The 576,716-nt window shown below is 41.3% G+C and overlaps 3 protein-coding genes and 1 long non-coding RNA gene across 20 annotated transcripts; 1 reads left to right on the top strand and 3 right to left on the bottom strand.

Moving 5' to 3' along the window:
• Positions 1 to 48,515: 48,515 nt before the first annotated feature.
• On the bottom strand, positions 48,516 to 52,398 carry OTOR (otoraplin). The gene is made up of 4 exons (XM_001137931.7): positions 52,167 to 52,398; positions 51,677 to 51,816; positions 50,683 to 50,790; positions 48,516 to 49,590 (listed from the first exon to the last, which is right to left on the bottom strand). The coding sequence occupies exons 1-4, from the start codon at positions 52,279 to 52,281 to the stop codon at positions 49,567 to 49,569; spliced, it is 387 nt and encodes a 128-aa protein (XP_001137931.1). The 5' UTR covers positions 52,282 to 52,398; the 3' UTR covers positions 48,516 to 49,566.
• Positions 52,399 to 59,484: 7,086 nt separating this feature from the next.
• SNRPB2 (small nuclear ribonucleoprotein polypeptide B2) lies at positions 59,485 to 70,959 on the bottom strand. 2 transcript variants are annotated; one of them, XM_514523.8, is made up of 7 exons: positions 70,853 to 70,959; positions 69,152 to 69,250; positions 68,583 to 68,755; positions 63,316 to 63,456; positions 61,810 to 61,860; positions 60,283 to 60,371; positions 59,485 to 59,850 (listed from the first exon to the last, which is right to left on the bottom strand). In XM_514523.8, exons 2-7 carry the CDS (start codon positions 69,213 to 69,215, stop codon positions 59,691 to 59,693), a joined length of 678 nt encoding a protein of 225 aa, XP_514523.2. In that variant the 5' UTR covers positions 69,216 to 69,250; positions 70,853 to 70,959; the 3' UTR covers positions 59,485 to 59,690. The 2 variants fall into 2 exon arrangements, with proteins under 2 accessions (XP_514523.2, XP_001137830.1); XM_001137830.7 differs by having other exon boundaries at positions 70,753 to 70,923.
• Positions 70,960 to 223,572: 152,613 nt separating this feature from the next.
• LOC129138194 (uncharacterized) lies at positions 223,573 to 227,893 on the bottom strand. Of its 2 annotated transcripts, none has more exons than XR_008541263.2 (2): positions 226,981 to 227,893; positions 223,573 to 223,988 (listed from the first exon to the last, which is right to left on the bottom strand). It is a non-coding gene; the product is annotated as an uncharacterized LOC129138194 (long non-coding RNA). The 2 variants fall into 2 exon arrangements; XR_010154264.1 differs by having other exon boundaries at positions 226,751 to 227,800.
• Positions 227,894 to 229,391: 1,498 nt separating this feature from the next.
• Positions 229,392 to 531,855, top strand: KIF16B (kinesin family member 16B). Of its 15 annotated transcripts, none has more exons than XM_009436829.5 (26): positions 229,392 to 229,626; positions 273,017 to 273,086; positions 275,252 to 275,365; positions 285,768 to 285,884; positions 288,493 to 288,590; positions 289,894 to 290,003; positions 293,318 to 293,460; positions 295,232 to 295,400; positions 295,569 to 295,700; positions 296,876 to 297,051; positions 303,685 to 303,750; positions 307,025 to 307,084; positions 371,785 to 371,904; positions 372,763 to 372,814; positions 374,524 to 374,661; positions 395,163 to 395,245; positions 396,714 to 396,802; positions 419,733 to 419,786; positions 421,321 to 422,679; positions 427,080 to 427,232; positions 429,725 to 429,821; positions 430,839 to 430,889; positions 445,554 to 445,676; positions 465,986 to 466,075; positions 491,616 to 491,699; positions 530,482 to 531,855. In XM_009436829.5, the coding sequence occupies exons 1-26, from the start codon at positions 229,580 to 229,582 to the stop codon at positions 530,638 to 530,640; spliced, it is 3,954 nt and encodes a 1,317-aa protein (XP_009435104.2). In that variant the 5' UTR covers positions 229,392 to 229,579; the 3' UTR covers positions 530,641 to 531,855. The 15 variants fall into 15 exon arrangements, with proteins under 15 accessions (XP_009435104.2, XP_009435107.2, XP_063659111.1 ...); XM_063803038.1 differs by having other exon boundaries at positions 229,409 to 229,626; positions 285,768 to 285,965; XM_009436832.5 differs by lacking the exon at positions 427,080 to 427,232.
• The last annotated feature ends 44,861 nt before the right edge of the window (positions 531,856 to 576,716 follow it).

Here is a 576,716-nt window from a genome sequence, read left to right as displayed (position 1 = left end):
TTAAAAGATACATATTTATGGACCAATATTTAATAAAATTAATAGCTTTTACCACTTCTTCAAGAAAATTTGTCAGTTTCACTGACAAATTTAAAACCCAGTCAAGACACCTCAACGATGAACTCTCCAAACCCTTGATTATTGTTGTATCCATTACAGTTTGGGGTAAGAACAGAACCCACCCTGCTTATTTTAAGCAGGGAAGGATTTAATACAGACATTTACAAAGTCGCTGCTGAACCTAAAGGAGCACATTCTGGGCTGGGCTTCAGGAATCATCAGCTATTGGAACATTGCAGAAGCGACCCACCCGGGAAACTACCGGCCGAGAGACCACCCCTGGAGTTCTCCCAAATTCGAGAAGCCACTGGTGTCTATGGGGCCAGAAAACTCAGTAGTCTTTTGGCAAGATGCTTCAGAATCTCCTTGTTTCCCAACAGATTCAGCCAACACGTATGCAGGAAGATGCTTTCACCTCATTCCTATGATCCAAACATCATGTGAGTCAATCTAATCACAAAGCTTAAGTTGCTTCCAGAACTCCAACGGCAAAGAAATCTGAAAAATACAGTGTTTGGCTTTCAAACCTCTCAAACTTAGAAGGAAGGTTAAACGAAGATTGAGCAAGTCAATTCATTGTTCTAGATGTACTCAACAGTAATTTTCTCACAAAAGTCAGTGGTAACAAATGGCCCATTACCACTTTTTATCCAAATGATGGAGGCTGTTTCTAGAAAATATATACAGACATTTCTATTTTACGCTCTAACCACTGGTTTTCAGCAAACCATGCCAATTGCAGGTTGTAAACCCAGAAAGAATGGCAGGGGAGACAGGGACTGGGCAGGTTCATCATACTCAGAGAGAATCTGACTTGTCCTGATGAGAAACCAGGACCTTTCTCCGGGCATCCCTAGGAGGGCACAATAGAGACACCACCACTATGTTCTAGTATCTCTGTTAAAGCCTCTCCTTCTGGTCCACTGAACAATGCTTCTATTAAGCCAATAATTCTCAAAACTTGCTATTGTGTTAAGAATGTGGTTAAAATGCATAGTGTCCTGAGCTTATTTTGATTTTGTATGTCCAAGAGATAATGATTCAACATACCTAAGACAGAATCTAGAATTCCTTAAAAATTTATCTTTTTAAAACATTTCTGTCTTTTTATTTATTTATGTAACAGTTTACCTCAGGACATTCAGATGTAGCTGGTTTACTGATCACAGTATGATAAACATTGTTTTAAGACATCAGGTCCTAATCTGTCCATTCAGACTTGCCAGGAGACAATTTATTAAGATGAAATAAAGTCCCTGACACCTCGTGATCAGTTAGTTCTGCCCGGAGTGGACCAACACAGCCGGAGCAACGCAGCAAGGCTGAGTGGTGGTAAATTCTTCCATCACTTTAAAGCTAAAGAAGCCATTTTCCACTGAAATCCAGCTAAAAGTCATATACTGTTCTAGTTTATCATAAAATTGTTGTTTTTGTTTTGTTTCCATTAATTCTTTTTGGTTAGACTTTATTTGGGCATATAATGTGAAACAACAATCTGCTTTCTCACCCTATGCTACTTCATTCTTGATTTGTGATGTTTCCTTTATCCTATTTTGAGCATTTTTTTTTAATTAGGGTGTCTTTTGGGACTCATTATTTTTTATTGAGCTGTTCGTCAGGGTTCCAACCAGGGAAATGCTATTCTAATCTTTATAGCTATCCAGTTTATTTTTATATTAGAAGGAGGAGCACATTATTCTCATTGTTTTGTCTCTTTAAAACTGTACTGGCTCTTTTCACTAATTACTTCTTTTTTATTCCAGATGAGCTTGTGCAGTAAATCCATATTGATTTTTCATTCTCTTGATTTATTATTTTATATCAGGTCTAACAGACTTCTCAGGCTTTTTATTTATTCCTTCTGTCCCCTTACTTAGAATTGCTATTCATGTTATCAGATCATTGTAGGTGTGTGGTGTTATCTCTGGGTTCTCTATTCTCTTCCATTGGTCTATGTGTCTGTTTTTGTACCAGTACCATGCTGTTTTGGTTACTGTAGCCCTGTAGTATAGTTTGAAGTTGGGTAGTATGATGCCTCCAGCTTTGTTCTTTTTGCTTAGGATTGTCTTGGCTATTCAGGCTCTTATTCGGTTCCATATGAATTTTAAAATAATTTTTCCAGTTCTGTGAAGAATGTCAACAGTAAGTTTAATGGAAATAGCACAGAATCTATAAAGTGCTTTGAGCATAATGGCCATTTTCATGATATTGATTCTTTCTTTAACAATATTGATTCTTCCTATCCATGAGCATAGAATGTTTTTCCATTTGTTTGTGTCCCCTCTTATTTCTTTGAGCAGTGGTTTGTAGTTCTTCTTGTAGAGATCTTTCACTTTGCCTGTTAGCGATATTCCTTGGTGTTTTATTCTTTCTGTGGCAATTGTGAATGTGAGTTCATTTGTGATTTGGCTCTTGTCTTGACTGTTGGTGGTATAGGAATGCTAGAGATTTTTGCACATTGATTTTGTATCCTGAGACTTTGCCGGAGTTGCTTATCAGCTTAAGACACTTTTGGGCTGAGACAATGGGGTCTGGGCAATACCATTCAGGACATAGGCATGGGCAAAGATTTTATGACAAAGACACCAAAAGCAAAGCAAAAATTGATAAATGGTGTCTAATTAAACTAAAGAGCTTCTGCACAGCAAAAGAAACTATCAATAAACAGACAACCTACAGAATGTAAGAAAATTTTTGCAAACTATGCATCTGACAAAGGTCTAATATCCAGCATCTATAAGGAACTTAAATTTATGAGAAACAAACAAACAACACCATTAAAAAGTGGGCAAAGGACAAGAACAGACACTTTTCAAAGGAAGACATATATCTTCAAAGGAAGATATATGCAGCCAACGAGCATATAAAAAAAGGTCAACATCACTGGTCATTAGAGAAATGCATATCAAAACCATAGTGAGACACCATTTCACACCAGTCAGAATGGCTATTAATAAAAAGTCAAAAAATAACATGCTGGTGAGGTTGTGAAGAAAAAGGAATGCTTATATATTGTTGGAGGGAGTGTAAATTCATTCAACCATTGTGGAAGACAGTGTGGTGATTCCTCAAAAACCTAAAGACAGAAATACCATTCAACCCAAAAATCCCATTACTTATATACCCAAAGGACTACAAATTGTTCTATTATAAAGACGCATGCACGCATATGTGCATTGCTGTGCTATTCACAATAGCAAAGACATGGAATGCTCATCAATGATAGACTGGATAAAGAAAATGTGGTATATATACACCATGGAATACTATGTAGCTATAAGAAAGAATGAGATCCTGCCCTTGGTAGGGACACGGATGGAACTGGAGGCCATTATCCTTGGCAAGTGAAGGCAGGAACAGAAAACCAGATAAGTCATGTTCTTACTTATAAGTGGGAGCTGAGTGATGAGAACACATGGACACATAGAAGGGAACAACACATACTAGCGCCTATAGGAAAATAAAGGGTGAGAGAAGGGAGAGGATCATGAAAAATAACTAATGGATACTAAGCTGAACACCTGGGTGAAGAAACAATCAGTACAATAAACCCCCATGACACACATTTACCTATGTAACAAACCTGCACATCCTGCATATGTACCCCGAACTTCAAATATTTATTCTGGCTAAATTTATACTGCTTGATTAAGTGACATTATCACTAAATAAGCATTTACTCATCTCAGTGTTCAATAGCATTTGCTAAAGAAGGAAAGAAAAATAAATTAAAATATATAAAAAATTTTGTTACAATTAGGGTGAGTTTTATTGTTATTAGAGATTAATGAACACAAATTTTGGAAATGAATATATTCATGATCTTGATTATAATGATGGCTTCATGAATGTATGCATATGTCAATATTTATCGAATTATCCATTAAATATGTGTGTTTTACTGTATGTCAACTATGTCTCAATAAAGCAGTTAAAATTTTAAAACTATGTTTATCTCTTTTATCTGCTAAAAACAAAATTATCTATTTTGTCTTCAGTAGAACAAAGGAAGTTAAAATTAGCTCCATAACATCATGTAGATTATGCCTTTCCATATTGACACTGCTTAAATATTCAAGCGTACCTTTGTATGCTGACACCACAAATCACCAGAGAAATTTTAAATCAATCTGCAACCCATAGATCACGCATAAGCTCAGCAAATTGCAAGAAAACACATTGGGAGTTGTCCAAATCAATCTGGGCCATCTATACTGTATATTCATACACCTAAGCAATATACACAAACACAGCAGATGGATTTTGAAGTGTGTGTTTGGTACCCAAATGTATGCTCTGTTTGTAGCAGGCAAATTCGTAACCACCACCGTCACCCTGGATAGCCATAGATGTTTAGGTTCTGGTTTACCAGTGGAGCCAAACTGGATCAATGAGATAGTCTCTCTCATAAAAATTTACAACTAGAATTCAGAGATACCACAAATTCCTAGTGCTGATTTGATCACAGGGCATGTAAATTCCAAAGCTGTGCCATTTTCACCATTAGCCATGAACACTGACAGTCAGAGGGAAAAGAAATGTCTGAAGAGAAATAATAACAAAGCAGACAGGATGAGCACTCAGGATGGGAGTGAGAGAGAGAGAAGTAGAGAGAGTGTGAATTAGTTGGCTATTCATAATAGGCTTTCATCTCCTTTCTCTCATCTCCCTGCATTACTTCTTGAAAACCATGTATCTGATTAGTCTTTTCACTTATCTTTCTTTCTGTCCACCTAAATAAATTTGAAGAGTACAAACTAAAACCCAGTACAGTTGACCCTTGAATAATGCAGGTTAGAACTCTGTGGGTCCACTTGTATGTAGATTTCCTTCTGCCTCTGCCACCCCTGAGACAGCAAGATCAACCCCTCCTCTTTCTCCTCCTTGTCAGCCTATGCAGTATGACAATATTGAAGATGAAGACCTTCATGCTGATCTATTTCCACGTAATGAGTAGTCCCCTTTCTCTGTGCTTTGCTAAGTATTGTAGATCCTTCCAATCATAATTGGCTTCCTTGCCTGCTGGATTGCAGAGAGTTTTGTTAGTGAAAAACACCAGCAGGTTATTGAAAGGCAGGAGGAGGTGATAAATTTCCTTCCTGTTTAGTTTCAGTTAGTAACAGCAATGGAGGCTGCAACAAGATGGGACCAGAGGATCCAGGGCTCCTAATTAGGCAGCGACCTCCAATAGAAAGAGCTTTAGCAGCACTGTGCTGCATTCTGGATTATTTTCTCAATATTCTTTTCCACTTTACTAATTCTCTTTTTGACAGATTTAAATGTCATTTAACTCATCTGCTATATTGTTTTAAATTGTAATGATTGCCTTGTTGATGGACAGACTACATTTTTTTCTTAAAATCCAAAGGTATAGCTCTTCAAAAGTCTTGGCTATGTGAGATTCCAACTTCCAAGTCTCCCAGGAAGAGACTAAAACCACTGATCATTTCTGGTTTACTCATAGCCATTAAAATCCAAATTGCTTTTTACCCTCACACCAGTGAAGCTTCACTTCAAAATTAGCACCCTAGTTTTCCATTTTCCTCTTTGTTTTGTGCCCTAAAGATTTTTCCTTCACTTTCTTGGAAAATCTTAGATGCTTTTAAAAGAATAAGGCAGTGAGCCGAGATTGTGCCACTGCACTCCAGCCTGAGCAACACAGTGAGACCCCCCTCTCAAAAACGAAAAAAAAAAGGAGCACTCAGGATCATGGTGGACAGGAGGCATGACTAGATTGCAGCTCCCACTCGGAGAGGAGCAGTGTGTCAAGACTCATATTGTGAACTTTTGCTCCAGAACGCCTGCAGGAATTCATTAGGAAAGCTGAGAGAACCCACAGGCTCTCTGAAAAAAGTTGATTGCTTCTGCAGGACCCAGGAGACACCCCAAATACTGTGAGTGCCCAAACAATGGAAGTGGGAAAGGGAGATCATCCACCACCCCAACTGGGGAACCTGAAGGTCTAGATTATGGGAGAAGATTCTGACCTTACCTGGAGCTGAGTCAATTTAGAGAGCCAAGTAAATACAGGGGTAGAGGAAGAAACAGGAAAAGCCCTGAGGGCTCACTGGATCCCCTAGCACAAACCATTTCTGCCCTGCCTCGAAGGGGTCCTTAGGGAGGGTGGCCAGAGGCACTGGGCAAAGGTCACATGGAGAAGAAAACCTCCGGCTGAACTTCGTAACAACTTGAATCGATCAAGAAGTCTCCTGGCCAAAACTCAGGGGAAGGCATGACTCTGATGGGCAGACTCCACAAGCAGGGGAAGAATGAAAGCCGTACTTACTTTTGCAGCTGAGAGGCTGGTAGCCTGGGGCAAGTTCTCAGCCCTGCTTACTCACTGCCTGGAAACAGACTTGGTGCTGTTGGTGGAGGCAGGGTGGGAGTGAGAGTGGCCCTTTGGGTTGCATGGGAGCTGAGTGAGGCCCGTGACTGTCAGCTTTCACCCAATTCCCTGACAACCTGCATGACACAATAGAGGCAGCCATAAACCTCCTAGGAACACACCTCCAGTGACCTGTGAAGCTCACCCTTATCCCCCATGGCATATCATCAAGACCTGCCCAAGGAGAGTCTGAGCTCAAACATGCCTAGTTCTGCCTGGACCTAATGGTTCTTCCCTACCCACCCTGGTAACTAAAGACAAAGAGTGGGGGGCAGTTCCAAGATGGCCAAATAGGAAAAGCTCCAGTCTACAGCTCCCAGCGTGAGCGACACAGAAGATGGGTGATTTGTGCATTTCCAACTGAGGTATCGGATTCATCTCACTGGGACTTGTCAGACAGTGGGTGCAGCCCACCAAGCGTGAGCTGAAGCAGGACAAAGCATTGCCTCACCTGGGAAGTGCAAAGGGTAAGGGAATTCCCTTTACTAGCCAAGGGAAGCTGTGACAGACAGCACCTGGAAAATCGGGTCACTCCCACCCTAATACTGTGCTTTTCCAATTGTCTTAGCAAACGGCAGACCAGGAGATTATATCCCGTGCCTGGCTCAGAGGGTCCCACGCCCACGGAGCCACACTCATTGCTAGCACAGCAGTCTGAGATTGAACTGCAAGGTGGCAGCAAGGCTGGAGGAGGGGCGCCCGCCATTTCTGAGGCTTGAGTAGGTAAACAAAGTGGCTGGGAAGCTCAAACTGGGTGGAGCTCACCGCAGCTCAAGGAGGCCTGCCTGCCTCTGTAGACGCCACCTCTGGGGGCAGGGCATAGTTGAAAAAAAAGCAGCAGAAACCACTGCAGACTTAAAAGTCCCTGTCTAACAGCTTTGAAGAGAGTAGTGGTTCTCCCAGCATGGAGTTTGACATCTGAGAATGGACAGACTGCCTTCTCAAGTGGGTCCCTGACCCCTGAGTAGCCTAACAGGGAGGCACCCCCCAGTAGGGGCAGACTGACACCCCGCATGGCCAGGTACCCCTCTGAGGTGAAGCTTCAAGAGTAATGATCAGGCGGCAACATTTGCTGTTCAGCAATATTCGCTGTCCTGCAGCCCCCACTGCTGATACCCAGTCAAACAGGCTCTGGAGTGAACCTCCAGCAAACTCCAACAGACCTGCAGCTGAGGGTCCTGACTGTTAGAAGGAAAACTAACAAAAAGAAAGGACATCCACACCAAAACCCCATCTGTATGTCACCATCATCAAAGACCAAAGGTAGATAAAACCACAAAGATGGGGAAAAAACAGAGCAGAAAAGCTGAAAATTCTAAAAATCAGAGCACCTCTCCCCCTCCAAAGGAACACAGCTCCTCACCAGCAACGGAACAAAGCTAGACGGAGAATGACTTTGACGAGTTGAGAGAAGAAGGCTTCAGATGATCAAACTTCTCCGAGCTAAAGGAGAAAGTTCAAACCCATCGCAAAGAAGTTAAAAACCTTGAAAAAAGATTAGACAAATGGCTAACTAGAGTAACTGGTGTAGAGAAGTCCTTAAATGACCTGATGGAGCTGAAAGCCATGGCATGAAAACTACATGACAAATGCACAAGCTTCAGTAGCCAATTTGATCAACTGGAAGAAAGGGTATCAGTGATTAAAGATCAAATGAATGAAATGAAGCAAGAAGAGAAGTTTAGAGAAAAAAGAGTAAAAAGAAATGAACAAAGCCTCCAAGAAATGTGGGACTATGTGAAAAGACCAAATCTACATCTTATTGGTGTACCTGAAAGTGACGGGGAGAATGGAACCAAGTTGGAAAACACTCTGCAGGGTATTATCTAGGAGAACTTCCCCAACCTAGCAAGGCAGGGCAACATTCAAATTCAGGAAATACAGAGAACACCACAAAGATACTCCTTGGGAAGAGCAACCCCAAGACATATAATTGTCAGATTCACCAAGGTTGAAATGAAGAAAAAAATGTTAAGGGCAGCCAGAGAGAAGGGTCGGGTTACCCACAAAGGGAAGCCTAGCAGACTAACAGCAGTTGTCTCAGCAGAAACCCTACAAGCCAGAAGAGAGTGATGAACAATATTCAACATTATTAAGGACAGGAATTCTCAACCCAGAATTTCATATCCAGCCAAACTAAGCTTCAGAAGTGAAGGAGAAATAAAATCCTTTACAGACAAGTAAATGTTGAGAGATTTTGTCACCACCAGGCCTGCCTTACAAGAGCTCCTGAAGGAAGCACTAAAAATGGAAAGAATCAACTGGTACCAGCCACTGCAAAAACATGTCAAATTGTAAAGACCATCAATGCTATGAAGAAACTGCATCAATTAATGGGCAAAATAACCAGCTAGCATCATAATGACAACATCAAATTCACACATAACAATATTAACCTTAAATGTAAATGAGCTAAATGCCCCAATAAAAGACACAAACTGGCAAATTATATAAAGAGTCAAGACCCATCAGTGTGCTGTATTCAGGAGACCCATCTCACATACAGAGACACACATAGGCTCAAAATAAGAGGATGGAGGAAGATCAACTAAGCAAATGGAAAGCCAAAAAAAAAAAAAAAAAAAAAAAAGCAGGGGTTGCAATCTTACTCTCTGATAAAACAGACTTTAAACCAACAAAGATCAAAAGAGACAAAGAAGGCCATTACATAATGGTAAAGGGATCAATTCAAGAAGAGGAGTTAACTATCCTAAATATATATGCACCCAATACAGGAGCACCCAGATTCATAAAGCAAGTCCTTAGAGACCTACAAAGAGACTTGGACTCCCACACAATAATAATGGGAGACTTTAACACCCCACTGTCAACATTAGACAGATCAACAAGACAGAAGGTTAACAAGGATATCCAGTACTTGAACTCAGCTCTGGACCAAGCAGACCTAATAGACATCTACAGAACCCTCCACCCAGCATCAACAGAATATACATTCTTCTCAGCACCACGTCGCACTTATTCTAAAATTGACACATAATTGGAAGTAAAGCACTCTTCAGCAAATGTAAAAGAACAGAAATCACAACAAACTGTCTCTCAGACCACAGTGCAATCAAATTACAACTCAAGATTAAGAAACTCACTCAAAACTGCACAATTACATAGACACTGAACAACCTGCTCCTGAATGACTACTGGGTAAGTAACGAAATTAAGGCAGAAATAAAGATGTTCTTTGAAACCAATGAGAACAAAGACACAATGTACAGAATCTCTGGGCCACATTTAAAGCAGTGTGTAGAGGGAAATTTATAGCACTAAATGCCCACAAGAGAAAGCAGCAAAGATCTAAAATTGACACCCTAACATCACAATTAAAAGAACTAGAGAAGCAAGAGCAAACACATTCAAAAGCTAGCAGAAGGCAAGAAATAACTAAAATCAGAGCAGAACTGAAAGAGATAGTGACACAAAAAACCCTTCAAAAACTCAATGATTCCAGGAGCTGGTTTTTTGAAAAGATCAACAAAATTGATAGACCACTATCAAGACTAATAAAGAAGAAAAGAGAGAAGAATTAAATAGATGCAATAAAAAGTGATAAAGGGCATATCACCACCAATCCCACAGAAATGCCAACTACCATCAGAGAATACTATAAACATCTCTATGCAAATAAACTAGGAAATCTAGAAGAAATGGATAAATCCCTGGACACATACACCCTCCCAAGACTAAACCAGGAAGAAGTTGAATCTCTGAATAGACCAATAACAGGATCTGAAATTGAGGCAATAATTAATAGCCTACCAACCAAAAAAAGTCCAGGACCAGACGGATTCACAGCCAAATTCTACCAGAGGTACAAAGAGGAGCTGGTACCATTCCTTCTGAAACTATTCCAATCAATAGAAAAAGAGGGAATCCTCCCTAACTCATTTCATGAGGCCAGCATCATCCTAATACCAAAGCCTGGCAGAGACACAACAACAACAAAAAGAATTTTAGACCAATATCCCTGATGAACATCAATGTGAAAATCCTCAGTAAAATACTGGCAAAGCGAATCCAGCAGCACATCAAAAAGCTTACCCACCATGATCAAGTTGGCTTCATCCCTGGGATGCAAGGCTGGTTCAACATATGCAAATCAATAAACTCAATCCATCACATAAACAGAACCAATGACAAAAACCACATGATTATCTCAATAGATGCAGAAAAGGCCTATGACAAAATTCAACAGCACTTCATGCTAAAAACTCTCAATAAACTAGGTATTGATGGAACGTATCTCAAAATAATAAGAGCTATTTATGACAAACTCACGGACAATATACTGAGTGGGCAAAAACTAGAAGCATTCCCTTCTGGCACGAGACAAGGATGGTCTCTCTAACCACTGCTATTCAACATGGTGTTGGAAGTTCTGGCTAGGGCAGTCAGGCAAGAGAAAGAAATAAAGGGCATTCAATTAGGAAAAGAGGAAGTCAAATTTCCCTGTTTGCAGATGACATGATTGTATATTTAGAAAACCCCATCGTCTTAGCCCAAAATCTCCTTAAGCTGATAAGCAACTTCAGCAAAGTCTCAGGATACAAAATCAATGTGCAAAAATCACAAGCATTCCTATACACCAATAACAGACAAACAGAGAGCCAAATCATGAGTGAACTCCCATTCACAATTGCTACAAGGAGAATAAAACACCTAGGAATCCAACTTACAAGGGATGTGAAGGATCTCTTCAAGGAGAACTACAAACCACTTCTCAACGAAATAAAAGAGGACACAAACAAATGGAAGAACATTCCATGCTCATGGATAGAAAGAATCAATATTGTGAAAATGGCCATACTGCCCAAGGTAATTTATAGATTGAATGCCATCCCCATCAAGCTACTAATGACTTTCTTCACAGAATTGGAAAAAAAACTACTTTAAAGTTCATATGGAACTAAAAAAGAGCCCACATTGCCAAGACAATCCTAAACCAAAAGAACAAAGCTGGAGGCATCACGCTACCTCACTTCAAACTATACTACAAGGCTACAGTAACCAAAACAGCATAGTACTGGTACCAAAACAGATATATAGAACAATGGAACAGAACAGAGGCCTCAGAAATAACCTCACACATCTACAACTATCTGATCTTTGACAAACCTGACAAAAACAAGAAATGGGGAAAGATCTCCTGTTAATAAATAGTGCTGGGAAAACCGGCTAGCCATGTGTAGAAAACTGAAACTACATCCCTTCCTTACACCTTATACAAAAATTAATTCAAGATAGATTAAATACTTAGATGTTAGACCTACAACCATAAAAACCCTAGAAGGAAACCTAGTCAATACCATTCAGGACATAGGCATGGGCAAGGACTTCATGACTAAAACACCAAAAGCAATGGCAACAAAAGCCAAAATAGACAAATGGGATCTGATTAAACAAAAGAGCTTCTGTATGGCAAAGTAAACTACCATCAGAGTGAGCAGGCAACCTACAGAATGGGAGAAAATTTTTGCAATCTACCCATCTGACAAAGGACTAATATCCAGAATCTACAAAGAAATCAAACAAATTTACAAGAAAAAAACAAACAACCCCATCAAAAAGTGGGCAAAGGATATGAACAGACACTTCTTCAAAGAAGACATTTATGCAGCCAACAGACACATGAAAAAATGCTCATCATCACTGGTCATCAGAGAAATGCAAATCGAAACCACAATGAGATACCTTCTCGTGCCAATTAGAATGGCGATAATTAAAAAGTCAGGAAACAACAGATGCTTTAGAGGATGTGGAGAAATAGGAACGCTTTTACACTGTTGGTGGGAGTGTAAACTAGTTCAACCACTGTGGAAGACAGTGTGGCAATTCCTCAAGGATCTAGAAATAGAAATACCATTTAACCCAGCAATCCCATTACTGAGTATATATACCCAAAGGATTATAAATCATGCTGCTATAAAGACACATGCACACATATGTTTATTGCAGCACTATTCACAATAGCAAAGACTTGGAACCAACCCAAATATCCATCAATGATAGACTGGATTAAGAAAATGTGGCACATATACGCCATGGAATACTATGCAGCCATAAAAAAGGATGAGTTCATGTCCTTTGCAGGGACATAGATGAAGCTGGAAATCATCATTCTCAGCAAACTATCACAAAGACAGAAAACCAAACACACCATGTTCTCACCCATAGGTGGGGATTGAACAATGAGAACACTTGGACACAGGGCGGGGAACATCACACACAGGGCCTGTCGGGGGGTGGGAGGCTGGGGGAGAGATAGCATTAGGAGAAATAAATGACGAGTTGATGGGTGAAGCAAACCAACATGGCACATGTATACCTATGTATCAAACCTGCACGTTGTGCATATGTACCCTAGAACTTAAAGTATAATAATAAAAAAAAGAAGAAAAAAAAGAAAAAGTAAAACAATGTAAAGATTCCTTAAAGAACTAAAAGTAGATCTATCATTTGATCCAGAATCCTACTACTAGGTATCTACCCAGAGGAAAAGAAGTCATTATACGAAAAAGATGTTTGCACATGCATGTTTACAGCAGCACAATTCGCAATTGCAAAAATATGGAATCAGTCCAAATGCCCATCAGTCAACAAGTGGATAAAGAAAATGTGGTAGATGTATACTATTGAACACTACTCAGGCATAAAAAGGAATGAAATAATGGCATTCACAGCAACCTGGGTGGAATTTGAGATTATTATTCTAAGCAAAGTACCTCAGGAATGGAAAACCAAATATTGTATGTTCTCCGTCATAATTGGGAGCTATGCCATGAGGACGCAAAGGCATAAGAATTATAAAATGGACTTTAGGGACTCTGAGAAAAGGTGGGAGGGTGGTGAGAGATAAAAGACTACACATTGGGTACAGTGTACACTGCTTGGGTGATACATGCACCAAAATCTCAGAAATCACCACTAAAGAACTTATTCATGTAACCAAACAACACCTGTTCCCCAAAAAACCTATTGAAATAAAAAATAAATTTAAAAATAAATGAATAAAATAAGATAAATATTCTCTGCCTGTATCAAAACATCTCACGTACCCCGTAAATATATACACCTACTATGTACCCACAAAAATTAAAAATTAAAAAATTGTTAATAATAAAAAATAAATTGGCTGGGTGCAGTGGCTCACTCCTGTAATCCCAGCACTTTGTGACGCCGAGGGAGGTAGATTGCTTGAAGTCAGGAGTTCGAGACCAACCTGGTCAACTTCGTGAAACCCCATCTCTACTAAAATACAAAAATTAGCCGGACATGGTGGTAGACACCTGTAATCCCAACTACTCGGGATGTTGAGGCTGGAAAATCATTTGAACCCAGGAAACAGAGGTTGCAGTGAGCTGAGATGGCGCCACTGCACTCCAGCCTGGGTGACAGAGTGAAACATCGTTTCAAATATAAATAAATATAATTAATTAAATCAACTTACTGTTGTTATAAATAACTCCTACTTACATAAAAAATGAGGTTTTTGTTTCACTGATATGAAGATTATAAAAACGTGTTTAAGTGATAAATTATTTTAAACAAAAGAAAATTTAAGTAAATAAAATACAGATTTTGTAAGGTACAGTAAAACTCAAGTGAGTAAAATTTGGCAAACATATTTGCATTTTAAAAGACATTTTCTTGTTCTATAAACCTTCAAAAGTATATCTTAGTTCCTCTTATTAGAAGATGAAGATATTAGGCCCATTTTAATTCATTCCACCTTACCTTCTTCTACCTTCCCAATCCCCCTACCTATAGATTTACACTATCAAGATTGGTAATATTAATATTCCGGTATTAGCCCTAATTATTTTTATTCTTTTTGCATATTTTATTCTAAAAGTGTAAAACTATAAGCATCTATATAATTACAACTGTTTTTCTTTCATCAGAGGCCACGTAGTATACCATCTCTATTTTTTCCTATTTCATGACTCTTGTAAGTAGAGAACACAACTATCAATGCTTAATGGAGTCCCTTATTACATTCTACTATTTCTTAAAAATCATGCCAAATTTCAGCTTCCTCCATACTTGGACCTCTACTTCCTGATCTGGTTGTTTATATTATTTTCCAAAAGTTTTTTTTAATGCTGTTCTGATTTTAAATTATGTATGCATTTATTTAATAAGTATTAAGTATATACCAAGTATCAGGCAAGAAACAAATAGTCAAATATTCCTGACTTCATGGGTATTATATTTTATGAAGGAAGAAGAAAATTACCAATAAACATAATAAATAGATAAATATTTGCTACCCTCTGCCTGCACACACATGCAGGACCCACCTGCAGGGATTCCTCCTGCCTCACTATCACCCACTGATGTGATATTGCTGTCAGCCCTTATCAGAGTGTTGTTGTCAACAAACTGGAAACACCTTAGCCCCTCCAGCACATAAGGTGCTTAACCTCGAGAAGCCAGAGAAAAAAACCAAGTGTCTGGTCTCAGCCACCCAGTGTTAGCACACACAGCCCAGGAGTGCTGTGGCCCCCTAAAGTCATCCAGAAATGAAGCCAATCAACTAAGTCCAACTTATATATCAGTTAAACCCTAAAGGGTATCAAAGAATGTAAGAGCAAAAAGCCATATCCAAAGGAAAGCAACTTCAAACATTAAAGGAACATCAGCCCACACGATTGATAAAGAACCAGCACAAGAACTCTGGCAACTCTGAAACCCAGAGTGACTTCTGACCTTCAAATGACTGCACTAGCTCCCCAGCAATGGTTCTGAGCCAGACTAAAATGGTTGCAATGACACACATAGAATTCAGAATCTGGATAGCAACAAGAATCATTGAGATTCAGGGGAAAGTTGAAACCAATCCAAGGAATCTAAGGAATCCAGTAAAACAATACAAGAGCTGAAAGGCAAAATAGCCATTTTAAGAAAGAACAAAACATCCTCTAGAGCTTAAAAAATTCATTACAAGAATTTTATAACACAATTAGAGGTATTAACAGCAAAATAGACCAAGCTGAGGATAAAAGTCTCTAAGCTAGAAGACCAGTTCTAAAAAAAAAAAAGAAAAAAAAGCTCCGTCAAACAAACATAAAGAAAAAAGAATGTAAAACTTAGAAAAAAGCTCCAAGAAATACGGGATTATGCAAAGAGATCAAACATACAACGCATGGCATCCCAGAAAGAGAGGAAAAGAGGGGAAGCATTTTGAAAATCATATTTGAGGATATTATCCATGAAAATTTTCCCAGTCTTACTAGGGAGATTGATATGCAAATTTGGAAAATTCAGAGAACCCCTGCGAGATACTATACAAAATGTCTATCCCCAAGACATATCGTCATCAGATTCTCCAAGGCCAACATGAAAAAAAAATATTAAAGGCAGCTAGACAGAAGGGAAAGATCACATACAAAAGGAATTCCATCAGGTGAACGGCAGATCTTTCAGCAGAAACCTTACAAGCCAGGAGAGATTAGAAGCCTATATTTACCATTCTTAAAGAAAAAAATTCCAACCAAGAGTTTCCTATCCAGCCAAACTAACCTTCATAAGCAAAGAACAAATAAAATCCTTTCTAGACAAGTAAATTAAGGTAATTTCTTACCACCAGATCTGGTTTACAAGAGGTAACGGAACTTAAGGAGCAATCTGGGTATTCCAGTGTTGGGTGCATAGGTACTTACAATAGTTAGGTCTTCTTGTGGAATCAAACCCTTTATCATTATGTAAAGCCCTTCTTTGTCCTTTATGACCATTGTTGGCTTAAAGTTTGTTTTGCCTAAAATAAAAATAGCAACCCCTGCACTCCTTAAGGTGGTGCTAAACATGGAAATGAAACACTATTACCTGCCATTACAAAAACACACTTAGGTACGTAGCCCACTGACACTAAAAAGCAACTATACAATCAAGTCTACATAACAACCAGTTGACAACAAAATGACAAGATCTGCCTCACATATAAATATTAACCTTGAATGTAAATGGGCTGAATGCCCCCACTTAAATGTACAGAGTGGCAAGTTGGATATAAAAGCAAGAATCAACTGTATGCTGTCTTAAAGAGACCCATCTCACATGCAGTGACAACCATAGGCTTAAAGTAAAGCTACAGAGAAAGGTCTATTAAGCAAATGGAAAATAAAAAAGAGCAGGAGTTGCTATTCTTATTTCAAATAAAATAGACTTTAAACCAACAATGATCAAAAAAATAAAGAAGGGCGTTACATAATGATAAAGGCTTCAATTCAACAACAACATTTAACTATCCTAAATATATATGCACCCAACACTGGAGCACTGAGATTCATAAAACAAGCTCTTAGAGACCTACAAAGAGACTAAGATAACTACATAACAATAGTAGGAGACTTAAACATCCCACTGACAATGTTAGACAGATCATCAGGCACAAAGCAAAGACATTTGGGACCTAAACTCAACACTCGAACAAATGAACTTAGCAGACAATTACAGAACACTCCACCCAACAACAGAACATAATTCTTCTCATCTTCACATGGCACATACTCTCACATAGACCACATGCTCAGCCATAGAGCAAATCTCAACAAATTAAAAAAGAAATTATCATACCAGCCACACTCTCAGGCCACCATACAATAAAAATAGAAATAAATACCAAAAAGACCTCTCAAAACCATACAATTACATGAAAATTAAACAACTTGTTTCTGAGTGACTTTTGGGTAAAGAATGAAATTAAGGCGGAAGTCAAGAAATTATTTGAAACTAATTAAAACAAAGATACAATATGCCAGAATCTCTAAGACAAAGCTAACGTGGTGTTAAGAGGAAAGTTTATAACACTAAATGCCTACATTGAAAAGTTAGAAAGACCTTGAATTAACAACCTAACATCACACCTGGAGGAACTGGAAAAAACAAGAGCAAACCAACCCTGAGGCTAGCAGAAGAAAAGAAATAACCAAAATCCAAGCTGAACTGAACAAAACTGAGACATGAAAATTCACACTAAAGATCAATGAAACCAAAAGTTGGTTCATTAAAAGAATAAATAAGACTGTTAGACCACCAGCTAAACTAATAAAGAAAAATGAGAAAATTCAAGTAAACACAATCAGAAATGATGAAGATGACATTACCACCGATCCCACAGAAATATATAAAAACTCTCAGAGACTAATTCAAACACTTCTATGCACAAACTAGAAAACCTAGAAGAAATGAATCAATTCCTAGAAACATACAACCTCCCAAGATTGAGCTAGGAAGAAATGGAAACCCTGAGAAGACCGATAACTAGTTCTGAAACCAAGTCAGTCATAAAAATACCTACCAACCAGAAAGAGCCCTAGAACAGACAAATTCACAGCCAAATTCTACCAGACATACATAAAAGAGCTGATATCAATTCTACGGAAACAATTACAAAAAATTGAGGAGGGACTCCTCTCTAATTCATTCTATGAGGCCAACATCATTCTGATATCAAAACCTGGCAGAGACCACAAATAAAGAAAACTTCAAGCTAATACCCATGAAGAACATAGATGCAGTGAAATACTAGCAAATTGAATCCAGCAGCACATCAAAAAGCTAATCCAGTGCAATCAAGTAGGCTTTATTCCTGGTATGCAAGGTCAGTTCAACATATGCAACTCAATAAATGTGATTCATCCTATAAACAGAACTTAAAACAAAAAGCACATCTCAATAGACACAGAAAAGGTTTTCAACATCCATTCATGTTAAAAACCCTCAACAAACTGGCATTGAAGAAATGTACCTCAAAATAATAAGAGCTATCTATGACAAACCCACAGCCAACATCATACTGAATGGGCAAAAGCTGGAAGCATTTCCCTTGAGAACCAGAACAGGATGAGGATGCCCACTCTCACCACTCCTATTAACATAGTACTAGAAGTACTAACCAGAGCAATCAAGCAAGAGATAGAAAAGGCTTGCTCTGTCACCCAGGCTGGAGTGCAGTAGCACAACTTCTGCTCACTGCAACATCCACCTCCCAGGTTCAAGCAATTCTCCCGCCTCAGCCTCCCAAGTAGATGTAGCTATATGTGTGCACCACCATGCCCGGCAACTTTTTGTATTTTTAGTAGAAACTGAGTTTCACCATGTTGGCCAGGCTGGTCTCGAACTCCTGACCTTAGGCAATCCACCCACCTCAGCTTCCCAAAGTGCTGGGATTACAGGCATGAGCCACTGTGCCAGGCCAGGATGGGTATTTTTAAAAAGTCAAAAAATAACATATGTCAGTGAGGTTCCAGAGCAAAGGGAGCACTTACACATTACTGGTGAGAGTGTAAATTAGTTCAACCGCTGTAGAAATCAGCTTGGCAATTTCTGAAAGAACTTAAAATGGAGTTATCATTCAACCCAGCAATCCCATTACCAGGTGTATACCCAAAGGAATATAAATTGTTCTACCGTAAAGACACACACATGCGTGTATTCATCATAGCACTTTTCACAATAGCAAAGACATGGAATCAACCTAGAGGCCATCAATGGTGGACTGCATTTAAAAAAATGTGGTACATATATACCATAGAATACCACACAGCCATGAAAAAGAATGACATCATGGGATGATGCTCAAATTAGTTTTCTGTGTAAGATAAATGACAATAAATATAAGGAATAAGAAAAAACTTTAAAATTTATTTTTTTAAATGTGTTTATGTGTTTACTCATGTAATGAAAAGATAATTCAAGAAATTAAAAGCTGAAAGAGAATCAGCACATACCAATACATCTATGAAGTTTGCACTAATCCATATTTGAGGGGCAGTTGGAAAAGAAGGACTCTCCAGTGTAGTCTTGCTGCTATTTCCTTGTTCTCTCACCACCTACCATCTCTCTAGCTTCTTTTCTGCTCAAATCAGCCCAGGACAGAGAAACATATTTAAAGCATGCCTAAATATACAGTTGGGGGGAAAAAATTGATGCAGCAGAGTAGGGGAAAATGATAGCACTTTACACAAAGATGGGGGACTGCCTACTATAGCAATTCTCCACCAATGCTTCTAAACCACAGAAAATTAGCATAATTATATATTATTCTCATTCCAAAGTTGAGTAGACAATGTCTCATCCATATTCATCAAGTTGCCATTTTCCCGCTTTTTATTTTAAAATGCTAATGAAATCCAAATGTAAATAGACATTGGAAGAAAATCTGTGCCATGAAAGAGAAGAGCTGATATTATTAGAGAAGCTATTAACAGGAGATTAATCTTCTGTTCTTTCCAACAGAACTTCATGTGATGCTGAAAATAATGCTACGTTTGTACTGTCCAGTGCAATAGCACTAACATCATGTGGTTATTGAGCACTTCAAATATAGTTAGAATGATTGAGAAACTGAAAATTTCAGTTGTATTTAATTTTAATTAATTTGTATTTAAATAGCTGTATCTGGCTGGTAGCTACCATATTACACAGCACAGTCCCCAAGTAGGGATGAGATGACAGCCACCATGTAGAGTTGCTTTAGCCACCTTTTAGTAAATTCTCTGGGGTATGTCTGGTGGCTCTTCTTAAATTATTTTCAGATTTATATTTGTTGTTATTGTTGTTTTTTAATTCAGACAGAAGAAGAAAACTCCTAGTGAACGATGAATTTTCCATTCTTTGACCTCAGGCAATTCTCCACTTAAGCTGCACATGCTTCCCTCTCACCTACTCATGACCTTCCCTCTCACAGTCATTCCCTCCCTACTGTTGATATTTTATCAATTTATCTCTAGCATACTAAATGCTGAATTATCTTTCATCTGTTAAAATGTTTTCCCTTGAAAACTGGTTAGCCATATGTAGAAAGCTGAAATTGGATCCCTTCCTTACACCTTATACAAAAATTAAGTCAAGATGGATGAAAGACTTAAATGTTAGATCTAAAACCATAAAAACCCTAGAAGAAAACCCAGGCAATACCATTCAGGACATAGGCATGGGCAAGGACTTCATATCTAAAACACAAAAAGCAATGGCAACAAAAGCCAAAATTGACAAATGGGATCTAAGTAAACAAAAGAGCTTCTGCACAGCAAAAGAAACTACCATCAGAGTGAACCAGCAACCTACAGAAAGGGAGAAAACTTTTGCAATCTACTCATCTGACAAATGGCTAATATCCAGAATCTACAAAGAATATAAACAAATGTACAAGAAAAAATCAAACAACCCTGTCAACAAGTGGGCAAAGGATATGAACAGAGACTTCTCAAAAGAAGACATTTATGCCACCAACAGACACAGGAAAAAATGCTCATCATCACTGGCCATCAGAGAAATGCAAATCAAAACCACAATGAGATACCATCTCGCACCAGTTAGAATGGTGATCATTAAAAAGTCAGGAAACAACAGGTGCTGGAGAGGATGTGGAGAAATAGGAACACTTTTACACTGTTGGTGGGACTGTAAACTAGTTCAACCATTGTGGAAGACAGTGTGGCGATTCCTCAGGGATCTAGAACTAGAAATACCATTTGACCCAGCCATCCCATTACTGGGTATATACCCAAAGGATTATAAATCATACTGCTATAAAGGACACATGAACACATATGTTTATTGTGGCACTATTCACAATAGCAAAGACTTGGAACCAACCCAAATGTTCAACAATGATAGACTGGATTAAGAAAATGTGGCACATATACACCGTGGAATACTATGCAGCCACAAAAAAGGATGAGTTCATGTCCTTTGCAGGGACATGGATGAAGCTGGAAACCATCATTCTCAGCAAACTATCACAAGGACAAAAAACCAAACACCACATGTTCTCACTCATAGGTGGGAATTGAACAATGAGAACTCTTGGACACAGGAAAGGGAACATCACACACCAGGGCCTGTTGTGGGGTGAGGGGAGGGGGGAGGGATAGCATTAGGAGATATACCTAATGTAAATGACGAGTTAATGGGTGCAGCACACCAACATGGCACATGTATACATATGTAACAAACCTGCATATTGTGCACATGTACCCTAGAACTTAAAGTACAATAAAAAAAATTTTTAAAAGAAAATCAATCAATCAATCAAATGTTTTCCCTTGACTTCATGTTTTCTGCTAGCTAAAGCCTCATTTCTCTGTTCCCTTTTCTGGTAAAGCTACTCCCAAACAATGGCCTAGTTCTCCCTGCTTCCTCAGTTTCCATTTGCACTTGAGCCCACTCTAATTGAGCTTTTGCCCCCCCGAATTCCACTAAAGCCTCCATGTTACCAAATCGGTGATCAGTTCTTAATTCTCATCGTTCCTGCCCTCTCCGCAGCATTTGACACAGTTGATCACACTTTTCTTCTTGAAATATGCTCTTCCTTTGTTTCTGGTTCACTATTTATTCATTGATCAAATATTTACTGAGTGTTACTTGAGAAAATCATATCATACTTTGAAATTAGAGAAATGCAGATTCCTGGTGTCCTTTCAGAGCCTGCTTCTGGAATTGTCTGCCTTTTATTGACTTTGAGGTAGTTTATAACTCTGTAAGTTGTAGAAAACTGATAATAAAACAAATGATTTTTGTCCATAGAAATGCAAATGATTTATGTTCTGTGGAATGCAATTAGCTATTCCCTATAGACAGATCAATTCTGCATCCATCTGAAAATTCTTTTCAGCATTCCTTACTACTTATATACATTAGGTTCTTGTAATTCTCTTTTGAACCAGTTGTAGTATGTTATTGGTTCTCTCATTAATAAATCAGTTAAATAAAATCTTAGACCCAGTCTCATTTTATATTTCTTGAAGAGTCATAATTTTACCTTCAATAAGTTTGCCCTTTAACAGTTTGGACTGTTTTCTACCATCATATTTTTAGGGCCTAGAAGAATGGCACACAGCGTACGTGCTCATTCAATATTTGTTGAATAAGCATTTGTTGAAAAAAATGTTGGAGCAACTGTGGGTTCATCCACTACCATTTTCTATGCATGGCCTTCTCTGATCTCAAATAGAGTCAAATAAATTCTACCCAATCCCTAGTAGTAAAATAAAAGAAGAAAGAGGCATATTTTTAAAAGAACTATAAATTTAGTCTTTGTTCTGCTTTTAGGGATAAAAATTATAACATCAGAAACTGTCATCACCTCCTTTCTCTTTCTCTTTCCCTTCTCTTTCATCTTTTCAGGAGGCTCATCAATCGGCTTCCTAACCAGCTATTTGCTATCTGGAGACCCGGGGGGCAGCACCTTTACCACCTGCTGGCTGATGCCTGTGGCAGTGCCATCCTAAAGAGCTTCCTATCTCTTTTATGTCTCACCTGCTTTCTCTTCTACCTGGGCAGCTAATTTACCAAAATAGTAGGACTTCATTATGTTATTTTGAAGGTTTTCCATGTACTCTGAGATCCCAAATAAATGTTTTCCTTAGCTTTTCAGGCACTCATTCATCAAAACAGAAAAAGAAAAAAGAAAAAGAATCATCCACTTTTGAAGGCGTTTCTAACTCACAAAACAAATGGAGATGGTGATTTGACAGTTGCTTGACACAAACACTTGACCTCTACAAGAGTTCCTATACAACGAATACTGCCACAATAACCATGATACTCACAGTATTTCACTGGCTTAGAAATTAAAAGTATTTTAAAACTATATTTTGTATAAATAAATGCTTCTCCCATTAGGAAAATTTCTCATCTGTGGTACAGCTGAAAACGTGGGGGCTCGTAAGAAGAGAGAAAACATTTTAAAAGGGGCAAAAAGCAAACTGGAAAAATAAAGATATTTCAGGATCCCCATTATCTCTTTCCTAAATAAATTTTCTAAAATGGAATGACAAATGCCCTTCCTATGTCTATGCAGCATTCCCAATTATTGGGACACATTTTCCTGCAGAGCCTGGGCCAAGTTTCAGTATCCTTTTCAACAATGTGTCTATACAGACTCTGCCAGTTGATCAGAGTTTTCATAGGAGATAAATTCCATATGTTATCCTTGGCACAGGACAAGTGTTGTGCTGGGAAAGCCAGCTGTGTTCACATCTTCCTAACTCTTCACTCAGTAACATCTTGTTGGTAGCTTGAAATCAGCAAGGGTGGGAGTATTTGCACCATGAAAATTGACAAATGCTACAAATCAGGGTTTGTTTTTTCTCCTGAAGAGCTTGTTGTTAAACATTTACCAACACGCTATTGCCTAGAACATTCACCCCAAAAATGAGCACTTACTATGTCTCAGACCTTCTTCTAAGTATTAAGGTTACATTCAGTGAGCAAAACAGATAGAAATCCCTGCCCTGGTGGAGCCTCAATTCTACTGGAAGAAATAGAGAGTAGACAATAAGCACAATAAACAAATAAATTGTGCAGCACATAGAAGATAACAATTATTAATAAAGCTGGATAGAATATGAAGGTTTCAGAATGTTGTGAAGATGGTCAAACTTACATAAAGGGGTCAGGGAAGGCCTCAATGAGAAGGTGAAAATTGGGCAAAGATTTCAGGAAGGAGAGGAACTTCGCCAACAGGATATCTGGGGATGAAGGTTTCAAGCAAAAACAATGTAGCATAGAGAAAGACACTTTCCCAGAATGTTTGAAAAACAATGAGAAGGTCATTGTAAATGGAAAGGAGAGAGCATGGAAAAGAGAAAAATGAGACGATATCAGAGGGATAAGAAGACCAAACTTTTAGTTCCTTGTAAGCAATGATGAGGATATTGGTTTTAATCTAAGAAAGATTGGATATCCCTACACAAGAGTAGCATGGTCTACTTTGTATTTTAACAAGAGCACTTGACCAGTGTGTTAAAAAAGATACAGAAAATGTACACCACCCTTTTACTATACAACAACTTTTTACTGTAAAAATACACAACAAACTCAACAAACTAGGAATAGAAGGAGCCTTCTTCAACTTAATAAAGGACATCAATGAAAAACCCGCAGCTAATGTCATACTTAATGGTGACAAAATTGAATGCTTTCCTCCTAAGTTCAGGAAAAAGACAAAGTCTACTCCCCCTACTTCTATCCAACATTGTCCTTGAAGCTCTAGCCAGGGCCATTAGGCAAGAAAAAGAAATGAAAGACACATGCAGATTGGGAATAAAGAAGTAAAATTATGTCTTTTCTACATATAAGATGACATCATCTTCTATAGAAATAATACTTTTTAAAAATTCATGAAAAAATGATTAGAGCTAATAAGTAAGTGCATTAGTCCACTTGCATTACTATAAAGGAACACCCGAGACTGGGTAATTTATAAAGAACAGAAATTTAATGAGCTCTCAATTCTGCAGGTTGTACAGGAAACATGGTGGCAGCATCTGCTTCTGCTGGGGCCTGAGGAAGCTTACAATCATGGTGGAAGGTGAAGGGGGAGCAGGCACATCACATGGCAAGAGCAGAAGCAAGAGAGAATGAGGGGAGAGGTTTCACACACTTTTAAACAACTAGATATTGCATGAGTAAGAACTAACATATCACCAAAGGAATGGTGCTAAACCATGCATGAGGGACCCACTCCCATGATCCAATTACCTCCCACAAGGCCCCACCTCCATCACTGGGGATTACATTTCAATATGAAATTTAGAGGGAACAAATAACTAAACCATATCGTTCTGCCCCCAGTCCCCCAAATTTCATGTCCTTCTCATATTGCAAAATACAATCATCTCTTCCAAACAGACCCCCAAAGTCTTAACTCATTCCAGCATCAAATCCAAAGTCCTAAGTCTCATCTGAGACTCATCTCCTTCCACCTATGAACCTATAAAATCAAAACAAGTTATTTAATTCCAAGTTACAATAATGATACAGGCATTAAGTAAACATTCCTGTTCCAAAAGGGAGACATTGTCCAAAAGAAAGGAATAATAGACCCCACACAAGTGTGAAACCCAGCAGAGCAGGCATTAAATCCTAAGGTTCCAACATAATCCTCGACTCCATATCCCACATCCTGATGTGAAGAGTGGGCTCCCAAGGCCTTGGGCAGCCCCACCCCTGTGGCTTTGCAGGATGCAGCCCACGTAGCTCCCTTACAGGTTGGAATTGAGTCCTTGAAGCCTTTCCAGGCTCCAGATGCAAGCTACCAATGGATCTACTGTTTTGGGGTCTGAAGGGCAGTGGTCTTCTTCCCACTGCTCCACTAGGTAGTGCCCCAATGGGGACTCCGTGTGGGAGATCCAGCCCCACATTTTCCATTAGCTTTGCTCTAGTTGAGTTTCTCTGTGGGGCCTCTACCACTGTGGCAGTCTTCTTTTTGGACAACAGGATTTCTTTTTCTTTTCTTTTTTTTCTTTTCTTTTCTTTTCTTCTTTTTTTTCTTTCTTTCTTTTTTCTTTCTTCCTTTCTTCCTTTCCTTCCTTTCCTTTCTTTCCTTTCTTCCTTCCTTCCTTTTCTTTCTTTCTTTTTCTTTTCTTTCCTTTCCTTCCTTTCTTTCTCTTTCTTTCTTTCTTTTCTATCTTCCTTCCTTTCTTCCCTTCCTTCCTCCATTCCTTCCTTCCTCTCTCTTTATTTATTTCTTTCTCTCTCTCTTTTTCTTTCTTTCTTTCTTTTTGACAGAGTCTTGCTCCATCACCTAGGCTGGAGTTGCAGTGCTGCAATCTTGGTTCACTGCAACCTCTGCTTCCCGGGTCCAAGCTATTCTTCTGCCTCAGCCTCCCAAGTATCTGGGACTACACACATGCACCACCACACCCCACTAATATTTTTTTTTGTATTTTTAGTAGAGACAGGGTTTCACTGTGTTGGTCAGGCTGGTATCAAACTCTTGATCACAAATGATCTACCTGCCTCAGCCTCCCAGAGTACTGGGATTACAGGCATGAGCCACCATGCCCAGCCCAGGCTTTCTGATACATCCTCTGAAATCTAGGTGGAAGCCACCAAGCCTTCATCACTCCTGTATTCTGTGGGCCCACAGGCTTACCACCACATGTAAGCCACCAAGGCTTATAGCTTGTGCCTTCTGAAGCAGTATCCCAAGCTGTACCTGGGGACCTTTGATCTGAGGCTGAGGCTGGAGCAGCCTGAATACAGGGAGCAGTGTCCTGAGGCTGCACAGGGTGGCAGAACCCTAGGAAATTAGGGTTCTTAAGAAATTATTCTTTCCTTCTAGGCCTATTTTCCTCTGATGAAAAATGCTGCCTCATTGATCTCTGAAAAGTCTCCCAGGCTTTTTTCCAATTGTCTTGGCTATCAGCATCTGGCTCCCTTTTAGTCATGCTAATCACTCTAGCAGGTGAATACTCCACAACTCACTTGGATTGTTCCCCAGAAAATGGGCTTTTCTTTTCTATCACATAACTAGGCTTCAAATTTTCCAAACTTTTATGCTCTGCCTCCCTTTTAAATGTAAGTTCCAACTTTAAGTCATTTCTTTGCTCCCACATATGAATATAGCATTTTAGAAGCAGCCAGTCCAAACCTTGAATGCCTTTGAATGCTTTGCTGCTTAGAAATTTCTTCAACCATATGTCCTAAGTTATCACTGTTAAGTTCAAACTTCTAAAGATCCCTAGGACATAAACACAATGTAGCCAAGTTCTTTGCGAAGGTATAACACAGGTGATCTTTACTACAGTTCCCAATAAGTTTCTCATTTTTATCTGAGATCTCATCAGCCTGGCCTTCACTATTCACATCCCTATCAGCATGTTGGTCACAACTACTTAACAAGTCTCTAAAAAGTTCCAAACTTTCTCTCATCTTCCTGTCTTCTTCTGAGCCCTCCAAACTCTATGAACCTCTGTCCATTACCCAGTTCCACAGCTGCTTCCACATTTGCAGGTATCTGCATAGCAATGTCCCACTCTTCAATACTAGTTTTCTGTATTAGGCCATTGACTTTACTATAAAGGAATACCTGAGACTGGGTAATTTATAAAGAAGAGAAGTGTAGTTAGCTCACAGTTTTGCAGGGTGTACAGTAAGCATGGTGCCAGCATCTGTTTCTACTGAGGGTCTGAGGAAGCTTACAATCATGGTAGAAGGTAAAGGAGGAAGAGGTGCATCACATCATAAGAGCTGGAGAAAGAGAGAGTGAGGCGGGAGGTGCCACATGCTTTTTAACAATCAGATTTCACATGAACTAACTGAGCAAGAACTAACTTATTACCAAAGGGATGGTGCTAAAGAATTCATTAGGGATCTGCCTCGATGATCCAATTATCTCCCACCAGGCTCCATTTCTAACACTGAGAATTACATTTTAACATGAGATGTAGAGGGGACAAATATCCAAACCATCAGTGAGTTTGGCAAAGTTGCAGGTTGCAAGATCAATATTCAAATATTGATTTCTATATATTTGCAGTGAACAAACAAAATAAAAGTAAATTCCATTTGCAATATCATCAAAAGAAATAAAGTACTTATGAATAAATGTAACAAAGTAATTGCAAAAACTTTAGAACAAAACAACAACATATTGTCTGAAGAAATTAAAGAGGACCTAAATAACTTGGAGAAAAGCCTCATAATCATGGATTGAAAGACTTAATATTCTTAAAATGGCAATACTTCCCAAGCTTATCTATATTTTCAATTAAATTCCTATCAAAATTCCAGGTTTCTTTTGTATAGAAATGGACAAGCTAATCCTAAGTATTATATGAAATCATAGGATAATACAAATAGCTAAAATAATCTTTGAAAATAAGAATAAAGTTGGAAGGGCTGGGCACAGTTGCTCACACCTGTAATCCCAGAACTTTGGGAGGCCGAGGCAGGTGGATCACGAGGTCAGGAGATCGAGACTATCCTGGCTAACATGATGAAACCCTTTCTCTACTAAAATTACAAAAAATTAACCAGGTGTGGTGGTGGGCGCCTATAGTCCCAGATGCTCGGGAGGTTGAGGCAGTAGAGTCACTTGAACCTGGGAGGTGGAAGTTGCAGTGAGCCGAGGTCACACCACTGCACTCCAGCCTGGGTGACAGAGCAAGAATCCATCTCAAAAAAGAAAAAAAAAAGAATAAATTTGGAGGACTCATACTTTCTGGCTTCAAAACTTATTACAAAGATACGGTAAACAAAAATGTGTTACTGGCATAAGGATAAACATATGTATCAATGTGATAAAATCGAGAATCCAGAAATAAACCCATACATCATGTGATTTCCAACAAGGATACAAAAGTCATTTCATGAGGAAAGACTATTCTTTTCAACAATGGTTCTAGGACAACTGAATATCCACATAGAAAAGAATGAATTTGAGCCCCTTCCTCAACATCATATAAAAAAATCACTAAAATGAATCAAAGACCTCAATGAAAGTGATAAAACTCTTCGAAGGAAAAAATAGATGCAAATCTTTATGACCTTGGATTAGGCCGTGGTTTCTTAACTACAACACCAAAGCACAAGCAGTAACAAAGAAAAGAGATAAATTTCACTCACTAAAACTAAAATGTCTTGTGCATCAAAGAACACTACTAAGAGGTCTAAAGACAATCCACATAAAGGGAGAAAATATTTGCAAACCGTGTATCTGATAAGGGTCTAGTAACCAGAATGCATAGAGAACTCTTACAAAAAGACAAACAACTTCATTAAAACATGAGAATGGGACTTGAATAAACATTTCTCCAAAGAAGATGTACAAATGAGCAATAAGCACATGAAAATATTCTGAACATTGTTAGTCAGTAGGAAAATGCAAATCAAAATCACAATGAAATACCACTTACATCCACTAGAATGGCTATAAGACAAAATAATAAGTGTTAGAAAAGATCTGGAACCCTTATACATTGCTGATGAGGGTATAAAATGGTACAGCCACTAGAAAATATTCTGGCAGCTTCTCAGAAAGTTAAACATAGTATCATCATATGACTCAGCAATTCAACTCCTATATGTATATCCAAGAGAAGTGAAAACATATGTCTACATAAAAATTGTACATAAATGTTTACATAAGCATTACTCATAATGGCCAAAAAGTAGAAACAGCCAATGCCCCATAACTTATCAATGGATAACAAAAATATGTCATATCCATACAATGGAATATTATAAAGCCATAAGAAGAAATGAAGTACTAATATATACTACAACATAGATAAACTTTAAAATATTATGCTAAGCTAAAAAAAGTCAGGCTAAAAAGGCCACATATTATATAATTCCATTTTCAGAAAATGTACAGAATAGGCAAATCCGTAGAGACATAAAGTACACTAAGTTTGCCAGAGGCTAAGGGGAAGGTAGAATGGAGAGTTACTATTTAATGGGCACAGGGTTTTCTTTTGGGGTGACATTCTTTGGAATTAGATGTTAGCAATGATTGCATAATATTACAAATTTTAAGAGTATAACCACTGAGTTATACTCTTAAAATAGTTAAAATGGTGAATTTTCAGTTATAAGAATTTTATTTCTAATTTCAATTAGAAAAACAGAGAGTAAAAATGAATATAACATAGAGGAGAAAACAATTAGAAGACCATCAGTGTCTGTTAGGAATAAAAGTTTTTTAAAGTCCCAAATTTCAAATTTTAGATTTTTCAGGAAATATAATAAACGAATTTAAACTTTGAGCCACAGTTGTCTCATAATATGATTGTTATGATAGTGAGCTTCCAGCCAGATTATCCAAAGTCAAATCCTAGTTTGGTGGTGTTGTTAAGTTACTTAACCTCTCTATGCCTCAATACTCTCATCTGTAAAATGGGAAAATAAAATTGTTCATCTCATCAGATCAATTTGAGATTCAATGAGGCAAGGCAGTACTGACACTTAGCAAGTATGCTATGTTTTTAATTATCATTAAAAAAGCATTAAAAATGAATCCATTATTTTCACATGACAAAAACAATAGAACCCCATTCACCTAATTAGCTTTTTCCAACTCCTTATTGAAAAGGAATCACTCTTGAGATGGAAATTTCTGAGTGGTCCAAACTAGGAACACAGAGTGAACATTATCTTTTGATACTTAAGTCTTTGTTCATGTCTTGTAGCACTGTCTGCAACATTTTCAAAACATATTCCACCTTTAAAAAAAGGCTTTTCTTTCCCCAAATTTGTTTCCAAGATTAAAAGATCTATCCAACGACAGTTTCATTTTCAGTTTAGGGATCCTAAGCTGAGATTCTTGATGGGTTTAATATAGACACGAAATAAGCCTTCTTGAAATTAAGCTGAATGAGTGTGTCTCAGTGCCTATGGACAAGGTATAAGCATCTCATGAGAAGCAAGAAACCATCTTTATTTTCTATTTGGCTTGTCTCTTCTCACATTACACAGACAAACATTAGAGCAAACCACACAAACATTAGAGCAAGCAGAGCCAAGCAAGAGACTCCTAATTACATGACCGATTAACAAGTCCCTGAGGTGCCACATGGCCCTATCATCATGTTCTCCTCATCCCTAACCTTAAGTCCTCCACCTGTGTCTGTTTCTGGAGGAAATGCATGAGGTTCAAGTCTTCAGAAAGTTACTTCACCAACAGTGAGTTGTCAAGTTGTCTTCTCAACAATAGCAGCACAGTCGCAATTAAGGCATTCTCCTGATTTGATTCCAGAGCCAGAGTTCTTGCCTTGGTCTCCGAATCATTCACACTTTGGTGACCTGGGCGCAAGTATGGGAATCAACCATTTTTATTTATCAAGAAGTGGTTAGATATTTTATTAAGAATATATATAACAGTATTTTTATGATTTAACATTATGCTATGGTTTGGATGTGGCTTGTCCCCAACAAAACTCATGTTGAAATTTGATCCCAATGTGGCAGTGTTGGAAGGTGGGACCTAGTAGGAGGTGGATCCCGCATGAATAGAGTAATGCCCTCCTGCAGGGATAAGTGAGTTCTGGTTCTCATAAGAATGAATTAGTTCCTGAAAGACCAGGTTGTTAAAAAGGTTCTGGCTTCCTTGGTTTGTCTCTCTTGCTTCCTCTCTCACTGTGTGATCTCTTTGCACATGCCCACTCCCCTTCTACTTTCTTCCATGAGTGGAAGCCTGAGGCCCTCAGCAGATGCAGCTGCCCAATCTTGAACTTCCCAGCCTACAGAATCATAAACTGAATAAATCTCTTATCTTTATAAATTGCCCAAGCTTAAGTATTCTATTACAGTAACACAAAACAGACTATTACAATCTATCAGACATTTTTCTCATGACTTTACATATGTTTCCTTACTTAGCACCCACAACAAGATTACTATTATCATCATTATATATATTTTCTTTACAAATGAAGAAACTGAGACACAGCAAGATTAAGCTGCCATCCAAAGATCGTACAGCTGACAAGTGGCCAAGCCAGGATTTGAACCCTAGAAATCTGGCTCTAGGGCTCTAAAGTTCAAAATCTTAACTGCTATACTAAGAAAGTTGAGACAACAGGCCATATTCTAGCACTGGTGACTAAGGGAAACAAAAGAGTCACCACAATTTATAGAGTAACAGCACAGGGAAGCAGATCAGAGTTTCATAGTGACATCTGGCTGCAAGAAAAGCTGGGAAACATAATTGTGTTAGTTGGGGTTTCTTCAAAAGCAGACCCTGAAATAAGGACTTGGGCACAAGTACTTTACTTAGGAGATACTTCCAAAATATAGAAGTGACTGAGTAATAAAAGTGAGTCAAGGGAAGAAGAAAAGCCAGTAGAGGGAGTGTCATTGAGCTTCTTGCTGCTCTAGGCATCTGGGGTTCAAACCCACAGGAGGCCTTTGGGGAACCTTGTAGAACACAGCTCAGAATTAGTCCATCTAAGGAAGAGGAGGTGGCGGCCTCTATCCATCCACTACCATCCCCCATTGGCCGAGGGCAGTTGTCCCTACAGGTCCAGGTTATGCCCACACTTGTCCTTCCACAGCTTCAGAGAAGAAAGAATAGAAAGACTCCATGTGTGCCTGATGCCTGAACCTGTCATCCAGGGCTGCCATGAGGTTACATGGACTGCAGGGCAGCAGCATGAAGCATCACAAGCACCTGAAATAGGAATCTTGATTCTGAGTGGTCTGTGCATTGCTAAAATTCAGGAACTTACTACTACTAAAGGATGAAGGAGAAAACAAATTTGGGGATTCAATTGGTGGTCTCTGTCAAATACCCTTTGACTTTTATCTTTAATTTTTTTCTCAAAAAAGCCATGCCCAGGGACCTTAAAACCAGTATCATTTAAAGGTTGGGGCCAGAACTGCCTTTATACTTCTGCCAATCTTCTCCACAAGGAAAGACCTCATGCCAGATCTAGATAGAGGCTTTATTAAGCCAGAGCTTTGCCTTTAATGTTTGTTGGATCAGCTAATGTTCCTGGTACACTGTATGTCTCTCCAGGTTCTTTCTCTGTCTTAAGCGATATCTGAGCAACTCTCGTAAGCATTACACTCAGATATAGGGAAGAGGAGTTAGCTGTTGCTGCATGAAAAACCACTCCTAAACTTAGTGGTTTAAAGCATGTATTTTCCCTATGAATCTGAAAAAGCAGTTTTTCAATGGGGACAGCTCATCTCAGCTCCACGTGGCATGCTCAAAGACTGGGGCAGGCATCTTCTGAAGTCTCACTCATATGGCTGCTGCAGATGATATAGATAATGGGCGGCCAATGTGAACTGTCATCTAGGACCTCAGATAAGGCCTGTGGCCAGAACAGCCTATAGTGGCCTTTCCATGTGGTGGGTGGCAGGATCCAAGGTCAAGAGTTCCAAGAGGGCTACTGAAAGTTGTACGGCTCCGAGGACTTATTCTTAGAAGTCACACAGTATCCTGTTCACCTAGTCACAGGCCCAGCCAGTGCCAAGAAAAGGAACATGGGTGATGGAACATGCTGATAGGGCCATATTTGGAAAATTCAATGTGTCACAGAAGGCATGAGATTTAGACAGGCTATTCCTACCAAATACCTGTGTATGTGTGCGTTCATAAGCATTTTAACTGTGTGTCTCCTTTAATCACTTATACCCATGCCTAATGTCTGACCATGGAAAAAGCCCTTTATCTCTCCATATTGCAGGCTGTGGGACACCTTGGGAGGTTTCAGGCTTTATTTAATACTTTTTAATAAAATCTGCAGAGCTCTGAGTGTTATAAATCATGTGCCAAAAGTTTCAGCTTTGTGCTTAATGGCAAAGCTAAAACAAAATGACTTCCTCTTGAGTTTCAGCAATTTGTTAACTTAGAAATATTACCATTCAGCAGTTTCCAAACCTTTCTCTCTAATAACCGTTTTATCCTGTTAGTATACTTTATGGATCTCTTAGCCTTTTGTTTCTCAATGAAGAAATCCAAATTATCCTTCTCTGATTACCCTAAGTATTTACTTTGTTCTGGAGTCTGCTTGTTATAGTTCTCTTCTCTGATCAAAGCAGCTCGCCCAGTCTCTTTCCTTTAGATCACACACCCAAGTCGTTACACACATCAACATAGCATAGATCCACACATAGCACAGTCCTGGCCATAACAAGCTTAACAGTTAAGAATTCATTTGGCTGCAAGTAATCAAACTCTTAACTCGTAGAGACACATCTGTTTCACATAATACACTGATGGTTCCTGCTGCCAGTGGTGATAGACTGGCTTATGACTTACCAACTCTCTCAATAAGAGAAAACAGAAAAGCTGCACAAAATATATGAATATGTTTGTGCTTTCAGGGAGCTACCAAAGCAGTGAGGTCGTGAAGAACCAGATCCCAAAGAGAAGGAAGCACAGTCTCACTGAATTAGTACAACAGAGAGAGAGAGCAGGCACCAGCCCATTAGAATAGAGCAGAGTCCTGAAGGACAGATGCTCTTCCGGGCATTCACCCTGTAACTGTTTGAGGTCCTGGTGATACCAGGGAAGGGACTTACGAGGCAGGTGTGGCAGTGAAGGAACACTCTTGGGGGCTTCAGGGAAATAACTATTTACCAACTAGTAAGGAAGTGTTTCAAAATATATGGGTACAACTGGTACCCATGTATCTAGGAGAATTAATCTACCTTCCATACATCTCACAGAGGCAACAACGTCTATCAAATCCAGATATTCAAAATGTCACTTCTACACAATATAACAAATACAAAGAAGTTCCTGAGAGGGTTTGATTAAGTCAGATTTGGATGAGAAAATTCGCTGGAATTTAGAGAGCATGTTAAGAGCTTGGGAAAAAAAGAGCATCCCCAACTCTTCATTTGACCATGAAACAAGTATGTATTGCCTGGTGCTTGCTCGAAATCTTGGTGGCCTCCTACATGTGGGGCTTCCAGAAAATTGAGAAGCTTCCCAGACCTGGGTGTTGCACCCAGCTCCCTGCCAGCCCCACAATTCCTCCCTCTGGCAGAAAGGCACTGTGCTAGCTGCATCTGTGAAGTGTAATGTTTCTGGCCCCAGAAAAAGTTCGAGTTGCTGCTGCATTTCCCAACCCAGTTGTGTCCTTGGGAAATGGGATCTGATGGAAAGGGTGAAATGGCAGCAAACAGGGCACAGTCTGGCAATCTGGAACATGGAGCTGCCTGGAGAAGCCAGGTGCTGTGAAGGAGCTGGTTAGGTCTTGCTGGGAAGGAGGGCGGCTGGCGCCTCCAAATGCTTGAGAACTTGCCTCCTGTTTAAATTGGAGCCTGCGCTGAGGGCCAGTTTAGTGGCACTGCTTCAATTATGTATTTGTTTTTAAGAATAATTATGTTTCAAAACTGACATATGAATTTTTGAAATTTTGAAAGAAGAAGCAAATCTCCACTTAGAACTGCCAGTCTCTTTAAAAAAAAAAAAAACAAAAAAAAACTATTTTAAACTATTTTTCTTTCCCATTATATTTTAGTTTGACCTTTAAGTAAAGACCTTTCTCAACCTAGTAGCCATTTTATTCAGCTTCCTGACTTGAGAAAATGTTCCCTCTTTGTTGAGTTCTAAGGCATTAAGCAAATGTTTGCCTAACCTTTGCTTCGAGCATAATCTTAGCTTTTAATAAAATGCACCCAAAAGGCTGTACTACAAGGTTTTCATAGCTCTGAGTCATGTTCCTACCAGAAAGTGAGGAATTAAAGAACTGTCTTTTTTGAATAGTCAGTCCTAGCTTGATGAATTTGAAAGTGACGGGTAGCTGGGAATGGTAAGAAGCTTTGAACACGAAATAGAGACAAATAGTATTTCTTCTTCCTGCAAGGAAGCTTTCAGAGAGATCTGACCCAGGGCAGCTTGAAGTGTCTGCTACTCTGAAGTGGAAGTAGCCTGGGATAAACCTGAACTATAGCGAGGAGAAACATTTTTTTCAGGTTTGTTCTTTTATTTGGAGTGTGGAGTGTGAAATGGAAACCTGAAAATAAATTTTGCAATTATTTTACTACTGTGCTTTCCACTGTCACTTCCCCAGTGAAGAAAGAATTGGAAACCCTGTTGGTCAGAATCTGAGAAACTCATGGGCCAAGTTCCACTAGTGGGTAGTGTCTCACTCTGTTTAGTGTTCCTATAAAGGAATACTTGAGGCTAGGTTATAAAGAAAGAGGGTTTGTTTGGCTCATGATTCTGGTGACTGGAAAGTTCAAGGTCGGGTGTCTGCATCTGGTGAGAGCCTAGGGCTGCTTCCACTCATGGCAGAAGGTGAAACGGGGTCACTATGTGCAGAGAAATCACATGGCGAGAGAGAAAGAAAGATGAAGAGGGGAGGTGCCAGGCTCTTTTCATCAACCAGCTCTCTCAGAAACTAATAGAATGAAAACTCACTTGCTCCCTCAGCCAAAGGAGGGGATTAGTCTATTCATGTACGACCTGCCCCCATGACCAAAACACCTCCCTTTAAGCCCCACCTCTAATACTGGGGATCAAATTTCAACTTGAGGTTTTGTGAGAACAAACATCTAAACCATAGCAGGTGGACACTACAGGGCTGAGAGGGCATGCAGCTAGGTCGACACATTTCTTTCACCTCCTGTGCTTTTGAGTGCCAGGTGTTCTTCCCAGGTGCTTCCCATGCTCCATGCTTTCAGCAGCTTCGGACAGGATCTGCCTATTAAGGACAGAATCAGTCATACATTTGGTCTTAGTACAGGCTTCCCCAAGAAGCAGACACTGAAATAAGGATCTGAGTACAAATAATGTATTTGGGAGGTGATTCCAAGAAACATCAGTAGGAGAGTGGCAAAGTGAGGCAGGGAAGAGAAAAAAGCCACAAAGGGTGGGTGTGTTATCAGCAAAGCCATCTCTGTGGGTCCCTGAAGCTCAATTCACTCCAGACCTCTGGGAGACAGAGAAGACTGCACACCTAAGAGGTATCCCCTCACAGGGTGGAGTGTGATAATATAGTATTATCCACCAACCCTTGTCAATCATTGCTTAAGGGCCCTCCCAGGGGGGTGTTCATTGCCTGCACTTCCAAACTGCCATGAAAGAATAGAGCAAACTCCGATGACCATAAATGCCATCAGACAAAGAGATGTGGGAGGTGTGGACCAGGTATCAATAGCACCTAATCTTCTTCCTCTCTATTGCTTTAGTTTCTCCATCTGTAGTTGACAGCATCAGCCATTGGTCTCAATGGCTAGTTGAATCCTGTTTCACAGACCAGGTGACTTAGATTCAAGGAAGCCGGAAGAAGAAAACCTCATGTCTACTTCCCAGGCTGAGCCCCATCATCGAGTCCAGCCTATGCCACAGAAGCCCTTTTTTGGGAGATGCTGGCATCTTTGGGTGCTTACCTAATGGTTAATTAAGGTGACAGTTTGCAGCCCACTGGGTTCTTTCACCTTGTGGATGCCCCTCCCTGGGCAGGTCTCAGGAGCAGAGAAGGCAGAGAGTGCAGGGTTTGGGGTGATCAAACCGACTTCCAATCCCTGGTATGTATTTTAGCCATCTTTTACTTTCTTAGTTCAGATTGTCTATTTTGAAAAATGTAGGGTGGGAGGTTTTTGGGAGAAGGGCGGGGAATATTTTATTTATTGTAAACTTAAATTTGATAGCGACATCAAAAAAATGTCACGCAAGCCCTATTCAAACTCAAAACCAGTAACAGGCTGGCCTAGAACAGGGATTAAGTTTAGGATTCATTCAAAAATCTACGTTCACGGATGCTTGGAATATGAGATAAAGTAGCACGTTTGAAATGAGGCTTTGGGTCTCCAATTACACATATATTTCAAACAAACTCACAATTCTAATAGATGAGAACTGCATGATCTCTTTCTCCCTGTCTTAGAATTGATGCACTGGAAAGTACTTTGCACATCTGGTTATTAACGCTTAAATAAATTTTTCTCTACAAAATGAATAGTGTCAACATTAGACTAAATATGCAGTGTTTAAATTTTAATTGTATCCACAGATGCACAGAGACTCTATAAATATAATTGTGTGCCTAGGAAGCTCTTCTGAGAAAGGTTAAACAGGATGACAATAGCAAAGGAGGGGAAATAAAGAAAAAAAGAGATCCATGTTGGGGAGAGACAGCTGGTGCTATTGAAACTGACACTGCATACATTACAGAGGGGTAAAGAAGCACTATTTTTACTTGAAAAATAATAAGATGTTGTAATCATCTTTGGGAAGAAGCTGTAAAGCTAGGAGCACATGATAGCTGTTTGAAAAGCAATTAAGCAATCTCCTAGAGGAGACAGAAAACAGACCCAAGAAGAAATGAAAATAAGCCTTCAGACCCCATCATGTGTCAACCCTTCACACCGGGAGGCTTGCTGGAGCACATGAAGGGCATTTGGTGAAATGCTAAATCAGGAGCCAGGATGTGCACAACTCAAGCATGAAGCAAAAGGAACGTGCTTAAAATCATGGAGAAAGGGAATCGCCAGGGCTCATTTGCAACAAGCAGAATGAAGGTTCTGTCTTGACAGCTCTGGCCAGTGTGATGAGATGTGTGCCAGGATAAGCCTGAACAAACCTATTTTTCAGGTACCAGCTCTACCCAATGGCTTGTTAGTGAGCAAATATGCCCCAGAATGGACTTAGAAAACAAATGCACCCCCAGATAATTGCTGAGGCCCTCCAGCATTCATCATTCTTCATTCTTTCAAAATTCACCCGTTGATTAATATCATCTCTTAGAGTAGGGTTTCCTAACCTTGGCACATTGTCGTTTGGGTCCTGATGATTCTTTGTGAGGAGCTGCATTGTGCTTGTAGGTTGTTCAGCAGCATCCCTGGCCTTTACCCACCAGATGCCAGTAGTGACCCCCTTCAGTTGGAACAAGCAAAAATGTCCTTGGACATCACCAAATGACCCTGGAGAGAGGGGAAGAGGGGAGGACTGAGAGGTCAAAGTAGCCCTGAGTTGAGAACCACCCTGTTAGACGAAGTAGAAACCCAGATTTACGTTTGTTTAATCATATTCTGGCAGGGTGTTGTGGACAGGTTGTGGGTCTTGAAGCCAGGTTATCTGGCTTCAAATTCCTGCTCCTAGAGTGAATGACTTGAGACACCAGGTTCTGTGCCTTCCAGCCACCCCATGGTGCCCCTGGAGGGAACTACAGGTTGTGTTAATTGTTTTCTAGGAAGTTTCTACTCTCTGAGCTCAAGGTGCTATTGCTGCTTTTCTATAAATGGATTAAATCAACTAAAACTATCTACAAACTCTGCAGGGCTCCATATCAAAACAAACATACAAGTAGGTTTGAAAGTGAAATGTCAGCTTTCCCCTAATATGTGTATTTTCAAATTCAATCAAAGTGACTATAAGGTTAGCAATAAAGGCATATTAATACCCATATCTATGCCATGTGTCAAGCAGATTTTAAATTCGTGTGTGCTGGGAGTGAGGGGGAGTATGGAGAGTACCTGAGAAGGCAGCCCTGACAGTGACAATTCCAAATGCTGTTGAGAACCACTCACACCCTGGGTTGTTGATTCTAGTCCAGAAATGTCTCTCTGGATGCCAGATCTCAAACTGACCACTAGAGGTCATCCTTGTCCCACCAAAGCTTCTCACTTAAGACTAACTTGCACAGCAGAAAGTTTCAGCAGAAGCAAATCAAGGAGAAAATGTGAGGCTGTATTAGCGACCCGACCCACAGAGGTTGTGGCAGGGACTAGATTGTGAAAGGACGAAATGAAATGAAATGAAATGAAAAGCCACCTTGGGCGGAGCTAGTAAAGTCAATGCAACACCCAAATGCCCTTGAATGCCATTGTAGTGTTTTCACACACCTCCTGGCTTCAGTGGTATTTATTGCCAATGCCAGAACTTCCAGCTGCCTTGAGACCTCTTTATCTATATGCAAAACTGCCTAAAAATTATGCTTTCTCACCAAAACCCTGAATCCATAACTGACAGGCCACAAGAAAGCTCAGCTTCCTCTCCTTAGGTCCAGGCAACTCTGAGATGTAACTTTCCAGCTCCCAGAGGCCCCTGTGGGATCAGGCACAAACCAGCCACTGTTGGACCTTGCCTGAGATTGCAGCTTGTCTGAGATTCCTCCCCTTCCGTGTCCTGCAGTCCCTCTCTGCCTTACCTATTTTCCCTGGGAGTCATTATTTGATAAATCATTGTACGTAAATCCTCATTACAGGGTCTGCTTCTGGGGAATCTGACCCAAGACACTGGTTTAAACTTGATGCTCAAAACTTTTGATTTTTTTCCCCATGATCGTCTACCTGGCTGCTTCAGGTAACCGTGGGATTTGGGAACACATATTACCTAGAGTAGCCTCCGTGCCCCTTGGCATTTTCCTGCAGGACAGACCGGTATTGCAAGTCTATTCCTGGGCCTCAGCAGGCTCAGCTGACCTCTCCGTGTCTGTCCATCGCAACATTGGCTAAAGTGGTTCGCAGAAACCTATGTGTCTGCTTGCGGTTCCTGGGAATCCAGGCTTGAATTTGTCTGCTAATCCATTTGTAGCAGCACTAAGAGTAGTAATTTAAAGCCCAGGGAAAGATCTAGGAGCAGATAAAAAGATCCTTAAATTATTTCAGAGTCATGAGGGGCAAGGGAGGCGAAGGAGCTGGAAGAGATCTGACAAGCCATGAATGGATCCAGTGAGAGGGTAGGGTGCACACCTGGGTGGGTGTTTCACGGGGGAAAAACCTGGCTGTGACTCAGGATTTCTGCCTTTGGTTTGTAGAAACCTAAGCCCCAACATTGGCTTTTTATTTTTTTTTCCCAGTTCAACATAGCATTGCTCAAGCAAATCAGCATTCTCATCTCAACTGATTCATTTGGCCATTATAAATTCATAAGCTGAAGTGAATAGAGAAAAGGGAGGGAGAGTTGGAAGAGATGGAAGGAGGGAGAAGTGGTGAGACATTAGCAGCACCACCTAATTTTTTACCCCCACAACATGCTGACTTTAGCATAGCGTGCGCTTGAGAAAAATGATTAAAACAATTGCTCACGTGTGACAGAAAAGTAATTTCCATTTAGAAAAATATTTAAATCAAAAGACAGGGAGCATTCTCTTTGTTAATAATGGGCTAGATTACATAGAGTGTAGATTATATAAAGTGTGTGGATCAATATATCATTTTTCTGATTAAGTTACTGATATACTATGGTATTTGCAGGGGATGCAGCCCAGAAGACCTTTATGTGGTGAAATTGTGTTTCAGTGGTATAATAAGGAAGATTATTAGCTTTTTTCTTATTTTTTCCACCATTTTCAGATAGATGAGGATGATGGTTGAAGAAATGAGATTTTTTTCCTAGTGCATTTGATCTTATTTCTTCTCTCCACTCATAGCAGAAATACCTACTTCCTCCAGAGATTAGTTTAAATACTACATGAATAAGCTAAATATTTCCCTGTACTAAACCTGATCCCTGAGGATATTCACATCCCCTCAGCCAATAAACCTTAGAAGCAGTGATGGGCCCCATTTATCTGAGGTCAGAAGTGGGTGATGCTAGAGGGAATGACACTCTCATCTTCTAAGCTTAGGAAATACGCCATGGTGTTCTAAAACTTTACTGCACAAAAACTGCTGCTAAATTTAGTCACAATGTTCATTGTGAACAATGAACGAAGTCATCTGTGACTCAGATATTTTTCACACAGACTATGTCTTCACAAAAGCAGTTCAGGAGTGGGAAGGAGGGATTGTAGGGGGATGGTGACTACAATAACCCAAATGTTTCTGGTAAAACTCTACTGACAATTCCAACAATTACTTCAGTTATTCCATTTCATTTTGCCATTTCACACAGCAATTCTGAAAAAAGTCTTGCTAGGCCTGCTTCAGAAAGGATCTTATGAATTCCTGGCCAGGCATTTAAAGGATTGGTTTCTAATCTTAATATCTGATGGGGATTCTGATTTCTGACTTACCTCTTACAGTTTTGCAGAAAGCAAAAGTAGCAGTTTCAACCACATGCCCCTTGAAAAAGAGATATAACTTTTAACAAAAGGAGTGCTATTACAGCAGCAATATGCTGCCCAGTCTTCAGGGAGGAGCTTAAGGTGCTTTCAGCAGGTAATCGAAGCCCTGCCTTAAATTGCTCTTTCTTGCTATTTCCTGAAGGTTTGTTTCCATGAAGTAGCCAAGAAAGGGAACTCAAAAGCCCATACACTGAAAATGAGGTGTCCTGCAGATGTAAAGACCCATTAACTAGGCCATTATTAATAATTTCTACAGCACTATAAATGTTTTATTCAAAAGGATCACTGGCCACTTTTGTATTAGTCATCCCAAGGACAAGTGCTCACAGAATTGGCTAAAGTCGAGTGAAGTCACCATTGGCTGGGTGTAGGACAGCAGGGAGAGTAGAATGGCCTCCTGCCATTTGCAATGTTATTCATTCCAGGATCCAAGAGACTGAGGGAGAGAAGGACTTAAGGTAGGAACATGGGAGCATATAAGAGAACAAAACCTTCCTGGTTTGATCTCTTTTGCCTAGTGCCCACCCAGACATTAAGAATAACATTTGTCAAGAAACAGAGAGAGAGAGAGAAAGAGAGTTTTCACTGTTATGCAAAGTATTAGTAACATGCCTTGCAGACCATTTCAGAAAAAAACTGTGGAGAAAAGCAAGAGTGTTCTAGAAGGAAAAGATGCTCAAGATATACTTCTAATTCACTAAAAAGAAGTCTAGTTCTTCAAACATTTCAAAATGTTTTAAAACCCTCTCATTTTAAAATTTAATTTTACTACCATTTATTACATACAACCGTGTACTGTGTAGTGTGCTGGGTGATTTTGCATACAGTATCTAACTTAATGCTCACAATTATCCCAAAGATAGTTACCCTCCAAAGGCATTACCCATTTTTTAGATAAGTGAATTGGGAAGCAAGTGGTTAGTTGAACATGGTCCCACAAACAAAAGAAGCCTGAGCCATCATTCCTCACAATGTGGAAAAATTCCTGAGGTTCTGAGACCTATAATGATCCCCACTTCATGTATTCCACTGACATTTACGTAATATAAGGAAACCAGTAAAACATAGCCTATTCAAATCACTCGTATTTATTATAGGATTACTTAACAAAGTTGTATCCAATATAAAATCACGCAATCTCGTAATCTACCCAGAATAAACTTCTCATTGGCATGCATCCCCCACCCATGTATACTTTTTTGGAGGATGATATGGTTCGGCTGGGTCCCCACCCAAAATCTCACCTTGAATTGTAATAATCCCCACACATCAAGGGCGGGACTAGGTGGAGATAATTGAATCATGGAAGCAGTTTCCTCCATACTGTTCTTGTGATAGTGAGTGAGTTCTCACTAGCTCATGAGATCTGATGATTTTATAAGGCTTTTATAAGGGACTTCCCCCTTTGTTCGGCTCTCATTCTCTCTCCTGCTGCCATGTGAAAAAGGACATGTTTGCTTCCCCTTCCACCATGATTGTAAATTTCCTGAGGCCTCCCCAGCTGTGTGAAACTGTAAGTCAATTAAACCTTTTTTCTTTATGTATTACCCAGCCTCAGGTATGCCTTTATTAACAGCGTGAGAACAGACTAATACAAAGGAGTAAAAGCCACAGTACTTCAGTCTCCAGATGGGCACCTGTTGTGGTCTATGGAGGCATTCTGTCTTCACTGTGCTTTGGATCTTGCACAAGACTCTTATCAGAGTGAGGTTCAAAATTTCTAACCAGAGACTTGGACTTCTAGCATCAAGAACGCAGAGGGACAGAATACACTTCTGTCCTCATAGCAATTGTCATCAAGCTATGGAAACTCAAGGTGCTTACACTGTGGTGAGAAACTCTCTTTTGGAGACTGTTTCCCCCAGAGATGTTGTTACATGAGCTTTGGAGAAGACAAACATCCAAACCATATCACCATCCTTGCTAAGATGGTGATCCTTGCTAAGATGGTGATGTGGTTTGATGTTTGTCCCCTCCAAATCTCATGTTTAAATGTAATCCACAATGTTGGAGGCGGGGCCTGGTGGGAGGTGTTTGGGTCATGGGGGTGGATTATTCATGAATGGCTTGGTGCCCTCCCCAAGGTAATGAGTGGGTTCTAGCTCTATTTGTTTGTGTGAGAGCTGGTTGTTTTAAAAAGCCTGGCACCTCCTCCCCTCTCCTCTCTCTTGCTCCCTCTCTGACTGTATGACATGCTTGCCCTCCTTTCACTTTCCACCTGAGTACCAGCTTCTTGAGGCCTCACCAGAAGCCAAGCAGATGCCAGTGCCATGCTTCCTATACAGCCTGCAGAATCAGGAGCCAAATAAACCTCTTTTCTTTATGAATTATCCAGTCTCCGATATTTCTTTATAGCAATGCAAAATGGACAAACACAGAAAATTGGTACCAAAGAGTCTGGAATTGCTATAAAAATACCTGAAAATGTGGAAGTGGCTTTGGAACTGGGTAACAGGCAGAGGTTGGTAGAGTTTGGAGGGCTCAGATGAAGACAGGAAGATGAGAGAAAATTTAGAACTTCTTGGATACTGGTTAAATAGTTCTGACCAAAATGTAGATAGAAATATGGACAGCGAAGGCCAAACTGACAAGGTCTCAGATGGAAATTAGGAATTTAGTGGGAACTGGAGCTAAGGTTACATCTGTGTTACATCCCAGCAAAGAAGTTGGCTGCACTGTGTCCATGTCCTAGGGATTTGTAGAAGAGTAAACTCAAAAATGATGACCTAGGGTGTACGTGGCAGAAGACATCGCTAAGCAGCAAAGCATTCAAGATATGGCATGGCTGCCATATCTACCAACCTGCAATCAGAGATGGAAGCAAAATACTGACTTAAAGTTGGAACTTATAACTAAAAGGAAAGTAGAACGTAGAAATTTGGAATATTTGCAGCCTGGCCATGTCTTAAAGAAGGAACAAGCATTTTCAGGAAAGGAATCCAAGCAGGCTGGGAAGCAACCCTTGCTAGAGTGAATTGCATGACTAAAAGGGAGTCAAATGCTAATAGTCAAGGCAACAGGCAAAAAGTCTTGAAGGCATTTCAGGAACCTTTGAGGCAGCCCTTCCCATCACAGGCCCAGAGGCCTAGGAGGAAAAAAGAATGGTTTCAGAGGCCTTGCCCAGGGTACTGCTGCCTTGTGCCACCTCAGGATGCTGCTGCCTGCACCTTGGCTCCTCCAGCTCTGGTTGCAGCTCAGAAGGCTCCAGATACAGCTTGGGCTGTTGCTCCAGAAGACATAAGCTGTAAGCCTTAGTGGCTTCTATGTGGTATTAAGCTTACAGATACACAGAGCAAAAGAGTGAAGGAAGCTTGGGAGATTCTACCTGGATTTTAAAGGATTTACTAGAAAGCCTGGGTGGTCAGGTAGAAGCCTGCTGCAGGAGTACCAGAGCCCCACAGAGAAACTCTACTAGGGCAGTGCTGAGAGGAGATATGGGGTTGGAGCTCCCACACAGAGTCCTTACTGGAGCACTGCCTAGTGGAGCTGTGGGAATGGGGCCACCACCCTCCAGACCCCAGAGTGATAGAGCCAACAGCAGCTTGCACCTTGAGCCTGAAAAAGCCACAGGCACTCAACTTCAACCCATGAAAGCATCCATGGGGGCTATACCCTGCAAAACCACAGGGGTGGAGCTGCCCAAGGCCTTGAGAGCCCACCCCTTGCACCAGTGTGCCTTGGATACAGGACATGGAGTCAAGGATTATTTTGGAGCTTTAAGGTTTAAAGTCTGCCCTACTGAGTTTTAAACTTGTGTAGGGTCTGCTGCCCTCTTCTTTTGGCCTATTTCTCCCTCTGAGAATGGGAATTTTTACCAAATGCCTGTACCACCATTGTAGCTTGGAAGTAAATAATTTTTTTTTTTAATGTTACAGGCTCATAGATGGGAGGAATGTGGCCTGAGTCTCAGATGAGACTTTGGGCTTTGGACTTTGAGTTAATATTGGGATGAGTTAAAATTTGGGGAGACTGTTGAGAAGGGATTATTGTATTTTGCAATGTGAGAAGAACATGAGATTCTGGGGGCCAGTGGCTATATTAGTCAGGGTTCTCTAAAAAGACAGAACTAATAGGGTATATGTGTATATGAAGGGGAGTTTACTAGGAGAATTGGCACACGTGATCACAAAGTGAAGTCCCACAGTAGGCCATCTACAAGCTGAGGAGCAAGAAAGCCAGTTTGAGTCCCAAAACCTCAAAAGTAGGGAAGCCGACAGTGCAGTCTTCGGTCTGTGTCCGACGGCCCAAGAGCCCTTGGCAAACCACTTGTGTAAGTCCAAGAGTTCAAAAGCTGAAGATCTTGGAGCCCAACATTCGACGGCAGGAAGCATCCAGCACAAGAGAAAGATGAAAGCCGGAATATTCAGCCAGTCTCGTCCTTCCATGTTCCTCTGCCTGTTTTTATCCTAGCCATGCTGGCAGCTGATTAGATGGTGCCCACCCAAATTGAAGGTGGGTCTGCCTCTCCCAGTCCACTGACTCAAATGTTAATCTCCTTTGGCAACACTCTCACAGACACACCCAGGAACAATACTTTGCACCCTTCAATCCAATCAAGTTGACACTCAATATTAACCATCACAGTGGGCAAGAGAAAGGATCTGGGAATGTTGGCTTGGCTGGGTCTGATTGGAGGGCTTTAAATTTGACCATTTACAGAAAGGTATGTTAAGGAGGATTTTAACCCCAGATCTTTAGGGCCAACAGACCCCTCACTTCTGAAAGTGTTCTGGCATTCATGTTCCAGTCCTGTCCTGGTCTTCTTGGCTCCAAAGGGAGGATTTGTTGGTTTTGAGTATTGTTAGAGGTCAAAGCTTTTTGTATTGTGCAGGCCTAGGCAATAGGACTTGCAGTTTTGGGCTCTGTTATACTTAAAAGACAACTCAACATTTTGTTATCGACAGAGTGGGTCCTGTTTGGGCTGGTCCTGCAGTTATAGTCAGAACCTTATCTAAGTATACACAGCTAGAAAACGGCAGCCCAGTTATTTCAAAGCTCCAAGATGCCCTGGGATCTTTTATCATCACCTCGCTTTTCTGAGCCACCAGTGCCACCCAACGCATTTCCTTTCAACATGATTTCATTTTGTTGCCAACTATCATGTGCCATGCCCTGACTCCTCTCACCTCTGATCAGTTTCTTAACTTGCCTCATCCTGCCCTGGTAATGCCTTGCAAGGGCTCTGCTGTAGGCAAAGTCTACCACTTGCCCCAAGCTGGCTCATGAAACCTACCTGCCTTTCCTCCCCACATCCACTGCTCTGCAATGGTTCTTTATTCTTCTATAGGTAGATGTCTTACTTCCCATACTCTGTGAGGTCAGAGATGGAGGATTAAATGTCTTCTTTCTCTCCCACAAGGAGGCAGTACGAGCTGCATAGTAAAACTTAAGCCCTTCCTACACGAAATTAACTATCTTTAGACTAAAAGATAAACAGTAGCAGCGCCCTTGTTCTGTTTAATCTTGGCTAAAACAGAATGAGTTTGCATAGCTGGGGACTCTCCACAATGGAGCTGGGTCACAGGTACTCAAGTGGCCAGGCCCAACTACCTGGTACATGATTAATAAACTAAGGCAAAGACTTGGGCTGCTTAAAATATATACGTATTTAATATAGATAAATAGAGAGATATATAGATATATATCATTTAGCTTGGAGTATCAAGGAAGCCTACAAGTTAGGGTTAGACTAAAATTCTTTTTATGTTAACAGTTGACAACATTTTAGAGGTGTGAAGATGCCCTTTCTCTTAGTGGGAAAGGGAGAAAAACAATTCATCAAATGGAAAGGGGTCCCAAAGGCCTCATTGCCCACAAACTCTCACCCTGGCACCATTCTGCCCCCTTTTCTCTGGGTAGACATCAGTGGAGAATCAAGACAGTGCTGTGATAGGGTTGGAAAAGTACTGATAGGAATGTTGCAATCCTGTTGTTTAATTTGGAGAGAGTTGCTGTATCTCCTATATACTCTAGCCTTTTGTTTCTTTCTTTTTCTGTAAGATGAGTAGAGGGAACTAAAATTAGTGTTTCTCAATCTTTAAAGAGCACAGGAATCCCCTGAGTTATTGTTAAAAGTGCATATTTTGACACAGAAGGCATGCAGTGGGCAGAGATTCTGCCTGCTAACCAGCTCCCAGGTGAGGACCACCTGCTGCTGCTGCTGGTCCAGGGTTGGCCATTTGCATTTTTAGAGGACAGATGAGTGTTTAAAGTCCTGCAAGTGCTTGCTTTCTTTTAATGCAGATAGGCCCCAGAAGATAGAAATCAGTCAATGACCTTCCAACTCCTGGATGAGCTCAGTTTTGATGGGTTGGAGCTGACTGAGTTAAGGAGGGAGTTCTGCCCTGGAAGCCCCATGCATGGGGAGTGAAGCTGTGTGCCTAAGGCCAGGTGGGAGCAATGGGGGTGCTGGGCACCTCAGGTGTTCTGGGTGTTTCTGGAATGGAAAGGCCAGGAAGTGAGAGGCAGATAGAAGCAGAAGTAGGATAAATACCTCTTAGTCTAAAATTGTGTCGAGAGCCCTAGATGCTACTTGAAACCTCTTTGGAATAAAGTAAAATAGAAACAAATAAACATTGGTATTTTGTTTTATTGTGTTTTGCATTTTGGTACTTTACTTGACCGACCTACATAAGAATTTGGTAAAAAGATATTCACCCAAAATCACAGCTGACGGAGCTAAAAAATGACCCTGGGCCAAGTCTGTGGCTCACCCTAAATGCCCTCTTCTGCTCTCTTCTTCATGCTTAGGGGATGTCCAGATCACAGAGAACTGAAAAACAAGCTTCATTCCCAACTCCCCCACACTTTCATTCTCTAAGGTGAAAAATGTTTAAGAAAAAACTCAGAAATTGTGACATTAAGTAGAGTACAGGCATTTTAATTATATGCAAACAAAGAAAAACTCATGACTACATCAAAAGAATTATATTAATAACACAAAATCAAAGCATATTTCCAGTTAAATATAGAAAAACTTGTGGGCCCATCAGGACCACAAAACCTGCATCCTCCTCAGATTTCTTGATATATCACACTTGACTAGAGGAATTTGTACAGGAAGAGGAAATTCAAAGTTGAAATAGAAGTAGAGAAAATAACCTACAGACTTTTTTTTTTCTGGGTCTTTTGATGACTTGAAGCTTGAATAATATCCAGCAAGGATACATATTAAGGGAAAACTATTCCATTAAAAATATTTCCATAAACTACCTTCCCCTATTAAATATACACATACTTCTTTAAAATTGGGGGAGAAGTAAATTGATCATTTAAAAGGCAAGTTATTCAACTGAAATCATTTTTGAGATTTTTCTAAATGACAAATTAGAGACATCATCCAAACATCTATGGGTCCAAAAACTCTTCTTCCCCCAACAGCTTTACCTCCAAAAGGCATCAAATATTAAAAGTAACAAAAATACTAGAATACTCTTTGATAATACAGACCTTTTATTAATAATTCAATTGGCCAGAGAGACAAATGAGTAGAAAACATCATGTCTAAAGGGAAGACATACGACCCACCTATTTTATATATGGCAAATCAAAGAGCTGGGAAGAATTACTACTTAGAAATAACTACACATACATGATCTGTTATATGCATCCCCCTGTAAGAGGAGATTCTCTAGGTTGAAAAAATAATTTTCTGGTCTCAATTTACCCATTTGAGCTCAACATTTCCCCGCTCTAGCTCGTGGGCAGACCAGGCCAGCAGGAAACAAGATTTGAGTTGAAAATCCTCTTTTATCTGCCACCTCCAACCCCTAAGCCCTTGCTCTTCTGTAAGGTAACAAATTCTTAAAACGTCAGTCCAAAATTACAGACATGCATTTTTTGGCCACTTTTGCTCTTTTCTTTATTTTTGGTGTTTTCTTTCTATTTGCAGTTTTAACTAATTTATTACTCGCAGAAGAAGTCAATATCCTGGAAAAAAAACAAAAACAAAAAAAGATTGAACGAAATAGCCTAGGCTAAAAAACAGATGTAGATTCTGTATTTAAAATAATATCTAATCAGAGAAATTTGGATTTAAAGTAAGTAAAGGTTGACCCCCCAAAAATATGAAATATTTACCACTTCAAGTCAAAAACTACTTACAATGAAGGTCCTCAAATGAACCTTTAATTTGCAGTTATCTGACAGATTTCAGCTTAATGCTAAGAAGTGATGACAAGTGAGTCCCATTTGTGTAGGATGAGCAGTGTTTGCAGCACAGCAATTAGCTCCAGAAGAATCACTTCAAAACAAGCACCTTGCAAAGTAGCTCAGAAAGCATCTTTTCTTTCTGTCCTGAGTTTACAGGACCCCAGGGCATTAGGAAGAGTATAACTTTATTTCATACATAAATAGAATCTATTTACCACAAAAATAAGACATTCAAAGATTGTTCTAGAATATTTCGATTTGATCAAAAACATGATAATTTTTTTTCAGCCTATCTTTAGTGAAAACCATCTGTAAGAGTCAGTTAGTGCTGACTTTGGTTTCTTTATTTGTTACATAGACTGCTTTGCAAGATAACTTGCATCTAAAACAAAAGAGGTACTGTATTGTATACTTGAAATTTGCTAAGAGGGCAGATCTTAATGTTTACACACACACACACACACACACACACACACAAAGGTAACTATGTGAGGGGATGTATGTGTTAACTAGCTTGAATGTGATGATCATTTCACAATGTATATCAAAACATAATGTATGCATTAAATGTATGCAATTTTTGTTTGTTAATTATAACCCAATAAAGCTGAAAAAATATAGAAAAAAGATGAGACAAAAAATAGTAAATTGAAATAAAACAAAAGGGGGTGGTATAGAGAAAGTTTACTCATCTTTCAACGTTGACAGTAGTTATAAATGGTCCCCCAAACCTCATTATCTCAGAAAAGTCGCCACTGAAAGTTGGAGGCTTTGTTCTATACAACTTGTAAGTTGCATGATGCATTTTTAACACCAGCCTACATTGCCCCAAGATCTGAGTCCTTGTCTAGTCACTTTTGAGATGCTTACCGTGGTGGGAACTTCCTTGGTAGCTTCCTGGTACACACGCTGTTCCTTGACCAAGTTCCTGGGGAAATAACCCACGACTCCCATCTCGTCCTGGCCATCACCATAAACCTAAGTGCCCAGAAGAATAGCAATCAGGAAAAAGCTGATGCTGAGTGTCTTCTGAGAAACTCGCAGGCATCCTCTTTGCTGATGGTGAGAATCATAGCTGCCAATACCTCCCTTTCACTCCGGGGTCCAGGGGGCTCTGCGGCAAATCCGAAGTTTACTTGGAGCACTAAGTTAAACCGCAGGAATTGTGCATCTACTGTTTAGTGGCCCAGTCTTATTTCACTACTTTAGCATGACTTTATTTTACGCAGTCTTGTGAGTTGCCTGAAATCTTTTTTGAACCCATAAATAAATATATAAAGACAGTACTTTTTTTAAAGTACTGTAGACACTTATTTTAAATGATGCAAATTTCTCAGTTTTCAACAATTCAAATGGCTTTAAATTTAATCCTTCATTAATTTAGAACTTACCTTTAGGGTTGCAGATGAGGACAGAAAATCATCCCTGCTTCATCCCTCCCCAGGGACCGCCCCTGTATATTTTAACTGAAGAACGCTGATTCTTTCGAATTAATTAGGGTGCAAAGTTTCCTAAAAGAATATTGATACTTAGACTCACTGCCAACACACATGCCTTCTACTTGGCAAATCTTCTCAGACGTTTTCGGATAAGATTCAAATTCTTTGGGATGTTTAAGCCCCCATGTATTTGACTTTTTTTTTGCCAAAATATCACATTAACCTACATTTGGTTTTGTTACGAAATTGATCTTTCTTTCTTTAAAATGCAATAGCAAATATACCTGCATTTTTGCATTTCCATCTACAATCACTACATGGTTCTTAACAACTAGTATTAAGCATTAAAAAACGTTGAAGGTAGGTAATCAAGGAAAAGTTAAGAGCAATATGCGTCAATAGGTGTTTAAATTATCTCATCTTACACTGCCAGCCCAAAATTCTCCAGCTCCATTTTCTTTTACCAGCTTTGAGTACACATAGATCTGCTGCCCTTTTTTAACGTTAATGAATCTACAGTCCGGGGCATTATAATCTTCTTGAGCACTAGCCAGAGAAATAGTATCTGGAAGAAAAAAATTTTAAATGATTACATTTTAGGCTCCTGAATTTTATAACAGTAAAAGGCAATGTATATTAGAAAAACTAGAAAATCAGAGTGACTGATAATTCCCAGTTCATAGCTGGTGTCTATCCAAGAGAAAGAAGACAGCCAAGATATTAAAGCTGCAACAAAACTCAGCCAAGTGAATTCTCCATAGTAAGACACCAAACACGCAGACCAGAAGAAACAAAGCTGATAACATACACATTGGAGGAGATTCACTTCAAAGTACAATTCGATTTTATGCTATTAGTGGATATATTTTCAATTATGTAATAGAAAGATAATGAAAAGCATAAAAAAGTCCTTACAGACACACTCATCATCTGCACAGAGCTTCTTGGAAGCTAGACGGTCCATAAATATTCCATGCACAGCACATACAGCCACAAGACCCGGGAGGAAAAGTAACAATATTCTTGCCATCTTCCTTTTTTCTGTTTTAACTTGAACTGTGACTGGAAGCAGGGACTGACTTCAGTGGTTCCTGCCTTTTATGTGAAAGCCAGAGCTCTGGGTAAATACCCTGGCCAATTAGAAGGGCCTACCACCCCTCCGTTTTCATAACAGGCTACTCGGCTTCAGGGGCTATTTAGCGTCTGATTTTCCAAACAGAGTCAAACTCTGTGTCTTTCTACACACAGATAATATCCAAAATGGTCCACTATTGTTAAAGCTGCTTTAGCAGTGGTCTATTGCATCAATCAGTAGGGCTTTGTTGAGAGGACTATGAGAATTTCAAACCATTTTTAGTTTTAATTCACCCCTAATTTTCTTTCAGCTTATGAGCAAAGACATACTAGTTGTAGGAATTTGTTGAAAATGTGAGATCTATAGCACAAATAATTTGATTTAAACAAATTCAATTAATAAATCTGGATTTACATAATAGATAAATGAAGGATTCTTATGCTTACAAATCTTTCATGATAGGATTCTTAGAAGGCATGCCTGTCCCAGGCTAGAGATGAATTCTAACATACTAGTTGATGCCCCATTTAGACCCTACTAGTGGGGAAAGAGATGGGTGGGTTGGGAAAAATAGGTCAATCTTTCCCCTACCTCTTCTCTCTAAGACTTTTGCAATTCAGTCTCAAATGCTCAAGGGTGACAGGTCAAAGAGAAGAGAGTGAAGTTACAAGTTTATGTTACCTGGAACTTCCTGCTTCTGAGCATGTTTCCCATGGGGAGAGGAGCACTCCTAGAGGCACCAAAGTGGAACCGCCAGTCCCTAGCTCCATCTATTCAGCAAATATTTACTGAGCACTTACTGTGCCAGGTTTTGTTCTGGGCACTAAAGATATAGCAGTAAATTAAAAAAAAATATTTTGGCCCCAAGTGTTGCTTTCTATTAGAAGAGACAGACAGTAAGTTACTGCTTTTTATAGGGTGTTTGAGGCTGGCATCTCTCCCATAAGGTGGCCCTTCCCCTGTTCTTATCCATTGCTTCTAGAATAGAGATCCCTCTCAGGATGCCCTCTCCACCTTGGTTGATGATGTGACTTCGGAGCAGTACCTTCTCCCCCAACCCCAAAGTCGTAACCTCATAAAATGAGGGACAAGAATTTAACTTACTAAATAATTTTGTGCAATACAATTTCCCAAGGGATAAATTGGTAAGGCAAAATATAATAAAAAGGTTTTTTGTTTTGGGTATATGTGTGTGTGTGATAGAGTTGTATTGGTTTGAGTGCATCTGTGTGTGTATGTAAAAGAGTTTTGGTGTGGGTATGGGTGTGGGTATGTGTGGCTGTGAGTGTGTGTGTGTGGCTGTGTGTGTGTGTGTGGCTGTGTGTGTGTGTGTGACTTTCAAGGGAGGATCTTTTATATAGCTGGTCCTGATTGGAAAGTCTGTTTTATTCATACCTTCATTATAGACAAGGAAACTGAGGCACAGCAAATGCCAGAGTGGTCTTTTTGTTTTTTGTTGCTTTTTTTTTTTTTTTTTTTTCGAGATAGAGTATTGCTCTGTCACCCAGGATGGAGTGCACTGGCGCAATCTCGGCTCACTGCACCCTCTGTCTCCAGGGTTCAAGCAATTCTGCTGCCTCAGCCTCCCAAGTAGCTGGGCTGGCAGGTGTGCACCACCATGCCCAGCTAATTTTTGTATTTTTAGTAGAGACGGGGTTTCACCATATTGGCTAGCCTGGTCTCAAACTCCTGACCTCAAGTGATCCGCCCTCCTCAGCCTCCCAGAATGCTGGGATTACAGGCATGAGCCACTGCACCTGTCCTAAAGTGGTCATTTTGAACCATCCTATCTAAAGGTTACCAGAGGGATCATGGTTCAATGCTATTTCAATTCATTGTTGTCAACTTGGAATTGTCAAATTAGAATAAATCATTTATTTCCTGTTTCACATCAAGGAAAGATTGAATTCGATATTATTTTTGAAAGCAGAATGCCTTTCCAATTTTTCTCCTGTAATCAATCTAAGGGTCTAAATTTCTGGGAAAACTAAAGTATTGATTAAATCTTCTTAATCGTGATTGTGCAGCTGTTTTATGGACTGTTCCAGTCTCAAACCAGCCCTCAGCATAGGAGAGTTAAAAGACAATTGTCATTTAAGAGGCACTTGAAGAAATGGGGACTGCAAAAACTCCCCATTGGGGAGCATATACAGACCCCCAAAAGCAGAATAAAATGATTAAAAATGAAAAGCAAAATGTGACATTCAAGCTATCACAACTTAGAAAATCAGGCTAATGCTAACGTGAAGCCATTATTGGACATTTGAAGGTGAAGAAATAAAGTAATGAGATAACCAAGCCTTCTGAGTGCAGCCTGGGAAAGCTTGTGGTGTTCTGGCATTCTAAAGTGGCAGAGACAGGACAGAAGCTAGAGGCTTCTCAGTAAAATTGCATGCAAATAGGAATTTGAACTTGCAATAATTCAGCAAGTAGCTGTGTCTGGCAGTTATGCCGAAGACACTGGGGCCACTGGGGGTTCAGTAAGGGTTCTGGCCCCAGTTTTCATACTCGTTCCTCTAGATTTTCAGATGCATTCTCCAAACATTTAATCCCTAAATGACATTTTCCCCCTTCAGTTCCTAAATTAGATTCTCTGTCTGGAGTTCTTAAATGGAGGCCATGGCTCCTTTAGGATCTAAGCATGGGCTCGGTCAAGTGCAGGCAGCCTCCTTGTCATGGCCTACAAGCTCCTGTAGGATCAGGCCCTTCTACCTCTGGGATTTCACCTTTTGCTCTCTCCTCCACTCGCTCTGTTCCTCCCATACCAGTTCTCTCTAACTTTTGAAAACACTAAACTCATTTCTTCTTCAGGTGCTCCGAACTTACTGCCTAGGATGCTTTTCCCCAGATACTAGCATTCAGGTTCCTGGCCAAGATGCCTCCACAGACAGAACAATTTAAAAGAGCCACTTCAAACCTTCCTCCACCCAATCCCTGTATCACGTGGCTGCAGTACACTGTCCTAAGGCATGTATCATAGCTGACATGCCTGCTTTATTTACTTAGTTTGTCTTCCAACCAACACTATAATGAAAGCTCCACAAGGCAGGCATCTTTGCTATCTTGTTCCTCACTCTGTCATTAGCACCCGGAAAGATACTTGGTGTGCATTAAATAGGTATTCACTGAATGAATGCACAATTGCTCTGAAATTGTACGCATAGGGGTGTGTGTGTGTGTGTGTGTGTGTGTGTGTATGCATGCATTTTTCCCCTGGGCAAAGTCCCTGGCTTTAAAAACAGATTGATAACACCTCTAAGAGTCATTGAATAAATCATTAGGGTAGAAACTCTGGGGTCTTGCAACTTGCCACCAAAACATGGTCCCCAGACCAGTGACTTTGACATCACTTTATAGAAATGAAGTTTCTCAGACCTCACCCCGGAGACACAATCTAAATCGACGTTTTAACGAGATACTCAAGTCACTTGTATGCACGTTAACATTTGAGAAGTACTGTTTCCAGGCAAGTAAAATACCGTAATTTTAGCTCACATTCTTCATAAGGTCTTGGCTGGATATATTTTCAAGGAAAAACAAATGCTTGTTAAATACTCAAACGGAAGATACTATAAGGCTTAAAGTTTAAAATGGAGTTTTGAGTTTCTTGCAACTGAGGTAGGAGACCAGCAGAACTTGTTTTCTGGTCACCACCCTGCTGACCAGAACAGGATCTGGTCCAGGCAGTAAAAAGTGAAGAAACCAGCAGGGACAAGGAGATGTCAAGAAAAGCGATCCTCAGCTGTCTTCATTGTTTATTAGCATAAGCCACTCCCATAGTGCCATGACAGTTACAAATGCCATGGCAACAACCTGGAAATTACCACCCCTTTCCATGGCAATGACCCAGAAGTTACTACTCCTTTCCTAGAAAGTTCTAAATAATCTGCCCCTCAATTTGTATTGAGCCTCCCCTTAATTTGCATGTGACCGAAAGTGAGTTTAACTGGGTATAAATGCAGTTGCCAAGAGCCAATACTTTGCCAACTCTGGGCACACCGTGTATGAATTAGCCCTGCTCTGCAAGGGGCAACACTATTTACCAAGACTGCTGTTTACCACCACGAGCTCACCCTTGAATTCTTTCCTGGGTGAAGCCAAGAATCCTCCTGGGCTAAGCCCCAAGTTTGAGGCTTGCCTGCCCTGCATCACAACCATTTCCAGAGTTAACATTATCCTCTATTTATCAATATACTACTTTTGAAAAACACCATTTGAGTCAATGATCTATGATACCCTACTTCATGAAAGTAGGAGACTGCTTTCTTAGTTCTTAACCTTGGGTGACAAGGGAATCACCCTTGGTGGGGGGACGGGGTTATATAAAAATATTGATGACTAGGTTTCATCCCTGGAGACTAATTGATCTGGGGTGTAGATTGAGCATGGGTATTTGAAAATGGCTCCCAGATGATTATATTATGCAGCCAAAGTTAAGAACCACTATGTTAAATAACATCTACTCCCTTCAATCATTCCTCAAAACTCACACTCCCAAAAGATGGGTGAGATAGGGAAGGTCAAAAGATCTTAGTTTGATCAAATCTTCTTTAAAGCATTGCTGTCTCCTTTTTCCTTTCCCCTGCTCCCTATTGAAGCCTTATAGAGTTTGATTGCACAGGAAAGATTTGGGAAAATAAGCAAATATAATATATTGAAGTTAATGGGACTGGTGGAGAAGTGATTTATACACAGGGGAAGGGGGAGAGCCAGGATGAACTCAGTGCTGTTAAGACTGCAGAGACATTCTTAGACATTCATAGTTTTTAACATAACTGTGTAGATATATCCAGAGGTAGACAGACCATCTCTATATAAAATTCACATCATGAAAGACAAGGAGAAGCTGAGGAATCAGCAGGAGGCTAAAGAAACATGACAACTACATGCAACACAATCCTGGATTGGATTCTTGAGCCATTATTGGAATATAAACAAAACTTGGATTGGATGATAATATGGGATTATTTCCTGTTTTGTTTGAGACAGGGTCTCACTCTGTTGCCTGGACTGCAGCATAGTGGTATGATCACACATAACTGTTAACCTCAACCTCCTGGGCTCAAGCAATCCTCCTGCCTCAGCCTCCCCAGTAGTTGGGACTTCAGGCACACACCACCACATCCAGCTTATTTTTTTACTTTTTGTAGACACAAGGTCTCACTGTTGCCCCAGTTGGTCTTACATGACCCTCCCACCTCAGCCTCCCAAACCACTGGGATTACAGGCATGAGCCGTCGCACCCAGCCACATTCCCTGGTTTTGATGGTCATATTGTGGTTATGTGGGAGGGTGGTCTTGTACTTAAGAACACACATTGAAGTACCATGGAATAACGGGGTATCAGGTCAATGTAACCACAACCTCAAATAGCCCAGAAGCCTAGAAACATTAATGATTAATTTGAAGTGTTTATGAGAGTTCTGTGTACTATTTCTGCAACTTTTATATAAATTAGAAATTGTATCAAACTAACTTATCACTCTTCTGCTTGAAATCTAACAGAACATATGCCCAGACTTGTATGTAAATTTTCATAGCCACTTTCTTAATGGCCTCAAATTGGAGAACCCAAATGCCCATTCATTGGTGGAACTGCTGATGTAGGCAACAGTAGATACATTTCCAAAGCATTCCAGACAGGGCGAAACTGTTGGGACAGAAAGCAGATCAGTAGTTGACTACGGCCAAGGGTAGAGGGGAATAGATTGACTGCAAAGGGGTATAAGGGAAATTTTGGGGGTGATGGAATGCTCTGTACTGATTATTACATGACTATATACAATTGCCCAAACTCATCAAATGGAACACTAACATGAGTGAACTTTATTGTATGTAAATTCTAACTCGCTTTAAAAAAATTCTCTAAAATAGTTCCCCATTTCACTCAAGAGTATAAGCATATCCTGAAGAAGACCTACACGACCCCTCTTACTATTCACCCCCCTCATTCTCACCCCAGGTGAGCCACCCTGGCCTTTCTGCTCCAATACAGCCACTCAAAGCATGGCCAGGCCTAGGCACGGGATCAGTCTGTGAATTATTTTCAGTTCTTAGACAAGTACGGTATCCGAGAGTAAGCAGTTAGAAAATTTATCAGCAATTGACATCACTGTAATATACAAGAACATGGCCCATTTTCTAGTAATTCACTGTTAATATATTTTACAAAAGTACAGGAGCTTGACTACTGGGATTAAAAAAGTTATTCAGAAGAGTCAGACTAACTGTGACAAAGTTATAGGAAACATTTTTTTTCCTCTTTATGTATGCATAAGAGTGATGTGATACTGTCTACATAAGTCTAAAAGTCTTTCCATAAGTAGACAATAAAAATTCCAAGTGATAAAGGTTTTGTTCAAGGAATACTAAAACAGGAACACCAGAAAAATAAGTACTGTTTTCTTTTTTGTTGTTGTTACTGTTAATATGTACCATACTTGTAAAAACAAATTGTCCACTTCTGGAGATACCCATGGTTTACTCAGCAGAGGACTGAATCAATAGCCTTAAACATAAATCAAAAGCTAAAGAAAATGGGCTTTGGAAATACTTGAACATTGGTGTTTAAGAATTACAAAGAAGTAGCAAGCTTAGCACTGGCAACTCTTTATTAATCAGTCTATTTGTCTTAAGGGGGAAAAGAGACTATAGATCAAAAAATTTTTACCCTGGAGGTCTTTCAATAAAGAGGTTGCGTATTAACCTTAGAACAGTCCTGCCTCATGAAGGAAACAGCATTAAATGCAAAGTGTGAAGATAGCATTCCCTTTCTGTTTTCTCAGTAAACAGTAAGAACAGCCTTTATTTAATACTGAATGAAGAAAACTTGTGGAATCCCTACTAGCAGCAAAATAATATATTCATTTCTTAAAAGGATACAAAGATCAAATTTAGATCCTGCCTGGGTCTCATTTTCTTCTAATACCCAGAACAATCATTGTTACCATTAATACAACAGTCATCTACTAGCTTCTGTGATCTAATTTTACTTAACTTTTAATGAATGGTTCAATGATGTTGTATCATTAGCTCCTCCAAAGTAACACTAGAAAAGCATCCTATTACCCAAGTTTATAAACCTTAAGTGTGTTCTAGACTAGAAGTCATTTGATGATAGGGCGATGGGTCAATCAAGAAAGCATTATATACACAGAATACAAATAAAAGTTTATTGTACAAAATTAAGGCCTTTGTATTTCATAGTTCACCAAGGCTAAAGAAACACTGGATAATTTAAGTCCTTCACAAAAATTTCACTTTTACTCCTCCTTATCTCTAACTATTAAAATGACCCAGCCAAACGTTATCAAAACAAACACTATAAATAACACCAAGTCTTTTAAAGACGACTATCCCAAATGTTATTTCTTGGCATAGGTGATCTTCATAGCATGGGACGGTGTGATCTTAAACCCCTGTAAAGCATCCCTGGCAGCTCCAGCCTGCCCATCATTTTCAAATTCAACAAAAGCAATGTCATGCCTCCCTGGTACCAGACGTACTTCCTTGAAGCCAGGGAACCTATAAAGAAGAAAAACAATTCTTGTATACAACAAGTACATAAATGTTTGCTTTGTGTTAAAATTTGTTAAGTAACTTCCTAATACTAGTCCAAGAAAAATAACCATACCCTAACCAAGAATACTGAGTAGACGGAAGAGCCTAATGTGTAATTAATACCATGGAAGAACTGCAAGAATAAACTAATTCTATTTTATATTATATCAAAGCTTTGTTATTACATCAATCAGAGTTAAGAATTCAAACATTAGAGGAAATTTAGCTTTTTATTTGCTAAATCGGCAAATTGGCTCCAATTCATGATTCATCCCAAACCAAATCAATGAACCTGTAAGGAATTACTGCTGTGTGATAAATGGATTCAACCCACGGAAGTACTACTTGTCCTGTGAGGAAGCTCTCAGAAACAGACTTATTTATGAAAAAACTTACTGATTAAACAGCATGGATAACATCATCTCATTAGTCTCTTCTGGTAAGTTATTAAGGAATAAAATATAGTTTGGAGGGTAATCAGGGACCTATTAAAAAGTAAAAAGGCAAAGTTAGCTTGTAAGTTTAAACAGCATCGTAAGCTAGGCATGTGAAATCTTACTATATCAAACAATAAAGCTGAAAAACAATGACACTGGAGAAATAAATCAAAACCTTACAGTAACTAAGCAAGGCAGACATTCAAGTAAAGACATTGAAAGTTTGGAAAATTACAAATCTCTTAAGTGTTTAACAGTATATGAAAAAATTATGTTTTAAGCTTCTGGAAGTGAGTCGTGATTGGAGAATTTTGTCACCTGGATAACATAATCAAAGATCTTAACAAAATTAGAGATGGCCAGCAATGTCACCCCTCCGTAGCTGGTTACCACACTCAGTATCACTCAGATACTCAATTCCTCTGTACTGTTACTACTTCCCAGCATACTAAAAAAAAAAAAAAAAAAAAAAAAAAAAATTGGAACTAGAAAGATTACCACCGAGAACCACTGCTTAGGGACTTTTAATTTACTTATTTTTGGCAAATAAATGAGATATACACAGCATCTAGTTACATACAAACAAGCAGTAACAAACAGTTTATTAGATATTACTCATTTGATATCCCACCCAGAGGTTATGGGAAACTAAAGGGTCTTGTATATAAGAAAAGAGCTCTGTCTTCAGGCTACTGTCATAAAAGAGAAAAGAGCAAGTATAAAAAACAATTAGTGAACAACTCAAGGCTTAGAGGATTAAGTGCTGGCATTTGTGAACTGGACTATAAATGCTGAGGAGATAAAAAATCCAAGTAACTTAAAACAAGAGGAGAAAAACCTCAGTGGTACAGAGAATTCTACGGATTTAAGGATCTTGCCAGACCCCGGCATCTGGAAAAAAAAAGTATGAAACCATCAGCACATTACTGAGGCTTTCTCTTTGAGGTACATCACGGGGAGATTTAAAGCGGAGTTTCTAAAACATTTGTACAAGGAGGCTTAAAAAAAAAAAGGCTGACATTTATTTGTGTTCAGGAAGTGAGAGCAAAGGTAACTATAAAACTATGTGCCCAAAGAGTGTGTGAGTCTCCAGAAAACACTGTAGTGTTTCAACCAACTGGAATGGAAGAGAGCCCCTGACCCTGCCAGTTACCCTCACCCATGCAACTGTGTAAAGCTTTAGGTACTGTAGAGAAAACCAAAATGTTTGCTCCCAGCCCTCAGAGTTTAAAGTCTGTCATTTTGATTCTGTCATTGATTCATTATGGAAAACAAGAAATAAAGTCAGGTGTTGTTTTCTCTCTCTAAAAAAGAATTAAAATGTTCTTCAGGAGTGAGTTTTTACATTACAGTGGCAGACAATTTCACGCACTGTGTCTTGTAGATGAAATCATTTTGTTTTTGGAGACATGGAAATTGTTTTATACCACTGCTGTAATTTTTACAATCTTATTTTAAGGTAAGCACGACATGGAAAAAAAATTACCTGAGGATTTGGTGTTGAATTTCCTTGAGTATTAGCTGAATTTGGAGTTCCCTAAGCAAAAGAAATAGGGAGAGTTTAAATATCCAATCCCTCCAAAAACGCAGCAGGTATTTATATTTATAATTACTGCATTAAAAATAACATTAATTCCAACAGATATCCTTCTTACTCCATTTAATTTTACTTTAAGAATTTATATCGTAACACTGACTCAAACACTCATGTTCTTAATTTGTCGGTTATTTTTGTTAAGGCCAGCCCTAAACTTTAAATAGTATATTATAAAATTTAACCTCTTAGCTTTAAAATTATGGAGAAATATATAAGAGAAAACCAAGGCCTAGTCTTACTTTTAAAAACAACTGGACATAAGTCATTTAGTAAAACTGACTTTTAATCACTTTCAATCCAGAAGTAACTACTTTTTGGTGAATTTCACTTTTTTTTTTTTTTTTTTTTTTGAGATGGAGTCTTGCTCTTGTCACCCAGGCTGGAGTGCAACGGTATAATCTCACCTCACTGCAACCTCTGCCTCCCAGGTTCAAGCAATTCTCCTGCTTCAAGCCTCCTGAGTAGCTGGGATTACAGGCATCCACCACCACGGCCGGCTAATTTTTTGTATTTTTAGTAGAGATGGGGTATCACCATGTTGGCCAGGCTGGTCTTGAACTCCTGACCTCAGGTGATCCACCCACCTCAGCCTCCCAAAGTGCTGGGATTATAGGCATAAGCCACCATGGCGCCCAGCAGTTAATTTCACTTTTATCTGGTATTTCAAATTATATTTTGTATTACTGAATTGTTCAAAGAAAGACACTGTTTTTTTTTTGTCTGTTTTTTGGTTGTTGTTGTTTTTTCTTTTTTTTTTTTGAGACGGAGTCTCGCTCTGTTGCCCAGGCTGGAGTTCAGTGGCACAATCTCGGCTCACTGCAAGCTCCGCCTCCCAGGTTCATGCCATTCTCCTGCCTCTCAGCCTCCAAAGTAGCTGGGACTACAGGCACCCGCCACCAAGCCCAGCTAATTTTTTTTGGTATTTTTAGTAGAGACGGGGTTTCACCGTGTTAGCCAGGATGGTCTTGATCTCCTGACTTCGTGATCTGCCTGCCTCGGCCTCCCAAAGTGCTGGAATTATAGGCAAGAGCCACCGCGCCCGGCCAGAAAGACACTTTGAGTATACTCATGATTAAAGATAATAACTACAGTATTATTTATAGGCAGCAAAACTTGAGAAATAAACCAAAAGGTATTAACATATTTTAGACAATGATGGAATTAAATGTCATGCAAATTTAAAACTGCTTAATATAAATCTGCATGTTAAGGTTTCTATTTTGTTTCTTCATACTGAATTTTATAAGTCAACCATTCTAGCTTCTTAAAACCACCTTTTAAACACACATTTATGCACATACACAAACAAGCCTAAGATCATTCCTCACCTGTAAGACAAGCATCTATCAAGTTTTTAATACCAATACAAACAGGAACTTTTTTGGTCTTTCTTACCTGGCCAGGCTTTTTGTTTGTGGTTGCTGCAGTCTGTTCCACAGTTTTGGCTTTTTTCTTTTCTTTTTTCTTTTCTTTGTCAGCAAAAGTTCCACGCATTTTTGATATTATATCCGAATCTGTTTTTGCATACTGTATTCGCTGTTTTAATTATTTGAAAACAGGTTACTTCTCATGCTGAAGGATGTTTACACTAGTCATTAATATTTCAAATTTCATTACGCAAATACACTACAAGCTAATTTTAAACATATCCCTAAGGAAATCTGTCAGAATATACTGAGTGCCAAATGGAAGTAAACTGTGGGCTATAATTCATAATTTAGACAAGTGTGTTTATAAGATTTTAAAAAACCATATATTTTCATGTGAGAAACACAGGACTTTGAAATATCTGTAACACGGCTTCTCTCCATTTCATCAAAGAATAGAGAAAACTGCATTGAAGTGTTAAAGGGACAAATGAGTGGGCTCCACCAGCGGGCTTTGGAATCCTGAACTGTTCAAATCTCCTCAGTGCCTGAGGATCTGGCTCAAGATCAGCTATTCTAATCCAGAGGTTTTCAACAAACAACATATAAAACAACAAAAGCAAAACTGCTCAGCTTGACATAGAACTGTGGCTCCAGAGCCCACTGGAGGCCAAATGCCCTTTTCTCTCCAAACCTACCCTCACCCCACAGTCACACAGGGAGCACCTAGGGATGCAATTTCAGGGAGCTGGTGAAAAATAAAGAAAATCACCATTCTAGACTAATCCTGTTTTACAGATAGAATAGGCCCACAGAACACTAGGGCTGGTTTGGCAGAGTCCCCACAGAACAACTTTTCTGGCAGAAAACTAGATGGAAAATTTCTTTTAAACCATTTTTAATGAGTTTATTTGAATTTTTTTTCATTTTTTAGAATTCTAAACATCATAAATGTGGGGATTTAAATAAAACTTTTTTGCATCGTTACTTTTTGGATGTACAGCTCTGAGTTGTAACACTTGTAAAGACTAATGTATCTACCACCACAGTCAGGACACAGGGCAGTTCTATCACCTAAAAATCCCCTCATGCTTCCCCTTTGTTACCCCACCCCTCCTCTTCCAAACACTCATCTGTTCTCTGTCCCTGCTGCCCTTTCCAGAATGTCGCATAGATAGGATCATACATGACGTAACCCGGAGGCTGCCTTCCTTTACTTGGCATAATGCCTTTGAGATCTACGCCATTGCTTTTAACAGCGAGTAGTATTTCATTGTATTGATGTACCAATTTGTTTTACATCATTCAATGAAGGATACTTGGTTTGTTTACAGTTTTTGGCGATTAGGAATAAAGCTGCTATAAGCACGTGTGTTTAAAAAAACAGACACACACAGAACAAAAACAACAACAACAAAAATGCATTGGAGAGTTGCCTTCCCCTTACCAGTGACTCTCAATAGAAGCATTGACATGTGTCCATCAGCTGTGGAATGTGTCATATGGAATGTTACTTCCAATAGTTAAAAGTACAGAAGACTGGGAATGACTTTCCTTTGAATCTATCACCTTTACATGAAATGACTTTAATAGTGGAATCAACTTACTAAATTTTAAAATGTTTTAAAAGGAAACAAAAGAATGGAATCACAGATAATGTGACTGGACCACTTGCATATGCTTTCATGCTGGCACCAAGAGGCACCTGTTACAACAGGGAAGGGTTCAAAAACTTGTCCAAGATAGTATTTGATCAATTATAGTTTGCATTCCAAATGCCTGGAAAGTAGGTAAAAGCTCTGATGTAGTAGGTCTGGGCAAACCTGGGATTCTGCACTTGTAACAAGCACAAAGAAGATGGTAATGTTATTGGTATGGGGACCACACTTTGAGTAGCCCTGGCCTAAAGCATTATCACATAACTACACTCAGCACCAATGAACTGTCTGAATATTTCTGCCATGAGTTAAACCGTTATCTAGGTATGACTATCTGCAATCTCCAACCTCCATTTCAAGCAAACTCTTCCTCCTTGGAGCTGAAAGAATTATTGCCTCTCTGATCAAAATGCAATAATCCTACAAATTACTACTTTGTAGTAATCTGTACAAATTACTTCTTTGTAGTAATCTGTACAAATTACTTCTTTGTAGTAATCTGTACAAATTACTTCTTTGTAGTAATCTGTACAAATTACTTCTTTGTAGTAATCTGTACAAATTACTTCTTTGTAGTAATCTGTACAAATTACTTCTTTGTAGTAATCTGTACAAATTACTTCTTTGTAGTAATCTGTACAAATTACTTCTTTGTAGTAATCTGTACAAATTACTTTGTATAAAATAGGTATGCAAAATTTTATTGCCCCGTATAACAAGAATTTGATCTTGATCTGAAGAGAACAAGAAACATTTTAAAGTAGCGTGGATTACAAAGCAAAGAATTTGTCAAAACCAAGATCAGTTCTTCCTCTTCCTTTACTTCAGCTAGAGATGACTACACTGGGGAAACAAGAGGGGAGGGAGTAGGCCTAAACCCACACCTCAGAATCCCAGGCTCTTTCTGGCTGGTCTGGGCTGCCGTACCACAGTGGCTCTAAGTGTGCTTATCCCTGCATGCAACTCTGCTAGTCTTGCCATCATCATCTAACCAAAAGGAGACAGGCTGAAGGGTTAGACTAACTTCTGACTTGGTCCTAAGGGTTCCCTCACAACTCCCTTGGCTCTGCAACCTCGTGCCTGACCTGAATAGAACTTGGGTGACCTGATTTGTCTGTCCTTATGACCTAGTCACCTGTGAAAACACCTGATCTCAGCAATAGCTCTTAGCTGGCTCATTTAAACCAGTGGTTCTCAACCAGAGGTGATTTTGTCTGTCAGAGCACAGCTAGCACTAGCTGGAGACATTACTCGTTGTTATGCTACTGGCATCCTGTGGGTAGAGGCCAGGGATGCTGTTAAACACGGGGTAATGAACAAGACAGCCCCCTGCAACAAAGACTCACTCATTTCAAAATGTCCAAAGTGACAGGGTTGAGAAACGCTAGTCTAGGCTAAATACCTATTAGAGATAAAAGTCTAACCACAACTTAGAGAAGGGCAAGATTTACACTTATGCCAAAGTTTTCATGACAAAGCCCTTAGGAAGACAGTTCTACTTTATTAAGGTACTTTTGGCATTAACTGAACGCCCTTGAATCAGAGAGAGTAATTCTGTTCTGAGTTCCAAGTTATAGCAAAGTTTGTTCATTTCTGATCAGTATGTTGGAGTTAAAACAGAAGAGCAACTAAAACCACAGTAAGACATAAACAAGACAGCCCAAAGAACTCTATTTCCCCTCTTCTAAGATGGAGATTTGGCAGTATCTGTTACCTTTCTGCAGGAAAAGAATAGACCTCCCAAAATGCTTCAATATAATAATCAATCTAATACACTTTCCCACTAATTTTAAAAAATAATTAGTTGGCAAGGTGAGGCTGGTGCCCAACACAGCAAACAATTTCCTTTCCTGTATCTGAGTAACAGACACATGCAAACTTGTCATCTCAACTCAGCAAAATAGCTCTAAACCCTCTATGGGAAGAAACTGTACTTTCAAGTTAATATAATTTTAGATGTAAGCTAAAACCCAGGCCCTATGCTGCTGCCAACTGAGATCTCAATTACGGTGTTTCTTTATACTACTATGAGAGACCGCCTGGTTTCAGGAAACACCAATTTACTAAAAATTACATTACATAGGTATCATCCCACAGTTTCCTGGGATAGGCTTTTCCACAAAAATGGTGTCCAGTCAGCTGGGAAGTGATGGGAAAAGGAAAGCTGGATAGAGGATGAGAAGAACTTGCTCTAATAACAGAAAAAAAGGTGCTGAGTCTTGAATTAAGCATCATGGTATAAAACAGGGGTCCTCAAACTACTGTCTGTAGCCAACACTGCCTGTTCTCATCTGGGACTGCTCTTCCTGCTATAAAAGCAGAGTTGAGTAGTAGTTGCAACACAGATTATCTGGCTTGCAAAGTGTAACATATTTACTATCTGGTCCTTTACGGAAAGTTTGCTGACCTGTAATGCAGAAAAAAAATCACAATACTAGCTGTTAGATTAGTTGTCAACTCCTGAGGCTGCCACTGGTTATATTACTATAACCTAGATGAACAATTAAAACTTTCTGTGCCTGTTTCTTCATCTGCAAAATGAATGGGTTAGATCAGCAGTCTGTACCACAGTCTGTGAGCCAAACCCTGCCCACAGACTGCATCAGCATGGCCTACATGAATTTTCTTAGATAATGTTAAAGGGTTGTTAAAAAACGTAAGTACATAAAAGAACAGGTAACAGAAACCATATATGGCTTACAAAGCCTAAGGTATTATGTACTTCTTTACAGTTTTTGCTGATGCCTGCATTAGACCAAAGAACAACCAATTTGTTTACCGGAGGTGGTAAAACTAACCACGGGCACAGAGCCAGTTAATAGTACAACCAGAATGAAGACCCAGCTCCTCTAAACCCTGGCCCTTGGCTCTTTGTCCAACACTCCTTCACATCACATTCTAATCGCAGAAAAAAAGCAGTTTGGAATCCACACCTAAGATATGGTGTATTCACTCATACATAGAAACCCCTTGCTTCACACTCTGTGGTCACCTTTATCTGATCCTCTACCATCTCTGACTTACATCAAGGGCCTCCTAATTGAGTTTCCCACTGCCTTTCTGTCCCTCCCACAATGCGACCTTCATCCAGCAGCTAGATGTGAATCTCATTATGTCATTCCTGAGTTTAAAACTCTCCATTCATAACCATTTCATTTCCATTGTTATTCCTAAAACCTATGAGTTTAAACCTATCATTTTTCCTTAGATCATTGTTTCATCTAGACTGTGCAGCTTCTGACACATAGTATTTCACTACGACATTTTCTAAAACTTCAGACTGAATTTCCTCTTTGACTCATGACTTTTGTTTTGTCATGTTTTACAAGTTTACAAACAGGTTTCTTTTCAAGTCTTCCAGGATATTATTAATTTCTAACTTTTTGAGATAAGACTATTGCCTAGACTGCCATTATTTTTTAAAATATTCTACATCTCAATGTATTTTGTTTTTGCCCATCTGAGCTGTCATAAATTAAACTCTACTGCTACGGTTTTTCTATAAAAATACATAAACCCAAACACACATAATTAAAAGCAGAAAGCAATAGCCACAGTTTCAAGCATATTTACAAATCTACTGTCCCATCAATATCATTAATTTCTTGATTAAAGTGAAATAATGGAATTGGCTTACCATTGGTTTACCATAAAATGGAAATCCTTGTAGCTGTCTCAAAGCATTCGTGGATGAGCCCAGTTCCTTAAATATGACAAAGGCCTGCCCCCTCATCTTCATGGTCTTTAAAGCCACAATGTCCACCACATGACCGAACTGAGAAAACAGGGCATATAGGGATCTCTTCAATTCTGTCCAAATTAGAAAAGAAACAAGTTATTGGTAATAAAATAATGACAAAAGTCTTCATAAAATGATACTGCATTGAGTTGCCCCCACACCATTCACTTATTTATACAGTTATATATTTTAATATTTATAAAAACATATACTATTCCCATTGGCTATATATAATTTTAAAAGTTATATGAAACCATTATATCTATGAGTAGAAACAGACTGTACACACTGTCAGTTCCTACCTATTTTTGTTTTTTAAAAGCCTTCAAATCCCTATAGGAAATGGGATAAACCATTATTTCAGGCACTAAGATGATGAGGTGAGAGGTTTTGAGGCAGTACAATTTTTAAGACAGTAGTAAATAAACACATTTTAGTAGTGAACAAGTATTCTAAAAAGCACTTACCTTCCTTTTTAATTTTGTCATTCATATTGTTGATATAAATTGTATGATTTGGTCTGATATCCATGTTTGTGTTAAATTCTTCAGGAGACAGTAAAAAATCTGTTATAAAAAGGAAGGAGTAAATTATACTGGACTGTGGCATAAGGACACAACACAAGAATTATTAACTTTTCATTTCTCTTTCAATCCCAGTTGTCAGAAAATGTCAGTTTGGCTGTAGCCTTTATGGTATCTCCAGCACCTACTAGCCCTCCTTTTCATACAGAAGAAGAACAGTTTCTCATGCTCAAAACTTGGAGCACCAATACCTAGCCAGATTTTAGTAACATCATTTAATTCAACACATTTATTTTTACACTTACGTTTCACTTATGACACGTGACATTTTCTTTCCACCTCCTCAATGAAATAATTTTAAAATGTAGATTTGAAGAAAAATGACCAAAGTAGCAAATGTACATCCAGTAAAAATCATAAGGTTAGACATTAATGAAGTTTGCCAACTACTTAATGGGTGCACTTACAAAGTCCCTCCATACCTATTAATTTGTATACAGCATCACCAAGCTGTCTGGACTCCAAGGTTATCTCTAACCGACTTGAAAGAAAGGAGCTCAATGACAGCAGTGTGGCATGACGATTAAACTCAGATTCCAGTACCAGCCAGATGTGAATTCAAATCCTATTTATGCTTCTTACTAGCTGTTTGCCTGAGGGAAGTTCCTTAACCTCTCAGGTCCTCATCAGTAAAATAAGAATGGTAACAGAACCTACCCAATAGAACTTAGAAGACTAAATGAATTCTAGCACAGTTCTGCATCAGCGGTAAACACTTAAAGTAGCTATTATTAACAGCTATTACCAGGTAAGGAACTTGCCTAAGGTCACACAGCTAATAAGCATCAGGCCTGGAAATTCAGCCCTTGCTTTCTCCTCTACACTTCTCTTCCTCATATACCACACTACTGCATTTTTTACATGGTTTTTACTTGCAAATTGTGAACTTGGATGATTTCCTTGTGTGCCCCACATATTCCTTTATCTCACAATATTTACAGAGCATCCACTGTATGTGAATTGCATTGGATGATTGACAAGGGAAGAGCCTACAAGCAGGGGCTGCACTTGTGCAGGTAACAGGTAAAACGTAACGCTTCTCAAAGCCTTGCGACCCCCTAAATCGAAATCTGGAGAAGGGGCAGGGGTCGCAAAGGAGACGACGAAAGGGAAGTGACTGAGGCAGAGGTCAAAGTGAAGGTAGGGGGACAAAGGGGAGGCTCTTGCAGGGTTTCATGCGAGGTTTGCTCGTGGGCTGCGTTGTTACAGGGACACCCTGAATTACCCGCCACCACCAAAAGGGAGCCGCTGGAAGACACCTGAAAGCGCAGTGAACTGTCCACGCCTCGCACAAGCAGACTGACATTAACTATCCTTTACTTCGTACGCGCAAGCCTCCCGCCTCTCCAGACACAAGCACCTTCGCCCAAGGCCCCCTAACGAAGTCCAAGGGAGCTGCCACGCGATGCCCGGCTCCAGAGTCAGTCTCCTCACCCCCAAGCCTGCCCCTCCGAGATCCAAACCCGGGCCAAACGCGTACCCACCCCAGCTTCGCGCTTCGTCCGCTCCCAGCTGCAACAGGGGAGAAAAGGGCCGAGGAGCCAGGAAAACCGAAACAGCGAGGTAGAAGGCGCACGAACCCACCTAAGGCCTACGCCGACTACTGTAAGAACCAAAAGCAGGAAACGGAGCCAGGCACCGGAAGCAACGTAGCCACGCTCCTCAATCGAGCGCCGACAAGTCTAGAAGCCGAGCACAGAGCCGATCGATGCTTCCGGGGCTGGCAATCTCTCTGCGCGTGCGTATGCCCTGCGGGCAGGAGAAGAGTCCGGAAATGGAAATGGGGAAAGAGAAGGGGGTTGTGAGGACCATGCTGCGAGGGAATAGGGAAGGGGAGTGAATCATTTCCCCTACCACGACTTTGCGAAGCTTTACCCGGCGCAACAGTGCCTTCCACCTTTACAAATCCTATGTAATTTTACAGGCGCTGCCCCTCATGCTATGGGGCAGTTAGTCCTGGTTTCGCCCTTCTTTGGGCTCTAGCTACCCCGGTTTAAAATCACCTTTAGGATAGCCAGTTCCTCCTGCCTCCGAGTCTCCTCTGATTCATGGGGCTCTGCAGGAACTGTCCTCCAACACTGTACTGATGAACTTGAATCTCAGAGGCTACCCAGTTTGAGGGCCCAGGGCAGACAGAACTGGTGTCTGCACAATTCTCATCTCTCACCAGATAAAGCAACCATGCTGACTAGAACCCAGTCATCTGTAAGATCATCTGCCTCAATTCACTCGAAAAAATAATTCCCTACCACCCTTCCCACTCTTTTCTTCCAACAAAAGGTCTAGATTTTTCTAGGGTATTCTAAGGAGTTAGTATTTATGCCAAGCTGAATGGGAGTTCCCAAAGTGCATGCATTCATTCATCCATCCATTCATCAGATGTCTGTAAAGCATCACCTGGAATATGAAATGGTTGTTAAGAGTCAACTGGAACCTAATCTTGTACCCTCTGCTTAACTAATCTCTCTGACCTTCACTTTTTTCATCTGTAAAATAGGGATCCTAATAGTACCTCCTTCTAGTTGTTGTAAGCATTAAATGAGCTAAAATAAATGTAAAGTGATTGGCACATTGTCACACACAATAAATGCTCAAAAATGTTATTTCTGAATTCTGGCTATAACTTGGTTATATTGGTGAGGCAGGTAGCTGTCAAATAAGTTGGTTTTATCAGCTGGGAATTTTTATTTTTTAAAAAACACCTAAAGTTGCAACAACTTGAAAATAATATAAGCTTTTTAAGGGTGGGGGTTTTGTCTGCTTTGTTCACTCAAGTACCCTTAGTAATGAGAAAAGTGACTGATAATTAATATGCATTAGATAAATCAATGAATGACATGGAAAACTAGGCAACAGTAAAACAAATATGCTTTGAACATGCACGTGAGTGTAGAGAATGTTAAGGGATCACAGAAAAGCATCGTTTTATTATATAGATCTAAAACTAGAAGAAATAGCTGAGTGTAGTAGCTCACACCTGTAATCCTAGCATTTGGGGAGGCTGAGACAGGAGGACTGGTTGAGGCCAGGAGTTCGAAATCATCCTGGGCAACATAGTGAGATCTCATCTCTAAAATAAATAAACAAATGAGAAGAAATGTCCTATCTCAGTCAAAGAATTATATCTTTAACAAATTAAAAGAGAGTATAAACTTAATATAAACAATTTCTAAATAACAAAGGACAAGCTGTTTTGCATATTAGTATGAACATCTCAGCAATTAGTTCTGTTTGATGATAATGAGGATGGCTACACTACTGAGAATAAACTATACTCTGTATTGTATAAGGGGATCTAGCCAAGAGTTGATAACTGTTAAAAGAGAATAAGGTGTGATTATACAAAGACACTCCGACCTGGGAAGAAAATACCACAAGAAACACAGAGGCCTGAAGGCAGACTGCATGTTGTGTTCTATTAACAATTAAATTACAGTTATTGTACATTACACTGTGAGAAGGAAATCATCCATTGCCAACTCAGCCACAATGGTCTGCATGCACTTTTCCAGGTTCTTCTAAAAACAGCCAGTGCGTTTTCCTGTCCTTCGGCAGTCACTCTGGGCATTCCAATAACCCGTTAATGATTCTCAGTGGTTTCCTGAATGATTTGAGAAGCCAGTTATTGAGAACAGTACAGGAAGGGAATGATAAGGATCGAGTAGCTTTTCTGGTTTTGTGAGAAACCTTGCATAGCCTGGCTATATAACTATATTAAGAATATTATAGCAGCTAAACTATGGTCACATGTACTGTAAAACATCATCAGTTTATAACCAGATCCACTTCTTGAGGGTGAGATCAGGAATCAGATGTCCAAAACTCACATTTTTAAAAACTAGAAGAGCAAATGAGTTTTGTTAGTTCTGCTCAGTCTGTTCTTTCATATTTGGGTTAGGTATTGTGATTTATTTTCCTGTGAAACAGGTTTTTTTTAATCGAGAGAAACAAGGAGGCAGCGTTATAACCACCCTATCCAAGTGTCATGTATTTGCAGATGATAAAACTTGCTTATTTTGGGAGTAGCAGAAAAATTGCTACAAACAGTAGGGAATAAAACTGTGCCAAGATGTCTAAATTATAAGAAAGATAACTGAGGTGTCTCTTAGTGACTCCGAATACACATACATTTCCCTACCTTATCTGCACCTGTTTTATGTTTCTCATGAAATGTTTTTGGTATCTTGCTGCAGTAGTTTTGAGAAGGAGCCATGTATAAAGGAAAATGCACCATAAAACTGGTGGATAAATTTTGTCTTATTTATGTTACATAGAGTCACAAAATGTATGGCAATTCGTTTGTATCTTCTTTCTCTCCCCAGGTGGTGATTACATTAAGAAATTTATCTAGAGTGAAATTATTTTCACAACAAACATTAAACAAATCTAGGCGTTATTGTTGAGCACCAAATCAGGTTTATGTTTTCCGGGGAGGTTGGGATAATGTTGACTGAAACTTCCTAGAAAGCACCACTCTCCCGCCCCCAATTCAGGGAGGAAATAATTTTGTGCAATTAATTTTCTTTCATTTTACTTAATTCTTACATTTCATTCTTTGTGGACACATTCTTGCTTTTAGGAATGAAAGAAACCCAAATATGACTATTGCCTCTGATGTTCACTACTGTATTAATGTTAAGAATAGTGTGTCTTTCACATGCAGCAAAATACCCTCTCCCCAGAATGGGTGATGTCTCAGATAGGCTATGAGAATGTGCACATTCCATTAAGTTTGGAAAGTTTCTTTGAGGACCTGATCATTAATCCAAAGAAGTGTGGGGAAAACCTGAACTTTTTTGGTGAACTTTTTGTGAGACATGTAGGTTGTGCTCAGTATTGTATCACCTGCCCTTCCCTAAAGGAGCTAAAGTAGCATCATACAACTGTCGTTCTCTTTGAGACTAGAAAATTAAGATTTCAGTCCCATGAGATGCCCCCATGAAATAAAATATTATGCACACACAACTTTTAAATATAGTGGGTTTTGCTTCTCCTATGATTAATCCCTGTAATTTTTTTTGAGTCTTAAGCCTTAGGACAGTTTGAAAACACAAAATTTAAAAAGAATAGCTTAAAAAAAAAAAAAGACTGTCAGGCCCTGATTGTGTAATTTCAAAAGTGATATATTGTTGATTTCATGGGCATTCCCCAGATATCTTAATCCAGTGCGGAGAAGCTGCATTTGTAGCAAACTCCCGGATGATGCTGATGCTGCTGGTCCCATACCGCATTTTGGGTAGCAAGAACCTAAGCATTTCTTTTTTAAGAATGGTTGGGGCCAGGCGCGGTGGCTCAGTTTGTAATCTCAGCACTTTGAGAGGCCGAGGCGGGCGGATCACAAGGTCAGGAGTTCGAGACCAGCCTGGCCAACACAGTGAAACCCTGTCTGTACTATAAATACAAAATTAGCTGGGCGTGGTGGCAGGCGCCTGTAATCCCAGCTATTCTGGAGGCTGAGGCAGGAGAATTGCTTGAACTCAGGAGGTGGAGATTGCAGTGAGCCAAGATCATGCCACTGCACTCCAGCCTGGACAACAGAGTCAGATTCTGTCTCGAAAAAAAAAAAAAAGAAGAAGAAAAAAAAGAATGGTTGGTAGGCCAGGCATGGTGGCTCATGCCTGTAGTCCTAGAGCTTTGGGAGGCTGAGGTGGGTGGATCACTTGAGGTCAGGAGCTTGAGACCAGCCTGACCAACATTGTGAAACCCCGTCTCTTTTTTTAAAAAAAAATATATATATATACACACACAAAAATTAGTCTGGTGCGGTAGTGCATGCCTGTAGTCCCAGCTACTTCAGAGGCTGAGGTGGGAAGGTGGGAGAATTGCTTGAACCTGTGAGGTGGAGGTTGCAGTGAGCTGAGATCACACCACTGCACTCCAGCCTGAGTAACAGAGCAAGACCTCATCTCAAAAAAAAAAAAAAGAAAAGAAAAGAAAAAAGAAAAAAGATGGTTGGTAGATTATTCTAGTATCAAGCTGTAGTTATCTCTAGAGCCATGGAGATACTATCAGATACAGAATACTATCTTCCTATTGAAACACAAATCAACTATTTCTTTCAAAGGAGCTCATATTTATTTGAAACTTTATTTTAACTGTCTTCTACTGGGCATTTAGAAATAAACCTGGAGAGAAAGAAAGTCTGGAATATTTATTCTTTTTAACAGGTGATTGCTTATTTGGGGAGCCCTGGGTCACTTTCTAATTTGTGGTAGTCATTTAAGCTGTTCACAAATACTGTGATTCTTGCTCCTTCCAGGCTCATGGAGGGCTTGCACTACTCTACATCCTTTGAAAATTGGCATGGCCAAGTCACTGTTTTGGCTAATGAATTGTGAGAGCATGAGACATGCATCACTTCCAAGTAGGAGCATCACAGGCCAGTGCACAATTTGCCAGGTGCCCTTTTTCCTGTCCTTGTGATCTTGGAAACATATTGCAAGATGGAACCTCTGTCAAGTGTAGGCACTAATGATTAAAGGACACCCTCCTCCTGCCCAACACACACACACACACACACACACACACACACACACAAGTTCAAACTGGTCATGTAATAAAAGCAAGAAATAATTAACTGATATTTAGGGGATATTTGTTAATGCAGCATAGCCTAGCACCTCCTGACTTTATACATTGATCAAAATCACCTCTGAGAAATAATTCTTGGCTGGGCATGGTGGCTCACACCCAGCCTGTAATCACAGTACTTTGGGATGCCGAGGCAGGCAGATTGCTTGAAGTCAGGAGTTCAAGACCAGCCTGGCCAACATGGTGAAACCCGATCTCTACTGAACATACAAAAACTAGCCAGGCATGTTGCATGCTCCTGTAATCCCAACTACTTGGGAGGCTGAGGGAGAATTGCTTCAACCCAGGAAGCGGAGGTTGCAGTGAGCTGAGATCGTGCCACTGCACTCCAGCCTGGGCAACAGAGCAAGACTCTGTCTCAAAAATAAAAAAAAGAAAGAAAGAATTTTGGACTATTTCACAACTATAAACTGTTTTTAGTACATAAGAGGTTATATATCTCAGGTGACTCATACCTTTTAAAGGGAAAGTCAAAGTAATCAATGTTTTTCTGCCTAATTGACATTCCAAAAAAAAAAAAACCAAAGTAATCAATGTATAGCTATATGATCCATCTTCTGAGTGACCTTTATCGAGTGATTTAACCCCACATTTATTAAGCACCTATATAAGACGACTATATGTGAGAAAATATGTTAGGGCCAAGCTTAGAGAAGAATTGGTGGTTCATAGCATTTTCACAAACCTTTAGAGAAGGATTCTGAAGACATAAAGAGATATCATGCTCACAGTCTAATTTTAGGTTGGTCAGAATCATCCTGCAACACAAGATCAAATATGTATAAAACATATCAGGCAAGATTTAAACTCAGGAGACAGGTTGGATTTTATCACAAAGAAGTTGAAAGAAAAAATTATGAAGCCTCTAGTTTGAATTGCAGATTATGCACGGACAAGACAACCCTGAAAATTATTTCTGTCTAAGGAGTCCAAAACAATTACGTAATTGAGGCTGATATTTCCTATTCTATTTTAAGGTGAATGTGGGTCAATTCAAGTATTGTAAATTTCTCTATCATTCACTGGCAGAAACATCATCGCAAGGGTTAATGAGTTTATTAAAACTGGTGCTGAAAAAATAAGAAACTGTGTTTGTCTCTTGTTGATATTGGATGGTCTCTCTGTAATCATAGTCTTTGTTCAGCTTTAATATGAAGCTACTTCCTGACATTTAATGTTACCAAATTACTTCAGCTTTCCAAAGATATTAATATAACTTATAATACATTTTGTCATCTCAGTAGAAGATTATGAATAAGACTGGTCAGTTTAGAAGCCTGAAAGAAATTAGTTCTAAGTTATTTCCTCGTGACCGAAATTGCAAATGTCAGATTCCATTACAAGAGGCTGAGATGGAAAGAGCTCATTCCTTTCTTCGGTTAACATAGGATATCCCAGAAGTCTTTGTACAGCGTCAAGCTTTAAATACTTTAAGTAGCCTAAAACCATACTAAGACTTTGGGACTGTCTCACCTTTATTTGGCACCTACAACATAGCAAATCCTACATCTTACCTTTATTGGGCACCTTTACTGTCTTACCTTTATTGGGCACCTACAACATAGCAAATCCTATGTTAGCTATTGGAGATACAGTAGTGAGGAAGATAGTCATGGTCCCTGCTGTCACAGAGCTTCCCATCTCACAGATGTCACACCAACATGTCAACATTTGGGAGTCTGAATAACTCCTATGGAGGTGCTCCCATTACCATTGCTGCGTGACAAACTACCTCAGAAAGTTATCATTTAAAACAACAACTGTTAGATTATGCCTTATGAATCCAGTAGATCAGGAATTCAGTCAGACTGTGGCAGGTGAACAGCCTGGTCTAAAGGATCCAAACAGTTTCACTCCCATGTTTAGTGGTAGCAGTGGCTAAAAGGCTAAGCTCAGATGGGACTGTCAACTGGAGCAGCTCCACAGGTTGTTTTCAGCCTGATGGTCTCAGGGTTGTTGGATTTCTTACATAGGTGCCAGGTTCCCCCAGACCAAGCATTCCAAGAACATTAGGTGGGAGCTTCATGATGCTTTGTACCTTGCCTGGAAAGTCACACAACAAAACTTCTAGCAATTTCTGTTGGCTGCAAGTGAGCTATGAGGCCAGCCAGCTTATATTCAAGGGGAAGGGAATTGGACTCCATTACTTGACGTGAGAATGGAAAATTTACATTGTAGACCACTTCTGGGAAGGAAGAGACTATTCTGGTGGAGGGGCAGGCTTTCTAGACTTAAAGGTAAGAAGGAGCTGGTAGTTAGAAAAGTAGTAAGTAGGAGGAAGGCAATAGAGAGTTCCTCAGGCAGAGAATACTTCTTGCAAAGGTCTGAGATGGAAAGGAATTTGCCAAATTTGAGGAACTGAAAAAAAAAAAAGCAGCAGACAGTTACAGCTGGAACACAGGAGATGAGAGAGAAAGTTGACTGAGATGAGATTTCCAGGATCAGCTAGCATCTTGTAAGCCATGTTAAGGCATTTGAGGGTTATGCTAAGAGCAATAGAAATCAGACTTCTAAGCAGGAGAAGATATGATATAATGCTATGTGTGGATCTTTCTGAATGGAATGGAGGGGTCAAGTCTAGGCTAGTGAAGAAATGATGGCAGTGTCCAAGGTAGAGATGAAGGTGGCCTGAATTAAAGTGGCAGCAGAGAAGTAGATAGATCCCAGTTCTATTTAGAGACATGATTCAAAGCCTTGCTGATGGATTGAACATGGAGGGGGTGAGGGTTGGAAGGTGTATTTATTTCCTGGGGCTGCTATATCTAACTACCACAAACTGGGTGGCTTAAAATAACAGAAATTTATTCTCATAGCTCTGGAGGCCAGAAGTCTGAAATCAAGGTGTCAGCAGGATCATGCTCTCTCTGAAAGCTCTAGGGAGAATCTGTTCGGTGCCTTTCTCTTGGCTTCTGATGATTGCTGTCAATCTTTGGCATCTCTTGGCTTATAGATACATCACACTGGTCTCTGCTTCTGTCATTACATGTGTATCTCTTTCTGTGTCTCTTCCGTTCTTATAAGGACACTAGTCACATTGGATTAAAGCCTCATCATACTCCAGAATTAACTCAATTTACATCAAATTCCATCTGCAAAGACCCTATTTCCTAATAATGTCACAGTCACAGTTACCTATTTTAGGAGGGGTGCGGGGGCACAATTCAACGCAAAACATAAGGAAAAGGGAGGAATAATCAAGAGGCACCTTCCAGGTTTCCAAAACAAATACCTGGGGGAATAGTAATGGATAGTGTTGGGGCAGCGGCAGGCTAGAGGCGGCTGGTAGGGAATCAGGTGTTTTATTTCGGATAGCTTAAGTTTCAGTTGACTGTAAGATATCCAGGTGGAGATGGGAAGCAGACAGATGGATAGGCAAGCCTGGATGTTTTGGAAACTGTACCCTGCTGAGTGACAAGCAAGCGCAGGATAACTGGCTACTATGACAGAGAAAAAAGAGGGACCCAAGGGACCTCCATTCAACCTCTCAAGAAAATGTAGAAAAAATCAAGGTCAATGATGTGCTGATAAATGCTCGACAACCAGCTCTCCAGGGATAGGAGAAGAGAAGAATGCCCCAATTTTTAGTCTGCCAATTTCTATGGTGTAAATACCCCAGCTGGCTGAAAAAATTGCTGAAAACTTGAAAACTGAGTCTCAAGCTAGAACAAGCTGTCCCAGCACAGCACTGAACTCAAGGCCCTGTTTCATGCTACTAATTGTGTGAGTTGAACAATTAACTTACCGGCTCTGGGCCTTGAGGCCTTTATTTATAAAATGAGTGGCTGCTCTGAATGGTCTCTTCAAGGTTCCTTCCTGCTCTCACATCACATAAATCCCAATAGCAAAGCTTTGGTTCTACCCGATAGCAATGAAAGGGGCCCTTTGAACAGAGTATGTGATATTTTACAATCAAACAGTTGAATGGGTAGTGACACTTCTGTTCATGGACTGTCAAGTCTTGGCTTATAAATTTATATACACACACATACAGAAGGAATTTGAGCTTGAATCATTAAAGAAAACCACACAGGCATGTTGAGGACGGATAGAGACAAATAAGAATTTGTCGGTCACATTCAGGGGACAAATGAATAAACTTTGCCAGAATGTTAGAGTCGGAAAGAAATGTGAAATGAACTTGAATAAATAGTAGGGAGCAGCTTCTGTTTTTGATGTTATAAAATGGAGAGTCATGGCAGCCATACAAAAGTGTGAGTTCCGTGTCCATTGCAGGGACATGGATGCAGCTGGAAGCCATCATTCTCAGCAAACTAACACAGAAACGGAAAACCAAACACCACATGTTCTCACTCATAAGTGGGAGTTGAACAATGAGAACACATGGACACAGGGAGGGGAACATCACACACTAGGGCCTATCGGGGGGTGGGGGGTAAGGGAAGGGAGAGCATTAGGACAAATACCTAATGCATGTGGGGCTTAAAATCTAGATGATGGGTTGATAGGTTCAGTAAACCACCATGGCATTCATATACCTATGTAACAAACCTGCACATTCTGCACATGTATCCCAGAACTTAGAGTAAAATAATTTTTTTAAAAAAGGGGGAGTCATTGAAGGTTTGCTTTTCTTTTTATATTTTTTTTAAAAAGAGATTTTTAGTTTTTTGCTTGCAAATTTTATTCTTACAAGGAAGATAATCCATAGACGTCCAATGAACCAAGGCAAATACAGGATTTATAAGAGAAAGGAGAAAAGGGAGAGAAAAATCGGATGGTCTTGGAACAGTGAATTTGGTTTACTTGTTTGGATAAACTGACTTGTGGGCAGTCACCTGACAGGTCAGCTTGACTGTCTGACCTTGAGCAAGGGCACTAAATACACTCATTTTGTTTCTTTGTAGATGTGGTAAAAGCCCTTGAGAGTAAGTGTGGCACACTTTGGCAAGCCTGGAAAGCCTGGATGAAATGAAAGACTTCATTATTGTCTTCACCTTCCCTAGGCTGAAAAGCATCCTTTCCCTCTTCAGAAGATCTCAAATGCATTATATGTAAGTAATTTAACAATGGTATAAAAAGTTTCGAAAATCAGGCAGCAAATCACACTTTTAGTTAAATATTTCTATTGGGGATATTTCCTTGAAGCCTATTTCATAGGTTTATTTTACATAATTATAATTCTAGTGAATACATAATTTCACATCTTGCCTTTTCACCTTCTATTACATCTAGAAATCTGGAGATTTCTTTGCACAAAAAGTTTTTTGTTTCATACCATTTTCTCTCACTCTTAGCTCCTCAGGGGTGCTCACGAAGAGATTAATGACATAAAAAAGCATACTTAGTATTTAAAGAAGCAAAAACCCACAAGAAGCAAGAAAGATGTCTTTGAGTAGTTTCAAGATTGCTTGTGGAGGAGGAATCCGGCTTGCTCTGAATGGGCCCACACCTCTGAGCTAAGAACAAGAGGTGGATGCCAGAGGGAGACAGAATTTCAGCTTTTAGAGAAGATAAAAAATTATCCAGGCTTCCCAAGGATAGTGAATCTCTGTTATTGGAGGTGTTCAGGTGAACTGGGAAGGACCACCTACCAGAGACACCTCTGCAGGTATCTAAGCATAGATGTAGGGCAGGAAGAAATGGCATCTCAGAGACCTGGCATTCAGCTTGTTGGGCTGATCTAGTTTTACGTTGCTGTGAACGAATCATCTTAAAAATCAGTGACTTAAAACTATAATAATCATTTTATATTATCTTTCATTGTTCTGGGAGTTTTGGTTTTTTTCTTCTTCTTCTTTTTTTTTTTTTTTTTTTTTTGATACAGGGCCTCCCTCTGTCACCCAAGCTAGAGCACAGTAGCGTAATCATGGCTCACTGCAGCCTTGACCTCCTGGGATCAAAGGAAACTCCAACCTTAGCTTCCTGAGTAGCTGGGACCACAGGCACACACCATCACACCTGGCTAATTTTCTTAATATTTTGTAGAGACGGAGTCTCATCATGTTGCCCAGGCTGGTCTCAAACACCTGGGCTCAAGCATTCTCCCCACCGGCCTCCTACAGTGCTGGGATTACAGGCATAAGCCACCATACCTGACCATAGTTCTGAAGGTTGACTGGGCTCAGCTAGGTGGTTGGTGCTCAGGATCTCTCATGTCAGACAGTGGCGGGGGTTAGGATCATCTTGACTTCCTCACTCCTATGTTTGGTATCTGAGCCATCAATATTTAAACAGATTGGAGCAGTTGGATTTCATGGGCATCTTTACTTCTGTGTGGTCTTTCTAGTATGGTGACTTTATGGTAGCAGGCTTCTTACAGGGTTAGAAACACACCTGTTCCTAGACACAGAGCTAGGCAGAAGTTGTATTGTCTTTTATGACCCAGTCTTGAAAGTCATGTAGTATCTCCTCTTCTGTCTTCTATTAATTGAGATAGTCACAAAGACCTTCCTAGGTTGAAAGGGAGGGGACGTAGATTCTAGTCTTGATGAGGGAAGTAGAACATTTCTGGAAGTTTGCGTGGGACCAGAGATATTCTTATAGCCACTTTTAGAAAATATCATCTGTTTCATGGGCTGTCTAGAGGAATGGCTTTTTCACACTTCTTCATGGGTGGGGGTCACCATGACTTTCCTCAAGGTGCCTCGAGCCTTTTGTTCCATGGATGCCTCTGATATAGAGGCCATAACAGAGTCTGCAGTTTTTATGTGAAGAGAGACATTAATACATCTTATTTTCCCCACAGTCTAGCGATCAACCCAGAACTGAAGGGAAGGGGAATAAACTGGACAAGCCTGATAGTGACAGTCACAAATAGTGGAGGAAGCCAAGCACAGAGGTAGACTGCACATCCCTCTCCACTGGGGATCCCGTGAAGAAGAAAATGCCATCAGAATCCATGGACTTCTTAATCTTTAGATCGAGAAAGTATGGATTCTACATTTCTATCCATCTACATCAGTGGGGAGCTGTGTTCAACTACTAGCAACAGAGACTCATTTGCAGTGGCTGAAACTCACAAAGGATTATTATGTAAAAGACACCTGAAGATCAGCAGTTCAAGGCTGTTCCACAAAGTCTTCATGGACTGAGAGAATTTCTACTTTTCCGTTTTATTTTCTTGATCTGCTTTTCTGCTTTCATTCAAAAGGTGACTTCACAGTCCCAAATGGCTGCTGAAGTTCCAGGCAGGAAGGAAGGAGAATGGCTTTGCCCACTGTCTTTTTTTTTTTCTTTTTTTAGAAACAGGGTCTTGCTCTGTCACCGAGGCTGCAATAATAGCTCACTACAGCCTTGAACTCCTGGGCTCAGGTGATCCTCCTCAGCCTCCCAAGTAGCTAGGACTACAGGCGTATGCCACCATGTCCAGCTAATTTTTGTATTTCTTTTTCTTTTTCGTAGAGACGAGGTCTCCTTCTGTTGCCCAGGCTGGTCTCAAACTCCTGGCCTCAAGCAATCCTCTTGCCTCAGCCTCCCAAAATGTTGGGATTACAGGTGTGAGCCACTGTGCCTAGCCTCCACTGTCTTTTAGGTAGGCTTCAAAACTATACTTCCATCTGTATTACTTTGGCTAGAACTCAGTTACATGGGCTCACCAAGTTTAAAAAACAAAAAGGCCAGGAAATGTAGTTTCTTGGCAGGAGATGTTGCCCAAGATTTTGCTATCTGAAGGCAAAGAGTAAAAATTAATATTTGGAAGCAAGAAGCCCTCTCTGTCAAATTTACTACTTAAGAGATTTTTTAAAATATTTACCCACCAAGTTACATGGATCATAAAGACCTTTCTAGTGATATATAATTTCAACATTTGTCCTTTTTAATTGCCTACACGAAATGTGAAATTTACTTCAATATTTTGAAATCAGAGGTGGGAAGCAGATTTTGTAGAATCCATTTCCCCACCCTAAACAGTTGACAGCATACAAACCATGTTTTCAACCTCCCCTAATTTCAAAGCACAATTCACTCTCTTGACATAATCACTAAAGTTACAGCTAATGTAAGAGGTAAGAGGATGATTAGAAACTTCAAGAGGTTCTGAAACATTCAATTTAACTTGTGTTTCCGATGTTAAGTGACAAAGCCAGCAATTTAGGCCATTGTCAATATTAAGATATTTGCTCAGTGTCATATACATAGCAATGTGCATGACAAAAAAAATGTTTTGAAATATTTCAGTTTTCTTCATCTTACACTCAAACAGCTCAGCAAAGTTCCATTTCTTTCTTGAGGCTTTTCCCAGTGCCGGTGTTCTGCCGTCTCTCATTTCTTTGTACTCGGGGACTGATTCCACTGTTTGCATTTTACCGTTAGTACTAACATTTCAGAAACATTAAGCAAACGTTTAACAGTACTCCCAAACACTTCAGTACTTCATCGTGGCCTGCTAGTGTCGTGTGTAGAGTTACTATCTTTCCAAGTTGAGTGTGAGCTCTTTGAGGTCAGAGTCCTTGCTTCATATTTTTTTATATCATTCCATTTTAGGCATTAATTATTTCCAGGCAGATAGAGTCCTACAGGTTGCCCTGGCAGCAGGCAGCAGAACAAGAGGCGCATATATCAACCAGCTCATTGGATGTTTCCACCAAGGAAAAAAATTCCTAAGTTATTTGAATCTCAAAAGCAAACTGTATCACATCTTTCGGAATGGCTAAAATGAAGAAGACAATTGTTGATGGAAGTGCAAATTTTTACAACCACTGTGTAAAACTATTTACATTTATCTATGAAAGCTGAACATACGGCTGGGCGTGGTGGCTCATGCCTGTAATCTCAGCACTTTGGGAGGCCAAGATGGGTGGATCATTTGAGGGTCAGGAGTTTGAGACCAGCCTGGCCAACATGGTGAAACCCTGTCTCTACTAAAAATACAAAACTTAGCTGGGCATGGTGGTGGTTGCCTGTAATCCCAGGTACTCGGGAAGCTGAGGCAGGAGAATCGCTTGAACCCAGGAGGCAGAGGTTGCAGTGAGCCGAGATCACGCCATTGCTCTCCACTGGGTGATAAGAGCAAAATTCCACCTCAAAAAAAAAAAAAAAAAAAAAAAGAAAGCTGAACATAGGTATATTTTATGTCTCAGAAACTCCACTTTAAGTTAAATACTCATCAGAAATGCACAGGCACATGGAAAAACAACAAAAACAAGCGCTAGAATGTTGAGCAATATTCATAATAGCCCCAAACTGGAAATTACTCATAGGTCCATCAACAGAATAATGGATAAACATTAAATGTAGATCGTTCATACAGTAGAGTATAAGACAACAACAAAAATGAATGGACTATTTCTACACACAAACAGCCTGGATGAATCTCACGAGCATAATGTTGAGTGAAAGAAGCCAAAATTGGCCTTACTGTGTGGTTTCATTTATATACATTTCAAAAACTGGTGAAACTAATCTATCTTATTAGAAATCAGGGTAGTGGTTATCCTTGCTGGGAAAGAAAAGGAGCAGTATTCAATGAGGGCTTCTGGGCCGACGGGAGTGTGAAGTTCTTAATCTGGGTTCTGGTTGCAGGGATATGACGTGTTCGCTCTGTGGAAAAGACGCTGATCTGTATATTTATCATTTGTGCATTTTATCTGAGTATGTTATACTTAATAAAAAGTTCACTAGAAAACAAACACAAAAAATGGCAAGCTGTGGGACGCAGTATGCAACCCTCATCCTCAGGTCTCTGCATGCTACTACTGCACGCTGTAAAATCCCCAAACACGCTTTCGCTCTAATATGGTTCTAAGCGTCTATTAAAATCCCACTGAAAAAAAAACTAGAGAAAAATTCTTTCATTTTAGGCCACTGGAGGAAATTCCAGTCACTAGGGAGGGGGCTCTGGGGTGAACCACCCCGCTGTGCTGGAGCTGACCATCCCCCATGTGTGTGGCAGGGCAGAGCATCCTTTACAGAAGAATGAGAGACTGGAAGGCTGCTGCTATAACCACATTTTCTAGATTTCTTCCTCATCTTCTCTTGCATGAGGCCCTTTTCTCTCTTTCTTCCTTTGTCAGCGGCCTTCTGGGCTGGCACCATTTGCTTTCAGGGCTGACAGTTGGCTGGGAAAAGTGCCTGTATTTCTCTTCTCTCATTGGCATCTGTCTTAACCCTCCTTATCGCAGCTGCTGCTGTGAGCTCATGCATCCTCTGCGTGCTGTTTTCCACCCCCAAATTGCCGAACCTGCCCTGTTTGCTGTTTCTGGTGGTGCAGAGCATTTCAAAATTAAAAATTTAAGACATTCTCCCTCTCTGCCTGCTTTCTTGATGGCATACTTGTCAATCTCGAAGTGCTACACTACACAGCTCAGAAAAAACATAATCAAGGAGAGAAAATAAAAAAGAGGCGATACGGATGCGCAGACTGATGGAAGGTGGAAATGGACGTGTGGCCAGCTGCTCCCATCCGATCAGCTCGTTATGGAGCACGCTCTGCTCATGCAGGAGTACAGGTTACAAGAAGCACAAAGGACACCAGGCGGACTGTCCACAGCTCCCCACCTACAGGGGTTCCAAGATGTGGGCAAATGCATAAGTAATCAACAATGAGAAGCCTCAAATTAATAATAACACAGTGATGAAATGGAATTTACGCAAGGGACACTGAAGGGCCGTGGGGCCCTCTGGGACAGTGTCAGTTTCATAAACAAAGCCTTATGGAATGCAGACAGGTTAAAATTGGAAACACTTTCCTTGCAGCCCAAGTCTGAGGCTGGTTTGAGAGATTAATGCAGCATGCAGAAGGCTGGCTCAATAATCACGAAGTACAGAGAGCACGAAAATTAGCTCTATGCACTTTATTTGGGGGCTTTTACCGTGGAAGATTATTTCTGAGAAAAGGAGACTAACCGAAGGTAATTGAATAAAGCTAAGAAAATTTTCGACCAGAGAAGTAAAATCTAGTCCATAGTGGAAGAGTTATTAAGACACAAATTATGGAAGTTCTATCACTCATTATACCTGAGGAACATAGCCTTCCTCCCTCCCTTCACCCTAAAGTGCAGTTTAGGCCCAAGCTCTGCCTGCTTTGAGTCCGATGTGTTTGCTGGGACTTCAGAAGTGGGAAACTGAGAAAAGGGAAGAACATCGGTTTGTTCCTTCCACCCTCCATTCCCACCCCTGATATAAAATACCAAAGAGTCATAAAACCACCTAATCCAACCATTAAAAGATAAGCCCAGTGTGATGGGGCCCGTCTCATCCGTTTCTAATTCCTATGATTTTCTGGTCCACAAACCAAATTCAGTACATTAGAGAAAAATAGCCCAAGTTCTGTTGAAACTGCAGGAAGTAAAATACTCATGGTGCTCATGAATGTGTCCCACTGCCTAGCTTAAGAATCACTGTCTATAACACCACTAAAAGCTAAAAATGAATATAAAGCTTAATAGTAAAAATCATTGGAACAAATACTGTTATGGTGTGACCGTGCACCAGTGGATGCGCTAAGCATTTTACAGGTACTTCCGACTACAACCCTGTGATGGAGATATTACAACTAGGCCTGTTTCCAAAAATAAGGAAAGTGTGAAAAGGAAGATCATCCATTCGTTCACTCAACACGTATCACTGAACTGCCATTGCATGTCTGGACATAGAAAGTCTACTCAATTCCAGATGAGCACTGAACAGCACTAGGTCCAAAGCTGATCTTCTAGCTCACCAGGGCTGCCTTAACAAAATACCACAGACTGGGTGGCTCAAGCAACAAAAATTTATTTTCTCACAGCTCTGAAGTCTGGATGGACAGGATCCAGCTGTTGGCAGGTTTGGTTTCTTCTGAAGCCTCCTCCTGGGCTTGCAGACAGCTGCCATCTCACTGTGTCCTCAAGGGGCCTTTCCTCCATGTGCACCCTTGGTCTCTCCAGGAGTGTCTTACTCTCCTGTTCTTATATGAACAGCAGCCTGGTTGCATCAGGGCCCATGCTAATGGCCTCATTTTAACTTAATTACGTCTTTAAAGGCCCCATCTCCAAACACAGTCACATTCTAAAGCACTGGGGGTTAGGGCTTCCACATGTGAATTTGACACAATTTAGTCCATAACAGCTGGGAAGACTTGAACTTCATCCAAGTCGGGGCTGGAAGGCTTTTTTTCCCAAGCAATGTTCACAAAAAGGGGAAGCTCTCAAGGTCTAAACCCTGACTACCATTGCGTGCAGGGGAGGAACTCCACTGAGGCAATCTGCTCCTGTTGTTTGTCATCCAACAACCCACCAGCTATAATACAATGATGGCTTTTATGGACCAATGGAAGCAACTGTGTCCAGTCACCCAGAGTGCATGTTAAAAAAAACTAAAAAGGAAATATCAGCTTATATTCTGTTTTTCTTCCTTTTTTACCCCTCTTAATGGTTTCTTCTGAATGGTTCAAAAGTAAATAAACTGGATTTCGGCAACCCTGCCACACAAAGCTGAATTCATGCCTCCAGTGAGCCCTTCTGTGCTTGTCACGTTCATCCTTGCTCTGAGGCACTTCAAACGCTGTTGATTTATTCTTCCATGAATTTGAATGAGGACCACGTTGCAGAACCCTGTTGTTCGTGCTCTTCGGATAGGATTTCACAGTCTATCTGCCCGCTTATTAAGAGCACCTACTCCTTCCAGTTTTCAGAATTTATTCTGATTATATTTTCTCTGAGTCTTCTTAATCTTGAAATAAAGTGCTTTAGGACCCAAAAGTGTTTTATAGCCACTAAAACACTCATTTAGTTCAATCTCTCAAAACTGTTTGGAAGAACCATTTTTAAACGTTTAAAAAGGAATATTTGTGAGCAATCACAATGCATTGCCTGTACTGTGCTTTGAAAATATGTTCCCAATTTAAAATTTCTGGATCCTTTTGGAAGACAGAAAAATAAACAGTTCAGATGCAGCCAGTCTTAAGATGAAGATTATTGTATGTTTATATATAACCATGTTTTTCTCTTTTTCTGAAACTGTAATATTCAAGATTTGGAAATGCAGGTACTATATTGCGTCATAGCTTCTTGTCTTGAAAGCCTGCAGATAACTTGGTGCAGAGTTTAACTTCCTCCTGCTTTAAATTAAGGAGGCTGACTCTGATGGAGAATGGAAAGCAGTAGTCTGCTTATTTGTGAGAAACCCCTCTTTGCACAGAAGAGGAAGATTCCCAGCTTTCTGCATTCTCTCCTGAGTTCAGTGTCGGCTCCCTCTGTGACTCCAGAGATCATTTCACATCCCATTGCCTCGTGTTCCTTCTCATTAAGACGGCAGTAACTTCACCAGTTTCCTCCATCACAGGAGCATTATGTGGAATAATTAAGGGTTAATTAATTAATTGGAGAAAAACCACATTAGAGAGATAATAGATATTTTTCTACTGAATTTTCTAGGCTTCAGGCAAGGCCACCTCTAAATCAGTTTTAATCAGAAGCATAGGGCCTCAATTTTTCATTACCAGTCACACTTTGAGGTTTAAAATGAACATGAATCTCTAATACAATTTTTTCTAAATCAGATTTTTTCCCCTGCAAGACCTATTTCTAGTATCATATCGCTGAGTTAATCAATATAATATCTTACAGTAAATGTAGTAGTTCTATTGTGAATCCATAAAATGACAAGGACTTTTTTCTTTGCTATTTAATATTCTTTATCATTGTTGTTATTGTTGCTTATTTATGGTAAATGGAAGAAATTCCATAGTCCAATATGGATTTGCTTCTTTTCATCTTTTTTCTTCAGAGATAATCTCAACCAAAACCCAGGACCATATAACGACAGACGCTCAATGGAAAGTCAATGATTAAAAACAGTCTGTGATCAGCTGCTGATGTGATTATCCAAGTGCTGGTTTTCAAGGGTGCTCATGATGGAGCTGTTTCCCTCTCTGTTTCCCTCCTGGAGCTCACTCTGTTCATGAGAGGTGGGCTAGAGCAGGATATGGAGCCCAATAGGGCTGCGTTAATGGTCTGGCCTCCCCGCTTCTGGGAAAGGTGGCGCCAGGTCTAAGTTTGACCTTAGAGTGTCCCCCATTCAAGTGCCTTGAGCCCTCTAGATCACTGTTGCCCCAGAGGTGGCTGAACTTTCACTTCCTCACTGCCTTCTTCTATTCCAAGCAGCACAGGATCTCTGATTTGCCTTCTAGAGGAGGTGAGGCATCCACCACCTTACAGCGCCCCTGCATCCCCTCTTCACAGCCAAAGCAAATTAAATCACTTTGCTTAAAGTAGAAAACCACTAACTCTAGCTCTAAGTGCAGCCTCCACTGTTTTCCAGTGTTCCACAAGTATACTGTTACAGTCCTCAAAGAAACATAGTCCTCTGCTATTCATGAAAAATCAGCTCAATTGTAGTCCATTCATTCAACTAGTGTCTAGTGATTATTGATATATAACACTCTACTAACTACTAGGAACAAGAAGACTGCAGTCTGCCTCAGTGAGGTCAAACTTTTAATGGAGGGGAGTCAGGAGAACAACATGGCAAGGCAAGGACGTGAAGCCCCAATCCCTCTGTGTCAGCGCTTCATAGTAAACCTGAACATTTGGTCAAAGACTGAGTGGACAGGTAGGAGAAGTTTTGGGAGAAGACAAAAGTTCTCTGGAGATTAAATACTAAAAGTCCAAATCTGGTAATACTTAGAGCTCATATTCTTGGGCTAGAAATTCCTGTATTTTTGTTGGATTTAAACAAATTTTGTTGGTAAATTCTTCAGGATAAAGCTGCTTGCTTTTATCCATCTCATGTCAAATTTCTTTCTACTAATAATGGAGTGATAAGAGGAGCCTCAGAGATAATCCAACATCTTGGCAATCCAAGAGAAACCTCAGAGATAAACCAACTTCCTCACTCTAAAGGTAAAAAACACTAACTCCCAGGCTAAATTATTTGCTCAAAGTCACATTGCTACAAAATGGACTGTGGTTATAACTCAGTTTCTTATCTAATCTCATGTTACTTCATAATAAGAAATTACTATGTAATTTATGTTATTTTCCCATTATGTATTTTCTTTAATACTTTCAACTCTGTGTAGAAATCTGTCCAGGTGGATAGATAAACCACATTGATAGAATTAACTAGGTGGGGCATGGTGGCTCACACCTATAATCCCAGCACTTTGTGAGGCTGAGGCAGGCAGATCACTTGAGGTCAGGAGTTTGAGACCAGCCTGGCCAACATGGTGAAACCCCGTCTGTACTAAAAATATAGCAATTAGCTGGGCATGGTGGTGCACACTTGTAATCCCGCTACTTGGGAGCCTGAGGTGGGGGGATCACTTAAATCCAGGAGGCGGAGGTTGCAGTAGGCCAAGATGGTGCCACTGCATTCCAGCCTGAGAGACAAAGTGAGATTCCGTCTTTAAAAAAAAAAAAAAAAAAAAATTAACGAAAATGTGGCTTGGTAGTTGCAAAATGGCCACAAATTCTTTCCCTCCCTCACTGTTTGAACATATTCTTCACCTTCTGACTTGCTTTGACCAAGGGGACATTAATGAGATGAAGCTAGCTGAGGCCTCAATGTGCTTAGGATCTGGGGCATACTTTCTGGCTGCCATTGGAGCCCAGTCCCCACATGGAGTCCAGGCTAGTGACAGACAGGTGGGCCAGTTGGAGCAGTTGCCCCTGCCACTTCAGCAATTAGCCTTGGCCAACTCACCAACTGACTGCAGATGCATGAGTAGGCCCAGCTGAGATCAGCCAACCCCAGTCCAGACAGGGAACTGCCCAGCCCACTCTTAGGCTAAATCAATGGCCATTCTTTTAAGTCTTTGATAGTTGGAGTAGTTCATTGCAAAGCAAAAGTTAGCTAATCCAATGAACATAAGAATGAATGATGAGCATAGAACAAGTGAGTTCAAGCGAAGAGAGTGCTCTGTTGCTAGCCACAGGAAATGGCTTGTGGCTTCTTTGAAACCTAAACTTTACATACCACAGAGCAGAACTTTAATGCTGAATTTGCTGTTTTTTTGGAATAAAGGCAGAAATTATATTTTATCTGTTCATCCCTAGGAGAATCTTCCTCAAGTGATGGACACAAGTTCTCATTTACACTTATTCATAATTTAATTCCAAATATTGGCCAATAGTTCTTCACTAATTAACAAAAAATTGCAAATAAAAGCCCACACACACATGCACACTATGCTACCAAATGCAGAATTGTGCCTCCTCTTACAGGACCATCTATCCAGGAGGATGCATATTGTGTGATCTCTTAGAGCCAGAGCTCTGTTTACCATGGATTCCTGCCAAGATAACCCTTGGCATCCTTCAAAGATTTCTCTTTTAACAAGAGCAACTCTATAATACAATATGCTTTCAAGGAGCTGAAATATAACCTTGATAGAATATAAAGATAACTCCTAGTAATGAATAGATTCAGCACTATTTCCTGTACTTTGGGGCAAGAAAACTTGAAAGAAAACACTTTGCAAGTCTGTTCTGAAGAGATAGACTCCTGAGAATATTCTGTAACTTCTCCTTCTCACTGCAAAATCTCAGACATTGCAAGAGAGATATTTATTTGGAAACAAATATGTAATTAGATTAGAAAAGAAGAAAAGGTGTTTTTGGTAGCTGTTAGTCCATTTTGTGTTGCTATAAAGGAAGATCTGAGGTGGGTAATTTATAAAGAAAAGAGGTTTATTTAGCTTACCAGAAGCATGGTGCCAGCACCTGCTTCTGGTGAGGGCCACAGGCTGCTCCCACTCATGGCAGAAGGCAAAGGGGAGTGATGTGCGCTGGTTCCACTCAAGGCAATAGAGGAAACAAGTGAGAAAGAGGATTAACAACCTGCCCTTGTGGAAATTGATAGAGTGAGGAGTCACCCAGAGGGACAGAAGGCATAATCTATTCATGAGGGAGCCACCCCCATGACCCAAACACTTCCAACATTGGAGATCAAATTTTAATATGAGGTTTGGAGGGGACAAGCATCCAAACTGTAGGAGTACACTTGCTACTACAGTGGGATTGTAGCATAGAAAGCAAAAGCCCATATAAGAGAGGACTGCTGTAAAATGTAGGGTGTCTTCAGGGGTGCTTCCAGCCCAGAACTAGCAAAACTGGGAGTACGGGAGGATCTGGGTATGTAAGCACCTGAATCACTGGTTGGGAAACTACCACCAAGACAAGCCAAAGAGGTGACTCCTCCTCCCCTTCCACCTCTGTGCAGGGCTAGAGGGAGCTCAACAGGACTGACTTAGTCCAAGCAGAGGAACTGAATCTGGCGCCTGGAGGAGAGAGGCAGGAACATACTCAGGGGGTGGTAACCAAAATGGGTAGTGGAAATTACTCATGTCCAGAAGACAGCACACCCTGCCATTGCAGATCAAATGTTGCATACACTTGATAATTTTCTTTAATTCCCTTTAATCTGGAACAGCTCCTTAGCCTTTCTTTGTTCTTCATAATCTTGCCATTTTGAAGAGTACTGGCTGCTTGTCACTTGATTTGTGTTTTCCTTTGATGAGAGTCATTAAGTATTTATGGGAGGCCTGCCACAGAAGTGAGATTGTGTCCAAGTGAAATGGTTTTAATCACAATGTTTTAATATAATATTTATGCATGTATTAGTTAGTAGTCCGTTTTCTTTTTTTGTTTGTTTGTTTTTTTGAGACGGAGTCTTGCTCTGTTGCCCAGGCTGGAGTGCAGTGGCGTAATCTCGACTCACTGCAAGCTCCGCCTCCCGGGTTCACGACATTCTCCTGCCTCAGCCTCCTGAGTAGCTGGGACTACAGGCGCCTGCCACCACGCCTGGCTAATTTTTTTGTACTTTTTAGTAGAGATGGGATTTCACTGTGGTCTCGATCTCCTGACCTCGTGATCCGCCTGCCTTGGCTCCCAAAGTGCTGGGATTACAGGCGTGAGCCACCGCGCCCAGCCAGTAGTCCGTTTTCACACTGCTGATAAAGACATACCTGAGACTGGGCAATTTACAAAAGAAAGAGTTTAAACGGACTTACAGTTCCACATGACTGGGGAAACCTCACAATCATGGTGGAAGGCAAGGAGGAGCAAGTCCCATCTTACATGGATAGCAGCAGGTGAAGAGAGAATGAGCTTGTGTAGGGAAACTCCACCTTATAATGCCATCATATCTTGTGAGACTTATTCACTATCACAAGAACAGCATGGGAAAGACCTGCCCCCATGATTCAATTACCTCCCACTGAGTCCCTTCCACAACACACGGGAATTCAAGACGAGATTTGAGTGGGGACACAGAGCCAAACCATATTATTCCACCCTGCCCCTCCCAAATCTCATGTCCTCACATTTTAAAACAAATCATGCCTTCCCAACAGTCCCACAAAGTCTTAACTCATTTCAGCTTTAACTCAACAGTCCACAGTCAAAAGTCTGATCTGAGACAAGGCAAGTCCCTTCCACCTATGAGCCTGTATAATCAAAAGCAAGTTAGTTACTTCCTAGATACAAGGGAGGTACAGACATTGGAATGCCAAATGTGAGAAATTGGCCAAAACAAAGGGGCTACAGGCCCCATGCAAGTCTGAAATCCAGCAGGACGGTCAAATCTTAAAGCTCCAAAATGATCTCTTTTGACTCTATGTCTCACATTTCAGGTCACACTGATGCAAGAGGTGGGTTCCAATGGTCTCGGGCAGCTCCACCCCTGTGGCTTTGAAGGGTACAGCCTCCCTCCCGGCTGCTTTCATGGGCTGGCGTTGAGTGTCTGTAGCTTTTCCAGGTGCATGGTGCAAGCTGTCAGTGGATCTACCATTCTAGGGTCTGGAGGACAGTGGCCCTCTTCTCATAGCTCCACTAGGTGGTTCCCCAGTAGGGACTCTGTGCGGGGAGCTCTGACCCCAAATTTGCCTTCCGTGCTGCCCTAGCAGAGGTTCTCCATGAGAACCCCACCCCTGCAGCAAACTTCTGCCTGGACATCCAGGAGTTTTCATACATCATCTGAAATCTAGGCAGAGGTTCCCAAACCCCACTCTTGACTTCTGTGCACCCACAGGCTCAACACCATGTGGAAGCTGCCAAGATTTGGGGCTTGCATCCTCTGAAGCCATGGCCCACGCTCTATGTTGGCCCCTTTCAACCATAGCTGGAGCAGCTGGGATGCAGGGCACCAAGTCCCTAGGCTGCACACTGCACAAGGACCCTGGGCCTGGTCCATGAAATCACTTTTTCCTCCTAAGCCTCCAGGCCTGTGATGTGAGGGGCTGCTGTGCATGTCTCTGACATGCCCTGGAGACATTTTCCCCATTGTCTTGGGGATTAACATTCAGTTCCTTGTTACTTATGTAAATTTCTACAGCCAGCTTGAATTTCTCCTCAGAAAATTGAATTTTCTTTTCTATGGCATTGTCAGGCTGAAAATTTTTCAAACTTTTATGCTCTGTTTCCCTTTTTAAACTGAATGCTTTTAAAAGCACCCAAATCACCTCTTCAATGCTTTGCAGCTTAGAAATTTCTTCTGCCAGTTACCCTAAATCATCTCTCTCAAGTTCAAAGTTCCACAAATCTCTAGGGCAGGGGCAAAATACCGCCAGTCTCCTTGCCAAAATATAACAAGAGTCACCTTTGCTCCAGTTCCCAACAAGTTCCTCATCTCCATCTGAGACCACCTCAGCCTGGATCTTATTGTCCATATCACTATCAGCATTTTGGGCAAAGCCATTCAACAAGTCTCTAGGAAGTTTCAAACTTTACCACATTTTTTCTATCTTCTTCTAAGCCCTTTCAGACTGTTCCAACCTTGGCCTGTTACCCAGTTCCAAAGTCACTCCCACATTTTCAGGTATCTTTTCAGCAACACCCCACTCTACTGGTACCAATTTACTGTATTAGTCCATCTTCATGCTGCTGATAAAGACGTACCCGAGACTGGGCAATTTACAAAAGAAAGAGATTTAATTGGACTTACAGTTACACATGGCTAAGGGAGCCTCCCAATCATGGCAGAAGGCAAGGAAGAGCAAGTCCCGTCTTAGGTGGATGGCAGCAGGCAAAAAGAGAATGAGCTTGTGCAGGGAAACTCCATCTTATAAAGCCACCAGATCTTGTGAGACTTATTCACTATCACAAGAACAGCATGGGAAAGACCTGCCCCCATGATTCAATTACCTCCCACTGGGTCCCTCCCACAACACATGGGAATTCAAGATGAGATTTGAATGGGGACACAGAGCCAAACAATATCAATCCTGTTTTTTGAATTCAAGAAGTATAATAGCCAAATCATACAAAATTAGCCACAAAGCAGGCCTCAAGAGACAACACACACTTATATGAGGAGGTCAGTCTATTGACTGTGTGCTCAACTACTTGCACAGTCTGTATAGAAAGCAAGTCAATCTCAATCCAAGTCATATCACACTGACTTCCCTATTTATTTTTTGACCATAGCAACATCACTGAGCAGCATTAATTTCTCTAAAGAATGAAGGGGGAAAGTCTACTTGAAAAATTACTCTCCATTTTATTCTGCTCAGAAATAAAACTTTAAAGACCTTCTTTGTCAAACATAATCATTTCTCTTTGTTTTGTTTTGTTTGTTTGTTTGTTTGTTTGAGACAGAGTCTCTCTCTGACACCAGGCTGGAGTGCAGCGAGCTGAGATCGCGACACTGCAGAGCCTCCCAGGTTCAAGCAATTCTCCTGCCTCAGCCTCCTGAGTAGCTGGGATTACAGGCACTCGCCACCATGCCCAGCTAATTTTTGCATTTTTATTAGAGACAGGGTTTCACCAGGCTGGTCTCAAATTCCTGACCTCAAGTGATCCACCCACCTTGGCCTCCCAGAATGCTGGGATTACAGGCATGAGCCACACTGCCCAGCCTCACTTCTCTTTGAAAACATCATGGTCTTCATTCTGAGTTGAAATGATAAAACCAACTGCCCATTCCTCATCACTTAACATGTAAACAATGGTGCAGTAAACGTGTCATCCTTATAAGCGTCTGTTTCTGACATCTATTTAGCCTGTTCCAGTGAGACTAACCTTTCTGTTCCTTGAGTGGGCCTCTTGTGTCATCTCAAGACATCTGAACTTGCTAATATTTCTGCTTCAAACCTATTTTTTTTGGGGCTTGAAAGAACCATGATGGTTCTTTCTTGCCATTTGTGTCTCAGTTCAAATGTCACCACCTCTGAGAGCCTTTCTCTGACCATGCTGTCTAAAGTTACATGCACCCCAACCCAGTCACAACCTCCTGCTTTGTTTTCTACCTGTTTTAATTTTCTTCTGAATTTCTTCTGTTGATATATCCGTTTATAATTTCATCACATAGCTCCAAAACAACATAGGTCCATGGGAACAAGCATCATGTCTACCTTGCTGCCTGCCAAATCTTGAGTGCCTAGAAGGATTTCTGGCATGGAGGGGATGCTCTATAAATATGTGTTATATGAGTGGAAGAAGGATTTCGGATTTCAACTAACCATCACTGAAAGAGGTAATTTATCCAGTATTGGAATGAATGTCATTGTTTTGACCAGCTACCCAGTTCACTTACCAGATTAACCTCTCAATGTTTTGGCTATTTTCAGAGATAATTATAGCAATTAAGGGAAGATAGATTGAAGTGGAGGTAGAAGTGGAGGCAGAAGTAAAAGAGAATAAAGTCATAAAACAAGAGGGCCTCATACAAACATACATTCCGTGACCTGAGAATGTGGTTAACTTAACCCACTCTAGCTAAGGACCAAAGTAAATAAACTATAAATGGTGAACTTTAAGGACTACACAATCTACTGTTCACAATGCCACCCTGTCCTGGTCCTCATAGCCTATTGTCCATTTCTTCTTAGTCTCTGACACTGTCTTCCTTCTTCTCGTGTCCCCAAATGCAGACATTCTCCAATATAGATGAAGTAGTTTGACTTTTTTCTAAATACGCTTTGTCTCTCAGACATAGCATATGTCTTTCATAGCTTTACCCATCACTCCTCTGGTGGCCTTGAGCAACCTCAATGTCCTCGTCTGCATAATGGGACCAGTAATAGTCCTATTGCGTACAGCTTGTCAGGACAAGAGATAACATTTTAAAACTGAAGATTAGGCCGGGCACAGTGGCTCACGCCTGTAATCCCAGCACATTAGGAGGCCGAGGTGGGTGGATCATAAGGTCAGGAGTTCGCAACCAGCCTGGCCAACATAGTGAAACCCCATCCCTACTAAAAATACAAAAATTAGCTGGGCATGGTGACACCTGCTTGTAGTCCCAGTTACTTGGGAAGCTGAGGCAGGAGAATCACTTGAACCCGGGAGGCAGAGGTTGTGGTGAACTGAGATTGTGCCACTGCACTCCAGCCTGAGCAACAGAGCAAGACTCCATCTCAAAAAAAAAACAACAAAAAACTGAAGATTAAAATTGAATTAAAAGGAATATCAGTTTTAAGGAAGAGTTGGGACCAAACAAAGTGCTTGGTTGCAGATGCAAAATTGGATGATAAAAGTATAAATAGTAAATCATAGGAGATATTTGGACATCCATGTTCACAGCAGCATTATTCATGACAGTCAAAAGGTAGAAGTAACCCAAGTGTCCGCTGACAGAGGAATGAACAAACAGAATGAGCCATGTGCATACAATAGAATGTTATCCAGTCTTATAAAGAAAGAAATTCTAACACATGCTACAACACGGATGGACCTTAAAGATACTATGCTAAGTGAATAAGCCAGTCACAAAAAGGATAAACACTATATAATTCCGCTTAGATGAGGTACCTAGAGTAGTCAAATTCATAGACACAGTAGATAGAATGGTGGTTACTAAGTATGTGGGGGAGGGGAATGGGACGTTCTTGTGTAATGGGTAATGGGAGTTTCAATTTGAGATGATAAAAGCAGTTTTGGGGATGGGTGGTGTTGATGGTTGTACAATAGTGTGAATGTACTTAATGACACTGAATTGTACACTCGGTAATGGTTAAAATGGTAAATTTTGTTATGTGTTTTACTATAATTTTTAAAAAATCAAAATGATGAGTTTGTTTCTTGGGGGAAGGGAAATAGGGGACTCTGATTAGGATGGGATGCATCAGAAAGGTGCTAGGGTTCTTAGTGAGGTTCTGTCCCTTGATCTGGCTGTTTGCACAGGTATTGCCTTATAATACTTCATGATTTTCTGGTATCTATGTTTTATTTTATAGTAAAAGGGTTTTTTAAAATAAAAGAATCAAGCCAGGTGCAGTGGCTCACACCTGTAATCCCAACACTTTGGTAGGCCAAGGTAGGCAGATCACCTGAGGTCAGGAGACCAGCCTGGCCAACATGGTGAAACCCCATCTCTACTAAAAATACAAAAAATTAGCTGGGTGTAGTGATGCATGCCTATAGTCCCAGCTAACTTGGGAGGCTGAGGCAGGAGAATTTCTTGAACCTGAGAGGCGGAGGTTGCAGTGAGCCGAGATGGTGCCACTGCACTCCAGCCTGGGTGACAGAGCGAGACTCCGTCTCAGAAAAATAAATTAATTAATAAAATTAAAAATTAAAAAAATTAAAGAATCACATATGAAACACTCAGAATTGTGCTTGGCACGTAGAAACCCCTAAACTATTGCTATTATTACATATTCTTCCTGCCTCTCTTACCCATCTGCACTGCCAGCATGTGGCATGATGGTCTACCCACAGGTAGCACCAGGACCCAACTGCTGGATGTGATGATAACACTTAATCCAGAGAGGTTACAAGACCAACCTGAAGGCCAAGAGTCCAATGGAAGAGGCAAAACCACTAGGCCTGCCCTAAGTGCTGAAAGATGTGGTCACAACCAGGGTGCCTTCTTGAAGAGGCCAGGCCTATCTTGAACAGGGAGTGCCTGGGTTCATCTCCACGCTACATTTCATTTTGTTTTAGCCCTTCATGCTCAGCTTGGTTCTATGTGCATGAAAATTGATGACCAATATGATGTGAAGCTAATAATTAATCTTTCAGATTATAATTACTGGAGGCATCAGAGCAAAAGAAAGCAGCCTGGGAGGATGAATGAGGTTTGGAGAGGCAAATGGAAGACTGAAAGCACATGGCTTTCCAGGAGCCAAGAGAGAGAAGTCTGGGCTAGCACCTTGTGTCTGGGTGAAAAGACAGGCTGAAGCCAGAGAGAAACATTAGGAAAGCAGTGGGAAATCAGGTTCGACAGGTCACCAGGAGCCAGGTGAGGGACGGCCTTGGAGTCAGACAGAGAGAGATGCACATTTGAGATGTGTAGGAAACCGGGGCCAGGAATGTCATTGAGCAGAGGAAATTAAAGGACTTACTCTATCAGTAACCTGCAAGGGAGATGGAAGGGGTTGGGGGCCTGGAGGCTGCTGCAGCAAATACCCTGACATTAGGGAATTCTGGACATTGTGAGACACAGAGAGATTTGATTTGAAAGGAAAATCAACAGAACTTGATACCTAACTAGATATGGGGAAGGAGAGGCAAAAACCACCTTTAAACAGAAATAAGGAAGACGGCGTGGTGTCTTTCATAAGGACAGCTTCTCACATTATTTTCTAGGTTCTAGATGGTCTCAACCTTGGCTGCACCATTGAATCACCTGGGGATCTTGTTAAAACACAGATTGATTCCGTGAATCTGGGGTGAAATTCTGTATTTTTAACAAGTACTCAGGGGATGCTGATGCTGCTGGCCCACAGATCGACCATACTTTCAGTATCAAGGTTTCAAAATTTCCAACTTGACTGTGCATGAGACTCTCCTGGAGAGTCTTTAAAAATCCAAATACCCAGGCCAGGCCATTGAAATCAGAATCTATAGGGTAGTGGATACAGGCATGAGGATTTCTAAAACTCTCCAGGAGATTCACATGCACAGCCTAGGTTCACATCAGCTTTAGACTCTCTCACTTTCAGAGGTTAAAGAACATATTTTAGTCTTCAAAGGTTTCTCGAATAGGGAAATGACTTTCCTAAGATTCTTTTTGGAGTAGTTCAATATTTAGCCTTTTTAAACCTGTGTGCACCCAATAATCAACTGCAAAAATCAAATTGTCCCTTAAGATGCAAGGTACTGAAGCAAAATAACTGGCAGTAGATCTTTAGTGCTACTGCAGTGAGAATATTTTTTTAACTGCATATTGGGAGACAGCTTGCAACGCCTGCAAATACTGGTGATTTACGAGCATGAGTGCGCAGTGCCGAAGTTGCTGAATTGCCTCAGCTCATCAAAGAAGCTTCTCTGAGAGTTATTTTGAAGACCTCCTGCTTTGTCTTCAGTTCCTGCTTCTGTAAATCCATCTCTGAATGGTCAGGGCTTCTGCTTCCCACACCCCAGCAGGGTGGACTCGGCACCCCTCTCCTTATTAATTTTCACCATGCTGGAAAAACACACAGAAAAATCGTACACTGAGTAGCAATTAAAGTACTTTATAATAGACTGCAAATTGTGGTTATAAAAGAGTGTTCCTCCCATGGCTTTTTCCCAGTGCCCTGGAATTTATAGCAAGTGGCCTTCATCCTATTGGTTATTAGAATTACACAACACCTGTGCTGGGCAGAGAAATTTAAGAGGCAGGGCAAGACCCTCACCAAATGCATAGGCCCCTTTTAATCTGATTCTTCTGGGCAGCCAGGCTGAGCTATAAATAGAGCAACAGCATTTCCTCATGTATGCATGGAGAGGCAGTGTGGTATCATGCAAAAGGCCCTAGTCCAGGAGCCAAGAGACCCCAGTTTGCGCTTGAGTCTTGAGTTTTAGGGCTGGAGTTTCCTCTTTTGTAAATCTGGAATTACACTCTCTCTCTTGTGAGATTGTTAGGGTCAAGAACATGCTGTAAGTGTTTAACAATAGCTCTCTGGGGAAAAACAACACAAAACAAAACCTGATTTGTACTTTTTGTCCATTTCCATGGTGTACATACTCCCACCATGGCCTGTTTCAAACCACTCACCCAATATTATTGAACACAGAGTTGAGAAGAGGTGCACAGTAGCACATCACTATGTAGTATTTCAGACACAATAGACATAAATAACTTCAAGCACATGCAGAATAAAAAATGTAAAATGTAGTAAAATATAAACATAGATAAAAATACAAATATGTAAAATACAAAATGTAGTAAAACAATTAGGAAGTGGTGAGTTTTGAGTATTTATCACTTTTTTTTTTTTTTTTTTCTGAGGCAGAATCTCCCTCTGTTCCCCAGACTGGAGTGCAGTGGTGCAATCTCAGCTCACTGCCACCTCTACCTCCTAGGTTTAAGTGATTCTCCTGCCTCAGCCTCCTGAGTAGCTAGGATTACAGGCATGCACCACCATGCCCAGCTAATTTTTTTATTTTTAGTAGAGGCAGGGTTTCACCATGTTGGCCAAGCTGGTCTCGAACTCCTGACCTCGTGATCCACCCACCTCAGCCTCCCAAAGTTCTGGGATTACAGACGTGAGCCACTGCGCCAGCCTTACTTTTGTTTTTAATATAACTTACTTGATTGTAAGTTTAGGTAGTTTTTTGCCTAATGGCTGCTTTAAAAACCAGCTCACAAGATTCCTAAAAAAGGCTGGGTGTGGTAGCTCATGCCTATAATCCTAGCATTTTGGGAAGCTGAGGAAGAAGAATCGCTTGAACCCAGGAGTTTAAGGACAGCCTGGGCAACACAGTGAGACCCTGTCTCTATTTTTAAAAATTTTTTTTAAATTTAAAAGTGGCTCTCACAAGCCAGTAGAAACTGGTTTGACTACACTCTGGTTGCAGTGGTGTTACCAAAATGCCAGGGGTTCGGTCTAGGTCTGCTTGCTTGCCACACAGAAAGCCAGTCTCCGAGATCACGAGTATTGTCAGGGAGGAAGGCTTTTTATTCCTGTGCTGCAGCTGAGGAGATGGGAGATAACTCTCAAATCCATCTCCCTAACTGACTAAAACTGGGGATTTATGTAGCAGAGAAGGAATGTAGCAATGTCTGGGAAAACAGGAATTAAGGAAAAGGAGTTTCAGTTCCTTGATACCATCTGGGAGGCATGAGGGTTGGTTTCCAGAGGAAGAAGCTCAGACAAGACAAGTAATTGTAAGTTTCAGGTTTAAGACGAGGAGGGTCAATTTCTATGCTTATCCAAAAACAAAAACAACAACAACAACAGCAACAACAAAAACTGTCTATGGGAAAATTGGGTCAGTTTCAATAGTTCAAAGAAGTGACTTGTAAAATCATTAGCACTTCCATTAATCATTTGTATTAGTTTGCTCGTGCTGCCATAACAAACTACCAGACTGGATGACTTAACGGAAATGTATTTTTGATAGTTCTGAGAAATGCTTGGATCTGGAAGTCCAAGATCAAGGTGCTGGCAGATCGATTGCACCTAAGGTCTCTCTCCTTGGCTTGCAGATGGCCACCTTCTTGCTGTATCCTCACATAGCCTTTTCTCTATGTGTGCATCCTTGGTGTCTCTTCCTCCAAATACATATCAGGAGTTGGGGCTTCAACATATGAATTTGTTGCCAGGAGAGGGGTACACAATTTAGTCCATAATAGCACTTAGTAAATATTGGCTGAATATAAATCTAAATAGTGAAGCTTCAACAATGAGCTGAGAAGAAGCCGTCTTCTCTTTATGGGAATTATTACGTTAGATCCTGTAGGTAAAAGAATGACTTAGGCTATGCCCCAGAAAACCTGGATGGAGGGTCTTCCCTCACTATGCTGAGACTCATATACAGAGGGTTCAGTAATGTAGAAAGGATTATACAAATGGAAGATGTTATTGTTGTTATTGATATAGCTGCATTATTTCCTTTTCTACCATGACTGGTTTTTGTGGTTGTTATTTTGGTCCCAGTTAAGATCTCTCCCCTAACTCAAGCATGCCTTTACGGATGTTGTGTAGGGAATAGTTCATCACTGGTTGTGATTATTTATGTTTTGTGTATTTTTAAAGTTTTGTATGCCTAGAGGCTGGGGAGCACAGAGGATTAAGAGTTCAATCTCTAAAGCTGGAGTGCTTAGATTTTAATCTCGCCTCCACAATTATATTGTCCTTGGTAGAAATCAATCAGGTATTCTCACATCACATTATGGTTGTTGCAGAAATTAAAGCCCACCAGGAACACAACCATGGTCCAAATGTTTAGTCGTATTTAGATGGCTGCACTGAAGGGCAGACCAAGCCAGGGGAGCCATGGGATGTCAGGACAAGCAGGAGTTAGAGAAGGATTCTTGTGGGACTGTGCTTCTTGTGAGTGCTTCTAGGAGGTCTTAAGGAGCGGGACAGGGACAGGTTTTGAACTGGGTACTGTAAAGAGAAATCATTCAGTGATTGGGTATCTAGGTAATTTTTATTAAAGCAAGGCGAGGGCTGTAACTGATCAAGAAGCAGCAGTAACTTGCGTCCATTGTAAGAGGAAGGTGTTTTGTGGCTCTAGAAAGTATCCTTGTCTTTATCTTATGTAATTATGGTCACACAGTGAACTTATCTGATCATCATTTATATTTTGTGAGTCTTGTTTATTTCAACTGGATCATTACAGCCTAGCTGCTTTCAGGGCTGCTTTCTCATCGTCATCTTGAAATATCATTCATTCTCACCACTACAGAACATTATCATAGTTATTAAATAAGTGGCTATTTAATATATGAGTAAAGAAGCACATATATTACCGTACCAAAAATATTTTATGCTAGGTGTTGTCTAGCTTGAAATAGAAAACATTTTATGATATACACTTACATATATAATATCTTAACAAGTGTATTTCAGTGCATTTTAAAACATAATTGTGAAAAAAGATCCATAGGCTTCATTCAACTGTTCAAAGTGTCCATAGAATCATAGAATCCAAAAATTTCAGACTACCTGAGAGTCTAACCTTCTCATTTTATAGATGAGAAAACTGAGGTTTAGGGAAGAAAAATGACTTGCATAAGATTATATTACAAGTTAGTGGCAAAGCAGAAGTCAGGATCCAGTTCTCTTTCCTAGAAGGCAGCAAAGAAGGAAAATAATAAAAAACAAAGAAGGAAAATAATAAAAAGGATATGCACTTTGGCAATTGACAGATGAGCATTTATTGGATAATAATACTGTCTTAGCTTGGGACCTTTCAAAAATCAAACATGTGACAAATATTCCTTTTAACATTTTACTGTGGGTTCCAATCCCAGGGCCGTAAGAGTGAAGAGGAAAAAAAAGTGAGAGAGGCATAGAAGGAGAGCAAATACGAGGGGGTGAATTAATGAGCAGACCACAAAAGGACACAGCCAGTCATTCAATCACAGAGGATGCACAGCAGCAGCAAAGAGTTGAGGTCACAATCCCAAGTCCATGGCATGGAACACACTATCTTCACACGCCCAGGGTAGGGCAACCTTGATGAGTTGGCAAGAACACATTCATGGATTAACAAAAGATAAGTTAATGGTTATGGTAGCATGATTCTCCAGGGAGAGAAATTTGAAACTGAGGAAATGTGAAAAGGTACGTAAATTGGACCTAATGTGAATATCTATCTCATGCCATTGTTGAGAGGAGTAGAAATAAAGCACCAAACCCAAAAGAAAATCCCATTACTGGCAGCTATCTCTACCATCTTTCCAATAGTCTTTCCACTGTACCACAGAGTACGCTGGCCTTTTCTCCAGAAACTGAGACTATTTTACCATCTTTTACTCAGCAGTGATTCTCAGACTTGCCTGCACACCTGGGTAATTTTTTAAAATACTGATATCTGGGTCCCACCCCAGTGATTCTGGCTCATTTAGTGTGGGGTATACCCTGGACATCCACTGATCTCAAAGGAAGGTTGGCATGATGATTACAAATGCTTAAATGCCAAACTGAAAACCTGTGGTCTCTTTAATTAGTCTTGATTTTATTCTCAGTTCAACTCCTTGGACCCATTTTGCTTGCAAATTCCACTCTGACTGTACCTTGTGCATGGCCTGGGCCAAAGGTACCCTGACTTTCTTCTCATTCCCTTATCCAAATCTATATTTATGCTCATAGACAGTAAGAATGGGTCAAGAAGACTCAAGGAAGATGCTTCTGCTTCTACCAACTTCATGGCAGGCAATACACTCAAGGTATTTCCATCCGTATGTGTGAATGACACCCTTGCGAACTGTGGCCCTCTTCTAGGCATTGCCCTAGAAATAAATCTAAACCCTAGGAATAAATCTAAACTAAAAATAAAATTTTAGGAACCATTGCTAATTGAAGATCACTCAGGAGTGAAAATGAAAAATATCTAAAATTACCAATAAGATATAGAATTAAATGAACCTAGAGTCACAGGATCTCAGCCACTGGGGAGAGGGGTGAATCACTTGGATGGATCCCTCTCCACCTTGCATGAGTTCTCTTTTACAACATCCACGCAGATATATGACCAGAAGCATTTGATTTGCATAAATTAGTTTAACCCTCAGCTTTTCAAAAACATATCTATTGGGTAAAGTGTGGGCAACCTGAGGGCATCATGAAGTTTGCCAGGTGACAGTGATGTGAACTACAACAAAGCTGCCTGTTGTAATGACAAACAGTCAAGGAGGCATGGCTATTCTACACACGGATACAGAAGGAGATTGTTATTCAGGAGGTGTGTAAAGAGCTACCTTATTGCTATTCCAAAGGCACTTTCTCATTTGAAGAAGTTGAGAAAATCAATATGCTGTAGTGACTGAAGCATTCAAAGGCTCAAGACACAATACGGAATGAGTCCTCCGCCCCAAAGCCACAGATCAAAATCAAAGCCCTGGCACTGCTTGTAAGAGCGGAGGCTTGGAAAATCCACACTGCAAGAGCTTGGCCATGTTCCCCAGAGACACAGAAGGTTGTGGTTATTTCAAGGAATGAAAGAGAGCATCAGAAAGTTTAAAAACGGGCATTTGAACTTTAGAATAGCTATCTTAAGTCAATGGAAGCTTTTGAGAAGTCCATAATTTGATAGTGTGTTTGTATGTGCGTGCACAGCCATGCATCTGTGAACTCCTGCTATTAAGGCCTACTCTATCCAAGATCAGCAATACATAATTTTTCTTTACTCTTAACAGAAATATCATTCAAACTAGACATGGAAATATAAGAAAAGAGATGTGCTGACATCACACGGTTCCTTAAAAAGATTCACTTGCTTAGTTTGCTATTTGAACATAAGAAAGTATATCCAGAATTTGTTACCCTTCATTTTTGTCATAAAATTATTTATGGAGTACCTGCAATTCTCAAGTGACTATGGTAAGGGCTGTGATTGAAACACATCTTCGCAACTTTAATATTCCGTTCAATTCAAACTAGGAATACAGCTTTGTGCTGGGCACCTGGGTGACCAACTGTCCCAGTTTGCCTGGAACTGTCCTGGCATTGGTATTGAACATCTGTATCCCAGGAAATTCCTCAGTCTTAGGCAAACTGGGACAGTTGGTGACCCTACTGGACACTGAAGAAGTTACCAAAGAGGAAAATTTCCAGAATTTATGGAGCGCTGGAGAAATTTAATTGGAGAAAAGGAAATTCATATATTAAACTGTCAGATACTGACAGTTTATATTCAAGAAAGGGTATGATTCATGTAAGCCTAGTCCATGTTTAACATGGAGTAATATTAAAAATAAGGGCTATGCAAGTGCTTATGGAAATAAGTGCTTCAAAGGAAAGAAATGTAAGTTTGTGTTAATGTTTGTGGGATTTTTCAAGTGTTGGGTCAAATATTTATTGTGAGACAAGCATGGTGCTGAGCAGGGTGTATAATGTCAAACAGGGCGTAACTAGCCTAGACTTTTAGTTTCTAGCCCCACACCACTAATTGTCCCACTGTCATGAGCAAATCACTTAATGTCTTTGCATCTTTGCTTTTATATCTATAAAATGGGCGTTACAGTATCAACTGCCTTGTATACCCTCTAGGGATGTTGGGAGAATCAAATGAGATGAGAAGTATATAGAAAAGCATTTTGAAAACTACAGAATGCAGTACAAATATAAGGGCATAGGTGACATTGTTATTATTGCTGATGGACAAAAAATAAATCCACAATGTGACTTCAGTGATCTAGAACTGTATCGGCCAATAATGACTATTTAAATCTAAATTAATTGAAGTTGAATAAAAATTTTAAAAGTTAGTTTCTCACTTACCCTAACCACATTCAAGAGCTCAATGACTATATGTGGCTAGTAGGTTCTGCGGTGGACAATGCAAAGAATATTTCCATTACCACAGAAAGTTTCACTGGGCAGTGCTGGTCTAGATATAAGTGATTGACATTTTATATCTTGAATATGGTGACAATATGCCTTTGAAGTGGGAGTATTTCTAGATAAAAGCAGAAAAGTCATTAGGACTCTAAGCTGTCTAACCTTAACTCAAATTGTGGTGGTCATTACTGGTGCTCACCACATATGCTAATTCTCTTTCTCTCCTGGGCACCTGTTAACACTGCACTTCTTAAAGCTCTTCTGGTTGTTTGGGAACACATGGCCAATTCTGGACAATGAGCTCTGAGCACAAGTGATGTATATCACCTGCATGTTGAGCACTTAATCATTGCTGGGAATCCCTCCAAAGCTTCATTCTTCTGTCATTACTGGAAGCATCCCAGATACAGGCTGTTGGTCAGCCTGAGTTCTGCAGGGAGAACTACACGGAAGCACAGTTTAGTTCCCAACTGACCCTTGATGGACATGTAGAAAGAGCAAGAATTAACTTTTGTTGGTGGAAGCTATAGAAATTTAGGGGCTATCAGTTATTTTGGCATAGGCTAGCCAATCCTGACTCATACATTAATCTTGAGGTAAGAACAAAAAAAGACATAATTAGCTAGGTCTCTAATCCTAGTTATTCTCTAGCTGTGGCCATTCATCAGACACACACACCCATACAGACCCACATGTACATGTAATAAAAACAGAACAGAACAAAAAGGGTATAGCACAGCCCCGCCTCCCCATGAATGCAATCAAGCTGCTCTGCCTCACTTCCTTGCCAAGAGGAGATTCAAAGCCATGTGTAATTCATTTATCACCGCCCAATTTTAGAATACAGTACAACATTCTCATTTTCTTCTGTGAGGCCCTGAATAGTACAATTTCATGAGGACTAGAGTTGTTGTAACCGGAACCTGGATATTCCAGAAAGAGGTTCATACACTTCTTTCCAAAATGTACCTCTGGTCGTGGTGTCTCCAACTGTGAAATGGAGGAAGCAAGGAGATCGCGAGCCATCTCACACATTGATGGAAGGTTTTTCCTTCCTGAAAGGAAGCACAGGATGTGGTGAGTTAATGACAGAAAGTACTTCATTTTTGAAGAATGAAAGGAGATATGTTGGTACAAATTACCCATGTTCTGCTGCCTAATCACAAAGCAAAGATTCTATTTTAAAAACCCAGGCAGCAATTTCACTTTTGAAACACGTTGAATATTATACTAAAGGGGTGCCACTGGGAAAACTTTGGGAAGAAACTGCAGAAATCTTCTCTTTGTGTATAAATACATGGAAGAGTCCCCATGGATGAGTATACAATACTGTGCCTGATGCTTTTACTACTATTCATCCACATTGCTTCACCCAGTGTCCACCCACTGCTCCCTCCTCACTTCCTCCTGCCACCCAATCCTGTAAAACAGAGCCTGTTTGTATTATTATTTGCTATTATAACAATGAAGTATTCACATGGAAAAATGAAAGAAATAAATACATGTGAAGTGCCTACTTTGAGTGCTACATGCCAGGCCTCTTCCCTTCACATTAGCTTTTGAATCTTCCTAAAAACCCCAAGAAGTAGCTCCTATTATCTCCATTTTTCACACAAGAAAACCAAGCCTTAGAGATGTGGCATATCATGTGTGTAACAGAGTCACCATTCACATGTTCCCATCTACCTCCAGGCCAGGGGCTTCCTATGACAAGCACCTGTTACCCTCTGACTGGGGCTTTTTCTGGTTTCAAAAACAAGCCCAGCCCACACACACAGCAGAATAGAAAAGCTGGAAAGTTAAAGCACCAGGGTCTCAGCACCCCCATGGATGGGTGTCACTGAATGAATACCCCAGCTTTCTCTCCTACTATATGGGATAACACTGAGGCAGGGCCTCCCAGAGTTCCCCAGCAGGAGTGAGCCCCAGTTGCCACAGGACTGAATGGCTCATTAACACATCTCTATAGGCTTCCTTCCCTTCCTGTCTCACTTCCACACCTCCATACCAGTGCTTCTTCTTCTTCTTCTTTTTTTTTTTTTTTTTTGGACAGAGTCTCACTCTGTCACCCAGGCTGGAGTGCAATGGTGCAATCTCGGCTCACTGCAACCTCCACCTCCCAGGTTCAAGCGATTCTCCTGCCTCAGCCTCCCAAGTAGCTGGGATTATAGGTGCGTGCAACCACTCCCGGCTAATTTTTGTATTTTTAGTAGAGACGGGGTTTCACCATGTTGGTCAGGCTGGTCTCAAACTCCTGACCTTGTGATCCGCCCACCTCAGCCTCCCAAAGTGCTGGGATTGCAGGCATGAGCCACCACATCCAGCCACCAGTGTTTCTTAGAATCACTTCCCAAGTAAATGACTTGCCTTCAAAACTTTTTCTCCGAGTCTACTTTAGAAAGAACCCAACATAAGACAATGTCCCAGTTTATGCAATTAACAAGTGCTAGAGCCAATATTCAAACTAGTCTGACTCTATACTTTCTATATCAATGATGAGAGAGAATGTTTCAAACAGTCTCTCATCTCCACTCAGGGCCATTGTGGTGGACACTGAACAGGTCACAGAAATAAAAGAAAATTAGGGTAGGAAGTCATTGTCTTCACTAAAGACCTCGTTGTGCTCCAACAGCTTTGAATTGATTCTTCTAATCTGCCTCAGAAAGACATCATGGCCTCTGATCATAGGAGAAAGTGGGTACCATGGCAGACAGATATACTTCCTGAAAATCCAAGAAGAGTTTGGAGAAAAGCTTTCTGGAACTCCAAAACGTGACTCATCTTGAGAGCTCAGAATGCAGCTCAGGTGGCCACATTTATAAAAAGCTAGGGTAGTTAAGGAGAAGAAATTCTACTCAGCTGTTACCACTTTAATCACAGTTATACCATGGCCAGCAATGCCATCAACAGTGGCATCTCCATTTGTCCACTCTGGTCATGGGCCATGAACCCAATTACCCATGCTTGGAAACTCCCAGCAAGAATGAAGTTCCCTTATAAATCAATCACAGCAAGCCATTTCAGGAAGAAAGCTTTACCCAAACTATTGAAGACTGATTACCTTTCCCATGGCTTTTACTGTTGATGCCTCACCCAATTTAATCTGATGTATAGGCTCTCATTTGGATGTTCCGATCTACATGTGGAGAATGTCACTGCTGTGACTGCCTGCACAAACAACACAACATCAGTAAATGAAAGTCGAAATCCCCAGAGAAGGGAGCATTGCCCAGCACAGCCTGGGAGCATGGTAGGCACTTAATAAATACACATAAAGAAAACTGAGTCATAGATTTCCTTTGAATTGATAAGATGTTTGAATGAAGGCCAAGTGATCTAATTTTGAAAGAAGAGAGTTGAAGGGAAATGCTGGTAAAAAATAGCCAGAATTTCAGTTTACAGAAAAATAAGACAACCAAAGTGTCTGCTGCCTCAATATCCTTGAGACTTCTGGGCTTTTACAGTTACCCTTTTTCTATGTATTATTAATAAAAGATGGCTTGTGAAACTTGAAGAGGCTCCTTTAGGCCATAGATAGGACAATCTGAGCACTATTAAAGATAACTAGCCAAGCATGGTGGCATGCACTTATAATCCCAACTTCTCAGGAGGCTGAGGCAGGAGGATTGAGCCTGGGAGTTTAAGGCTGCCGAGAGCCCTGATCGTGCCACTGCACTACAGCCTGTGTGATAGAGACCTTAACTCAAAAAAAAAAAAAAAAAAAAGTAATAACTGCAAAAGGTTGAAATGTAACAAGTGGGCCAGGCACAGTGGCTCACATCTAAAATGCCAACATTTTGGGAGGCCAAGGTGGACGGATCACCTGAGGCCAGCAGTTCAAGACTGGCCTAGCCAACATGGCAAAACCCCATCTCTACTAAAAATACAAAAATTAGCTGGGCGTGGTGGCACATGCCTGTAATCCCAGCTACTGGGGAGGCTGAGGCAAGAGAATCGCTTGAATCTGGGAGGCGGAGGTTATAGTGACCCAAGATCGCGCCACTGCACTCCAGCCTGGGCGACAGAGCGAGACTCTGTCTCAAAACATAAAAAGAAATGTAACAAGTGCATTTAAATATATGCATTCATAATAATTGAAAAAGAATTAACTAATACATGAGTTTATAATAATTCCTGGGACTCCATTGGAGGATGGAAGTGAACCAATGCATCATTTTGAAAACTGGTAAATGAAAGGGAATGAGTCAATTTAAAAAGATATGAAAAAATCCTGTGCCCTGTGCCCCATTCTATGCACTAACAGAGATCCAGATCCTGACCAGTTCCCTTTGAAAGGTGCTGGAGAGCCGTTCTTTTTACTGGAGTGCTCCCCTCTTCCGTGTGCTTTTTCTTCTCCACTCCTGCTACTCCACCCAGCTCCTCCTGGCGCCCACAGCAGCCATCTTCCTGCCACACGACTTCAGTCCAGGCTGGATACTTCAGTGCAAGCCTGCTTCTTCCTGTCCTCTAAGCACCACTGTCACAAGCCAGTTCCATTTGGAAGACTTTAACTGGACTCTTGGGGAAATGGTGGCAGAAGGAAGCACAGAAAACAAAATTAAGTAACATACGTCTCCGCGTGTAAGTTATTAGACATCTCCATATGGAAGTTATTTGACACCCTCACTCCTTGGGGAAGTCCTCTCACCTTCTGCAGATTCTTGCTGTCATCATCCACATAGCTTGGGTCTCCCTTTCTCTTACCTTCAAATACCCACCAAACACCTCTCCCAACCCCAGCACCCACTACCAAACTCTTCAAACTTTCTGAAGCTTTTGACTTTTTAAGGCAAACAGTTAACCCTTCCTGGATTAAATCTCTTCCTACCCATATTATTCCCTGGAGAACTTGATTTATATAATAGAATATGACTGTTTAAGTTGCTTTTCTCAAGCAAAAGAGACGTTCCTCTCTAATTGGGATTCTGGTTTCTCGTTGGACCATCTGACTCAAACTCCAGTCAGATTTTTTTTCTAGTCTTTCCATTAAATTTAAAAATGTCTAAAAATTTTAAAGGTTTAAGTTCAAGTGCTCATTGATGCTATTAATCAAAGATGTATTATGTATATATTTCAAACAAACTCTATTAATCAGCCTGCCAATTATTTTTGATATTGTGTGGTCTATTTCCCCACAGGCACTAGCCAGCCATCAGTTACTTTCCATCCAAAGTGCAGGTCTTTCAGCCTTGTTCACTATAGTATTAGTCTATGACCTTCGAAAACATACTGTTGCTTTGTTTGGGGAAAAAATCTAATTACAGTAGTTAAATGAACTGGAATTAATTAAGTTGTGGATACTTGACATTTATAGCTAATTGGTCATATCCATCATAAAAAGAGAAATTAGGCCTTTTATCTCTCTGTTTTATCAACCATGCTGAAAATCAATAGTGTTTCCAGGAGGGGGGTGCCAAGGCTCCCAGCAGCCTGTTTGACCCAGAGGAAAACACAGGTCTTCATTAAATTATGGCTAGAAATTTCTTAGCTGGGGAAAGTCCTCAGGAAAAGAATCATGGGTTTCTGCATTTCCAGATAGAGACTTTAGAGACAGCCTATTTGGGGGTCTCTGAACAGAAAACTCGCTAAACCAAGTAAAGGGGGCTTTCCACAGTGCTTACTGGTGGGTCTCCATTCATTCCTGAACAGCCCCTCACTTCCACTTCAGCATGCTGTGTCCAAGATAGGCAGCTTCAGCCACAGCCAGGAGACAAGGTTCTAAGAGTCCCCGAGATTTGCTGAAAGCATACAAGGCCCATAATTCTTCAGCCTTCCTGATCTCCTCCCTGTGCGCGGAGGGAATAATCTAAGAGGGAGTGAGTTCATAGTGTCATCACGTATGTATTAGTTTGACAGAAACGGAAAGAAATATGAAAAGAAGAGGAACTTCTGTTTTATTTTTGTGACCCTATAAATAAGCTCTAAACTGCCTTCCAGGAAGACTGGGCACTTCATATTTCCATCAGCCATGCATGAGACTATACTTTTCCCCAGAGTGATATTGATGTTAAGCTCTTCCTTACAATTTTCCATCTGATAGGTGTAATGTCTTGTTGTTAGCTGAATTTGCATCTGCCTGAGGATTTGGTGTATTTGGTATCTTTTCATATGTTTGTTGACCATTTGGCAGCATCCATTAGAGTTTAAATTATATATTTTTGGTGTAGCAGTTGCATTCCTGGAAATGTTTCCTATGGAAATAACATCATGGTATGTGCAGACATATTTATAGTAGCATTGTTCATAGCTACAACTTGGACACAAAGTCAATATTTATTAAGAGAAATGGCTGGCTAAATTATGGTACACCTATACTGTATTAGACAGGGTTCTCCAGAGAAACAGAACCAATAGGATAGAGAAAGAGAGAGAGAGAGAGAGAGATAGACTATAATGAATTGGCTCAAGTAATTATGGAGGCTAAGAAGTCCCATGATCTGCTGTCTGCAAGCTGAAGACCCAGGAAAGACAGTCCTGCAGTTCCAATCTGAGTCTGAAGGCCTGAGAACCAGGAGAAGCAAGAAGGTAAGTTCCAGTCCAAATATAAAGGCCTAGGATCAGCAGAGCTGAGGGTGTAAGTCCCAGTCCAAGGGCAAGAGAAGATCCATGTCCCAGCTTGAAGACAGGCAGAGAGAGCAAATTCTCTCTTACTTCTCCTTCTTGTCCTATTCAGGCCTCCAACAGGTTGGATGAAGCCTACTCACACTGGAGAGAGCCATCTGCTTTACTGAGATTACTGATTCAAATGCTAATCTCATCCAGAAACACCCTCACAGACAAACCCAGAAAAATGTTAGACCATATATCTAGATCCTTGTGACCCGGTCAAGTTTACACATAAAATTAACTGTCATATATATATCGTGACAGGTTATACAGACATAAAAAAGAACAAAGATTTCATTGTGGTGTTATTGAATGAGTTAGGTAAACAGCAGAAAATAGGTACACATGATCTCATTTTTGGAACGCAGAACCATCCTCGAGCCCAGCAAAGAGGATCCCTTGCCCTGGACCTTGTGCTTTAGAAGGCTCTGTTCTGGCCCTTTTCCAGGGATATCCCTCCTCAGAAAGTGGAGGTGTGCAGAGCTCAGGAGACATGATCATCCAGAGACCCCGTGCCTTCATTCAGGCTTTGGGACCCTGTAATTTCTTGTCCAAACAACTCTGAACCCATTTCCAAGGTCTGCACAGACCTCTTTCCTTGAGCCTTCCTCTCAAGGGTAACCATGCTAAGTTACACACCCCTAGGCCCAAAGAGAGGCCACAGGGTGACTTTTTGCACATAATATGGATGGGGCTTGAACTTGTAGGCTGAAGTGTCCATGTGTACATGCACAAAGATGGAGTCAGGGCTAAGAAGAGAAGGGGGTAGACCATAAGCTGATGGCCTCCATTTGTATTCTTGCCCCAGTCCTGCACCTATGAAGGGCAGGCCACCCGCAGACATGATGCATTAGGCCACGACAAAGACACTCTAAGCAAACATTGCTAGGAAGGTATTTAATGTAGCTGCCTGAGTGGTATCAGGTTCTGTATGAATGTATGGTTCTTTTTCCATTCAGTTTTCAGGCAGAGGAGATTGTTCCGAGAAGGGGCTCTTTAGAACATTGCACATGGAGAAGATGCAGCCCATCGAGCAGAACAATTGTCCCTCCAAAGAGACAGGGTGGCCAGCCTCTGCAGTTAGTCCTTCCTGGAGCTACAGGCACAACCCCAATATGGAAAATAAGCAACACAAACGGCTTCCAGGACACACAAACTGTGAGACCAGAGCATCATGGAAAATGCTCAAGAAATCCAGCTCAGCCCCAGAGCACATCTCTGACCGCCCCCGGTTAAAGACTGTAGATGTGTGTCAAGACCCAATGTAGGACTTTCTGTTTATTGATATGAAAGTTTGCCTAATGCAAGGCACAGATTTCTCACCCCAGACAACAAATCCATGTGTTGAGGAACCATTGCATGTGTGTTTATACATAGATAGATGAATGAGGTGGTTCCTGAATGAATATAAGACTCAAGATTTTGGCCAAGACTGGGAAAATCCAAAGAACACCTCTTCCAGACTCAATTGTAATGAGATCTTTCTGCGTCTGGATTTATTATGTGTCACATGAAAACCTGTTAAACTTCCATGGAAAAAGATGTCTTGAATATTTTATGCCTTATTCAAATGCTTCAGATATTTATTTCAGCTTACAGATGTTGAAACTATCTTAAATTGTCAAATGTTTTGTTGGAATGAATCTTTTACTTCAATAATTTTTTAAAGTTTTTTTTTTAAAGCCTGACTCAAAGCAAAAGTAAAACAGATAAAAGCTGAGTTGATTTATCTGAATTGGAGCTGGAGATTCCTATCTTCGCTCACTGGCTCCCGCTCTCCCATCGCCCCTGGGAAGAAATATCTGGGAAAGGGGAAAAAGAGATATTGCCACTAAGTCTCTTTACTTCCTTGAGCCAAGCTTAAACATCACTGACCAAATTCCCTCTTTTTATTTTAGATAGAGAAACTGAGTACTTAAGAGGTTAACCCTTAGAAAGAGTAAAGATTTATTATTATTCAGAGTATATAAAACACTTCCCACCTGCCTTGTGTTGAAAGACAAGGGTCCCTTACTGCATTAACGAAAGGAAGGCAAGAATGGGACATCTGATCCACAAGATGACCTGCACCTTTGTCACCTTCATGCAGGTTAACTTAGAAGACAATGGAGTTTTGGCTAAGCTGGTGGAAGCTACCAAGACCAATTACAACAACAAATATGATGAGATCCATCATCACGGGGGAAGCAATGTCCCAGGCCCAAAATCCATGGCTCACATTGCCAAGCTGGAAATGGCAAAGGGTACAGACTTGCCACTAAGCTGAATTAAATGTACACTGTTGAGTTTTCTGTACATAAAAATAATTTAAAAATTCCCCTTCCAAAACAGTGTATATAAGGATATAAATATAATAATAGCAATAATGATCAGCACTTTATGGGCACTTACTATCTACTAGGTACTGTGCTAAGCATCTTACCTCCACCTCTATTACCTCACAAAGCCCTTTTAACAACCTTGTGAGATGGATACCAATATTTTCTTTGTTTTCAGATGAGGAAGCCGAGTCTTCAAGATCTAGCAGGGGAAGAGCATGCACTTAGATCTATGAACCCTGATACCAAGATCTTAACCTCTACTGTCTAGAGCAGAGTTTCTCAACTGTGGCATCACTGACTTTTGGAACCAGATTATTCTTGTTATGGGGGACTGTTCTGTGCATTGTAGGGGGTTTAGCAGCATCCCTGGCCTCTATCCATTAGATTTCAGTAACATCCTCTCAGTTATGATGATCAAAAATGTCTCCAGGCCAGGCACAATAGCTCACGTCTGTAATCCCAGCAACTTGGGAGTTTGACGCGGGAGGATTGCTTGAGCCCAGAAGTTTGAGATTAGCCTGGGCAGTATAGTGAGATCCCATCTCTATGAAAAATTTGTAATTAGCCCAATGATGGAATCACAGGTAGTCCCAACTCTTCTGGAAGCTGAGACTGGAGGATCACTTGAGTCCCAGAGTTTGAGGCTGCAGTGAGTTATGATTGCACCACTGCACTCCAGCCTGGGCTACAGAGTGAGGTCCTGTCTCTTAAAACAAATTATTTTAATTGAAAAAAAAAGTCTTCAGACATTGCCAAATGTCAACTGGAGGGCAAAATTGTCCCCATTTAGAAACACTGATCAACAGACAGATGAAGTACTCATAAAATTATTTTATGGTGTTCTATCGCCACGTAGCTGCCCAAATGGACCCGTATCATGGACCAGCTAATGGAGGGCCTCATACAAGAGTCACTTTGGGAAATCATTGATGAAAGACATTTGTCTTGTGCACTCAACCAACTAGGTGATTTACTGACTATTGTCCGTTTTCACATGATCACTGTGGAGCCCCACAGGCACCTATCTAAATGTCCCATCCATAACCATTTCTTCTGACAAAATTATACCCAATATGAGGAAGTTGCAGGTTATGGGAGCCTGGAGATGATTCTATGTGGGGGTCCATTGTAGAAACAAGGAATACAAAACTTCTATGGATAAAATTTCAGTGCGGGGCCTTGGAAGTGTTTATGTAAGTGAGGGGCCCCTAAACTTACATTTCATCTGCTATTTCATCTGTGCACACAAGCAAGGTCTTAGATTTCCACCTGTTTTACTCACACGTAGGAAGCTTGACTCTGTTTGGTGTCATCACTTAGCATTCTTCCCCACTCGGGTAACAACCATTTTCTCTTTTATCATAGCCTTGTGATAAAAGGGCAATGGAGGCTTCCTTGTCACACCAAGGTTTATGTGATATTGCCCAAAAATGTGGTATCCAAATCATGGAAGGGCATTTTCTTGCTTAGTAGCTGTTTAATACAACTCATGGAAAGTAAAAAGGAGTAAATATTTGAGAAATTGAATTCCATTTCCCTGATAAAAGTCATACTACAGGTTTGAAGGAGCCAACTTCCTGACTATTAAGAATTATGTTTTACTTCCCTGCTCATCAAGTGTCCTACAGAAGTTTCCTCATCAGTGATCTTTCTTTCACTTTATTAAGTACAGAAAATGATTGGGGTGAAAATCAACTTGATAAACCCCTGCAATAATTTCATTTGAGTTTTAAAAAATTTCTTGGCTGGGTGCAGTGGTTCAAGCATGTAATCCCAACACTTTGGGAGGCCAAGGCAGAAGGATGGCTTGAGCTCAGGAGTTGGAAACCTGCCTGGGCAACATAGAGAGATATTAGCTGGGCATGGTGTTGCATGCCTATAGTCCCAGCTACTCGAGAGGTTGAGTCCAGAGAATTGCTTGAGCCCAGGAGTTCAAGGTTGCAGTGAGCTATGAGATAATGACACCGCACTCCAGCCTGTGTGACAGAGTGAGACCTTGTCTCAAATAAATAAATATAAAAACTAAATAAAATTTCTAAAAGCAGGAAAGAGTAAAAATCTGGTAAAAAGCATTGGTGAAGACTGGATTAGAGTAATGAGGAAATGCAGCCTGTCTCATAATGCGATCCATACTTCATTTGGTGATCTCAGAAGAGGTAGCACATTTTTATTGCACCCCTCTCTACCCAGCAGATCCTGCTATCCTTCCCAATTAAGAAAGACAAACCATAGTCTTCTTTTCCTCCCCTGCTTCATGTCAGACTCCATCTTCCTTTCATGTTTGCTTTGGAAAAAATATAAAAAGTCAAGCTATAAAATCACAGCAATCCAATCTCTTCTTCTTCCCTTGTATCCTCTGAGAATGACCCATAGTTAGGTCATTCTAAATAAATGATGCTTTCTAAAAGTTCTAATACAGCACCTCTTAAGAGATCTCTGGGTATTACTCCATGTCCTTAGAGAATAGATCCCTTCACAATTCAGGGCATCCTTCCCCTGCTTGCTGGGAGTCTTGGTAGATAACGCAAGGCACAGCTGCTTCTTTCTCCAGAGGATTTCCTTGGTCAAAGCTGCATGAGTCTGCTCCGTTGACATAAAGTACCGAGGGCTGTGGGTCTTAAACAACAGAAATTTATTTCCTCACAGTTCTGGAGTCTGAGAGTCCAAGATCAAGGTGTCAGCAGAGTTGGTTTCATTCAGAGGCCTCTCTCTGTGGCTTGCAGGTAACAGCCTTCTCTGCATCTTCACATGGTCTTCTTTCTGTGTGCCTATTTTTTGTTTTTGTTTGTTTGTTTGTTTTTTGTTTTGGAGACAGGGTCTCACTCTATCTCCCAGGCCAGAGTGCAGTGGTGTGATCTCAGCTTACTGCAACCTCCACTTCCTGGGTTCAAGTGATTCTCGTGCCTCAGCCTCCAAGTAGCTGGGATTACAGGCACATGCCACCACACCCAGCTCATTTTTTTGTATTTTTACTAGAGACAAGGTTTCACCATGTTGGCCAGGCTGATCTTGAACTCGTGACCTCAAATGATCTGCCCATCTTGGCTTCCCAAAGTGTTAGGATTACGGGCGTGAGCCACCATGCTGGGCCTCTGTGTGCCTATTCTAAATTTTCTTTTCATGTAAGCACACTCATCATATTGGACTAGGGCCCACCCTAATGTCATCATTTCCACTTAACTTTAATATAATAGTTAAGTTAAAATGAGGACAGGATTTTAAGATCCTGTCTCCATATACAGTCAAATTCTAAGGACTAGGGGTAAGGATTTCCACATAAGTAGTTTTGGGAGACTCAGTTCAGCACCTAACAAGGAGTAGTGTCTTGTTCATTTTCGTAAAAGAATGTCAGTTGTTCAGGGATTAAATGACCTTCTGAACAATCCACCAAACCATCCACCAGCACTTCTAATTTATAACCTGTACTGTTGATCTAAGTCATTCTTAGAAGAGTTGTTCTGGTGCAGACCTTCTTGTAGTTTCAGAGTTGGCATTAGAGAACAAACAATGCTTGTCTTTTTCTCTTTAAAGATATAAATTATAGACATACGCTAACCTTATATATATCTTCTGGGTATCCAGGTTAGTTACCTCTTTAAAGACATCATCTCTAAATACAGTTGCATTCTAAAGTACTGGGGGTTGGGACTTCAGCTCATGAAGAGGGGTGGGCACAGTTCATCTCATAACAAAAGAGCTGTGGCTGACAGGGGGTTCAGAAGGCTGGCCCTCTTGCCTGAGGATAAGGCCGCAGCTGGTCTGCACCTGAAACCACACCCTTGGTTTGCTTTTATTCCCCTGCCCTCTCCTGCCCCTTTCATTTCCTTTTTCCTGAGAGCTGTTCCCCCAACAAATCTCTTTCACAAGAATCCCCATCTCAGGCTCTGTTTCTAGGCGACCTTCGGAGCATTTTCTTTTAGCATGGATCAAAATCTTAGAATCCAGGAGACCCAGTTTCTAGCCATGGGTCCCGCTTGCTGTGTAAACTTGGATAACCTGAGCATCGTCACCCACAAAATGACAGTGGTGGATTCGGTGACCTCTGCAGTTCCTGCCAGCTCCTATGGGCACTGCATTTCTGAAACCAGCCAGTTCAGTGCTGCTGTATTTCTGTCACAACTGATGCATCCACTGCAAAGCCTATTTTTACCGAATTGGAGCCATTATTGACAACAACCCCCATTCCTGTATGTTTTTTCTCCTATTTTAAATGGTTAAACAAGACAGAAAATGATAAGCAGCTGCAGAAAAACTGCCCCCATGCTGCCAGCCGCAGCAGCTTTCCCACGCCTCCCTCTTCATCTTGACCAAACTTTAAGTCAGACCATTATACACACTCCAATCTGCAACTGGAAAAAGAATCCCTCACAAACTATTAAATTACTAACTAAGAATAACACAGGACCATTTGTTAATCCATCCAGTAAATCCAGTTTTTTCCCCTTATCCTGCATTTGAGTAAATCACTGAGGCTAACATGGCCACTAGAAGAAGTTTTGTATTTCATCAAAACTAAAAAGTTATCAATAATAAGACATTCTGCTGTTTATGTACAACTCAAGGAAAAAAAATTTGCACTCAGACATGATGCAAACATATCAGTTGGAATTTTTATCCCAATGAAAAATATTTTTTTATCCCTATTGATTAAATTTTGTCCCTATTAAATGAACTAGATTCATATAAACATTTTTATGTCATCTGTCACTCTCATACATTAGAAAAGCAAAATATACAGGAAAAATTATTTAAGGTGTTATAAAGACTTCCTCACATTTAGAGTTTAATCCTGAATCATGGTGAACTCCATGGTACCAGTGACTGTGAGATATTGTCTTTTCTGGCAAGAGCACACATAATATCATGCTTCTTAAAATGTGTGCACTGCTGTTGTCTATGGAATTTTCTTCCAAGCCACTGACACCATTATATAAGCCATTTCTTTTACTTTTTATTACGCAGAATGTTTAGCAAATACAAAAGCAACAGAATACGAATAATGAACCACACTCCGGATCATCAGCTACAGCCATTCCTACCCACATACACCATCATTCACTTTCTCCCCTCTTGTATAATTTTGAACCAAGCATCTGACATACCATTTGTCTGAAACGTCTGTCACATCATTCATCCATCTCTTTCAGTGCATATCTTTAAAAGATAGGATTATTTTAAATATAACCAGAATACCTTTCCAAACCTAAAAAAAGTGATTGATAATTCCTTAACGTAATAAAATATCCAAGCAATGTTCAAAGTCCCAGTTATCTTATAAAAATTTTTTAAATTTTTTACAATGAAAATTCAAACAAGGCCCACACATGATGGTTTATTGATATGTCTTTTACTTTTCTTTCAATCTGCAGTTTCCCCTTCATTCTCTCTCCTTCTTTCCTTACAATTTATTTGTTGAAGAAACAGGGTTGTTTGCCCATGTGGAATTTGTCACTGTCTGGATTTTGTTGATTTCAACCCTGTGGTGTAATTTACAATGTTCCTTTCTCCCTTATATTTTAGGTAAATTATTTTTGTGTGTGTGTGTGTATGTGAATAATTTGAACTGAGAGGTTTGATCTTAGTTGGGTTTGAGTTTTTTGGCAGGAACACATCATAGGTAATGTTGGATTCTTCTACCAGGAGGCATGTCATGTCTGGGTGTCTCTTCATGTGATGTTAGCAGCCATTGATGTTTAATGCCCAGATTCATTAGTTCATTAGTAGTTGTGAAAAGATGATATTCCAATCCTATAATTCTCCCTCACTTAATAACTGGAAAGTTTCTATAAAGATAAACCTTCTCTCATCTACCAATTCTGCAAGTTTTAATACGTGCATCAGAGAGCGATGCCTATTTCACCACTGCCACCTGGCCATAGGTGATTGACATACAGTCATTAGCATGCATTTAGGAGCTGTGTGGTAAGAAAATAATTGTGTCTTTAAGAGGTAGAATTACACTTGTCACTGAGAAGTCTCACATGGAGAGTGGAGTGGGAGTTAAGAAATGATGATGCACATCATCTAATTCATGTTCTCTTCAAGAGGGGTGTGTTTGTGGGGTTGGGGTATGTGCCAAATATGTATAGTTGAATTCACATAAGTTAAATGCAAATATGATGTGTAATATTATAATTTTTCTTATAGTGATTATTTCTATATACTACATATTTCTCTCCTCTGAGATTATAAGTGCCTTTTCATGATCTTAATCAGCCCTAAACTTCTCAAAGCCAAAATTCTGCAAAGCAAATTACCTTTAATTCTCCTCTTTCTCACCTTCCTTTCTGTCTAGCAGCCATTAGTATTCTCCCAACCAAAGCCACAATAAGATACCTAATAAAAACGTGTCCTGGCTATAGTAGCTGAGAACTCTTGTCTGCTATATTCTAAACTGTGTTTCTAGGGTCCTGTGTTCCTCATAAAAGCCAAGCAAAGCAATTATTATGAACCTTTTTTTTTTACATACAAGAAAACTGAGTTTAAGAGATACAATATCTTACTATTGGAAAAAGAGCAAAAAGTGAGCTTAAGGGTTGGTTTTTCCCTTTATTTCCCAAACATCCTGTCTACTATCAGTATTTAGTGTAAAAATTTTAAATGAAGTTTAACATATAAACACACAGGTACATAAATCATATGTGCACAGCTCAATGAATTTTCACAAAATGAACACACCCATGTTCCCAGAGACAGGATCCAGAAAATGAACACTAGAAACCAAGAAGCTCCCTCATGTTCCTCCCCATGACCACCTCACCTAACAGTAACCACTACCTAAGCTTCTAATGGAATGCATTCATTTTATATACTTTTGAATATATAAAAGGAATCATACCAAATGTACTTATTTTGTGCTGGCTTCTTTCACATACTATTACATCATGAGATTTATCCAGCCAGGAACAACACCCCCTTGCAGTTAGGTGGAGCCATGTGACTAATTTTGGCCAATGGAATGTGAGGGCAGGTGACATGTGTCTCCACCCAGCCTAGGTGGTTAAGAATCTGGGGTGTCTTCTGCATGATATCTCCACCACTTCTGTGAAGACCCTTGGGGACATGTGTTGAGAGTGGCAGAGTTCAAGCTGGAAGAAACCTGAATCTCCAAGACACTGCTTAGACAAGGAGGGCAACCTAACTGGAAGCCTCGACATTTCACTTGTGTGAGCCAAAAATAAATGTATGATGGGCTGAGCCATGAAAATGTGGGGATTATTTGTTACAGCAGCCTATCCTGATTGATACAGTTGATTTCTTGGGTCCCTTTACTTTTCAGGACTTTCCCTTTGTCTCTTTTTTCCTCCTTAAAGAAATGATTTCTTCAGCATAAGAGAAGTAAACTGAACCCGCTGAATTGAGGAAATGTCAGGAGAATAGGAGGGAAAGAACAAGAGCTACAAAATAGAGGAGTAAAAATGTGAATAGATGAAAGATCAGAAATGCAAGATTGGATTATGATGAAAAAATGTTCTCTTCTCACTTCCTCTGTAATTAAAGAATAAAAATCTTCTCTTCTAGGCCTCTATTTCTAGATTACTTGGAGATCATATCTTTGTCTATCTGTGATGCTATAGCAAAATACCACAGACTGGGTAATTTATAAATAATATAAATTTATTTCTCATAGTTCTGAAGACTGGGAAGTCCAAGATCAAGGTGCTGGCAGGTTTGGTGTCTGGTGAGGGATGCTCTCTCTGCTTCCAAGATGGGGCCTTGTTATGAAGTCCTCTGGATGGGATGAATGCTGTGTCCTCACATGGCAGAAGAGACAGAAGGGCAAAAGCTCCTACCTATGTTTCTTCAGGCCTTTTATAAGGGCACTAATCCTATTCATGAGGGATCCATGAGCCCTCCTGACTTAATCACCTTCTAAATGTCCCACCTTAACACTATCACACCGGCGATTAAGTTACAACATATAAATTTTGGAGGACACATTCAGACCATAGCAGATGATGTTGGTACAGGGATTATTCTGGATTCCCTGGAGGTAGACCTCCTATTTACTTCTGAAAAATATGTGTAGGGATCCATATTCTTTTAGTGGCAGGGAAGGCAATTAATAAAGGACATTTGGGCTTTTAATCTAGAGCAGAGATTAGAAAAGTTTGCCTATAAAGGGCCAGGTAATAAATATTTTAGTTTGTATAAGCTATATACAGTTACTGTAAAATATTCATCTTTGGTTTTTGTTTTAATTTTTTATAAACCTTTAAAAATGGGGAGTCTCTGAGTCTACTCTGGCTTGGGAGGCTGCTAGAAAAAAATAAAAATTTTTTTAATGTAAAAATCAGTCTTAGCCATATAAAAGTGATACAAAAGGCCGGATTTGGTCTGTGGGCCATAGTGTGCCAAGACTGTTCTAGAACATTATTCACTTTAATCTGGATCTTTATTTCTCTGGAATTGGCAGGATTATGGAAAGAATTTGCCCCTCAATCCATAACTTGGAGCAAAACTAAATGGAGGTCATTCATTGGATGCTGTTAGAAACTTAACGTGGCTCTCTTTCAGCTTCTCAGGACAACCACTCCTGAGTGAGATTTCTGGTGAAGAGCCTACACAGGCAGATAAACAGTTGCTGTGGCTCATAACAGCCCTTGCCTCATAATAGGTTGATATGGGCCACCAAACCCATGAAGTATAACTCCCCAAAGCCCTGTTGCAACAGAATGTGTCCGGGGTGATATCAACAGGAAGATGGCTCATTCAGATTACCAGGTGTTCCACCCTAGTACCACTTTAAGATGGTAATGTTTTCAATCAATTCTAAGCCCAGGAGCCGGAAGACAGCCTTCTCATTCACAGAATCCTCTGAGTATGCAACCACTGAGTTCCCACACCCCTCATTAGTGCACTTCATTCTACTTCTTGCATTAGGGCCAGTTTGAGGCCTTTGGGCAGATGTTATAAGCCACTGTGGATACTTTACCCAGACATCTCTGTTTAGCTCTTGCATAGTGCTTCAACTCCCAGCTGCTCCAAGTGTGGTACTGGGACCAGCAGCATCCACATCCCATGGAAACTTGATAAAAATGCAGACCTGGGGCCCCACCTCAGATTTATAAATCAGTATTTGCATTGTTAACAATATCCGCTGGTGAGTAGGTATACATTAAAGCTTTAAAAGCACTGCTCTGACATTCATGTTATAGATAGTTTAGCTACAGTGTCCTTAACCCTGGCTATACATTTGAACCAATTGAGAATCTTTAAGCATGCAGATGCCTGGGTCCCCCAACTCCTCACAGTTTCTGTACCAACTGTTCTTGGTGCAGGCAAATTAGAATTACCTGATTGTATTAATACATTAAAATCACCTGGGTCCCACCACAGACTAATTAAATCAGAATCTCTAGGGTGGGTGTTTGGTTTAGAAAATCTGCCTCAACCCCAGACCTGGCCATGTGGCCAGGTTCCATAAACCTGCTGTGTATTTTAGCATGTGCTCCTTTTAGGGAGGCTTTGTGATTAAGCCAATTTCCAGCTATATATTGCTGCATAACAAGCTATCCCTCCAGAGCTCAGTGGCTTAAAACAACAGCACACATTTATTTAGCTCATGACTGCAATTTTGGCAGGGCTCAGCAAGGACAGTTCATCTCTGCTCCACTCAGCATCAGCTGGGACAGTCCACCTGGGGACTGCAGAATTCATTTCCAAGGAGGCACACTTACATGGCTGGCAAATTTTTTTTTAATTATTACTAAATTAATTTAAAAATTTAGTAATAATTTTTTACTAAAATTTGTAAAATTTTAGCTAAATTTAGTAAAAATTTAGCTTCCACATTATTACTATTTGGGAGCTCAGCCAGTGTGGTGGTCTGGAAGCCTTGGCTCCTCTCCATGTGGTCATCTCTATGGGCTACTTGAGCTTCCTCCCAGCATGGCAGCTGCGCTCCTAGAGTGAGCGTTCCGCAAAAGAACCAGGTGAAGCTCTATCACCTTCTGTGACCTAACCTCAGAAGTCATATTGCATCACTTCTGCCATAATCACAAGATTCAAGGGGAGGAAACAAGTGGGAGGACTATAAAATCACATTATACAAAACAGCATGTGGGATGAAACACAGTGTTGTAGCTATCTTTGAAAAATATAACCTCCCATAGGCCACCTAGAGCATGTTTGAGTGTTGATAAAATGATCAGTGGCAGAGCCGCCCCATCAGCATAATCACTAAGAGACAAATTGTTCAATATCCAGAGAGAAGTGAAGTCTGACTCCAATATCTAGAGGTTTCCTCTAAAACATAGTGTATCAATAGAGAATCTGAGGTATAGTAAGGCCAACAGATCAGGCCTTTGAAATGCTAGTTTGCTTTTCACAGTTCCAAGAGGACAGAGCAGACACATCACAGGAGACCACTCAAGAAAACACCAAAGTTGGTTATAGGCAGAGAATTTTCCTGCCGGCAGGAGACTTTATTATAGTTTCTACAGAAAAGAACAACTGAGACAGGGTACGCAGGTTTAAGATCTGCTAGTTTTAAGATTTCAGCAGGCTCTGGGGCATACGGGCTGTCCTGATTGTGTGGTACCAGGCCCTGGGATTACTAGGGCAGGTAGATAGTGGCCTGGAGTGTGAGATCCTAATAAAGGAGATGGCTGAGGTATAGGCTCTGGATTGTCGATTTGTATTTGAAAAACGTGTTCATAAGCAAGTTATTTGCCCCCGGGAGGAGCAATCCCTCCAGGGGCCAGCAAGACCTCAGAGCATTGGTATCTAGAAAGTAACACACATGGCTAATATAAAGCTTCAGTAGGATCCATGTCCTCCTTGAAGTTTTTTTGTTTTTGTTTTTTGAATCTCATAGTAACAATTGTCATGCAGTCATCTGGTTAGTAACCCCTGCCATTTCATGGCCTAATAGGCTGACACTCTTCTTTATCTTAAACAATTAGGGAATCTATTGGCTGCTCACCACAAAGCTACATTTTTTTATACCCAAACAGATGATTTAGGTCTGGCAACGGAGAGGATTAAATGCTATAGCAAGGTCTCCAGAAGTACACCAAAAAACCCCATATATATATATATATATATACACATTATTCCATTATAAAAACTTAACTGGGGGCCGAGCTCAGTGGCTCATACCTGTAATCCTAGCACTTTGGGAGGCCGAGGTGGGTGGATCACCTGAGGTCAGGAGTTCGAGACCAGCCTGACCGATATGGTGAAACCCCATCTCTACTAAAAATACAAAAATTAGCCAGGCATGGAAGTGGGCACCTGTAATCCCAGCTACTCGGGAGGTTGAGGCAGGAGAATCGCTTGAACCCAGGAGGTGGAGGTTGCAGTGAGCTGAGATTGCACCGTTGTACTCCAGCCTGGGCAACAAGAGTGAAACTCCTCCATCTCAAAAAAAAAAAAAAAAAAAAAAAAGAGAATTAACTGGGAAGGGGAGGCAATCTTCTGCTTATAGAATCTACTGGATACCTCTTTCAAGAAAGTTCACTGATCCCTCTCCCTCTCCCTCTCCCTCTCCCTCTCCCCACGGTCTCCCTCTCTTTCCACGGTCTCCCTCTCATGCGGAGCCGAAGCTGGACTGTACTGCTGCCATCTCGGCTCACTGCAACCTCCCTGCCTGATTCTCCTGCCTCAGCCTGCCGAGTGCCTGCGATTGCAGGCACGCGCCGCCACGCCTAACTGGTTTTGGTGGAGACGGGGTTTCGCTGTGTTGGCTGGGCCGGTCTCCAGCCCCTAACCGCGAGTGATCCGCCAGCCTCGGCCTCCCGAGGTGCCGGGATTGCAGACGGAGTCTCGTTCACTCAGTGCTCAATGGTGCCCAGGCTGGAGTGCAGTGGCATGATCTCGGCTCGCTACAACCTCCACCTCCCAGCCGCCTGCCTTGGCCTCCCAAAGTGCCGAGATTGCAGTCTCTGCCCGGCCGCCACCCCGTCTGGGAAGTGAGGAGTGTCTCTGCCTGGCCGCCCATCGTCTGGGATGTGAGGAGCCCCTCTGCCTGGCTGCCCAGTCTGGAAAGTGAGGAGTGTCTCCGCCGGGCCGCCATCCCATCTAGGAAGTGAGGAGCGCCTCTTCCTGGCCGCCATCACATCTAGGAAGTGAGGAGCTTCTCTGCTCGGCCGCCCATTGTCTGAGATGTGGGGAGCACCTCTGCCCCTCCTCCCCATCTGGGATGTGAGGAGCACCTCTGCCCGGCCGCCACCCCGTCTGGGAGGTGAGGAGCGTCTCTGCCCGGCCGCCCCGTCTGAGAAGTGAGGAGACCCTCTGCCTGGCAACCACCCCATCTGAGAAGTGAGGAGCCCCTCCGCCCGGCAGCCACCCCATCTGGGAAGTGAGGAGCATCTCCACCCGGCAGCCACCCCGTCCGGGAGGGAGGTGGGGGGGTCAGCCCCCCCACCCGGCCAGCCGCCCCGTCAGGGAGGTGAGGGGCGCCTCTGCCCGGCCGCCCCTACTGGGAAGTGAGGAGCCCCTCTGCCCGGCCAGCCACCCCGTCTGGGAGGGAGGTGGGGGGATCAGCCCCCCGCCCGGCCAGCTGCCCCGTCCGGGAGGGAGGTGGGGGGGTCAGCCCCCCACCCGGCCAGCCGCCCCGTCTGGGAGGGAGGTGGGGGGGTCAGCCCCCCACCCGGCCAGCCGCCCCGTCCGGGAGGTGAGGGGCGCCTCTGCCCGGCCGCCCCTACTGGGAAGTGAAGAGCCCCTCTGCCCGGCCAGCCGCCCCGTCCGGGAGGGAGGTGGGGGGGGTCAGCCCCCTGCCCGGCCAGCCGCCCCATCTGGGAGGTGAGGGGCACCTCTGCCCGGCCGCCCCTACTGGGAAGTGAGGAGCCCCTGTGCCCGGCCACCACCCCGTCTGGGAGGTGTGCCCAACAGCTCATTGAGAACGGGCCAGGATGACAATGGCGGCTTTGTGGAATAGAAAGGCGGGAAAGGTGGGGAAAAGATTGAGAAATCGGATGGTTGCCGTGTCTGTGTAGAAAGAAGTAGACATGGGAGACTTTTCATTTTGTTCTGTACTAAGAAAAATTCTTCTGCCTTGGGATCCTGTTGATCTGTGACCTTACCCCCAACCCTGTGCTCTCTGAAACATGTGCTGTGTCCACTCAGGGTTAAATGGATTAAGGGCGGTGCAAGATGTGCTTTGTTAAACAGATGCTTGAAGGCAGCATGCTCGTTAAGAGTCATCACCACTCCCTAATCTCAAGTAACCAGGGACACAAACACTGCGGAAGGCCGCAGGGTCCTCTGCCTAGGAAAACCAGAGACCTTTGTTCACTTGTTTATCTGCTGACCTTCCCTCCACTATTGTCCCATGACCCTGCCAAATCCCCCTCTGTGAGAAACACCCAAGAATTATCAATTAAAAAAAAATTTTTTTTAAAAAAAAAAAGAAAGTTCACTGAGCATGACCAGAGACTGAAGTGTGATAGGATTATTAGAGTCTCTCTATTCTAGAATTTGCCTGGGATTTAGATTCTGACCACTAAACTTACTTGTGCTGTCAACAGGAAAGCCTCCTCCTGGCCTATCTGTGTGGCTTGGACTCCCTCACAGCATGGCAGCTGAGTTAGGAGTATGAGAAGCCAATGTGCAAGCATTCTAAGAAGCAGGAGGCAGAAGCCGCTAGCCCTCCACAGACTAGGCTTGGAACTGGCACAGCAACAGCTCCGTCACATTCTATTGGTTAAGCAATCCTCTGGCCACCCCAGATTCTAGGCAGGGGAAATAAATTCTACCTCTCTGTATGGAGTGAAAAAGAATCTGCAGTCATCTTTAATCTACCACACAGAGTGAAGCCAAATAGGAGAGGAACAAAATTTCTCTTTTGGATCCTGAAAGTTCCGGAAACATGGGGAATATGGACTTGGCCTGTATCAGGAATGAAGCCACGGTTTGATGCTAACGTTATCTTTTTTTATTCTGCTTAGAAAAGTAACATTTTACTGTTCATCCTTAACTCATAATTTTACCAGGATGTGCTAAAGTGTGTGTTTTCTCATTAATCACATTTGGAGCTCTGAGCACTTTTATCTGCAAACCAAGTCTTTTGTCAAACAAGCACAGTTTTCAATTATGAGTGTGATTAACTCCCTTCCATCTGTTCCATTTCTCCATCTGGAATGCCCATTAGTCCCACTTAGGTCTCTGAGATCTGGCCTCCAAATCTTTTTTTCTCCTCATGATTTCTATTTCTGTGTTGTTCTTTCTGCTTTGAGAAAGAGCTTTTCATTTTGTACTTCATCTCTGCAACCACTAATTCAATTTGCAGTAGCGACCATTGCTTTCTGTCTATTTGTCTATTCATTCTAGGTGGGGACCACATCTAACTTTTTTTTAATTCCTAAGTTCAGACTGGCCTTTGCCTATAATGTGTTGGGTGTGTGTGTGTGTGTGTGTGTGTGTTTGTGTGTGTGTGTGTGTCTATGTGTGTATGGCTGGGCGGATATAGCATAGGTACACAGGTATTTCTACTTATCCATGGTATTTACGAAAGCTTAGATAAGTAAGCACCTTCCCCTTTTCCCAAGATTAGGATATACCCTTCAAAACTAATTACAGCCTCCCAACATACTTTTTAATATAATTAGCATCAATGATTAATGCTTTAAAATATAGTATTTTAAAGATGTATACATCTGGTAAGGACAAAACAAGTATCTTCCCATATCAAGGATAGTCTATGTACTCCCCCCCAAAAGGAATAATTATAATATTTTAATAGAAATGCAAAGATGCAAAACGATAAAATTACTATATGCATGCTACACAGAGATTAAGCCTGTATGGCTTTCCTTGCTTTTTTTTTTGAGACAGAGTCTCACTATGTTGCCCAGGCTGGAGGGCAGTGGTGGCATCTCAGCTCACTGCAACCTCTGCCTCCCAGGTTCAAGTGATTCTCTCATGTCAGCCTCCTGAGTAGCTGGGATTACAGGCACATGCCACCATGTCCAGCTAATTTTTGTATTTGTAATAGAGACAGGGTTTCACCACATTAGCTAGGCTAGTCTTGAACTCCTGACCTCAAGTGATCCGTCTGCCTTGGCCTCCCAGAGTTCTGGGATTACAGGCGTGAGCCACCATGCCCAGCCAGGTTTCCTTACTTCTAAGTCTCTGCCTGTAATTACATGTCTGAATAATTGATCTGCTATATTGTCTGAACAATTGATCTGCTATATTTGTTGAGTTTCTGAGAATAAAAAGAGAACATGGGGTCACATGTTCAAACTGTCTCTACAAAATGCAAAGTTCTTATTGCAGGATAGTAACCAACACTCTAAATTTTATTTAAAGTTACCTTTGTGGCCAGCTCGAATGCAGTGGTGTTTACAACTAATTGATCACAACCAGTTACAGATTTCTTTGTTCCTTCTCCACTCTCACTGCTTCACTTGACTAGTCTTTAAAAAAGAAAAGAAAGACCGGGCGCGGTGTCTCACACCTGTAATCCCAGCACTTTGGGAGGCCAAGGCGGGCGGATCATCTGAGGTCGGGAGTTCAAGACCAGCCTGACCAACATGGAGAAACCCCGTCGCTACTAAAAATACAAAATTAGCCAGGCATGGTAGCACATGCCTGTAATCCAAGCTACTTAGGAGGCTGAGGCAGGAGAATTGCTAGACCCGGGAGGCAGAGGTTGCGGTGAGCCGAGATCACACCACAGCACTCCAGCCTGGGCAACAAGAGCGAAACTCCGTCTCAAAAAAAAAAAAAAAAAAAAAAAGAAAGAAAGAAAAGAAAAGAAAAGAAAAAAATAAAGTTTCCTCTCTGGTGGGGGAGTGAGAAGTAGTCAATACTTTCTCTCTGTCCTCCACCTTCTACTCTTCTACTTTTGTCCCCGCCTGCCCCACCTGCAGCCTGCTGGCCACTGAGAGGGGCATGAGGAGCAAGAATCTGGGGAGCTGACCATTTTGCATTCCTGCCCTAAGTCCACATCCTTGCTCTCTGGACTTGCAGGATTTTCAAAGCTGACTTGGTCTCTGGAGGGGCACTTCCTTAGGTTTCTTACTGATTCCTCCCTTGGAATATCAGGCTGCAGCTCCCTGTACTTGGACCATGCTCTTCTACCAGCAGCCTCCCTCATGAAACCCTCCTCAGCTTCTGCATCCTAAGATATACCTTGAAGCACGTCCAGGTCTAGTCACTGAGCTCCAGCCAGGAAATAATTTCAATGGGATCTATTATAACATGAACCCAGGCCAGACGCTCCTATGGAATAACTTCTACCCACAGGAAGCATGCCCTCTACCGTCTTATGCTCCTCTGTTTCCTGATGCAGCCACTGGAGTCATCTTCCACCAAACAGGAAGCTCCACTTCCACTTTCAGCCTTGAATCTTCTCAGCATGGGACACATGGCCTCTTTGTCAAAGCTGTGGAGGTTAAGACCTTCAGTGAACCAGTAAATGGTACAGTCATTCCACCAGCTTTGACATATTGAGAGGAAACTGACCAGAGGTAGCCTTTCCCAATGACTGACACTTGTAGTGTTATTCAACATATCAAAGAACTATTCACTTTAATCTATCTAAACTAAATCTTCCATATTAATTAATATTCATAAGTGTCTATTTGGGGTGGAGTAGAGGCCACAGTGCCTTAATCTCTGTGGGACCTTAGTCACCTTAGTTGGTGACTGATGGACCGGCACAGTAGGTGAGCATCAGTAGGTATGGACATTCCCTCCCTCCCTAGTATCTGCCAAGGCCATCACTGTGGATTGGATCTTGTGCAAGGGCTTCGTATAAGGGAGGTCCAGGACTTCTGGCTGGCAACTTGGCCAACCAGCATTAGGCAAGCAGAGCTGTAACACACACTCCCTTGTGTTGAGAGAAAGTCCCATCAAGCTATACATACCCGTGGTTCTTATTCTCTGTATGAGGAGATTCTCTGTTATTGATACCCCCATGGGTCTTGTCATTCACATCCTGGCTAGAATTGGATATATTCAAATTAGCCAACCCTAATCTATATTGACCTTAGATATGATTAGTGCATATGCTGGCTCTGCTGCCCACCTTCCCTAATTCGCCACAGGTTTTGTGGATTTGTAAACCAGGAACCCCTAACAAGTTGGTGATGATAATATGTAAGGAGAGGGCAGCCTTTATGTATTGACAGAGACTTGTGACCAGAACTGGAACTTTAAAGTCACCATTCACATGTTTATTACCCTCAAACTCCACCAAACAAATGTACTGAGAAGATCCCACTCAGTACACTTCTCACTAGGCTGGAGATGAGGGTAAGCAACACTTTTCCTTTCTCCAAGGTGTTGATGAAATGTAGGGGAAAAAAATGTGTATCCCTTTCATACCTAAGAGGTGGGTGTTGGTTGGATCAGCAACCAGTTCTTTTTCATGGATGACCTACGACCTCAACATGAAATGTGGGAGAACTCAGCATTTGTAGTTTTGTTTTAAGCCTATGGAGGTATTGCTGGAAATGCAAGACAGAGATTCTCATTTTAATATCCTTTTGAATGTTGCTATTCTGTTTAAAGAGGAAGACATTAAAGTTTGCAAAAAAAGATCCATTGATGAAGCATTTGCAAAATCAATGAAATATAAACAAGCAATAGATATGATTTAAGAAGAACATACTTGCCTTGATGACTTGAAGACCCAAAAGATACTGTTGTTAATATTTTAATAAGCCAGCATCCCTGGGAGTAATTTTGAAAAGAAAGAAAAGAGAAAATTGGCTCTTTTCTCTGTCTTTGCTGCTGAGATTATTAAAATACTAGAAAATAAAGTTAATCATTAATAACTTGTTTTATTTTTCAGTGAAATAAAGTAATCTTCACAATTATCTTTTCACTTCAATCCTACATATATTATAGATTTGAATATCTAGCTGGTACTTGATAAACAGCTTTTAAGTATGATAGCTTCAAATTGACCTTGGATGTTGACTCACCCTTAATTATTGATTAGAGATATGCCATCTGTCTCTGTTGCATCTTTATCACCAAGAGTAGCAATGATCAGTAATCCTATCTCATGCTGTAATTGCATGCAAATTTGTTTTCTGTATTTCCTAATTTTGTAAATGGTATTTGATTTGGTGATCCTGGGCAGCTAATACATTGAAATATCTGTACACAAGAAAGGTAGATTAACTTAACACCATAATGTGTTTTACTTATTTTTAGGCCTATTATTAGTTAGTATTTAGCAAAGTTAGCAGGAAAAATTTAGAATGGATTTTTAGTCTATCAACCAACTCTTAGATTGGCTTAAAAGAAGATTAAAAGCCTACAGCTCTGGGAAGAGTATGGTGAAACAGGCAGCCTAATAAAATGTCTGATAAAATCATAAGTTGCCATGAACTTGGTTGACAGGCAAAACAATTTTAGAACATTTATTAAAATGTAAACTTCTTTTTTTTTTTGAGATGGAGTCTTGCTCTGTCCCCCAGACAGGAGTGCAGTGGTGCCATCTTGGCTCACTGCAACCTCCACCTCCTGGGTTCAAGTGATTCTCCCTAGTGGCTGGGATTACAAGCACCCACCACCATGCCCGGCTAATTTTTTGTGTTTTTAGTGGAGATGGGGTTTCGCAATGTTGTTCAGGCTGGTGTTGAACCCCCATACCTCAAGTGATCTACCCACCTCGGCCTCCCAAAGTGCTGGAATTACAGGCATGAGCCACCGCGCCACCCCAAAATTTGAAATTCTTATACTCTTTGACTCAGTTTAATAGAAATAAAATCTCCACAACATGAATATGTTATCAGTCACTTAATTATCTCCTTCCTTTTTTGTATAAGTGCATCAAAAAAAAAGTTTCTTGCAGGCCGGGCGAGGTGGCTCACGCCTGTAATCCCAGCACTTTGGGAGGCCGAGGCAGGCGGATCACGAGAGGTCAGGAGGTCGAGACCATCCTGGCTAACACGGTGAAACCCCATCTCTACTAAAAATACAAAAAACAATTAGCCGGGCGTGGTGGCGGGCGCCTGTAGTCCCAGCTACTCGGGAGGCTGAGGCAGGAGAATGGCGTGAACCCGGGAGGCGGAGCTTGCAGTGAGCGGAGATCGCGCCACTGCACTCCAGCCTGCGCTCAAAAAAAAAAAAGTTTAAAAAAAAGTTTTAAAAAAGTTTCCTGCAAGAGAATTGGGCAAGAATGTGAGTGGTGGGGCTGAGAAAGTTCATGAAACATCCTTCGTGTTTCATAAAATTCCAAAAGAAGTAGCTTTGATCCTAGAGATGTCGATTTTATGTTGTTCAACCTACGCATTTCCCTGGAATACTACGAGTGCATTTATTCAAAATATATAATAAGAAATAATAAAAAGCATTTATTCAAAAAATAGTTCTTATTTACCACCAGGGAAGTTTTCTTAGGTTAGTGCCTCTCCCCAGTCTACAACTGTATAATTTACATTTACCTTGATATCTCTTTACAAAGATTCTGAGAAAATTAGTAACATGGAATTTGAAGAAAGAAGTGAAAATCCCCCCAAAAAAACTGTTGGACAGATGATAACTTTTAAAAATATTTGTATCTCTATATGTAACATTCTGTCAAAACAAAATCCGTGGAGGTGCAAGTTCTTGATTTTCTTCCACTTTGCTTGCAATTCTGTCAAACTGCCACCAGCTGGCCAGCTCCAGCTACATTAAATAGGAAATGTGTCTGATTTGTGGTGTTTTGTTTTGTTTTGTTTTGTTTTCATCCGCAAGAGCTAGTGCACTCCCCCTATGCCTACTAGTCTTTATTTTAAAAATAAAAAATTTCTAAAAATATACTTCTTTTTTAAGAACACTTATTCTGTAATACTCTGATAGGTATTTGTGTGGGAATAAAGTCCAAAAAGTAACAACAACAACAACAACAAAATCAGTTTCTGCTTTTAAGAACAAGCCTCAGAAGATATGGAGAGGTAGAATTCAGACAAGAGGGAATCTGACAACAAAGGCTGTGGGAAACGTATGCCTACACAGAAGGCAATGCAAAGCAGAATAAGAACGAGGTACCGTTCCATTTGATATCTGCTGAATGGACATCACCAACAAAAAGACACAGCTGGCCGGGCACAGTGGTTCACACCTGTAATCCCAGCACTTTGGGAGGCTGAGGTGGGTGGATCACCTGAGGTCAGGAGTTTGAGCCCAGCCTGGCCAACATGATGAAACCCTGTCTCTGCTTAAAATACCAAAAATTAGCTGGGCGTGGTTTTGGGCGCCTGTAATCCCAGCTACTTGGGAGGCTGAGGAAGGGGAACCACTTGAACCTGGGAAGCGGAGGTTGCAGTGAGCTGAGATTGCGCCACTGCATTCCAGCCTGGGCAACAAGAGTGAGACTCAGTCTCAAAAAAAAAAAAGACATTTCCTATCAAATGTGTGGGAAAACAGATATAGTCACATAGTACATTAACATAAACTAGTAATCGTTTGGGGAAAAATATGGCAGCCTATTTTACAAAAGGTGCTCAAATGTTTATAGCTTTGCTCCAATAATTCTACAAAATAGGAAGATAACTAGGAAAACACTGGGATATCAAAAATGGTAGCCAAACATATATGGAAATTATCCAAATTAAAGGAGGCTAAGGAAACATAACAGCTAAAGGCAATATTTGACCTTAGACTGAATCCTGTACTGGAGGAAAAAAACTACTGCTATAAAGGAAATTACTGGGTCAACTGTTGGAATTCGGGTATTCACCGTAGATCAGATAAAGCAATATATTAATATAAGTTTGCAGGTTGATAACTATAGTGTGGTAACAAGAGTGAATATCCTTATTCTTACAAAATAAATAAAGTATTTAGGAGTAAAGGACCATGATATGTATAATTCACCTCAAATCGTTCAGGCTGGGCGCAGTGGCTCACGTCTGTAATCCCAGCACTCTGGGAGGCCAAGGTGGGCAGATTGCTGGAGCTCAGGAGTTTGAGACCATCCTGGGCTACATAGTGAAACCCTGTCTCTACTAAAATACAAAAATTAGCCGGGTGTGGTGGTGTGCACCTGTAATCCCAGCTACTTGGGGGGCTGAGGCACAAGAATCGCTTGAACCCAGGAGATGGAAGCTGCCATGAGCCAAGATTGTGCCACTAAGACTCTGTCTCAAAAAATAAATAAGTCAATAAACAAGTAAGGTAAAATATTAATAGGAGGTCAATCTGGGAAAAGGGTTTATGGATACTCCTTTTAATATTTTTACTTCTTTAACATTTTTAAGTTTGATATTTTTCCAAAATTGTTTTAAAAGAATCCCTCTCAGGGAAAAAAATAGTAGTCAAAGACGGTATGTAAATGAAAATAAGTATATTTATATTTACTTGTAATATTAAGCAAAATATTAAAAAGTATTCCTAGCGTCATCCAGGCCAGTAAATGGGTTCCTGGTCTGACCTTCTTCCACAGCCCACTCCAGCTCCCAAGCCTCCAGGTTCTAGCTTCTCGGGGACTTCCCACACACACCTCCTGATGCCACCTTCTCTTCTTCTGGATCTGGCTCCCAAACCCACAGCCCAGAATCTCCCTGATCCAGGATCCCACTGTCCCAACAGCACACCCCAGGAGACCAAGGCAAGCTCAGCAAATGCCCCACCCTCCCAGGTGGCTTCTTGAGCTTTCTACTTCACGGGGTCATGGAGTGCACAGACCAAATGTTTTCTCCCCTCAGGCTTCCCATTCCTTCACTCCCCTCTTTATCCGTGTTATATCCATGGCCCTTCATTGCAACAGTGTTCATTCCTATACATGAAACTCCCCCGCCCCTTGTCTTTGTCCACTTAGCAAAATCGCTTTATGATAAAGTCCAGTCCCTATGCCTGAAAGAAAGGCCCTTGGTGGTGTGTCCCCACCTTCCTCTCTCTGGGTGCACCAGCTGGTGTTGTTGCTTTCAGCTTCTTGAACAGCTGTGCCCATCCCTCCATGGGGAAGGCTGTTCCATCTGCTTCGTGCTCTGTCCCTCTGCAATCCCTATTAACCCGTTCTTCCTTTCCTTCAGATTTTAGCTCAATTTCCACTTTTGCAAGAAAGCACCTCTGGCTTCCCTAGGCAGATCGAATCCCTCCATTCTGAGCCCTCTTAGCACTATATAACTACAGTGTGGTAACAAGAGTGAATATCCTTATTCTTACAAAATAAATAAAGTATTTAGGAGTAAAGGGCCATGATGTGTATAATTTACCTCAAATTGTTCAGGCCAGGCGCAGTGGCTCACGCCTGTAATCCCAGCACTTTGGGAGGCCAAGGCCTCTCTCTCTCTTCCTAACCAGAAAACGTTTTAGATAGACTTTACATTCATGAGCTCTAAGAAGGCGGAAGCTTGTCTCCTTTACTCACTGTTGCATCATCCACATTCACTGAGTGGAGCCCACAATGGGAGGCATATGGCACATGCTATGGGTGCAGGGCCACCTCCCCATGGGAGGAGAGGACTGGGATTCTTATTTGGTTTGTTGGCCAAGACAACAAAACCAACCACCTGCTCCTGGTAGTGAAAGAGTTCAGAACATACCACCCCAAAATATGCCACTTTGGCGTATTAATTATTCTGAGCTAAAGGAACTTGAGAAACAGCAGATGCAGAAAGGGCTTTCTGATCTCACTCCCTCTTTTGATGTAAAAGCAAGTCATGAAGTTTCCCATAAGAAAGGTGCCTTCTCTGTACCAGGAAGAAAAGACCATTCTTATCACCAGAGATTGGGAGTCAATGGCAAATGGATCTGTACAAACGAACCTACTAAAATAACCCTTATTGTCCATTAACCCCATATATTTTATAGACACTTTTCCACAATTTACTGCCTGAACCCATTTGTCCTGTCACTTCTCCACAAATTTATCCTTTGCTTTAAAAAAGCAATCCTACAATATAAGCTCTGGGTCCTGTTTCTTTCTTTTTTAAAAAAAAATTATTATTATACTTTAAGTTTTAGGGTACATGTGCACAACGTGCAGGTTTGTTATATATGTATACATGTGCCATGTTGGTGTGCTCTGACTGTTTCTTTGGGCATTTATTTTTCTTATGAGCATTCCCTTGTGCATGTAAAAATATTAAATAAAATTTGTATGCCTTTTTACTCTTAATCTGTCTTATGTTAGTTTAATTCTCAGACCGAACACCAGAACCTAGGAAGGCAGAGGGAGTTTTCCTCCCCTATAGCGGGACAAGGCTGCTGACAGCCTATCTGCCCACCCTTGGTTGGAACTAACTCAGGAGCTGAGAGTGTGCCATACCTGAAGACTCCAGACATCAGCTTCCAACTAACTGATGGGGTAAACAAGGTGAAACTGAGGAGTGGAGGCTAGTCCTCAGGCATTCTCTCTGGTGAAGGGGAAGACACTCTGATTTAAGGGAACATGTGTGCTCAGAGCTTGGCTGAAATCTGAACCCCAGCTGCAGCTGGCTGTACATATTTAGTGGGCTCCGTATAGAGTGTCTTAGTCGTTAGCAAGTAGGGTTGGAGGGTCAAGGCCCTATTATTAATATCAGTTGGCAGGGACCAACATGATGGGGGTGACCCTGAGGCAGTAACCTTTTCTAACATCATGTGTCATTGACACCTTTGTGTGTAAATCTTTATTAGGTCATCACTGAGTTTAGAAGGGATGTGGGGCAGATGGAGAAAGCCTACACGTTTGTGGGTAAAGAGAAGGGACAGTGATTTTGGACAGGAAAGCCAAAAGCAAAACTAACAAAATACATTATAAGTAAGAACATATAAACCAACTCTTGGCAACTGAGAAAAGAGGATGTGACATGTTCATCCATTGATTCAACCAGGTAGAAAGGAGAGTGTGAGAGAAGGCTTTCTACAGTTTGATTTGTTTTAGCTGTGTGTCTTATTCATTCTTTGGCCTCATTTTCTTCTGGCTTAGCAGGTCCAAAAAGAATTGTGTTTATTTTACACTGAGAAGTTTGATCCCTTGGGTTTCTCTTTCCTTTGAGCAGCAGAAGAGCCAAAAAGGAATGAATTCTGAACACCCTGAGAAAACAGATTTGTGGAAATACATAGGAGATGTGTTCAAGAAGAGTTTATTCAAGTGAAAGCAGAGTCTTTATAGCTCTGCCAAGGCCAATGAATCCTGTGGTGTTTCCTCATGGCTCAGCATCCACTCTCCCAGCCAAGGGGGGCCCATCCTCTCCACCAGGCTGCTCAGGAAGCCTGGTGCGGTCAGGTCTTGCTATTCATAGGCTCATTATTCAGCACCCTGGCTTCTGCCTCCACTCTGCTCCCTCCTGTCTACCACTATTTGGCCATTTCACTGCTTGCTCTCATTGCTGCCAGAAAGCAGGCAGCAGGGAAAATTAATGAAACAGCCATTGTTGCAACTGCCAAACAGGAGTCATGAATGATTGGGCTGAAAGGGAAGTGGACATTCGTGCCCCAAGTGAAGGTTCAGGATATGCTGAGAATTCTGAGGGCTCATCCTATCTTTATCTAGCATGGAAAATTGAAATTTGAATGTTGACTATGCCTAGATCAGAAGGAAGGTGGAACTCAGAAGAAGATAGGTAAAAAAATAAGTTTACACTAAGCGATTGCTTTGAGAATTTGACTTTCAGGACTGAAGGAAGAAGGGAAGATGGAGAAATAGTGGGTCTGTGTACTGAGCAGACCACCCTCTTCTAGAAAAAACTGCCCACAGACCCCTAATGCTAAAGTTGCCAAAAGATTTCTGTCATATGGCACTGACTCACCAGCACCACATTTGATGAGTCCAGGAGAAGCCACCCAATTCAACAGCCCTTTAGTCAGTGCATGGGCTTTTCATCAGCCTAGCAAAAACTGGGCCTGGGGATTCTTGGGAATTTGAATTAAGAAAACTGGAAGAGAGCTGGGCCACATGCCTGCAATCCCAGCACTTTGGGAGCCCTAGGTGGGTGGATCACTTGAGGTCAGGAGTTCAAGAGCAACCTGTCCAACATGGTGAAACCTCATCTCTATTAAAAATACAAAAATTAGCCAGGTGTGTTGGTGCATACCTGTAATCCCAGCTACTCAGTAGGCTGTGGTGGGAGGATTGCTTTAGCCCAAGAGTCAGAGATTGCAGTGAGCTGAGATCACGCCACTGCCTGCCCAGCCTGGGCAACAGAGGGAGAGTCTTATCTCTTTTCAAAAATTTTTAAATAAAAATTTAAAAACTGGGCCACATTCCAGCAGAAAGTACAATGAGTAGACAATCTGATGAAAATAATGGATGAAAAAAGTCAGCTTCTTAGCATATAATGAAGTATTAATGGCAATGTAAAGATCTGAAATCCCTGTTGTTGGTATCTCTGTGGCCTGTCTTAAGAATCTGCAACTCCCAAAGTGCTGGGATTACAGGTGTGAGCCACCACACCCAACCAATAATCTACATTTTTAACTGAGTGCATGGGCTCTTGCCTGTAGTCCTGGCTACTTGGGAGGCTGAGGTGGGAGTATTGCTTGGAGCCAGCAGTTCAAGATCAGCCTAAGCAAAAAAGCAAGATCCTATCTCAAAAAATAAATTAATTAATTTAATTTAAAAGGTTTTAAAATGTCTGTATTTGTGCTTGTGCAATTTTCCAGTGATTATCACAAAAACAGCAGAAGACCTAATGCATCCCTGGGATTGAGGTAGGAGATCAGCTGGACTTGTTTTCTGAGCCTCAGTCTCCCTGCTGCTGATCAAGACGGGATGTGGCAAAGAAAAGCTGCTAGAACCAAGATGGCGATGAAAGCGATCTCTAGTTACCCTCACTGCTTATTTGCATTTGCCTAAGATGCTCCCATCAGAGCCTTGACAGTTTACAAATGCTGTGGCAATGATCCAGGAGTTACCTTGTGTGATTCCAGGACCCCTCCACCCCTTGTTCATGAATAACCTTAACCTGTCCCCTATTTAGCATGTAAATAAGAGTCAGTATAAGCAGAGCTAGCCAGCAATCCACAGATGCTCTTCTGTGCTACTCTGCCTATGGGATAGCCCTGTTTTGTCTACAGAGCAGCCATTTTGTGTACACTGTTGCTCTAATAAACATGCTTTCTTTCACTGTTGTCTCATTCTTGAATTCTTTCCTGAGCAAAGCCACAAACCCTCACAGGCTGAGCCCCAATTTTGTAGGTTGCCTGGATCAGAATGACATCTGCAGGAATTCAATAGTAGAGATGTCTGCTTTGGGAGGGAAGAAAGGATAGAGCAAGCTATTTTCTCTCCACACTTTAAAGTCAATGAAGGCTGGGCATGGTGGCTCATGCCTGTAATCTCAGCACTTCGGGAGGCTGATGTGCACAGATAGCTTCAGCCCAGGAGTTTAATACCAGCCTGGGCAACATCACAGTTAAACCCCTTCTCTACAAAAAATACAAAAAAATTAGCCAGGGATGGTAGTGCACACCTGTAGTCCCAACTACTTGGGAGGCTGAGGTGAGAGGCTCACCTGAGCTCAGGAGATTGAGGTTGCAGCAAGCTGTGATTATGTCACTGCACTCCGGCCTGGGTGACAGAGTGAGACTCTGTCTCAAAAAAAAAAAAAAAAACAGTAAATGCTATTTGATTACCTAAATTCAGTCTTACATCCCCCTTTTGCACATTCTATAGAAAATAAAATGACATAGTCAAGGAGCACTCAGCAAAGTTAGGACACAGATGAATTTTGTCTTCTCTATTCAATAGTTTTTATTTTTTTCTACCTTCATTTAATGTTTTATTGAAGAATAGTATACATACATAATAAATATCAATGCAAATAAACTAGGAAATCTAGAAGAAATGGATAAATTTCTGGACACATATGCCCCCCCAAGACTGAACCAGGAAGAAGCTGAATCCCTGAATAGACCAAGAACAAGTTTTGAAATTGAGGCAGTGAGAAATAGCCTACCAACCAAGAAAAGCCCAGGGCCAGATGGATTTACAGCTGAATCCTACTACAGGTACAAAGAGGAGCTGACACCCTTTCTTCTGAAATTATTCCAAACAATTGAAAAGCAAGGACTCCTCCCTGACTCATTCTATGAGGCCAGCATCATCCTGATACAAAAAACTGGCAGAGATACAACAAAAAAAGAAAACTTTAGGCCAATATCCCTGATAAACATCAATGCAAAAATTCTCATTAAAATACTGGCAAACCAAATACAGCAGCACATCAAAAAACTTATCCACCATGATCAAGTCAGCTTCATCCAGGGGATGCAAGGTTGGTTCAACATACGTATATAAATAAACAAATGTAATTCATGACATAAACAGAACTAATGACAAAAACCACATGATTATCTCAATAGAGGCAGAAAAGGCCTTCGATAAAATTCAACATCCCTTCATGTTAAAAACTCTCAATAAACTAGGTATTGAAGGAACATATGTTAAAATAATAAGAACCATTTATGACAAACCCACAGCCAATATCATACTGAATGGGCAAAAGCTGGAAGCATTCCCCTTGAAAACCTGCACAAGACAGGGGTGCCCTCTCTCACTACTCCTATTCAACATAGTACTGGAAGTTCTGGCCAGGGAAAGCAGGCAAGAGGAAGAAATAAAGTGTATTCAAATAGGAAGCGAGGACGTCAAATTGTCTTTGTTTGCAGATGACATGATCCTATATCTAGAAAACCCCATCACTTCAGGCCCAAAACTCCTTAGGCTGATAAGCAACTTCAGCAAAGTCTCAGTATACAAAATCAATGTGCAAAAGTCACAAGCATTCCTATACACCAATAACAGACTGGCAGAGAGCCAAATCATGAATGAACTCCCATTCACAATTGTTACAAAGAGAATAAAATAATTAGGAATACAGCTAATGAGGGAAGTGAAGGACTTCTTCAAGGCAGAACTACAAACCTCTGCTCAAGAAAATCAGAGAGGACACAAACAAATGGAAAAACATTCCATGCTCATGGGTAGGAAGAATCAATATTGTGAAAATGGCCATACTGCCCAAAGTAATTTATAGATTCAATGCTATTCCCATTAAATTGTCATTGAGATTCTTCACAGAATTAGAAGAAACTATTTTAAAGTTCATATGGAACAAAAAAGAACTTTTATAGCCAAGACAATCCTGAGCAAAAAGAACAAAGCTGGAGGTATCACACTACCTGACTTCAAACTATGCTACAAGGCTACAGTAACCAAAACAGCAGGGTGCTGGTACAAAAACAGACACTTAGACCAATAGAACAGAATAGAAAACTCAGAAATAAGACCACACATCTCCAACCATCTTATCTTCAACAAACCTGACAAAAACAAGCAATAGGAAAAGGATTCCCTACTTAATAAATGGTGCTGGGAGAACTGGCTAGCCATATGCAGAAAACTGAAACTGGACCTCTTCCTTACACCTTATACAAAAATTAACTTAAAATGGATTAAATACTTCAATGTAAAACGCAAAACTATAAAAACCCTAGAAGAAAATCTAGGCAATACCATTCAGAACATAGGAATACTATGCAGCCATAAAAAGGAATGAGATCATGTCTTTTGCAGGGACCTGGATGGAGCTGGAAGCTATTATTCTCAGCAAACTGATGCAGGAATAGTAAACCAACACTGCAAGTTTTCACTTATAAGTGGGAACTTAACAATGAGAACACATGAACACAAGGAGGGGACCAATACACACTGGGGCCTGTCGGAAGGTGGGGTAGGGGGAGGGAGAGCATTAGGAAAAATAGCTAATGCATGCTGGGCTTAATTCCCAGGTGATGGGTTGATAGATGCAACAAACCACCGTGACATGTTTATCTATGTAACAAACCTGCGCATCCTGTGCATGTACCTCAGAGCTTAAATAAAAGTAAATAGACCAGGTGCGATGGCTCACGCCTGTAATCCCAGCACTTTGGGAGGCCGAGGCAGGCAGATCACAATGTCAAGAGATCGAGACCATCCTGGCCAACATGGTGAAACCTCGTCTCTACTAAAAATACAAAAATTAGCTGGGCATGGTGGCGTGTGCCTGTAGTCCCAGCTACTCAGGAGATTGAGGCAGGGGGATCACTTGAACCCAGGAAGCAGAGGTTGCAGTGAACCGAGATTGCATTACTGCATGCCAGCCTGGCAACAGAGCGAGACTCCATCTCAAAAAAAAAAAAGAGTAAATAAATAAAAAAAGAATAATATACATACAGAATAAATCTTAAGTGTATAGCTGGGGGGAATTTTCACAAACAGAACCCATGATTGTAACAAAGTAAACAGCAACAAGATAAATAAATAGAACATCACCAGCTCACCAGCAGCCCTCAGTGCCCACTTCCAGCCACTAATCCCTCCCGGACCAAGATTACCACTCTTCTGACTTTTAGCAATGTAGGTTAGCTTTGCCTGCTCTTGTACTTCATTATCAACAGAATCCTAAAGTACAAACTTTTGGGTGCCTGGAGTCTTTCACACAATATTCTGCTTGTGAGATGCATCCATGCTTTTGCCTTTAATAATAGATTTCTGCTGTTGAGTAGTATTCTATGATGTGAACGGACCACAATTGTCCATTCTACTGTTGAAGAACATTTGGGTTATTTCAGTTTTGTGCTGTCCCAAATAATGCTGCTATGGTCTCCATGTACATAACTTTTGCTGAACACATGTACACATTTCTGTTAGGTATGTAGGAACCAGTGAAATTGCCAGATAACAGGATATGCAAATGCGTAGTTTTCATGTATGTTTTCAAAGAGTTTTCCAAAGTGGTTGACCATTAGCTTTCTCTTAAACGCTCCCTTATTCCTGCTTCAGCTTCTATATTTTTATCCAGTCCTCACCACTTCCCACTACCAACTCCATGCTCTGAACTTGAAGCTTGCCTGCCGAATCTGTCTGCCCAGGGTTTGGCTGAATGTGCACACACGCCCCCATCCCAACCTTGCACAGCATCAAATATCCTAGACCTTTCCCTTTAAAAGGAAATCATTTTCTGGACTCCTGCCTCTATTCCTCCAGTCACCAAGATGGTGGGCTAACTGCCTCTGGGACCAATTCTGTCTTTAAACAGGGGCACTTAAAGACCCAAAGGCACGTTGTGTCTGCTTTTGCCATGGTTCCCATGCTTGGAAATCTAGCCATTCTCTTTTATGACTGACGTGATCCAGTGCTGACTGAGTTCCATGAAAACCAGTTTATCCTGCATCCCGTGCTCTCTGAGACTCCCTCCACAAGAGCTGGGTGGCACTGCCCCTGCCCAAGATGAGCACGTCAACACTTGTGCTGCCGTATCCCATCTGTTGCTCCTCCTCTTCTGGTGCCCATACCCTGGAGATTCAGTGCCCACCAAGCAGTGTCAGTCGGGTTAGGTGGCTTCTTTGGGAGAGGCAGCATCTTGAGCTCTAAGCAATGGAAACTTCGACAAGTGGGCTTTCTGGCCCTCACCAACAGTTCCGTGGTGCCACACATTTCCTTGACATAGTTAGCTGCCTACACAAAAAGGAGAGACCACCAGGGGAACTATTTCAGGAAAGCAGGTCTTTAATCATCCCTCAACTTCCATCTCTTAGCCGCTGCCATCTGTGCTTCAGTGACACTCAGCAGGACATTTTGAGTTCCTGTGTTTTGTTAATTCACTAAAACTTGGGACTAGTTCCAGGGTATTTCTGAGACATGATTGCAATGGTTTTTGTTCACTGAATTTTGGAAAAGAGTTACCCCAAAACAACAACCAGAACCAAAAATAAAAACGGAATCCTCCCAAAACACACACACACACAAAAGAGTGAAGAGTAACTTGAGTGCCTAGTTTATTATATGACAGTAAGTACTAAACAAACATATGATTTGTATTAGTGTTTATCTTACAGATGTATCAGTTTTGTTTCTATGTACAATTCAATTCACCAAATATTTGTTGACCATTTATTATGTGTGAAGTATTGCAAATAAGTTGCAGTCCCAGCCCTCAGGGAATTCATGGAATTTAGCCTTTAGAGGAATGACTATCCTTGTGGAATTAGGTGCCATTAAGGACTTTACCAGCAGTTCAATGCTTTTAGCTTCAGCTTGCCCAGAAACAAACCTTGAGGGCAAGTTGTTTAGGAGGTGTTGTAGATGTTGCTGGTGTCTTCCTGTGTCCCCTCCATTTTACACCCCATCTGGGTAGACCACAGCCAGTGACTGACTGACTAATGTGAGGAGTTGGGGATGGGGCAAATGTCAGTCCCTTCAAACTCAAGGTATGACAACTCTGTGATGTCAGTCATGTTCCCCAGTGCCCCATGGGATCAGGCAGAAGCCAGACTTCTCCTAAAACCAGGTCCTTGCTCAGTTCCTTCCCCTGACCTTCTTTACAGGTTTCTCCTGAAGCACTTCCTCCATATCTCACTTGTGTGAGAATCCCCATTCCCAGATCAGCTTCCAGGGAACCTGACCTCAGGTAGGAAGGAAGCCCAGGAAGCCTCCACAGGAGAGAAGTGAAATGGTGCAGCGAAGGATGTCAGAACAGGCTACAATATCAGCAGGTCACCATGTGGGCAGCTGGGACTCAATCCCTTTGAGGTGAGGTTGCCACATTTTGCAAACAAAAATCCAGGATGCCCCATTAAACTTGAATTTTTTAATTAACAATGCATTTTTTTAGTATGAGAATGACCCATGCAATATTTAGTATATACTTAACTAAAAAATTATTCGTTGTTTGTCTGAAATTCACATTTCACTGGACACCCTTTATCTAGCAACCTTTCTCTTCCAGGAGAGGAAACAGTCTAGAGCACACTTCAAAGTTGTCCCACTCAAGGGGGAGGAAGCTGAGGTATGTATCCTCCAGCTGTTATCCATCACTGACTGAGTGATGCTCCTGATGGCATTTACTCTTTGGTATTTCTGACTTGGTTCAGTCATAGGCTGAGAGAAAGCCATCAGGTGGAGTAGCGATGTTGTAGGAGGATGCCCTCAGCTGGCATTGGAATGGTAAGTGTGATGGGATATAGGCAGGCTATACCAATGGTGTCTGCTCCACACAGCCCCTGAAACAGGAGCTTTTCTGAAATCTTGTGGGCAAGGATGGATGAAAAGGTAGCTTTGTCTCCACTCATTTCTCTGAATGAGTCCAGATTATGACCACAGGCTGTGAGGGAGAGAATTAAGTTGAAAGGAACTAACTGTTCCATTAAATTGTGACAGACTGAAATATATGTGTTTGCATGCATAGGTGACAGAGAAAAAGGAAAGGCACTAGAAAATGAAGATTTCCTGACCTGTCATCCTCACTAAAAGTAATGGTGCAATTATAGGAAGTGTCTGGGTCGTTCTGAAATTCTTTCTGAAACTGGGAACAAGTTCTCTTTCCATTTTCAGTTAGACTAATGAAGCCAAAAAATAGTGTCTTCATCATCAAAGCCAATTAGATTTTTCCAAATTCACTTTACACCAATAACTGTCAATACTATGGGTATGTATTTTTATCATCACTTCATTGAGTTTTCATATGCCATCTGCTCAAACACATGGGGAATGTATATTTTCTCTTGTTTTTTTCCATTCTTTGGGAATTGTTTAATCTCTAATCAAAGCCAGAGAAAATGAACTCAACATAATTTCAGTGTTATTTCTTCATTCATTGGGTACATGTGTGTACTCTTCTGGTCTGAAGGGCTGTGGCCTCACTTGGGAACAGTGCAATCCATTCAGACAGTGTTAAGAAATCATTTTTTCCTTTCTGGGTTCTCTTGGCTCAAATTCCAGTTTTAAATTATGGGAAATAAATGTAATTTGGTCTTGTGACATGTGATATAGTCAATTGCTCTGGGGAAAGGACAGAAAATATTAATGAAATGGAATGTCTTTAGACTAGTGGCAGAGGTCAGAAGTTGAGTTTCACTGCTTCCAAATAACATTAAGGGCCGGGGTAATGACTCACACCTGTAATCCCAACACTTCGGGACGCCAAGGAGGGCAGGTCACCTGAGGTCGGGAGTTTGAGACCAGCTTGGCCGACATGGTGAAACCCTATCTCTACTAAAAATACAAAAAATTAGCTGGGCATGGTGGTGGGTGCCTGCAATCCCAACTACTCAGGAGGCTGAGGCAGGAGAATCATTTGAACCCAAGGGTTAGAGGCTGCAGTGAGCTGAGATCAGCCACTGTATTCCAGCCTGGGAATAGAGCGAGACCCTGTCTCTAAATAAATAAATAAAATTAGGACATTTTGTGTTTTTCACTTTTCTTGTCTTCAAAAGCTGAGTATTTTACTTGTTTAATTTTTAAAGGCAAGGGAATGGACCATAGCCCAACCAATGAAACCTGGTCTATCCAAACTGGTTCATGAGCCAGCTAGATTTCTGCCCTATTCGTTGTACTATTTCTGTCTCAAGAGGTAGTAGCTAGGGCCACCATGTACAGTTGTACAGATTGTCTACAAATACACCCAATCAAATAGTTCAGTTGAGGCTGAAATCCAGTCACATTCCACTTACCAAGCCATGTATACTGGGGCAGGGCTATTTGTTTCAGAGGAAGGGACGCTTTTTCTTAATAAGCACAAAGTTAGCTGAATAGACGAATGTGAATCTTAGTCACGGCCTTCAAATTCATGGAGTCTACTGATTTTGAAACCAAGTTATTTACACATTCCTTGTAGGTTTTTCATTATTATCAATTTTACTACTATGCTTCACCAAGACATGGCGGTTTATATAAATGTCCAGGAACCGGAACACTGTGCATAGTTGCAGAGTTCTTCCCTTCAGTGCTTCCAGAAAAATGCAAAGCAGTTTCTTTGTCCCACAGAACAGGAAAAATGTCTGCCATCTCTCTGAGGTGGATAGAAGGTCCTACTTCCCAAAGACAAATTAGGATGAGGAATTTTCCAGGTCACTTAAGGGCTGTCCACCACCACAGACTGCTTGACCGTCAGAGCTGGTATAACAATCTCTGCAGCATAGCTCTTTTGGGGATAATTTTGTGGAGACAGGCTAGGAGTGATTGGGGAAAAGCAATTCTTACCACCTCGATGGTGAGTAACATAAATACAGGATGCCTGAAAGGCTGGTACAAGTTTAAGCTTTTATTATTTCAGAAGTATAAATCTACAAACTTACAACAAAGAGCACCAGAAAGGTTAATTATGAAAATGTTGAAATAGTAATGTTTTTATTAAATTCAACATTACCATCATCTTATGCTACGTATCACTCTCATCAATTATCGAATGTCGTAAACTTTCAGCGGCTGCTGTTAGTGATCATCCAAAAATTGAGGCTTCCATACATACATCACAGTTTTGATGTCACTGTCCCCACCAAAAACAGTCTAAGAGCAACAGAACCTGCTACCAATCCACAGTCTGGAAAGCATCACCCAGAAACTGTTGCACATTTTAAAAATTAATTTGGCAGAGCGCTGTGGCTCACACCTGTAATCCCAGCACTTTGGGAGACCGAGGCACGCAGATCACTGAGATCAGGAGTTCGAGACCAGCCTGGCCAATATGGTGAAACAACATCTCTACTAAAAATACAAAAATTAGCCAGGCATGGTGGCGGACGCCTGTAATCCCAGCTACTTTGGAGGCTGAGGCAGGAGAATCACTTGAACCTGGGAAGCAGAGGTTGCAGTGAGCCGAGATCATGCCATTGCACTCCAGCCTGGGTGACAGAGTAAGACTCCGTCTCAAAAAAAAATTTAATTTAAAATGTATTATTTAAAATTCATGACAGGGCACTGTGGCTCACACTTGTAATCCCAGGACTTTGAGAGGCTGAGGCAGAAGGATTGCTTGAGGCCAGGAGTTTGAGACCAGAATGGGCAACATAGTGAGACCCTGTCTCCACAAAATAAATAAATGAATAATAAAAGAAAATTTGTTAAAGTAAATATGTGTCAAACAAATTTAAACAATCAAACTTTCAAAACCTGGTTTTTGTAAGTTTGCAACTTCTAAAGTTATTAAAGCTTGAAACTGCACAAAGACTTTTGAAACACCCTGTGTAGTTCTACAAGGATGACACAGAACTTTCACACATGATCTCATTTAATGAGCACAGCATGCTATGCAATTAGGATTATTGTCCCCACTATGCAATCCACCAAGCTGGGTCTCTGAACCTGTCTGTCCAGCACAGTAGCCACTGGCTCTGTGTGGCTGTTGAAAACCAGAAATGTGGGGAGTTCAAATTGAGATGTGCTGTAAGTGCAAACATCATACTAGATTTTAAGACTTGGTCCAAAAAGAATGTAAAATATGCCATTAATAATTATTTAATATTGATTATACATTGAAATAGAAAGAAGGCAGGGCATGGTGGCTCATATCTGTAATCCCAGAACTTTGGGAGGCTAAGGTGGCAGGATTGCTTGAGCCCAGGAGTTCAAGAACAGTGTGGGCAACGTAGGGAGCCCCCAATCTGTACAAGTAATTTTAAAAATTAGCCAGGCACAATGGTGCATGCCTGTAGTCCTAGCTACTCTGGAGGCTTAGGTGGGAGGATTGCTTGAGCCTAGGAGGTCAAGGCTGCAGTGAGCCATGATCACACCACTGTACTCCTGCCTGAGCAACAGAGCCAGACCCTGTCTCCAAAAAAAAAATAATAAAAATAAATAACAAGCATTTGAAACAGGTTAAATAATTTTTTTAAATTAATTTCACCTGTTTATACTTTTTAATGCAGCTACTAGAAAATTTAAAATGACACCTGGGGCTCGCATTACAGTTCTGTTGGATAGCACTGCCCTAGAGCAATGCCTCCATGTTGGCCGCCCAACGATATAAATGTCCTGTCTCACAGTGAAGAGTTAACTGGAAGAATGTGACATCCTTTGAGGATATCTGAATTTTCTAGGAGGCTTTTAGAGTCTACAAAGTTTAACCTAAACAAATGTGGGTGGAGTTTTTTTGTTTTTTATATTTTTTTCAGACAGTCTTGCTCTGTTGCTCAGCCTGGAGTGCAATAGAGTGATCTCGGCTCACTGCAACCTCTGCTTCTTGGGTTCAAGTGATTCTTCTGCCTCTGACTCTCAAGTAGCTGGGATTACAGCCACACACCAACACATCCAGCTAATTTTTGTATTTTTAGTAGAGACGAGGTTTTACCATGTTGGCCAGGCTGGTCTTGAACTCCTGACCTCAGGTGATCCACCTGCCTTGGTCTCCCAAAGTGCTGGGATTATAGGCGTGAGCCATCATGCCTGGCCAATAAATATATTTCTAATGATAGAAACTTGGGGACCATTTCGGGTGTGTGGTAACTTACTCCACTGGGAGACAAAGTCAGCCCTGAGGGAGTAAGAAGGCATCAACAAGATTGCCCTCTATCTAAGCTCTCAGGAACAGGAGATTCCAGAAGCTTTTATCCCTCTGCTGACCTAGAACACCCACAAATCTCCATCTAAGGCAGGAAAGAAGAGCTGGGTTTGTTTGTAAGCTCATTTCCTTAACTCAATGACGCTTTCTGGAATGCACATTAGAAAAGCTAATAAGTATCAAGAGGCCAACATGGGATTCCATCTGAGTAGAACACTGTTCCCCTAAGAACAGTGTATAAATATGCTTTGCACCATGCACATCTTCTTTAGCAACTATCTTAAGGATCTGAACAATCAAGGTGAGGTCGGGCGTGGTGGTTCACTCCTATAACCCTAGCACTTTGGGAAGCTGAAGTGGGTGGATCACCTGAGGTCAGGAGTTCGAGACCAGCCTGTCCAACATGGTGAAACCCTGTCTCTACTAAAAATACCAATATTAGCCCGGTGTGGTGGTGCATGCCTGTAGTCCCAGCTACTTGGGAGGCTGAGGCAGGAGAATCGCTTGAACCCGGGAGGTGGACGCTACAGTTAGCCGAGATCGTGCCACTGCATTCCAGCCTGGGCGACAGAGCGAGACTCTGTCTCAAAAAAAATTAAAAATTAAAAAAATAATAAAGTCAGGGTGAGTCATGCCCCATACCAGGAAGACTGTTTCATCAAGGGCCATTGATAAAACAATCTACCACACCAGGCAACCATTTTTAAAGTCCTAACTATATACTAGACACTGGACTAAGCATTTCACATATGTTATATCACTTAATGTGTTGACAAACCGGGTGCATTAGGTGCCTTTATTCGCACTTTACAGATATGAAACCGAGGTTCAGTGAGTTTGAGCAACAGGCTCAGGATCCCAGAGCCAGGATTCATGCATGCACCTGGCTCCCTCTAAAGTTTGTATTCTGAAACCGCTAATTATACCTATCACAAAATACTAGAGGAAGGGAAGAAACAGAGGGAAAAGTGGGGATATTCTACTATCTGAAGTGCCTTAAATTACCCTCAGGAAGAACCTCTGGCCAATATCTCAGAGATCCAAAGAAACAAAGCAAAGGGCTAAAGGAGTTAGGCAGCCCGGGTGGAAGCAATTTGATATTCCTTGCCTTTCCAAGGGTAGGCCTTTGTGTGAGAAGCCAAGGAACTCGAGTCAGACGGAGTCTGGGGTGACCCAACGTTACATGCATGATGCCAGCCCTGCAGTTGGTGAAAGCTGATAAAGAGCACGAACCCCACTGAGATTTTGGTCATATTTAATTTCCGCTTTTGCCCAATTCCATGTTTAGTTTTAAGCCCTGCATATGAAGATGCAAAGATATTAGACAAATTACATATTCCATCCAGCAGATAAAGTCAATGAAAGTGATTCGTCACAAGCTCCAGCAGAATGGGGATGCCGTTATCTTTGTTAGCAAATACGGGTATGGCTTGGAAAGTGAGCATCTCCATCGAGAGGCAGAAACCCTCTCCTTAGATAAAAATCTCATTAATAATTCTTCTCTCAAACAGGAGGAGAAGAAGAGATTTGTTGAGATGGAAACAGCAGAAACAGATAGCAGCAGTCCCCGGCTGCAGCCTGGGTGATTTGAAGGAAGGCACTAAAGGTTACATGAATGAGGATCATTAATATTCACGGCGGCATCTGGTGCTATGTTGCCAGGAGACAGTAATGAGAACAGAGCATCTTCCAGGTCTAATGGCACTGCGGCTGCCACATCAATCCTGTCGTCCCCAGAAATGAGATCTCTATCATTTGCAAACAGGGAAGCGTTGGTGGCTTGGCTGTCATTCCAGAAGGTCACTAAAAGATATGTAGATGAGCTGCCCATATTTCTCGGGCTGACACTCACCAGGTTCCCTGAATAGTTTTGCCTTTTCAGGGACATGGTCTGACAAGCCAACTTGTAAAAGGGTTACTTCTGTAACAGCGTATTTGCTCTTGATCCTTAGAACGTTTTGCTAAGTTCTGGCTTCTTGGATTGGAGCTCCCTCCAAATAGCTGCTGCAAACACTTCTTTGGAGGAAGGTAGCCTTGTCAATCTTGTGCTCTCATAACTTGTGTGAAGGTTGTAGCTTCTTCAACTGTAAACTGAAGAGTAGCAACCAAGAAAAGTAATCATAACCCCATAGCCCTGTGCCTCGGTTTGGGTTCTCCTACGAGCAGACCCTGAGACAGATTCCACTTAAAGTGTTTGTTTCTTCCCACTGGCAAATAGGATTATTAAAATGGGAGAGGTGTCCCAAGATCTTCCTTGTCTCTGCTCCCTCCATCACAGAGCTAGACATTTTCCTTCCACATGTTTAGAGGCTGGATAGGTGTAAAGCTCTTTATACGTTTGTATCATAATTTCCCACTTTCTTTGTTATTCTCACAACTTGATGAATTAAATGAGCCCAGGAGTTCAAGTTCAGCCTGGGAAGTGTAGTTAGACTCCATTTCTAAGAAATAAAATATTCAAAAATTATGCCTTCCTTACTTGTTGTGTGTCAGGGATGAAGATGCAATGGTGAAGAAAATTAGACAAAACCCTCACCCTAGTGGAATTACCAGTGGGTTAATATGGGAGACTGACACCAAATACATAGACAAATTTATTCATTCATTCATTGAACCAAATAGTTACTGCCACCTAGGCACTGAGGTCACAATACAGCATGGAATTAGACAAAAAAAAAAAATGTTGCTTTCTTGGAGTTTACTACTTAGTAGGGGAAGAAACCTACAGTAGGTAGAAATAAATGCAATGAACTAAAACAAAAAGAAATAGAAGGGTTGGGGGACAGTTGTGCTGTCTTATCAGATGGTCAGGGAAGCCTCTCAGGGGAGGTTGCATTGAGCAGAGACGTGAAAGTGTCACTCAAACAGTGGTGTGCTGAGCCAGTTCACACTGGACCTCAAGAACCAGTGGAAAACATCTCTTCCCAACTCCACATTCAGGGGCATCATATTGGTATCTCAAAATCAGGTAGGAGGAATTACACACTAGAAACCAGCAAATGCTGTGAGAGAGGCTTTTGTTTGTTTGTTGTTTGTTTAGAGTCAGTCATTAACCATTTACCAATATCGAACTTTCTGCAAATATCTAGGGAAAGATTCTTCATGGCAGAAGGAACATCCAGACAAAGGCTCTGGGCTGAAAGGGTGCTTTGTTTGTTTTTGTTTGTTGAGAAAGAAGAAGAACATATCTACAACAGTGATTCTCAAAGTGTGAACCATAGGATAGCAGCATCAGCATCACTTGAGAAATTTTTGGAAGTGCAAATTCTTAGGCCCCACCCCAGACCTACTGAATCAGAAACTCTGGGTATAGGGTCCAGAAATCTGTTTTCAAAAGCCCTGCAGGTGAGCCTGAGGCACAGGAGAGTCTGAGAAGTACTGGTCTAGACCTAGCACAGTTATCAAGTAGGAGAGTGTGAAAGGAAGGTTGGAGAAGTTACTGGGACGGATCACGAAGGGCCCTACAAGCTTTGGTAAGAACTGATGATAGTTACATTTATTTGTCAGCTTGGCTGAGCCACAGCACACAGATATTCCGTCAAACATTATGCTCAATGTTTCTGTGAGGGTATTTCTGAGTGAGCTTGACATTTAAATGGTGGACTTGGAGAAAAGCAGATTAGCCTCCATATTGTGGGTGGGCTTCATTGAATCCGTTGAAAGTTTGAAAAGAACAAAATATTGATCTCACCAGAGCAAGAGGAAATTCAGCCAGCAGACAACCTTTGACTTCAACTGCAACATCAGTTCTTCCCTGGGTTTCCAGCCTAATAGCCCACCTTACAGATTTTAGACTTGCCAGCCTCCATAATCAAGTGAGCCAATTCCTCAAAGTAGATCTCTCTCACTCTCTCTTTGTCTCTCTCTCTCTGTATACACAGACACACACACACACATCCACATCCTTTTCGTTCCATAGTTCTGTTTCTGCAGAGAACTAATACAGGACTCAAGCTTTTACTAAATGAAGTGAAAAAACAAATGTGGGGAAGAGGAGTTGAAGCAGAGGCATGCCCTTACAGCTTATGTTTTCCAAGGTTTCCTCTACAGCTGGGGTCCTTTGGCCTATGGGCCAAATCCAGCCTTCAGTCCACTTCTGTGCACCAGGAACTAAGAATGCATTTTACACTTTTAAAACATTATAAATGCACAGGGACAAACACAAAGAAAAATACGCCACAGAGAAGGCATGTGTTGTCCCAACCCTGAAATAGTTACTATCTGGTCTTTTACAGAAAAATCTGCTGACCCCTGCTCTGCAACATCATGTACCTCCTGATATAATGTGCCAAGAAGGACACAATGTCACCTCTGTGCCTTTCTTGCCAACAATATATGACCTGAACTTAATCTTGAAGAAACATCAGACAAACCTAAATTGAGGGAAATTTTGTAAAATAACTGACATAGCCTCTTCAAAACTCTCAGAGCCACAAAATCATGAAGACTGGGGAATGGTCCCAGATTAAGTTAGGCTCAAGGAGACAAGACAACTATATTAACTTGTGATCCTGGGTTGGAACCTTGTCCAGGAACAGAATGTTAGTGCAACAGTTGGTGACGCTTGAATAAAGCCTGTAGGTTAATTAACAGTATTATATCAGTATTAACTTCCTGGAATTAACACATCATCTGCGATGGATTAGGAGGTTAATATTTGGAGAAGCTGGGTAAAGGGTAAGCAGGAAACCTCTGTACTGATTTTTCAAATTTTTTGTAAATTATACATTATTTTTAAATGGGAATTTTAAAAAGAAAAAAATAATTAAAAAATCTAGCCAAAAAAAAAAAAAGGCTACAAGCTACTCTTTGGAAACTACAACATGTGGACACATTATACTGGCTTGGATTTGGATGGAAACAGCAGAGCGGATGAGTAACGGATTTGACTGGGATAAAATCTGAAGTTAAAGCTGACATAACTTGTTGATGGCATTAGAATTCTTTCATGTATAAGTTCTCCAACTTAAATAGAGTTAAACAAAAAGGAATTTATTAACTCACATAATAGGCATGGCTAGATTCAGTTCAAACAACATCTTCATGGGTCCTCATCCTCTTTCCACATGGCCCATTACTGCTTTCCTTTATAGTGACATAATTATCGGATTGGCCACTGTATCTTCAGGCTTATACCCTTCCTATGGCTAGCAATACCCTAGGAAAGAGGACTTCTCCTTTCCAAGTGGTCAAAGAGGCATCACAGAATAAAGTCATTAGGTTTGCCTTGGGTCCTGTCCCCATTGCTGGACCAATTTCTTTGGGGATCTATTGAATATGTGGATTTTCCAATACTGGATTATCTGACCACTGCTACAGCCAGGGGTAGGTGGGGTCATCTTCACATGAAATTTGACCGAGAGTTGGGGGGTGGTTTCCTAAAAAACAGAAGCTTCACCTGGAGGGAGATGGAGGATGGCCAGATAAAGTTAATCAAAGTTTATCAAAGTTTTATGTAGCAAACAACAAAAGAACAAAAAACAAAGTTTCATATAATAATGTCAGTAGAAGTATTTCAGTATTTACAGACATGTTCAGTTGACTTGCTTAGAATCATAATAGTAAATAAATGTCTAAGCAGGTGCTCTAACCACTGTCTCAGAATTCTTCATGGTTTCCTACTATCTAGGAGGTTTCTCGTTGGATGGGTCTATCTCTAGTTTTTGTTTTGTTTTGTTTTGTTTGAGACAGAATCTCACTCCTCTGTCACCCACGCTGCAGTGCAGTGGCGTGATCCCGGCTCACTGCAGCCTCCACCTTTTGGGCTGAATCCATCCTCTCGCCTCAGCTTCCAGAGCAGCTGGGACTACAGGTGTGCACCACCACACCCAGCTTATTTTTGTATTTTTTCTAGAGACAGGGTTTTGCCATGTTGCCGAGGCTGGTATAAATTCCTAGGCTCAAGTGATGGGTTCACCTCAGCCTCCCAAAGTGCTTGGATGACAGGTGTGAGCCATGGCACCTGGCCAATATCAAGTTATTTTATTTTATTTTATTTTATTTTATTCTATTTTATTTTATTTTATTTTATTTTATTTTATTTTATTTTATTTTATTTTATTTTTTATCTGTTTGAGATGGAGTCTTGCTCTGTCACCCAGGCTGGAGTGCAGTGGTGTGATCTCAGCTCACTGCAACCTCCACCTCACGGGTTCAAGCGATTCTCCTGCCTCAGTCTCCTGAATAGCTGGGATTACAGGCAAGCGCCACCATGTCCCCCCTAATTTTCGTATTATTTAGGAGAGACGGGGTTTCGCCATGTTGGCCAGGCTGGTCCCGAACTCCTGACCTCGGGTGATCTGCCCGCCTTGGCCTCTCAAAGTGCTGGGATTACAAGCATGAGCCACCACGCCAGGTCCAATATCCAGTTTTATAAAGAAATTTTTTAGTCACCATATAGTTGAGAAATTAGGATGTACTTGCATTTTCTTGCCAAATTCTCTCCAAACTAATAACAACAACAAACACCAAACTTAACTGAAATTTAAGTCTTGAGGTCTTAACATTTTAACCCTTCCTTTCTCCACAAAGCCTTTCCCCCCACTTGTGGAAAGTGAGAATGTGGTTTATTCTCCCCACCCTTCATCTGTTATCCTGACATTCAATTACCACTAAAGGGAAAAGGGGGAGCCAAATTGATGTCCTCCAGGAGGCCAGAACTCTGTGCAGCTTCCTGTGGCCCAGTGCATTCATCAACCTCCAAGTCTGCACAGCCCAAGGGGAAGGCTGGGGAATTGAGAGTCTGAAGCCGGCTGAAGGACTACAGGGGAGCTGGCAGGAGGGAATCAGGAAACCTCCCCATGAGCAGCTCATCGGGTTTGATATGTGTCAGCTCACAGAGCCCTGACTTGAGATGCAGTGATAACTAGACAGTAGGTGAAGGGAGGGGAGATAGCTGGGTTCCCGGGTTGGCCAGCCGATAGCCCAGGCAGGGCCTCCAAAGTCATCCCTTGGCATGGACAACATGTGCTTGTGGTCTGGGCCTCGTCGTTGCACATCCAGTATTAAAATTGTTCATTTTCCAGTTCTGATCAGAGGGACTAATACACAGACCCACGCCATCAAAGACTAATCTGTACATTAGAATGATGCCAGGTTATAAATCTGCAGCAGAGGAAATGTCTTTTCAGTATTCAAAGTACTCAAGTTCTTCATCCAAGACACCTCTTTCCTAGGACAAAGGTAGTTAGAAAGCCAAAGTAATCATTAAAGTGTTGCTTTCAGGCATTGCGGAGAGGCAGAACACCAGTGCAAGGGAACATAGGAGGTCTTGTGTGATCATCTATTCTGCATGTGGCAGAATCTAGCAGAGTTACTCTGGCACAAAAAGGTCTCTTTCCATGGACAAAATTGTGGTGAGATAAAGTAAGCACCCCTCTCTCTTTCATACAGGGGAAGCCTGGAAGAATTTCTACTCTCATTTTTAATTTGCATTATTTTTGGCCACAAACAGCCCCTACTCATGGACTCCTTATAGTCTCCAAGAATGTGATTCATCTTCGATTATTAAGTCAACACTTTATTGATGAGAGTCTAGGTGACAGCCTTGATCTCTTACAGTAATTTAAGGAGCATCTCACCCTCATCATCCATACCATCGTTCTTAATTTTCAACAACCTTTACTGGACATGTCTCCAAATTCTGCAGCAAACCTGGTTTGGGTCCCAAGAGTTCCTGGATGCTGGGTTCCAGACAGACCACATTTGTTCCTAATCTAATCCCTTCCTGTATTTACCCTCCTCTGTGTATTACCTTCCTGTGCAATCATGCAGACAGGGCAGGCGACAGTCTCTCCAGCCCAAAAGGGTAGAAAGGAGGGGAATCTCCTAGTCAGTGGTTTTCTTAATCTTAGTCGATAAAATGTGTGATCTGTGTAATCTTGGTTAATAAAGTGGGAGAGAAGTCTGGGTGGAGTCTTTTGTCAGTGTCTTACTGACAAAAGGAAATAACCTCAGAGTAAATAGCTTTATTTCTTTCTGTTGGACAGATACCCAAGTGCAAACAACACATGGAACTAGGGAGCCATTTGAGAGCCATAAAGGAGTTAATCTTAAGATTTGTGGAGGTCTGAGCAGCTGAAAAAGGGTGGAATGTGATCCTTGATGACCTTGTGGAATCACTGAATTAATCACCCTGATGCTATTCTCCAGCAACTTCTAAGAAATAGCAATCTTCTTACTGTTTAAGCCACTCTGAGTTGAGATTTCTGTTCCTTCCAACTGGTATCTTGCCCTATAATCATTTATTCCATCTATCTATCTATCTATCTATCTATCTATCTATCTATCTATCATCTATCTATCTACCTATCTATCTATCTATGTCATGGTGGACAAATCACTTAACTTTTCTACACCTGTATTTCTTTATCATTAAAGCTGACAAGTCGAAGGGGAAGGCTTTCTGCCTTCCCTTTTAACTTTAACATTCAGAGTTTCTGATTTCTCTTCCATGGCATACAATGTAGAAATCCCTGACACACCTCTGGTTTTTGTGTTCTGTACTCTCAGTTCAAGGTCATTAGTTTTCCCCTCTGCTTCTTAATTCTGAGGTTTGAATCAAATGTTCTATATGTCAGGATTACCCATTACATAACTCATTCCTTTTTGGACCCTCATGTGTTCTCTTAGAACGTGAAGGAGATCAGAATATGCCACCCCAAAATATGTAACTTTGGCATGAGTATTATTTTAAACTGAAGGCAATTGAGAAACAACAAATGCAGGAAAATTTCTCTGCCTTTCCCTTATCTGCCCCAAAGCAGAGCATAAATTTTCCTTTGAGGAAGGTGCTCTTCTGTACCAGGAAAAGGACACTGACTTTTATTACCAGAAATGGAAAGTCACACAAAGATTAGTGTGCATAAACAGACCTTACTGAAATAATCCTTATTGTCCTGGGCACCGTGGCTCACACCTGTAGTCTCAACACTTTGAGAGGCTGAGATGGGCAGACTTCTTGAGCCCAGGAGTTCGAGACCAGCCTGGGCAACATAGTGAGACTCCATCTCTATTAAAATAAATAAATAGCCCTGATCTTCCATTAGTTTTCTCCATATGTTTCCTAGTCACCTTCCCACAATTTATCACCCATAAAAACCCTCAATTCCCATTTTTGGTGTAGTTGTTTTTCCACAATTTATCACCCCTTGTTAAAATGTTATGTAAGCCCCCAAGTCTAACCTCTTGTTTGTGTTTTCATTTCTTTTCTGAGAAGCTCCCATGCATGTAAAATCTTAGCATCAATAAAAGTTGTACTTCTTCTCCTATTAATGTGTCTTTGTCCATTCAATTTACAGTCCTCAGGCACCGAACCTAAGAGTATAGAGGAAAGCCTTTTTCCTCCCTAAAAAACTAAAAAGATACTCAGTTTTCTCATAAATTAAAACAGGGGCTAATAATGCTAGGATGCCTTCCAGTTCAAACATCTTATAGATTTTTAAAAATCCCTAAGATTACTTCTCAGTAATGACTTCTATTCAACACTTTTATGATGCAATATAACTATTTATATTTATAAACATTCAAAGAAAGGATGAAGTTTCAATATTTATTCCATGATCTCTCCCACTTCAGCCAGACTTGTAGCATTAAAGGATGGGTGAATTAATGAGCAGATTACAGACATGGGCAAATGGGGCTTAAAACTACTGGCAAACTCTGGGAGATTTTGTGGGATACACATTAGAGACTTCTCCTTTCAGGGCCAAGGAAGCTTGGGTATCCACTGGCTGTGGGCTACTCCTGGGGCACCAACTTCTCCACACGTTCCACTCTGCCATGCAAGTAGGCCAGGCCTGTTCCTAACACCACAGAGAGGCCTCAGGAAGAGAGTCCAAGAGACTCATCATAGAAAGTAGGAAGACGTTGAGACAGAGCAGGGACCCCTGGTAGGGGCCTGCAAGATCCCCCTAAGCATAGAAATAAAGGAAAATCTCAAGTTCCTTCAAGGGAAAAGAACATAGGTAGCCCTGAGAAGTAAATGAGCAACTTGATAAGCAGGAAGGAAACAGTAGCTTAAAACAATAACCAGGGAGGTTAGAGTCATGAGATGTTTTGTTCCCTATAGAAGCTAAAGATAACATCTTAACGTATGTTCCCAAGGTGTTTTTCAGAAACCCAGACCCCCATCAAATGGATCTGCTGGCCTGCAGACCCTGAGGGGAACTGAGGACTGAACTGGAACCATGGCTCTTTGTTCTAGATTTCTTCCTGAGGGGCCTGGAGGAGGTCACGCCACAGGCCAGAGCTTACATTCTTTTCTGCTGACCTCGCATGTCTAGACAAAGCTTTGCCTCCTTAACCAATTGAAAATCAAAAAATCTTTGAATCTACCTATGACCTATAAGCTCCCACTTCAAGATATCTCACCTCTTTTGGTCAAACTGAAGTACAACCTCCATGTATTGATTTATGACTTTGCCTGTAACTTCTGCTTTCCTGAAATTTCCCTCTGCCTTTAAATACCCTTACTTCCAAGTCACAGGGGAGGTCAGATCTTAAATGGGAGCTGCCTAATTCTCCTTGCTTGGCGCCTTGCCAATAAATGCTCTCCTTTCTCCCATTGCAAACCTCAGTGTGGATGTTTGGATTTAACTGCGCTGGGTTAGTGAACCCCAGTTTTGTTCAATAACACTGTTTGCAGGCCCAGACTAGCGAGCACTGAGGGATGGAGGTGGAGCATCAGAAATGTCCTGACCAACCTGGGCATCCCTACATGAAAGAGAAAAAAAAAAGTGCAAATAGCACATAATCTGCCATCAGCATGTCACGACGACTGCGTATCCTGCAAGGCCTTTGTTCCTGCAGGGCCAGCACGGGACTCTGGGCAGTGCTGCTGGTCACTCTCCCCAGGTGCATGAAGCCGGCAGAGCTTGGAGCCATGACTGCAGTCACAGTGAGGAGACTGGCAGCCTCCAGGACTTCATAATGTCCACTGGGCAATAGGCACTGAGCAATGGGTCACTTAGAATACAGTGCGGGGAGAAAAGCTTCCAAATGAATGCCTTTCTCAGGGTCACTCTGAGATGGCAGACACATACCTGGACATCACTAACAATCACAGCTCTCATTCAAGCCATGCCTATGATGCTGCAGTTGCTGCCAATGTCCCTACAGCTTCACTGAGCTCTGAGCTTAGTCTGAGAGATGACTTTGGCCTCCTCCAGGGAGATGCTCAGTGAGAAGAGTTGGGAAAGAGGATGTCACACGCTCCCAACGTAGCTTTGTGATTTCCCAGCAGCAGTATGAACTTCCAGGGCATGAAACATCTCTGTTAAATTAGAAGTTCTAACATGATATAAGCCAAATATAAATGTTTTAGGTCATCCTCGGTTGCTTATCGTTCATTTCAGCATTGATTAATGAGTCAGAATGATTCGTTTCCATTAATGTATGTGAATAATTCAGAGATGTTGTCCCGAAGTAGAACTTTCCAGTCGTTGCCTTCCTCTGTCCTGCTTCCTTTTTTCCTGATTCAGTAGCAGTTTAATCGCAGATGTCAGAGCCACCCTATGTTAAACAGAAAGGGATTTACTACAGGAAAGTAGGGGCTTGCAAAACCACTGGAGCACAGCAGCCGGGCTCTGGACAGAGTTCCCAGGGGTGACTCCCAGAACACCACCCTGCGTCTTGGCCACCATCAGGAAGCCACATACCCTTCTCCTGGCTCCCAGGCCACACAGCCTCTGTAACGATCTGGGGCCAGGAAGCCATGTCACAGCCTGAGCTGCAGGAACTCATCAGATAAATGGATTTCTCATACGCTGCCTTTGGAGAGCGGGAGACCTCTGCTCCACAGCTACAGACAAAGCACAACTGGCCACAACCAGGAGCAGAACAGTCTCTCATTCACTGCCACCTTCCACATCCCACAGCTGTCTGCTGGGAAGAAATGTGGCTCCCGAGCTGCACAGGAGTCTGCTAAATGTGAGCTTTTGCTTCGCTACCTGCTGCAATAAGACTACCGGGAGGAAGAATGGAGTGGAGTGGGCCCAGCAGGAATGTCTGTTCCACCTTTCTTCATTTGGAAACTTCTTTCACACTAAAGTAGAAATGACTGATAGCAGGAAAAGTACTGCTCTTTCCAGGTAGAGCTATATCCTGAACATTCTAAAAGGCAGAACTTTTTTCTTAAATGAAAATGTAGCAAACTTCAGAATGATATTTATTAAATTATACCACATTAGAAAAACTGTGTGTTTCTGTGTGTGCATGTGTGTGCATATGCTTGAATACGCATGTGCAAAAACACTTATGCTGGCCGGGCGCAGTGGCTCACGCCTGTAATCCCAGCACTTTGGGGGGCTGAGGTGGGCGGATCACGAGGTCAGGAGATCGAGACCATCTTGGCTAACACGGTGAAACCCCGTCTCTACGAAAAATACAAAAAATTAGCCGGGCGCGGTGGCGGGAGCCTGTAGTCCCAGCTACTCAGGAGGCTGAGGCAGGAGAATGGCGTGAACCCGGGAGACGGAGCTTGCAGTGAGCCGAGATCGCGCCACTGCAGTCCCGCCTGGGTGAAAGAGCGAGACTCCGTCTCAAAACAAACAAACAAACAAACAAACAAAACACATATGCTTATACAAGTTTTATGTGTGTATCCACAGACATGAATACAAACATAACATAGAAAAGGTCCGGAAGGACACACACTCTATGCATTAACAATGATTAACCCTTGGTGGAGGAATAAGGGATAATGTGAGAGAGAAATTTTCCATTGTCGTAGCTTTATAATGTTCGAAAGTCTTATAAAGAACCTATATTACGGCCAGGCTCGGTGGCTCACGCCTGTAATCCCAGCACTTTGGGAGGCCTAGGCGGGCAGATCATCTGAGGTTGGGAGTTCGAGATCATCCTGGCTAACATGGTGAAACCCCATCTCTACTAAAAATACAGAAAACAATTAGCCGGGCATGGTGGCGGGTGCCTGTAGTCCCAGCTACTCGGGAGGCTGAGGCAGGAGAATGGTGTGAACCCGGGAGGCGGAGCTTGCAGTGAGCCGAGATCGCCCCACTGCACTCCAGCCTGGGCGACAGAGTGAGACTCCGTCCCAAAAAAAAGAAAGAAAAGAACCTATATTACTTTGTGTGATATTATAATATTAAAAAGCCTGGAAATCATACTCTCTAAGAAGAGTCGTGGCAGGTCTTCCAGGGGTGGTTACACGGATATCTACACGTGTAAAAATTTATCACATTGTACATTTAAGATTTGAGTAGTTTACTGTATCTTAAACTGTTAAGTAGTTTAAATTTATTCTTCAATAAAGCAAAATTTTAAACTAGCAAACACATAAAGAAAACAGAGAAGGCTGCACGCAGTGGCTCATTCCTGTAATTCTAGCATTTTGGAAAACTGAGGTAGGTGGACAGCTTGAGCACAGGAGTTCAAGACCAGCCTGGGCAATATGGTGAAACCCCATCTCTACAAAAAATAAAAAAATTAGTCAGGTGCAGTGGCATGTGTGCCTGTTGTCCCAGCTACTTGGGAGGCTGAGGTGGGAAGATGAATTAAGCCTCAGAGGTCGAGGCTCAATTGAAAAGAAAACAGAAAAGATATGACAATCTCAGGCACTTGGAAGGCATGAGAGCACACATGGCTGCCACACCTAAATAATATCAAATTATACACCCTTAGGCAAGTTACCCAACTTCTCTGAAACTCAGTTCTACTCATCTGTAAAGTGAGTATAATAATAGTAGCTATGTCAGTGTTATGGTGACAATTAAATGAGTTAATTTACACAAAATTTTTGAAATCATGGTCATTGTTGTTTTTATCCATTGGAGTAAGTATATTAGTTTCTTAGGGCTATTATAACAAATTACCACAAACTGGGTGATTTAAAACAACAGAAATTTATTCTCACACAGTGCAAGAGGCCAGAAGTCCAAAATCAAGGTGCTGCCAAAGTTGGTTCCTTCTGGAGACTCAGAGAGAGAGTCTAGTCATGCCCCTCTCCCAGGTTCTGTGGTTACGGGCAACCCTTGGCATCCTTTGGCTTGTAGATATAGCACTACAGGGCAGGGCGCGGTGGCTCACAACTATAATTCCAGCACTTTGGGAGGCCAAGGCGAGAGGATCACTTGAGGTCAGGAGTTCGAGACCAGCCTGGCCAACATGGTGAAACCCCATCTACTAAAAATACAAACATGAGCCAGGCATGGTGGCATATGCCTGTAGGCCCAGTTACTCAGGAGGTTGAGGCAGAAGAATCACTTGAACCCAGGAGGTGAGGGTTGCAGTGAGCCAAGATCATGCCACTGCACTTCAGGCTGAGCAACAGACCAAGACTCTGTCTCAAAAAAAAAAAAAAGATAAGTGACTCCAATCTCTGCTTCCATCTCCACATGGATTTTTTCCTTGTGTGTTTTTCATCTTGTGTGTTCTCTCTTCTTATAAGGATACAAGTTATTTGATTTAGGGCCCACCTAATCCAGTATGACCTCAACTTAACTAATTGCATCAGCAAAGACCCTATTTCCAAATAAGGTCACATTCTGAGGATCCAGGTAGACATAAATTTTGGCGCACTATTCAACCTCTGCAGTAAGGCATTATTGCTCAGCTCTAGAGCCCATAAACACATAAAGGGCAAGGGCGAGGAACTGGAAGTGGTGTCATTCTTCCAAGAGGTAACCAGGAATCAGAACAGCTGACTACCTAGTGTTTGTAGATTTCCCTTTACTGTTTTTGATGAAAAATAAAGCGCCAAGTGAGGATAAACCACAGAATTCCTATGGCTATGATCTAGCCTGTTATCTTGTCAGCAATATCATTTTACATAAACAAACTGCAAAATTTTTACTACAATTGACGATAAACAAATACTATGAATCTCCCAAGTGTAAACTATTTGTTTCTCTCGATTGTAATAGGCAAAACTGGCCTCTGTGATAGTTGAGGTTGCTTTTTAAATGTGCCACTAGAGGGAGAAAAGGTTGTATGTTTGTTTTTGAAGTGCGTATTGCAGGATAATGAGGTTTTTCTTTGCGCAATTACTACAAGTATGAGTTCCATGTTTGTGATTGCAGGGTAATTTCATCTTAATGTTGATGATGCAGACCGCACTGCAGAGCAGAGTGAAGTGGTATAAATCACAAGCTGTGTTCCTATTAAAAGCATATTGTTTGGATGGAGATGGGAATCTATAACAATTCAAAAGCTGTCTTTAATCACTGAAGTTCAAATGTTGTCTTTAAAATTGGACTTTTGCAAAGTAAGGATGGGCATTGCATTATATATGAAATGGTTTTAAGACAAATCTGTGGTGCAGTGATTTGAAAAGATAGAAGATGCGACCAGGCGTGGTGGCTCATGCCTGTAATCCCAGCACTTTGAGAGGCCGAGGCGGGTGGGTCACCTGAGGTCAGGAGTTCGAGACCAGCCTTACCAACATAGAGAAACCCCACCTCTCTTAAAAATACAAAATTAGCCAGGCATGGTGGCACATGCTTGTAATCCCAGCTACTCGGGAGGCTGACAGGAGAATTGCTTGAACCTGGGAGGCGGAGGTTGCGGTGAGCTGAGATCACACCATTACACTCCAGCCTGGGCTCAAAACTCCATCTCAAAAAAAAAAAAAAAAGATAGAAGATGCAAACTAAAAGACTTTAAGATTTATTGTTTGGAATCCAAGAAGTGTCCTCTCAACTTTGTCTTTCTGCAAATTTTGGCATCATGTAGCTAAGCAGGATGGGCCAGAGCTGAGAAAAATAACAGCAATAATAATTAGCAGTTAGGTGCTACTTATTCTCTATCAGTGCTTTACATATATTAACTAATTTAATCTTCATAACAACCTTTTAAGATAGATGTCCTATTATTATCCTCATTTTACAGATGAGAAAACTAAGGTCCATGTTCATAAAGGTAGTGAGTACCAAAGCTGGCTGCAGGGTCTGAGTTCCTTAACAACAACATTATACAGTCTTTCAAGATGAACTTATGTGACCGAAAGTCTCTTCCAGATGTTTTAACAATATTCCACATCATGATACACCTATTGAAATGACTATAAACAAAAACTGACAGTGCCAAGTGCTGATGAGGTTGTGGAGCAACCAGAACTCTCATATACTGTTGGTAGGAATGCACGATGATGCAGCCCCTTGGAACAATTTTGTCACTTCTTATAAAGTTAAATATACAGTTACTGTATGATGCAGAATTCCCACTTCTAGGTATTTGCCCAAGAAAACAAAAGCTTATGTTCACACAAAAACCATATGTGAATTTCTGTAGCTGCTTTATTCATAATCACCAAAAACTGGAAACAACCCAAATTTCTCCCAGTTGGTGAATGGGAAAACTATGGTGCATCCATGTAAAGGAATATCACTCAGCAACAAAGAAGAATGGACTTTTCATGCAAAAACATGGATGAATTTCATATAAATTGTGCTAAATGAAAGAAGATAGACTCAAAAAGTTATATGACATTCTGGAAAAGACAAAATTTTAAGAACAGAAAATGATCAGTGGTTGTCAAGATCTGGGGGTAGGGGAAGAATTGACTGTAATGGAACAGCATGATTTTTCTAAACTGTTGGAACCATTCCGTATCTTGATTGTGGTGGAGATTATGCAACTTTATGTGTTTGTCTAAACTCATAGAACCGTACAATAGAATGGGTGAATTTTGCTGCATGTAAATTAAAAACTATAGAACAATATAAATAATGAGGGCAGGATTCCAATCAGTTTCTTGGACTAAAGCATATCACCTTTTCTAAGATGTCCTAGATGTGTAAATTTGAGGACACTCCTCAACAATTGTTTGCACTACTTTCCCCATCTGCAAAATGGAGATAGCAATGTCTACATCACAGTTTTGCTAAAAGATAATGTAAAAGAGTCAGCGGCCAGTCAAAAAACCGAAGGCACCTAAGGTATTTGAACAAAGAGAATATAATTGCATAGATATTGGAGAAAAGCAAAAAGGAAATGCTAAGGTAGTAACTGCAGGAAGTAGCTTCCACCCTAATGGCTAGGCGAACAAAGGGAAGAAATTTGAGTTCTGATAGAATCTAAAACCTAGGACAAGCTCCATGGAGATAGAACGATGAAGAGGATGTATCACCTAGCTGCTGCTGGTCCTTCTATGGGGATATCAGGGTGGTCCTGGGAGACAGAAGCTGAAAAGGAGAGCCAGATGGTGCCACCAGGGAAAGTGCTACTGCTGGCGCCATGCTGATCAGGACAGCAGCAAAACAAGAGTGATAAAGTCTCTCCCCATCCCTCTGCCCCACTTCCTGTCTTCCAATCTCCCTTGGAATCTCCTAGTGGTATAATGTACCAGGAAGGCACCTGACAAGGGAACCATGAAGGGTGTGGGGCTCAGCATCAGAAGTCACAGTGTAGATGGGTTTGAGCAGAGAGCTTATATAGCCATCAGAGGCATATACTCCGCTCTCATTCATTTGCTAAATAAACATTTCTCGAGAGTCAGGTACTCAGCTAGGCAAGGCTCTTGTCCTTAAAGAGCTGAAGCTAAATAAGAAAAGTATAAAGCAAGCTATGTAGAGGTCTTGGTGAGTGTATTAAGTTGGATATTGGGATCAGATTCAGGACAGTTTTAAGAAGTCATCTCCTCCAGGTATCAGATAGAGCAGTGAAGCTAGCACAGCATTGCTTTCTATGACACTGAGATGCTGGCTGTCTTCTCAGGTATGGAAAATATTCCGTGTGCTCTCCTGACATCCCTGGATCACTCTATGAGATGGGCAGGATTAGCTCATTTGAGTTGCCTGGAAGGCGTCCTACACAGAGTTGTTAGCCCAACAAATCTTGTTAGCCAAATTTATTTGAAAAAGTCAGTGACTCGTGTAGTCACATCACTCCTGGGTCCTCCCTAGTTCCTGAAAAAATGTCCAAAAAGCGCAGGTCCCACTTCAGAGCAAAGATGAAAGTCTAGTTACCTCTTGCCTATTACTTGTACAGATAGTCACACAGCAATCTTTATACATGTATTGATTTGACTTCATTATGCAGCTCCAGTGATTGCTCTTGCAGGTTTTTTACTAACTTTATAGCCAATATGTTTTCTGGCTTAGTAATCTTTCTTCTTTTTTTTGGAATGGAGTCTCACTCTGTCGCCCAGGCTGAAGTGTAGTGGCATGATCTCTGCTCACTGCAACCTCTGCCACCCGGGTTCAAGCAATTCTCCTACCTCAGCCTCCAGAGTAGCTGGGATTACAGGCGCCCGCCACCGCACCTGGCTAATTTTTGTATTTTTAGTAGAGACAGTTTCACCATCTTGGCCAGGCTGGTCTTGAACTCCTGACCTCATGATCCACCCGCCTCGGCCTCCCAAAATGTTGGGATTACAGGCTTGAGCCACTGCGCCCAGCCAGTAGTCTTTCTTACATTCACACAGGACCTTGCTCCCCATCGTCACTGGAAATAAATTGTCATCCAATTGAAGTAGATGCTCTTAGTGCCCTACCCAAATGGCCTTTACTGGCCAGTGCACCCCCAAGCTTGCTGTCCTCCAGTGGCCCCTCCAAGAAATTACCTTTGATCAAATAGGAGTCCTTCACGCACAAAGTTCCCACCCACCATGGGGCAGACCTTGGTCAGAAACCAATTAGCATGGATGTAAAAATGGTCAGCCCCATTGCCTCAAACTGGCCCTCATTCAAGTGCAATTCATGCTCTGGAGCTTCCTGTGGGATAAAGCTGAAGCTAGTCTCCAGCTGAGACCTCATCCTCGCCTAGCTTTTTCCCCTGCATGTCCTCCTTCCCTCACTCCCTTACAGGAGTCTTCTGGGCACTTTCTCCCACTGAGTAACTTACACAAGAATTTCTTATCAGGCTCTGCTTTCAGGGAACCTGCCCTAAAACATCAGTTATTCCTAAGAGTATAGGTGCCACCCTAAACAGTTAGTTGCAGTCATCACCTACTGCTGGTGAGGTTGCTTCCATAATGAGAACAGCAAGGATGTTCGCCACACCAAGAATGAGATCATCAGCTGTCCTCGGGGTTTGCAGTCCTCGGGGAGCTGGGCTCTGTACAGGAAACTGAGGCGTAGGCCACAGTGTATGGCATCCTGGAAGGCAAAACAAGCCTGATTCTGTGCAAAGTGCTTCCATCCCTGGTGGCCCGGGAATTGACACCAACTGAACCCACCTTGCCAAATCACACTGGTCACGTCCTTGTGTCAAACCCAGAAATATAATGTCGAGGATACTCAGCCAATGTCTGCCCTTACTCCAAGTTCAGTTTGGTTTTTCTTCTTGATGATTCTGAGTTGTGTAACATTCTGTAGGGGGAAAAACATGGATTTTGGAGCTGATTCTGATACTCACAAGTGGCAGCTTACAAATCACTTAACTTCTCTACACCTCCATGTGCTCATCTGCAAAAATAGGGCAATGATACCTAAATTGCATGGCCCTTATGAAAATTACAGTTACTTAATCTTTGTGAAACAACCTACATGGGGCCCAGTTCTTTTTAAATGGCAGCAACTACTTCTATTGCAAGCATTGTCTTCAGTCCATTGTGTCTCCACCTATTTGCATTATCTTGTGAATGAGCACAAATGTAGACAATGCCATTGACCTCCAGTACAAAGACACTTTGCTATCAGCCTGGCCAACTTAGTGAAACCCCATCTCTACTAAAACTGCAAAAAAAAATTAGCCAGCATGGTGGTAGGCGCCAGCTATTCTGGAGGCTGAGGCAGGAGAATCGCTTGAAGCCGGTAGGCGGAAGTTGCTGTGAGCCAAGCCAACATCACACCACTGCACTCCACCCCTCCAGCCTGGGTGACAGAGTAAGACTGTCTCAAAAAAAAAAAAACCCCAGACACTTTGCTGATACAGTCTGCCACTTGCAGCTTTCTCTACCTTATGCTGTCTCTTTTTCCTTCTCCCAAATTTCTTTACCCCTTTTCTATCTCTCTTTTGCCTCCTGCTTTTAACCCCCTTATTTTTAACCCCCTTATTTTTAACCCCCCTTTCTCCAAGCTCTATTCCAATATTAACAGGAAGACAGGCTAGTCCAACTTTTGCGCCCAGGTAAAAGCATCACATCTTTATGTATTTGACCTAGGAAAGATGCTGCCCATGCCCTGTCCAGACCTCCTTAACACTCCCCTTTTCCAGGCATGCATTACAAGCACCTAGGGGCCTCTAAGGGCTTTCTCTGGAGTGCTCAGCCAACCCACAGGACTGTCAGTCAGTGCTAGGGATGCTCCAGGAGCAGCCTTAAGCCAAAGAGAAATGAGAGTTGGAGGATAAATGCCTCAGTTTCCCCTCTTGGACATATCAACTCTGAGGACACAGTCTCCCAGATGACCCCAGCAGGATTGAGTGCCAGTTGCCTCTGGGGAAGCAACATTAACACACCTTGGATTGATTTTCTTCCTTCTTATCTTACTTGTCCACTCCCCTGATGGTACTTTCAAATCCTTGTCTCAGGTTTTGTTTCCTTGGGGTCCAATTCAACATAAGACACCACCCCAACCCACCTAAAACCTTCAGCCTCACTGTCATGACGGGAGACAGGAACCAGACACCTCATAGCAGAAAGACAAGTAAGGGAGTAAAAGTCTGTGACAGAACCTGCCACCAGTTTTCTTTGTTTCAAATAGAAAACATTATTATAGTCATAACTCACTGGATATCATGAAATCTTTCTAGCTCTTTGTTCCACATACATCTGTTACCCAGCATTATCTCTTTATTACTTAACTGTAACAGTTTTCCCATTTCTTGAAAGACAGCAACAATTCTATGAACAATGGACACAAAATTGGCTGATAGGGGAAAGATATTGGAGGTACCAGGAGCTTGCCAACAAGGAATTATTAAAATATCTCCCTGGTACAGTTAAGAAAGAAAACCAACAACTTGTTCCATTTCGGCTGATGTGAGGTAGGAAGGTGGAGGAAGAAGAAAGCAATTCCTCATAGACATTCTCATTTTTCTACTCCCCAACTCTGTAGCAATTAGATGTCAACCATGAGCACCTATTCTTCATTTATTCCCTTACGTATTTATCTCCAGTGAACATTCTTGCCCAAAATTGGAAAGCTGAGAGAGGTAGATATTTTTTCTCTCAGGAAACTAACACTAATGGTCAAATTTAAGTGACAGACAAACATTCCTCATGATAAAAATAAGGCCCAAAGCTCCGACACTGGGTTCATATATTTTTTTCAATTCGCCTAAATCCTTTATATTAGCAGAAGCTTAAAGGTACAGTGAGCAAGGACTTCTACTAGACATGTTCATTGAGATTTTTAAGATTTCTACTTTTAAAAAATACAGGAAGCCCTCAAAAAGTTAAGTAAAATCATAATTCCGCTAGTTTAAAATTTCTATAAAATAAATTATCTCCTTTCTCCCACCACTCAATTCACCCCTTCAATATGGTTTGGATCTGTGTCCCTGCCCAAATCTCATGTCCAGGTTTAATCCCCAATGTTGGAGGTGGGGCCTGGTGGGAGGTGATTGGATCATGGGGACGGAGTTCTCATGAATGATTTAGCACCATCCCTCCTTGGTCCTGTATAGTGAGGTGAGTGAGTTCTCATGAGATCTGGTTGTTTAAAAGTGTGTGGCAGCCAGGCGCGGTGGCTCACACCTGTAATCCCAGGATTTGGGGAGGCCGAGGCGGGCAGATCATGAGGTCAGGAGTTTGAGACCATCCTGGCTAACATGGTAAAACCCTGTCTCTACTAAAAATACAAAAAATTAGCCTGGCATGGTGGCACGTGTCTGTAGTCCCAGCTACTTGGGAGGCTAAGGCAGGAGACTCACTTGAACCCAGGCGGCGGAGGCTTCAGTGAGCCAAGATGGTGCCACTGCACTCCAGCGTGGGCAACAGAGTGAGACTCTGTCTCAAAAAAATAAAAAAAATAGAAAAGTGTGTGGCTCCTCCCCCTCTCTCTTGCTCCTTCTCCAGCCATGTGAAGTGTTTGCCTTCCCTTTGCCTTCCACCACGTTTGTAAGCTTCCTGAGGTCTCCCCAGAAGACAAGCAGATGCCAGCATCATGCTTCCTGTACAGCCTGAGGAACATTGAGCCAATTAAACCTCTTTAGGGAGTCATAATTCCACTGTAATAGACAGAACTCCAGCTTCTTTCTATGCCTATGAGGCATAATTACATTCATGTATTTACATTTGCCCACCTGCAATTTTTCTAATGAAAATAACATACATATTTTTTAGCAATTTGTATTTCTACCTAATATAGCATAAACAGTCTTCTAAGAAATCAGGTATAAGCCCATTGCATATTTTTTAACAGTTTTGGCGTATTCCATTGTTTAGAACTTCATCTCCCAAGTAGTATTCAATGAAAACTGTCCTCTGATGTGTGCTATCTCTCATTTTCCATGTGTGTGTATGAATTATTATAAATTATAGTTTAATCTTTGGCAGATTTACAGTGCATATTGTCAACTGAAGAATGATGAGGTTCATAAATTTGGAAAGGTGAGATTTATCTCTCATAAAGGGTTGCAGCCTGCAGGGTGGCCATTCTGATAGGCTGGGAAGTGTGGTCTACACCCAGAAGCCAGAAACAGACATTTCCATGGTGGGAAAAATGAGATAGTGATTTATGCTCAGCAGGGTGGCCAACACACTGAAATTCAATAAGCTGGAGGAGGAGTCATTAATATTTATGAAGGGAGAAATATGCATATGTGCAATTGAGCTTCATGCCTCTCAGTGGATCCCATGCCCAGGCTGAGCATGGTGGCTCACACCTGTAATCCTAGCACTTTGGGAGGCCAAGGTGGGCAGATCATTTGAGCCCACAAGTTCAAGACCAGTCTGGGCCTACAAAAAATACAAAAAGTAGCCAGATGTGGTGGCCTGCGCCTGTAGTCCCAGCTACTCAAGAGGCTGATGTGGTAGGATGGCTTGAACCTGAAAGGTGGAGGCTACAGTAAGCTGAGATTGCACCACTGTACTCGATCCTGGGCAATAGAGTGAGACCCCCATCTCAAAAAAAGGGGGAGGGGCAGGCAGCATTAGCACAATCTGAAACGTGAAGTTTTTGATACTCTCACTGCAAAAGGTGAAGTAGAGGACATGAAAATCCTCCCTGCACATACTCAGCAGAATGGCCAAAACCACTCCATGATTGGTGGTCTGTTTTCTGGAAGGAATGCAGGTCAGTCCCTACATGGAAACCACAAAAGGAAAAGGCAGCAGTCAGGCAGTTGGTTGAAATCAGCAACGGAGTCTTTTGGACGGGCTGGTTTCTGGTTAGCCCTTAGGAAGAATGCCTAATGACAGGGAGCGGAGGGGTATAATGAGTCGTCGCCTGACCTTCCATCCCATCAGGGCTGGGAATTCAACTTCCAAGGTTTCTCCGGAGTCTTCTTGGCCAAGATGGCATTCATTCAGTCAGTTGGGGGCCTTTAGAATTTTATTTCTCAATATTAATTTATTAAAGATTTTGCGTGTTTTACAATCCAAAAAAAAAGTTTATTCTAAACAGCAATTCCAAATATCTTTGACTGCAGAATACTATGTTAAGGGAAAGGCCGCTACTGTATTAGAAAACACTCCCTTGAAATCGCCTAGATTTTTCTTTTTTTCTTTCTTTTTTTTTTTTTTTTTGAGATGGAGTCTCATTCTGTCGCCCAGGCTGGAGTGCAGTGGTGCAATCTTGGCTCACTGCAACCTCCGCCTCCTGGGTTCAAGTGATTCTCCTGCCTCAGTCTCCTGAGGAGCTGGGATTACAGGTGCGCACCACCATGCCCGGCTAATTTTTGTATTTTTAGTAGAGACGGAGTTTCACTATGTTGGTCAGGTCGAACTCCTGACCTCATGTTCTGCCCACCTCGGCCTCTGAAAGTGCTGGGATTACAGATGTGAGCCATTTTATCTAAAATGACGGAGAAGTCTCCTTCAAGCCATCTAGAGTCGGGGAAAGAAGACAGTGACAAAAGCTGAAGGCTGAACCATCCCAGGGCTGAATACAAAAGATTAAAATATGGCTAAAAATCCAGAAAGAGCAATTCACAAACAAGGAGCTATTTGTGGCCTAAAGGATGTTGTGAGGAGTCTTAACAAGCACGCTGGTGTGCCCTTACAGTCAGGGCAGAGCAGTGGGCATGAAAATGGCCCTTTCTGTTAGGGCTTCCTCTGTCAAAGACAGGAATAATCATCAGAAGCCAAAATACAACAAACAGAAAAAAGAAAGACAGGGAGGGAGGGAAGGAAGAAAAGAAGGGAGGAGGAAGGAAGGAGATAGCTGCCAAAGCCAGCATATCCCTCAGATCATGCTGCATGGAAGAGAGACTGAGAATGCACACCAGTTGATATCCTAGTTCCTTCTGGCACTAAGTCCAGCCCTGAGCATCAGAGCTTGAAGTAGGGGCCTCACACTCTGATGAGGTTCAAAAATCACTGACATGAGCACAATTCATAGGGAATTAATTCCCTATTAAGAGAATTATTAATTGTATTAAGGGAACACAAATGTATTTAACATGTATACAGGTGAGCCTTTTTTATTTAACATGTATACAGGGGACCCAATCATCCAGTGAGATTCAGAGGCATATATATCATCTTGGAAAAACAGATTATGGAAGGGAGGAGAAGAGGAACTCTGTTGAAGAGTTACTAGTGAGAAGGCATGGATCCCAAGGAAGATTTGTAAATAGTTTTCTTTGACAGAGAAAGGGTCTGTTCAGATGTGGTTACATTCTTGGTCTTGCAGGGAGGGTGAGAAAAAGCAATTGTTCTTCCTGGTGGGTCTGGATCTTCGGTAGGGGAGGACCTTGAGGCTTCTTCTGCTTTTTCTTCAGCTCAGCATGTCCATGCATTTTATTTTGGGGTATCAGTTTCTGAGCCCCAACAGTGACTTTAAAATCCTTTATAAGAAAGAGGGCATGTTCCCTCTAATAGGACTCTGGAAAGGAAGATTTGATTACCCTAAAAGTCCACACAAAGATGATTATTTGTTCATGTTTTTAGAAGACTGACACTGCTTCAGGGCATAGCCTAACAATGATGCTTTAGGTATATATATAAAAAATAAAATAAAATAAAATAAAAAACTTGGGGATTTATGGCCACTAGAGAAAGGCTTAATAGCATGAGTTAATAAGGGCCTATAACTATGTTTCTGCCTGATTTTTTGTAATTAATAATAGCTAATTTCATTTATGATGATATCATAATACTACTACTTGTACTACCACTAATAATAGACATGTATTTAGCACTTGTTGTGACTAAGCTCTGAGGAAAGAATTCTCCAACAAATCTAATCCCTAAAATAGGTGTGTCCTGAGATTAACAGATAAGAAAACAGACAAAGGATGTTTACTGACTTGCCTGAGGTCACACAAATGAGATAGCCAGGCCTTGAACTCAGGCATTCAGATTCTGGGCTCTTGACAACTGTCATCCCTCCCACTTCCAGCCCCACCTCATCTACACTGCCTGCAAGAATGTTCGTCCCTAGCAGCTGAGGGTGACACTGAGTGGGTTTTCCTTGGCCCAGAACTGCTTTCTCTACCTTTGTTCCTGTCTAGATTTTCTTGTTTTCCTATTGGTCATTGTTGCTTCACTCGTGTTCCTATACATGTGACATTTGAAAAATTCTAATGAAACCACCATTGCAGGATTATAACTGAGACAGTGAAAAAGACTTGACCTAACTGACACCATCTTGCTTCTAACCTCCAAGCTGTCCTTGTTAATTCCTGGGTGTAGGCCAAACTAACTTTGGACAGAACTTAGTTTATAGTCTTTAGTTTGAAACAAGGATGATAACAGCCCTTTCTCAAAACAAACCCCCTTCTTGCCTTGGGACTAGACTGCCTTTATAGGACTAACAATTAGCCAAAAGTTAAGAAATTATGATTTAGGAGTCATGCAGCTAGCGGCTAAAAGATTCTGACCCTCCCCAAATTGCTCCTAGGGATAAAATCACTATTATAGGCCCGGTAAGGTCCTGTAATCCCAGCACTTTGGGAGGCCGAGGCGGGCGGATCACGAGGTCAGGAGATCGAGACCATCCTGGCTAACACGGTGAAACCCCGTCTCTACTAAAAAAAAGTACAAAAACTTAGCCGGGCGTGGTGGCAGGCGCCTGTAGTCCCAGCTACACAGGAGGCCGAGGCAGGAGAATGGGTGAACTCGGGAGGCGGAGCTTGCAGTCAGCCGAGATCGTGCCACTGCACTCCAGCCTGGGAGACAGAGCAAGACTCCATCCCAAAAAAAAAACAAAACAAAACAAAACAAAAAAAACACTGTTATAAAACCTAAGATCAGTGCTTGAGATATTTTGCATACCCTGCACTTGATGACACCACTCAGATGGATAAAGTGGCTCATCCGATCTTGTGGCCCCCACCCAGGAACTGACTCAGCACGAGAAGACAACATCTACTCCCTGTGATTTCATCTCCGACCCAACCAATCAGCACTCCTCACTCACTGCCCCTCCCCCAGCACCCGCCAGATTATTCTTAAAAACTCTGATCCCTGAATGCTTAGGGAGACCGATTTGAGTAATGACAAAATTCTGGTCTTCCGCACAGCCGGCTGTGCAGGAATTACTCTTTCTCCATTGCAATTCCCTTTTCTTGATAAGTCAGCTCTTCCTAGGCAGGAAGCAAAGTGAACTCACTGGGCAGTTATAAGGATGCTTTGGGAAAGTGGAAGTGTGTGTGGTCACCAAAAGGTTGTGTGGAATAAAGGTTTCTCTCACCTCTTAGGCTGGTCTCTCTGAGTCTATGAGAAGATGACAAAGAGCCTGTTCTATGTATTAGCTATGTTTTCCTCCTAGCCTGATTCTGCCCCTAATTTTTGTAGTTGATAGGGTGGAAGGGGGAGGATGGGAGGAGGGGAGAATGAGAAAGGCATAGTTCCATGCTAGCAGTAGGAATCTTCTAGGGGCTGGGCAGAATGGAGCAACATGCTCCAGCCTGCCTTAAGTCTCTTTAGGCTGCCCACACATGTGTTCACCTAGGTTCTCTTTAACATCAGGCACTCACAGAAAAAAAAAGTCCCCCGTTTGTGAATCATGTGGACAAAGAGAACAAAATGGCACCATCTTGTTCTCCTGAGGCCCCTGCAGGAAGTGGCTCAGCTGTGTCCATCTCAGGATGGAGGAGGAAATCCCAGACTTCTGTTCAAGGCTGGGCCCACAGGCCTCCACCCTCCCTAGACCAGGGAGAGCTGTAATTTCAGCTCAGTGATCCCAGGACACAGCCAACTTTCCATCCCTGCCCTTGCTTTCAGACCTAGCCTCTTCCAGCGTTGAGTAAATAAAGGGGGGCTTCTTTCTCACTGGTGTGTCTCCCTTTCAGACCCAGAGAGAAGGACTTGGGCTATGATTACTCAGCTCCTTCATCTTCCTCAGGGAACAAGGTTGATAAGACAGAAATTTATTTTGGTTGGATCATAATGACCAATAAAAGATACCTTTTCATTCATGTTGCATTTTGAGTCAATGTATACTCAAGATCAGAAAACTGACCATCAGTCAGTGGAGCCTTGAATTTTTTGTTGGTTTGTTTTTAAAATGTGTAATCACCTGATGAGTTCTTCCTGCCCACTGCACAGACAAAACTGATTCACTGAGACCGTGGCATTGCACTCACATCAAGATCCCTGAGGGCTCAGAGGTTAGGGGTTTTATGGACAATCTGGTGAGCAGGGGTCTAGGGATTGGTTGGGGATGAAATCACAGGAGTGTGAAAAACAGTCCTCATGCACTAAGTCCACCTCTGGGTGGGGCCACAGGACCAGTTGAGTCATGAGTCACGAGTCTTGGCGTGGGGGGTCAGTCTGAAAACCATCTCAAAAAGAAAACAATCTTAGATATTACATTAGTGATTTTTATTTGTTTGTTTTTTATAGAGACAGGGTCTCACTCTGTCACCCAGGCTGGAGTGCAGTGGCTCGCTGTAGCCTCGAGCTCCTGGGCTCCAGCAGTCCTCCCGCCTCAGCCTCTTGAGTAGCTGGGACCGCAGGTACACACCACTGTGCCCAGGTTTCAAAAAACGTTTTGGAGAGATGGGTTTCTACTATGTTGCCCAGTCTGGTCTCAAACCCCTGGGCTCAAGCCATCCTCCCACCTCACCCTCCCGATGTGTTGGTATGGTAGGTGTTAGCCACTGTTCCTAGCCAAATAGTGATGTTATCTAAGGAAGAAATTGGGAAAGTCACAAATCTTGAGACCTTTGGCCACATGACTCTCTAGCAGCAAGGGATTATAGAAACTACACCCAGGCCAAAACCTGCTAAACCTTGCTTCATCTGCTTTGCCTAACTCACCACAAGATTAGGGAATGACATACTCAATTTTAAGAAATAACCTCTGGGAGAGGCAGTTTTTATTTGGAAAAATACCTTGAGGCTTCTAAGAATGAGAAGCCTCATGATAGAATTGGTTAAGGTAGATAAACAGAGAGCTGGATAATAGTTCTGAACATAAAGGGAGAGGAATTTGGAGAATCTTGAGAATAGCCTGAGGAGGCAAAAGATAAGTAGCATCTTCAAGATGGAACAGGTAGCCTGAGGGAGGATGGCAGAGGAGTTTACAAAGAAAGTCAGCTGGTGAGAAAGTCCCTGTCCAGCGTCATTTCTGAACTGGGGTTGTCTAACGTTTACCTTAAAGTTATCCGACAAGTTTTGTTCATTTATGTAACAAATGTGTGTCGTGTGCCTTTTATGGGCCAAGGAGTTCAAGGATAAATGAGACCAAGTCCTCACTTCAATAAGCTTACTTTGCTAAGGCTGTTAGTAAATAGTCATCCCATGGTGCCAATCTACCTTTAGTAAAAGTCACACAATTGTTTTGTGTAGTTCCCCTACAAGTCAACCCAGAGGCAGAATTCTAGTGCAAGAAATATATTTGGAAGTTGATTCCAAAAAATACCCTTAAAGAGAAAAGAGAATGAGAGAAGGGATGGAGACCAGTAAAAGGTAAGTTGCCAACCAAGTTACTATTTGAGTTACTATTTGGGCAACTGGGGCTCAGGGCCAAGGAGCCACCAACTTTTTAAAATCATTGGTTCAAGGCTATTCCTGGGGGAAGAGGGAAGTGATATTTTTTTCAGTATTTCCAGCCTGTCATGCATATGGACAGAGCAAGCTCCCAAATCTACAGAAGCCCTCAAAAAATAGATGCTTTAACTCGGTGTGGCAATGTATGCCTGTAGTCTTAGATGCTTGGGAGACTGAGGTGGGAGGATCACTCAAGCCCAGGAGATTAATGCTGTAGTGAGCTATGATCGCACCACACTCCTGGCTGGGTGACAGAAAAAAACCCTATCGTTAAATAAATAAATAAATAAAAGGTGCTTGTGCTGGAAGTTGGCAACTCACAGCCTTATGATAATTTTAAGATCTTCCAGAATCCGCCCTGCCTGTATCCTCAACTTCAGCTGCCCCCAGTCTCCTTCCTCTACCTCCCAGCCCCTGTTGCACCATAGATTCTCACTTACCAGAGTCTTGCCATTTCTGAAATGGGTCATGCTGTGTACAACCCCAAGCCATTGTTCCTGCTATGCTCTCTGCCTGAAATGCCCTTCCCACATATCTAATTTAGCCTTTGTCAATATGCAGTTCAAAAGTCACTTCCTTGATGAGTATTTTCTGGTTCCCCCAAGTAAAATCCACCATTCCAGCCTTTGTCTCTTCTGCAGAAATATTTCTTAGCACCTATAAGAATGTATTGTTCTCACTCATTTCATAGTATTGTTCACCCCTATCAAATAGAAACTCTTTGAGTACAATGGCCCTGATCTACCCCTGACTATCTAATGGATAGTATAAGGTGTAGCACAAAATAGATACTAGTAAATATTTAATGAGCAAGTGAAGGTGAATGTGTGAGAAAGTTAATGAATAAGCAATTTATGAAGACGAGTAGAAGGGAATAAATAAGAAAAGTAGGTTGGGCCGAAACTGTAAAGCATTGCTCAGCCTTCCTTCCACTTGGATGTGGCTATGTAGTTACCTCCTAACCAACAGGATATAAGTGAAAATGCTTATATTTTCACTTATATATTCTGCAACTTCCAGGAAACATCCTTCAAAGGCCAGTGCTTGCCCTTCTTTGCCGTTTCTCCTTCCTGCTGGCTGGAGTGTGAATGGGTGTGATTGTAGCAGTAATAGGTCCATTGCTTGATGTTCACAGCCAGGTCAATATGCTGAGACACCGGGTTGCAGCGGAGAAAGAGGTATAATCATAAAACTGCTGAACGAGGAGACAAGAGGAAGCCTCACATCTGTCTCCCCAGGAAGTATGGGGATAGAGGTTTTCACGGGTTTGGAGTGGGCTGAAATGTGGAGACCATTGATTGGTCAAAGAGTGCAGGGTGAAGTCACAGAACAGGGAGATGAAGAAACTGTATTCTCATACTGATTTCTCTTTTTTTTTTTTTTTTTTTGAGACGGAGTCGCGCTCTGTCGCCCAGGCTGGAGGGCAGTGGCGCGATCTCGGCGTTCACTGCAAGCTCCGCCTCCAGGGTTCACGCCATTCTCCTGCCTCAGCCTCCCGAGTAGCTGGGACTACAGGCGCCCACTACCATGCCCGGCGAATTTTTTGTATTTTTAGTATGGACAGGGTTTCACCGTGTTAGCCAGGATGGTCTCGATCTCCTGACCTCGTGATCCGCTCGCCTCGGCCTCCCCAAGTGCTGGGATTACAGGCGTGAGCCACTATGCCTGGCCTCTCATGCTGATTTCTTTCCTCTGTGGGAGTCTTCAGACTAGTTGGTGTCAGCTGTTTCACTGGAATTCTGGATCTCAAAAACACCTTAAGCAATTCTTAAACAAAAGACTTATGATTCTAACATTAAAAATCCTATCTATGGGAACAATGGAGATGCAAACGGCCAGTATCTAGTGCTGTGTGACTGTCAGTTACAATGAAGTGGGTTAAAGTCCAGCCTGATTAATGCTTAATTATAACTATTTTATTAATATATATACTGACGATTTGCACCCTTCCCCCCCCCCTTTTTTTTTGAGAGGGAGTTTTACTCTGTCTCCTAGGCTGCAGTGCAATGGTGTGATCTTGGCTGACTGCAACCTCCACCTCCTGCAACTGTTCAAGCAATTCTCCCGTCTCAGCCTCCCAAGTAGCTGGGATTACAGGCACCCACCGTGACACCCAGCTAATTTTTGTATTTTTAGTAGAGATGGGGTTTCACCATGTTGGTCAGGCTGGTCTCGAACTCCTGACCTCAGGTGATCCACCCACCTCGGCCTCCCAAAGTGCTGGGATTACAGGCATGAGCCACCGCACCCAGCTGCATCCCCATTTTTCCTATAGGTAGGACTTCTGATGTTGGAATCATAAGACTTTCTTTTGTTTTGCTTTTTTTTTTTTTTTTTTTTTTTGAGATGGAGTCGCAGTCTGTTGCCCAAGCTGGAGTGCAGTGGTACAATCTCGGCTCACTGCAACCTCTACCTCCCAGGTTCAAGTAGTTCTTCTGTCTCAGCCACCTGAGTAGCTGGAACTACAGGTGCCCACCACCATGCCTGGCTAACTTTTGTATTTTTCTGGTAGAGATGGGGTTTCACCATGTTGGCCAGGCTGGTCTTGAACTCCTGACCTCAAGTGATCCACACACCTTGGCCTCCCAAAGTGCTGGGATTACAGGCATGAGCCAACACACCTGGCCTAAGGCTTTTGTTTAAGATACACAGTTCCCAGCTGCCCCCTTTTCAGTCAAATAGGAGCTGCCTCCCCGGAAGATTTTATGCTCTTTCCCATAAGGAGCAGCCTTGCCAATGACTGACCAATATAGATGTACAAAAAACAGGTCTCCTTGTCTCCAGGTGGGACTAACTTTGTGGTACAACTCAGGCACCAGAGCTCCCTGTGGAATCAGTCTGAAGCAGGACTACAGCTGAGGCTATATCCTAGCTCAGCTTCTTCCCCAACTCCACCCTGCTTCCCTCACACCCTATTCAGAGAGTACATCTGCAGCAAGTCAAATGCACCAAAATTCCTGTACCAGGTTCAGCTTCTAGGGGGCAGCCTCTCATATAAATTTGAGTTTTCATTCCCTGGATCAGAGGGAGAAACAAAGTGTGCTGAAACAGTTAACAAGGGCCACGAGTCAGTGCTAGCCAAAAGAGGCATGCTTCAAAAGTAGTCACAGTCAATCTTTAGAGATCAATACAGCCTGTCAGATTGATGCATATTATGAGGGACCCAGAATGCATTCCTGCCTTGGCCTGAGAGAGTTATTGTTCTTAGCAAGCACATAAGTCTTTGTACCATGCACCATGGACTTACTTCTCTCCTAATTATTGCTTATACTGACTTGGTTGTCCTTCTTTTGTTGTCAGCTAAGCAAACAGCTCATCCGCAGTCAATACTATGAAAGCATTAAGTCCCCTGACTACTGCCAGAAAGGGCCAGTGTATGGGAGTGGCTTCCTAAACATTTTCCCTAATAAAAGAGCTTAGTCTCTGGGCACAGGATAGTTGGCCCATTATTCTAGACTAATTAGGTTCTGCTCCATTTACATACTCTGCTGGAAATTACAGAATCTCTGTGAGAATTCACATGACATCCATGAACTTCTAAGAGGACCTACTGAGAGGAATGTCCTTGGCTAAGAGCCTCCAGCTGCTGCAACTTCAGATCCACTGTAATGTTCACACTCAGGTGGCTGCCAGCAAATGATTAAACTCCATGAGGGTCCAAGAACCAGGCCATTTCTATCAGGACTTTCCTAATGGACAATTCTTGCTCTGAGGCTCCTCACTGTCCTGGCTGTGACTTTCTCAGAGCTGTACTGCAGTCTATAGACTCATCCTACCCAAACCTCTTCCTTCTCTTTTTCGTTTCACAGGAGTCAGGCCTGCATCTACTCTGAAGCGTCTCCCTGCCTACTCACATTTCCCTCCCCTTTACCCTGTACAGAATTTCCTCCATTAAATCTTTTGCATTTCTCCTTCTATCTTGGCATTTGCTTCTCATAGGACCCTAGCTGACATAGTGGATCTGAATCCTGAGGTCTGATTTGTGGAGCTGTGGGAACTTGTGAGATCAATTGCAGATGAAACATTACAATGGAATCCAAGGTAGCAACACTTAGAATTATAGCACACATTTGTTACTTGGCATGGAAAAATGTTTATGATAGAGTAAATTGAGGAATTACATAACAGTATAGTATGTATTCCAAACTTGTAAACAAGAAAGTATATATAGAAAGAGAAAAATTTTAGAAGGCTATGCATCAAGATATTGAGATTGGTTTGCTCTAGATTATAGCAGTCTTGCTTATCTTTTTTGCATGTTTACATTTTCAAAATTTTTCATAATAAAAAGTTGTTTCACTTTAAACACAGCTGAAAAGAGAATCTTTTGGCATAGAGGAGGAGTATTTTAGGGGCTAGAGCACTTTGGGAAGATAAGGCTGCTGTAAGTTTTTCTAGAGCCTCAGGACTGCTCCATTAAGGGTCACCATATAGGCACCAGGGGCCAACGGAGGAAAAGAACTTGCAGAGGTAAGAACAAAAAGACCTCAGGGAAAGCCTAAGAGAAAGTGAGTGATGAGGGGGTAGAAGGGTCCCCTCCTTTTTCAGTGCATGGATCAGTTCAATTACTATCCCCACTACCATTCTCTATCTGACTCTGATGTCATTTTGTGGCCCCTTAGACCTGATTGTGTGCATGTAATATAGCTCACTCATTCATCCGACCAACATTTATTGAGCCTTACTCTTGGCTAGGCATTCTGCTAAGTTCTAAGGATTCTGGCATGTGGCAGATACTGACAGTTGCCTCCCAATACCCATTCTCCCCTTTTTCTTGTTAAAAAAATCCTGATTTTATTTAGGCAAGCAGCTCGTCTGGTTAGAAATCATGTCTTAGCGCTCACTGCAGATAGAAGAGGCCATGTGTTGCAAGCAGGAAACACTGAAGGGGGTTGGCTCAATCAGCAGACACCTTTGCCTTTCACCCTTCCCCATCTTTGGAAAGTAGATGGAACCATGAAATGAACATAAGAAACGAAGACCATATACTAAATATATGGGAGCAAAAATCAAGAAAGGTTCAGTCACTAGTGGCATTATTAAACCACTAAAATGGACCTCCATATTTCTTGTTATGTGAGAAAAACAAATCTAATTTGCCAAAGCCACGGTTTTGGTGATATCTGTAACTTGAAGCTCAACAGAGTCCTAAATGGAACAAATAGAGAATGAGTCACAAGCTCTACCCTGGCCTATGTATGGGCAGACAGCCAACAAGTAAAACGTAATTACACTCTACACCCCTCTTTTTCCTACTGTTCAACTTAGAAAGAAGGCAGCCTACTGCAGTTCTGCTCCAAATTCCTCAGGCCTGCGTTTCTGCAGACTCAGGCATTTGGAAATCGCAAGCAAGATGAGTGCAATTGTTCTCAGAAGATGACTGGGACCAGCTGTTCTCAAACAGTTTGGGCTCTGGGCCCCTTTACGTTCTTCAGAACTATCAAGAACTAGAAAGAGCTTTTGTTTATGTGAGCTGTACAATCCATATTTACCACAGTAGATATTAAAACTGAAGGGCTTCAACAATTTAATTTAATAATAGTAACAGATTCATTGTTATATTTTATAAAAATAACTATTTTCTGAAACCAAAAAAATCAGAAATAATCAAGAGTGACACTGTTTTACCTTATTTATTTTTAGAGAGAGGGTCTTGCTCTGTGTCCCCTAGGTTGAAGTATAGTGGCACAATCATAGCTCACTGCAGCCTCAAATGATCCTCCCACCTCAGCCTCCCGAGTAGCTGGGGCTACAGGTGCATGCCACCACGACTGGCTAATTTTAATATTTTTATTTTTGTAGAGATGGGGGTCTCGCTATGTTGCCCAGGCTGGTCTCAAACTCATGGCCTCAGGTAAGCATCCCTCCTCAGCCTCCCAAAGTGCTGGGATTATAGGTGTGAGCCCCCACACTCAGCCTGTTTTATATTTTTTGCAAACCTCCTTAATGTCTGGCTTGAAAGAGGACAACTGATGGTATTCTGTCATCTGCTTCTGCATTTAAAGCAGTCCAATCCTTTGCATTACATGTAGCCTCTGGAAAACTCTACCATACATAATAATACTAACATGTTAGCATCATTATCAACATTATTTCAACCTTGTGGACCCCCAAAGGGGTCTTGGAGTTCCCCAGGGGTGTCCCTACTGTACTTCAGAGTTGCTGCTATGACCAGTGCTACTCAAAGCAAGATCTCCAAACTATTTGTCATGGGTCTGTGTTAGATAAGTTCAGAAACTGAGTAAATGTTTAGAAACTCTTACAGCAATTTGACAGTAATTTTATGTCTGTTGAATCTAACAATAACGTTAATCAATCAGGGCTTTGTTTCATGTCTTTTCTATTTTTTTATAATTTATGTTTATTATATTTTACAAAAGAATCAGTCTGCAATGGATTGAAAATGAAGAAGGAAGAAAGAGCTTTCATCACGGTTTCTGAAGTGATGATCTATCTTGGGGATGTTCAATGTGTGGTTCTCAGCAAGTAATGTCTACGTCATCTCGGAACTGGTTAGAAATGCAAATTCTCGGGCCTGCCTCCAGATCAAAAGAATCAGAAACCCTGGAGTGAGGCCCAGCTACAAGCCCCCTCAGGGACTTGAATGCTCAGGAAAGTTTGAGAACCACTGGTCTAGATCTGTGTTTTTCTAACTTAAAGGTACATCACTTGGGGAGCTTCTTAAACTGAAGATTCTGATTCAGAAGATCTGGGATGGGGGTGGAGATTTCACATTTCTAATAAGCTGCCAGGGGATGTGGGCATTGACCCCATTTTAAGTAGCAATCACATGGGTAAAAGAAACCTGTTGTTGAGACAGTTGTCAACTAAAAAGAAACAAAACCAACACTGCAGTAAAACAAACAAACAAAAGGTGTTTTCATCAGGGTCTTTTTTTTTTTTTTTTGGAGACAGAGTCTCGCTGTCTCCCAGGCTGGAGTTCAGTGGCACAATCTCGGCTCACTGCAAGCTCTGCCTCCCGGGTTCTTGCCATTCTCTGCCTCAGCCTCCCCAGTAGCTGGGACTACAGGTGCCCGCCACCACGCCCTGCTAATTTTTTGTATTTTTAGTGGAGACGGGGTTTCACCGTGTTAGCCAGGATGGTCTCGATCTCCTGACCTCGTGATCCGCCCACCTCGGCCTCCCAAAGTGCTGGGATTACAGGCGTGAGCCACGTGCCCGGCCCATCAGGGTCTTAAGAATTGCAATTCAGGAGACACAGATCTAGCAAGCGGCTCGATCAGGCAAGGTTGGGCAGGGGCTTATAAAGGTTTACTGTAGGTTTACATACCTGGAAGGTTTTCATATAATGCATGATTGATGATGGCTGGTTAACAGCTTAGGATGGCTTTCAGTCTTGTTTGGCCTAGCTGTCTTTCCAGGAAGCTGGTGATCAGGCCCAGTATAAACAGTTCAAGTCAAATGCAGTTGGTTTTACAATTTGGCCCAGTTCAACAGGTCAGATTTCATCTGGGTGTGCACATGACTGGGATCCAACTCCTTAGGCCCTGCAGATCCCATTTAGATACCTCTTACATAACCATCTCCATCTTGGATTTTATTTTCTCCACACAGTGGAGAAACAATTTCTATAGAGACAAACCAGCAAATTGGCTGCTGTATCCCGTAGAAGGCCAAGAGGCTGTTAGTGGCATTCTTTAAAGGATGTTGTCGTAATTTCTTTTTTAATTGAGGTCAAGGCAATAGAGCTTTGAGGCAGGTGCAATTTAGGGAAGGCTGCTTTCCTTCTGGCCATGGAAATGAAGTCCTAAGAAGAGAGTTCCACTCCAGGTTTCTGCCAGCCTGGGATTTCCAGCATGGCTTCCCTCTCTGCAGCACCTTGCTAGCAACTTAATTATCTGGTGCTTGAAGACTGAAGGTGACATGCTCTGGGGAAGGCAGGACAATGGTGAGTGTTGAGTGACTTTACTGAAAATATAGACAAGTAATGAAATTTTGAACAACTGCTGCTGTAGCAGGAGCTGAAGGAAACCAGAGGCAACAGCTGCAGCTTCTCCCAGTTCCTCAGAGAACCATGCTGGGGTGGGGAGTGGGAGGGAGAGGGCTGGAGTGCATGGCACAAATGCAACCAGTCCCACTGGACTGTCAGTTGAACTTGATAAAGGCAAAATGGAAGTTGAACACCTGCAAATCTGTTTAGATTGTGATACTTTGGACCAGAAGAACAGTTATCCCCAGGAACCACCATGCAGCATCAGGCCAGTGAAGGATAAATTTGGGTAAGGACAAACCCATTCCAGCTCCTGCCCTCACCCCAGGTCTTTGTGGGTCATTGGGCAAAGCCTTTTCAAATAAAAACTTGAGAAAAATGCCTATAAATACATCTTTCACAGTTGAAAGAGAGATAATATGAGCAGTAGTCAAATTTGCCAGGCTCTGGAATCAGACTGTCTGGGTTTGAACTCAAACCCCATGATAATGAGCTGTGTGTCTTTGGCCAAGTTGCTTTTCCTCTCTGTGCTTCATCAATCAGTTGTATTTGTTCTATCCCTCTCACCAGGCTTTGAGCTAAGGATGGTGACTGCATTTCATTCATTTTTCCTTTCTGGTGGCATCTGATTGAGAAGGGCAAGGTACTTAACTCTGTCCATTTTAAGATTTGAGTTGAGAGCCAAAGGCAGTATGTGACATTGGGATTCTGAAGAGGGAAAGAGGAGTAGTTTGTGGTGCTTGTGGTGGTTGTGCAAGGAAGATTTTGGACAAGAGAGTCTACTGAGGCTGGGACTGCATCACCAGGAACTTTGTAAGAGGTGCTGCAGGCACAGACAGATTCAGGGGCTCAAATGATGCCTCAGTCTCCTCCCTCCATCACTAAGCCTGGCTTGTCCAGCATCAGCTCTATCTCCAGGCCAGCTCTCCTCATCGTGGTAGATGGAGCCTCCGCAGTGGAGTGGCCCGGCTGTGATCCGGCTTAACTTGAACTTTTATGGCCACCCTTTATTACATTGCTTCCAAGAGAACACACATACTGAGTTCCACACAACTGCTTTATAAATGAGCTTTTGGAAGATAAGTATGCAGAAGCCAGATATGCCCTGTTTCCATCTGGACCAATACCCATGTATTAATCTTCCCACGTCTGGTAACATAAAAACAGCTGGCCAAAGTGTCCTCCAAGCAAAATCCATAAGAGACTCAACCTTGGCCCCAAATGGTAGTTGAGATGTTTTTATACTTTGACTAGTTTGTCCTTCCTCGTGACTCCTCTGCCCTCCCCTCACTTCATCCATTCTGTAGTTCCAACCCCAACACCACAATCTTCCCTTCCTGCTCACTCCCACCAAGTCAGACAACACCCATGCTAGAAAGAAGTAGTAATGATTGCACCTGTCACTAAATGATCAGCACCTCTGCTGCCCTAACAGCTCGCCTGTGACAGTCATAGCCAGGTAGACAGTGGAAGCCTGAATTCACAGAAGTCAGCCACAGGCAAGTCACCGGGGCTGACTGAGACAGAACCACACCTGAAGGATGACTTCTGGGAAGGCAGCAGCTGGGGCGGGACTGGGAGCAGAAATCAAGATTGTGACGACTTTCACAGTTTTATCTGTAAAGGTCCTTTAAGTGCAAGCCAGAGAAATACATCCCAGACCACGGAAGGGAGAAATATAATTTATTAGAGGGATTTAAGTGTCCACAAAATAGAAAAAAATCTGACCTGTTTCAGAAAGGACAGGAATTCACATAGTCTTGAGATTCTATACAGAAGAAACCATTTTTGGTCCTTGCTTACAAGGACCAAAACTTCATTGAAGTTTCCAGAGGTCTGGCTGACCCACTGCTGAGAGCCTAGCAATACTCCATGCAAGGGATCGAGGCTGGTTTCCCAAAGGAAAAATAAGAGGCCATTACCAAGCAGCAGGGAAAAAAATCGTTCTCCGTTGCGTAGGTCATGTTGCAGTATTTGTGGGTTTTCTCCTTCATACTTTGGGTTTGCCATTCTGTTCTGTTCCCCTTTTCCTCCATGAGAACTAAAGTTACCGGGTAATTCATTCAATAACAACATTTCACACGCATTTGACTAGGTGCCCCTCTGCTGGTCACTATACACACAAAGGCACAAATAAGACATTATCATGGCCACCAAGGATCAGAAGGGGAAGATGAAACTCCTCCCTGTGCTGCGGGAGAGGCGTGTACAGAGACACTGGGGTTCAGAGGAGGCATGGCCAGGTCCACCCAGGAATAGGGGCTTGAGAAAAGCATCCAGGAAGAGGTGAGCCTGAGATGACTCTAGAAAGATAAGGTAGGCAGGGGTTAGGCAGGGAACCCAGGCCTGGGGCGAGTGGCTTGCAGGGTGGCATTCTAGGCAGGTGGAATACTTGGAGGAAGGGCAAAGGCACAGTGGCACCAAACATCCTGGATTTTTTTGTTTTGTTTTGTTTTGTTTTTTGAGATGGAGTCTCACTCTGTCTCCCAGGCTGGAGTGCAGTGGCGTGATCTTGGCACTCTGCAACCTCCGCCTCTCGGTTCAAGCAATTCTCCTGTCTCAGCCTCCCAAGTAGCTGGGACTACAGGTGCACGTCACCATGTCCAGCTAATTTTTGTATTTTTAGTAGAGACAAAGTTTCACCTTATTGGTCAGGCTGGTCTCGAACTCCTGACCTCAGGGGATCCACCCGCCTCAGCCTCCCAAAGTATTGGGATTACAGGCGTGAGCCACTGTGCCCAGCACAGCCTGGATTTTTAAAAGAAGAAGAAAATGTTCTTGAATGCTGAGGGCAAAGTGGGTGGTGGTGGGAGAGAAAGCTAGAGAGGAAATCACAGACCAGGCCAGATCATGTAAGGCCTTTGTGGTCGGTGTTATGACTTTGCAACTTATCTGTAGGCAAGAATTTGAGGCAGAGAAGTGACATGACTGATTTGCATTTTAGGAAGATCCTGCTGACCCAGAATAAAACGTAGCTAGAAGAGTGGAACACTAGAAATGGGGAAAGACTAGAAGATTACTGCAAAACTTGGAGTTACAGATGTCAGGAGCCAGCATCAAGGCAATTGGAATGAGAGTGAGGAAGAGGCAACCTGCAGGTGAGATGTCAAGCAGGAAGCATCTACAGGACTTGGAGCTGATTTGTTAGGATGGTGAGGGCTGGGGAAACATCTAGGATGGCTCCAGGTTTACGGCTTGGGTGAAGAGGTGGATGGTGACACTGTTTCCCAAAACTAGTGTCTTCAGAAAAGAAAAGGAGTAGGTTAGGAAGAGAAAAAAGAGAAGTACAGGGTCAGATATTGTGTCTTGGGATGTCTGTGGGGCAACCACAAGGAGCTCCTCAGTAAGACATTGGATCTCAGCATCCCAGAGCTGGGAGACTTCAGCATGTGGGAGGTGGGTGTAGGAGAGTGAGAAGAGAGAAGAGACGATGGCCTCCGGCCTGAGTGCATGGGAGCAGAGAAAAAGGAGCCAGTAGACAAGTCTGGGGAGAAACTTTCAGGGAGGAGGAATAAGAGAGTATTGTCTGAGAAGCCAGCAAAGGACAAAGTTTTAAGAAAATGAGTGCTCAACAATATCAGATGTCTCAAAGAACTCACCCATAATAAGGCTCAAGAAAAGTCTATTGGATTTGATATTTAGAAAGTCGTTATAGACCTAAGCTAAAGATCTTTCAGTGGAGTGGTGGGGTCAGAGGTCAGACTGAGTCCAGGGGTGAGTGGTGGGTCAAGCTGTGGGAGCTGTGAACACAGGAAGCTGCCTCCTAACACACCTCCCTTTCCAAAAGCACCATGAGTCCTGGAATGCCCGTGACCCATGCTGCTGGCGCCAAGATGATCTGGGGCTCTAACAAGAACGGACTATGGAGTTGCCCATCATTCATTCAATTATCTATTATTTATCAAGCATCTATAGGGTGTCTTCTATATGCCAGGTACTGTGCCAGGTACCTGGGCCCAAAAGATGAGTAAGACCCAGGCACTGCCCTAGAGATATTCATGTTTTAATGAGGAAATACACGGATCAAACATTGCCAGGTAATCAGCCTGTGTTATAACTAAGTAGGGAAAGATGAAGGAGGTCAAGGAAGGTTTCATGGAGGAGTGACAATTGTCATTGCAGACAATGGCCAGCCAAGGAACTCCTTGAAGCAGGGGAGGGGCATGATCAAATTTTTGTTGTAGTTTTATGCAGAAAAGGGATGCATTTTCACAAATTTAATACTTTCACATAACTGGCACCCAGATCAAGAACCAGGACACGACCAGCCCACAGAAGGCCCTTGTGACTTTTTCTAGCCACTCATGAATTTTGCACCCTCCCTTTTTTTTTTTTTACATAAATAAGTGTATATAGTACTCATTTGTGTCTGCTGTCTTTTGCTCAATGTGACATTTGTGGGATTCTTTCCACAATGCTGCATAGAGTGGCAGATGGCCATTTTCAGATTTGTTTTTTAAGGAAATGTGGTAAAGACGTGAGTCTTGTGTGTAGATTATGAAAATCAGTCCTTTGCTTTGCTTTGCTGTCCTGGTACATGTGATTAACCAACAACCTTGGCTCCTTGCCCTTCCCCAAGTAGAAGTGAGTGGGGCTGGCTCTCCCCATTTCCTCACCTCCCTTTTCAGGATTCACTATTCATTTCTCAAATTGCTCACAGTGTTCTTTGAAATGCAAGTTCTCTTGTATGTCTGTGTGTACAAGATGTGTGTATGCACATGTGCTGCCAGGGAAAAAGGGGAAAGGAATTCTGTAGGGTTTGCCCCAGTCTCTAGTGCCCCATTTGGGGCAGTAGCAGGTGTGGCTGACAGGCTGTCCCAGAAAGAGACAGGCTAGCTGCAGGGTGTACAACTGTGACTAACAGAGGGGGAAGGGGAGCAGTGGAGGGGCCCAGTAATGAAGGAACCACCCTCAGAGGAGACCTAAGTCATTACTGTCATTCTAACTGCCACCCTCCCGAATGCACAGGAAGCTTGCAAATCTCAGAGCAATCCATTCCCACTTCTGCTGGAAGAAAAATGAGAAATCCTATACCAGGAGGAATACATAATTCCTGCCTGCCTTCTTAAAAATACATCAAGACCCTACAGAAAATATGCTTTCAAACCTACCCCCTCCGATACCCAGCAGTCAGGTGGCTTCTGCTGCCTGACAGCGCCTCATAAAATTCCCGCAGGAAGAGGTTATATGACCAATAAAACCTGCCCCCAACGTCTCTCTTGGCTGAACTTTGTCCTCGGAGCCCTTTCTACTTTCCCCGGCCTCTTTCGAGGTTAATAAACTCACATTTTCAAGGGCAGCTCTAGATGTAAAAGAGAGCAGATTCTTTCCCTCTCTATCTAGTATGAATATTTGTTCTTTCTTAAATTGACACTAGAAATGTTTTGAGACCTAGTCTGCCATTTGGAAAGACCCCAGTGTAAATCCCGTAGGACTGAGAGCCTTGTAGGGAGGGGTGAGCTGGGGAGACTCAGAAGACAACGTCTCCTTGCCTCTGAAACATTGACTTTCTCTCTACGTGCATTCAAGCTAGCGCTTTGTTATATTCTTTCTCTCCTCTCCCTGTCTCTCTTTCTCTGTCTGTCCACGTGTGAGTTTCCTTGTCTGTGAGAGTGTGATTATTTAATATGTTGGTGACGTGACCTCTGGCTTAGTAATAATATCCTCCAGTAGCCCCAGAGCATTACTAGGAGCCAAGGCCCTGAGAAGTTGAAGGTTGTGTCCAAGAACTTCTAGCTACTTAGGGACAGAATTAGGACTAGACAGTCTGAATAGCCATTGTCTCTCCCCTCCTAAATTGATCTTTCTGTTTTCTGGAGCTGAGTCGCTTACTGTCTCCTCTGGTCTCCACGGATATCTTTTCTGATCACATCAAGACTTATTCTCAAGAAAAACAGGGTATAATAACCACATGAGGTTATTAATGGCAGTTGATGCATAATGTGGACTCCTTGTTCCAAGAATATTTGCATTTCATCAGGGGCAGAGGCATGCACACACCTTGAACAGCCATTCATTCACTTGCCATGTTCCAACTTCTTCTAGCCACATGGTAGGCTGAATTTCTCCATCCCAGTGAAATCAGGGTGACCATGTGACCCACTTTGGCCAATATAATGGAAATGGAAATGACATGAGTCACTTCTGGTGGAAGCTTTGAGAACCAGTATTTGGAACCTCCCTCGGTCTGGATCCCTGAGTAGCCAAAAAGAGCACAATCCCTATACTGATCTATTCTAGGCCTGTAGGGAAGTAAGAAATAAATTTTGTTGAATTAAGCCTCTGAGATTTGGGGGATGTTTGTTATTGCAACATAAACTAGCATACTCTTTCTGATAAATATGTCATGGATTTCAGGCATTGAAAATTGTATGCCCAGCAGCACTGGACCTGGACCATTGAGAGGCCATGTGCCATGTTGTTGTGCTCCAGCATTCTTCTATAACCATGGAGACCAAGCCACAGTCTTGGGTACATGATGTGTACCCAGCATCTCTTGGTTGTACTTACTGGAGAACTTGTTGACTTGAAGGCCAAAGGAAAGTGAGCCCAGGCCACCAAACACATCTTTCCCTCTTCTCCAGGGTCAGACACCTCCAAGAGTAAGTGTGCCCAGGCAGGGCCTGTTGGTCAGGTCCAGAAGATGATATGGTCTGGGCTATAAGGCCAGGTTGTGTAGGTTACTGAATTGTGATTGGCATGACTTTGTCCCAATTTGCTTTTCCCAATGGGTTTAAATTACTTGAACAACCTATTTGCTTTCCTCTAAAATTAAAATGTAACTTTTTTGCAGTCAGCATTACAGTGAGTTGCTAAATCCATCCTTGTCATCCATTGTAAATTCAGCTCAACTTCTCGATTTTATTGAGAGCCCACTATGTGCCATTAGAGATAGTTTCTGCCTTTGCATTTGCAGTCTAGCAGAGACTGCAAGATGGGCATGTTAACAAGTAAGCAGAACAAAATGTGAGTCCTGTATGTAGCCCATTCATTGAAGAAACATTTATTGAGAGCCATCATTTCCTAGGTAATAGACATTGCAGAAAGTGTAGAGGCTGACCTAGAGTGGGATGGAAACATTTGGAAGCAATTGCCTCTTTTCTGGAGGACGGATGTGTTCCAGTTACAATCACTTCATAACAAATCTTTGTTGCTTAAAACAGCCATTGTATTAAACTCACAGATTCTGTGGGTTGGGGATTCAGGCAGTGTGCAGTGAGAATGGCTTATCTCTGGTTCTCAACATCACAAAAGTCACTAAGGCTGAGGATGATGTTATGGCTGGGGACTGGAGTCATCTGGAGGCTCCTTCACTGACATGTCAGGCGCCTGGGCTGGGATGACTCAAAGACACCTGGGACTGACAATCTTCATATAGCCTTTCAATGTGGCCTGAGCTTCTCATAACATAGAAGCTGAGTCTCAAAAGGGAACATCCCAGAAAGGACATCAAGACAGTTAGTGTTCCAGTAGAAGCACGTGCACGTTGCATGGCCTTTTGTGGCCTAACCTCGGAAGTCTGGCAGTGTCATCCCTCTGTATTCCATTTGTTGTAATAGTCACTAAGGCCAGGCCAGATTCCAAGGGTGGCACACAGATGCCACCTCTTAATGGGGATGTGTCCAAGAATTTGTAGACATATTTGAAACCACCACAGTTTGGGAGAAAACAGAGCTTGCTAGTTGTCTAACTACGTTCCATTTTTACCTTCCTAGTAACAGAATCTCTATGTTATCAGTTAACTCAGATTTTTTAAAATCTACTTTTCCTGGCCTCCATAAAAAATGTGTGTCCAATGAGAAGAAAGGAGAAGTCATTGGATGAGCCTTTTGGAAAGTTATTTTATAAACTTTAAAGAATCTTCATAGGATAGTATACTCTTCTGGAAAGTGTCTCTTTCCCCTTCTCCTCTTCTTTATTCTCCCTGCCTGGAATGCAGATGATAGAGTTGGAGCTCCAGTAGCCATCTTGAGATCATGAGGCAATCCTGAGAAGGAAAGCTACACATTAAGAATGAGGGAGCAGAAAAATTAAAGAATACCAGGTCCTGGGAGACACTGTGGAGCCAACATGCCAACCCTGCCTTTTGAATGTCAAGTTATAAGACAGTAAAATACATGTCTATTATATTTGGTGGTGTCTGTCACCAAAATCAATCCCTAACTGACACAAGGGATCAGAAAGAGTTAGATCAGAAAGGAGGAAATGTAATTTTTTTTGGTAAAGTAATAATTGCACAAGCATTTGCTAAAATGAGAAGGAGGTTGCCAGATAAAGTAAGGAAAGACCTTTCATGCAGAGGGAACAGTATGGTTAAAATATCAAGGAAGCCACTTGATCACTTTCTCCTGAAAAAATAACATATATTAGAGTGGCTTGGTGAGGTTACTTCAAATTATATTTGATGATTCCAGAGGAAGAAATAGTAGAACTTCAGGTATGCTGAGAAAGGTAAGATGGCACACTGATATTTCACAATAAGTTGCAAATAAATGCCTTTTATTTTGTATCCTAGCTAATAAACAGTTACACGGAAACTCCAAATAACTGTGTAAATGGTCAAGAACTCTTTGTAGACTTCCAAGCTGATTTTGGAGACGTCTATACCTCAGTCAATAATGAGACATTTAATTCTTTGGCTATGTCAATTATGTTATTCTTTAGTTTTAGAATGACTCATTGGGATATGGTCACCCTCAGTGCCAGAAAATGATACCCATATACGTTGTAAGGGATCAATTTGCAACTGATTATTATTGATATAATGAGAAACAATTTTTAAAATATTCTTTGGCCAATGTTCCGTTGTATGTTCAAATTCCCTGAAATGACTAACTTTCAGAGCCTCCAAGAAGGCTGGCCAATTTCTTAAAAAAAAAAAAAAGTAGATTATTTTAATTTCTACTAAAAAAAAAACCTACAAAAAAGGTGAGCTGAATTCTTTACGCTTTTTTTGTTTTGTTTTGTTTTGTAGAGAGAGTCTCACTGTGTTGCCCAGGCTGGTCTAGAACTTCTGGCCTCAAGTGATCCTCCAGTCTCAGCATCCCTAGTAGCTGTGACTACAGGCATTGCCACTACAGTCTGCTAATTTTTTTTTTTTTTTTTTTTGTATAAAGGAAGTCTCTCTATTTTCCCCAATCTATTCTCAAACTCCTGGCCTCAAGCAATCCTCCTGCCCTGGCCTCCCAATGTGCTGGGATTACAGGCATAAGCTACCATGCCCGGCTTATATACTTAATTTTTGAACATGCCTCCAGCTCCCACCTTCAGCTGCTCTGCTGAGAGAGAATAAAGAGTGGTGGTAAACAGCATAGGCTTCTGAGAGCTCGCCCTCTGACTAGCTGTGTGATCTTGGGCTAGAAACTTAGTGTCTCTGTGCCTTAATTTCTTCAATATAAAACGGTAATAATGTATGCCTACTTCAGAGAGTTGTGAGGTTTAATAGAGCTCAGCTTTGAAAAGTACTTAAAACAGTGTTTGAAATATGGAATTCAATAAATGTCAGTTATTGCAAATGCTAATTTTCAAAATATGTCTGTACCTCTTAGAACATTACAGCTCCTTTGGGGTCACATGTCTTGCCAGTTTCACTCAGTGCTAGTGTAATGTCATACGCATAATTGACACTCAGTAAATACTTACAGGCTGAGTTGGTTGATTTTAACACCCCGTCTCAAGGAATTAGCTCACATTAAATTAGAAAGAAACAGGGCTGAGGGAAATTATTGTGTTTTTTGTTTTTGTTTATAGATTTTACAGCACATAGTTATAATTTAGAAGTCCATTCTGATTTATTCATCACTCATTTTAATAGTCTATTAGGGAATCAGGTAAATAAACAAACTCACTTTTCCCTCAAATTATTTGATGATGGAATAATATTTGCCTAGATAAGGCTTTATTTGCAGCTAATGTTCCGATGCCATTCTCTACTCATTACTACCCTCTCTCTCCATCCATCAAGCTGTCATTGCACTCCTACTGTGTGCTACGCAGCAGCTATGGTGCTGCATAACTACACACATTTCCCACGCCATGGTAGTGCTGACAATCAAGTGAAAGACAAATCATCACAAATAATCACACACAAAAAGGCAAAATTGTAATTATAGCAAGTGCCCTAAAGAAAAACAGTGAGAGTGATGTTTTTCTGAAGAACTGAGGCATATATATGTATATATAATACATATGTGTATATGCATGTGTCTGTTCACACACTTGTGTGACTACATACATATATGGATATATGCAAATGCCGTACTTGTGCTTTTGTATTTGTGGCATCATGAATTGTATTGGTCAACAGTTAGCAATCTAGACCAAACTGCTACTTTTATGTAACATTGGAATAAAAGTAGCCAATCACTTTTTCTTTTTTGAGACAGGGTCTGGCGGCTCAGGCTGGAGTGCAGTGGTGCAATCTGGGTTTACCACAACCTCTACCTCCGGGGCTCAAGCTGTCCTCCCGCGTCAGCCTCCTAAGTAGCTAGGACTACAGGTGGATACCACCATGCCAGGCTAATTATTGTATCTTTATTATTATTATTTTGTAGGCATTTGTCATTTTTCTCAAGCTGGTCTCGAACTCCTGAGCTCAAGCAGTCCACCTGCCTTGGTCTCCCAAGGTGCTGGAATCACTGGCATGAGCCACCATGCCTGGCCAATCACTTTTTCATTATGCATATTCCATCTCTCCTCCTTTCCAACTATTAATAATAGTAACATTTGTTGAGCACTAACTAATACTGTGTTAAAGACTTGGAGGCAGCCAACAGCATTGTGAGGCAGGAGCTGCTATTATCCCCATTTCCAGATGAGAAACTGAGGCTAGGGGAGTTCAATACCTTATTAAAAGTCAGCCATGGCAGGTGGTGTCTCTGTCTCTGCATCAAACAGAGTATGGAAATAGATGTTTTGGAAGCCAGCAATGTACAGGAACTGGATGGAGATGCAGGGAGCAAGGATGTGGCAATGGATCAATCTGCAACACAAGAGCTGGGCTTGGGAGAAACAGTAGAGCTGGAAACTTACTGCACCAACTAGCTTGACTGCTCCTATCACTTCAATGGCCTCTTTTGTTCACATGGCATCTCATCTCAACCCTGTCTCAAGGTTCCAGGCATGATTTGCCGACTGTATTCTGGACACTGATGGTGTCCAGCACTTCAAGCTCAGTAGTACCAAATTTATCATCCTCCACCTGCACTCCATCTTCTATTTCACTCCTGTTCTCTCATCACCATTTTTGGCCTTATTTTAAGTTCATCTTCATCTTCTCCCACCCCCAACATGAAGTTGCACACAAGGTGAGTTGTTTGCATCTCCAAAACATCCTACTGAACCCCAAGGTTCTTCACTCTTATGGCTCTTGTCTAATGACTTGGCTCCAAGGGTTCTCTGTCAGATGTGTCTTTCTCCACTGACGTTCCCACCTCCCATTCCTCAAAATCTGGGTCCCTGCATGACAATCCAGATGTCTGCCTCATGCCTCTGAGCATAGGTGTTGAGAACCATTACTGTGCTTGAAATGTGAGAGGCTCTGGCCAAGCTGAAGACCCCAAGGGATTTCTGGGACAGAAAAGTAGGTCAAGTTTCTCCTTTGGGAATAGACACTGGTGTCAGCAGATGCACTGCTCTTTGAAAATTGAACTTGGCAATTCCTCAAAAGCATTTGGATCATCCCCAATGCCATGCTAGCAGGCCCTCCAAAGGATCAGGCTTCCTGACTGTCCTGAAATAATCAGTGAGGGAAGCCAGCTGCTCAGAGAATCCGGGGCCAACTTTTCAGGAGCCTGCGCCAAGTTATACTTCTGTGTAGTGCATGTTTCAGGGTGTGTGGATGTGGAGACTGCATGTGCCTGGGTGTGTGGGCAGGTGGCATCTGGTTTTCCCAGGGCAGAAGGTAGGAGAATGATATCCAGCCAGAGAGAGGGATGAGACTAGTAAAAACTGCTAGTAATTGGGACTCTTTTGGAAAGACTGAATTTAAAAGAAAACAAACTTCCATGTTTGTGCCAAATATTAATGACCACCAATATTTGTAAAGAACTTAATGGTTTAAAAGCATTTCACGTATGGTATCTATCTCATTTAGTTCTTATAAAAATGCCAGAGGAAACTCTGATTGTTCCACCACATAACTCTCTTTCAAAGTATTTGTCACAATGACAATTATGCATTTTGAGATTTAAAAACATAGCTATCTTCCCTATTAAACTATAAGAATCATGAGGACAAAATCTGTGCCCAGCACCTACAGTAATGCTCTGACATGTAATAGGTGCTCAATTAATATGCAGTAAATGAGCTGGGCCCAGTAGTGCACACCTGTAGTCCAAGCTATTTGAGAGGATGAAGCAGGAGGATAGAATGAGCACAGGAGTCCGAATTCAGCCTGAGTAACAGAGCAAGACCCTGTCTCTGAAAGAAACATTTTTTAAAAATTCAGTGAATGAAGAAATTCAGTAAGCAAATACATAATTGTATAAATGAGCAGAAGATGTTATATAATAGAGTTGTATCAAAACATTATCTGAGGTAACACACACCCCAGACAAATACGCATCTGGCTCTTTTAAATAAAGGGAGATTGTTTTATTATTTATTTATTTATTTACTTTATACCTAATGTACCAACAAATATTTTTCAAGTTTTTGCTTTGAACTAATTATAGATTCAGAGGAAGTTGCAAAGAAATGTGCAGGGAAGCTCTATGTATCATTCACTCCTCCTCTGCCAATGTTAAAATCTTGCATAACTATAGTACAATTCCAACAGATTTTTAAAAATACTGTGTTTTTCTAAAAACAAACAAAACCAACCACCTAGGCCGGGTGCAGTGCCTCACGCCTGCAATCCCATAACTTTGGGAGGCCAATGTGGGCGGATCACTTAAGGTCAGGAGTTCGAGACCAGCCTGGTCAACATGGTGAAACCCCGTCTCTACAAAAAATACAAAAATTAGCTGGGCATGGTGGCGCATGCCTTGAACCCTGGAAGTGGAAGTTGCAGTGAGCCAAGATCGCACCACTGCACTCCAGCCTGGGTGACAGAGTGAGACCCTGTCTCAAAAATACAAAACAAACCCTAAAGAATAGAATGAATCATACTTGATACAGTAGACCATCTCTCTTCACTGTGAGGCTGAGGGGCTTATCCTGGGAAAGCCCTGCCATGATATGGAAACTCCCTCTCCATTAAAGTGAATATGGAGGGCAATCAATAGGGGGCCCCTGCACCCCCCTCCAGGTGCACATACACCTGGGTACCAGACACACAGGTACCTGCTCTCCATCTCTGCATTTTTGGAGCCCTCCAGAGTTTCCTTGCCCTTCCTTAAGACTTGAGAGCAGAGCCTCAGAGTTTGATTTACCATTTTTCTGCGATTACTGAGTCTGAGACATTTGACATTCACTGTCAGTGGTCATTAGCAATATTACTTAGGGAATAAACCTAAAACTTCTTTCACCTTTGTAAGTGGTGCTTACCGGAATGGAAATTGAATCCTGGAGGCTGTGTGTCACGCAGGGGATCCCCGTCCCCTGACAATGTATATTCTTGCCACATCAAACAAACCCTGGAACATGTTTGACAAATCAGAAGCCCAGTGTGCAGTTTTCTTCTGCAGTGTACTTGAGATGTTTTCAGCAAGATAGGCCGACCATCCATCCCATCTGCCACTCCTTAATGTGGTAGGAACAAAGCACTCTACTTACCTACTTATCTGCAGCCAAACTGGGAGTCCTTTCTTTTTTTTTTTTTTTTTTTTTTTTGTGAGACAGAGTCTCACTCTATCACCCAGGCTGGAATGCAGTGGTGTGATCTCGGCTCATGCAACCTCTGCCTTCTGGGTTCAAGCAATTCCCCTGCCTCAGCCTCCCAAGTAGCTGGGACTACAGGCGTGCACCACCGCGCCCAGCTAATTTTTTGTATTTTAGTAGAAATGGGGTTTCACCATGTTGGCCAGGCTGGTCTCGATTTCCTGACCTTGTGATCTGCCCGCCTCGGCCTCCCAAAGTGCTGGGATTACAGGTGTGAGCCACTGCGGCCGGCCTGGGGACTCCTTTAGTAGACAGGCGTGAAGTTGAAGATTGAGTTGAAAGCATCTTCATTCTTTGAACCCCCAATGTAGTATCCTATTACCTTAGCACCTGTGCAAGATGTTGACATCGTTTATTCCTACATCCATCCCCATCTCCATAAACAAACTGGAAGATGAAAACAAGGACCGCACCTCGAATAGTTCTCTCAGTAAGTGTGGATTCAGTGCAGAATAAATGAAATCAATATTGAATGGCAATTCTTGATTTGTTTTGAATAAAATTTGAAATGATGAACTGCCCATCTTCACCAGCCAATTAATCTGGCCCAAATAAATCTTAGGCTCAAATTTCTCTCACATGTCGTTCTCTCCTGGTGTTATCTTGGTATTGTTTTGGGAGCAGAACAGACATGATTTGATTTCTAATATGCTTTCTCCTCATATCTGCTTGTGGGTCAGGGTGCAGGGTCAGGAGCAGATGGCAGAGGCATGAGAGAGCTTTGCGCATTGCGGTGCGGAAGCATGTGGGCCTTTCTGAGTAACGGAAAACCCTAGGAAACTATACATATAGGGTAGTGGCTAGGCCATATATCCAGGGTCCATTCAAGCTTGGTTGCTTCCCAGAAAGGACTTTTAACATTTTCTGTTTTGCTTTGCCTTAAAGTATTTGACTTGGTTGTCTGCATGATGATCAAACAAATTAGACAATATACACAGTGAGGCCAATCTCACATTTTAAAAGGAAATGGGAAGTTTTTCTGATTGACAGTTTTTAAATGATAAAAAATATACTTTTTTATTGAGACAGAGTCTCACTGTTTCACCCAGGCAACGTCTGCCTCCTAGGTTCAAGCAATTCTCCTGCCTCAGCCTCCTGAGTAACTGGGATTACAGGTGCCTGCCAGCATGTCCAGCTAATTTGACATTTTTCATTTAGTTTATTTTATTTGTATCTATTGGGATATTCTGGGATACTTCTGGATCTTTACCCCCGAGAGCCTTCTAGGATCACAAAACCACAAAAGAAGACAGATTGAAGAATTCAGCTCTGTCTAAATTTGTGATTAGCCCGAAGACTTCTCAGGCAGATATAACAAGATGCCAACAAATTTAAATTAGAAATTCTTCAGGCTGAAGAAAACAAATTTGACAAGTGATGTTATAAAGCAATACTAAATTATACCATTTGGAAGTTTTTTGTTCCACAAATAATGTCACTCACCTACCATGTTGAACTTTATAAACAAATGCTTGTCTTCTAAGCAAAGAGCCTCAGGCTGCCAGGGACCACAGTATCTCAATAAGCATGATGATACGTCCCTTGGGTGTGTCTTCTATTAATATCATTTCATTTCTATGTTTTTGGAAGCCTATTGTCCTGATCCTTCCTGTACCATTTCTTTCCAACTTTTTAAGTAAATATAGATTGACCTTATTCTAGGTTCTATGGGGTTAGGAGAACATAAATATATTTAAAAATAAAACACACAGTTCCATCTTCTGAAGTGCTTATTTATTTAATTTGGAATATGTGGTACAAACATATCACCACTAGAAAGTTAATTTTTCTGTAAAGGTCAGTTTGTTAATTATGAAATGTATAAGTACTTTCAATATTTATCAAGTCTGATAAATATGGCACTCCACATAGATTTTTGTTGGACATTAACCGTGGAAATGCCTCATGTAAATGAAAGACACTGGTAATTATTTGGACTTGAGAAATTTCATATGCAACAAGAGACACAACAGATCGCTTTCTCTGAGCCAAGAATTAGAACAAAGGTTTCCTTTATTATCTTGTTGAAGATGACCAAGGTCGGCCATGGATAATGGATCCAGTCTTTTTTTTTTTTTTGAGGGAAAGCCTTGCTGTGTTGCCCAGGCTGGAGTGCAATGGCACAATCTCTGCTCACCAAAACTTCCACCTCCCGGGTCCTAGCAATTCTTCCACCTCAGCGTCCCGAGTAGCTGGGACTACAGGCGTGCGCCACCATGCCTGGCTAATTTTTTTTTTTTTGAACTGGTGAAGTTTTATTAAATCCACAGAAGTAAAAACCGTGTTATGAGGAACTGGGGGATGGGGCCACCAGGAGGTGGGAGTCAGGCCACCAAGGGAGTGGGGGTTGGGTGAGAAGACAGGGAACAGAGCCAGGCTGGGCTGCCCATGGGGACTCCAGCCTCAGGGGCCATCACCAGGGCCACCAGACAGCTCCTGGGAACTCAGGAAACCTGGCTAATTTTTGTAGTTTTAGTAGAGACAGGGTTTCACCATGTTGGCCAGGCTGGTCTCAAACTCCTGACCTCAGGTGATCCGCCCATCTTGGCTTCCCAAAGTGCCGAGATTACAGACATGAGCCACCACACCCAGCCTGGATCCAGTCTTTCTAGGTACACTGCAGCTAAGTTGATCTGCAGTAGCCTGATGATGGGTTTCTGCTGCTGTGTATCCCCAACCAGGGGATAATCCTTCCCAAAGTCACATATGAAACAGCCCCTTTTCTTATTTCCCTTCTGGCTTATTATGTCCTCACTTTCTTTGAGGTGACTAGTACAAGTATCAAATCTCAAAAGGTAATTTGAAAGGCTTTTCAGTATGTGCCCAAATCCAATGCTCTGAAATTTTTCTTGGTGCTGTTAAATATCACTGTACATTTTAGCCAAACATGGCTGGACTTCTCTTTTTCTTTTCCACAGTAGTCAATGTGTTCATGCTGTGTGCAACAGAAGGAGAAAAACGCTTATTTCCATATTTATTTTGTGTGTTACTTCACCCCCAAGTGATTGATCATTTAAAGTGAGGTATTTAACATGCTTCTTTAAAAGCATTGAATTAGTGCTTTCTTCCTCTCCAATGCTGACTTTCAGCATAAGAAGGCATACAGTGATGTTAAAAACAACATCAAACAAACAGAATTTGTATTTTTTAAGCAGGTTTATTGAAATATAATCAATATACTGTACGATTTAGCAATTCATCACACACAATTCAATAGTTTTTATAAATTCACAGAATTGTACCACCTTCACTTACTGTGTAATTTTAGAACCTTTTTATCATCCCCTAAAAATCTCTCTTGCCATTAGCAGTCACTCCTGTTTTCTCTTCTCTCAAGCCCCTGGCAACATCTGATCTACATTCTATCTGTATAGGTTTGACTATTCAGCACATACAAATAAAATCATATAATATGTGATCCTTTGTGACTGGCTACTTTCCCTTAGCAAAATGTTTTCAAGGTTCAATCATCATATTGGTCCTTCATTTTTTTTTTATTTTTTATTTATTTATTTTTTTTAAAGAGGCAGAGTCTCACTCTGTCATCAAGGCTGGAGTGCAGTGGTGCAATCATAGCTCACTGCAGCCTTGAACTCCTGGACTCCAGCAATCCTCCCATCTCAACCTCCCAAAGCACTGGGATTACAGACCTGAGCCACCGCACCTGGCTTCATTTCTTTTTATTGCTGAGTATTATTCCATTGCAAGGATATATTATATTTTGTTTATCCTTTCATCAGTTACAGATATTTGGGTTGTTTCTACTTTTTGGCTATTATTCAATAATACTGCTATGGATGTGAGTTTGAGTAGACATATACTTTCATATCTCTTGAATTTAAACCTAGCAGTAGAATTGCCAGGTCATATGCTAATTCTCTGTTTAACATTTCAAGGAGGTGCCAAACTGTTTTCCAAAATAACTAGACAGTTTTACATTCTCACCAGCAATTAATGTGGGTTTCAATTTTTCCACATACTTGTTAATACTTGTTATTGTGAATTTTTTTGATTGTAGCCATCCTAGTAGGTGTATACTGGTATCTCATTGTGGTTTTAATTTGCATTTCCCTAATGACCAGTAAGATTGAGTATATTTTCATGTACATGTCGGATGTTTGTATATCTTCTTAGAGAAATGACTATTTCGACCCTTTTCCTATATTTAAATTGGGTTATGTCTTTTTATTTCTGAACTTATTGTCTGATTCCCCTAACAAGCATACAATTTGCAAATATTTGAAAATATTTTCTCCCATTTTGTGGGTTGTCTTTTCACTTTCATGATGGTATCTTTTAAAGCAGAAAAGTTTTAAATTTTGTTAAAATCCAATTTATTGTTTTCTTTTGTCACTTGCGCTTTTGGTGTCATAACTTAAAAACCAAAAAACAAACAACAACAACAAAATACTATTACCTAACCCAAGGCAACAACGGTTTACTTGTTTGTTTTCTTCTAACAAATTTCTAATTTTGAGCTCTAACATGTACATACATGATTCATTCTGAGTTGATGTTTGCATGTGGTATAAGGAGGGAGTCCAGCTTCATTCTTTTGCACGTGGACAATCCGCTTTCCTGAAACCATTTGTTGAAAAGACTCTTCCTTTTCCCATTAAGCTGTCTTGGCACCCTTGTTAAAAACCAATTAACCATAAATACACTGGTTTATTTTCTGGACTCTCAATTCTATGCCATGGATTGATATGGCTATCCTTATGCTGGTACCACACTGAATTATTGTAGCTTTGTAGTAAGTTTTGAAATTGTGAAGTGTGAATCCCCTATTTTTTGTTCTTTTTCAAGATTTTTTGGCTATTCTGGGTCCTTTGAATTTTCATATGAATCCTAGGATCAGTGTGGCCATTTCTACAAATAAACCAGCTAGAATTTTGATCAGGATTGTGTTGAATCTGTAGATCAGTTTGGGGAATATTGCCATCTTATCTTTCTACTATATCATCTATATTTCCATTAATTATTTTTGTTTCTATCCATGAATGAGATGTCTTTCCATTTATTTGTGCCCTCTTCAATTTCTCTCAACAGTATTTTGTATCTGAGTATAACTTTTATACTGTTACGTTATTCCTAAGTATTTCATTATTTTTGATGCTGGTGTAAATGGGATTGTTTCCTCTTTCTTCCTCTCCTCTCCTCTCCTCTTCTCTTTTTTCTTTTCCTTTTCTTTTTCTTTTGCTTTTTCTTTCAAGAGACAGGGTTTCACTCTGTTGCCCAGGCTGGAGTGCAGTAGCAAGATCTAAGCTCACTGCAACTTCTACTTCTCGGGCTCAAGCGCTTCTCCAGCCTCAGCCTCCCAAGTAGCTGAGACTACAGTTGTGAACCATCAATGCCTGGCCAATTCTTTTATTTTTAGTAGAGATAGAGTTTCACCATGTTGCCCAGCCTGGTCTCAAACTCCTGAGCTCAAAGTGGTCAGCCCCCCTTGGCCTCCCAAAGTGCTGGGATTACAGGTGTGAGTCACTGCACCCTGCCTAGAGTTGTTTTCTTAAATTCATTTTTGGATTGTTCCTTGCTGGTGCATAGAAATACAATTGATTTTTTTTTCATTAATCTTGTATCCTGCAATCTTGCTGAACTCTTTTATTAGTACTATTTTTTTTAGTGGATTCTTTAGGATTTTCTATATATAAGATTATGCCTTCTTCAAATAGTGATAGCTTAATCTGGCTGCACTGTATTTCTTTGTCTTGCCATATTGCTCTGTCTAGAACCTCCAGTACAATATTGAATAAAAGTGGTGAGAACAGGTTTGTCTTATTTCTGATCTTAAGAGGAGAACATTCAGTCTCTCACTATTAAGTATAATGAAAGCATTTATTGTTATTATGTAGAGTTGCTTGCTATCTATGCTGGAATGTTCTGGGTTGAGGGATATAGATATAAATATATATATCATAATATAAGACAGATAGATAAATGACCAGCTAAGATATTGACTGTTGATCCCTGGAACTTTCTTTGCTTTGTTTTTCTTTGTTTTATTTTTTGTTTGGACCTCGGGTAAGGAAACATGAGTTAACCATGTTCATCAGTTCTATTATCATTATCACCATCATGCTGATATCAGCAGTCCACTGCAAGGCCCCCTATTTGCTTTATTTTTGTTTTTCCCTTTGTATTCCTAATTCTCATGTCTATTCTCCTCTCCCTGTCCTAGACACCCATTCTAATGTGCTGATGTACATCCCTAATATGCATGTACCTTTAAAAACACTTGGTGCTGTTCTATATCTTTGTGAACTGTTAATGCACATAAATGATATTAAAGGTGATATGCTATATATGTTAGTCTGTTTCCTGATTTTTTCATCATTTTGTTTTATCATATCTCTCATGCTGCTGAATATACATTTAAATGGTTGCTTTTAATGCTTCATCGTATTCTATTGTGCATACACCAGTTTTCTTTATCTTGTTGCATTGTGATGGACAGTAAGTTGTCTTTCTTCACACCTTGGGGGCACAAACAATGCTGTGATGAAGATTCTCATTCATATTTTCTTGCAGACCTATCCAAGAATTTCTCTAGGATATTCAAGAGAGGAATTTCTGCCTCTTTTGGCTTAAACATGTTTAATTTCATAAAACAACATCAGTTCGTTTCCCAGAATGTCTAAGTTTACATTCCAACAGTAGTGCATGGAAGTTCTTTGTCTATCCACATCTTTTTCAACTTGTTTTTATTTTTTAATGTTTTAAACTTTGCTGTTATTAGGGGTGCAATGTGTGTTTTGTTTTAACTTTTATTTATCTAATTTCTAATGAAGTTGAGGACTTTTTTCATAAATTTCAATCTTCGCTATCTGTGAAATGCTTATCCATATTCTTCACCTATTTTTCCATTGGATTTCTTATGTTCCTTGTTGATTTGCAGGAGTTATTGGTATATTTAAAATATTAACCCTTGTCAGTTTTAGATATTTCAAATATTTTCTCCTAGGTGAGAATCAGTCTGTTTTTATGATATTATTATTAATAAATATATTTTCGTTCTGTGGAGCTAATAGAATAAAAATATGACAATGGTCTCAGCTCGTTGCAGCTTGACAATATATAGGAAAAGTTTTAGAAGTACCAAAGACTGGAGTATGTATCCTCTCAGATCCAAAAGAGATTCTGATGGTGGCTGACATCTCACAAAATTCTTGGTTCTGTATTCAGCGACCACTCCTCATTGATTTTCTTTCCATGCTTCTTCTCTTCCTTTATTTTGAAGCAACCTCATAAATGGAGAGTGATCATATTTAAAAACACTAATGGGACACTCATTAGAAAAACCTTTAAAAAATGTTGGATGGGATGTGAAGAAATTGGAACCCTTGTGCGTTGTTGAAAGGGATGTAAAATGGTGTAGGCACTATGGAAAACAGTATGTAGTTCCTCCAAAAATTAAACATAGAAATACCATATGATCCAGCAGTCCCACTTCTAGGTATATACCCAAAAAAGCCCTAGCGTTGGTGGTATAGTGGTGAACGTAGTTGCCTTCCAAAAGAATTGAAAATAGGGACTTGAACAGATGTTTGTATGTCCATGTTCATAGCAACATTATTCACAACAGTCAAACAATAGAAACAATATAAATATCCACCAACCAATAAATGAATAAACAGAATGTGGTATATATACAAATGGAATATCATTCAGACTTAAAAAAGAATAAAGTTCTTTTTAGACATTATGCTAAGTGAAATAAGCAAAAAGACAAATACTGTATGATTCCTCTTGTGTAAGGTACAGAGAGTAGTCAAATTCATAGAGGTAGAAAGCGGAATGGTCATTGGCAAGGACGACATAGCCAGGGAGGGGAAAATGGGGAGTCGTTGTTTAATGGGTACTGATTTTCAGCTTGGGAAGATAAAAAAGTTCTGGAGTGGATGGTGGTGATGCTGTAGAATAATGTGAATGTAGTTAATGCCATTGCACTTACACTTCAAAATGGCAAAGATTTGTAAATTTTATATTTTTTATTTTTTTAAAAAGCATCAACAGGCAAATTCATGTCTATATACATTTGCTGCATTCACCTATGAAAATGATTTAAAGATATTTTCATTCTGGGCCATGGGATCTTCTTCTATCCCTTGTGTGGAGGCTGAGTTAAAGCCTGATGCTTAGAAAGTCCCTGGGATGGAAATCCCTTTGCATTGTAGAGCTAGCAATCTAACACCTGAAAATCAGGTAATAGGTCTGGTGGCAGGCTGTTGTTGAGTGAAGTGGGATTGCGAGCCAGAACATTAATGAGATAGCTTCCTGCATTAGCAGGGAGTAAAAGTGTGTGAGAGAGGATACTGACAGCCCTCCTGAAACCCTCACTGTGGCCTGGCCACGTGAGTTCACTGATTCAGGCGTAGTTTAGTAACAGATAAGAAAGGCACTAGGGAACCCCTAATCCCTTCAACATCAAGTCTATCTATAACCTATTCAAGCAAGCTGCTGCCCTCACTGCATCCACATGTCCAAGTGTCTCATTTCCCTTGACACATGAGCTAATGGAGGTCTTGGTTGCTCATAGGCATCTACCAGCAAATTCGCCAATGTGCCTGGGTCTGTGCTGTCAGACAGCTCTCCACAGTTAAATGAATGACTGCAGCAACATCTTTTTCAAAAGTCGACATACCCGGGGATAATACAGACCCAGAAAAGTCATTTCCTCTGGAAAGAGTTCAAGGAGATTGGAGGCTGACTGTGGTGATGAACTGATCTATAATTGTGACAGGCTAATATTGTCCCTGGGTGCTGCAACAGGCTTCAAGCACGAAAGAGCTCAGGAAACAATCTCTTTAAAAAAGATGAAGCACAGATAATGGTTTTATTTTGTCTGAACCAAATAGGAAATCACATCCTAAACCCTTTCAATCACTTTGCAATGTCGTTACCCCACTCCATCAACACTGCTCAGAACCTCTGACAGCTGCAAGAAGACCTCCATGATGGCATTTATTTCAGGGAAATGGATGTATCAGCTATTTGTGTGACCTCGGAGAGGAAACATTTGCAAGCTGGGAAGTGTCCACAGAAGCCATTCTTCTTGGTGGCTGTGGAGGAGTGAAGTCAACACTTTGTTGCTGGAATTGGATTCTTTTTGAAAATAGATGTATGGAAGAAAATGCCACCCCACCCTCTCTTTACCACCTCTTCTCTATTCAAGTTCTCCCTAGCATCATGATAAACATCTCTCTCGAAAATAAGCAAACAAAGAAATGGGGCTGCGTACTCCATTCTGGAACTTCACTGGCCTCTGACATTTTTGGGGTAGCCTTCGACATCCTCACCCGGACTATCCCCTGCCTCACCCCACTTGCTGTTGAGAAACCATGAGACGGTTCTGCCTGCACACCTCCCAGCAGGCAGATGACATAGAGGGCACACTCTCCTTTTGGTTTTTTCATTCCACTCTTGACTATTTCTATTTTTATTTATTTTATTTATTTTTCAAAACGTAAAATCATATACACCCCCACATCCAAAATGAAGAATATAGGCCGGGCGCAGTGGCTCATGCCTGTAATCCCAGCACTTGGGAGGCCGAGGCAGGAGGATTGCCTGAGGTCAGGAGTTCGAGACTTGGACATCTCTAAAATACAAAAATTAGCTGAGCGTGGTGGCGCGTGCCTGTAATCCCAGACACTCAAGAGGCTGAGGCATGGATAATCACATGAACCTGGGAGGCAGAGGTTGCAGTGAGCCAAGATCGTGCCACTGCACTCCAGCCTGGGTGGCAGAATGAGACTCTGTCTCATAATAATAATAATAATAATAATGAGGAATATAAAATTGTGAAACTTTTCACTTTCCCAGTTCTATGAAGTGAAAGGGCGTTTCTAAGATTTTCCAGAACTAGAGTTTGGGAATTCACACTTTTTTTTTTTTTTTTTTGAGACAAAGTCTTGCTGTGTCATCCTGGAGTGCAGTGGCAGGATCATAGCTCACTGAAGTGTGTATCTTCTGGGCTTAAGCTATCCTCCTGCCTTAGTCTCCCAAGTAGCTGGGACTACAGGTGTGTGCCACCATGTCTGGATAATTTTTAAATTTTGTGTAGAGGTAGTTCTGTCTATGTTGCCCAGGCTGGTCTCAAACTCCTGGCCTTAAGTGATCCTCCCACATCAGCCCCTTTAATTGCAGGGATTACAGTCATGATCCAACACACCCAGCCAATTAGCACATTCAAAAAGACACATTAAATGCTTCTCCTGTTCTCAAGAAGGGATGGGAATGCAAAATGCATAAGGATAACATTATAGAAAAAATTTAATAAAGTCCTAGGAGCCATAGACATAAATCAAATAAGTGGAAGCCCTCAATTTATAGGGATCATATACATCTACATATTATGTGCATGAATATATGTGAATATATGCATAATTTGTTTATGTGTACATATACACATATATATGTACACACTTACATATAGGTAGATATTGATATACATTTAAGCCTGAAAAATCCTCTGAGGTTGGTAGTACTATTTATATTTTACATATGAAGCACCTGAAGTTTTATGAGCTCAAACTATTTGCCCAAAGTCACCTAAAACTGAGATTCCAACGCAGCTGGCCTGCCCAAAGGACATGAGTTGTTTTCGCCTGCCCAGTGTCCATCCCCTTTCATCTAGTGATGACATCTCAATTGGTCTTTTGGGAACCACCCTTCCCCCACATTGTGCAGCCTTCTGGGGACTGTCAGTCAAAGTGCCAGGCCCCGTTCTGTCCAAAGGGCAAGTAGGTGACCAAAGTCAGGCTAGGTAGACTCTCTCTCTTTCCTGGAATCTGAATGTTGAAGGGAACGGGATAATGATGGTTGGAGTTGATCTATTTCAGTGGTTTTTGCCTAGAGAAACTGTCCATTCTGTTCCTGCCTTCCCACTCCCCATGTTGCATTGCGCCATGTCTGTCCTGAGGCCCACTCCTTCAAGATGTCCCTCCATGCTGCAAGTTTCCCACATACCCATCCCATCCCACATATCTATCCCTCTTCTTAGGTGGGAGTGGTGGTTGCAGGCGTGCTCTACCCAGATCCCACTCCAGGACACAGATACTCATTCTCCAGTTGCCAACAGCATTGGCTGCTGATGGCTCACTGCTGAGTCTCTGTCAACACTTGCCCTCAGCCACACAGAGCTTCCTCGCCCAAGTTTGGACCCTCTTCTAGGGGAAAGTCTGCTGGGGGACAACGGTCCAGCCTTGCCTCAATCTGGACAATCCTGAAGGGCCATCCCAGCTCCAGAGCTCCTCCTAGGATCAACTGAGACCTCTGCTGCAATTACATCACATTCAACTTCTCCCTTTCCCAGCTTCCTTTACTCCCCTACAGGTATTGCTCTGGTGAGCACTCCCAATGCACCTGCTGCATGCAGATCTCCATAGCAGACTCAGCAAACATGACTAAGACACTGGACCTGACTAGATGTCTAATGCTTGCAGCCAGAGACCTTTAATTGATTCGGCCAGGTCTCTGTACCTCTGTATTAATTTACTAGGCTGCCACAACAAAGTACCACAGACTGGGTGGTTTAAACAACAGAAATTTATTTGCCCACAATACTGAAGGTGAGATTCCTGAAGATTAGGCATTAGGTGGCAGCAGGATCTACAAACCTCTCTCCTTGGCTTGTAGATAGCTGTCTTCTGCCTGTGTCTTCACATGGTCTTCCCTTTTTACACACCTGTGTCCTAATTTCTTCTCCCTGTGATACCAGTATACTGGGTGAAGACCCACAGTTGTAACCTCATTTTAACTTCATTACATCTTTAAAGATTATCTCTAAATACAGTCACATTCTGAGGTTAGGACTTCAACATATGAATGAGGGTTGGGGGGTGGAGAGCACAATCTGGCCCATAACAATGTCCAAAGGTTGAATTCCTTTCCCAACAACTCCCTGAGGTTTAGCATTACATGGTTCAGTATCTAGGCTGCGACCAGGTGAGTCTGAATGCTTGAATCTCTCAGTGCTTAGCTATCTTCATTGGCAAACTGGATACACTGCAATATGTAACTCTAAAGTGTAATGAATAATATAAGTGACACACAAGATGTATCAAACAGAAAGTGGAATTAAGATGTACTCATTTTAAGTGGAAAGGAACTGCTGCCTTCTTTTTAAGATGCAGCCAAGATATCAAGTCACTGAGGGAAGATGGATGATTCAGTGGGGCCAGGATAACCAGAAGTCATGTTAAAATAAATCAGCTTGGAGCCTCTTCATAATTATTATTACCACAAAAAGAAAACCACATGAGAATTTATTTTATAATGTTGAGATGGGAAGTGCCTTCCTAAAAATGTCACAAAACCCACAAGCAATTTTTTAAAAGGGATAAATTCAACTACACAAAGAAATCACCATGGAAATCCTGAGTGACGTGCAGCTGATTAAGACTGGAGACAAAGTGGCCGCCAGTGAAGCCATGCTGCTGAAGGTGCTGACATACTTCCCTTCTCCTTCTCCTTTGGCTGATCACCCAGCAGGCGCTTGCCAACGGCAACACCTGCCACCCAAAGTGCTTGATATTACGGAGGAAACTGTACTCTTGCTTCCTGGAGGGTGTCTGCCATGTTGCCACCATGTGCATGCCGACTGGGTACACACCTGTGATGTCAGTTCCTTGTCTATCATCAGTGGGTACAAGCAGGTCCTGGCTTTGTCTATGGAGACTGAGTTCACCTTCCCCCGCCATGAGAAGGTCAAGGTCTTCTTTGTTGATCCGGCTGCATTGGTGGTTGCTTCCCCAGCCGAGGTTGAAGCAAAGGAAGGGCTGGAGGAGTTGAATAAGGATGTGGGATTTGGTCTTTTTGACTGATCACTAAAGACCAACCAACTCAGTCAGCTTTATTTATGAAACAAGAAAATAAAGGTTTGTTTATTTATTTATTTATTTATCTATTTTTGAGATAGACTCTTGCTCTGTCTCACAGGCTGGGGTGCAGTGGCGCCATCTTAGCTTATTGGAGTCTCTGCCTCCTGGGTTCAAGCGATTTTTGTGCCTCAGCCTCCAGAGTAGCTGGGATTACAGGCTTGTTTCACCATGCGAGGCTAATTTTTATATTTTAGTAGAGATGGGGTTTCATCATGTTGGCCAGGCTGGTTTCAAACTTCTGATCTCAAGTGATCTGCTTGCCTCAGACTCCCAAAGTGGTAGGATTGCAGGCGTGAGCCACTGTGCCCAGCAGTTTACTTCTTTGAACAACAGAAATCTGGAAACAAGAACACAAAAAACAGCCGAAACTGTGGGAAAAATTATAACAAATGCCACAGAAAATGCTACTTTTCCAGATTTATAAATTATTTCTACAGAGTTACAAGAAAATAATCCAGTGAACAAATGGGCAAGTGATGAAAGCAGTTCAGAGATAAGGAAATACAAATGGTTCCTAGACATTTGACAACTTCACTAAAAAGTAAGAGGGAGTCCTATTAAGTCAGTCCCATTAACACCATTTGGGATACCACATTTTAACCCTCATATTGGTAAAGATAAAAAAAGTGTGACTACAATTCAGGACTACTGAGGGCGTGGGGAAACAGGCACTTTCTTATAACGTTGGTAAGGATGTGAACTGGTACCTTGTCAATAAATGGCACTTGGTAATAACATCCATGAAAATTAAAAGGCACATACCCTGTGACCCAGAAATTCTATGGACTCCCCACACAGTGTGAAATGTTGCACTCAAGGCCAGGTGCAGTGGCTCACACCTGTAATCCTAGCACTTTGGGAGGCCAAGGCAGGCAGATCACTTACATCAGGAGTTTGAGACCAGCCTGGCCAACATGGTGAAACCCCGTTGCTACCAAAAATACAAAAAATTAGCTGGGCATGGTGGCCCACATCTGTGGCCTGCACCTGTGGTCTCAGCTCCTCAGGAGGCCAAGGCAGGAGAATCGCTTGAACCTAGGAGGCGGAGGTTGCAGTCAGCTGAGATCACGCCACTGCACTCCAGCCTGGATGACAGAGCGAGACTCCGTCTCAAAAAAACAAAAAAGAAAGAAAAGAAAAAGAAAAAAAGAAATGTTGCACTCAAAGAAAACCTACTTCAGCACTTTAGGTAAGAACAAAAGATAGGCAACAATTCTGGGCAGAAACTAACTGTTATACCCCAATATTCATTCTCCCTTTCTTCCTTCTTACTAGAGTCCCAAATTTGTAATAGGTTCCCTGAGTTATGACTACATTTTCTATCCTCCCTTGTGTGTTTTGTAAAATGAGATATAACTGAAAGTTGGGAGGTGTCTTTCTCATGAGGGAACATGTTGGTTTTCCCCTGGCTGAAATGTAGAAGTGAAGCCTGGAGCTTAAGCAGCCATTTTCCAATGCAAGAAGACAGCCATACACCAAGAACAGAAGAACAATGAGACAGAAAGAGCTTCAGTTTTGGAGACTATAGCTGCCTACAGCAGTCCTGAGTTACCCCAACTCTGCTCATTTTGTACACAAAATAAACTTCTATCTTCTTTTTTTTTCCTTTTTTTTTTTTTTTCTTGAGATGGAGTCTCACACTGTCGCCCAGGCTGGAGTGCAGTGGCGGTGCAATCCTGGCTCTCTGCAACCTCCACCTCTCGAGTTCAAGCATCATCCTGCCTCAGCTTCCTGAGTAGCTGGGATTACAAGTCCGCGCCACCATCCCTGGCTAATTTTTGTATTTTTAATAGAGATAGGGTTTCATCATGTTGGCCAGGCTGGTCTCAAACTCCTAACATCAAGTGATCTTGCCTCCCAAAGTGCTGGGATTATAGGCATGAGCCACTGCGCCCAGCCTGAACTTCTATCTTCTTTAAGCCACTAAATCTTTACTTTAGATACTTGAAAGTTTTTGATAAATCATGTTATGTACACAACATTGAATATTACACAACTCTTAAAAAGAATGAGTCGAATCTATTGAGGTATACATGTAGAATACCCAGATATAGTGAAATGAAATGCTTTACAAGATACTGATTTTATGTGAAACAAGTTTCTAAAAGGTTGTTATTGCTTGTTACCATCTGTGCAAAGAATAAAAATATCAAGATGATATGTCTGTAAGTAGATAAATTCTCTCTTTCTGGAATGGCACAAGACACTGGTAACAGGAGTTGCCTCTGAGCAAGAGAACTGGAGAGCTAGGGAAGGGAATGGGAGAGAGACTGCTAGCTCTATGACTTTTTTGTACCTTTTTGTCCTTTTGCATGTATTAAAGTAAATAATAAAGTTTAAAAAATTAAAATATGCAGCTGAGATGTCCAGTATGTTCACCTGTTTGGGAATGAGACAGACAGAAATAGCTGGTGGGGTGGGTGCAGGGAAGGAGGGACATAAGTAATTTTAGGAAGTAGCACATGTATTACAGCCTAATTGGAGATAGCATCCTATTGGCACCAGCAGATGAGAGCGGCTGATGCAAATGAATAAGGCATTAGCAATGAAATCCAGAAAGTAGCAACAGGCCAAGAGGAATTTGTATGACAAATCTGAGAAGACCAGGTTCTGACTATGTATGCTTCTGACTGAGACAGAAAAATCGGCAGTGGTTACTTCTAGAGAATTGCAGTGTGTGGTCATGTGCATATTGAGGACTGAGTAGGAAAGTGGTTGAATTTTCTAGCAAGTCACTGAGTGATAACTTGTTTACTGAAATGAAGCATTTTTTTTTCTTCTCCAGCCTAGCAGTGTTTTATATATATATGTGTGTGTGTGTGTGTGTGTGTGTGTGTGTGTGTGTGTGTGTGTGTGTACATATACGTATTTTTATGGGGACTCCCCAATGGATTTCCATGATAGATGTATTTTTGAACGTAGAAGCTGGAGGGATGTTTCATTTTCTTGGTACAGAAAACACACCTAAACAAGGGTGATTAGAGGAAGGTTGTTGAGGGTTTTAAAGGTGCCAAAAAGAAGTGAGGAGCCGTAACTTTCAGGCATACCTTGTAGGACAGCAGCAGGTGTGAATCAGAAGTTTTGCCTTTAAGTGTGTTAGGGAAATTGGCATAGATACTGCTTAAGATATAAACAACTAATCAATTTGACTGAATAAGTAAAAGTAACTCTAGTTAGGAATGTTAATATGAACTGCCTAATTAGTATGAGCCAAGTTGCTCTCATATAAATAGATGTTTAAGACTGATCTTAAGTCTTCTCTGAAGATGGCAATAAAATCTATGAACATGTTATGCAGCTTCAAAAATCTGTGCACACCTGGTAAAATGACTTTAAAAAATCGGCAATCCCAACTGCTGGTGAGAATATGGAGAAGGAAGATTCTTGTACATTGCTGGTGTAAATGCAAAATGGTATACCCACTCCAGGGAATGTTTTTGCTTTTTTTTTTTTCCGAGTTAAACATGTACTTGGAATAGACCAAGAAATTTGATTTCCTTGGTTTTTGCCCAGAAGAAATGAAAACTTAGGTTCAAACAAAACCCTATATGTGAATGTTTGTAGTGGCTTTTTTCATAATTGTCAAAAGTTGGAAACACCCAAATGTCCTTTAACTTGTGAATGGACATACAGACCGTGGTAAATTAAATACTACTCAGTAATAAAAGGAACTATTGAAACATGGATGAATCTCAAATGTATTATACTAAGTGAAAGAAGTCAGACACAAAATATATGATTCCATTTATATGACGTCCTACAAAAGACAAACTGTAGGAACAGAAAGCAGATTCGTGGTTGGCAGGGGCTAGGAGAGATTTACTACAAAGGGGTGCAGGGACATTTCTGGGGTGATGATACTGTTCTATATTTTGACTATATTGGTAGCTACACAAATGTATGTATTTGTTAAAACTCATAAAACTGCACACTAAGAACTCTGAATATAACTATATGAAACTGATATCCCAATACACCTGACTTTAAAATAAAAAGCCTGTACTTCCAGGGAGCTTTCTAGGAAGGTAGAAACATTCTGAATCTGTGGTGGTTACATGCGTATATACATATGAAATAATTCATGCAGTTGAACATTTAATATTTGTACACTTTATATACACCATTGAATGTATTTCACATCTTATTTTAAAAAATAAATGATAAAAAAAGTCTGGTTGTACCTTATACTAGCAACAACAGAGAGAGAGAGAGAGAGAGAGAGAGTGTGTGTGTGTGTGTGTGTGTATGAGGGAGAGAAAATAGGATGCTGAGGAAAAGGATCAAATGACTGTCTACAACCCTGTTGGGATGGATATGAGACCTTGGGTATGGTGCTTGATAATGGCAGAAAGAAAGGCTATGGCCACCAAAGACAAATGTCACCAAAGTTGAGGTAGAAGGCAGGACTCAACTCCAGTGTGGGGCTGGGACACTGGACCAAATTGAGGACCAGCTTTCCATAAGGCACACCCATCAGTGTGCCATGGCAACATCCAGAAGTTATCACCCCTTTCCATGGCAACAACCCAACAACCCAGAAGTTACCACACTTTCCTAGACATTTCTGCATAAACCACCCCTTAATTTGCATATAATTAAAAGTGGATTATAAATATGAGTGCAGAACTGCCTCTGAGCTGCTACTCTGGGCACAGTGCCTCTGGGGTATCCCTGCTCCGCAAGGAGCAGTGCCTCTGCTACTGCCGTACACTGCCACTTCAGTAATAGTTGCATTCTAACACCACCAGCTCACCCTTGAATTCTTTCCTGGGTGAAGCCAAGAACCCTCCTGGGCTAAGTCCCAATTTTGAGGCTTCTCTGTGCTGCATCAATGTCACAGTCTTGCTTAAGGCTGACCATTTGTATCAACATGTATTTGTTTTTCCCCTATCGCGTCATTCAATTCTGCTTCTGACAGCTGCTCTTCCATTTCTAGTGATTTCTCCAACACATCTCTGCTGAGAAGGAGGGGCTGAAGGAAAAGGCCTGAGCTATAAGGACACAGATATCAGGGTTCAGACCTCGGCTCTAATACTTACAAGTTGTATGACATTCGGCAAACTTCTCCATGTATTTTCATCTGGTGTATTTCTTCTCTATGAGTCATTCATGTACAGAGAAGTCTTAGTACCTTGGGGATCTTCAGGAACATTACACACCTCTCAGCAACAACTTTGGAACACCCCGTTTCATACTAACGCTCCTTTTTGAGTATTTGAATGATTTCTGCAGCATAATTTTTGTAGCAATAATAGTGAACCATAAAAACTCAATGGCCTCATTATCAAGTCATCTGCACAGGGCCAATTGATTTGGATGATATCAATTCTCTTAATCCTTCCCTGGAGTGCAGTGGGGCAGAGTCCTGCTTGCTTATTTTACACAGAAGAAAAACTGCTGCAGCTCCTAGGCACCCCAGCTTTGTTCCTGGAAATACGAGGAAGTGCAAAGGTGTGACATCCCTACTGGCAATCTACTGTATTCCCATGTGGGCATGGTGAACTCTCCTTTACATGGATTGCAGGAGCACCTCCCTGACTGCTGAGGTCCTGGGGAAAGGGAACTTGAACACCATCCGGAATATAGGAATTTTTTTATGGGGGGAATGGTGAATAGACAGACAGAGTTCATTTCCAGATTTTTATTCACTCTAAGCTTTTCAGATTGAGTGTCTCTGGGGTGCGCATTGTTGAGCATCTTTACACTTCAGCCTGCTGCCATCAAACCCTGGACTTTATCCCAGAACTACAACTGAGATCTCAGCCCTGGAGTTGTCTGTCATGAGCCTCGGGGCCTGCTTTGCTGTGACTGGACACTCTACCATCTGTATGTCAGCTTTGAAGCGCTTCCCTCTTTTGTCCCAGGAATGCAATTAAGCAAGTTACTTGGAGCTGTGCCTTCAGTAATCTTACTGGAGGTTTACACAGTCATAGGGTGAGTTAACAGGGTAAGGGTTTAATCAGTGAGTTGGATGAGGAAAGTATTTTGTTTCTTGGCTTAGTTTTGCATGGCAGCATTTGTCTCCTTATGTAAAGAGAGTGCAAGTTACTATCCTGCCATCTTCTATACCGTATTGAATTACCAATGTAATTGTAATCAGCACTTCTGGAAAGTGCTGATGGCCTATTTTGTACTTGTTTGTGTTAATCAGTGTTAATTACAAAGCAAGCACAGGGGTTAACGAATTATAATGGGCTTAATTAAGCTTGACAGTAACAAATGACATAACCTTTATGTTATGGCCTGGTTAAAGTAACAAAAAAAAAAAAGGGACAAAATAGACCAGAAAATCATCACATAGGAATCCATATTCATATACTGATTACCTACAGGAACAGAATAGTGTAAGGAATTTATTGGTTTTGCTAATTGTCAAGTTAAATTTTTACCACACTGGCACTACTAGGAGTACAGAGAACTATTAGGCCTGACTTTTACCCTCAAAGAATTTGTAATTTTGTTGGAAAAGAGACACAGAAAACCAAGTTTTAAAATGGTCCAATGAGTCACAAGTGAGTGGTGCCTACCATGTTAGAAAGCATTTGGAAGAGACAGGGATCACCGTGGGTTGGTGCAGTGGAGGAAGACTAGGGAAGGTAGAACTCAAAGAAAGAACTCGATGGAGGAGAGGAGGGAAGCAGGCATTCTTACTGGATGCATGGGTGGAGCAAAGGTCTGGAGGTAGGAATGCAAATACTGTGTTCAGTGAGCATGCATGCTTCTGTGAATCTGCTTCATTGATTCAAGTGCCACAGAGGGGTAAGGAAAGTGTCATCCACAGTCACACTACCTGGTCTGAGCCTTGATCTCCCCGTGTATGGAGTAAGAAATGACCACAAAGACACTTCCGGCGCCCAACTACAGCTGCAAAAGCCCTTGAGCGGGGCCTTTTCTCACTAGATGAGATAGGATGTATTTGGATGCAAGCAATAACACACACACCCTAAACGGAATGGCTTCCAGAACAATCATCTGTTTACTGCTCCTAAGTCTACTGGTCAGCTTGGTCGTTCCGCTGGTCTGGACGGGCTCAGTTGTTCTGGGCTGTTCTCACTCATACATCTGATGACTTGGTGGAGGTTGGCTGGTGTGAGGTGGCCCCACTCACATGTCTGGTGGCTGGCTGGCTATTGGTTGCAGTGCTGGATTTGACTGGGACACACCAACATTCAGCAGGTTAGCCTGGGCTTGATTACATGACAGCAGCAAGTTTCCTAGAGCCAGGGTTAGGAAGCATGCAAGGCCTCTGAGGCCAAGGCTTAGAAACAATATGAAGCCAATTCTGCTGCATTCTGTGTGCCAAGGGAAGTTCCAGGGCCAGCCATATTGAAGAGGTGGAGAAAGAGATTCCACTTCCCATTGAGGGGAGCTGCAAAATGACATTGCAAGGTATGAGTCCAGGGAAGAGAAGCATTTACAACTATTTTTAAACTTTACACTGTGCTTCAGGTAAAGAGGCTTTCTCACTATTCCAGAAGCAGGACTCGCTTTTCCAACACTAAACATTTGTTCAAGGAATTTCCTCTGCTTTAGAAGTCACCTCCTCACCATTTTTTGGATTAAAATCTGTCCCTCCTGCAAGACCGATCTCCAAAACTAATTCATCCATGAAACTTTTCCCTATCACTTTAAATAAATATGGTTTCTCACTCTTTCGAAGTTAAAATGAGGCTACAGACTCTACAGTCTATCAGTTCTGAACTATTTATGACCATATAGTTTTATATATATGGTTGCATATAGTTATATGCAATTGAAAACAATCTTTTTTATCTTAGTATATAAAATGACTATGATTTAGGGTGATAGCGTCTATTAAATTGAATCTAATGTGATTTCTTTATTCACTTTTGCTATAAAAGAAAGCAGGCATTCATGGCTACCTGCCTAAAGCTTTACTAAAATTACTTAGTATGATTTTTGCAATTATCTTTACTGTGATTTTGGAGCTCAGATTTTCTCTCTAGCCCCAAAGTATACTTTTTCAAATTATTCCTGCTTTTAATGTTTAGTATTTTAGAAGATTCTAAATATACTTTAAATTTTGTGACTTAGAAAATGAAAATCGTAGGCCAGACGCGGTGGCTCACACCTGTAACCCCAGCACTTTGGGAGGCCAAAGCAGGCGAATCACTTCAGGCCAGGAGTTTGAGACCAGCCTGGCCAACATGGTGGAATCCCGTCTCTATTAAAAATACAAAAATTAGCCAGGTGTGGTGGCAGGCACCTGTAATCTCAGCAGCTTGGGAGGCTGAGGCAGGAGAATCACTTGAACCCGGGAGGTGGAGGTTGCAGTGAGCCAAAATAGCACCACTGCACTCCAGCGTGGGGGACAGAACAAGACTCTGTATGAAAAAAAAAAAAAAAAAATGGTGCTGGGTTTGGACTTGGTATCTGTGATTCCTGTCTCTGGTACTACTATTTATTACACATTTATTTGAAAACCAGGAAAACACTTGTTTTTCTCTTGGCTCACCACATAGCTCTTAAATTCAACTTAAGTCCCTTGGTGTAAGGCACTCCTGTAGGAGACACGAAGTGTATCATGTGATATAATGCTTCTGGTGAGTACTTCTAGCACATAGGGAAATCGATGGGTTTATGAGGTGTCAGTTATATCCTTTGTCCCAATTTAAGCGTGCCAGTCTGATGTTCATCAAGATTTTTTAAAAGTCATGTTTGTAAGAAAGTAAATCAATTTTATTCCTCAGAGGCTAGGATGAAGAAAAAGCATAGCTCATGAGAAATACAGTATTTTTCTTCTGATAACAGTATTCCCTGATGATTCAAATATTTTGCGGTGGAGTGAACATTCTATTACAGTGCTATTTTGCGTTGAAATGAAGAAGCTAAGACTCAGAGAGCTTAAGTCACTCAAAAGTTTTCGGCCGTTAAAAAAGTTTTCAAAATAGAGATTAAAAAAAGATTTGAAAAAACGTTTTAAAAAAGAGATTGCTAAACATCAGAAAAAAATTTCAATAATAAATGAAGACCAAAATAAACTACATCAAAACAAACTAAACAACCACATCCCCCACCCCACAATCCCGCCATGCACATATGCATCTTGAGACCATTTGGGTTTTAACCCAGATTTCAGAATTTTCTCTTCTCCTTCCCATCACAATTCAACCTTCTTAGAAAATAAAAATGTCGGCCGGGCTTGGTGGCTCACGCCTGTAATCCCAGCACCTTGGGAGGCAGAGGTGGGTGGATCACGAGGTCAGGAGTTCGAGATCAGCCTGTCCAACATGGTGAAACCCCCATCTCTACTAAAAATACAAAAATTAGCCGGGCTTGGTGGTGGGCACCTGTAATCCGAGCTACTCAGGAGGCTGAGGCAGGAGAATCGCTTGAAACCGGAAGGTGGAGGTTGCAGTGAGCCGAGATCGCGCCACTGCACTCCAGCCTGGGCAACAAGAGCAAAACTCTGTCTCAAAAAAAAAAAAAAAAAAAAAAAAAAAAAAAAAATATATATATATATATATATATATATACACACACACATATATATGTATATATACACAATAAAAATAAAAATGTCTTTTATCCATCCAATTGAATTTTAAAATAATAGATTCTTAAACCTTTTTTATGCTGTGGACCCTTTTGGTTGTTTGGTGAGAGTGACATTTTCAGAATAACATTTTAAAATGCATAAAATAAAATAAATGGGATTACCAGGAAAATCAATTATACTGAACTATAACTATTAAAATGTTAGAAATAAATGTGATCTTAAGGTAGGTTTGTTATTTAGTGGCTCTCTTGAGTACCCACCCCTCCTTTGCGGGGCCCTCCCACATTGCCTGGGCGTGACCATGTGACTGCCTTTGGTCAATGGAAGTCCAGCAAAGGCTTGTGCATAGGGCGTGCTCTCCTGGAGAGATGTCTCGCCGCCGCAAGAAATCTGGAACCTGGTCTAAACTTTTTGAGGATGAAAAAGCAAAATGCACCAACTTTTCCTCACCCCAGCTGAGCCTAGATCCCAGCCACAAAGCCCGGGTGACACCAGCAACCCAAAGAATTGAGAGAAATAATAACCGGTTTTTGTTTTAAGCCTCCACATTTTTGGCCATTATTTTTATGCATCAGTACATAACTGATATGGATCCCTGAATTCTTACTGACCTTTTAGGCCTTGGATTTACAGCTTTTTTTTTTTTTTTTGAGATTGGGTCTCACTCTATCACTCAGGTTGGAGTACAGTGGTGCGATCTTGGCTCACTGCAACCTCCGCCTTCTGTGCTCAAGCGATTGTCCCACCTGAGCCTCCTGAGTAGCTGGGACTACAAGCACACGCCACCATGCGTGGCTTTTATTTTTGTTTGTTTTGTTTTGTCGTAGAGACAGGGTTTTACCGTGTTGCCCAGGCTGGTCTCGAACTCCTGAGTTCTGGCAATCCATCCTCCTCGGCCTCCCAAAGTGCTGGGATTACAGGCATTAGCCACCGTGCCCGGCCTAGAGCTTCTGTAACTGTTTTTCACTATCAGTTATTTTAAGCTCTCACAGTTTGCGTAGAGGTCATCTATCCCCTGGCTCCTTGCAGGGAGGGTGGCAGCCGACAGCATCTTCACTCCCCGAACGTGCTGGAAATGCCACGTCTCAGGCTTCCCCTCTGACTTGCTCATTAGAAGCTGCAGTTTCACAAGACCGCCAGGTGATTCCTTTAAACATTCAAGTTTGCAAAACACTTTAAAGCAGGCACACTAAAGTCTGAGAAGATGAGCAAACCCCTTATCTTATAATAATCTTCCCTTTCAGAAACTTCCTTCACGCCCCAATAGAAATATTTTCTGCTAAGAAAGTGCCCGTTCCGTATCGTCTGTGATCATCAAGCCTTACTGCCTCCTATTGAAAAGCTCCAGGCATGCTGTTTGTTGTCTAAAGCGGCTGCCGGGCTGCGATGGTCCGTTTTGTGCCAGACTGCAAAGTCGTGGATGGAAAGGGGGCTTATAAACACGTGTAGGTTGTTGGAATTACATTAACGAATGAATGAGCAAAACCTTCTAAACCACCGACCAATGAAACCCCGATACAGAAAATCGCTGTCATGAGTAAGTTAGCACTCCTGAAGAGTTTGAATACTGAACTGGCCAGAGTCTGCGCGCCGACGCCCCCCAGGTGGCCGGAGTGACCCGGAGCAGGCGTGGCGGTCTCTCAGCCCCGCGCGTTGGGCCCGAGCAGTTTGTCCCCACGCAGCTCCCATATAAGGCGGGCCCCTCCCCTGCCCCAGCCAGCTAGGTCGCCGCGCTGGCTCCCTGGCGGCTTCTCAAACCAACCCGCCGCTACTGCGCATGCTTGGCCAGCTCGCCCGCTCCTTAATATCCTGCTCCGGGTGTTCCTGCCACCCGTTGGTCAAATTCGAACCCAGCTCTGCTCCAGACAGAGGGAAAACCCAGTGATTTCCGGGCTCTAGAAACAAAGGGAGGCTATGATTCCCTGCTGGCCCTAGGGGTCCAGGGAAGGTTATGGAAAGATAATTCTTTGTGTAAGCGGGTTGCGTATTTGCAGACATCATCCCACTTGATGCATTCACCACTCTATGCCGCTGTTCCTGATTTGCAGATGAGGCAAGAAGCCTCAGAGGCGCCCAGTAATTCAGAATTACAGGCTGACAAGGCTAGTGTTGGAGCTAGGACTTAAAAACAGGAGTTCCGCCTCCATTCCTTGCGTCTCCCATTATAGATTGGCTTCCTAGAATGGCTGCTCCTGTGGCTCGCAGGTGGGCTTCTGGGTGTGCGCAAACGATTTCATGCACGCTCGATTCACTGAATGAATGCATTTACCTTCTACACAGGAAGGGAGGTGGAGCTCACTTCTACCAGAGGCCCTAAGCCTTAAGATACCAGTTGTCGGCCTCGCGCGGTGGCTCACGCCTGTAATCCCAGCATTCTGGGAGGCCAAGGCGGGCGGATCATTTGAGGTCAGGAGTTCGAGACCAACCTGGCCAACATGGTGAAACCCCGTCTCTACTAAAAATACAAAAATCAGCCGGGCGTGGTGGCACGCCCAGCTACTCGGGAGGCTGAGGCAGGAGAATCTCTTGAACCCGGGAGGCGGACGTTGCAGTGAGCCGAGATCGCAGCATTACACTCCAGCCTGGGTGACCGAGCGAGACCCTGTCTCAAAAAAAAAAAAAAAAAAAAAAGATACCAGTTGTGATCGCCTTTAACTCCCTTATGATTAAAACTAAAAATTACTAAAGTGTACAAAAGTGCAAAACAAGTCTAAATAAGGTTTGATTCTAGCCAATATAATGACATTCCCGCACACATTTAAAACATCCAACACCCTATTAATTTTCGTTTATCGGTATCCCGAGTTAAGGGGTCCAAAACATACGGTCGGACCTCCTTAGGGTAGCAGAGAAGGCCCTAGCGGAGTTTGCCACCAACAAGCTGTGATCATCTCTGCGCCTCAGTTTGTTCGTGTGTAAAATGGATGCGTTAACTCATGCTTGGCTGGGTGAAGCCAGGTCCTTGTTAAGGGCTGAAAAACTGGCTTTGGTCACCTGACCCCAGGACTGTGATCCTTGCCGCTGGCTTTAAATTGCTGCGATCCTCTTCTCTCCAGTTGTTCAGGCCATGAGGGTGGGTTCTAGTTTTCCTGAAACCATCCGCCCCGGGTCGCCCCCATAACCTCTGCGCCAAGGTCCACAACGTGGCCTTTCCAGACTTGCAGATCCCGGAGGCTGCTTCCAGGCCCCGCGGCCCCGCCCCTCTGCACCGCCCGGCCGCCGCCAAACCGCGGCGCATGGATCACGCGGGCCGGAGCCGCTCTGGGCATGCTCAGTGGCCTGGCAGGTGGGGCCGCCGCGGAACTCCAGGTCCGGCCGGGAGCAGAGGGGCGGGGGCGAGAGGGAAGTGGGCGGGAGCTGCCATCTGAGTAGCCAGCGTCGCCGGCGACCGCGGAGTTCTGGGCTAGTGGGACCCCGCGCGGGCTGGTTCGGGATGAGCGATGGCATCGGTCAAGGTGGCCGTGAGGGTCCGGCCCATGAATCGCAGGTGAGTGGGGCCGCCCGCGCTCCGCCCCCTCGTCGCGCCCCCACCCAGAGGAAGCCTGTTTCCAGCTCCCCCAAAGCCAGCCTGGACTTAAAAGTGTCACCGGCTGGTCCCTGGCCCACCGGGCCCAGGCTGTGGCCTCTGGGGGCCTGGAGGACTTCGTGCACTGCTGTCCCGTTCACATTGCCCTGGAGAGGACCCTGGTGGTAAAGGAGAAGATTCTGTTAACTGTCTCCATGCTATTAACTTGAGATGTTCTTGTTCCCTCTTTAAAAAAGCATCAAGGGAACGTTACCATGAAGATGTGAAATAGTTGGGGGGAAGGTGAGAGTGCTGAGGGGGGCACCACGAACTGTCAGGTGAACCCCTCATTTCTACCAACTCAGAAGTTCTCTTAACAATTAACCATGCTACTTTTTAATCTTTCAGTTAGAGATGATTTTGATTCCCTGAATGTCTAATCGATAACTTAGCAGTTCCTAACTTCATGTTAGAGAGTGGATGGGAAAACTTTGACAAAGTCCTGACTCCTAGAAAAAAGTCAGGGACGCTTTACACGTGTTTGAAATACTCTGATATTAAGAGAGAGGAAGAGTGTTACACACAAAATTTAATCTTGTTATATATTTCTACGAAGTAATGCTTTTCAGAATCCTTCTCTTCATTCACTGAAAAATAGCCTGTGCTCCCTTTTCAATGACCTCTTTTTAATCAGTTTAGAAAGTTTCGTTGGAAAAGTTACTTTTTAAATTGGTTTGACTTCAAAGAATGAGGTAGAAATGGGATGTGTCCTCCAAGGTGACAGGCAAGGTTCACACAGAGCCATTTGATTTTATTGACTTCTCTACCAAGTTGGTGGATATTTGACTTACCATAGGGCCTTTTTGCTTTTGTCATATCCTTGTGGAGGTTAATGTTTGGTAGTTCTGATGCCTGATTGGGGCAGCCGAAGGCCATAAAATCAAAAGATTTCCAGAACCTTATTTGACTCATCTAAATCTGTTTCTTCTCTTGGCAAGTAGGGAATCATTATTTTGGTTTGTAATCATTAAAACCCAATGTTTTCAGAATCTGCTTTTTGTGACTTTTGAGTTATTTCTAAAGCTGTTTAGAGTAAGAGTTTGACTTTTTTGCTCTAAGGGAATATTTTTGTTTCTGTGTACATTCCATCATAGAAGATAAACTTTAGAACGATTTTTCTTTATTATGGATTTTCATGTGTATAGAAGTTCTTTTTCTTTTTTGGAAAAAGGTGAACACATGCTAGAAAATTGTATTGTGTAACTTTAGAAAGTATTTGTTAGGCTGGGCGCGGTGGCTCATGCCTGGGAGCCACTTTGGGAGGCCGAGGCGGGCGGATCACAAGGTCAAGAGATGGAGACCATCCTGGCTAACACGGTGAAACCCCTTCTCTACTAAAACTACAAAAAATTAGCCGGGCGTGGTGGCGGACGCCTGTAGTCCCAGCTACTCGTGAGGTTGAGGCAGGAGAATGGTGTGAACCCAGGAGGCAGAGCTGGCAGTGAGCCGACACCGCGCCACTGCACTCTAGCATCAGTGACAGAGCGAGACTCCGTCTCAAAAAAAAAAAAAAAGTATTTGTTAAGCACCTACCAAACACATAGCATTGCTCTGGGTGCTGTCTGGGATACAAGGGGAATGAGACCTGGTGAGCCATGGTGAGAGAGGGATTATGTACTGGCATGAATCTTGTGAAGTATTGGGCCTGCTGGGACAGGAACTGTGAGTTCAGTGCCTTGCCAGTGTAGGCCTGGAGCCCAGGTACATGGAGGGATGGCAGGAAATAAGTCCAGAGGCCATGGGCTTTGGGGAGGCAGATTCGCGTGATGTTATTTATATTCTCAGTAGAGAACTCTGGTGGTGTCAAGATTGAGGTAAGAGGCAGGTGATTAGCAGTCTGAGCCAGAGATGAAATTGGAAGGCAGGATAGTTACAGGAAGACCATTCACTGGCAGAATTGGCAGGATTTGGCAGCTCACTGGATGGGAAGAAGGGGGAAGAATGCGAGCGTAGAGTCATTAACTGAGGTTTGATGCTGAAGGAGGTGAACAGGTTTGAGGAAGGTGGACAATGAAGTTGGTATGTTCTCTCTTGGATGTGGAGAGTTACATGAGATGTATTAAGTGTCAAGTACAAGCACAGAGCAAGTGTTTCACGCATGTTGACCTTGTTCATTATCTGAAGTGTGGGAAGGACATCCATCCCTCTGCTGGAGATGTTCAGCAGAAAGCTGAAAATGTGGGTTTAGGTCTCAGGTGATTTGAGGATCGACATTTGGAAATCTTTTGCACATAAACCACAATTTAAGGATGTTACGTGAGAAGAAAAGGGAGCCGGGGATTGGACATTGGGATATGCCCCTCTTTAGGATTTCAGGGAGAAGATTGGCTTGCAGTCCGTAGAGGAGAACCAGCACAGCAAATGGTCATGGCAGGAAAGGGAGAAGAGCATCCTGAAGGAAGTGGTGGGGGTTAGTGTCAAATACTGCCAGGATGATGAGAATAAGATGGTGTCCTTGGTCTTGAAGACAAGGCTAGTCGATAACCTTCCCAACAGTACTTTTAAGGAGAGTCAATGATTCAGAAGTTGGCAGTGAGTAGAAAGAGATATATAAATTGGCAACTGAATATACTTGACCTAATTTATAAGGAAAGACATGCATACTATAATAGTGATAAAATGCCATTTTTTTACCAGTGAGATTGATAAATATTAACTGAGCACCAATTGCTGGTACAGGAGTGATGAAACAGACGCCTCTGCATTGATCACGGAAGCATAAGGGATCAAAACATCTGAAACTTTCATATTGGGAAATTTGACAGTAGCTGTCAAGATTAGAAATCTGTATACTTAAGCAGAAAATGCTTCCTTTAAAAAATTGGAAATCTATAAACTTTTTGATTTGACCATTTCATTTCTACTTTTTCTAATTTCTAATTTTTATTATATGGATTATATTTCTGCCTACAAAGATATATGTGTAAAGATGATGATTTTTGCATCATCATTGATAACAAAAAATCATAAGTGACCTTAATATACAAAATTGGGAAATTTGTTAAGTTATAGCCTAAATCATTTGGTGGATTATTATGCAAGTCTTAAAAAGAGGGTGTTGATCTTAAAAGAGTTCCAAGGTAGAGGATTGAGAAAAGCAAGATATCCACAGTGGAGTAAAGTTGTGTGTTTGTGTGTGCTAACAAATGTACACACACACACACACACACAGATTCATCTATATGTAATGGTTTGTAAGAAACCTAACACTGATACCTCTAAAGAGGAGGACTGATGATGAATCCATTAGGCAAAGATGAAAGGCTTTTTTTTTACTGTTTGTTTTTACTTTTCTCATGCGTAGTTTTATAATTAATACTTAGAATTAATTATTAACCCAGCAGTGCTTATTTAGGTAATTTTAAAAAGTCACCTACAAAATTCACTGGCACTGGAGAAGTTTCAGTTGGTTGTGAGGAGGATTGAAGGAAGTTGTTAATGTTTTTAATGTTTATTTTTAGAGTAGTGGAGCCTCAGGCAAAGGGAAAGCAACCTACAGAAAAACAAGTCCCAGAGGTATTGGAAAGTAAGGACTGCTGGTGGTGGAGTATTGAGTTTGACTGAGTTTCTAAACTAGGGGCCTTTGCAGTAATCAGTCAGCCTTGTAAGGAATATGAGTGCTTGATTCAGGCCAAGATGTGATGAGTTTATTTTTATTGCCTTATGACTTTCAATTATGTGGCAGTAATACTCATTTCAAATGCGGAAGTGATTCTGTTACGTAGGCAAAATAGTAGCCACCTTTATTGAGACTTGACTCCATGCCAGACTCTCTGGTCCTAGCTCCAGGTACAAAATCCAGTTTAATCTTTGCAGCCATCTTGGCAGGTAGAGACTATTATTGTTATGCCATTTTACAGATTGGGAGACACAGTTTCTTACTGTGTTTGGACTGCTCTAACAAAATACTGTAAACTGGGTGGCTTATAAACAACAAGCATTTACTTCTCGTAGTTCTGAAGCTTGGGATATCCAAGATCAAGGTGCCAGCAGATAGGCTCTCTGGCTGTCTTCTGAGAGCCAGGTCCTCATACATGGTAGGTTCTTGCTGTGTACTCACGTGGTAGAAGGAGCAAACAGACACCCTTGGGCCTGTTTTATAAGGGTACTAATCCCATTCACGAGGACCTCATGACCTAATCACCTCCCAAAGGCCCTACCTCTTAATACTATCTCAGTGAGGGGTTAGGTTTCAATATTTGAATTTTAGGGGGAGACAAACATTCAGATCATAGCACATAGTTAACTTGCTCAAAGTCAAAGTCAGTTTCTTAAGACAGTCACAGCTACGCCTTTTTTTTTTTTTTTTTTTTTTTTTTTTGAGACAGGGTCTCACCCTGTTGTCTAGGCTAGAGTGCAGTGGCGCAGAGTCATGGCTCACTGAAGCCTCAACCTCCTGGTGGGCTCAGGTGATCCCCCTGCCTCAGGCTCCTGAGTAGCTAGGACTATTGGTGCACACCACCACACTTGGCTAATTTTTAAAATTATTTGTAGAGACGGGGTCTCCCTGTGTCGCCCAGGCTGGTCTCAAACTCCTGGGCTCAAGTGATCCTCCCACCTTGGCCTCCCAAAATGCTGGGATTACAGGTCCACGAAAGAGTTGCAATTGGGTGTGAAAAACACTGTTGTGGGTTCAAGTGAGATAACGCCTGTGGGTAAAGCTCTCCACACAGAGCCTGGCATTCAGCAGGGGCTCCCTGAAGAGTGCTTGTTGTCATTACTATTATTTTTACAGTTTAATAATTGTAACTTTATTCAAAAACAAGTATTTAAAAAATGCCAAAAAATATTTACTGAGTGCTGGTGATGTGCCAGCTTTATAGCTATGTTGTATAATGTGCTTGCTTATCTGATAGGGCAAATCCACCCCATTCTTTCTCTTTTCTGACTGTTCCTAGCCTTTCTTCCTGATTAGCCTCTCAGGTAGAATCTAGTATCAAGTCTGTCTAAAGTTCAGGAGAGAAAAAGAAGAAAAAAACCCACCAGTGGCATTTTGCCTGGATTTGATATCTTTAGGGTGTACTGATGTCTTCCTCTTTTAAAAAGAAGATAGGTCAAAGGGAAAGTAGTTCATGGTTAGCCTCTTAGGTCTGTGATGATGAGGACAGACATGTCTTGTATTAAGGACGGGAAGTATCTGTCAAGGCACTGCCAGGTACCAGGTACTACACTTATTTCTTTTTTTCGAGACGAAGTCTCGCTCTGTTGACCAGGCTGGAGTGCAGTGGCGCGATCTCGGTTCACTGCAAGCTCCGCCTCCCGGGTTCATGCCATTCTCCTGCCTCAGCCTCCCGAGTAGCTGGGACTACAGGCGCCCGCCACCACGCCCGGCTAATTTTTTTTGTATTTTTAGTAGAGACGGGGTTTCACTGTGTTAGCCAGGATGGTCTTGATCTCCCGACCTCATGATCCGCCCGCCTCAGCCTCCCCAAGTGCTGAGATTACAGGTGTGAGCTGCCAGCCCTATGCTTATTTCTTTACCTTGGCAATTGCATTTCCTCCTCTCACCAATTGACTGACCTATAAAAGCCAGAGGAGACTGAGACCCCTCAGATAATAATGCTGAGTTGAGCCAGCTGCTTCGGTTCCCTTCAGAGCCCTTTATGTAGTGACGTTGCCTCTGGGCTTACAGATGACAGAAGCCCGTGGCCTCAGGGAAATGCCGATCAGAGAATACACAACACACAAAAATAACAATAGAATCTGTGTACGGTTGAGATGGAACCTCTAGGGGATTCTAGAGGCTAGAGGAAGAGATCTCCAGGGCTTCTGCCATCTCTTTAGATAAGAGGGTGGAACTTGAGTTGACCCCTGAAGGGATATTGCCAGTGACCATATAGATAATTTCTGTTAGGTGCTTGGCTGATACTCTTTGGAAGTTGTCATTGTCAGCCCATTCTACAGATGAGGAACAAGGGCTCAGAGACTGTAATAAGGAGGTCTCTTATTCAGAAATAAGAAATAAGACCGCCCAAGGTCACATAGCTAGATACTATGATGCTGGATTTGAACCCAAGTCTCCCCTACTCTAACTTCCTAAAGTCCTTTCATTATACAGAAGACTTAGTTGAGAGGTGGGCAGGGGGTGGTTGGAAGGTAGGAACGCGTTTATTTCACTAATGATTTTAGACAAATTGAAGATTTTGTAAGAATTAGTTGCAAGGCAGGTAGACAGGGTGTTGTGAGGACTTTTCTTTGTTAAGCCTGGGCATTTGGGTTTTTGATCTCTAGATCCCTATGCTGGCCAGTATGATAACTATCGGCCACCTATGTGACTATTTAAGTTAACATAAAATAAAATAAAATAAAATAAAATAAAATAAAATAAAATAAGGATTTTAGTTAATTGCATTAGGCACATTTCAAATGCTCAACAGGCACATATTCAATAATGTAGATATAAATATATCCCCATCCTGGAAAATTCTCTTGTGCGACAAGTCTGAATAAAGGCTTGAATTCCAGCTCTTTTACTTTCTAGCTCCATGCCTTGGCACTTTATTGAACATGTCTGTGCCTCAGTTTCTTCATCTGTAAAATGGAGATCTCCATAGGACCCACCTCGTGGGGCTGGAATGGTAATTTAATGAGGTAGCATTTCGTACAGTGCTGGGCCCAAAAGTAAGCGTTCTGTAAATATCAGGTATATTATTAGGCATTGTGAGCTACTGATGGTTCTAAAACAGGGCTGTCTTTCGCCAATTAGTGTTTTCTGAAGTTTCATCTAATAGTAGTGTAGGGAAATAATAATACTAGCACCAGTAATGGTGAACTTTTATTTACCATTTGCCAAGGGCTGTGCAAAGTGCCTTTTATGCATTATTATCTCCCTGACTTTCCTGCCACCACTCTGTGACGCAAGACTGAGGTTCAAGATGTCTGTCTGAGTGCTGACAACCAGTGCAGGAAGACAGTAAAGAGAACTGAAATATGACCCATGGCGATTGGATTGTGGACATGGTTGTAATTGGAAAAGGCAGAGGCAAGGGACAAAACTTATAAACAAAGCCCTGAAGAAGCAATCACTGTATTTTCTGATTATGAAAATAATGTATGCTTATGAAACGTATGTGTTATGCAGAAAAATATACCGAAGAAATCAAATCGTAAATTGCTCATAATCCCACAATCTGGAGCTAACTACTCATAAACTTTTGGTGTGTTTGCACCTAGTCTTTTTCCCGTTTGTGTAGGACGTCGTCATGTACACACTTCTATATCCTGCTTTTTGCAGTTGCAAGAGACATTCTAAAGACCAGTCAGCAGGACATAGAGAAGTGGGGAGTCAAAGATGACTCTGAGTGGCTTGGGGCCTTATTAAGTGAAAGAATGACCTTTCCCAAAGGCAGTGATGCTGGCCCTACGCGGGTTGGGGTGGGTAGAAGGGCGTGTTGGTCTGTTGATTTGTTTCGGGGTGCTGGTGGGAACTCCAGGCAGTAGAAACTCAGGTGAGTTATCAGCTCTGCAGATGCGCATTTGCAGGTGGGTCACTGGAAGGTGATAGTTGCTGTGGTGGAAGTGAATTCTGTCTCTCAGAAAGAGCACAGTAAAGGAGAAAGAGAAAGGGTAACAGCAGTGCTGCATGAGCCGGGTTCAGGCTGGAGCTCTTCAGTGGGCTAGCCGAGTGACTGGGCAAGTTGATTTTCCTCTTTAAGGCTCAGGTTCAGTTTTGTAAAACAGTGATTCTCCAAGTGTGGTCCAGGGACAACTGGGTATCAGTGAGACTCTTCTATAGGGGGTTCACAAAGTCAGAACTGTTTTCACAGTACTACTAAGATGTTATATTCCATATTTTCATTCTCTCATGAGGGTACAGTCAAATTTTCCAGAAACTACATGATGTGTGATGATGTCACGGCTCTGTGGGCTGTGCATTTTGTTTAAAATTTTCACAGTTTTAATTTCTAACATGGTAACTATCAGTAGATATAATTGATGTTAATAAAAGCTCTTGGGCCTCCTCAGTAATTTTTTAAGCCTATGAAAGCGTCCTGAGGCCACAACATTTGAGAACCACTTCCATAAAATAATGCTGTATAAGTAGTTGAGATCAGATGAAATAAATAAATATATAATAACTGTCCACTAAATCATAGTTACTATTATCTTTTATACTCACTATGGTTACTGACAGCCAGATTTCAGGAGGTAGGAGTGGAGGATCAAGTTGGAGAGAGAAGGGGCATGGAGAGAGGAAGGGAGGAAGGCAGGAGAGTAGAATGTCACGCCTGACCAGGGGGCTCAAGGCTTGGGAGGAGGGAAGGTCGCCAGTGTGGGAGGCTGCACAGTCAGGCGGTTGGGCTCAAGTCTGTGGAGGGGTAGGAGGCAGTGCCATGGTTGTGGGAGGCTTGTGCAGTGTGCTTGGGCTGTGAGGGCATTGGAGGTAGCCTGTTGCTGCCCTTCCAGTTAATGGAGAGATGAAAGGAAGGAGGGAGCCTCATTTCCGTTCATCTATGCAGAGGTTGACTCCTGTAATCTTTTTTTTTCTTTCAGTTTTTTTTTTTTTTTTATTATACTTTAAGGTTTAGGGTACATGTGCACAACGTGCAGGTTAGTTACCTATGGTATACATGTGCCATGTTGGTGTGCTGCACCCATTAACTCGTCATTTAACATTAGGTATATCTCCTAATGCTATCCCTCCCCTCTCCCCCCACCTCACAACAGGCCCCGGTGTGTGATGTTCCCCTTCCTGTGTCCAAGTGTTCTCATTGTTCAATTCCCACCTATGAGTGAGAACATGCGGTGTTTGGTTTTTTGTCCTTGCGATGCACACGTATGTTTATTGCGGCACTATTCACAATAGCAAAGACTTGGAACCAAGCCAAATGTCCAACAATGATAGACTGGATTAAGAAAATGTGGCACATATACACCATGGAATACTATGCAGCCATAAAAAAGGATGAGTTTCTGTCCTTTGTAGGGACGTGGGTGAAGCTGGAAACCATCATTCTCAGCAAATTATCGCAAGGACTCCTGTAATCTTTTGAAACTTTTTTACTCCATGTTTGAGGCATGGCCTGGTTTGCATCCCTGGATCCCAGCCCTTACCTGGACATGGTAAACCCAGGCTCAGCAGAAGACAGATTTTTTTGTTTGTCTCTTTTTGTTTTGAAGAAGAGAAAAAGAAAACAGGGAGTTTGGGGTTGGTGAAAGAAGGCTGGAGGAGCAAGGGAGGGAAGGGGCTGCTGGCTGGAAAGAGAAAGGAGGGGAGAGTTGCTGCTGTTGCTGACACCTTGAGTTGGGAGCGCATGGAAGTTTTTTCTTTCTTTTAGGTGAACTTTATAAGTAATATGATGCAAATGTCTGGTATTTTTCCTTATACAATATTTTAAAATATCTTTGTGTGCAAAATACACTTATACAAGGTGTATTAGTAGTTTAAAAGGTGCTCTTGAGTGACTTGGGTCACATAATTTGGTTTTAAACTTCTGTTGCTTTATTTTAAACATGGAAACTGTGTGAGCATGAGAGTGGAGTGGGAGAGAGTGGAGTGGCAGAGATCGAGTGTGTATGTGTTTCTTTTTGCCTGTCAGAGAGAGAGAGAAGTTATTTAGAAATGTCCAGTTGTGTGATATATAGCAGTTGGGTCTAAAGTTGATTTATGTGATACTTCCTTGTTTCTTGACTGTTTTTCTAAGTTATTTTGATAGCTTTGGCTGTTTTTGCAGATTCTGGAATTGGGATGCCATCTTACTGAAGCTTGTTTTGTGAAAGAGAATATGTTAATTATACTTGTAGCCTGGGAAAAGAAGTAATAGTGTTTTAGCTCCTTCCTGAGGACTGAGAGATTTATTTTGGTGGCTTTGACTGCCTTTCCTCACGTTCAGGTTATAAAAAGACAGGGGAAAAAATCCTTCCAGGGAGGTTGGTCAGCACTGGCTTGGACTTAGCCCGCACATTCATCCAAGCACAAAGGAGGTAACCACCAGTGGGGCCAGGAAGCTTGCCTTCAGTCACTCCTATTATCCCTGCGCGGAGCATTTGTGTTTTTTGCTCTGTCCATTTCCAAATGTATTCATTTTTCATTGTTGCTGTCCATGAGATAGGAAATAGCTGTTTCTGTGATCAGTCATTTATTTATAGACACTTTAAGTACATTTCAGTGGGATATGTAGAATTTAAAGTAAATTGAGAAAGTTAACGCTTTCAATGTAATTGTTGATCAGTAATTTGGTCACTCATTACTATTTCTGGCCACTCATTCACTTGCTCGGAATTCTGCTAAATCCTGCGCTGTACTGTCTAATTCACTTCTTCACAACAGTTCTACAGGGGTGAACATCATTAGATCCGTCTTATAGATGGGAAACTGAGTCTCAGAGAAGGATCAGTTTCTGTCTCATATGCCCGTCTTCAGAGAAGGCTTTATTACCTCACTCTGGTTTTCTGGCTTGCTAACATTCCCCATTTTATGAATGTATATGTGTGTGTATGTGTGAATATATTTTTGTTTGCTTATTATCTCTTAAACTCTCTGAGAGCCAGTCACCGTGTAGGTCTTGTTCATGGCTGTTTCCCCTGGGCCTGGAACTGTGCCGGGAAGACATGAGCACTCAGAAAGTATTTGTTACATTTTTAAGTATCTCCACTCACCCTCCACACATGCCTCTCACTTTCTGTGGATGCTCGTGAGGGATTGGGATCCGTAGTCACGGCGTTTGTTGCATGTCTCACATTGTTCTCCGTGAGGAGGAAAAGAGCATCTTGACAATCCTCCTATTGGGTATTAGGAAGACGTGAGGGGTGACGGAGGGCTGAGCAAGAGCCTGGGTAAACAAGGACAGCTTCAGCTCTTTCCCGTGTATTAAGTTTACTTAATATTACACTCCCAATGAAGATTAAGATTACTTCAGATTACACACCAATGCACATTATGTTTGTCCCTTAAGGTTAGAGAGTTGGAGGTACAGCACTATGGTACGGCACTTTACTGTGTTTAAATGATGCATAGTTTATAGGGCAGAATACTCTTGTTTCTTTCTTCAGAAAAAAATATTTAAAAAAAATTTTTATTTTGAAATAATTGTAGATTTATATTAAAGTTGCAAAATAGTAGAGAGTTCCCACATATAAACTCTTCACCGAACTTCCCGTAATATTATGCCTTATGTAACCACAGCGCAATGATCAAAACCAAGAAATTAACTCAATTTTATCTAGATTTCACCGGTTTTCCCACTAATGTCTTCCTTCTGGTTCAGCATCCAATCCGGGATCCCACATTGCATCTAAATGTAGCGTGTCTCCTGAGTTTTCTCTGGTACGTGACAGTTTGTAAGTCTTTCCTTGTTTTTCATAACCTTAATTATTGAAGAGTACTGGTCAGTTATTTTTTAGAATGGTTCTCAGTGTGGCTTTCTCTGATGTTTTATCACAAATACATTGAAGTTAAGCAATTTTGGCAATAATACCACAAAAGTGATTTTGTGTCCTTCATATGTTACTGGGGTATGTGATGTCAATATGTCTTACTACTGGTGATGTTGACCTTGATTACGTGGTTAAGGTGGTATCTGCAGGGTTTCTCCACTGTAATGTTTTATTTTTATTTTTTCCTGTTTGTAATTAATAAATATCTTGGGGGAGATACTTAAAATTTTTGACTTCAGTTTGCAAAAGAATTTTCCCCTCATGGCAACACACCTCAGATTTTCTAATAAAAGTTATTGTGAATATAAGAACTATTTAAAACTTTTTTTTTCCCTCTGACTTAGTGAGAAAGGATTTGTCATATTATTTGAAATGAAGGGCGCTTGTGTTTTGGAAGGCTGATGATGATTGTATAGAACTATGTGCTTCAAACAAGATCCACAGTAAGACATTCATCTGCTCAATGCATGCTGATATTTTCTACTCTCTACTACTTTTTTTTGAGACAGAGTCTTGCTCTGTGGCCCAGGCTGGAGTGCAGCGGCTCCATCTCTGCCCACTGTAACCTCCACCTCCCGGGTTCAAGCAATTCTTATGCCTCAGCCTCTTGAGTAGCTGGGGTTACAGATACCCGCCACCATGCCCAGCTAATTTTTTTTGCAGTTTTAGTAGAGACGGGGTTTCACCATGTTGGCTAGGCTGGTCTTGAACTCCTGACCTCAGGTGACCCACCCACCTCAGCCTCCCAAAGCGCAGGGATTACAGGCATGAGCCACTGCGCCTGGCCTCTCTACTATATTTTTTTTAAAAAAGATGATTGTTACTCACTAAAATGATTTTATGATTCATAGTTTGAAAAAAACACTGATGAAGTGAATTTATTATCCAGAGAAGTTGGTAAAATCTGATTTTGTTATTCGAGACAACACTGAGACATCATGCCGTCAGAGTGACTGCCAATTCCATTTCCTCTTGTTAGCTGGTTAGAGCTTTTTTTCTTTTTTTTTTTTGAGATAATATCTCACTTTGTCACCCAGGCTTGAGTGCAGTGACACGAAAATGGCTCACTGCAGCGTTGACCTCCCAGGCCCAAGCGATCCTCCCACCTCAGCCTCAGCCTCCCAAGTAGCTGGGTGATTTTTGTATTTCTTTTAGACAAGGGGTTTCACCATGTTGCCTAGGTTGGCCTTGAACTCCTGAGCTCAGGTGATCCGCCTGCCTTGGCCTCCCAAAGTGTTGGAATTACAGGCTTGAGCCATTGCTCAGATCAAGATTTTAAACTTTTAAGAGTGTAGGATTCTGAACCCCCCATGGGATGCCTGCTCTCAGGAACTTGGTGTCCTTTGCCCCAGGGGCCTGTGGTCTCACCTCACTGCACCTGCTGATTCTTATTGACAAAGTCTAAGCCATCACAGGGATTCTGCCTGGGACACAGTTAAGTCACTGTGTGAACTTCCTCAGAGCAGGACTTAAAAGCTCCCCAGGGAACTGTCAAGAAAAAATGATTCTAGGTGATGGAGACTAGCTCAAAAGTCAATCAATTTGCCAGATAAGGCTTTACGAAAATATCCGGTCTGTTCTCATCCTTTTCCCTAAAGTTGGTGTTTTCATTTGACGAGGTAGATGGGCCCTTGTGAGAAGGTATCAGTGGTCCTTGGCTGGTGTCCACATGTGATGATTCAATTAAGGCGCTTTTCTTTCTTTTTTAAAAAATATTTTTAACTTTTTGTTTTGAGGTATTTATAAGAATTTGCAAAAATAATACAGAGTTCCCATGTACCTTTTACCCAACTTCTTTGAATGTTCTTTTCTTCTATAACTATCTTATAATTATCAAAACCGGAAAGTAATATTGATACAACATTATTTGAATGTTGTATCATTATTTGAATACAAATCTGAATAGACTTTATTCAGATTTCTCAGATTGCCCCAGCAATGTCTTTTATCTGGTCCAGGATCCAGTCCAAGGTAACAAAATTCATTTTATTATCATGTAAAACATTTTTTTTTTGAGACAAGGTCTTTTTTGCTCTGTCACCCAGGCTGGAGTATAGTGGCATGATCACAGCTCACTGTAGCCTCAGCCTGCTGGGCTCAAGTGAACCTCCTGCCTCAGCCTCCTGAGGAGCCGGGACTACAATCATGCACCACCACACCCAGCTATTAGTAATTTAAATTTTTTTTTTTTGTAGAGATGGGGTCTCCTTATGTTGCCCAGGCTGGTCTTGAATCCTTGGGCTCAAGTGATCCTTCTGTGTTGGCCTTCCCAGCATGTGGGGATTACAGGCATAAACAGTCTTTGTTGTTGTTGTTGCTGTTTTGTTTTTGTTAAACCCAGCTGTGTGAAACATTCTTAGTTAAGACTTTTTTTGGTATTAGGGGCAACTTTGCCTATGCTGATAATCATATTTAGGGTAAGAGTAGACGGCATTTCCTCCAGAATACCTCTGTCCATTCAAAAGATTGAGGAATTATGCCTCCTGGCATCCTTTGATGGACTATGGATAGGCACTTTGGGCTGTTAACACCTTGATTGGATTGTTTACTTTCACTTATCAAATGAGACGTGGGGCATTTTGATTCTTGGTGGGGTGGAAAGGGTTGGAGTTTAGAGTGAGTTGGAGGAAGACAGGTCTCAGTGGTGTGGCAAGTATTGGTTTTAGGCAGAATTAGTTAAATATATAGTACAAGGGTTGCAAACTCAATGCCTATAGGGACCAGGCAGACCTGGAATAATTCCACATTAGAAACCGTGAGCAGAGAGGAGAAAATAAATAAAAATAAATATATTTTCATCTTCACAATCAGGGAGATAATAGGCTGTGGAGGGCACTTGCTAGCTTCCGTAACAAATTTACCCCCACTTGGGTTTTTTTTTTTTTTTTGAGTCTTGCTCTGTTGCCTAGGTTGGAGTGCCGTGACATGATCTGGGCTCACTGCAGCCTCTGCCTCTCAGGTTCAGGCGATTCTTGTGCTTCAGACTCCAGAGTAGCTGGGATTACAGGCGCCTACCACCGCACCCAGCTAAATTTTGTATTTTTAATGGAAACAGGGTTTGCCATGTTGGCCAGGCTGGTCTGGAACTCCTGGCCTCAAGTGAATCCGCCCGCCTTGGCCTCCCAAAGTGTTGGGATTACAGGCGTGAGCCATCGCACCCACCCTCCCCCCACATTTTCGTGGCTCTCACTAAAGATACCAAAGAAGTTTATCTTTTGCCATGTAAACAGATGACAATCTGCAGTTCCTGGTCAGCAGGTGGTTTTTCTTCTATATCCTGGAGCCTCTTTTATACCTCTGGGGCCTCACAGTCTTCTCTGCTTAGCCAGCGGAAGAGGCGAGAGGGTGGAGGAGGCACACCTTCTTCTTGGCTGCTTTGGTGTGGGAGAGACACATCAATAATGCTCACCCTTCATTGGTGAGAATAGTCACATGGCCACGCCGGATGCAGGGAAGGCTGGGAACCTGTTGTTACTGGCTAGGAGCCACGTTCCAGTAACAATTCTATACCCAACAGGGGAAGTTGTCTCTTTCTGCCACACTCTGTGTCTAGAGAGATGATGTTTCTCCATTCTGATCAGTGATGCCATTCAGGACCTCGGCACCTGCCACTCATCTGCTGGAGGTGTTCTTTCTCCAGATGTCCGCATCTCCCACTCCTTCTCTCTTGAATTTTTGTTCAAATGTCGCTTCTTCAATGTGGGCTTTCTCAGTTATTCCATTGAAAATAGTGCCCCCTATCGCTGGTGTTTCCTGTCCCCCCTCTATTTTTCCTCGTTTACAGCACTTATCAAAATTTGGCCTCTTAGGTATTTTCCTTACTTACTGGTTTATAGTCTGAGTCCTCTGTGAGCACTGGGACCATTTCTGTCTTGTTCTTGGATTATGCTCCTTGTGCTTGGCGTGTACCAAGTGTTCAGGTGTTGAATGAAAAATGGGAACCCGTACTGTTAAAATCCCTAAATTTTCAAATATTGGCAAGGATTTTAGCGGAAACAAACAACCAAACAAGGAAACCATGCAGGCCAAACAGATACTCTCTCTGGGTATGATGCTGTCTGCCGGCTGCCAGCCTGGGCTTCGAGTGGAGGACCAGGTGCCAGGGGCTGAGGCTGGAAGACATGGGTTTGCATTCTGAGTCTGCCACTTGCTCATTTTGTGAGCTTGGATGTATTAGTGTACTTCTCTGAGCCTCAGATCCTTCTTCTGAAACATGACTTTAATAGTCCTCCCTTCTTGCCCTCTTCCTCTGGTGTTACTGTGATGACTATATGGGGTAGATTATACATAAAAAATGCACAGTGGGCTAGGTGCAGTGACTCATGCCTGTAATCCCAGCACTTTGGGCGGCTGAGGCAGGTGGATCACTTGAGATTAGGAGTTTGAGACCAGCCTGGCCAACATGGTGAAACCCCATCTCTACTAAAATTACAAAAATTAGCCGGGCGTAGTAGCAGGCGCCTGTAATCTCAGCTACTTGGAGACTGAGGCAGGAGAGTCACATGAACCTGGGAGGCGGAGGTTGCAGTGAGCCGAGATTGCGCCACTGCACTCCAGCCTGGGTGACAGAGAGAGACTCCATCTCAAAAAACATATATATAGTATTAGTATGTGTGTGTGTGTATATATATATAGTATTTATATATAGTATTAATGATTAATATTAATGATTAATATTAATACTATATATAGTATTAATGAGATATTTTACATTTTTCGTGGTAAATACATCTTTAAAATCTGGCATGATTTTGTACTTACAGCACAACTCAATTTGGATTAGTCACATATCAGGTGTTCAGTAGCCACGTGTGGCTAGTAGCTGCCATATTGGACAGCACAGGTCTAGTGAGTGAACAAAAGATCATAAAGTAGTGGTAGGTGGGAACATTCTATAAAGAAAATAAAGCACAGTAAAGGGGTAGCTAACCACAGATAACAGTGGTCAGGGAAGGACTGGCTGTGCAGGTGATTGGTGAAGGAAGTAAGGTAATGAACCGTGGGAATATCTGGGAAGAATATTCTAGGCAGAAGTAACAGCCAGTGCAGAGGCTGTGTGTCAGGAGCATGCCTGGAACATGCAATGGGTGCAGGGAGGTCCGTGGGCCCAGAATAGGGAAGTGTGGCTCATGTAGGGCCTATTACGCCACCTAAAGTCTTAGGTTTTAAGTGTGGTAGGGCCATTGGAGGAGTGAGAACATGTGTTGGCCTGACATATGTTGTCAAAAGGTCACTTGTGCTGCTAATGGAGAACAGAATCCCAGGGGGCAAGAATAGACACACAGTGATTTGAGCAAGAGGCATGGATGTATACAATCATGATTATTCACTCAGCAAGCATTTACTGACCACATATAGAGTGCAAACCATCGTGTTTTGCATCAAGGACACAGTGGGCATAGTCCTTGGTCTCTGGAGGCTTCGGGTAGCCAGTTAGTGACCAGTTGGTTCATGGCAGAGCAGTGTGAGAATGTGGAGAGCCATTCTGTTGAGGAGACAGGTGTGATACCACCTGGTTGTGCTGTTTCTTTGTTTTTGTTTTTGGTGAGGCTGATCACCAGCTAGAGTGTCATGTAAAGAAGTTGCACCCAAGTGACCTGTAAGTTTCTTCTAGTGCTGAGATGAACAGCCTTTATTCTGTTGGTACTGGACCACCTCTGAAGATGAGCTGGGGAGGTGGGGGCTGATGTTATCAGTGTCTAATGAGTGGCCCAGTGTTGGAAGGGGGAGGATGGTAAAGGAGGGAATTTAGGAACACTCCAAGGCAAGCTTTTCCCCAAGGGAACCTTGTTTCCAGGGTAACATAGCCTACGTTTTCTACCAACAAATAGTTTTCAGATTTTCTGCCCTTTCTAATGACTAATAAATGAATTAATGAGTCAGTAGAAATAATCCATTCCTCCTTCTCTAGAGCCTAAGTGCTCATGAAACTGATTTGATTGTCTTTGATTTGATCTTGGCTTGAATTCCTTTCTGTTTTGATTTTGAAGAATGAGAAAATTTTGTGGTTGTTTTTGTTTTTGCCATCTTCCCCCTTTTCCCTTTTACCTTCTCTGACTTTTGAGAGGTAGCTATCACTAATCAGTACTGAATAAAGGTGATGTATTTTTCTATACCATCTTCTTAAGCCCTTGAAGCATATTTGTATTTATTGATTTGCTTTGTTTTTATTTGTTTATTCATCTGTTCAGCAGACATTAAGTGCTTTCTGCATGTGAGAAACTGCTTTTTCCTTTTATGAGCTTTTCCTTGGAGGATGACCTTTGGTCTATGGCTTGATTAAGCCAGTAAGGTTTCTTTGGGGATGTCATTAGTCTCATAATCCCGAACTTTTGCATCATGCCCAGTACAGTGCAGAGTGTGGCAGAGGCATGCATGTGGAAGGGTAGGTTCTCAGGTTACATCTTGCCATTGCCACTAACCACCTGCATTGTTTTATACGTGGCACTTTGTCTTCTGATTTCGTCTCATATCCTCTTCTGTACAGTGAGGAGGATCATATGTTCCTTATTCATAGGGTTAGTTTGAGGACTTAAGGAATTAATGGCTGTGAAGTGCTTGCACAGAGTAAGCACAATGAATGCAACATTACAATTTTGTCTTGTACCTAGGGTTTTACATGAATATTGTGGTGATGTTGGTATGGGATCCTTGGGGTGTCATTTTGCCAGCTGGAAACCTTTGTGGCCAGTGGCACCTTTGCCCAAGTTTTGCTCAGGCTCATTCTGTCCACTCAGCCTGGCAGGCTGTGCTCAGCTCGTGCTACCAGCCTGGATCCCATGCCTGCCAAGGGCAAGCCAGGCATGGAGCGGCAAAGGGTGTGTGAGTGAGTGTGGGGTCCAGCTACTGCTCACAGCCAGGCATGCTGGCTGCCGTGGGGTGGGCAACTCCAGGTGCTGGCATGGGCACCAACTCCCTGCAAGGCTGCAGCTGGACCAGATGTACTGCAAGCAGCTTCCGTGGCTGGCACTGGGGAATGTGGTAGCACCTGGAAGTTCGGAGACACCAGAAACCACAGAGCCCCAAAGAGGGTGTGACAGCCCTGGCTCAGGAGCTCCTAGGCCTGGGCTCCCTAGAGGGCCACAGCTCTTCTCTCCCCTCTTTCCTTTTTGTTGCCTGCAATGTGGTGAGCAAGGGACATGTTTGGGCCCTGTTCATGCTACAGCTGTTTTAGCCCCACCATTTGATGGGTCCCAAGTTCCTGTCTTTTGTCCAGAAAGAATAAGGTACATGGGAAAGTGGAGGGTGAGCAAGGCAAAGAGGAGCTTTATTGAGCGACAGACAGCTCAAAGGAGGCCCGCACTGGGTAGCTCCTGTCTGCAGGCAGGGTGTCCTGATGAGCGTTCAGCTCTCAGCAGAGAGGAGACCCTGGAGTGGGTAGCTCCACTCTGCAGGCAGGTCATCTGTTCAATGTTCAGCTCTCAGCAGAGAGGAGACCCTGGAGTGGGTAGCTCCACTCTGCAGGCAGGTCATCTGTTCAATGTTCAGCTCTCAGCAGAGAGGAGACCCTGGAGTGGGTAAATCCTCTCGGCAGCTGGCAGGTCATTGTCTTCTCGAGTCTGGCTGAATCCTGGGCTTTTATGGGCCTCATAGGGGAGGAAATATGTGCAGATTGGTCCATAGGTGGCTATGGGTGGGCCCGGCAAAAAACCACAAGTTCCCACTCCACTCTGCAGGATTGGCAGCCTGGTCCGCAGGCTTCAGGTCCTCCTCAGTTTGAAGCTGGGGCTTCACCCAGGACCCACCTCCTTCTTTCTACCCAGGAGCCTGCCTGTCTCCTGCTGCTGTTCATGGTTCCCAGGCTGTTCATGCCAAGGGGTGCCTGCAGGCCGGCGCTGAGCTGCCCTCAGCCCCACCTCAGCCTCCCTCCCATGCTCATCAGTGCTAAAAGTCTGGAGGGGGCTGAAGTGGCTGTGGACTGGCATGTCAGTGCTTCCCCAAGTGTGCGCACACCTGGCTGGGCTGCGACAGTGCAGGACTCCTTCCTGCTTTGGGCTCCTGTCTGCTCCTGTCTGCTCCTGGTTCCTGCCGGCTCTGTGGAGCATGCAGCCCAGCCGCACCTCCCCCACTGTAGCCAGCGTCTTGGTAGCGGTTGCTGCAGATGGACCACTGCTGCTATGAATGTGGAGAAGAATCTTACATAACTAAATAATGAATAGACAAAGTCTACTAGTCACTGAGTTCTAAGTTCTGCTGTGTAGATAGTAAAGTACAGGAGGTGTCTGGAGAAAGGAACATCAATGTGAGCTTATGTTTACAAGCAAGGTGTTTTGGGGGAAGTTGAGCTATTGAGGTCCAAATAGGCTTAGCTGGTGAACAGTAGATACTCTCTTAGGCTCAATGTCTGTCTCTCCGTTGGGCTCAATAAAAGCCACAGAGCTTTTCTTGGCTAGAGATGAGTAAGGGTACGATCCCCACTCTCAAGTAGCTCATGATCTTGTGGGAACAACAGAAACAAAGAAAGCCTCACAAGTTCTCTAGTTAATAATGTTGCATTCAAGGCGTGACAGCGTGGGGGTCAGGAGGCATTGAGTAGAGCTCCTTGGGAGGGCTGGAGAAACACCCTAGAGGACATCAGCACTGAGGGCAGGGCTCCCTGGCAGGATGAGTCAGCCAACAGACAAGGCTGGCAGTAGCGTTTTAAGCAGAAAGCGTACAGAGACCCCAGGCTCTGGAGTGTGACTGTGAGCTACAAAGTCTCACGAAATGGCTGAAACTTCAGATGGGTGGTGAGAGTGGAGACCGGAGAGTTGGGAGGCCACATTAGAAATTAAAATAGAGGCCGGGTACGGTGGCTCATGCCTGTAATCCCAGCACTTTGGGAGGCCGAGGTGGATGGATCACTTGAGGTCAGGAGTTCGAGACCAGCCTGACCAACAGGATGAAACCCTGTCTCTACTGAAAATACAAAAGTTAGCTGGGTGTAGTGGCAGGCACCTGTAATCCCAGCTACTCAGGAGGCTGAGGCAGGAGAATTGCTTGAACCCAGAAGGTTGCAGGGAGCCAAGATCACACCACTGCACTCTGTCTTAAAAAAATAATAATAAATTAAAATAGAAAGTTAAAACATAGGCATATATAAGCATATATTTCCTTAGCTATCAGAAATGTGAGTGTGAAAAAGACAAATAATGTGCTGGTGTCATAATGAAAATAATTTTAACCTTGCAGAGCCCCCTAAGACCTTTAAAAACCTCTAGGCTGTGTGTCAGGATACAGTGGTCTCCAAGCTAGGCACAGTTCTTGCCTTTGTTGACTAGATGCTGTGGTGCTGTGGAAGCCCATGGTGGGGGGTTGGGTCTAACAGACTTGTGGCATCAGGAAAGGTACCTGGAGAGACAGACCTGAAGTGGAGACTAGCCTGGGACAACAGGTGTAGTGGTGGATGGAGCAGCATGTGGGAGGCCCAGAGGCCTCACCTGAAAACCTCAACGAAGCTCATAATGGCTGTGTGTTAATATTGCATATGCTGGGATGATAGCGGCAGTTTGAGTTCTCTGGCTTCAGCGTGATATGATTTTATCCACTTGTTTATTTTCAGAGGCACATGTAGCTGTTCTCAATTCCCTTCTCTGTATGACTTATAGGAAGCTAAAGGCTTTCTCGTGTTAGAGAGCTTCCTATTTCAAGTGCTGAGCTGGGTTTGTCAAGCTTTGAAAATGTAGACAGAGCCATGAAACCTAAGGAGGACTCAGAGGAAGTGTCCATGTGTAGGAGAGACAAGGCTGAATTAAAAGGCATGATTAATCACAAAAGAGTGGAAGAGTGACGCTTGAGAGTTGAGGACGTGAGTAAAACAGAAGTAGAACTGCTCATTTGATGTCATCACGTTACCTCAAGATGAGCCCTCTTGGCCTCAGACAGTGGGTAGCGTTACATTATATGTTAGCTCCGCGCCCCCACGCCCACCCTCCTTCTTTGAAATGATGTCTAAATTAGAGGTGTAACTGTCCCACCAGGTGCAACTTGAGCCTTCCTTTGCCCTCCTGTAGCTGTCGTGGGAGTGGGGGCTGCTTTCTTGGGCACAGACTGTTTGGTCAGCTGAGCCACAGAAATGAGGCCAGACCTGTTTTGCTCTCTGTCTATGCTTGATTGCAAGGAACACTGATGATATCAGAGGGCTTTCTTACCTCAGGCCCTTCTGGCTTAAGGACAAGGTTATTTCTTTCATTTCTGTCTGCAAACTGTGGTAGTGTATTCAATTTCAAGGATTCTGGGATGAATTCTTCAATGATAAGAACCTGCTATTATTGTCCCTGCTTTACAGCTCCAGGGATTGGCAGCCTCATTCTTCAAAAGTTGCACACCTTTAGGGCCTTGGGAGGTACAGGCACCAGCAAGGAGTCAGAAGGAATGAAAGCTGGAGAGCTGCGGCCCACACTGGAAAGACAGGAGGAAAGGAGAGAGAAAGCGCCTCGGCCAGGCACAGTGGCTCACGCCTGTAATCCCAGCACTTTGGGAGGCTGAGGCAGGAGATCACCTGAGGTCAGGAGTCTGAGACCAGCTTGACCAACATGGTGAAACCCCATCTCTACTAAAAATACAAAATTAGCCGGGTATGGTGGCGAATGCCTGTAATCTCAGCTACTTAGGAGGCTGAGGCAGGAGAATTGCTTGAACCAGGAGGCGGAGGTTGCAGTGAGCAGAGATCGTGCCATTGCACTCCAGCCTAGGCAACAAGAGCAAAACTGCATCTCAAAAAAAAAAAAAAAAAAAAAAGAAGAGAAAGCCCCTCACTGGTGGTTTCTTCACTAAATCCTAAATAAGAAATTAGAAAACCTAGATGGTCACACCTAATGTGCTCCTAGCTGGGTTAAATCATGTTTTGTTCAAAGTAAGCTTGATTATTTTCATCACATCAGCCAGCATTTTCATTCCTGTGTTTTGAGAGAAGTGGGAAATCCAGGCTCTCATGTAAAATATTATTTTAAATATGTTGGCAACTAATTAAAAATGTTTTAGAGCACCCGTTCTAGCCCTGGGATGCTATTTTAAAACTTCCAGTTTAGAATGCATGTTTCGGCCAGGCATGGTGGCTCATGCCTGTAATCCCAGGACTTTGGGAGGTCATGGTGGATCACTTGAGCCCAGGAGTTTGAGTCCAGCCAGAGCAATGTGGTAAAAACCCGTCTCTACAAAAAATTAGCTGGACATGGTGGCATGCGCCTGTAGTCCTAGCTACTTGGGAGGCTGAGGTGGGAGGATCATCTGAGCTTAGGGAGGTTGAGGCTACAGTGAGCTCTGATCGCACCACTGCACTCCAGCCTGGGTGACTGAGTGAACCCTGTGTCAAAAAAAAAAAAAAAAGAATGTTTCATGTGTTTTAACAAGCTCTCTAGGGGGAAAGAAAATGAGTATTTTAAAATTCTTTTCCTTTATTTACTTTATTTAAAACTCCTTATTTACTTTAGACCATTTCCCTTTGCTGCTTTTCTACAGCATTAGTGTTTTCAGTATTTTGGGGAGGCGTCTTCCAGTGGTCTTCGTCTAGTTGTGCCACAAGCAGCCTTGCATCTCACTTACTGCGTAAACAAGCTGGTCCTGTTCTGGTCACTAAGATCAGGAAAGCGGGTCTGTCTCCTGGGGTATGGAAATAGCCAGGAATCTGGATCTTCTACAGCAGTGGTCCCGAGCCTTCTTGGCACCAGGGACCGGTTTTGTGAAGACAGTTTTTCCATGGACAGGGCACAGTGGTGGGGATGGTTTTGCAATGTGCCCACTCTCAGGCTGTCAGGCGTTAGGCATTAGGCATTAGTTAGATTCTAATAAGGAGGCTGCAACCTAGATCTCTTGCACGCGCCATTTACGATAGGGTTTGCTCTCCTATGAGAATGTAATGCTGCTGATATGACAGGAGGCGGAGCTCAGGCAGTAATGCTCGCTTGCCTGCCGCTGACCTCCTGCTGTGTGGCCCGGTTCCTTACTGCCCATAGACCAGTACTGCTTCATGACCTGGGGCTTTGGGATGCCTGTTGAACAAGATACAGCTCTGAAAGGAGCTTCTGCAGCCTGGGCTGGTGGTGCTGAACGGTGATGTGTGTCTGTGTCAGCTTTATTGTTCTATGTGCACTCCGAATCCATCCTCTGAACCTTGTAGCTCCCTCTGACGTGGTAGAGCAGGCAAGACTCATCCTCATTTTATGGATGAGTAGACAGAGGCTGAGCGGTTGTCAAAGCCTTGGTCAGTTCTTTAATAGAAGACCTGAAACTGGCTGTTGGGATCAGATCTGTGTCATAGTTTGTTTTCTCCTTTAGGCTTTGGTAGTGACATCTCATTATGGGATAAGCCACTAATTGTGCCTCTGAAACGTTTAATGGAGGAGCTAGAGAAACAAGAATTAGGACGCTGATTCTCACCCTTCTCAGCTGACACTCACTTCCCTCCGCCAGAGAGTCAGATTTAATTGGTTTGGGGTGCAGCCTGGGCATCAGGGTTTTTGAAGCCCCAGGAGATTCCTGTGAGCAGCAGAGCTGGAGAACTCCAGGGTTGGGGGTCCCTGCTGGGATTTGGTTTACCGGACATGCACCAGATGCAGCATGCTGTGGACCATGGTCAGCGTGCTTGCCTTCAGTTGATGCCCTGATGTTTCCTGGATGACAGCAAAATGAAAATAATGCCTGCGTTTAGAGTGTTGCTATTTCTTCCTGTTTTGTTTCTTTGTGTTGCGTGAGTTGCAGCGCTCCTCAGAAAGTGCAGGTGGGGAATAGCATTCTCTGTGTCTGAGCAGCATGCTGTGGAAAGGAGTGAGACCAGAGGCAGGTGGGGAGCAGTTCTTTATCAAGCTGAGGTTGTGGAGGCACTGGAGAAGGTGATATGACACAGTTTCAAAGAATATTCTGGAAAGGAACTTTCTGGTGACATACTCCTTTTCCCCCAGAATAAAAAATGTGATTGCGCTTCTTTTTTGGACTAACTTTGTTTCACTTACCAAAGTCAGGTCTCTCCTTGGTGTGGGCACCCATGCCTGATTGACAGCACTAGCCATTTGCTGTCACCCATGTGGGGTGATTGTGGGCCATCTAAGGGCATGAGCCATGATATTCATGTTTCTGTATCCCTCACAGCCTTGTAAAGGGGAGGCATGTGTTTGTCCTGCCTCTGGCCATGGTGGCTCTGTCATTTATTGTGAGTGGGCATGGCCAGCTTGCCTTAGGAGAGGTGATGGATGCGGACACTGAGCATGGGACAGGAAGGACACAGCATGCTTATGTGTCTTTAGATGGGACAGTCTGTATGTCGTCAGAATAACTGGACATAATTCACAAGAATTTACAAATAAGTGAAAGCTGGGCGCGGTGGCTCACACCTGTAATCCCAGGACTTTGGGAGACCGAGGCCGGCAGATCCCCTGAGGTCAGGAGTTCGAGACCAGCCTGGACAACATGGCAAAACCCTGTCTCTACTAAAAATACAAAAATTAGCCAGGCCTCGTGGTGGGCATCTGTAATCCCAGCTACTCAGGAGGCTGAGTCAGGAGAATCGCTTGAACCTGGCAGGCAGAAGTTGCAGTGAGTCAAGATTGCACCACTGCACTCCAGCCTGGGCAACAGAGTGAGACTCCATCTGAAGTAAATAAATAAATAAATAATTAAATAAAAATAAGTGAAAGAATTTTTGTGTTTCTCTTAGCCTTATCTTTATGAATTGTGCCTCTGCATTGAGTTGATGTAGATAAAGCATTCCACGAACAAAGCTTTTAAAGATTTTTATAAAGTCAGCTGTGTGGTGCTTCTGTATTTTCATGATATCTGGCCAGAAGACTTGGCAACATTTATTTTCTAGATTCCACTTGCACCTATTTTGGGAAAGGGTCAGAAAGGTTATGTTAAAGTGAACCTCCACACCAGAATGTAAGCTCCCAGAGATCATTTTGTTGGTTTTGTCCACTGGTTTATCTCCAGGTGCTGCAAATAGTAGCTGGCACATAGTAGAGACACGGTAAACATTAACTGAATAAATGGAGGGATCTTGATTTCATGATGAAGATGAACAGATAGATTGAGTATCGACTCCATAGCTGGCCTTGTATTGTCTGTTTTCTTCTATCACATCTTTCAGCAAAAAATTGTACATCAGCGCAGCTCAATAACCACAGTGTTGCTGTGTAATTAGTACACCATGGCTTAGCAAAGTTATGTAATGTACCCAAAGTCGCAAAGCTACTAAGACTCAGGATTTCAATCCAGGTCCCCTAAACCTAGTGCCCCCTCTCCCAATTATTAAACCACTGTGCTTGGCAATATACATGTTAGGCACTATGCTTGGTGAAAAAGTGACAAGAAACCAAAATTGCATCTTGTTCCACTATGATTTGAAGTCTTTTTGAAGAAAAAGTCTTGCAATTTAGTTTGAATTATACCATTATCCCTTCCCTAACTGGTATAAGGCATTTAGCTGGTGGTGTTACAAAAGGAATCAACTCCATTTTATAGGCCAAAATATTATTTTTATTTTTTTGTAAGCTGCCACTGAGAACATTTTTCTAGAATAGAGATAAAACTGGGAAGAGGGTTATAGTGATGTGGATGAAGAGCAGAGAAAACACACTTCTTTGTGTTTCATAGTGCTGCAGCACTAAACTAGGATGTCTTTGGGCATGGAATAGTCGATTTAATGTCTGAATCCAGGAAAACAAAAATAAGTATGAATGTTCTTATGTTCTGCAATACCCCTTTTACATTTCCACGTTTTTCTTTTGAGACAGAGTCTCACTCTGTCACTTAGGCTGGAGTGCAGTTGTGCGATCTCGGCTCACTACAACCTCTGCCTCCCGGGTTTAAGCAATTCTCCTGCCTCAGCTTCCTGAGTAGTTGAGATTATAGGCGCTTGCCATCACACCCGGCTAATTTTTGTATTTTCAGTAGAGATGGGGTTTCACTATGTTGGCCAGGCTGGTCTCGAGCTCCTGACCTCAGGTGATCCACCCACCTCAGCCTCCCAAAGTGCTAGGATTACAGGCGGGAGCCACCTCTCCTGGCCTTTTTTTTTTTTTTTTTTTAAATAGAGATGAGGTGTTGCCGTGTTGGCCAGGCTGGTCTTAAACTCCTGGACTCAAGTGATCTGCCTGCCTCAGCTTCCCAAAGTACTGGGATTACAGGTGTGTGCCACTGTACCCGGCCTAAATTTCCATTTTTTAAAATGAGCATGTTGTTTGTGTCTTTTGAGGAAGCATATCAAAGAAGTTTGGCCACGTGCACATCCGTATCTTTTTTCCATGACTCAAAAGAAGATACTCAGAAGGAGATGGAAGGCCCCCAACGCTTTGGTCCTGGAGTCAGAGTCAGCAGCTGTGACTGCAGGGAGAAACAAGCTTCATTTCTGTCTTTGGAGTTAACATTTGCCAAGTTAATTGATATTTTTGGGGAAAATCCATCTGCATTTAAAAATTAAAAATTTACTCTAAGCTTTGAAGTCTGAGTTTAACTTTAGTGCTCGAGTTTAAGAATAGTATCTTGTTTTAGCTGTTTCATTTGATCTTTCATGTGCTTATACATTCATTCATTCATTCATCAAGTGTTTGATATATATGAGGACAGTGCTAGATGTTGTGAAATATATGAAGAGCAGGGCATCATCTTTGGCCTCAGGAAGCATGTACACTGGTGGGGAAGACAAATGTATAGTAGCCCATCAGTAAGCAGGTCAAATGTGGTAACTGCTGTGGTGTGTTATGGAATGTCACCCAGAAGATGCTGGCTAGGAGGGGTCTGAGAAGGCTTCCTGGAGGAGGAAGTTTTTTTTGTTTTTTTTTTTGAGATGGCTTTTCGCTCTTGTCACCCAGGCTGGAGTGCAATGGTGTGATCTTGGCTCACTGCAACCTCTGCCTTCCAGGTTCAAGCGACTCTCCTGTCTCAGCCTCCCAAGGAGCTGGGATTACAGGCACCTGCCACACCTGGCTAATTTTTGTATTTTTCGTAGAGACGGGGTTTCACCGTGGTGGCCAGGCTTGTCTCGAATTCTTGACCTCCACTCATTCATCTGCCTTGGCCTCCCAAAGTGCTGGGATTACAGGCGTAAGCCACTGTGCCCGGCTGCAGAAGCATTTTTATGGGCTTTGAAGGATAAGTCACTTGGATGAGATAGGTACATTCCAGGCAGAAGGACCAGCATGAGCAAGGCCCAGGACTCACAGAGGCGGGTCTTTGTGAGACCTGCAAGAAGGAACAGTTTGGAATGGGACAGGGGAGCCTGGGTGCCTCTGGGTCGTGTGGTGGGAAATGAGGCTAAGTGCGCGTCTCGATTCTCCTGTCCAGTGCCTGATGCATTTGATGACTTCCACCCTGTTTGGAGAGCAATCGTGTGGATTCTCTAAATATACTGGCTGGCTCATTGTGTTCCCCTGGGATCCCAAGCTTACATACCCTCTCCAGGAAGATGTAGCTGAAATCAGATTAGGAGTGCCAGCTTTGCTCTCAGCAGTTCTTTGTGGCTTTGAAGTATTGATCGCTTACTGAGTTCCTGAGTTCCTTTTACAATGCTGACTCTGTAGTGGGAGCTTTGAGTAAGTCACTTAACCTTTCTGGACCTGCATTTCTTTACGTGTGAGGTGATGTCATGGGCTAAGTCTCCTTCTTCCAAGTCCATCTCTTGTCAAGTGCTCCATTCCTTGAGCCTCAGCTTGACTCTCAAGCCGCTTACCATCTTGCTTGACCCTAAATCTCCTTTCTGCGGAGTATCCAAAATTCCCCATGAAAGTGTCATTATTATCTTTGGTCTTGAGCAAAATTTAGTCCTTTATGGTTTGGGACATGAATTTTGTAATGTATGAAATTTTTCAGTTGTCCACCAGATTTTCTCAACTAGAACCAGGGTTCCAAGATAGAATTAAGTCCTAATACCTTGAGTAAGGCATCTGTTATGTGTAATGAGTTGACTTCTGTCCTATGCTTCTGGAATAATTCTAGTTATATACTTTCTTTAGGAAAAGTGGGAAAATAGTCACTCAAATAACTTTGGTGTTCTAGGACTCAGAAGAGGAGCACCTCAGTTGGAAGTCAGTGGTGATAACCCTAGTCTGTTCTGGATTTTTATTCTGGAATTGGGGATAGGTGGGTTGGGCTCCATTCAGAAGAAGGGATGAAACCACCTTCTAGTGAAACAGCATCTCACAAGGACCTGAAACAGCATCTCACAATGTGAAAGCTGTGAAAGCTTTCGCATTCTTATAGAATCCTAGTTCCTCAGAGGACAACACAGATAAACTAGCGCAGCGGTCCCAAACCCAGTTGACCATCAGAACCTCCTAGGTGGTTAAAATACAGTGTCCTGGAGATTCTTATTTGGTAGGTCTGGGTTTGGGCTCCTCAGAGGACAGTGTTTGTCAGCAGGCCTGGGGAACTTGCTGATCCACCCCGGTCATCTGGATGCATCTCCACTCCTGCACCCTGGCCCAGCATCCTTTGTGTAGCCTTCTGAGTGGTCTCCTTGCTAGACTGCCACCCCTCTAGAGTCTATGCACACCAACCAGAGGGGCCTTTTAAAAATATAAATACGACATTGCCACTCCCCTGTACACAAAACCTGGTGGCTGTGGCTTCCTATTACATTTAAGTTTCAAAGTCTTAGCCATTTAGCCAAAGCCTGCAAGAACTGGCATGATTTGGCCTCCACCTCAAGGCTTTTCTGACCTCGTCTTCTACTTTGTTTCCGTTTCTCTCTTCTGCAGTCACAGTGACCTTCTTGCCCTTCCCCCAAAGCCTCTGGCTGGTTCTTGCCTCAGGGCCTTTACACCTGCTGTTTTTTTATCTGGGCCATTTGCCTGGCCCCATTCAGGTGTTTGTTCATATCTCACCCCCTTAGAGAGGTCTTTTCTGGCTGCTTGCCTTCCTTTGCCTCTGCCTGTTAGTCCTTTTCCATGACATACCTTTATTTATTTATAGCATTTACCACAACCTAAAATGATAGAGTATTATTTTGTTTTTCTTCTAAGCCTCTCTGTGAAATGCAGGCTGGGACTGTATTGTTTACCATTTTATTCCTGCACTGAGGCTATTATCTGGTATGTGAAAGCATTAATTCTCACTAAATATTTATGGAATGAATGAATGAATATATAAATCTCCCCATACAGCATCCCAGATAAGGATTTCTCTAGCTTCTAACTAAACCTCTTCAGTAATGGTTCTGCACATCTTAAGGTAACTCATTTTGTACTGAGGCACTTCTGATTGTTAGGCTATTCTCCTTTCAGCTGAAAAAAATAAAGTATCTGCCTTCTGTCTAGCTCGGTAGCCCCAGCTCAGGCCTCTCTGCCTCTGCTGGGGAGTTGGTGTAGTGGTGAATGCTGCCACTTGGGTATGGTGCATCCTATAAAGCATCATTTTAAAGGGGAGGTTGGTACAGTAGGCACCGTGCTTGCCACCCAGATCCTCTGTCACTGAGGGCTTGTTGCTGCAGCACGGTTGGCCCAGCCTTCAGCTGCCAGCTCTTTCCACCGCAGCCCACAGTCCCTGATTGCTCAAAGCAGGGGTATAAAAGCCTGGCCATCTGTGCCCAACCTGTGGCAACTCTGAAGGGCCACGCTAGCCCCAGGACTGCCTGTGGAGTTGGCCAAGGCTGTCCATGGGTCGGTGCTGCAGCTCCACTTCTCCCTCTGCCTGGGCCTGCCTCAGTCTCCTTCTTTTCCCAGGAGTTGATCCCAAAGACATACCTTAATGAACACCCTGCTTGCTATACTCCCACAGATGTCTGCTTCTCTGGGATCCCAACCTGTAAACTGTAAGAGTTGGTGCTTTGCCTAATTTTTTAGGTTTATTACCATTTCCCTAGGCCAGGGAAGACAATGAAAGGCTCAGCTTAATGGCCTTCTGTTGTGGCAGACAGAGGTCAAGTGAGGATTTCACTTAGCATGGGAGACTCATAAGGCTGTGATAGCATCGTTGTCCTTGGCTCATCTGTACTTCGGTACTGGCAGCCCATGGGGGACGGAGTGGAGGCTGTGCCAGTTTCTCACAAGCTGCCGCTCGAGGTTGGCATTTGGATGTAGGTCATGGTGCCACTGACCTCTAGCTGACTGCTGTGTGGTGAGCTGTGTTCTCAGAAGCCAAAATGAAGTCAGGGTGATTGCCTGAAAAACCCATTCCAGAATTTTTTACTGTGTTCCCTGGGTTTTTCTCAAAAAATTGAGATGGAGGCTTTCATGATTTCATGGAGAACAGCGAGGAGTGGTTGGAGTCACAGGCTGTGCACAAATTTCTTTTTCTAATAGGAAAGGATAAGGAACAGCAGGAAGACATGGTTTCGGGGAGGAGACTAGCCCTCCCTGAGTTTGTCTTCAGGCCCTGAGATAGGTGAGGTGACACAAACTTATGGAGCCTCTGCCACTTTGCTGGGTACTGAGGGTGCAGGTGTTACTGAAGACTCGGGTTGTTTGCTTTCTGGGCTTGGGGTAGGGAGGCGAATACATCTGCATCTAACTGTGGAAGCCCTTGATGTGAGTGCAAACCATTGGGTAAGAAACAGCGCGTCAGACTTAGCAAGCAAAAACAGCATGCGGAAGCCTCATGCAATATTTGGGACACAGTCATAATATAAAATTAACTATTATCTGAAATTCATTTTAATTGGGCTTCCTGTATTTTATTTGGAACCTAATACAAGAGGAAAAGAGAAGCGCTCTTGGGTGGAACAGAGAAACTAATTCATGGAGCCAGGGTATTAGGATGCTTTGTGAGAAAGGGGTACTGGGACTAGTTTTGAATGTGGGTATCATTTTGCCTGGTGGAAATGCAGAGGGATGGCGACCGGGAGAGGCAGATCTAGGCAGTGCATGATCACACCTTCCCAGTACCGTGGGAAGGTGTGAAAGTGCAAGGGCACGAGGAGCTGTCTGTTTCATGGCCATGTCATCAGGAGAGGAGGGTCAGTAGCTTTTGCTTTCATGCCACATAAGGATGTAGACTTGTTCTAGAGCATGAAGAGCCACCCAGAATTTCAAAGCAGGGACTTTTTGTCTTTTAATTAACTAAATTTATTTTAACTGTAGAAGGAATATCAAATCTTGCTAAAATGAATTCCAACAGTGAAATGTTTAAGTTCATTTTCTCATCCCCTGAAGCCCTGCTCCCACTCACTCTCCAGAGGTCACCACTGTGAATGGCTTGCTATTTATCCTTTCAGAAATGTTCAGAAATGTTTTGTGCATCTAGAATCATAGATGTGCATATTATTTTGGCTTTATTAATCTATTTATTGAGCTGCAAACTTGATTGTCATCTGCACACTGTTTTGCTGCTTGCTCTTCCACTTACAGGGTTCCGTGGACTTCTTTCCATATTAGTATACACGGAGCTCGTGTAGTATTTTTAAAAGTATAGTTTTTATTTTCATTTTTGCTATCAAGTGTCTTGCCACCAAAATGAAGGCAGTTAAATATTGGTTCATAGTATGTAACTTTTAAGGTGCACTTGGGATGCCGGTTTATTTCAGAACTCATGGTAAATAAGTCACTCTTTAGAATCTTCCAGGCTAATGTCTCAGTTTGGAGATCCCAACATCACCCAGTCTAGCTGTTTATTATGGATTGACCAGATATCATCAGCTGAGGGAATGGAATCAATTTGAATTGCTGAATAACTTAAAAACATCTTCAAGATATTTGAATTAACATAGGTATGTTAGGCTGTTCTTCCATTGCAATAAAGAAATACCTGAGATTGGGTAATTTATAAGAAAAGAGGTTTAATTGGCTCATGGTTCTGCAGGCTGTACAGGAAGCATAGCAGCATCTGCTTCTGGGGAGGCCTCAGGAAGCTTTTACTCATGGTGGAAGGCAAAGCCGGAGCAGGCACATCACATGGAAAGAATGGGAGCAAGGGTCGGGGGAGGTGTCATACACTTTTGAACAGCCAGATCTCACGAGAAGTTACTCACTGCTTAGAAATTTTCTCTGCCAGATCCCTAGGTCATCATGCTCAAATTTAAACTCCCACAGATCTCTAGGGCATGGACACAATGCAGCCAAGTTCTTTGCTAAGGCATAACAAGGATGACCTTTGCTTCAGTTCCTAGTAACTTCCTGATTTCCACCTGAGACCTCAGCAGCCTGGCTCTCACTGTTTGTATCACTATCAGCATTTTGGTCACAACTATTTAACCAGTCTCTAGGAAATTCCAAACTTTTCCTCATCTTCTGTCTTCTGAGCTTTCCAGACTTTTCCAACCTCTGCTTGTTACCCAGTTGCAAAGCTGTGTGCATCTTTTCAGGTATCTCTATAGCAATGCCCTACTGCTTGGTACCAATTTTTCATGTTGGGCCATTCTTGCATTACTCTAAAGAGATACCTAAGATTGGGTAATTTATAAGACAAGAGGTTAAATTGGCTCATCATGTGCACTGATGGCTATACAGGAAGCATAGTGGCATCTGCTTCTCAGGAGGCCTCAGGAAGCTATTACTCATGGCTGAAGGTAAAGTGGGAGCAGGCACATCACATAGTGAGAATGGAGCAAGAGTGGGGCGAGCGGAGGTGTCATGTACTTTTAAACAGCCAGATCTCACAAGAACTCATTCAGGGCAAGGACAACACCAACAGGATGGTGCTGAACCATTCATGAGAAATCCACTCCTGTGATCCAATCACCTCCCACCAGGCCACACCACCAGCATTGGAGATTACAATTCATCATGAGATTTGTGTGGGGACAAATGTAGAAACTATGTCAATAGGATTTTTTTAAAAAGAAATGTTCTTCTAACTCATGTATCTGAATGCTGACATAATTTCTCTCTTTTCCTGGTCGAGTATTTTAAATCTTTTCCTTTCCTTTAGTCCTCCTCCCCCCATATTGATCTATAACTAAGTATATGTACTCCAGCTGGTTCATTTGTAGCATCTTATCATCTAGTTTCCAGACCTTTCAAATAAATTACTTATTTATATGAAGGGCCCATAATTGGCTTTTCGGTTGAGAAATCCCATTCACCAAAGTGGCCAGGGAGAGGCATAGTTCATTTTTCCCTATTATCAAATTAATGTCAAATAATATCTTAGGATTATTTATTTTCTACAATATAAGAAGAATGTCAAGATTTATTTGCTGTGTTTCTTAAATGTCAGAGGAAATTGACCTGAGAGGCTGGGTAATCTCAGTGCCTGGCGTTGTAGTTTTCAGCTGAAGAATTACGAGACAAAGCACTCAGTGCTGATTGTGGGTGGTGCCCTTGTGCTTGGTGGACTCAGAGTGTGGATGTGAAGGAAGCTGGGCTTCTCTGAGGTTCTCTGGACTAATTGGAGAGATGACATCAGCAGGAATAAAGCTATGCAGATGAGATGAACTAGGTAGGTGTATGAGGGGGTGTTGTTTCTAATGGTTTATCAGGAGGAGGTGAGTCAAACTGGACCCAAGACAAGCCTTACTTGAAAATGTGGGTAGGGCTGGGCATGGTGGTTCATGCCTGTAACCCTAACACTTTGGGAGGCCAAGGTTTGTGGATTACTTGAGTCCAGGAGTTCGAGACCAGCCTGGCCAACATGGAGAAACCCCGTCTCTACTAAAAATACAAGAATTAGCCAGGCATGGTGGTGCACATCTGTAGTCCCAGCTACTCAGGAAGCTGAGGCACGAGAATTGCTTGAGTCCAGGAGACGGAGGTTGCAGTGAGCCAAGATTGTGCCACTCCGCTTTAGCCCGGTGACAGAGCCAGACCCTGTCTCAAAAAAAAAAAAAAAACACGAAGAAAAGAAAAAAAGAAAAAGAACATGTGGGTGGGAAGTGGGAAGATACTATAGTATGTGGGAAGGCAAGAACCAGGAATGTAGGGGGCACATAGGGAGACCCACGTGGGAAGAGGATGAGTGTGGTAAAGAGTACACTGGGGTAAGAGCCATTTGTTTAATATTTCAGGAAGTTCATCACATTTAACAGCCATTTTAGGAGCACCTCAAAGTTGCAGGCAATGTGCCAGAGGCTGGGGAGGGCTATAAACCCAGACAGGCAGAGTCCTTGCTCTTAAAAAGTTAAGAGTCTGGTGGATGAGACAAGCAGGAGTGCCATCTAACTAGGGGATAGGATAGAGGGCTTGGTGAAGGCCCTACAGAGGATGTGAAGTCTGAGCTGAATTTAGAGGGATGGTTGGGAGTTGACCGTGGGAAGAGGATGGGGCAGGATATAGTGCTGGAATAGAAATGTCAACTAGGGTCCGATCACGAAGGACTTTGTATAGTAGCACTGAGAGTTGGACTTTATCCTGTAGCCTTTGGGAAGTCACTGAAGGAGTTTAAAGCAGGGGAGCCTCGTGGTGAGATGTGTTTTATGGAAGGCTCTCTCTGGCAGCAGACAATGGAGTGTGTGTGAGAGAGGATGAGGCTGGAGGCAAAGAGACTAGAGGTGGGGGTAGCCTGACCTGGGACAGGGCCTACAAAGTGGGGAGATCTGGTCTAGTTCAACAGGTGGTAGATTGGAAGGGACTAGGTAACTGAATGTTGGGTAGGGGGGTTGGGGGTAAGGTTGTTTGATGGAGTGTCACATGGACTCTGAAGTCACCTATGACAGTTAAAGCCCCTAAGGGTGAAGAGAAGGCCAAGAGCAGAAGCCAGAGTCTGCAGTGGATGAAGGAGGCTGAGTAGGGTTGGTCCACAGGGTGTGGATGGGAAGGAAGTACTGGAGTCTGCCTTCTTCCTTTCTTTCATCTTTGAAATATTTGGAAGTTTGACAGTTCTCCAGGAATCTGCAAAGGAAGACATGTAACAAAGAATTAGTTTCAACACTTAATAGCTCCAACCATCATAGATATCACATTGGTTTTGGTTTTACTTCTCCTCAACATTTTTTTGACAAACTTTATATTTGTGTACATATTTATGGGGTATGTGTATTAGAATATGTAATAAAGTATTTGGGATATCCATCACTGGAGTATCATTTCTATGTGTTGGGTACATTTCAAGTCCTCTTTTCTAGCTATTCTGAAAACTACAATACATTGTTGTTAACTGTAGTCAGCCTGCTTTGCTTACAAGCATTAGAATTTATTTATATCTAACTTTATGTTTGTACCCATTAACCTACTTCTCTTCACTCCCCCCACCCCCGTACACCCATTCCAGCCTCTGATATCTATCATTCTGCTCTCTATCTCCATATGATCCATTTTTTAATCTCCCACATATGAGTGAGAGCTTGTGATACTTGCCTTTCTGTGCCTGGCTTATTTTACTAAACATAATGACCCCTAGTTCTGTCCACGTTGCTGCAAATGACATAACTTCATTGTTTTTTATGGCTCAGTAGTATTCCATAGTGTGTGTATATACTACATTTTCTTGATCCGTTCATTCATTGTTGGACGCTTACGTTGATAATATCTTTGCTATTGTGAATAGTGCTTCAATAAACATGGGAGTGCAGGTTTCCCTTTGATATATTGATTTCTTTTCCTTTGGATAAATACCCAGTAGTCAGATTTCTGGATTGTATGGTAGTTCTATTTTTAATTTTTAAAGAAATCTCCATTCTGTTTTCCATAGTACTAATTTAGATTCCCACCAACAGTGTATAAGAGTTCTCTTTTCTTAGCATGCTTGCCAGCATCTGTTATTTCTTGTCTTTTTAATAACAGCCATTCTAACTGGGGTAAAATGATATCTCTTTGTGGTTTTGATTTGCATTTCCCTGATAATTAGTGATACTGAGCATTTTTTTCATATATCTGTTGGTCATTTCTGTGTCTGCTTTTGAGAAATGTCTCCTCATGTCCTTTGCCCTTTGTTAATGGGATTAGTTATTGAAATAATAAAGACTATATATGACAAACCCACCGCTAACATTGTAGCAAATGGGGAAAAGATGAAATTTTTTTCTCTTAGAACTGGAAGAAGACAAGGATACCCACTTTTACCACTCATATTGAAGATAATACTGTAAGCCCTAGTCAGAGCAATGAGGCAAGAGAAAGAAATACAAGGCGTCCAGATTGGAAAAGAGGAAGTCAAATTGTCCTTCTTTGCAGATGACATGATCTTATATTTAGAAAAACCAAAGACTTCACCTAAAAACTCTTAGAACTGATGAATGAATTTAATAAAGTTGCAGGATAAATCAACATACAAAAGTCAATAGCATTTGTATATACCAGTAATGAAATAGCTGAGAAAGAAATGAAGAAGGCAATCCTATTTACCGTAGCTACCAAAGAAAAATACTTAGGAATAAATTTAACCAAGAAGGTGAAAGATCTCTTCAAGGAAAACTGCAAAACACTGATGAAAGAAATTGAGGAGGACACAAACAGGTGGAAAGACACCTCATGCTCATGGATCAGAAGAATTAATATTGTTAAAATGACCATACTGCTCAAAGCAATCTACAATTTCAGTGCAATCCCTATCAAAATACCAACATTGTTTTTCAGAGAAATAAAAAAAAAATTCTAAAATTTGTATGGAACCAAAAAAGAGCCTAAATAGCCACAGCAACCCTAAGCAAAAACAAAGCTGAAGGCATCATACTACCTGACTTCAAAATATATTAAAAGTCTGTAGTAACCAAAACAGCATGGTATTGGTATTATATAAAAATAGACACATGGACCAATGGAGCAGAACAGAGAACCCAGAAATAAATCCACATATTTTCAACTGATCTTTGACAAAGCCACCAAGAACATACATTGGGGCTCTCTTCATGATGCTGGGAAAACTGAATAAGAATATGCAGAGGAAAGAAACATGACCTCCATCTCTCACTGTATACAAAAGTCAACTCCAGATGGATTAAACACTTTAATGTAAAACCTGAAATTACAAAACTACTAGAAGAGAACATAGGGAAAGCTCTTCAGGACATTGTTCTGGATAAAGACTTTATGGATGAGACTTCAGAAGCGCAGACAACAAAACCAAAAACAGACAGAAGGGGCTATGTTAAACTGAAAAACATTTACACAGCAAAAGAAACAGAGTGAAGAGACAACCTGTCGAATAGGAGAACACTTTTGTAAGCTACTCATTTGATAGGGGACTCATATCCAGAATATACAAGGAACTCAACAGTAAAAAATATATTGGCTTTTCTATAAGTGTTTTCAGGAACTAGGAAGAGATTTGTTCTTTATGGCTGAAATTCTAGCCAGTATCTGTGTTATAAATACTAAGAGTAATTTTAGATTAATTTTTTTTTTTTTATTTGAGACAGAGCTTTGCTCTTTCACCTAGGCTGGAGTGAAGTGGCGCGATCTCAGCTCACTGCAACCTCTGTCCCCCGGGCTCAAGTGATTCTCCTGCCCCAGCCTCCTGAGTAGCTGGAATTATAGGAGCCTGCCACCACGCTCGGCTAATTTTTGTATTTTTAGTAGAGATGGGGTTTCGCCATGTTGGCCAGGTTGGTCTTGAACTCCTGACCTGTGATCCACCCACCTCAGCCTCCCAAAGTGCTGGGATTACAGGCGGGAGCCATTGTGCCCAGCCACATCTTTTTTTTTTTTTTTTTTTAACTGTTTCAGTTTGTATGCTTAAAGAAAGAAGCAAGTTAGGAAATTATTTGTGAAATTTCTTTTCTGAAATAGATGGCCTCGATCTTAATGTTGATGACCTGTAATTATCTTTTGATATGATTTTAAATTATTGGCTGTAGCCTTAGATTGACATTGAGAAACACAGTCTGGGAAGAGAAAGGGCTAGAAACTCACTCATGGTTTGGCAGGGTGAGAATGAGGGAACCTGAGTGTCATGACATTCACATGACATCTCTCATCAGATTATGTCAGCAGTTATTGCTCTTGGTCAGAAGCCACTTACAACTTAAGAGCATAGAATGGAGACAGTATTAGCTGACTTATGGTATATCCATCCATATTCTGTCATGTGATTTTAAAAATAAAATTTAAAAGTCAGAGAACAAAGGTTACTGAGTTTTCCAGTGTAAGAAGTAGTTTATTTCATAAGGGGAAACCTAAGACCCATCTATTACTATGTCATATTAAGTACAGTGTCAGAGCAGTGCTTTTTAAATTTTAACGTTCATCAGAATCATTTACAGTTGTTAAAATGCAGGTTCCTATTCTGTAGGTTTTAGGTGGGGCCTGAGAACCTTCATTTCTGTCAAGCTTCCCTGGAGCCGCTGATGTTGCTGGTTTCTGGAGCATATTTTGAGTATTAAGAGTCAGAGCAGGGATTCCTATCTTTTGGGGTGATGGAACTCTTTGAGAAACTGAGGAATGCTGTAGACCCTCAGAATAGTGAAACTGCCTCCTGCTCCTGATCCCCCTTCCCACCCACTCATCCCAGCACATAGGATTTCAGGGAGGTGGTGAAACCTTCAAAACCTACCTGCATCTTCAGTTTTCATTTTAGAAGTAGCTAATAAAAAGACAGTCATATTGCATAACAGCCTTTCAGTCAGTATCTCACTTAGTGCTTTTATAGAATGGATGTTAATTTAGAACTAGGAACGCACTGCCCTGGTTACCTGCAGGTTAGAATACATGATCATGTGGAGGGCCCTTTAAATTTAGCTGCTCCAAAGGTGTAAGGTTCTGAGATGGGGAGTTATGGAGTCTCTGGCTTCCAGCAGGACTGGTGGGCATTGTATGAGCCACATTACTTTGTTTTATAGGCAAGAATCGACAAGTCAATGTGAGCATTACCACGATCACTTCTAATATTTCTATGTAGCTGGATAATTTTGTGTTCCTGAGAGGTATTTGTTGATAATAGTGGTTTTAAGATGAAAGCTCTAGACGCATTAGGTTAGTGATTGATTGAGAAAAAAGGACCCACTGTGGGAATGGGAGGAATCTGGGTTTGGTGGTCTGTGATATAAATAAACCCAGGTGGTTTGTTCTCTTGTTGAGCAGGACATGCTTTGATAATTGAATGCTGTAGGAAAGGTTTAATTTTATGAAGTATTTGTTTTGTAGCCACATGAACATGGGGTGTCCCTGAAGCAGTTCTTACTTTTGGGTCCACAATGGAATTGCCCAACTCCTGGTGGGTTGGAGTGGAAGCATTTTTCAGGCTTGGAAATGTTAAACTTGGCCCTGGGAATCTGCTGTAGTTCCCAAATGGTGTTTACTGCAAATGCTTTTTGGGTTTGTTCACAACTGATATTTATTTTGTCTCTGTTCATCTGAGCTGGCCAAGATGTTACCCCTTAGCTGGTTTCCCCATACCTGGATTATTTTAAAGTAAATCCCAGGTAACGTATCATTTGATTTGTAAATATTTCAATATGTATCTCTAAAAGGTTTTTTTAAGTCATAATACTATTATCATACCTACAATATTAGCAATAATTCCTTAATATCATCAAATATCTAGTCAGTGTTAACATTTCCCTACGTAAGTTATAATTTTTTTTTTTTTTTTTCCTGATACGGAGTTTTGCTCTTGTCGTCCAGTCTGGAGTGCAATGGCACAATCTCGGCTTACTGTAACCTCCGCCTCCTGGATTCAACTGATTCTCTTGCCTCAGCCTCCCAAGTAACTGGGATTACAGGTGCCCGCCACCATGCCCGGCTATTTTTTGTCTTTTTAGTAGAGGCGGGGTTTTGCCATGTTGGCCAGGCTGGTCTCGAACCCTGACTTCAGATGATCCACTTGCCTCGGCCTCCCAAATGGTTATAATTTTCAAAGTGCTTTTTCTGTTTGAATTGGGATCCAGTTGGTTGATATGTCTTTAATGTCTTTTCTAGCTTTAGATTTCCCTTTCATCGTTATATTCTTTGCAATTTGTCATAATTTGGAATATGCTGAGTCATTTACCCTGCTGCCTTTCCCACAGGCTGGATTTTGCCGATTCCCCCGCCTGAGAACATTGGCGTGTTCCCACTTACACTTGTCATTCCTGCTGGTTCCCTATAGGGCAGCTCTAGGTCAGAGTCAGGCCATCCCTGGGAGGGAAGGACAGGAACCCTGGGGCAGTCGCGTTGGTACTTCAGGTAGAATACACCTCGTACCTGGTTTTCTCACAGTGGCTGGCCTGGTAACCATCGGTGGTCCCTCCCTAGAGCCATTAATTCACCAGGGGTGATGAAATGATATTTTGTTATTACTTCTTTATTTTTTTAGCTGGAATATCTCTAAAGGAGAAACTTTCTTTCACAGTTGTTTGGTTACTTGAAGTATAGATAGTTTTGGAAATGCAAGATAAATGCTTGATTCTTTCTTTTAACAGTTTTCAAAATAATGAGACAGATCCTTTGATCTTTCAGAGGGGACCATTGAGTTTTTATTTTTAAGTTATGAGTTTATGTGCTTAAATATATTCTATCTATTTCAGTTGGTTTTTAGTTTCTTTGCTGTCCAGATTTCTCAACTTTGGGCAGCAGGAACTTATGCAGGTTGGTTCCTGAGTCCTTTTGACAGGGTCCTTGTATTAGTTTTCTCTTAGTGTATAACAAATTACCCCAAAACTTAGGGGCTTAAAACAATATGTATTGACCAGGCATGGTGGCTCGTGTGTGTAATCCCAGCAATTTGGGAGGTCGAGGCAGGTGGATTGCTTGAGCTCAGGAGTTTGAGACCAGCCTGAGCAACACAGCAAAACTCCATCTCTACAAAAAATACAAAAATAGGCAGGTGCAGTGGTGCGTGCTTGTAGTCAAAGCTACTTGGGAGGCTATGGCAGGATAATCGCTTGAGCCTAGGAGGTGGAGGTTGCAGTGAGCTGAGATCATGCCATTGCACTCCAGCCTGGGTGGCAGGAGCAAAACCCTGTCTCAAAAAAAACCAAACAACCACAACAAAACACAGCATGTATTATCTCAGAGTTTCTGTGGGTCAGGAATCTGGGTGGGGTTGAGCAGGGTCCTCTGACTCCGGCTCTCCCCTAGCGCTGCAGTCAGGGTGCCAGACGGCTGCCCAGTCATCTCTCATCATCATGTCCCGGTGCGGGCTTGGGGAGCGTGCCCTGTCAGGCTGTCTGGCGTGCTGCTGGCGGGCCCCTGTTTCCTGCTGGCTGGGTCTGTCCACAGGGGTCCTCACTCTGTCGTCCCTGACTTTTCACACTGCCAGGGCTCTAAGAGAGAGGGCAGAAGAGAGAGCTAGCAAGACAGAAGTCACAGTCTTGAAAGCCTGCCTGGGAAGTGACAGACCATCACCTGGGTGTGTTTGTGTTGTAGTCATTAGAAGTGACTCACCAGGTCCAGCCCATAGTCAAGGGCAGGGATCGCACACGACAGGGTGTGAGTGCCGGGCAATCACTGGGAGCCGTGTTAGAAGGTGCCCGCCACAGCCCTAGTGACCTGTGTTAGTGTTCCTGCTTTATAGTGTGAAGAGATGGTTCAGTATTTGGATTGAATCACTTCTCCAAGGAACCCTGACTTATTTTAGTGGAAAATGTTATTTATAGGCTATAATTTGAGTGTAAGATTCTAGGCCTTTTCAATGGACAAAGCAAGGGAGTTGTTTGTTTTTTAAATTTTGGATGAAAGATGAAGTTTCTGCTACTCCTTCCAATTAGATTCAGGACTACAGTTTTTTCTGGGACAGAGTTTCACTCTTGTTGTCCAGGTTGGAGTGAGTGCAGTGGCGTGATCTTGGCTCACTGCAACCTCTGCCTCCTGGATTCAAGTGATTTCCTGCCTCAGCCTCCCGAGTAGCTGGGATTACAGGCATGCGCCACCATGGCCGGCTAATTTTCTATTTTTAGTAGAGATGGGGTTTCTTCATGTTGATCAGGCTGGTCTTGAACTCCCGACCTCAGGTGATCTGCCCGCCTCTGCCTCCTGAAGTGCAGGGATTACAGGCGTGAACCACCGTGCTCGGCCAGGACTACAGTTTTTACTTAACCTCATCAAACTTATGTTTGTATCTCATTCAGCCACTTCAAAAACCTTGGTTCTCTAGGGCACCAACATCATTACTCTTGTAATGTCCCACAGTACACAGACAGAAATCTCAGAATAATGGCACTTACATTACCACCAAAAATATGATTACTAAAAATGCTTTAAGATTTCTTTGTAGTTCTTTTTCTTTTTAGGATATATCTCATTATAGTATACAGTCAAATTCCTCTATAGAGTCGTAATTGAAATAGTTTCTCACTTTGTGGTACACAGCTAGATTCATTCGCTTCAACTTACTTCTAAATTATAGCTTGTTTTTTAAAACTTTTGTTTTATTTTTGCATAAATTATTTTTATCGTTCTAAAGATGACCTCCAGATCAAAGTATATTTGCAGAAATCTAGCTTCTATCCTTGTCCACTTCCCTTGCCCGCCCCAAATCCTTATCCTCAATTTCCCTTTTTTTCCTAGGTAGCCTTTTGAAAAATACATAGGTTTTAAAAAAGTGTTTAAATATAATTTGTATTTTTCTACATAGATTTTCTCCATCTTTTGTCTCCACTGAACAGTATATCCCAGTATATCCCAGTGGCCACGCCATAACAGGTATAGGGATCTTCCTCATTCCTTGTTCAGTGGCGTCACACTCCATTGGGTAAATGTATGATCATTTATTCTAGGGAACTGTACTCTTTAGGAGTCCTCCTGTTCTGCTGTTTTCTGAGAAATTCAGTTTCTGAACAGATGTAGAAAGAAGGTAGGAGGAGGGAACAGTGCCCTGGCTGCTTCTGGAAGCAGCACCTGCTTGTAACCACTCCAGTTTTCTTTTTGGTTTTCATCTTGGGTAGGGGGCTGAGGTCTCTTTCTCTTTGTAACAAGGTGAGGGGGGCTACTTTTTTTTGGTGAGTCTTAGCTCTTTGTGGTGTCTGTTATTTCATTTACTCTTCTTTTGGCTTACAATTGGAAATTCTTTCAGGGTTTAACAACACACTGTGTATCAGCCATAATTGTTGATGGTGGCATCATTTTGCATATCTTCATGTTATATTAGTAAGGATTTGGGAGGAGCCGTGTCTGGGATTGCTCCTCAGATGCCATTTGAAAATAAACTCCTAACGTAAAAAGTAAATAAAACAAATGGGTTTAGTTTTGTTTTGTTTTTAATAATCTTTTCTCTTCTAACCACTACTGAATTATTTGTGTTGCAGGGAAAAGGACTTGGAGGCCAAGTTCATTATTCAGATGGAGAAAAGCAAAACGACAATCACAAACTTAAAGGCAAGTCATGACCTGGCCTTGCTTAAGTTCCAAGAGCCCCACGATTGCTTTACTGTGGGGATGACTTATGAGTAAATAAAGCCTGTCTGCTGTTTCCACACCCTCCTTTCCAGTGCAGTTAGTCACGTCAGCTTGCACCTGGCTTGGGCTCAGTCTTGAAGCAGAAGAGTTGATCCCGTTTCCTTTCCCATTCCTGGCTTTATTTGATCTGGAAGCCAAATCCAAGCTGTTGCTCTGGTCCAGGAGCTCCTGAGTCTATCCCAGATTCGGGCATTTTCATCCTGTGTCCTCATAGTAGGGACTTAGCCTGGCAATTGACTGTGTTCTGGGAACATTAAATAAGCTTTGCCCCTATATTTTTTTCCATTTTTAATGAAGAGGATCATGTTTGGTAATCCTTGAAGAAGAACTGATACTATTATTCAAAACTCAGGGAGGAAAGATAAAAAAAAAACCACCAAATTTCTTTTCTGGAAAAAAAGTTAAAAAAAATTTTCAAGATGGCAAGTTTCTCCTTTGGCACTGAAAAATATCCTGTTTGTTTATTTGGTTAGGAAATTTTTGAAGGGCACTGAATGCTTTTCGCTGAGGAGGGTAACGGGGGTATAAAATTAATATTGAAGAAATCAGAGCTGGGCTCAGTGGTGCACACCTGTGGTCCTAGCTACTCGAGAGGCTGAGATGGGAGGATCACTTGAGCCCAGGAGATCAAGGCTGCAGTGAGCCCTGTTTGTGCCACTGCACTCCAGCCTGGGCAACAGAGCAAGACCCCATCTCAAACAAACAAACAAAAAAACAACAACAAGAAAGAAAGAAATGAAGTACTTTATGGGTTCAATGCCTTTCTCCTTTGATATTTGTCATTAACTTTTAGGTCTGGGTTTCTGAGACATGATGCTCCATGGCCAAGTCAGATCTATCTCCTGTTCACATCTGAGGAGATTTCTATTAATTTGTGGCTCAAAGGATTGGGTACTTTGAGATCCAATTTCAAAGTAGTGCGAGTTGATCTCCAATGATAGAACTGGGAAATGCTCCCATCTTCCAAGTGGGCAGCCTCTGGATCATTTCATTTCCTCCATTGAGGCGCTGGTGTCCTTTGCCTGAGGCATTCTCCACTGGATGCCTTTCTTCCTCTGCTTAGCACAACCTTTGTGCCTTCCAGCTCTATCTGGCCTGCACTGTGCTTCTTTCCCTTCCTTTGGCCTCTCGCATATTCTCATGTTTCTACCCAGTTGTCACTTGTCCATTCCCTGCTGGTAATTACCTTGTCTTTCCTTCATGTGTCTTTCTACGCTCACAGTGCTTTGGTAAAAGACCGCTGACTCTGGATGAGTCTCCTTTCTTTGTGCGTTATGGAATCTATTTTCCTCGATTACTCTGTTGCTTTTTGAGTTTTTTAAACATTTTATCATCTGATGTTTGAGTAACCAGAACAGATGCCTAGACTTTTAGTGTTTTCATAAGAATCATAACAATTTTTTTATAATATGTGAATCATGTGGAAAACGTGGTGCTCATTGAAGTTATTCAGCATATGTCCAATAAGCAGGCTTTGGGAGCATATGAAGATGTTAAAACATGGTTCTGAGGTGTACTTTAAGCATATAGCAAGGGGGACAAGATATATGCAAACATCCGCAATAAACTCACAATATGATGTGTCCTGGAAGAGTCTAGGCTGTCAGAGGTAGGAGAAATTACTTCTCCATGGAGTGTCCAAGGGAAGTGTCATGAAAGAGGAGACATCTGACCTAGAATTTTCAGTGAGGCCACCAAATCATACAGCTCTAGAAGGTGCCAATCTTATCATGATCTATGTGAATACCACCCTTGTAGTTGTGCAAAGCCCAACTCTGGTGGATTTAGGTGGAGGGAACAGTAAAAAATCACTGAAGGTGGAAATACAGAGTCTGGCTGGAGTGTTGGGTTCTTAGGAGTTAATAGTGATAAAAAGAAAAGGTCAGAATAGTATTCTTGGGTCATATCACAGAGAACTTGGATTGCTGCAAGGAGTTTAGTTTATATTTAAATTTTATTTATTTATTTTTTTAGAGAAGCCAGCAGGAATCAAATGGTTTTTAGTCAGGGTATAAACATGGAAATTTGGGTCAAATGGCAGTGCTCTTTACATTATCATTATTATCCTAATCATTTCTTTCTAGATACCAGAAGGAGGCACTGGGGACTCAGGAAGAGAACGGACCAAGACCTTCACCTATGACTTTTCTTTTTATTCTGCTGATACAAAAAGCCCAGATTACGTTTCACAAGAAATGGTATATGATATTTTCAAAATATTTATGTTGATTTATTTTCACATTGAGAAAAACATGCCTACCCTAAAATACTTTAAAATGTCTTGCCAATTTCTTTCTGAATGTAATTTTTGTATAAAATTAGCCTTTGCTAACTTACCTTTCTGAGTGTTATGTAGGAGTATTTATTTAAGCCTGAGAAGAATTCAGTTCTCAAAAGATTGATTTTTTTTCACCTTTGAGCATAATGATGATAATTTTTAATTTGTTTCAAAACTTGGATATGGTTCCTGTTTAGAAGGAGCTCTACATAGAAAGCATTTCTTGGGGGACATGTGTATGCTGCGAAGCCCAGTAAAGAAGCCACTTAACCTTGAGTCCTATTCAGTGCGGAGATTTAGGAGGAAACGTCAAACCCAAGTCATGTGTTCCCAGCTTGTGTGGATCATTACAGGTTTTAGAGTGGATTCTAGAAAGAAAGAACGTTCATTCAGAATCTTTCTAGAGTCTAGAATGATGCTGGAATTTGTCCAAGAAATCTTGCCTGTAGGCTTTTAAGGGCTAAAATGTAGATGTGAAGTGGACAGATAATAACAGACACAAAGGTGCCCCCAGAAGCCTATCAAGACGCTGATGTTGACATTTCAGGTGAGCAGAGGGACAAGTATATTTCTCGGTGTGGGGAAAAGCTGCGTATTTGAGCAGAGTGAGGTTAGAAATGGGGAGCACCAGTATAGAAGGAAAAACGCAGGCTTCATTGCTGGGCCTCTTCCTGGCTCGTTGACAGCTTCTTTAGATACATTGCTTTAAGTCTCCATATGTTAAAACGGGGATAAGAATTCCTGTCCTGCCTGGCCTGGGTTGTAATCCATGCAATGGCATCTCGAAAAGTAGGGCATGAAAAAGTGCTTCTTTCTTTCTTTTTTAAATTATGCTTTAATTCTGGGATACATGTGCAGAATGTGCAGATTTGTTACATAGGTATACACGTGCCATGGCGGTTTGCTGCACCCATCAACCCGACATCTACATTAGGTATTTCTCCTAATGCTATCCCTCCCATAGCTCCCTACCCCCTGACAGGCTTTGGTATGTGATGTTCCCCTCCCTGTGTCCATGTGTTCTCATTGTTCAGCTCCCATTTATGAGTGAGAACATCTGGTGTTTGATTTTCTGTTCCTGTGTTGGTTTGCTGAGAATGATGGTTTCCAGCTTCATCCGAGTCCCTGCAAAGGACATCAACTCATCCTTTTTATGGCTGCATAGTATTCCATGGTGTATATGTGCCACATTTTCTTTATCCAGTCTATCATTGATGGGCATTCGGGTTGGTTCCAAGTCTTTGCTATTGTGAATAGTGCTGCAATAAACATACGTGTGCATGTGTCTTTATAGTAGAATGGTTTATAATCCTTTGGGTATATACCCAGTAATGGGATTGCTGGGTCAAATGGCATTTCTGGTTCTAGATCCTTGAGGAATCGCCACACTGTCTTCCACAATGGTTGAAATAATTTACACTCCCACTAACAGTGTAAAAGCGTTCCTATTTCTCCACATCCTCTCTATCATCTGTTGTTTCCTGACTTTTTAATGATCGCCATTCTAACTGGCGTGAGATGGTATCTCATTGTGGTTTTGATTTGCATTTCTCTAATGACCAGTGATGATGAGCTTTTTTTTCGTATGTTTGTTGGCTGCATAAATGTCTTCTTTTGAGAAATGTCTGTTCATATCCTTTGCCCACTTTTTGATGGGGTTGTTTGTTTTTTTCTTGTAAATTTGTTTAAGTTCCTTGTAGATTCTGGATATTAGCCCTTTGTCAGATGGATAGATTGCAAAAATTTTCTCCTATTCTGTAAGTTGCCTGTTCACTCTGATGATAGTTTATATTGCTGGGCAGAAGCTCTTTAGTTTAATTAGATCCCATTTGTCACCTTTTGCTTTTGTTGCCATTGCTTTTGGTGTTTTAGTCATGAAATCTTTGCCCATGCCTATGTCCTGAATGGCATTGCCTAGGTTTTCTTCTATGGTTTTTATGGTCCTAGGTCTTAGGTTTAAGTCTTTAATCCATCTTGAATTAATTTTTGTATAAGGTGTAAGGAAGGGGTCCAGTTTCAGTTTTCTGCATATGGCTAGCCAGTTTTCCCAACACCATTTATTAAATAGGGAATCCTTTCCCCATTGCTTGTTTTTGTCAGGTTGTCAAAGATCAGATGGGTGATGTTATTTCTGCGGCCTCTGTTCTGTTCCATTTGTCTATATATCTGTTTTGATACCAGTACCATGCTGTTTTGGTTACTGTAGCCTTGTAGTATAGTTTGAAGTCAGATAGTGTGATGCCTCCAGCTTTGTTCTTTTTGCTTAGGATTGTCTTGGCTATACAGTTTGTTTTTTGGTTCCATATGAAATTTAAAGTAGTTTTTTTCTAATTCTGTGAAGAAAGTCAATGGTAGCTTGATGGGGATAGCATTGAATCTATAAATTACTTTGGGCAGTATGGCCATTTTCACGATATTGATTCTTCTATCCATGAGCATGGAATGTTTTTCCATTTGTTTGTGTCCTCTCTTATTTCTTTGAGCAGTGGTTTGTACTTCTCCTTGAAGAGGTCCTTCACATCCCTTGTAAGTTGTATTCCTAGGTATTTTATTCTCTTTGTAGCAATTGTGAATGGGAGTTCACTCATGATTTGGCTCTCTATTTGTCTGTTATTGGTGTATAGGAATGCTTGAGATTCTTGCACATTGATTTTATATCCTGAGACTTTGCTGAAGTTGCTTATCAGCTTAAGGAGATTTTGGGCTGAGATGATGGGGTTTTCTAAATATACAATCATGTCATGTGGAACAGAGACAATTTGACTTTCTCTCTTCTTATTCGAATACCCATTGTTTCTTTCTCTTGCCTTGATTGCCCTGGCCAGAATTTCCAACACTATGTTGAATAGGAGTTGTGAGAGAGGGCATCCTTGTCTTGTGCTGGTTTTCAAAGGGAATGCTTCTGACTTTTGCCCATTCAGTATGATATTGGCTGTGGGTTTGTCATAAATAGCTGTTATTATTTTGAGATACCTGCCATCAATACCTAGTTTATTGAGAGTTTTTAGCATGAAGGGTGTTGAGTTTTTTCGAAGGCCTTTTCTGCATCTGCTGAGATAATCATGTGGTTTTTGTCATTCGTTCTGTTTATGTGATGGATTGTTCAGTTTCCATGTAGTTGTGCAGTTTTGAGTGAATTTCTCAATCCTGACTTCTAATTTGATTGCAGTGTGGTCTGAGAGACTGTTTGTTAGGATATCCATTCTTTTGCATTTGCTGAGGAGTGTTTTACTTCCAATTATGTGGTCAATTTTAGAGTAAGTGTGATGTAGTGCAGAGAAGAATGTGTGTTCTGTTATTTGGGGTGGAGAGTTCTATAGCTATCTATTAGGTCCGTTTGGTCCAGAGCTGAGTTCAAGTCCTGAATATCCTTGTTAATTTTCTGTCACGTTGATCTGTCTAATATTGGCAGTGGGGTGTTAAAGTCTCCCACTATTATTGTGTGGGAGTCTAAGTCTCTTTGTAGGTCTCTGAAAACTTGCTTTATGAATCTGGGTGCTCCTGTATTGGGTGCATATATATTTAGGATAGTTAGCTCTTCTTGTTGCATTAATCCCTTTAACATTATGTAATGCCATTCTTTGTAATTTTTGATCTTTGTTGGCTTAAAGTCTGTTTTATCAGAGACTAGGATTGCAACCCCTGCTATTTTTTGCTTTCCATTTGCTTGGTGAGTATTCTTCTCTCCCTTTATTTTGAGCCTTTGTTGTCTTTGCATGTGAGATGGGTCTCCTGAATACAGCACACCAATGGGTCTTGACTCCATCTAATTTGCCAGTCTGTGTCTTTTAATTGGGGCATTTAGCCCGTTTATACTTAAGGTTAATATTGTTATGTCTGTATTCGATCCTGTCATTATGATGCTAAGCTGGTTATTTTGCCCATTAGTTGATGCAGTTTCTTCATGGTGTCGATGGTCTTTACAATTTGGTATGTTTTTGCAGTGGCTGGTACCAGTTGTTCCTTTCCATATTTTGTGCTTCCTTCAGGAGCTCTTGTAAGGCAGGCCTGGTGGTGGCAAAATCTCTCAGCATTTGCTTGTCTGTAAAGGATTTTATTTCTTCTTTGCTTATGAAGCTTAGTTTGGCTGGATATGAAATTCTGGGTTGAAAATTCTTTTCTTTAAGAATGTTTAATATTGGCCCCCACTCTCTTCTGGCACGTAGGGTTTCTGCTGAGAGATTCACTGTTAGTCTGATGGGCTTCCCTTTGTGGGTAACCTGACATTTCTCTCTGGCTGCCCTTAACATTTTTTCCTTCATTTCCACCTTGGTGAATCTGACGATTATGTGTCTTGGGTTTTGCTCTACTCGAGGAGTATTTTTGTGGTGTTCTCTGTATTTCCTGAATTTGAATGTTGGCCTGTCTTGCTAGGTTGGGGAAGTTCTCCTGGATAATAGCCTGAAGAGTGTTTTCCAACTTGGTTCCATTCTCCCCGTCAGTTTGAGGTACACCAATCAAACATAGGTTTGGTCTTTTCACATAGTCCCATATTTCTTGGAGGCTCTTTTCATTCCTTTTCATTCTTTTTTCTCCAATCTTGTCTTCATGCTTTATTTCATTAAGTTGTTCTTCAATCTCTGATATCCTTTCTTCTGCTTGGTCTACTCGGCTATTAATACCTGTGTGTGCTTCACGAAGTTCTTGTGCTGTGTCTTTCAGCTCGATCAGGTCATTTATGTTTTTCTCAAAACTGGTTATTCTAGTTAGCAATTCGTCTAACCCTTTTTCAAGGTTCTTAGCTTCCTTGCATTGGGTTAGAACATGCTCCTTTAGCTCAGAGGAGTTTGTTTTTACCCACCTTCTGAAGCCTACTTCTGCCAATTCATCAAACTCATTCTCTGTCCAGTTTTGTTCCCTTGCTGGTGAGGAGTTGTAATTCTTTGGAGGAGAAGAGGCGTTCTGGTTTTTGGAATTTTCAGCCTTTTTGCACTGGTTTTTCCTCATCTTCGTGGATTTATCTACCTTTGGTCTTTGATGTTGGTGACCTTTGTGTGGATGTCGTTTTTGTTGATGTTGATGCTGTTTCTTTCTGTTTGTTTGTTTTCCTTCTAACAGTCAGGCCCCTCTGCTGCAGGTCTGCTGGAGTTTCCTGGAGGTCCACTCCAGACCCTGTTTGCCTGGGTATCACCAGCGGAGGCTGCAGAACAGCAAAGGTTGCTGCCTGTTCCTTCCTCTGGAAGCTTTGTCACAGAGGGGCACCCACCAGATGCCACCCGGAGCTCTCCTGTATGAGGTGTCTGTCAACCCCTGCTGGGAAGTGTCTCTCAGTCAGGAGGCACAGGGGTCAGGGACCCACTTGAGAAGGCAGCCTGTCCCTTAGCAGAGCGTGAGTGCTGTGCTGGGAGATCTGCTGCTCTCTTCAGACCTGGGAGGCAGGAACATTTAAGTCTGCCGAAGCCATGCCCACAGCCACCCCTTCTCCCAAGTGCTCTGTCCCAGGAAAATGGGAGTTTTATCGATAAGCCCCTGACTGGGGCTACTGCCTTTCTTTCAGAGATGCCAGGCCCAGAGAGGAGGAATTTAGAGAGGCAGTCTGGCTACAATGGCTTTGCCAAGCTGTGGTGGGCTCCGCTCAGCTTGAACTTCCTGGCGGCTTTGTTTACACTGTGAGGGTAAAACCACCCACTCGAGTCTCAGTAATGATGGATGCCCCTCCCCCCACTAAGCTCAAGCATCCCAGGTCCACTTCAGACTGCTTTGCTGGCAGCGAGAATTTCAAGCCAGTGGATCTTAGCTTTCTGTGCTCTGTGGGGGTGGGATCTGCTGAGCTAGACCACTTGGCTCCCTGGCTTCAGCTTCCTTTCCAGGGGAATGAACGGTTCTGTCTCATTGGTGTTCCAGGTGCCACCAGGGTATGAAAAAAAAAAAAAAAAAACTCCTGCAGCTAGCTCGAAGTCTGCCTGAACAGCCACCCAGTTTTGTGCTTGAAACCCAGGACCCTGGTGGTGTAGGTACCCGAAGGAATCTCCTGGTCTGTGAGTTGCGAAGACTGTGGGAAAAGCGTAATATTTGGGCCTGAATGCACCATCCCTCAGGCACAGTCCCTCATGGCTTCCCTTGGCTAGGGGAGGGAGTTCCCTGACCCCTTGCACTTCCCGGGGTGAGGCGATGCTCAACCCTGCATCTGCTCACCCTCTGTGGGCTACACCCACTGTCTAACCAGTCCCAGTGAGATGAGCCAGCTGGCTACTTCAACTGAAAATCCAGAAATCACTTGCCTTTTGCATTGATCTTGCTGGGAGCTGCAGACCAGAGCTGTTCCTATTTGGCCATCTTGCCAGCCACCAAAAGTACTTGTTTCTTGCAGCTTGAAATGTGTCCATGCACCAGAATCATCAGTACCGCCTGGGAACTTGTTAGAAATGTGAAATCTGAGGTCTTATTCCAAGACCTACTGAATTAGATCTGAATTTTTTTTTAGCAAGATCCCCAGTTCTCTGTGTGCACCTTAACATTTGAGAAATGTAGTCCATTTGTAAATGGTTTGTGGAGGAAGTTGGCTTTCTGAGACAATGTAAATGTTAAAGTTGGAGGACTGGAGCGACTATATCCAGATGATACTGAATCAAACATTTGGGAAAAATAGGAGCTGGGTGCAGTGTTGCGCACTTGTAGTCCCAGCTACTTGGGGAGCTGAGGTGGGAGGATTACTTGAGGCCAGGACAAGTCCAGCCTGGGCAATATAGCGAGTCCCTGTCTCTTAAAAAATTAGGGAAAGATAGGAAGGAATGGCAGTGATGGGAATGGGAGCCTCACAGAGAGAGGTGGTGCCTGGTCTGAAAGAAGGCCTGGGAGAGGAAAGATAAACTGATGTTGGTTGAACTTCCATTGTTGTCAGAAACTCTGCTTGGTGTTCATATGTGCTATGTTGTTTAATCCTCACAGGAATCAAATGTGTTAAATTTTAACTCTATTTTTCTTTGTTGAAGAGATTCAGTAAGCTTAAGGAACTTGCTCAGGTTTGTAGACCTAATTGACTTTTAATAGTAGCAGAATTGGACCATGGGGCTGTACGGGTGCTGGAGATGCCACTGGAAGATCTTAAGGATGTGGATGAGAAGGAGTGGTGTGTTCACGATGACAGATGGATCAGGCACAGGAAGTGGCTGGCAGGTCGCATCCCTGCTATAAATAGGGGAAGATGCTAGTGTAGCATGGTGTGTGTGTGTGTGATTTGAATGTAAAGGCATATTGAGAAAATATATCATGCCTACTACTATAGTTCAAGTTTCCCTTAACCTTGAACAAATACCAAGTAAGATGACCGTTAATATTTTTTCTCCCAAATTAATTTTAGAATTAGAAAAAAAATCAATGAGCAACTTAAATCTACAGTCATGTAAATTAAAGATCATTAAACAAGGTCTGATTTTCTTAATGGTTCTTCAAAACTCCAAAGGGAGGCTTCGATCTCACACAACCTGTTCCTTAATTCAACCCAGGAGAAACTTGAAACCTAACATCTCCCAGTTGACATGCCCGATGAGCGAGTTTTTGTTTTAACAGTGCCCTCTTGTGGGCAGTTCCCCTCAAGTGAGGCCCCAGTGATGCCTTGGATTACCCAGGAAATCAGCTTTCAAATCTGTGCTCTGACAGGCAGCAAGGTGGATTTCAGGTAACCAGGCCAGCCAGGTTCTGATGCCAGCGGGGAAGAGCAGTTGTCAGTCTCATAAAGCAGGCCCCGCTTCCCACCTTGGTTGTGGAGGCGATGCTGGGTGCATCCTCTGTGGGAGCTGTGATGGGGGTATCTCGATTTCCTTGCCAAGACCTCTGGAGAGATGCAGGCAGTGCCGGCTGCTTTTCCAGGTCATAGCGCCAAGTTTGGGTGGGTTATTTGAGACTCACTGAGAGTGAGTCTGAGTCTGAGCCAGCCCTGGGTCTCTGCGCCTCCAGACCTGGATTTTCTAGACCGGTTTGCAGTCATGTCTCCTGGCCCCAAACCCCCTGAGCCCCTGAATCGGAAAACCGCCTGGGTTAACTTTCTGGGCAATGAAGTAATAGCAAAGTGGTAGGCATAGATTTTAACCCTAGGGAATAATTTTATTCTGAAAACCTTTGGGTTTGGTTTAAATGTGATATTTTCCATGACTTTGGTTTAGCCCCAGGCCAAACTATGAGAAACAGTCCTTCTTTATTCTTTGAAAAGTTTTTAGAAGACTTTTTTCCTTACTAGTGAATTCATAAAAAATGGTATTTGCCTTTTGTGTTTTGTTTAATCTGAGAGAATTGGGGAAATATTTAATTTTTACTCATATTCCATATACAGTGGTGAAAATGAGCCTCCAACTGGTGGTCTGGAGTCCTGAGTGCCCCTGGGGTTCCTGACTTTTTCTTCTTAAGAGAAGTTCAGGGAGGGGCCCTTCCAGGTAGGATTGGGGCCTGGTTGTTGCTTTTGAGGGTGTGGGAAGAGGACACATCACAGTGATAACTAAGTCCTGGATGCAGTCCCAGCTCTGGCACTCCCTGGTGTGTTCCCAGTTACCTGACTTCTCCCCATTCAGCTTCCTCATCAATGGGTCTTGTAACACTACTCACCCTGTAGCGTTTTGATGAGAATTACACATGAACACACGAAAGTGCTTAGAAAGACCGGAGTAAGTGTGAGCTGCCATTATGGTTGAGACTTGAGTAAGTCATCAGAATTTGAGAGCAAGATTGAAAACTGTCAGCTCTTAAAGCTAAAATTGTTAAGAATTAACTCAGAATGAGTGAGACTGGCAATTTGTGGAAATGACCCAATGGAAATAACAGTTTGTTGAAATTTTTTACTGATGAGGCTGAGGAAACAAAGTCTGTAGAAGTCAGTGGGAAGATGGATCTGAAGACAGCTGAGTTCCAGTTGGCTGTATTTTCATCTTGTCCTTGGATGACAGGCTGTGTTATCAGCAGGGATGGTTGAGGTGCAGCTGAGATGGAGATGGCCAGGTTTACTGGCCCTGTCTAGGGTGTGGGTGTTGTGGCCAGAGGGGAGTTGTCTCCATATGTCTGCACTGATGTGGGCCATGTGCACATCCTAATGGGAATCTGGCTTCCATGCAGGGTCCCTGTACTGCCTGTGCTGACTGGCAGATGTGAGTGCTCTAGGTCACTCCTCAAATGTTGCCACGCTTTGAAATCACATAGGGAGTTTAGAAGAATATGGATTCCTAGGTTCACACCCCCTTAGATTCATATTTAATTGGGCTGGGTTACTGGCCTGGCCATTGGACTTTTCAAAGCCTCCCAAGTGATTGTAATGGGCTGCAAAGTTTGAGACCTGCTGCTCTTGATTTGGCAGTAGCTGGAGATGACTATTTGGTTGATCCGTCTGGGTCCCATGAGTTGGCTGATGTGGTGTCACTCATAGACTGAATGCTCCTGTAGGGATGCTGAGGCCCCACCTTGGATGGTGGTGACACCACAGAGGAGCCCTTCATCTGGAGCTGACGGAGCTTCCTTGTTTGGCATCTCCTCAGCTGCTGTTGTGCCTACCTTTTGAAGCAGCCCTTAGTGTGCTGGGCTGAGAGACAGGAGACTACATGAAAGCTTTTGTTGTCTGTTTCCAGCTGGCTATAACTAAGACTTTGAACCTTTCCTTCATTTACCATCAGTTGTCTGGGTGAAGCATTTGTACTTCACCTCCTTTCACTACCCAAACTGTAATTATATGGAACATCGGACGTGGATTCAGGCCATGTGTGTGACCCCCGCCCCAGCCCCACACAGCTTGTCTCCCTGCCCTCTCCATCCTGGGCAAATGTCCAAATAGGAAAAAGCATCTGGACACTGACATGGGGGAGCCCAGCACCCCATCCTCATCTACAGCCACCCGTCACTCAGCTGCATGAGCACCTGCAGAGGTTGATTTTGATGACTAGCTGGACCCTTAAAATGATGGCATTGATTTGGCTTGGCTTGGGCAGTAATTTCTGTCTGTGACCTTCAGGTTTTGAATATTTTGTTTCTGGAAACTCTGATAGAATGAATAGCTTTATGTATTTATATAATTCTGAATGGCTAATCATCATGCTTTAAAATAGTCTTTGCTTCTAAACATGATTTTCACTTTGCCTTGTTTACATTTTTATACTTCATGATATTTTTTGGTAAACTTAAGTAGGAAAGAGGATGGGGCTGCTTTTTGTTTGCTTAAAAAGTTTATTTTTGATTAAAAACTGTGGTATCTACATATGTTGTTGTGAATGGTTCTGCAGTGATTTATTTATATGGTCTAATCCTTAAGAGCTGAAAGTATCATTCAAGAACATTGTCAACACTGAAGGGGCTTTTATTAAAATCTATGATAATTGTATCTTTTGTGTGTTCTTTTTGGCTTTCAGGTTTTCAAAACCCTCGGCACAGATGTCGTGAAGTCTGCATTTGAAGGTTATAATGCTTGTGTCTTTGCATATGGGCAAACTGGATCTGGAAAGTCATACACTATGATGGGAAATTCTGTACGTTGTTTATACTGTGTGGGAAGGAAATTTCTCATTATCTTTCTCTGGACTGGTAGAATGATCTCTTTTATCTATTTGGTCTGTACTAACTTTTCATGTTCTGATTATTCTTTAGTAATAAGATAAAACTCAGTAATAAGTTGGACTAAGTTTCCTTTGAGAGATTTTAAATTAGAAATAGTTTTAAGTATATAAGCATGAATAATGGATGCAAGTCCCTGCTCATTTTCTGTTTTTAAAGGCCTTATAATCTTATCAAAAAAGTGTGTTGGGCCCGTAAGTAATTTATTCTTCTTTTCTGCCAACACAACAGTTTGAATAAAATTACTGAAGTCTGTTCTTTTTAAAATTATTCAAAACATTTTTCCCCAAGAAAAATGTAAAAAAAATTCTAACTCTTTGATAGAAAGGTACTACATAAATCCTGAAAATACATTAAAAAGTTAGAATTATATAGTTTATATACTTTACATATTTATAAACACACCGTATGCAGTTTTAAAGCTATGTAAGTTAACTGATATTAATGTTATACTTGCCCCAAAATACAGAGGAGTAAAAACTAGGAATTATTGCAAGAACTTTCTTGTTCTGTGTTTTCTCCAGATTTAGATCATTCTTCTGTTTTCTTTTTTGATATGGAATCTCACTCCATCGCCCAGGCTAGAGTGCAGTGGTGCGATCTCGGCTCACTGCAAGCTCTGCCTCCTGGTTTCAAGTGATTCTCCTGCCTCAGCCTCCCAAGTAGATTACAGGTGTGCACCACCACGCCCTGCTAATTTTTGTATTTTTAGTAGAGACGGGGTTTCACCATGTTGGCCAGGCTGGTCTCGAACTTCTGACCTTAGATGACCTGCCCGCCTCGGCCTCCCAAAGTGCTGGGATTACAGGCGTGAGCCACTGTGCCTGGCCTGTTTTTTTTTTTGTTTTTTGTTTTTTTTTCTTATTTCTTAGTGAGAGCTCTGTTCATTGCCTGCCAAACCTGTGGCATTGTTGAGATGTAGAGACACTAGTGGAAGATGATTGAGGGCTTCCTGCTGGCACACATGTGGTGTCTGTAATGCTGAAGGTTTGGAGGTTCATGGAAGTCGTCTGTTAGAAGACAGATCTTTCCAGAATAAATTATCTCAGGACATGCAACCTCACTGCTTACATCCAGGCTCTTCCTTTACACAAGAAGTCAGTAAGTGCTGTTCGGGAAGTCTTCTCCGAAAAGGGAAGAACAAATGAGAGGAACAAACAGCTAATTTCAAGAGTTTCACATTTCCTTTTATCATTACTTCTCACTTACTCCTTTCCTACTGTGCCTTTGGAAAAAAAAAATAAACTTCCAAAAGTGAAATTTGTATGTTGATTCCCTAGTAACTATTTTATGTAAGTCAAACATTTATAAAGCACTCACAAATTACAAGTGTTTTTCTCCAATCTTATGGTTGAGTGCTGCTTGGGTATCCTTTCTTCATTTTAAAGTAAGAACCAAAAATACGACGTAAGACTCATTTTTCCTTGTTAAGAATTAGTACTGATTTAATGGTACAAAGAAAAAACAATCTCTGAACACAGTCATGCTTTCTTTTATTTTTTTGGGTGTGGGGGTTGAGTGAAGGTAGGGAGGGAACATGTGAATAAAGCATTGATGCTCTGCCTTGGTTTCCTAGCAAGATCATTTTGCCTGATTTTTACTATATTCTGAGGTTCATCAGCTTTTTAAGGTTGACTGAAACATGAATATTATTGAACGTTATACCCACATTGTATAAATAATATGGTGTATTAAAATTTTCCATCGAGGAAGGCCAGGGTAGGGGTTACTCTGTCAAAGGAGGGACATAGCATGTGGTTTTGTTTTGTTTTTGTTTTTGTTTTTTTAAACGTAGTTTTGCTCTTGTTGCCTAGGCTGGAATGCAATGGCGCAATCTCGGCTCACTGCAACCTCCGCCTCCCAGGTTCAAGCGATTCTCCTGCCTCAGCCTACCCAGTAGCTGGGATTACAGGCATGTGCCACCACACTCAGCTAATTTTTTGTGTTTTTAGTAGAGACACAGTTTCACCATGTTGGCCAGGCTGGTCTCAAACTCCTGACCTCAGGTGATCCACCCGCCTCGGCCTCCCAAAGTGCTGGGATTACAAGCGTGAACCACCACACCTGGCCAGCATGGATTTTAATGTGGTCTTGTTACCTAAGTTTTTAGGACAATTATTAACTACCGTGGGGATTGCTAAGTTTTTCTTGGTGTTTTTTTGCCTGGTGTGTATTTCACCTACCTTGGTCATTTGAGCATGTATTTTTAACATTTATTGTACAGTTATAAACTGTCTTATTTAAATGTTAGAAATTAAGTTTCCTTGTTTGTAAGCCATGATTTAACTAACAACTGATAACCATATATTATCAGAGTCCCAGCCTGTATAAATCAGAAGGCTCAATCATCTCATTTCAGAGAGTAGAAAGCAGCCCTGGAGGGGGTATATGGCGTGGGCTGTGGTAGGCCAGGGGTTGGCATACAGGCCACTTGAGTCTAAGTTCACGCCAGCAAATTGCAAATTCAGTCATCAGTTGCTTTTATTTTGAGTGACAGCTTTGACATTGGTCCTTCCCATGCAGGGAGATTCTGGCTTAATACCTCGGATCTGTGAAGGGCTCTTCAGTCGGATAAATGAAACCACCAGATGGGATGAAGCTTCTTTTCGAACTGAAGTCAGGTAGGGCCTGTGGCCTGAGTAACCAAGTGTGAGCTTGATTAGAGTCAATCCTGGTTGGCTTGCATTTAGGTGCTGGAAATGGGTAAGGTCTTTAGATTCCTAAAGAAAAAGTCTTCCCTTTTCCCCTCCTGTGATTATGGTTTGGGGATAAAGCTTAAAACACATAAGTTTTTAGTGATTTTCTTGGGTACAGTTTGGATAAAGATTTGGGAGCTGGTAGAAATAACAGCTTGGTCAGAAACTAATGTGGGATGTTCATGTCAAATGGAGCGAGCTTCTGACTTTTAAGTGTATACCAATTACTTGCGTCATTCTTTTAGCTTAGTAAGGTTTATATTATTCTTTGTGTTGGTTGGATCATTATAAGTCTAATCTACAAGTAAATCTGAGTGGTTGAGGTGCTTTTTCCTCCTTGAAATTAAACCTGTGAGGGGAGCCAGTCTCTTAGGTAGTTTCAAGGGCAGACATGGCAATATAGGATTTTTACACCTACTTGACTGCTTTGTGGTCTTGGACAAGTTATTTGAATCACACTAAACCTCCCTTGCCTAACCTATAAAATGAGGATAGTAGTGGTACCTATCTCTGGGTATTGTAGAGATTCAATGAAATAATCCATGTCTAGTACTTAGCATGGTACAGGAAGTCCTCACTTAATGTACCTTCCTTTTTTTTTTTTGGAGATGGAGTCTTACTCTGTCACCCAGGCTGGGGTGCAGTGGCACACTCTTGGCTCATTGCAACCTCCACCTCCCAGGTTCAAGTGATTCTCCTGCCTCAGCCTCCCAAGTAGCTGGGATTACAGGCATCCACTACCACACCCAGCTAATTTTTATATTTTTAGTAGATATGGGGTTTCACCGTGTTGGTCAGGCTGGTCTTGAACTCCTGACCTCAAGTGATCCATCTGCCTCGGCCTCCCAAAGTGTGAGTATTACAGACGTGAGCCACCACCCCTGGCCTAATGTCGCTTCTTGATACAGTCTTGGAAATCGTGACTTTAAGTGAAACAACATATAATGAAACCAGTTCTTTTTCTCATCAACATTATAGCAATATGATGTTGAAGGAAGCATTGTTATTTGAGGACCCACTGTATGTCCTTTCCCTTAAAGTTGCACTTTCCAAGAACCTGTCAGTGACCTTAAGTGAGGACTCATTGTACCTGATACACAGTCACCACTCATAAATGGTAACTGCTGCTGTGGCCATTTATGTTAGCAGGTTGCTGCTGTTATGTGTTGTTACTGATATTAATGTCTGAAATCATTTTTCTGAATTCAATTTTATTTTAAATTTTTAGCTACTTAGAAATTTATAACGAGCGTGTGAGAGATCTACTTCGGCGGAAGTCATCTAAAACCTTCAATTTGAGAGTCCGTGAGCATCCCAAAGAAGGCCCTTATGTTGAGGGTAAGAGTAGATATTTCACAGCCATATTCTTTTTGTGATCTATGTAAAAATAACACTTTCAATGAAAATAGCATAATGGTGAGCTTTTAAAAATTTATTTAATTTTGGAATTTTATTATAGTAAGAATGTCATGAGCTGTCACTACATGATGTTCAGTTAGTGAATTTATACTTCACTGGCCATCCGTTGATTTTATGAGGCTTACCAATAGATTTCCTCTGTCTTTAAGAAATCTCTGGAATTTTCTTTTCCAAATGTAAGGCAAGGTAAGCAAACCTGCAATCTGTCTCTCTAAATGGCATTGCATTTTTGCAGTGTATCTTTACTGACCCTAATGGTGATATATGACAATAAAGATATTCTAAACCTCTTGCGTCTTAGGAAGTGTGTTTGGAGGATTTCCTCTGTGGGTTTCAGCATCTGTGTTGTGATACGCTTGTTGTGGCACAGTCAGTTGTGAGGAATGCCACAAGCAATGATAAGTACAGGATTGGCCTTTGCTAATTATTTAAGAATCGGCTGGATTTACAACTGTCCTCGTAATGAAGCTGATCTTACCTCCTCTGTATAAGGCAACTTAGAATGGCTGGACTGCAGGAATCGCACATAGAGATGTGCTTTCATGTTCTTCATTTGTGTCTTTGTGGATGCAGGACAGAACTGGTCACAGGTTTAAAGTTCTTCCTGGTTTTGGTTGTCTTCTTTTACTGGGAGATACCAGATATAACAACAGGACCCCATCTGTATTCCTTTTTTTATCTTTTGGGACGGAGTCTTGCTCTGTCGCCCAGGCTGGAGTGCAGTGGTGTGATCTCAGCTCACGGCATCCTCTGCCTCCTGGGTTCAAGCAATTCTCTGCCTCAGCCTCCCGAGTAGCGGGGATTACAGGCGCCCGCCACCACACCTGGCTAATTTTTGTATTTTTAGTAGAGACAGGGTTTCACCATCTTGGCCAGGCTGGTCTTGAACTCCTGACCTCATGATCCACCTGCCTCGGCCTCCCAATTTGCTGGGATTACAGGTGTGAGCCACCATGCCCGGCCCATCTGTATTTTAATAAATTTCCACTTAAGCTTTTGCCTTGTATGCCCAAAGCAAAGCAGGGTGTGCCAGTATGTAGTTGTTCTGTGGTGTGTGGTATAGCTATTACTGTTAAGAGTTTTTAGCCTAACTCATGCCTTCATGTTTTCTGACAAGTGTCTTATCACATGTTAAAACATATAAAACTGGTGTATGAAGAGATAGAATAGCAAAACAGAGCAAACATCCAGAATCTGACCTAGATACTTAGGGGAATTTAGTTTATGATCAATGTGCTATTCAAACCTTAGGGAAATTATTCGAGGGATTATTAAGCTGTGTAGGAGGAAAAAAAGTAAATTAGCACCACAACTCAGTTTTACACCAGGATAAATGGTAACTAGATTGAAGATTTAAGTGCAAAAATATTAAATAATAAAATGACTATAAAAATCCGTGGGTTAATTTTTTTCCCAGAAACCTGGAGGAAAGAAGGTTTTTAAAAACCTGGCTTAAAACTCAGAAACTATAAAATAAAAAATGTTAAATTTGAAATGGTTAAACAAAGAATAGCAAAATAAAACATCATACTTGACAGAAACACTGTAAGCAAAGTAAAAAGCTTAATTACAAAACAGGAAAAATATTTTGAATTCAAGTTTTAGACAAAGGACTAATTTTCCTACTATATAAAGAGCTCCTATAAATCAGTAAGGACAGATTCAACAACCAATAGAAAAATGAACAAAGAATATGTATGACTAGGCTGTTCGTAGAAACGGAAATACAGATGATTTTTAAATGCAGGAAGGAATGCTTAGCATTTCACTCATAGTAAAAGAAAAACAAAATAAGAATACTTGGAGGTAACATTTGTCACCCATCTTTGGCAGATGTAAATAATCCTGATAAGACTGTATTGTGGAGGGTTTTGGGAGACAAGCACTCTTATACCTTGCTACTGCTGGGTGTAAATTGCCCTCTATGGAGAACAATTTTGCAATAGTTATCAAAATTTCAACTGTCTATAATAAATTCCACCTCTAAGAATTTATTCTGTATAAACATTCACAGGCATTTGAAAAGACTTATGTGCAAGATGATTTGTAGCAGCATTACTCATAATTGGAAACAAAATATGAACAACTGCTGTAGTCTCCATGGTTAAATTGGTCGTGGTATATGCATATGATCCAATCCCCTGCAGCCTTAAAAATGAATGAGGAAACACCTTAACTGATACAGAATGTTCTTTAATGTATTAATCCATTTAAAAGCAGGGTGCAAACTAATGCTTATTGTATGCTACCATTTGTATGTAAGGGGAAAAAGATAATTATATATAAATATGATTGCTTGTGTATGTATAGGTTATTTCTAGGAGGGTATGTAACATTTGGTTCCCTGACAGAAGGGGAAGTGGGGCGCTATAGCATAGGGACGGGGGACCCTTTACACAGTGTAACTGTGTAGCCTTTGACTTTAGAACCATATGAATGTTCCAAAAAAGTTAATAAAATAATTTGTTAAAATGATTTAAAAAACACTTTTGGGTTTTGCATGAAGGCAGTGCTTTTACATTTTTCTTGTTTGTGCTATGACTAATGTGAATGAGGTTGATGATAATGTAATAGCTAACCTTTTTTTAAATACCTTATGTCAGAGGCCTCTAACCCCTGGGCTGCAGACTGGTACTGGTCCATGGCCTGTTAGGAAGTGGGCCGCACAGTAGGAGGTGAACAGCCAGGGAGCAAGCGTTACTATCTGAGCTCTGCCTCCTGTCAGATCAGTGGTGGCATTAGATTCTCATAGGAGCACAAGCCCTATTCTGAACTGCATGTGTGAGGGATCTAGGTTGTGTGCTCCTAATGAGAATATAACCAATGTCTTATCATCTGAGGTGTGGAACAATTTCATCCCGAGTCTGTTCCCCCTACCCCTATCTGTGGAAAAATGGCCTTCCATGAAACCAATCTCTGGTGCTGAAAAAGTTGGGGACCGTGGCCCTATGTGGTAGGTACACATGATCACGTGAGGTAACTGAGGCACAGTGAGGTGAAGCAGTTTGTCCATAACTATGTAAGTCCACGGCTAGTAAGCAGCAGAGCTGTGATTCGACCCCAGCCACCCAGCTCCCAGGTCTGCGTTACATACCACCACCCTAGAGAGACAAGTGAGGTCTTCAGACAGGTCAGCAGATTTTGGAGTTGTGTATTATTTCATAGAGGGTAATTTTGTATTCCATTTCCTATATATTAGGGGGATTTCTTCACCCCTTCCATTTTTTTTTCAGATTTATCCAAACATTTAGTACAGAATTATGGTGACGTAGAAGAACTTATGGATGCGGGCAATATCAACCGGACCACCGCAGCGACTGGGATGAACGACGTCAGTAGCAGGTCTCATGCCATCTTCACCATCAAGTTCACTCAGGTAAGGGCTGCTGCGGGACCGGCTGGCTCCATCCCTGAGGTCTTTACTTGCTGATTAGCACCAGCTGAGGACTGATCATTGTTGAACCAGGAGCAGCAGCAGGTAAAGGTGACTGACTGTCATTTTCTTGTTAATTAGAGTTGAACATGTGCTGTGCGCTGAGTTTCTCTGTGGTTACAATCACAGTAATTTGAAATATCCTGATGTGTACCCTTAAGAAATACTTAGCAGGCTTCCACCCTGTTCTAGACATAAAACAACTTGCTCTGTGCTTAATTAAACAAAAGTTTTCATTGTTGCAAACTCTGTGGGATATAATGGATTGCGAGTCAGACCAGCTGGAAGCCAAGGTGAGTAACTCAGTGCAGTTCATTACCGCTCCATGGCACTCATCTTGCCGTGTTGATGATGATTATTAGAATGATATTAAAGGGCAGCGAATATTTATAAGTACTAATGTAAGAATTCATTATGATCAAGAGGTGGAGAGCATCTTGAACATCTGTGGAAATTATTGAGGGTAAATATTTGAACACTGAGGCCAGTAGAATAGATGAATGCAAAAATGTAGGGTCCTGTCAGAGTCTAAGTATATGCTAGGAGCTTGGGGATATCCTTATCTGGGTTAACAGTTGGACACATCAGATACAAAGAGGCAGCATTTTATTAATGAGGGAGATCAAAGAGCAAGAAAATGAGTTTTCTAAGGCCAGTCAGAACAACTTGCATTAAATTCTCCACATCTTAATCTTCTGTTAGACCTTTCCTTGAGATTTACTCAAGTTGATTGGTTTTTCTCCTGCTTTCTGGTTAGTGCCTGATTAGCATATTATCATCTCTAATTTTTTTTTTTTTTTTTTTTTGAGACATGATTTCACTCTGTTGCCCAGGCTGGAGTGCAGTGGTGTGATCACGGCTCACTGCAGTCTCACCCTTCTGGGCTCAAGCGATCTCCCACGTCAGCCTTCCAGGGAGCTGGGACTGCAGTGCACAACACCACGCCCAGCTAATTTTTTTTTTTTTTTTAAGTTTTTTCTAGAGATGGTGTCTCACTATGATGCCCAGGCTGGTCTTGAACTCCTGGGCTCAAGCGATCCTCCCACCTTGGCCTCCCAAAGTGCTGGGATCTCAGGCATAAGCTGCTGGGTCTGGCCACCATCTCTCATTTCTAAGAGGTTTAAATTTCTATAAAAATATAGTAATCTGGCGGGGGGCGCATTTTGGTTCAAAATGTAACACATAGAAGTATTTGTGAATATAAAATTTTGGTAGAATTCAGAAGCAAGGAATATAGTATTTAAGATTTTACATTAGAAGAAATAATTTGTGCAACAAGATGTTTTAACATCCGATAATGGTTGAATGCTCTTTTCCGTACTTGTCTATATTGATCATATTTTGGAAAGCTTTTGTTCTTGGAAGGCTGGGATTCTAGATGAGAATAAAAGTTATTATTTGCTTACTTAGATTTCTCTGCTGAGTGCCACTCAGTGCCTAGTTTTCTGTTCTGCCACAGCCTGATTCAGCAGGGCTTGGTTGAGAATGAAATGCTTCTTTAGAAAGTTTAAGAATCATATACAGTAACTTCTTTTGCATTGGATTAAATTTGAGAAGTTTCTGTAATCAGTATGAAGGCCAATAAAACAACAAAAGTGAAAAATATCTACCCTGAGAGATCTCAGTGAGGAGTAGAAAATAGTTAGAATTCATATCATCAACAACATCAGGGCCCTTTGCACCTCTTCAATTTTACTTTTTTATTTTACCACAGGCTAAATTTGATTCTGAAATGCCATGTGAAACCGTCAGTAAGATCCACTTGGTTGATCTTGCCGGAAGTGAGCGTGCAGATGCCACCGGAGCCACCGGGGTTAGGCTAAAGGAAGGGGGAAATATTAACAAGTCCCTCGTGACTCTGGGGAACGTCATTTCTGCCTTAGGTATGCTTACGCCTGGCTCCTGCCTCCTCTTTTTTCTCCTCTTTTTCCTCATGTGTCATATTTGTGTTGCAAACTGAGGTAATATCTTCAAGGTTTTATGAAGCAAAAGAAGAGGAAAAAAAAATTTACTAATTGTCCTTTCTCCCCTTTGTTTCTTCCTTTTTATAGCTGATTTATCTCAGGATGCTGCAAATACTCTTGCAAAGAAGAAGCAAGTTTTCGTGCCTTACAGGGATTCTGTGTTGACTTGGTTGTTAAAAGATAGCCTTGGAGGAAACTCTAAAACTATCATGATTGCCAGTAAGAGTTTTAAGTTACTTTTCTGAGCATACAATATTTTCTGTGAATTAACTGTAAATATTTAAGTATAAAGTGTCTTATTAGGAAATAGCACCTTTTACATCTTAAAAAAGTAATGGTTTTTCTATCTTGAGGAAAATCACCTCCTATGATCCTGCTATGATCCGGTCTATAGTATCATCATTAACTGTTATACCACCTTGCCATATTTTGGAAGCTGTGATAACACGCAGGAAGACTTTTCAGCTTTTCTTTGCTTAAAGTGCAAGGTAGAAATTTACCTCATAGGAGAAAAATCATAGGAACACAAGGTCAAAATAACCCAACTTTGTTTTTTTGTTTAAGGCAGTAAATGCGGAATTTAAAAGTAAGAATTGGGAGGGGGAAAAAAAACCCAATGCATAAAACAAATAATGGTAACAGTAATATACTTTATGTCTGTATTTCAGCCAATAATTGAAAGAAGCAGAATAGAGAAAAAAATGTAGAAAGGGGAGATAATTGTTTGGGAGAAGTCAGGACTTGTTTCCCTTCTGACTCTACTTTCCCCTCCCTCTTCCTCTCTTTCCTCTTCCCTTCTCCTCTCTTCATGCCCTTCCCATGCTTCATGCCATGTGCTAACCATGGAGCCACGGGATTTACCCTGGTTTGTACACCCACATGCATTTGTATAGTCACCTAAGCCTTAAAGATGAGTGGTAGTGGTGGAGGTGGGTAAGATTAACCAAGCTTTAAGAAGAGAATGGATTGATTTGTGACCCTTTTCAAAACTTATCATATTCTGTTTTTTTTTCCCAGACAGTAGACTTTGCCAGAACTTTTAAAAGTATTTGAATTCCTACTTAATGTTGAGATGACAAATAGTCTTTAAACCTTCTTCTTACATTTTCAGCAGGGAAAACTACCTAACTATAGGGGAATGTCTCATATCTCATTTTAGACTTGGTTAGGTGGTTGATTCTAGATTTGAGAAGAGCAAAATGACACTTAATTTTGTATTGTGAACACTCTTTCCTAGAAATGTTAGATAATTTTTCATATTCATTACTGTGGCAATGAATATTTAGTCTCTCCAATGACCTGGGGTTAATCTGACTTTTAAATTACAAACCAACTTTGTGTTAAATGAAACATGGAGTGCTGGATAAATTATTTTTTGAATACATTCTTCACAGCCATTTCACCTGCTGATGTCAATTATGGAGAAACCCTAAGTACTCTTCGCTATGCAAATAGAGCCAAAAACATCATCAACAAGCCTACCATTAATGAGGATGCCAACGTCAAACTTATCCGTGAGCTGCGAGCTGAAATAGCCAGACTGAAAACGCTGCTTGCTCAAGGGAATCAGGTTGGGTTTTTCTGAGATTTATGGATAATTTTCTTTGAGTAATGGCGTCTATTTCTAGATCTTAATGAGACAATTTTCTCACTCATGCTATTGATTTGAGTAAATAAGTGCTAAGTAAAGCTTTGAATGAGTTAGCCAGTCCCTCGTTTACATCAACCTCTTGTCAGCCTTTGCATTCATTACGGGCTGCATGTGTAAGATTTTATCCACTAAACCTGAAATGATTAACTCTCTAATAGTTATCAATTATGAATGGAAATGTACTATGCAATAGGATTAATGGCATAATCTCTTTAAGTGGAAAGAAATTGATATGCTTAGAATAGTATTTAAAATTTCACCCATGCATTTTATGACTTTAAAATGTGTTTTAACAGAATAAAAGACTTGTTTGAACACCTTTCTGAATGCCTGTGTCATATCACCTATTAGAGAGGTGGTTCTGGTGGCCCCGCGACACATGTGTATTACACCTGTGATCTGGCTGAAATGCTGTCCCTGGGCCCTCGCTTGATTGTTGAAATAGTCTCATTTTAGGATCTGTTGGGATTCTAGTGAAGATTCCTTGTCTTTGTGATTTTCTCAGTAAGCTTCCTGATAGTCTGCATGGTGTATGTACAGAGTTACATTCCGTGATGATTGGTGGAAGTAAAGTTCTGGTAGGCTTTGATATTGCTGTGAAGAAAGGCAACCCTTGAAAGAAAATGAAGGATAGCTTTTTTAAATGTTGAAGTTAGACTGGAGTTACCCTCCTTTCTTAACTCATGAGTGGATGTCTTAAGTATATCGTGAAAAGGAATGCTTTTCTTTATGTGCAGAGTGGTCCCGTTGGATCAGTGCTTTCCACGTGGGATTATGTGGCACTTGAAGCTCTTGGCATCCCATAAATGTTTTGAAAATACTGATGGGATGAAAACCTCACTGAATTTCCTGTGTCCTGAAATGTACCTGGCAGTTCTTTCCCACAAGATGGCGGACAGCAGTTGAATAGGAATTGTTCATTGTGCTTAAAAATATCTCCACATGCATTTTGCTCTATGGTGGAAGTTGTCAGAATGAAGAGTCCAGCTCCATGTGATGAGGCCCTTATAATATGAACCACAATAGTCATTTTTATTTATACACCTTGTTATTGGAATCTTTTTTCTTTTCTTTTCTTTTTGAGATAGAGTCTCACTCTGTTGCCCAGGCTGGAGTGCAGTGATGCAATCTGGGCTCACTGCAACCTCCACCTCCAGGGTTCAAGTAATTCTCATGCCTCAGCCTCCTGAGTAGCTGGGAGGTGCCTGCCACCATGCCTGGCTAATTTTTTTGTATTTTTGGTAGAGACGGGGTTTCACAACGTGGACCAGTCTGGTCTGGAACTCCTGACCTCAAGTGATCTGCCCGCCTTGGCCTCCCAAAGTGTTGGGATTACAGGTGTGAGCCACTGCGCCCAGCCTGGCATCTTTCTCAGTGTTTTTAAAACATTGTTTATATAAAGTAAGCCTTTAATGATGATTTGATTGGATCACTCAAATTACTATATGTGAAGGAAGTATTTGGAAAATTCTATGTGCAGTTTCTTGTGCTTAACCTTTTATTAGGTTAAAAGAATGAAGGGCAAAAATATTATCTTTTTAAAACTAAACTGAGGACATCATTGGAAGGAATCTTATATAGATCAAAAACCTTTAATTTATTGAAACTTTACATTTTCTCTCTGAAAAATGCCTTCAGAGGTATTGTTATGCCATATAGTTGCCTTATATTTTGTAGTCTTTTTTCCTTTTCCTTTTATGACTTATTACCACTGCTGTGTTTAAGGGAGTATTTTTGTTGCTGTAATTTTGGGGGTGAGGATATAGAAGACAGTTAAGTCTATTTCAGAACGCATTGCAGATAAAATTTTTGATATACAATATATTCCAATAAAAATGTGAATCCAATTTAAAATAATTTATCATGCTATGAAGCTGTAAATTGTTTTGAGACAATATAGGCTTATCCTAAATTAATTAAATTTATGAAGCTTAATAAAAACAGCAGGTGTTCTTAAATGTCCATTAAACATCTCTGTATACATTTTTCTGGGAGTATTGCTCTATTCCTAGAATATTCTATCCCAGCTACTGCTGTGGTTCATTGAGAATGTTATTCAAATCTGAGTTCCATTTCTAGGGTTATTTTTTTTAAGCACAGCTAAATAAAAATCAACTTCTACTTTTAATAATTTTCTGTCTTTGCCATTGCAAAAAGTCATGTGCATCAGAGTTTTTAAAGCACCTTTTTAGTAAAGCAAAAGGTTTTGACATGTATTTGATTCTTCTACTATGTAGATCTAGATATGTAGATATATGTAGTAGTTTGTATATTTGAATTTTTTATTGACGTATTATCCCCCAGAATTGCAAGTTATATGTGTATAGTTCAGTGAGTTTTCATAAGCTAAATTCACCCATCTAACCTGCTTCTTAAGAGACAGTACGGTACCAGTATCCTTGAAGCCCCCCTTAATCCTTCTTTTCAGGAACTACTCCCCTTTCTCTCCAGGGTAGCCACTCTCCTGACCTCTACAGGCTTTGTTAGTTTTTATTTTTGCCTGTTTTCGTTCTTTATATAAATGAAATAATGAAAAATATTCACTCTTTGGATCTCACTTCTTTCAGTCAACATTATGTTTGTGAGAGTCACCCATGCTGTTGCATGTAGTAGTGGATCCATTTATCCTCACTGCAAAGTTGTCTTCCATCATGCAAAGATATTCCAGCTCATTTGTCCATTGTACTTTAGATGGGCATTTGGGGGGTTTCCTATTTCGGGCTGTCACTGCTTTGTAGACTTTCCTCTAGATGTTTTTAGTGAACATATAGATACATTTCTGTTAGATTTATGTCTACAAGTGGAATTGGTGAGTCAGAGGAGTACATATGTTCAGTTTTAGTAGATATTGCCAAGCAATTTTCTAAAAGTAGTTGTGCCAGTTAATAGACCACCATCAGTGTATAGAAGTGCCGGTTAAATTCTTGGTATTGAACCAAGAATTCAATTCTTGGTGTATAAAAGTAGTTGTGCCAGTTAATAGACCACCGTCAGTGTATAAAAGTGCTGGTTCAATTCTTGGTATTGCAACACTTGATATTGTACAGTTTTCATTGTAACCATCCTAATGGATATATACCAGAATCATAGAATAATTTTACTTTGTGCTTCTCAGGCAATTGATGAAGCTGAGTATTTGAATATCTTCTTTTTTAAAGGTTTTATTCTCTTTTATTATATTTAAATGTATTTTCAGCTATTTCTGCATTTAATTTGGCAGAGAGAAAATGTCTCTTGACTTCCTCATCTCTCTTGAATGTATCTGGAGACAACAAGTAAATCAAACAGTATAGAAATGAAAAACACAACCAAAGGTGGGAAGCAAAGAAGATGATGGGAAAGAGAAGATGAAAGTAGAATGAATTACTCACTCTTGTAGCTGAGATTAAAGATAAATTTTAAATAATAAAAGTATCATGTGTAAACTTTTAAAGAAGACACATCTCAGATAGGGTCACAAAGTAAAACTCAATTATATGGTGTTTGTAAGGATGGACAAACCAGTGAATTCAAGAGGAAAGAAAGCAGTGCAGAAACAGCATTGTTTGAGCTTTAAAAAAGAGCACTTTATCACGACAAAGGGTGCAACTCACAATTAAAATCAGACATGATATCAACTTTCATAATTGAAAAAAACAACAAAACTGTTCGAAATAGGAGACAAAGCCACACACATTTGTCACAGAAAATTTTAACTCTTCTTTCTCATTCTGTGAAAGCTCACATAGACAAAAGTAAGAACATAGCATATTTATATAACATAATGAAAATTTGCTCTAACCAATACAGACCAGGGAAAAGATTGCTGATCATGCAACAAAAGACTACCTTTTATGTTAGGAAAGGAGGTTCATTGAAAACATAAGACAACATCATAACACAGCAGGAAAGGGAGCAAAGGACGTGAACACAATCCATAGAAATAGAGTTTCAAATGCTTTCTGTACATGTGAAAGTATATTCAACGTCATTGAAATACAATAAATGCAGATTTTAAGAATAGTGAAATGGGTATACGTATACATGTTCGTGGGTACATCAAGCAGTGGACCTTAGATTTATGTATTTGGCTGCATGTAGATGATACCTCAAAGTTCTTTAAAAGCAGGATGTCCTTTTCACCTGTTGGGCAAAGAACAAAATTGATTATACAGTATATTGATGAGGGTGTGAGGCAAGGGGTGCTTGTATAAGTTGTTAGTAGAACTGCTATTACTACACTTTTGTAATAGTGTTTTTGAGGTAGTGTTACTTTTGATTTAACAACATATGAACTTAATCTGATTATTATTTGATTTGAAACACTTTTCTTCTAAAGATACACCTTGCAAATAGTAATTTAATTGAAAATGGTACTTTTACCAATGATTTCTTTTAAAAGGATTTAGGAAGGTCGTTCTTTACACGTGCTTAAAAATAATGTTCCAGAAGGGGTGCTGGTCATGAGTCTTTGTGCTTCTATTCAGTCCGTGATTATCTCCTGACTTGATGATGTGGCAGAACTGTTTCAGCTTTGATTATCAATAAAAGTCTCAACAATGGATTCTGTAAAATTACCCACGTTATAAAGGGCTTTCTACTTGTTTTGAAAATTGTCAACCATATATAAACAATGCAGTAATACTAACATCTGCCACTTTCATGTCTTCAATGAAAAATATTTATTAAGTACCATCTCTGTGCAAGACAACATGTTAGATGCAATGATGCATTGTAGTAACATGCTAACAAAGCTCCCTTTTCTTTACTGAGGATGGATTTGACCTTGGGTTAACTTTCTGGCTTCATTCTATGCAAACCAGATAAAAGTGGGATGACACCTGTCTAACTAGGCAACATCCCTAATGATGAAAATGACCCCTAACTGGTGAATTACATCTGGATTAGGATGAACTACATATGTACTATTAATATCAGCTGAGAAACCATAGCTCTGGGTTTCCTGGAGGACAGTGACTCTTGTAACAGGGTGTGTCCCTTGTGGGGCCCCTGGAGGATGTGCCTGTGGCATTTTTGAAAGAGATGCTGCGTTCTGTGGGTGTGGGCTTCTAACCAGGGTGGGTCCCACAGACGCCTATGTGAATCTCGACCCCTCACGTATGAATGGTTACTCAGGAAGGCCAAAGACAATAGCTCGGGGACATCTTTGAGGACTACTGCATAGACTGTCACGAGGACCTTGCCTACCAAGACGAACGCTTATGCTCCTTTCTGGCCAGCTCTGCTTTCGTTCAGTATACAGATGCCAGGTGTGGCCCATGGTAGTCTTCATAGTTTGAATGTTTAACAGTGCCGAAGAAGATCACCTTGTGGGTGTTTTTGTTTGATGAGAAATTGAAAAGTAAATAGTCATTAAAAAAATGCTGCAGTCTCTGGGGAAGACAACTTGGCAATTATAAAAAATAAAAACCATACGTATAGATGACTCACAAATTCTTCTTCTAGGAATTTATTCTATTGATAGAGCCATGCATACTGTAGGCAGTGGGCATAAGGATAGTCCTCCTGAAAGATTAAGAATACCACATTTATGTTAATAGGAGAGCACTAACATGAATCATAGAAATCTATACAATGGAATATTGTATAATGAAATTGGAATTGTTAAAAAGAGTGAAGCAGTTTTTTATTTTTACTGAATTTTCTCTAAGATATATTGGTGTGTTAAAAAGGCAATATCCAGAATAGTGTTTTTATGCCACTTATATTTAAAAACACGACAAAAAACACGCTTGCATATGACCAGAGTAACTGTAAGTTTACACAACCAAATTGGGAAAAAGTGATTGCCTGCGGGTAGGATAGGAGGGATATTCTTTCTTTTTTCTTCGAAGGGATATCTTAGGCCATGAGAAAAGGAGGCAGAATAGGAAGCACAGTGTCCCTGCCACTCAGGTCAGGGACTCACATGTTACGAGTGCAGTTTAAGCCCCAGCCTGATTCCGTTTCCCTCTCCTGTCTCTGTCTGCTTGTCCTGCTCAGTTTTAAACTGATTTTGGTATTTATCATTCTCACTTCAATCTTTACAATTCTTCGACAGGGATAAGGAAATGTAATCAGAGATTGTCGTGTAGCCATGCCATATGGGGTATACCATCAGCAGTGAAAATAAATGCGTTTCATTTTCATGTATCAGTAAGAGCAAATCTCAGAAGCCTGCGGTTGAGCAAGACTTAGGCATGGTCCCTTTTGAATGTTGTACTCTGTACATATTAAAAGAGGCGAATCCTTAAGATCTAGGGATTTAGACTGTGTTTGATTTTGGTAAAATGTCAATACGTTACATCTTTTGCTTTGCTGATTTGTATTGCAAATGTAGGTTTACTGGGATGCCATGGTTTTGAATATTATGAGAGATGTATCCCGTGGAGTAAAGACTTGGTGATATTCAACACTTTTTGGCAGGGTGTAGGACATCGCTTTTTACCTTTAATAGTTTCTGTGAAATTTTGGATAATTTTGGATAATTTTGGATAATTTACTATATTCAGGGAAAAAACTAGATTATTGCTGTTTATTAATTGCTGATTTCTTTTATGGTTTATATTGTAGATTGCCCTCTTAGACTCCCCCACAGCTTTAAGTATGGAGGAAAAACTTCAGCAGAATGAAGCAAGAGTAAGTGATACTTTGACTTATAATTTTAAATCATAACTTTTACTATTATTTTAAGTGCATGCTTTTTTAGGACTTGCCGTTTGAGATGCCTTCTTTTTCTTTATTGCACTTAGCCTCCTCCCTCGTTGGTGATCATTTTTGAAGAAGCACGATAGCTGACATTTTATGTATTGCAGCACATTCTCTGTGGTTTAATAAACGGGATTTGTCTGGCACATGATGGTTAGTTAAATGGATATGCAGATCCTGCAAAGCAGTGAGGCTGCTCAGGTCATCAGAGCTGACTGGAGTCCCTGTTTGAGGGAGTCTGTGTTCAACATTCATGAAACAGTAGTGGTCCCCATGGCCTCAACAATGACCACCCTTTAGCTTTTTGTTGTTCCCAGTGGGAAGAGTGGCACTTGAGGAATCGCTGATTACTCTAGTTAGGTGCTTAGTTTCTGTGAAGCTAGATGAGATTTGAGATGGGAGAGACTGGCAGTGAGTAACCAAAGGGAGAAGAGATCTGGAGCCGTTACGGGCTAAAGCCAATGTGTGTGCCCATGCCTTCGAAAAACCAGTTTTATGGCTGACCTGGTTTTATGCTTTTTTTTTTTTTAAACTTCTGTGAAAAGAGAAACAGACATTAGAACAACTTTTGGAGTCAATTTTGTTCATGGTGCTGAATGGCTAAGACAGATTGAAAAAGAAAATTGGATTCTGTTGGTAAAAGCTTTTTCAAGAATACACATTATGGAAGATAAAAATTGGGGTGTAGTTAGGAACTTGTTGACACATCTAGGATAATTATGCTGGTGAATATCCTGATAATAGCCTTAGTAAAACATTAATTTCTTAATCCCTATTTTTTAAATGAAATTTTATTTATTAGTGCTTCAAATTCTAATTTTGAGTGCTATAATTTAAACTGTATCTGGATATAGTCTTAAATTGTTTCTTAACAATAGTTTTCATGAATACCAAATAAGTTATTGGAAACTAATAAACGTATTAATTTGGATGTATTATACATGCTGTGACAGAAATGACTGCCTATCTTGTTCTTAACATTTTCTAAATTATCATCTAGTTTTTTGCTGACCCATTTTAATTGTTTGCAGTTTGCTTGGATATAAATCTCATCACCTGATCCCACTGTTAGAAGTAGTAGCACATGTTTGCATTTTTAAATTAATGTTTTAAATGGATATTATTTCGTTTAAATGCAACAGTAAAATAAATCCAAGGCATGCTTACTTTTTCTAAGCTAGAATTGCTTGAATTCAAACAGGATTGATTTGCTCACATTTCTTCGATGAGAAACGTATCTGTTGGTGAGATGCAGAATCATTTATTGTTCGATGCTTTGTGTTCTCACATAAATTGCCAATGACAATCTGTTAACTGATGAGTATAAATTAGTAATTCAATACACCAGTCTTTTCCCCATCTGTAGGGAGAGAAGGCATAAGAATATTCCTTCTCTGAAAGCTTTTTTCAAAACAAAAAGCCAGGAGAGTCACATGACTTTTATTGCTATCAGGAGTCTGTAGGGTTGGTATCACTCAAGTGATGAAATGAAGGACTGGAGTGTAGAACTGGTTTAAGATAAATCAGGACAGTCTTACCACACCAGTGAAAACGAGCAGGCCAGGTGCAGTGGCTCACACCTGTAATCTCAGCATCTTGGGAGGTTGAGGCAGGAGGATCGCCTGAGCCCAGGAGCTCAAGACCAGCCTGGGCGACATGATGAGACCTCCTCTTTACAAAAAATACAAAAATTAGCTGGGCGTGGTGGTATGCACCTGTAGTCCCAGCTACTCAGGAGTCTAAGGTGGAAGGATCACTCAAACTCTGGGAGGTAGAGGCTATGGTGAGCCGTGATTACGCCACCGCACTCCAACGCAGGCGACAGTGTGAGACCCCATTTCCAAAAACCAAAACCAAAGACGACAACAACAAGAAAACAAGCAAAGCACAGAGTTAGGGAGGCTCTTCCTCCTATTTCATTTGTTTTTCATCAAGAAGGTGATAGATTTTGGCACTAATAACTAGTAAAAGAAGCAACATTATTATTTTCTTTAAGTTAACCTAGAATTCCCACAGTCTTATTTGAGGTAAATTGAGGACCCCTGAATGATTGACTATAGGTGAATGAGATATATTTTGGTTTTCCTCTTGGATAAACCATCACTGCAGATACTTGTCAATAACTGATGCTTTCTTTCATTAAGTTTGCTGCCTTGAATACCCTTTCCAGTTACTATGCTTAATGGCATATAGAAAATCAGTTTATCTTAGCAGTGAGAGTACAAGCAGATGTATTCTGTGCATTTATTTTGGCCTGATTAAATAGGGAAACTTACTGGGGAGACCAGGTAACTTTAATGGGAGGGTGTCTGCTGCTGGGAGTGAGGAGGTGGCAGGAATGATAAAGGTGCTGAAAGGAAAAGGCTTGGAAAGGATGAGTTCTCCCCTTTCTGAAGCTACTCTCTTATAGACCTTGGTCTCTTCCTTTCCACAGAACGCATTTTTCATTCATATTTTTTCTACCTCTCAAATATCACTTTTTGTTTCCTGATGAATTAATCACTAGGATCATTTAAAAAGTTTTAGGGAACTAACAAAACATTACCATTAACTTTGAGAAGCAATTTCCAACTGTGCTGTGTTCAGCAGTTGAGCGTGTTTACTCCCCTAAGTTAGAGCCGACTGGAAAGAAGTGATTTTTGTCGAAAGATTTTTGCTTTTACTAAGAGTCGTTTAAAGAACCACCTTTTTTTCTTTTTTTTAACAACAACAAAAAAAGATAGAATGAGATTTATAAGCCCTGTTAATTAGCTACAAAAGCAAATTATCTCCTAAAGTAAAACTACAGCATCCAAGGTGATTTAATCACATCTAATTAGAAATAAAAATAAATCACTATTTTTTAGGACCTGATGTAGAATAATGAAAAATTAATCCATTTAATGGGACGTTGTCATCTTCAAACTTGTAATTTTGGTTAATAATCCAAGGGAGCTGCTTTAAGTACACCATGAAAAAGGCAGTTGTGAAATTCTAGGCAAATTGACAAATTTCTGTCTGTTCTTTCCTTTGCCCTAATGTAGGTTGTAGGAATAAATCAGCTTGTTTGATTTATCTTTGGTGATGGTTCTTTCAGGGGTAAAAGTCGCGATCTCATTAAAAAAATTATAGTACATCTTTCCATGAGATATTAGAGTTCGGAAACTAGAAGAAAATTATAAACTTTCTTTATGAGGCAGTCACGTATGTATATTTTTCTTTTCAGGTTCAAGAATTGACCAAGGAATGGACAAATAAGTGGAATGAAACCCAAAATATTTTGAAAGTAAGGACTAGAAAAATGTGTTTAGTCTTACTATGGTGGATTAAACTGGTAAAACTTTTTTTTTTTTTTTTTAAATCTCCAAACATGGCAGTTGTATACTTTGTTAAGGTAAGATCACTGGAGCCAATTAGTGACTTTCATGGGATGGGAGTTCTGGTTTGATTTTGAAGAAGTGAGAAAAAAGGCTATTAGATATTATAGCTGTGTGTTTTAATATGTACAGGTTATATTGATATTTAAGATGTTTGCCTTTACTTTTAGGGGTTTTTCCATTTTTGACTCAGCACATATTAGAACTCTATTTAATATTCAAGGATATTCACTTTGTTTTTCTGCTTTTGTTAAAGCCAATATCAAAGCAACATATTAAATGAAAAAAATATTTCCCGTGGCAATATTATGGAATATGCTTGCAAAGCATGGCTAGATTTCAGAAATTTCAAAGCTAGTAATTTCCTATCAAAATATTTTTCTGCATGTCTCAAGGACTAGACTGGGATGGCCTGTGTTTCTGGCAAGACTCGCTGTGAAAAGATGTCAGCAGTAGCCTCCATTTATCATAATGCTTCAAAATACAAGTTTCTTTTTGTTCTCATTTTTTGCTGAGTTGGCAGACAACCTCTGTCATCTGTTGAGAGTCAGCCATACCAGGTTTGAGACACAAATTTGAGTTTTGTGCTTTGATGGTATCTGGCTTTGTGCACAAGAGAAAAGAATTCAGAGGCTATTCAATGTGAGGTTTGTTTTTGACGTCTGTTGAGGTAAAACTTTCCCAAAGAACAAAAATCTCCATCTGATATTGATGAGACCAGATAGATGAGTCTTGGCAGAATGTCTTGGCAGAATCCTAAGGTGGATCACCTTCATGTGAGAATGGCACACCTAATTACTGTTTCACGGGGTAAACTTCTGCAGCCTTGGATTTGCAGGTGAGTTCTGCATCTGACAACTGTTTCAGAATGCAGGCTCAGCATTATATTATGTAATGTTCTCCTTGCACCATTTAGGCAACTTGGCTTGCCCAGGTGTTAGAAAGATTGTATCTCATGAGATCAGAGGTTGTGCTTAAGTTTAGATGGTGGTAGGTTGTGATGGTCCTAGAGATGGCCTTTCCAGCTTCTTATGTGCTGCAACAAGTGAGGGTTTCTGCATTCAGACTTTTCTCTTCTCCTGATTACAATGATAATGTCATATTATTTTGAGGTACTTCTGCAGTATTTTCTTTGTTGAGAGATTTTTGTGCAGGAAACTGAGCAAAGACTTCGTTCATATTTCAGAATAGTCAGATGTGGAATAAGTTCACCAAATATGTGACTTTGTTGTTGTTTAAGTTGCATTCCCTGTAAGAGGTGTTGGTGCCTCAGCCCCTGAAGCCCAAGTCATCTGACTTTTCATGCACCATGTAATGTTGCTCTGGAAATTTGTCAAAGAGGGAGGACTAAAATCTACTTTACTTAAGGAAAAAAAAAGAAATAAAACCGTTAGCTATTTGAAAAGTCCTTAGTATACATAGTGCCCATTAGCACAGGAGGCAATGCTGCAAGAGATGAAAAGACGGAAGCTCCGTCTCCTCTGCTGCTGCTGCAGCGTCCCTCCATGTCAATGTAGTAGGGCTTTTATAATGTTTCTGTAAAGGGTATCCACACCGAGAACTATGACAGCCTGAACTTTTTCTTATGCTTTTTCTCAGAAGGTGATTTTGGGTCCTGAAGTTAAATTCTCCTCCAATTCCAATGCTTTTTTAAAAAATAAGTCTAACTATTTTCTTTTTTATGACTTTTCATAGGAGAAGGGAAAAATGTGATGCATGCTAGGTGTTAAACGTTACGAGAAAGGAGAATGCTATTTCAATGTTTTTCCCTTTCTCGATCTTATAAGCCTGTTTTAGACTTTTCTGCTGGTATTTGTGCTTTAAACCTGTAGTCATTTTCTGCTCGTGTTTGATATTTTAAGGGCTGCCTTAAACTCTTATTGGAAGACAGTGCCTGAAGACTAAGGTGAAGAGGAGAGCTACTCAAATGTTTTTATGAAGACATTCTTTAGAAATTGATTGTTAGTTGATGGGTTTGTATCTGTATCCCTTCCCGTATTTCTGCTGTTAGCGTTTTATATCAGTCAGTCATTGTTCCAGTAATGCGCATAAAACCCACCCCAACTCAGTGGCAGTTTCCTGAGCTGTGTGCTCATATTCCCTGTTTGAGTTATGAGCCATGAGGTTGGTTTATTGGCATATATCCTGAGGAGTGGCTGTACAAACCCCCTCTCATGGTGGGCAGGAGGCTGAAGTCAGTGGGTGGGGAGAAGGTCCATTGAAGTCAGAATTGCTCTTGAAAGTTCCTTAAATTTCCCTGGAAATCACCAGATCCTAAGCTCTTGGATACTCAAAAGCAGGGAGTGACTTTGTTCCCTTCTTTCTCTACCTAGTCGGTGGCTTCCCTTGCCCTGGGTGAGTGGAATCCACGGTCCTGTTGAATGAAGGTGGAGGGGAAGTGAAAGACTGCGGGGTGGGTGTGAGCTCTGACAGCAGGCACTGACTGCAGCAGAGCTGGTGGCAACATGGTCATCGTGGCTGGAGCCTTGGGCTTTGATCTGCAGAACTCAGAACTTGGATGTTAGTCTTCAGTTCTCTTTCTGACTCACTGGGTCATGGCACTCATCCATAACTGCCACGTACCCTACTTCCCAGCTTGGAAATCACAGCGGATGGCAACCTCTTCCTTATATCCAAGTTAACAGAGGAAGGCATCATTAAGTTCTGAGTTATTTTGAAAGTAGTTGACAGTAGAACATGTGTTTATCTTAATGAGGCAGGTCTTAGACAGTTAGGTAATGAGAGAGAGGTTTATTATCCTCTGTACTGTACTCTATGTCTCCACTCTCTTGCCCCTTAGTCTGCCTTCCTCATTTTTATTACTTTTCATTTTCTAAAGTCCAGACTTCTTTGCCTGGCCCCTACAGGCACTAATCTCCTTGTTGGTATCATCTGTCCTAGCACAGTTCTTTCTGTGCCCACCACCCCTGGAGTCCCCGCCCTGCCAGAGGCCCTGCTGCTGGTCGGTGTGTGCACCGGGGCTTTGGGTTTCCTGGTGTCTTGTGGTCTTTGCCTGTGTTACTCCTTCATTCAGGATGTGTCCCCTTTCCGTGCCTCTAGCAAAATCCATCTTGGAGCCCCCCTCCCCCGATCACTCCTCTTCTCCCCTACTTCCCAGTTAGGATGAATTTTCTTTTCCTTTGTGCTTCTGCAGTATTTGGTTTTGCTTCTGCCACAGGATTCTTTGTCCTCTGAGTTAGGTGGTATTGGTTTCTTCCTCTTTCTGCCAACTCTTACACACAGAAAAACAGGAGCAGGATCTGGCCAAGGACTGTCTCATTATCATTCCGCGAGCCAGCTCCTAGCACTCTGCTTCTCACAGAGCAGGCATGCGGTGAGAATGTATGGGATTAGGTTAGTATCAAGAAACAAAAATAAAAACCTTTGTATTAATCTGCCAGGGCTGCCAAAACAAAATACCACAGACTGGATGGCTTAAAAAACAGACTTTTATTTGCTCACAATTCTGGAGGCTGGAAGTCCAAGATCAAGGTGCTGGCAGATTAACTTCTCCTGAGGCCCCCCATCCTTGGCTTGCAGATGGTCCTCTCTTGTCTGTGTCTTCATATGGCCTTTTCTTTTGTGCCTGCAACTTGGTCTCCCTGTGTGTATCCTAGGTTCCTCTTCTTTTTTGTGTTTTTCTAAATTTTATTTTTGAGATGGAGTTGTGCTTTTGTTGCCCAGGCTGGAGTGCAATGGTGTGATTTCGGCTCACTGCAACCTCTACCTCATACCTCAGCCTCCCGAGTAGCTGGGATTACAGGTGTCCACCACCATGCCTGGCTATTTTTTGTCTTTTTAGTAGAGATGGGGTTTCACCATGTTGTCCAGGCTGTTCTCGAACTCCTGATCTCAGGTGATCCACCCGCCTCAGCCTCCAAAGTGTTGCAGGCATCAGCCACCATGCCCTCTTCTTATAAGGACACCAGTCAGATTGGATTAGGACCCATCCTAATAACCTCATTTTAATCCCCTTAATTAATTAATTTTAACTTAATGAAAGGCTCTATCTCCAAATACTGTCACATTCTGAGGTACTAGGGGTTAAGGCTTCAACATGAATTTTAGGGTGTCGTAATCCAGCCTATAACAACAGCCCTAAGCCATACAAATCTGATGACCTAGTGGGCAGAGTGACAGGGAGTGTTGTGCAGGCGGCGGTCCCGTCCCAGTGATGCTCTTCGCTATGTTTTTCTTCTTACTTTCTCATTCCCACTAGAAAGGCTCTTGTATGATTGTGCATTTTTATTCTCGGAGGGAATATGGCTGAAGTACAGCTCAGTCCTTCATTTGGATCCGTTAGATCCTTGCTGTTTAGAGCATAGCATGGACAGCAGCATCAGCATCACCGGGGAGCTGGTTAGAAACGCAGGCCCTCAAGCCCAGCTCCAGACCTCCTGGATCAGAATCCGTATTTTAATAAGATCCCCAGGAGACGGGTCTGTACCTTCAAGTTTGAGTGCTGAATTTTTTTTTTTTTTTTTGAGACAGGATTTTACTCTGTCACCCAGGCTGGAGTGCAGTGGTGCGATCTTGGCTCACTGCAGTCTCAACTTCCTGGGCTAAAGTGATCCTCCCACCTCAGCCTCCCAGGTAGCTGGGATTACAGGCATGTGCCACCATGCCTGACTAAGTTTTGTATTTTTTATAAAGATGGGGTTTTACCACATTGGCCAGGCTGGTCTTGAATTCCTGGGCTCAAGCAATTCTCCTGCCTTGGCCTCCCAAAGTGCTGGGGTGACAGTGCTGATTTAGACACACTGAGGAAATGCAGAGTAGTCTTAGGCTTCCTTGTCCTCATATCTGTTCTTCTCCTTCTCCTGTTCTGCCCTGTCTCATGGGCTGACCCCTGTGGGCCGCCCTTTTCTGGGCTCCTGGATCCCTGTGGAGATTGGAGAGAGAAATCAGGCCCTCCCCCTTCAGCCTCGCCTAGCATCCCCAGCAGCAGGTACCTCTTCTCCAAGGCCCCAGCTCCCACAGCAAGGACCAGCCCACTGTGGTAGCAGTTCTGCCAGGTGACATAGCCTTGCCCTCGGGAAATACCCCCTCGTGCCTTTGCCCCTCCTGCCTAGGGTGATGCTGGTCTCTGCTGTTGCCAGTTTGTGGGTGGCCTTACTGTTCCTAATGGCTTTCCAGCTGTTCCTTCAGCTAAGTAACCAATTCTTTGTATTAAAGTCCCTTGGATTTAAATACTGAAACAGTTTCTGTTTCGTGGTTAGGCTTTGTCTGATAGATATGATACCCAAGTGTGTTCCACATGCAGGCTCTGGACTGCACTGCCAGCACTTCAGAATCTGCTCCGTTCACATAGGAAGCTCTCTTCTTGGGTTTTTCTGGTCTCTTTGTTAGAATGCTGCCTCAGTGTGATTTTCATCCTGGCTAAATTTATCTCAAACTGCAGTGATTCTCTTGGAACTGGGAAGTTAGTGTTGTGATAAATCCAGCCTTGACATCAGTGGATTCTTGAGACCCTTCATCTCGGTTTCCCTTTTGCGTGGCTACAATATTGTGCTGACTGCCTGGTGTTTGAAGTGGTTTACAAAGTGACTACTCAATCCCCTGCCCTGTGTACCTGTAGGCTTGGCTTTGACAAGTCCCCTATGTTTTATTGCTCATGATTTTTTGGAAGTGATCCTTTAAGAGGAGGAATCCCCAGTTTTTTCTCCATTCCTGTGTTCTCCTTCCCCACCCCAGTCTTTATGCCCTTTTGGGTTTATCTGTCCTGCATGCGTTTTGGTTTCTCTGTTCCAGCGTTTTATGAACAATTAAAGAAGAATGCTCAAGGTATGTCATCTGGCTTCCAAATAACTCCTTGAGCTCTGTGCTTCAAAATAACTCACAGACAGTTTGGACTGCAGCGCCAAGCTGGCAGCCCTTTGACAGATGGTGCGGCAGAAGGGAGAGCTGCCTCTGTGAGTGAGTGTCTGTCCAGAGCAGAGCTGCAAAGTGGTCCTCGCAGCCCTGAGAGTGCTGTTTGAATCCTTCCAGCATTGGTTATTCTTCTCATTTTTTAATCAATAAGGTCCCTTTTGTTTTTGCTGAAAACATATCCTTTGATGGCTCCAATGTCCGGCTGGCTTTGGTGTTTTCGTTGCCTGCACAGGGCTTTTGACTGTGGTGTGGCAGCGGGTGGGAGAGGAGAAGCAGGCGCTCACGTGCAGATGCCTAGCTGGAGAGGCTTTTCCTTGGAAAGTGAGCAATTTGTATAAGTTGGATTGAAGTTGTTTTATTTAGACTTTAATTATGTGGAATTATTTGGTGTCTTACACACTTAACAATTAATGTTTGTCGAAAACTGAATTTGGAGGATGGAGCATATTTGAATCCATGTGATGATGGGATCCTAATGTAAATGACTGAAGTTTAAATTGAGCTGGCGTCTTGATATTCCTTCTCTGGGGGAGTAGGAGAGGCAGGATACTACAGGGCCACGGCAGGGGTGGATAGCACACTGATGAAAGATAACTTGTAACCCTTTCAAAATGTTTTGACTAACAAGAAATATAGTAAAATGAAATTGGGATTCTTTTCCGGCTTAACATTTTCTGAGTTTAAATTTCATGGGGAGGCATGCTTTCAACCAGCTTATATCTGTTTTATAATAGAATCAATCCACTGAACTTTTTGTCTCCAGAAGATTATGGCAACCTATAAAAGATTTTTTTCTCTGGCTGCCTGCAGTTTTCCATTTTGTGGAGAAGACGTGTATTGGGAGTGTAATGGATTCGGAAGCAGCTCTCGTAACTGGGGCTGTTGCTCAGCAGGTTTGTAGGCGGGTCAGGTTTGTGGAACAAGTTTCCTGCGGTCCTCTGGATTCCTGTTGTCCAGGGCACTGAATCCTCTGGTTTCTGGAAAACCTACAGACAAAGCATGGGAGAGACAACATTTTTTGTGGCCTCTCTCGTTTAAATGCAGTTAATCTTATTTTTTGAGTTGGAGTCTCGATCTGTCACCCAGGCTGGAGTGCAGTGGCGCGATCTTGGCTCACTGCAAGCTCCGCCTCTGGATTCATGCCATTCTCCTGCCTCAGCCTCCCGAGTAGCTGGGACTACAGGCACCCGCCACCATGCCCAGCTAATTTTTTGTATTTTTAGTAGAGATGGGGTTTCACCGTGTTAGCCAAGATGATCTCAATCTGCTGACCTTGTGATCCACCCACCTCAGCCTCCCAAACTGCTGAGATTACAGTTGTGAGCCATGGTGCCCGGCCTAAATGCAGTTAATCTTGACCTCTTCTTGGTACAAACGTTGAACCTAGGAGTAGATCTGGGGGATAATTTTATTTATGGTCATCGATTTCCCCTAGATTTTAGATGAAGGAGGAGACATTTCTTTCAGCCATGGGTTACCAGCTTCCTTACCAACAACTCTTTGGGCATTTGATGCTTCTGACCTCAGATAATCACACATATTGTTTATAGTTAGTTATCGCCATTCTAAAGATAGAAAGTATTGACTCGAGAGCTCATTCGGCTACGTGACGAGAATATATTGAGTTTCCAAGTGTTCATCCAGGCAGAAATTGGCTGCAGTGGTAATTTGAGAAGTCAGTGCTTTTTCCCCTTTGGTTTTCATTGTAAAAATCGAGTCCGTATAGTTCAGCTCCTGTGGATTAGTGCAGTCCATGTGTAGGTCATGCCTGTAGGATCTCAGTAAATTTCCTGTAAGATTTATTTTTGTAATTTTAAAAAACTATTTTCAAACTTTTGAAAACTTTTGGGCGAAGAAGAGATGAGAGGTGGTGGGCATCCTTTGACATGCTAACGTTCCAATTAACTAGGATTGCTACCTATGTTTAGAAGGAAATTCCTAGCATTACTATGAGTTTGAAAATATTCTCCCCGTAATAGAATTTCTTTCCCAGCTTCCCTCCCTTTATCCCTCCCTTCCTTTCTCCCTCCTTCATTAAGCACATGTTTATTGAGAGCATCTTATGTGGTAGACCTAGTTCTGGACACAAGGTATACCCAGTGAGCAAAACAAAGAATCCGTGCTCTCATGGAGATTACATTCTAGAAGTGCTAGAAGACTTTTCCCCACAATTGGGTATTCTTCTGTAAAGCTCCCATGGTCTCATCTAGTCTCGTCCTCTGATTTCTAACAAAACGGGCCTAAAATACTTTTGTCGATAAAGCAATATCAAAGTTCTGCTCCCAGAATCTCTGATATTTGAAGCTTGAGATTATATAAAATATATAAGATTTTTTCAGTTCTATTATTTTATTAGTTAAATTTACCTAAAAAGATAACTTATGCGAAGTGAATTTATATACACATATATATGTATATATATGTGTGTGTATATATATGTGTATATATATGTGTGTATATGTGGAGACATGCTTATATACATGTGCATGTCTGCACACATACACTTAAAGCACTTTGAAAAGCCCTTGCAATATAGAAAGTATTTTGTAAATTGACATCCATTAGGATATAAAGTCCATGAGGACACAGTTTCTGTCTCTTTTGTTTATTGCTCAGTAGGTCTGAACACTGAATGGTTGGTTTTAAAGGCCCAGTGTGGCTGTACATTACTGCAGAAGTTGTTTGGAGGAATGAGTTCATACATGGAATGTCAGCTGTTCCTGGAGATGGGAGGGGATGATATTTGATCCTTCATGTTGTTGTAACTATCCATATGTTTGTCATTCTCTCAGTTAAATTATAAATTCCTTTAGGTCAGGGAAAACATTTTGCTTATCTTCGAATCTCTTAAAAATTCTAGTGTCTTGTGCAGTAGCTCTTTATAAATAGGAAGTGTTCCATGAATAATTATTGAACTCAGCTTGTTCTCCCATTTTTGAGAAGTTTCAGGACAAGTTTGAGGTTTTTTTCTATAGAACAAACTGCCTTAAGACCTAGTGGCTTAAACAGACTGTGATTATTTCTCTTAATTTTGTGGACCAGCCTGGTTTGGTGGATTTTTCCTGCCTTCACTCATGCCCTGGAGTTGAATGGTCCAAGATGGACTCACATGGCTGGTGGTTGGCTCGATGTCAGCTGGGGATGATTTGGTCTTGTGTCCCTCATCCCCATCAGTTTAGGTCTTTACATGGTGGTCTCTGGATCCTAAGAATGGCAAGAAAGGATAACCCTAGTGTCCAAGCATTTTTCAGGCTTTCAGTTGCATCTCATTTGCTAATGCCTCATTGGCTAAAGGTAGTCATGGGTACAACCAGAGTGTAGGAGTGAGGGGAATACCCAAAGGAATGAGTACAGGCAGATCAATAATTCTTGTCATTTTTTGCAAAAAAATCTGCCACGAGCATCTTTTTTTCTCTATTTTATTTGCCCCTTTGCCTTCTGCTAGCCCCAGTGGTTTGCAACTGTGTATGTATGAGTGTGTGTTCCTGTCTTCCTATAGAAGAGAGTATTGAAAGGAAGAAGGATTTGGGATCAGGGGTTGCAATGAAGATGACTTGAGAGAGGATTTTGAGGTATCATTTGTCTCTCTGCTTTAATTTGCAGACTAGCGTGGATGATTTTGAGTTGGTTTGAACAAAAGCCGCCACCAGTACCATCACATGCAAAGCCTTTTATCTTTTTCTAATGCATTTACATATACTATCTCATTGGCTCTTCCTTGATCTTAAAACAAGAGAAAAAATACGTTACTGTACTTCATATAGTATGCAGTTGTTAATTTGTCAACCTCTCATTAAAGTTAGACTCTGGCTGCTAATTTCTATCAAACTGTGTTCTTCCTTTTCTAAAGTTCTGCTCTTGCAACTGTATTTTAAGATGAAAGGCAAAATAATAAAGAAAGTTCATTGTTCTCTGCAACTGGGACTTGATAATTAACAGGGGGAGATGACTGTCAGTGCTGTTGCACTTGGCAGGGTCAGAGGCTGAGCCGAGCTACTCACATAACCAGCTCTGATGTTGTTACTGATGCCAAACCTACCATATTTTCCATTGCAGTTCTCATCTTGAAGGGGCTGCTCATAAATAAAGATATTCCAAGTATATGCTGGTTCTTACTTTTGAATAACATTTCTGGAGCAAAAAGGCTCAGAAATAATTCACGTGCACCATGTTAAATATTGGTGCCATGCCATAAATTATCTTGAACGCATAGGGGATTTTCCTTCTGATCTTTTGCAGCGAGGCATGTGCGCTGATGGGCTCTGACTGCGTATTTATTGCTACGGTCGGAGAGGAAAAGATTGACTGGTCATATGGAAGTGTGCTTTATGTACATTTGTACTCAGCGGATGCTGCATTGTAGGAACTTGGTTTAGTTGGCTAAGAAGCTTAAAAAAACACAATTTCATGACATAGATAAGTTGATTGTTTATGTCACCCAGGAACACATTTAACTCACCTTGGAGGATTTCTACGTCTTGTGAGCTTGGAGAGGAGGGGGTGGTTGGTGGAGCAATAGTGAGCCAGGGAGCAAGGAGATGGTTTTCTGCTTGCCTAGACTGGTGACTTTTGCCTGTGTGTTACTCTGGATCAATAATTTATGATTTTTCTGACGTTGGTCACCACTCACTTTCTGTTTCTCAGAACCTCACTGCAAGATGCCAACAATAGTAGTTCCTATTATATAAGGGGAGAAAAGAAACACACAGAGGCTGAGGGCAGTGTCCAGCACATGGTCAGCACTGTGAGCATTACAGCATGTGTTCCATTTTCTCTTATTAATTTTGTTTACTCTGAATCTATCCTTTTTGATGTAAAACTGGGTTACCAGTAATACCTATCTTCTCAGCTGGGCAGAAAAGAAATGAAATTATGTATATGGAAACTTCTTAAAGTATGTAGTTTTATACAGATACAAGCTGGTGTTACTTAGACATATTTTATCAGGTAGCTACAATTTTATGTTTGTTTATTTACATTGAATAACAGAAAACCCAATTCCAAACTGGATTATATGGTACAGGGGTTTATTAGCTCACAGAAGAGTGATGGTGGGATGGAGTTTAGGCATGGTTTGATCAGGGCTCTGGCTCACCAGGATTCTCCTTGGTTCACTTTTTGGTGTACTGACTTACTCCTCAGGCTGTCTACCCTCAGAGTGGCAAAGGGAGAGCAGGAATTACAGATTCATATCTCCCTAACGCATTACCCAAATTCAAGGAGTGTGCATTCCTGAGTTCCCAACAATTTTTTGAGCTCTGCACTGAATGGTGCATTTCTGAACCAGTCTCTGGGGCCAAGGAGACACTGTATGCTGACAGGCTTAGGTCTAGGTTATCTAAACCAATCGGTGTGATAAGGGATAGGTTACCCTGATTGACTGAGATGAATCAAGGGCCACCTCTGGAGCCCTTTGGAGTGAGGTCAAGCTCAGTCACCAAAGCTTCTGTGAGCTGGGGTTGGGGGAGCAGGTGAATCAGGGTGACACCATTCACATTTCCTACCATAAATATAGAACTTGGACACTTACTATAGTGTCATATATATTCAAGGGAAACAGGAGATGCACATGAGTTGAAGCATTCTTTTACTTCTTAAGAGAAAATATTTATGACTCAGGAATCCTGTATTGAGGTGAAAAATTACATAAAAGCAGCTGAATATCTGTACTGTGGTGTGAACATTCCATTACAGGAGAGTCCTCTGTTTTCTGGTGTTAGAACTAAAGAATGGCACACAACAAATTCTGTGTATTTAAAGTCATTTTCCTTTTCTCCTTTAGATTGATTACATGATTTAAAATGAGCTCCCAATGCGGGTGTGTTCTCTTCAGTCTTTCATAGGTAGTTTTGAATTTGGCTCAATTTCTCATTGACCTCTTTAGCTTGCTGTTTTCCATCCCAGCCTACCTAGCAACAGTTACTAGGAGCGGCAGGTTGGACTTGCCCTCCGTTTGTATCACAACAGCCGGTTTTCAGAGATTACTTTTTCCTTAGCATCCTGGTTGATTTTGCCTTTGCATTATTTAAGGATGACAGCAGTTTCTCTTAACTCCAGGCAGCAGAGCTCCAAGCAGAAGTGGTGGTATTAAGAAGTATGTATCTGTAAGTATCAGATTATGCTAATCAGCATAATTAGCAAATGGGCATCTACTGACAAAAGAATAAGGGCCTAAGTTGCATGTGGATGTCTATTACCAGGATATTCTGATATTTCCAAGGAGGAAGATGACTATACACTTCTCACATCTTATCTCGTACTTTACATGTCACCTTTGTTATTCTGGATCCAGCATTGTCATCTTTCTGACCATGGTCACAGGTCACTTGCTGTTTCCTAGAACCTCACTGTAAGATGCAGACAGTAATCGTACCTATCATACAAAGTGAGAAACGAGGACAGGCAAAGTGCTGACAGTGGTGTCTAGCACACAGTCAGCATTACAGTAATGTCATCCATTTTTTCCTTATTAATTTTGTTTACTCTGAACCTGTCCTCTTTGATGTGAAACTTTTCCAGCTAAAACCAGCCTTCCTAAGTTGTCTTTGTCAAATGGATGAGAGGAGTTAGTTCCAAATAGCTCTGAATTCTCCCTGAAAGAATTTAGCAACACAGACATCACAAAAGATGGTCATTTTCCTCTAGGTCCAGTACATTATACATTTAAGCCTTTTTTGTTCTCGCAATTAGAGTGAAAGTGTGCTGGCATTCCCAGCAGATTTGATGGAAGTCAAGCAACAGAATTTGACGTGACACTTCTTTAGGTTGCTAAGTCCTATTTCTCATCCAAAACCACATATAGCAGTTATTCTCCACCTCAGAAGTTGACTTTTGGACAGGTGTGGTAGCTCACGCCTTTAATCCCAGCACTTTGGGAGGCTGAGGTGGGAGGATTGCTTGAGGCCAGGAGTTTGAGACCAGCCTGGGCAACATAGAGAGACCCTGTCTCTACAGAAAAAAAATTAACCAGACAGGTGGCATACGCCTGTAGTCCCAGCTACTTGGGAGGCTGAGGCAGGAGGACTGCTTGAGCCTGGAAGGTTGAGACTGCAGTGAGCTGTGATTGCTCTACTGCACTCCAGCCAGGGCGACAGAGTGAGACCCTGTCTTGAAACCACTTCCATACAGAAGTGGTTTCCACTCAGAATCACTGGGGATCTTTTTAAAAAGACAGTTTTCTCAGCCTACCGCAGACACGTGAAAGGAGAATGAATAGGAGTGATACCCCCAAATCTCTATTTTTGATGAAAGTGTCGTGAGCCTCAGAAGAATTGGAAAGCACAGCCCTAAAGCATGTGGAAGATCATCCCTTCAAACACTTCTCTCCATGTTTATTGCATGGTTGTAGGTTCCTAGAATCAAATGGTTCATATAACTTGGAATGTTTTGCAGTCCCCAAGTTGTACACTCATACAAGCATTTGGAGACACTGGGTGATGCCATTTGAAAAGAAATTTTAACTGAATAGATTCATTTTGTTAAATGCAGTTATTTGTTCACAGAATTTTAAAAAAACTATTTGAATTGGTTTTTGATTGAGATTTAACATACACAAAGTGTGAAGAGACGGTATATGCAGCTCATGAATTTTTACTTCTGTGTACCCCCATCTAACCCACACCCAGATTAAGATGTGTAGACATTGCCAGCTTCCTAGCTCTTTCCTCCTCTCTGCGGTTGTTCTGTGCATTGTGTCACCTCTTCACTGCTTATCTCATTTGAATGAAATACACAAAAGCCTTGTCCTTTTTTGAGTTCCTACTCATTCTGAGTTTTCACTTAATTTATTCTTTTGACATATCTTGAGTATTTTATCATTATTTAAGTCTTGTTTACTGAGGTGACCTGGATTTTGCCCTTGGACCTATCACTTACTAGTTGTGTGACGTTGACTAAGTTATATTCTCTCTCTTGGTCTCAGTTTTTTCAATCACAAGTGGATAGGCTGATCTAGGTGAACTCTTGAGGATTTCTTCTGTCTAAGAAAGACTCGGATTCTTCCTTAGGAGGCTGTATAGAGGGCCCGTGTCTTGGGTGCGAGGACCCTGCTGTGTTTCTCTGTTATGAAAGGTCTTCAGTGAGGGCTTTCTTTTTGTCCCTTGTTTCTGGGTTTTTGTTTTGGAATACTCTTCCTTTTGGAATATGCCCTTGGAGCCCAGCCTCTATCTGGGCATTATATATTACATCTATACAGAATATTATGCAAATCATGAGTACTGCTTGGCAGATTTTCAGGAACTAAGCACACCCATACATCCAGCTACCAGGTGAAGAAAAACACATTATTAGCCCCGAAGGAGTCCCTGCCATGTCCCCTTCTGGCAGTACTCCTCCTCCCTCCAAGGAAGACGTCTAGCCTGAGGTCTGAAAACCTAGTGTTGTTTAGTCTGCTTTGAACTTTATACACATGGAATGTACAGAGCACAGTCACATGTGGCTTGGTGTCAACGATGTGTTCTAAGAAACGTGTCATTAGGCAACTTTGTCATTGTGCAAACATCATAGAGTGACTTACACAGACCTAGATGGTATGGCCTGCTATACACCTAGGCTATATGGTATGGCCTATTGCTCCTAGGCTACAAACCTGTAGAGCATGTTACTCTATTGAACACTGTAGGCAGTTGGCACACAATGGTAAGTATGTATGTATCTAAACATAGAAAGGTACAGTAAAAATACGGGGTTACTATAATCTTATGGTACCACCATTGCATATGTGGTTCATTGCTGACTGAAACGTTATGTAGTGCACAACTGTATATTTTTTTGTTTGGCCTTATTTATTAAATATTATTTTTTTTTAAAAGTTCTGAGGTACATGTGCAGGACATGCAGGTTTGTTACATAGGTAAACATGTGCTGTGGTGATTGGCTGCACCTATCAACCCATCACCTAGGTATTAAGCCCCGCATTCGGTAGCTATTTTTCCTGATGCTCTCCCTCCCCCTGCCCCATCCGCCGCCTCCAGTCCCCAGCGTGTGTTGTTCCCCTCCCTGTGTCTTCTTTATATTCACATTGTTCAACTTCCATTTGTAAGTGAGAACATGCAGTATTTGGTTTTCGGTTCCTGCGTTAGTTTGTTGAGAATAATGGCTTCCAGCTCCATCCATGTCCCTGCAAAGGACCCGATGTTGCTCCTTTTTATGGCTGCGTAGTATTCCATGGTGTATGTGTACCATATTTGTTCCATATTATGTTTATGAGATCTACTTATGTCTTTGTACATAGTTGTATAACACAATGTGGCTATACCATAGTTTATTCATTGTACTCGTTGTTTTCTGTTTTGGGCTGTTAGAAATTGTGCTGCCATGAATCTTCTTAGACATGTCTTTGGTGAATGTATGCACATGTTTCTGTTAGGTGTATACTTGGAAGTAGAATTGTTGGGTTATTGAGTAGGTGTACAATAGTCCCCCCTTATCCACAGGGGATACATTTCAAGACCCCTAGTGAATGCCTGAATCCTTGGATAGTACTGAGCCCTATGTATACTATGCATAAACATATGATAATGCTTCATTTATAAATTAGGCACAGTAAGAGATTAACAACAATAGCTAATAAACAATTATAACAATATACCTGCATCATTACTCTTGTGCTTTGGGGCCATGAACAATTAAAATAAGGGTGACTTGAATACAAATGGTACACCTGTTGATCTGGTAACTGTCTACTAATAGTCTGGGGGGAAATACAGCATGGATATGCTGGAAAAAGGGTGATTTGTGTCCTGGGCGAGAAGGTGAGAGAGTTCATCATGCGACTGAGAACAGTATGAATTTTAAACTTTTGAATTGTTTCTTTCTAGAATTTTCCATTTAATATTTTTGGACTACAGCTAATGGTGGGTAACTGAAACCTTGGAAAGTAAAGCCGTGGATAAAGGGGGACTATTGTATGTTTAGCTTTAGTAGATACTGAAAATAGTTTTCCAACGTGGTCATAACATTTGCATTCCCACCTGCCCTGCAGCCCGGTTGCTCTACATCCTCATGACATTCACTGTTTTTTGTCCTTTTCACGTTATCCACTCTATTTGGTATCTAGTTGTATCACGTTATGGTTCTATTTTGAATTTCCTGAAGGTATGGAAAAAATTTTCTGTTAGTTTTAATTTGCATCATTTTCAAATGATTTGCCCTCTGACCCTTGTCATCAGGTGAGTTGTCCCAGTATTTAATATCCTCAGCCTCTGGGCACTCCTCCAGCTCTCTCCTGTTCACTCCACTTCGGTTTTGCATAAACTTGCCATCCCAGTCATCTTGGAGAGCTGTCACTCACACAGTCACCACTTGTCGCAGACGCCCATCGGTACCTTCTGAGGTCCTCGGGGTATTCCATTGCAGTGGTCTGGAGCCATCCCAGCTGTGGTGAGTCTTTTGGGTTCTGCTTGCTTCATTTCCTTTCTCTCTTCCTTGTTGAGTTTGACTACTCATTCTGCTGGTCTGCTTCCTCCCCCTTTTATCTGTTTGTAGCTGTTACCTCTAAGCCATAGCTGTTTCTCTTCAGCCAGGTCAAAGTTCTTTCTGCCAAGTAAGAGAGTAATAACCATAATTGTAGTAGAAAACGCCAGGCATATTTTGAATTATTTAGAGTTCTTTCTTCATCTTAGAAAACTTTTCAGCAAACATTCCCTGTAACCTAAACAAAGACCTAAAATTTACTCTGTTGGCAAATCCTCACTTACCCAGAATGTTTATGACTATCTTGGTTTAGCAATAAACCCCCTTAAATAACATGATTTCTGAACGTCTTTATTAAGAGACTTTAGATGATACTTGCTGGTTTAGGAAGTGCAGAGTCATAGTGGATGTGATTTAGTACATCTTTGATTCAGGTCAGGAGTCATCATCTAAACATCTTAAAGAGGTCTTTTACTCCATGCCGATTTCAATGCAAACCTTGTTTGTTGTTTGAGTCTTAATGTGTCTTAACACTGTTCTCCTCAGCGTCCTGTGGCACTGTGTGGCTTAAATAACTAAAGCAAGGTTTAGAGAGATCTTAGAGATCATCATCTTCATAGAACATAGAATGTTAGAGCAAGGAGCCCAGGAAGGAATCTAGGCTAAACTCTTCCCTGTCTTCCCCACCTTTTTTTTTTTTTTAAGGAGAAAAAAAAAAAAAAAAAAACCACAAGGAAATTGAAGGCAAGATAAATTAAATAACTTGGTCTCAGAATTTTTTAGGTAGACCCAGGGCTAGATTCTGTTTTCTCATTTCTAATCCAGTGCTCTTTAATTATGCCTTATTTACCTTTAAAAACGGTATCCAGGCCCGGCGCAGTGGCTCATGCCTGTAATCCCAGCACTTTGGGAGGCTGAGGCGGGCGGATTATGAGGTCAGGAGATCGAGACCATCCTAGCCAACATGGTGAAACCCCATCTCTACTAAAAATACATGGTGTGGTGGCACGCGCCTGTAGTCCCAGCTACTCGGGAGGCTGAGGCAGGAGGATCGCTTGAACCTGGGAGGCGGAGGTTGCAGTCAGCCGAGATTGAGCCACTGCATTCCAGCCTGGCGACAGAGCGAGACTCTGTCTCAAAAAAAGTAAATAAATAAAAAAGATATTCAAACATCTTTGTTGTCATAACCGAAATGATACTTCACTTTGATGAGAATATGGCTAGCCCGCATCTTTTAGAATCTAATTTTAAGATGTAAAATTTGGAGACAAGATTTAGCCCATGATATACCTAAATCAGAAACCATTCTATAATGGGCTCATTTGCATTTAAATTGTTCTCCTTTAGAGATTTTGCGAGTTGATTTTGAATAAAGGGCTTGTATTTATTATTATATTAAGCCAGATTGCTTTTTGTTAAATTTAACAAGATGTCTTTTAATGTCTGCAAAATCCCCTGACATTCCAGTCTGCCGTTAGTAAGTAAAGATATGTTTGCATTTAAAACAAAACTATTGGAGAACAAAATGATTTCTTCACTTTAACAAAACAAGTGTGTCTTCTCAATGGGTTAATCTTATGAGATATTTTAAATATTGGAGTATAATACAATTGACAATTGGCAATCCCAATTATGGGAAAAGCTGTTTACCTTAAGAGCTATATTTATATATTCCTGTTTTATAATATGCATTTAAATACAATAGTAATGGGAATAAATGTTGTTCTACAGACTGCGTTTTAGTTTCTTAACACTAGATGTCACTGTAGATAGGAAAACACGCTCTGCCTGTTTGTATTTGTTGCAGGGCCCTTGGTAGTGGAGTTGTCTGAAGACGTGACAGATACCACTGTCAATACCATGGAATTGGGCCTGGTTGCTGATAATTACTGGATGCAGAATCTGTGTGAGAGATAAATTGTGCAGAATTTAGTATAAGTAATCATTCAGCTGGAATGTCTTCTTGTAGCTAGTTTGAGAATTGCTGCAGAAAGATGAAAATGCATCTTCACATTTCTGGAGTTCTTTTTAATAATTTTTCTAATCTTGCTTCAAGAGCAGAGTACCAGGGTAATATCTTACAGCTAAAAGGTTTTTTAAAATTGGGTCTTAGGTAGTCATTTTGATTAGCTTGCTATTAGAAAGCTTTTTGTGTCATTTACTTGTATTTGCCACTTAAAAGACTTTTCTTGTAATATCATTTCCTCTTTTACCTCTCATTTTCCTCATCTTCAACTGTGGAAGTTCTTAAGAGAATTAAAATGTACAATTCCTTGTACAATTATTTCTGTCATCCTTCGTTGTACATTTGGTAATGTCCACTCTAGCCAGGTAACCTCTGCGTTGGTTCCTGGCTGGTCTGTGGAGCCAAGAATCTTCATAGATATTCAGATCGAATTTCTCCCAGCTCCTTCCTTGTTTACACAGAAACAGAAAGAATGTACCATCACAGTGGTTGAGAAGTGGCAGAGAATATCAGTTAAGGACATGAACTCTGGAACCAAATTCTATGTAATCCAGTGCTGGCTCTGCTGGTTGCTGGCTGTATGACCTTGGGTGACTTACTTAACCTCTCTGCACTTCAGCTTCCTGATGGGTAAAATGGGGATAATAGTACCTAACTCATCGGGTTGTTATGAGAATAAAATGAGTTCTTTGTGAAAGCTTTGAAAGCAGTGCCTGGCAGACAATACTCTTATGTCAGTGCTTGTTAAATAACTTTAGGTTCAGGCACTCTATGGGAACTTTTACAAATGCTAAATTCTTTGAAGAATATTCAGTTAGAGATGAAGAAAAATATTTCTGAAACTTAAGAGTAATGTTTTTCTCTTGTGAAAGAACTGGAGACAAACTATGATGGTCATTATTGTCACTTCATTCATTCATTTAACTTTTATCGAACACTTGCTTGGTGAGAGGTGTTGTGTGAACATGAATAAGACTCTTTTTGTCTGGTAGAGAAACCAAACATAAACAGATAATGAAATAAATTGTTGCAGGTGCTAATTAATAAGAGTTAACTGGATCAGGGAGTGCATTTGGCTGCAAGTAAGAGCAACCTGAGAAAACATATCCTAAGGCAGTTAGAAGTTGTCTCTGTTTTTCCCTCACCAAAAACTACAGAACTAGGCTGACTGCTGGTGGCCTGGGTTTAGTGGTGCATAGTTGCCAGAGCTGAGGTCTATGTAATTCTCTTGGTCTCTCCCTTATGGTTTTGAGACATGTTTGTGACCACATCATCATATCTAAAATTTGTCAGGAAAATGGGGAAGGGCAAAGGAGTATATGTTAGTTGAGTTTACTCCTCTTTTAAGCCCCGCTCAGCAACTTCGATTTATATTTCATAGCAGACCTATGCCACATGATGCTTCTTGCTTGCAAGGAAGGCTAGGAAGTTGTTTCTTCAGCTGAGTATATTGCTGTCCTCAATAAAACTAACTTTCTGTTCATAAGGAAGGAAGGGAAAGCAGGAGGCTATCCTGAGCATAAGCGCTTGCTATGTGCCAAGCACTGCCCTAAGCACTTCACATGTTTATATTACATTGGAATTGCATAAAAATCCTGCAATGTACAAATTCGTTATTCTATATTAGGAAACAGAGGCTGGAGTGGGTAAGAAACTTGACACAGCTAGTAAGTGACAAGGCCTGCTAAAGGCCAGTGTTAGGATTGGTGGGGTCACAAAGGAGGGCTTGGTCAACAGGTTAGATATTTTGGAAGATGATAGCGAGGATGTCAGGAGGGGTTCAGAGAGAGTTGACCTGGAGGGTAGCCATAGAAACACATAGATGTTAAGAGTCCTGCATTGGGCAAGAAGGACTTTCTGATGGCCTGAGTTCAGAAAACTCTATTACCTGAGCAGTTGTAGCCTTTGGGAACACTGAGTGAGCTTGGAGCAGCAGGGAGGGAGGAAGGAGATGCCAAGGCTGGAAAAAGAGCGTGGATCAGATCATGTCAGAACTTAATTTCCCCATTAAAGTTCTTACTGCTTCATTATTGCTTCGGGAAAAATACTCAGAGCTCATTTACATTCTGGACATTTATTCTGAAGACATTTTTCCAGTTTAGTTTCATTATCTGAGCCATCAGTATTTCTTTTGAAGTGTCTAAGTACTGTATTGAAATTTCTTATTCGTTTCTCTCATTTCACATTGAAATAATGACACAGAATGAATTCAAAATGGATGGAGTCTTAGAGCTGATCTTATCCTACCTTGTCATATCATAGTTGGGAGAATCCGAGGTCTGCACACACTGCATTCCTTACTTAGTGATCTTTGGGATTACATAGGGAGTTAGGGTCAAGTTGAGGTGGGAATATAGTTTTCTGGCTCCTGGTCCAGCGTCCTTCCTATACTAGCATTTCTCCAAGTGTCTACTCTAGTCCCTGCGATCTCTTCCATGGGGTACTAATATTCATTTAATAACTTGCAATTTTATGTTTAATATGTATCCTCCCCAGATTCTAGTTCCAGTCCCTTAGTTCAGTGCCTATCACACAGCAGACCCTTGGGAAATGTTTGTTGAGGGACTGTTTTAGTATTAATATGGTTCTGTAAAGGGAGAGAAAAAGAAATCCTTTCTCAAATAAGTCTGGGAAACATCAGATTAAGCAAAATTTAGCAGGCCTGTTTATAAAAAGTTGGGAGAGCCTTTAAGATGCTCTTGTGCTCTGTGGCTCTAAGTTTGATGAGTAGAGGGGCCTGCTTGCTCCAAACTTCCTTGTGTTCTGAGGACTTCTGTTGGGTTTTAAGCTAAATGCTCTTTTGCGGTTTTGGTGTCCAGGACTTAAGAAGACTTGTAGCCTGAATGGATTCCTTATAACAGAATTGCTTTTTATTCTTTGTAGGTTACCATTTGGTCTTTTCCTATTAAAATGGTGAACAATTTTTCTGCTAAAAAACCTGTCTTAGAAGATAGTGGCATTCTGAAAAATGATTGATGTGCTTAGTTCCTCAGAACCTACATATGGTTTTTATCCTCTGAGTATTGATATTCCTCATGGCTAGTTTCTAAGGTTGGTCTATCAAAGTCTGTTTAACTCAAAACAAACGGTATGCTCTTAGGTAATGACTTTCTCAATACTTAGAGAAGGGATTGGCATGGTAGTGGCACATAGAATAGGTTGGCAAGGGCAGAATGCAAAGTCAGTAGGCAGGCGGTCAGTCAGCCGAGAGGTTTGTTCTCTGAACACAGTGTAGTGAGAGCGCGTGGCATGACGTTATCATGGGAAAGGTGGTAATGCTGTGATATCAATGATAATGACGCCATTCAGGAAGTGTTTCCACAGGGTGTGTGGGAGTCTCTCTGTTCCTGAGATGGGCTTGGTCCTTTTACTTTTTTTTTTTTTTTTTTAATTTCAGATGCTTTGGAAGGCCTTTACCTTTATACCAGTGCAGTTACGTGATGTTAGGGTTATGTTGTCCTCCCTGCTCCTACCCAGTGGAGCTTGGCAGTTTAGAGGGTTTGGGAGTCGAAGCCTGGCTTGGCTGCTTGTGACTCAATCTTGATAAACCTGTTTCCTCCTCCTTAAAATGGGGATAATAATCATTTCCACCTCACCGGAATAATCGATGTAAAGAGATAATCCATATAAAGTACTTAGCACTGTGCCTACAAGAGGGATTGGCAGACTTTCTGTGAAGAACCAGATAGTAAATATTTTAGGCCCTGCGGGCTGTATGATCCTTCACAATGACTCATCTCTGTGGAGGTGGAATGAAAGCATATGCAGATAAGACCTCAAATGGGACATGGCTGTGTGCAATAAACCTTTATTTACAAAAGCAGCAGAGTGCTACCCTCGGACCATTAGTTTGCTAACCCCTGGCTTAGCAGATCAAATGTGCTCAATAGACGACAGTAGCTATGGTTGTAATTTTTGTTGTTCATACCTAGTTTCATGTTAACATTAGGCCAGCCATGGAGTTCTTGAATTTTGGACTCATATTTGTTTAAATGTTTGGAGCTATATGTAAGAAACAAGGTAAGTCATGTCATTATCTTTGGTGTTTGTGTAATCACAGAATTTCAGAAGATATGATTAACAAAAAACCTTAATGGAAAAAAAGAATAAATATGGAAAGTTCTTAAGAACCATAGGTAGTAAATTAGCCATACTTTCTGTCTCACAGTGAATTCAGTACGTGTAGTAATCACTTTAGGTAGTTTGGCCTCAGTGTGTGGGTCAAAAGAACCCTCAGCTTGCTTTTGCACCATTCTGCGATGGATTTTTAAAATCATATTTTTATTAAGGCTTTTATGACTAAATATACTTGTTAAGGCATATACTTATTTTAAAATGAGCCCTCTCTGTAAGAGAAATGTCTATGCTGTTTGCGGTTAAATATGTGAAGTGAGTTTCTGTTTGAGGTCTGCAAGGGAGATTCAAGATTATATCATTGTGAGGCAGAGATTCAAATTGTGATGATACAAAATTATACCATTTACCACGCATTACCATCATGTCGTTGGGGCATACCTGTGTCAGCGCTTGTAATATGCTGGTCAAGGGGCAGAACCCCTTATATTGCTAGAAGGGACCACTTTCCATCAGAGAGAAAGCTATTGGTCCTGGAGGCTTAGTCTTCACAGAGTGACAGTGTATTTTAGGACTCATATTTTATGCTTCCCAAATCAAGGAATTTTTTCAGTGTTGCCCTTTCATGTCAATTATTAATAGTGCTTTTCAATGAAAAATTGGCTTTTTTTGGGTCAATTTTTTAAATTTTGTAAACTCATGGAGAGGGAAAGTTTCCAGAGGGCATCATAGTGGAGTTTGAGAGGCACCAAGATTTCATGATAGTTAGCTCTCTCTGTTCAAAACCTCATTCAGTAGAGATAACTTGAGAATGTGTTTTTGCCCAATGTCTCTTCCCTGTCTTTTTTCCACTTCCCATTTGATTCTTCTTTTCCTGTCTCCTATGTTTTCTGTCTCACTGGTGGATCTGAGAATTGAGGGAGGAACAAGGGAAGACGAGGTGAGAACGGAGTGAAGGTGCTATGTTCACATACCCTGGGGTAGAAATGGAAACCATCTCAGTGTTTAACTTTTGCTTAAAAAAAAAATCAATCTTATTTTTAGAACAGTTTTAGGTTCAAACAAAAGTGAGCTGAGGCCATGTGCAATGGTTCATGCCTGTAATCCCAACACTTTGAGAGGCTGAGTTGGGCCGATTGCTTGAGCCCAGGAGTTCAAGACCAGCCTGGGCAACATGGTGAAACCCTGTCTCTACCAAAAAAAAAAAAAAGAAAAAAAAGAATTCGCTGGGCATGGTGGTGCATGCCTGTAGTTCCAGCTGCTCAGGAGGCTGAGGTAGGAGGATTGCTTGAGCCTGGGGGGTTGGAGGCTGCAGTGAGCTGTGATCAACCACTGCACTCCAACCTGGGTGATGGAGTGAGACCCTGTCTCAAAACAAAACAAAACAAAAAGAACAAAATGGAACTTTAAGTGTGGAGAGTTCCCATATACTTCCTGGCCCATATGTACACAACCTCCCCCATTGTTGCCATCCCTCACCACAGTGACACATTTATTACAATCAGTGAACCCACATTGACACATCATTGTCACTCAAAATTTAGAATTTACCTTAGGGTTCACTCTTGGTGTTGTACAGTCTATGAATTTTGACAAATGTATAAAGATGTAGTCCATCATTATAACATCATAAAGAATAGTTTCACTGCCCTAAAAACACCTTGCGCTCTGACTGTTCAACCCTCTCTACCTGCTAATTCCTGGCAATCACTGATCCTTTTACTTTTTCCATAGTTTTGCCTTTTCTAAAATGTCATATAGGTGGAATCATACCATATGCGCCTTTTTAGATTGGCTTCTTTTACTTATTTAATATACATTAAATATTCCTCCATATCTTTTCATGGCTTAATAACTCATTTCTTTTTAGAGCTGATTAATATTCCGTTGTTTGGATGTGCCACCCTTTTTTGTTTGTTTGTTTTGTTTTTAATCCGTTCACCTGCCTTTGGGTTGCTTCCACGATTTGGCAATTATGAGTAAAGCTCCTGTACGCATCCGTGTTTAGGTTTCTGTGTAGACATACGTTTTCAGCTCATTTGCATAAATACCAAGCAGTATGATTACTGGTTTGTATGGAAAGGGTATATTTAATTTTATAAGAAATTGCCAAACTGTCTTGCAAAGTGACTGTGCCACTTTGCATTCCCACCAGCAGTGAGCAAGAGTTCCTGTTGCTCCGCATTTTTGTCAGCATTTGTGTTGTCATGTTTTGAATTTTGACCTTTCTAATACTAGTATAGTGCTCTAATTTTTAGTATTTATTTTTTTCTGCTTACTTTGCATTTAATTTACTCTTTTTTTTTTTTTTTAAGTTAAGGTGGAAGTTTAGGTGATTGATTTTTGATCTATTCTAACACGCATTGAATGCTATACATTTCCTTGATGTGTTTACTGCATTATGCAAATTTTGATAAGTGTTGTTTTCATTTTCATTTAGTTTAAAATATTTCTTCAATTCTCTTGAGATTTCTTCTTTGATCCACATGTTACATAGAAGTGTGTTGTTTAATCTACAAACATTTTAGGATTTTCCATTTATCTTTCTGTTGTTGATTTCTAGTTTAATTCTATTGTGGTCTGAAAGGAGACCATTTTTTTTTTTTTTTTTTTTTAAGAGACAGGGTCCTGCTCTGTCACCCAGGCTGGAGTGCAGTGGCACCATCATAAGCTCATGGCAGCCTCCAACTCCTGGGCTCAAGCAGTCCTCCTGCCTCAGCTTCCCAAGTAGCTGGTACTACATACATGCACCACCACACCCAGTTAATTTTTTATTTTTTGTGGAGATAGGGTCTCACTATGTTGCCCAGGCTGCTCTCAAGTTTCTAGCCTCAGGTGATTCTCACACCTCAGCCTCCCAGAGTGCTGGGATTATAGGTATGAACCACTGTGCCCATGTTCCTTTACATTTGTTAAGATGTTTTATGGCCCAGAATATGGTCTGTCTTGGTGAATGTTCCATGTGACAGTGAAAAGAATGTGTAATTTGCTGTTGTTGGATGAAGTAGTCTATAGGTGTTAATCAGATTCCCTTAATTGACAGTACTGTTGAATTTAAGTATGTCTTTACTGGTTTTCTGCCTACTGGATGTGTGCATTTCTCATAGAGGAGTGTTGGAAATCTTCAACTCTCTAATAGTAGATTTGTTTATTTGTTCTTTCAGCTCTGTCAGTTTTTGCCTCACGTATATTTACTCTCTATTGTTATGTCATACACATTAATGTTTGTAGTTTTGGAGCTATTGATCCCTTTATTGTTACATAATTTTCCTTTTTTTTTTTTTCTTTTTTTGAGACGGAGTCTTGCTCTGTCACCCAGGCTGGAGTGCAGTGGCTTGATCTCAGCTCACTGCAACCTCCTCCCCCAGGGTTCTAGCAATTCTCCTACCTCAGCCTCCCAAGTAGCTGGGATTACAGGCGCCCACCACCGTGCCGGGCTAATTTTTTTGTGTATTTGTGATAGAGACGGAGTTTCGCCATGTTGGCCAGGCTGGTCTCGAACTCTTGACCTCAGGTGATCCATCTGCATCAGCCTCCCAAAGTTCTGGGATTACAGACGTGAGCCACTGCGCCCGGCCTATAATTTTCCCTTTTATCTGTGACAACTTTCTAAGTTCTGACATTTACTCTGCCTGAAATCAGTACAGCTACTCCTACTTTCTTTTGATTAGAGTAGCATGGTATTTCTTTTTCCAGGTCTTTACTTTCAGTCATAATTTGTTTTTACATTTAAACTGGGCTTTTTTTTTATAGACAGTTGGGTCTTATTTTTTGATCCACTCTGAAAATGTATGTCTTTTCATTGGTTTATTTAGACCATTGATGTGTAAAGTGATTACTAATATAGTTGGATTAATATTTATCGTATTTGTTACTGTTTTCTACTTGTTATCTTGTTCTTTGTTTCTATTTTTGTCTTCCACACTTTTTCTGCCTTTTATGGTTTTAATTGAGCATTTTATATGATTCCGTTTTCTCTCCTTTCCTAGCATATCAGCTGTTAACTATTAGATCAATTAAGAATAAAGAAAATAAACTTTAAAATTGTATCTTCACTTATTCCTTTTCCAGTGTTGTCTCTTTATTTTCATTTTCTGAAGGACAGTTCCACAGGGTACAGGATTTTAGGTTGGCAGGGTTTCCCCCCCCCCCCCAATTAAAACTTTAAATGTTTCACTCTATGCTCTTCTTGATTGCATGGTTTCTAAGGAATAGTTGTTGTAATTCTTGTCTTTGTCCCTTTATAGATAAGGTGTCTTCCCCTTTGACTTATTTCAAGATTTTTTTCTTTACCTTTGATTTTTCTGAAGTTTCACTATTATATGCCCAGATATAGTTTTTGTTTGTTTGTTTTGTTTTGGGGCATGTATCTTGATCTGTAGATTGATGTCTGATCTTAATTTGGGGGAAACTGTCAGCCATTATTGCTTCAGATATTACTTCTGTTCCTTTCTCTCTTTTTTTCTCCTCTGGTATTCCCTATATGTTTATGTTACACCTTTTGTAGTTATACCATAGTTCTTGGATATTCTTCCCCCCCCCCCCCCCCCAGTCTTTGTTGTCTTTGCTTTTTAGTTTTGGAAGTTTTTATTGATGTATCCTCAAGCTCAGAGATTCTTCCCACAACTGTGTCTAGTCTACTAATGCGTCTATCAAAGGCAGTTTTCATTTATTACACTGTTTTTGATTTCTAGCATTTCTTTTTCATCTTTTCTTAGAATTTTCATCTTTCTGCTTATATGATCCATATGTTCTTGCATGTTGTCTACTTTTTCCATTAATGCCCTTAGTGTATTAATCATAGTTTAAAAAATTTCCCTGGTTGATAATTCCAACCTTCCTGACATAACTATGGAACCCTGGTTCTGATGTTTTTCAGTCTCTTCAAAACTGTGTTTTGCTTTTTAGTTTGCCTTGTAAGTGTTTGGTCACAGGTGGTCATGATGTACTGGGTAAGAGGAGCTGTGGTAAACAGGCCTTTAGTGAGGTGGTGGTGAGGCGTGGGGGGACAGGAAGTGTTCTGTAGTCCTATGATTAGGTCTCAGTCTTTTGGTGAGCTTGTGCCCCTGTTGAACTTCGCAGTGCTTCTCAGTGTCCTCTCCCTGCCCTGGCCATCACCCTAGTGTGGGACAGGATGGCTGCAGGGAGCTGGAGTTGGGTTATTTTCTTTACCCCAGGTAGGTTGGGCTCTGATGTAATCCAAGCAGGTTAGGCTCTGGTAAAATCTTTTGTCCCAAGGGCAAACCTTGTTAGCAAGAACAGAATGCCCTGCCATATTTCACAGTGATTTCTTTTCCTCTCTGCCTCCCAAAAGCATGAGAACGTGGACTTCTGGTGGTAAAACTCACAAAAGCATGCCCCCTCCTCCCCTTGTGACTGTGTCCTCCTGTAGTGTTTGTTTAACTTACTGAGTTAGAGAAGCCACTCCTGGAGTTTTTAGCTCTCAGACTTGTCCACATGGAGCTTCTGGCAATTTGTCAATTACTGTTTAGGTTTTCCTACCCTGGTACTGGTTCTTGCAGAACTTTCTGCTGGTGGGTTTCTGCTCCAGTAAGTTTTGATTCTCTGTGTCCACCTGTATTAAAGTGTTCTCATGTGCTAATAAAGATATACTCAAGACTGGGTAATTTATAAAGAAAAGATGTTTAATGGACTCACAGTTCCACGTGGCTGGGGAGGCCTCACAATCGTGGCAGAAGGCAAAGGAGGAGCAAAGTCACGTCTTACATGGCAGCAGGCAAGAGAGCATGTGTAGGGGAACTCCCCTTTATAAAACCATCAGATCTCGTGAGACTTATTCACCGTCAAGAGAACAGCATGGGAAAAACCCACCCTTGTGATTCAGTTACCTCCCACTGGGTCCCTCCCACGACACGTGGTGATTATGGGAGCTACAATTCAGGATGAGATTTGGGTGGGGACACAGCCAAACCATATCACCACTTGTCCATCTCTCCATTTTTGGGGTAGCCATTTGCCTTGTAACCTCACTTCTCTGATGAATCTGAGTAAAGTTGATGCTTTTTCAGTTTGTTCGGCTTTTACTTGTTAGGATGGAGTGGTGACTTCTAAGCTGTGGAACATGCTGAACTGGAAACTAGAATTCAGATCTCAGTTCTCTTTTTCTTTGAAATGAATCCCAGCCATGGGTTCTCATTCAGGTCCTCATCTGTGGTTAGTAATATGTTACCCATTATAATAATTTATATTTCAATACAAATGAGCTAAACAAACTTCTTTTAAAACAGCTCATTGTGAACTTATTTTCCTGTCCTGCACTTCTAAAATCTGTGGTGGTTAGACATCACCCTTTGTATTTGGATCACTATTGCATTATTTGTTTAACAAGTAACTTTTTTGTGCCTACTACATGCCAGGCAGGGTCTGAGACACGGGATATGGAACAAGACAAGCAAGGGCTTGGTTCTGTCTTCTCTTTGAAATTTCTTGTGTTCAGGAAGAAAAGAGAAGAAAGAGAAATAAAGAAGGAATTATTTGTCTATTCACTAAGAATTCCACATATAATTTTTTTTTTTTTTTTAAGTGAGAGGAGAGATAGAACTACTTTCTTCAGCCTTGGCTATGTAGAACTTAATATGTGATGTGACTAAATACATGATTAAATGAATGTTAAGCATATATGTAAACATGTGTTTTGGATTCCTGTTGGAAGACCTACAAGTGATTTTTTCTTTTACATTTAGTTGGTGAATTATATAAGATAATTCATGTAGAGATTTTGCAAATATGTGTGTATTTATGTAGGAATGTGCGTGGATATAGCCATATGCTTTAAAATAACATGCTAAAATGAATTGAAATAAGGAATAGCACAGGGGGCCATTGAAATCGCTGCACATGGTACTTCGGAGGTGTGTGAGATGCTTCATTGTCAGAGGACAGAGGCTGCATGACGGACTGATATTGACCATCTGCAAGGACTTGAGAGGGTATGTACCTAAACTGCATTAGCAAAGAGTCTTTTTTATTAAAAAGCTCTTGACTTTCCATTTATTATGATTAAATACCAGTGCAGCCCCCAGTACTCACTGTGGAATTGGTTTGTTTTTATCTTGAGGCAGAGAATACACCAGAATAAATGACTACGAGAAATCCTTTCTGTCCCAATGTTGAGCCTCTCTTTCTTCTAGGATCTGGAAATGCTTTTTCAGGTATATATTAATCCACTTGAGGCCTCCTTTGCAAGAGAGTAAGAGTCCTTATCTCTTTGGTATTTATGTTTAAATAGATGAGAACCTGCATGAAGCATCTGACAGTTAGATTTATCAAAGGTCATTCTAAGAATTCATGGTAGTTAGAAACTTACTCCTGGCTTCTCTATATATGGTCCAAAGTTCACCCCATCTGATCTCCTGTATCTGATAAATATTCAGCTTGGACAGGTTCTCAGAGAGCAAGGAATTAATCTCTAACCCTTCGCCAATGGCATTTTAGTTTGAAAACCAACACTTTTAGGCGGTTGGGATGCAGGTATGAAAGAGTAAACAAAGAAATTCAGAGTTCAAGACATTTGAAGAAGAACTTAACAATGAGCGCTTGGGTAGCCCAGAAAAATGACTGAGTCTGGAACTTGGAGTATATGCCTGTTATAAGCTGCAGCCGTGCTTGGGAACTAGAGGGCAGGGGCCTTCACACTTCATATTTGCTATAGGAATTTTGCAAAACTGTGTACCGCCTTGACTGTTTATAAGTTGGTATCTGTGTTTTGTCACAAGTTTGATGTTTGTTTTCATGAGATGGAATTTTTGGTGGATTGTAAATATTGATATTTTAAAATAAAATTTATGTCACTTTTTAAAATGCATCTGGTGGAATCTAAAACCCTAGAGATTTGATACCCACCATCACCAATGTTAAAAATACATTAAGGGTCTGTTTTTTAAACTGTCAGAAATTTTATATCATTCTGTTTTCTCCTTGAATTTTTATATCCAATTTGTCATATAAAATTTTTGCTTGTTTAATGTGTTTGGAAGTTTTTCTTTGATCATTCTATTATATTCCCTTGCAATTAAATCATGCAAATAAATTTAAATGTAATTAAATATTTCATGTAACGGTGAGGCTCTATTTTTAAAAATGCCTCCAGTGTGGGTTATCATTATAATTATTAGTGGCAAACATTTTTTCAGAGCAACATAAGTATTGTACCTTTTGATAACTAATTATTAGACGTTAAAAATGTTATTAGAAATGTCATTTAACAAAATGTACTGGGCTTTCCCTTCATTTCAATCATGTACCTCTGGATGACTATCCAAAGGGCATTGATGGGGCCACAGATTTACCCCTGGTAAACTTTTTCAGGCAGAAGAGTTGAGGAGATTGAAAGGAGAATTGCTTTAGCAGTGGTTCTCAAATCTTTGAAATGTTTTTATGCAATAAGCTAATGTGATCTGTCATTAAAAAATATTTTTAATACTCTATATGCTGGCAACTTGAGATTTGGTCCTCCTTTAATTTTGTTGAGAGCCAAGAATTGGAAACCACCTGACTTCTGAAAAGGCCCTGTTACCCAGTCATTAGAATAATTTACTTTCTCAATTTCTGGGAAGTTTACCAAAAAGGCTTTACCTGGACCTATCAGAAGACTATCACTCATACTTGTTGCTTTTACACTTTAGGGCACCTTGTTAAATTCCATATACTCTGGAAAGGTTGGGAAGGCATTTTTATATTATGGACTTTAAGTGCATTTTTATCGTGTGTGTGTGTGTGTGTGTGTGTGTGTGTGTGTGTGTAGAAAACTGTGGCACTCTGGAATTAATTATTGCCTTTCCAGTTAGAAAAATCAGGCTTTTTGTTTAAAAACATCGGACTTCACTCTTCGGTTCAAACAAATATGCTAATATTTATTTTTATGCCATTTCTGTTTTCTAATGCTAGGATACTTTGAGAGGGACCACTAGGTATAGTGCCTTACTGTGACTTTGCCATCTTGAAATAAGGAAACTGCCTTCAACATGTTTTGTGGTTCTGAAGCAGCATCATTGTCCAGGGAAATACCTGAGGTTCATTGTCTCACATCAAGGAAATCAAGGACGTGGACACACAAGGAGTGAGGTTAAGAGTGGAGGTTAAATAGGCAAAAGAAAGAGAAAAGCTCTCTTTCCTGCAGACAGAGAGGGGCTCCTGAGCAGGTCTTTTAGGTTCACAGCGAGATGCGGTTGGTTTTATAGATGAGCTTGAGGAGGTGGTGTCTGATTTACATAGGGAGCACAAGATTGGTTGGACCAGGTGTGCCATTTGCATAGTGCACGAAGATCTGGTTAGGACTAGATGTGCCATTTGCATAGCGTGGGAAGAAACTGGCCACTCCAGCCTAATCTTTTGTTATGCAGATGGGTTCTCTGCCTGGCCAGCACCATGTTGCCTGTTCCTTTACTGAACATGTGGTTGACAAAGAAAATGGAAGGTGGAGCCTCCATGTCGAATGTGCTTGGCTCCCAGGTAGCCTTTTGCTATTGGCACAGCTGCTGGCATTTGCCCATGCAAGCTTCCAGCTTGTTTATCTATGTTTGCAGCTTGATTTTTTTAGGCTCGTTTTTGTTAGAAGAGCAATGATTTTGGGGCTGCTTTTTAATAAAAAGGGAAACCTTGCCAAGGACTCTCTTACCCTCTCTGTCTAAATAATTTTTTTTTGAGCTCCTGTATCAGTTCCTCCTGTTCGCTTTGCTCTCAAGGGACTCCGATGTATCTAAATTTAGAGCACCCAACACAGGCTGAAACACCCAGATTCTATCACTAGTTTTATTCTTAACAGAAATATGTATAAGACAGGGAAAGGGAAGAAGTCCTATCACAGGTCTTGATTAAGAAGGCTTAACTTCCAGTATATTTGAATTTTCTCTGTTTGGCACATCAAGTGTACTGTAGAAAATTTAGCATGGGTAGCAGTTATGTCTTTCTGTTGTGAAATGAAAGAAGAATGGTGAAAAAGGAGTTGTGAGAGAACCGGGTGAGGATTGCAGGGGCCCTCTCAGGTAGACACATTTTAGAAAAGTGTACATATGGAAGTTGAAGATCTGAACTTTTTTTTTTTGAGATGGAGTTTTGCTCTTGCTGCCCAGGCTGGAGTGCAATGGCGCAATCTTGGCTCACTGCAACCTCCACCCCCTGGGTTCAAGCAATTCTTCTGCCTCAGCCTCCTGAGTAGCTGGGACTACAGGCATGCGCCACCATGCCCAGCTAAGTTTTAGTAGAGACAGGGTTTCACCATGTTGGCCAGGCTGGTCTCGAACTCCTGACCTCATGTGATCCACCTGCCTCAGCCTTCCAAAGTGCTGGGATTACAGATGTGAGCTACCATGCCCGGCTGTAGATCTGGAAATTTATACTCTTAAAACTAGCCATGCTGAATATTCACTGTTCTAGCCCTTAGAAAACTACCGCTTTGAAGACTGCTGCTTTTGGCCACTGATTCTCAAATAACTGCCTTCTTTAGTTACTTGAGAATCACTATAAACATTAACAATTCATGTCTCTTCTCTAATTCTTTTGGGCATATAATGCACATTTTTGTGGGTTTTCTTTCTTTTATCTAACAGTTACTTGTTAATAACCTAGGTCACTAAAATTTGGTATTTCCAAGTGTTAAATTGGGAATTACTGGAAAATATTGGCTGCCAGTCAGTATTCCATTAAGAAATCTGTCTGTGATTTTTAGAAAGAGCTCTTCTATCTGGTTGTATATCCTCAGTGTGGTCTTGAGTTGTTTGTGGTTCTCAATCACTGATACTGTTTTTTAATGTATAAATTATAAATTACTTTTAATTTGGCTCCATTATGATCAGCGTTGTTTGTTATGTGTACTTAATTTTTTTCATGTATAGTGATAGGCAAAATGGGCCTGTTTATTTTAAGTAGAGTTGACATTTTGTTTTTTTCTACATGTTGATTTATTTTTCCAGGGGAAAGTGGAATCAATTGGTTTCATGAGCTTCTGGGTTCTTTATTCTAACTGGGTTAAAGAAGAAACAAGGTTGAAATATTACTACTCAAAGGATATGGAAAAGATATATTATCGTGAAAATATATTCTCTATCTTTCTTACTACTCATTTTATATATTTATATTTTTCTTTCTTACATTAGATGTATCAAAGGTTTTGCCTTTTTTTATTCCTGTGTTTGTGCCTTCAAATCTTATATTTATCTTGTTTCAAAATATTAATGTCTGCATGTCTTATTTCCTTATTCTTTTTATATTTTAAAAAAGTTTATTTTAGGCTTTTTATATAACAATGAAATTACTTAGGGCTATACATTTTCCTTTGAATATGAATTTGGCAGCATCTTACACATTTTATTTCTATTTAGATTCTCTAGAAGTTTATAATTATTGCTTTTTAAAATTTTTTTTTAACTGTCCCAATAGGTATGTAGGAGGATATTTGTTTTCAGAATTTCCTTGAGTTTTTGATGTGTGGGGATTTTCATCCGAGGTTGTTGATTTATTATTACACTCTTCTTTCATGGTCTGTTTTTTTCAGTGTTTCTATTTGTATCTAGACTATATTTGTATTAATAAACATAATACGTATTTTTTCTGGTTTTCGTTGCTTCCCATCAGTGCCTTTGACCATTGGTTCCTCCATTCTTCATCTTCATTTTGATTTATCTATTGGATGAATGGAGGTGTCATCCCTGAAATGACCTTGGTTTTTGTTTTCAAATGACAGCTTTATTGCCTGTAAGGCTCATTGCGAATTTTTTTTTTTTTTTTTTGGAGACGGAGTCTCCTGCTGTCATCCAGGCTTGAGTGCAGTGGTGCGATCTCCGCTCACTGCAACCCGGGTTCAAGCAATTCTCCTACCTCAGCCTCTTGAGTAGCTGGGATTACAGGCACCTGCTACTACACCTGGCTAATTTTGTATTTTTAGTAGAGACGGGGTTTCACCAGACTGATCTCAAACTCCTAACCTCAAGTGATCCACCTGCCTTGGCCTCCCAAAGTGCTGGGATTACAGGCCTGAGCCACTGTGCCCAGCCAGGGTGCTCATGGTGTTTTTGTTAAACCTTAGATATGCTCTATTTTTCATCCAAATTCTCAAGCCGAGGAGAAACTTTAGGCCAACCTGATTTTTGTTACTTTGAAGCCAACCTGCATTTAAATTTTATTTAAAGTTCTTTGCAGCATTTTCTATTTATCTTAAAAGCATGTTACTATAATATGTGCAGGTATTGGTCACTTGAGTCAAGACTCTGTCTGGGTTCCTGGTGAAAACAATATGAAATTTCTGTTGTTGAAAAAAGATACTACCTTTTTACCCACAGTAATACTCCTTATTTTCTCTATTTTTGTGTCCTATTATTCTCTTAAACTAGGTATTTGTGAGTAGAGACATGAGACATACATGCATTTGACAGTTTCATGTATCTAGAAACTAGATGAGTACTAAAACAGAGCAAGTCCTTTGAGCACAGGTCAGAAGTAAAGGAAAGGCTGGGAAGTATTGGAATGTTTTAGGGACTTTCACTCATATGAGATCCTTTGGTGCATAACAACTTTTAAGATTCGATTTAAGTTTCCTAACCCACAGGAGATTAGCAAAAATCCAATTAGAAGAGATAGGAGCTCTGAGGAGCAGGCCCAAGATAGCTTACATTAGTGACAACCTGCTGATTTTTAAAGTAGAATAATTTAAACAAGTCCAAGCACTTTGATAACTCCTTGGTGGAGGATGAAAGCAGCCTCCACATGGCCTTCAGAGGCCCCACCAAAGACCTGGACTGAGTTCTGTTACACTTGAGTCATCTGAGGTCCAAATGATGACTCAGAGACCCAGGGAGAGGAGACGGTGTGCTGTACTCCACAGCCCGGGGAAGTGTGCTGCTACTTTTGGAAAATTGCCCTTGAATATAATTACATTTGAGAAAACAGTTTGGGACTCTGTAAAGGAAGGCCTAGGCTTTTGGGAAAATTCTTTTGTGGAGAACAACTGGCAGCCATCCCCAGCCACAGTGTTGATTAAGTATGTTAATGTATAGTTTCTGTATTTTATGCAAGTATTATCTCCCTATAATTGCAAACTTCTTGAGGTCAGGGACTACATTTCATGCCTCTCTATATTAGTCAATGAATATTTCTGGATGGTTGTCTTGATGATGAGAGTGTAATTCTCAAAAGTCAGAATGTGAGTATACCTGTAATTAAATTTGAAATTAAATTAGTTTGGCAAGAAATTGTGACTCCATGCAGTTGTTAAAAAAATTATAACATAAGCATTAAAGCTGGGAAATGGAGAACTGGTGTTTGTTCAGTGTAAGTTCTAAAAGACTTGTGATTTGATTAATTTTCATTTTTAAAAGTGAGCAGACTGGATATTAGTTGTATTATGTTTCATCCTGATGTGAATGAAAATGCCTTTTAGAATAAGAAAACGGATACCTTCCATTTATATAGTCCCTTTCTTCCAAAGAGTCCAAAGCACTTTCCAGTAATCATCTCCTTAATTTCTTTGGCTTTCTTGCAGAGTGGCTAATGGGGAGTGGTGTGTGTGCGTGTATGTGTGTGTGTGTGTTTATATGTGTGTGTGTATATACCTGTACATGGATTCCCTCTTTCCATCCCTTCCTTTCTCTTCCCCTCTGTTCCCACTCTCTCCCTCCTTTCTTCCCTTTGCTTTTCATATGATAGTAGTCCTATGTTGACTAGAAATTGGCATTTTGTTAAGCCTCATGTTTCAAAGAATTGCATGCCATTTTTGGAATATTAAACCACATTTATTCATAAAGACAGAGTTTTCCGGAAAAAAGTGCAGCTTATACTACCCATACACATGAGATCATTAATCAAAAATTGATATCAGAAATGCTGTCAGAACATGAATTTCAGCAACAGCTTCCTGTTTGGACTTTTATAATAGAATTTGATTTCTTCATACTTGCTTTTATTTTCATGCCCACCGTTGGGCTGAGCAATTGCCTAGGTGACAAAAGCAAGTAATCAAGAGGAAAAGTGAGAACTGTGAGAAGGTGAAATTATTTCTAATTTAACATTTTCTCTTTATATAGAGCAAGCATATTAATTTTGTATTATTTTCATTTCATTGCTAGAACTTGCTCATTTGGGCAGTTGTTTATGTGGCATCTGTCATTTTCTTTCATTGATATTCATCTTCAGCAGCCATCAGTGCCTTTGTGGGTTGCTCTTACAGCAGCTGCATTTTGGCAGTAAAGTGGCTCACAGCAAAAATATACCGTTTTGATCTGGGTTGTGGCAGAATCTTTAATGGATTTCTTGATTGATTAATGTAAAAGGGCTTCATGAGGCCAAAAGAAAATTATCTCTCTCTCTCGCCTCCTAAAACACGGATTCTGAATTTTCCCCTCACTCATGCTTTACTTATGTAATGCAAGTTGTAGTTTTGTTAGATTTTTTTTTTCTTCTCAAAAAGGAAAAAGGGATTTTGCCTCCATCTTTCTGTGATCTTGGACCAGAGTGCCAGCGTGGCTAAATTGTGAAGCTGTGCTTGATTTTTTTGCCCTGTTTCAAGTCCTTGTGGATGTCAAGGGGGAGCTCCTTATCTAGGGCAGGCCTTACTATGATTTTTTATAAACACACTGAGCTGGAAACTGTAAGATTCCATGAGGCAAAGGCCTTTCAACGGATTATTTAGTATCCTCTTCATTCTCCGCACAAGACAAGGCTAGGCAGCATATTACATACTCAGCTGTTGATGGTGGCTTACAAGCCACTGCCAGGCTTTTCATGGGTAAGGCAGGTGAAGACCTGAAACAGCTGGATGTATTCAGGACCCGCCTCACACCCCTGGTCCCCACCTTGTAATATCTCCTGGGGCAGAAATGAAAGGCTGAGTTGACATCAAAACAGAAGTTTAAATTTTATTTGAGCAAAGTCAAGCATTGAACGTTCGTTATTAAACAGCAATGAGTATGGTTTTCGGGGATAGATATTGCTAATAGAAGTTTTGCAACTTTACATGTTTTTTGTCCTTTTCAGAATATGTATAATTTGTCATTTGGCAGTGTATCACACAGATCTTATTTGGAAATAATAGGTTACTGACACAGTTTGCTATTTTGTTGTTGTTGTTGTTGTTCTTAAAAAAAATGAAACACTTGCATTACATGTCTCTAAAGTAAACTATGACCAAAGGTCTCCCAGAACATGTACTAAAATGAAGTGTTGTTTGTTTATCAAAATAAAGCAAGAGTAAGAAGAGTTGCTGAGATTCTAACCCAGAACTCATTTTGTCTTACCAGAGCTAGCTTGTAAGTAAAAGCCATTGGAGAAAAGGAGGAGGGAAAGGTTATCATCATTGTTTTTGTCTTGATTTGATATGTGATTGGGATCTTCAGGCATCATAGATCTCTTTCCATCCTGAGGCTTTAGAAATAGTCAGTTCTATGCCCTGAAGCCTATAAGCTGTGTGGGGAGGTCCTACCACACTGGATGAGCCTTGACTGCCGTGCAGCATTCATAGGTCACTAAACATGGCAAGTGAGTTCAGCTTCCATTTTCATGTTCTTCTCCAAGCCAGATGTGGCAAAAACACAGGCACAGAATCCATGGTTCGGGGGAGGGAGAGTGGGGGAGTACCACTGAGTAGCAGAGCGTAGTGTTGTAATGTCATGGTCTCTGAGGTCAGATTACTTAAGGTCCAATCTGGGTACACTATTTACCACTTATGTAATTTGGGTAAATTACTTATGTTTTAGCCTTTATGATGTTAGCGATCTCTTTTAGTGCCTATTTGTTTCCCTCTTTGGGGCTCAGAGGGTCCCACCTTCCATCAAGGATCTTGTTGGTTAAGAGAGCACACAAGGTATGTATGTTTTGGAATAAAGGGTTTGTGTGCACGTGTGTGGGTGTGTGTATCTTAATTGGAATAAGAAAAACAGCGGGACTATTTTTAGCAAGGATATGGAGGGCCTTTTCTGGTGGTATTTTTCTTTCAAAGAAAAAAGCAATCTATTGCAAAGACATTAATGTCATGTGAATTTCAGAATTTAAGTATTTGAGAACTATGTATTCCAAACTGAGTCTCCCTTAAGAAATGGGAATCTGCCAAGGGTTTATGTGAGTAAAATATGGTGATTTGGATTCAGGATACTGAGAAATCTTTTCCCAGATTAGGCCAGACCATCAGAATTATATGTCTGTATTGTATTGTATTGTATTGTATTGGCTCCAGTAGAAGAATTCCTTCTATTGAACTAACTTTTGGAAAAATACCGTATTGAAGGACATTGTAAGAAATTCCCTAGAAAGCAAGTTGCCATGTATAATCTGAGGTGTTGTCAAGGACAGGTTGGTGTGGCTCTGTGAGAACCCGTGAAGGACGGTCCTCTCAGGGTCTTTGAGTGTCTTTGATTACTGTATGGAGGAAAGGGCTGGAAAGGGTTTGTTTTAAACTTAATAGACCTTGAGTCAGGTAGCCAGGCACATTCTGTCTGCATTGGCTGGTACATTTAGGGTCAGTGGTTTGTTCCACCCCAAATAAATACATATGTAGGATTTCCTGGCAGGCAGTTTGTAGCCTGTTCTCACTCCTTAATGTAACCTACTGTCCTTTTGTCTCTTTCTTTCTCTCCTTATTCTAGATTTTTCTGGTTTTTGTCTTTATTATATGCAAAATCGTGTTGGACCTAGAATGGAAGTAATAAAGAGTATACATTGTCACTTTAGTGCCCATGAACTATTTATTGGTCTTGACAACAGTTGATAATTCTTGCCTGAGTCAATGATTTCATAGGAAGTTGCAGGATAAGGATATTCTAAGTTTGTCATCCCTTCCTCCTTTATTTGTCAGTATTTGTTTGAAAGGTCAACCTTCACCTGATTACCAGAGTCCATGTCAGTCCTCTGAAAGGGCAGGATAATGTTTAATTTTTTTCTTTTTATAACTTTTTTTTTTTTTTTTAAGATAAGCAGAGGGTTTGGCCGGGTGCAGTGGCTCATACCTGTCATCCTAGCACTTTGGGAGGCTGAGGCAAGAGGATCACTTGAGCCCAGAAGTTTAAGACCAGCCTGAGCAACACAGCAAGACCCTGTCTCTCTTGTTTTTGTTATAAATATATTTTTAAAAAACAAGTTGGTTTTATAGTCATTTCAAATGAAGACAAATGATTTATTTCCCTCATCTTTGGCATTTTCTCCTTTGATTATCGTTGTAGAATCATGAATTTCCTGGATTCGGTGTGTTTCAGTTAACGACAGACATTCTACTTTTTGGATGCACAAACTCACAACTGTGTTGAGGGGCTGTTTTCAGCCCGTGTCCCTATACAACCTTGTAAATCTCTGAAAGCTTTCTTGGTTTCTGCCAGAATAAGATGTCCCATGCACATATTGAGCCTTTTCTCTCTGAGAGTTGAGACCAGCTATTTCTTGAGAGAGTTCTGATTCCTACTTCCGAGAACTAGGGTGCTCATCGCTGCTGGGGTACTATTGCTTCTAAGATATTTATTTCATAAATACAGTGTTTGTATTTATTCGATTTCATAATTTTATGTGTTTTCCCTTATGCTGAAAGCCTTGATTCCTAAGTCCATTAACAAAAGAGTTTATTCTGTTTACTTACTTGATTTGAAAGGACTCTGATGACGAATCTTCCTTAATAACAGCATTTGAGTACAAAGATCTACAAAGATATTTTAAACTTTATTAAGTAATTTTATTATTAGTTATAATGTTACTAATGCTGTTTCAAAACAGCTTTCAAATAAATCAAATAAGTAATAAATGTAATTAAGACTACCATGGTTATCTACGGGGACAACAATAAAAGTAAGGTTTATCTGTATATACGTTTCCATGTTGACTTAGACTGTAGAATTGCATAAAAGTAATATATATTATATACGCACCTTAACATATATCCATATATACATTTTTATTTATATATAAAACTTAATATATAAATATATATAATTTAAAATTTTAAATCCTAAAATTTAAAACTGGTATGCTATAGTAGGAGCCATTTTAATTATTACTGATATTTGTTTTTTCTTATGGAAAATATGAATAATATGAATATGCTTTTTGTAAGCAAATATGAATATATATTTTAATCCTCCGCACTTGCTACAAAAAAGAAACTATACATTGTTCTACATCATGATTGTATTCACGTAGCAGTATGTCCCCAATCTTCTTAGAGATTTTCCTTTTTTTCACAAGTGCACGGTACATTATTATGTGGATACATTGTAGATCGCCCCAAGATTTCTCTGTTTTAGGCATTTTTGTTTTCAATTATTTGAAGTATAAGCAGTGTCGTAAGGGATGAGAATAATGCATGTGTGCATGTGTGTGTGCACGTCATCTGTACTTCTTCCTGCAAGTTCACAGGCTAGAATTCTGGATGTGAGATTGCCAAATCAAGGATAAAGTAATCTTAGTTTAGAAAGATATTGCCAAATTCCATTTCATAAGAGTGGTACCATTTTGCTTTTCCACAGCCTTTCAACGGTGTTATCAAACTAAAAATTTTGCTGGTCTGATAGATCAGAAATGGATCATGGTGGTTTTGATTTGTATTCCTCTTCTGGAATGTTAATGAATGAAAATAAGACAGCTTTTTATTTAAGGGCCAATTAATTATATTTCCTTTTCCGTGAAATATGTTCCTATAAATCTCCCATTTTTCCATTTGTGTTTTTGATCATTGCGTTTTCCCATAATTTTCATGGCTCTTCATATAGTGACCTTTTGTCAGTAATATATATTGTAAATATTTTTTTCCAGTGTTTTATTTGTCTATCCATTTTATCTTCTTTGGTGTTTGTATGTGTGTGGATGTGAATCATGTAGAAGTTTGTATTTATAGATGTATGTGTATGTATATTTATTAAAACATATAGTATGTTCAGATTAGTTTTTATAGTGAAATTTATAGTATTTTATTTTATGGCTTCTGGAGTTTGAATTATAATTAGAAATTTTTTCTCTAGTACAATTAATTTTTCCATTCATTTTATATAGTTTATATTTTATCTGATTGATTGATTGATTGAGACAGGATCTCACTGCTGCTCAGGCTGGAGCGCAGTGGTATGATCATAGCTCACTGCAGCCTTGAGCTCCTGGGCTCAAGTTATCCTCCCACCTTAGCCTCCCAAGTAGCTGGGGCTACAGGTGCATGCCACTAAACCTGGGTAATTTTTTTTTTTTTTTGTAAAGATAGGGTCTCACTATATTGCCCAGGCTAGTTTCATATTTTATATTGGAACTTGGTCTATTTAGAGTTAATCCCATGTGAAATATGTAAAGTATGGCATCAGTTTTATCTTTTTCTAAATGGCTATCTGGTTGCCACACGTGTGTATTTACAGATTGATCTTTACTTACTGTTTTGAAATTCTTCACTTGTTCTATTTTTTTTTCTTCGTTTTTCATCCTTCCTGAGTTCTGTGCATTTTCTTTTTTTCTTTCTTTTTTTTTTTTTTTTTGAGACGGAGTCTCACTCTGTTGCCCAGGCTGGAGTGCAGTGGCGCGATCTCGGCTCACTGCAAGCTCCGCCTCCCAGGTTCACGCCATTCTCCTGCCTCAGCCTCCTGAGTAGCTGGGACTACAGGCACCCACCACCACGCCCAGCTAATTTTTTGTATTTTTAGTAGAGACAGGGTTCCACCATGTTAGCCAGGATGGTCTCGATCTCCTGACCTCGTGATCCACCTGCCTCTGCGTCCTAAAGTGCTGGGATTACAGGCGTGAGCCACTGCTCCCGGCTTCCTGAGTTCTATGCATTTTCTTCTGCATCCCTGTTTCCGGTCATGTCTTTGAAGTTTTAGGATGTTTCACTGCAGCTTTCTAGCTTTGTGGATATACTTTTCTGGTGCATTTTCTTCTGCTTCTGAGAAACAATAGTTTTTTTTTTTTTTTTCTTATAGGGATTATGGCAGTTTTACTTACTTTTTTGCTCATATTCAAATTATTTGTATTTTTCTGAATTTTCTGTTAGCATGAGGGTCCTGTGAGGGTGGAAGACTTAGGGCAGCCTTCTCAGTATCCTGTAGCTTCTTTTGCTGCTGAATTTGCAATTTCTCTGGACTCTTTGTTCACTTTCCATGACGTTTCTGTCTGCTTTTCTCACTGCTCCCTGCTCCACCCTGTTCATTCTCAGATCCTCTCAGAGCAGTTCCTACTGAGCCTGAGCCCCTCTCCTCCTGTTGGTGAATATTTGCTGGTGGTTTCTGGGTCTGCTACTTACAGACCCTCCCATTCTTACCTGGTGCCCCCCTCCCATGCCATCAGTTCTGATGTTGTGGGTGTCCCTTCACTTACTCATGTTATTTGAGTAAACATAAAGAGGTTCTAGTTACTCTTCCAGCTGCTTTTCATGCTTTTTAGGACAAGAAGGAAGAGTCAGGTGTGAGCAGTGCCCATACCTTTTCTAGAGTCTGGATAGATTCTACATATTCCTTTTAAAATAGGTAAACATGAGCTTAGCTTTAAAATACTGAATATTAAAGTAAATAAAACCAGGGCCTGAATAAAAAAAAAGTTTGGTCCCCAGTATTTCTACAAATACCAGGAATCTTTAGCGTGTATTGGATATATAATCTTCGACAGCATTGGATAGGGTGACATGGATACGAAGTTGGTTTAATGTTGCTTTAGTGTTGCTTTCTCTTCTGACTTCTGTTTTCCAAGTCTACAAGGTAGAGCTTAAATGAACTTGACTACATTCTTCTGCAGAGTAATTTTGTTGTTGTTGTTGTTGTTATGGTTTTTTTTTTTAACATGGTAGTAATTATTTCAACTTAATGCAAATGGCATAGTGATCCAAAGAAAGAAGTCTTCAAACTACTTAGGAGTGCTGTTTGGGGCCATTTATGATTTATCAGGAATCACCATTAGTGAAAATTTAAATACTAAGAGAAGTGTAGTTCTGTATGCTTCGTAAACTTTCCAAGTGGCTAGAGGAGCTCCATTTTTTTTTCTGTCTCTCATTATTCTATGAAATGTGTTTTTATGTCTCCCAAGTCTAGCAGCATCGTACATTTGCTGCTGTAAATGTCTCCCATCAGAAGGCCAAGTAAGGAAGTTACAATTATAGAAATGTTTTCCCTAAAGACATTAGCCACATGCAACACTGAACGACTTGCTCTATTTCAGTCTTTCTCATTTGTATTTTCCAGACGTACATTCTATATGAGCTTGGAAGGCAGCTTGCAGAGTCTGTGCTGACAAGCTTATTTTTCCATATAATGTGGAAGAAACACTGATACTGAGATTTTGACTGACCCAGACCTGTCTGTGAACGCGCAGGTATGACAGAAGATGCGCAGCACTCTCTTCATACACTCACATCACCTGTCACTTAAAACAAATTGCGACAGTCTTGGGTGAAAAATAGTAAACTATAACCTGCTCACATCATTTTATTGTTTATCTGTGTTCAAAGAGTGGCACATTCAAGTCTCTTTGGTTTTGAACTCCTGTCATCAAAATCCAGATCTCAAATATGACTCTGTTTGTTTCCTCTTGCTGTTGAGCATCTCTTCTTGCTTAAAGCTCAGCTCATCCTGACACTGCATGTTGAGTGTACCATACACCAGGTACTGTGAGGTGCTGTGGTTCCAAACCCCAGTGAGATGCTGCCCCTTTTCTCATGGAACTCACAGCCCAGAGAGGGAGACAGCACGTTGTGACAATACAGTCAGACAGGGAGAATAGTAACAAGGCACGTGGGACGTGGAGGACTGGAACGGAGGAACAGCCTGTGGGGCAGGTGGGGAGGTGTGTGCATGTCTGTCTGTGAATGTGCTCAGGGTTCTCAGGTCCTTGGCTCTTCTGAACTCCTTTGTCTGCTTCATGCTGGGAAAGCTTTTGCGGTAGAACTTTGCCAACCCTCAGGCTGACCTGGCATTTTGGTACTTTAAGCTGAAGGCAACTGATAGCTCTTTGAGCTCTGAGTGAAGATGTTACATGGTAGAGTTGGGGCTTATTTGTAAAGTTCATTTCTTTTGAGATGAGTCCAGCCCCAAGTTGCATAAACGCCAATACTGAGGCGTGTGTATAGGTATTTGTGTCTTTTCTAGCTTGCTATATATTTTCTTTGTGATCTAAATTAGCAAAGATCTATAAAATAGATCTATAAAATTGGATTTTTGACCAGATGCTCATAAACTTTACCAATCTATGGAAATATTGAAATAGGCTGGATCACATTTATAATTTTTAAAAAGTGTATGTTTGCCATTCTTGTACCATGGCCCAGCCTGTCCATAGTATATTAATTTATATAATATGCTTTCTGAAAGCAAGCATTTTTATGATCTTTCTTTTCTTTTTCCTCTTAATTCTTTAGATTTTCTTCTAGTATTTCTGCTGTTCATTCTTATAGTTATCCTCATTAAAAACTATATTTCTGGTTCACTTTCATGTGCCCTGGTGCAATGGTCATGAGGTGCTCAGTGAATGTTTGTTGAAGCAAGTCATGTCAAGGTGGCTCTGTCTTAGCAACTATTTTTCCAGTAATTTTCTCACCCACCTTCCATCCATTTAACTGTTGTTTATTTGATAAGGGGTTCTATATCCTGTTATTCATAATTGTATTTAATTTACCTATTTTGACATTGCATTCAGTTTTATAACCTTATTTCCAACAACTATTGAGATCAGCCTTTATTTTGAACTGGTTTTAATGCTTGCTTCCACTCGGTTTAGACCATCTCCCCCCTCTATTCTTTGGTTCTTTGTTTAGGTTGTCTGTTATTTATCATCTCAGAGTCATTGTTTTCAGAGCAAGTTTGTGGACCTTCTTTTGGTGATTTTGCTACTTTTGCACGTGAAGAACTATGTGAGTGAAGAACTATTTTGCTCTTGATCTTTTCCCCTCAAACTGCTGTGAAAGTCACTTTCTTATGTTCTGGAGCTCAGTATTGCCAAGGGACATTCTTTCATTGGCGTAACATTTTTTTTCTTTTGTAAACATTCTCTGTTTTTGTTTTGATACTATAGGATTTACAATTTTATTTTTAAAATTTAAAATTTTCAACAGGTCCTTCCATCCTTTTGCCTTCCTATTCAGAGACCCCCTTTTTTGGTCAGGTGCTGGCCTCTTTTCAGCTCATTTCCATTAACTCTTTCAGTGTAGCTTGTCCCTCATTTATTCTCTCGCTTTCCTCTGCAGTTCCCATTACGTTTCATTGACAATTTCCATTTTTTCTTTCTCTGTGTCTGTTATCTTCTCCTACATTATTTTCATCTATTTATTCTTGACACTTTCATTCTATGACTGCATTTCATGTTTGCTTTCTGATTTTACCCATTTGATTATTTGAAGTGTAGATTGTATTCTTTCTCCTTCTAATATAGAATCTAATTCTGAGTTTCCACTCACATGTCAATTGTTTTCTCCCTGTCTCTCTCTCTCTCTCTCTCTGTCATATTTCTATCTGTTTTTCTTAAGGTCATGTTTTCTTGGACTAGCTTCTTATTGTAAGCAGAATAGAGCAAAACACTTCATTTCTGCTATCTTGAATATACTGTTCCCTTTATTTTGCTTTCGAAAATCTTTTTGCTAGGAGAGCTCTGTTGTTGTTGGCTCTTGTCGTGGGCTATTGTTGCTTACTTAAATTGTTTGCCAGTGGTTGTTGCTTGCTGTTTATGGTCATTGATGTTGGTTGATGTTTGTTGGTGTTATTATTGTTGCTTGTTGTTTGTTTTGCTTTTGATGGTTGTTTGCTTTTGCTTTTGCCTGGCTGAGGAGTGGCCTGTCCAGGCCCAGGAGGATTTTCTTTGTTCTCTGACACTGCCTACCTTCTTACTGTTAGAAATCTGTGTGAGGTCATGAGCTGAAGGACTGGGCTAGGTGGTCTACACTTTGCCAGATTCTTCATTTGTCTAGTTTGGCTTGTCTTTCTGATAAGGAAAGGCTTATTCCCATAATATCTTATGGGATTATTTAAAGGAGGATTTATCCATAATACGTGGAAGCATCTGCATTTTTTATCTTAGCTTAAGCACAGCATGAAAAACTCTCTTCTTTGTAGGACACCATGCACAGCTTTCTTTCCGTCCCTTCCCGTTACCTCCACCATGTGCCAAGACACAGTGTGCAATGGCCTGTTCCTCCACCCTGTGGAGATGGCTGTGATGATGACTGAGTGAGAACTGGTGGAGGAAGAGCAATATCAATGGAGATGGTTGGGTTGGGATGATGACATAGCCCAGGATACTTCAGAAAAGAATTTCTGCCAACAATTGGCAGTGGAGGTAGGAAGAAGCACAGATAGAAATCTTCCTGTCTTAAGCTTGCTGGTTTTGTGTTTTACTTCACACACCTGTCCATGTTTTGTTTTGTTACTAAAGAGACAGAGTCTTGTTATGTTTGCTGTGTTGCCCAGGCTAGACTCGAGCTTCTGGGCCCAAGTGATCCTCTCACCTCAGCCTCCTGAGTAGCTGTGACAACAGGTGCCTACCACCATGCCTGGCTTGTCAATGGTTTTATCGATAAAACTCTCTCCTCAGGGTATGGCCCATATAACCAATATTTCTAGTTTGTTAGAAATATTGAATTTAGTTTACATTTCATCTAAAACAGAAATAGATGAGGATGAAACAGCTGCTTATGGCTTTAGCAGTTGCCATCTTAAGCCAGAGTTTTTATTAGAGCTTGGGGTAGACATTTTTTTTCAATTAATTTTTTTTTTAATAGAGACAGGATCTTACTTTGTTGCTCAGGCTGCTCTCAAATTCCTGGCCTCAAATTATCCTCCTGCCTCAGGCCTCCAAAGTGTTGGGATTACAGGTGTGAGCCACTGCACCCAGCCGTAATAGGCATTTTTATTGGACTTTTCCAGTATAAGTTTCTGTCACACCTTTTCTTTTTCTAGTGACGTTGCAGGTCACCCTCTAAGACCCCTTTACCCCACGCCCCACGATCTGCAGAGTTGAAGGCAGGTGGCAGATCTGTGATCTTAGTTCAAGAAAGTGATTAAAAAAAAGGAACTTTTTTTTTTTTAACATCAGAATGAGTCTGATTTATTACTTAGCTGCAATTGTCTAGTTCCTTGGCTAACTTAAGAATAGAGTTTTTAGGCCATAGTAGATCTTTTTAGAACAAGAGGAACTTAAAATGCAGATGTTCTACGTGGCCCACATCTAAGGTAAATCAGATAAGCCCCTGAAGAGATGTATTAAACTCTTTTCTCATTTCCTATTTGCAAGTGTGGCCTGTCATTTAAACAATTTACAAAATGCTCACTTAGTTTCCAAGGGAGCATTCATTTTATATTTGAGTGCCTGCCCTGTGCTCAGCACTGGGAAGAAAAAGTTAGAAAAGACAGGGCCCTTGTTCTGAAAATGTGGGAGTAGAGTTGGTGAATATGGGTGAATTTATTCTAGTGCAGGATAGATTATTGTGAGTCCAAGTATTTTTTCAAATTTGCCTGCAAGTTTTGTATAGGAGCATTTATTGTTTACTCTGCAAAGTCTTCAGAAGTTCACAATTCGACCTAGCGTGCCTACTGATGTTTAAGCCTAAATTAACACAATACCTAGGATTTAAATAGTATATTCTCTTATGATTAGATCAGCATTTTCCCTGTTTAGAATTTAACATTAGAATCCAGGGACTTTTTAGGTTACCAAAGTCTGGAAGCTGTAGTTTCATATATATTTTTTTGAATTAAAGATCTAGTCTGTTTTAAGGAATTGTTTTAATTTTGTTGATTTCCGTTACCTAACATTTCTGTATTTTAATTGGGTTAATAAAGCACAAATTTACTACATTATCAAGGCATGTAAGGATGCAGACTTAAAATGTCACCGTAGGCAAGAGTTAATGGAATCAAGATGGTGCAGGGGAACATGCCACCAGTTCAGCTGCAGCCTCAAGGTACGCAGTGACATTTAAAAAATGTCTACTGAAGCCAGACAGCCGGTTCATTAGATTAATTAAAGTAAAAACTAACCCCGATCTGGTGTTTTGATAATGACCACAGGGCTGCCACAGTTGGAATAAGCTAATGCTTGGCATTGTTCTCATTAAGACCACAGTGGAACTGCCTTTATAGTTTATTCTAAACTTTTGAATTCACCTTTTAGCAATGAAGTGAACTTTTAGCTTTCTTGATTGTTTTCTCATGGTTTAAGTGATACACAAGGGTAAATTTTGTTTTTATTAAAGGTGACAACTTCCTTTTTTTCTGGCTCTTACACTTTTTATGGGACACTGAAGAAATAAAGGCAGCAACAGCAGGCTTCTACACTCTCATAGGCTGTCCATTCTGGAGGAATTCAACAGGAAGAGGAGGTTGTCTACGCTGTCTATGACCAAATACAGGGTTTTATTTTTTCATATTTTAATCCATCACACACTAACTTTTCTGTAAAGCACAATAAAAAGGAACTACTAACATAATAAAGTAGAAAAAAAGAGAGACACAAAAAATGGAAGCCCCAGTATTTTATTAGATGCAATGTTTATAAAATTACTCTGTCAAATTGCACTGAAGTTTCTCAATGGTTGCCTTTAATTTTGGCACTTACTCTGGAATGGCAGCAAGCACTTTTGCACACTGTCCTGAGTCACACTGCTCTGGACTTAGTGTCACCGTGTAAGCACCTCGTTGGTTCTGTAAAAATGGCCCTGACATGCCTTTCCCTGCTAAAAGTGCTCACCTGGACAAAAACCTGATTCGGACATTTAAGTCCACATTTTCAGAAAAAGGTCATCAAGGCTGCTCCTGATTATGCCATTTGAGAGCACTTAGAATTCTAGGCCATTTGTGATTTTTTTTTTTTTTGTTACTCAAATTGCTCACTTAAAAATAAAATTAGTTTCATAAAGTGCCTGCTTAGAATGACTTTAGATTAAAACACACACACACACACACACACACACACACACACACGTATATACATGTCTGAATACAAATGAATAAATAAGAATGAATAAATATAGATGTATATATATTTCTGAGGCCAAAGATTTCCTGCTCCCAGGGTCCAGGAGTACAGAATGTTAGTTATCATGTGTGCATTTATTATAGATTTCTTTGGGGAAAAATGGCAATAAAAACAAATAAATATATGTGCTCATGTATTCTTTTTTTTTCTTTTCCTTCTCTCCTTTAGAGACAGAGTCTCGCTGTCACCCAGGCTGGAGTGCAGTGGTGCAATCATAGCTCACTGCAGCCTGGAACTCCTAGGCTGATGATCTTCCTGCCACAGCCTGCTGAGTAGCTAGGACTATAGGTGCATGCCACCATGCCTGGCCTGCTAATATATTCGTATTTCCCTTTTTCCCTTCACAATCTATAGTAAATGCACGTGTGATAACTAACACTATGCTGAGACCCTGGAAATAGGAGGCTTTTGCCCTCAGTTGAGTTCAGTAAAGAACTTAGTTTATTTAGAATCGAAGCTTCAAGGAAGGTTTTTTTGTTGTTTCTGACATGTAAATGAGAATCAATCATGAATGTCTGTCCTTTCTCTCAGCTAGCACTGAAAGGTTCAAGGTATGTGCAGCGTTTTTCATCTCAGCATTGTTGGCAATAACTAATGATTGCAAAGGTTCTGAGAGCAATTTAAATGCCCACGAACAGTGGACAGGTTACATACATTAAAGTAGATACAAAAAAGTGGAATTTTATGTAACTGTGTAAAACTATGAACATTTTTTAGCATGTCTTTCAGTGAACATGGATGCATAATGCAGAGGTCAGCAAACTGCTGCTCCGAAAGGCTAGGTAGTAATCAGTTCCTTCTTCTTGGCCCGCGCCACCTGTGTCGCAAGTACTCCATGGTACTACACCATGATAGCAAAAAGCAGCAGGCAATTTGTAAATGAATGAACATGGAACATGTATTCCAATAAAGCTTTATGGACATTGAAATTGGAATTTTATACACTTTACACATCATGAAGTAATATTCTTCTTTTGATTTTTTTTTGGACCATCTGAAAATATAAAAATCACTCTTAGCATTCCAGCCATACAAAAACAGGCAGACAGCCTTATTTGGCCTTCAGCCATAGTTGGCTGACTTCTACCATAGGGCCTAGGGGTGGAACTGCTGGGTCGTGTGATGTGGATATTATTTCACTGTAGAAGACACTGCCAAATAGTTTTCCAAAGTGATTGTATCCAGTTTACAACATGTAAATAGTTTTTTAACTAATGAAAGACGTGAGATTTTATGGTTGAAGTTTGTAATGGCTTAGGAAAGAGTTTGTTTCCTTTTGAATCCTGACTCTGGTTGTGAGAAGTTAGATGTTTAGATAGCTGGCCTGCACTGCACATATTAGCAAAACTAATTGATGTGTGTGATTGGAAAGTGTTGCGTGTGTACGTTACATTGTATTTGGTTTACTGCTTTTCTATTAATGGACCAGATCAGCAAACACAATTTATTTTGTATCTTGAACTTCACATTTCCTTGACAAGTTCTATAACCTTAGCCACATATGCTTTACTTATAAAAGGCTTTCTAATGTAATTTCTCTTTATAAAATGGATTATATTTCTTATTTTAATAAACTATTGGGGCCATATGCAGTCAACATTCAAAATTATATTTGGGCTTTGGAGCAGTCCGCTCCTGCATAATCTGAGTGAATGAGCCCTTTTGATTTACTGGGTAATTTATCTAGCTAAAGATATGTTAATAATGTCAAAGTGCAGTGTATCAATTACAGGAATACTTGTGTAAAGTATTGTTGCCCATAGTAGTATTTATACAACCAAGATACACATTTATATCCAGGCCAAATTGATTAGAGGTTTGGGGACCCCTTTGGGGCTGGCGTTCATGTAAAGTGTTCTGTTATGTTATAAATGGTGTGAACTCTCAAAGGGACGGGATGAGACAGGACTTGAGTGGCAGATGGTTTTACAAAATATTAACTCTTTGGGTTCATAGAGGACAATTTATTCAGTCACCTGTCCTGTGTCTGGGTTGTGGTTTCCCTCCTTTTCACCAAGTTTACTGCACAGCCAGGGAAGAAACTCCCTTCTGTACCAGTGTTTTCTTTGACATATTGTCATTACTCATGGCGTAAGCAGTAGTTTGAACAGTTTGATTTATTAGACAAATTTGGGTTTAGTGATTGGAGTGAATATTTGATTAATACAAGGTGGAAGGGGGTTATATTCTCTCTTCTCCATAAAAAGCAGGTTTTATTTCTGGTTGAGCATCTCTAATCTGGAAATCTGAAATCCAACATGCTCTAGTGAACATTTCCATTGATCATCACATTGGCACTCAAAACATTTGGGATGTTGTAGCATTTTGGATTTTGGATTTTCAGATTGGGGTTACTTAACCCATATCCTAGGAGAAGCAAGGAGCCTACTCATTAGGGGATGGTCTTTACCTACTCACCAGCGTGCCTTGCCATGGGCAGTGTACGTCTTTCAGAAGGGAATTGTGAGAAGCTGGAAGTTTGTTCCTTTTCCTTCTTTTCTTCCTCCCTCTCATTCTTCATCACCTTCTTGCTTTTTCCTAAATTCCCTTCTGATAATGATACTGGCTCCTCAACTGGCTAAGAAATAAACAAAGGCTGTGCACCAAGCTTAGGGATTAACCTCTAACATCTCACCTGTTAGAGAAGACCTCATTTTGCCGCTGCTGGTGGTTCTCCTCCCACCCTACTCCAATTTTATGTGAAAGAATGGTACAGAGTAGCTTGCAAAAGAGATAAACCAAGGATTTTGGCTTTAATATTTTATTTTCTGTGTAATTAAAAAAGCTAGGAATCCAGATATATTTATCATCACAGAATCATGCTAAGACACCATTACAAGTTCCGTCATAGAATTTTTTTTCAAGGTGTGATTTATCAAATTTATTTATTTTTAAAATTGATGTGGAAAATTGTATATATTCATCAAGTATATATATATAAAATATGTATGTATATATATACACTGAGCATCGCATTAGATAGGCACCTATTTTATATATATATATATATATACACACACACACACACACACACATTGTGAAATGGTTAAATCTAGCCAATTAACAAATGCATTATCTCACATGGTTATCATTTTGTGGTGAGAACACCTAGCATCCACTCTCTCAGCATTTTTCAAGAATACAATATATCATCATTAAGTATAGTCACCATGCTGTACAGTAGATCTCTTGAACTTGTTCCTTCTGTATCACTGTAAATATGCATTCTTTCACCAACATTTCCCCAACCCTCTCCTACAACCACTCCAGCTTCTGGTAACCACATCTCAATTTGTCTGAGTTCACTTTAGATGTTGGCACAGTGATGAAATTACCCAGTGATGTATTTCTCAGAATGCATCCCCGTTGTTAAGTGATGCAGGACTGTATATCTGTAGATTTTTTAATGTAATATAGATAGATCTTTCCATATAATACAGATATAGACTTAGATCTAAAGACAGAGACAGATATAGATAAAATATAAGAGGGTGCCTGCTTTACTCACTGATATATCCCTAATGTAGACTAGCACCTGACAAGTAGCAGATGGTCGTTAGGTGTCGGTTGAATGAATCACAGAAGAAGGTAGCTGGCAAATGAAGGAGTTAGGTCACAGTACTTGCCCTTTTGAGCATTCTCAAAGTGCACCCAGCAGGATAGAGGTGTCATTTGGAGGATACAGAAAATCATAGCCCAACCCTGGATGTAAAATTCCTGAGAGCTTAAAAAAATGCCTGGGTCCTGCTCCTGAGATGCTCATTCAGAGGATCTGGTGTGGGCACAAGCCTGATATTTTTTTGATATTTTGACATTTCAAAAAATACCAATTTTTTGAAAGCTTCTTGGTCTAGCGGGAGAAACAAGCAATGCGTGAATGTAAAGTCACTGATCTGTGTTTGACGGAGATCCATGCGATTAGGCCTGATAACTGGTCAGTGCAGAGGAAGGGGCCACAGTAGTCCTGAGTAGGCTCTAAATGACTCCTGGGGAAGGGGAAACATTTGTAACTGGGAATCAGAGGGTTGTCCTAGTAGGACATTATTACTAGAGCACAGGCCGGAGGGTGAAGATAAGCATGACGTATTTCCGTGGGTGAGAAACAAGAACGGGCCAGCTTTACAAGACCAAAGTGTAAGGCCAATGTCAGACTGATGCTTTCTGGGCCACAACATCCCACTTAAAGTAATCCTTTCTGTTAGCTGTTTTACCTCATGTTAATGTTTGTATTATACAGAAAATGCCCTTGTAGAATCTTCTGATGAACCATCCTGAATATTTTGGTCTTCCATGTAGGTGAAATATACTAAAGTACTTGTGATCAGAAGATGCTGCTCTACTTAAAAGTCTAGTTAAATATTAATGTGAGGAAATTTGCTCTTGCATATTTTCACACGTAATTTCTTTAATTGGTATTATGCATTTTGCATAATTTAAATCCTGACATCTGGATGATTTGCTCAGCCAGCGGAGAGGACTGTTTCATCCGAAAGATCTACACAGCATCTTCTCTGAACTGTGTGCCAACACTTAGCTGTTTGGCATTTAAATGAAGAACGATGTTTCTGCAATGGGAAGTGTAGTGGAAATTGAACTGCCCCAAGAGTTTTTGTTCATTAAAAGGGCAATATTAATTGTATTTACTGTTTAGGGGCTGACTGCCAGTAATGCCAGGACATTTAGGTTTTTTGGTGCCGTGGTGTGGTGGTAGCCAGACCCTTCTCCTCCTAATTCTGCCCTGGTGAGTCCTGTGACTCTTCCACATTGGTTCTAAATGTGTACCTGTGTGTGTGTGTGTGTGTGTGTGTGCATGCGCTTGTGTGTTTTAACCATAGGTATTGTAATATGGATTGTTTTAAAGTCATGGAAAAAGCAAGGCTTTTATATTTTTAGTTCATTTTCAGTGACATCATAGGTGCCTGTCTGATGTGATGCTAGATACAGATTTTGGGGACAGTTATTAAATTATTTATGATGATAGTTTATTAGAACTAAATATTAAAATTCCTGTATTCACTTCTGGCTTATTCTGGCCATGTTAACTATTGTTTTGAGTTTTAAGGGCTGCTTTTGACTGGCAAGGAGCATTAAAAACGGGACTGATAAGAGACGGTCTTGGCCTTGGGTATTGTTTTTAATAGTTTGGCTCTCACTGACCCCATCCTGACCTCTCCTTCTCTGGGCTTGACATCTTGGCTTGGACCCATTCTTTGCTTTCTGCAGGGACAGACAGAAAATAAACTAATGTATGAGAAATTTTGATCACTTTAAGTGCTGTAAAGACAGTAAGCCAGGTGGAGTGATGGAGTGTGTCTGGGAGTAGGAATGGAGTTACTTGCATAGGAAATAAGCTTTGTCTGAGCAGGGACCTTGTTCATCTGTGATGTGGTTTGACTGTGTCTCCACCCAAATCTCATCTTGAATTCCCACATGTTGTGGGAGGGACTTGGTGGGAGGTAATTGAATCACGGGGGCAGGTCTTTCCTGTGCTGTTCTCATGATAGCGAATAAGTCTCAAGAGATCTGATGGTATTGTGAGGTGGAGTTTCCCTGCACAAGCTCTCCCTTTGTCTGCTGCCATCCATGTAAGATGTGACTTGCTCCTCCTTGCCTTCCTCCATGATTGTGAGGGCTCCCCAGCCACGTGGAACCATAAGTCCATTCAAACCTCTTTCTTCCCAGTCTTGGGCATGTCTTTGTCAGCAGTGCAAAAATGGACTAATACAGTCTCACTCACTGGTGTCTTTGGTCCCGAATAGAACAGACTGACAAGAAAGGGCAAGCTATGGAGATTTAGGGGAGAATTTTCCAGGCAGACTAAACAGCACATGGAGAAGCCCTGCAGTGGGAATGAGGAGGCCGCTGTGATTGTCAGGTAGAAAGTGAAGGGGAGTTGAGGTTGGAGAGGTGGGCAGGGGCAAGATTAAGTGAGATATGGTGACCATTTTATTCCAAACGTGTGGGAAACCATTGTAGTGTTTTATGCATGGTCTCTTGATATTTTGAAAAGGTGGCTCTGGCTGCCATATGGAGAGTAGATGGTAGGGTGGCAAGAGAAGCAAAAAGACCAATTGGGGGATATCAGAGATTCAGGCAGGCTGTGGAGGTTACTGGGACCAGGGCAGTAGCAGTGGAGATGGAAAGTTGTGGATGATTCTGACCATATCATGCAGGTAGAGCTCTGTGAAGTCTGAGGCACAGAGAGGATTCAAAGGTGATTTCTAGGCTGACCCACTTGATTCTTTTTCCCAAGCTGTGGATTGTGAACTCTGCCTTCCCACCTGAACCTCCTCCTTCCTGGAGCTTAGTTCTGACAGAGGCTGATCCCCAGTGGATTTCCATTTGTTAACGTTCACAGACCGCTCTTTCCCTTCTCTTTTTTGTTTTTGTTTTGTTTTATTTTTGTTTGTTTTAAAATCTGATTGTGATTCATAGAACATAATTAATAGAGCCCTTACCTGAAGGATTACATATTACTAATCAACTTTGCAGGGATGTAGAACATGTTACTGGCCTACCAGTATTGTTTTTATTCACGTCGTCACTCTCTGGGAACAGAGCAAAAATAAAAAAGTCATTTCCTGGAGGAGAATGAAGGAGATTCTTAACATCTTTTCATCATAGCTTGCTTGGGTTTTATGGACCAAAGGAGGAGAAAGGCAGGATGGTGGTTGAGGCAGTTGACAGAGCTTCACTGACTTCCTAGTAATCTTGGTGACTGTTTCTCCTTTGTTAGATGGACATGATTCTTCCTATGTGGAAAACAGAATACAATAGGCCCCCGCTTGTCTGCAGAGGAGATACTCTAAGCCCTCCAGTGGTTGCCTGAAATTGCAAACAATATGAACCCTATATACACTGTTTTTCCCTATATGTATATACCTATGCTGAATTTTAATTTGTAAATTAGACACAGTAAGAGATGAACAATAACTAATAATAGAGCGATGATAACATTATACTGTGATAAAAGTTGTATTAATAGTCTCTCTCAAAATAGCTTACTGCACTGTACTCACCTATTTTTGGACCACAGTTGACATTGGGTAACTGAAACCGGGGAAAGCAAAACTTCAGATACAGGGGGGCCTACTGTATGAGAAACAGTAGCTTCTGGATGAACGCCAGCTTGTTGCTTACTTTCAGGGTTTCAGAGCTAATTGGTTTTTGTTGATAATGACTTTTTTTTTTTTTGAGACGGAGTCTTGCTTTGTCACCCAGGCTGGAATGCAGTGGCACAATCTTGGCTCACTGCAACGTCCTCCTCCCAGGTTCAAGCGATTCTCCTGCCTCAGCCTCTCAAGTAGCTGGGACTACAGGTGCACACCACCACACCTGTTTTTTTTTTGTTTTTTTTTTGTATTTTTAGTAGAGATGGGGTTTCACCCTGTTTTCCAGGCTAGCCTTGAACTCCTGACCTCAAGTGATCCGCCCATCTCAGCCTCCCAAAGTACTGGGATTACAGGCATGAGCCACCACGCCCAGCTGATAATGACTTTTAGCATTTGTACATTATTAAAAACATGTAAGTTACCAGACACCACTTGCTCGTCAAATTCATGAGTGATCTTAACACATGAATAATACCTCCTTACTGAGTTCCCTGGAAAATATTACAAGGAAACATAAGTATATTTTTTGCCTAGCAATAAAAATCTTTTGGCATCTATCAGATTTTCTTGCAGTTCTCCAATTTCCGTATTTCTCATTAAGAGGAGTAAAACATTTGAGGAGAATGTCTTTACTTAATGTCCATCAACTGAAACTGTTAGTCACATAGAATCCACATATCTGTCCAGTGACTCTCAAGGGGTGTCACTTCCATTCTAATCCCATCCCCCTTTTTACTCTGTTCTTATTCACCCTATACATCCTGCCAGATTCATCTGATGAAGTAGCAACCAATTTCTGTTTTCAAAATTGTCAATGCCTTCCCAGTCTCTGAATCGAATAGTGACCCATCTGCTTCACTTTCCAGACCATTTTTCCAGGTTTACCAGCTAAACTGGATGTCCAGTGGTTCCTTGTGTATGCAGTTGGTCCTCCATATGTGCAGGTTCTGCATCCATGGATTTTACCAACCATAGATTGAAAATATTAGAAAAAAAATTGAGAAAATGCTGTACTATTGCTGATATGTATGATATGTTAGACCTATGATGGTTCTGCCTGTACTGAACATGTGCAGACTTTTTTCGTGTCATTATTCCCTAAACAATACAGTATAATAACTATTTACATCACACTTACATTGTATTTGGTATGATAAGTAATCTAGAGATGATTTAAAGTATACAGAAGCATATGCATAGGTTATATGCAAGTACTACGCCATTTTATGTGAGAGACTTGAGCATTCTTGGATTTGGTATCCTCAGGAGTCCAGGAACCAGTCCTCCATGGATATCAAGGGATGACTGTTTGCCCATGTTTTTAGCCTTTGTATCTTTGCTCAAGAAATCCCCTAAAACCTGGAGTACCACTGTTTTCATCCTTCCTTTTTGTAGCCTTTTAATGCTATTCTTGTCTTCAATGTTAAAAAACCAGTTGGTAATTCCATCACAGATTTCAAATAAATGAAGAAATAATAGAAACTATAGCAAACATACAAGCCTGCAGCAGCAATACTGCTGTAAGTCACTAAGAGAAGCATGTGAGAAAAGATCATGAGTGGCTGCTGGGGAAAAGGAAAGATTGGGAAGGGGATATTCCTAAACCTGCACCTGAGAAGCTGAATCAGTGATGATTCCAAAATACCCCCTGCTGTACCTTCAAATTGGAGGAACAGAATTGATTTTCCTATTGTTACTGAAGAGTAGTAGTGATGGCCAGTGGTGGTAACTGGAATGAAGTGAGAGCTGAGCTGACTTTCTCTTGTAAGTGAAGGCCTGGGGAAACATTAAGAAGCTTGAGGGCATCCTGCCCCTTCCCTTCCCCTGGGAAGAGGACCCCTTCCCAATCATTAGGGAGCCCAGGAAGAGAGGGCTGGGACTCAAACAAAGCCTGTGGTGCCTCAGGTGAGATCTCCTAGCCCTCTGTCATTCCATCTGGCTAGAGAAAAGTGGGTGGACTGCAGACTACTCAGTCAACTAGAAACGTCACAGATGTGGCCAGGCAAGCATCAAGGAGTTTCCCATCCTATGTTAGGGCACACGGAATATTTGCACAGATACACCTAAGCATATACGAGATGAAAAAAATGTAGAACAATTATATAAACATAACTATAGCTATGGGTGGATGGATAGATGGGCAGATGGGCTGGTAGAGAACAAGAAAGAAGAGGAATATAGCACGCAAAAGATAAAAGATCCCAATATAGATGAAATCACACTTCATGGGAGAGAAGGGAATTCCTTACAATTGTTTCATTCTGTAGAAAAAATGAATGAGAAACTCGAATTCAATAAACAAAGCAAGATGGTAATAAAAAGCAAAGTGAGATGAAAAAAGAAAGATTGTAGAATAAAGAAAGCCTTTGAGGCCCAAAACAACATCATTGCAGGACTAATACATAATTTTAGAAAATATCAAGGAAAAGAATAGACCCCACTGAAAATCAAATTACTAAGAGAATAAAGGCTTGTTAGGCCCATTGAACACAAGTAGAATGATCAAGATAGTAAAGCAATCAGAAACTGAAAGAAATAGAAGACAAAGACCAGTGTAATATAAGGACAATTGGTGTTCTTGAAGTAGACTGTCAACGAATGAAATAGAAAATGGAAAATAAAACAAGACAAGCTTTGTGAAATGAAAAATAAGTAGGTGAAAGAACTGAGTCTGCAGATCAGAAGAATGTATTGTGTTCCAGGAAAATATAGAGTAGAGGATGTTCAACACTGAGATCTATCCTAATTAAGCCATTGAATTTCAAGATAAAGAGGAAACTCTTTAAACATCCAGACATAAAACCAAATTATCTGCTGTGGACTAAAAGTCAGACTAGCTTAATTTTCTTAGAGTAGCATTCAGTTTTGAAAAGAGTGGAGCCATGTCTTTAACCTTCTGAGGAAAGTAAGTACCATACTGCCCAACATGCACCATGTGGCCCAAAGTCGACACAGCTACGATGTCATTCAGATGCCAAGGCAAGAAGCAACGTTCTCAAACTGGTACAGATTCAGGTAATGGTGCTTAAAACTGAAACACTTATGGAAAATGTATATGCACTGTGATTATGTTTCATAACCTCTTGACTTACAAGGATATTTTAGGAAATACCTCTTATATTAATAATAAAGAAACATGGTTGAAATAGTTTCATTCTGTTAAATTTAAATAAAATCACATACAACTTTTTTAAGTTAAAAAGTAGTTTTACTAGAGGATAATTTTATTTTTTTTTTCAACGTCTTTCTGGCTATGTGACTTCCTCCCCCATCCTCACAGCCACACTGGGCATGTGCTCTAAGCCCTGATTGTCCCCAAACCCCAGCCCCCAGACATCTGCTGTGTTTGTAGTCGGGGTTGCAGAAATTATGTGCACTTTATGATGTGAGTCAACTCTACAAAATTCTACTCGCTAGTGAAATATATAATTCTCTGTAACATAAATTTTCACAAAAAGATTCTGACATTTCATTCTTGTCTGTTCAGGAAAAAAAAGTGCCACTTAGAAATCACTCCCTATAGAACCAAATAATCAGCACTTAGTGAGTGACTACTGTGTGCCTGGTGCAGCTATATTCACCTAACATACTCTGTGAAGACACGCAATTCTTATTCCTAAAGAGATCTTAATTTACGTGGGGCAGACACACTGTCAAACTTTTCCCAGTTTTTTCCAAGTACGATCTAGATCCCAGGTAGACTTTCTAAGAGGGAGAAAAAATAGATTTTTGTTGTTGGTAAGTTTTTGTATCATTTTTGGTTATCTATTCAAGAAAGTTGTTGACTTTTGTAAGGCAGAGTGCTGGGCACTAAGGATGTGGTTGTGATTAAAAGAGCTAGACTCCCTGCTTACTCTCATAAACCATTACGGTGGTTACACGGGCCTTGCGCATTGAGCCGAGTCCTCCTGTGGTCTTCTTCCCACGAGATCTGGGCAGCCCTGCCTGCAATCACCAGAGCCACCGGAAGGGGCAGAAGTGAATCTGTGACAGTCCCAGCAAAGGGCATGTGTTTTAAATTCAGATGGATTTCACCTGAATAGATGCCTGGAGGTTGAAGAAAAACATATGGAGCATAGCATTTGTAAATGTTGTGAACAGGATGCTTAAAATAAACTGATGCTACGTTTTGACAATTTTAGTCAGTTTATGGGTTTTTTTTTTTTTAATCCAAATAAGCATGGTTGCCGAAATCTTTGTTTCAATGTAAAATATATGCAAGTATACATATTTTACATTGATTTCTTTGGGACCCTGTGTCTGGAGTTGGGGAGGGTGGCCCACTCTACTATGTTAAGTATTCCATCTTATCCAAGAGGTGTTTCATAAATTATGTATAACAGTAGATGCCACTCAATAAATATTTTATACGTGATAGATATTTTTGTCTGAAATTACTTTTTCACTTGAGCAATGATTTAAACCCTCGTTTCCAGTTTTATGAGGTGACACTTTTATAATATCATGTAGTTGAATGCAGCTTGAATGTCATAGAGCTTTAGGGCAGTATTAATCATAAATTCATCCTTCCCCACTTGCAATCCTGGAAAACTTTCTCTTAATTCAGATTTTACCCATTATATATATGGAAGTGTATGTGAGTCTGTGTGTGTGTGAGTGTGTGTGTCTCTGTGTGTGTGTGTGTGTGTGTGTGTGTGTGTCTACATGCTGGGGATGGGTGGGAACAAGTAAGACTTTTGACCTAATGGCTTTGAAACTATGAATTTCCAATGCCTTTCAAAATCTTATTTCAAGGAAAAACAAAAGTGTTTCTCAATGGTTAAAAAAAGAAAGAATAGTAAACGAAACTGGGATGTAGTCCAAAGCACTTTCTCTAGTTTGAGTGGGAGCTATTAAAGTTTAAAATATTGCATTTTTGGGGGTGGGGGGTTATTGTCTACTTCTGTACAGAAAGAAAATACACATGCCTGTGGACTTAGGAGAATGGTCACTTTCCTTTTCATGTGGACCTAGATGCCTGTAATAATTCATTGCCATGGGGCTACTGACTGTGTGTGCAGTTTGGTCACAGTTCAGAGCTACCAAACCTTCCCATGAGGACATCATTTTATGAAATAGAGCTGTGTGATTAAATTCTCCCCTGTAATATATGTCTTTAAAAAATCACATCCCATTTCTGCTTGAATTTCATGGTCAGGAGGAAAAAGCATGAATTCTGCTAATATCCGAGAGGTAGGAGTAGGGGTTAGCTTATGGAGAGTGCTCAGTTTAGCTGAGATTTGCATGTTCCTTGCTATAGTAAATCAATGTTACTGAAGTCTCCGACCTCAAAGCCTGAAGTTCTGAGCCATGGAATGGGAGGTTGGCTGATAAGAGTGGTAATTGAAGAACAATGACACGCTTCATTTCCTTTTCTTGAAACTAAGTTATGCATTGGTCATTTTCTCTGCGTATCTATTTAATGGTTGTTAAATTAAATTGCTTTCTTTCACATTGTGATTTTTATTTTTATTTTTTTAAGCCATCCCTTTTTTTTTTTTTTTTTGTTACTTCATTTCACTGCCCTCTCGCATGACTTCAGGTCTTCAGTGTGCATTTGAAACTTAAATATCTGCAGAGGCCTGAGGGACTTCTCTCTCTCCACTTCCCTGCCCCAGAAACCTCCCAGGAGTTCCCTTGTCTACAGGGTTTGAGTTTTGCTTTAATGGTCTTACACTAGCTTGAGAAGTTCTGAATCCATCACCTAGTGAATGGTAGACTTCGTAGGTTGTTTTAATACTTAAATGACACAGAGTACATTTATTGGTTCCAGGATTGTAAGGAATCGTATTTATGTTTAGGGCTGTGTTGGGTGTTGGAGTTACAGAGATATGTCTTGGTCACTGCGTCTGACTATAAGAGTCAGGGAAGGAAGGAGATTCTCCAGGAGCATCTCTGACCAGGATCCCCAGTTAGTGGTTGGAACTGGGTTTTCTGTTGCTCGTACAGTCATGGAGCACAATGTCATGCTCTTGTACATGATTTAGTCTGAACCTGGTTCAGCCCAACCTCAAGACTGCAATTTTTACCTTCAACCTTCTGGAATTTGTCTGCTTTCTACTTCAGACTTCCCCAGAAGCTTGACTTTAGAGGTCTTTTGTCTGAGGTCAGATGGGCCTGATGTTAAGATAAGGCCTACCATTCTCTTCCGGAGGGTTGCCTCTGACCTTCCCTCTGCATTCCATTGAACTCTGTGCGTCTACTCACTCATTCATTCCTCTGGCAAATATTAATTGATAAGTGGGACATGAAATTAGGTGCTGGGTTACATTCTAGCCAGAGGACAGGTAATAAACTTGTGCGTGTGTGTGTGTGTGTGTGTGTGTCTATATCTACTAGTGTATATATACGTATACATATAAATGGCTAGTGTATATATATACACACTAATAGCCATTCCCAAGGAGAGAAATCACCATGAGGAACATTGGTGGTTGCTATTTTGTATGGGGTGATGGGGAGGGTGGCTTTTGAGCAGAGACCTGAAGGAAGGAAGGGGCCATGTTATATATGTATCTAGGGCAATGTTTCTCAAATGTCTGGGACATTTTTGGTTGTCAGAAACTTGGATGTGTTGCTAGCATCTATTGGGTAGAGGCAAGGGGTGCTACAAAATATCCTACTGTGCGTAAGAATAAAGAATTACCTGGTCTGAAGTGACAACTGTGACGCAGTCCAGAAACCCTACTGTAGGGGAAGAGAAGGATAGCAGCGACAGAGGAAACAGCAACCACAAAAGCAGAAGGAACTGCAGTGAGTGCATCCCTGAGATGGGGCAGGCTGGCAAGTTTGAAGAGCAGCAAGTTGCCTGTATCCCTGGAGAGGAGTGAGCAAAGGGGAGAGCGGCAGAAGATGAGAGCGAGTGAGCATGGGATGAGATCAGGTAGAATTTGGTAGGACATCACAAAGACTTTGGCTTTTGTCTCACTGAAATGGGAGGCTATTTAAAGGACCTGAGCAGAAGAGTGACCTGCCCTGATGGCCTTCTGGCTGCTGAATTGAGTGTATATCACGGGAGACATGAGTGGTGGCCCAGATTATCACAGTAACCCAGGTGAAAGACAATGATGGTTTGGGCCAGAGGCACGTGCTGCAGGTGGCTTGATGTTGCCAGATTCTGGGCATATTTTGAAGGTAGAGTTAATACTACATATGTAGAGTTTAGAGAAAGAAAGGGGCAAAGTGTAAGCATGGTATTTAGACCAAACAGGAAAGGTTGGTATTTACTGAGATAGGGTAGTCTGCAGGTTTGGGAGGCAGAGAGAATCAAGGTTTTTTTGTTTTGTTTTGTTTATTGTTTTTTGTTTTTTTTAATGTGTTAAATTTGTGCTGCCTGTTTGACATCTCCATAGCTAAACTGAGTTGGGTTGGTGTACATATATATATATACACACACACACACACACACAGTATACTCATATATACGGTATACATTTGAGTATGGGACTTAAGGGAGACATCTGCCCTGGAGATGCAATTTGAGAGTCATCAGCATCTAGATGGCAGGTCAAGTCAAGAGACAGAAGGAGACCATCAGGAGAGTCAGTGTCGGTAAAGAAGAGTCCCAAAGACAGTAACCTTCATAGAACGAGTTCAAGAGAGAGTGAGAGGGAAGGAATTGAAGAACTGAAAGTATAGGGAACTTTTTGGAGGTAGTTTTCTCTAAAAGGCACAGAGAAATTGGTGGTAGCTAGAAGGAGAGGCAAGGCCAAAAGACGTGGTGGGGTTTGGGGATGGGAGGTGAATAGCAGATCCATATTCAGATGGGAGGGAATGATCCAGTGGATAGGAGAGGTTGATGGCACAGGAGGCAGAGGGCCAGGTTCCTCTGGTGCAAGGTAAGTAATGCACAGGAAGGCTTCTTCTCAGGACTATGCACAGTTCAACCATGGTAAGTAGAGAGAAAAGCCATCAACTAAGGCAACATCTTGATATTAAATGGCATAAAGGCTCTGAAGAGTGAGAAAGTTTACTTTGTAGTTTGGATGTTCCTAGAACCTTTCTGAAGGAAGATTTGCTTTGAAGAGGTTATATATCAGGCAATGAGTTTAATTCGTTTTGTATTTCGCTTTTTGTGTGTTCCAAGTTCACTTTGCTTATTACCTGCCAGGATTTCAACACAAAGTTTAAGCTCCATTTTTCTTGCAGTTTTTTAGATGATAAATAAAATATTGCCCATTCTGACAATCTGAAGAACACCTAATTTGAAGTTCTCTTCTCCCAAAGTAACCTTTTCTTTTTCTTTTCCTCTTAATTTCAGGAACAAACTCTAGCCCTCAGGAAAGAAGGGATTGGAGTTGTTTTGGATTCTGAACTGCCTCATTTGATTGGCATCGATGATGACCTTTTGAGTACTGGAATCATCTTATATCATTTAAAGGTAGAAACTGATTAAGTGGAACATTCTAATTTTGTTTCCAGTTTCTCCATTAGACACTAACTAGGTTTATTATAATATTCTATGGTCATGAACACAACTAAATTAAATTAAAGAATATACAACAAATCCTTGAGCCCTTTGGGAATTTTCAGCAGCTCATTGGGATTCTTTGGTATTTAAAGTTCCCTTGTTATCTAAAGTTAAATGATGAGCCATTGATTTGCCCTCTATTCTGTAGGATTAGTAGTAGGGAGGTAAGGAACAAAAAGGCACACAGACTGAAGGAGAAAAGTTGTAAACAACTGGGGGGATTTTGTTGTATGTACAGTTTCCTGGTCCCTGGTGTTAATTATAAAATTGTGCTTCTCACCTGCATTATTGGGCTTGGTTCCAAGCAGGCAGTTCATCTTGGGAGTACAGAATTCCACATCAGTATTATTGGATGCCTCTGTAACCTTGACTTTAGTGCCCTCTCTCTGACCCATAACTTAACAATGAGAATGCTACTGCATTTGTGTTTTGCAGACTTACATAAACTATATCTTTAGACACAAAGAATCTCTTGGCCCCTGGAGAACCTCCCCAGAAAGGATCAGGAACATCAGTGATATTCCTATCATGAGCAAAGTATTTAACACTGTCAAAGCAGGGCCTCACCATTGCTGTACATTAAACCTTTCCAAACAACTGGGGCTTTTTTACAGAGCCTTGGGGAGCTCTCGATGCATTGAAGCTGTGGCCTGCCAGGATGTTGTTCATCCCGTTGGCCACTGTGTTGTTTGGGCTTCAATGAAAAATGAAGAAACGAGCTATTCCTTCTCTTCTTACTAATACATTTTGCTTGGGTTTTCTTCCCAGGAAGGTCAGACATATGTTGGTAGAGACGATGCTTCCACGGAGCAAGATATTGGTGAGCATATTTATCAGTGATCTGTTCCCAGTGATTTTTTAGGGTTGTATTCAAGGAAGAACTTTTTCGAATGACTGACATTGAAGTAATTATAGAAAATTAAATTATTTTTCAAGTACAGTGTTGGTCAGTATGTACGTATATATATGTGTGTATGTATATTTTTGTAATTTAGAATACAACTCAAATGAATAATGCAGAACAACTAATTTGGTGAATAAAGTGGGCCAATAAACCCTTTCCCCCACCCTACATTCCATTCCTTGTCAGGTCTTTGAGGAGCACAATTATTTAAATTACTCTACATTGTCTCACAATGGAACGATGATTGATGGAAATATACCAACAGACACAGATAAAAGATATAGGTCTTTTGAAGGGGAGGGTTATAGGCACTTGTCTTCACAAAGATGACAACAGAAAATAGGAGAAAACGCAGCATACACACATGTGGAAGCATGGCTTTTTGGGTTTCCTGAAAGTCTTCTCAAGACACGCAAATAATCAGTGATTTAGCCTACACAGATGAGGTCCTTACAGGCTTTAAGAGCATAACTTAGGCAACTGGTGGTGGTGGTGGTGGGTGTGTATATGTGTGTGGCAAGATAGGGATTGGCAGGGGAAGAATTATATTGTCTCAGCTGCTTTTAGAATTGCTGGCAATGAACCTGCTTGCCAAGTGTAAGCTATTAATGGAGCCAATCCTAGTATGTTCCTACATGTATTAGGTTGGTGCAACAGTAATGGCAAAAACCACAGTTACTTTTGCACCAACCTAATATTTACTATTTATTGTGAGACTGAGAGAGATAAAAACCATTTTCTAGAAGTCCCCAGATTCACCTATTTTTGAGTAGAATTAGGCATCAGGCCTCTTCTAATTGTTAAATTATGTGTTTGATCTTTGGGGTAGCTATAAATGATGGTAAGAACACACGTTTTCTGTGATCAGAGATCAGTAGTGCAATTTTGTAGAGACAGGGGAAACTAGTTGGCTTGTACTCCCAAGACGCTAGCCAAGAACTGTGCCTAAAATCATGTAGGCTTATTTGACAGGTGTTCATATCTGTGTTTGACCATTCTTCAAACAAGAATCTAGGAGAGTTATACATGAATAGATAAACTTTAGCAGCTGCATGCCCTGAGAGGTCTCAGAATTGACACAGGCTCAGGTAACAGGCATCTCAGTATGGCTTCTGAAGGCCTCTTGGGCTTTTCAAGATTCGTGTCATGCCAAGTTCACCTTGGGTTTCTGCTCCTGGAGTGCAGTGTCCGTCAGTGCAGAGGTCTCAGTAAGTCCTCGACCCATGGAGCACTTTTGCTTTTATTCTCTGTGGCCTCTGGGTGGCTGATGGAGGAAATTTATTCAGTATCAAACAGGGCAACTCCATGGTATTCAGTTAAAACAAGTTACTCGACTGTTTTCTCCCCAAAGATGAAATGAGTTAACATCCCAGAACTGATTTTCTTACACAGGTAATGTCCAGACCCCTTGAAGAACATTCTAAGGATCTTCCAGTCCTATCAGTGAACGTCATGAGCTCCTGAAGTTCGGTTTTCTCACTAAATATAAATGTTCACTTCATGATACTTATGTGGAAAAGGAAGAGTATTCAAAAGGAAAATAAATAAATTGATAGATAAATAGCTGGGAATCATTGCAGTAGAAAAGGGGGAAAAATTCTTTCTACTTTGTTTTTCCACTTTAGTTCTTCATGGCCTTGACTTGGAGAGTGAGCATTGCATCTTTGAAAATATCGGGGGGACAGTGACTCTGATACCCCTGAGTGGGTCCCAGTGCTCTGTGAATGGTGTTCAGATCGTGGAGGCCACACATCTAAATCAAGGTATCTGGTTTTAATTTTCACAGGTCTTTGTATATATTGTTTGAGAAAACAAGTTGGCTAGGCAATGGGGGAACATGTGCATCTTAGAATTAATTATTGATTAGGTATAAAAAGAGTGAGACTGTTTGCTTCAATAGGCTGTTTCTCTTCTGTTTGGCTGGAGGGCTTATTTTATAATACCCATTGTCTTGTTTAATTAAATATGAACATATATAGAATTATCTTAAAAGTTGTTGTTATGGAGATGAGATGTTAAAGGAATTTTTTAAGTTAAAAAGTACCCCTCAAATGCAAAACCTTAACACAATGGTTTCTTTTAATAATTTTATTTCTATTATTTATATTCATCTTAATAGATATAATTGTAACATACATAGAGGATTTGGTATCATGTCTATTTTTTGTTTTGAAATAACTTCAATATCATAGACAAGTTGCAAGAATAGTACCAAGAACTTTTAAATTTCAAAATTATTGGAAAGTAAATAGTGCCCTGCCGTCCTTGAATACTTCATTGTGTATTTCCTTTAAACACTGACATCTACATTAGGACACTAACACTGATACATTTCTACCATCGGATCCTCAGACCTCATTCAAGTCTTGCCATTTGTCCCAGCAGTGTTCTTTGTGGGTCCCATATTTAGTCCTATTTCCTGTATGGCATTTGGTTGTTACCTCTCTCTCTTCTTTTTCAGACTGGAACTTTTCCTTGGCCTTTCCTAGACTTTTATGACTTTGGCAGTTTTGAAAACAGTAGGTCAGATATGTTGTAGAATGTCCCTCTACATAAGTGTAGGATTCACCTGTTGATATGGTTTGGCTCTGTGTCCCCACCCAAAGAGAGACTTTTCTGACTTTGGCAGTTTTGAAAATAGTAGGTCAGATATGTTGTAGAATGTCCCTCTACATAAATGTAGGATTCATCTGTTGATATGTTTTGGCTCTGTGTCCCCACCCAAATCTCATGTTGAATTGTAATTCCCAATATTGGAGGAGGGACCTGGTGGGAGGTGATTGGATCATGTGGGTGGATTTCCCCCTTGCTGTTCTCGTGATAGTGAGTGAGTTCTTGTGAGATCTGATGATTTAAAAGTGTGTGGCATTTCCCTCCTGCCCCCTCTCCTGTCTCCATGAGAAGACATGCCTTGCTTCCCCTTTGCCTTCTGCCGTGACTGTAAGTTTCCTGAGGCCTCCCAGTCATGCTGCCTGGTAAGCCTGTGGAAGTGGGAGTCAATTAAACCTCTTTTCTCCATAAATTACATAGTCTCAGGTATTCTTTATAGAAGTGTGAGAGTTGACTATGTTCCCTTATGATTAGACTAATATGCATTTTTGGCAAGAATATCAGAGAAATGATGCTGTTTTTCTCATATCTCATTACACGATTTCCATTTGTCCCATGACTGATGATGTTCACTTTGATCATCCAACTAAGGTGCAGCTGCCAGGCCTCCCCACTGGGGAGTTACTCTTTTCTTCTTTGTTATTAGTAAGTATGTGGGAAAGTACTATGAGATTGAAGGTACTTTGATATTGTAAATTTTCCATTCCATTATGGAATATTACCACTTTCACCCACTGGTTTTAGGAATCCATTCTTTTTTCTTTTTGGCTGAATTAATTATTATTATGATGGTTGCCAAATGGTGATTAAAAAAGAATGCATCATTCTTTCTACACTTATTAATTGGATTTTCATTGTAAGAACTTTCTCTTCTTGTCATTTATCTATTTAAAGGGTCACACAGCTTGCGATTTTATTTACTAGGTTTTGGTCTGTTTTTTATCATTATTTATTTCAATATCAAATTGTCCTATATTTTGGCCACTGTGAGTTTCTTCAAGCTGGCTTTCGTGTCCTGTCCTCACTGTTCTGTAAACACTTCGTTACTTTCTGACACAAGATATTCCAGACTCATCTTGTACTTTCCTCAAACTAACCAATTCTCCAAGGAGCCATGGTTCCTTTTAGTACAGAATGGTATTTAGCAACCAGGTGTGTTCATTGCTACTGGAGTGTCACTGCTTCCATATGCTTTCTGTGAACAGAGCTAGGAAAACGTGTGTGTGTTTGTGTACAACCTTTACAACTGTACTTCTATATCTGTTTATATTGGTATTGTGAAATATCTGTATTTCAGTACCTATATTGCTAACAAGGAGTTTATACCAATACACTAATACTTCTAATCCCAACCCAATACCGTAGGGTTAATTGTAGTTTTCTCACTTATTCCTAGCTCCTTTTTCTGACAGTGATGAACCTGGCTTCCATTATGTAACCCATATACTGTTATTCCTGCCCCCTCCTCACACTGGGACCCTCCTCTTCTTGCTCAGACCACAAGCATGGCTATGCTTGGCTGTCACGGCCCTCACCCTTCCACAGTGCAGAAACTTTTCTCAGCCCATGCCATTTGCCTCCACTCTCATGCTGATGCCTACTTTGCTTTTACGTGCCTAATAGTTTTTGGGCTGAACTATGTAAGAATGAGGGAAAGAAAGACATTGGCATGTTTAAGCCCCTTTTTGTATGTTATACGTAGTCTTTATAATTACAGTTTTTAATGGTTGCACACTGTATAATTGAGTCTGTTGTGACATAGGAATTGGAGAGATGGGGGCTGGAAAGCATGTAGTTTATTCAGGGTTAGCCAAGTTTGTAAGCAGAAGTCAGTTGCAGGAAGGTACCTCAGAAATGAAGGAAACATAGCATGGACCAGGGACATTATGCTTTTGGAGGAGGTGCATAATGTCCGTCAAAGACGCTCTAACATCAGCTGCGATGGAGCGCCAACCTGGGTACCCATCCACATCCATCCACCCACCCATTCATCTCTCCATCTGTTTTTTCAATTTTATAAAGGTAAGTTGAGCAGGGGAAATATCTGAGTACCCTGGAGCTGGCCAGGAAGATCAAAGGTCAGCAATTGTAGATGACCAACCCAAAGCAGTGAGCACTCAGTGATCCCTCAGTGATTATTACAAATGCAGCATTTCCTGCTTTTTTGCAGTGGGACAAGGGCTCTAGCAATGTAGAATGGAGGGGCAGGTTATTTCCAGGCAGCAGTATTAGTCATGGTGGGAGGCTGTCTCTGCCTTTAGCCCAGGAAGTGACCATAATTGGTTGGCAGACGAGAGGTCACCATGTAGGGCTCTTCAGTGGCAGTCCCTGCTTGGGAACTCACAGGCTCTAGTGCTGACAGCAGGAGTAATGGGAAGATACACAGTTAAAACACGATTCACTGACAACCCCTTCAGTGAATCCTGTATGTGGAGTCTAGACTGTAGTCACATCACCTGTCTGTTCTCTGTGGGAACCTCAGATAGAGGTCCTGCTGCTATTCCTCCAGGCAGCAGAGGCTGGTACAGGCTGGTACAGAGTTATGATGACAGACTGTCTCTTTTTCCCAGGGAGAGAGGAACATACACAGTAGAGATCCATGTACTGGCTGCATCTCCTTCAGTTAGGTCAGAAGGAAGTAACCTTGTTATAATCACTTTGTTTATTGTTACAGGATTTTTACAAGAGGCTTGTACTGGTTTTCAAAATCATTATTAATACATGAGTAGAACAAGGTCACTATTGCCTCCCAGAATCGTGGGAAGTAAAACATGTGTTTTCCCCTGATTGAGTGTACACACCATATAACATAACTCCTTGTAACTGCTTTCTCATATTTGATTTAGTTATTGTGTCACTCTTGTAGTATTTTCTATTTAAATGTAATTTTGTTACTTTTAAAATGAACTTTTCATGTGCTTTAATCTGTTGTTCTTTGTGTTTTCTTTGGTAATTTTAAACTCTGCCACAGAACTAGTCATCATTTGTTTTTATTTTCCTTGTGATTAATTATTTTATTTTTCAGGATTTTTTTGAAATATTTGTTTAATACACCTGGGTTCATTGGTTTATAAAGTGTAGCTCCAACTTTTTTCTTCCTCATATTGGTATGCCATTTATTATAACCTTTCCCTGCTTATACCCACCTCCCTTTTGAAGAAACTTGCTTTACCTAAAATGAAAACACATACAGCATTATATCTATTTCTTGGCCCTCCTGTTGTTCCAGTACTCCATGTTTTCACTTTTGAAGCAGTATCACACAGTTTTGATGTTTATTATTTTATAATATGTTTTAATCTCTATTTTCATTGGAGTGTCTTTTTACTATGTGTGCTTATTAACTTTTTAAAGAAATTTTTTCTTTAAATATTAGGATAGTTTTGTTGTGCTAAAATATAATTTGAGGAGTTAGTTTCTAATTTTGTTTGATTTGTTTGCATTTGGAAAAATATGTTTCCATCTTGGAACTTCTTATGCAATATCCCTCTTGTGTTTGAATTATCATCTATTTCTTTCAGTAAAACTTTGAAAGTTTTTAATGTATACATTTGTTGAACTGTGTTCATTTATGTATACAAATTCCAAACACATTATAGTTGTATAGAACTGAGATTACTTTGGGGGAATTATTTAGTATAAGTAGTTCTTAAATCACAAATAGCCCCCAAACATCCATACTGGCTGCTGGATCCACCTGGCTTTGTTGCCCCCCACCTTTGAACTATTTTGGAATAGTTCTCTGCCACAGTCACTCTTCTCTGGAGCTCCTGGAGCTCCCACCACCCACAGCCCTGCCCACTTGATGCTGAGTAGATTACGTTGACCAGCAATGTTCCTGCCGTGTTATAGGTAAATTAGTCTCTTGTGGATTTGCTGAGAAGCTAGCATGTAATGCTTTTTCTGTGAGAAAATCAGTACTGAATTCCAGACACCAAAAAGACAAAAGGAACTTTTAGAGCACACACACGGACACTGTCTAGAACTTAAAATTTAATTTTGGGGTTATCCTTCTACCTTCCCCACCGCCTTAAGGAAAGCTTATTTGCTTATTTAGTTAGTTAGAAGAAATTGTTTATATAGCGATGATTACCTCTCTAATTGTCTTGTGAATTGAGGCATGGTATATAAATAATGTATCTCCCACGCAGTATTTTTATTAAGTGGTTTTTGATCTTAAACTTTTACCTAAACTGAGAGTTCATTTAAATAATATGCCTATTCTGGTTAATGATTCAGGTTAGGAACTAAATTTTTTATCTTCATATTGAAGATACGACTTTTCCTCGGACAGTACTGGTACTAATTGGCATTGAAGGTTAATTGTCGGAATTGTCTTTCCCTGCAGGATGCTCTTAATTGTTTTATTAGCATGGTGCCATGATCTTCAGATCTGATGGGCTTGAGTTCCTCTGGCATTCTGCTGTGCTACTGAACAGCTTTCTCAGTATCACTGTTAATGAAATTAACATAAAAATACTATGTTTGAAGGTGTTAAAAAGCTGTGCAGTGAATGTAAATGTCATTAGCATGTCTTAGGGCAGTAAAATGCGAGATGACTTTGTTTCAAGGCATCGTACAAAAAAGCAAGGTGATAACTTTTCTTTTAATTACACATACTTTAAGACCAAAAGATCTCATTAAAGAAAAAAAGTCTATAGTCCTTCAGAAATTAAGGATTAGAATTCTTTACTTAACTTTTCGTGATGTTTGTGGATTATTAAAATGGGAAATGGAACATGTTTTTAAAACACAAAATGATGTGATGTAGTGTTTCTGCTTATGAAAATATGTAGTAAAAATAAAAGAGTCATGAATGAGACAGATACATTCTTATATCAGAATAGTGTTTACCCACTGGAGAAGAAGGAGGGGGTTATATCAGGTGGAGCTACAAAAGGATTTTCAACTGTATCTGTAAGAAAACAAAAAGCTAAAGGAAAAAAACAGCATATGAACGTCATTAAAATATAATAAATGGGGAACAGCATTAAATATAGTAGCATTTTTATTCTTTGAAATCTGTCTTGGCTTTTACCCATAAAACAGTTTTTAAGTAAATTTTTTAGCACACTTCTGCATAGTTCTGCCTTCACTTAGTTAATTTCTACAAAGTCAAATTTGAATTAACAGATGACAGCCAAGTCTCTTGGAAATGGGTCTTAGGTAGCTATATGCTTACCATATTGGATCAGCCCTTCATCCCCTAGCCCTCACCCATGACCCCTGTCCAAAAATAATTACAGCAGACCATTCATTATCATTCGTGCTCGAATTCATGCATTATTTCTCTGAAACTTAAATAATTATAACTTAATGTGTGTGCTATTTCATCTCGTTAGCTCTCTAAGCCAGGTTAGGTCATACCTGCAGCCCTAGGATCCTAAAGTCCAGGTAATCCTGGTTTCCCACATTTACTGTCCTCATCCCAGTTTCTGGTTAATTGGAGTGGTTATTGGCCTAGGACCCTTCCTGACTCATTGTGTCTTGGTCCTCAGAATGGACCTCACTGTATTTGGTCCATTGATTAGATCAAAAAACAAACAAACAAACAAACCTTTTGAGGCAGACCCAAGCAGCATTTTCCTTTTATAGAAGTAAAAGATGTCAAGAAGAGAGACTGCGGCTGCATGGTAACTCAAGTCACAATGATTCCTAGCCATATTAACTCCACAATTGACTGGATTCCTGGTCCACCTTACACTACCAGCAGCTTCCTACCTTTCCACCACCCCTTTCCAGTTTATTGCTGATATTTGGTATTCAGATGTCTCTTTTCATTAGTAAATTTCTGTTCATTTGTAAATGTGTTATTTAGGCTGTCCCATTAAAAAACACTGGTAGTAATTACCACTTCCTTATCTAAATTACTTACCATACATATGAATGCCAACTAATCGGAGATCTATCTAAATTTAGCAGATTGTCAACATTGAGGGCAAATTCTATTTCTGTATCAGTTAACTGCCTCACTTATGTCAGATTGCATAAACTGTTTCCCCACCTTAAACCATAGGAAATGTTTTCATCTGTTAGTGTCTTCACTCAAAAGAAAAGGCTTTGCTGCTACTGTGAGCATTAATTGTGATGACATATATAATGTTTGTTGCCTGAAGTTTTTCTCCTCTTTTTTCAGTTCTTCCAGAAATAGTGATGGGATATGTAACATTACATCTAACATGCTCTTCAATTGGTGTATTCTCCAAAGCTTAGTTCTCCTCATTCCATACTGTGATTCTATAGGATGATTCCAAAGAAAGAAGAGCCAGTTCTTCAAGAAAGTGTGAATTTTACCAAGAAGAAAATGTGAATTTGATCATAATACTAGTCCACAAAACTTGAGCTCTTCTTCGTAGTGGCTTAGACCTTAGATTTTTTTTCTTTTTTCTGTTTTATATACTTAATATGAAATGATACAACAGTCAGATGCATTGTAATTGAAACAGTATTTCAGCATTTGTCCTATAACTGCTAGGAGCTATTCTCTCTTATTTTAATTATTATTTTTTCTTTTGACTGTAATATGTTATTTTAAAGCTGATAGTTCTTAAATGCAATTAATTTTTCCATTCACATAAGTGGATTCCTTTGGTCTTACTTGTTTGTCAGATCCATTGACTATTCATCTCTTCTTTTAGAAGTGCTACAGAATTGGCATCTGGGAAATTTATACTTGGGCACATTTGAATGTGTTATGCTTGAGTGCCAAAATATATTTTCATCTATTCAAGTACTCAGAGGGAACAGATGATTGTCTGCAGAGTGGAGCTGAGGAGACTTTGATAAAATTTTCATCTGCTGGAGGGCTGCTGTGAGTTGTTCGCTGACAAATTAAAAAAGAATTTTAGTGGAACTAGAAAGGGAAATAGATCTCCCAGTGGTTTAGCCAAGGTATCCAGTTAACAGAGGAGACCTTTTATGTGTCAGCAGGTATCAGTGTCTGTTCCTTCACTGACTCACCTGCACTTGACCCTAAGCATTCATCATATGTCTTCCTCAGATTAGAGACCTGCAAATATGACATCTGTCACTTGTATATGGGCTGATTCAACAGCTATTTTTCAATGTCAAAGCCCTAACTCTTCTTAAAAGACTATACCTAAAGCTAGTGGTCCTCAAAGTATGTCATCAACATCAGCATTACCTGAGAACTTGTTAGATATGCAAATTCCCAGGCTCCACCCTAGACCTACTGAACCAGCAAATCTAGGGATCAGGCCCTGCAATCGGATTTTTTATGTCTGTGATTCTGATGCACATGTCAACTGAAGAATGACAAGGTTTGTAAATTTGGAAAGGAGAGCTTCATTTTTTATAAGGCCTGCAGGGTGGCCATTCTGACAGGCTGGGAAGTGTAGCCTCCAGCTGGAAGCCAGAAGCAGACACATTGAGGGAGGGGGAAAGGGAACAGGAATTTATGCTGAGCTGGGTGGCTGAATGTGCATGTTTAATAAGCTATAGGAGAAGTCATGAATATTTATGAGTGGAGAAACATGAGCATGCACAGTTGAACTTATGCCTCTACATGAGTTGCGTGAACAAAAACTGGCAGGGTTAGCATGATGCAAGGATAGAGTTTTTGGTCCTCTGATGTCAAGAGTTGAAGCAGAGGACATGGAAACATTCACTGTGCACCCTGTAGATTGGCCAGAACCACTCCATGGTCGATGGTTTCTTATCAGGAGGCAATGCTGGTCCATTGTGTGGAAACCACAGAAGGTAGGGGCAGTGACAGTTGGTTGAAATCAGCAGTGAAACAAGTCTTTCCAATGGGCTGGTTTCTGTTGAACCTTGAGGAATGAAAGCCGTGGCAGTTAGCAAAGGAGGGAGTATAAGAAAGCATGTCCTACCTCCCATCCTGTCATGTCCAGGAACTCGATTTCCAAGGTTTCTCTGGGGTCCCCATGGCCAAGAGGGGGTCTGTTCAGTCAGTTTGATGGCTTAGAATTTGACTTCTCATGTGTTTGAATATGAGAACAAGTGGCCAAAGCTAATTATACTGGAGTTAGTTTCTTGGTGCACCAGACTTCTGCACATGAGACATATATTTGTCATTCTGTTTAACCCCTTTTTTTCTCTTTTTTTCACTCATCACATCTATTTTTCTTGATCTCTCTTCTCCTTTTAAAACTTCATTTTCAGCTTTACATTCAATACATTGGCTCTACAATATGCCTTGGCATGGATTTCTTGGGGTTAACCTGTTTGGGTTTTGCCGAGCTTCTCAAATTCATAGGCTGTTGTCTTCCTCTGGATTTGGGAAGTTTTCAGCCATTATTTGTTATTTTTTTTTCCCCCGCACTATACTCTTTCCCCTCTCCTTCTGCGACTACAATTACACAAAAGTTAGATATTTTAGTATTGTCTCACAGTTCCTTGAGGCTCTGTTTACCTATTTTTATTTTTTGATAAATTCTTTTTTCTTTGCTTTTCAGATTGGATCATTTCAGTTGACCTGTGTTTAAGTTCACTGACTTTTTTTGTCATCTCCATTCTGCCTTTGAGCCCACCAATGAGTTTTTTATTTTGAATATTTTGTTTTTCACTTGTAATATTGGATTCTTCTTTATATCTTATCTTTGTTGAAATTTTTATTTTTCCACTTATTTCAAGAGTATTGAAACATTTATTGGAGCTTTTTGTTATCTCAGTATAAACATTTGTTGATTGTTTTTTGCAATGCACGTTGGGATTTTCCTGGTTCTTTCTGTGCTGAGGAATAATATTGGATTGTGTCATAGACATTTTGGATATTATGAGATCCTGGGTCTTGTTTAAATCCTATGGGAAATGTTTATACCCTTTGTTTCAGCAGACAGTTTACCTAGCTGGATGTAGGCCGTAAGTTACCATCAGCTTTTGCAGATCGTGTCTGCCGTTCCACTGCTGCTTCAGTGTTCAGATCCTTTGCAGTGCTCCTCCAGTAGCAGTGGGTGTACTACCCGTTGGCCAGGCTGGGACCTGTGCAGTGGTCTGTCGCTTAGTTCAGTTCTCAAAGTCTTAGCATTCTTCTGAGGATCAGATCCACGTGTACCCACATAGTGGTGAGCCCAGGAGTTAATAAACAACTCTGTGAGGTTGCTTTCCTGCATATTTCCCTCTTCATCTCTCCTGCACTTTCTGCCTCCCTCGGGTCTTCCCTTCCCTGGAAATCTTGAGCTTTATTTATTCTACTCTTTCATATGCCTGTCTCTGTGTCTACGGCCAAGAAATGAGAGGACAGGGAAGGAAAAAAGCAACAGGGATCTGCCCCACCTTCTTGGAGGACTACAGCTCCTCTGATGGGAAAGAAAGATTCTCTTTCCTCATGGGCCCACTGTTGCTGCTAAGGGACTCTCTGCTCCTCCTCCAACCTGAACTAGGGGACTTCTCCTGGAGTTCTCTCTTTTGCACTTGTCCACTTTTGGCTTTCTTCCTAGACCAAGCTGGGAAACACTGCAGGCAAAAAATGGTAAATTCACTGTTAGTTCAGTGGTGCTTCCAATCTTGGTTTTCTTCAATCCACCTGCTACTCTGTTTTTTTTTTTTTTTAAAGTTCTGGGGTACATATGCAGGATGTGCAGGTTTGTTACATATGTAAATGTGTGCCATGGTGGTTTGCTGCACCTATCAACCCATCACCTAGGTATTAATGGCATGCATTAGCTATTTTTCCTGATGGTCTCCGCACCCCACCCTCCCACAACAGGCCCCGGTGTGTGGTGTTCCCCTCCCTGTGTCCATGTGTTCTCATTGTTCAGCTCCCACTTATAAGTGAGAACATGTGGTGTTTGGTTTTCTGTTCCTGTGTTAGTTTGCTGAGAATAATGGCTCAGAGAACTGGCTAGCCATATGCAGAAAATTGAAACTGGACCCCTTCCTTACACCTTATACAAAAATCAACTGAAGATGGAGTAAAGACTTAAATGTAAAACCCAAACTATAAAACCCTTAGAAGAAAGTGTAGGCAATACCATTCAGGACATAGGCATAGGCAAAGATTTTTATGAAGAAATTGCCAAAAGCAATTGCAGCAAAAGAAAATATAATCAGAGCAAACAGACAACCTACAGAATGGGAGAAAATTTTTGTAATCTATTCATCTGACAAAGGTCTAATGTCCAGAATCTACAAGGAACTTAAGCAAATTTACAAGAAAAAAAAAACATTAAAAAGTGAGCAAAGGACATGAATAAACACTTCTCAAAAGAAGACATACATGTAGTCAAGAAACATATGAATAAAAGCCTAATATCACTGGTTATTAGAGAAGTGCAACAGCTACTCTTTACTTCCCAAGGCCCTCAAATAACTACTACATGCATTCTTTTTCAGGCTATAGCTACATTCCTTAGGAGAAACAGGGTGGAGCGTGCTTGTTTCAGCTTATGCAGAACCGAAACTCCTCCCAGAGGGTGGTTTAGACTGCTGAAAAGGGGGAATGTACCCAAAGTTGAATTCTGAAGTGAATGTATTTGTCTTAATGGCATATAGTGAAAAAGTGACTTAGATGCTCTTCAGCCAAAGTGTGTAGTGAAGAAATGTCTAAGACTGGAAAGGGGGTGGAGGGAGGAGAAGGAGTAGTGAGATCAACGCTGTTGAGTCTGAGTCATGGGCAGGTCTGTAGGGCTCTTAAGTTCTAGATCAGTTGTATGAATTTTCTGTGGAAAGCAGAAGGAAGTCCGTGCTGACCACTCAGTAGGTGGGTAATGTGGGCTGAGAGGTGAAGATGATGCAGCTTTTGTTTAGCTCAAAAGGAGGCTGATAGAAGAGCTGTGAGGAAAAGGGGTTGAAGGTAAAAGACTTTGGGAGCTGAAGGAAGGGAGGCATTGTGCAAGAACTATTTCGGAAGGAACAATAGGATATTGACACTGTGGAGTGCGTAGGAGCCTAGAAATAAATAATTGAGATGATTACTAATAGTGAATAAGAAGTTGGTAGCAAACAATGTGGACTACTGGGCATGAATGGAAAGAAAGTTACTAATAGCTTGACCAATTGTGTAATGCTTTCCCTTCAGTGCTTTGGAATTTATCATGTGACTATACACTGTCTTGAATTGCCCTCTAATCATTTCCTGTGCTTTCTACATTTTCCTTCAGAAGGACAGACCTATTCCATATACAGATATTCCTTGAATTGCAATGAGGCTGTGTCCTGATAAATCCATTGTAAACTGAAAATATCCTAAGTTGAAGATGCATTTAATACACCTAACCTATTGAGCATCACAGCTTAGTCTATCCTACCTTAAATATGCTCAGAACACTGGGCAAAATCATCTAACGCAAAGCCTAGTTTATAATCAAGTGTTGAATATTTCGTGTAATTTGTTGAATACTGTACTGAATGTGTATCACTCTTCCACCATCATAAAGTTGAAGAATTGTAAGTAGAACCATCTTAAGTTGGGGATGTCTGTGCTCTTTTTTTTTCTCGCATGAGGTGTTAAGAAAAATATCAGCTCCCACTTACCACCCCCTCTCCCTGCTCCCACACACACATCTAAAAATGTCTTTGGGTATGGGACTGGAGCATCTCGAAATTTTACAAAGCTTCAAACTCAGTTTGTGCACACAGTTGGGCAAATCATTCTTGATGGATAATTTGGCTGGAAACTTCAGTAGCCAAGATTGAAAATCAATTTTCTTTCTTCTCCAGAGTCCCAGAATCTAAGTTTCCAATTTTTACTTTACTAAGGGTAAACAGAGGTTGAAGTGATTTATCTAAAGCAGGAAATTGTAAATCCATATTTGAATTGTAAACATTGAAAAAGAAGGGACAAGGTCAACGTAGCTTTTTGATAAGGTATCATTTCATTTTTATTCTTCAAAATTACGAACTGATGATCTGATGGCATGATTTGATACTGATGCCTGCTGCCTTTGTTGCAGAGTGCCTGTCATTCATTCGCAAGCCAGCCATTAACACCAAGCCATATGTCCTGCTTGAATTTGTTTAGTATTTATGTGAAATTTTCCTACCCACCACAGACACCATGTTCGATCTTCATCTTTTCCTATCTAGCTTCCTAAAGCCATTTTTGATATAGAGAAAAAGTACTATAATTCTAGTGTTTGAAATAATAAGATCTGTGTCACCAAGTCTAAGGCCCTAGAACATATTACTTAATCTGTTCTTAAGTATTGGCATGTATTAGTGGAAATTAGATGTTTTCTTATCAGTTTCCCTAAATGGTATCATCATCATAACTTAATATAAATAAATATCTTTAAGATATTTTAAATCAGAAGGAAAATGTCACACACAAGCAAGTTTCTTTTTGCTTCAATCAGGCAATGAAATAAGAACTTTACCTGCCCTACCTCAGTTCAGCCTCTCACTCAATACCATTTCAGAAAATTGTATGTTCCTGACAGAGTTTGGTTTCTCCACCTGTCACATCTAAAATGATAACCTTTCTTCCACTGAGCTTGCTTTCACAGTGCATTGCATCCTATGTGTGTGTGTTGGTTGGTGGAGGGCGGGGGGTATGTTTTGGTTGGTGGGGGGCAGGGGGTGTTTCTAAAGTAAAATGTAGAACTAGGAGTCTCGAAACAGAATTACAAAGGGCCTCTCATTTTTATTGACACCACAGCCTCTAACGTGTGAACCACACACTTTTGGGAACACAGTTGTCTCATATGTTTGTAGTATTTGTAACCCAAAATGAAATAATTGGTACATTATTACCTCAGAAATATTCATATGAAAACAGTAGGAGAAAAAATGAGTTATTTTATTTGTGCAGTAGCAGAATTAGAAAATCTCATAAAACTTGAAGAGGGTAATTATTGGTGATATTAATGATTATTGTCCCTGCATTCCTTAGGAATCACTAGAAACGTTTGCAGATTTACTTCTGTCAGCTTACTTGAAATATTAGAATAGAGAGTCTCATGTGAAACCAGCAATGTCTTTGTCTACGCTTTCACAATGTCATGTCCCCTCCATCCCCTCTGAAGACTCTCTGGAATTTGTCTGTCTTTGGGTATTTAGCAAACTCTGAATTAATCTCAAAGAAGTCATTATTTCAAGGAGGTTTAGAAATGCTTGCAAAATTACAAATTAAGTGCATCACATAAAGTCCATCTGCTGCTGTTAATCACACTGACCTCAGACCAAATGGTTCATGGTTGACAAGAATTTAAGATCTGGAAGGAATCTTAGAAATTGTCCAGTTTGATAACTAGATGAGGAAACTGAATTCTGGAGAGATTAAGCACTGACTTGTCCTTAACCACACCGAGATTTCTGGGCAGCACACACTCTTCAGGTTTCATCAAGAAACTACATTATCAGCCATTCTCATTCATTAGTTCTTTTATTCATTTATTCCTCTTTATGCCCTTCAGTTTGCTTATTGCATTTTAAGTATACATGTAAGTTTTAACAAAAAATAAAATATCCTGCAGGATCTATCTGATATGGTTTGGCCATGTCCCCACCCAAATTTCATCTGGAATTGTAGTTCCCATAATCCCCACATGTCACGGGAGGGAACTGGTGGGAGATAATTGAATCATGGGGGTGGTTACCCCCATTCTGCTGTTCTTGTGATGGTGAGTTCTCATGAGATCTGATGGTATTATAAGGGGCTTTCCCCATTTTTGTGCGGCACTTCTTGCTGCCATGTAAAGAGGACATGTTTGCTTCCCCTTCCACCATGATTATTAAGTTTTCTGAGGTCTCTTCAGCTATGCTGAACTGTGAGTCAGTTACATCTCTTTACTTTATAAATTACCCAGTCTTGGGTATATCTTTATTGGCAGTATGAGAATGGACTAATACACTATCATCCCCTCTGGCTGCTACCAACTCTTTCTCTTCATTCATAGACTTCTTGAAAGAGTTGCCTGTGCTCAGTACATCTGCATTTCCTTACCTCTTCTGCATTCCTCAGTCTCTTCCTTCTGGCCTCGGTCTACTACCAAATCAGCTCCCACTAACACCACTTGTGACCTCTATGCCACCACACCCAATGGTGTTTTCTAGTCTTTTCGTCTCAGTTGACCTCTGAGAAGCATTCTGCATTGTTGGCCCCTCTTTTCCTTGGCTTTGGAGGGTTTCTTTCTCCCTCTTTCATGGTCTCTTCTCTGTTTCCTCTGTAAGTTTATTTTCTTCTACTTGACCATTAGAAGTCAGCATTCCTTCAGGTGCCCAGTGTTAGGTCCTCTTGTCTTCTACCTCTGTATTTTGTCCTCAGGTTTCTTTCCTACTCCTATAGTTTCATTTATTAGCAGTGAGTCTCTTACACACACACACACACACACACACACACACACACGTTGAACATTCCTCATCAGAAATCCGAAATGTCCAAAAGTTTTTGAGGGCCAGCATAACACCACAAGTGGAAAACTCCACACCTAACCTCATGTGATGGGGTCGCAATCAAAACTTAGGTCCACCACACACACAGTTTGTTCAATATCCAGAAAGGAAAAGAGACCCCCCCTAGCCCCCTTCAGCTTCAGTGTATCTTTTCTGCACATGTCCAGATTCCCCATATGAGTATGCCCACAAAGTACAAAAAAATGGCAGGTGTTCAGGCCACACATGACAATAGTATGTTCCTCATGATACCCTGCGCAGGTCCAAGACCTGCATGCATTACTCACTGTGGGTTTTTTTTTTTTTTCTTATTTATTCTCTGCTCTGTGCTGTAAAGATAATGTTTGAACATGTCAGAAAGGTCTGCAGCTACTCTTGTGGACAACAGTGATAAGAAACACAGGAACCATTTATGTTGATCTGTAGCACAGAAGGTAAAGCTGTTAGAGAAACAGGATGGTGGTGTTAAGTGTGAAATGTCTTACAGAAGAGTATAGTGTTGAAGTGGCCATCATATATGACCTGAAGAAACAGAAGGCTAAGTTCTATGCTCAAAGTAATAAATACACATAAATGAAAAATAGAAAAACACAGCATAAAGCTAAAAGTGAAGATCTCAATTGTGTATTAAAAGAGTGGATCCCATCAGTGTCACAGTGAATACTTGCCACTTAATGGGAAGCTGATCATGAAAACAAGCAAAAATCTATCACAATGAACCAAAAATGGAAGGAAACTGAATATTCAGCAGGCTGGTTGCAGACATTTAGGAACAGACACAGCATTACATTTTAAAGATTTGTGGTGGTAAAGTATCTGCTTACTATGAAGCAGCAGAGAAATTTATTGACGAGTATGTCAAGGTCATCGGTGATGAAAATCTGACACTAGAACCAAGTCTGTAATGCTGATGAAACATCACCGTTTTGGCATTATTGCCCTAGAAAGACACTGACTACGGACAATGAGGCAGCCCCTACAGGAACTAAGGGTGCCAAGGACAGAATAACTGTGCTGAGATGTGCTAATGCAGCAGGCATGCGTAAATGTAAAATTGCTGTGATAAGCAAAAGCTTGCATCCTCCCTGTTTTCAATTCAAGGAGTGAATTTCCTACTTGTTCATTATGCTAACAAAAAGACATGGATCACCAGGTGATTGCTTATCAGCAGCATATAATTCAGAATCAGGAATGATGGTGATGCTAAGCAACTGCAGATTGTCCACATGGGTGGCTGAGATAGTGGCACCTTTGCTTTCTGATTGTTCCCTGTACACTAACTTTGTTTCATTCACAAAATTATTTAAAATATTGTATAAAGTTACTTTCAGGACTCTCTATAAGTGTATATGAAGCATAAATAAATTTCATGTTTAGACTTGGGTCCCATTTCCAAGATATCTCATTATATATATTCCAGTATTCTGAAATCCAAAAAATAATCAGAACTCCAAAACCCTTTTTGTCCCAAGCATTTTGGCTAAGGGATAGTCAACCTGTATATGTGTGTGTATGTATATGTCTGTATATATATATACACACACACACGTATATACACACACACACACACACACATATATATGTAGGTAAGTACCTACATATATATATATATGTACCTACATATATATGTACCTACATATATATATATGTAGGTACATATATATATACGTACCTACATATGTATATACCTACCTACATATGTATGTACCTACATATATAGGTATGTACCCACATATATATATGTACCTACATATATGTATATAGTACCTACATATACATATATGTACGTACATATATATATGTGCGTACATATATATATATATATATATATGTAGGTAAGTGGGTGGGAAGGTAGATCGACATCCCAGACTTTTATTCTAGAGCTTCAAACCCATATTTTCATTTGCCAAATGCATCTCTAATTCATTATGTCCAAAACCAAACTCATGATTTTTCCTCACCCCATCTTGGTCCTTTTCCAGTGTTCTCAGTCTGTGCAGAAGACTCCCCATTCAACTAGTGATGCATTCCAGAACCCAGAAGCCATCTTCCTCACCCCCGTCTCCTCTTTGTGTCTAGCCCATCATCAAATCATATTGATTTTATCTCCTACATATCTTCCAGTTTTGTTTTACTTCTCTGCTTTGGTACCCCTTTCCCCCAGTCCTGAGCCATCATCACTTACCTGGACCACTGTAGTAGCCACCTGGCTTGCTTAGCCATATTCACTCTTGCCCTGTTTGGCCTTTCTTCAGTCACCGTTGCAAGAATGATCTTTGGTGAAACTGAAATCTAATCATGTTATGCTGCTGCACAGAGCCCTTCAGTGTCTTCCTCTTACAACTAGATAAAACACAAGATCCTTTACATCCTGAAACATTTGAGTTGATTCACTTTCTCCCTCCTTCTCAAGCCTTATGTTGGTGCAGTGCTCACTCTTGTTCCCTTTGCCATAGCCACATGGTTGTCTTCCAGTCACTCATTCTTGGTGGCGTCTTCCTCCTCATTATTATCATCAATAATCATCATGATCATTATTCCTTTTACTCAAGACACTCTCCCAACTTGTTCTCAGAGCTTGTTTTAGACACCACCTCCCTTGAAGATATCCTTCTCTAGTTTCCCCTATAATAAACCCTTATCATTGTTGCTCTTTGAGCCCAGGACACAGTTCTTCTCCTTCAGCTGCAGCTTTGCATTTATTTGTGGAATCATTTCATTATTTGATTATTTATCTCTCTCTCTGACATTTTTTAAAGCTCCATAAAGGCAAAGCGTATGTCTGAATTGCTCAACTCTGTATCCCCCATGTTTATCACAGTGACTGGCATACAGTAAGTGTTCATTAAATATTTGCTGAATGAACAGTGGCATCATGTAAAAATGAAGCAAATTTTTAAATTCACAAGGTTTGTTGAGTACAGGTGCTTAGAAGAAGAAAGGGAAGGAAACCAGCCTTAATGGACCCCTTTTAACATGCCAGACAGTTGACTCAAACATTATCTAGATGGAAGCACTGAATTGTCATGATAGTTTTGCTTTCTTTTATAACTCCTTACAGGGCTTTTTGTGTGTATTTCATGCAGATAACATGGGTGGCAAGATTATTTTCAGTGATTTAATACAATTTGAAATATGTCTCTGAAATACCATTCTATTTTTCCATTAACATATTTTAGCAATTTTCAACTTGCATGACTGGGCATTTGATTAACAGAAAAAAAGAAGAATTGGAGATGTAATTAACACCTGGAATGTGATTGCTTTATTAATCTCTAATGTAACTTTAACAGCATTAAATATACATACATCCTAGACGTGGCTGCTTAGCTTTTGGCTTTCTATGTAGCACACTGCTCCGAGTCCTAGTCGTAAAAGGCATGGGAAACACCTTTTTAAATCATGGTAATGGTGCCTTGCCGTAATTGGAAAAAATACAAATGCAATTCTGCATGACAGGGATAAGCAAATTGTAGAGTGGATAATATCTGCTGCTGCCCCACTAGGGCTCCTAAACTGTCTTATCCTCCTTTTCATAGTGACTTTGTTTCTGCTAAATAATGACAACCACTAAAACCAACCCATATCAGTTGCTCCCTGTCGTTGTTATTTAAACCTGTTAGGTTTTAATGATATTGAATTTGAAATTCCCTTGAGTTGTCCAAAACAATACATCAAATAGGCAGGTGGATATGCTGGCCTGAGCTCCAGAATAGATATCTGGTATTATGATATTTCCTGCAGGGCCCAGGTGAAGATATTACCCAAGCAAGAGGCTAGTGACTGTGGTCAACCAGAGGTCACCTGTGCAAAGGAGGCAACTCTCAGCAGCCCAGGGATTTTTGCTAAGTGCAAACAAAGATCTACTGATAGCATATCTTAGGAATTTTGAAGGAATGCTAGAAAAGTACCCAGACTTTTATGTGAAGTCTCCAGACTTTGAACTCTTGCCAACTAAAGATTTTGTTTTTGAAACATGACAGGGAACACAAAAAAAACACATCTATAGACTGAAGTTTTTCCTCTGGCCACCAGTTTGTGGCCTCTGGTCTAAACTCTCATACTTGTTCTCCGGTCTTCACAGGCTATTTCATCTATCCAGTATTGATTCTTGATGCTGTTTCAAACATCCTGAACTTTGGATGGACATGATTCTCTCCTCTGTCCTGAGCATAGCAGGCCATTCTCCTTTCTATAGCTTAGACTCTCTCTGCAATTACCCAACATGGAACACTTCCTCTTGCCCTCTGGTTATCCGGTGAGACCCAACTTAGGTCCTTGGTGCAGAAGCCTGTCCCCGGCTACTCCAGGCTCCACTCGTCACTTAATCACACACTCAGCTAAGTGTGCTAGACACTTAAGCACTCACCTGTCATTCTTCATGGTTGACTGTCAGTGCATGTGTCTTAGCTTCATTGATGCCCTGAGGCATTGTAGACTCTCATACATGGATGGAACCATACACGTGGCCTCTCATACATGGATGGGACTTCAGAAGACACAGTGAACCTCTTCTGCAACATTTTTTCTCTTACATGCCTCTGGTGACAAGGAGCTCACAGCCCTGCAGGCACCTGTGCCCGCTTTAGACAGCTGTGACCCTAAAATGGGTTTGTTTGCTTCATCAAGCTGAAATTTGCCTCTTCCCATGCTTTTGTTTTCCTTGGGCATTTCCCTTGAATTATTTTGCCCCTTGTGCAGTTGTTTTCTGAATAAGGAAGACTGTCATCAATCAAAAGGACCCTTTCTTGTGGGTCTAATGTGGAATTTTAATAGGGTTTTGAGAAGAAGCAGTGTTTTTATTTGGAAATAGACCATAAATGTACACAAGTTCTCTCCCGTCAAATTCTGAGGGAGATTTTAGTAATAGTTACCTATATTATGCCAATTCCATACGTTTTCTTTTGAAAGCACTTTTCTTTTGAGATTTCTACTTTTACCAGTATCAATAAACATTCCTAAAGTTGTGACCATATGCTTTGCTTGATATTACATCTCTTTGGAGAAATGGTTTCCTTTTTTCTTCCACACAATCAAAAGTCTAATTATATGTCTGTTAAGTTTTAAATCTCATAATATGTTGTAATGCTTAGATTCATCACTTCTGCTGGATATTATGGATATGAGGATATAATGTGTGTTGTGACACTCAGCTGTAAAAATAAAGGTATTTCCAGATTTGAAATTGTCTTAAGTAAGCAGACTTTTGAGACTAAAGCTTTCCCTTATTATTTTATAATACACTGGAAATTACATTTCAACAATAGAATTCCATGTTATGGTATTGGCAACTGACCAGACTGCTTACTGTAAATTCATTACTGTTTTTGTGTGTTTTCAGGTGCTGTGATTCTCTTGGGAAGAACCAATATGTTTCGCTTTAACCATCCAAAGGAAGCCGCCAAGCTCAGGGAGAAGAGGAAGGTGAGGGACACAGAGTCTCTAGGAGGGAACCACTGATCGTATGTGAGGATGAGTGGGTGGTGGTCACTCTGGTTCCAATCTTTTGACTTTCTGGGGTGCAGAACCGTGGAAAAGTAGTTCTGTGATCTGGATTGATTCTAGGGAGATTGTTTCCCAGCAGATGATTGGCTGATGAAGTAAGAGAGCAAGCAAGTAAATTCTAGAGCACACAGGGAGAAACTGCTCCTCCTAGATCCTTCTCTTCAGCCTTCCACCCTTCCCACCAAGGAATTGGGCATCATTTTGCATTAGGTGGAGAGTGACTTCCTCTAATCAGCATCTGTTAGGAATTAACCCAACATTGGAATCACATTAATCCAAAATCAGCCACAGTAAACAGATTTTTCATTGAGGTGGGAAGCGAGAGCAGGGGTGGGTTTAGGACAACTGGGAAAGACTTTGGTTTGGTTGGAAGGGGACGTCTAAAGGGCAGGACGTTTAAGTGCTGACGGGGAAGGAGCTAAGGACCAGAGAAAGAAAGAAATCTGTTCAGGGACATCATGGCTGGTCCTTAGACTGAAGAAAATAATAAAGGCTACAGCTAACATTTCTACGAGCCAGGAATGGTGCTAAACTTGTACATATATTCTATCTCTTTATCTGTGCAGCAGCCGTTAATACCCCCATGCTATCACCCCCAGGTCAAGATGAGAAACAGACCAAGAGCAACTCTCCCTAACTTGTTCTGTAGCCGGCAAGTGGGGAGCTTTGGCTGCAGTACTGACTTGAATACCAGAAGTGTTTGCCCTTGACCACTGGTTACCCAGCCTCTCATTTCTGTCTCCTTTATAAGGGATGCCCGAGGTTGCCAGTGCCCTAATTGGAAAATAACAAGAAAGCTGCAAACCTCAGCCTTCTCCTGGGTGGCTTTTTCCAGCCAGTGGAGCCTCTTATCTGCTGTAGCCCAGGGTCTCCCTAGAGGGTCGTTTTTGGTACACAGTTTCAGAGGAACAGAGGGAAAAAACATGTTTGCCAATAGCTTCCCTTGGAAGCAAAATAGGTCAAGCTCTTACTTTTGGTCTCCCTTCACCCCTCCTGCCTTCTTCTTTATCGTTCTAAGTGTGAGGGAATATCGCTGATTATAGGAGATTGCTGCCTGCCAGGTAATGGAGGATGGCAAAGGTATTGTGACCCCTTTCCTTGACTTTAACTGGCAGGGGAGACCAACTGGGTTGTGGAATTCCTGATGAATTTCCCCAGCCCTAGAAGGCCAAGGTCCTGCTGTACTTAGGAGAAGGCTTGGGTTTGAAATATATCAGGGCCTTATTGCCCATGATCTGCTTTCCTCAGATAGACCAGTTAATTGTGGTGCGTGGTAATTAGGAGCATGTGCACCTCATTGTCTCTCACATGTTGGAAGCAATGAGTCCAGAGCAGTGGCCTTTTATTCTCTGCTAAGGTAACCACTCTGCCCTGTGTCTGCCCTTAGAGTGGCCTTCTGTCCTCCTTCAGCTTGTCCATGACCGACCTCTCGAAGTCCCGTGAGAACCTGTCTGCAGTCATGTTGTATAACCCCGGGTGAGTGAACAGCAGCATCTCCTTCCCTGTGATGATCACTTTTGCATTTATTGTGCCAACTCCATTATAGTCACAAGGTAAAAATAAAACTTCTGCAACGGCGCCTCCTTATCAAATCAGCCGCCGTCATTTTCCGAGTTCCTTTCCAGCCCTTACTATATATGTGCATAATTTTACTTAGTTATAATCACAACATAAACAGTTTTGCATTTTCTGATTTTTCGCTTAACAGCATAATAAGCATTCATGAGTGTTGTTACAAGCTTCATTATCATTTTCATAACTGTCTAATATTTTAGAGTTGGCACTTTGATTACTTAGTGCATGATCCCTTTGGCTTACGCACTTTTATCTCGTTTTATAAATTATAATAACAGAGGCAGCCTGATTCTTAGGCCATCCAATGGAGCAGGAAATTATCTTCACTACTTCGAACACTAGGGGACTGCTGAGAGCACAAATGAGAGTGTTTTAAATTGACTTAGTGGCTGGGTGACCTTGGACAGTCAGCTTAACTCATGTCCTTAGTGGCTTCATCAATAAAATGACAGTGATAATGAAAATGCCTAAAAACAGGGAACTTTGAGGGCCCTTTTCGGTTGTGAGAGGTTCCATAATTTTATCTTTTCTACCAGGATAATCTCATGTAAAATAATGGAGGTAAATCAAATGGCTGAACAAGTGAAGTAACAAGAACAACATTTTCTAGAACTGTCATTTATTTAGTAGTTACTATATGCCAGGCACTATGTTAAGCACCTTGAATCCGTGATCTTTTAATTCTTACAAACCTATTCCCATTTTACATGTGGGGAAATATTTATACGTTTGCTCTCCGTCAGTTTCATGGTTTCTATCTGATTCCATCACTCACGCTTTGACTCTGTCACCTCCTGCAGTTGGGGGACTGGTTCCATTTTCCATTGCTCCCTCACCCCCAACCCTGGGATTTCTCACAAACATCGAGCTGTGTGCTGAAAGCCATTCACTCCTTCAGCCCAAGCCAGTGTTCTGGTTTGTGGAAAGCAGATACCTACAAGGAATTTCTTCAGTGTCATAGGAGGGATCTTTGATCACATTTCTGGATTCCTCATTTTATGGGCCAGTAAGCTGAAGCCCAAATCCAACACCTGCCTGAACTTAAGAAAAAAAGCCATGTAGTACAGCACTGTGGCTGTGGATTCCTGGGCGCCCCTGCCCCCGCTTTCCAGGATTTCTGGAAGCACCAGCAGTTGACTCCCTTGTGTCAGCCTTTGTCTTTCCTATTTGGTCTTTCCATTTTGTTACATGGTCATTGAGGAAAGTTGTGCTCATTAAATAATTCTGTCCTGAAATAAGCCATATCAATCAGACCTCTGAAATGGGAGAACATTCTCAGAGCAACTAAATGGTAAGTACTTCAGAGGCACGTTTTGTTGTAGGTCTTTAATTCCTTACAGTAGTTTTAGCAGTTGCCTTTTATTGTGACCAAGATGGAATCACTCATGTTTAAGTTTAATATAATACACAGATCTTTAGTGTAATTTCAGCTAAAATAGTGTGATCCCATCCGTTAAATATTGTTTGTCTAGTTAAATTGTCTGTGATATGAAGAGTGCTGGCTTGGTTTTGTCTCCTGGCCCAGGACCCAGTTAGTTAATCCTGGACAGGTACTATCGTTATTATCCTCCACAGTGGTGGTACCTTTTAATGTGAAGCCATTTGCTAATGTAATATGGCTATTCAATGGCTTTGAAAACCACAACGCTATCTTCACTCAGCCTTTCCTTTGAGCACAGGGTCACTAGCCATGGGCCCCTCTTTGCCTTACATATATACGTGGGATGGAAGTCTTTCTTTTTTCTCCCTAAAACAGGAGAAAGTGTAGTTCTCTTAAAAGTAATGCCATTTTTTGTTTTTAGTTTTTAAGTTCAAATAGTTTTCCTCAGTGTTTACAAAATGCAGGTCAAAGTTACTAGTTTTCGTCCTCAAAACTTTTCAGTGACTTTCCATGGTCTAAAAAATAAAGTCCCAGCCTGCACCATGTCACTCGGGCTGTCCACTGTCTGTGCTCGTCTCTGGACCTCTCTCCACGTGTTCTGAGCTCCAGCTTTCTGCTGTTGTTTTATTGCTCGGTCACATGTGGACTAGCCTGTGCCTCTGGGGCTTTCCTTTGCTAGTTCCAGAGCCTGGGATGCATTTTTGCCTGGCTACCCACTCGTCCTCCAGGGCATAGTACAGACAAACTCTGCTGTGGAAGCTACTCCTGACTTTCTTCCCCACAACCAAAAGTCAGTGTCCCTTCTTCACTGTACATTGCTCCATTTCTTTCCTCCTTATTTTGTCTTCTTTGTAACATATATTCATCTGTCAACAAATCCTCTCTGAATGCCTCCTATGAACCAGTCAGGATTCTAGGATGGGGGCACCATTGCCAGTAATCCTGAGAAGGTCAGCTTGCATACTTGTTGGAGGAGAGACACAGTCAACAGATAATTTAAAAATAAATCCAGGAAGTGAAAATGAAATGAAATCAAATGTCTTAAGACAGTGTTTGATGGAGTGATCAGGAATGGCTTCCTGAAGAAGGGATGTTTGGTCTAAGACTTGTATGGAGAGAAAATGACACTCGTAAAACAGAAAGGGGGAGAATGGAAAGCATTGAGACTGAAGGGGAAAGCAAGTGTGATGGCATCAAAATGAGAAGTGAAGAGAGGGCCAGAGTAGATGGGATATAGTAAGCAAGAAGAAGAGTGGTACAAGTGAGGGAGGGGAGGTCAAGGGCCAGCTAATGTAGGGCCGTGCTGGCAATTGGAAGGGGTTTGACTGTTTTTTAAGAGAGCTGGCAAACCACTAGAATGATTCAAGCAAGAGAGTAACCTGAAGATGTACTTAATACAAATATTAGGATGTATGCCATTTGGAGAATGTGGCATAGAAGCAGAAGACCATTTAGAAAGCTATTTCCTTAGTCCAAGTGAAAGGTAATAGTGGCTTGGATCTGCACTTTAGCCATAGAAGTGGAGCAAAGTAGAATCAAGGAATTAAGAGTAACTCCCAGGATTCAGGTTTAAACAGCTGCTGCAGGTGGTACACTCTTCCCTGAGATGGGGGAGATAGGGAGGACAGGCCTGGGCTAGCAGTCGAGTAAGAACTCTGCTTATGTATACTTCCTATTAGAATGGAAGCTTTTTAAGGTCAGGGGCCTTGTGTTATTCTTTTCTGTATAAGGTGTCATTCACATAACATGCTTAATAAAAATTCTGTAAACAGATTAAGAATAAAATTTTAGTAAGACACATGAGTCCCTTTGGGAAAGGCTTTTAAAATTTCTTTGGGCATGGATGTTCCAAATACTGGAATGAGACATATTATGCAGAGGAATGTGGTTTTGTGGCCTAATCTGTCTGCCTAATCCCAGGGGATACTGCAAGTCCCAGGGGATACTGCAGTTACTTGAATAATCTCAAAATCATGTTCAGGATCTTTAAGCCATAGGTGGGAAGAGGGCCTCATCTTGAAATGAATAACTAGGCCAAGGCAATCAGAGAATTCGGGAGAAGCAATCTGTTTTAGACTGAATTACAGTGGTTCTGGATGCATCTGACGCTACCATTATGCAGCCTGTTGACCTGACTTCAAGTACACATTTTCTCTCTGCTACCCCTTGCATTATTCATTGACACAAATTCAAATAAAAATTATTTAATACTTCATCATACTTTCTTTCTCTCTGGTTCCCAGGCCCCTGCAACTTGCCACCTGCTGTAGAAAGTAATTGCCCATCAATTTTAGGTGCCTGAGGGGTGGGTTTCCAGGGCCAAATCTTCAGTTAGCATTCTTCCCCATGGTAATGACTTTTAAGTGTACAGTTCAGTAGTGTGAAGTGCATTGACATTACTGTGCAACCAGTTTCATCTTGCAAAACTAAAACTCTGTACTCATTAAATATAACTTCCATTCCCTCCTTCCCCCAAACTCCTGACAATCAGCACACAACTTTTGTCTCCATGAGTTTAACCACTTAAGTAGAATCACTGGTGTGTCCTCTTCTCACTGGCTTATTTCACTTAGCATAATGTCTTTGGTTCATGTTCATCCACCATATAGCATGTGTCAGAACTTCCTTTCTTTTTGTGGCCAAATAATATTCCATTTTATGGATATACCACATTTTGTTTATCCATTCATCTGTTGATGGACTCTTTGATTGTTTTCACCTTTTGGCTATTGTGAATAATGCTGCTATGAACATGGGTGTCCAACTATCTGTTTGAGTCCTTGTTTTCAACTCTTGTGAGTATGTACCCAGAAGTAGAATTGCTGGATCATATGGCAGCCCTATTTTTAATTTTCAAGGAACTGCTATGCTATTTTCCACAACAGCTGCACCATTTTGCATTCCCACCAACAGGGCACAAGGGTTCCAGTTTCTCCATATCCTCACCAGCACTTGTGATTTTCTGTTTTTATAGTACACATCAAAATGTGTGTGAGGCAGTATCTTATTGTATTCTTTTCATCTTTATTTTCTTCTTCTATTTTCTCAAGAGTGTCCATTGTTGAAAATGGTGTTTAAAAATATAGAAAGAAAATCTCAAAATGTAGTTCCCCTGGTAAGTATAGCAAATAAATGATGAATGTAAATCTAACCTGGATGGATTTCCTGATGATTACATGACCTCTCTCATGTTCTGCCAAGTTCAGTTCAACTAGCTCACTTGCATGTTTCTCAAAACCCAGTCAGTCCAAGGAGTGCCTGTAGCCAAGGAGCAGCATGGTCATTCATCCTTGCATTGAAAGACATTGCTCTGACCTCTCAGAAATCGGCTGGGCAGCAAAAGCCCTGGAGAAGCTCACAAGGATCCTAGAGGTGAGGGCCTGAACTGAGGCAGCAGTGGGAGGAACCTAGAAGGGTGAGCTGCAGAGACAGTCAGGGCAGGAAGTCATGAGGTTTGGATAATGAATTGGATATGGGATGTAATGAAGGAAAGGATGTTGACTTCCAGTTTCTGGCTTCAGTAACTGGTTGGGTGCTGCTTGCCACCCAGCTGAAACAAATATGGGAGGAAGAGGAGCAGGTTGTCAAGAGGAAGGGAGGATAATGAGTACAACCTTGAAAAACTAGGCCCTGGGCCTTGAACTTTCTCCTGTAAGTGACTATGACTCCGTCAACGATCAGACACCCCATGGGAAAAGCTCGGGTTTGTGTGGCCTGTCACAGGTGATATTTCTCCACTTGGAGGATGAAGGCAGATCCCCCTGTTGAATAAAATAGATGTTCACAGCCCTGCCGTTTTACATCATTCATTCAGTGGTGCTTGAGAGCCCATCATTTGTCCAGCCCTGTGCTGGGGCTTGAGTGATTGAGACAGACCAAGGCTCAGTCATCTCAGAGCATGATTTAGTGAACAGGGAAGACACTTGTAAAGCCTGTTAGAAATCAGGACGGTGGTAGTATTATCTTTGCACATGCCAGACTTGGATGAGTTTGAAGATCTTTAAATTAGGGAAAGCCGCACATGTCACCCCAGACCCATGCTCCCAATGCATTGCATCTCATTGTAAGTCACCTCCTAGGGCACCTACATAGTCACCAAGCCCTGTGAGCAGTCTTGTAGCTTCAGCAGGTGACCAAGCCCTGCTGAGAAGTGTGGAGTCTGGAGACCCTTAACCCCATATTTGCCTCGTCACCTCTCCAGGACCAGTTTTAACAGGAATCAAAAGCATTGATGGCACCTCCTACTCAAACAGACTTGTTTCAGAGCTTTCGTCTGCTCTTTATTACTTTCCCCCTCTTAGGCCAAACTAGGGGCTGACCCTCTTAATTGTTGTGTAATACAAAGCAGGTGTCTATTAAATGTTTGCTTCCCTGCCCGCCCCAGCATACACAAACACAAACACGCCTCCTGGCCTCCTCCTCTGTGCTAAGCCCTCATGCTGGCTTCTGCCTAGCAATGCTGGGACTCCCGTCCCTTGCCCAGGTCCCTGTGAAGCCGCCTGCTTTCCTGTCGGTTGATAACAGTCATCACCCACTCTATCCCTTGGGAATTTTTTTCCTTCCGCAATTGGCTCCACGTGAGTACTTTGTCCTCCTAGCACTCTTCCTCTTGTTGCCCCCACCTTCAGCAAGTATATAGGGATCTTTCACTCTGGGAAATCTTGTCGTCCATCACTACCAAAGAACATGTAGGACAGATTTTTTTTCCTTAAATGGACAATGTGGTCAGTACATGAGGAGCAGCAAATGTTGCAGAGCTCCGATTGGCATGGTTACCACTGTGATTCCTGACTTTCTCTATCTGATGGCACAGTGAAGACTTGTGGGCCTGTCCCTGGAGTCCTGTCCCTGCCGTGAACCTGAGGAAGGAGCTCACCACACCTCCTTAGCCCTTCCTGGTCACCCCCTCCTCCTCTTCTCAGCATCTGGCCTGGCCCCTCAGTACCTACCAGGTGGTGACTTCCAAGCGTCAACTCAACCTGATCATCTCTGACTTTGGTCTCCAATGTTATTTTCAGTCACTCTCCACCCGGAACTTTATCCTGTGATTTACATGGGTCACACCTTTCTCCAGGCCTCTGCATCTGTAACACTGTCTGTGACGCCTTCCACCTCTTCTTCCCTTGGCCAGTCCTCTTCCTCTTTTGAGCTGAGCATAGAGTCGTATCCTCAGGAAGCTTTCCGTGCATTTCCAGTTGGAGCTAAGTGCTTCCCGTGTATCCTCTCGCAGGCATTTTGTGCATTCCTGTATCTTAGCTCTTTCCAAATTTGTTCATTTGATGTTTGTGTATTTAATTGACGTAGGCTTCTTGAGGGCAGGCACTATGCTTCATTTATCTCTGAATCTCCAGAAGACCCCACAGAGTGGGCACCTCACAAATATTCATTGAGCTGTAGGTTTTGGCCAGCACATGTACTCTCAGCACAAAGGATGCGTCTGCCCTCTCACAGGTCTGCCCAGGTCTTTTGTCAGTGGTCCCTGTGTGCTGTTTCCTATCTCCACATTACTTGGCCCCTATCTTTGTGAGTCTCTCACCCACACAGATGTGTTTCTACAAGTTTGGTGGCATTACAATTACCATACCTCTTGGTTTCTTTGGTATTGTGTAGACATGAGTATGTTTTTGCAATTGACTCAAAAATTGCTGCATAGTACTCAGTTTTTCCCAGAACAAAGCTCTCCAAAAGAATGACTGGTTTGCAAATTATTGTATCCAGTAAGCTCCAAGTTATCTTCAGAGCAATGTGATTTTTGTCTGTTCAGCAGGCCATCTACTAATTTTCTAAACAGCCCATGTCTAAAAAATACCCTGTGGTCTGAATTATAGTAAGATTTGCAGTTTTAAAAGCAAAGTTCTTGTTCCCCAAGAACATTGTATCAGCCCAACTGGGCACATAGAGTTGGAACAGAGTTTGGGCAATTACCGCTGGCCCACACCTCAAGCTCCCTGGAAGCCATGATTTGTATGCACACATGCGTGATACTTGGTGCCAGAGAATTTTTGGATTAGGCAGAGAAGCCTGGTGACTTCCTTTGGGAGTTAGTTCCACATTGGAGAGGTGCCCAGCCAGGGTCTTTGCCAGGAGATAATTTTTCTGCAGGGGAAACATTCCTCCTCAGCTGGTGCAGCGTCTTTAAGAAGAAACCAAGCCGACTGCTCAAGCCTCCTCTGCCTTGCTTTGAGACTGCAAACAGGCAGCTAATTTGGCAAGATGCAGAGGCTTTCACAGCTTCTTGAAAGTGCTCAAAGCAAAATTAGATAACTTCCAAGCTCATTTCAGTCTTGAAAATAAAAGAATTTTTCACTGGCACATTAGCCTCCTCTGAGCACTAACCAGTAGTGAGCCCATTTAGATGGATGTATTTGAATAATTAAATTCTAGCTTTCAAACCCAGTTAGACTAAAAAATATCAAAAATCAGGATTAAACCTGTTTCTGGTGAGCCATTGAAGGAGCATCATCCCAAGGAGTGCAGCAGCCTGAGGGGGTTTGGTTAGCATCAGGGCTAGTGCAGACCCAGCAGCCATGGAAGGCCCCTAACTCAGAGGTTGGTCTGAAGTCACCGACAATCGGGGAAGAAGACGAATGAGTGATACTTAAATGTATTTTTTACTTTAATGTGTTCATTATGGGAAATTTAGAAATCACAAGCAAAAAAAAAAAAAAAAGAAGCGACTACAGTTAACATGTTACCATACCTTCTAGCCCATACCTCTGTTTCTTCCACTGTCCATCTCTCTGTCTCTGCCTCTCCCTCTCTGTGTGTAGATGTACACACACATTTATATATGTACACACATTTATATATATATATTTATATTTTATATCTTTTACCAAGATGGATTAATATTGGACTTTAGAGTTTTTTGCACTTATTATTTTTTATTTCATAAATTTTTTTACATTATTTTAATGTCCATATGATATTCCATTGTATGACTATTCCATACCTCAGTGCTCCCCAGCCTTTTTGGCACCATGGACCAAGTTTCGTGGAAGACAGTTTTTTCAGAGACAGGGACAGAGGAGGGGGATGGATGGTTTTGGGATCAAACTCTTCCACCTCAGATAATTAGGTGAGTCTCATAAGGAGCGCGCAACCTAGATCCCTTGTGTGTGGAGTTCATGATAGGGTTTGTGCTCCTATGCAAATCGAATGCTGGTACCAGTCCGCAGCCTGGGGACTGGGGACCTCTGCCGTACCTTATTTAACGTCTAGTGGTAGGCATTTTGTTGTCTGTTTTTTAACTATCACAAGTTATTGGGCTGAAGAGCTTTGTAGCTGAATCTTTGCATTTTCTCATGATTAATTCCTCAGCGGGGAGGAAGTAGCCGTAGAATTGCCAGGCCAGAGTACATATAGTTTTAAGGCTCTCGATGCATGTTCACAAATTATTTTACAGATTGTTTATACATATATCACCATCATTCCCACTGATAGATGAGACTATCCTTTTTATTTATTTATTTTTTCAAGCTGAAAATGGGCCTTCTTAGAGTGTTGAATGTGTCAATATAATTACACCCTCCTAGACACAGTTCTAGGCTGTCTTCACAGGCCCTAGAGTCTAGGGAATCTGGCTAACAGTGGCTGTCTCTAAAAGCAAGCCCTGGCCATCCTGGTCATCACCAAAGACTCACCAAGCTCCTAATTAGTTCTGTGCTGAGCTACTTGCTGTACTAGAATGCTCTATGAGATCAGCATCCGCCTTCCTGGTGCTTTCAGATTAAGAATGGAAATGGATTTCTGGAATGTAAAGCTGGAAAGAACTAGATTCCAAATGTAGAGTTCTGGGATTTGAATACCAAAAGCCAAAGGCACCAAGGAGATAGTGAGGGCTTCTCCCCAGATGACAACATTTATATGAAAGGAAATAGTTTTGTTTTCCTCCCTGTGTCCCACTCCTTCCCTATTTCTTTCATATCTTCTCCCTTGGCCTCCCCTCTCCTCCCCTCCCCTCCCCTCCCTTGGCCTCCCCTCTCCTCCCTTCCCCTCCTCTCCCCTCCCCTCCTCTTCCCTCCTCTCCCCTTCCTCATCTCCTTTCTGCCTTGACTAAACTGGGAGGATGAATACGTCACATTAGGGAGAGAGTAAGAAGACACCAATGACAGGGGTATGCCCTTTGTTGTACTGAGCCTTAGCTTTGCTGTCCACGACTGTACACTTCCAGAAAACAGACATAGAATCTAGTTTGTTGTTTACTCAGTGCACAGCAGCATACCTGGAACTTAGACGTCTAATAAACATGAACTAAGGGGAATGCACTTTTCCCCTTTGCTTTCTAACAATGTAGAAGGGGCTTCAGAAACAGAATCTGCTGGTAGCTGGAGATATTCTCAACAAGGTTTGCACCTTCATGTGAGGTCATGGTCCCCACTGCGTGTCCTGGGAGGGAAGAAGACCACATTCCCTTGCAAGCACAATTTTCTCTTCTCACTCACTCGCTGCTACTTTATAATTTGTCTTATCCTTTTTTTTTTCTTGCTCACCTTGAGCATGGACATTTTATACATGGAGTTGGCAGTATTTATGTTGCTGGTAACTTGGTAGTTAGCCTGCGTTTTAGTTGATGGTTATTTACTGTGTTTATCTCTGCTGGTTTATTTTATTGGGCCTTACCATTTTTCAAAAGTTTAGTTTGCTGCAAGGCTGGTTTCTTCTCCAGTTTTTGGTCTCAGTTGTCTTGCGTTTTTATGGACCATTTACTAACTTTACAGTTGGCTATAGATTGCCTTAAATAGCTTGTTAAGATACACAATCTTGGGGAACATGTGATGAAAGCAACTGAAAGAAGTAGGCTTCTTCCTCCATTAACTGAGATTAGTGTTAATTGGAGACTTGCTTTTTTCCTTTTTGTCCGTGAATATTATTCCACTGTGAGCCACTTTAACTGATGAGCTTCGGGTGTTTTCTGTTTTCAAAGTATGTAGGGAGATGAGCTCTTAAATTCAAAGAACAATCTGTCTTTATTCAGTTACTTCAGATTGTATTGTCTGAGTGGTGGGATGCATTTTGCTTCAGCCATTTTATAACCACACAATCTAAAACTGAATTGTCAAGGTCAGCTGAGCAAATGAGACTGTTCTGGTGAAATGATGAATGGCAGTTACAGGCAATGGTGGGAGAAAGTAGGTTTCCTCCTAGTCCTACATGGTAGCATGATTTTCCTTGGCAGTAACATATTAACTTGATTACATGTCACCGGCTCTGTAATTTATTAACTCATTTGATTAGAACATGTTGCTAATTCAGTCAAGATTTCCAGTTGTACACATTCATTTTTGCTTCTGGATCTTTGCATATGCTATTCTCTCCTTCTAGAACACTTGTCCATTTGTCCACCGGCTCTTCACATGACCAAATCCTACATTGTCTCCAAAATCTCCATGTAAATGTCACTTCCTCAAAGAGGATTTACCAAACTCAGTCCAAATTTTACCTCCTGGGCTACTTATTCATAGCATCCTCTATCTTTTCTTGTTAGCACTTTAAGTAGTTGGTGATTATATCTGTTTGTACAACTGTCTACTCTTGGTCTCTGTATTTAGTGGTAAGTGGAAGAGTCTGGTTTTTTCAGTACTGTATTCCAACTTCTAAGTAGGTGTTTAAGGGAATAATTCTTGACTGAATGTGTGTATGTGTGAACTGTTTCGAGATAAGGAACTTCCATACCCTCCTTTTATCACAGACCATGACTCTTAACCTGCAATGGCTGGCTTCCAAGTCAGTGACACCATATGTTTAGCCACCACCAGCAACTCCCATATCTCATGACCTAAGGTTAATTGTCATCATTGTTGGAAATAAATTGAAATGAACCACAGATTGATAGAAGCAAAGCATAAGTAAAACAATTGCTATAACCAGTGTAGATTGAAAAAATTATTTTAAATAGGTAGTTACTCCCATTATAAAGTGAAATGCTTATTATAAAAAGTAACACATTCAGAAATGAATAAAGTAATCACAAGTATTCATAATCTTTTCACCAAGAAAACATGATTGGTTTATATTTGTAATATTTGCTTATATTTTAGGTACATATATTTAAGTGTACATCAGATATTGTAATTATGCATTATATAGAGTATTTAAAAAACAGAATTGAGATTGCACTAGATATACAGTTTCTACTTTTTTTAAACATTTAATTGTGTGCTTTTTCTCACGCTGTTGAATATGATTCTTCATTTTATGTTTATATCATTATTGATTTAACTTTTGACTAATCATTAAGGACACTCAGAACTATTTCCTTTTTTTTCCATGTAAATTGTTGATAACATTTCAATTAATCTTTATATAAATCTTGGTCTGCTTTGTTATTTTGTCAGCTAAATCCACACTCAGAATTCTTTCTTTGATGGCAACTGCTGCTTAAATTAAAGCAACATGGGGAGGAATAAGGAGGGAAATGTCAGGGAGAGAAATAAGGGAAGGAAGGACTATACCACTGGGTTGGAGACCTAGAAAAGAAAATGCACTGCAACAGAGAGCTGGGCATGGCAGACAGGCTGGTGCTCTGAGACCTCTGGCAGCCCTGGTCTGCGATACAGAGGCGCACATTTTCAGCATTGCCTGGTTAGGCGTATTGGCATGTTGTCTTTCACATGTGCGATCTCAGAGGCGTACACATGTGTCAGGTGGACTTGCAAAGCTCTTCACTTCAACAGTGTATCATCATGGCAGAGGAACTGCGGTGCCTTTTATGAGTCTCTTTTGCATCTTCAAGTTTCCCTTCTCTGTTCTCTGTTCCCTCTACCCACAAATGTGCACAGTGTTTCTTTCCTTAAACCAGCCCCTTCTTGGGCCACCCACTATAGACGTCACCAAAATGGTTTTTCAGGATAATTTCCCATGTACATTTCCAACAATATGAAATTGTGTAGATAAATCATGGTGCATCTATGTTATAGAATCCCATGATATTAAACTATGTTGTAGAATAATAGTTAATGATTTGCTGATTTGTCCAAGGTATATATTATGAGGAAATGATTAAATAATAGACTCTCTGGTAGGCTCTTCTCTGTGAGTGCATCTATATGGCCGGAAAGGCTGAGGGCTGGGAACAAAATAAAGGAGTCATGGTGTAGGACACTTACCTGTGCTTTCTAAATTTTTTGCAGTGAATTATTGTAAACATGAGAGCGTGCAGGGTATTAAAAGTTATTTCTTACGGCAAAGAGATGGACATCGGTTGACACCATCTCCTCACTCAGGTGGTCAGTAACTCCTTGTCATTGTGTTTCTGGCTGTGAAGCTCATGCCACTGTCTTCAAAACACTACCCATAGAAATCACCGGTTGAAACCTACTCTGTGCTTTACAGAAAGCCCTCAGGATACATGGTCAGCCAGGTGGGGATCTCTGTCCTCTGAAAACCCCAGTGGAGGGGGAGACAATCTCTGCCCTCTGTGACCTGAAAGGCCCTGAGTGGTGTCCACCCTAGCTCCCTCTTGGGCCATGATTCTTCTCTTGTGGCCACCCTCCCTTGGTTTCTTCTCCTGTTGGCACCATGTGGTCCTTCTGTACTTCCATTGTCCTGCACACATCCCCTCCTGGCCTGTGGCCTGGCTCATCCCTCATGTTGGCACCAGAAGCATCTTCATGGCCACTCCCTTCCTTCATGCAGCTCTGTCCTGAATGTCCTCTTCTCAGTCCTTCCTCTTCCCCAGCTTTATGCTTTATCATAGTACTTATCTCACGGCGTACGCATTATGTATTAGTTAGCTCAACCCCACACTGGTATAGAGGTTTATGAGGGAAGAGACTTGATTTCTTTTGCTGAGACCACAGTGCCTAGGATAGTGCCTGGCATGTTGACCAGGTGAATTATGGGCGAGTGAACCACCAGTTCCTGAATGTCCTGCCCCGTGCTGTGATAGAGGACTCACGGGCAGGGGAGGCAGAAGAGAAGCTTGCCCAGGAAGGTGCCCTCGAGAGTGTGTCATCTGGACCTTTAATATTCTGCTCACAGTCTAACTTCCCTGTTATTTCTCATCACTTCCCTTTATTTAATCAGAGCAGTAGCCAGCTGAGGCTCTGTATAACTTCCTCTGTGTACCTCTCATTTGTCTTCCTTCTGTTTTTCTTCCACTGGATCTTCCCCCACCCACACTATGCTCATCACAATTCTATCCGTTTTTCAAGGCCAAGCTCAGACAACACCTCCTCTGCAAGGCTTCCTCTCATCCCTATAAATGCTGTCCCTCCACCCCGTCTCCTGTTGAAAACATGCCCTTTCCCACTGGGCTCCTTACATTCTGTGTGATCGATATATGAGCATGTTTTCTTTCACTCTGTTTCACTCACTTGAGAGTATCCAAAGGCACGCTGTCCATTCTTTATTCTACTCAGAGTCCTGCCTGTTCACAGCAGGTGCCAGGACAAGTTTTGTTGTATATGTAGAATGCATGGCTGAAGGAAGTGGGAGGAAAATTATGTGGTGCATTCTTCTGGTTTGTCCAATGGGAAGAGGTATATTTTGTAATGATGGATCATTTTTAACTTTTGAGAGGCTCCTTCTGGGATAAAAAGTACCATGGTTTGGTTGAGAAGGTGAGATAGAATTCCAGCCTGGGTAGAAGAATGGATGAGGAGTTGGAAGAGGTGGGCTTGAGTCCCGACTCTTAAAAGGAGGTCACCTGGGCCCTCTCTCTCACACTCTATGGGCCTCATTCTCCTGGCCTGTAAAATAGGATGGAGGGGCAGGGGAGGTGGGGTGTGTACGAGTTCATTGTATGATCTATTTCAAGTGTCTTTCCAGTTCAGACTGCCTGTGATCCTCTGGCTTGATTAGGAAAGCCTCTGGGTTTCACATCTATGGTCCTAGCTGTCATTTTCAGAGCAAGTTATACCATTGCTATGAGAAATAGGCCGGGGAGAAACTTAGTGAAAATGCTTATGATATCAAATTTTATTATTTTTTAAAAAACCAATCCTTTTTTCTTAGGGCACTTTCCATTTGCAATGCAAAAGGCTTAAGACTGGCTCCTTGGAAAGTCTTTAGTGAGTACCTTCTAGACCAGCGATTTGGAAATTTATTAGAAAACCATTCCCAGAGTGCTTTGAATTTTTAAGTTATAAACTCTGACATTTACTTAAGAGGGTTTAATTTCACAACCTTCTAGATTAAATTGCATTGTGAGACTTCTTGTATCCCACCCCCATCTTGATACACACCCCTCGAATTGTAATTTTATGTAAGTCCGCCTACTGTGGGATACCCTGACAATGATTTGAAAAAAGGGTGAGTGGGAGTGAGTAGTGTAGAAATTCTAATTGTCTCTACAAAACAGCTATTCCTACCTTTCTAATGAAAGTTTACCTGAGAGCTAATTCACACAGGAAAGACTTCAAGGCCTTTCCATGAAGAGCTGGAAACCTGATGGATGGCTGGGTTCTTCTTTTCATCAGTCTCCCAGAGCCTACCCTGGGTGAAATAACTGCTTTCTGCTTAGCCTTCAAGGAACATCTAGAATGTTAGGTTCACAAGGCTAGGAAGAAGATTGGATAGGACAAGCACAAACCCCTTCACCCAAATTCAAACATTCTCTTTAGTCTTTAAGATCCCCTAGTCTCCATGGGATTTGCTCAGTTGTGAGGTGCTTGAGAAGGCTGAAGTTTCCTAGGGGATGGTAGTGTGGTGAAAAGGTCAATCATTTTTGTCTAAACCATTGAAGAACCCTCTGTAGTCGGAACTAAACCCTAGTGAAGCATCAGGGAAAGGTGAAACACCGTCCACTGAGTTCTAGTCCTTTTCTGGTTCTCTGGACTGAGGAATACTACCGAGCATTCCAGGCAAAAGGCCAGGAGTTCTTTCAAAGATGACATATGCTTGATCAGAACTAGCTGCATAATTTGCAGAGTTCAGTACATATTGAAAGTTGGGCCTCTTGTTCTAATATCATTAAGAATTTCAAGATGGCCACAGCAGAGAATCAAATATGGGACCTGCCTGAGCACAGGGCCCTGTGCAGCTGCATGGGTCACATGCCCATGAAGTAATCCCTATATTTGACAGTAGCCTAAAAGTCACCTAGGAAAAAGCCAGGCCTACGCATTGACCAAGTTTTTCCTTGTCTGATCATGTGCCCACTGAGATAATAGAGTAATATCCATGCCAGGAACTTTACCAATATGACTGTCCCATAGGGAGACCGCCTCTGTTGCCAGGGGGTCTCCCTTCCGTGCATGTTGTGGGCTGGACTCAGCTTCCGTTACCCTCCCTATCTACCCGCACTGCAACTGCCTGCTCAAGCATTGACTGGACCTGGGTAGTCATACTCTGTTTAGAAACTGAAACGACATCATAGGTACAACTCGAATCACCATGAAGACACACAAGGATGCAGGTATTTATGCTTTCAGATCATTTAAATCTTCCTCACTTCTCTCTCCTCCCTTCTTTCTCCCTCCCTCCCTCTTTATGGTATAAGCTGAGACATTCCCACCCCGTCATTTTTTTATTGCCGATGATAACAGGAAGATTAATTGAAGTATGTGCAGTTATACCTAAAAATGGTAGATCTCTTTTAATGTAAAAGAAAAGGCTATCTCTGATTTTAAAAAAAGTAGGTTGTATGCTATGCTTTTTTTGTTGGACTTAACACGGTAAGTATACTTCCAAGTGTCATTTTAAAATGTTAAAAACACCTGCAAAAATTACATTCTTTGTGGTTTCCTTTTAATTATAACATTTGGGAAATTAGAATGGGGGGCCATGATAATTCCAGTAAAGTAAGATAATGAATTACACATATTTAAAATAAAGCCACCTTCAAATACAATTATTCTTGATGTTCTCTCCTTGATAATGACACACTCACATTTATATTTTACAATCTACTGAGTTTTACTATCCCAAATAATTATCATTGATTATGGAAATAGGTGCATTTTGGAGTATGATTAGTAAATATGTAATATTTAACAGAAATGATCCAGTGTGAGCAGCAACTCATATCACTGCATATCTAAAAATCTCTCTAACTTTGGAATGACTCTCCCCTCATACTGTTTGTGATTTAAGACTGAACATCTTTATGGCATTTTTTGTTTGTCTTTTAAATGTTACTCTTATTTTTGAGGAAACAGGTATCATTATTTACCAAAGGCATTTTGCTTTCAGTAGAAAACAACCAAAGTTTCTACCTATTTAGAGACTGGTCACAGAAAGAAAATCACAAGTCTTCATTAAGAATTAAAATGAGAATCTCTCTCTGATTTCTGACTCAGTACTTTACAGTACTACCTTCAGAGGCTAGAGCAACAGCCTCAAGCGCCTGATCTTGACAACTTCCCTTAATACACATACTTCCCCTTCTCCATCCCAATCAGACACTCTAAAGTGAAGGCTTCGCCTGAGGAGGATCTGTGATTTCACCAATCCAGAGACTCTTAGATCCTCCTCCAAGCTGCTTCAGACCACCCTTCCTCTGCCTGCTGGAGCACTTATGAGCCTCACTTGGGACCGCTGCCTGTCCCACTTTTTGCCTTTTGCACTCTTTGCCTGTCCATACAGTTGCCTTCTCCTCCCCTTCCAGACATTTCCTTCTAAGCCTTTCATCATTCTAAGTCGTGATGTTATCTTCAGTGATTCTTTGAAACTAACTCATCCTGCAATCTAGTTACTTAAATAGCACTCCCTTCTTCAGCATGGAGACTTTCTTTGATTTCTTTTCCTGTAAGCCTTGTCTTGTCTCCACTTACTTCCCTATCCAATTAAGTCCCTCATCTCCAGCACTTGAGCCATCCACTTCCCAGATCATCAGATGATCCTTCTGTTCTTCCACTTATGTGAGTCCCATTGATTCTAGAACCATTGAGCTATCTCCCTGCCCTAAGCCTATACCTAGACATCTAAGCTCAGTGCAACCGAGAAAACCACATCAACACAGAGATCAGTGCCCCTGTAAATTAATAGTCTCTAAGCTTGAATGATGCCCAGCCAGCCCTTTCTGCTCATTTCCTCCATCAGTTCTCTTGCCCACCGGCCCCTTCATTATTACAAATAATGTTCCTGACTCTTTTACTTCTAACCCTACTATTATTTCTCCTCACTCTTATGAAGAGGAGTCATTAGGCAGAGGAGCTTGTTCCTGACTCCATATAGAACACAGGAGTCCTAAGAGAGCAACACCTTTGAATCCCATGTCTGCTTTGCATTCATCCTTTTCTTCTTCTTCCTGTCCCAATGAGAAAACTCCCCTTTTGCCTTTCTCAGACTAACTGCCCCTACCTGTACTATGGATCCTATAGGATTAATAGCTAGTATTTATTAACTAAGTTAATAGTGGTTGTGAGTACCCTCATTGGATCCTCTCACCCACTGAGGACTAGGATTATTTTTGAGCCTGTGTTCAGATGAGGTAATTGAGGTGTAGGAAGGTTGAGAGATTGTCCCTTGGTCATATAGGAGCCAGAATTTGGTCTGGGCTGCACCCATGCCTGAACCCTTGCTCTCAGCTATGGCGCTACCCTTTCCTTTCCTGCCTGCTCAGAGACCTCTCTGTCTATCAGATATTCCCAGCCTCTTCCCATTTTTTCACTCAATCTCTCTGTCTCCTGCTTGTTGATACAAGGATTTAAATAGGCACAAGTCTATTTCATCTGTTAAAATGAGCACCCATTCTCCCAAAACCACCACCTCCCCTTTACAACTAAACCTACCAAGAAAGTGCTCTACTGTATTTACATTCACCGTCTCCAGGTTCCTCTCACTCACTCATCAGACCTCTCCAGTCCAGCCCCAGCCCAGCAAAGGTCTCTCCAAGATGAACCTCCACGTCATGAAGGTCATTGGGTGCTCCTTGGGCTCTGCATTTTACTTGGCATTCCTGGGTTATTCCATGCTACTGATCTCTTTCTCTTTCTTTAGATACCCTCTTCCCTCTGCTTTCATATGTCTGCCCTTTCCAGATTTTTCTCTGTGTCTCTAACTGCTCACTCCCAGCCTCATTAGAGGGCCATTTATCTCTGCCCGTCACTGCGAAGTCTGTAATCTTTCTGACTTTGCAGCAAGCTCCTTTATTCTCCTTCTACACGTGTGTCCTGGGTAACCTCACCCACTCTTGGGGCTTCAGTTCTTGTCAACATGCCAGTGAAGGCCAAGTCCATACCTTCAGCCTTGATAAGGGCCTGCATACCAGCTCGTTGAATGTTTCGTGCTGCCTGCTGGACGTCTCAGTTGGATGACCCTTTGTAAACATTGGATTCTATAAGTGTAAAACTGAGCTTACCTTGAAAGCAGGACAGAGAAGAGATTAAAATTGTGGGCTCTAGAATCAAACCTGATTCTGCCAGTTACTAGTAACATTGCCATTTCTCATGTGTGAAATGGGAACAGTGACCTCACAGGGTCATTGTGAGAATTAAATTGACAGTACCTAGAGCAGTGCCAGGTATGGAGTGAGTCCCCCGTGGTTGTTAGCTTTGGTGAGTGTCAACCACTGCTCTGGCCTCTCCCACCTTGGAGCACCAGCACTGCTACAGCTGCCACTCCCCAGGCCCCTCCTTCCCCACTGCTCTTCTCATCTCAGTGAACCACAGCAATGCGAGGCAACACTCAGTCCTCGATGTGTCCAGGTGCCAGGCAGGCATCTTACTTGTCGTGTCTCACTTGATCCTGGCTACAGCCCTTTGAGGTGGGGCCTGTTACATTCTTCAGCCTTTATAGCAGTGAAGCATCCAAGGTTAAATAACTTGTTCATGGTCTCAGAACACTAGAATTTGTATTCAGACCTGCTGATCTCTGGGCTCAGTCTCTTTGTAGTTATGTTCTGCCTTCCTACCCCCCTATAGGAATTGGACAGAAACCCGAGGGTCATCTTTGACTTTTTCTTTCTCTTTACCACCCCCACCAAAATGCCACCAGTTGCCAAGTTTTGTCAGTTCGACCTGCTGAGTGTCAGGAGAGAGCTTCACTTCTTTATCCTCTCACCAAGATAATGCATTTCTGAGTTTTAATATCTAATGTGACATTTTAACTGAGCACCTACTTTTTTTTTTTTTTTTTTTTGAGACAGAGTTACGCTCTTGTCCCCCAGTCTGGAGTAGAGTGGCGAGATTTCAGCTCACTGCAACCTCCACCTCCTGGGTTCAAGCCATTCTCCTGCTTCAGCCTCCCGAGTAGCTGGGATTACAGGTGCCCACCACCATGCCTGGCTAATTTTTGTATTTTTAGTAGAGACGGGGTTTCACCATGTTGGCCAGGTTGGTCTCAAACTTCTGACTTCAGGTGATCCGCCTGCCTCAGCCTCCCAAAGTGTTGGGATTACAGGTGTGAGCCACCGTGCCTGGCCAACTGAGCACCTACTTTTTAAAAATTGAGCACAGTGTCAGGTACTGTGCTAGGCAAGAGGCTGCAACAGTCTGTAAGAGAGATGTGGTCCCTGTCCCCACCAGGCTCCTGATCAGTAAGTGACAGTCAGTGTGTCACACATGAGCATGGGGTTCTGAGCTCAGAATTTGGTAGTACCTAGGATCAAGGCAAACAGTTGTCTTGGGTCCTGCTCTGCCATCTCCTGCTTAAGTTGCTACCACTAACTTGTCTCTGCCTTCTCATATTGCTCCCCCACCCATCTATTTTCTATGAAACACCAAGAGTATGTGTTCTTCACAGCCCTGGCCCAAGACATTTTTCTGCCACCTCCTTTAAGATCAAGTTCAGAGTCATTAACATAACATCCAAGGCTCTTCACTGTCCAGCTTCTGTTGTCCTCTTGAGCTTCATGTCTTGCCACCTCTCCTATAGCAAGCCAAAAGCTGATTTTATTAGCTTTCCTTGAGTTTCTATATCATGCAAGAGAAAGAATGACTCAGATTAGATATATGCTTCTTCAGGAAGCTTGCCTTGATCCTAGGTACTACCAAATTCTGGGGTCAGTACCCCATGCTCATGTGTGACACACTATCTGTCACTTACAGACCGGGAGCCTGGTGGGGACAGGGACCACATCTCTCTTACAGACTGTTGTAGCCTCTTGCCTAGCACAGTTCTTGACACTGTGTTCAATTTTTAAAAAGTAGGTGCTCAGTTAAAATGTCACTTTAGATATTAAAACTCAGAACCGATTACCTCCTCGAGACCATGCAGCTCACTAGTAGCAACAGTTGTAGTGGTTGGCAGCAGAGATTTTATTACCAAACTTGAATTCAAGTCCTGCCTCTGCTGCTTATATACTCTAAGCCTCAGTTTCCTGCTTTGTCAAAAGGGATAAGAAATATGCTTTCTAAGGCTGGAAGAACAAGTGACGGAGGGCATGCTGACTGTCAAACACAAAACCTATTTCTAGAAACAATCCTCAGATGGTAGGTTTCCATCCGAATGCCCAGTGCTCAGTGTAGCATTTGTGGCTGTGCACATGTGACACTGTCAAAGCCAGCTCTACTGATGGGCACACTGAGCTCTTGTTCACAGAAAATAAAAATGAAGAGTACAGATCATTCCATTAGGGAAATTCTCAGGATTTAAAAAGTATTTTATCCAATGATTCTTTTTGACTATGTAAATATCTCTAGAAAGACTAAACTCTACTGAAGTATGAAGATACCAACTTGGAATCCTTCCTAAGGTTCTGTTTATTCTTAAATAAAAATAAATGATCATATTTTAATTTTAATGAAGTCCTAAGACTATTAATGCAATTGCATATGGGCTGGCCTTCATGACTGGCAAATGCTTTTCATTTAGATTTATATGGCTGATTTCTCATGCATAAGGTACAGATTATTTCCATTTGTCAGTAGAATAAATATATTGCTATCTAACAGGTTTCAATGAAATATTTAATACTTTAATATCACAAATTTGAACATTGCTCATAAACTGATAATAGATGGTATTTTGGAAGCAGACTGCCATGAGTTCACATCCTGGCTCCACCACCTATTACCACTGTGACCTTGGAGAAGGTGTTCAACGTATCCAAACTTTTGGATTCCTTGTGTGTAAAATGGAGATACTGTTTGCCACCTTTAGAATTTGCTGGGTGGACAGAGGGCGGTTATGTGTAAATCATGCCACACAGCACCTACCATGTAAGAGATACTCAGTTCTGCCTAAAAAAGCCACCATACTGTGGTCCCAGCTGCTCAGGAAACAGAGAGGAGGATTGCTTGAGCCTAGGAGGTCAAGGCTGCAACGAGCCATGATCACACCACTGCACTCCAACCTGGAAGTCAAAGCAAGATCCTGTCTCAAAAAACAATACCAAAACGAAATCCACCAGACATCTTATTCTCAATATTACTCCACATTATTAAATTGGAAAGAGAACTATTTGAAGTTTGTTCACTCATGACTAAGTAATTGTTTCCAATCTGGATTTTGCACATTATTCAAGGAAGAAGATTTATGGTGACTTTTCTGTAGCCAAGCTTTTTAGCTGTATCTGCCCTCTACCGCAACAGAAAAATGTATAAGCTTAAGAATTATAGTTCAAGGGTGGTGGAGTCAGGGGAGGTAGCTGGCAGTGTCTGACCCAACTCCAATCCCAACCCTGAAAAAAAATAAAAAAGAAATACAGTTTCTGCTGCTTAATAAGAATAGTGAAACTGTGATAATTAAATATAGTATTTGATAAGAAATCAGCTTGTGTTATTATTTTAGTGAGTTGTCTTAAAATTCCCAATGACCTAAATCACTTTATTATACCACCACTATGAATCTGTTCACAATCTCACAACCCCCATAACTCCTATACTGTATAACCATTAATTACAGCAGGAACTTGATGAACCTACATGCAGTATAACTATCTATAAAGTAGTAAAGGTGCTAGTTTGACTACTGTTTATATTTATTATTGGTACTCAGTTATTTTCTATGATTATCATGAGAAGTGTGGAGAAGTGTGAGAAGTGTAAAACATAACAGAGCTAACTTTTTGGAGTGTTTGTTTCATGAAATTATTGGGAAATGTGATATTTATAAAAAGATGTTTCAATTCGTGCATGGCTATTGGCTTTTAAGTACCTTACTGCTTTTCTCCTGATATTCCTTCCTATTAAATGCTTTCCTTAATTGATGTCTGTGCTCTCTCTCTCTACCTCCCTGGCAGTCTTTTCCCTATAAAAGGACCCATCTGTCTAAGGTAGAGATTCTCCATTTTTATATACTCATCAGTGCTAAGCTGCATGGAGTAGACGTGCTTATCATTTAGAAGTCTTGTTTAACTCTGCTTTTTCAATACAGTTTTTGTTTTGTTTTCCTTCAAGTAAAATCTGTTCTTTTCAGCCTGAGTTCAAGTACCCAAAAGTATGTCTAATTCCTAATCATAGTCCTAAAGCAAAGAATGCATTTTAAACTTGCTAACCCATGGTAATTAATAGTAATACTTGAAAAACTGATGCCCTTTTTAATATGTGACTCTGTATACAGAGAGAGAGAGAGAGATAGAAAAGCTCTTTAGAAAAGTGACTCATTTTCATTTGATTTTATTAGACTTGAATTTGAGAGGCAACAGCGTGAAGAACTTGAAAAATTAGAAAGTAAAAGGTAAGTCACATGGGGTTCAAGTTGCAACACTCCTGTAGTCTGGATTCCTGTGTTAATATCCTGGACTGATTCCATCTGTGTCTGCTTCAATACTTCCCCCTTGCTCTGTGTCTGTTATCTGTTATTTACATGTCTAATGACTGCAGGTCTTTTTTTTTTTTTTTTTTTTTTTTTGGAGTAGATGGTTTTTCTTCAAGTTTAAATTTTTTTAAACGTTCATCTTCAAATATTTATGAGAAATGGGAAATAGAGTCAGTAGGCAAATTTAACACACCAATTAAATTTAATACACCAAAATGTATTCATTTAAATTTAATCAAAAGTAGATCTTCTCTTAATAATATCCCCTGAGTTTTTAAAAAGCCTGAAGAATGACAATTTGCCTTCCTTCTACCTGCCTGCTTTTAAAACATCTTTCCTGATATTGTTTGGCCATTTGTATTTCCCCATGTATAATTTGCTTTTCTTATTCTTTGCTCACTTTTCTTTTGTGTATGAGGGGGCAGGGTGGAGGGAGAAATGGCTGTTTAATTGATCTGGGCAGTTCTTTATATGTTCTGAAATAATTCTTTACCTGATAAAACTGTATTTTCTCCTTTTCTGTTTTTCCTGTCCTATTTAACCAGCCAAGACGTAGACCAAAGATGACAGTTAGAGTAAAAACTAAGGCTATAGAAAATCTGCAAAGTAAATGTTTATTTAGTAGGACCTGGAGTTTAAATGTCACAAATAAATTGGCTTAGTTTCCAGCGTCATCCAAGATAGACGTTTGGTGGGTCAGGAGGTGGAAGCCCAGTATTCCTGCTCTAACTCTGTGTTCTTCCTCTGGAGGCCATCCCAACCCTAGACTTCAGTACAGTACCCAGTGGAGATCATTTGTTCTCCAACAGAAAACACAACATGTCACCTCCCCACCAGCCTGCAAAATTATGCATTTTGTATATTCCAATGGAGGCTCCAGTTGTTTTCAGTGTTATGCACTAATAAACTAACATTTTGGACCCTTTGGTGATCACCATTTGTCCCAAACTAGTGATTAAATGCTAAATAGTATGTATTTTTTAGCTGGAACAATGAACTGTCGATTATCATGACTTTGATATTTGACCCCAATGAGATGAGGACAGCATAAGCATTTTTATTTAATGTTGTCTTGTAACAACTTCTGTTGAGTTTTAGTCATTGGGCTGAATAAAGTTATTCATATTTAATTTAAATTGGGCATGGTTCTTTCTCTTTGAGCTCAGGGGCCTTTTAAAATTATATCATGCATAACACATTATGATTATATGCTCTACAAAGAAATGATATCAGAAGCCACTTCAGGAGAATAGGCAGGTGATATGTTGGACAGTTAAAAAATAAAAAAAATTAAACAGGATGCTGCTGGAAATTTAAAGGAAAGCAGTTACTCTTTTTTATTTTAATGGAGGCTTTGACCTGGTTGTATGTGCATTTTCAGAACATTTCAGTAAAGTTAGAGCAACATTTGAACAATGATCAGATAACAACCAGTCAGTGCTTTGCATTTCAGGAAACTCATAGAAGAAATGGAAGAAAAGCAGAAATCAGACAAGGCTGAACTGGAGCGGATGCAGCAGGAGGTGGAGACCCAGCGCAAGGAGACAGAAATCGTGCAGCTCCAGATTCGCAAGCAGGAGGAGAGCCTCAAACGCCGCAGCTTCCACATCGAGAACAAGCTAAAGGATTTACTTGCTGAGAAGGAAAAATTTGAAGAGGAGAGGCTGAGGGAACAGCAGGAAATCGAGCTGCAGAAGAAGAGACAAGAAGAAGAGACCTTTCTCCGCGTCCAAGAAGAACTCCAACGACTCAAAGAACTCAACAACAACGAGAAGGCTGAGAAGTTTCAGATATTTCAAGAACTGGACCAGCTCCAAAAGGAAAAAGATGAACAGTATGCCAAGCTTGAACTGGAAAAAAAGAGACTAGAGGAGCAGGAGAAGGAGCAGGTCATGCTCGTGGCCCATCTGGAAGAGCAGCTCCGAGAGAAGCAGGAGATGATCCAGCTCCTGCGGCGCGGGGAGGTGCAGTGGGTGGAAGAGGAGAAGAGGGACCTGGAAGGCATTCGGGAATCCCTCCTGCAGGTGAAGGAGGCTCGTGCCGGAGGGGATGAAGATGGCGAGGAGTTAGAAAAGGCTCAACTGCGTTTCTTCGAATTCAAGAGAAGGCAGCTTGTCAAGCTAGTGAACTTGGAGAAGGACCTGGTTCAGCAGAAAGACATCCTGAAAAAAGAAGTCCAAGAAGAACAGGAGATCCTAGAGTGTTTAAAATGTGAACATGACAAAGAATCTAGATTGTTGGAAAAACATGATGAGAGTGTCACAGATGTCACGGAAGTGGCTCAAGATTTCGAGAAAATAAAGCCAGTGGAGTACAGGCTGCAATATAAAGAACGCCAGCTACAGTACCTCCTGCAGAATCACTTGCCAACTCTGTTGGAAGAAAAGCAGAGAGCATTTGAAATTCTTGACAGAGGCCCTCTCAGCTTAGACAACACTCTTTATCAAGTAGAAAAGGAAATGGAAGAAAAAGAAGAACAGCTTGCACAGTACCAGGCCAATGCAAACCAGCTGCAAAAGCTCCAAGCCACCTTTGAATTCACTGCCAACATTGCACGTCAGGAGGAAAAAGTGAGGAAAAAGGAAAAGGAGATTTTGGAGTCCAGAGAGAAGCAGCAGAGAGAGGCGCTGGAGCGGGCCCTGGCCAGGCTGGAGAGGAGACATTCTGCGCTGCAGAGGCGCTCCACCCTGGGCATGGAGATTGAAGAGCAGAGGCAGAAACTTGCCAGTCTGAACAGTGGCAGCAGAGAGCAGTCAGGGCTCCAGGCTAGCCTGGAGGCTGAGCAGGAAGCCCTAGAGAAGGACCAGGAGAGGTGAGATTGGGAAGGAAGGGTGTGGCATACAGTGGGTGCCAAATGAGTGCTCATTTTTCACTCTTCATGTTGTGTTTATCCTTTTTTTTTTTAACTTATTCTTTTAGCCTTCATATTCTCTAATACATAGGCAAATGCTTATATTTGCCAGAACTGAGAAAAGTACTCCTAAACTTCTTGTATTTCTCCTTAGTGTCCTTCTTTTAGAATTGTTGGCCTAGAGTTGAAAAACACACGAACAAAAGCAAAGCCCATGTACATTATCCCACTGTCCTATGGAATGTGCGTGTTTTAATATTTTGATAAATGCAAGACTAGAAAGTTTCCACTTTGATTTCTCCTTCTTTCTTATCTCCCTTGCCTGTCTCCCTCTCTTTCCCCTTTCTTCTTCCCCTTCAGTTCCCTCCTCTCCCTTCCATTGCATCTATTTCCTCCTCCTTTCTCTTCCTTTGCCCTCTCTCTTTCCTCTCCCTCCCCTTTCTTCCTTCCCTCCTTGCCCCTCTCTGACTTGCTCCCTGTCTCTTTCCTTCTCTCCCTATTTTCTTCCCTCCTCCCTCACCTCTTTCCATCTCTGCTTCCCTGCCCTTTCTTACTAATGATTTCACGTCTTCTCCATGACCAGCACTTGTTGAAATAAGTATCATCCCTGGGTTCATGGTTTGCATACAGGCTACTGATTTCTGCAACCTGTTGGGAATGAAAAGATCAATACTTCTGCCACCCCTATTGAGTCACAGTATTTAAGAGGAGGCCTCAGGAATCTGCATTATAAAACAGTCAACCGAACCAACAAACAAAACTCCAGATAATTCTGAACACAGTGGGATATTAGAACATGTTTGGTGATTTACTGATAGTATTTTTGTTGTTGTGAAAAATAAAACTAGGAAATTAGCACTCTTGTCTTGTAAGGTAAGAATATTTATCTTCCTTCACCTATTTTCTGTCACCATACTTACCAGACCATAAGTTCTCAAAATGCATATTATGTGAATTTGAGGACACCTTTTCTGGAGCCTTGAAGACATGATGACAAGACTCACAGAAAGGCCAACAGCCACCTGGGTGATGTAAACATCACCCGATTTGGAGACTTGCAAGAGGAATTTATAGCCTGGTTCAGCCCCTTCCTATCAAGATGGTAGCATGTTCCTACCTTGAGCAGGATCTTTCATCACTGGGCCTCAGTGTCACCACTTGTACAAGAAGAGGATGGATGAGATCACAGGGTCTTGCTCTGGGTCCAGGCTGGAGTGCAGTAGTGTGATCATAGCTCACTGCAGCCTCAAACTCCTGGGCTCAAGCATTCCTCCTGCCCCAGCCACCCAAGTGGCTGGGACCCCAGGTGCATACTACCATGCCTGGCTATTTATTTATTTATTTATTTATTTATTTATTTATTTAATGTATTTTATTTTTTTAGAGATGGGGTTTCCCTGTGTTGCCCAGGCTGGTCTCAAACTCCTAGGTTCAAGCAGTTCTCCCACCTGAGCCTCCTAAAGTACTGGGATTATAGTCATGAGCCACTGCTCCCTGCTCAGTTGAGATCTTAACTGAAGCTCAGATTGGAGAGATGAAACCTTGCCCTCTCCACAGTACTCCCCCCACCCATAGCACCTTCTAAGGGGGCTGCAACAGAAGTCCAGTGTACTGGCCAGGAGACCCCACCTTGGCATTTAGCAGATGCATGGGGCTGGTTGCTGATAACAAGGAAGACCTACTCAGAAGTGTTACTGTAGCTTCACCCATCACATTGCCTGAAAAGGTCAGGACAACCTCCATTCAAATGATTGGCTTATGCTATGGATTACATTTACCATCGCTGTCTGGTAGTTCCCTCAGGCAAAACAGCAACAAAATAACAATCAAAAACCCTAATGCTGTTATTTCAGAGAAACAGGTTGGAGGTTTAAGAAAATGATTGCAGGTATGTTATGTAAATGAAATTGCTAGACAAAGATCCAGCCCCAGGAAATTTAAAGTAGTGGAGGGCACGCTCTCAATTTGTAGCCTGTAGTGTGCAATAAGAATGCAGCATGAGCTTTTAGCTTGATGTCCTTGGCTTTTGTCACCTGGCCATTTAGTATTAATACTGTATAATAGCAGACACAATATTGCAGTTTCCACGGAAGTGATTACACAATGTGAGTGTTCCTTCAGAAGCCAAGTAAAGGGGGCTGTTAGCTTCATGAGTTTTGATGAAATAGACTTAGCTAAGTCCTAATTCAGGCCGACGGATTCCGGGCTCTCTGCTCTGACTGCGATACCCCCGCAACTTTCTATGGGAATTTCTGTTGTGCTTCATTTTCTCCCAGGGTTCTCACGGCTAAGCCAGGATTCACCGTGCAGCCTGACTTGGCCCCTCGTAAAATTCCACAAGTGTGAAATATTAAATTCATGTGGGACCAGACTGGACAGCAGTGTCCTGAACTTGGCTCTCCCGTTGCCTTCTCAGTGCTTTATGAACCAGGTTTAATCCATTTTCCTGCCTTTTTTCCTACCACCTACTCATTCCAACTGCCCCATTGACATGGATCAGGTAACCCAACTAGAAATACCTCCCATCACCATAGCAGGGATAACAGAGGCAAGTTGTTAATACTCACACTTAATCCTGTTTTCTTGTCAGAGTCCTTTAACAATGACGATGATAATAGTCATGATGCAAACCATGAAGAATAACTCTGTGTACCTCAGATCCTGCTTTAAATGCTGTGTGTGCATTGTCATTTACTCTTCCAATAAAGGATGCCACCGTCTACAGTTTACACATGAGGAAGCTGAAGCCTGCAGTGGTTGTATAACCATTGGGGATGAGTGTCACACAGTTAGAAAGTGGCAGAGTTGCAAGTCAGATCTCAGTCTCATCACCCATCTCTGATCCACTTAGCCCTCTAGTCTTCTGACCATGTATCTGCCACACGGGAAGGCCAGCTTGTCCCTTGCCACCCATATAAATCTCACTCAGGCTTCAGGATACCTCAAACCCTCCTTTGCTCTGTGGAGTCTTTTCCACTGGCCATTGGCCCTGTGCTGAAGGACAATTCTTAACAACCCCAGCAGGAGTTTTCTTAACTGTAAACATTGCTAATTGCCTGCCTACATCCAGCTCTTTTTTGTGTGTGTGTGGCCATTGATGATACCCTATTAATATTGCTCCCCAATTATTTGGCCACCACCAGGCCTCTGACACCTTTTTTTTTTTGCTTATGTCTTGTCTTTTGAAAATACTGTGTGTTCCACAAATTGATGCTCTAGAAGTACTTGCTAATCAATAGACCCAGAAAGGGCTGAGTTAAACTGGGCACAGCCTCGTGTGGGTCCCATGAGTGCTTACCCTCATGACCCTGTCATCCATTTCTGAAAGTTCAGAACTTGGCTTTCATGTTCAAGATAGAGCAGTCAAATTGCTGTTGGTGACACCAGAGGGTTGACAGCATCATGGTGTGTTGGCATCTGAAGCCAGAATCTCTGATTTTTAGAGCTGAAGGAATAGAGGGAGATTAGTTGACGCTCTCATTTGATCCATGAAGAAATTGAGACCCGTGTTTAAATAACTTCCCCAAGTTCACACAGTGAGTGGACTGCAGTCTCCTGCTTCCTGGGGCCAAATTCACTGGCAAGGTTGGCCCTCTGGCCTGATGGGGCTAGATTCAAGTATGCCTGGGCCGGTGGGAGAATGACCTTACACACATTTGACCTCATATAGATGTATCACTTATCACTGGAGGTAAATTTTATGGTTTATTTTAGTTTCTCATGGAACTCAACCTACTTTCCTAGGCCTGTCTTTTCTGCTTCCCCTTCCCATGCCCTCTGCCTTAGCCCAAAGTGGATGCCTGGTTTTCATGGCCTTGCCCCATTGCTCATATTGCTTTCTGCACTTAGATTATCTTCTGCCATCATCTCCAAATGACAACATTCCCACTGGCCTCTGGAGACTCAACTTAGAACTGCCATGGCTATGAAATTTCTCCTAGATTGGTGGTTTTTAAAACTCTTTAAAACATAGATCTTTTTCATCAAACGTAAGTGTTTACCAGAACCCTGATGTGTAGTCCACAACCAACTCTTTTTGAAGCAGGAGTTAGAGGCCTCAGAATCCTATACACCTACCTCTAGGACTTGCTTAGAGCACAGTAGAAGATCTTTGCTCTTGGTAGTCAAAATTACTCTACCTTCTGGATGCCTGCAGTGCTCGTCCTGGACCCTTCTTGTGGCCCATGGCACTTTGTGTCTTGTCTTATGGGTATGTGGCACCTTTTCTACTAGAAGGTAAAGTTCTTTGCACACAGAGGACAGATCTTGTTCCCCCATGCTATCTAAAGCAATGTCTCACACAGTAAGGATGCTTGGGAAATACTATTAATGAATGAATTATGTGGCTCCTATCTGTGTAGGTTAAAATATGAAATCCAGCAGCTGAAACAGAAGATTTATGAGGTCGATGGTGTTCAAAAAGGTCATCATGGGACCCTGGAAGGGAAGGTGGCTTCTTCCAGCTTGCCAGTCAGTGCTGAAAAATCACACCTGGTTCCCCTCATGGATGCCAGGTACTGGACATGAAAGTGATTCCAGGCTTCTCATTTGATGTGACTCAAGGACTCATTGTTTCTCTGTTGAACTACTTTGTATATGGAGGGCTCTATTAAGGGCAACAAGTAATACACGTGCTTGAGATGTGCTCTGCCTTCATCTGCCATTGGCCTGCCAGTGGTAGGGTAAGGGGTCATTTCAAGAAAATCAAGGACTTGAGACCTGGCTAGCCAGACCCAAGGAATCTTGTTGCAGGTACAGTTGTCCCTTGATATCTGCGGAGGATTGGTTTCAGGATGGCTCTTTCATACAAAATCCACACATCCTCAAGTCCACCTGTTAGCCCTCTGGAACCTGCGGTTGGAAAAAGTTGCCCTCCATGTATTTTCAATCTGTGTATAGTTGTGGATGTGGAACCACTAATAGGGAGGTCCAGCTGTATTTATTGGAAAAAATTGACATATAAGTGGACATGTGCTGTTCAAACCTGTGTTGTTCAAGGGTCAAGTGTGGTTTGAGTGAGAGGGTGGAATGAAAAGTTGCAGGGAAAGCAGCTCATCCAGCACAAAGTGAGGCAAGGCCAGGTTGACAAAAACAAAGACCTAGAATTAACTGTACCAAGAAGAAGGACCTTGTGTTGACAGTTAATTTATGTGTCATGGATTACAAATAGATGAAGTTTGTTATAAAAACTACTAGTATATTCAGAATGATTGTGAGTATAATAAATCTATATCTGATGTTACTTTAGTTAAGTGATTTTCAACTTAGGTGGCATTGTGTATTGCTCTGTGGCTTAGAGCCCTTAGAAAAATCAGCTTAATTATTCTTTGCCTGTAAGAAAACAATGATTACCTTTCTTCACTCCATTTAAACATGGGAGCATTTGAAATTGGGCAGTCTTGAACCCTAGATATTAGGAGATATATATTTGGATATCAAAATGTACTCAGAATGGCATGAGCCTCGTATCCCACAGGGTTAGTTTCAAATTTAAGTGACTATCAGGGGTGATAAATTGTAAATGGCCTTCACTCATGTTCAGTAGCACACAATTTTGTTTTCAATATTGAAAGAGAAACATTGTGCTTTATTTGGGCTCTTTTACCTAAAATTTTAATCTCTTTGCCTAGCGTTTTAGAAAATCTTTTCTCTGTGGTCAGTAGTGTAGAAATGATTGCAGGATTATGCATGTGTTTATGCAGATTTACTTATTTATTTAGTGAATGTGATAACATATAAACATGGAAACCATTTAATTTAAAATAATCCGTCTGGCCGGGCATGGTGGCTTACGCCTATAATCCCAGCACTTCGAGAGGCCGAGCCAGGCAGATCACCTGAGGTCAAGAGTTCGAGATCACCCTGACCAACATAGTGAAACCCTGTCTCTACTAAAAATACGAAAATTAGCCGGGTGCGGTGGCGGGTGCCTGTAATCCCAGCTACCTGGGAGGCTGAGGCAGGAGACTCACTTGAACCCAGGAGGTGGATGTTGCAGTGAGCCGAGACCATACCACAGCCCTCCAGGCTGAGAGACAAGAGCGAGACTCTGTCTCAAAAATAATAATAATCCATCTAATCAGTACCTGTAGAATTGGAGGAGGGGAGTCTGGAACAGAATGACTTCCATTTGGGCAATCTCTGCCACTAGAAAGATTTTCGATGAAGATAAAATTCTCTAGTCTCTCTGTTTCCTCCAGGTGGAATGACCTAAAAACATTGAGGTGGAATGACCAGAGATTAGACCAAAATCCACTGAGGTGGTCAGGGCTGATAGTTTTGCTTCATACAACTTTACCTACATTTTATGAGATATCAGATAATAAGTTGACACTGCTTCGAAAGTCAGTGTTTGGCTTCATCTCTGTCTTGGGCCTGACCTAGGCATTTTGGAAGGTAGAGACCTTTATGATGTGGTCTTGCTGGCCAGGTACAGAGAACCCATTTGGAGAGATGAGACAGACCGGGAATACAAGTATGCAAGATGCTGTTCAATCTGAATGAGGAAGATTTGTAGAGAGCGTGTCCATTTCTTGCTTATTATTTTTTTCTTTTTTGGTAATCCTCATACATGACCTTGAGATGTGAGAAATAACTATCATCTGTATTATCCTTTTCTGTATGAGGAACCCAAGGCTCTAAATGAAATATTCTGTCTTGGCATCAGATTAGAGAACGCAGAGCCTTCTGAAGCCAGTGACTGATTTTCTTCCATCCTGCAGCGGGCATTCCACTAAGGACGTGGATGGGATCACTTAGTCTCCTTTCCATTCCCAATATTCTATTACTTGTTCAGTTCTACCTCATTTGGGCAAAACCCAGATAGTGAACATGTAGCACCAGATTTCTTGAAAAAAATAAAAACGTTGAAGTTCTCAAGTTGTTGTTAGGTTTGGTATTTAGAAGGAGATTGCTCCCTGTTGTGAAGTGCGTAGTAAAGAGAGGATCTCAGAATGTCCTGTGTGGTTAGAAGTGTCAGATCTACTCCATCTCCATTGCGTTACAGGATCAATGCTTACATTGAAGAAGAAGTCCAAAGACGCCTTCAGGATTTGCATCGTGTGATTAATGAAGGCTGCAGTACATCTGCAGACACGATGAAGGTAAGCTGAAGGAGCCAAGTAACACGAAGTAACACGTTCATTCATCTTTCATTTTTCCTTTTTTTTTTTTTTTGAGACTGAGTCTTGTTCTGTCACCCAGGCTGGAGTGCAATGGCACCCACTGCAACCTCCACCTCCCAGTTCAAACAACTCTCATGCCTCAGCCTCCCAAGTAACTGGGACTATAGGCGCCTGCCACCACACCTGGCTAATTTTTGTATTTTTAGTAGAAACAGGGTTTCTACCACCATGTTAGCCAGGCTGGTCTCAAACTCCTGACCTCAAGTGATTTGCCCATCTCGGCTTCCCAAAGTGCTGGGATTACAGGTGTGAGGCACCGCACTCAGCCCATTTGTCTTTCAAGATGACCTTGAAGATAAGTTTTTGGTGGTAGTGGTGGGGTCTTTTGTTTTCCAGTGAGAAAATTCAGATGTGGAATGTTCTAGAAAAAAATATTAAATATTGCTTGGGCAGAGTGTAACAGTTTATAAATAGTATTAATTCAGGAATTCAGGAGTAACTTTATTTTATAATTTTGTAATTATGACAACTTTTAAGTGATTATAAAGTCTAAAATACTTTTTAATTCTGCATGCAACATTCTTCTGTTTTCTTCCAAAATACTTCCAATTTCCATAGTTATTTATTTTGTGAATTATCCAAAATATAAATAGAATTTTGACTTTTAGAAGATACATATCTGTGACAAGTCTATACTGAAATAAAGACAATGCATTTCTATCCTGCAAATTAAGAAATGCCCTAAGGAGATCTTGTTTTTAATATTATTCTTAGAATTTTAAGATTAGGAGTAAGTGTTTCAGTTCTCTGATGGCAGATGGATCAATAGAGGCATGTTTATCTTGGGGATGTAAATTATATAGAAGGGTTGTCATTGTTGAATGACAAGTATGTTTATTTAGATTTCCATTCCCATAAATACTTGTAATCGAATCAGTCCCCCGCCCCATGAACTTGCTATAATTTAATATAGAGGGCTTTTTCTTTTCTTTTCAGGATAATGAGAAACTTCACAATGGCACCATTCAACGTAAACTAAAATATGAGGTAGGTAATGATTTTTCAGATTGATAGGGTCGCCTTAAATTATGGCATGCTCATGTGATTACATTTTCTTAATGTCTAGTTGCATAATTAGAATTTTGAGGTCCCAGCAAGATTAATGGCTAATAGGGAAGGCAAGCTATTATATGGACTTAAAATTAAACGGAATCCTGTAGTTTGAAACTGCTTTGACTTTATTTGAATGGCATGTAGCTGTGGTGGAGCTTTGCCCAGTTTTTCATTTGTAATAGTATATTTTCCCTTGGTCTGCATTTAAAAGGCAGAATTATATAATCAGAATCAGATATGGGGTTTGGAAATGAAACTCAGTACTCCTCCTGTCCATTTTATAGACTGTGAGTTGGTAGTAGTACAAAGGAAGTACTCTTGATTGATTAACTTGTTTCTCTGGTGGATTGTCAAACCAAGGTTTATTTGGGCATGCAATTTGTAAGGTTTCACTGGTATTTTCCTCCACTAAGAGGCATGTCTCTCCCATATATTCCTAAATTTTAAAAAATCAACCCCCAAAAAATAGTAGGTGATGGAAATTTTCCAGATGGTGTCCATACATTACTGAACAGACAGCAAGAGGTGGATGTTCACAGAGGCTGAGCTGACTTTGGCCGCAGCCACACCTTCCTGCCAGTCATCCAGTAATGATGTGATCTTCCCCTGGATAGCCATTTCCCTCCTCTACAGAGCAAGACACTGGCTTTCATTTCTTTGTGTCCACAGTACCTGGCACATAGCAGGTGCACAGTAGTCCTTCCATGGTGATGACTTGTAGATAAGAGTAATGATAATTACTATTAATGTTCATGGGAACATTTGATTCCCATGAAACAAACCAAAAGGAGAGAGAAATGTAACCTGGGTTAGGACACTTGGGCATTTCTTTTGGCCTTGCCATCTGATTTTCATTAAGTTTGCCTTGATTGCATTTTGGACATATGATCATGGACTTACTTTCATAACTAAATTTGACCTTCTAAACATTGAATCAGAGGGCTTGGAATTTATTGTAGGGAAAATGAAATATTAGATCAAGACGTGGGTACTGTGGATCAACCCCATACAAAGTATTTCTATCAAAATTCTCAGTGATTTATAATATATATAATATGGAAAATTGATGTTCTATGTATGAATCAGATAATCGATTCTTTAATCATGTATCAATACAAATGGCTTAGACTTTTTATTTAACCTCTGAATTAATCTACCCAATGAAACCAATGACAAGAATCATCATGTGCAAAAGAATCACAGAAAGAGATACCACATCCCCATTTCAACTTTTTTTGACACCTTGAACAGAAAAGGCAGTTTTGCCCAGCATGGTATCTTGACCCGCTTCTGCCCAGAGATGCCACTGACACTTCCAGCCTCATTAGAGAGGAGAGGAGGGAGGTGGATCAGAACGACCACTGGGATCATCCCATGCTGTGGAGTGTCTCAGGCCCTAAAACAACTTCCTCAGCATCACAAGAGAGAACTCACCAGCAGAGGGATCAGTCCTCAGTACCCGAGGTATTCCAGGACAGTGAAAACAAATATTGTCATCCTGAGCATGCTGGCCATTTTGAACCAAAATGTTTTAATCTACCTAGAATCTCTTTTCTTAACGAAAGTAACACCGATGATGCAGAAGATTTTCAGAGTCAGTCAGAAAATTTCAGTGAGCTGATGACTCATAAAGATAAACACGGCTTGAGAGTCAAGTCCAGTTGGACTTTGCTGCAACATACGTCCCAAGAAGTGTCTATAAATAGTGGAGGCAAGCAGGCCAGGCAAGGCAAGGTGCTCTGCTTGGTTCTGTCTGAAGGCATTTCCCATGAGGAGAGAGCATCCTGCAGTGCCCCGCAGAGCGTACTGGCCTCTGAGTTTTATAGTGAGCAGCAAGGTGAGGAAGAGTTGGATGCTAAAAAAATGAGCTCATCGGAGTCACTGGTAAATATCAGAACAGAAGGAAACAATGGACTGGGATATTTTTACCACAAGTTCTCAGACCTTTATAAAGATACCAGCAGTCACCTGCTTCAGGCTGGCACAAAGGTGATCAGCCAAGCCAGGCTTGTGGGGAATCTGTGTGCCCCGAGGGGGCTCCCCTCCCAGGTAACAACATTGGTCAGAAGCCTGCCATTTCTGAAGCACTTAGCCCCACACATGCCCTTGAAGATTGACATGCAGTCAACAGAATCTCATTCTCCGGAAGCTCGTGTTGGCAGCAGCGAGAGCAAAGCTGCAGGGAGCCTGCAGTCAGCAGAGGGTGCGGCGCCTTACCGGGCCTCTGTCTTTGCAGCTGCAGGTTTACCAGGTTCCTCGCCAAGCTCAGTTTTTCGCCTTGAATATGAAGATGCTAGAAAGAGCTCTGCATTTAAGCAGAGCCTTGTGCAATTCCCGGACCAAATGCTGAAACTGCAAGAGTGCCCTTTAAAAGACCTTCTTAGGCATGTGACTTGTTCTCTACCAGAACCTTTGGGCAACATGAAGGAAGTCAAAGGCATTTACTGGCTTGCTGTTGCTGCCTGCACAGCACCTGACCCTCAACCAGCATGTTTGCTTCTGCTTCAGTCAGCTTTATATGCTTTGGTCCTGTCAGATAATCTCCTTGGCTCAATGAGCATTTTTCATGCTCTACCTCTCTCTGGTCTACAGGAGATTCAGATTGGCTTTGGTGGACAGAGTATTCGATTCCTGAGCTCTGCAGAGGGTCTTCTGCTCACTGTGTTCAGTTACAACAAATACCTCTCTCAACAGCTGTGTCGTGACCTCCTGTGTGTCCTGATGCCAGAGCCTGATGCCGCTGCCTGCGCTAATCATCCCTTGCTCCAGCAAGATCTGGTTCAGCTTTCTCTTGATTGGAAAACAGAAATCCCTGATTTAGTTTTGCCAAATGGAGTTCAGGTGTCATCCAAATTCCAGACTACCTTGGTTGACATGATTTACTTTCTTCATGGAAATATGGAAGTCAATGTCCCTTCCCTGGCAGAAGTTCAGTTACTGCTCTACACAACAGTGAAAGTCATGGGTGACTCTGGCCATGACCAGTGCCAGTCGCTAGTCCTTCTGAACACCCACATTGCACTGGTGAAGGAAGACTGTGTTTTTTATCCACGCATTCGATCTCGAAACATACCTCCTCCGGGTGCACAATTTGATGTGATCAAATGCCATGCTTTAAGTGAATTCAGGTGTGTTGTTGTTCCAGAAAAGAAAAATGTGTCAACAGTAGAACTAGTCTTCTTACAGAAACTCAAACCTTCAGTGGGTTCCAGAAATAGTCCACCTGAGCACCTTCAGGAAGCCCCAGATGTCCAGTTGTTCACCACCCCATTGTATCTTCAAGGCAGTCAGAATGTCGCACCTGAGGTCTGGAAACTTACTTTCAATTCTCAAGATGAGGCTCTTTGGCTAATCTCACATTTGACAAGACTCTAAGGAGGAGACTTTTAAGGATGCACTACATGTTTTTTGAGATCATTAATAAAATAAGCATTGTGAAGACAGTCAAGGCAATATGAATATCTCCGTGTAGCTAATTGAACTGGAACTGGAAAAATGCAGACCTCTAAAATTGAAAATGTAAATATTTTAAATATCTACAATAAAATAAAAACAGCTAATAGCAGAGCCCCAATAAAATATCTTTATCACCACCTTGCTTCATTTTCTTGAAACTCAGGCTTGTAAATTTGTGCCTGCTTCATTATTTGTGAGGTGATTAAAGCATTTCTGATTGTTTGTCTTCGTGTCGATTTATAGTGTGGTGGCTTGGAATCTGTCTGTGCCTACTGGATTCCAGCAGGCTAATCTGTGCTGCCTGAAAAAGTGCCCAGTCTAGCAGTGACCTTCATTGACATCCTTGGTTTCAGCTGTGATTAGGATAGTTACGTAGCAGAGCACATTAGTGATGCATCAAGCTTCCTATAAGGACCCGGGGATTGAAAGTGTCCTCCCATCACCATGGTATGCGGAATCGAGACAGTGATGCATGCCCTGCGTGTCTTCTTCCTCACTTAATTGCCTTTACCTTCCTCCTTTCATACTTCTTGATGATTCCCTTTTAACCCTTGCGATTTCAGCTCCTCACTTGGTGTATTTGTGGCTATTCCACCTAACCCGTATCCCTCACCACCACCATATTCCAGTTCTTTCTCAGAACTTTTGTCTCTCTATCCTGTAAATCTCTTTATCTCAGAGTCTCACTTTCTCTCGTGGCTTCTTTCTGCTGTCTTGTCAAATATATAGTCCCCTTAGAGGTACCTTCCTCTGGCATCTCACCCAGCCACCATTTATAACCTTTGATTGAGGTCTCCTACTGGCCCCAGCTGGTCAGTTTGCTGGCCTCCCTTCTCAGGCAAGTTCCCTGCTGCATCTGCCCAGGGTGGAGCTTCTCTCTCCATGAAACTCCACTCAGTAGTCAGCTGCCTCCTCCTAGGTAAGAGGCTGCAAACTGTGTTCTTCAGGGTCTCTAGCTCCTCTGATCAACCCTTTCCTCTCTGTCCCCCTCTGTCCAAAAATCCTATCAGGTTACATATTTTGTATTTGTTTTTAATTTCACCTGACGCTAGGTGCTCCGCCACTGTTCTCCCCTCTCAGGTGTGTGTTCTCCTAAATCTAGAGTTCTCAGAAGGAAGGAGACGTGCTTCTGTCTTGCTCAGCCCACCCTCCGTCCACTCTCAGCCAAACCATCTTTAGCCCACAGTAGCTCTCAGTGGACGTTGGATGCAGCTGAGTGAGTCAGTGATTCTCGTGGCATGGAAGGGGCATTTTCTATTCTGGTCAAATCTTTGGATAAGTGCAACATAAATGTTGTAGTGCCTTCTTCATTTCTGTTCCTAATCAATGACGGAGATGGTGTCAAAGCTTAACACACACAGAAACTTACCATCTTCCTTTGGCCAGGAACGGCTCATCTTCCCTCTTTCCCCTGACGGAGGAAATGACAAGCTACCCACACTGGGTCTACATTCCCACCTATTTTCCTCTACCTAGTGTTGCAGACACGAACAGGAAAAGACAGGGAATTGGAGAATGTGTTACGATCCACAGACTGGTGGCTGCAGCCATGTGTGCTTCTGACCAGTGGAGGCATTTGGTTTTCTGAGGCAGTTGGATTCTCATGTTTTTCATTTCCAAAGCACCCCCTACCCCCACACATAAATACCTTATTACCTTATACCTAAAGGCTTTTAACTCTTTGATGAGGACATCATTAAAAATAGTCACTAATTTGTCATTATCTTGGTTGGTAGGTCATCTTCCCTCATGAACAAACACTCCTAAAATGTACCATGATAGTTTTCTAATATCTTAATAATATTTCTCCTAATTTATTTTTATTTTTTTTGGCGATTCCTCAGGGATCTAGAACTAGAAATACCATTTGACCCAGCCACCCCATTACTGGGTATATACCCAAATGACTATAAATCATGCTGCTATAAAGACACATGCACACGTATGTTTATTGCGGCATTATTCACAATAGCAAAGACTTGGAACCAACCCAAATGTCCAACAATGATAGACTGGATTAAGAAAATGTGGCACATATACACCATTGAATACTATGCAGCCATAAAAAATGATGAGTTCATGTCCTTTGTAGGGACATGGATGAAATTGGAAACCATCATTCTCAGTAAACTATCGCAAGAACAAAAAACCAAACACCGCATATTCTCACTCATAGGTGGGAATTGAACAATGAGATCACATGGACACAGGAAGGGGAATATCACACTCTGGGGACTGTGGTGGGGTGGGGGGAGGGGGGAGGGGTAGCATTGGGAGATATACCTAATGCTAGATGACGAGTTAGTGGATGCAGCGCACCAGCATGGCACATGTATACATATGTAACTAACCTGCACAATGTGCACATGTACCCTAAAACTTAAAGTATAATAATAAAAAAAAAACTTTTTAAAACTAATATATTTTGCATTCCTTTTTTCAAGTTGTTCCATCCAGTATTTTCTCATATTTTCTTGATAACAAAAAGAGTTATACTGCAGTAATCTTGTCCAAGTTAAAAAAGAAAGAAAGAAAAACAATTAATGATTATGAAGGGCAGAGGGAATAAATTTTAAGATGCCAGCAGAGGGATGCCATGGTCAGGAAGAAGGGAGTGATAAATAAACAGTACATAATTTTAACAAAGAGTGTTAAATATTAGACAGATGTGCTTATTCGCACAGGTACAGAAGCATAATTCCACCATGTTGTAAATCATGGCCTTTAGGATTTCTCAGAGATGGAACATGCAGCAGATACGAGCATCGTATAAAAATCATATCACTCATTATAACTTCTGCAGTCTGCTTTATGATCTAAGAAGGCCACAATGAGGATCATGTTCAGATTGTACCACATAATAGAAGCAGCTTGCAGCATTCAGATTCAGCATGTCACTTCTCTCACCTAAGCATACTTTGTACCTCGAGATAAAATATAGTTCCTCAGTGTGAGAGTTTGATTTACTCTCTGTGAAGTAAGTATTAAGGTTGTCGTGATGCCTGTGGAAGCCAGTGGAGTATTGTTGGTGCCATTATCCACTGTGACTTCAATCCTAGTAGCTCCCTCTGCTGTGGCTTCAATCCTAGGAGCTCCCCCTGCTCGTTTCTTCAGGAGTTCTAAGCCTACAGCACCCCTAGAGTGAGCAACTATGAGAGTCTGAGTATTCAGCCTGCTATAACGACATCTCGGCTGTAATGAGTTTCTGAATCAGAAAAAAATAGACGCATACATTCTTGGTTATGTGGCATTCTGCATTGTTATAATATAGGCATAAACATTTATATTGTGGGACTTCTTAATACATTCTAGACAATAGCTCTTTGAATACTTTTGAAATAGTGATTTCATCTGAATTTGATTAAAATCCATTTTGTGCACAGCTGCCTGTTTTACAGACTTGTGGTTGGCAGGATGAATTTATTTAGTCTTTGTTGAAAAACATTTCAAAACAGTGTGTCTCCCTGTTCTCATTACTTTAAAAATGTGCATGCATCCCTTTGGAAGAGAGTACTTAAGCCTTCCAGCAGTAGTAATTACAGTAATTTTTGCTTACATTCTCTTTCCCAGATGATTTAAAGCTTTGTATGATAAATAGATTAGAGCCACTTTTATTAATGCTCCTTTGATGATCAACCCGGCTTATTGGATAGACCAGTTTCTAATGAGGTCATTTTGTTAATTTAGTTACACAATTTCCAGTATGTAGCTTAGACAACTCTGCCTCATTCCTTAGAATATCTATTGTGACAGATGTTATATCAGTCTGCAATTGCCAAATAACAAACAACCCCCCCAAATTTCAGTGGCACATTAAAAAAAGTTTTTATTTTATTCTGCTGCTTTGCAAGTAGATTGGAGTGGCTGTGCTGTAGGCTGCAGGTCATCTGTTGCTCAACCAGGGTCGGTCTGCTCCACACATATCATTTTGGGATCTATTCAGAAGGGGCAGTAGCCATCGTGGTGATGACAGAAACACAGAAGGGCAGTCCTGCAAGCCTTTGCCTGTGTCCGCTAACATCTCATTGGCCAACACAAGTCACATGACCAAGCCCCAAATCAAGGGGCAAGGAAGTACCCTCCGTCCATCAAGAGGCCATGGTGAGACTCAGGATATGTACTACTACTATAGGGAGAGAAGAATTGGGACCGGCAATTAATTTTCCATGGATGTATTATGTCAAGGTTCCCAAAGCTCTATTAAAGATAAGACTCAGATAAAACTTGTAGGACTTCTCCCTAATGGAAACATTAAGGTACCGGGAAGAGTATGCCCTAGGACCTTTTAAGTTACATATTCAATTTGAGTACCTCCATGGATGGGCTGATTGCCTTCTACCTCTGAAGCAGTTTTTTCATTGGGAACTGCTCTTACTGTTAGACTATTCTTTCCGTAATCTCCCTTATTGTGATCTCCATCTGCAGAGTCTGTTCATCCGTGGCACCCTCTGTTGCAGAATAAAACAAGTGTATATTGTAATCTGCATTATACACAACCCTTTGGAGAAGACACTTCTCATAGATCTGCCTCCTCTGATTTTTCTCCTTTACCTCCAACACCCTTCCGTCTCTCCGCTGTTTCTTAAACAGTACATTTTTCAAACCATCACCATCAAATCTCTTGTTAAGGATGCACTGTTGTAGTATGCTAATGCCTTCTTTATGAGGGATGGAATTGAATAAACTAGTTGATGAGAAGGAAAGAGATTCTATTATAAGTCACTCCTCCTGCCTTTTACTATCTGGTTAAAATCTTTTGTTGCTGAAGGTGTAGTGGGTTATAGGGGTGACAGCAATCCCAGTCACTGTTTATATTGTGGTTTACAATGTAGGACTTCTTGCTCATATTTTGTTCCTTTTGATATTTATGGTGATCCTACTGGAATGTAGGAATTCACGTGGAACTCCATTTCAGATTTGGAAATTTAGACTCAAAAAGGATTACTAGGTTGAGAATTGGGACTTAAATCTAGACTTTTCTACTCTAGAATATATATATTTGTCCACAGTGCCAAAGCCATTTCATAGTCACTGTTATTCTTGACATTGGTAAAATTTTTTATTGATTTTTTTATAGGAATGACTATGCTAGAAATATATATTTCCAAGTATTGCTAAGTTGATTCTGAACTGACCTGTAAATTTGTTTTCTTGGAATTCTAGACATTAATAATTCTGTCTGTATGAGTTGTTGTTTTCAAGGATTGCCTTACAAGTTTCTTTTCAATTCCTTTTATTTCCTTGCATGGATCTTACTTCTCTTTGCGCTCTGCTTTTTTAGCTCTGTAAAAGAAAGCTTAGACACAGTCATAGCGTGAATTTGATGCACATAAGTTTGTATGTTTACTTTTGCTTCTTTGACTGGAAGTGCATCCCTGCCTTTTATTTTCTCCTAGGCCTTAGCATTCAGCATGGTTTGACCCAAAGCCAGGGCTCAGCAAAAAATCAGTGAGTGAACATCAGTGGTACTTTTCATGATTAATCAATGACATTGTACAATTATAATAGAAGGGAGAATATCCGCTTTTCCCTGAGGGTCCTAACCTGTCTGCATTCATGCTTAATAGTCAGAGCCACTTAGCAGTTGTTGCGACATTATCAGTCAGGTATAATAGACCCCATATTTAATCTTTTTAAAATCAGCCGTTAATTGATACATTGTTCAAAGATGATGACCACTTAATACAATGATCTTTGGTGATCTAGAGAAAAATAGTGACACTTTTAATAGTTTCAAGTTGAAACATTCATCCAATATTCAATATTTCCAAACCTTGAAACAATGTTGGTCGGCTCAGATCTATGTAGAAGAAATAATTGATTCTGGTGAGAATCATGGATTGGAAATGTCAACTAAACCTTTTGGAGTTATCCAAAGGCCGCTAAACTTAAGATATTCCACAAGTACCAATGTCCAACAGTTTGCCATCTTCTGGGTAACTTATCCCTCAGGATATATATCAAAACTTGTATCTGTTTCCTGATGTGAGTCTTCCAGACTCACTTTAGAAATGAGATAAGGTTAGCACTGTTTCTCCACACCAGGCTATTGTTAAGTCCCATCCTTCACAGGGATGGACAGGATGTATCTGTAGCACATATGGCCACGTCTTGGCAAAATCCAATTCAGATGTATTTGCCAAGCCTTCGAAGATAGTGTAGCGTTAATTAAGACAAGATCCCCTCATAGCAAAGGCAGGCTTCTCTACTGGAAATGGATAGGAACCTGTCTGGTTATTTACCATATACATCATTTGTGCTTGTTCCTGCATGTTGTCTTTGTTCCCTGTTTCTTACAACCTGGCTGATGTTTGAGGCTATAACAAATCTTCATTGTCTCTTTCCCCAAATCATCTCCATTTTCAAATTGTTGGGGCATAATAGGTACTTGAGACATAATAGCTCTAATTAGAACTATCAGTATAGTATGTGTAGTTGAAAAAAGGAAGGATTAGAAATATGTGCTATGGTTGGAACAGGGACAGGAGAATTTGTAATTTTGTTAAATCTAATAAAAAGCCAGGTTTGCCTGTATTTCAGAAGCAAAGCTTGGCTATGGGCTCCTGGAGATTAGATGGCAGTCCTTAGGCCAGACCTTGTCATGATGTGTATACTGAATTTGACCGTCTGGTACATAATTAGAATGTTTAGGGACAACTGTTAATGACTCCCTGAGGACCTGGACCGTTTCATGTTCTCTGAGAGCCCGCAGTGATCTGAGTGGATGTAAGTGCCGCTTCCTGTTCATTTCCTCAATTTGTTCCTTTTGAAGGAAATAGCCTGAGTAGTAAAAGAAGACTTTGAACTGAATATTTACAATGTACCTTATGTTCTGCCTATTTCTTTCAGCTAAGGACTGGACTACAGTGTTTCACCAAGAATGGAAAAATAGCGTATTTGTTGACACAGAGCATTATTTCATTAAAAGCTATCAGAAAAAATATTTTTTGTATTTAACTTTTAAAGGTACTTCTTATGTACAGATATGTAATTCAAGTTACCAATTATCTACTTTTTCTTGACTTTTTATTTCTAAATAGGATCACTCCATGGCACATTTAAAATTGCTTATACTATTTCTGTACTCATCCACACCGGTTCTGCTTGCAGAGAGGTGTTCCGCACACCTCCTACTACAGTGCCATCAACTTTCCCTTCAGAGTCTAAGAATCTTTTTTGCCACACATAGGGAAACTGTGATGGATTCCAAAATAAATAATGCCATCGAAACATAAAAGCTCCCATAAATAATGGGATATAATGGGATACAGCAAACATTTGCATGTCTAGTATAAACCTCAACATACTCAAAATATAGCCACTTTCAAATCAAAAATAAATTTAAGAGACATTTATGTTAACTTTACTTCCTGTCCAGTATAAACATAGTTTAGGAGAATGTCAAGAATTTTTTACACTGTACCCCGAGAATTCCACATTTCTCATGAAATTGACTTCATAAAATAATGTTTACAAATCACACCACAGTGATGATTTGATGGGAACACATTTTGATTTTTAAATTTATTTATGCATTTGCTCAGATCCCTACCTTATATTTTAGTTGTTCATTTCTGTACACTCATTAATATTTAGTTCATATGAAATCAGTAAGATTGAAGTAAACTGTAGCCAAGGATGATAGTGGGGACTCTGGCAGTATTTCTCGTCCCCAGTATGATATGTAATGAAGAGAGAAATATCTTTCTTCTCTGCAAAGGATCCTGTTATGCTTCACTGTCTGGTCCCGTTTGGGACAGTAGCTCTTATATCCAGCCAAGGGTCATGTATTAGTCCAGGCAGTTGCTAGTGTGTCAAAGGCTGCCCTAGATTGAGGTAGGCTACGTAATATTATAAGATCTACTCATTCTCAAATACCTGGTCCTTACTCAAATCACTTGCCCAGTGAAATTGTCAAAGGCAGGGTTTTTTTTTTTTTTGTAAAGAATCTATGATCCTGAGCCTCAAGCAGCTTTCCTTTTATTAGGGATTGGTTTTACCCTGGTACATTCTTAGAAATGGAGAACTCTGCAGTTGTATTAGTCTGTTCTTGCCTTGCTATAAATACCCAAGACTGGGTAATTTACAAGAAAAGAGGTTTAATTGGCTCATGGTTCTGCAGGCTGTGTGGAAAGTATAGCACTGGCTTCTTATTCTGGGGAAGCCTCAGGAAGATTACAATCATGGTGGAAGGTGAAGGGGAAGCAGGTATCTCACACAGTGGGAGCAGGAGCAAGAGAAAGAGTGTGAGGGAGGTGCCACATGCTTTCAAATGACCAGATCTGGTGAGAACTCACTCATCATCACAAAGACTGCACCAAGCCATAAGGGATCCACCCGTGTGACCCAAACACCTCCCACGGGGCCTACCTCCAACACCAAGATTATTACAACTCCTCATGAGATTTGGATGGGGACAAATATCCAAACCGTATCACCAGTCATAAAATACCCAGACCGTCAGTTACAGTCTTACCTCATTTTAAAAACTGACTTATGAAAAGAGAAAGTTAAGGTCGCAAATCTACCTTTAGAATATAATCCATCTAGAGTAGAAACATCAAAAGTTTGTTCCAAACATGTGCAGTTGAGAAAAACTAAAGGTCTTAGAAATTACAAATACTTTGTAAAAGTTATATTGTATTCCCAAGGCCTGACCCTCTGTGTGGCACATAGGTGGTACCCAGTAAAATAGCAATGTTTCATTATATATCTTAGGGGTGCCTAAAAGAAAAGGCATTTAGAAAGTCAAAGGTAAGTCTCCATTGCTTAGCTGACAGAACATGCCTAGGCAATTTTGACCATAGTTCTTCCTCAGTAAAATTCCTGACATTTGGATGACAAGATACATATTCATAGTTGTTCTCACTCTATTCCCCCATCACAACTTTCTAATCCTGCTGTGATTACCAGTTCACTTGTAAGAGTCTGCCTCAGACCTTAAGTCCCACAGGGTGGGGCACCATTGTGTTCATAGTTGGGTCCCTCCCATGTAGTTGGAATCTAATAAATACCATGCCCATTTCCATAGGGGAACTGAGGTGAAGAGAGGGCAAGAGACTTACTCCAAGACCAAGTCCCAGAACTAGGATTGGATTCCACATCTTATCCTTCCTTCTGAGTCTTGAAGTGAACATCACCTGGAATCCCATGTCCATTTTCTGTGACTAGGTCAGGGAAGCAGATAAAGTTAGAGTATGTTATGCTTGTGGATACTGTCGTCCACACTTTTTTGAGAACCCGATCATTCACGTGATCCTAAAAGGTTCAAGTATGTAAATGGAGTTATCCCTAGGCAAAACTGAAAAACATGAAGTTTGCCTTTCAGATCGTCTCCCTCACAGGTGTATGTGTGACTGCCATGTGCCTCAAGTGACAGAAGCCCATATAATTTTTTTTTTCCTTTGAGATGGAGCCTCGCTCTGTCGCCCAGGCTGGAGTGCAGTGGCGTGATCTCAGCTCACTGCAACCTCTGCCTCCCGGGTTCAAGTGATTCTCCTGCCTCAGCCTCCCAAGTAGCTGGGACTACAGGCGCATGCCACCACTCCCGACTACTTTTTTGTATTTTTAGTTCAGACAGGCCTGCACCATGTTAGCCAGGATGGTCTCGATCTCCTGACCTCTTGATCAACCTGCCTTGGCCTCCCAGGGTGCTGGGATTACAGGTGTGAGCCACTGCGCCCAGCCTCTTGATGGTTTTTGATATCAGGGACAGCTAAATCGGTGTACCATTATGATAAACAATTAATTCTTCTTGCTTTGGGTGACTAGCCATGCAGAGAAAAATTAAGATCCTATAACAGGCTTCGGAAACTTCATGCCAAAATGCACACACAGTCAGCTAGATTAAAAGCAGCAATCTGAAACAAATTGTATGTCCTTGTGTCCTCTGGAAGTCCAAGCTTTCATGCACACAGCTAAGTTGACACTCTCAAGTTACACCTGGCTGAGAACCCTTTCTGTCTGGGAGAAAGGGAGCTTATTGCCCCCTGTTTTCTTTATAGTCACATAAGTGGGTTCCATTGCATAACCATGGAATTCTCAGCATCTTAAAACCTACGTATGTGTGAAGTGTTCATTAGCTCAATGTATCTCAGATGGATGTAATTATTGTACAATTTCATGATTGCAGTCTAGAGTAGTGTGATGAAAGTGGGCTCTAGATTGGCCTGAGTTTAAATCTTGACTCTACCCCATACCTCCATCAAGTGAGCTCAACCCTCAGTCTTGGGCCTCTCATCTGATAAATAGGGTTAATAATGGTTAATACCTCGTAGGGGGGATTGTGAAGATTAATCGAGCCAATTCATGTAAACTGGTTAATGTAGTCCTTGGCATATAATGAGTATCCAATAAATGCTAACTATAATTATGATTCTAATTATTTTGTTATTGCTATTACTTCAAAAACATATGTTTTCTAAAGCCCCCAGCTTAGTGCAAACAATAAGGATTGTTCAGAGATTTCTTCCGATTCACACTTAAGAGAACTTCATTTGGAAGATTTATTTTTTTCATAATGCCTCTTCCTCAGACCCCACTAGTCCCCCACTGCCCAGGCCATAAATATTTGTCAGAGCCAAGTTGAGTAATCAAATGGGGCCTAAAGAAAATACTTGAGATTTGTTTTAATTGTGGTTTAAAGAGCTTTCCACACTACACTGGCTTATAAAAATGCCTAAAAGTTAAAAATGAAGTAAATTTGAATAAAATCTCTAGCTTTTGCAGCTTTATAAGTATAGCTGTCTGATAGTGTGTGAAGAAAAAAGTTTGTCAGATGGTCAAGACTTTTCGGAAGGCAATCTGGTTTACACTGATTTTTTTTAAGAAGTCAGGATAATATAATTTGTCCCTGATTTTACTTGTTCTTATGAATTGGAAGGAACTTCAAAGCCAAACACTTCATAGTGCTTTTGCCCTAACTCCTTGGAACGGTATACCTAAAATAATGGTCTTTTTGTTATGAGAGAGGCTTAGCTTTTCTCTTTCAAAGGAAACCATCATTTTTCTCAATAAACCCTACTGGTTTGATGCTCTTTTCTCTACTTGAAACACATTTTCTCCCTCCTACCCGAGCAGGATATGTGCAGTGGAGTGATTCTGCTTTCTCTTTGTTCTCCCTGTCTGACATGCCTTTGATAGCGGATGGTTTCTCGCTCTTTGGGCGCAAATCCAGATGACCTGAAGGACCCAATTAAAATTAGTATCCCACGCTACGTCCTCTGCGGGCAAGGAAAGGATGCACACTTCGAGTTTGAGGTCAAGGTGAGTGTCTTCTTGACTCTTCTGGAGAATGGAGGTTGGAGACTATGCAGTGCTTTATCTGTCTTTATTTTTTCAAAAGGGGGATGAAGCTGCATGTGAATATCCTGTTTGTAAAATATTTGGTCCTGCCCTTCTTTAAACCAGTCTGTAAAACTCTTGACTGTAACACATGGAAGGAAGTTACCTCATAGAAGGTGTTGGTAAGGCAGACAGAAATGGAATTCCTATCACCCACACCCTACGGGTAGGATGACCAACCATCCAGGTTGCCCAAGACTTTCCTAACGTCTGCCCTTAAAGTTTCACACCTTGGGAGACCCCACAGTCCTGAGCAAACCAGGACAGTTGGTCACCCTCCCCATGGGCTTAGTCTTAATTTTTCTCATCTGTAAAAATGAGACTAATAATATTTATGTCACAGGAATATCAGTGCATATAAAGTGCACATCTTGTGGCTGGTATAAACAGTAAATTCTAGCTATTGCTGCTATTACTACTGCTATTTTCATTGTTGTTTCTATTATGAATTAGGAAGCCCTCCTCATTTGTTTCAGGTGTTTCTTGATTTATACAACTTTTCAGGAAGAGATGTGCCTGTTTCCTTACGTCATGGTTTTCTAAATAATGACTTCATCTTTTTGCTAATTTGCTTTCATTGACTCATAACACTTTATTAAATAATGTTGCTGGCCACCATCCTCTTCTCCAGAAAGTAATGATAAATCACACTTCTTTTTTTTCAAGGATCAGCAAGGGTATTGATGTAATGAAGTCCACTAGGATCACCAGTGTATGCATGCATAAGGGTGTTCTTGGAGGCTGTAGGTGGTTTTGTTCAGATCAACAGCAGACCATGAATCTGGACACTGAGTTCTGTAGACTGTGACCCCGCTGCAATTTGCTGAGCAGCCATAAGTCATCTGAGCCTCAGTTTCCCCATTGATACAATGAGGAAATTGGAAAGTACCAGTGGTCTCCAGATTTTATTTTATCTGTGAAACTCCTTTGTTCAAAGAATATCTTATGTGGAAGGACACCGTAAAAGGCAGGGAAGCCTAGAGCTGCTGGGCACACACGGAGTGGGGAGGGAGGAAGGAGCCTAAAGCCAGCCGTCTCCACTGCCTGTCCCCACCCCTGATGCATCTCAGGGCAGCCCTGGGCTCTGAGGAATCCCTCTTTTCAGATGTCACATTCTTTCAACCTTCCTGAGGAAATAATGTAAATAACTTCTTTTCTAGCTAACCAGACTTTTAGGATTTTATTTCTATATACTAAGTTTTCCGTTAGAAAAGAAAAAAAAAAACAGGGCATCAGTTTGTATATTTGAGGTTTTCATTGAGAAAGCATAATGCCTGTGTGTTGTTGCTGTTACTCTTTTTTTTTTTTTTGAGATGGAGTCTCACTCTGTTGCCCAGGCTGGAGTGCAGTGGCGCAATCTCAGCTCACTGCAACCTCCGCCTCCCGGGTTCAAGAGATTCTCCTACCTCAGCTTCCCGAGTAGCTGGGATTACAGGCATGTGCCACCACGTCCGGCTGACTTTTTGTATTTTTAGTAGAGACAGGGTTTGCACTGTGTTAGCCAGGATGGTCTCCACCTCCTGAGCTCGTGATCCACCTGCCTTGGCCTCCCAAAGTGCTAGGGTTACAGGCATGAGCCACCGTGCCCAGCCTTTGCTGTTATTCTTAACTTTGCTGATCCAATTATGTGGGTTCTTATTTAAATGTTACGCTATGTCCTTGATCCACTACTTCCCACTGCCCCTGACCTAATATCTATCTCCTGGTCAATTTCTTTTTCATTTGTTCTCAACCATTCTAAATTTTGTGTGTGTGTGTGTGTGTGTGTGTGTGTGTGTGTGTGTGTAGAATTCCATTTGTACATTTATGTGATTATACATGAATATAAAAACAATTTCGGAAGTTGTGTTTGCATCATGACCGTGTTTTTTAATTAGAGAGTGAAGACTGGCTTCCATTAGTTCAGAATTAGAATTCCCCAGCACATAGAACTCAACAGCAGTGAAGTACATGCAATGATTTTAGTTGGTACATGGATTTATTTTACTTTAACAGATAAATGTGTTAATAAAATATAACTGTTAAATCAATTTCATGTATAGAACTCAGATAAAAAGATATTTAATATTTTAAAAACTGCATTGATTTAAATAAAAATTACAAGCAAATAATAATCAGGTGGTGTGCAGATTTGGCCAAAATTGTGAAGATGCTACTGCCCATGCAAGTTAGAGAAACCAAATACAGAAAATTCTATGAGGCCTTATGGAATCTAGGCGATCACTTCAAGATACATAAAATCCAAATCCACAGAGCTCTGCTTTCTTTGCATTTCTCAAAGCAAGTTCTGAAGCGTGTCATTGTTCCGCTTCCTTTTTCTGCTCGTCCTTAGGTGCTATAATTATGAGCACCAGGAATGTGTTAGCACCAACTTGGAGAATGTCTAGTTCTCCATTTAGGCAGGGCCTCCTGATACCTTGACGGGTAGGTGTGTGGAAGCCTTCCACCCCATATGGATATCTTGTCATGGGGTAGTATGAGAAACAGACATGATGTGACTATACAGGCCTTCCCCGGAACAAAACAACAAAAACAGCCTCGATCCAGGCAAAGAGGTAGCTGCTAAATAGCATACCCTCCCCCTGCCCCCACAATCCTCATATCCTGCCATCTCCAGGCAACCTCAGCAGGTCACACAGCCTCACTGTGCCTCACCTGTCAAATGGGAATCATAAACCCCACCCCATTGGGTTGGTATGAGGAGTGGATGAGTTTGTATGTGTAAAGTGCTTGAAACAGTGCCTGCCACATACTAAGTGTTGGATAAGTGTTTGTTATTAAAAAGAAATAAAAATAAAAATGGGATGAGTGAGAGTTTACTGTGAGGTCCCCTTAATGACTTTTGATGTACAATTATGTTTTTATGAGAGTTTTGGATTTTGTTGGGATTTTTTTTTCTTTTTGGTTGTTTGCTTGCCCTCAGCATTTGGAATTTAAAATTTAGATTGCTGACCTTTTCTCTCAGTCGTTTGGACATTTCATGCGTTGGCCCTGTTTTCTAGAACAAATAGTCATGGTTATGGTAATATATGGTAATATTTTGGCTACTACTAAATTCTCCTCTTGGTGAACCAGTGGCTATTTAAGGAGGCTAAGGTAAAAAGTAGGATTTTTAAAAGAGACTATTCTTTTCAGTTTTAAGCTTTTTTGAAGGGAGATTTAACATCAATGTACATACATAGATATATTATTACACTTTATGATTTAGAAAAATCTTTGCTGCTTCTCTTTTAAAAAATCAGTTTTTGTTTTTCGTTATCCCGCATGATGGTCCTGAGTACACACAGTGAGACGCTGTGCCCTCTGTGACCAGCAGGGCAGGGTCTGACACCCCCTGGTATAAGACCCCTGTTTGCTGTATAGCTTGCTGGTGTCACTGCCAGCTTATTTAGGGTCCCAGCTGATTTGTGTGACCACACCAGGGCCCACTTGGTGTTGAGGCCTGAGGGGCCCCAGGAGGGAGACAGCACGCCAGGGGTGTAGCTGCCCGGGTTCTCCTTTGTCATCTTCCCCTCGCCCTCCTCACCCGCTCTGCTTCCTGCGCTCTTCTGCCAACCTTTTTTTAGGTAGGACTCATTAGTCATTGAAATCATTGCTTCTTCCTGGCCATTTTCATTTTAATCCCCAGTGTGGGAGCTCCAATTTGGTCTGCCCATTGCCACGTGAAGTAGTCAGGAGCCTGTTAAGGGAATGTTCCAGGGAGGACACAGGGCGTGTGATTTCAAGGGAGGGCAGAAAGTCAACGGGGGTTCCCAGATGCTCATCTTCTGACCCCTGCTGGGCCATGAGGAGGTTTCCACCACGGGTCTTTAAAATGAGAATCATAGAGTTTTTCATTAAACCAAAATCTATTTAATTCAAAAGGACTGTCTTCTATACCTGCTTTATTTGGGGGGATTAAAAACAACTCTTTTATGAAATAACTGAGGATATATAAGTAGACAGGTTTTTGTTGTTTGATCTCATTTAGTTTTTTAAGATTAACTCTGTTGAGGCGTAATTTATATACAGTGAAAGCACACATTTTAAGTGTAGTTGGATGAGTGTTGACATATGTATGCACCCGTGTAACTAGCCCTCTGGTCAGGATTTGGAACTTTGCAGGCCCTCCAGAAGTTTCTGGTGGCCGTTTGCAGTCAGTGCCCATGTTCCGGCACCAAGGCAAGCACTGATCTGCCCTCTGCACCTACAGATTAGTCGTGTCTGCTCTAGCAAACCATGGAGAGGGGATCCGACGGCATTTATCTTCTGTATCTGGCTGCATTCCTTTAATGTAATGTTTTGGAGATTTACCCATGTAGCTGAGTATAACAGTAATTTGTTTCTTTATATTAATAGCATCCCACTGTATGGATATGTCACAATTTGTGTATTCATTTCTTTCCTGTTGGTGTTTGTTTTAATATTCTTACCTGATGATACAAAAGGTTATCATTTTGGTGTCACCCCTCTCCCCACTTTGTTTTACTCCTCCCAGGAGCCCCTGGGTCAGAGTATCAATTCCTCTTACCCTTGAAGCTGTACCTTCCTGCGGGTCCTAGTAGCACATCCGTCTGGGACTGTGTCTGCAGAAGCATGTCCTGCTGACTGGTGGCAGAGATAGAGATGGGGTGGGGAAAGCTGAAGCAGTGCCAGTCTGGCTTCTCTCTGAGAACAGCACGTTCTAGGCTGAAAATTGCTGTGTGTCACCTGCTGGTCAGCAGAATGAAGCTGCAAAATTTGTGCCTGTGCTCAGCTGCACCTGCCACAAGTAATGCCATTAACCGGATGACAGCAGTCATCTTACAACCCTGCTTCGCATGCCTCTCAGTCACTGACACGTGGCATCAGTTACGCTGCGTTATGCTTGCCATTTTCAGTTAGTTAGGACCAGAGTGGGTAAAATTTAATTTTGAAATCACATTTCAGCATAGCACAAAACACGGGCCTGGGAAATTGATGGTTAAGACGAGCAGAGACTATCACACTCATGTCGTAGAAATAAGCTGGTGTTTCCAGCATTGTTTGAAATCCCTTGCATTTTAACTTACATGTCAACACGGTAACATAAAGAAATAAGCCAACACTGGTGTGTTTATTTTTTAATATTTTGTTTCCCGAGAGTTTCTATTCTCGTAAAATCTGGAAGTAATCGGCAGAAGAGTTTGTTGTCTCATCTTTTTTCTGAGTGGTCATCTGCAGTAGTGCCCCCTGCCCTGTTCTCCATCCTGTCACCAGGGGCACTCCCTCCTTTCACAACCGAGGTCACAGCTCACAGTCGTGTTGCTTTCAGTCTGGTTATTTTCAGTCATTGTCTTGTTTGCTGATCTTCCCCTGTGGGTACAAGCTCCCAGGGCCCTTGTCAGTCTTGTATGACACAGACCCCCCCCGTGCCCACCCCGTGCCTGACTGGTACCAGTCACCCAGTGGATCACCCAGCAGTGTGATGCATGCTAGCCTGGCCACAGGTGCTCTCATTAGGCACAGCCTGTCTGGCGCTTGGGTGATGACTGAGTGACCGTGTGCCCTTTGTAAACCTCCCCCCCACCTCCACCCAGCTCCTCATGCTCCATCCACACTGATGGAGTCAGTCACTGATGAGCCATTCTGCCCCTTGCTCATCCTCGTGATGTGGCTGGTGGCTCTTAGTCATGCAGGGAGAGTGTGGGTGAGTCGAGCTTCTTGATTGTGTCCGAGTCCAAGCATGCCAAAGCCTCCCTCCTCCCTCCTCCCCACCTTCCCTCCCGCCTTCTCAGCACCACCCTCCAGCGCTCCAGCATACCCATGTCCTGGCTCTGGGCTGAGTTCAGCACCCGCAGGGTACATCTGTTTTGTCTTGGCTTTCCTTAACAGAGAGGTAGACCTGTATGCCCCCTGCCCACCCTCTGGACATTGTCCTGGCTGCCGGGCACCCTCCAGCCCCTTGCTCTTAGAAGCACGTGTCCCATTGTTATCTCCTCTAAGGAGCCTTCTGCATTCCGGCTACGCTCCCAAGTGCCTGCCTTTTCTCACATGGCTGCAGGGCATCAGCCCCATTGACCAGTATCACTTTTGTCCACTTAGAGACCCAAGAAATGCAGAACTACACACAGACAACTTAGGTCACACACACGATGTCCAGGACAAAAGCTTTCCTGATTTTAATCATCTGGGTTTTGTTTAGGTGCCATAGTAACAGTCTCCTCTTGTCTCATTCTGCTCTGACTCCTGATCAGTGGCCTGAGAAGGAGGGAGAAGCAGAGAAAACATGAGTAATGAATGATAACGAGGATGTATAACCTCACAGAAGTGTTCCAGGGAAAACTTGTCGACCATCTGCTAATAATTATCAAGTACCCCAGTCAGTGGCAGCCATTCTCCTTTCCATTGTGTGAATTTAGGTCTGTGAGCTCCCCCTTCTAATTTCAGTCAGTCTGGCCCTAGACACTTAGGGCCAAGAGATCTCATCTGCTGGGTCCTCCCTGAACTTAAAAGAGCCTGAAGTGAGACATGCTAAATTGCAAAACTGCAGGGCAGCAGTTCAAATTGGATCTTGTTTTTACAACTGAAGAACCACATGGCAGGCACCGTGGGGCCAGGGACTGACAAAGTCGTGGAACAATATTAACCCGAGGCAGCAGGTGCAAACTGGTGGTGGAGGATATGGGGTTTTGTTGGCCTGAACAGATTTTTTAAATTTTGCATGAATTGTCAGTATTTAAAACTTGGGAGACCTGACATAGAAACCCAGATTTGCCAAGATCCTGTGAAAAGTCAGTAAAAGCAGGAACTAGGGCCAACATTCCTGCAAGGCAGCACTCGTACGGCAAAACAGCAGCTCCTCTTAGGGCAGGTGTGTGCCCTCCACTTGGCCATAGACCTTGGGATTTCCTGTCATGGAGAAAATCACCTTGATGACATGGTGGCCTCCAGGGATGCTCAGAGTCCAACTGCACCATACAGAAAGGCTCACAGAGCATTCAAAAGCACACAGAGATGTAGAGGAAGGAGGGGTAGGTGGCACCCTGATGGTGGGCTAGCAGGTGGGCCGAGTGTTCTATCTGACCCCTGGTCACAACTAGTTCATCTGTCCCCTCTCTGTCATCTCAGCCTTTCGTACTTACTATGTGCTTAAAAGGACCAGAGTGAAGTTTTAGATGAGGGGCCATGACAGACAAAGGGTGCCCAGAGCCAGTGCACCTTCTCCATGAAAGGAAGCAGGCACAGGCACACCCAGCCAGCCACCTGCTGTGAGCAGTCCTGGGTTTCACCTGTACTTCTCCAGTAGAGCACATATGGTACCAGGATGGGACCAGGCTGGTTGTCATCAAGGCTGGTCAGTTCAGGGGAGACTTAGCTGTCATCCCAGAGGGTGCATATCATGAGGTAGCATTTCCCTCCCTTTCCGTCCCTAAGTAACATTCTCATCTGTTCCATCATGTTTGGTTTTTTAAAATTATTCTATCTTTGGCATGTCTTACAGTTTATCAACCTGTGGCCTGTATTTAACACATCTTGCACACCTTAGGAATTTTGTTGTACCTCACAGGCTACTTGCTTACTATCCTAGATCTGTTTTGACAGATCCTATGAGATTTGCCTATACCTCATAAGCTTCTTGCTTATTTACTGGCTGTATTTAACACTAATTAGCTGCATCCATCCTCTATAGCACAACTGGATGTTCTCAGATAGTATGGTAGACTCCTGCTCTCGCTGAACATCCACGCACTGGACCGCACTGCCCTTCGTTCTTGACTGATCTCTGTAGGCAATTGCAGCTCTTCAAGGAAAGAAGCTAACATCTATCAAGCACCTTCTTTACCCAAGGCATTTTGCTAGACATTTCCACAAATTTGGAGAATGTACCAAAATGGGGGTAGTATTTGTATTTCACCAATTAGGAAATTATGAATGACTTGCCCAAGGCCACACAGCTAGTTAGTAGATCAAGATACCTAATGTTCATGTCAGGTCTAAGTGCACTGAGCCATACTTGTTCCCTTACTTACTCATTTTAATGTACCTTCCAAATGTCACTACTTTCTACACATTTATAAGTTGAGGCTATATTTTAGTATTGCCCTAGAGATAATGGTCGTTTTCAAATCCTTGCCTGTTTTCAAAATCTACTGTTATTTTTGTGTATGTTTTAACTTTTTGCCTTGAATGCTGACCAAGTCATGGGTACTTTGTAAATTGGGGCTGTTGTTAAGGCTTTGGTAAACCTGAAGAATTTGATGGTAGATTGGCCTGCCAGGAAGCATGAAGAAGAAATGCCTAGAAAAATTGCAGTTTGGGAGTTCAAGCAATCACATTTGCAGTCCAAGAAATTTCTCTTTATTTGGCAGAACAGAAATAAGAGCCATTCCAGTCTATTAGATAAACTCTGTACAGATACATCTTTTGGAAATACTCCCTACTTGATAGAATATAGATGTTCAGAAAGTGTAGAGTGTTGGCATCTGAATCTGTGCTTATTAGCAACTGATGGATTATCTCCCTGCACGTGTATTAGCACGGCCGAGACAAATGGAGTGTTGCTTATGCCATGTCCACCTAGATTTAAATCTTCAGATTCTGTACTATTTTAAAACATAAATAGCAAGTGAAAGTAACTACACTAAGAATTGAAGAATCACATTTTATCCTAGGATTTTTTAAAAATTTATCACCCATCCCATCTCTTTGCAAACTTTCAGTCTTCTACTGAAAAGTGAAAAAAATTTTTTTTTCTTTCCCGGTTTTCACACAAACCAACTGATCTTTTATATTGCCCTTCCTTGGACAGCCATATTTATCTTCACAAAGTAAATGCTTCCTGTGTAAGAAGTGACTAAGAAGAAATGAGATTGAGTTACAAGCACAGAAGAAAAGCAGTTATTATTTTATGGTCATGCCTTCAATTTCCATTTCACTCAAATTTCTATTTTTTTATTATAAGACTATATTAGTATTCCTCCTTCCTTGGTTTCAGAATTTTGGGAGTTTTGCATCTCTTCCTAGAATAAAATTTGTTTTAAAATCACAAAATCGTTTGAACTTTCCCTTTTGCAGTTGCTACCCATGGATACGCTTACCTTTCAGTAATGAATAATATAACGCCTTTTTAAGAACGGAATCACAGTGCCAGGAGTCACCGTCTATTGAGTGTCCAAGCACTGTGTCTAGTCTCTTCGCATTTTTTTAGTTCATCTGCAGGTTAGGAATCATGAATGCATTTTACAGATGAAGAAATTGGGACCTGAAAGAACTGAGTAATTTATCCAAAATCACACGACTAATAAGTTGCTGGGCTAAAGTCAGGATCCAAGTCAGAGTTAATTTAGAGCTTTTCATTATTTTCTTATCTCCTGATGACTGGTGGAGACTTTACATTCCTTGGTTTGCCTCTGAATATCTGGGTAATTTAAAGGAAAATTGCTTAGACTGTCATTCTCGCAATTTCCCACCGTGTTAAAGTAGAATAAGTCGCCGTATACCTCACCTGCTTCACAGAGGTGTTGGCAGAGGGGGAAGCACTTTATCAGTGACAATCTTGTACTTAAAGGCCCCCATCTCCCAGATTCTCAGGGCCTTCACACATTTTATCAAATTTACCTTCAAACTACCCTGTGAGGTAAGTATACTGAAATAAGCGGTATTACAGCCTGTTTTGAAGATGCTGAAGTTAAAGCATCGGGAAGTCATTATTTCTGGTTATTGCAAAAGGCAGGATTTGGGCCAGCCTGAAAGCCCTGTTGGACTTAGTAGCACTTCATAGCTGCCTCGAGTGTGAGTGTAATTTGGGAGTCAATCACTAGGCTCATTGCTTCCTAGCACACCAGGTTTGGACCAGGTTCACAAGCCTGAGGCTCTGAGGCACCTTCTGTACTTGTCGGTGATGCATCTGCATAGAAATGTGTCTGAGATTTTCCTGAATCGGATGGCTGTAGAATCTCCTATTTGAGCGGCTCCCCTGCTTTCAGGAATCTTCACTCTCCAAGCTCCATACACCTCCCATTTGTGTTACCCACAGACGGGCAGATCGAGGACTGGCATTGGACTGCCCTTTCCTTGTGCAATGTGCTGTCTTTAGAACCAGGCTCTTCCTGCAGAGGCCCAGCTTCTTCCCTCAAGTACCTTTGAACAGAATTTCTGCAGTTGGTCAAGCTTCAGGTTCACAGGGCCCACTGCACTGGAGGGGGAAGCCTGCTTGGATTAGGAACTGTTACACAGTTGCGGACATGGTCCAGATGGCAACTGTTCCCTTGCCTTGTGTCCCTGGATGGCTGCTGACCGAGTCTCTCCTTTACTCCCACCTGGCTGCAGAGCTCTGCCCTCCTTTGGGCTCCCCAGAAGGAGAAGCCGGTGAACGTTCCCAAAGTGTCCCTAATGGAGCCAGAGGAGGGGATACATTGCAGATATATCTCAGAGCAAATAACTTAAAATACCCCATTAGACTATTGTGTTCTCCCAAGAGCACCAGCCTTTCCATTCCTCCTGCCTAGCTATTCCTGGGAGCTCCAAGTGCTGCCACCTTACTAAGCCTAGGAGTTCAGCTCCAGCCTACTGGCTCAGCCTTTATCCCTAAACTGTGTAGGTTAACAGGACCCACCCTCCTAAAGGCAGTTTAGAGACTATCTGTTGTTTCTTAACGTGTCTTTTAGGAGCCTCATATCTACCTACCCTAAAATTGTTTATCACAGTATGTTTTCTAAATCAATGTTCTCTCTAAAGGGAATTTGGTAAATGAGATTTTCTCTTTCTTTGTTTTACAATTTGCCCTCTTACATCCCGTAATGCCTACTTTCTAAAACCTTTAAACAGTTACAGGTAAGTCAGAAAAGGACTATAATGCAGGTCACACCGTTGCCCACACTTCAGGATGAAAAAGTAATTAGAAAATGTTTCAGAAAAGTGTATATTGAAAAGAGGCTGTGAGTGCCACTGTCTCCATTATTTCTTTTATTGCTTAACAAATATTTGGTACCTGTAATATAATTTTTTAAAGACCATAGTAGAAGCATCAGGATACCAAGGAACAGAAAAGATGAATAACTAGTTCATCCATTCAGGAGACAATTAAGTGTGGGAAGAGAAACACGTGAGAAAAATTGAGCAGCATGGAGCCAATGGGCTCATGGAGGCATAATCGGAAAACGTCAAGGCAGATGTACATTTTTGCTTGCTTGAGACCGATGGGTGGATTTCAGTGAGTGCAGACGAGAGAGGAGGTGTTCTGGGCCATGGGAACAACAAAGACAGAGGCCCAACGGTAGAAAAGGACAAGTGATGACTTAGTAATAGGAAGCAGTGCAGAAGGAGGCTAACCTTGGAGAGGGGCTCTCCTCTCAGGTAGAAGTGAATCAGGAAAATTAAGTGAGGATGAAGAGGTTTTGAAGGAAGGGAAATGAATGTGGCAACAGCATCATTTTGAAATGTGCTAAAAGGATACTCAGGGAGTTGATCTTAGGTGACTCTAATCATCTCAGTAAACCGAGTTCATTATAAGGACGGAAAAATCTAGAACATTTTGAAATACTCATCGCAGAGAATGGAATTTGGAAGGATTTCCAAGTAGGAGTGACTGCTGAGCTAAAATGGCATACCTGTAGTGTAAATTCATTCTACCCTCCTAGGGGGCTGTCTTCAGCGTGCAGGGCAGCACCCAGGAGAGCAGGCTGACACCATAGGCACTCAGTTTAGGGGACTGTTCTGATGGGCCCCACAAGAAGGCTTAGAGAGTCAGGGATTTTGAGGTGCTGGTCTCCCAGTGTCAGGAGGACTAACCTGGAGTCCAGCCTCTGTAATTGATCCGAGAGAAAGGAGGTAAGCTAGGAGACCACGAAGAGGTCGCAGTGAAGATAGCCAGGCAGAGTCAGCACCTATGGGGTGTGCATGCCCACAGAAATCAGAAAGCACCGGCACTGTCTGTCCTCAGAAAGATTTGGGGATGGCAGAGGCAGATCACATCAAGGAGCAATCAGATGGCAGCCTGTGATCTCTCTGGGATATTGAAGTGATTAATGGGGTGTTGGCTTCTTTTACTACTTCTGGCTTAGTACCATTTGCAACAGTTGTCTAAGAGATTTTAATTAAATCTAATATACTAATGCTTGTTACTATACAGATTCATACATTTGGAATATATTTCATGTTTTCTCAGACACACTCATAGTTATGTTGCTGCATAAGACTTTCAGTAGAATTAGTTAATGAATTAGACTCTGCTCTCTTGGAAACATTGAGGTCTTCCTGCATGCATCTCTTACCAGCCACAGCTTAGAGTCACAGAGCCTAAACTTTTCAAATCACACATAGCTATCGCTGGAAAAGTTATTGAGCAGGCACACCCACTATATTGATTTTTATCTGTATAGATAGTGTAACATTTACTAACTGTACATAGTATTTATTAGGATACACTTTCAGAAGTAGAGATCTAGAAAGAATAAGATTTAAAAAAAAATAGAAGTACCAATAGTTTATTTCCATACTACATGGAGCATCTTGTCTCTTCCTCTGTGAGGCCCACCAGCTGGAAGAGTATAAATTAATTTTCATTTTCTATAGTATGTAAGGAGATTTTAATTAAACCTTATCCATTAATGCTTGTTACTATTATATACAGGCATGTTCATTAGGAATATATTTCTTGTTTGCTCAAACATGTTCATAGTTATGTCACTGCCTAAGCTTTATTTTGCAAAAATCAGACAAAACTTTTTTTAGTATATATTAGGTTGCTATTAGACTATTTCTTCTAAACAGTTACTAATTACAAAGATTTTTTAAAAATATGCTTGAAGTAGCTCCCCCATATGTTGCTTTAAAAAATATTGCTGAAGAGGACTCTTCAAGTAACTGTGTAAAGGCAGCTGGTTGGAGTATGATTCTTTGAATGAAAAACTGTTGATTCTCCTCTTTACACTGCTAGATATACATAACCAAATATCTACTGATGACAGATCTTAACACTGGCAATCCTTAAACCAGCAAAATAAGTATATAACATAAATTAGTGGGAAGCACTCAATTGAGAATTGTTTATAAGTAAATGCAATCCATCTTGAGGACATGTTTATGGTGTTTAAGTTGCGCTTGATCATTTTATGGCCCAGGAAAGAAGGATTTGTATCAGTGAAACCACTCAGAGGGAGAGAAGTAATGAATTTGCTCCTCAAATATATGCAGTAATGATATCTTGCATTCTCAACATTAAATAAAATAATTAAGTGTTTTGGTCTGACTTATTTGTTGTACTGATCTTCTGTTCCTCCCTTCTGCATCAGCACCCCATTTCATGCCCAATTTTAATTTGGGACAGAAAAGGGCTTTAATTTTGTCTCTTAATTTTGCCTTTCTGTCTATTTTTTCTCAAGCTTCCCATGAGCAGATCCTCAGCTCTGGGCATTCCATTCAAGGGAAAGGATTTAACGCTTTTTCTGTGCCGTGATCATACATGCAGTTGCCTTGTCTACCATTTCTGATGTTATTGCTGGTGATACTCATCATCTTCATCTTATTTGCTTGTTGATAAACAAGGGGATATTCAAATGTGTTATATAAAGTGGGAAGCTTGCGCCTTGCTCATCCCCATATTTAGCCTGAATTCAGGTGAAAATCTCAAGAGTGAAGAATTTTTAAATCTCTCATGCCTTACTATGAACTCGTGTTACAAATATATTGAGAGTGCACCATATTCTCTGCAGTTTTTTTTTACAGTCATACTATTGTAACTAATTCAATAATCTTTGATTCATGTGAACCTTAATGAAACCACCAGAACAGAATAACAGCAACCAAGACTCCAGTAGGCCATGCTTTCTGTTTTACCAATTGAGGTCAAGCCTGAACTCTTACCTAATTTGAAAAGTAAAATAATGTCAAGTATGTCTCTCAGAAAACTACTGGCATCTAATATGGTACCAGGCACGTGGTAGGAGCTCAGTAAATGTGTATCTCTGCAATGAGAGTCCACCCACCCCACCCCACCCCAGTTACTACCAAAGACAAATAGCTTATACCCTTAGAAGGCTTAAAATCTCCTAAGTAGAGAGATATATAATTAGTATTAGTTACATAAATCAATTAGTGCAACATTAATTATGTAATTAATATCCTGTGCTGTGTGTTCTAATCATGGCATGAACCAAATGCTAAGGGATCATGGAGGGGATGGAATAAATGATTCTTCCAGGGAGAAGGGAGTGGGAATGGGGCTGCTGCCCAAGGAAAAATCATGGTTTGGACACTACCCTGGGGGCTGAGCAGGAGCTCTCCAGGTACAGAAAGGGGTGTGTGGTTGAGGAGGCCGTTCAGAAGACCCTTCAGAAGACCTACGAATATGCTATATTTCTTTATTCACACGTTGTCTGGGGTGTGAGATTTTTAGTTCACTGAGAGCTGGGATTGCCTAGGAAAGTCCCTAAATGCCACACGAAGGGCTTTGGCCTGGGAGGGTAGTGAGACATCTGATTTTGAAGTGACAACATGACCAGTGGTTTATAGCCAGGCTGCTCGGACCTTAACCTGCATCACAGTTCCCTGGAGGGTTGGTCAGAACAGACTGCTGGGCCCCAGCCCAGAGTTTCTGATGAAGGAGCTGTGGGTGAGACCTCAGAACATGCATTTCTAGCCAGTGCCCCAGTGCAGCTGATGCTGCTAACCACTGGTTTAGACAGTAAACTGAAATATCGAGGGCAGAAGTCATTGAGGTCTGTATGTGAGTTTATTAAAATATCAAGTAAGGTAAGAGGCAAAAATCACTACCCAGAATATGCCAGTAATGATTTTCATTGTTCATCATTTTTGAGACCTTATTATATACACAGGGTTAATGGTTCCAGAGAGTCCCCTCTCTGTCATTAATGGTAGGATTCCTGGAGTCACCAGAAGAGTCACAAAAAGACTCCTCTGATACCTTCACTGACCTCACTAAGCTCAATTCAGAGGAATACAGTAAGTTTATAACATCATTGTTAGGTTCTTGGAAACTGCAACTTTAAGCAAACCAACTATAGCAGCTCCTCAAATGACATCATTTCATTCAACATCATTTTTTTTACAGCGTTGATGAGAAAATGTGGTTTGGCTGTATGTTGTTTTGCCTAAAGTTAGTTTCCAGGAACTATTGCCGATGTTAAGTGTGGATTTAACTGTACATAGAAAAGGTGGCTTTGGGCAGGCTAAGTTCTTTCCACATTGGGCCATCTTTCTTTCTCCTCCCAGCTCCACACACACACAATGGTAGCCTCCCACCTTCTATTGTAAGCACTCAAGGGTGGAGGGTGGTATTAAGGCAGAAGGGGGTGTATTGGATGCTTTTGGGGGAACATTCTTAGACGGGGATTTTATCTTCTTCTTGCTGTCTTGTCATCTTGTGCCTAAATGCCTTTTAGATTCTATTGCCTAGGAAATCACTTAGCTATATCATCATGTTCTCCCCAGCATTTGGTGTATGCAGTTCATTAGAGAAGTTGATATCACTTATAAGGACCACTGGGGCCACTGTGGGAAAGAAGAATGATACCCAAAATTGTGAGGCAGGTTCGAAGTACCATTTCACTATTCGGAGATTTCAAAAAATGGTGCAACATTAATTAGCTGTGAAAGCAACAAAGAGGAAAACACCATAGGCTAAAGCCCCACAAGCTGAGTGTCCAGTTCCTTTATCCTGATTTTGTTTGAGGCCTGCACAGAGAGATTTTAAAAAGCCATTGCTGATTCATTGTCACTAAGAGGCAGAGTATATTTAAGACAAGTCCATCTAGGGGCTCCCCTTTCCAACTCTTCAGAATGCCTGTGATGTGTCAAGTTCTGTTCTAAGGTGCAGTGACCAACAGGTAAAAATCTTAGCTCTCCTTAGAGCTTACATTCTAGTGGGGAAGAGAGGCAAGAAACAAGATATATTAGTAAATCCAGACCATGTTAGGTAATCAGAAGTGCTAAGGAGAAAAATAATTTAGGGAAGAAGAGTAAGCAGTGTTGAATGGGAAAGAGGATGCAATTTTAGATAGGATATCCAACAGGGAAATCACTAAGAAAGTGACTTTTGAGCAAAGACTTGAAGGAAATGAGGGAGCTAGTCATGTGAAAATGTGGGAAATGAACATTCCAGAAAGAGGAAAAGCATATGCAAAGTCTCTAAGGCCATACTTGCTGTGTAGCATCTTGGGTATACCCTAGATGAGCAAGGAAGAAAGTGGTTGTGGAAGAGCCAGGGAGGAGACAGATTGTAGAAATCCTTGTAGATCACTGGAAGAACTCGAACTCATACCCTGAGTGAGATGGGACATGTTATGAGGATGCTTCATATGAGCAAAGAAATGGCCCCATCACACTTAATGTTTAACAAGATCACTTAGGCTCCTGTGTTGAGAAAAAAATGAAGGAAGGAGGCAAGACTATAAGCAAGGAGACCAACTAGGAGGATGTTAAAAATAATCCAGGCAAGAGAAGATGGTGACCAACATATGAACAGTGGAGATAGTGAGAAATGGCCATTTTCTCATTCTATTTTGGAAGCTTGGCAAGAAGGGATTCACTGACTGACTGGATGTGAGATGTGAACAAGAAAGACAAACATCAAGGATGATGCCAGAGTTTTTGCATGGAACAGGGAGAAGAATAGCATTGTCATTTACTGAGATGGGGAAGGGGAGCAGGTTTGAATGAGATTAATTTTGGTAAGTGCAGCCATGATAAGTGTGAGATGCATATTAGACATCTGAGTAGGCCAGCTTGTCAAGTAGCCAGTAGGATATACGAGTCTGGGTTCAGGAGAGAGGTACAGGCATCCAGGGAGTCATCCACATGTAAATTTATGCTGTGAGATGGGATGAGGTCACCAAAGCAGTGAGTGCAGGTCGAAAATAAAACATGTTCAAGATTGAGCCCTGGAGGACTCGATGTTTAGAAGTCAGGGAGATGAGAAATCCCAGATGAAAAGAAAACTAAGATAAAAGTGTAGCAGTGGAAGCTGAAATAAATGAAAAAGATGTTTGAAGGAGGAGAACGCTATCAGACAGCTACGTCAGATCCTTCCCATAGACTGAGTACGATCAAAACCAAAAATTGACCAGTGGATTTAGCAATACAAAAGCCATTGCTAACCTTGGTAAGAGTAGTCTGGGTGGAATGGTGAGTAGATTTCTGAAAGACACCGCAATTAACAATTTTCTCCTCTCCTGCACCAACACAGCCTCCTTTCTGTCATATTACTCCATGAGCATTTAAACGCACCATTATTTCTCTCATCTTAAACTCCCATTTCGACTTGCCTTTCCCTTCCGTCTGCCACTCCATTTCTGTCCTTTCCATTAAAACAAAATTCCTGAAAAATTTTTGATGTCATCAATTTCTTCCCATTATTCCCTGGAATTTTGTTTTAAGGACTTAAGGTTGTCAGCTGAGAGGATGGAGAGAGGTGTTAAAGACTTGAGGACAAAGAGGAGTAATCATTTTGTAAGAGAATGGAAGAGTGCACAGAATTGGAAAACGTGGCATGATTGGTGGGTGTCATCAGAGGCGGACTTGATGGTGGCAATTGTGACTTTAAAATGAGATCAGTCTGTTTGGTGGCGTGTTATTCCTCAGCCCCATTCTGCTGGGCAGGTGCAGGCAGGGAGTGAGCAGACAGTTGGTTTTAACAAGAGTTGTGATTTATTTTTGTCCAGAGAATTTCAAGAGTGGGACAGATTTGAGGTTTTGTGCTTATGAGGATTTCTCATGGTTTTCAAGTTGAGTGAGGAAGAAACCAGGGCAGAGGTAAAAGGACATTAGAGGTCAGGGTGTTGGAGGGATCATCTGGGTGATTAATGAAATTACCAAGAATCATGCAGGAGATCAGTAGGGCTGAAGCAGATGACAGTGAGCAGACTCTAAACCTTCAAGGAATTGGGGAAGCAACCAGGGTGAATGGCTGCCTGCAAGGAGGAGGGTAGAGCAGCAGGGTCTGAAAGCACTATGCTCACAGAGTAGAGAGTTCAGAAAGGATACAGGAGCAGTTATTTGGAAGTTGGAGTGAAGAACAAGAGTATCGACCGCCATCCCAGCACGGTAGGATGAAGAGTGTGGGGGGAGAAGACAGTCCCGGCTGGAGAGCATTGCCACGGAAGTGCTTCCTCACGGGAGAGCCGGGTTTCAGTTACAGCAAAGATGAAAGGGATGTTCCAGAAGAGGCTGAGGTCCTGGGGGATTTTGCTGATGATTGCCCATGAGCCCAAGAAGTGCAGTGGAAGCATTTCAGGAGAAGGAAGGAGAGCCAGGAACATCAGAGTCTGAGGAATGTGAGAAACCTAGGCTTCTGGAGGTGGCTTTCTGAGGAATCTCGAGTCCCAGTATAGTATAGTCTCACCTGTGAAACATCCTGCATCTTACTACTCACAGGTCATGAAGTGGTTCCATTAACTTCCTGGGCTTTTCTGTGCAAACAGGCTGCAGCATGCCCTGTTGGAAGGCAGCAGGGCCCACTTGTGCTCCAGTTTTGTCTTTGCCACCTGGTTTGTGTGCAGCCAAGACTGTGAATTGTTGGGCTGTGGGCCAGAGGAAGCCCCCACATCCTCACTGATTGTGCTGGCCTTGCTCTCAGTGCCTCAGTCGGGTCTGCTGAGGAGGAGCAAGCCAGAGAGGAAGGCCAACCAGCTCACAGCCAGGAGCAGGGTTTCCCAAGCTCAAGTGACGTGCTTGCCAGCTTTAAATGCTTACTGCTGCAGAGCACCTGCACTCTTGTTTGTAATGATTTTCTGTAAATACATTCACTTTTGTTTTCTTATGGAAATGTCTTTTTCAAGGAAACTCATAAGAAACCTGCCACAATTGAAAAGTTATTGTAAAAAATGAGTACAGAACCAGAATGATGAAAAATTTTAAAATGTACATCCTCATACACCCTAGATCATCTCATTTGCCACTTTTGGGAAGTGAGCGAATCAAAGAATGGCTGGGACTCAGACTCCTCCTTACAAAGCTGCCCACCTGTGTCTTCTCTCTTTCTTGTTTCTACTTTCTACTGATGGCCCTATGATTTACATGTGGGAGAATCAGGCTGAATTATTGTGCTTGAGAAGAGCATTTCCCTTATGTGCAAGTTAAGTTCCCATAAAGGAGCATGGCCTGTGCAAAGGCCCTGAGGTGGCAGAGAATATGTGCATTCAGGGATGCAGCAGGAGTGAAGACACCTAGCAGGAGAGGCCTGCAGACAGGCTGCTGCGGGCAGGTTAAAAATGTAGGTCTTTTTCTATGAGCAGCATGAAGCTCCCCTTAAGGAGGGTCACCTCCCAAATCAAATGGTTAGATTTGAGTTCTAAAAGATCTGTTTTCAGTCATGCAGAAAAGGGATTGGAGAGGGCAGATGTGGGGTGGACAGTTGGGAGATGCTCTTGCAGAGTCCACAGGAGACCCAAAGGCCTAAAGTCAAATGGTGCTGATGGCAAAGGATGGAAGGATAAAGTTCTAAGAAATGTTTAGAAGGCAAAAGGGGCAAGACTTAGCACTTGTTTGAATGCAGGGATAGGAAGAGAAGGGAGGTCAGGGATGACTTCAGCATCTCTGGCTGGCATTGCTGGGTAGGTGGTGGTAGAATGCTTTGAAATGGAGAATACCAGAGCTGGGACTGGAGGGAATATGTTGAGTATGGTTTTGGACAAATTGAATTGGAGGTTCCTGGGTGACATGGGAAGAAAGATGTGCCAAGTTGGGTATGTGGGTCTGGAGCTCAGAAGAAAGGTGGGAAGCGGAGAAAGGAATTGGAGATTCATTGGCCTGTGCTTTAGGTGTGATTGTAAAGGCTGATGTGGTCTACCTGCCTCTTCTTGTCACTGTGACCTTTCATATGTGAGCTGATGTGCAACAGAGTTTCCACTCCAGCTAGCCTATTAAAGGCTGAATTGATTATTCTCCCTCTGAAAAAAAGCAAAATATACTGTTGTGTTATTATACTAACAATGACTGAGAGGCAGTGAGATTTTTTTCCTCTTCCACCTCCTCTTCTTTAAAAGTGTTTCTATAAAAAGGGACACTTTTTATAACCAATTAAGAGATGACCATCTGCCCTTCACTTTACATAGACAAGCTGCCTATAACAAGATCTGAGAGCCAAAGCTGCATGTTTAAGTAAAGTACATTTATTATTTCTAAGTTGTATTTATGCAGCTAGATTAATGTTTTCAGTTCTAGAGAAATTTTACATGCTAATCACTTTTTTTAAATTTAATTTTTAAATTCTTTTGAAAAATTTTAGTGACTTTTGCTTCTTAATGCTTATTCATTTTGGTTTTCCTGGTTAATAGATTACTGTCCTAGATGAGACATGGACTGTATTCAGGCGTTACAGTCGTTTTCGAGAAATGCATAAAACATTGAAGTTAAAGTATGCAGAGGTAAGTTATGAAATTATTATCTCCGATTAAGAGCATTCATTTTATAAAGTAAATGAGCTGATTGCATTAGTAATGTTATCTCTCTCTCTGTCTCTCTCTTCCAGATACTAGCTTATTAGTGTCACTAAGTCTTACTTCAATAACCCATTTATCAAAGATAACTTTAAAATTTTTCTTCTTTGTTCCATTTCTGTTCTACACAATTTAAACATTTTCTTAACAGAAGATTTTGAAAGTGATATTACAATGACAGTAAGTGAACTCCATCCTTCTCATAAATTTTATGGTAAATTTTAAATACATATTTTAATCAATTTATAACTTCTCAATTTGAGACCTATTAAAATTAAAATAACTTCTTCATATAGATTTACACTTTTTTCTTTAAAAAAGAAAGACTACATTCATGCTTAGTCTTATACTTAATGAGAAGTCAAGTCATAACAGTTATTTTGCCATTGAACGTAGAGGGAAAGGTAGATAGAAAATGCAGAATTATCTAGAGACCAGAAAGCATTTCATGCATCAGATCAAATATCCAGAGGGTATTAATACATTAGTCATCTTTTCCTTTTTGAACAAACACAGGTTTCTCAAGTAATTTTAAGCAAAGTATTCCTAGAAGGAATGTGTGTTTTCCAAGTAATGATGATGATGATGATGATTTTACTTCAACTAAAGGAAGCATTATCTAGGTCCAGCTTTCTGGGAATTTTGTGTTGAACTGACTGCAGATCAATCAACAGTCATTGTCTAACTAGCCTGCTTTCACCAATTATTGGTTTTGAGCACTATTTTTATGGTTTTTTATGACATTCTAAAATATAGTTAGAAATTTGGTTCACTAATTTGGTTCACATTAAATAATGTTTCCTTAACATTCTCATGGCTTCCACCCTTTTTAAAATCTGATATAAAATACAAAGAGAAATAGCTTTTTGTAAATAAAATAGTTCCCTGGTGTATAGAAGAATCTTGAGCTCAGGTAGAATTAAGCTGTGTTAGTTTGTTTGCATTGCTATAAAGGATTACCAGAGACTGGGTAATTTATGAAGAAAAGAGGTTTATTTGACTTACAGCTCTACGGGCTCTACATGAAGCACTTCTGGTGAGGGCCTCAGGAAGCTTCCAATCATGGTGGAATATGAAGGGGACCCAGTGTGTCACATGGGGAGACAGGGAGCAAGAGAGAAAGGAGGGGGTCCTAGACTCTTTTTCACAATCAGATCTCAAGGTACTCATTACCATGGGATACCATCAAGCTGTTTGTGAGGAATCTGCCCTCAAGATCCAACACCTCCTACTAGGCCCCACCTCCAACATTGGGGATCATATTTCAACATGAGATTTGGAGGGAACACACATCCAAACCATATCTTAAGCTATCTCTGAAATTCTGTTACTAAGCTGTCACACTCTCTAGTCTTTTATTAAAAATTTAGGAAACTTCAAGTGGGAATTTGTTCCCAAGAGGCTTCTTGTAACAGTAATAACATCAAAATCAAGTTATTAAGTTTGTTTCTGCAGTTTAATTTTCGTGGCTGAAATCAATATTGACAATTAAAAGAAGTATTGTGTACATATGAAATGTACAGAGCAGCTTGTTTTTAAAGTGAGCTTTGCAGCTCATTAACCACTTGGTTTTAAGTTACTACATCAGTATTTTAATAACGGATGGATTTTGCATATTTAATTAAACTCACTGAATTCCCAAAGCAATACCTAGCAAAAGCAATTTCCATGAAATAAAAGCACTCAGACTTTATATACACACACACACATTCATTCCAGGATGTATTTATTTTATATTGATTCTTTGATTACTTCAACCCATTCTGTGTAGGCACATTTTTCTGGATTCCAGTAAGACTGTGACAGACAAGAAAAAAATTTCTTCTTCTATATATCTTAAATATGGGGCAGACAGTAAACAAGGAGAAAATAATAGCTAGCACTTTAAGAGTAAGCATGCAGTGTTGCAGTTGCCATTTAAAGTGAGTTACATGCCTTATATGAAAACTAGCAATAAAGAATGGTGGGGCAGAAGGTGTTGGGCACACTTTAGTACAAGGTTGTTTCAGGGTTGGGCTCCTGACAAGGTGGCATTCAAGTTGATACATTAGCTGAGAGATATTTAAAAGAGTTTTCAGAGCACCAATATACAACTCTAATCTGTGTTTTTAAAGAAAACTCCAGAATGAACCTAACAGAAACAATCTTTAAAGATATAATAGAAGAAAACATACCCAAGGTTAAGAATGACATGAACCAGTGAGTCGAAGAAGTTACTTGGTACCAGGCAAAATGAATGAACACAGATTATCATATACATGAGAGTATTTTCCAGAGGAAAAAGGGTGTATTACAAATATGTTTTTAAAAACCTTCAAATGAAGAAAATCAAGTTGATGTCATTCATTAATTCACTCATCTGTATTGAGCAACTCTGCATGGTGAACACATTGTGAACAAGACAGCTGCATTCCCTCTTCTCATGAAGTAGAGAGAATAAACAGTGAACAAATAAATAAGGCAATTTCAGCTTGTGTAAAGTGAATAAAACCAGGCCTTGTGACAGTGTGGCATGAGAGCTGGGTAGTGGACTACTTTAGGTGGGGCAGGCCAGGCACACCTTTCTGAAAGAGTGGAATTTGTGCTGAGATCTGAATGTTGAGAAAGAGCCAGCCATGAAAATCTGGAGGTGGGTACATTGTAACTCACGGGAAGAGCAAGTGCAAAGGCCCTGCAGTAGAACCAAGTTTGGTTTGTTCCAAGAACAAAAAGGCCTGGAAAAGTGGTGAGGATGGTAGAGGAATGTGGGCAAAGAGGTAGGAAGGGACTCTATCATGTGGAGCCTTGAACTGTATTCCTAGTGCATGGGAAGCCACTGGACAGTATTAAGCCTGGTAACAAAGTGGTTTTATTTATACACTTAAAAGGTCATTTTAATGGCCATACCGAGTATGCATGGTTGGGGTGCTAGAGAGCTCAAATCCAGAATTCTTTTTAGACATTAATTTGAGGATACTTTTAAACACCCAATTAGAACTATCAAGAGAGATGAAGGATATAAGCCTAAAGTTTAAAGGAGAAAGATATTATGAACCTTCTCTTAGAAATACAAGTTATTGTTTGGATCAGGAATAATTAAGAAAAATTTTTTTATTTCTTTTACACTGAGTAAAGTGCTTTTATTTCTGCTTCAATTTCTAGCTAAGTTTCAGTCTTCAGACCATTTCTATTCATAGGCGACTTCTGCTCACAGAAGCCTCTTTTCCTGAAGACAGGCTCAGGATCTCAATGTTAGCTAAGAATGGAAATTGGTTCTCCATGTTGTGTTTAATTTTGTGGCTTATAATTACTCTCACATAAGGACAAAAGAATGTTATATATAAAGGAGAACCCACAAACACGTGTGTGCATGTATTTGAAGGAAAACAGACTATGAGAGTGGTGATTTGAAACCTTGTAGTAAGCTCCTAAAACAAACACCACATGTTGAAAGGTACAGACCCCGAGGAGTGCCATGCCGTTGTTTGTGTCCATAGCCATAACTCCAACACTTACAAGGTGCTGACCGTGGGCCAGGTGCCGTGCTGTACATCTCATGTGGTTCTCGGACATCACTGGGAAGTGTGGGGGCTGTTACCCTCCTTGTTTTATAGAGACAGATACTGAAGAGTGGGAGATGTAAATAACTTGCCTTGTATCAAACAATTGATGAGCAGAAGCCAGTCCCAGGCCATTGCACTCTACTTTCTGTTTCTAAACCAACAATAATATAAAAATGGGAAAAAAGAATTATTTCTAAAAACACAGTAGCCTGTCATTCTAGATCTAAATCTTATTTCACTCACAACAGCATTGTCCATTTAACATTTTTAAGATAAAGCTTAAAATTAAGTTGAATATCAGCTGTCTCTTTTCCTGTAAAGTTCTTTTTACTCTTATGCAGCTCAGCTTCACGTAGTCATACTTGCTAAGTATTTGTTGAGATTTGAGATCAATGTTTATTACGTATTTGTCAATTATTATTGCTCTCATTAGTGCTTATATTATTACCATCTCTGTAAATAATGCTAATCTGCTCCTCCAAGTGGACTATTTGGCCTGACAACATCCTAGAAATCACTTGATTTGCTAAAGACCTAACTCTTTCAGGAAAGCCAAAGGGTTGATACAAAAGGATCCTGAAAATTTCCTCTCATGGGTGACTATTTTATAGCCAAGTGGGAACATATTTTATTTACTTCGCTCCTTCACCAGATTGGGCTCATTATTTCTGTGGAAGTAGAAGACTATTCTGGCTCTCTTAATTGCAAGGGTAACAAAATGTTTGATGATAGTATATTTTTAAATGACACATATTAAATTTACCTAGCCATACAAGGCTCCAAAATTTTAATCAAGCTAAGAAATATCGAAAAGCACACTGGAATTCAAAATATACAGAATTAGGAATATGCTTGCCAAGATAGACTCTTCTGTCACCTTAACACTTTAGTTTTAGTTAGCCTATAGTCTTTTGGAACTTTGTCTAAAATGATATCCTGCCCATTCACATTTCATCTGGAGTTTAGCCGTGGTCTCCTGGGGGATATACTTTTAACAGTTTGGTGTGACAGGTCTCTTGATGGAGATTTGTTTTCTTTTGGTAATCTTTTTTCCCCAATAATAAATTACATGTTCATTATAAAAGTTTGACATTATTCAACAATATGTACATGGAATGTGAAAGTTCTTCTTAATCTAACCCTCAGTAGGAATGATTTGCAACACTCATCAGGAAGTCCTCCTGGGTCCAGCTATGCATTCAGACTCACAACTCCCATAGCCCATGCTCAGCGTCAGTTTCCCTGGAAAGGACACAGGACAAGAATCACTGCTTGCCAGCAGGGCACAAGGGCTTGGAGAAGCCCTCCAAGCAGTCTCTGGAGCAGTCCACTCGGCTGTCTGAGAGCTGTTCTTGCCTCACTTCTCCAGGTGATAGCTAACGTACAGAGTTGAGCCCCACATGGGCATGTGTGAGAACCACTCTGGCCTAGAATCCCGTGCCAGACGGGAGCCAGTGTCTCTTATAACAACTCCATAGGCAGAATTTCTAGAGTCCCAACAGCCTGCTGAGTTACCAGTCATCTCACTCAGAGAATCCTAAAGCTATGGCTTCCCACCAGACAGCTGTCATTTCTGCCTGTCCAGATGCAACTTATTGAGGCAGGGAGTCAGGGGTGTCATTTTTACCATAAGCATGAGCAACGTTGTCTCATAACAAACTTGGCATGTCACCTTATCAGGTTTCCAGAATCCTGTTGATGAATATTTGGGTAGTTTCCCAATTATTGCTGTTGTGACTACTTCTCTGTAAACATTCTTGAACATATCTATATGTCTTCTGGTTCATGTGTTAGACTTTCTTTGTGAAGAAATTTGATAATTGCTTAAATGTTCTTAAAGACTTTCTGAAAAACCAAGATCAGTAAAGAATGCACTACGTTAGGTAGACTGAGAGTCCTGAAAGCCATCACCCTAGTGAGAAAGTTTAAGAATTCCTTAACCATCATTCAGCTAAGCCTTCTAATCCCCCTGTTCACTCACATTCATTTGGTTAATTATTTACTATAATGTCTCCTTAAGGAGAATGATGTGCTTGTCAACTGAAGACCCCTCAGGAATACTTTATATACATTTGGGTGGTGAGCCAATTAAAGCAGTAAGGAGTTGTTGATTATTAGATATAAGATAAGTCTCTGAATAAAATAGAAGTAACCTAAGGTTAATACAAACAGAACTTAGGAATTGAGCAGACAAGAAGACACTGGGTTCCATAAAATTCTGGGAAGTTGGGGTTGAGAGCAGGGGAAAAGCAAAAACCAAAGAAAAATTTAGTCCTTGTTTTAATTGTATGATGACAGATTATATGAATAAAAAACCTAAATTTTTTGTACTTTGTAATACTGAAGAAGGACAGATTTGCTGCATGTGATCTTCAATCATATACGAACATTATTGCCATTCTGTTTTCAGATTCACTGTATGAGTAGGCTGAGTTCTTCACTGGAGGTGCTGCATTACTCAGGGTTTTTTATTTTTATTTTTTTTTTATTTTTATTTTTTTTTTTTTTTTTGCTGAATGTGTTTTTATTTTTTTTATTATTATACTTTAAGTTTTAGGGTACATGTGCACATTGTGCAGGTTAGTTACATATGTATACATGTGCCATGCTGGTGCGCTGCACCCACTAACTCGTCATCTAGCATTAGGTATATCTCCCAATGCTATCCCTCCCCCCTCCCCCCTCCCCACCACAGTCCCCAGAGTGTGATATTCCCCTTCCTGTGTCCATGTGATCTCATTGTTCAATTCCCACCTATGAGTGAGAATATGCGGTGTTTGGTTTTTTGTTCTTGCGATAGTTTACTGAGAATGATGGTTTCCAATTTCATCCATGTCCCTACAAAGGATATGAACTCATCATTTTTTATGGCTGCATAGTATTCCATGGTGTATATGTGCCACATTTTCTTAATCCAGTCTATCATTGTTGGACATTTGGGTTGGTTCCAAGTCTTTGCTATTGTGAATAATGCCGCAATAAACATACGTGTGCATGTGTCTTTATAGCAGCATGATTTATAGTCATTTGGGTATATACCCAGTAATGGGATGACTCAGGGTTTTTTACATTGTTGTTTTATTTTTATTTATTCATTTTCTTTAATCTTAGCAGTTTCTTCTGGATTTCAAATGGGTTTCCTCTTTTGTTTTGAATTAAGTTGTCCTCTTCATCTATTGACATGTATTATGCAAGATAATAGCTCCTTCTGGCATTCATTTTCTGTTCCCCTTCATTGACCTTGTATGGAATCTTAATCAAATTAAACCTGTGTTTTCCAGTTCACGTCTGTAAAGTGATAATGCCACAGCTAGTTTGTAGAAGATTGTGAGAGCCTCAGATACAATGTGTTATTGAAAGCAACTATGAAGTATTATGCAGCATCTTCCAGAGAGCAGATCTTTGAAATTTTATCATGCGAATAATTTCTGTAGTGCTTTTTCTGTATGAAAACTATGTATTTTTGACTCTATTAAAATCAGTGTAAGGCTTTTAAATATCAATCAAGTTACATTCTCAGAAACAAAGCCCGCATGAAGTATTCTCTTTTTGTTTCTATGAGAAGGAGATAGAGTTACTGTTTCTGTCTGGTGTTCATGAAGCTTACCTGTAGATCCAGGTCACAATCCAAGAGTCCAGCAAAACAGAAACATAGCTCATCAAGCTGAAGAGAAAAAAACTTTTAAAACCACATCTCTTTTTCATCCATTAGCATGAGTAGTGAAGAGCTAGTATCCCCCTAGCTTTTTGGATGACTGGTCTGGTATTTTAATAAAGTTGGATGACATGAGGCTGGAAGGTCAGAGGTCATCAGGAGAGTTACTGCTTCCAGGAGATTCACAGATGCCAACTCCTGTCTGACTTTTTTAAAAAGACTTTATTTTCATACATTTAACAAGGAGTCCTTCTTTTCAAATGCTAGAGCCTAATGAGCACTGCTATGGACTGAATGTTTGTGTTCCTCCTAGATTGTGTTGAAATTTAACCTACAATTTGTTGGTATTAAGGGATGGGGCCTTTGGGAGGTGACTGGGTCATGAGACCCTCATAAATGGGATTAGTACCTGAGGGAGCTTGCCCCCACCTCCTGCCATGTGAGAACACAGAAGGGGCCATCTGTGGAGAACAAGACCTCAGCAGGTACTGAATCTGCTTACACCCTGATCTTGGACTTCACAGCCTCCAGAACTGTGAGCAGTAAATTTCTGTTGTTTATAAATTACCCAGTCTAAGGTATTTTGTTATAGCAGCCCGAACGGACTAAGTCAGAACCTTACTTTTCAAGGACGTAAATCTCACTGTGAAACAGATGAAGCACTGGAATCAATCATTGAGGGTCTTTTGATGATATTCTTGGCTAAATGATTCTGAAGCCAGTTTGTGCTGCTGCGCTTAGAGGCAAGAGAATGAATTTTGAAAATGAGACATTTCATGTATTAAAATGTACAATCAAAACAAGTGCTAGGGGATGCCTGTGCATCATGAGAGTATAAGCTACATGGAACAGTTCATGTTGCTTGTCTTCATCATAACTAAGTTATCACAGTGAGTCATTAGAGTCCCCAAGTTTCAAACACAGTCAGCCTCAATCAGCCACATCCCTAGGGAGTTCCCTTCTCCCCACAAAGCTGAGAGAAAAATATTTTGAGAGCCTTCCATAAAAATGGAAAATTGCTGTGTTAGAGCAATTGTTCTCTCACATCTGGCATTCTCTGGGTGCCCAGTAAATACTAGTGGGAGGGAAGAAAACGACTAGGCAAGAGGTTACTTAATTTGTAGATGGACTTTCAGTTAGTGCTGATGAACCATTTCTCACCTTCTTTATTTTCTGAGCAGCACCAAAGAAAGAAATGAAAAGAATTTGGCTGTTGGCCTTATATTTGTCTTGGACAACTATTGACCATCTATTATTCAAATGCATTATAACAGTTTTATTACTAGCATTTCAAGTTTAATATAAAAATTGCAAATCTGCTCACCACCCAAATTATAATGCTACCAACTGCAGCCACAGAGAGCACCCAGTAAGCCTTAGATAAATTCAGTTGCACCAAGCCCTCAGCCTCCTTGAATTTCTAAATAGCAAACAGCTATGCAGACAAAAATAGAATACAGCCAGCTTCCTGACCTTGTACATTATCAGAGGCCCAGGTAGTTCACTGTGTGGTTTGTATCACACCATTCTCTTCAACTGGTAGATAACTAGCATTTAAATCACTGCTTTCAAGGATGAGTGGAGGCGCAATGAGCATCCAAATTACCTGGGAAGCTTTTCCAAAATATGCAGACTCAGGCCCCAAACTAGGAATTTCTTATTCAGTAAATCTGACTTGGGGCTCAGGAGTGTGTAATTGGGAGCAAATCCTCCATAGGATGTTCTCTGGACCACTGATTAAGACATTGGCTGTCCTCTTTTGCATCTATCTTGGGAGCATTAGTTGATTTTTTTTTTATTTCAATAGATGTTTGGGAAACAGGTGTGTTTGGTTACATGGATAAGTTCATTAGTGGTTAGTGGCGATTTCTGAGATTTTGGTATACCCATCACTCGAGTAGTGTAAACTGTACCCAATGTATAGTCTATTATCCCTAATCCCCCCTCCCACCCTTTCCCCTGAGTCCCCAAAGTCCATTGTATCATGTTTCCTCATAGTTTAGCTCCCACTTATGAGTGAGAACATACGATGTTTGGTTTTTCATTCCTGAGGTACTTCACTTAGGATAATGGTCTCCAATTCCATCCAGGTTGCTGCAAATGCCATTATTTTGTTTCTTTTTATGGCTGAGTAGTATTCCATGGTGTGTGTGTGTGTGTGTGTGTACATGTATACATATACATACATATGTATGTGTGTGTGTATATATATACACACACATATATGCATACACATACACACACATATATATGTTATATATATATATATATATATATATATATATAACATTTTCTTTATCCACTTGGTTGATGGGCATTTGGGCTGATTCCATGTTTTTGCAATTTTGAAGTGTTGTGCTGCTATAAACGTGTGTGTGCAAGTGTCTTTTTCATATAATGACTTCTTTTCCTCTGGGTCGATACCCAGTAGTAGGCTTGCTGGATCAAATGGTAGATCTACTTTTAGTTCTTTAAGGAATCTCCATACTGTTTTCAATAGTGGTTGTACTAGTTTATATTCCCACCAGCAAGTGTAAAAGTGTTCCCTTTTTACCACATCCATGCCAACATCTTTTATTTTTTTGATTTTTTAAATTATGGCCATCCTTGCAGGAGTAAGGTGGTATCGCATTGTGGGTTTGATTTGCATTTAACTGATAATTAGTGATGTTGAGCATTTTTTCATAAGTTTGTTGGCCATTTGTGTATCTTCTTTTGAGAATTGTCTATTCATGTCCTTAGCCCACTTTTTGATGGGATTATTTGGGTTTTTTTTTTTCTTTTTTTTTTTTTTTTTTTTTTTTTTGCTGATTTCTTTGAGTTCCTTATAGATTCTGGATATTATTCCTTTGTCGAATACATAGTTTGCAAAGATTTTCTCCCACTCTATGGGCTGTCTGTTTATTGTGCTGATTATTTCTTTTGCTGTGCAGAAGCTTTTTAGTTTAATTAAGTCCCATCTATTTATCTTTTTTTGTTGTTGCATTTGCTTTTGGGTTCTTGGTCATGAAGGCTTTGCCTAAACCAATGTCTAGAAGAGTTTTTCCAATGTTATCTTCTAGAATTTTTATGGTTTCAGGTCTTCTATTTAAGTCTTTGATTCATCCTGAGTTGATTTGCATATAGGATGAGAGCTGATGATCCAGTTTCATTCTTCTACCTGTGGCTTGCCAATTATCCCAGCACCATTTGTTGAATAGGGTGTCCTGTCCCCACTTTATGTTTTTATTTGCTTTGTCAAAGATCAGTTGGCTGTAAGTATTTGGGTTTATTTCTGGGTTCTCTATTCTGTTGTGTTGGTCTGTGTGCCTATTTTTGTACCAGTAACATGCTGTTTTGGTGACTGTAGCCTTATAGTATAGTTTGAAGTTGGGTAAAGTGACACCTCTAGATTTGTTCTTTTTGCTAGTCTTGCTTTGGCTATGTGGGCTCTTTTTGGTTCCATAGGAATTTTAGGGTTTTTTTTCTTTTCTAGTTCTGTGAAAAATGATGATGGTATTTTGATGGGAATTGCATTGAATTTGTAGATTGCTTTTGTCAGTATGGTCATTTTCACAATATTGATTCTACCCATTTATGAGCATGGGATGTGTTTCCATTTGTTTGTGTCATCTATAATTTCTTTCAGCAGTGTTTCGTAGTTTTCCTTGTAGAGGTCTTTCACTTCCTATTCACATTTCTAAGTTTTTTTTTTTTCAGCTATTGTAAAAGGGGTTGATTTCTTGATTTGATTCTCCGCTTGGTTGCTGTTGGTATATAGCAGCACTAGTGATTTGTATACATTCATTTTGTATCCTGAAACTTTACTGAATTCATTTATCAGATCTAGGAGCTTTTTGGATGAGTCTTCAGGGTTTTCTAGGCATATAATTATATCATCGTGAACAGTGACAGTTTGACTTCCTGTTTCTGATTTGGATGCCCTTTCTTTCTTTCTCTTGTCTGATTGCTCTGGCTAGGACTTCTAGTACTATGCTGAATAGAATTGGTGAAAGTGTGCATCCCCCTTGTCTTGCTCCAGTTCTCAGTAGGAATGCTTTCACCTTTTCTCTGTTCAGTATATTGTTGGCTGTGGGTTTGTCATAGATGGCTTTTACTAACTTAAGGTGTGTGCCTTCTATGCTGATTTTCCTGAGGGTTTTAATCATAAAGCCATGCTGGATTTTGTCAAATCCCTTTTCTGCATCTCTTGAGATGATCATGGGATTTTTGTTTTCAATCCTGTTTATGTGGTGTGTCACATTTATTGACTTGGGTATGTTAAACCATCTCTGCATCCCTGGTATGAAACCCACTTGATCGTGGTGGATTATCTTTTTGATATGCTGTTGGATTTGGTTAGCTAGTATTTTGTTGAGGATTTTTGCATCTATGTTCATCAGGGATATTGGCCTGTAGTTTTCTTTTTTAGTTGTTATGTTCTTTCCTGGTTTTGGTATTAGGGTGATACTGGTTTTAAAGAATGCTTTAGGGTGGATTCCCTCTTTCTTTATCTTTTGGAATAGTTTCAATCGGATGGATACCATTTCTTCTTTGAATGTCTGATAGAATTCAGCTGCGGGTTGATTTTTCATTAGTGTAAAGCACCAGATCTAAAAGATGATTTCCAGTGACAAATATTCTTGTCAAAATTAATGACAGACTCATTCAAACCTAGACAGTGGAGAAGAAATGTTAATTGTCTCTTTGATCACCAAAGATGTGGACTTTATTACTCTTTCCTCTGCAATAAACAAGGAAACTTCCACAGCAATGAGCTTGGAACTGTTTGCACATTGTGAAATGCCAGCACCCTGAGGGATCATAACGACTGAATAGTCCAGTTTTCATTTTAGAAATGAGGAATCAAATACCTATGGAGAGTTTTGTTAAGGTCACACCAAGATTTAGGACATGGGGCAAGGTTCATGTCTCCTAATTCCTGGTCCCATGCTCTTTGTCTGAACCTCCCTCTCCATGGCCATGTTCACTTTAAAAGGGAAAATTCACAGAATTCTCTAGATGAGACCAAAGAAAAGAAAGCCTGTTCCCTGTAAAAATCTGTTACATAGCAAGTCTCCATGGATGATAACAATGACAGGTTCCTGTCATGTCTGTCTCTGCAACAATTCAAATCGTAGTAAGAAATTGAAAATACACTTTAGTTACTTCATCTGCATATTTATTCTTAAAAGTGAAATATTTAATATTCACAGATCTGAAGTATCTTTCACTTTAAAAAATGTTTGTGGCACATATGAATGTCCTCAAGTTTACATTCACTGGGTCATGCCTGAATGAAACTGACACTGGGCTTTGGGGAAAATGAGACTTCATGTGGAAAAGTTACAGTATTTATACCAAATATAACTGAAAGATGGTGTAGTGCTAACTATGTTTCCAAATTTGATTTTATATCTAGGATGACTCTAAGTTTTAGCTTTTTGGTGACAACAGGACAGCAGCTTCTGTTAGGGATATATTCTGATTTTAATCACTGGCTGCTTCATATTGACCACCAACAATGAATTCTGTCTTGTTCCTTCAGTCAGTTCATACTTCAGGAGAGTCTAGTATGTTGCAGACTCTGGTCTAGGTTCAGAAGAGATGTTCATAAATATTGTGTGGTATGGGCTTAAGTTACCCTATCAGAAGTCTAAAGGTAGCTCATTACTCCCTTCATAATCCAGCTAGGTTGTCCTGAAGAGTTGCTGCTTTATGCCTCTAACAAATCAAACTTGGAAGATAATTGCTTATTCGTTTGTGAGTATATTTCTCAGTGACAGCTGTTCTTATAAGGCCTTGGGAGCTGCTATTAATTTTGAGTAGTCAGAAATGCTTCCATCTAGTCAGATGTGAGAATTATGGAGCCTTTTGATGAGTTTTTATTATTTGCATTTCTCAAAAGCTAGAATGGCTTAAATTTACAGCCACAAACCTTTAGGGTGCAGATGTTTCAAAAGCTGCTAGTTACCATGTAGGTGGGTCTACTTGCAAAAGACAGGTTATAGCAGATTTGACCAATTCGAGTGCTATGTTGTATTTTTTCTTCTAATCTTTAAAAATTGGGTAAAAGTTAGATAGCCAAATATCACGAGTAAAGAAAATGACTAGTAAATGAGGAATGACAACAAAGTACACTTTTATCAGGTGTTAACAGAAGTCAAATGTTTTCCTTTTATTAGTAAAGACTCCACAACTTTATTAGTTCTCAATTTCCTTTCAGTGATTTATAACCCAGTTTTAGCTGCTCAATTGTTAAAAATCATAAAAGATAGGCAAGGCTTTTTATTACCCATTTTAATTTCTTTTCTATATTTTAGGGCTGCCATTATTTATATCCAAAGTAATAGCGATGCCATTTATCAAAATGGCTTATGCTGTCTGTTGCCTCCAAGACCACCTGCACTTAATACAGGGTCTGGCTCAACTAAAATGTGAACTTTGCCAAGAGAAAAGGCTTTCAAAAACAGGAAACTTTTCCATTACATTTTTCCATTACATGTCTTCTTGATGGCAGCAGACTGGCTGACCTATCTTATTATAATGTAATAAACATTGAAGTCAGGATTTGAGCCTGATAACTCTTAGAAGAAAATTGGGCTGTGTCAGTTCACTGGGAATCAGAAAGAGAAAAATCAACTTATAGATGAAAATTTCACTCTGAGATCATTAAGAAATATTACAATATCAGCAGAGAGAATGCTGACTATATTTCTAATATGCATACATATACATATAGCTAGCTAACTTGCTAGATGGATGATACTCAACGCTTTCATAATTCCCAACCCTGGGATTCACGAATAATTATAAAATAATTTATATTATAAAATAGCTTAAAAGATTTAAGTAAATACTAATTGTCTTAGCTTACTCTTTTGAAAATTCTTCATATAGATCTGTTTTTCAACCAAAAATTTAGAGGCTTGTTGGTTGAACATCCAAAATAAAGCTAATTACTTGGGTTTTTAGACTTCACAAGCACTGAAGAAGGGAAAGACAAATTTCATTGGAAATCGGTAGGCCTCAAATTATTGATTTCATTTTTTAGTGGCTTAGTCTTGCTTTGGCTGTGTGGGCTCTTTTTTGATTCCATAGGAATTTTGTCTTTTGTCTTTTGAATATATTTTATTCACCGAATTGCAAAACAAGCTTGCCATTATGCTTTTCTTAGGCCTAAGAAATATGCTATTGTAATCCTCATTTGTTTGTTTCCTGTGTTTTACTCTACATAACCAAATTTCATAATGAGACAAAGTAGGCCATAGGGCTGTTGTTAAGCTCTCCTTCAGCATTCTCTAGGCCTATCATATCTGTCACAAATATCCAATTTATTTGACCTCAGTCATCATTTTTAACTTTAATACACAGTTTTCCCATAAGAGCTCAAATATCTTTGCATCATTTCCCACTCCTGCTGTAAGGATAATAGCTATAACAGGAAAAGATGCCATTTTAAGGGTTTTCTCATGAATACTGCATTTCTGTTTGTGTCTGTCCTTTTTCTGTTCTACAACCTCTTGAAAAAGTAATATGTTTCATTATTATATCAGGCCCCATTTTCCTTCTGCACATCTGAGCCTTACTTCAAATGAGAATACTGTGAAGATTTCATAGGAAGTAAGATACCTTCCTCAAAAGCAGTATAGCCAAGATAATAGGTAAAATATCTCCATGGTATCTAAAGTGTTACTTCTAACGCTGTGTAGGGAGATTTTAATCATCAGCATCTGAGTTATAGAATTTCAGAACTGAAATGAAACTTAAACATCTTGGTTCAATTTCTTCATTTTCATGATGATGAAACTAGGAACTAGAGAAGTTTTTATACATTGCTCCAGGTTATACAACCAGCTATTTGCTAAGCTGAGACTTGAAATCCAGTTGCCCCAAATCTTAGGTTATTAAAAGAAAAAGACATATGGTGTTAATTTAACTCTTCCATTAAATTTGTAAAAAGAATAATCATTTTTTACTGTTTCTATAAAAATGATGCATGTTCATTTATAAAAACTTTACATAATACAAGGAAATATAAGAAAAAAAGGAACAGATTATCCCAAAATGATTCTATAAATATGATTAATGTTACCATTTAATGAACATTATTTTAAGTATCTAAATGAATAGGCACAGATAAGAGGATGGAGATGTAGATTGACAAAAAAGAAATTAAAATCGAAGAATAGGGAAAAGAGTGAAATAACTTTACGACATTGTGTTTATTCTAGATATGCTATTTTTAAGTATAAACATTACATTTAATTTTACTTGAACAGAAGTGAAAGAAAATGAAAACTGAAGAAATTGCTGAACTTCAAATTAAATTTTCTTCACCACATGATATATTGTCTCTAAGATATATGTGACTTTAAGATTATTTTTTAAATTGAAATGTTAAGGTCACTAGTTTTCAAATGATGTGTTTCCATTTTATAAATTACCAAGTGACTCTTCTAACAGAGATAAAATTATTTTCTCCCACCTCCCAATTTTTTTAAGTTATATTCTGAGATCTTTACATTGTGCTATCTTGTGGTTGGATATTTTGGTCATTCAGTATGTTTTTGAAAGATGCACCTTGATGTGTTTTATCTGAGTTCTTATCTGCTTGAGAATGTGTATTTGTGGCACTCGAAAGACCCTTTGGTTAGATATAAACTTTTTGGGTCACATTTCTTTTATCACATTTTATTTTGTGTTGTTATTTTCTCCGCTCTGTGTGCTGCGTGCTAATCTGTTTTTATTGTGCTTGTTCTGCACTTGTTCCTTCTACTGGGGCTTTCATTCCCATCGTGTTTTTGTTTCTTCCACCTCTTTCTTAAGTCCTGCTGGCTCACATTTTTTTGTGGAAGGAAGGAGGGTGCAGAGGCACTGATTTTTTTAAAGTTTTTTTTTTTTCATTTTAGAATAGCTTTAGACTGTGTTTTTGCCTTTTAATTTGCCTTGTAATATTTTGTTGAAAGCTAGACACGATATATTGGGTAAAAGGAATTGAGGTAGATTGATTTTTAGCGCGAGGTTTTATGTTTATCTGGCTAAGATATAGGCTAGGTTTATTGATTGATGTAGATGTGGTGTCAGAGGCTAAAATTTCCTGTAGTGCCCTTGTTTTTGTCTTCCATTGTTGTCTTTGGGCTTTCCTGGAGTCTTTTGAAATAGGGTCTGAGGCTTGCAGTTATTTCCGCTGTAATCCCTGTTACACAGCAGCCTCATGATGTGATGGTAAGGTATGGTGAGAGGAAGCCTTCTATAGTCCTAGGGTAGTTTGCAGTCTTTTCATGAGCCTGCGTTGAGTGTTTCACCTAGCCCTGGTCAGTTAGGCTCTGGTAAAACCTAAGGTAGTTAGGTTCTGGTAAAACACTTTCTCTCAAGAGCAAGCCTTGTGAAGGAGAACAGAGAGCTCTGGGAATATTTTAAAATGGTTACTTTTTCCTTCCCCTGCTCGATACCCCAATGTCACAGTGAGAACACATCATTTGAAAACTAGAATCCAACTTCACAGTGAGAACCTGGTGGGGCTCCTGGAAGTAAAACTCTCAAAAGTGTGGAGACTTCCTCAAGACTGGCCCCCCTCAGAGATTTTAACAATCACACTAGTCTATATTTGAGCCTCCAGAGATTCTGGAATTACTGTTTATAGTGTTTCTACCAATACTGGCTCTAGCAGCAGGCCTCAGTGCCAGGCTGAGTTATGATTCTCTGTGTCCACCTGTCTGTCTCTGCAGTCTGAGGGCAGTAGTTTGCCCTGTGATCTCACTTCTCCACTGGATCTAAAAAGAGTTGTTGATCTTCATTTATTTTTCAGCTTTTTTCTTGTCATGAGGACAGGAGTAACTTTTCAGCTCCTCGTGTGTAGGATCAGAAACCAGAAGTCCTATTTTAGAATACTTTTAGATTTATAGAAAAAATCTGAAGATAGTACAGAGTTCTCATATACCATACTCAATTTCCCCTAGTATTAACATCTGCCATTAGTATAGTACATTTGTCATAACTAGTGAACCAATACTGGTACATTATTATTAACTAATGTCTATACTTTATTGATATTTTCTTAGTTTTTACCTAATGGCCTTTTTCTGTTCCAGGATCCCACCCAGGACACCCCATTATATTTAGTCATTACGTCTCCATAGGCCCCTCTTCACTGTGACATTTTCTTATACTTGCCTTGTTTTCAGTGACCTTGACACTCTTGAGGAAGACTTGTTATGCATTTTTGGGAGGGAGACCGCAGAGGTAAAAATGCCATTTTTATCATATCATCTCAAGGATATATACTATCAGTATGTCTTACCACTGTTGATACTTGATCACGTGGCTGAAGTTTCTCTACTGTAGAGTTGCTTGTTTTTCTTCCTTTCCACACTGTATTATTTGGAAGAAAGTCACTATGCATGGCACACATTTCAGGAGTGGGGAAATAATGGGCTACTTTCTTGAGGGTGAAACATCTACATAAATTATTTGGAATTATTCTGAAGTGATAGTTGAGTTGCCCATTTATTTAATTCTGTCATTCTATTTTGGGTTACCCACCGATACTTTATTTTATTTTTCAAAGTGAATCTGAATCCCCCATTTATTTATTTATTCAATTATTCTATTTTGGGTTATCCACCAATACTTTTTCTTTTTAATTTTCTTTTTCAAATTGTCTCAGCTTTGGCCACTGGGAGCTCTTTCACTTGATGTCTGTGTTCCTTTGAGACACCGCGTCTTGTGTTTTTGTTTTCAAGCACTTCGTGCTTTCTGGCGCCATAGGTTGCTTCAGGCTCATCGTGTATATTCCCTGCCCCATCCTGGAATCAGCCATTTCTCCAAGAACTGGCTCACTTTGCTTCCTCTTTATTACCCTTATTTTCTCTTCTTTCAATGTGTGTATTATTTACTTCTTTGGGCTCTGTTTAGAGATGGATTTTGTGGTTCCTACGTGACTATTAATTCTCTGAATTCCTCCTGGGTAGCTTTGGCTGATCCCACTTACGGTGTATCCTCTTGAGCTGCCTTTTGCTTATGTTTCATTCAATGTCACCTCACCTCACCCTTTTTACACATAGTTTCAGTTTTGGTTCCTTCTAATTATTTCTCATCTTTAAGGGAAGTGGACTAATTGTTGTGGGAAAACACCAGTACTTTGTGGGAGCAAGGAGGGGCAGAAGCTGGGGAGGAGGAGGGCAGCTATGGCATGCGCAGACCACTTAGAATTGTCCTGAAACTGTTTTCACCAACTTTTTCCTTCACTTTGAGACACATCTTCTCTTGTTTTCTGGTTCATGGGGGCTGTGGAGTTGCTGGCTGTGGGCGATAAAGCCAAACGCTTGCTCTCTGGCATCTCCTGCCTCTGTCTCTGGAGACAGGGACTTCCCCAGGCTCCTCCTCTCACAGCCCCTGCTCGCCTTCCTCCTTGAGTGGAATTGCATCCTGATCTTTTTCTCATCCTCATATTTAGCATGGGCAGAATGCAGGTGAGGGTGAGGGTGGCAGGCCACCCTTGTCTCCCGTCATCTCTTCTCTCTGTGATGGTCTTCTGGATGCTGCTGCCTGGCCGACAGTTTGAGCTGTGGCGGTTTCCCAGTTCAGAGACAGTGTTTGCGGTGGTAGCAGTGCTTTTGAAGAAGGTGAGAGGAACAAATCGAGTCATTGCTCCACCATCTTTAACCAGAATGGTTTCACCAATTTTTATGGTTTTGCAGAAAGATTATTTTTGGTGCAGTCATGCTTTTCAACATGAGACTCTCTCCAAAAAAGTTGTAAGGGGAAATGATGATGCTTGTTCTTTACGAAAATGAAACCTTACAGAAAGAAAGAAATTCTTTTTCTTCCATTACTGAATCCCAAGTATCTTGAACATTTTTATGTAATTCAGAAATACTTACCTGAGACGCTTTAGAATGTAGTTGTTGAGAGGAATATATAGAACTTCAGGAACTTTAATTTCTTTAAATATAGGACACTGTATCTCCTTTGTCAGAGGCTACAGAGGAAATCCAAGAGTCTCTCCACCTACAGATTGTCATTCACTGTTCCTGACAGTACTTCTCATGAAAATCAAAACTAGAATATCTGTTCTGTTAGAAAAATGAGGCAATAAAAATGAAAATGTGTAAATATAAAGTACTTGAGAGGGAATGAAAATGTTCAGATAATATTTCTGATTTAATTTTAAACTTTTTATTTAACGTGAGAAATCAAATAAAAGATGTTGGTGTGTGGGGGACATGAGTAGAGAGGTCAGAGACAATTCAGAATCACGTCTTCTCTGAACCTTTCTTATATTCTTAATTTGTTGGAAGTGTTACATTTCAGAAAACAGCACTTTCAGCAAAATGGAAAAGGTTTTTTGGTGTTCGGTTGTTTTCTTTGGTCTTCCAGGCACAGTTATTTGTCCTGACCAGTGTCTCTTTTGATCTTGGTAAATTGTCCATTTTTAAAAACTATTTAGGCAGTTTAAATCATTTACACTTCAGAAATGAAACCTACAGAGAATTGCTTTTGTTGATCTATTTTGAAATAAATGAGGCAGTAGCTTTGCACTTGTGGAGAGAAAAAAAAGTCCAGCCCTCTTCTGTACTCTGGCCATCTAACCCATGGTAAGAGGTTTAGCTATATTATTATTTTAGGAATGAAGTGGTAATTCCTGCGCCTGCTCCCCACCTTCTTCATTCCAGTCATTCAGCAGGTCAGCATCAGGGCCCTCATTTTTCAGAGACTCCTTTATTTGAGCTGAGGAAGCCCATCCAAGTAAAGATGATGCTCTTTTTTTCTTTTTGGAAGATGGACTTAGGAATGTGACTATAATATCTTCTATGTTAGCTATTATTGTTCTCCAAATGGCCTCCTGTGCCACCTGCCCTGCTATCCCAACACTTTCACTATTTTAATGTAGTATGTTTTAAAATATAAGATACTTCTAGTTTTTGTTTTACTTTTGAGTGCCTTAAGAAAAATATTCTTTTGAAATGGATTGGCTTAGGTATAGCTGATCAGCAACCATCAAATGAGATATTTTACTTGGCAGATAACGCAGCTGATGGAAAATGAAGCGACCCCAGCAGTCACTTAAGTCTCGAAGTTTTTTTGTTTTTTTTTTAAATTATACTTTAAGTTTTAGGGTACATGTGCACATTGTGCAGGTTAGTTACATATGTATACATGTGACATGCTGGTGCGCTGCACCCACTAACTCGTCATCTAGCATTGGGTATATCTCCCAATGCTATCCCTCCCCCCGCCCCCACCACAGTCCCCAGAGTGTGATATTCCCCTTCCTGTGTCCATGTGATCTCATTGTTCAATTCCCACCTATGAGTGAGAATATGCGGTGTTTGGTTTTTTGTTCTTGCGATAGTTTACTGAGAATGATGGTTTCCAATTTCATCCATGTCCCTACAAAGGACATGAACTCATCATTTTTTATGGCTGCATAGTATTCCATGGTGTATATGTGCCACATTTTCTTAATCCAGTCTATCATTGTTGGACATTTGGGTTGGTTCCAAGTCTTTGCTATTGTGAATAATGTCGCAATAAACATACGTGTGCATGTGTCTTTATAGCAGCATGATTTATAGTCATTTGGGTATATACCCAGTAATGGGATGGCTGGGTCAAATGGTATTTCTAGTTCTAGATCCCTGAGGAATCGCCACACTGACTTCCACAATGGTTGAACTAGTTTACAGTCCCACCAACAGTGTAAAAGTGTTCCTATTTCTCCACATCCTCTCCAGCACCTGTTGTTTCCTGACTTTTTAATGATTGCCATTCTAACTGGTGTGAGATGATATCTCATAGTGGTTTTTATTTGCATTTCTCTGATGGCCAGTGATGATGAGCATTTTTTCATGTGTTTTTTGGCTGCATAAATGTCTTCTTTTGAGAAGTGTCTGTTCATGTCCTTCGCCCACTTTTTGATGGGGTTGTTTGTTTTTTTCTTGTAAATTTGTTTGAGTTCATTGTAGATTCTGGATATTAGCCCTTTGCCAGATGAGTAGGTTGCGAAAATTTTCTCCCATGTTGTAGGTTGTCTGTTCACTCTGATGGTAGTTTCTTTTGCTGTGCAGAAGCTCTTTAGTTTAATTAGATCCCATTTGTCAATTTTGGCTTTTGTTGCCATTGCTTTTGGTGTTTTGGACATGAAGTCCTTGCCCACGCCTATGTCCTGAATGGTAATGCCTAGGTTTTCTTCTAGGGTTTTTATGGTTTTAGGTCTAACGTTTAAATCTTTAATCCATCTTGAATTGATTTTTGTATAAGGTGTAAGGAAGGGATCCAGTTTCAGCTTTCTACATATGGCTAGCCAGTTTTCCCAGCACCATTTATTAAATAGGGAATCACTACCTGACTTCAAACTATACTACAAGGCTACAGTAACCAAAACAGCATGGTACTGGTACCAAAACAGAGATATAGATCAATGGAACAGAACAGAGCCCTCAGAAATAACGCCACTTACCTACAACTATCTGATCTTTGACAAACCTGAGAAAAACAAGCAATGGGGAAAGTCTCGAAGTTTTATGCAGGATTTAGATAGATGAAATTGCTGATACTCAACAGTTTTTAACTTACAGAACTGGCAGTTTCATCTTGTCCAACCTGAGCTTATAGATAGCAAGGCCTAAGTGGCACTGTTAGGATTCTCTAAAGAGGAGACATGGAGGTGGTTTCTACTATATCAGAGGGAAGGGATTCACTCACGTTGCAGTTGAAGCTGTTTCTGATGGAAACATCATTATATTAATGGGGGCATGTTTTTCCTATACTTTACATTATGGCCTTGGCTTTCTTCTTTGGCTTGTTCATGTCCCAGCCCCACCTGTAGGACCTGGGCCCATTAGCTCACATTTCTATCATGAGCCACATTGGAACTTTTGCAGCTGTTCCTTTTCTCCATCCTACCCGTTCTTTATTGTAAGGATAGCTACCATTATTCTTAGCTTTTACTTGGAGAGGGGTAAGATGATAGTTGCTAACTAACTTTGTATGTCCTGGAATGGACTTCTGGGGAGCTCCAGCCCCATCCTGCTTCCTGCTGTTCTCCACTGCTCTGCTGACCCTGGGCAAGGGTGCAGGTCCTCAGCAGGGTCCCATTGACAACTCTTGTTGGAACTGTTGATGACTGCCTTGGAGTGGTATGTTCATGTTTCTGGTTACATACACTTAGGAGGAATCACTCTTTTTCATCTTTACCCTAGATCCCCAAAGACTTTGCAACAGTATCTTTCATGCACTGCAGACGCTCCTTACAGCTTTGTCCCGAGAGGCCTGGAGTCAGTCCTGACTTTGCCCCCATGACTCTGAGCCTTTCCAAGTCACTTAGCTCTGGGCTTGGGTGTCTTCAACTCTAAAGTCAGACAGTTAGTTGAGTATCATGGTCCTGTGATTATAGGCCTGAAAGTCACTTAGAATTGGCCTTTTCCTCCTAAAATCTGAACAACAGTGTTGCACATAATTTACACATAGTTATTTCACAGGCTGAATATTAATAGCACAGAATGCTTCCTCCATCTGGGTCTGGAGAGGGAACGCCACTGTTGACTAGCAGGAGATGTGAATGCTTGCTCCCTCCCCGCTTCCACTGCGTAAAGTCCTTTTATTGCACGACTTCTGATTGAGCATGTGAGTGTGACTATAAATTTCCCCTGACAGAAACCACATCACCTCATCAGCCACATAAGAAAATGACAAAACAACCAACTGTGAAAGCATGCTTGCCAAGCTTTCAGCACCACAGCATCGGGGGAAGCGGGAGGCACGTTTGTACTGGAGGAGATGGAAGCTGGAGGGAGCCAGAAGATGAGCTCTTCTTGTACCTGTCTTCTCTGAGCTGCAACATGGGGGGAGTGTGTTTGTGCCAGTGAGTCCAGGTTCCGGAAAACCCTTTGCTCCTTGAAGCCATGTCACTACGGCTTCCCAGTGGATGCAGAGAGGCCACAGGGGAATGTGGGCGTGCCACTTGCTCAGTAATTACCAGATCTCTAACAGCTATTAATATAGCTAAAATCCAGTCACTAAATCTTCACGGAATCCTTTTAAAGTTTGGTTTCATTTTCTGTGGTTTTATTTCAGCAGAGAATACTTGGGCTCAGAGAAATGTAGCTAGTAAGCTTGTTAGTGGTCAAGCCAGGATTCAGACTGGGTCTGTCTTGCCTCAGTGCCCATGGTCTTTCACTTTACCTTGAACTGATTTTAAAGTTGATGTCAGCCAACTAAACATTGGTGAGAAACAGAGATGGGGAAACCCATCCCTTGGTGTTACCTTCAACCCACTCGAAGGTTTCTCTGCTTTGGTAGAAAGAACACTAGGGGAAATGAGACAAACATCTGCCCAACTTCAATCAACTTTTCAGACAGGCTATAAAGTCATCAAAGACACCTTTAAGAGAGTGAAAAGGGGGAATTATTCTTACTTGAGGAAAAGGCAGACAACAAATTTAAAAATGGACAAAAGGGTTGAACAGACACTTCCTAAAAATGACTAACCAGATGTCAATGAGCAGGTGAAGAGATGTTTGACAACATCAGTCATCAGAGAAATGCAAATATGAACCACAGTAGACATGACCCACCAGCATTGCTAAGAAGGACAACCACTGTACCAAGTGCTGGTGAAGATCTGGAGCAACCACATCTCTCAGTCACTTCTGATAGGAGTGTCAGTTACTAAAACTGTTTTGGAAACCATTTGATAGTTTCAAATACAGCTGAACACACACACACTCTATAACCCAGCATTTCCAACACGTAAGAGTATGACTATCAGAAATATGTACATATGTTTATCAGAAGATCTATGGGAAAGTGATCATAGCAGCACAATTCTAGTAACCACAAACTGGAAACTAACAAAAAGCCCAACAGCAAGATAATGAACAAATACATTATGGAATGTTCACATGGTGGAATACTGTACCACAGTGAAAATGAGCAAACTATTGCTATGCATAACAACATGGTTGGATCTCACAAACATGATGCTGAACAAAAGGAGGTAGACACAAAAGAGTTCATACTGTATGACATCTTTTGCATGAAGTTCAAAAGTAGGAAAAACCAAGCAATGCTATTGTCATAGTGTCAGGCCTGCGTTAACTTTCGTAGGGGTGAGAGGGAGTGCCTGGAAGGGAGCAAGTGCAGTTCTGGGGGTGCTGGCAGTGTTCTGTTTCTTGATGCGAGTGCTGGTTACACAGTGTGTGCAGATTTTGAAAATACATCTAGTTCTTCCCTTGTGATATGTGCACTTTTCTGTATGTATATTATACTTTAATACTATGTTTTAAAAGTATTATATATACAGATGCTAGTCTTTAATTCTTGACTCCCACTGTGGCAATATACATTTAAATCAACTTAGTGATTTGCATAGGCATAAAATTGGAATTTTGTGACATATTGTGCCCTACATTGTGGGAGAAATGCTCATTTTTTCTTGGTAATGCTTCATTGGCTTCAATTTGTCTGGTCCTGACAAATTGAGAAAGGAAGGAAATAGTGAATTCTGCAACTGCAGCAATTATTGCTACTTAGCATTTATTCAGCCAAGGCAACACTGGCTAGTTGGATTCTCATCAGATTATAGAATCCTATCTTGCCTGGGAATCTGTAGTAAAACTTATTGTTTATAATTTTTGTACATTCAAGAAGAAAAGCATAAGAGAAATACTATGAAATGCTAAGATCAGGCTAAACGAAATCTGAACCTTCATTTTTAGGAAACAAGGTGAAAAGATGGAAAGAGAAGTCCTCTTTTCACATGGGCAGTCTTCATTCACAGTGGCAACTGAAAAGGCAATACTGAATATTTAGAGAACCTTAGCAATAGTCTGAAAACGATTTTATAAAATGTTCAGGTAGTATGTAGGTTGAATTTTCAAATTCTTATCTCAACACAAAACTAATTGGATTCTAGTAAAAAAAAAAAAAAGGGTGGGGGGACTGAAAGAAGAACAAACATGTGTTTTAAAAAACAAAAAGTATAAAATACCACCTGGCACAGAGTCTGATATGTCATCTGAGACAGAATGTTGAGAATCAGATTCATTCTTCCATGGAGTTCCCATTGTCCTGTCTTCTCATTTGACCACTGGGGAATGTGACCCAAGGTTGCTTTATCTGTTGAAGGTCACACAGTTGGTGATAAAGCAAGGCAGGACCCACCATCTTTAAACTTTCAGCCTCTTTCTTTTCACCCCATGGAAGAGATTTCAAATAATAGATTAATAATAGCCCAACAATTAACAGGTATGCTATTAATGCACGTCTTTTAAAATGTCTATTTCAGCTTGCTGCCCTTGAATTTCCTCCAAAGAAACTATTTGGAAATAAGGATGAACGTGTGATTGCTGAGAGACGAAGTCACTTAGAGGTAACAGAATTAAGCTGTTTTTCCTCTGTGTATGTAGAAAATATACCATCTGACCGGTAAGAATTGTTTCTGTTAAATACTATTAAATTTCTTCACAAGTGTGAAGATGCTGCCTCATTAACACAGGAGATGGCAGCAGTAGATTATGAAGATATGATATCAGCTTGTTTAAAATACAAGTCCTTATCTTCCTCTGGTCTAGCGGAACATTTTTCTTATTTTTAAGAAGATGCATTTATTCTAAGGGTTAGGAAGCAGGATGTGAGTGAGAACTAAATATTCACCATAGACAGATGGTACGTGATACAGGATGAGAGTACAAAGCTTTCTGCAAAAACTTGGAATTAATTAACTGAAAATTTATAGTATTACATCATTGTTGCTTTTTCAGGAGAGTTGGAAGCAAAAAGACATACCTATTTTAGTCATGGGTAGGTTTCATTTGACTTATTTTAACTTAATCTTCCAAGCCAACTACATGTAGAACTCTGGTTTAACACAAGTGTTGTTTTTCTGACTGCCTCACTGCCAATGCACATTGTTGACTGCTTTATCTAGTTTGTATTTCTTTTTTGGGATATAGTTGCTTATTTGGTTGGAGATGCTAATGAGGCTGAGTCTTTTCACTAAGGCAGGGACCAGTTGTTTTCTTTAAGAATGGTGAAAACATGATCATGGCTAGTCCTTGCTTGTTGGCCACTCTCTTGCCATTGTGAACCATTGAGGCAGACAAGGGACAGAAGTGCAAATAGCTGATGACGACCTAGTGTTAGCAAGCTTTCAGGGAGACTCTCAGAGTTCCCCTTGCTACTTCATTTGTTTTTGTTTTTGTTTTTGTTTTTGTTTTGTTTGAGACGGAGTCTCGCTCTGTTGCCCAGGCTGGAGTTCAGTGGCACAGTCTCAGCTCACTGCAACCTCCACCCCTCAGATTCAAGCGATTCTGCTGCCTCAGCCTCTGAGTAGCTGGGATTACAGGCGTGCGCCACCATGCCCAGCTAATTTTTATATTTTTAGTAGAGACGGGGTTTCACCATGTTGGCCAAGCTGGTCTCGAGCTCTTGACCTCAAGCCATCCTCCCGCCTCCATCTCTCAATGTGCTAGCATCACAGGCGTGAGCCACCGCGCCCAGCCCTTTGCTACTTCTTTTAAGAGTAATAATAGTAAGACCTACTGGAAATAAAGTCAAATAAGGAAAGTCCTGAGAGAGCCCTTTCTGGATTGTGAAGTGCTGTATAAAAAGTAGGTATTCTCATTGCTGGTGACAGCCAGTTAAAATTGGCTGCCCATGGCATGCACTTAATGCCACTGAACAAGGATTAGGGAAACATCTAGAGGCTGGAGGTTCTCGTGAGAGCAGAAGGAGAGAAGTGGGAGCAAAGGAGAAATTGAAGACTGGGAGGTTGTTGTCTATGAGGAGCATTTTAGAGTTTTGAGATATTGAATATAGAACCACTCTGAGAAAAGAGGAGTTTCGGGATACAGCCATGCTTAGAGGCATTTGAGTTAGACTACAGAGTTACACATCTGAAGAAGTAATTCAACCTAGAATGGCATGATCTTATACCCAACTGAAGAATTTGTGTTCAAGGAAAAGATTATTGTGGTGAGTCTGCTTGATCAAGTTTTCTCAAAGGTTTGATTGTATCATACAAAAAAAATTAAAAAATTACAGTAGAACTAGGGATGATTTTCTTTACCTAACTCTTCCCTGCCTTCATTAACTAGACCTGCCTTTAATGGAAACATGGAGAATGATGGTTTATAAACTTGTTTTTATATGCCAACAGAAAATAAATTGTTGTCATCCCTGGCTACTCAGGGCTCTTGTTAAACTCACATGGTGCACAGCTGTGCCATGACAGATTGGGCATTTTGTGTGCCATGCATTTGTGAGCACAGCACTGGGTACCCTTGGTTTTCCATTCCAACTTCTTGACTTAGAGCAAAGTTCAGGGCACTCTTTCATTGTTAATGCTTTCAGGTGGAACCTGTGTTTGTCCTTTTGGCATCTGCTGCTTCATCACTGAACCCTTCTAAACCATCAGCTGTTGATGAGCAGAGTTTTATGTTAATGTCTCTGCCTAGGCAAGGAACCCTTCCTTCCCTTGGCTGTGACTGTTATTTATCTGTGGCATTATCCTCTAGAGAACAGCTTCCACACCTTATGGAAATAAGCACTTACTTTTGAAATTTAATGCATTTCACCTAATGTTGACTGTTAAATCTTAGAATATTATCTTCTTTTCAAGGAGCAAGTATAAGTAACCTTCACTTTAATAGAAAGTTAATCTGAGATTCTCGAGTTAATTCCCTGCGACTATTTTCATATGAAAATCATATGAAAATCAACTTAGTTATTTTCCCTGAACTTCCCATTTAATTCAACAAACATTCATTTAATTCCTTACTACATGCTGGAGACAGTGGTAGGTGTTACATAGAATACAAAGACAAATGAGATATTTCCTTTCCTCTAAGTGTGTATGTTTAAATTCCTATATGAAACTTTACCTAGTCATATATATAAATACATAAACACATATGGATTCAAGTAAGACACATCTGCACTAGCTGATAAATGTGATGTCTGCTTAAAAGAAGTTATCCAACTGATTATTAATATCCAGAAATGCAACTTTCTGAACCTCACCGTGATATAGCTGTATAAAATAGTGTTTTAAGTAGGCATTCAGTTGTGTTTTGATCTTCCATTAAGATATTTCTAAGATTTGGACCTTGTGTTTGAGTTCATTAGCAAAAAGTGTAAAATGTTTTCATGTTAAAGACATAAACACCATTTTGGCACTCTCAAGTTATAAAAGTTAAGTCTGTTAAAATATTTATTTTTAGAAATGATGGCTAGGAACAGAAATTTCTCACTGTCGTCAGATGTTTTGGAGATTAATTTTTTTACCTTGGAGCAAGGAGCATTGGTTATGTGTCTGGTGGTGGGTGGTGATAGTGTAGGGGCTGGAAATTGTAACATTTAACATATTGCACCACATAAAGGCAAGAGTAAGAATGTGATGATGGTAAGATAGTAAGTAGAGGAGTATAAATTGGGTCATAAGGGCTCATCTCATTGCCAAACTTCTATCTGCTCCACTGATACCTAGCCAACTTTAGTTTGTAGCTGGAGCAGTTTTTTCAGAATCTGGCTAATAATTGCTTTACATCTCATGCTCAAATGCTCCCAGCATTTTTGTTCAAAAAGAACTATAGAATCTTTGAAGATTTCTAATGTGGGTAGATCTCCCTACACTGCCATCCTGGCCCAGCTCAACCAGTTCAGTGTAACTGTGCATGTTGTGGGCAGACTCTGCCCTCAGTCAGTCAGAGGCTTCTGCTAACAACGCTCCTCATATGTGACATGCTTCCCAGGCTCCAGACATTCCTTCCGGTAGCCCTGACAGCTGCCTGGGAGACATGTGTTGGTAGATAGAGCAGTGGAGGTAACAGGAAAAGAATGTACCCAGTCTCTGATGTGTTAGTTTGAGCAAAAGTTGCTTCTTAATGTATTTTCAGTGAGATAGCGTAACTTAGGTCAAGCCATTAGAAACTGCCATTGTGTTGTAGGCCAGAAATGGTGGAGTATCAGCAATTTCATATGCTTCACATAGTGCCTGCTTTCCCACATTTGCTTGCTGTTTATTAAGGCCAAGCATGAGTGGAAAATGCTTATGATATCCTGTCACACATTCCTCACAACCAACTTGGTGAGTTCTGCCATTATCTTCATCTTACAGGTGAAGGCCTATGTCTTGGGGAGGAGAAAGAGGGTCACAAAGGTAGTAAGTGGCAAAGCCACAGTTCATACTCAGTTGTCTTTTAGAACAAACCCCTTCTTTTAATCAGCATACTCTAAGTTTGGAATGGAGTTGGTTCTTCCTGTAAAGAAAGGCCATTGCTGTTGAAAAAAGTCACCTCCCAGTGTTATCACTACAGTGTTAACTAAGATCCACTGTCTAATTATTTATTCTTAAGTGCCATTCCAGTTATTCAGCAATTATTGAGCACCTACTCTGTGCCAAGCAGTGTTCTAGAACTGAAGAAACTAGTTAATAACACAAGCCCCTTTCCTCATCTCTTAACTAACCATGACAGTAACGATGGCTTTTATTTATAATCTTATTTTCGTTGTTTAAGGAAAGATATTTATTGTGATTGTTGACTTCAAATATTCACTTTGTGAGTAATAAAAGTTTCTGAATCTCTGTTGCTTACAGCTTTGTTTATTTATGAGATGTCACATTGTTCTTGCGCAGATTTAAGAGTATGTCAAATTCATTAAAGTATAAAAAAGGATATTTTATGTGAATTACTGAAAAATATAAGCTTAGAATATCTTTAAAGACATTTTCATGGCTTTAAATATTGTACATATTATATAAAATATACATATATAATATACACACATACGTAGTATATAAATATGTATATCCAAATGGATATCAAATTGAGTTCTAATAAATGTGGTATATAGTATTTCTTAACCACGGGCCTGAAACATCTGAAGCTGAACCATATGGTTCTAGAATATTCTATTTCTCGAACTGCCAGTGGTAAAGGACCAGGTACTTAATTCCATCACTTATCAGTACTTTGGCACAATGAATGACAATTAATTACAAGAAAAAATAAATAAAAAGGACATACAAAATAGAAGCACAATTCTTTTCTTTATTATATGTAGATTCAACAGACATAAAATTAGTTAAATTGCAGTAAAAGTGTCTGAAACATGGACCACACTTTGAGTAGCACTGCTTTGGAACATTCATGAAACCTCACCTCTACTTCTCTAAGACTCCTGTCACTTTTTACCTGTATCAAAAGCTATGTTTATGTCTCACATCTTCCCTGCTGTGCTCTTCAATACATGAAGTTGGCAGAATTGATGTCTAATTCAATTCCTAATCTCCCATTATACTTCACACATGCTTCACCTTCACTGAATTATCAGAAAATCTGGCCAAATTAGCCCCAAGTTAATGAGTTTTCTGTTTTATTTTTGTTCATTGATGAAAGGTGCATTTTGGGTTATTAATTTCAGAGAACATTATTATCTACTTGGAAATATTTCTACTAATCATTTTAATAATCTGTCATTACAAGGAGTAACTATAATTAATGAAAAAAATGAAATCCTCTAAAACCACAAAAGTTTCCAGAATAATACAATCACTTTTGGAAGTAAGAAGCTGAGCCATCCTAGGAAATTTTCTTCAAAACTGCCTAGAAAACTGGAGCAGCCAGCAGCTGAAATCTACCTCTTCTGTCCCCATTTTCATCTCTTTAGCTTGAGCATTAAGATAGATCGAAAGAAATGTGATAGCTAAGAGTGTGGACCTTGGAGCAGATCATCCTAGTTTTGAGTACTGATCTGCTCCTTTGGAATTATTTAATGTCACTGTTTCAGTTTCCTTCTCCGAACAACGAGGATAATAATACCATTTTCCTAGAGTTGTACTGAGAATTAAATGTGATTGCATATACAATACGGAATCTGGTACAAAGAAAAACACTCAAAAATGTTCGTTGGTCCTGTGATGATAGAGATGATTGTGGTGGTGGTGATGGTGATAATGATGACAAGGAAAATGATGGAGCCTTATGGTGCATTTCAGAGCTGTTTTAAGAGCCAGGGGAAGGCAAAAGAGCACCACTCCCCAGCAATCATGAAATGTAACAATAGCAGTATCTCAGTTTGTTATATTTACTTGCAAAGTCAATGACAGCAGAGACACTAAAATCGTGTCACTATTCTTATTCTTGATGATTCCTGGAAGATACCGGAACTCTTGCTGTAATACCAGCCTGTCTTTCAACCTATAAGATTGTAATCTGAAAAATAAAAATGACTTTCTGAAAGATTTAATCATGGTGGAGCTGTTGTCCAAAACGATAAAGATTAGAGGCATAGGATCATTATCTTCCAGATTGACACAGTGTTATTTACAGCTACTTAGTTCTCTTGGCATGTCTACCAGGTCATTGACTGCAAGACTGCCCACTGTGAAGTCCCTGGCTGACTTGGTGTATGCCCTGGACTTCTGCTTGTCAAAGAAATAGATAAGTATCAATGAGTTTCAGCCAAAAAATCCCAGGAATACATCTGGGATGTATTTTAAAGCAATGTTAGATTTATTGATTTACCACAACAAGGAAGAACCATGTGAACCACAGGAACCATGCAAGCTTCTCAGTAAGAAGGTATTAAAAGGAAGTTATTAAGAATTTGGACTTGTATTAGGTAATTTGGGGAAGAATGCAGGAAAGCAGGGCTTTGTTCTGGATTGGATGCTGGGGGCAATTCTCTGATTGAGTGTATTAATAATTCTTACCCAGAAAGCAGGAAGAACAGAGTGAGGTTTAAAACATGATTGATAAGCCAAGATATGGAATCAACCTAAGCATCCATTAATGGGTGAATGGATAAAGAAAATATGGTATATGGAATCAACCTAAGCATCCATTAATGGGTGAATGGATAAAGAAAATATGGTATATATACACAATGGAATATTATTCAGCCTTAAAAAGGATTTGCAGCAATATGAATGGAACTGGAGGTCATTATGTTAAGTGCAATAAGCCAGGAACAGAAAGACAAATATTGCATGTTCTCACTCATATGTGGGAGCAAAAAACGTGTATCTCATGGGGATAGAGAGTAGAATGGTGGTTACCAGAGACTGAGAAGGGGATGAAGGTGGGTGAAGAGAAGTTGGTTAATGGGTACAAAAATACAATTAGAAGGAATAAGTTCTAGCATTTGATAATACAGTGTGGCTATTATAGTTAATTATCACTTATTGTATATTTCAAAATAGCTAGAAGATATGAATTGCAATGTTTCTAACACAAAGTAAAGAAAAATGAGTTGATGGATATTCCAGTTACCCTGAAATTACACATTTTGTACAGGTATCAACATCACATATAGCCCCAAAATATGTACAACTATAGCATATCAATAAAAAGTATGGTTGATAAAAAGCACTATATTAGCCCAGAAAAGGAAATATTTGATTATATTTGATCACAATGTTCATGTTTTTGTCTTTGATCTGACACTATTATGGAGTGGTCTTTTTTTTTATTTTTAGTTTTTGGGCTTGATCCTTCATGGTCACAGAGTAACCTTGTCTGGCGTTGATATTCTTTGAAATTGTTTGTGGTCCACGGGAGAACAATACAGCTTAGCTGTGAGAATGCCAGGCCGGTTCCTAACTGCTTTTCTTTTATTTTTCTCGCAGTAAAGGGATGCCCAGAGTTTATAGGCATTGTCCTGTCTAATGGGAGATGTTAACTAAGTGAAGAACTGTTTCCAAAATAAAGTCTCGGTAGTTCAAATGACTTATCTGCCAAATACAGGTATTAGTAATGGCTGTCAGTATTGATATATCACCACCACCACCACTCCACGGCCAGCAGTCACCTTTCTGGCTTATGGTGCCTGCAACACACAGCCTAGTTTTTCCTGACTAAAAAGACTTTCTCATTCTACTTTAGTTTTATTTTACTCTCAAACCTCAAATTTTCAATAATAGAATTATTTGGTTTAGACATTTTTATAGATTGGGCCTTTTTGGTTTCAAAGTAAATATCAAGAAGTAAAAATCCTAGGATTTCTGAGTTTTCTCAGTCATTTACCTATTGGAAAGATATTAGGCAGTTCTACATTTAATGTTCTTTTCATCTATTCTCTGCTGATCTTACAAAACATATAATAATAGAACCATTATCAAACATAGAGATTAAATAAATACCTCATAGGAAAAACTGTTTTCTTCCTCATTTAGGTTTTTATTTTTTTCTTCTGGTTATCTGGTTATTTACATTAGCAGGAGCTGTTTTCTGTTATTAGTCCATTACTACTATCATCAGCAGCAAAGCATTTTTGAAAGGTGTTATGTTTAGTGGCTGTTGGAGTATTCAAGGAAATTGAACTGGAGTGTGGGGGCTTTTCCATGTTGGTGGCTCTTGGAGTCAGAGAAGCTGAAGATGCTGCAATCCTGAGGCTAATTGCCTGTCAAATCATTTTATACAACAGAAATCCTATGTATATGTGTTAGTGCTTTATGAATGCACCAATGAGTGAGAGTCTCCAATTGGAGGGTATGTGGGAAAAATCTCACTTTGGTTTTCATGAGCAGTAATTGGTGTAAGAGGAAAGCAAAATTAAGACAACTATTCTCAAGAATAATAACAACTTCTAAACTCAGATGGAAGTCTAGGGGAGAAAAGGGAGGACTCCCCACACTGTCATCAAACAGTTGTACTCTGCCATTTTTCTCCTTCTTATTCCCCAAATGACATTCAGTATTGAGATGATGGCTAACCACTCAGGGAATCAAAACACACTATAAGCCGAAAGTTGTTCTCCATCTTTGGGCTCCCAGGTTAAACTCTAAGCTGGAAATCAGGATCTTCATTTCTTTACTGATCGTGTTTTTAGTCGGCCAAAACATCTCAGGGCTTGGAATACTTCCCTCAGCTCAGATGTATTCTCCTCAGAGAGGCATGCCCTGCCCACCAAGTAGAAGCAGTCCTGGCCCTAATGCCATCCACCAGATTTCCCCTGTTATTTCTTGGTCACAGCATTTATCAGTTGTTGGAAAGTTTTTTGCTTGTTGATTGGTTGGTTTTGTTACAAAGTATTTTATGTTTTATGAGAGGCTGAGTTTGTGAAGACAGGATTCCAGATGCTTCATTCACCTAGAACAGTATCTGCCCGTTAATATGTCCTCAGTAAATATTTGTTCAGTGTCGAGTTAAAACCGTGTTGAACAGCAAATAGCAGATATTTGTTCTGACAAAAAAATACAAAAAAATTCAAAATGAGAGCACATTTGTAAACATGGGTTTGAGTGCTTGCTCTACCACATTGCAAAATGCCACTGGGCAAGTTATTTAACCCCTCTGAGCATCATTATTCTCAGTGCAAAACAAGGATAAGAACAACTAGTTTTCAGGATTGTTGAGGGGATCAAATGAGAATGGTATGTAAAAAGTACCTAATAGAAAATATAGTCTGTAATATATCCTCAGTTGATATACAATAAAGTTAAAAGCATACACTATAGAGCCATTAGATCCGGTTGTGAATTACTGCTCTGCTACTTAATGACTGAGTAATCTTGGACAAGTTACTTCTCTGTGAATCAGTTTTATTACACATAAAATGGAAATAATATTACCCATCTTATATAGTTGTAATGGTTAATGAAATAATTCATATAAAATATTTGGATAGGTTCCTGATACATAGCAAACACTAGAAATGATTATTGTTTTTTTAAGCTGTTGCTACTTTGCAGCTGTGTTGTAGTGACTTACAGTATAATTTTACAAGTAAACATTTGAAATCCTAGCTTATACAATAAGACAAGAAAAAATATATACTGATTGGAAAGTAAGACATAAAACTGTGTTATTCACAGATGACGTGATTGTTTATGTAGATAATTTGAAAGAATTAACAAAGAAAAAAACTCCTGGAATTGATACATGATTGTAGCAAGCTTGTAGAATACAAGGTTAATATATAAACATCAATAGCTATTCTATATACCAGCAACAAACAAATGGAATTGGAAATTAATAACATAATACCATTTACTTTAGCATCCCCCAAAACTAAATACTTGTTTATAAATCTAACAAAATATGTACAAGCTCTATATGAGTAAAACTACAAAATTCTGATGAAGGAAATCAAAGACAAACTAATGAAGAGGTATTCCATGTTCATGGGTAGGAAGACTCAACACTGTTAGGATGTCAGTTCTTTGCAAGTTGGTCTATAGATTCAACTCACTCCCAATCAAATTAGGAAGACTGACACTCCCAAACTCCAATACTTAATACAGAGCTGCAGTAATCAAGACAGTGTTGTACTGGTGAAAGAATAGACAGATAATGGAACAGAACAGAGAGCCCAGAAATAGATATAATTAATTATCTTTTGCAAAGGAGCAAAGGCAATAAAATGAAGTAAAGATAGTCTTTTCAGCAAATAGTCTTTTCAATAAATGGAACAATTGGATATCCACATGCAAAAAAACCAATCTAGACACAGACCTTATGCCATTCACAAAAACTAAACCGGATTATAGGCCTAGAAGTAAAACACAAAACTATAAAATTCCTAGGAGATGACATAGGAGAAAACCTAGATGACTTTGGATGTGGAAATAACTTTTTAGATACAACACCAGTGACATGATTCATGAAATAAATAAGATAGACTTCACTAAAGTTTAAAACTTCTGCTCTGCAAAAGACACTGTCAGGAGGATGAGAAGGGAATCTACAGACTGAGAAAAAATATTTTCAAAAGGCATGTCTGATAAAGGGGTGTAATTCCAAGTATACAAAGAACTCTTAAAACTCAACAATAAGAACACAAACAACCTCATTAAAAATAGGCAAAAGAGGCCAAGCATGGTGGCTCGCGCCTGTAATCCCAACACTTTGAGAGGCCGAGGCAGGCAGATCACATGAGGTCAGGAGTTCGAGACCAGCCTGGCCAACATGGTGAAACCCCATCTCTACTAAAAATACAAAAATTAGCCGGGTGTGGTGGTGCATGCCTGTAATCCCAGCTACTTGGGAGGCTGAGGCAGGAGAGTTGCTTGAACCCAGGAGGTTGCAGTGAGCCACGATAGCATCACTGCACTCCAGCCTGGGCAACAGAGTGAGACTCTGTCTACAAAAAAAGAAAAAAATGGGCAAAAGACTTGGACAGACATCTCACCAAAGAAGATACACAGAAGGCAAATAAGCAGATGAAAAGAGGCTCAATAACATATGTCATTAGGAAATTGGAAATGAAAACAAGATATCACCATACACCTGATAGAATGGCCAAAAGCTGGAACATAAACAGCACCAAATGCTGGTGAGGATGTACAGTAAGAACTGTCATTCATTGCTGGTGAGAATGAAAAATAGTATAGCCACTTTGCACAGTTTTGGCGATTTCTTACAAAATTAAACATACTCTTAACCGTATGATCCAGCCCTCTCACTCCTTGGCATTGACCCAAAGAAGTTGAAACGTGCCCTCTCAAAGATCTGCACATAAATGTTTATAGTAGTGTTAATCATAATTGCCAAAGTGTGGATGTAACTTAGATATCCTTTAGTAGGTAAATGGATAAATAAACTGTGGTACATCCAAACAATAGAATGTTATGTAGCACTAAAAAGAAACGAGCTTTCAAGCCATGAAGAGATTTTGGCAGAACATTGAATGCATATTACTAAGTAGAAGAAGACAATTTGAAAAGATTATATGGTGTATGATTCTAACTATATGGCATTTTGGAAAAGGCCCAACTAATAAGACAATAAAAGGATCAGTGGTTGCCAGGGATTTGAGGGAGGGGAGACATGAATAGGCAGAGAATAAAGGATTTTTAAGGCAGTAAAGCTACTCTGTATGATATATAATGGTAGATACATGCCATTATACATTTTTCAAACCCCATAGAAAGTACAACAAGAGTGAACCCTAATGTAAGTTATAGACTTTGGGTGATAATGATACCCCAATGTAGATTCATCAGTCCTAACAAATATGCCACTCTGGTGTGGGATTTTGATAGCGGGGGAGGCTCTGCATGTTTGGGGGGTAAAGTGTTCTATGGGAAATTTGTATACTACACTCAGTTTTTCTAACATCCTCTAAAACTAAGAAGTAAAATCTATTTTTTAAAAGGTACATGTTCAAAAATAAATCATCATGTGGTAGTTATGTATTTATAATAGTCCTTTCCTCCTTTTCTCTCTTAATTGCTCTTTCACTTCTATCCTTCCTCCAACCTCTTATTTTTCCACTGTGCCCTTATTGCTTTGCTTAAAAAAATAAAAATAAAAAAGAAAGAAAAAGAAGAAGAGGGAAGAGAAGAACAGTGGCTGGGTGGATGGACAGATGGGTAGATTTGACACTATTAATCATTTTTTCTTGAGAGTGTAATTTAAATTGTTATTAAAAGGAACACATCTTCCAAACAAGTTATGTTTTTCATACGTATTTTCCACTGCTTAGCATATGATAATTTATATTTTATTAGAAGTGGCTCACTCATTACTCTAAAATTTGAGAGTCACTGTTGTATCTTTTATCAAGCACCATATTTATTCACTTGTTCTTCCCAAACTCAAGTTCAACATCTGTCTATATGAATCAATCATTGCCTTCCCAAGTCTGAAAATTAGACCTAGTGGGATTCCCTTTCCGTGTTAAAATGTTTGAACACAGAAGCCAAGAAGGAAATATGTCATAATCACATGTAACCATTAAGTAGGTGAGAGGCCGCATGGAACACTGATGTAATTGGACAAACAGTTGTAAAGATCCTTTTCCCCTATAATTTTCATATACTACAGCAAAGACTTTTTCACACCGGTGTTTGGTTGAGGGTCTTCATGTTCTTCTATCTTGTAGTATCATTTGCGATATTCTAAGTGACCTATTATTAGATTTAACTGTTAGTATAAATTGTAAAAGTTTTTTATTCAAGGGTCACTTAAGAAATCTAATAAAGGTTGTTCCTGCCTCCCCCTCTTAACTTTCTACAGTACTGAAACTAAATTCTCCTTAGTTCTGTCAGACAGAAAAGTTGACAGAATCTTCTATTTAGTTTGTGTGCAGAGCCAGAAGTACTTGAGGACATTAATTTAATACCAAAATGTGATTATAATTTTTCATGGAAATGAGAATGTCTTCATTTAAGGACATAGCCAAAGTTCTCTTTGGTACAGAGTGACCTTCTGTGGCAATTGTTTGCAACCCTTTCTGGTTCAAAAGAGCAAATTGCCTTTACCTAAGAGTGTTGGATGTGTTAATATCAGATGTTAAATGAGTTCTTAAAATCAAATAATCCAACTCTGTTATACTAGCCAATTTCTACCATGCAAAGGGTAATACAACCATCTCAAACTTTCCAAGCCTCATTGGATTAAAGGGAATCTCAGATACTGTGATGTAGAAACTAATGGCCTGTATTTTCTCTTTTTTCATTTTATGACAATATGTAGAAAACCAGAATGAATAATGTAATGAACCCCAATGTACCCTCTCCATCACCCCACTTCAACATACAGTCATCATGGGACCAATCTTATTTATATGCACACACACACACACACACACACACACACGGGATTATTTTAAAGCAAATATCAGGCATCATATTATTTCATCTATAAATATTTTAAGCTATATCTCTTAAGAAAGCAAGACTTTAATTTTTAAATGTAACCACAATACTATTGTCAAATACAGACACACACGCTCCAAATTCATCTCTCAACATAAACAAATATTCAGTCAGTGTTGAAGCCATACCAGTTTTCTGTCTTACAACATGTATGTTTCAATCATGACCAACATATTTACACATAGCATTGGTTGATACGTCTTTCTGGTTTCTTACAATCTGTAGGTTTTTCTCTCTTTTTTTTTTTATTACTCACCATTTATTTGATGAGGACAGCATGTCATTTACCTGTTGAATTCCTCATGTTCTGGGTTTCGCTGAGTGCAACTCCGTGGCATTGTTCACCATGCTCCTCTAACACTGCATCTTCTGAAAACCAGAGGCTTGATTAAGTTCAGGTTTGATTTTTTTTTGCAAGAACACTTTATAGGTGGGACTATACTTCTAATTGCATTTTACAGGAAGCACTTGATGTCTGATGGTCTTTCTTTTAGGGTCTTTGCTGTCTTTATTAAAGCCATTCAGTGACTGTGACAGTCACCGTTCATGCTCAGGACTGCTTCCCATTGACTGCACTGAACCTGATATAGGGGATATCACCACTGATCCCACATAAATACAAACTACCATCAGAGAATACTATAAACACCTCTACACAAATCAACTAGAAAACCTAGAAGAAATAGATAAATTCCTGGACACATACATCCTCCCAAGTCTAAGCCAGAAAGAATCTGAATCCCTGAATAAACCAGTAACAAGTTTTGCATGCAGTCAGTCGTATAGCTTGCGTCTTCAAGGAGCTCACAATTCTAATGGAGCAGAGACACATCATTACAGGAGACTGTCATAACTGCAGGGATAGTCATGGACTTCTTTTGTTAAGGTCAGAGGACGTGAGTCCCAAAGCAGTGGTTCTCAAACCTATCTGGCCTAATCTTTGAAATTATCTTGAGCAGCTTTTTGAAAAATACAGATTCTGCAGCCTTGTTCCAGTATATTCTGATTCACCAGGACTAGGGTGGGACTCAGGAATCTGGATCTACTGTGGAAAGGTGAGATTGGTGGTTGAGGGTAGACAGGGAAGGAAAAGCCAGATTCCACAAGCCATCTCCATGACTTTGGACCTGATCCAGAGGACCAGGAGCCAATGGAATGTTGTCAGCAGTGAAGTGGAGGAATGAGGCTTTATCACTGTGGAGAGAATGGTGGGATCAGGGGAGCCTGGGGGCAGGAAGAGCAGTGACTAGGGTATTCCCATCTTCCAGGGAGACATGACTGTGGCCTAAACTAGGTGCACTGGCAGCTGGGATGAGAAAAACTGGTAGGTTAGAGACATACACATGAGATAGAATCAGTATGGCTTGTCGTTCAACTGAATGAGACCTGGGGACCAGTGATGAAATTGGTATGAACACCCAAAACCCAGGACATTAATCTTTTTTTTTTTTTTTTTTTTTTCTGAGATGGAGTCTCACTCTGTCGCCCAGGCTGGAGTGCAACGGTGCGATCTAGGCTCACTGCAAGCTCCGCCTCCTGGGTTCATGCCATTCTCCTGCCTCAGCCTCCCAAGAAGCTGGGACTACAGGTGCCCGCCACCACGCCCAGCTAATTTTTTGCATTTTTAGTAGAGATAGGGTTTCACCGTGTTAGCCAGCCAGAATGGTCTTGATCTCCTGACCTCGTGATCTGCCCATCTCAGCCTCCCCAAGTGCTGGGATTACAGGCATGAGCCACCACGCCTGGCCTGGACATTAATCTTAACTAGACAGTGAAATATAGTGTTAAATATATTTGTGAGTTTTACACTTCCACACATAACCCATGGTATTGAAGTAGTGCTTTTTTTACCACTTCACAAATTGTGGTTTGGAAGCTCTGTTAGAGTTCTCCTGAGAAACAGAACCAGCAAGCAATAAGCAATGATGGGGAGAGACCTGATTCATGTGATCATGTGATTTTGGAGGCTGAGAAGCCTCAAGATCTGCATTTGGCAAGCTGGAGACCCAGGAAAGCCGATGGTGTAGTTTCAATCTGAGTGGGAAGGCCCCAGAACCAGGAGAGATGACCGTGTAAGTTCCAGGCTGAAAGCCAGCAGGCTCAAGTCCCAAGAAGAACTGATGGTTCAGTTTGAGTCCAAAGGCAGGAAAAGACTGAAGTTCCAGCTTAAGGCGGTAAGACAGGATTTAATTCCCTCTTACTCTCTGGAGTTTGTTCTGTTCAGGCCTTCACCTGATTGGATGAGGCCCCCACTCACAGTAGGAAAGCAGTCTGCTTTACTCGTTCTACTGATTCAAACATTAATCTCATCCAAAAACACCCTCATAAACACATCCCAAATAATGTTGACCAAATATCTAGTGACACCATGGCCCAGCCAATCTAACACGCAAAATTGACCATCACGGAAGCCATTTTTATTCACCCCAGATACGGCTGTGTTGGTAATTTTTCCATTTGTTGAGCTTTAGATATTCTAATATCAATCCCAATTACAATCCCACCTCATGTGCAGCCCCGTTAGACTGGTAACATCTGTCATCTCCCCAGCTCCCACGCTCATTTACAAGGTGTTTGAGGCTTGGCAAATACATAACAGGGATTCTCCAACTCTTTCCTGTCTATGGAAATAGCATCAGAAGAAAGTAGCACAGAACGACTCAAGATGGCAGACTTAGAGCTGTGTATGCTGTTTATTTGGAGTTCAGTGTAGAACGTTTTTCATTTCCTGGGTTAATTTTAAAAGCAAAATGAAGCCTGAACATCACAGTGCTAAACAGCTGGAGGGTTGTTTCTCCTCTCCACCTAGATAAAGCAAGGCATCACTATTTGTTTTCTTTTATTAAATGTCTCATCGCCTCTGAAGCAGAAGTAGATATCACAAGTGGCATAGACAAAAGGAGCATCCTGCATAAACTCATTCCTCTGTTGCCTGTACCTGAAGGTGGCTCGCCTGCCTTGTTCGAAGACAGATGTTAGCTTCCAGTTGCTATTGACCTCACTGTTTACTTTGCTTAATTAAATACCCTTTTAATATTTTCTCATTTTGCTGCCCTTTGCAGTTCACATAGATGCTGTGGCACAACAGGGGTGAGAAGGAAAGGTCTTTGAAACTGAAGCTCTTAATTAGCTCCCGGGCCCTTGGGAGAAGCGTCAGATAGAAATACCGCTAAAAATGGGGGAAAAGAATAGCCATACTCAAGATGCTCTGACTGGTGGTAGAAAAAACACTGACTACCTTCCAATGATGCCTGAGTTATGAAAATAGTTTTGAAATTCGTGACCATTTTGAATCATATGTACCATAGTATCATTACTTTCCGCCGATGGTGTGTATTGATTATTCAGCTGTAGCTGCTCATTTCTGCCAGAACCTGCTTTTTCTCCTCTTCTTCAGTACACTCCTCGTCCTGTGTGTAAATAAATGGATGGCCCATGAGTAAGGTTCATAGTCCCTTCCTGCCACCATCAGGTGACCGGATTGTCATTTAGAGCCGCCTAATTGAATTATTTTAAATACAGCCAATATCTGCCTAATGTTTCTTAGGAGAAGAGATGTATAATGATATATTATTAATTATGAAATAAGATAAAACATAGTATAATAAGATATAATTATATAAATATATAGATTTAAGTGTCAGTAGATTATATATAATTATAAGTATAATTTTAAATAGTCATATAGTTATACTAATGGATTATAGCTATATAGATTATAGATGTGTATAGAGATATCAATTAGAGATATAATTCAATATTGTATATAGTATATAGATTTATCTAGATAGAATTGTTATGCAGTAGAATACAATATTAATTCACTGTTGTAAAAACATAAAAGAAGTTCCTGGAAGGATTGCAGCATAGCCCAGAGCTGCACAGACCTCAGGCCAGCAGCCACCGTGGCCTGCTCCCCATGGAGACACCACGGTCTGGCCCGGGGGATATGCACTATGACCCTGGGCAAGCTGGGAGCCTATGGGCTGCTCTTTATCTTCTCTAGATGCTTTGGAATCTTTTTGATAATGGATTTGCTTAGGTTCAGTGTATTAGTCATGTTTACCTGGGTTCTTACCTCCCAAGGCTGCAGTTAAACTTGCATTTTAATTTCCTAAAACTGCTTGTTTATCCTTTGGAAAATAATGAGCAAGCTTGCCGTGAATCAAAAAGTCCTCATCAGAAAATTGGACGCTAAGGACAAAGTGGTAACAACCAGGTGGAAACAAAGCAGCTGAGGCCAGGAGCAAAAGATGGCTCCCTGCGTTGTCCTAGCTCATGAGGGTGGCTAACAGAGGCACCCTCGTGATAAATGGGCGTGAAGGGCGCCCATTTATGGCTAAAGCTGGAATCCCCCTTACTCACCAACAGCCCCCAGTTCCATCCCACAGGCTGACATACGCTGTGCTGTTGCCCTGCCTGTGACATTAGCCATGGCCATGTTGGGCTTTTCCGGTGTGGGTGTCTGCACCCCACCAGGTCTGTCAGCTTTTCTCCCTCACCCTTTTCTGAAGCCAAGGCAGCCCCCATGGTCCCTGACCCAGGCAGTCCCAAAGGCTGGGAGCAGGCGAGGCCCTGGAGATCATTCTCAAACAAGAGAGGATGAAAGTCTGTGGATAAGTGGGCCTGCCTCCCGTCCTGCATGGGAACGATTCAGAAGCACGTGCTCTGTGTCTCTCAAAGGGACCCCAGCAGGACTGAGTCACCCACAGTGGGGACCTGCTCAACAACACCCCTTTGTTGGCTTTTCTCCTTTTCTCTCACTTACTTTCCTACCCCCATGCTTCTGCTTCCAGCATCACCATTACCCCTCAGTACTGCCTCAGGCTCTGCTTTCAGAGGATCTCAAACCAAGCTGAGTGCTAGGAGGTAACTGCTCTCATGGGGTGGTTGGGCATATATCTTTTCTGACTGTTGTTCTGTGCATGTGTTTGTGTGTGTCTGTGTTTACACTTATTGCTGTTTTGTGTGTATATGCAATTTTTGTGACATTTTTAAAATCAATGCTCATACAGTTTGATTAGGCTTTTCTGGAGAGCAGTATCCTGTCCCCTATTCATGCCCTCCATTTCCCCTTCCCCAGCAGCAACTCTTTCATTTTGGTATTTTCTTCCTTTTTTGTATTTGCTTCCAAACTAAAATTGCATTCCTATATTCCTTCTTCTTGACTTTAAAAAAAATTTTAGGTGCTGTTAACATCCCACTATGGATGATGGCTCCCCAACACGCACCCCCCCAGCCCCTCTCCTCATATATTCAGGGACACTCGCCCTCCCTGCCTGGTCCTCCCATGCGCTGAGTCAGGACTGTGGTGAGCTCAGCTTGTTTGCTTAGTTTACAATACTCATCTCTAATTCAACTTCACATTATTGCTCAATTGTATGATTCTCTTCTCAAACATTCAGAGCACCAGATATTTCATAAATACAGCCTCCTTGCAGAAACCTCCCCTGGAACCCTCTTGCCTGTTCTAGTCAGACTGAGCCACACCGCAGCTCCCTTCCACCCCACAATTGTCCTTCTCCATCATCCTTGGCTCTCCCTTGAATTGTTTCGCCTGCTTCCTGTACCCATGTCTTCCCTTTCTTGATTTACTCCCTCACTTTAATGAAACATGTCTCTAGTAGCTTCCTGAGAAAGGATGTATGAGAGGTAAGTTTCTAGAAACATGTCTGAAAATGCCTTCATTTACCCACTCACTGGCTAGATATAAAATGTTAGTTGGAAACCATTTTCATTCAGAATTTCAAAGGGGTTTCTCCATTGTCTTCTAACTCCAGTGCTGCTGCTAAGCAGTTCAAAGCCATTTTGATTCTTGATCTTTTGTTTGTGACCTATCCCTTTCTCCTCCCCTACCAAAAACCCATAGAGCAGCCTTTATAGGGCCTTCTCTCTGTTCTCAATGTTCTGAACCTATAGAACTCTACTCTGGTAAACAGTTCATCGATTCATCTGACCCATGGGTTCTATCAATTTCTGCCATATCCTTCATTTCTGGGAAATTGCCTTAATGATTTGCTTTCTTAAGGTTTTGTTGTTGTTGTTTTTCCTGTTGTTTCTGGAATTCCATTTGTTCAGTGTTGAACCTCGTGGTCTGGTCCTTTCATTTTTTGTCTCCTGTATTTTCTATCTCTGTCATTGTCTTGCTTTGTCTTTCTGTCTCATCTATCTCTGTCAATCAAACAACTGATTCCCTTCTGCATATTATTTGAGAAGCACTGCACTATGTGGTCCACCTGATTCTTTGCTTGTTTTAACATTGCATTTGCTACTTTTGCATCTTTTAGTACTGTTATCAACCTGAAGGCCTAACTTCTTGCTTCCTGAAATAGTCAATTTTATTTATTTCCATTGATGTCAGTTTAGTTGCTCTCCATTCAGCCCCATTGTTGCAACAGCCTAAAAGACGTGTTTAAAATTCTTCTTGCACATTCATGTATTTTGAGAACCACTGTCTGTCTCATGCCCACTAAGTTCTCTGCTCATTGTTTGTATCAACATTCAGGAATCATCCTTCCTCTTTCATGAAGCCTTGCCCACTTTGCAGTAGGCTTTCTTGCAAATGCATCAATTCCCCTAACTCCCTCTTTTTCAGATTTGTTTTCCAAATACCTTGTGCTTTTTTTCAGATAAAAGGTGCTCACTGTGGTCTTTGCGAGTGAACCTCATGCTGTCTTTTGTTGCCCGTGTAAACTGCATCTTTATTTTAGAATTCAGCTAGCTATTTTTTCCCCTGACAACACTTTTTTCTTCTATATGTGTCAGTTATGTTTCATAATGTTAATGAATCACAGCATATGGTGCAATCCTTTGAGACAGTATTTAGGGGGGGAATGGATGAGAACATCAGTTTGTTCCAATTCCACACAACTTTTTACCTTTATCATTTGCCCATGTAAAGCTACCATCCATTTTTAGATATACTTATTTTTGTTACCAGCAATCCCCTGCAATGCATTTACATTTACATATATACTTTTCATTCCAGGCAACCAAAAACATTTTTTTAAAAAAAGGTAAGACTTTGCCTAATCTGCTTTCTAATTGAGATCACCTGCTTCATATTATTTATAAGTAAAATTAAACTCATGTTGGAATCAAGAAATCATTTGGTAATCAAAGTTGAAAAAGGTAGAAAATGAAGCCATTGCCTTTTTCTCAGTGGATTTTTCTTTAGCTAGCTGGAAACACAGCCCCCATAGACCCCGGGGCTTGTATTTCAGAGCTCTCTGGATAAATGCTGTGAGCAACAGGAAGTCTGCTTCTGCCCTTAATATCTCCAGGGTGTGCGGTATTTATGCTACTTAGTATATGTTCACCTTTCCTCATCCTTATAGTGCTTATCTTCCAGTTCACAAAATTGTATTTATATGCAGTTGACTTATTTGGAGGAATCTGGGCATATTTAAGTAATAGCTTAGTCAATACATACTGACATTTCTTACTTTGAAAGGCAATGTCCTTGTGGCAGAAACTGGGTGTCAACTTATTCTCAATTAGCCCAGTATTTTTTAGACTATATGGCCACATAGCTTCCTTCAGGATCCCCTAGCTGACGAGATTTCCCTTTGATCAGGGGCATCTTTCTATCCAGGTTTTGCCAGTACTTCATTTTAACTCCTGTGTCCTATTGCAGCATTGCAGCTAAAAAAAGTCACTCGTGCTAAAAGTTTTGATGACTGAAAGACTGATGCTTACATAGTTTTCAGGCTCATTTGGTGTTTAACACAGCCAGACACATGTGTCCAAGGAAGCGCATGTTTAATCAGCTGCCTAATCAACACCATTCTTCATTTTTTGTCTACAGCAACTTCTCAGACCTTAAGTAATGAGATGACCAGGATACTTTTAAGAGTTTCTAGAGTGTGGCTTTGAAGCACAAATTAAGATTTGATAGACTTTCTTCTCTAGAGTAATTTAACAAACTTCCCTTACACAGAAGAAAGAAGATATTGTAAACCTATGAAATTTTTCGAATTAAGGTCCTAAGGAAAGAAAACCCATGCTTCTCATTGTTTATCGAGGCCTATCAGCATTGCCTATAGCTATTCATTGCATCATTTGTTCAACGAATATTTTACAAGCAAAGTACTGTGCTGGATGTACATATATTCAATGTATATACTTTTGGTTTCTTTTTCTTTTTCTTTTTTAGCTCCTAGCCCAATTTCTAAAACTTAGTTTCTTAATTTGGTGATAATATCTGTTTGAAAAAGGAACTTTTTAATTTGCATTTCCCTGTATGAAATAGACACCTACCCCATTCTTTTTTGGAGTTAGAGATGTTGGCATTTGAGAAGTTTTGATCTGGCTTTTCTCCCTACCTCCCTCTTCCCTGACATATTCAGGCCTCAGTCATTGTCTCCAGTGAAGGGGATCATTGGTGCAAATAATTCAAATCCCTAGCTAATCTTCTTCATGGGGTGGGGTCAGGGCCCACCACTCGGGGCCACAGTCCTCATCACACCTAGGGCTTGACCCTGACTCCCCCAAGGGACACAGGGCAGTTTCTGGACACTCAGGAAGAGCTCCCAAGGCAGGAGGGTAATCTCCAAGGCAAACAGTCTCACAGGAGCATCAGGCACCCCTCGTCCAGAGAACAAAACACAGGCAGCAGGTTATCTCTCCTGGTATCTCAAAAGCTTACCCTCTTGCCCTGAATTCAGAGACTCAGTATTATTCAGACAGCCCGCCAAGGCCAGCTGAATTTTAACCGAAGGAGATTTGCCCTCAGTACACAAACTACCTTAGGTGACATATTAGAGGCATAGCTCATTCTGTTCAGCCACAGCTGCAGAGGCACACGATAGAGTCATTGAGTGTTCCCGATGCATCCAGTTCTGGAGTTCCCCTGAAGGGGAGACTTTGTGATGCCATCAAATAATGTACAACTACTCCTCAATGGCCGAGTCTTTTAGGTCCTGATTCTTTGAATTTGAATTCAAGTACATTATAGCCAAGAGGTACCACACAGCAAGATTCTCATTTGAAAGCCTTTGTCAGACAAATTGGTCGTTTGGAGCAGTCATTATATCTCCAAATGCCAGGAATCTCTGAAGGTTTATACAGTGAAGGAAGGAACCATGAGCTTAAAAACAAAGAAAATAATACATCTTTTTTGTTTTCCAAATGGCACTTTTGAGAATCAGAGCATCTAAAATGTATCTTAAAACAAGATTTGGGGGAGAATCAATTAGAATCAATTTACCTGACATGGGTTAGATTTTCAGTTTATTTTTAAATGTGATTTTCCATTTTGAAACATGTTTACCCTTCTTTGTTTTAACACAACTCTTTTCTTTGTTTGTTTTTGAGACGGAGTCTGGCTCTGCCACCCAGGCTGGAGTGCAGTGGCTCAATCTCGGCTCACTGCAGCCTCCGCCTCCTGGGTTCACTCCATTCTCCTGCCTCAGCCTCCCGAGTAGCTGGGAGTACAGGCGCCCGCCACTGCGCCCGGCTAATTTTTTGTATTTTTAGTAGAGACGGGGTTTCACCGTGGTCTTGATCTCCTGACCTCGTGATCTGCCCGCCTCGGCCTCCCAAAGTGCTGGGATTACAGGCTTGAGCCACCGCGCCCGGCCTTAACACAACTCTTTAAATAAAGGGTCTGCCAGTATCTATCTAATATGAGGTGATTTTAAAGGGTCTGCCAGTATCTGATATGAGGTGATTTGGAAAAAAGCCATTTCAAATTCTTGCTTTTACTTTCCTTTGAAGGAGAAAACATTAAACACTTCCACATTTTAAGCCCATGTGTTTCCAAACATTTAAAAGAGGGGAAAATTAACATATTTGCCTCTCAATTCCCTGAGGACAAAGTTATATAGACAGTATCAACTCTGGGTGGTCCCCAACTTGATGATGGTTCTACTTAAGATTTTTCAACTTTACGATGGTGTAAAAGCGATACACTTTCAGTAGAAACCATACTTTGACTGCTCATACAGCCATTCTGTTTTTCACTTTTAGCACAGTATTCAATAAACTACATAAGATGTTCAACACTAACTAGACTTTTTGTTAGATGATTTTGCCCACCTGTAGGCTAATGTAAGTGTTCTGAGCACATTTAAGGTGGACTAGGCTAAGCCATGATGTTTGGTAGGTTAGGTGTATTAAATGCACTTTCGACTTAGAGTATTTTCAACTGGCCGTGGGTTTATTGGGATCCCATCATAAGTGGAGGAGCATCTCTGCAGTATGTACTTACTAAGAACAGATACTCCTCCACTTATGATGGGATCCCAATAAACCCATCGCCAGTACGTACTGTGTTTACTAAGGTACATACCATACAGATGCTCTTCCACTTATGATGGGATCCCAATAACCTTATCATCAGTACATACTGTGTTTACTAAGGTACATACCATACAGATGCTCTTCCACTTATGATGGGATCCCAATAACCTTATCACCAGTACATACTGTACTTACTGAGGTACATACCATACAGATGCTCTTCCACTTATGATAGGATCCCAATAAACCCATTGCCAGTACATACTGTGTTTACTAAGGTACATACTATACAGATGCTCTTCCACTTATGATGGGATCCCAATAACCTTATCATCAGTACATACAGTACTTACTAAGGTTCTCTAAATTGGACCCTGTCCTAAGCATTTTGTAGACAATAGCTCCTTTAATCTTCTAATCCTAAAAAGAAAATACTGTAATCAGACAAGGAGGAAACTGAGGTACAGAGGAGTTAAGGGGCTTACTTCAAACCACAGTGCTTTGATGTCTTTGTGCCCAGCATGGTAGCTGCATAAGACTGAGTGCCTAGGATCCCTGCTCATGGTGCTACATTAGAGCTCAAACAGCCATAGTGTGCCTCCAGGGCTCTCCTAGGCTTCTTCCAGTGCTGAAGAAGTTGAGTCCTAATGGCATCTATATTGAGCTTGTTGCCAAACATTTATGTAGATTCAAACGTATCAATAGGTCAAAGATCCATAGTGAGTACTGGGAACTGGGCTTCTTGCCCAGCATCCTCCCACTTTCTGCTTCAACCAAGTGAGGTTGAGTGGCACCTGTCAGATTGTGTGGAAGCTGTTTGCCTCCTTCCTTACATGTCCTCACTTCTGGTCCACAGGTGCAGGATAAACTCAATTCTTCTCTTTCCACCCGCCTCCACCCCATGGTTTTGACTTGTGCTCTGGAGAAAAGCAGGTTTTGGTTTTTCTGATATGGATTGTCTATTTGTGAGGTTTCCCCAGAAGCTTGCTGCCAGGCTGGGTCATCATCATCACTGAAACTACTTAATACCCTGAGCAAGGACGTCACCCTGTAAAAATTGAATATCACATGGATTTTAAATGCACATTTCCTATAAAAGTTTTAAAGCTTGCTGGATTTTATTAGAATATGTGAACCAGACTGAGTATATTAAATTTATGAATCCAGTTGATGCAGTACCATAATAATTCAATATAATATGCTTATGTCATTAAACTCATAAAGAAGATTCTCTGAATAGCTGTAATGAATAGTTCTGATTCTGTAATCACAGACTAACATTTTCACCCTGATGAATTTTAACTTGGAGCTCTCAGACTTCTCTATAACATCAAGAAATAAATGCCATATTTCAAGTATTTGCTTTAAAACTTAGTATAGCAAAAGTAGCTCATAGCAAAGAAATACCTGCTAAGAATTATTCATTAGAAATATTAAAAGAATTGGAAGAGAGATTGGCATGAAGTAGAATTGGACTTTAATTTATGTTTAGTCATAAATTATAAATAGAAACCAAAGAAACTTTTTTCATTCTGCTTTGACTAATTTCATTTATTCCCTCATATTTTACCTTATTCCCAAACCCATATATTTTGGTTATCTATCATTGTATAATGAACTGCCCTAAAACTTGGCACCTTAAAAACAACCACCATTTTATTGCTTATGATTATTTGGTTCTGGAAAATTTGGGCAGGGCCCAGCTGGATGGTTTATATACTCCAGGTGGTATCAAGACACGCCACTTATGGGCCTGCATTTTGATCATGACTCCACTAAGGACTAGGCTCAGCTGGGGCTCTCAAGTCACCCATGGCATTAGTGCCAGTGCATTCTATTGGCTAAAACAAGTCACAAACCCCACCTAGGTTTAATGAAGAGAGCCACACAGGGTGTGAATCCCACGAAGCATGATGTGGTTCATTGGGGCCACCAGTACAGCAAATATCACACGTACCACTGTCCCAGCCAGCTGCCTGTTTATGACCATCTTCACCTCTGCTTGACCTTGTACTGGTTAGTTGGAAGTTTGTATTGGGCAGAAATGGATTCCACTCTTAGACTAAGGTTATTTTTAAATGATTCTGGGAATTCTGGACATTAGGAATCTCAATTGTGATATGATTCTGCCCAGAGAGATGAATAAGTATAGGAGAAAGATGACTGGATGTTTAAGGATACTAGAATTCTAATCCAACCTCTCTCAGCTGTAGTTCCTTCTTTGTTGAAGCATCAAAGGATCTAGCTAAGATTCCTCAGCTACAACAACATTGTGATTTTATGAGGATAAGAGAAAGGACTAGGTTACCTTTCAAAGATTTTTTCAGACTCTGGAGTAGTCAGACAGAAATGTTGGATGTCTACTCTCCAACATTGCTGGAGAGAGTATAAATTGTACAGTGCCCACGGAAAACAATTTGGCAATATCTATCAAAATTTAAAAGGCACATACCCTTCGACCCAGCAATTCCATTTTAGGAATTTACCCTATGGGTAAAGTGATACACTTGCTTGTGTATAAGATTGTTTATTACAGTGCTATTTGTAATAATCTTCATTCTTCATTATTTCATTCAACAAATATTGACTGAGTACCTACTGGGTACGAGACACTGTGTTAAGTTCTGGGGATACATCATTCGACTAAAGTAGTGAAAAATTATCGACCATGTATAGTTTACCTACTTGCAGGACTGCAAAGGATTAGAACAGCCTACGTGTTCATTAATAATGAGCTAGTACAACCAATTTCAGAATGAGAAACTATGTACTTCTGGAGAGGTCTTTAGTATAAGTTGTTAAGTGAACAAAGTGAGGTGCAGAAGAGTATGTTGCTTATGTACCTACTTGTGTAAGTTGAAATGGAGGCATCTGTGTTTGTGGGGTTTAGGGGTTTGGTGCTTTTTGTTTGTTTTGTTTTGTTTTTTTGAGACAGGGTCTCACTCTCACCCAGACTGGAGTGCAGTGGCATGATCATGGCTCAACTGCAGCCTCAACCTACTGGACTCAGGTGATCCTCCCACCTCAGCCTTCCAAGTAGCTGGAACTACAGGTGCACCACCACATCTGGTTAATATTTTTGTATTTTTTGTAGAGACAAGATTTCAGCATGTTGCCCAGGCTGGTCTGAAACTCCTGGTCTCAAGTGATCCATCTACCTCAGCCTCCCAAAGTGCTGGGATTAGAGATGTGAGCCACTGCACCTGGCTGGGTGTCTATATTTGTACTTGTTTATGTAGGCATTAAAATGCCATAGAAAGATACACAAAAAAACTAATAACAATAAATTTTTTTGGATGCACTGGAGATTTGGGAAAACACAGGTGAATTGGAAGGAATCCTTTTCACTGTAGTGAAGACATGTACACATGCATGTACAAACAATGAAAAGTTCCCTTTCAACTCATAAATATCTGTGTGTATGACATTTTCAGTCAGTAAAGTATTACACATTTTAAAAATAAATTTTAAAAACAGGAATATTAATGCATACTCTGTGCTCAGAACTCACACATTTGAAGGCATGGTTACTCCAGAATCTTAGTACAGTAGCCACCAGCCACATGTTGCTATTTAATTTTAAAGTAAGATGAAGATTAAGGTAAAATTTTAAAAATTTAGTTTCTCAGTCTCACCAGCCACATTTTAAGTGCTCGGTAGCCACATGGCTAGCATAATGGACAGCACAGATAACAGACACTTCCGTCCTCTCAGAAAGCTCCAGAAGATGGTGCTGCTCTGGGATGCTTCGTACTGGGCACACCACAAGCCTGTGGGTGTGAGTGCGGGAGGTGGGAGGGTGCGTGCTCACCCTGTGAGTCTCAGGCCTGGACCGTGGGTGTTCCCAGCCAGTGTGCATGCGTGGTCCCTCTTGAGTTGGTGTGTTCTCTGCCAGGTGGCGTCTACTGCGCTGTGGCCTATTTTTCTGCCATATGTTTTATTATATTCTGGGTTACAGTTTAGACCAGGGATTGGCAAACTACAGTTCTGTAGTAGGGAGAATTCTAAGAATGACCCCCCGGTGCCGTTGTAATCCTCCCCTCTTTGAGCTCGTGAGGAACTGTGATTGTGCTACACGACGTGGCGAAAGGGAGAGTGTCCCTGTGTGCTTAGTCTAATCATGCGAGCCCCATAAAAGCGGAGTTTTTTCTGCCTGGTAACAGGAGAGGAAGCAGAGATTTGAAGTGTCAGTGTGAAAAAAGAGAGAGTGAAAGTAAAACTTGTTTCATTTGGGATAATATGCAAGAGAGAGGATTGCAATCCAGGACATACATACAGACCAGGGTGGCCTCTGGCAATGTCCAGGAAAAAAAGTAAAAGGTTGAGGCTTACTGGGGAAGGAGAAGGGTTTGCAAGTTGTTTTGAAAGAAAGCTTATGGTGCTGGTGGCAGCTTGCAAGGGCTGGCAAGTTCTGAGTGGCAAATATCAGTAGTTGCCAGGTAGGACCTGTAATCTTGGAGGTACAATTAGGTCCTTACAGTTTTAGATTGGCTTGCAAAACAGTGTGCCAGGCAGGTGTTCCTGTGTAATTAGCTAGCTGTTCTTGTGCCAGTGGCTGTCCTGGTGTGACTCATGTCTTGTGATAGTTCCCGTGATCAGGCAGATCAAGCATGCGAGCCCTCTCTTCATGGCCTTCCCCAGCTCCGCTTGCCAGGGTTTGACACAAGTTACTGTCTTTGGAATCTTACAACTTTCGCAGAAGCGTGAAGGGAATCTGATGGCTGACTTCAAATGTGGAGGAGGCTGGGTGCCACTGAATGTAGGTGGTCTTTAGGAGCTGAGAGCAGCCCCTTGCTGAGAGTCAGCAAGGGAACCTCAGGCAGGACCCCAGTCCTGTGATTACAGAATGCCGTATTTGCCCAACAACCTGAAGGAGTTTGGAAGTGGTTCTTCCCCAGGGCTTCCAGATAGGAGCCCGGCCTTTTTAACACCTTCATTTCAACCCTTGAGACCATAAGCAGAGGCTAGCTGCACTGTGGCAGGGCTTCTGACCCACAGAACCATGAGCTAATGAATAGGTGTTGCTTCCAGCCACAACGTTTGTGGTAATTTGTTGTACAGCTATAGAAAACTGATATAGGCCCTCAGGTCACACCCACCTTGCCACCTGTTTTCATACTGTCTGTGAGCATGGCCTGAATATGCTAGACCTGTGATCCATGGAGACCTGGTGGGCTCACTGCCTGTTTTCCCGGCACTCAGCTGGCAGCCACAGCTCGCTGCTCCCCAGGGCCTGTGCTGGTCACCGCCTACACACTGGGGACTTGTTGGCAACTGCCAGTCACCAAGCAGTAGAGTCTCAGTCTGGGAAGTTGTCTTGCCTCTGGTCAGCTGCCCCAGTTGAGATGGCCAGGCTCTGTGCAAAGAGGGAGGCACACTAGGATTGGCACCACCAGGCAGAGAGTGAAACTGACCATGACAGTGGCCTGCCCAGCACTGGGTGCAAAATGCGCCTTCCACCCTGGGTAGCCCACCCCAGGAAAACAGGATGGGGTGGAGCCGGAAGTTTCTCTCTTATTACATAAACACCTACATAATATCCTTAATTTCACCTCTTTGCCTACAAAGCCCAAAGTATACCATCCATCCTTTTATAGAAAAAGCTTACCCTGCCCTGAGTTAGACTGACAGAGGCTGGGAAAAGGTATGCAAGTGTCGGCACACCAAACTTGCTGCAATGAACACAATGAAAGTCTCACACTGGAGGTTCCAATGACGTTTTATGGTGGTTTCAAGTACCTTCGGGCAAGTGGTAGACTAAGTAGAAGTTGGGGATTAGCATTTGGAGACTCGTGAAAGTCCTCTGGCATCATAAGCATCATTTGACCAACAATTGTGTATGGCAGCTGGAAGAGACTTCCTGAAGACCTGGCAGGACTTCACCATAGAGAAGAGATACCACCACCAGCGCACAGTGCCACCACCCAACTGTGTAGGGCCCCCAGCATGGGGACTGGCAGAGCCCAGGTCCGGGAGCAGTCCTCTTCCCAGGAGTCTGTCCTATCTGCTGAATCCTCTGTGCCTGTGGGCCTGGTCTAGTCATGCTAGACAATTGGTGATGCCCCAAAGCCCTGCCTCCCAGCTGCTAGGCTTGGTACCTGCTTCCTGCTCTGCCCAGAACAGGCTTCCTCCAGTATCTTCCTCCAATGTCTTCACCTGCTTGATTCTCATCACCCTATGGGTCTTGGCATAAAAGTAACCAATTCCCAGGACTAGGCATACAGCCTTTCCTTTCCCTTGGGGTCCCAAGTCACCTCATTGCAGTTCTCTCATAGTCATATTTTAGTTGTAATTACTGCTTTACCTACTTGTCTCCCAGGCAGCAGGACTGTGTTACTTGGCGCAAGAACTGAGTAGTATTAGCTGTTGAATGCCCAGCACCGCCGGGCGCGGTGGCTCATGCCTGTAATCGCAGCACTTTGGGAGGCTGAGGCGGGCATATCAGCTGAGGTCAGGGGTTCGAGGCCAGCCTGACCAGCATGGTGAAACCCCATCTCTACTAAAAAATACAAAAATTAGCCAGGCATGGTGGCGCATGCCTGTAATCCCAGCTACGCAGGAGGCCGAGGCAGGAGAATTGCTTGAACCTGGGAGGCGGAGGTTGCAGTGAGCTGAGATCATGCCACTGCACTCCAGCCTGAGCGACAGAGTAAGACTCTGTCTCAAAAAAAAAAAAGAAAAGAAAAAGAAAAAGAAAAAAAAGAATGCCCAGCACCTAGCCCAACACTGGTGTGTAGAAAGCTTTCAGTAAGTACTTATTGGGTCCATGAATGAAGTCTGAAGAGAAGGGAGTCAGTACAGAGCACACCTTGAGCCAGTCCTTGGAAGATGAGAAGGATCTAGATGATGGGAGCAAAGCACCCATGGGAAGAAGGAGAGACTCTGAGCAGTGGAGGATGGTGCCAGCCAGCATGCACCTGTGAGGGGAGGAGGGGAGGCACCGTGTCTGTTTCATTCAGCTCAATACCCAGGCCTGGCTTACTGCTTCTAGGAGAACACGTGTGCAGTGACTGCGCTGGATGGATGAGTTACCCAAACCAAGCTGTCCTGATTTCCTTGGAGTGTGGAGCACATTTGGGAGCATGTTGGAAAGGGAACCCAGCCTATTTGACCCAGTGTAGCCAAACTTTAGGATTCCTAAAAAGCCAACAAGAGGTATTTAGACTTGAATTTATGGGAGATTAGAATTGGGAAGACTTGACTGTATGGATCATATTGACCACACTGGGTCGATGCGTGATACATAGCCAGGGGTGACCTGAACTCTTTCAGGTCTAGAAACATCCCTGGGTAGCTCCATTCAGGCCTGATCCATCTTCAGGGCCCATCAGTGGATGATGAATTTTCCAAGTACCGCGAGTTAAATGAGACCTCTAAGTCTTACTAGACTGATACTTGTCTTTAAGCCGCCACCATGGTTAATGACTTCTGAGAATGAGGAATGCCACTGAACTCCTTTCTCTGTTAATATGTCACTATGGAAAGGTGGATAAAGGTCCATTACATTTTTAAAGAACATTTCAATTTTAGTAATTTCAGTAACTTTAAATTAAATTATAGATTTATGTTAAAATTTTGTAAAATAAAGAGGACCTCACAACAATGAGATGGCCGGAAAAATCATTAGAATGACATGCCTGAGGTGATATATTGCACATGAAATAAGCAGTAGGCTGCAGTTATAGTCATGAGCCCTATTAAAACAGAAACTTTTTAATAACATAAAATGGTCACAATTTTATCTCCCTGATAATTAAAATAGAAGGCAGAGAGCCAGCAGATAAGGAGGCTTAGGTCTTTCAAAGGCATCTGAAGGCCCAAATTCTCATTCTTGCATTTTCTACACACACACACACACACACACACACGCGCGCGCGTGCGCGCAGCAGTTCACTGAAATTCAGGGAAAATTCTGGGAGGCTGCATGTGCATAGTATGGACAGCCCCAAAGAAAGGCCATGTTACATTTCAGGCTTACGGGCTTGAACCTTCGGAATTAAATTAGGCAATAATGGCTTTCTCCTACATTTGAAGAGCTGGTCACTTTGTCAGCCTCTTATGACCTGTTGACCTTAGCCAAGTCACTGCCTCTTGGAATCTCAGTTACTTCCTCTGTAAACAAAGGACATCCATTCTTGTCCCTCTCCTAAGGGTGTCTTAGGGGCTCACATAAGCTCATGAACCAGAAACTTTGTACGAAGTACCTGCAGGCTGAATCCATATTCAAGGCCCTCTGCATTCTGCTTCACATCCTGCTGTTTCCCACCCAGATCCTTGCACAGGCTGGCCTTGGCCTTGCTCTCTTGCTCAGACTGTTAGCTGAACTTGGACACCACCCCTCCTTCCCTCCATCCCCTGGTCTAAAATTGTCCTTTCTTTCAAGGTCACAGACCTAAAAGGGAATGGGTGTAAGAGAGGGGGGAAGCCACACCATGCAGCTCCTTGTTGACTTCACAGGTTTTTGCCAGGATGGACTATGAAATCCATGGTTAGTTCCTGTGAGCAAACCAGCATTTCACCCAAAAGATTTACAGTTCAAAAGAAAAACCCAAAAGAAGCTGCCTAAAGGCCAGATTTTGCCCACATTTTTCCAGTAACTCCAAAGCATGTTTCCTTTCAGGCAGAGCTCAGACTGAAATTGTATTGTAGGTCACACATGAATCATAGTAATATAATGACCTTCAAGAATGTCTAAATGGAATAGCATGTAGCAGCAAATCATATTTTCAATTTTTTTTCCTGATGCATAAACTAATTGAGGTGCCATGCTAAAGCTCTAATATAATGGACTAAATTCTTGCTGAATTACTCTGTATTGCTGTAGGGAGTTCATTTTGCCTTTCAGAACTTATTAACACAGCCAGTAGACCATATTAGCCTGTGTTTTGATTCAAAAGATTGATAATGTTTAGTAGTTGTCTTTTGAAATGGCATTGGAAATTTAAAGATTGGGCTATGTGTAGATCAGGGTCTGGGGCAGGAGCCTTCCAGCTTCAGGCCTAGCTGTGGATGGACCACCGGGATACCCTGACCTATCTGAAATGTGATTCTCCAGAGCCTCCTAGGATCGACCTCTTCCTAAGAGAAGAGCGTGATAGGCAGATACCTCCATCTTAGCATAGACTAGCCCTGGAGGAGCTTGATTGTGTTCTACAAGGAAGGTTTCTTCTGATTCCTGACCCTTGTCTGCCCCCTGCCAGCGCTGTGAGATTATTGTTAGTTAACTTGATGGTAAACAGTAGAAAATGACTGTCACCACAGTAAACAGATGGAATCACTCGCTCCTAGCCTTGGGAATGGACAGAGACCAAAAGCTCTCCTGAAACTGCCCAGCTTTCCTGAATTTCTCAAACTCTTGAAAATGCTCCATAACAGCAGCTACACAATCTGGAAGAGATGTCCCCCAAAGGACCCTTGGTTCCAGGAGACTCCAAGTGCTAGTAGCTTGATTAGCTCTTTGGCTGTAAGGTGTCCACCCAGAATATCATGGGAAAAGCTTATCTGTCCTATGCCTTAAGTCAACCAGTTAACCAAATTCCCAGAGAGGGGAAAGGTGTTTCTTCAGAAGGGGATTGGGCTGCTGTTTTGGAAGGGAAATGGATACAGGGCAGTCAGAGAATGGCCAGTGCCCACCAAGGCACTGTAAGGGAGATATCGAAGCATTCCCTGAGCTGCCTTGGCTCCCTGTAGAAGAGCGTGAGCCTTGCAGAGAAAGAGGACCTTCCCCATGTTTGTAAGGAACTTTTAACTCTGAAGAACCAGTGCCCGCTGGTCCCCACGAAAGCACCATCAGGCCTAGGAAAGGCAGTGCATCTGACCCAAGCAGCTAAGATGCCCGGTGTAGACAGACTTGCCCGGTGAGAGACCGTGTGGCTCAGCAGAGGGGACCTGACTGAGAAGCAGGGGATGGTGGGCGCTGTGGGTGGCAGGCAGGAGCCTGAGTCTGGGGTGTCTCTCATATCACCACACCCCCTCTTCTTCTGCTCATGTCTTCTGGCCTCCACTTTAAAAGCTCATAGTCCTGTACAGGATTTTGTGTTTGTTTGTTTGGGGGGGATTTTAAACATCATGTGCCAGGGTCACACTTTCTTTGGAACAGACCCATGGGGGTCCATGTCTCCCAGTTACCTGTACCCCCTGCTCACTGCCCCTGAGCAACAAAATATGCCCAAAACCTATAGAAGAAAGGCAATTCATGAAATCGAGGTACTCTATGTCAGCACTGAAATATACCGTAAAGATTAGCCATCTAAATTTGATTTTCTGAAAGTATTGATAAGAAAACACCTACATCAGTATTGGTCCAAGTCACAAAAAGTAAATAACCTAGATAGATATCTGATATATTTCTTATTATTCTTAAATTCTTTTTGCCAGCTTGGTAAACAAATAAATCATGGGTACCCGTCTCCAACGTTGTTGTGCTGGTTTGGTTTCCTTTTCATTTCCACCTCTTTTGTCTTCCCCTCCATCCCAGCCCTGTTTCTCTTGTCCTCCCCTAGACAGCCCCCTCTGTCTCTCTGTGGCCCCCTTTCTCTCTCAGCCTCTTCTCTTTCTCATGATCACTCACTGTGAGACAGACCCTCTCCTAGGCCCCCTTTGGCTCCGCCATCCCATCTTATTTCTGGTTTGCAATCGTATTGAAAGAAGATTTGGTTTAATCTGACTTTCCTCCTCCAACTATCCAAGTCAGGGCCGTAATGTTGTGCAACCCTAGGAGGTGCTTTTGCTGTTCTCAGTGGCCCTGACACAGGACATTTGACAAAGCAAAGACTCAGGTGTGTCACTGTCCACCAGGTGAGCAAGAGCTGCAGGCCTTCTGTGGTCCCTGACGTGCTAGAGATTTAAATACGCCTGCTTTTATTTCTTTTTATAATGGAGAAAATGTCCTGTGAAAGTCAGAAACACATTGGATATTGGATTTCACAAATCTTTTTCCCACTTTGCCCTTCTGACCTGGATAAGTCACTTAAACTCCTAATATCCTTCAGTTTTCGCAATGCTCTTTTATAAAGCGTGCTGACCTGGGGAGATGCAGCTTGACACCTGGACTGATTTTTCACATCCTGGGAGGGCTACGGTGACTTTGGGGTCAACAACAAGGGATAGCTTTGACAGGGGGATTTTAATTTTCTCCCTTCAGCCACAGATGCTGTGGAAAACATTGTGAGCACAGGCAATAAAAATTACTAATATGAATGTGTGTTGTTAGGTAAGTATGTATATTTTAAATATTTTATATATATATATATATAATATGTACATAAAATAGCAGAGTTCGAGTACATTGGCTAAGCTTAGATTTGAGTGTAAATCTCTACAGGAAAGTTCTTTATTGGAAGGATAGTGATAAACTTGACTCATCAGACACCAGTAATATTGGGAAGTAGATTTCGTTAGTGAAGAAGAGTTCGGACTAAAGGACCAAAGCGGTGACCAACGCTTATCCCTGTGTTAAAGCCAATCGGTGGTTTTGTTCAGATGTGAAATACTGCACAGTGCTGGTACTCAACAGACCACAGCTATGCACACAGCATGGCCGCATCTCACAGACATGGCATTAAGCCATGGAAGCCAGACACAAAAGAGTATATCCCAAATGATTCCGCTCATGTGAAGTTCAAAAACTGGCAATTCGAATCTCTGGTGCTAGAAATCAGAATAGCGATTGCCCTTGAGGGAAGGTTTGTACTGGAGGAGGGAGTACGAGGAGGGCTGCCTGGGGGCTGGAAGTGTTGTATAATTCATATCTAGATGCTGATGGCATAGATATATTAACTTTGTGAAACTGTATTCAACTGTACACTTGTGTGTGGTTTTCTGTGCATATACTTTAATTCAAAAAAGATAACTAATTAAAATCAGCAAGGTTTCTTCTCAGCACGTTTCCTAAGCTTGGCAGTGTTCCAGGGATGATAGGGGGCTTCAGAGAAGAATGAGACACTGTCTGTGACCTTAAGAACTTTCTAGAATTTTAGTTCTGTCTTGTGTCCCCAGCTGTAGCCCCAGTCCCTTGTTTTTTTTTCATTTGCCAGAATTTGTTCAGCCCATTTGAAGCATGTGGCTCTGGACATGGCCAACAAAGGTCATGCCTCATCTTAACAGACTTTAGAGCACTTTGAGGTCGCTGCAAAGAACGCTTCCTAATCAAATCATTTCTTTGCACCAAGGAAGCAGGCTATGTAAAGGAGGCGAAAGCTGCCTAATTCTCCTTAAGCAGAAATTTGTTTTGCGAAGAGAAAACTCTTCTGTAATGTTTAGAATTAGTCAAATCAGATCACTCTATCTGGACTTTTTGTCAAACAACACTAATGAGTTTATTTAAAGAAAAAGACATTACCTGACAGTTGTATTGTTCTCTTCTTATGGTGGTGCTCTTGAAGGGAGGTGTCTCAAATACTTCCTCTTTTCCTTTCATTTATATTTTTAACTTTTACTTCTCTTCTCATTATACCCTTTAGGCTTTATTGGCCCTTTATAGGGACCCTACTTTGTGTACTAATTATGACAAATGCTGATATAACATCTGCTCCCGGATTTAAATTGCCTTCCAGTCTGTCAGAGTTCATCTTGAAGGCAGCTTTGCTGTAAACATCAGCCTGCCTGTTAATGCAGCCTGTGGGAGACCTGAAGCCGGAGCCCACAGGAGCTACCTGAGATGAGGCCTGTGCAGCGAGCCTTGCTCTATCGTGCATGAAACTGTGAAAGAGCAGTGGCTCCACGCACAAGTCAGCAAGCTCTGCATCTCCCGTTTTCCAAATCATCTCACCCTTGATCTTCCCAGAACAATCAGTTGTGCACAGGCATTGCACCACGAGCATTGGCTGGTTGAGTGTAGTCTACGATATATACTGGTGACCCTGTTTGATGCAATTCAAGTCCCTTTAAAGTTGATATTCTCAGGGTCCCTTCCCGCAGAAAAGTGGAAGTCAGGTCTCTCTTTGCCCCTCTGATAAAAATAATTACTAAGATTAAGATCTTCACTTTTCAGCAGTTGATTTTCATAACTTCTTACCAATACCTAATTTCAATTTCAGGATCGTTTCTTGAGAGGGTACCATGAGACCAGTAAGTTAGGGATATGGAACAAGAAAAAACATCCTGAGTTGAGAATACTTGCTTTCAAGTCTTCTCTCTAGATTACTAGCCTTGTTCACCTCTCCTGGCAATAGCTTCCTTACCAGGAAATGGGTAATACCAGAAGAAGATGTGATTCCAGGCCAAGTGTAAGGATAACATAAAGTTAGGTGCCTTAGGAAACTTTTGAAGGGGATGCAAATATTTATCTTGATTTAATGGTGGTTTCACATGGGTCAGCACTCATGAAGTTATACATTTAAAGAATGTACAGTTTATCTGGCCGGGCGCAGTGGCTCACACCTGTAATCCCAATACTTTGGGAGGCCAAGGGGGGTGGATCATTTGAGGTCAGGCATTTGAGACCAGCCTGGCCAACATGGTGAAACCCCGTCTCTACTAAAAATACAAAAAAATTAGCTGGGCATGGTGGCACATGCCTGTAGTCCCAGCTACTCAGGAGGCTGAGGCAGGAGAATTGCTTGAACCCAGGAGACAGAAGTTGTGGTGAGCTGAGATCGTGCCACTGCACTCCAGCCTGGGAGACAGAGCAAGACTCCATCTCAAAAAAAAAAAAAAAAAGTACAATTTATCATGCACCAGTTTTACTTCCATTAAGTGTAAAACATTGGATGTTAGAAGATTTTTAGAAACTAAGTTATTTTACAAGTGTTGTTATTAGTAGTCCTCATTAATATTTTGAAGGAGAATTAACAAATTCTCGTTGAGTAGAATGTCTTCTTTCAGAAGGAAATTTCAGGTTGGCAATTCATAGAGGTAGCTAAATTCTACTTCCTCTTCTCAACTGTGGCATGGTCGACATTTGGGCCAGATAATTCTTTGTCCTGTGCTTTGGCAGATGTTAGCAGCATCCCTGGCCAGCATCCACCAGGTGCACTGCCTGTGCACCCCTATGTGACACTCAAAACTGCCACCAAACACTGCTGAACACCCTATGGGGCAGAACTGCCTCTTGTTGGGAACTACTGCTCCAGGCTTAGGCCATGTTGCTTTCACAAATTTTTTGTTGTTACTCAGAGTCCAGAATTATTATGTGTAATTCCTAAGACTGTGCCAGGGTTGTTTGGGTTTTTTAAGCACACTGAGACAATAATAAAGGTTTGGGTCTAACCCCTTCCCTCCAGCCCATTTTCTGTTACAAATGAGATTTGCCTGGCCTAAAATATATTAACTATTCTTGTGTGCCCTCTTTTCCTTGAACACATCCCTCCAGCTCCCACATCTGATTTTATCCCCAGTTCCCAGAGCCTAGTCTCACATATGCTTTGCTTTCTCACTGCCAAAAACGGCAGATAATGTTGCAACAAACATGCAGCAGGGGTCTGGAGCAATTAATTGTAGTAAGGATTCCTTTTTGTTGATGATTATAGGACATGCAAAAAGATCTGTAAATATCAGTACTTGGAACTGACCCTCTTGTCCTCAGTATTGCTTTCCCTTTATTTTATAAGAAGGATTCAAAACAGGTACTGACTGTGCAATTTTAAAATACCAGTAAGCAGCACATTTAACCTTGTACAGATGGCCGGCCTTTTTTGTTTTTGTTTTTTTTTAATCATCTTTCTATTTAATGAGTAACTGGGAGCGGGGAGGAAATGACTTTTTTAAATAAGAGATTAACTAGTGACACTGTGGCTGAGAGGCAGATCCCCTGTGCCTGGCACCCTTGACATTTCCCTAGGCATTGTCTGCTGTAGATCTGAGGCAGTGCTGCCCAGAATCAGTGCTGAGCCAAAGATATTTCTTCTGTGCATATGTGTTTTGTGACTCCGTCTTCTGTGGTTGGTCTGATGATAGGTGGGACAGTGGAGGACATTCCTCACGTGCTGGTTTTAATGACAATGATAGCACTTTCCAGGTGGGTGGGAAGTTGTTTCTGGAAATTTTTTCTCTTCTTGACACCATCCAACAGTATCTTGACCGTATTCTGATTGATTGATTGATTGATTGATTGATTGAGACAGGGTCTTGCTTTATCACCCAGGCAGGAGTGCAGTGGCACCATCACAGCTCACTGCAGCCTCTACCTCCTGGGCTCAAGTGATCCTCCTGCCTCAGTGCACCACCCTGTCCAGCTAATTTCTTTATTTTTTGTAGAGATGAGGTTTCTCCATGTTGCCTGGACTGGTCTCAAACTCCTGAGCTCAAGCGATCCCACCCGCCTTGACCTCCCAATTGACCATGTTCTTAACTCTTGTCTCTTCCACAGAAATACCTCAGGGACTTTTTCAGCGTGATGCTCCAGTCCGCAACATCTCCCCTCCACATCAACAAAGTGGGACTGACTCTCTCGAAACATACCATTTGTGAGTTTTCACCATTCTTCAAGAAAGGAGTCTTTGACTACAGCAGCCACGGGACGGGGTAGAGCCAGGGGTGATGGAGGAACCACCACAGCAGTGCCTTCTCGTCGAAGCGGGCTCCGATGCAGGGCAGCTCCCCCATGCGAGGATCCGGGTCTGCCTCCTCCTGCTGAAGACAGACATGCAGCAGCGGGCCCGGGCCACCTCACGTTTCCATACCTAGTGCCTGAGTTTGGGGATGGGATGCTCTGCCTGCTGATGTGGCCCTGACAGGCAGCCGTTACCGTTCCATTGCGGTTGAACGTGGCCTTTTCCCACAGTGCTTCCTTCTCACTGCGCAGCAAAGTTCGTCCCCTGTGGCAAGATAGATGTGGTTGGGCCATCGTGGGTTCCCTGAGCCCAGCCAGCCTGGGACCTCCCAAAGTGGGTGGCTTACCAGACCACCCTTAAATGACTTTCATCTGGTTTCCTCTTTCACCAAAATATACTCGTATTTTTTATATTTCTTCCATGTGGCTGGCTATATTCCAAGAAAAGCATTTTAAATTATTTCATTGTATTTTTTTCTTGTTTTCCCTCATTTGAATCAGAACTTTTATATAAAACCCAAACACTGATGTTTACACAGAATTTCATATTCTGCAAAAGGGATTTTTTGATCCAATCATGACTGTAGTCCGGGAGGCGGAGCTTGCAGTGAGCCGAGATCGCGCCACTGCACTCCAGCCTGGGCGACAGAGCGAGACTCCGTCTCAAAAAAAAAAAAAAAAAAAAAAAAACTTCTATAAATCCCTACCATTAGGATATTTATTTAACCTTGAATATTCAAGAACATTCTCCCAAATCTAAATGGCTACTGTGCATTCTTGAGCTTTTTCTGCTAAGCACAAAATGAACGCAAAGCTAAATGCATATTTTTAAGTATTATTCACATTTTTTGTTACAGAATCTATTGGATCTCTGGCTGGAAAACTAGAATTTATAGCAGTTTATTAATGATACCTTAAATTACTCAGGACTTAATGTAGCATTGCACTTCTGTGTACAGTAAAACTGCTTTGTTTTACTAAAGAGAAAAATGTGAGTGGAAAAAATATGTATGTGGTATATACTCAAATGTATATAATTCTATCTATAGATTTATATATGTATACATTCTGTACAGTAGTTCCATCAAAATGTGTAATAATTCACACCAAATTTATTAAATGTATTTGCTTTTTCAAAATTTAAATTGAGCTGCTATCAATATTAAATGAAGTTATGGCATCTACCCTGTAGCTCAGCTTATTTTAAGTCTGTAACATGATCATTCATACTAGTCTGTTTAAACATTGATCTAATGTTCTTGGAAATATACATAATGTATAACTCAGCATTTGTGTTGCGGAAGATGCAGTGATAGTAATGATTGAAGTCATAAATGGTTAACAGAACATGTTTGCATTCCATCTTCTAGAGAATGCCTTCACAACAAAGTTCTCCAACCTGAAAAATACGCGTAAATGTGCAATTATCCCTGTAAGGAGGAAAACTAGTATTGCACTAATTAAATATCATAGTATAGTGTGAAAAAAAATGAGGACATTTTTGCTGCAGAAGGACCTGCTTTTGTCTGCAGTTGTGATTACAGGCATAGGTTTAGGAGCAATTACTACCAGAGAATTTCAAACTAGAGATTAAGGGATAAGAGCTGGGTAGATAATAATTAACCATAGGTCATTTATTTAAGAGGAGTCTTAAGCCCTAAAGATGGTCCCTCATTTGCTGAGTAAACTAAGTGGTTTCTCTTCAAACTGACCAGATAATCTATCTCTTGGCCTTTGAGACCGGTATTGGAGACTAGGCTCCTGGTAAGCATTTTGTTAAAATCACACAGAAGGTTTGGCAAGAATAAATAGACATGTGTTTGTAAGAAGTGCTGGAATCAGAAGATCCTTCTATTCTAATCCTCACCTTAAGTAATTATAGTTGAGTTTGGAGTTTGAGTACTACTAGCAAGCTCTGGCCAAGGCCGGTCATAACATGGGAGTCGTTTTGCCTCTCTAGGCCTCAGTCTCCCCATCTGAAAATGAAGCTGTGGTACTGGATGGTCTCTTGAGTTTCATTCCAGCTCATGGTTACAGCAGAGGAATAAACCATGTCATTCGGACTCATTACAGTCCCTCATATGTGGACATGAAGTACATACTTCCAATCTGATTTAAAGGCAGCTGATTCTGAATAAAGCATGAGGGAAAGTTGAAAAGCAAATGAAAAGTCACATCTAAACAACAGAATTCCTTTCTGGAATGAAGATAAGACAGATGACAGAGTTAGGATAACAAATGGAAACTCCATTGATTTGGACTAATTTAAAAGAGTGAAAGAAAATTAGCAAATGGATATTTTATTGCTTTCAAGTCATCAAATAACAAAGTAACGCCAAGCTGACCACTTTAGGCAATTCAAATTGAAGTGCCATGAACATAAATACTTTTGCAGTCAGTTGGACAAATCTAAGGAACTTAAACAATTTTTTATTTAAGTAGTTTTGACATTCACTCCTAGGTCTTGCTTGCATGATAAATATGTGCACCAAATTTGTTTATATCACTGGTATTGTAACCTTCCGCCCAGTTCCCACTCAGACCTTGCTATTGCTGAATTAGAAAGATTCACATTTAACCTCGTGATTAATTTTGGCATATGAATAGGGAGTAACCAAGTCATGCTGGCTTCCCCAATGATTGACATCTAGAAGATTCTGTGGCTCATAATGGGGGATGCTTTGAAGATACACAAACAGGGTATCCCACCCCAGGGCCGATTCTATTTACAATTTTATGCACAAAGAGCTAGTTCTGCCCAATTTGGTCCCTGATCTACTCAGAGCTGTAGACAGCATATGTGTCCAAGTCTGAGCAGAAGCAGCCAAAAGCTTTCACAGCTAGAGCATGCCATGGACTCAGAGGTGGAGGCACCCTTGGGGAGCAGCTGTGGTGTAGGGTCATGTTGGTGTTCTGGATTCAACTTTTAAAGACAAGATTTTTTTTTTTCTGGACACATCTCCTGCAGCACAAAACCACAAGACCCCATTTCCTCAGGTGCGCAGTCAGGGATGCGGAGCCACGTGCTAAGGGGATGTGGCTCCTTACTGATACTCTGAGCCTGCCACAGGATTGCCTTGTCCCCTCAAAGAGAATGTGCATAGCGATTCAGGCCTGACATGCTTCAAACAGTAGCATTAGGTTTTCAAGTACACTGTCGTTTATAAATGCCTAAAATGTTGCCTTGATTAAAATGTTGCCTTGAGGTGTCATCAGTAGACAGTTGAACGTCTCTGCCGCAGGAGACCCTTCTCCTTCCATAATCTGACACACACCTATAGGAGTGATTCAGATCCAGCTTTATCAGAAAGGTCTTTCTTTTTTCATGTTAAATAAAAGAAGGGGAGTAGAAAAGTTAGGCAAAATAAATCCATGGCAAAATTAACTAGGGGCTGGAAGGGACAAAGACAGTGAGATGGCAAAATTAACTGCTTTAGTTTTACTTAGCTTATCATGACAGGTGATTTAGGTTTTGGGAAAACTAATTAAAGACCATTAATCTACAGAGACTCATTCTCGCAAATTAAACCTTGTGTATTCCTCCTTTTTCACATGCAAGAAGACCTGGCTATTGACTTTCTTGGTTTTTTTTGTTTGTTGGTTGGTTGGTTTTTGGTTTTTTTTTTCTGTTGAGACTGCTTTTACTGATGACAGTTCATTAGATAGGAAATGATTCTGTGGTACACAATTTTGAACTTTGCACATAGGGAATTATTTCCAAATTGACAAAAGTTGCCTATTATTACAAATTTCTGAGGCATCCTGTTTCAAATTGATCCCGTAGTGGTACCTTTGAGTTAGAGGGGTGATGTTAGTGTTGACCAGGGTGTTACCTTGAGAATGATCATTTGGGATCCAGTAGAACCCTGTTAAACTTTAAAATGGTAGAAGGAACAAAAAGGCAGTTGACTGAACTGAAGGGGTTGAAGGATGTGAGTTCATCCTTGTTACCTGCAAGTAGCACATGCGTGCATTTACCATCCGGGAACTCTGGGCACTAGGCTGTGGCACATCTCCCAAGGTTACCCCATGCCTTTCTAGAAAGCTGTCTCCTGTGTGACTCTTGCAAAATTGACTAAATGCAAAACATCCTTTCTTTGACTGTCCTCATTTGAAATATACTCTTGTATTTGAAAATGAAATAATGAGGTTTTTTCCTAAGGATTACCTCTCCAAACACTGGGAATTTGAAGTTCATTGACTTGGTTTTCCCCTTCTCCATTGCCGAAAAGGCAGATTCTTCCCCATTCAGAGAGAGACAAATGGATATGTTTGCAAAAAGATGCACAAGCCATCTTTCGCTAAGCATCAAAGATGGGGAAGTGCACTGGGTACAAAATGGGAAATGCATAAAGGAAAATGCAGAAAGCCCCACAAGATTAAATACAGGAAATGGTTTGGTAACATCAAGACATATCACCAGAAAGAGGGAAGCCTTTCTCCAGAAATTAAATCCTGTGGGGAAAATGTGAAAAATATAATTAAACATCACTGCTTGAAAGCAGAATTCTTTTCCTCAAAGTGTCCAGTATTCTTATGCACAATTAACATTTGCAGAAGTGTTTGTGTCTTTCCAGTAGCACTTACAGTTGTGCCTGAGAGCATCTCACTGGAGAATAGCCTCGGGGTTTGCTATTCCTGTGACTCCAGCATTCCTTCCCACTCTTGCAGAAGGAAGGAAGGAGGGCAGGCTGTAACTGCTCTGTCAAAGCTGCCAGGACAATCTCCAGAGAAAAGAATCACAGAAAACAATAAGAAATACCAGTTTGTGGTAATTAAGGGTTTTAAAAAAATTGCACTTTGGTTGATTTCTAAACTCTGTTAGCTTTTCTCCTAAAAACAAGCTAGAAGCCATGAGAAAGGAGTGGGGTGGCCTGCCATCACAAATGACTTTTTGGTGTGGTGTTTGAAGTTTGATTTCAATGAATGTAATACGAAGAGTTGACCCACAGTGGGTGCAAGCCTTCAGCTGCAGAGTGATTAAAATAATGGCTACTTATCCCTTACAAGTGAATGGGAAAGGCCGTGTTTACATTTATGAAGGGTTTTCAGTGCTTTCTCCTAGAGCAACAGTCTCTCAGAGCACCTATGTGTAGTTGTTTGTTTTTAGTAAAGGATTTCTGGTCAAGGAGTGCAGCATTCCCTTCAGGGTTTGGGACCTGGAGTATTCCTTCAGACTTCTTATCCGAAGAACTTGGACGAGTTGGGCATCGGAAGAGTTGCCCGTGTGTACAGCTCTGCCCAGAAGACACCGGTGCCAGCCAGGATCTTCTACCGCACACCTCAAGCCTGCTCCCCAGCTTGGGTCCTCATCTCGTGAGCATACGCCGTGTGCCATTCTTCCCTGCCTGCCATCCCCATGGCCCCTCTCTCACTCTGTAACCCTTGGGGGCTGGGGGCTGGGAGTTGGGAGGGACAAAGAGAGTGAGATGACAAGGGTATTTGAAGTTGGCCTGAGAAAGTTCATAAGGAATGGAGGACGCTTGCCCTACTTGAAGCCACCTGTGTTGATTCATGTCATGGCCGCCTCCCCAGCTCCTCCTCCTGCAGTGGGAGAGGGGAAGGAACTCTGGCCATTCTTGTGGCTCCACTGGCCACCTAGTTGAGAAGGAGCATGGCACAGAGAGTGCAGAGCAAGCTGGTTGTGTCCTCCTTACTCCTTGTTAGAGAAGAGTTGGCTCCTCATCAGGGCCCCGCAATCCACCATTCAGTCAATGAACACACATTCACGAGTGTCTTCTATATCCTGGCCCAGGGCCCAGTGCCGGACACGCAGCGGTAGGCAGCGTGGGCATCATGGCCACAGGTCTTCCCTCTGGGAGCTCCCATTCCACTCAAGACATGGACCAATAATTGCACAACTGTATGACTGCAAATTGTGATACATGTCATGATGGAAAAGTCAAGGATGCTGGGGAGCACGTGCTAGGGAAATGCTCTAGTCTGGGAGGCTCGGAGGCTCCCTGGCAAGCAAAGTTTGGGCTGAGACCTAAGAGATGAGAATTGAGTGCCAGAGAGATCACCCCAGATTGAGAAAAGACCTCGAATGGCAGAAATCACCCATCCTGGCTATGATATGAAGAGAACAACAGGGCAGCGTGGGATTGGAGAGGCAGGTACAGGCCAGATTAAAGGCGCCTGAAAGGTTGCTGACCAGAATTTTGTAAAGGAATCATGTTTTCCCATTAGCTACCACGGTTTCAGGATATCTCTGGGGGAGGAAAGATAAGGGCATATGACAGCTGAGACTCAGCCTTCAAAGTCCCACATAATAGGGAGAAAGAAACAAGCTTCTGAATTAAATATTAACAACGGAAGGACAAGATTGCAGCGGAGAGTGCTGTCCTGCGCCATGCAGGGGCTGGCTGTTCTGCTCTTTTTCTTTGACCTTTGGTGCGTTTGGAGCTCTGAGATTTCAGAGGCTCTTGCCATGGAGAAAGACCATTTCCTCAGACCCTCAGATGCCCAGCTGCGGTGTGTCCAACTTACGTACTGCAGCACCAGCAGGCCCAAGTAAAGTTCCCGCCCTGTCTTTGGGCTCCTACCTAATCCTTGCTTTGTGAATAGAAGACAAAAGCCCCATGCAGACACAGCTGTCACAAAGCTACGTGCTAGCTGTGGGGCTCAGTTTATGACTTAGACCAGCAGCTGCACAGGAGCATTGTGTCCTCAAGCCCAGGATGCCTGGGCATCAAATAATCTGTGTACCTTCCGGGCCTCAACATAATCATCTCGGCCCCGTCCATAAATGAAAAGATTGTTTTTAGATTCAACAGGACGGCCTATAAATTAATGTTAATACGATGTGTCTGTGTGGGGCCATCAGAAATGCGTTGCTCAATCCATGCCTTGTGTTTACAGAGAGCCCCTTTGCTGGAATAGAACACAAAGCTCAGCCACACTGAGTGTGTGTGGTTCAGTGAAGCAGATCAGTTTCTGCGGAGCACATGACTCATAGGCTGATACTGAAACCAGCCCAGTGGTCCCATAGAACTGATGTCTACGATTTCTTTGAATAAACAGAAAATGATCCTCCCAGAGTTAAAACTTGAGAAAGTTACATTTGTCTTATCTGAGTTCCTTTCTCAGGAAACCAACCATCAGACCTCCCAGATGGCATCAAGAAGCTGGACTTCACCACAGCACCACATCTGGACAATGAGACATAGACCCCTCACCCAGCATGACTACCCAAGTGATCACCTGCTTCCTGTTGAACAACCCCTCTTCCTTGCCTCTCCCTAATTTCTGTTTCATGGCTACATTTCTTCCCTGCTATATAAATCCCTAATTTTAGTCAGTCAGGAAAATGGATTTGAGACTGATCTCCCATTTCCTCTGCTGAAGCATTCAATTAAAGCCTTCTTCCCTGGCAGTACTCATCTCAGTGATTGGCTTTCTGTGCAGTAAGCAACAGGACCTAGACCAAAACCCTGGCATTTCAATAACAATACTCCTAACCTAGGGCCTCCAAAAAATTTCAGCATGGTCCAGTTTGTATGAACTCAGTGCTGTTAGTCAAAAGGACAATTGTGCTTCATGTGTTAATTCACTAGAACATTTAGTGAACTAACTTCTCAGTTTGGTGCAAGCAGAAAAGGTCCTCCTAGTCCCTCCCAATGGCATCTTCACCAATGGGGCACAGATTGCCACTGGCCGTGGTTGCAGCCAGTGACAGCTTCCCACACAAGCAAGAGGCCCTGAGGGGCGAGGACGTATCTCAGGTGAGGAGAAGTTGCAGCAGGATGCGGGTGGCAGGTCGTGCTCAGGCAGGGAGAGGGGTACCTAGCTTCACTGCAGCCTCTGTGTCTCCCAAACAGCCAGGCCCACACACCTTCTCCTTTATGCTGACAATGCTCACAGCTGTTCCACCTCAAAGGCCTTCTTTCTCAGAGTGTATACTAAAGCAAGAGTTTCTTATGGTGGAAGTGAAGATCCTTCAAAGGCAGTCTCTCTGAGTAACTCTTGCCCAGGGACAAATCTATTGAAGTTAAAAGCAGGAGGAAGGAGGAGCTGGACTCTGTAGGGCTTTCCAGCTGCACGTGATGCTACTTTTTGACATGAAGTAGGATGCCACATCATCTCCACATGCCACTTTCTTACACGCGGGCTGCAATCTTGATGAGCTAGGCAGGGATCCTGATGATGGTTAGAGGTGGCAGGAGCCCTATTAGTTTCCCAGAAAACTACAACCGTTCTTCCACCAGTGGCCAAGCCTCTTGTTGCACGCTCGAGTCAGGGGAAAAGTCTCCATTTGTTCCAGCAAATCTGCTAGTAAGGCAGTAACCACTGTAGATGAGGAATGGGCTACAGCCCCTAAGGACCCCAAAGAGCACAACTTTAGCATGTTGTTTTATACCTCCTGGGGGTCTGCACTTCTCAGAGTGACCAAGACAGGGAACAGGGGGACCAGTTATTTCTCGCATTTTTTCCTATGTCTGTGACTGGGAGCAATTACATCACTTATACTGCCTTGTGAGACATTCTCCAAGCTCCCAGCAAAAGCACAGGTCATGAGCAGGACAGCATTGCACCTGGCTGGAAACAAAAGAATGTCAGAGCTAGAAGGAGACTTGAAAACAATCTGGATCCAGGGGCCATTCGGGGGCTAGACAGACATTATAGATGCAAATGGGGAAGACGCGCTCCATCAAAAGAAATTCAGGTTGCATAATAAAAGTGTCCACCCAGGCTCTGGACACAGGCTGTCACATACACAGGCTGCACTCTGCCCATGGCCACCATTCAAAATCTAATGTAAAATGATCTCTAAAGGTAAAACCGTCTGAAGGAGGTTCTGACTTACCCAAGTGACAGAGCTAATTGGGACCTGAGTCTCAACATTCTGTTAACTCCAGGCTCCCTGCCACTGCCTGGATTAGAGAAAAACACTGAGTACATCAGTCATGGGTGAGGCAGGAGGTAGAAGTCACACCAGTTGTTTTCATAAAGAGAATTTAAAATAATTACAGTTAACTGAAAAAGGGAAAAAATACAAGAACTCCAAATTGTCATGGAGGTTGTAACTGGGAAGCAGCTGCCTCCCTTAGGGCTGGGGGAGCATGGAATTATTAATATGCAGAAACATGGAGGAAAAGTCCCCACAGCACTGAAACTAGGCCACCCTGGAGGAGGGGACATCAGCCGCTGGTGCTGGTGTCTCTGAGCTGAAGGAGGGGTCTTGTGGGGCTGGGACCACGGCCCCTGAAGGGGTGTGCTGGCATCTCTGAGGGTCAGGGCACAATGAAGCTTGTTGGCAAATGTTGAGAAAGCTGCAAGTTGGACCCAGCTACTGCTCCTGGCAGGCACTTGCACTGCCTGGGGGACGAAGTGTGGCTGAGGTGATGCTGACAAGAACAGGAAGTGATCTCCTGAGGAAAAGGAAGCAAGCAGGAAGTGCTGCTGGAGGCTGCTCACAGGAACAGACAACAAATACAAAGGAGCAGGTCCTTTCTCCCTCCTCCAGCCCTGCGCTCTCCCTTGAGTGCCTGTCTTGGCAGAGCCTACCAGGGAGCATCTGGCAAAGCAAGAATCAGGCTTGCAGTTCCCAGCCCCAGCATCCCATAGCAGAGGAGAGAAGGATGGGTTTAAAGCTGGGAGATAGGAGCTTACTAATTGGCACCCTGAGCTTTTGCTTCAGTTGAAACTGGGACTAATCCTCACCAGCTCTCAGTTGACTCCAGGAGACCCATCTGGAAGCTGTAACCCTCCAAGCCACACCACAGTTCATCACTGGGCATTCTCGAGCTACTGCCTATGCCGGTTGCTGGGCCAGGGACGCCCAAGCCTGGGAGTTCATCTGCATGGCCTCTGCCCTCTGGGAGCTTACCCAGCAAGGGCAAAATTTGTCCCAAACCTTTATTAGGTGGCCCAAGAGACTGGACACTTTTCTCTTGAAGCAGCAGCCATGGCCATGGGTGCCTGCATGGTGCAGTGTCCATCCTCCCACTTGCGTCTTCTGCCTCACCCAGACTGTACCATGGGTTTAGTTTCCTGAGATAAGAATTTTTCAAAAGCTGCTTTAGAAAAGGAACCCAAGCATCCTAGGGCACGCATTCCTGGACTATGATGATAGTTTCTTCTCTATTCTTCCCTCCATGACCAAGAAAGCCGCTCTGGTAACTAAAAAAATGGATCTGGGAGGACTTGCTCTAGTTCCATGGCCATGTGAGACAGAGCCAGGTTGTGGATAGGCCCTGTGGGCAAAAGATGAGGATGTTTCTAGAGCATCCACTGGAGAGTAAGCTCTATGGGTCAGGGCTTTGTGACCCGCAGTTATATGCTGCTGATGAAACGCAGTGGTTTCTTTGCTCTTCTTGCAGCTGTCAACAGTCCTTTACTAATCTGTATTAGAATCGTCTCTGTTCCCCACAGCCTCAACGTTCAAGGTGGGCAGGTTCATCTCTTCTACCCAAGTAACTTGAAGTGCTACTCACCTGAGAAGTAAGTTAGTTCTCTGTGTTTATCCTGAGAGGCAAGATAAGCTATAACATTCCTGGCACTGGGCCGTGACTTTGACCTTCAGAGACCTGAAGCAGCTGTTTTCCTGACTGTTTTGAGCTTCAGAACTTGTAAATAGCTATTTCCTGAAGATAACTAATATCCCGTAAGCAGACATGGGAGGTATAGTTTGGTCTTGTTTTTCCCATCCTCTGACTGGTTTTTCTGCATGACTACTGTTCTGATGTGAGGCCAGCTTGCCAAGCCATGAATCTAAGAGCTGACTTCCCATTTGAGCTTTTCTGCTCACCTATGCCAAAAGTTAGATCAGAGGGGTGGGAGAGGAGGTGGAGGTGGAGGAATTATTTAGGAAACGTGTTTGGGAAGAGAACTGGCCACATCACAAGAAATAATTCTGATGGCATAGAAAAGGCTTCTAGCTCCAGGGCTCGAATGTATCTAAATATTGTAATAAAATCCTCAGGAAGTGAAATGAACTTTGAACATTTGCTTGTTTTAAGGTCTCACCCCTCCATCCAGCCCACAATGGCTGGGCTGGTGTTTGTCTTCCTCTTGAAATGGATGCTGTCCAGGAAGCTCAAAGAACTTCATTTGTTTTCATTAAATTTCCTAGTATCAATGACAGACGATCAACTCATGGTTGTGAGGGATGACCAGTAGTTGTGAGTACATCTGATCAAAAAGAAAGCTTTATCTTGTTTGCAGTGAAGGTGCCAGGAGCTGTAATGGTCTCTGCCTGCCATCTGAGAAGTGCACTGTCACAGGGCTTATCAGTGGAGACAAGGCAAAACCACACCTATGAATTCAGGGGAACTCAGCTAACAGTGGGATTTCTTCAGCAGGGGCAGTCTGAATAGAGTAAAACATATTTTCAGCAATCTCTATAACCACCACCTACTTGGTAAAGAGGGAATAGCAAAACACTGATAATCCAGAAAATCTGTGCAAGCATTTAGATTCATCTTCCTTTTCCACCACCCTATTAACAAAAGTCTCTCCTTCCAAATCTAGGTGTCTGAGTTGTGCCCCCTTTTTCCTCCTCTGTGAGCAGGAAGGACTGAGAATGGCTGATGCGCCATCATTGCACTGCAGTGTTGAAGCACTGTGAACAATGCAAAGCGTCTGTGGAAGCTTGGTGGCATTGCTGCTTCCTGAGCCCCTCTGTGATATCCTAAGGGCAAGGCAAAGGCAGAAGTAGGTTTAACATGAAGACATTCAAGCTTAAGCCTCTCACATGCATAGACTCCTTCCAAGGTCCCAGAGAGCTCCCGTGAAGACAGGAAAGAAAGCAGCAGTCGGGCCATTCACAGAAGGGTGGGGTTGGGGAGTTCTGCCCCAGCTTGAGGATCCCCCCACCCCTGGTGGTGATGCCACTGAGGCCCCCAGGAAGCTTCCATCCCCACATCAGCTGCAGAGTGGTGGGGGCAAGGGGAGATCAAAGACCTGCCCCAGGACCTGCCCTTAGGCTGGAAGCACCATCCACACGCTGTGGCATTTCCAGTAAGAATTTGTGATGTCAAGGAAATCCTAACATCTATTTTCTCTAAAGAAGATGATGTTATGTCATTGTCTGATGCAGAGATGATCAAAGAAAATGCAACAAAAGAAAGTGGACAGAAAGCATTAGAGAACTGGGTCAAGCAATAAATTCCTGATGATTATTTCCTATAATTGCTATAAGATTCCATTCGTATGACAAACTCGAAAAGGCAAAACCACAGGACAGAAGACAGGTCGGTGGTTGCCAGCGGAGCAGTGTGGGGTGCAGTGGGGGAGGGGTTGACTAGGAGGCACAGCAGGAGGGGATGTTTTGGGGTGAGGATACCATTTTGTATGTGTTTACCAAAACTCACAGAACCATATGTTGGAAAGGGTGAGTTGTACTGTCTGTGAGTTACTCAGTAATTTTACTCAGTAAAATGTATCGACTTACTGAGTATTCCACACTGTGCTTATTTCTTTTTTCTTCTTTTAAAGACAGCTAGCATAGTCCTGTGGGGGGGAAAAAAACTTTAGCCACCAAAATCCATGTTGTGAGCTTAGACCCCAGGGCCTGACTAGCATACGGACACAAATTTGTTCAAGAAGCTGTCTCCTCCCACAGCCGGTTAGCACACAGATGGTGGCGACTGTTCCAACGTCAGGAGGTGCCCAATAAATGTTGTAGATAGGGGTGGTGACTTACCCAACACCACACTCTCTTCCCTCTCTCCTGCTTCCTCCCTCTCTCCTCCTTTCCTCTCCCTGCTTCCTTCCCCTGCCTCTTCCCGGTGAGTGTCCAGAACGTTTCCACCATTTCAGGGCTAAAAGAGCATTGGCCCAGATTAGGTCAGCATGATTCTTATAGGAAGAAGGATTCAAAGGCTTTCGTCTCAGTCCTGCAAGCCTCTAGGAAGACTTCCTATAGGCGAAAACATGAAATTCACCTGAGAATGCAAGGAGGAATTCGCCAGAAAGTAACAGAGGAGGGGCTCTCCAGGCAGGAGTGGAAGGTGAAGGCCACCTGGGTGCGATAGGGCCAGCAGGGGCCACGTGGTGAGGCTGCGGGAGGGGTGAGGGGTGACCTGATGTGCTGGGGCCAGCAGGGACCACGTGGTGAGGCTGCGGGAGGAGTGAAGGTGACCTGGTGCATTAGGGCCAGCAGGGGCTACATGGTAAGGCTGTGGGAGAGGTGAGGGGTGACCTGGTGCGCTGGGGCCAGCAGGGGACACATGGTAAGGCTGAGGGAGGGATGAGGGTGACTTGGGTGTGTTAGGACCAGCAGGGGCCCCGTGATGAGACTGCAGGAGGAGTGAAGGTGACCTGGTGCATTAGGGCCAGCAGGGGCCACATGGTGAGGCTGAGGGAGGGCTGGGGTAAAGCTGAGGCTGCTGGGTCCAAGTTAGGCAAGCCTGGGCCTAGGGAGTTAGATTCACTCCAGACTCAGTGGGATATCTCATGGCGTTTAACAACTATCTGGTAGCCTTCTGCTTCCCTGGCTGACTCCCGCGCAGGGGGTAAGTTCTGGGAGGACAACACCGTATTCCTCCTGCTACTTTGGTTCTCTTAGTTCAGTGCCTGGCATGTTCAAATAAACTGAGTTGGTTCATAGGTTCTGGGATGGGGAAATGGGTGAGGGTGTGTAGGGATGGATGTGTGTATTTTGGGATAGGGGAAGGGGTTTACATGTTTGAGATGGAGTAAGGGTGGGTGTGTTTGGGATGGGGAAGGGGTGTGTGTGTTTGGGATGGGAAGGTGTGTGTGTGTTTGGGATGGGTAAGGGGTGTGTGTGTTTGGGATGGGGAAGGGGTGTGTGTGTTTGGGATGGGGAATGGGTGTGTGTGTTTCGGATGGGGAAGGGGTGTGTGTGTTTGGGATGGGGAAGGGGTGTGTGTGTTCGGAGTTGTGGAAGGGGTGGTTGTGTTTAGGATGGGGAAGGGGTGGATGTGTCTGGGATGGGAAATGGGTGTGTGTGTTTGGGATGGGAAATGGGTGTGTGTGTTTGGGATGGGAAGGGGTGTGTGTTTGGAAATGGTGAAGGGTTGTGTGTGTCTGGGATGGGGAACGGGTGGGTGTGTCTGGGATGGGGAATGGGTGTGTGTTTGGGATGGGAAGGGGTGTGTGTGTTTGGGATGGGGAAGGGGTGTGTGTGTTGGCGATGGGGAAGGGGTGTATGTGTTTGGGATGGGGAAGGGGCATATGTGTTTGGGATGGGGAGGTAGTGTGTGTCTTTGGGATGGGAAGGGGTATGTGTGTTTGGGATGGGGAAGGGGTGTGTGTGTGTGGAATTAGGGAAGGGGTTTGCGTATTTGGGATGGGAAAGGGGTGTGTGTTTTTGGGATGGGAAGGGGTGGGTGTGTTTGGGATGGGGAAGGCGTGGGTGTGTCTGGGATGGGGAAGGGGTGTGTGTTTTTGGAATTGGGGAAGGGATGTGTGTGTTTGGGATGGGAAGGGGTGTGTGTATTTGGGATGTGGAAGGTGTCCGTGTGTTTGAGATGGGAAGGGGTGTGTGTGTTTGGAATTGGGGAAGGGGTGTGTGTGTTTCGAATGGGGAAAGGGTGGGTTTGTTTGGGATGGGGAAGAGGTGTGTGTGTGTGGAATTTGGGAAGGGGCTTGTGTATTTGGGATTGCGAAAGGGTGTGTGTTTTTGGGATGGGGAAGGGGTGTGTGTGTTTGGGATGGGAAGGGGTGTGTGTGTTTGGGATGGGAAGGAGTGGGTGTGTTTCCGATGGGAAGGGGTGCGTGTGTTTTGAATGGGGAAGGGGTGTGTGTGTTTGGAATTGGGGAAGGGGTGTGTGTGTGTGGGATGGGGAAGGGGTGGTTGTGTTTAGTATGGGGAAGGGATGGGTGTGTCTGGGATGGGGAATGGGTGTGTGTGGGATGAGGAAGGGGTGTGTGTGTTTCGGATGGGGAATAGGTGTGTGTGTTTGGGATGGGGAAGGGTTGTGTGTATTTGAGATGGGAAGGGGTGGGTGTGTCTGGGATGGGAAGGGGTGGGTGCGTCTGGGATGGGGAAGGGGTGCCTGTGTTTGTGATGGGGAAGGGGTGTGTGTGTTTGGAATTGGGAAAGGCGTGTGTGTTTTGGATGCAGAAGGGGTGTGTGTTTTGGGATGGGGAAGAGGTGTTTGTGTTTGGGATGGGAAGGGATATATGTGTTTGGGATGGGGAGTGGTCCGTCTGTTTGTGATGGGGAAGGGGTGCGAGTGTTTGGGATGGTGAAGGGGTGTGTGTGTTTGGAATTGAGGAAGGGGTGTGTGTGTTTGGGATGGGGAGGGAGTGTGTGTGTTTGGGATGGGGAAGGGGTGCGTGGGTTTGTAATAGGGGAAGGGGTGTGTGTGTTTGGGATGAGGAATGGGTGTGTGTGTTTGGGATGGGAAGGGTTGTGTGTGTTTGGGATGGGGAAGGGGTTCGTGTGTTTGGGATGGGGAAGGGATGGGTGTGTTTTGGAAAGGGAAGGGGTGTGTGTTTGGGATAGGGAAGGGGTGTGTGCGTTTGGGCTGGGGGAAGGGGTGTGTGTGTTTGGGATAGGGAAGGGGTGTGTGTGTTTGGGATAGGGAAGGGGTGTGTGTGTTTGGAATTGGGGATGGAGTGTGTGTTTGGGATAGGGAAGGGGTGTGTGTGTTTGGGATGTGGGAAGGGGTGGGTGTGTTTGGGATGGGGAAGGGGTGTGTGTGTTTAGAATTGGGGAAGGGGTGTGTGTGTTTGGGATGGGGAAGGGGTGTGTGTGTTTGGGATGGGGAAGGGGTGCGTGTGTTTGTGATGGGGAATGGGTGTGTTTGTGTTTGGGATGAGAAGGGGTGTGTGTGTTTCTGATGTGGAAGGGGTGTGTGTGTTCGGGATGAGGAAGGGGTGTGTGTGTTTGGAATTGGGGATGGGGTCTGTGTTTCCGATAGGGAAGGGGTGTGTGTGTTTGGAATTGGGGATGGGGTGTGTGTTTGGGATGGGGAGGGGGTGTGTGTGTTTGGGATGCAGGAAAGGGTGGGTGTGTTTGGGATGGGGAAGGGGTGTTTGTGTTTGGGATGGGGAAGGGGTGTGTGTGTTTAGAATTGGGGAAGGGTTGTGTGTGTTTGGGATGGGGAAGGGGTGTGTGTGTTTGGGAAGTGGAAGGTGTGTGTGCATGGGATGGGGAAAGGGTGTGTGTGTTTGTGATGGGGAAGGGGTGTGTGTGTTTGCGAAGGGAAGGTGTGTGTGTGTTTAGGATGGGGAAGGCGTGTGTGTTTTGGGGATGGGGAAGGGGTGTGTGTGTTTGGGATGGGGAAGGGGTGTGTGTGTTTGGGATGGGGAAGGGGTGTGTGTGTTTGGGATGGGGAAGGGGTGTGTGTGTTTGGGATGGGGAAGGGGTGTGTGTGTTTGGGATGGGGAAGGGGTGTGTGTGTTTGGGATGGGGAAGGGGTGTGTGTGTTTGGGATGGGGAAAGCGTGTGTGTGTTTGGGATGGGGAAGGGGTGTGTGTGTTTGGGATGGGGAAGGGGTGTGTGTGTTTGGGATGGGGAAGGGGTGTGTTTGTTTGGGATGGGGAAGGGGTGTGTCTCTTTGGGATGGGGAAGGGGTGTGTCTCTTTGGAATGGGGAAGGGGTGTGTGTGTTTTGGGGTGTGGGTATGATATCTGATTTCAGATTATAAAAATGGATCCCTCAGGCTGCTGCTTAGAAACAGACTTGAGGGCCCTCAGTGAACGGGGTGAGAAAAGTAAGGGGCAAAGGTGGCAGGAATCTCAGCTCGGCAGCTTCTTGGGGATGGAAAGAAAGGGTGGGTGTCTGCAGAGGCAGAATCAACAGGATTTCATGGGACGGGCATCAAATGTGATTTCATAGCTCACCACATTCTAAAACTGTAAGCTAGCCTAAATTTATGGCCAATCTATATGTAAAAGAAAAGGGAAAGTCAAGATGTTGGTGACTTGCTTCAGCTTGAACAGACTAGAAGAGTTACCCGCAGCCCCAAAGGTGGAGAGTTGCTTCCCCGCTCCTAAATGCATTGTTATTTCTTGCTCTAGTGAAAGGCCCAAACAAATGGTAAAGTGGAGATTTATAACTGGAGGCTCCCAGACACTCCAGATGTGCTGGATGCATGTGCACGTCTGTGGGACATGGAAGAAGAGAGACAGCGGGTTTCTAGGAAGTCTGGAAACTGCACACTGCAGCCAGATGGTCCCAACCTGGGGGACCGTCATGGCACACTGGGGCATGAAATCGGATTTTGGAGGGAGACGAGGACGTGGTTTGGCAGAGGCCCAGGGAGGGGATTCTGAGCCAGAGGTGTGGGGGACGAGAGATGGCCTAGGTTTGCAAACAACCAAACAGATGTGAGAGAGGGAAGATAAGCACTGGAGTGCCTTAGAACCAGTTCTTCCCACTGCTCAAGTTCAACTCCTGACACTTGGTGATGCCTCCTATATGACCCACCATCAAATAAAGACTGAGGTGAGTCAGCCTGTCCCTTTCCTCCTTCCTTCAGTCTATCAGAAGGCTTGCAGGCTTAGGTTGGGCCCAGACCCTCTCTCCTTTCTATTCTTTCCCTCCACTGCCCCACCCAGGGACACATTTCAAAATCCAGGCCCACAGAGTCCCCAAGAACACCACTGACAAAGGCATCCTGGCCAATTGAGGTTTCAGAGACCTAAGACCTTCTCCCAAAGAGGAGATATATATATATATATATATATATATATATATATAATTTATTATTTACAAGGAATTGGCTTGTGCAATTGTGGGCTGGCTAAGCAAGTTTGATATCCATATAAGATCCAGTATCCATCAGGCAGCATTAAGGAAGGCAAGAGTGTGGGGCATGAATAGAACTCCACAGGCATAGACCCCAAAGCTGTCATCCATAGGTAGAATTCTCTCTCTCTCTGTCACACACACACACACACACACACACACACACACACACCAGTCTTCCTTTTAAGGCCTTCCAATGGCTTTAACCAGGCCCACTTAAATTTCCAGGACGATTTCCCCTAGCATCAACTGATGACTCTAAGTAAGTTCTAATTACATCAGAAAGATGCCTTCACAGCAACACTGAGGGTAATGGTTAAATTGAAGTGTCAGCTTGAGTGGGTTAAAGAACACCTAGAGAACGGGTAAAGCACTGTGTCTGTGAGGGTTTCCAGAGGAGCTGCATGGATGTCAGTGGACTGAGTTGGGGAGATGGGCCCTCGGTGTGGGTGGGCACCATCCAATCATCTGGGGACCCAAAAAGAACAAAAAAAAGGAGAGAAAAGGAGTTTCTCCCTCTCCTGCAGCTGGGACACTCTCCTCTCCTGCCCTTGGACATCAGAACTCCAGGCTTTCTGGTCTTGGCACCTCAGGATTTGCACCAGTGGCCCCCAGGTTCTCAGGCCTTTGGCCTCCAACTGAGGGTTCCACCATTGGCTTCCCTGGTTCTGAGGCTTTTGGACTTGGACTGAGCCATTTTACCCACATCCCAGGGTCTTCAGCTTGCAGATGGCCCTGTTGTGGGACTGCTTGGCTTCCATAGTTGTGGGAGCCAACTCACCTAATGAATCTCCCCCTCACATATCTTTATCTGTCTATCCACCTGTCTGTCTGTCTCTTATTGGTTCTGTCAATCTGGAGAACACTAATCCACAAAGGTTAGCATTTGATACTAACTGAGTACTGTAGCCTCACCATCAAAACGCATCACAGAGGCCTAATTTGTAATTCAGAGCTTCCAGACTCCTCAAGCCACTGCTCGATCCACTCCCAGCCTAAAAAGGTTCTAAGAGGTATGACTTCTCTGTAGGCCAGTGAACAAGGCTCCTCTGAGGTGCTAGGCAGGCTCTGAGCCTGGGAAGGGGAAGCCGATGGTCTCCAGGTACAGCTCAAGCATGGATGAAAACAGGAACAGCATCATCCCAGGGCCTTGACAACCAGCTCAACTCGGTTCTCCACTGGATCATGAAGAATCCAGATTGCTGTGTTAATCCTGCTGAGACACCCTAAGCCTGCCTGCTACTCCTTCTCCCAGATCCAGTCTAAGCTATAAAAGTATCCAACATGATTGGTGAGAACACTGAATTCCAGCAACGCAGCCCATGGTGAGCCAAGTCCCCCAGTCCAATCCCCTGAGTGAGCTTCCTGAACTAGCATTTTATTTTATTTTGTTGAGGTAAAATATACAGACAAGTGCATATATAATTTACCATGTTTACCAATGTAAAGTGCGCAGTTCAGGGGTAATAAATGCATGTATATTCTTTTTCCCCCTTCATTCCCTTTCCCACTTCACCCATTCCCTTCCCAACCTCTGGTAACCACCAAACTATTCTCTGCCTTTGTGAGATCCACTTTTTTAGCTCCCACATTTGAGTGAGAACGTGCAATATTTGTCTTTCTGGGCTTGGCTTATTTCACTTAACATAATGGCCTCCAATTCCATCCAGGTTGTTGCAAATGACAGGATTTCATTCATTTTATGGCTGGAAAATATTCCGCTACGTTTATACCATATTTTCTTTATCCGTTCATTCGTTGATGGACTCAGGTTGATTCCACATTTAGGCTATTGTGAATAGTCCTGCAGTAAAGATGGCAGTGCAGATAACTGTTTGATACACCGATTTCCTTTCTTTTGAATATGTACTCCACAGAAGGATTGGTGGATTATATAGGATAAGCGAGCATTTTAGATACACCACAGAGTGGCTGATCCATCCAGGAACCTGCACTAAGGATGTGCCTGCGGGACTGAGTGCATAGGAAAATCTAGATTAGCTGGGCCTGAATGAGGTAGGGATGTTGACAGGAAAGGATGCAGATGGTGTTTACTTCAGAAACAATGTAAAGTGCAAGCTGGAAAAAGTTTGCAACATATGTGATAATTACCTTATGTGTAAAGAGCTCTTTCAAATTAATGAGGAGGACACACAATCCATTTCTAAATTACTTTTCTAAATTCCTTAATTTTTACAAAGACAAAGGATATGAACATACACTTAACAAGAAAAGAAATTTAAGTGGCCAATGGACAGGCCAATATATGTTCAACTTTACCAGGAAGTAAAAATTAAAATGAAGTTATTTCTGGGCTATCAGTTGCAATGCCTTGAACTGATGAAAGTTTAAAGATATTTCTGGTACACCACTAGAGAATGCATGGAACAGATAGACTCACTCCTGTAGGAATGTCACTGGTGCCCTTTCTCTAAGGGACTATATTTGTCAAAAGCCTTTATAATTTTCATAAGCTCGACTTATCAGTAGATTGTTTGCAAATATGTCCAGAACAATTCCTCTCCTCCTACATGCCCTGATGCCGTGTGATTTTCCATTCTCCCATCAGACATCTCAGCTTCCTTGGAGACTTTCTTTGACTGATAAAATGCAGCAGAACTGAAGTGTGCAAGTTCTGAAGGGAGGCCTTAAGAGATCTGACATTTTCCACTTTTGCCATCTGGGAATCCTGAGCCACCATTTAGGTCATGGTGAAAATTATATTTTTGGAATTTCTATGGAAGTTTCGATATTTATTTCTATAGCCATTTCTGTATTTAAAAGGGAAGCCAAGAACACATTGTTTTTCACACTTCTTGATGATTTACTTATGTTCATGAAAAGTTTTCCTAGACTGTGTGTGTGTGTGTCTGTGTTTATGTTTCTCACATGTAATGCTGCCATCCCAAAAATGAGGACCCTACAATTGACAGTAAGCCTCAGTATTGTTGATTTAACACATTATTTCAAAGCCCTGGATGAATCTGTATTTTCTGTATTTCCGACTGAGATCCTTATTAGAACATCTTGTCTCCCCAAAATCTGGTGATAAATCTCTTTCGGAAATGCCACATACCATTTTTGTAAATGACTGAGTCATTTGCAATGCATAAAATGTAAAAAAAAAAAAAAGTGGAAAAATTCAGTTTTTACCTTAATGAAGAACTCCTACTTTATCACACATTTTAAAGAAATTTATAATGTTAGCAGTAAAAGATTCCTAAAATATGGGATCTTTCTGGACAAACTTAAGTATCAGTTTTCAGCAATGCAAAAGGAATCCTAAGAGGTCTCAGCTAAATTCTCCAAAACTCATACATGCAATTAAGCCTGGAGTTCTGAACGTGGAAAAGGGATTATCCCTAGTACACAGGGAAACTTACTCCATGGGTCATTTAAGAAAGGGGCACCATCTTCAAAAGTCCACCATGGCTGTCCCTGGCCAAAAATATATCATCTCTCTTTTTTTTTTTTTGGAATTAACAAAATATTTCATAATACTGAAGTTTTGTATAGTTATTGCAGTAGAGATATACTTTTATCCCCTAATTTTTTCAAATCATTTGGTCTTGGAATCTTTTTTTGTTTTCGATTTCTTTGTTTGAGATGGGGAAGGATGGGGAAGCGATTGTTGGTAGACATAAAATCTATTATAATCTCACAGAATATACTCTAGTAATTAAAAGGGGAAAGATTGCAGGATGGAGGAGAGGAAGAGAGGGAGAAAGTAATGAAATAAGGAAGGCTGGTAGGAGATGACATAGGAAGAGGAAAAAATAAGGTCCATAATTTTAATTCATAATTGCAAGCCCAAGAATGCTTGGAAATCAGACTTTTTTCCCCCAAGTTTGATACAATCTCATTAGGGAGAAAAACCTGACCAGGTTTTTAAATAATCTCCATGTATCCCTCTCATTGAGCATATTCCTATGTTTTGCTGCAGAAATAGTCCTTTTAGATGACAGTGGAGTTTCACTCAGGCCCTGATGAGGTATCACATAATCTAGGGTCACTGGATCACATTACATTTTCCAAATCTGAAACTCAATTTAAAGTCCTATGGCTTGAAGGGATGTTAAGAAAGGATTGTGGACCTGTTTTGCATCCATATTTTGTAGAGCTGTTTATAACAGATATGTTCACTGCCTCTCCTGTGAAATGCAGAGAGGCCTCCCAGGTTTGTATTGGTGGTCAAATACGGTAATAACACACCAGAAACCCAACACTCTTCTGGACACAGGGCATGCTTTGAAATGTCTGCTGCTCTCTTCCACTTTCCGGTGGCCTTTCCCCACTGCGTTCACCTGGTCAGCACAGATGCTTAGTGGTCCCTGAGCTTTATGTGCCCCAAATCCAGATGACAGTGAGCTAAGGCAGAAGCCAAGAGTATGTCTCTGTTCATTCCTACTCCTGCAGAAACCTTGGCATCATTATCCCTATGTTGATTCTGCTATAACGAGCTATGTCTTGGCTTGGTTTGTGTTGCTCCATACAGCCTTGATGACTTCCTCTGTGTAAAATCATATCATTTTAAATTAAAAAATTAAAAATTCAGAGGTAAATCTGATGAGACAGAGGCACCCTCCATTGGTGTCCTTGGCATTGGTATACACTGTCATGTCCAGGACTGTGACAACACCTAGGGGAGTTGTTACACATATTATGAATCTGAGTTTACAATTGTAGGTCATGAAGCTGAAGTAGTTATGAATGGACTGGATTTAGCCTGATCGCTGCTGATAAACTCACCCTAGTTTATGATGCTATTGAATGGGACCAAAGTATTTGGGGGAAGGGATAGGAATGACAATTCTCCAATTTCATGTCTGTTTGAGCCTTACATTTTTCTTTAAGGATTAGGGGTAGGAGAAGGAACAGGAAATTGGGAGGAGTCACTGGAGGAATGGAAAGTAATAAACAAAATCAAAATTATTATTTACTCATACTAAAATCCAAGACTTTTAGAGAGATGTCTTTAGGAGTTTGAGGACTGATAACAAACACTTTGAACTTCTGTGGAAATATGGAGACTGAGCTCAAATGCTGAGAAAGTCTCCAAGTCAAACAAGAAAATCCCAGGCCAAGACTAAAGAGGGACTTGGAAAAGCAAGGTGGGGCCTGAGTCCATGAGTAGCCTTTGTGACCCTCAATGCCAGGGCAAGTCTTGGGCAGGGCAGTGCACTTTGCCATCCTCAGCCTCAGCTTTGGTTCCTCTTGGTGTAAAACTTTATTCAACAGGTAATTTATTGAGTACCTGCTATGGTCCAGTGTTCTAGACACTGAGGAGAAAATAGGGAACACGGCAGACAGTTCTGCTGGTGCTCCCAGTAGCAGGGTGGGCCACAAGCATCTGACCATTCAGATATTGGGCTGTGAAGCCAGGTAAGGGCTTCTGCTTACTATATATGTCTCATTTCTCTGAGTCTTCAGTACCTAATCTATTTCTCTATGTCTCTTGCCAGTTGTGTTGGAGATGGCTAGCTGTCCATGAAAATTATTCCCCACTTCCACAGAGAGAGTAGTCACTTGCAAGTGACTGCCCAGCCAGGCTCTTTCTATCCCAGCTCCCCACACAGTGAAGTGTAGAATAGTGACTACTTCTTTCCAATGGAATAGAAGTGTAGGTGAAGCAAAACATTTGAAGGCCAATGCTTTTAAGAAGTGGGCGTACCTGCTCCATACTTTCTTTTCTTTCCGCAAGTGGATACAAACCACAACAAAGACCCTAGGGGATGGATGTGTGTCCTTAAATCTCCACATTGAGAGAGTCACCTGCCCCAGACAGTTACTGGGCAAGATATAAATTGCTACTATATTTGCTTTGTTGCATTTTTGGATATATTTGTTACAGCTGTTTAGCCTATCTTAACTTATATATACTCTTGTTTCCTATTCTGTAGGATATCATTATATCTCTCTTCCAGGTTTCAATGTTTAACTCTCAGGAATACTTTGTCTTTCTTCCTTTTTAGCCCACTTATCCTAATCCCTTCTAATTCTTTCTGCCTTTTTTTTTTTGCACATTTCTATTCCTTTTAGAACATATTTATAGTTGGGCTTCTTTTTCTTTCTATACATTTTGAAAGCTATTTAACGCCCATTCTGATGACCATCTCAAATAAAAAAAGATTAACTTAATATATAAAAGTCTCCTACAAATAAATAGAAAAATGGAAACAGTATGCAAAGATGTGGCTCACAGAAAAGTAAATACAGATAATACTTATATAAAAAGATGCTATTTTCTAAAAATGAAAGAAATATGAGTAAAACTTTATTGATATACTTTTATCACTTGAGACAAAAAGTTTATTAATACACTGTTGACAAAAGTATAAGGTAATAGGCACCCTTATATATTGCTGTAGAGAATTTAAATTAGTACAAGCTCGATGAAGAGTCATTTGGCAATACCTATCAAAATTACAAATGTATTTACCATTTTACCCAGAGATTCTGTTTAAAGGAATTTATCTTACAGATATTTTTACACAAATTTATGCATGATCAAGCTTATTTATTGCAGTGAAATATTTTTATATAACCAAGATGTTTATCATTGAGGAACTGGTTCAATAAATTATGGTATATCCATCAATAGAATACTAAGAGCCTTTTTAAATAATAAGGAAGATCTTTATGTTGCAGGGAAAGCAAAATTTTACCTCTTCTCTTGTAGAGTTTTAAGCTGGGTCTGAGAATTAAATTGACATAAGACACTGGCAGAAGGAAAGTATACAATTGCATATAAATTTTACGTGACACGGGAGCCTTCATAAGAAAATGAAGACCCAAGGAAGTGGCAAAACCTAAATGCTTTTATATTAGGTTGAACAAAGAGAGATAATTGTGGAAAAGTAAAGTACGTGGGGAAGCTCAAGGAAGATAAGAAGTCTTTTAACAAGGCCTGTTTGTACAGAATTCTCTTGGCTATGACTTACTACTGTAGAATGTTTCCTTTCTAATGGTACAGGGAGGGCATCTTTCACATGGGAGTTTTTATCTCGTGTTTCCAGAAAGAAAAGGGGAGATTAGAATGCCCTTCTTGCATTTGCTCTTTTTCAAGTGTCATTAGCTCGAAAATAATCCTTTGCCAAAGTGACATATTTTGGGGTGGTGTATTCTGCCACCTGTCCATCAATGCCCAGGTAGGGATATATTAAGTAAAAGAAAGAAAGCAGAGATAGTGTTCTATGGTACACTGCTCTTTGGGTAAAAACATATAGGCCAGGCTCAGTGGCTCATGCCTGTAATCCCAGCATTTTGGGAGGCCAAGGCAGGTGGATCACCTGAGGTCTGGAATTTGAGACCAGCCTGACCAACATGGTGAAACCCCGTCTCTGCTAACAATACAAAAATTGGCTGGGCATAGTGGCACGTGCCTGCAATCCCAGCTACTAGGGAGGCTGAGGCATGAGAATAACTTGAACTTGGGAGGCAGAGGTTGCAATGAGCCGAGATCACGCCACCACACTCCAGCCTGGGCAACAGAGTGAGACTCTGTCTCAAAACAAAACAAAACAAAACAAAACTATATCTATATACACACACACATACACATGCATGCATACATAAATGTAACATCATATGCACATCATATATGGGCAAATATATGGATGTATGTATATATTTGCCCATATATGTGTGTGCATATATATAACATGCTTGCCCATATATGTATGTGTATATATAACATGCAAATATATAGAGAATGCATTATGGAAGCTACACAAAAACTGATAATATTATTTGCTATGTGGAGGAAAACCAGGGAGAAGTGGGCAGGGAAGGGAGAGAAACTATTCACTGGACACGCTATGTATTTTAAATTTTGAAACATGAAAATGAGAAATCTACTCAAAAAGGAAATAAAAGTATTTTTAACTCTTTTCTCCTTCTCATTAAAATTGTTTGTCCTCTACAGTCAGTATTTGGACTGGAATTTGGTTCTTAAACATTCATGGAATCATAGTTGCTTTTAAGGATCAGCTGAAATTTACAGATGCTCCCTTCAGAAGAATGTATTTGTGCAAATACAATTTGTATTCCATTTCAGGCATCTGTGGACAGCCTGAGCACAGTTACAAGCGTTAGGTTCATAACTCCTGCAAGAAAAGATCAGCAGTGGAAGAAAAGTGAGAAGACTTTGTTCCTCACATCTCTCCCTCTGAAAAGCTGTTTGTGCAGAACTGGTCATGTCCTACTATATTTATCTCATTGTTCTTTGTTTCAGAATCCCCCACCTTCTTTGTACCAAATTTTCTGGATTTCTGTGTGATTCTCCTTTAAAAAGAAGACTTCTTTAATAAGAAGCCTTAGACTAATTCTCTGATTACAGTTTTTAAAAAGACTTTCTCTTAATTTCCTACCACTTTTTGGGAATTGATTTTCCCCTGACACACTTTAAGAAACATACTCTTGTTGGCCCCTGAGTGTTCCCATTTAAACAACTGCTTTTTTTCCTGTCCTTGAACTGATTTAGTGTGAGGTCCATGTCCCTCTTTTCTTGGCTATTAATGTAGTTTCTGTAACCCAAATCTGAATAGAATTTTCTTGAACCGAAACCCCAACAACCAGCATTTAAGTTCCCCAGGCTTTTAAAAAATAACAGAGTATTAATTCCAGAGACTCTTTATTCTCACCCTCCAATACTCTTAGAATCCCATGTGAGAGATTCAGGAGCTGGCATGGAACTAGCTCATAGTTCCTCTCCCGAGGTCAGAGTGTTCAGGCTGCACTGGCTGCTGGTACCAGGTAAATAGAGTTTGAAGCCTCACATTTGGGAATGTTACTTTGACTCCCTCACTACACTGCCCCCTACTAGGACCCTCTTCATTCAGGGGCTCCTCCCAGATCTCCCCTTCAGGACGAGGCACTCCTTTCCCTAAGTGCTAGGAATGCTGTCCAGTGATGGTCCTCAGTTGAGTCCCTCTCCCAAGAATTGCCCTCGGCTGAAGAGAGCCTCCTAACTAAAGGTTAGGACGCTTACCAATGGGCAGACCGCATCCAATGACTGATCACTGCAGAAGGTACCAAGGGCTCGCCCCTTGGTTCAGTTCAGGGTAACCCGCAAGAGCTGTCTGAGCTCTAGAGCTCCTTGTGGGGTGAGTTGAGTCTGCTGTTGTAACTGCATAGCAGCCCCACTCCTTCCTCTGCCCAATCCAGCTTCCCTGCCTCTCCCTGATGCTGTCCCAAGAGCCATCTGCAACAATCCACCTGCACCTAATTCGTCTCAGAGTCTGTTTGCTAGGGAACTAGAGCACTAAAAGTCTCAGGCATTGAAGCATTCTAGAAAATTGTGTGCTCTTCTTATGAGAGCTAATGTTGCAATGTACGTCAGTTGTTTTTCCCAGCCCAGCATCCTTTGCCCTTTCTTCTTGTAACAAGCAGCTTCCAGATTTTCCTCTGAGTAGGTGCACCACCCTACCTCTCTGCTCATGATGCAGTAGGGCTGAGACCACGCCTTGCCAGCCTCCTACCTGACCCAGGCTTGCCACATCACCCCAGCCACAGTAATTGGTTCAGGGATGGCACGTGACCTCAGCTGGGCCAGTAACAGCCTGTTCCGGGACTTGTGCTGAAACCATGGAGAGAAATGAGCCCATTTTGTCTCAGAGTTGCTGAACTGACCTGAATGAAAGAAAACTTCAGTCTGAGTATGGTGGCTCACACCTATAATCCCAGCACTTTGGGAAGCCGAGTCAGGAGGATCACTTGAGGCCAGGTGTTTGAAGCACATTGGCGGGGGAAGGAGAAATTTGCTTCCCTGTTCCCCTTTCTCTGTAGAGCAAAAACAGATGTAGAAGGATGGAAAATGTTTCTGAGAAAGGAGGAGGCCTGACAGCTCCAGATAGTAAAACCTCCTCAATTAGTATGAAAATAGCACTCATTATTTTTGCACAAAGAGAAATCCTTTTGCCAATCACTGCAGCTCCTCTTTATCACTTTTGAGTGTGTTTATTTTGACGGCTTTTTATTTATACTCTTTTTTTTTTCATTTGTACATCAGAAATATGGGCCCATCTGGAGACGGTGCACAACTTGATGCTTTTCAAGGCCCTTCCAATCAGGAGTAACTACAGCTGTCGGGGGAGCACTGAAAAAATGTCAATTAGCTATAAAAGTTCCACAAACAAGCATTATGTCTTCCTCTTATGAGTCCCCGGGTGCAGCTCAAAATTGAGCAATAATGTCCACAGTTAAAAATGGCTGTTGGGGGCCCCAGCACTCTCTTTTCCCATTAATAATTGCTTAGCACCAGAGCTGGAGTCACCGCGTGTGGATGGTGGAGCCCAGGTCGCTGCGGGTATTTGCGTTAAAAATAGTGACAGCACACATCACATTTCTGAGTGAAGAAATGGCACTGCATCCCTCCATGTTCATACCAATGGCTGAACTCATCCCTCTGGGATCGGGACTTGAGCCACCTTGCGCTGTCCTCCTACCTCTGGATTCCTCTTCTCCGGTTATCTGCACCCTGGCTGCCTGTTTCCTGTTCACGTCTAAAAATCGCCTCAGGGTTACTCTAGCCCTGGGGAGGAATTGGAGAGCAGTCTGCCTCCTCGTGTCACTCTTTGTGATTGTCCAGGACCTTTATTTGCATGTGGCCTTTATTTACAGACAAACGCCCTGCCCTCCAGGTGAAAACGGCACAGAAAGCCTTTATTCTGCAAGTGAAACCAAGTACCTGGGGCCAGTGGAGGTGACTTGCCTTGGCATGTGAAATGTAATAAAGCCTTATTTACAAACACAGGCAGCTGGGCCAAGGGCTGTAGTTTTCCAATTTTTAAAATTTTATTTCTAGCTTTATTGAGGTGTAATTGACAAATTAAAATGATATATATTCAAGGTGTATAATGTGATTTTTGATATACATATATACAATGAAATGATTACCATTCTCAAGGACATTCAACATATCCTCCACCTCACAGTTACTGTTTTTTTATTTTGTGGTGAGAATATTTAAGATCTACTCTCTTAGCAGGTTTCAAGTACACAATCTATTATCATTAATTATAGTCACCTTGCTGTATATTAGGCCTCCAGAACTTATTCATCTTATAACTGCAAGTTTGTTGGGGTTGTAGGAAATGGGGAGCTGTTGGTCAAAGGTTACAAATTTGCAATTCATTATTTTTAAAAATGTTGCATTAAAATATTAATTATCATTATTATCGAGGTTTTTGTGCCCCATAAATCTTGCCCCTGAGACTAGTGCCTCACCCCCCTCACCCTAGTCCTAATTCTACCTTCAGCCAGAAAGCACATGGGTGTGGGTCCTTCCCCGAGGTCTCAGCTGTGTGTTCCAAGAACTCTCACATTTAGCAGAGTTGGGTAAGAGAGTTTCGGCAGTGCCTTGTGTGGAGATGGCATCTGGAAAAAGCACGCATACAGACCTTGGTTCCAATTCTTGTGCTGCAACCTTGTGACCTTCAGCAAGTCATCTAACTTCTTTGAGCCTTGGGCTTCCATCTACCAAGCTGACATCATAATATCAACCTCAGAGTGTGGCCGTGAGGATTAAATACAATAAATGATGTCAAGTGGCCTGCACTCGATTAATGACGCTGGACAAATGTTTATGGAGTGGATAATCAATGCACAAAATGTTGGTGTGAAGGTCAGGAGGACTTTTATCATCAGATGGCTTTCTGATCAGCTGGACCTCCTTTTTTTTTTTTTTTTTTTGTCTTCTTACTTTCTGCACCAAGTCATGGTGATGTCTCTGTTTTGTGCTGGACCTGAGGGCATCTACACATAGGGAGCGTCTGGTATTTGTTGCATGAATGGAACGAGAAGTTTTTTCGTTTTCTTTCTCTCTCTTTTTTTTTTTTTTGAGATGAAATCTCCCTCTATTGCTGAGGCTGGAGTGCAGTGGTGTGATCTCGACTAACTGCAACCTCTGCCTCCCAAGTTCAAGCGATTCTCCTGCCTCAGCCTCCTGAGTAGCTGGGATTACAGGTGCCTACCATCACGCCCGGCTAATTTTTGTATTTTTAGTAGAGATGGGGCTCACCATGTTGGCCAAGCTGGTCTCGAACTCCTGACCTCAAGTGATCCACCTGCTTCTGCTTCCCAAAGTGCTGGGATTACAGGCATGAGCCACCATGCCCAGCCAAAGAGAGCTTATTAATAAGCAATGATATGAATGAATGTGGAACCAGGCAGTGTGGTCAAATCCCTGCTGTGTAGGTGACCCGAGCCATTTTACACTATTGGCTACAAGGTTCTTGTGAGGCTTAGATGCAGAAAAGGTAAGTTCAGGAGCCAAGAAAGCTACAGTGGCCCCAGTGATTCTTAAGTAGAGTCACATGCAGAAATCATTGTCTGGGTCCTTCAATGGATCCTCGCTCCATTGAAGCAAAGCCTGGGTCCGTCGCTTTTCAGTGGGTTGGGAATTGGAAGAAGCAAGAAGAAAATTTGGAGCTTTTGCTATGTTTCCAGGGTTGGCCCATGGACATTGAGTCAATTCATAACTGATCGAAAGTCAGAAAGTTCTGGGTCGTGAGGGAAAGACCATGCTAGGGCTTTTCTGGGAAAAAGATGTGAAGAGGCAAGCTTGTAAGATGAGTGATCATGTAATTTATCATTCGAACTGGGATAATTTTGAGAGTGAAAGAAGCTGCTGTTAACAATTACACTGGAATAAATGATGCCAATTCAGACTGTCCTGGGCAAAGCAAGGCATATATTCATCCTGCTTCTAAAGTAATCCTGCAAAGAGCCTCCTGCTCAGTGTTGGAAAGAACAATGCCATTTGTGGCACTGCCTGGTGGACAGCACTGGCTTCTTTTGCAAAGAGGGCAGACTCATGCCTGCCCTCTGCAGCCGTTGCTATCTCTGGGTCTGCCGTTTCGTGATAAAGCAGTTGTATCTTCCTTTGCCTGCTTTGCCCTCTTTACAGCCAGTAGCCCAGTGTATCTAAGAGCTGTGTCACCATCCATTGCCACCAGCTGGCTCTGCTGTCACATCTGGGCTCTCATTTGAGTGATGTCTCACAGAAGCCTGAAAAATGGAATCACAAGCGGAGAGGCCAGCAAAGGCAGAATGCCAGAGGTGAGCAGTGTGGGATGCTGAATTGTCTTTTAGATAAATGCCTGATGTTAGCACAGGAAAGAATTGCAGATAATCATTTATTCAAATATCTTGCCTAATATCCTCTCCCGCCATCTCAATTTACTGTTGAGGAGATAAAATCAAGAGAGTAATGTGCTCAAGTTTATTAGTTCCTTCAAATTTATGTCTCTAGCCCACACATTCTCCATGAATTTCAGACTCAAATATCCCACCATCTCCTCAATGTCTTGCTGGTAGAAATATCAAACTCAGCGTTTCCAAACATGGCCTTGTGATCTCTTCCGAAACTGGATCCACCTCTGTTCTTTTCACCTTGGCCAATAGTAAGTCCTCTCTCTGTTCCTCAGGCCAAAAATCTTGGAGTTACCCTTGACTCTTCACAACTTCTCCTTCTTTCTCACAACACACCTAATCTGTTAGAAAAAACTATTCAGAATATATCCAGAGCCTGACTACTTTTCACCACCCCCATTGCTACCCCTGGTGCGAGCCACCATCTTCTCTCACCTGGGTTGTCATTGTTGCTTCCTAACTGCTTCCACTCAAACCTTCCTACGAGTTCTTTTTATTTTTACTGAATTGAATAGTCTAATGGGTCCTTTTAAAGCCTATATTAGGTTGTGTCACTCCTCTGCTAAAATTCTTACTCTGTCCTACAAATTCCTACACAAACAGCACCCGACACCATTACCAGTTCTATTTTTATCTTGTAACAGGTGCTCCCTGTTCACATGGCTACAGCCACTGTGGCCTCTTTGCTGTTCTTCAAATAAATCAGGCATACCCCTACCCCAGGACCTTTGCACTGACTGTGTCTTGAGCCTAGGACACTTTTTCCCCAGATCCACTTGGCTAAATTCCTCTATGCCTACAAGTCTTTGCTCAAATGCAAGCTTCTATTTAAACTGCTATTCCTCTTTCTCTTTTCCTGTTTTATTATTCTGTATAACATTTGTTATCTTCTCATGTACCCTATAATATACCCTATAATTTATTTATTATTTTCTGTGTATCCTTTGACTCCTTTGAGTGGAAATTAGGATCTCTGAAGGCAAGAATTTGTGTGTTTTGTTTCCTGCGGTGACACCAGAGCAAGTACCTGGCACAAAGTAGGAATTTGATAAATAGTTGCTGAATGAATTAATTCAGCAGCTATTTACCCAATGTCTTCCATGTGTCAGGTGCACACTGGATGTATCAAGACAGTTACAGCAAAATCCTTCCTCTTAAAGTGAGCCTGAGTCAGTGGGATGGAGGCACAGACAACCCTAAGGCAGTGTACTCATGATGTACAACAGTGTTAAGGATAGCAGTCCCTGGCATTATTGTTCTACCACATGGGGGAGTGGAATGAAAGCAAGTGATGTTTGCCCAGAGGAAGCAATGCTGTTGCTGGATCTTGACAAGCTAGTGGAATTTTACCAGGCAGTACAGCAGGGTGACAGAGCTGTCCCTCATGTCTCAGTGGGTTTTCACTCTGCATACTGATTAAGAGAGCAGGCTTAGTCCCAGGGAAAAAATGGATAAGGATTTCTTTTTGTGATAACTGTGCTGTCCAGGAAGCACTTCTTAACAGCAGAAGGATGGCCTGATAGCATTCCAAGACATTCAAGTCACCAAAGTGATCCAGTCTGCTCACCTGCTGGTGAAATCAAAAGCAGTTTTCCTCCAAAGCAACCTGGGCAGGTGGCTTTATGGCGCTACAGCCACTGTACTGAGCGTCATACAGTGGAATCACACAATTCCAATTCCCCTGGACTCTCAGGAAGCCCTGATTTTAAAAAGGGCTTTTGGTTTGTGATTTCTTAGAATAATCTTGTTTAAGTCAAAGAGTTGTTTGCAGTGGAATTCAGCTGTTTTTGCTGAGTCCAATTGCCTCTGGGGAATAAAAGGATCACCAGACATTTGTAAACTACTTCTGTAACATAACTAAAAGAGAAAGAGCAGGCGTCGGGCAGGTGCTGCTTTCTGGCTTGGGGGCCTCTAGGACCACAGGATTGTTCTAAATTCCATTGTTGCCTGCCCAGGTAAGTCTGACGGTTCTAGTGGTAGTGAGAGTAAACTACTTAACTATTTATGTGTAACAAATTACCTCTATACTTAGCAGCCTAAAACAACAACAGTTTATCATATCCCATAATTCCTGGAGTTGTCTAGGTTGATCCTCTGACAGTTTTGTTTGGGCCCCACTCATGGGACTGCATCCAGCTGGAGAGTCAGCAAGGCTGCAAGGTCCAAGATGGCCTTCCTCAACCTATCTGCCAGTTGCCACTGGAATCACACAATTCCAATTCCCCTGGACTCTCAGGAAGCCCTGATTTTAAAAAGGGCTTTTGTTTTGTGATTTCTTAGAATAATCTTTTTTAAGTCAAAGAGTTGTTTGCAGTGGAATTCAGCTGTTTTTGCTGAGTCCAGTTGGTGCTTTTAGGGAGGACACCCTGATGCTCCTTCATGTGGATTCTAGTCTCCAAATAGACCAGCTTTCTTACAGTGAGGTTATAACAGGCTCAAAGGGGATGATGGAGGAAGCTGCAAGGCCCCTTTGAGGACTAGACCTTGGACACAGATAGTTTTGCTTCTTCTACATTCCACTGGGCAAATTGAGTCACAAACTCAGCCCAAACCCAAAGGTCAGAATAGATTCAACCTTCTGAGGGGAGGAGCTAGCTGCAAAGCTCTGTGGCCATATTTAACCTACCACAGTTTTCCATTTGACTACCATTACTAGTAGTCTTCCCAGATACAAAATAAATTTACCCCTCCCAAGATCTTCGAAGATCTCACCCAGTTATAGCATAAGGCTCAGAATCCTGGAGCTTGTGATCTTCATCTGGTCTGGATACAGAAAAAGCCTCTTGAGTGCAGCAGATCCTCTTGATCCAGAAACTTATGAATTTAAAGCACCAAGGGACAGGCACTAGATGATGCAATAGTCACTCTTATTCAAAAGGAGAAGAGCAAGAGGCACTAGCAGTCACTGGTACATAGCAATTCTGAAATCTAGCCAGGCACAGGCACAGTCACATGTCATCAGAGCTCTCTACCCAAGGCAGGGAATATTCCTTTACTAGGCCCTGCTCTCTGGGAGTAGTTTCCTAATCAGCTGTTTTCCTTGGCCCTTAAATTCAGAAAATCAGCTGTTTTCCTTAGCCCTTAAATTCACCTTCTAGTCTCTTGGCTCTACTCTTTGAATTTCTTTTTCCTTCCATAAGAGAGGGTTCATGTTTGTAGCTTTCTTAGCCTCCTTTCTAACTGTAAACTTTGGGGACCACAGTCCTCTTTGTATTTTAAACTGTGTTTTCTTCAATCCAAGCTGCTACAACTCCTTTAAAAATGTTTTGGGTTTTCTGTGCATCACATTATACTCCATTAAACAAAAACCATATTCACAACTATATTTGAAATAGATTCTTCTGTACTTGGATGGGGAATTTCAGGGTGCTGCTGTAGGACAAGGCCCTTAAGATTTTTGTCTAGCTGAGAAGGTCTATTAGACAACATCTTAATTTTTCAGAAAGTCTTATATCTACATTCTTGATTTGATTGTGATCCTGAAGGCATTTTCATTTTTCCCTTGAGAATCTTTTGCCTGTTGAAAAGACTAGAAATATTACAAAGAAAACCAACTTCATTTAGAAACTCAGTATATATCAGGTCCTCTGTACTTTCTTTAAATTCTGCTTACAAATAGAAGTGACTTTAGTACATCTCTCTTTCTCTTCTCATTCCTTATCATACTCAGCTAGAAAAAGCCAATAACCATCGTCAGCATTCTGCCTCGTCATCTCCTTAGGGAGACCCACACATTCATTAGTACATTTCCTGTCTTTCATATTACTTCAGACAAGAGTTTTGCCAATTGTTCCTCAATTGTAACTTGGCTTGCCCTTTTTCCAGCCTCTACTAGCAGTTTTCTCAATGCATTTCTAGATTCTACTAATAGCTTCCTTAATTCTCTATAAGCCTCTGTCCATTGCCCAGTCCCAAAGCCAATGCCACATTAATAAAGATGTTTTTTTGAATTTTATTTTGAATAGCAGCATCCACTTCCAGGTATCAATTTCTGTATCACCAACTATGCAGTATAAGCAAATCATTTCACAACTTAATGTCTTAATATAACAGTGACTTACTATTTTAACATTCTGTAGGGTGATTCTTCCACTGGTCTCACCTGGGATTTCTCAAGTAGCTGCATTCAGCTGGAAGGTTGACTGGGCTCAGCTACGTCGGCTGGATCTTCCTCTCCATGTTGTCTTTCATTCCAGTTTCTTCACATCCTGGAGTCTTCTTGGCATGATGGTCTCAGGGGAGCATTCCCAGAGGGTATGCCAAAATTCATAAGCACAAATCAAGCCTCTGCTTACACCTAGTTAACTTGGCCAGAGCAATACTCATAGACAAGCCCAGAGTCAGTGTGTGAGGGGAATACAGAAAGGTATGGATACTGAGAGGTGTGTTTCATTGGGCTATGACTGCAATCATCTTGCACAGAAGGATAAAAGAGATCACCAACCAGACCTTTCTAACCCAGGTCTTCTGTCCTCTTCTCTACCTGTTGATGTCTCTGCAGTCCTAACCTGCAGTTCCTGTGTGTGCTTCTGACTGTGGGTGCTAGAAAGGGTACCCAGGCAGCACCTAGGGCAACATGCACATCCTTAGCCCATTGCCCTTAGTGAAGTTTTTGGGAAAGCAGGCCCTGCTTCCAGGTCTAATTCTGATCTTGAATATCCAGATCAATTTTGTGCAGATGCCCTTTTCTTCTCTATATAACATTCTTTGCACCACAAAAAGGAAACTCCCTTTGGAGCTTGCCTCAGACATGTAAGAACTCTGCTGCATCTCACAGGACAAAACTTCTCCATGTTTATGTGCAGATGATATCTACAAGAGGGAAAGTCTCCTGTTTGTCACAGCCATCACTAAAATGGTCTCTAATAACTCACTCTCCTTGGTATTCACATCCTTGTGTCATCCTCTTCTCTGAGAGTGGGCAGGACTAGCTGATACTTCTAACCAATAGAATAATGCAGGTGTGGTGTGATGTCACTTCTGATATTGGGTAATAAAAAAGCTGTGGCTTTGGTCTGGGCATGCTCTTACACTCTCTCTTGGGTTGCTTACTCTGGGAGAATCCAGCCATCATGCTGTGATGCAGCCCTGTGGAAAGGCCCACATCTGTGAGCTTGGAAGCTGATCTTCTGAGGCCTGCCCACAGCCATGGGAGAGTGGGTAAGCTCAGAAGCTGGCTTTCCCCAAGCCAAGCCTTGAGACAACCGCAGCCCTGGCTGACATTCTGATTGCAGTCTTGTGAGAGACTCTGATCCAGCACCACACAGCCAAGATGCTCCTTCATTCCTGACCCTGAGGAACAGTGAGAGTATACATTTGTTGTTTCCAGCTTCTAAGTTTTGGGGTATGTATTTGTTACACAGCAATGGATAACTAACACATATTTTGGGTCCAGCCTGATATGGTTTGGATCTGTGTCCCCACCCAAATCTCATGTCTAGTTGTAGTCCCCAGTGTTAGAGTTGGGACCTGGTGGGAGGTGATTAGATCATGGGGGTTGGTTTCTAATGGTTTAACACCGTCCCCCTTGGAGCAGTCATCATGATGGTGAGTTCTCATGAGATCTGGTTGTTTAAAGTGTGTAATACCCCCACACCTCTCTCTTTCTCCTGCTCCAGCCATGTAAGACGTGCCTGCTTCCTCTTGGCCTTCTGTCATGATTGTAACTTTCCTGAGGTCTCCCAAGCCATGCTTCCTGTACAGCCTGCAGAACTGTGAGCCAATTAAACCTGTTTTCTTTATAAATTACGCACTTTCAGGTATTTATAGCAATTCACGAACAGACTAATACACAGGATTTGCAAAAATGTGCATAGCCCAGGAGAACCCCACCCCAAAACAGCCAGTATAAGACCAACAGGAGCAAGAAAGAGAGGGGTGAGGACAGGGAGGGGTGTGAGGAATCTGGAGGATTTCTTTGGCCCCTCGGCCATTCCCTCCTGCTTTCCTTCCCTGGAGGTTGTGGTCTTTTAGAACAATCAGCCAAGCAGAAAACAGTCTTCTCTGGGTTAAGATGGCAGCAACAAGTAATTTAATACTTTATCTTGATGGATTAGTAGCAAAGGCATTGACTAGTCTCTCTAGCTGAGACGAGGACAGTTTAGCCTGTCTAAATTAAATCTCTTCAGCATCATTGGTTTGAACAGCCTACTCATTTTTGCTGCAGGTGCTCTATACATTTTTGTTGTTGTTGTTGTTGTTTTGGGGTGGAGAAGCAAAAATGCATTTTCTTTGCTTAGGTGGGAGGACTGATCGCCTCTACCTATCCAGCGTGATTATTGCAGCACATATGGTTTACAGCTGCTGAGAAAAGTAATGGATCTGCCCGAATTAGCGCCTGACTTGGGTAAGCACCGAAGCAGAAATTCCCCCTCTTTTTAACACTTTGGCTCAGTGAGGCAGGCCAAACCCTATAATCATCATTGATTATCTCATTCGGCATGACTCCTGGGAAATCTTGGGTGAAAGCAAATTGAATCGGATATTTGCTGCCACTCTTGTAAAAGGGGCCTCTCTTAGATTAATTTCAGGGATGATGGCAGCCCAGAAAATGAGGGCCTGGAGTAGTGTGGCCAAGGGGGCTGTCGGGCATTGTGAGAAGATGCAGCTCTTGTGAACTGATGTGTATAAAGGGTGGCTTTGGAGAAAGGTGCAATCTTTTAACGTGGAGGATTAGTCCCAGAGGGGAGGCTCCCTCACAGATGAGTTTGCCTGGCCTGCAGCTGGGAAAGGCTGGTTGTTAGGGAAGATTCATCAAATAAAGAGCAGGCCCCGTTGTTCCTATGGGTATCTTAAGCTCCCTAGGGAGGAAGGGGCTGCGCAAGTTCTCTAGGGATAGAACATCAGGCACAAAGGGAAAAGAAGCCCTTTTGTGGATTCCAAGGAATCCCTTGCTCTTAGGGGAGGAAGATGAATAGGCAAAACTTTAGAAGGTCAAGGGTTTATTTAATAAGAGGAGGATTTGGGGCTGTCAAGTCCTGCTGGAGGCCAATGGTATCACCGAGAGAGAAGGCAGCACTCACACCTGGCACTTCTGCCACGTCCCTCTCTCAAGAACATCCCTCTTGGCAAGAAGTGGGGCCTTTTGATTCAGTAGAGGAGATCCCAAAAGGACAGTGGTCATGAGACTGGGCAACAAACACAGAGCCAATTAGAGAGAGCTGATGATGTGAAATCAGCATTCAGGCACCATCCTCACTGGCAACCCCAGCACATGGGCATCACCAAGTCCAGTTAGTGGGACTGTCAGCTGTGAGTGTGGAGAGACCTGCTTTAGAAGGTTTTATGGGCAAGTTTAGTAAAACAACAGCAACAACAACAGTGATGCATATTTATCAAGTGTGTCCTATAAATGCTCATAATAACCCAGCAAGAGATGTATGGTTACTTGTGGTGGACAATGTCAGTGCTTTACTCAGACCACCTGGGGTCCCTTTTTGCCCATTTTGCACACCTGTGGTTTGAATGTGCTCTTGCTTTTAACAGCAAGCATCTCTAGCTATTTTTTCCTAAGATTTTCCTTGGACCAGTGGGGTTTGCTTTGCAGAGCTGGAAGTGCCTCAGAATTTACATCTACCCTCCTTTCCCACCACCCTTAACCAATGACTAATGTATACAGAAATGTGAAGGCCCCAGCTCCTTTGGATAAGGCCAACTCTGAGGTGTAATTTACAATGCAGAGGTCTCCGCAGCATTAGGCTGAAGCTATCCTCTGTCTGCTGGATCTTTGCCTGAGACTACATACCTGCTTAGCTTCCTCCGTTTTCCCTCCTGCATCCCCCGCTCAAGTTCCAATTTCCCCTGGGAGCACTTTCTTAGTAATACAAATTCTCATCTTAGTATCTGTTTCTGGGAAACCTAACTTGCGATGTTATCCCTGATGTGTAAATCAGAAAACTAAAGAATATAGTGAGACGAAGTCGCTTTCCTGCCCAAGGTCACACGAGTAAATATCTGAGCTGGTATTTACAACCAGTCCTCTCTGACTTCAGAGTTTTGTTCCTTATGTCACCCACAGAGCCCATTTCCAAATAGGAGAAGTTTGTGTATGGAAAACGTGGAGGAAAGCTCATCCTTATTGTCATACTTTTTTTTCCCTTTTGGGAGTTTCTTGCCCATGTGACCAAGAATTGGTCAAAGTCACAGACACTTTTAGCAGCAACTCTTGGGACGAATGTGATTGACTTGTCAGGATTTCTCAGTAGGTGCATTTCATTTGGTTTTTGCTGAGAATTGGTTCCAATGGTCAATGGATTTACCACATTGAAATGACCCTGAATAACACCTTCCTTGTAGGCATATTTGCAATTTCTTCTAAGCCCAAAGTATCTTCCATGTCAACACAGCTCTGGCAGTATCACAGTGAAGGGTCACTCCTTTGTGTTTATTTTCTTTGAATGCTAGAGGTCAGGTAACCACTGTCAGAATCCTGACACTATTATCTACCTGCAGAAAAACTGATTGTGCCTTGGGGGAGATATATTTTGGGAGCTGTGATATGGCTAAAGCACTGACCTGAGGTGCCTGAGAAGTTGTGGCTAAAATTGGAGAAGGGAGAAAAGTGATTAAAAAATAAATAAATAAAGCTGAGCAGTGCTAGAGATAGACATTGTTTTGGAATCAGAAAGACCTGGATGGAAATCCCAGCTCATAAACTTTAGACGTGTAGCCTCAGACAAATTACTTAACCCCTCTAAAGCTGATTTCTTCATCATCTGCATAGTTGGAATTCTAATTGCCCCTAGGTTATAGAATTGCTGTTTTGTTTTGTTTTGTTTGAGACAGAGTCTCACTCTTCTGTCACCCAGACTGGAGTGCAGTGGCATGATCTCGGCTTGCTGCAGCCTCTGCCTTCTGGATTCGAGCCATTTTCATGCCTCAGCCTCCCAAGTAGCTAAGATTACAGTCGTGCATGACCACGCCACCTAATTTTTATATTTTTAGTAGGGATAGGGTTTTGCCATGTTGGCCAGACTGGTCTCCAACTTTTGGCTTCAAATGATCTGCCCGGCTTGGCCTCTCAAAATGCTGGGATTACAAGCGCAAGCCACTGCACCTGGCCTGCTGTGATTCTTTAGTGAAACGATGGATACAAAGGAATTGATGTAAGTTTTGGCACATAGTAGGCATTCACTGATGATGTTTGTTTTAATGAATAGCTTAATTACAAATAATTTTTGCTTACGTTAGGCAGGCGGGAAGGCTCAGGAGATCGTATAAAACACATCTAGCATGTCAACGTAAATCAGTGTATACTGAACTCAAATAAACTGTCTGCTCACTAATATCTTGTTTTGTGCCTATAATCAGGAGGAGAAGAAGACAAGACCTGCATCATAAAAGCTACATTTTATCATAGGAAATGTGCCTTTCACACCTTTTCTTTCTTTTTCTTTTCTTTTTTTTTTTTTTTTGAGATGGAGTCTCGCTCTGTCACCCAGGCTGGAGTGCAGTGGTGTGATCTTGGCTCACTGCAACCTCCGCCTCCTGGGTTCAAGCGATTCTTCTGCCTCTGCCTCCTGAGTAGCTGGGACTACAGGTGTGCACCACCACACCCAGCTAATTTTTGTATTTTTAGTAGAGACGGGGTTTCACCATATTGCCTAGGCTGGTCTCAAACTCCTGACCTTGTGATCCATCCACCTCAGCCTCCCAAAGTGCTGAGATTACAGGTGTGAGCCACCGTGCCTGGCCTCACAACCTTTTCAATGATGACAGCACAAAATATGGAGCCCATGACTGTGAATTTTTGTATTTTGTCTGGGCTCTGGAACCTTTAGACTTACAGACAAATAGTTAATGTTTAGGTAGGAACTGCTTGGCCAAGTTGGGCTCTGCTGGTTTCAGGGCCACTCAAATTCATTTTCTTCAATTGGCCTTATCTTCTAGGTGTAAAACTGATGCTGTGGGTATGAGCTGTGCAGCTGGAATGAAGAACACTGAAATTATACACCTCCCTCAAAACATCCAAGGTCTCTTTCTTCTACACTAACTTGCTGATGATTATAAGTAAAGAGATAAAAATAAATGCACTCATGTATCTACCGTGAGTTAATGATTTATAAATAATGCCTCTAGGTAGACAGATTGTTACTTCTGTGGCTAAATTTGGAGGGAGGACCTCTAAGACTCTTGGTTAGCTAGAAATTTAGGATAAAAATCACAATTTATTGAGCCCTGTAGAATTTTTTATGTAGGCTTTTGTTTGTTTTTATCACTTGAATTACCTGAAAGTCAATGCTGTTTGGCTTTGAACTAAAAGATGCCTTCCTGTAAATCCATGTTGCTCAGTTGCATGCATTTGAAAACTTAAACCCATAGAGGACATGTTACTGGGTTCCAGTGTTTTGGCCAATAAGGACATGCACCTGAGAGGAGCTGTGTGTTAATTGTGGTGTTTCTGGGCTAGGACCATGTCATCTTCTTTCCCGTCCAAGAGTATAGAGTCGTGACAGCTATGAAGGACAATCATGACTTTAAGCAAAGGCATTCCTGGGAGAGCCACCCACCTCTAAAAATTGAAATAAGTGGGCAGGGCAAGAATCTCTAAAAGGCTTCTGATTTTCTTATCCCAGCCATGCTTAATCCGGTAGCTAAAGGTCTTAGAAAAATTACACCTTGCGCTTCCATCTTTTTTCTCACTTACCAAGTGTCTGACGCTGTTCATGATTGAGTATTTGCAGAATTTGGAAATGCAGAGTCGGCTGGGCTGCTAGGAATGGGAAGAGAAATAAAATAAACTTTGACAAAATTGATCCTGGCCTCTGCTGATGAAAAATGCAGCCCAGTGTGGCCAAAGCACAAGTTTGAAGGGTGGTTCTTCTATGAACCAGCTGTCATTTACCAGAGGTAAAAAAACTGTCGGTCCACAGCTGAATCTGGCCAACAAAGATCTCCAGTTTAGCTGGTAAGAGTGTGGAATTGTATTTTTTATTGCAGGGAGCACTCTTTAGTTCACCACCAGTTCCTGTCTTCTCTGTGGCCTCAACGTTCCCTTCCCGCTTAATCTGTGTCTGTCACCTGACCCTCCTTGGAACAATGTGAGTCTGTAACCACCTCAGCCTCATTTTCCTCAACTGTCAAATGCGAACCAAGTCTGTTTCGCAGGGTCGTTGTGAGAATCTAGTGTGACAACATGGATGACAAGCCCAGCACAGGCTAATACTTCAAGAGCTCAATGGACTTCTTTCTTTCTTCGCTTCCTTTTTTTCTTGTTTTCCCTTTTCTCTTGCCCCATTTCTCATTCTTGCCATTTTGTTTGCCTCTTCTTTGTGATGTTTGGATATTTATTTGATCTCATTGCTAAACTTTAAGCAGGGTTTTGTTTTGTTTTGTTTTGTTTTGTTTTAGTTCATGGAAGCTCTGTGTTGTTCTGGTTTATCCTGTAGTGAAAGTTGTACTAAATATGTCCTCTGCTTCTCCACAATTTAAGGATTGAAAGAGACATATCTAAATGGCACAAAAGTGATTAAACACTGAGTTAGTCATGCCCTGAGTTAAGATGAGGTTTGACCCTACTCTAGATTAATCCAGAAGGTGATTGAAGATGATGACCTTGCATGCATTTACTTGGGGGATATTACGGTTAGTGAAATTTAACTGCCCCACTGTGATGGTTACTACTGAGTGTCAACTTGATTGGATTGAAGGTTGTAAAGTATTGATCCTGGGTGTGTCTGTGAGGGTGTTGCCAAAGAAGATTAACATTTGAGTCAGTGGGCTGGGAAAGGCAGACCCACCCTTTAATTTGGGTGGGCACCATCTAATCAGCTGCCAGTGCGGCTAGAATACAAAACAGGCAGAAAAATGTGAAAAAAAAAAAAAATACTGGCCTAGTGTCCCAGCCTACATCTTTCTCTCATGCTGGATGCTTCCTGCCCTTGAACATCGAACTCCACGTTCTTCAGTTTTGGGACTCGAACTGGCTCTCCCTTATACCTCAGCTTATAGACCGCCTATTGTGGGACCTTGTGATCATTTGAGTCAATACTTAATAAACTCATATATCTATCTATCTATCTATCTATATCTATCTATCTATCTATCTATCTATATATATATCTATATCTATCTATCTATCTATCTATCTATATCTATATATATATATATAATTAGTTCTGTCCCTCTAGAGAACCCTGACTAATACATTCACCATGAAGACAGAAAATATAATTCCAGTGTATTGAGACCCACCTAAATAAGTGGATCTCATTTTTCCTTTCTTTTATAGTTGAGGAAAAGGAGGCTTATTAGGTTAAGGGTCTTGTTCAAAGCACTGGGGTATTTAGTGGCAGGGACCTTTGCACTTAGTGCGCAGTTTTTACTCCTCATCGTGAAACTTTATTGACCATAAGGGTCTAGAACATTTTCAGTTTCTGCCTTTTGAATGACAACAGTTGAGCTGGGGATTATTAGAGGCAGAGGTTACATAAGCATTGAAGACATTATTGAGTAGCAATGCTGACCTTGGCCTTGTAAAAATAAGCAAGAAGGCATGGCTGTAGTATTCACATGCCCTAGAAGGAGGGAAGGAGAACCTTCTTAGAGATCTGGTTATGAGACCTGATTTGGATACCTACTAGCTGTGAACTTGGAAATGCTATTTAATTTTCTTAAGCATTACTTCCTTCATTTGCATGGTGAAGATAATTATTTCTGAACTGCCCACTTCAAAAGTTTATTTTGAATTTCCAAATATAGATTATTTAGTCCAACAAAAGTGTTTAATATGCACCTTCTATGTGCAGGGTATATTATGGCTGGCACCAAAGACTCAAAGATGAATACAGGAAGAACATGCTACATATGCTAAATGATGAACTATCAAGTTTGCATAAAATAATAGATTTATTATTGCAACCCAAAGGGCTGTCCCCTTCTCCCTGGAAATAGTGGCTGGAAAGACATCTGTTAGCTCCTCTGTCACCCATGCAGCTCAGAGCTGTAGGATTTATTGCTCTCACTAGTTACAACAGCACATAGTACATTACACAGGGATGATTATTTAAAACAGTGCTTCTGAAATGGTTTATTCATATGTATACATATATGAGTTTCAAGGGTGACTTACATCTTGTTCTTGGGAAAGAATCATGACCCATAAGGAAAAGTATAACACAGAATATTATGAAGCAAGGGCTGAATTTCTCAAGCTGCTTTATCCCCAACTTGCTTTAAGATCCTAGAGTACTCATTTAATTTTTCTGAGTTTTGAATTTCCCATACTCAGAGAAGAAGAATCTTGCCCTGACCGCTAGAGATGTTTCTCGTGAAGTAAAGACGTCAATGGATATGGGCGTGTTTTTAAAAATTTGTCAGATGACAGAAAGGTAAAAGTTAGCAGCAGGCCTGACACCTAATTTTGGCCTTTACTTGGGACACCTGGGAAAGAAAGAAAGGAACCAGGAAAATTCCCTTGCAAACTCATGAGTAAGCAGACTTCCTGGAAACCACAAATGGTGTTTACTAGCAGAAAGATAAAGAAGAGTTCTCAACTATGAACTACTTTTAGCAGGATATATACCCAGTCTGTGTCAGTTGTTTATTGTAAATAAACCTGAAATCTATGGATATATGAGACACAGCTCACTGGAAAATGTCACATGGCTATGTAATTGCTGTGTCTTGCTATTGCTCATCAAGTTTGAATCAAAAGTAAACTTGGTCCTAGGTATGACCAGTGATTCATGTTGAATCTCATTTGCATTGTCTTTGTGTTATATCGGGTGCCATCCTAGGTAAGGTAGAAAAAGGCATAGGTAGAAAAAGGAGATGCTCCATAGCTGAGTTGGCTCCTCTGTTCAAGTCATGTACAACATGCAGTTCTTAAAGCTCACATGGGAAATCTGAACCAGAACAATCCTGGTGCAGGAGAAAACCAACATTTGGAGGCAGTGTTGATCGTCTTGACCTCTCTGAGGGAACACCTCTTGGCAGCGTCTTGCTATTTCTGGTAAACCTTGAATCAGAACTAAATTTGTTGCTCAGCATCACCAATGCCTCGAGATGAGTCTCATTTGCATTATCTTTGTGCTTTCTCAGGTGTGCCTCACAGAGAAGCCATTGTTAGTACATCATTTTTGAAACCACTGAGGGAGTTTCTGTAAAACCCAATCCAATCTTTTTTTTTTTTTTGAGACGGAGTCTCGCTCTGTCTCCCAGGCTGGAGCGCAGTGGCGCGATCTCGGCTCACTGCAAGCTCCGCCTCTCGGGTTCACGCCATTCTCCTGCCTCAGCCTCCCGAGTAGCTGGGACTACAGGCGCCCGCCATGATGCCTGGCTAATTTTTTGTATTTTTAGTAGAGACGGGGTTTCACTGTGTTAGCCAGGATGATCTCGATCTCCTGACCTCGTGATCCACCCGCCTCGGCCTCCCAAAGTGCTGGGATTACAGGCATGAGCTACCGCACCCGGCCGATCCAATCTTTAAGGTAAAGATTTTGTGTATGTGTGAGATAAAAGCACATGATAGACTTATGCAAAGTGTCCTGTTAGGGCACAAGCCTAGGAAGCTGGGGACTTTGCTAACTCTGTTACAATTAAAGAAGCAGAAGTTAGAAACAAGTCAGAAACAGCTCTGGGGGCGGGGTTGGGGAGGGGAAATCGGTCACGTGGTCCACCCAGTGGGCGTGGTCACCAATGTCGGCAGGCTGTCTTTAACCCTGCAGCCATTTTCCACTTGGTCATTCTTTATTGTTGGATTCTCCCCTCCCAGCTAACCCCCCCGCCCCAAAACCAGTCTCCTCTGATGCCTATTAGAACAGTAGCATCCCGCCTTATTCCCTCCCTTCTCCTGTCATTGATCTTGACTTACCTGCAGCAGGAATGAGGAAAGCCTGGACTCTCCTCCCAAGTGCTCTGCCCCTCGGCTCCCTTTTTGCATACCTTGCCCATTGCCATTTGGAAAGCCAAGGGATAAAGGCAAAGTTAGATGCAACAGGTAGATGTTTTCCTTAGTCTAGGTGAAAATGTTCTTTAGGGTAATTAACCCAAAAAGTCAAGAAAGAAAGATTTTATCTTATTGAAACGTGCAATGTCTCACTTTTGCAAACCCCAGAGAGAAAAAGAATTGGAGAGAACAGTGGCGCTCTACCTTAGCTCTCTACCTTGACTGTAGAATTATCAATGGTGCTTTGAAAAAAAAAAAAATTTACTATTCCTGGGCCCCATTCCAGACTAGTCAAATTAGAATTTCTGAGTGAGGCCCAGGCATGCGATTTTTACATTGTTTTCCAGG

This window comes from Pan troglodytes, chromosome 21, assembly GCF_028858775.2.
Source record: "Pan troglodytes isolate AG18354 chromosome 21, NHGRI_mPanTro3-v2.0_pri, whole genome shotgun sequence".
NCBI classification, from domain to species: domain Eukaryota; kingdom Metazoa; phylum Chordata; class Mammalia; order Primates; family Hominidae; genus Pan; species Pan troglodytes.
This window is presented reverse-complemented; position numbering and strand designations above follow the sequence as displayed.

Excerpts from the sequence above, each read along its gene's own strand:
- OTOR (XM_001137931.7), bottom strand. The coding sequence starts at position 52,281 with ATGGCAAGAATATTGTTACTTTTCCTCCCGGGTCTTGTGGCTGTATGT. Across the intron at positions 50,791-51,676 it reads GAGAATTTTGGGCTGGCAGT|GTTTATGGTGATGGCCAGGA; the intron begins GTAAGATGAGAT and ends CTGGGCACTTAG. Across the intron at positions 49,591-50,682 it reads CCAAGGAAGTTCCCACCACG|GATATTGACTTCTTCTGCGA; the intron begins GTAAGCATCTCA and ends TTTTTTTTCCAG.
- SNRPB2 (XM_514523.8), bottom strand. The coding sequence starts at position 69,215 with ATGGATATCAGACCAAATCATACAATTTATATCAACAATATGAATGAC. Across the intron at positions 61,861-63,315 it reads CAAACAAAAAGCCTGGCCAG|GGAACTCCAAATTCAGCTAA; the intron begins GTAAGAAAGACC and ends TCTTTTGCTTAG. Across the intron at positions 59,851-60,282 it reads TTATCCATGCTGTTTAATCA|GTTCCCTGGCTTCAAGGAAG; the intron begins GTAAGTTTTTTC and ends TCTTCTTTATAG.
- KIF16B (XM_063803033.1), top strand. The coding sequence starts at position 229,580 with ATGGCATCGGTCAAGGTGGCCGTGAGGGTCCGGCCCATGAATCGCAG. Across the intron at positions 273,087-275,251 it reads CGACAATCACAAACTTAAAG|ATACCAGAAGGAGGCACTGG; the intron begins GCAAGTCATGAC and ends ATTTCTTTCTAG. Across the intron at positions 374,662-395,162 it reads GGCCACACATCTAAATCAAG|GTGCTGTGATTCTCTTGGGA; the intron begins GTATCTGGTTTT and ends GTGTGTTTTCAG.